The 576,716-nt window shown below is 50.3% G+C and overlaps 2 protein-coding genes and 2 pseudogenes across 3 annotated transcripts; 1 reads left to right on the top strand and 3 right to left on the bottom strand.

Moving 5' to 3' along the window:
• The first annotated feature begins 7,867 nt into the window (after positions 1 to 7,867).
• On the top strand, positions 7,868 to 20,393 carry LOC138287221 (zinc finger protein 850-like; annotated as a pseudogene).
• Positions 20,394 to 96,764: 76,371 nt separating this feature from the next.
• LOC138288394 (zinc finger protein 157-like) lies at positions 96,765 to 134,066 on the bottom strand (annotated as a pseudogene).
• Positions 134,067 to 143,049: 8,983 nt separating this feature from the next.
• LOC138287220 (zinc finger protein 2-like) lies at positions 143,050 to 425,544 on the bottom strand. 2 transcript variants are annotated; one of them, XM_069227577.1, is made up of 8 exons: positions 425,259 to 425,544; positions 379,461 to 379,587; positions 374,610 to 374,720; positions 352,005 to 352,118; positions 329,598 to 329,741; positions 218,420 to 218,509; positions 145,985 to 146,095; positions 143,050 to 144,770 (listed from the first exon to the last, which is right to left on the bottom strand). In XM_069227577.1, the coding sequence occupies exons 1-8, from the start codon at positions 425,274 to 425,276 to the stop codon at positions 144,079 to 144,081; spliced, it is 1,407 nt and encodes a 468-aa protein (XP_069083678.1). In that variant the 5' UTR covers positions 425,277 to 425,544; the 3' UTR covers positions 143,050 to 144,078. The 2 variants fall into 2 exon arrangements, with proteins under 2 accessions (XP_069083678.1, XP_069083677.1); XM_069227576.1 differs by having other exon boundaries at positions 374,610 to 374,744; positions 425,259 to 425,386.
• Positions 425,545 to 512,456: 86,912 nt separating this feature from the next.
• On the bottom strand, positions 512,457 to 527,795 carry LOC138288393 (olfactory receptor 2K2-like). The gene is made up of 2 exons (XM_069229955.1): positions 527,683 to 527,795; positions 512,457 to 513,342 (listed from the first exon to the last, which is right to left on the bottom strand). Exons 1-2 carry the CDS (start codon positions 527,793 to 527,795, stop codon positions 512,457 to 512,459), a joined length of 999 nt encoding a protein of 332 aa, XP_069086056.1.
• Between the last annotated feature and the right edge of the window lie 48,921 nt (positions 527,796 to 576,716).

Genomic DNA, 576,716 nt, shown 5'->3' with positions numbered 1-576,716 from the left:
GAGGAAACTGTGCACTGCATTTTACTGCACTGTGAGGAATCTCTGCCAGGAGCCGAGATGAGCTGGGCTCTTCTATCCGGGGACCTCTGGGGGGCTTTCCTCCCGGCCCTGGGGGTGTTTGTGGTCATCATTTGTGTTAAAGAGGGGATCTGTGCACTGCATCTTACTGCACTGTGAGGAATCTGTGCACTGCACTGCATCTTACTGCACTGAGGAATCTGTGCACTGCATCTTACTGCACTGTGAGGAATCTGTGCACTGCACTGCATCTTACTGCACCGAGGGACCTGTGCACTGCACTGCATCTTACTGCACTGTCAGGAATGTGTGCACTGCATCTTACTGCACTATGAGGAATCTGTGCACTGCATCTTACTGCACTGTGAGGAATCTTTGCCAGGAGCCGGGCTCAGCTGAGCTCTTTTATCCGGGGACCTCTGGGGGCTTTCCTTCCGGCCATGGGGGTGTTTGTGGCCATCATTTGTGTGAAAGAGGGGATCTGTGCACTGCATCTTACGGCACTGTGAGGAATCTGTGCACTGTATCATACTGCACTGTGAGGAATCTGTGCACTACATCTTACTGCACTGTGAGGAATCTGTGCACTACATCTTACTACACTGTGAAAAATCTGTGCACTGCTCTGCATCTTACCACACTGTGTGGAGACTGTGCACAGTGAACTGCATCTTTCTGCACTGCATCCTACAGCAGTATAAGGAATCGGTGTCACTGTACTGCATATTTCTGTGCTGTGAGGAATCTGTGCACTGCACTGCATCTTACTCCACTGCGAGGAGTCTCTTCACTACACTGTGAGGAATCTGTTTACACTGCATTGCATCTTACTGCACTATGAGGAATCTGTGCACTCTGCACTGCATCCTAATGCACTATGAAAAATCTCTGAATGCTCGAGTGCATCTTAGTGCACTATGAGTGTGCGCACTGCACTACCTTTTTATCTGGGACCCTGGAGCTGTAGACATGCTTTTTCTGTCAATCATACTGTGACTACAGGTATCCTGGCACTAGTGGACCAAAGAAAGACACATGCATTTAAATCAGACAGGCAAAGCTCAAGCCAATAGGACAGTGCATCAGTAGAATTGTGACATTTGTGTGGTTATCATAGTTGTGCGTTTCTGATGATCCAACAGACATTACCTATCAGAAGAGTACAGTCTAGGGCGTATGGAAGTATTCTGGCAGCTACAACTTTGACACGCCCTATGAGCCCATACGTGTGATAAATCCCAAAGACTAGACAGAGCTCTGCTAGTACATATGATTCTGTAACAGGAACTGGTTGTGAAGGCATTCACTATGAGTTATAGGACACTGATTAAAGTACCGGGAATATAGGAACAGCACAGTATATACCACAGTGCTGTGTATTCCGGCACTTGGGATCGTCTGTAAGATATAGCCAGGTCCTGGGGAAGTCCAGAAATCTTGCACCTGACATTGGCAGTTGAATATTGATTGCCGTATGTTTGTGTAAACATCTCCCACACTATTGAGATTCATGGCTTAATGAATTACCGCATCAGGGGTTTAATGAAGAGTAAAATGAATCCCTGGTTATTTTTTTTACATATCAGAATCCTCCTCCTTTTTTGTCTACAAGTAAAATACTGCTGAACAAACCATTGGGTTGAAGGGTAGAAGGTCTGATGGCTTATTTGTGAAAAAGAGAACAGACCTGATCTATGAAGATTTGGTTCTGCTCTGTGAAAGAGATCCTTTTCATAATCTGGTCAGGATAGGATGGAATAGAATTCGATATAAAAACCTAAATCCCATGCATCTTTTGTAATTATTTCCCAGTTTGTAAAAATTATTAATCATACCGCCTAAACATAAAGGGGAAGAAGGTTCAGCTGCTGTGGCCAGCGCTTCTTTCAGCTCTTCGTCCTGAGCGTTGTGCTAAGCGTGTTCAGCTGCTGTGGTCAGCGCTTCTTCCACCTCTTCATCCTGAGCGTTATGCTAGGTGTGTTCAGCTGCTGTGGTCAGCGCTTCTTCCAGGTCTTCATCCTGATCGTTGTGCTAGGTGGGTTCAGCTGCTGTGGCCAGCACTTATTCCAGTTCTTTATCCTGATCGTTGTGCTAGGTGTTTGTATCTGCTGTGGTCAGTGCTGCTTCCAGCTCTTCATCCTGAGCATTGTGCGAGGTGTGTTCAGTAGCTGTGGTCAGCGCTTCTTCCAGCTCTTCATCCTGAGCGTTGTGCTTGTAGCTGCTGTGGTCAGCGCTTCTTCCATCTCTTCATCCTGAGCGTTGTGCCAGGTGTGTTCAGTTGCTGTGGCCATGCCTTCTTCCACCTCTTTAGCCTGAGAGTTGTGCTATGCCTGTTCAGCTGCTGTGGTCAGCGCTTCTTCCAGCTCTTCATCCTGAGCGTTGTGCCAGGTGCTTGTAGCTGCTGTGGTCAGCGCTTCTTCCAGCTCTTCATCCTGAGCGTTGTGCCAGGTGTGTTCAGTTGCTGTGGTCATCGCTTCTTCCAGCTCTTCATCCTGATCGTTGTGCTAGGTGTTTTTAGCTGCTGTGGTCAGTGCTTCTTCCAGCTCTTCGTCCTGAGTGTTGTGCTAGGTGTGTACAGCTGCTATGGTCAGCGCTTCTTCCAGCTCTTCATACTGACCGTTGTGCTAGGCGTGTTCAGCTGCTGTGGTCAATGCTTCTTCCATCTCTTCATCCTGAGCTTTGTGCTAGGTGTGTTCAGCTGCTGTGGTCACAGCTTCTTCCAGCTCTTCATCCTGAGCGTTGTGCTAGGTGGGTTCAGCTGCTGTGGCCAGCACTTATTCCAGTTCTTTATCCTGATAGTTGTGCTAGGTGTTTGTATCTGCTGTGGTCAGTGCTGCTTCTAGCTCTTCATCCTGAGCGTTCTGCTAGGCGTGTTCAGCTGCTGTGGTCAGCGCTTCTTCTAGCTCTTCATCCTCAGCGTTGTGCCAGGTGTGTTCAGCTGCTGTGGTCAACGCTTCTTCTAGCTCTTCATCCTGAGCGTTGTGCTAGGTGTTTGTAGCTGCTGTGGTCAATGCGTCTTCCAGCTCTTCATCCTGAGCGTTGTGCCAGGTGTGTTCAGTTGCTTTGGCCATCGCTTCTTCCAGCTCTTCATCCTGAGCGTTGTGCTAGGTGCTTGTAGCTGGTGTGGTCAGCGCTTCTTTCAGCTCTTCATCCTGAGCGTTGTGCTAGGTGTTTGTAGCTGCTGTGGTCAGTGCTTCTTCCAGCTCTTCATCCTGAGCATTGTGCTAGGTGTGTCCAGCTGCTGTGGTCAGCGTTTCTTCTAGCTCTTCATCCTGAGCGTTGTGCTAGGTGTATTCAGCTGCTGTGGTCAGCGCTTCTTCCAGCTCTTCATCCTCAGCGTTGTGCTAGGTGTGTTCAGCTGCTGTGGTCAGCGCTTCTTCTAGCTCTTCATCTTGAGCGTTGTGCTAGGTGTTTGTAGCTGCTGTGGTCAATGCGTCTTCCAGCTCTTCATCCTGAGCGTTGTGCCAGGTGTGTTCAGTTGCTTTGGCCATCGCTTCTTCCAGCTCTTCATCCTGAGCGTTGGGCTAGGTGCTTGTAGCTGGTGTGGTCAGCGCTTCTTCCAGCTCTTCATCCTGAGCGTTGTGCTAGGTGTTTGTAGCTGCTGTGGTCAGTGCTTCTTCCAGCTCTTCATGCTGAGCTTTGTGCTAGGTGTGTTCAGCTGCTGTGGTCAGCGCTTCTTCCAGCTCTTCATCCTGAGCGTTGTGCTAGGTGTGTTCAGCTGCTGTGGTCAGCACTTCTTCAAGCTCTTCATCCTGAGCGTTGTGCTAGGTGTGTTCAGCTGCTGTGGTCAGCGCTTCTTCCAGCTCTTCATCCTGAGCGTTGTGCTAGGTGTGTTCAGCTGCTGTGGTCAGCGCTTCTTCAAGCTCTTCATCCTGAGCGTTGTGCCAGGCGTGTTCAGCTGCTGTGGTCAGCGCTTCTTCCAGCTCTTCATCCTTAGCGTTGTGCTAGGAGTGTTCAACTGCTGTGGTCAGCGCTTCTTCCAGCTCTTCATCCTGAGCGTTGTGCTAGGAGGGTTCAGCTGCTGTGGCCAGCGCTTCTTCCAGCTCTTCATCCTGAGCGTTATGCTAGGCGTGTTCAGCTGCTGTGGCCAGCGCTTCTTCCAGCTCTTCATCCTGAGCGTTGTGCTAAGCGTGTTCAGCTGCTGTGGTCAGCGCTTCTTCCACCTCTTCATCCTGAGCGTTATGCTAGGTGTGTTCAGCTGCTGTGGTCAGCGCTTCTTCCAGCTGTTCATCCTGATCGTTGTGCTAGGTGGGTTTAGCTGCTGTGGCCAGCGCTTCTTCCAGCTCTTCATCCTGATCGTTGTGCTAGGTGTTTGTATCTGCTGTGGTCAGTGCTCCTTCCAGCTCTTCATCCTGAGCGTTGTGCTTGTAGCTGCTGTGGTCAGCGCTTCTTCCAGCTCTTCATCCTTAGCGTTGTGCTAGGCGTGTTCAGCTGCTGTGGCCAGAGCTTCCTCCAGCTCTTCATCCAGAGCATTGTGCTAGGCGTGTACAGCTGCTGTGGTCAGCGCTTCTTCCAGCTCTTCATCCTGACCGTTGTGCTAGGCGTGTTCAGCTGCTGTGGTCAATGCTTCTTCCAGCTCTTCATCCTGAGCGTTGTGCCAGGCGTGTTCAGCTGCTGTGGTCAGCGCTTCTTCCAGCTCTTCATCCTTAGCATTGTGCTAGGAGTGTTCAACTGCTGTGGTCAGCGCTTCTTCCAGCTCTTCATCCTGAGCGTTATGCTAGGCGTGTTCAGCTGCTGTGGCCAGCGCTTCTTCCAGCTCTTCATCCTGAGCGTTGTGCTAAGCGTGTTCAGCTGCTGTGGTCAGCGCTTCTTCCACGTCTTCATCCTGAGCGTTATGCTAGATGTGTTCAGCTGCTGTGGTCAGCGCTTCTTCCAGCTCTTCATCCTGATCGTTGTGCTAGGTGGGTTTAGCTGCTGTGGCCAGCGCTTCTTCCAGCTCTTCATCCTGATCATTGTGCTAGGTGTTTGTATCTGCTGTGGTCAGTGCTGCTTCTAGCTCTTCATCCTGAGCGTTGTGCTTGTAGCTGCTGTGGTCAGCGCTTCTTCCAGCTCTTCATCCTTAGCGTTGTGTTCAGCTGCTGTGGCCAGAGCTTCTTCCAGCTCTTTATCCTGATCGTTGTGCTAGGTGTTTGTATCTGATGTGGTCAGTGCTTCTTACAGCTCTTCATCCTGAGTGTTGTGCTAGGTGTGTTCAGCTGATGTGGTCAGCGCTTCTTCCAGCTCTTCATCCTGAGCGTTGTGCTAGGTGTGTTCAGCTGCTGTGGTCAGCGCTTCTTCGAGCTGTCCATGCTGAGCGTTGTGCTCGGGGTGTTCAGCTGCTGTTGCTAGCCCTTCTTCCAGCTCTTCATCCTGAGCGTTGTGATGGGCGTGTTCAGCTGCTGTGGTCAGCGCTTCTTCCAGCTCTTCATCCTGAGCATTTTGCTAGGTGTGTTCAGCTGCTGTGGTCAGCTCTTCTTCCAGCTCTTTATCCTGAGCGTTGTGCTAGGCGTGTTTAGCTGCTGTGGTCAGCGCTTCTTCCAGCTCTTCATCCTGAGTGTTGTGCTAGGTGTGTTCAGCTTCTGTGGCCAGCGCTTCTTCCAGCTCTTTATCCTGATCGTTGTGCTAGGTGTTGTATCTGATGTGGTCAGTGCTTCTTACAGCTCTTCATCCTGAGTGTTGTGCTAGGTGTGTTCAGCTGATGTGGTCAGCGCTTCTTCCAGCTCTTCATCCTGAGCGTTGTGCTAGGTGTGTTCAGCTGCTGTGGTCAGCGCTTCTTCGAGCTGTCGATGCTGAGCGTTGTGCTCGGGGTGTTCAGCTGCTGTGGCTAGCCCTTCTTCCAGCTCTTCATCCTGAGCGTTGTGATGGGCGTGTTCAGCTGCTGTGGTCAGCGCTTCTTCCAGCTCTTCATCCTGAGCATTTTGCTAGGTGTGTTCAGCTGCTGTGGTCAGCTCTTCTTCCAGCTCTTCATCCTGAGCGTTGTGCTAGGCGTGTTCAGCTGCTGTGGTCAGCGCTTCTTCCAGCTCTTCATCCTGAGTGTTGTGCTAGGTGTGTTCAGCTTCTGTGGTCAGCGCTTCTTCCAGCTCTTTATCCTGATCGTTGTGCTAGGTGTGTTCAGCTTCTGTGGTCAGCTCTTTTTCCAGCTCTTCATCCTGAGCGTTGTGCTAGGCGTGTTCAGCAGCTGTGGCCAGCACTTCTTCCAGCTCTTTATCCTGAGCGTTATGCTAGGTGTGTCCAGCTGCTGTGGTCAGCGCTTCTTCTAGCTCTTCATCCTGAGCGTTGTACTAGGAGTGTTCAGCTGCTGTGGCCACGGCTTCTTCCAGCTCTTGATCCTGAGCGCTGTTCCAGGTGTGTCCAGGTGCTGTGGTCAGCGCTTCTTCCAGCTCTTTATCCTGAGCGTTGTGCTTGGTGTGTTCAGCTGCTGTGGTCAGCGCTTCTTCCACCTCTTTAGCCTGAGAGTTGTGCTAGGCGTGTTCAGCTGCTCTGGCCAGCGCTTCTTCCAGCTCTTCATCCTGAGCATTGTGCGAGGTGTGTTCAGCTGCTGTGGTCAGCGCTTCTTCCAGCTCTTCATCCTGAGCGTTGTGCCAGGTGCTTGTAGCTGCTGTGGTCAGCGATTCTTCCCGCTCTTCATCCTGAGCGTTGTGCCAGGTGTGTTCAGTTGCTGTGGCCATCGCTTCTTCCAGCTCTTCATCCTGATCGTTGTGCTAGGTGTTTTTAGCTGCTGTGGTCAGTGCTTCTTCCAGCTCTTCATCCTGATCGTTGTGCTAGGCGTGTACAGCTGCTGTGGTCAGCGCTTCTTCCAGCTCTTCATCCTGACCGTTGTGCTAGGCGTGTTCAGCTGCTGTGGTCAATGCTTCTTCCAGCTCTTCATCCTGAGCGTTCTGCTAGGCGTGTTCAGCTGCTGTGGTCAGCGCTTCTTCTAGCTCTTCATCCTCAGCGTTGTGCCAGGTGTGTTTTGCTGCTGTGGTCAACACTTCTTCTAGCTCTTCATCCTGAGCGTTGTGCTAGGTGTTTGTAGCTGCTGTGGTCAATGCGTCTTCCAGCTCTTCATCCTGAGCGTTGTGCCAGGTGTGTTCAGTTGCTTTGGCCATCGCTTCTTCCAGCTCTTCATCCTGAGCGTTGTGCTAGGTGCTTGTAGCTGGTGTGGTCAGCGCTTCTTCCAGGTCTTCATCCTGAGCGTTGTGCTAGGTGTTTGTAGCTGCTGTTGTCAGTGCTTCTTCCAGCTCTTCATGCTGAGCTTTGCGCTAGGTGTGTTCAGCTGCTGTGGTCAGCGCTTCTTCCAGCTCTTCATCCTGAGCGTTGTGCTAGGTGTGTTCAGCTGCTGTGGTCAGCGCTTCTTCCAGCTCTTCATCCTGAGCGTTGTGCTAGATGTGTTCAGCTGCTGTGGTCAGCGCTTCTTCCAGCTCTTCATCCTGAGCGTTGTGCTAGGTAGGTTCAGCTGCTGTGGCCAGCGCTTATTCCAGCTCTTCATCCTAAACGTTGTGCTAGGTGTGTTCAGCTGCTGTGGTCAGCGCTTCTTCCAGCTCTTCATCCTGAGCATTGTGCTAGGTGTGTTCATCTACTGCACCCTGCTACACTGTCTATTGCAATGCAATGTCCAAACATCCACGCTTTAGTTTTATAGTGACTACTAAAAGTGGCTGCCACAAAGTCTTGCAAGAGGTTGATCTTCTTAAGAAATATCCAGTTCCTCACAAGATTTCCTCCCTGTTGCTAGTGGTCCACCACACAAGTCCGTACATTACTGCATGGCCCTCTGATAGCAATGCAGCTGTTCCTCTTCTTGTGCTGATTTTAATGACAAAACATGAAGTATGATCCGTTCCTCAACGCATCTGTATATCTATCCCTGAATAAAGTGATTGTTTCTATTTCAGCTGCAGAACACCACAGCCCTTTTACCACACGCCACCTGTGCAGTCAAATGCCGAAGGTACGATCAGTAAATCTTCTGAGCTGCCAAACTCTGCACGTCTTGCATCTGGTAAGTCATATTTGAATATATCACTGGGAATAAGTCTGAATATCAAGGGAACAAGAGGATTAGATTGAGCCACCACTCTTCCTCCTAAGTCACAAGTGTAGACAACAAGTTGTGATGTTCCAGAAAAAAGACATTAATTTGTAGGGCTACAATTCTCCATATAGTGATTTATTTCATTAGGTCCAGGGATTATCCTCTTCACATGCTCAGACCCTCACCCACTGAGGAGGTACGTTTCATCGTCGGGTCACACTCCACATTTATTGTGGTGTACAGTACCTACTGGGCTGCATCCGCAGCATGTTTTTAGAGATCCTTTTTATTTTTTATGTACAGAGGTCGAAAGATTGATGCTTTTAATCCCTTCATAAGTGCCAAGAGTGGAAGTTTTTAGGTCAGGTGATAAATAGCTCTATAATTAAGTAGTCTCTGCATCCTGAAAAGGACAATCCCTGGACCAAATGAAGTAAATCATTACAGTGATAAGTGTAGCGCTACAAATTGCTGTTTTCTCTGGGACGCCACACCTTGTTGTGCGTCCGACCGACCGACTCCTAGGAAGACCGCTCCTCACTGCTCCCTCTTCTAACCCTCTTCCAAGCTTTTTCTGAGTAGATAAATATATGCATATAGAGGTCTGAACCGTGTAGTGGGAAACAAGGTATTATCTTGCCCCATTAAGTTAGTCTTGTGAGACATTTTGTTTACTTACAGGGGGCTTAGAGCCCACCCGTTGTGTACTATTAGTTAGCTTTGCCTCTGAATTCTGAAAACTAGCAATGGAAGGACACACAGTGGACAAGGAAACAGTACTTAGAAGAGAAGAAAGGAAATAAGAATGAAGACAATTTTTTTCTTCCCATCATTGCTTGCCCTATCACTCTTGTGTTGTATTGCTTTCCTCGCCCCCCTCCTGCCTTGTTGCTTGCCCCTTCGCCCCAAAATTGTATTGCTTGTTCTGTCCTCCCACCCCACCTTCCACATTGTTGTTGCTTGCCTGTCTAGTTTCTTGCTCTGTTGCTGTTGCTTGCCTGTCCAGTTGCTTGCTCCATTGTTGTTGCTTGTTTGTTTGTTGTTGCTTGCCCCTTTGTTCCTGTTTGCCCTGGGCCTCCTGCTCCCCTTCTGGGTTGCTCAAGAACACCAAGTTGTTGCATGCATGGAGAGCAAGATCGTGGTTATTCATGTTGATTTTTATTCCTGTAAAGTTAGCGCTGCACCTCACCCTCTCTGCTGTCGGCTCTATATACAGAGTTAAAAGGAGGGGAGGGAGAGGGCCGCCCTACCTTATGTCCCGAGTATGTGTAGTGATGGTGACATAGCTCCATCTATGCTCACTATTGTTTGTGGATTGGTATAGCTGTTAAAGACCCGTCTAACCAAGGTTGGGCCAAATTCAAACAAGTTTCTCTCGTGGGCTAGTATGTTTGTGAATATGTTGGCATCCACATTCAGGAGATTGGCATGTACACAGAGCATTGTGTGCGGTATTTCCCCAGCTTGGGCAGCACTGTAATTAATAGCTTCTGAATGGAGGGAGGTATTGTCTCCGTCTCTGTAAAGAAAATTTAAAGGCAAGTTCGAATTGAGTTTAGTAAAAATCTAGAATGTCAACGAAACTTCCCACCCGGCCCCTGACCAGTCGAGGCGTGGGGGGCCCGGGTTTTAAGGCCTATTATAAGCCACACATCTGAGCTTCCTATTAGTGTGGTCTAGGGCAAGATCAGAGCATCAGTGGTGCTTCATTGGCCGTCAATTGGCAGCTGCCTTCCTCCGGGAAATCCTGTGGCAAAAACCAAAGTGTGGGGCCAGCAGCTTGACACATTCTCTCATAACTAGGACAACACTGCAAACATGGGGCGCAATAGGAGAACAGTTAGGGCTCACGGAACATGCAGTCCTCTTTACACCCCTGTACTGGAATCCGGACTTTAGCCTGGATCTGGACAGAGAGCCTATTAGGCAGGGAAGAGAGGAGAGATGCAATAAAATCGGTGATATTCTCTATCATGCTGAAATTAAATCTTTTGAGCAAGTAAATAGGGACTACCTTTCGAGAGAACAATTGGTATAAATACACTGAGATTAGACACTGGATTGTAGCCAAGAGTAACTGCCAGTGTTTCAGATTAATTCAAGGATTCAGCCCATCATTTTTCTAAGTACATGGGTTATACCCATACGTGGGTACCGAGCTCTCTGTGCCACTGGAATAAGCTGCACCAGACTGAAGAGCCCCAACTATGGCAAACTGGCCTTTGGTTGCTTGTATTCTGATTCAGGGAGGACCTGGTTTGGCAGTTTGGCAGGACTGTCCCTGTGGGAGCAGGAGAAAGACTGATTTGTATGTGTCTGGGTCTAATCTGAGGTGGCATGGTGGACAAAAAACAATGAACTGGGATGTGGCCCAGACTAAATACCAGTGCCTGAGATTAATTCAAGGTTCCACCTGTCACATTTTCAATCTAAAAAAATTCTGGAACAAAAAGATGGTGAAGTCACAGACACTGGCATATTTTGGGCATGGGAGAGGTCTTCTCTCCCAAAAGTTGGATGGACGGGAATAAAACAGAGGTCATAGTGTTTGGAAATAACCCTTCACTATGGAACTGTTTCCTCTGACCACTGTGTTTCGGGAAACGCCCACCCCCAAACCCAGAAGTGAAGAACCTGGGGGTCAAACTGCATAAAGATCTGACTATGGCATCCCAGGCAAAGAAAGTTGCAGGGACATATTTTGTCTTTCGAGAGCCCTTAGACAGACGCTCAAGTGGCTTCCTATGGAAACCAGAAGGACATTTCATCTAGGCAGTCCTTCCTATGTCACCAAAAAGCTGGAAGTTATCCAGAAGGCAGCAGCCCAAGTACTGCTGGATCTTCCCAAAATGCCATCAGCATGCTTGGCTCTTGCCAAACTTCATTGGCTGCCAATAACCAGAAGGTACAATACACGCCTGGCTCAAATATCCTACGGCATCTCATTACCCCTTCCAGGGGTAATGAGATGCCGCCAGAGAGTTGAGATCTAGTGACCTCTCCTTGCCACTCTTAGAATTAGGACCTGTCTGTCAACAGAGGTCACATCTGAGAACAAGATTTCAAAGCTTTATTTTATTGCTCCTTTACTTTTTGACTGAACAGAACATCTGTTCTTTGTCAACTCGCGAAAAGGGTGAGTAAGTCCTAAAAATAGCTCGCCCTGATCAAATATGATTCGCCATAGCGAGTCCTCGAGTAAATTTTTCGAGCCCTGTGCAGTACGCATGAAAAGAGGAAACAATGGGGATAATTAAAAAAAGATAAAAGATATTTTTCCTCGTTGCGCAGATTCTTGTAAATCTGGGAATGCGTCAATACCCATTGGTCATCAATCAATCAATTCCTATTTGTATAGCGCTGCACTGTCATCCCTAGGGGTATCCAGGCACAAAACACCCACAGCAACACCCATGGTGCGCCTCCCTTACACAGTATCTACAAGGCCATGAGAAGCCACGCAAAGTGGCATTGCGTAGCCTTGTAGATATGAGTCTGCACTATGCGCCGCTGGTGCGTCACCACGAGTGATGTACCAGCGTTATACGGGGCTTGAAAATAAGCCCCTTGGCGTCAAAACATTGGAACTCCCATCCTGTTTATCTTAGGACAAATAATAATAATAATTCTCTGCATGACATGGCAATGATCATAGTTTGCGATAACCTGGGGCCCGGTATTGCAATAAAGACTTGAGAGCATTTACATGCCCCAGATCTCGTGGAGACATACAGATAGTCACAGTGTGAATAGAATCTAGAGCTAAAGAATGATACATAATGGCAGAGCATCTGACAGGAGAATGTGAGACTGCGCCTGTCGAGGGGTGAGTGGGGATAACCCTTGGGTAAATAATGCTGTTATTGTTTTGAAATGCAATTTCAGAAAAACTGAACCGTAATGTTGGGGCTGTAGGATGATAAAGTGTTCTGTATAATCGTATGGATGCCCTATGTGGGCCTGGTGCTTTTTTTAAATTTATTTGGAGGTTGGCTATACTTGCTATGACTTCCTCTGTTCATATGGAGCGGTCAGGCTCTCCTGCATGTGATGCCATGAGTGATGTTAAATTGGTTGATGGTCGACAGTTGTGTGTAAGTTCCAGGGGCTTGGTCTCAGCTGTATACAGCGTATGTTAGCTCTTGAATGCATTTGAGATGCCTGAACGATCTGTTATTTTGAGTCCTTGACCATCTTTGATTGCCATGATCCATTTTCTCATCTGCTTCACCCTAGATTTGCAAGCTATAATCTTGCCTGCTTTATTCCCACCCGTTCTTTGGTGCTTCGTAATTCGTATTGTGGTTTGTTTGTGTTTATCATTTCCACGTGGGATCTGAGGACTAGAACTGTGCACCATGCTTGAAGCTGCTGGTTCTCTTATGAATTACCTCTAATTCTTCAATTTTTAGTTCTAGTTTGTCGCTTTCGTTCTTGTATAATCTTATTTTGCCTGGTTGCTATCGCAGCCAAGTTATAGGTTTTCCAGAGAGTGGAGATGTCCTGTGAGTCACCGTCCCTGATATAGAGGCTGTCTGTTCTTGGGTCTCTTCTCTTATAGGTTTGCTTTGTACCCTTTTATCCCGCAGTAGCCACTGTTCATGAATGCAGTTGTGTAGTGAGTTGTTGACGTAATGGGTACCTGCTCTGCCAGAGACATTGGCCCAATCTCTGCCCTTGGTGTCTTTCGGAGAAGGCCTATGGTGCTCATGTAACAGTCTAGTCATGTGTAGGTTGGATGTAACGCAGAGAAGAAAGTATAATCCCTCTTGGCGTGTGTAATGCTTGATGTAAGTCCGCTTCAACGAACCATTGTGCCCCTTCTCGTGTAAATGTATGTAGGAAACTGGACTTCTTTGCAGATGTCTTCCCACTTTTTGCACCCATTTGAACTGCTAGGTGCTAGTTTGTGACTCTGACAGTGGCACTAAAGCCTGCTAAACAAGCTCCAGTGTCAGTGTTCTTTGCCCTAAAACCAACCTGCTCAATTGTGAAACAATTGGCAGGACTTTAGCACCCCTGTAAGTCCCTAGTAAACCGTACCCCTGGGAACCTAGGGCATGGGTAAAGAGGCTCCCTATGGGCTGCAGCATGTATTGTGCCACCCTAAGCGACCTCCATACAAATTTCACCCAGCCTGCTATCGCAGACTGCGTGTCATGGTGCAAGTCATGAGTGAAAACACAACATGGCACGATCATTGTGCGCCATGCCAAACGTCAATGCATTTTTATATGTATGTCACTCATACAACAGGCCTTAGGAGCCCTAAGGCAGGGTGCTTTATAATACATGTGAAGACTTGTCTGTGTAAGCAGATATGCCCCTGTGATGTCTAGTTCAATTGCTGGATATTCCAAGTGAACAAGGAAGCCATCTTAAGGTATGTACTGGGCACAGGTCATTACGAGTTACCCAATTATATAATGACTTTACTGAAACCTATGGTGTTTGGTATCAAACACCTCATCTTAATAAACCCTGACTGACGCCGGAATTGGATTTATTATGACATGCACCCAGAGGGCACTTTAGAGGTTCCCCCTGAAACTTACTAGTCCTTTAGTGCAGTGGTTCACAATCTTTTGACCTATGTGGACACCTACTTTATAAATACTGGAACTTGGGGGCCCCCACTGCATCATTATTGGAGTCCGGGGGTCCCTCACTAAGTCATTACTGAAAGCTTGGGACCTAATCTGTTAATATTGTTTAATTTTCTAAGCAATCGCGGAGCCCCTGAGGAGGCTTCGCGGACCCCCAGGGGTTCCTGGGTTGGGAACCACTGCTCTAGTGTGCTGATTTCAATCAGCCTGCCACCACTGATGACTTTCTGACCTCCTGGAGGTGAGAGCCCACATTCTCAGAGGCCAGAAACAATGCCTGCTCCATATGAAGGTGCTATCACCTCCTCCAGCAGGATGGCTATTAAAGCTGCATACCAAGGCCAGGGACTTCAAAGTACCTGCCGCCATTGCTATGCGATCCCGACTTCCTGCAGACCTGGGAGAGGCAATCCCCTGACCTGAAGCCCGTTTGGCACCAGGACAGGCAGGAAATTAGTTCTGTAGGTAGGCGTGTTGCACTACCAGGCTAGTCACACCCCTAGGTGGGCTGCCTGTTGTGCTCCACGAAGAAAGGGTTCCACCAACTTGTTTGGAACTAGGAATTCTGGGACAGTTCTGTGGTGTAGGGAATACCCACATACAGCTCCATAATATCTAAATCTCTAATTAGAGTGGTTGACATGCATTTAGTTGTTGGTAGGGAACCAGATCATTGTTTTCTGTACTTCCCCCTTTTTTGTTTTTAACCTTGGCAGGGGTGCCAGGTTGTATTAAAGATAGTTTTCTTGGACTCCTTAAGCCAATTTTCGCTGTTTTCCCTGCCCCTCTCACATCCACTCACTACTGCCATTCTTTCTTAAAAAGATTTACGGCAAAGGGCCCTCTAGTAGGGCCCGTCAGGCATTGCAGTGCTAGCCTGACGAAGAGCATGTCCCGATGATGAAGCATGTCACCCAGTGGTGACTGAGGGTTACTGTTCCTGCAAGATTAATGCATGTAGTCCTTGAAAAGACCCCCTACCCTAATTAGCAGAATGGAGTTCAATCTTTTGGAACACTGTACCTCATAAGCCTCTACCTGTTCACCGCCTCAGTTTGTACCTCATAAGCACCACCTGTGCACCGCCTCTGTTTGTACCTCATAAGCACCTACCTTTGCACCTCCTCTGTTTGTACCTAACAGACCAGCTTCTAAAAATGAAGGTTGTGATGCCCGTAATGCCAACCATGGCCGTTTGATTATCAGGATGTTACCTGTTTTCTGCTTTGTACAGGTTTCGAGTTGCGCCCCATGTTTTGACTAACAGTGGTCCCTGTAGAGTGAGTATGCAGGTATAGGGGCGTGGGAGGCAGGTGATGAAAAGGACATGAAGTACACCTGGCAATAAGAAATGCCCAAAGGTAGAAATGCTCCATTGATCTGCGGCCAACAGACACCTCCTCCAGCTCTGCCAAAGCCCTATCTGTCTGCAAAGTAGTCTCCTCAGCACCAAACAGACAACACTGAGTCAGATATCCTTGCCAAAAAGCATCAGTTGTTTAATATGAACACATCTTTTGGCTGCTAGGATATGTCAGGTCAATTATTGAATGTGATGGATTCACTCTATTAAGAGCTAAATGACTGATATTGCTGTTGTTTGTGTGCCTTGTCTGCACATATGATGTCAAGGTAGGTATTCCAATGAACCTCTCATTCTATTTTACAAAAAGCCCTAAAAGAAGCTGCAGCCGAAAGTGCAACAGGATCCAAACTTTATCTGCTTTCGGAAGGACTAATGAATCTCTTGTTAGTGTACAGAGTAAGGGCCAGAGCTGGGCTGTTTGCGCTGCACTAGTTTCAGGGAGATGGAGGGATATTATGGTGCTAGGAAATCCACCCCAACTCAGGATAATGCTTTAATCTTCCAGGTTTGAAGAAACCAGAAACGTTTGACCCACCCCAGGGGGCAAAGATAATTTAGCAAACAACAAGGTAAAGACTGGAGTTGATCCAGTGTGAACAGGAAAGGATTGTGAAGAAGAGTGTGAATCGAGTTACCTTTGTTATATACTTCCTGAAGATTTACCTTTGTTACATACTTCCTCTAACTTAAGTAACAGCATCATGCCCTCATCCAGCTCTGTTTCCACATTTTGTTTGTGTTTAAGTTAAATATTGCTTATGTGCATCTACCTAAAGTTGCATCTCATAAGCACGTTGGTGCTCCGTGAGAGCCCTTTCCTTACTAAGTTACTCTGTGAACACTGGTAAATCTCCACCTTTTACGAAGTAAAGAAGATGTGACGTAATCAATCACATAAAATAACTGTGTATGGTGAAATGTCCCTTGATAAGTTTTAAACGTGGCACAGAACAGAGGACCTTTGCAACCAGATAAACATTGTGTATTCACATTCCATTACCATTCCATTTAGTGATTTTCAATCTTTTTATATCCAACAGGAAACAAGCCTTGAATGCACAAATTCAGTGCAGTCAGAGACAGAGGAACCTGCACATTAACTGGCTGATCCTGGAAGAAGCAGTCAAGGGCAGTTCAGTGAATGTAAGAGTCTGAGCTGTGCACCTCCCCACACCACAAGACAAAGAAACGACCTCTAGAAAATTAAGACAACAACACTGACAAACCACCTCCTGTGTAAACTAGTGTCCAACACAAGCTTTGATCGTGGGATCAGTATGATGTGTTTACATCAGTGCTCTGTCCCAAAATGATAACAGACCATCATTCCACGCTCTAGGTGTATTGTAAACTCTTTCTGGCTAAACCACATGAGCCAGAGCGAGGCACAGGGAGTGGAGCCAGACATGTGATGGGTAAAGGAAAGAGGAGCTCTGCTGTCTGAAATACAGAGTACTTCCCAGTTTGCATCAACTAGGAGAAAGAAGGATCTTCACCCACAAGTGAGCAAAACCATTATCCAATCTAAAGACACAATCACCCAAAAAAGAAGCCTTAAACGTACTATGAGTGTGATAAGTATTTAGTTCCCATTGCACTTTATTGTTAAATTAGAAATCAAGTGTGCAAAATACCACACACATACATGGAGTGTGAGAATAACATTAAGGCTTTATCAGCCATGTTGGCCCTCCAGGTAACACAGTCATCGGATGTAGAAAAATATATACATGACCCAGAGACTCTAACCAAGAGAGAAAAATCATCCACATGCAGTGAGAGCTTCAGCTCGTCCTCAGAACTAAAGCACCATCAGCAAACGCACACAGGAGACAAAAAAATCGAATGCACTGAATGTGTGAAGAGCTTTATTCAGTTATCAACACTTCAAAGGCGTCAGCAGACACACCAAGTGGTAAAACCATACAAGTGCAGTGAATGTGTGAAGAGCTTTAGTCATTTATCAGCCCTTAAAAGACATCAGCGAACACACACAGGGGAAAAACCATTCAAATGTAGTGCATGTGTGAAGAGGTTTAGCCAGTTATCAAACCTAAAACAACATCAGCGAATACACACAGGGGAAAAACCGTACCATTGCAGTGAATGCGCAATTAGCTTTAGCTGTTCCTCAACATTAAGGAAACATCAAAGAACACACACAGGAGAAAAACCATTCAAATGTAGTAAATGTATGAAGAGCTTTAGTTTTTTATCAAAACTAAAACAACATCAGCGCAAACACACAGGGGAAAAACCATTCAAATATTGTGAATGTGTGAAGAGCTTTAATAGTTTATCAAAACTCAAACAACATCAGCGCAAACACACAGGGGAAAAACCATTCAAGGGCAGTGAATGTATGAAGAGCTTTTGTCAATCATCAGAGCTCCAAAAACATCTGCAAACACATACACGGGGAAAACCATTCAAGTGCAGTGAATGTGGGAAGAGCTTTAGTTTTTTATCAAAACTAAAACGACATCACCGCAAACACACAGGCGAAAGACCGTACCATTGCAGTGAATGCACAAGTAGTTTTAGTCTTTCCTCAACATTAAGGAACCATCAAAGAACACACACAGGGGAAAAACCATTCAAATGTAGTGAATGTGTGAAGAGCTTTAGTCAGTTCTCAAACTTACAAACACACCAGCGAACACACACAGGGGAAAAACCATTTAACTGCAGTGACTGTGTGAAGAGCTTTAGTCACTTATCAGCCCTAAAAAGACATCAACGAACACACACAGGGGAAAAAAAATTCAAATGCACTGAATGTGTGAAGAGCTTCCTTCAGTTATCAACACTTCAGAGGCATCAGCAAACACACCAGGGGGTAAAACCACACAAGTGCAGTGAATGTGTGAAGAGCTTTAGTCAATTAGCAAACCTAAAACTACATCAGCGAACACACACAGGGGAAAAACCATACCATTGCAATGAATGTGGAAATGGCTTTAGCTATTCTTCAGCATTAAGGATTCATCAGCGAACACACACCGGGGAAAAGCCATACCATTGCAATGAATGTGGGAGTAGCTTTAGTGCATTATCAATATTAAGGAATCATCATCGAACACACACAGGGGAAAAACCATTCAAATGTAGTGAATGTGAGAGGAGCTTTAGCCACTTATCAAACCTATATACTCATCAGCGAACACACACAGGGGAAAAACCATTCAAATGTAGTGAATGTGTGAAGAGCTTTAGCCAGTTATCAAACCTAAAACGACATCAGCGCAAACACACAGGGAAAAAACTGTACTGTTGCAGTGAATGCACAAGTAGTTTTAGTTCTCCCTCAACATTAAGGAAACATCAGCGAACACACACAGGAGAAAACCCATTCAAATGTAGCGAATGTGTGAAGAGCTTTAGTCAGTTATCAGCCCTTACAACTCATCAGCGAACACACACAGGGGAAAAACCATTTAGCTGCAGTGAATGTGTGAAGAGCTTTAGTCACTTATCAGCCCTTAAAACTCATCAGCGAACACACACAGGGGAAAAACCATTCACATGTAGTGCATGTGTGAAGAGCTTTAGCCAGTTATCAAACCTAAAACAACATCAGCGAATACACGCTGGAAAAACCGTACCATTGCAGTGAACGCGCAATTAGTTTTAGTCTTTCCTCAACATCAAGGAAAAATCAAAGAACACACACAGGGGAAAACCCATTCAAATGTATTGAATGTGTGAAGAGCTTTAGTCAGTTCTCAAACCTGCAAACACATCAGCAACACACACAGGGAAAAACCATTAAAATGTAGTGAATGTGGGAAGAGCTTGAGTCAGTTCTCAAACCTGCAAACACATCAGGAACACACACACCATCAATGAACATACATGCAAACAATTATAGAAATGCAGCACATTTGGCAATAATTTATGTATGTAAACAATAATACTGACCCATCTGTGGACACACACAGGAACACAAATATGCAGTTACTGTGAGATGAAGGAATTACAGAAAATGATAAAATTATAAATATGTGGAACATTCAAATGTCAGATGATAAAAAGCAGAAGATGGAAAACCTGACTTGTCCAAGTGAAGAAAAGAAGAGATATTTGTAGGATTATAAAAGTGTCTGTATGAAACTGGATTATTGGTTGAAGGGAGTGAGAACCCTGTTCTAATAATAATCTCAGTCCTTGACAGGGTGAACCACAAATGTCACTAAGTAAACTTGAGGTTAACCCTCGGGTTAAGCAGTCAGGCTTAACGTATGAGCAACGTGTAAAGTATTCATGTAGCACTGTAAGAGTTTTAAAGTGGAACACAGCACAAAAAGAATAAGAATCACAAACCAATGTAGAAAAATAGAAGATATTTTAATAAATAAACAGGCACCATGAAAACAAAAATCCAATCAGTAGAATCAGTGTAATGTTTTGACCATTTTAGTAAAAATAGCATCAAACGTAGCGAAGCACCAATTATGGGTATCTGATTGCACAGTAACAGGACACCCTCACAAGTTCAGGGTGACCGCAGCGAAGCACCAATTATGGGTATCTGATTGCACAGGAACAGGACACCCTCACCAGTTCAGGGTGACCGCAGCGAAGCACCAATTATGGGTATCTGATTGCACAGGAACAGGACACCCTCACCAGTTCAGGGTGACCGCAGCGAAGCACCAATTATGGGTATCTGATTGCACAGGAACAGGAAACCCTCACCAGTTCAGGGTGACCGCAGCGAAGCACCAATTATGGGTATCTGATTGCACAGTAACAGGACACCCTCACCAGTTCAGGTGACCACAGTGAAGCACGGGCTGGATCATGGACCAGGTTTAATTAGTGCCTTTGGTGCGAAGACGCTGTGTTGGACCTGTTGAAGCAACCGTTAAAGGGTTGTCCGGTGCTGTCATGTGAGATTGCATCACCCCACACCGGGTCTGGTGAAGCGCTGATCGGGAGTGGCGTGGTGCTGCTACATGAAGCTCTGCGTCTGGCCCGGTGGAGCTGAAGATTGGGAGCTGCAGGGTTCTGCGATGCAAGTCTCTGCGTCAGGTCCGATAAATCCGCTGAACAGGAGCTAGGTGGTGCTGTTCTGTGAGGCGCTGTGCCATTGTGCACTGCGTTCAGTGAAACCTTCAGTTGAGCAGTTAGAAGTACTCTCTGGCCCTAGCCAAGGGTCCATGATGTGCAGGACAGCACTTGGGGGAGGTCAGGACTCACAGAGGCCAGCAGAGTTTAAACTCTGGTTAATGGGGGTATTGTTTCTTTTCTACTTTTGATACTTGATACTTCCCTAATGAGTCTGAACCGGCTCATATCCCAAATATGGTAAAAACTTTCTAAAGTTGGCATTTGCATAATAGTAAATTAAAATCTGACTGTGCTATTAAAGAGGATTTAAAATTACAATTCAGATGAGTGAAAGAAGTATTTTTCTAACTGTTCTCAAACTGAATTTATTACTAATTAAATATAATAAGGTCACCCATTGTTAATATAGGGAAGGCTAGCCTTGCCACATTGAAGAACAGCTTTAGGGGTTTTTACTGACAAGACATAGAAAACTTAAGTAACGTGTCCTACTATTAACTACCATTCTTCTTGCCCTATGAAACTTTAGGGTCTACTTTAGGGGTGACTTATAAGTATTGCTAAAGAAGGTTTCAGCCATGCAAAAGGTTTATTTTGCCAAGTTGAAATGTCTGTTTAAAACTGCACTAGAGGCTGCAGTGTTAGGACTGAGACAGGTTTACAGGATACTTTACCGGGTGGCACGAGTGCTGCAGGTCACTAGCAGTATTTAATTTACAGACCCAGCTTATAATTAGTATAATTTACCAGGGACTTGTAAGTAATTTAAATGTGCCAATTAAGTGTATACCAGTTTTACCATGGTGGGAAAGAAGAGCACAAGCACTTTATCCATGGTTTGCAGGAATAAAGTGTGCAGAGAAGGTGTCCAAAGGTGTCTTTTCCCAGCAGTTGTTCATGTCTCTACATGTTGCAGGGAGAAACATGAAAACCAGGAAACACTTTGTGAGTTTAGCACAAAGTGGAATAAAAGAAATGAAGCCTTTGGTGAAATAGATGTATAAAGAAAAACATCCAAGCACGCTTGATCACGCAAACTGTAGAATTGACACTAGAAACAATTATGTGATGAAGAAGAAAGGGTTACCTGCCGGTAGTTCTGGTTTTGCATCGTTAGATCTTCATTGAGAGTGCTAAATGCAAGAATAATTTTCCGCAGCATTTGCAGAACTCCAAACACCTATTTATATGGTTCTTCCATATAAAGAAAAGCATCTGAAGAAAGTATTTTGTCCAGAGGCTTCATGTTTCCTGAATGTTGTCAATCGTTGTCAAAATGAAAGTCTTGCAGCATAGTTTCCTTCAGCTTTGTGACAGCGCGCAGTCACCGCAAATTGAAACGTTTTCAGTCAGTTCTGTACTTCAGGTGTTCTCCTTCAGGGCAGTGCTGGAAGGCATCAGTCGGGGCAGCAGAGAATATCATGCAATGCATAATATCACAGCGTGGGTGCTAGAACACACCCTTGCTTTATGCCGTTGGGGATTGGGAAGGCATCAGTCGGAGTAGCAGAGAATATCATGCAATGCATAATATTGCAGCGTGGGTGCTAGAACACACCCTTGCTTTATGCCGTTGGGGATTAGGAAGGCATCAGTCGGAGTAGCAGAGAATATCATGCAATGCATAATATCACATCGTAGGTGCTAGAACACACCCTTGCTTTATGCCGTTGGGGATTAGGAAGTCATCAGTCGGAGCGGCAGAGAATATCATGCAATGCATAATATCACATTGTGGGTGCTAGAACACACCCTTGCTTTATGCCGTTGGGGATTAGGAAGGCATCAGACATAGCGGCAGAGAATATCATGCAATGCATAATATCGCAGCGTGGGTGCTAGAACACACCCTTGCTTTATGCCGTTGGGGATTAGGAAGTCATCAGTCGGAGCGGCAGAGAATATCATGCAATGCATAATATCACATCGTGGGTGCTAGAACACACCCTTGCTTTATGCCGTTGGGGATTAGGAAGTCATCAGTCGGAGCGGCAGAGAATATCATGCAATGCATAATATCACATTGTGGGTGCTAGAACACACCCTTGCTTTATGCCGTTGGGGATTAGGAAGGCATCAGTCATAGCGGCAGAGAATATCATGCAATGCATAATATCGCAGCGTGGGTGCTAGAACACACCCTTGCCATTGGTGAATGGAAAGGCATTGTCGCGTAGGCTCTCATTATCCTAATGAGACTACTGGATTTTTGAGCGACAAGATCGTTCATAGTGTGGGGGACTAAGTCTGACCCACGGCGAAGGACCCTTGTCACCCCAAATCCGGGTTGAGTTCCGGCTAACTAGCAGTGCCTTATCTCTCCCAAAAGGAAGAGACAATTGGGCAGCCGAGCGCATGACATCTTAGTGCTTCCCAGGGAAGTCGTGGTCACTCGGGTCACAACCAGTTCTCTCATACACAATGCGGTCTCATATATAAATGACAAAGGCAGTTTGAGTTTTAAAGATTGGTTTATTAAAAAGACTGCATTTTAGATACCAAGGTGTGAGCCGCAATAACCAGAACTATACAACACAGTAGGATTGAAATAGTAACTAGGAGAGTGAAACATAAAAATAATGCTATCATAGTGCGACTAGGTTACATTCTCTCTCTAGGTTATATTTTGAGCACAGCATGTGAAGCTCTAAGCCTGCTGTTGTAATTTAATAGCGATTAGATTAAGGATTAGCAGAAGACATCATGTATTTAGCAACTATTCTGAACATTTGGCGGAATCCATTTTGTATTCATGGCAGCCATTTTCTCTGCCATGTGCTCGCCATGTGCTCTGTCCTACCTTTCTGTTAACTACTCTTGAAAATCTGTCTAGTGACAAGTTATATTTAGCATCTCCCACTTTCGCACATGCCCAGTAAGATCTGCAGCGTTAGTAATCTGTAACAGACAGTAATGTGTCGACTAGTCCTTGAAACTGTTAGGCCCTCCTACCTGTCGACTGTGCATTTCCATATGACCTTACATGTATGTAAGTCTTGCTTCTATAATTGTACCACCTTCTTTTAGCCCCTGCATGGGTATAAAAGTACCATGCTCTCTTAGTTCAGTGTGGTACTTCAAACATTACTGAAGGGTGCTGTTTTAACTGTAGTACCACCTCATGAGGTTTAATAAACTTTGGGGGTTATTCTAACTTTGGAGGAGTGTTAATCCGTCCCAAAAGTGACGGTAAAGTGACGGATATACCACCAGCCGTATTACGAGTTCCATAGGATATAATGGGCTCGTAATACGGCTGGTGGTAAATCCGTCACTTTTCCGTCACTTTTGGGACGGATTAACACCTTCTCCAAAGTTAGAATAACCCCCTTTGTCTTTTATTTCAGTTTCTGTGCCAAATTCTTCCTATATGGTCTGAGGACTTTGTGCCGAGAAGGGTGAACCCCTTGCACTAGTAGACCTTGCTGAGGCTTACTTCAACACTGCCTTTCAGGTTCCCCCAGGAGGACATCGACCCTCATACCTGAGCAAAAGCCTGTGATCTGGATCAGCATCTGCAACAGGGCAGTCAGCATCTAGTTGTGGGTTCCTGGTCGGAATCTCCCTCTTATGTGTACCAGGACTAGAAAGTGTTTTTATAACTAACAAGCCAGCGTTCTAAGAAACGCCCCTATGTAAGAATGTGTACTTTCTACGAACCCTAAAAACTAAACTTCTACCACGTCTATCGGCAATGTACCAGACTGTATCCTTGACTGAAGCACAGAGCGAGCAAGAATGTATTGTTTGAGAACTGCAGTGCTGAAGTAAGCTAAACAGTGTGATGGAAGAAAATAAAACAAGACCGTGAAACTGGTTATTGTAAAATAACAGTGCAAGGCTAAATAAAATGCATCTAGGGCAAAGTGCACAGATGCCTAATACTTTAAGCAAACGCGCAGAAATCTACATTAAAAATGGCTACACTACACCCTCCCCTTGTCGGTAGAAAGCGGTTTAAGCCGAAGCTAAAAATGCCCTAAGCTAAAAAATTATTAAAAACCCTACAGAATTTCAACAAGTCAAGAGGACACCAAAGCACACCATCCCTCAATTTAAAAATAAGCATGCAGCTAAATGCCGAATTCATAGAACAGTGTCAATTTAGACTACATTCAAGTCAAACAGTGGCCATGGAAAGCAGGAGGTTCTCCACTTCGGCAGATGACAAAACCGGAAAATCCACGCCAAAGACTATCAAGGAGCAGGTGTGTTCCAAAGCCCCAGTGTCAACCAGGGCGGCATCCCGCACAGAGCCTGTGAACGAGTTAGTATCAACTTCCTCCAGGAAGGGTATCTCATAATCAGCTTCACGAAGCAAACGCAGCCGCAGCGCGCATGTCTGGGAATGAGCCCTCATCGGGAACATCAACAGATCAGCATCAATCACCGGGGGCATTGCTGTGAGAGGCAGACGTCCAGTGCATGTTCAAAAGAGCACCAACGGCACTGAAACACGGGCTGCACACAATCCAAAACTGGTCTGAATGACAGAGACCAGTCACACTCCAAATGTTCCAGCAGTGTTGCTCCAAAGTGCTGCATCATGCGTTCACGACCCAGCTGCGCTGATGGGAACGCCCACATTCGTCCTTGTTGCGGGGGGACAGCCATTGCAGAAAAACAACAGCAAAATGCCGGCTAATAAGGCCACAGTTATCGGAAATCCCCCAAAAATGCATCCAAAAATTGAATGAATAGCCGAAGGTATTAAACCGAATATGGAAGAGAAGGTGTGAACGAAACCAACACCAACGGCTTTGAATAAATTTGCAAATCCAACTGTGCTGGACGCATTAAACATACGTCCCATGAGCTCACCAAAGTGGCAGGGAAAGTTGGTATTTAACAGGGACTGTATTTCCGCTGATGACCTTGCCACCTGAAGTGCGTAGATCTCGCGTGCAGATGTAAGGGCCACATGCTTCTGAAACAATAAAGCCTTCAGTCTACTTAACTTGTTGAAATTCACCTTGGAAGTAGCAATGTGAGGCAAGATATCTGCTACCTCCCTTAATTTAGTGGGGGGAAACAACACACTCCAGCAGCATGTAACGACCTTAGTGATCGAAACAACGTAAACTATTCTGGCCTGCATGCCACAACAGTCTTCACTATTGAGGAGGATGTAGCTGCCGTTTGAAAGCACCTGGAATGTGCGTTTAATCAAGGGGACCGGAACTCCCTTCAGATAGCAAGCCAAGTTCGCAACTGAGGCATTACACGCCCCATGCAAGGACAGCTGCTTGCAAATCATCGAATGGCTGACTGAAGTCTCTCTTTCACTACCGCTAAGAAAGACCTCTTTCATGCCATTGAGGCATTTGTACAAGAAGGGAAGCTCCCACGTCTCATGGATATAACTATTTCCCAACTTCTCAAACCTGCCTACCGGAATATGTTTCAGACTAGAAGTGAACTGTAAAGTAGAAATAGGCAGATTAATAACCCCGTGTATCAACTACTCTGCAGAGGGGATCTTGGCCACGGTAAAAGGCAATCTTTCGAATTTTTCAATGTTGAGCATGACATAAGTCGCCTCCTTCTTAGCCATTAGTTGTTCTTGTCGCGTTAAATTAAAGGAAAATAATATCTCCCTGGCACTGAGGTGCTGCCACAGAACGCGACCCGCCTTCAATGTCTGAAGTGTCCAACTCAACTGCATAATGGACCTGGTCTGACTTTGTCCAAGATATAACGAAGACATATTAGATCATTTAATGTCTATAGCAGAAGAAACAATGTTGTTAATCGTATATATTCGGTCGGACAAGGTGTGAATTCCATTATCCACAACAGCCAATGCCTTTTTCAAATTTTCCTGATCTATCTGCCTTAACCGGGCTGCAGCCTCCTGCTGGGAAAGTTTCCATATTTCATTGTATACTTCGTACAAGAAACGCTTGCTATGTGGTATCTTCGGGCCTGACAAAAAATCTTGTAAGTCAGTGTTATTAGACAGGAGAGCGAGATGTGTCTTAACTGCATCTAGCGAGGATGATTTCAACCATTGTTGGCACAATTATCCCACACTATATGTTGTAATTATTTCAGCATGTTCTGGTGATATATAGCGAGGGTCTGACCAACTCATCCGGAAACCCCCCCGAGGAGGTGACAAAACGTTGATGACACCCGTTGGTGTCTATGGGCCACAATAACCACCTGCCCGGACGTGTCAATGAAGTGTTAAATGTACCATTCTGGACCCAGTCTGTAAGCTCACTAAAAGTGGCATTGATGTATTTCTGCAAAAACAACAAGTGATGGAAGGAATGCTGAACATTGTCAAACACTCACCCCCAGTCACAGATCTGGGGTTAATCCATCGTTCTTTTGCTCACCATGCCACCCCAGTTTGGACCCAGCCATATGCAAATCAGTCTTGACCCTGTTCCTCATGGGAACAGTCCAGCCCGAACTGCCAAGCCAGGTCCTCACTGGACCGGAAACAAGCATCCTGGGACCGGTTTCGGGGTTTCACCCCTCATCAGCCAGGCTAGCTTGAATCCTGTGGCATGGGAAGCACGGGACCCACGTCTGGGCATACCCTTCCCACTTAGGGCGACAAAGCAAAAACAACAAGTGATGGACGGAATGCTGAACATTGTCAAACACTCACCCCCAGTCACAGATCTGGGTTTAATCCATTGTTCTTTTGCTCACCATGCCACCCCAGTTTGGACCCAGCCATATGCAAATCAGTCTTGACCCTGTTCCTCATGGGAACAGCCCAGCCCGAACTGCCAAGCCAGGTCCTCACTGGACCGGAAACAAGCATCCTAGGACCGGTTTCGGGGTTTCACCCCTCATCAGCCAGGATAGCTTGAATCCAGTGGCATGGGAAGCACGGGACCCATCAAAAACAACAAGAAGTGATGGACGGAATGCTGAACATTGTCAAACACTCACCCCCAGTCACAGATCTGGGTTTAATCCATTGTTCTTTTGCTCACCATGCCACCCCAGTTTGGACCCAGCCATATGCAAATCAGTCTTGACCCTGTTCCTCATGGGAACAGTCCAGCCCGAACTGCCAAGCCAGGTCCTCACTGGACCGGAAACAAGCATCCTGGGACCAGTTTCGGGGTTTCACCCCTCATCAGCCAGGCTAGCTTGAATCCAGTGGCATGGGAAGCACGGGACCCACGTCTGGGCATACCCTTCCCACTTAGGGCGACAAAGCAAAAACAACAAGTGATGGACGGAATGCTGAACATTGTCAAACACTCACCCCCAGTCACAGATCTGGGTTTAATCCATCGTTCTTGAGTGCTTGACAATGTTCAGCATTCCGTCCATCACTTGTTGTTTTTGCATTGATGTATTTCTGCCAGTTATTAATTTTTGCAGGGACAGGTATACTAGGCATGTTCAATTCTCTGATTGTTGCTAAGCCCAAACAGCTAGTCTGTTGTACTGTTTCATTTAAAAAAATCATTTGGACGGGAATGAGACATGCTCTAAACAATGTTTCTCTACCCTTTGTCTGCCAATGTTTGGTTCCCCAAACACTTTTAAAATCAACAGTATTTGACCAATATTCATAACCTTCAATTGACAGTCGGGAAACAAAAGAATCTGAGTATATGAATTTCGTATTAGTCAACAACATTTGTTTATCTTTAGACGGAGTTAACCTAAAATAATATGACTTAGCATTCATTTGATGATGCCCAGAAAAATACGTAAATTTGTCAGAATAAGTTTTGGAACTCCCTTGCGGGGGAGTTGGGCAATGCTCCCATTGCGTATAGTCAAATATCGTTTTTGGACTACTCGCTTTGTGTATAAAATGGTGCCCATAATAATTCTAGCAAAACATGTCACCATAATGGTCTTTGAATTGGTATACATCTTCATTTTCATAGACAGTATAATATTGTAATTCAGTCATCATGGAATCAACTGTCTTGACATCGCAATCATCAGATACAATGCCCGGTATTACTATACCATTCATAGATAACTTTAGGACATACAGTATTTGAATTATCTCAATGGGACCGTATGTAGGAGGCTGGCCTGGCTTGTAGTGGGTACCAAGCGGTACTTACACTCTGTACCAGGACCAGTTATCCCTTATTAGTGTAGAAGAGGTGTTTCTAGCAGCTTAGGCTGATAGAAGGTAGCTATGGCAAAGCAGCTTAGGCTGAACTAGGAGACATGTAAAGCTCCTACTATACCACTGGTGTCATATGCACAATATCATAAGAAAACACAATACACAGATATACTAAAAATAAAGGTACTTTATTTTTATGACAATATGCCAAAAGTATCTCAGTGAGTACCCTCTGTATGAGGATGAGAAATATACACAAGATATATGTACACAATACCAAAATTAGGCAGTAATAGCAAAAGGAAGTAATGCAAGCAGTGTAAAGTTACAATAGATTGCAATAGGAGCACATAGATATAGGGGCAATGCAAACCATATACTCCAAAAGTGGAATGCGAACCACGAATGGACCCCAAACCTATGTGAGCTTGTAGAGGGTCGCTGGGACTGTAAGATAACAGTGAGGGTTAGAAAAATAGCCCACCCCAAGACCCTGTAAGGTAGGTGTAAAGTGCACCTACAACCCCCAGAGAGCACAGAAGTCGTGATAGGGGGATTCTGCAAGGAAAACCAACACCAGCAATGCAACAACAGTGGATTTCCAGAACTGTGTACCTGTAAGACAAGGGGACCAAGTCCAAGAGTCGCGACAGTGTCGAGAGTGGGCAGGAGCCCAGAAAATGCCAGCTGGGGGTGCAAGGAAGCTGCCACCGGATGGAAGAAGCTTGGTGTTTTGCAAGAACGAAGAGGACTAGGAACTTCCCCTTTGGAGGATGGATGTCCCACGTCGTGAAGAAGCTTGCAGAGGTGTTCCCACGCAGAAAGACCGCAAACAAGCCTTGCTAGCTGCAAGGGTCGCGGTTAGGGTTTTTGGATGCTGCTGTGGCCCAGGAGGGACTAGGATGTCGCCACTTGGAAGAGGAGACAGAGGGGGCCCTCACAGAAGCAGGCAGCACCCGCAGAAGTACTGGAAAAGGCACTTAGAAGAGGAGTGAACCGGAGTCCACGCGAAGTCGCAAAAGGGAGTCCCACGACGCCGGAGGACAACTCAGAAGGTTGTGCACTGCAGGTTAGGGTGTCGGGGACCCAGGCTTGGCTGTGCATGAAGGAAATCCTGGAAGAGTGCACAGGAGCCGGAGCAACTGCAAATCACGCGGTACCCAGCAATGCAGTCTAGCGTGGGGAGGCAAGGACTTTCCTCCACCAAACTTGGACTGAAGAGTCACTGGACTGTGGGAGTCACTTGGACAGAGTTGCTGAGTTCCAGGGACCACACTCGTCGTGCTGAGAGGGGACCCAGAGGACCGGTGATGCAGTCTTTTGTTGCCTGCGGTTGCAGGGGGAAGATTCCGTCGACCCACGGGAGATTTCTTCAGAGCTCCTGGTGCAAGAAGGAGGCAGGCCATCCCCAGAGCATGCACCACCTGGAAACAGTCGCGAAAGCTGGCAGGATGAAGCAATACAAGGTTGTTAGTAGCCGTCTGGCTACTTTGTTGCGGTTTTGCAGGTGTCCTGAGCAGTCAGCGATCGATCCTTTGGCAGAAGGTGAAGAGGGAGATGCAGAGGAACTCTGGTGAGCTCTTACATTCGGTATCTGAAGAATTCCCCAAAGCAGAGACCCTAAATAGCCAGAAAAGGAGGTTTGGCTACCTAGGAAGGAGGATTGGCTACTAAGAGAGGTGAGAGCCTATCAGAAGGAGTCTCTGACGTCACCTGCTGGCACTGGCCACTCAGAGCAGTCCAGTGTGCCAGCAACACCTCTGAATCCAAGATGGCAGAGGTCTGGGGCACACTTGAGGAGCTCTGGGCACCTCCCCTGGGAGGTGCAGGTCAGGGGAGTGGTCACTCCCCTTTCCTTTGTCCAGTTTCGAGCCAGAGCAGGGCTGGGGATCCCTAAACCGGTGTAGACTGGCTTATGCAGAGATGGGCAGCATCTGTGCCCATCAAAGCATTTCCAGAGGCCGGGGGAGGCTACCCCTCCCCAGCCATCACACCTATTTCCAAAGGGAGAGGGTGTCACACCCTCTTTCAGAGGAAATCCTTTGTTCTGCCTTCCTGGGCCAGGGCTGCCTGGACGCCAGGAGGGCAGCAGCTGCAGTGGAGACCCTGGAAAGGCAGTTTGGCAGTACCCGGGTTCTGTGCTAGAGACCCGGGGGATAATGGAATTGTCTCCCCAATGCCAGAATGGCATTGGGGTGACAATTCCATGATCTTAGACATGTTACATGGCCATGTTCGGAGTTACCATTGTGACGCTATACATAGGTAGTGACCTATGTATAGTGCACGCGTGTAATGGTGTCCCCTGAACAATGTGGGAGCACCTTGGCTAGTGCCAGGGTGCCCACACACTAAGTAACTTTGCGCCCAACCTTCACCAGGTGAAGGTTAGACATATAGGTGACTTATAAGTTACTTAAGTGCAGTGGTAAATGGCTGTGAAATAACGTGGACGTTATTTCACTCAGGCTGCACTGGCAGGCCTGTGTAAGACTTGTCAGATCTCCCTATGGGTGGCAAAAAGAAATGCTGCAGCCCATAGGGATCTCCTGGAACCCCAATACCCTGGGTACCTCAGTACCATATACTAGGGAATTATATGGGTGTTCCAGTATGCCAATGTGAATTGGTGAAATTGGTCACTAGCCTGTTAGTGACAATTTGGAAAGCAGAGAGAGCATAACCACTGAGGTTCTGGTTAGCGAAGCCTCAGTGAGACAGTTAGTCATCACACAGGGAACACATACAGGGCACACTTATGAGCACTGGGGCCCTGGCTGGCAGTGTCCCAGTGACACACAGACTAAAACAACATATATACAGTGAAATATGGGGGTAACATGCCAGGCAAGATGGTACTTTCCTACACCGTTTATATAAAACATTACGTTATCCCACACAATCCCATCCGGAATTGACACTGCAGAAATGTTCACAAAGGACAAGTCTCTTCGAACCCTATGTGATGAAAAATGTGGCTTCAACACCTCCTCCACCTGTTCAACCACCGATCTCTCAGGAAGAAAATGACCATGTATAAACAAAAAAAAGGTAATTACAAAAACTATCCAAAGAAAAAATGCTAGCATAGTCAATAAGAACCACAGATAGTTCCAGGGAAAAACAAAATACGTATCTTTAAGCCAACACATCAGCGTACGTGGACCTGACAGGCCAGTAGTCGAAGAGGCAAACGAGTCCGATAGACCATTGTTGTTGCTGGCAAAGTAACCAGAGGCAGTTCGTGCAAAAGGTGCTGCCGTATTCAAGGGAGGGGTTGGTGTTTCTCGTGGTGGTACATTGTAGATAGCACCATCCGGTATGTCAGTCGTCATAGTGACTTGATCAAATGTTTCCAAGTTATTGATTGTCAGTGGAACTAATGCGAGATCATCATCCACCCTCCCCAAGCTCGGAGAGGCAACAGTGTTGGTATAGATAACTTGAAGTGGAACATCTTCCCCAGTAGTGAGAGGGATCCGGGAACTACTGGACGTTCCTCTTGGTCGGCTGTGTAGAATCGGCGACATGTTGTAACTTGACATTGTCAATAGAAACAAAGCGATTTTCTTTGGCACCTGGCAACAGGGGTAGGATAACAGTTCTCTTTCCGTGAATCCTCAACACAGGGACTGGTGCTCGATAAGAAGGGCCAAATTCTTTCTTCACGGCGACCTTTTCATGCACAAGATCCCCAACTCTGGGAATCCAGCCGGTAGGTGTTACTGGCACATCCTTAATTCCTGTGGAGGCAGCACTTTTAGAAGAGTTATCTTCACGGAACTGCTGTAATTCCTGCAAAACAGTGACATGATCATTTATATCAAAAGGCGTTTCCACCGCCTCCACACCAGGACCATCAAGATCCGGAACAAACATTTGTGTTCCGGACAGGCACTCATATGAAGTACGGCCCCCCAGGGACCTTCTAGGCAAGTTATTTAGTGCTCTCTGAACTCCATATAGGTGGGTTAGCCAACCACGACCCGTGCCTACGACTCTGGCTGTTCAAGATTGCTTTAAATCGCGGTTTAATCGATCCACAACAGAATTTTCCTCGGAATGAAATGGAGACGAGAACTGGAGCTGGACACCTAATGAAGCCATGGTGTCCCTGAATACCCTTGAGGCCAAAGCAGGGCCCTGTTCCGAATGGAATGCCGCAACTGCATATGTACCGACAAAGACTTGCAAATCCTTAATAACAGTCCGAGCATCAGCCGAGCACTGTGGCCACACCCACACAAATTTGGAGCAAGAATCAACAGCGATTAGTATATATTTGTATGCACTATCCAGTGTTAGCGGACCGCAATGATCCAAGTACACACATTGTAATAGTCTGTTGGATATTAAGAGGGGTGTCTGCGGCGGGCGCTTAGCTGTTGAAACTTTAATTTGTTGACAGATGTCGCAACAAAGGACATATTGCTTAGTCTCTTTATAGAGACCAGGCCACCAGTAACAGGCCTGTAATAGCGAAATTGTGGCGGTCACGCCAGCATGTGTAAATGCCACTCCCTCATGCGCTGCTTTAATCAATTGTGGTCTTACAACTTTATTGGGAATGTCGCGTACGCCCATGCTAGGAATTTTAACCTCAGCGTTCAGCATACTTCCCATAAAGTATTGATATTTATTAGGAAATCCTTTAGGATAAGGTGTGCCATCAACCGTAGCTTTTATGGCAGCCAGAATCTCTGTGTCTGGTTTGGTACTCGGACGAGTCACTGCAGCTACAGTGGCAATTGCCACGGCCGACTTTGCGGCTTCATCAGCCAAAGTATATCCAGCAACGTGTATTCCAACGCACTGGTGTCCAAGTGTATGTACAACATGGACTTTGGGAAGCGTCTCCTTCAGGTCTGCTACCTTCCCCCACAGTAGTCTGTGTTTTATGGTGTTGCCTTTCGAATCTCTGAACCCATTCATGCGCCAGTAATGTAGATATTCATTAAAAGACTGGACGCAATAATATGAATCACAAACAATCAGTGTAAACTGTGTCGGATCTGTATGTTCTAATGCCATCAGCAGAGCCTTCAGCTCAGCCAATTGTGCCGTACAATCCCTTAAGGTCTGTGTATAAGTATGTTGGGGGTAGAATTCTCCCCTTCCATATGGCCGCTCACTACTGCACATGCAGCTGAATATTGGTGTCTTGTTCCAACCGCCGGTTGCGCAGAGCCATCGGTGTACATGACTCTTTGATATTGATCAATAGGCAACGTGTCCGCGGGAAGTGGATATTCTACTTCATATTGCAGAAATTCCTGAGTTTGTAACTTTGGGTCAAAAATGTAATCTACATCAGTGGCTGTTAAAGATGTAGCCCATTGTATCCATCGCGGTTGAAGTGCTTTTGCATTCGGAACGCTAGCTTTTGTAACAGCCTCGAGGGCCGGAATAGGGGAAACAACAATAATGCGTTTTCCCTGGGCCAGAGGTCTTTCTTTAATAACAGCCATCTGCGCAGCAGTGAGAATTTTCTCTGTGGGCGCAAATCGTTGTCCAGCAGCAGGACAGTCTCACCTTCATTAAATGTGACATACGTAAACCCAATGGCCCCAGCTATCACCCTGATGACCAAATGGGTCTTATTGTCCCGTGTATGTAAATGTTTTGCGGCTAGTAGATCTGCTTGTAACTCCCATAGAGTATGTGTATGTTCAATTGTCCAGAATTTGTTTGAAAAATCCGGATGGATCAATTCATATAAAGATTTAATGCGTGTAGCATAATCAGGAATGTATGTTCTGCCAAAATTTAGAAATCCCAATAATGATTGGATTTTCTTAATCATATTAGGTGGTTGCAATTATGCAAATTTTTCTAAGAATTGGGGCGCTAGGCTCTTACCTTCATTCGACAGCTCGTATCCCAGGAATATGACGCTGAGGAAAGCAATTTTAGATTTTTTGAAGTTAAATTTGTAGCCAATTTTGGCAAACCCTACAACAATGCAGGCTACTCGTCTTAAATGTTGTAGCAACTCGTCATCTGTGAGATATATATCATCTACATAAGACAAAGCTTCAGGGTCCAACTTGTGTAAAATTGCAGTCACACAAGCCGCAAACAGTCCTGGGCCGTTCTTATACCCCTGAGGCAAACAACAGAATTTTTTCTGGGAGCCTAACGTGCTAAAGCTTGTCAAATCCCTGCTCTCGGGTGCTGTATTCTAGCAGAATACATTTGAGATGTCTAAAGTTGTTTTATATTTTTTCCGCACAATGTTGTTCATCAGTGCGGCACTATGTGAATTTTGTATAGCATATGTACGTATATGTCCGTTCAAATGTCTGTAGTCTAAGACTATTCTATGTAAATGGTCCGGTTTAGCTACAGGGAATAAGAGATTATTCATCGGTGAGACACAGGGTTCAATTACCCCCTGGTATTCTAGTTGTGTAAGTATTTCCCTCACCGGTGCCCTCGCTTCATGTTTTATGGGATACTGCGGTTGTGGCTGAGGTTCACCTTTAATCGGAATTACATGATATGTAGAATCCCTATCCCTCCCTACGTGATTTCTATATAAGGCAGGTGCCTGTGCGAGAGCCCATTTGATGCAATAGGACTCCGCAAGTTCGCCTGGAACAAGGGGCGAGAACAAAGGTTTAATAACCTCCTCCCCAACTGGGCAGGTGCGGACAAAATCAGGTGGCCAATCTTGTTCCGCCAGCAAAATGTCATATATCTTGACCTCACGATCCCAAAAGATTGCGTGTATAGTGCGTTCAATGTCTCCTTCCAATTGTAAAGTCACTGTATACATCCTATCGGGTTCAGAGACACGCATATCTGCTGTTTCAACTTGCATGAAGTCATCAGTTGCTTTCACCTCCAGATGCTCTAGAAGATTCCGGCAAACTATTGTGACCTCTGCCGCGCTGTCTAGCAGTGCTAGTGCCCATGTCTTGTTCTTCAAGAGAACTCTCTTCCTGAGTGGCATGTCTAACTGAGACTGCTGCCACCTTCTTCTTTTTAAACTGTTGTTTGGTTGTATCGGTTTCTCTTCCTTCTTGACAGAAACCTCAGAAGAGCGTTGCGATTCCTGTCTTGGTTTCACGTACTCTGTTCTCCGCTCTGACCGCCCACATCTCTCATTTCTCTTTTCCGATGAGTCCTGAAAGGAACGAGATTGGCTTGTATCAGTATATTGATATCTGTCAGGCGTTTTTAGATTATCCCTATTTCTGAGATTATACCTATTCTGCGGGGGGTCTCCGTACGCGGAGATTTTCTCCCAGCGCTTTTTATTACCCTCAGGTTGCTGCTTAGAATTTTCCTTACAATTTCATGCGTACTGCAAGTGCAACTTCGCCCGACTCCCGGGACATCTTGTTTGGGGTCAAGGGCAACAAGTTTTTATGTTTGTTTTGTCCTTGGGATAAGTAGGCCCAACCCTCTGCAGCACAAACCCTTTGGCTGCCTGTTTACAAAGAGTGGAACTCTCTGCAGTTGAGGTAATGTGTTTCCAAAAGATAATGCTGTTCGAACTTGTATGTTCGATGGCATCTGTCGCTGTAGATACGCATGTTCTGCAATAGCTCGCCATCTGGTGTTGGGCCGGAGTGTTACAAGTTGTTTTTCTTCGAAGAAGTCTTTCGAGTCACGGGACCGAGTGACTCCTCCTTTTGTCTCCATTGCGCATGGGCGTCGACTCCATCTTCGATTGTTTTTTTTCCGCCATCGGGTTCGGACGTGTTCCTGTCGCTCCGAGTTTCGGAACGGAAAATTAGCTAATTTCGGAAGATTTTCGTCGGTATTGTTGCGTTCGGGATCGGCGTACTTAGATTCCACACCGCATCGAAGATCGAAGAGCTCCGGTGCCCTTCGGGGTAGTTTTTCGATCCTCCGTCGGGGCCTGGTCGGCCCGACCGCGTGCTGAAGAACGCCGATGGAACGGACCCCGTTTCGTTTCTGCCCCAAATGCCACAATAAATACCCCTACACAGACCAACACTTGGTCTGCAACCTGTGCCTGTCACCTGAGCACAGCGAAGACACCTGCGAGGCCTGTCGTGCGTTCCGGTCCCGAAAAACACTCCGAGACCGTCGAGCCAGAAGACTTCAAATGGCGTCCGCACCGACAGCCCAACGGGAGTTCGAGGAACAGGAAGAAGAAGGTACCTTCTCGATCCAAGACTCAGACTCCGAAGGATTCGACGACACACAAACCGTGAGTAAGACGTCGAAAACCACACAAAGAAACATTTACAAGGCCCAGGGGACGCCACTGCCACCAGGCCATGGCTCCACCCATAAATTCGGTGACCGACCGTCGGCACCGAAAAAGGCCAAAACAGTGCCGAGATCGTCCGACTCCGGTCGAGACACCGGCACGCAGCCTTCTCGGGACCGAGAAAGTGCTGGAGACAAGCCTCGACACCGAGATGCCGGTGTGGACACGGCTCGACGCCGAGACAGCGGCACCGAAACAGATCGACGCCGAGAGGTTTCGGCCCCGAAAAGGAAAAAAGTCACCTCGGAGCCGAAAAAACACGCAGACAAAGTTTCGACGCCGAAACAAACTGCAAGCGACCCAGCTTCAGGCTCTTATACAGAAGAGCACTCGCTAACCTCCCAAATGCAAAAGCATAGGTTTGAGGAAGAGCTACAAGCAACTGATGTGGACCATACGCAAAAGCGTATCTTCATTCAGCAGGGGACAGGAAAAATAAGCACCCTTCCCCCCATTAGGAGAAAGAGAAGGTTGGAGTTCCACACGGAACAAGCACCACAACCAAAAGTGGTTAAAAGAATTACACCACCACCCTCTCCTCCGCCCGTGATTAACGTTTCACCAGCACAAACTCCATCTCACTCCCCAGCTCACACCACCATGAGCCAGGGTGACCAAGATCAGGACGCATGGGACCTATACGACGCCCCAGTGTCAGATAACAGCCCGGAGGCCTACCCTACAAAGCCATCTCCACCAGAAGACAGCACCGCGTACTCTCAGGTGGTGGCTAGAGCAGCACAATTTCATAACGTAAGCCTCCACTCAGAACAGGTCGAGGATGATTTCTTGTTCAACACACTCTCCTCCACCCACAGCTCCTACCAAAGCCTGCCTATGCTCCCTGGTATGCTCCGGCACGCAAAAGACATATTTAAGGAGCCGGTCAAAAGTAGGGCAATCACACCAAGGGTGGAAAAGAAGTATAAGCCGCCTCCTACGGACCCGGTTTTCATCACTACACAGCTGCCACCAGACTCTGTTGTTGTAGGAGCAGCTAGGAAAAGGGCCAACTCTCACACATCTGGAGATGCACCACCCCCAGATAAAGAAAGCCGCAAGTTCGATGCAGCTGGTAAAAGAGTCGCAGCACAAGCTGCAAACCAGTGGCGCATCGCGAACTCCCAGGCACTACTTGCGCGCTATGACAGAGCCCACTGGGACGAGATGCAACATCTCATTCAACATCTGCCCAAGGACTTCCAAAATAGGGCGAAACAAGTGGTTGAGGAGGGACAGACCATCTCCAACAACCAGATACGTTCCTCCATGGACGCTGCAGATACAGCTGCACGGACAATTAATACATCTGTAACTATCAGACGGCATGCATGGCTCCGAACGTCTGGATTTAAACCAGAGATTCAACAAGCAGTTCTCAATATGCCTTTTAATGAAAAAGAACTGTTCGGTCCAGAAGTGGACACAGCGATTGAGAAACTCAAAAAAGATACGGACACTGCCAAAGCCATGGGCGCACTCTACTCCCCGCAGAGCAGAGGGAATTACAGCACATTCCGTAAAACGCCCTTTCGAGGGGGGTTTCGGGGTCAAAGCACACAAGCCAGCACCTCACAAGCAACACCGTCCACTTACCAGGGACAGTATAGAGGAGGTTTTCGGGGACAATATAGAGGAGGGCAATTCCCTAGAAATAGAGGAAGATTTCAAAGCCCCAAAACCCCTACTACTAAACAATGACTCACATGTCACTCACCCCCTCCACACAACACCAGTGGGGGGAAGAATAGGTCATTATTACAAAGCATGGGAGGAAATCACTACAGACACTTGGGTTCTAGCAATTATCCAACATGGTTATTGCATAGAATTTCTACAATTCCCTCCAAACATACCACCAAAAGCACAAAATTTAACAACACACCATTCCAATCTCCTGGAGATAGAAGTGCAGGCACTATTGCAAAAGAATGCAATCGAATTAGTGCCAAACACACAAATAAACACAGGAGTTTACTCACTGTACTTTCTGATACCAAAGAAGGACGAAACGCTCAGACCAATCCTAGACCTCAGAGTAGTGAACACTTTCATCAAATCAGACCACTTCCACATGGTCACACTACAAGAAGTATTGCCATTGCTAAAACTACACGACTACATGGCAACTTTAGACCTCAAGGATGCTTATTTCCATATACCAATACACCCATCGCACAGGAAATACCTAAGGTTTGTATTCAAAGGAATACATTACCAATTCAAGGTACTGCCTTTCGGATTAACAACCGCACCAAGAGTCTTTACCAAATGTCTAGCGGTAGTCGCTGCACACATAAGAAGGCAGCAAATACATGTGTTCCCATATTTGGACGACTGGCTAATCAAGGCCCATTCGTTCATACAGTGCTCAAATCACACAAATCAGATCATACAAACCCTCTTCAAACTCGGGTTCACCGTCAATTTCACAAAATCCAAAATTCTGCCACGCAAGGTACAACAATACCTGGGAGCCATAATAGACACATCAAAGGGAGTAGCCACTCCAAGTCCACAAAGAATTCAAAATTTCAACACCATCATACAACGCATGTATCCAACACAAAAGATACAGGCAAAGATGGTATTACAACTCCTAGGCATGATGTCATCATGCATAGCCATTGTCCCAAACGCAAGACTGCACATGAGGCCCTTACAACAATGCCTAGCATCACAGTGGTCTCAAGCACAGGGTCACCTTCTAGATCTGGTGTTAATAGACCGCCAAACTTACCTCTCGCTTCTGTGGTGGAACAACATAAATTTAAACAAAGGGCGGCCTTTCCAAGACCCAGTGCCACAATACGTAATAACAACAGATGCTTCCATGACAGGGTGGGGAGCACACCTCGGTCAACACAGCATACAAGGACAATGGAACGTACATCAAACAAAACTGCATATCAATCACCTAGAACTTCTAGCAGTTTTTCAAGCACTAAAAGCTTTCCAACCAATAATAGTTCACAAATACATTCTCGTCAAAACAGACAACATGACAACAATGTATTATCTAAACAAGCAGGGAGGGACGCACTCCACGCAGTTAAGCCTGCTAGCACAAAAAATTTGGCATTGGGCAATTCACAACCAAATTCGCCTAATTGCACAGTTTATACCAGGGATACAAAATCAACTCGCAGACAATCTCTCTCGAGATCACCAACAGGTCCACGAATGGGAAATTCACCCCCAAATTCTGAACACTTATTTCAAACTCTGGGGAACACCTCAGATAGACTTGTTTGCAACAAGGGAGAACGCAAAATGCCAAAACTTCGCATCCAGGTACCCACACAAACAATCCCAAGGCAATGCCCTATGGATGAACTGGTCAGGGATATTTGCTTACGCTTTTCCTCCTCTCCCTCTCCTTCCTTACCTGGTAAACAAACTCAGTCAAAGCAAACTCAAACTCATATTGATAGCACCAACTTGGGCAAGGCAACCCTGGTACACAACGCTGCTAGACCTATCAGTGGTACCCTGCATCAAATTGCCCAACAGGCCAGATCTGTTGACACAGCACAACCAAAAGATCAGACACCCAGATCCAGCATCGCTGAATCTAGCAATCTGGCTCCTGAAATCCTAGAATTCGGGCACTTACAACTTACCCAAGAATGTATGGAAGTCATAAAACAAGCAAGAAGGCCATCCACCAGGCACTGCTATGCAAGTAAATGGAAGAGGTTTGTTTGCTACTGCCATATTAATCAAATACAACCATTACACACAACTCCAGAACATGTAGTGGGTTACTTGCTTCACTTACAAAAATCTAACCTAGCTTTCTCTTCCATTAAGATTCACCTTGCAGCAATATCTGCATACCTGCAGACTACCTATTCAACTTCCCTATATAAAATACCAGTCATTAAAGCATTCATGGAGGGCCTTAGGAGAATTATACCACCAAGAACACCACCTGTTCCTTCATGGAACCTAAATGTTGTCCTAACTAGACTTATGGGTCCACCTTTTGAACCCATGCACTCCTGCGACATACAGTTCCTAACCTGGAAGGTGGCATTTCTCATCGCCATTACTTCCCTGAGAAGAGTAAGCGAGATTCAGGCGTTTACTATACAGGAACCTTTTATACAACTACACAAAAATAAAGTCGTCCTAAGGACCAATCCTAAATTTTTGCCAAAGGTTATTTCACCGTTCCATCTAAATCAAACAGTGGAACTTCCAGTGTTCTTTCCACAGCCAGATACCGTAGCTGAAAGGGCACTACATACATTAGATGTCAAAAGAGCATTGATGTATTACATTGACAGAACAAAAAACATCAGAAAGACTAAACAACTCTTTATTGCATTTCAAAAACCTCACGCAGGAAACCCAATTTCAAAACAAGGTATAGCCAGATGGATAGTTAAATGCATCCAAATCTGCTACCTTAAAGCTAAACGACAGCTGCCCATTACACCAAGGGCACACTCAACCAGAAAGAAAGGTGCTACCATGGCCTTTCTAGGAAACATCCCAATGCAAGAAATATGTAAGGCAGCCACATGGTCTACGCCTCACACATTCACCAAGCACTACTGTGTAGACGTGTTATCCGCACAACAAGCCACAGTAGGTCAAGCCGTATTAAGGACATTATTTCAAACTACTTCCACTCCTACAGGCTGATCCACCGCTTTTGGGGAAATAACTGCTTACTAGTCTATGCAGAACATGCGTATCTACAGCGACAGATGCCATCGAACTGAAAATGTCACTTACCCAGTGTACATCTGTTCGTGGCATCAGTCGCAGTAGATTCGCATGTGCCCACCCGCCTCCCCGGGAGCCTGTAGCAGTTTGGAAGTTACCTTTAATTATTTATATATGTATCATCTCAACCTTAAATAGGTGCATACTTAGTCACTCCATTGCATGGGCACTATTACTACAATTCAACTCCTACCTCACCCTCTGCGGGGAAAAACAATCGAAGATGGAGTCGACGCCCATGCGCAATGGAGACAAAAGGAGGAGTCACTCGGTCCCGTGACTCGAAAGACTTCTTCGAAGAAAAACAACTTGTAACACTCCGGCCCAACACCAGATGGCGAGCTATTGCAGAACATGCGAATCTACTGCGACTGATGCCACGAACAGATGTACACTGGGTAAGTGACATTTTCATTATGGTTCATTATTTGAAAGTCTTCATTATTAGGGTGAGTGCTGTAAATAAATGTTTTAAGGTCACACTTCACTATTGACGTTGGTTCCAGTAAAAAAAAAAAAAAAAAAAGTGTATACACATATTTGAAAAGTTTAGGCTATGGGGCTAAATATAATGCTCCCAGAATGCTCTCTGATTAGATGCAAATGAAGTGTCATTTAGTAAAATGTGTTGATGCATGCTAGTATTTCCCAAAAATATTTCTAATGGAAAATCAGTGTAACACGATTATGGGAAGCATAAAAATAAACAAACACTGACAAAGCCAACTGATCCAACTTATTTTTATAAGTCTTTTAGTTTCATCAATGCGTGTCTTGTTTTGACATGGCTTTTGTAACACTTTATTGTTGTGGGAGCTACCAGGCCCTCAACATTGTAACAAACACTGGCAAAAACCACCCAAAAAGTTTTTGAACTCTAAAAGCACACGTTGCCACCAGTGGCATAACAAAGGCCCCGCAGCCGCCCTCCAGGGGGCCCCTTCAGCACAGCACCTGCCCTGAGTGAGTCTGGAGAGGGGTCTCCTCCATGTTCTTTGCAAAGGGGCACACTCCAGTTTCGTTACGTCACTGATTGCCACTGTAGTTCCTGACACTGAACAAAACTACTTTGTGTGCCAATATGCTCCTTGTGGAAGAGCAGAATGCGATCACTCACAGTAAAGCCAGCCGAAAGAGAGAGAAATAGAAGTTTAATAAAAACAAAATGTCTTTGTTAACACCAGACCTAATTAGGGACCAAGACCCACATGTAGGTAGCTTTTTGCATGTCGCAAACAGCGACTTTCGCTGTTTGCGATGTGCAAAAAGCACATTGAGATGCACAAACCCAGTTTTGCGATTCGGTAACCTGGTTACCGAATCGCAAAACGGGTTTGCGACTCGCAATCGGGTGTTCCCTTCCTAATTGCGACTCGCAGTGCAATGTAGGATTGTTTTGTGACCGCGAACGAGGGCGCAAACCAATCGCAGTTTGCACCCATTTCAAATGGGTGCTAACACTTTCGCAAAAGGGAAGGGGTCCCCATGGGACCCCTTCCCCATTGTGAATGTCACTATAAACATTTTTTCAGAGCAGGCAGTGGGCCTGTGGACCACTGCCTGCTCTGAAAAAATGAAACTAAAACGTTTCATTTTTCGTTTTTGTAATGCATCTTGTTTTCCTTTAAGGAAAACGGGCTGCATTACAAAAAAACAAAAAAAACTGCTTTATTGAAAAGCAGTCACAGACATGTTGGTCTGCTGTCTCCAGCAGGCCACCATCCCTGTGAGGGCCGCCATTCGCAAGGGGGGGGTCGCAAATTGCGACCCACCTCATGATTATTCATGAGGTGGGCATTTGCGAAGCCCTTGCGAATCACAGATGGTGTCAGGGACACCATCCTACATTCGGATTTGCGAAATTGCAAGTCGCTCTGACTCGCAATTTGCGGGTCGCAAATCTGAACCTACCTACATGTGGCCCCAAATTCTTAAAGTCACAAAAGTGCACCCATGGTATATGTCGTACCCCTATAAAATATTTGTGAACTGTATTTTAGCATGGGTAAATACGATGTGTAGATTTGCTCATGTGAAAACCTATTGAGCATTTGCAAGTTCATTTTCCCTCCAGCCACTTTCTTCCCAACCCTGAAAGAAGTTCTAATTCTGCCATTGTCAGGAGTAAATGTCCAACCTTTCTTATTATGGGAAAATATTAGAGAGAAGCTGGTGAAAATCTTTAAAACATGCAGGTTAGTAGGTTTGCAGACTCAAAGGCATTCCAGCCCTGGAACTATTGCTTACTGCGTCCTCCAGCCCCAGTATGCAGATCTGCAGAAAGGTGGCAAAATAAGGAAATTGCTACAGTAGGGATTGAAACTCAAGTATTCAAGTCCTGCTATGGTAGTAGCTCTGGCATAATCAGAGAGGCTATTATCAGAGCTCTTCCATAATGAGATTGCTGCCATAATTTGTCGCCACACTACATGGCACCAAAGGGACAAGTAGATCTTTTTACAGGACAAGTAGATTTGAGAAGCAACTTGTCCCCTGGACAAGTAGATATTTTAATAAATTCCACACCCCTGAGATTGCTTAGGATTATTCAAGAAACCGAGGCAAAGTTGCCCATCAGTTGCATTCCTAAATCTAAGGCTGGGGCAGCCCCGTATTCATCCTGAATTTGTTTAAGCACGTCCGGTAAGTTGGCCAATGTCGGTGTACCGTGTGCTGTCGTATAGAGCACGGCAAACACCGTGCCCCATGTATTACAATGTTCCACTGTGGGAACCATTCCAAATGGTAAACACATAGTTAGTATTCTATGTTTGTCCTGAGGTCTCGTATGGGGAAATACCGCCTCCAGCGTATTTATTTTCTGTGCCAGCCAAAATGGAGCCTCCTCCCGTTCTGCCGGAACCTTACCCATAATAGTGTACAGTCACCGGGTTTATACCTGCTGCTACTGCATGTGGTTGTGCTCGAGCAGCATGCACTGGGTTTGTATTTAGTGTCTGCATCACAAATTGTACTAAGCGTCTATATGTAGCCGTTAAGTCTGTATATAAACGTCGAACTTCAGCTACCGCCATATTTGCAACTGCAGGATGTGGTGTATATGTGGCCAATAAAGGCCAGGTTGGACCATCATTACTTAGTGGACCTAACTGTACTGGTAATATTGTATGGGGTTGTGCGCCATCAAGCCAATTATTATGTTCTTGATAAGATAGAGGTATCTCTAGGTATGCGTATGCCCTGTATTGTCCAGGCGTGTTTGCAACCGTATATGTATGAAATGTATTTGTGTTCCCATCAACTGCTGTAAATGTGACCCAGGAGTAAAAAAGTTCTGTTCTATAGGCTGCGTGGGTGGCCACCACAAACGTGACTGGACCACCCTGGATCGTAAGACCATGTGCAAGCAAATGTGCTGTGAGCGGCTGTCTCATATTAAGAGCTATTTGTATTGCCTGGGGATTCGCCATTAGAAAAACAGCGATAGTTCAGAGAAGGCACACCAAAACGGGGTCTTGCCTTTTAAGGTTCAAGCTTGAACAACCATCCGCTGTAATCAGGGTTACCTATACCGCGGTGGTGGAAGTCCTCAGTGCCACGGACGTCTCCGCTAAAGGAACTGAGGGATCATTATATTATATGAGACCGAGAGAAACTGGTGGACCCGAAAATTAGAGCCAGACCAAACGTTGACGGCACCATGTCGCGTAGGCTCTCATTATCCTAATGGGACTACTGGATTTTTGGGCGGCAAGATCGTTCACAGTGTGGGGGACTAAGTCTGACCCACGGCGAAGGACCTTTGTCACCCCAAATCCGGGTTGAGCTCCGGCTAACTAGCAGTGCCTTATCTCTCCCAAAAGGAAGAGACAATTGGGCAGCCGAGCGCATGACATCTTAGTGCTTCCCAGGGAAGTCGTGGTCACTCAGGTCACAACCAGTTCTCTCTTACACAGTGCGGTCTCATATATAAATGACAAAGGCAGTTTGAGTTTTAAAGATTGGTTTAATAAATCGACTGCATTTTAGATAACAAGGCGTGAGACACAATAACTAGAACCATACAACGCAGTAGAATTGAAATAGTAACTAGGAGAGTGAAACATAAAAATAATGCTATCATAGTGCAACTAGGTTACGTTCTCTCTCTAGGTTATATTTTGAGCACAGCATGTGAAGCTCTAAGCCTGCCTTTCAGGTTCCCCCGGGAGGACATCGACCCTCATACCTGAGCAAAAGCCTGTGATCTGGATCAGCATCTGCAACAGGGTAGTCAGCATCTAGTTGTGGGTTCCTGGTCGGAATCTCCCTCTTACCTGTACCAGGACTAGAAAGTGTTTTTATAACTAACAAGCCAGCGTTCTAAGAAACGCCCCTACGTAAGAATGTGTACTTTCTACGAACCCTAAAGACTAAACTTCTACCACGTCTATCGCCAATGTACCAGACTGTATCTTTGACTGAAGCACAGAGCGAGCAAGAATGTATTGTTTGAGAACTGCAGTGCCGAAGTAAGCTAAACAGAGTGATAGAAGAAAATAAAACAAGACCGTGAAACTGGTTATTGTAAAATAACAGTGCAGGGCTGTAGGAGGCTGGCCTGGCTTGTAGTGGGTACCAAGGGGTACTTACACTCTGTACCAGGTCCAGTTATCCCTTATTAGTGTAGAAGAGGTGTTTCTAGCAGCTTAGGCTGATAGAAGGTAGCTATAGCAGAGCAGCTTAGGCTGAACTAGGAGACATGCAAAGCTCCTACTATACCACTGGTGTCATATGCACAATATCATAAGAAAACACAATACACAGATATACTAAAAATAAAGGTACTTTATTTTTATGACAATATGCCAAAAGTATCTCAGTGAGTACCCTCAGTATGGGGATGCCAAATATACACAAGATATATGTACACAATACCAAAAATATGCAGTAATAGCAAAAGGAAGTAATGCAAGCAATGTAAAGTTACAGTAGATTGCAATAGGAGCACATAGGTATAGAAGGCAACACAAACCATATACTCCAAAAGTGGAATGCGAACCACGAATGGACCCCAAACCTATGTGAGCTTGTAGAGGGTCGCTGGGACTGTAAGAAAACAGTGGGGGTTAGAAAAATAGCCCACCCCAAGACCCTGAAAAGTCGGTGTGAAGTGCACCTATAACCCCCAGAGAGCACAGAAGTCGTGATAGGGGGTTTCTGCAAGGAAGAACAACACCAACAAAGCAACAACAATGGATTTCCGGACCTGAGTACCTGTGAAACAAGGGGACCAAGTCCAAGAGTCGCAACAAAGTCGAGAGTGGGCAGATGCCCAGGAAATGCCAGCTGAGGGTGCAAAGAAGCTGCCACCGGATGGTAGAAGCTGTGGATTCTGCAAGAACAAAGAGGGCTAGAAACTCCCCCTTTGGAGGATGCATGTCCCACGTCGTGAAGAAGCTTGCAGAGGTGTTCCCACACAGAAAGACCACAAACAAGCCTTGCTAGCTGCAAGGGTCGCGGTTAGGGTTTTTGGATGCTGCTGTGGCCCAGGAGGGACTAGGATGTCGCCACTTGGATGAGGAGACAGAGGGGGCGCCCAGCAAGTCAGGGAGCCCTCACAGAAGCAGGCAGCACCCGCAGAAGTACCAGAACAGGCACTTGGAAGAGGAGTGAACCGGAGTCCACCCGAAGACACAAAAGGGAGTCCCACGACGCCGGAGGACAACTCAGAAGGTTGTGCACTGCAGGTTAGAGTGTCGGGGACCGAGGCTTGGCTGGGCACGAAGGAAATCCTGGAAGAGTGCACAGGAGCCGGAGCAGCTACAAATCACGCGGCACCCAGCAATGCAGTCTAGCGTGGGGAGGCAAGGACTTTCCTCCACCAAACTTGGACTGAAGAGTCACTGGACTGTGGGAGTCACTTGGACAGAGTTGCTGAGTTCCAGGGACCACGCTCGTCGTGCTGAGAGGGGACCCAGAGGACCGGTGATGCAGTCTTTTGTTGCCTGCGGTTGCAGGGGGAAGATTCCGTCGTCCCACTGGAGATTTCTTCAGAGCTCCTGGTGCAGAAAGGAGGCAGGCTACCCCCAGAGCATGCACCACCAGGAAACAGTTGAGAAAGTGGCAGGATAAGCGATACAAGGTTGCAGTAGTCATCTTTGCTACTTTGTTGCGGTTTTGCAGGTGTCCTGAGCAGTCAGCGGTCGATCCTTTGGCAGAAGGTGAAGAGAGAGATGCAGAGGAACTCTGATGAGCTCTTGCATTCGGTATCTGAAGAATTCCCCAAAGCAGAGACCCTAAATAGCCAGAAAAGGAGGTTTGGCTACGTAGGAAGGAGGATAGGCTAGCAACACAGGTAAGAGCCTATCAGAAGGAGTCTCTGACGTCACCTGATGGCACTGGCCACTCAGAGCAGTCCAGTGTGCCAGCAACACCTCTGTTTCCAAGATGGCAGAGGTCTGGAGCACACTGGAGGAGCTCTGGGCACCTCCCCTGGGAGGTGCAGGTCAGGGAAGTGGTCACTCCCCTTTCCTTTGTCCAGTTTCACGCCAGAGCAGGGCTGGGGGATCCCTGAACCGGTGTAGACTGGCTTATGCAGAGATGGGCACCATCTCTGCCCATCAAAGTATTTCCAGAGGCTGGGGGAGGCTACTGCTCCCCAGCCCTGACACCTTTTTCCAAAGGGAGAGGGTGTAACACCCTCTCTCTGAGGAAGTCCTTTGTTCTGCCTTCCTGGGCCAGGCCTGGCTGGACCCCAGGAGGGCAGAAACCTGTCTGAGGGGTCGGCAGCAGCAGCAGCGGCAGCTGCAGTGAAACCCCGGGAAAGGCAGTTTGGCAGTACCCGGGTCTGTGCTAGAGACTCAGGGGATCATGGAATTGTCTCCCCAATGCCAGAATGGCATTGGGGTGACAATTCCATGATCTTAGACATGTTACATGGCCATGTTCGGAGTTACCATTGTGAGGCTATACATAGGTAGTGACCTATGTGTAGTGCACGCGTGAAATGGTGTCCCCGCACTCACAAAGTCCGGGGAATTTGCCATGAACGATGTGGGGGCAACTTGGCTAGTGCCAGGGTGCCCACACACTAAGTAACTTTGCACCCAACCTTCACCAGGTGAAGGTTAGACATATAGGTGACTTATAAGTTACTTAAGTGCAGTGGTAAATGGCTGTGAAATAACGTGGACGTTATTTCACTCAGGCTGCAGTGGCAGGCCTGTGTATGAATTGTCAGAGCTCCCTATGGGTGGCAAAAGAAATGCTGCAGCCCATAGGGATCTCCTGGAACCCCAATACCCTGGGTACCTCAGTACCATATACTAGGGAATTATAAGGGTGTTCCAGTAGCCAATGTAAATTGGTAAAATTAGTCACTAGCCTGTTAGTGACAATTTGAAAGAAATGAGAGAGCATAACCACTGAGGTTCTGGATAGCAGAGCCTCAGTGAGACAGTTAGTCATAACACAGGTAACACATTCAGGCACACTTATGAGCACTGGGGCCCTGTTGAACAGGGTCCCAGTGACACATACAACTAAAACAACATATATACAGTGAAAAATGGGGGTAACGTCGCTTAGCCGGGCTTTCTTATCATTGTTTGTTTCTGGCATGTGAAGGTGGTGAATTAGAAGGGTTGAGTCCGGATAGTGTGATCGGCCTCAGCAGAAGCCTAGAACAGGAGGCGTGGAGGGGTCAATTCTCGATAGCTTGAATTCCAGCAATAGACAGTGTGTGATAGGTTACATTATAGGGGTGCAGCTTGAATAGCTTGATTGGTCTCAAAAGGACCCCTCTTTGGATGTTCTAGAAATAACGACAGGATCTTTGCTCCGGATGGTACTCGCTCTTCTTCTAGGATGATGGAGGGAGAAGTGCTACGAAGCAGCACAGCCACTTCAATTGAATGTATAATAATCAAAATGAGTGTTCCAGAGCAACTGACGAAAGTTACCAAACGGTGGTAACTCCAGGCACTGACACCTGTGAGTAGGTACATTTTCAGGCCTGTATCACATCCCCTAGCACTAGAATCTGTTTTTCACTCCTGTTTTGGGATTTCGTTCACTCATTTCTACCCAATCAATACATGATTTATGGTGGAAAGCTGGGAAATGCCTATATGTCTCCTGGCACGCCTCATGTTCTTAATCCTTATAAATACCACCTGCTGCGCACTGTCAGAGAGTGAGTCACAAGTACCAACGAGGGCGACATTCGAGTGCTGATCCTACCCTTTACTACTAACACATGAAATCATTCTGCCACCAGAGGCTTAAATTAAAAAGTAATGTTATGTTTTTTAAGGTTCTTATATGGCGCTACTTTATCGACTGGGACAGAATTCCTGCCCACTGATAGGAGGTGGAGACGCCCAGCATAGTGCCGCCTATGAGCTTACAATCAGCTCAGATAGCCCAGTACGTGCCCGGATGCATGCCCGGGCCCACAGCTGGACAGTCTGAGCCCGTCAGAGGCTGGGCCCGCTATATTCCCTTCTTGCCCCACAAATGTGCAGTTAGGAGTAGGACTGGCCCGTTATGCTCTCCAGGGATGGGGAAAAGAAAACCCACCATCGGCAGTAAAAGCACTGTTTATAGAGGTACATCCATTCACAAAATGTTGGAAAGAGCGGCTGGTGTCATTAGCAATGCAGACTCTCTACAGAACCCATGCAGGGACCTTTTCCTGCTGACCCATTAATTGGGGATAATTGTTCAAGAACTTCTACTACAACTAATTGTAGGAAAGTACCATCTTGCCTGGCATGTTACCCCCATTTTCACTGTATGTATGTGAGTTTTAGCCCTTCTGTCACTGGGATCCTGCTAGGCGGGACCCCAGTGCTCATAGTATGTGCCCTGTATGTGTTCCCTGTGTGGTGCCTAACTGTATCACTGAGGCTCTGCTAACCGGAACCTCAGTGTTTATGCTCTCTATGCTTTCTAGATTTGTCACTGCAGGCTAGTGACTAAATTTAACGATTCTCCGTGGCACACTGGTACACCAATATAATTCCCTTGTATATGGTACTTAGATACCCAGGGTATTGGGGTTCCAGGAGATCCCTAAGGGCTGCGGCATTTCTTTTGCCACCCATAGGGCGATCAGGCAATTCCTACAAGGCCTGCCACTGCAGCCTGAGTGAAATAACGTCCACGTTATTTCACAGCCATTTTTCACTGCACATAAGTAACTTATAAGTCACCTATATGTCTAACCCTCACTTGGTGAAGGTTGGGTGCCAAGTTACTTAGTGTGTGTGCAACCTGGCACTAGCCAAGGTGCCCCCACATCGTTTAGGGCAAATTTCCCCTACTTTGTGAGTGCGGGGACACCATTACACGTGTGCACTGTACATAGGTCACTACCTATGTACAGCGTCACAATGGTAACTCCAAACATGGCCATGTAACATGTCTAAGATCATGGAATTGTCACCCTAATGCCATTCTGGCATTGGGGGGACAATTCCATGATCCCCTGGTCTCTAGCACAGAAGCCGGGTACTGCCAAACTGCCTTTCCGGGGTTTCCAGTGCAACTGCTGCTGCTGCCAACCACTCAGACAGGTTTCTGCCCTCCTGGGGTCCAGCCAGGCCTGGCCCAGGAAGGCAGAACAAAGGATTTCCTCTGAGAGAGGGTGTTACACCCTCTCCCTTTGGAAATAGGTGTGAAGGGCTAGAGAGTAGTAGCCTCCCCCAGCCTCTGGAAATGCTTTGAAGGGCACAGATGGTGTCCATCACTGCATAAGCCAATCTACACCGGTTCAGGGACCCCCCAGCCCTGCTCTGGCGCAAAACTGGACAAAGCAAAGGGGAGTGACTACTCCCCTGACCAGTACCTCCCAGGGGAGGTGTCCAGAGCTTCTCCAGCGCATCCCAGACCTCTGCCATCTTGGATCGAGAGGTGTTGGGGGCACACTGGACTGCTCTGAGTGGCCAGTGCCAGCAGGTGACGTCAGAGGCTCCTTCTGATAGGCTCTTACCTCTCTTGGTAGCCAATCCTCCTTTCTTGGTAGCCAAACCTCCTTTTCTGGCTATTTAGGGTCTCTCCTCTGGGGAATTCTTCAGATAACAAATGCAAGAGGTCACCAGAGTTCCTCTGCACTTCCCTCTTCGACTTCTGCCAAGGATCGATCGCTGACTGATCCAGGACGCCTGCAAAACCACAACAAATTAGCAAGACGACTACCAGCAACATTGTAGTGCCTCATCCTGCCGGCTTTTTTGACTGTTTCCTGGTGGTGCATGCTCTGGGGGCTGTCTGCCTTCACCCTGCACTGGAAGCCAAGAAGAAATCACCCGTGGGTCGACGGAATCTTCCCCCTGCTAACGCAGGCACCAAAAGACTGCATCACCGGTCCTCTGGGTCCCCTCTCATCCTGACGAGTGTGGTCCCTGGAACACAGGATCTAGATCCAAGTGACCCCCACAGTCCAGTGATCCTTCAGTCTCCCCACGCTAGACTGCAAACCTGTGTACTGCTTGATTTGCAGCTACTCCGGCTTCTGTGCACTTCTTCAAGGATTCCTTTGTGGACAGCCTACCCTGGGTCCCCAGCACTCCGTCCTGCAGTGCTCAACCCTCTGAGTTGGACTCCGACATCGTGGGACCCTCCTTTGTGACTCTGAGTCATCTCCGGTTCACAAATCTTCTAAGTGCCTGCTCCGGTACTTCTGCGGGTGCTGCCTGCTTCTGTGGGGGCTCTCTGAGTTGCTGAGCGCCCCCTCTGTCTCCTCCTCCAAGGGGCGACATCCTAGTCCTTCCTGGTCACCAGCAGGACCCAAAAATCTCTACCGCAACCCTTGCAGCTAGCAAGGCTTGTTTGTGGTATTTCTGCGTGGAAACACTTCTGCAACATCCAACACTCTGTGGGACATCTTCCATCCAAAGGAGAAGTTCCTAGCTCTCTTTGTTGTTGCAGAATCCTAAGCTTCTTCCATCCGGAGGCAGCTTCCTTGCACCTTAATCCGGGGTTTCCTGGGCTCCTGCCCCCCCTGGACACTATTGCTACTCTTGGACTTGGTCCCCTTGCCTTGCAGGTCCTCACGTCCAGGAATCCGTCTTCAGTGCTATGCTGGCGTTTGTGGTTCTTGCAGAATCCCCCTATCACGACTATTGTGTCCTATTGGGGTTGTAGGGGAACTTTACTCCTACTTTTCAGGATCTTGGGGTGGGGTATCGTGGACACCCTGACTGTTTTCTTAAAGTCCCAGCAACCCTCTACAAGCTCCCATAGGTCTGGGGTCCATTTGTGATTCGCATTCCACTTTTGGAGTATATGGTTTGTGTTGCCCCTAGACCTATGTTCACCTATTGCATCCTATTGTGATTCTACACTGTTTGCATTACTTTTCTTACTCTTACTTACCTGTTTTGGGTTTGTGTACATATAACTTGTGTATATTACTGTGAGAAGGTAGCCTCTTTCTAGCCTTGTTACCCCCACTTTTGGCCTGTTTGTGAGTGTATGTCAGGGTGTTTGTCACTGTTTTCACTGTCTCACTGGGATCCTGATAGCCAGGCCTCAGTGCTCATAGTGAAAACACTATGGCCCGTATTTATACTTTTTTTGCGCCGCATTTGCGTCGTTTTTTGACGCAAAAACGGCGCAAACTTGCAAAATGCCATTGTATTTTGTAGGTTTGCGCCGTTTTGCGTCAAAAAGCGGCGCAAATGCGGCGCAAAAAAAAGTATAAATACGGGCCTATGTTTTCAGTATGGTTGTTATGTGTCACTGGGGTCCTGCTGGTCAGGACCCCAGTGCTCATAGGTTTGTGGCCTATATGTATGTGTCACTGGGACCCTGTCACACAGCGCCCCAGTGCTCATAGGTGTGCATGTATATGTTCCCTGTGTGGTGCCTAACTGTCTCACTGAGGCTCTGCTAACCAGAACCTCAGTGGTTATGCTCTCTCATTACTTTCAAATTGTCACTAACAGGCTAGTGACCAATTTTACCAATTCACATTGGCTTACTGGAACACCCTTATAATTCCCTAGTATATGGTACTGAGGTACCCAGGGTATTGGGGTTCCAGGAGATCCCTATGGGCTGCAGCATTTCTTTTGCCACCCATAGGGAGCTCTGACAATTCTTACACAGGCCTGCCACTGCAGCCTGAGTGAAATAACGTCCACGTTATTTCACAGCCATTTTTACACTGCACTTAAGTAACTTATAAGTCACCTATAAGTTACTTAGTGTGAGGGCACCCTGGCACTAGCCAAGGTGCCCCCACATTGTTCAGAGCCAATTCCCTGAACTTTGTGAGTGCGGGGACACCATTACACGCGTGCACTACATATAGGTCACTACCTATATGTAGCTTCACAATGGTAACTCCGAATATGGCCATGTAACATGTCTATGATCATGGAATTGCCCCCTCTATGCCATCCTGGCATAGTTGGCACAATCCCATGATCCCAGTGGTCTGTAGCACAGACCCTGGTACTGCCAAACTGCCCTTCCTGGGGTTTCACTGCAGCTGCTGCTGCTGCCAACCCCTCAGACAGGCAGCTGCCCTCCTGGGGTTCAGCCAGGCCTGGCCCAGGATGGCAGAACAAAGAACTTCCTCTGAGAGAGGGTGTGACACCCTCTCCCTTTGGAAAATGGTGTGAAGGCAGGGGAGGAGTAGCCTCCCCCAGCCTCTGGAAATGCTTTGTTGGGCACAGAGGTGCCCAATTCTGCATAAGCCAGTCTACACCGGTTCAGGGACCCCTTAGCCCCTGCTCTGGCGCGAAACTGGACAAAGGAAAGGGGAGTGACCACTCCCCTGACCTGCACCTCCCCTGGGAGGTGTCCAGAGCTCCTCCAGTGTGCTCCAGACCGCTGCCATCTTGGAAACAGAGGTGCTGCTGGCACACTGGACTGCTCTGAGTGGCCAGTGCCACCAGGTGACGTCAGAGACTCCTGCTGATAGGCTCCTTCAGGTGTTAGTAGCCTATCCTCTCTCCTAAGTAGCCAAACCCTCTTTTCTGGCTATTTAGGGTCTCTGTCTCTGGGGAAACTTTAGATAACGAATGCAAGAGCTCATCCGAGTTCCTCTGCATCTCTCTCTTCACCTTCTGATAAGGAAACGACTGCTGACCGCGCTGGAAGCCTGCAAACCTGCAACATAGTAGCAAAGACGACTACTGCAACTCTGTAACGCTGATCCTGCCGCCTTCTCGACTGTTTTCCTGCTTGTGCATGCTGTGGGGGTAGTCTGCCTCCTCTCTGCACCAGAAGCTCCGAAGAAATCTCCCGTGGGTCGACGGAATCTTCCCCCTGCAACCGCAGGCACCAAAAAGCTGCATTACCGGTCCCTTGGGTCTCCTCTCAGCATGACGAGCGAGGTCCCTCGAATCCAGCGACTCTGTCCAAGTGACCCCCACAGTCCAGTGACTCTTCAGCCCAAGTTTGGTGGAGGTAAGTCCTTGCCTCACCTCGCTGGGCTGCATTGCTAGGAACCGCGACTTTGCAGCTACTCCGGCCCCTGTGCACTTCCGGCGGAAATCCTTTGTGCACAGCCAAGCCTGGGTCCACGGCACTCTAACCTGCATTGCACGACTTTCTGAGTTGGTCTCCGGCGACGTGGGACTCCTTTGTGAAACTTCGGCGAGCACCATTTCACGCATCCTCGTAGTGCCTGTTTCTGGCACTTCTCCGGGTGCTACCTGCTTCAGTGAGGGCTCTTTGTCTTGCTCGACGTCCCCTCTCTCTTCAGGTCCAATTTGCGACCTCCTGGTCCCTCCTGGGCCCCGGCAGCGTCCAAAAACGACAAACGCACGATTTGCGGCTAGCAAGGCTTGTTGGCGTCCTTTCAGCGGGAAAACACTTCTGCACGACTCTCCAAGGCGAGAGGGATCCGTCCACCAAAGGGGAAGTCTCTAGCCCTTTTCGTTCCTGCAGAAACCTCAGCTTCTTCTGTCCAGTCGAAGCTTCTTTGCACCCGCAGCTGGCATTTCCTGGGCATCTGCCCATCTCCGACTTGCTTGTGACTTTTGGACTTGGTCCCCTTGTTCCACAGGTACCCTAGATTGGAAATCCACAGTTGTTGCATTGCTGGTTTGTGTCTTTCCTGCATTATTCCTCTAACACGACTTCTTTGTCCTTAGGGGAACTTTAGTGCACTTTGCACTCACTTTTCAGGGTCTTGGGGAGGGTTATTTTTCTAACTCTCACTATTTTCTAATAGTCCCAGCGACCCTCTACAAGGTCACATAGGTTTGGGGTCCATTCGTGGTTCGCATTCCACTTTTGGAGTATATGGTTTGTGTTGCCCCTATCCCTATGTTTCCCCATTGCATCCTATTGTAACTATACATTGTTTGCACTGTTTTCTAAGACTATACTGCATATTTTTGCTATTGTGTATATATATCTTGTGTATATTTCCTATCCTCTCACTGAGGGTACACTCTAAGATACTTTGGCATATTGTCATAAAAATAAAGTACCTTTATTTTTAGTATAACTGTGTATTGTGTTTTCTTATGATATTGTGCATATGACACTAAGTGGTACTGTAGTAGCTTCACACGTCTCCTAGTTCAGCCTAAGCTGCTCTGCTAAGCTACCATTATCTATCAGCCTAAGCTGCTAGACACCCTATACACTAATAAGGGATAACTGGGCCTGGTGCAAGGTGCAAGTACCCCTTGGTACTCACTACAAGCCAGTCCAGCCTCCTACAATTACCTTCTTACTGAGGGTACTCACTGAGATACTTTTGGCATATTGTCACTAAAATAAAGTACCTTTATTTTTAGTATATCTGTGTATTGTTTTTTCTTGTGATATTGTGCATATGACACCAGTGGTATAGTGGGAGCTTTGCATGTCTCCTAGTTCAGCCTAAGCTGCTCTGCTATAGCTACCTTCTATCAGCCTAAGCTGCTAGAACACCTCTATTCTACTAATAAGGGATAACTGGACCTGGCACAGGGTGTAAGTACCACAAGGTACCCACTATAAGCCAGGCCAGCCTCCTACACTAATCAACCAGCTTTACCCATTGGTCAGGTGGGCTATACCTCAAATGAGAGCCTCAGTTCGTCCGTGATTCCTGCTCCTAAAAGTAAGAAAGTCTGTAATCCCACTATCGAGAGGTTAAATGTTAATGAGGTTGTTAATGAGACTGGTGCAGGGCGGGTGTGGAAGGTTCCTGGACGATTGTTGTACAATGCTTAGGTCGCTGCTCCAAGACCAGTTAGGCCCTGTACAGGAGAGATTGGTTATTATTGGATTTAATTTTGCCGCACATATTCAGAACTCTTGTCCTACCTCATCTGTATCAGCCTCAGCCCCAGTGTTAGCCCATCAAAGGGTGTGTGATTCAGTGAGTGCTCATATTCCTTCTTTTCCTACTATTTCTCGGATTCACCCTTCAGATGCAAAACAGGCTGAATCGGATCCGCACATAACCTGGGTTTGCAATATGAATGAAGTTCCACAGAAACCCAACCAACAAACTAGCACCACTGCATCCAGCAGTGACCCGGCAGCCCGGCGTCATCTATCCCAAAGGCCAAAAGCCCCCTTTGTCTCGTTGGGCTCCACCTCTACACTTAGAGCGAGCAGTCCAGGGCAGGAACACAGGGCAGAGCTACTCCCTAGCAATAGTGTTTTAAATCTCCCCCGCCACCTACCCTTATGTTGTGGTCCTAAATGTTGTTCCTACTCTCAGGCAAGGCCAGGGTGAATTTGGGGAACAGTTAACCAACAAGCTTCTCCACTGGTAGTGGAAGATAGGGTCCTTGATATAAGTGATGATGCGCAGATCATTCTATCACGTGGAGTGAGTTGGCTCGGGCCTTTACCTAACGACAGGCTGGCGGTCTGCATTGTGATAAACTTCAGAGATTCGGCTGTTGTGAGGAATCTGTTTCTGTACCGAAAATGATGAGGTATACAGCATGGGGCAATTACCTCGTTCCTTTAGGGTATTTACATAGGCCCCGTCTTTATCAGGTTTGATCAATTGCTTGATATCAAGACTGTGTCAAGGATCTGGAGCTCCCTATGTTTCCTTTTCGACCCCATCTTCCTTCGTCTAACAGATTTCAACTACTCTCCGACTGCTCTGCTATTGACTGACTTCAGGAGTCCCTTCTGCTCAAGAGCAGACTGAGCAGCCCTCCTTAGGTCTGTGCAACCCTGCGGGAATCTGTAAAAAAGTAAATGTCACCAATTCTACCTCAGTTCTTCAAGACATTTTCCTCTTTCCAATTGTGATGCGGAATGCATCATGCATAGAAGGAGGTAGTACCGAGTAGAAATAAACATATTGCGAAGAGCGTAGCATTTTATCACATTTTATCATATTCTCAGGATTGCTAGCTTTAGCAAATCTGGGAATGTGACAAAACCCAACCCAGGGGTGGATGCATGGAAACACCCACCATGCTACCCCCATAGAACGCCTCCCAGCTTGACATGTAAAATACCACAGCACATGCAGCTGCATTGCGTTACATTTCTTTACAAAGCCATGCAAGGCGCAGCAAATCAACCCGTGCATGACTTTGTAGATATTGCGGAAGCGTTTGCGTTGTCCTTCACAATGCAACAAAGGTTTAGTAAATCTGAGCCTAAATTTCGACATTAACGTGTAAACACACAAATGCTATGAACAGTTTATTTTTTCCATTTCGATTGGACATAGCTGTTGAAGACCCGCTTGGGTGCCATCTTGTTCAGCGAGAAGCAGACGAACCAATTCGCCAACGTATCTTTGCTTTCATCTGGTGTGAAAGTTTCCCTTTATGTGCTAAACGTAGAATGTCCTAATTAGTTGCAACAGTACAGACTGCTCCAATGTATCTTGTTTGTTGGAAATAGCTACGTTTGAAGGACGCTTCGAGAAGCTGCATTGTAAAGGATCCTGAGAAGCTAATGAGCTGTAGATTGTATCTTTATGGTTTAACCCGATTGGAGCATTTTGTGGGCTCCACATGTAGTGTGAGAATTGGGTGATTTAAGCTGGAGGAGAGTTCAGAACTCGGCTCCTGGGCTATGGGGGAACTGATTTTACTTAACTCTTTCACTGAGGCAACTTTATGATGATTTGTCCTCTTTCTTATATGACTTTGATTGCTTTGGACTTCAAATTCTCTAATGTATTCTTGTACTGATTATTGACTTTATACTAATTTGATGATTTTGAGCCAGTAAACAATTTTAACCATTAATAAATCTCTATGGTTTAAAACTTAACCATTCTCTGTCTTCCTTGTAGAGCTTAATGTGGGTCACGTTACTTAAATATATTGATTGTATGACTGACCTCAGTTGTAAACGTCGATTCACTTTATGGCCCCAAATTTGGATGAATAAAAGTGCTAATAAAATTTGTACTAGAAGATGGTTCACACTGAGGCCAGGAGTACTTAATATTTGCCGCTGAGAGTCAAAGTTTGGCTCGACTCAGTCTGTCTTCCTTATTTTCCATTGACCTATTCAGATTATTGACGGCGTTCCAGCGTTCCTAAAGCATTTGCAGCGTCCAAGGTTTGGGAGTATAAATAGGGTTATGCAATTTGTGAGTTGGTTAGAGTAGCAGTGTTTGCAGGTTTTAATGATTTTTCATGTTTTGAGTTGAGGTATTAAATGTGTGTCCAGGTGGGCTCTGTGTTGAGGTGCTTTTTCACATATTGTTTCTCATCCTCTTGAATTTTATTACGCATATTGCAAAGAGTTGAAATCTGGTCATCAGATTCACCGTAATCCCAGATTCTGGAATAGATTCAGAAATATATTGAGTAGTTTTTGACTTGTCTTTTAAGGTTGAAGTGTTGGATCATTAGGGGCCATTGGCCACACCAAGATAGGCCCTTATTGAACTTCTGCTGTGAGATTGTGCTAGAGGACATTGGTATCGGGTTGGTCCTTCACACGCAGTAGTAGATCACAATAGTCTGAGTGAGTTCCCACAGATTGAGGACTCGCTTTGTGTGTCTGCTAGTAACAGGAAAGTACTAACCCCTATTCCCTTAGAGTGATTGTCAATTCTATATTTCTTTAGGCAAGCAGACAAGAGTTGTTTTATTTTGATATTTTAGCTTATGCACATATGATTTATTATTTTTTGCAATTTTAAATAGCCCGGGCATGGCCCGAAGGCATCAGAGCACTTTACAACACATAGAATACAGGGTTACAGCAGGGTACATTAATAGTAGTTGAACTCGGATGTTTACATCAGTGTATGTGTACAGGAGTTACCACAAGAGACAGTTACAACAAAAGGGCAGAAGACATGATCAGTTAAAGAAAAGCAGATCAGGGTGCATTGGAGAAAGTAAATAAGTCTGTAGAGGGTGAACTAACGAAGATGTCTGTCAAATAGGAGGAGCTCGAGGTCCTTTTTAAAGGTTGCTAGGCAGGTGGTTAAATGGAGCGAGGGAGGCCGAGAGTTCCAGATTCTAGTGGCTCTGCCAGAGAAGGACTGCTTCATGTTTCGTTCTCGCCTGAAGGTGGGAGGGGGGGTCCAGGAGCAAGGATTGGAGGAAAGAAAGATTTCCTGTGTGGTGCTGCAAGTATTTCATTAGGTGTCATGGAGAGATTGGTTGTTTGGCTTGTGTTAGAAATTGGGTCTCTTGTTGGCAGAGGTGTGCACCCTGCCCAAGTAGGGACCACAGTCCTAGTCAGGGTAAGTCACAACACAATCCAAATTATCCTGTGCCCACCCTCTGGTAGCTTGACACAGATCAGGCAGACCTAACTTAGAAGCAATGTGTAAAGTATTTGTGCAATAACTCATACAGTTACACACTGAAAACACCACAAAAACTACTCCATACCAGTGTAGAAAAATAGATATTATTTATCAAATAAGACTAAAACATCAAGACCCAATGTACACAAGTAAAGTTATAAAAAAAATTTAAAGGTTAAATCCTATTATAGCACTTAGAAACACAATAATTCCAACTTGGACTATTACGGCATCTTGACTAAGTTGTTCCAACAGTCCGATGTCACTCGTGAGAGAGTGCGGTCCGGTCACAGAGCGGCACGGACTCCAGGCACATTACCTTTGGCAAACAAGGGAACAAGAACGGAGATGAGACAAAATCAACCCAGTCTTGTGAAGACTCCTTTTTGGTCTCTCTGAACTTCATCCTGTACTGTTCAGTGGTTAAGCCATAACCATCCAGGAGTGCATTCTTAAGAACTGTAAAATTATTGGCATCATTTTCTTTCACAGTAAGGAGCCTATCCCTACCTTTTCCACTAAATGATAGCCATAGGATAGCAGCCCACTGCCTTTGAGGGACATCCTGTACAACACAGGCCCTCTCAAGTGCAGCAAACCACTTGTTAATGTCATCCCCCTCCTTATAAGGGGTAACTATCTTGTGCAGATTCCTGGAATCATGCTCTTTTGCAGGATTACTATGGGGAATACTGCTGCTGCCACCATGGGTATCTAAACCCATTTTCTGTCTTTCCCTCTCTATTTCTAAAGACTGTCTATCCAAATCCAGCTGTTGCTTCTTGAGCTTCAGTCTGGTTTGCTCCACTCTCAATCTATTGAGCTCCCTTTCCAACAATCTGTCATCAGGGTGGGTGGGAGGGACATTTCTAGATACAGAGGTATGATGGGAATGAACAGAAGGAGACCTGTCCCTTACAGAGGGCACCCTAACAGCTTGGCTACCAGTATAATGTGAGAGCACATCATCAGTATGATGTGATTCAACCTCTGTACCAACTATGCTAGACTGTCTAGTAATGGGCAGGCTGAGAAGTTTCTTTCCTGAACCTTTTCCTGGGGGAGTCCCTGGATCAGATTGAGAACCATTAGCTACTTTTTCTACAGATTGGGCACTTATGGCCTTATCCTGTACTCTAAGCATATTAATTAACAGTTCTAAGGAAGGATTCTTCCCTACACTCAAACCTCTCTCTATGCAGAGACTCCTTGCTCCTTTCCAGCTAAGGTGATCATATGCAAGTTTGGACAGTTCAACTTTTTGGCCTGTGCCAGACATTTTTAGAGAGAGTTAAAGTGATAGACAAAGAGAAAAAAGTTTTCAGAACTTTTTGGAAAGACAGAAAAAAACTTTTTAAACTTTTAAGAACTTTTTGAAAGTTTAGAAGTACTTTTCAGCACTTAGAAAAGAGTGAAAAGAGGAAATGCAAAACTTTTTGGCTATGTGTATATACACTGACCTTGTTTTGTATATTTTTCTCTTATGAAAAGTACAATGACAAGAGTGGTAAGTAGTCTCAAGCACTTATCCCACCACTGCACAACCAATGTAGGAGGCTGGACTGGCTTGTAGTGAGTACCAAGGGGTACTTGCACCTTGCACCAGGCCCAGTTATCCCTTATTAGTGTATAGGGTGTCTAGCAGCTTAGGCTGATAGATAATGGTAGCTTAGCAGAGCAGCTTAGGCTGAACTAGGAGACGTGTGAAGCTACTACAGTACCACTCAGTGTCATATGCACAATATCATAAGAAAACACAATACACAGTTATACTAAAAATAAAGGTACTTTATTTTTATGACAATATGCCAAAGTATCTTAGAGTGTACCCTCAGTGAGAGGATAGGAAATATACACAAGATATATATACCCAATAGCAAAAATATGCAGTATAGTCTTAGAAAACAGTGCAAACAATGTATAGTTACATTAGGATGCAATGGGGAAACATAGGGATAGGGGCAACACAAACCATATACTCCAGAAGTGGAATGCGAACCACGAATGGACCCCAAACCTATGTGACCTTGTAGAGGGTCGCTGGGACTATTAGAAAATAGTGAGAGTTAGCAAAATAACCCACCCCAAGACCCTGAAAAGTGAGTGCAAAGTGCACCAAAGTTCCCCTAAGGACAAAATAGTCGTGTTAGAGGGAGAATGCAAGGAAAACACAAATCAGCAATGCAGCAACGATGGATTCCTGTCTGAAGGTACCTGTGGAACAAGGGGACCAAGTCCAAAAGTCGCAAGCAGCTCGGAGATGGGCAGATGCCCAAGAAATGACAGCGGTTGGTGCAAAGAAGCTCTTACTAGGCTGAAGAACTGTGAATACTGCAGGAACGACAAGGGCTAGAGACTTCCCCTTTGGAGGATGGATCCCCCACGCCTTGGAGAGTCGTGCAGAAGTGTTTTCCTGCCGGATGGACGCCAACAAGCCTTGCTACACGCAAATCGTGCGTTTGGCGTTTTTGGACGCTGCTGGGGCCCAGGAGGGACCAGAAGGTCGCAAATTGGACCTGCAGAGAGAGGGGACGTCGAGCAAGACAAAGAGCCCTCACTGAAGCAGGTAGCACCCGGAGAAGTGCCAGAAACAGGCACTACGAGGATGCGTGAAACGGTGCTCGCCGAAGTTGCACAAAGGAGTCCCACGTCGCCGGAGACCAACTTAGAAAGTCGTGCAATGCAGGTTAGAGTGCCGTGGACCCAGGCTTGGCTGTGCACACAGGATTTCCGCCGGAAGTGCACAGGGGCCGGAGAAGCTTGCAAAGTCGCGGTTCCCAGCAATGCAGCCCAGCGAGGTGAGGCAAGGACTTACCTCCACCAAACTTGGGCTGAAGAGTCACTGGACTGTGGGGGTCACTTGGACGGTGTCGCTGGATTCGAGGGACCTCGCTCGTCGTGCTGAGAGGAGACCCAAGGGACCGGAGATGCAGCTTTTTGGTGCCTGCGGTTGCAGGGGGAAGATTCCGTCGACCCACGGGAGATTTCTTCGGAGCTTCTGGTGCAGAGAGGAGGCAGACTACCCCCACAGCATGCACAAGCAGGAAAACAGTCGAGAAGGCGGCAGGATCAGCGTTACAGAGTTGCAGTAGTCGTCTTTGCTACTATGTTGCAGGTTTGCAGGCTTCCAGCGCGGTCAGCGGTCGATTCCTTATCAGAAGGTGAAGAGGGAGATGCAGAGGAACTCGGCTGAGCTCATGCATTCGTTATCTAAAGTTTCCCCAGAGACAGAGACCCTAAATAGCCAGAAAAGAGGGTTTGGCTACCTAGGAGAGAGGAAAGGCTACTAACACCTGAAGGAGCCTATCACAAGGAGTCTCTGACGTCACCTGGTGGCACTGGCCACTCAGAGCAGTCCAGTGTGCCAGCAGCACCTCTGTTTCCAAGATGGCAGAGGTCTGGAGCACACTGGAGGAGCTCTGGACACCTCCCAGGGGAGGTGCAGGTCAGGGGAGTGGTCACTCCCCTTTCCTTTGTCCAGTTTCGCGCCAGAGCAGGGGCTAAGGGGTCCCTGAACCGGTGTAGACTGGCTTATGCAGAATTGGGCACACCTGTGCCCAACAAAGCATTTCCAGAGGCTGGGGGAGGCTACTCCTCCCCTGCCTTCACACCATTTTCCAAAGGGAGAGGGTGTCACACCCTCTCTCAGAGGAAGTTCTTTGTTCTGCCATCCTGGGCCAGGCCTGGCTGGACCCCAGGAGGGCAGCTGCCTGTCTGAGGGGTTGGCAGCAGCAGCAGCTGCAGAGAAACCCCAGGAAGGGCAGTCTGGCAGTACCAGGGTCTGTGCTACAGACCACTGGGATCATGGAATTGTACCAACAATGCCAGGATGGCATAGAGGGGGCAATTCCATGATCATAGACATGTTACATGGCCATATTCGGAGTTACCATGGTGAAGCTACATATAGGTAGTGACCTATATGTAGTGCACGCGTGTAATGGTGTCCCCGCACTCACAAAGTTCAGTGAATTGGCTCTGAACAATGTGGGGGCACCTTGGCTAGTGCCAGGGTGCCCTCACACTAAGTAACTTTGCACCTAACCTTTACCAGGTAAAGGTTAGACATATAGGTGACTTATAAGTTACTTAAGTGCAGTGTAAAATGGCTGTGAAATAACGTGGACGTTATTTCATTCAGGCTGCAGTGGCAGACCTGTGTAAGAATTGTCAGAGCTCCCTATGGGTGGCAAAAGAAATGCTGCAGCCCATAGGGATCTCCTGGAACCCCAATACCCTGGGTACCTCAGTACCATATACTAGGGAATTATAAGGGTGTTCCAGTAAGCCAATGTAAATTGGTAAAAATGGTCACTAGCCTGTCAGTGACAATTTGGAAAGAAATGAGAGAGCATAACCACTGAGGTTCTGGTTAGCAGAGCCTCAGTGAGACAGTTAGGCACCACACAGGGAACATACACATGCACACCTATGAGCACTGGGGCCCTGTGTGACAGGGTCCCAGTGACACATACATATAGGCCACAAACCTATGAGCACTGGGGTCCTGACCAGCAGGATCCCAGTGACACATAACAACCATACTGAAAACATGGTGTTTTCACTATGAGCACTGAGGCCTGGCTATCAGGATCCCAGTGAGACAGTGAAAACAGTGACAAACACCCTGACATACACTCACAAACAGGCCAAAAGTGGGGGTAACAAGGCTAGAAAGAGGCTACCTTCTCACAACCCCCCCCAAACGAAAGAGGATGAGACTAACCTTTCCCAAGAGAGTCTTAATTTTCTAAGTGGATGAACCTGGAAAGTCCATCAGCCTTGGCATGGGCAGTCCCAGGTCTGTGTTCCACTTCAAAGTCCTTTCCCTGTAGGGATATGGAGCACCTCAACAGTTTAGGGTTTTCTCCTTTCATTTGCATCATCCATCTGAGAGGTCTGTGGTCAGTTTGAACTATGAAGTGAGTACCAAAAAGGTATGGCCTCAACTGCTTCGGGGACCAGACCTCAGCAATGGCCTCTCTCTCAATGGCACTCCAACGCTGCTCCCTGGGGAGTAACCTCCTGCTAATAAAAGCAATAGGCTGGTCAAGGCCATCATCATTTGTTTGGGACAGGACTGCTCCTATCCCATGCCCAGAGACATCTGTCTGCACAATGAACTGCTTAGAGTAATCTGGAGCTTTCAAAACTGGTGATGTACACATTGCTTGCTTCAGGGTGTCAAAGGCCTTTTGACAGTCCACGGTCCAGTTCACTTTCTTGGGCATTTTCTTGGAGGTCGGTTCTGTGATGGGTGTCACTATTGATCCATAATCCTTAACAAACCTCCTATAGTACCCAGTCAAGCCAAGGAATGCACTGACTTGAGTCTGGGTTTTTGGAGCTACCCAGTCCAGAATAGTCTGGATCTTGGATAGTCTGGATCTTGGGTTGGAGTGGCTGAACTTAGCCTCCACCTACAAGGTGACCCAAGTACACCACAGTACCCTGCCCTATCTGGCATTTTGATGCCTTGATAGAGAGGCCTGCTGCTTGCAGGGCCTGCAAAACCTTCTTTAGGTAGACCAGGTGATCCTGCCAGTTGGAGCTAAAGACAGCAATATCATCTAGATAAGCTGCACTAAAGGACTCCAAGCCAGCAAGGACTTGATTCACCAACCTTTGGAAGGTGGCAGGGGCATTCTTTAAGCCAAAGGGCATCACAGTAAACTGGTAGTGCCCATCAGGTGTAGAGAATGCTGTTTTCTCTTTTGCTCCAGGTGCCATTTTTATTTGCCAGTACCCTGCTGTGAAGTCAAAGGTACTTGGAGGCATCAGCAGAAAATCTCTCTGGAGCTGCAAGGGGAATCTGTGTCGGAACATTCACAGAAATGTTAGAAGGGAGAGGAGGCAAACGTGGTGAGGGAGTGCCACCTGTACCATCCACCTTAGCCTGTAGTTGCGTTACCTTCGTGACCAAGTTTGCAGTAGCGTTTTTAGACTCCTGTAATTCCCTCCGAATTTGTGTAACGGCCTGCATTAAAGTCTCCAAGGTGGCCATCTTGACCAGCTCCTGTGCGAACCAAGAGGAATGTAAACACTCGTGGGCTTACTATTCTGTCATAGTCCAATTCCTCGGGATCCGCACGTTGCTAATCAAGAGGCCCACCTCCAGGCAACACCAACTCAGATACCTTTATGGCGCTGAGGTTTGGAGGAGCCAGGCAGGGGAAGGGAAAAAACATGAAGGGAACAGCCAGGGAGGAGATCTGGAAAGGAAAACGGTTAATACAAGCAGCAACTATTATCACATACCAATCACGTTGTGCAAAAGCTCTAATATGATATTCATTAAATGCAGCAGAAGTCTCTAATGCAGTCTGACCTCAAACGAATGCAATCTAAACCAAAGCCGAAGTGCAACTAAGTCTCAAATGCAATTTGCCCTCAAATTAATGCAATCTAAAACAAAACCAATGTGTCTTAACAATATTACAGCCCTACACATGAGCGTATGCCAGGAGCTCAAAGAATGCCAATTCAAAACCTTCTGTGGAATATTTTTGCAGATCGGAAACATATAACGTAATCAACATTAAAGATCGTCTTTAGACAAGTCACGATCTTCACAACTCTTTTGCAAATGAAATGTAACACTCAGAAGTAAGCCACCACACAGAAATCCCTAATAAATAATAAAACATTTACATTGCAGGTTTTGTTTGTCTACTCGCATCGACTTCACTCACAAAGAATGATTCATGAAGGGAATAGGCACTGGGGAAACCCAGGAGCAGATACAATGTTGCAGCTTTAGTGAGAGAATAAAATGCTGGCGGGGAAAAACGCCGCCGGAATGAATTTACTGTAAAATAATCCGTCCACTCGCTCAAACAAAGGAAAGCTTCTGGTGACATAGTCCTGAAATGACGAACAAGGCAAGAGGGGTCTGAACCAGGAGGATTCCAGAATAGTAAGTGCTGGAACCTGGGTGTGGCTGGCATTTATAGACCAGCCACACCTTAAATGGCCACCTCCTGAGGTTGCTGGGAATTGAAGTCCCAGTCACAAGGTGCACCCGAATCAGGCATAATGGGGGCATTTCAACCACCATCGAGGGCTCCCTCCAGGGAGATGAGTCTTGCCACAAGGATGAAGAGCAGAGTGTGGCCTGGTGCAGGAAAGGGCGCAGCAGGTGCGCACAGTAGCAGGAAGACCATCATAGGGGGTATGTTTGAGACCGCACTGTCCCCAACTCCTGACACCCATCCAGTACCACATCTCCCAGCTCCTTCACTCTCCGTCCTGCCAAGACACATAAACAACCACACTCATCCAACCAACAGACACCCAGCACACACAAGCATTCCTCGCACACATCTGCAACCAAAGAACCCAAGACACCTCCTACAATCACTCCCTCTCCCTCCACTCCAAAACCCTTTTACCATGACCATCCCCGTGTGTCTAAGAAGTTTTTCCTCTCTGGGTTGAACCTTTTCCCTACTCCTCTCCCATCCATGTGATCCCCAAAAGATCAGTTTCCCTCCCTAAGTCCAGCTCTACTACCTCCAAGTCCTCCACTGCCCCCCTGCAAGTACCTACGTCCCTTCCCCTGCCAAGAAGTCGACCCATCCAAAGTGTTCCCAGCCCTCCCCATTGCCACGTCCGAAGCGCCCACCTCCCAAGCCCAAAGACCCCCCCCAAACCTAGGGCCAAACCCCCCTCTTAGTCTCTGAGGTGTCTGCCTGCCCACACCCGTGGACGTAATTTAGCAGTCAGGAGTCAAGTTGGGGCAATCTGACATGCCAACTATGCATGTTGCACTTTCGTGTTTGGTCTGGCCTAAGGCCTTTTATTATTGGAAATACTGATATCTAATCTGCTCTTTTAACTATTTGTTGACATACATCTGGACCAACCAGTTGTTGGTTCCAATGTTACATCTTTGTCCTGGCTTTCATTCCTTGTGTGTGTGTGTGTGTGTGGTGGTGGTTGTGCTACCTGTTGTGTCTGAGCTGCTTGTGTGGGTGTGTGCTTTGCATTTCTCCTGCAGTGATTGCCGAGTATTGTGTGTTGAAGACAACAACCTTCTCCACCCCTCTCAGTCCGGATTCCGAGCCAACCACAGCACAGAAACCGCCCTCATCTCAGTCACAGACGACATCAGAACCCTGATGGACAACGGAGAAACAGTCGCCCTCATCCTCCTCGACCTCTCGGCTGCCTTCGACACCGTCTGCCACCGCAACCTAATAACCCGCCTCCGCTCCACCGGGATCCAAGGACAGGCCCTGGACTGGATCACCTCCTTCCTCTCCAACCGCTCCCAAAGAGTCTACCTCCCACCTTTCCGCTCAAACCCCACTGAGATCATCTGCGGCGTCCCACAAGGCTCCTCGCTCAGCCCAACTCTCTTCAATGTCTACATGAGCCCCCTCGCCGACATCGTACGCAAACACAGCATCATCATTACCTCCTACGCCGACGACACCCAGCTGATACTTTCCCTCACCAAGGACCCCACCAGCGCCAAGACCAACCTGCAAGACGGAATGAAAGACGTTGCAGACTGGATGAAACTCAGCCGTCTGAAACTGAACTCAGACAAAACGGAAGTCCTCATCCTCGGAAACACCCGACCTCCTGGAACGACTCCTGGTGGCCCTTGGCACCGCACTGACCCCCTCAGACCACGCACGCAACCTTGGTTTCATCCTGGACCCACTTCTCACCATTACCAAACAAGTCAACGCCGTATCATCCTCCTGCTTCCTCACCCTCCGCATGCTCCGAAAGATCTTCTGTTGGATCCCCGCCGACACCAGAAAGACAGTGACCCACGCCCTCGTCACGAGCCGCCTGGACTACGGCAACACCCTATACACAGGAACCACCGCTAAACTCCAGAAACGTCTGCAACGAATTCAAAACGCCTCCGCCCGCCTCATCCTCAACATACCCCGCAACAGCCATATCTCCGCACACCTGAGACACCTGCACTGGCTTCCCGTCAGCAAAAGGATCACCTTCCGACTCCTCACCCACGCACACAAAGCCCTCCACAACAAGGGACCAGAATACCTCAACCGCCGCCTCAGCTTCTACGCACCCACCCGTCTTCTCCGCTCCACCAGCCTCGCTCTCGCCGCCGTCCCTCGCATCCGCCGCTCCATGGCGGGTGCGAGGTCCTTCTCCTACCTGGCGGCCAAGACTTGGAACTCCCTCCCCACCATCCTCAGGACCACCCAGGACCACTCCGCATTCTGGAGACTACTCAAGACCTGGCTTTTCGAGCAGCAGTAACCCCTTCCCCCTAGCGCCTTGAGACCCACACGGGTGAGTAGCGCGCTTTATAAATGTTTATGATTTGATTTGATTTGATTTGTTGGGCATGTATGTGTGTGGGACATACATTTAGGTTGATATTGTGTAGATTATGTTGTCTTTTGTTATTTGGAGTGTGGTGTGTCCTTGTGTGGTTGTACTGTATGCATGCACCTGTGTCTGGCGATTGGTATGTCCGAACCGCTTTGTGGTGTGTTTCCATGGTGTGATGTATGCCTCGTTGTATGGCTGTGTGATTGTGTGTCTTGGTACAATGGTGTTGTTATGTTGTGTTGCATCTATGTATTGTCAGGTGGGGGTGTGTGTTGTGTAGTGTTGATGGTGCATTTGAGGTGTTGCGGTTGTTGTGTAGTTGTGTACTTTGCTGGTGTCGTGTTTGACAGTGCCGGTGTTGTGTGTCTGTGTCTCAGTATGTTTTTTTTTTTTGTGTGTGTTGGCCGCGGTGTGTATCCTGAGTCTGTGCATGTGTGTAGATGGCTGTATGTGAATGTGCGTGTCAATGTAGTACGTGTATGTGTCACCCTCACCACCCGTTCTGGATGTGTATGTTGTGTGTGCGTCATGACCTTGGCATTATGCCACAGATAAATGTGTGTACTCGCAGTTGCTGTTGTCGTTGCTGGTTCTTGAGTCGTTGGGCGAGCAGGAGCAGCAGGAAGACGTCTAGTTCAGGTGCCATGGTGGCTCCAGACAGGTATGGCTTCCTGAAGGGGAGTGTCTCTTTTATACTGTTGGTTTCCGCAGCGGAAACTTTGGCAGTGTGCAAGTTCGATATCTGTCCAGCAGAAACATGGTCTTCGCCGACCTGAAGGTGCCTCCAGCCGTACGTGGTGGTCTGACCGCACTGGCGGCTCCGGCGGTGCATTGGCTGTATTCTGTTGTGAATACCGCCATGGTCTGTTGGCAGTATGACCGCCACCGCCAACATGGTAGTCACGGTACCACCAAAGTCGTAATGACCCCCAAAGTCTTTGCTCTTGAAACAGCGGTCAAGCTTTTCCAGACAGACAACAAAGCTTACTGTCCCAGGTCAGTGCACCACCTCAGAAATTGGAGAAATAGTATATTATTTATTGAGTAGCCTAGAATCAGCATGGTGACTAGAGACAGTAGAGTGAGGGTATCTGGGCTATAAACTGTGATAACTATCCTTCTGTGATGTTACAATATAATATTGTGAGCTCCAGATTCAGGAATGTTATCTAGTTTAATTTAAAATGGTAAAATTCATATCCCACTTCTCTTGAGCTTTGGGTACTCATCAATAAAAGATTGTCTTAGTAACCCAGAAAGCACAAGTACCACATCTGCAAGAATGCTCAGTGGGTTGTGTGGGGCTACATGTAACCCATCATTTCTTGCTCGGTGATGGCGCACTATACTGAGTCCTTTAAGCTGTGGGTTTCGAATCGAAGCCCTGTAGGCCTGGCTCCTAAACCCCAGGTTACTCCTCTATGGGGTAAGGGTCACATAAGGCACAACTTGTAACCACTCAGTAAGGTGCCAATACCATTGTTTCGGGCTTTTCTCCTGTATGAGGAAGGATCAGACTAGATACAAATGGTGCCTCCACCTTACAGTGGCAGTATATCTGCTGTGCCCCTTACTTCTGTATGGGATGAAGATCACACTACACACAACTTGTGACACCTGCCCCTTAAGGTTGCAATTATCTTGTTGTGCCCTAAATTCCTGTTCAGTGTGAGGGTAAGAGCAGACACATCATTTGTCCCTGTAAGGTGAACGTACTGTTCATTGCTCTCTTTACTCCTGTGAGGGGTGAACCAGTGCTCCCCCTTAAGGTGGCAATATTCTTCTTGTGCTGCTTACAACTGTAGGAGGTGAGGGTGAGACTAGACACGACTTATGTGCTTCTTAAGGTGGCAATACTATTGTGCCATTTACTCCTTACACATCACACCCCCCAAAACTGCATGAGCTTCACACTGGAAATAGCATGCCAGAAGTCCCCCCGGTTTGCAGGCTGCCGGAGCGGTGCAGGGCCCTGCCCTGTTTATCACACCTGGGCAAAGTTGTGATGGAGAACAGCTCAATGCCGGGAGAAGGTCCACTATGCGGTCTATTTTAGGCACTGCTTGTGCTATGTTTTAGCATAGAGCTTGGAAATAGATGATGGGATGATGGGATGGGATGATAGAACTTGCTGACCATATTAGAAATGTTCACATTGTTTCCCTTGAGCATGCCATGCACTACTATATTTATTTTCATACTGTGTGCACGTGGGTTTTAGAGCATAGCTTCTTAGTGCTATATTGATTGTGCTATTCATTTACAAAGTGGGTTCAGAGTTCCGCTGTGTCCCTGAAGTCCCCTCGCGGCACTGGTGAGGACCATAAGTCACTCCCTGCACAGTACTGCTCAGTGGGTGATCCACGGGCCCAGTCCAACTGCTTTCTAATGCACATTGGTGCAATAAACTGAGTCCTAGATGTGCAACTGATGAGGAGCAAAGAGGGATTAAGGTTATATATTACGAAAAAAGTAACCTGGAGAATGTTATGTTTGGAACCTCCAGGAGGTACCAAGTGGGGAGGGGTGTTTGCTGGATCGCGTGTTGTGTAACGCGATGCAGCCAGTGGTTACCCCTGCTCCCAGGGGATTTGTGGTTGAGCCCCGTACGCGGGGCGAGGGTGAATAAAAAGACCGGGTTGGCGTCGCGCCAGGAGACGGGAGCCGATGAAACCAACCAGGTGTGCGTGTATGTAATTTTATAATTCCCCAGGCCTGCACACCGTCCGAGTGCGGGAGTCATTGGCAAGCTGAAGGCGGGTGTGACCCACCCTATACAATATATAACAAAATTGGCGACGAGGGTACCAAAAGGAAAAGAACTCACGTGGAGTGCAGAGCGGCAGGCTAGCCCCTGCACGGCAGCACCTTCGCGCTGTGACGGGCCCAACACGACGACGGGAGTCGGGAGGACCGCAGCAAAAAGGCGGAGGCTCAGCACGGGGATCTCTGTGTCAACGGAGCGACGCGGGTGATACAGGAAGACGCGCGCACGGAAAGCGCACGTTCTCCCGCCCCCGGTTGGCGTCCAGAGACAGGCAGGCAGCGCGGCAGCAACAAAAAAAAGGTGAGGAGAGAGCTGCAAATCGTCAAGGAAAAGCGAGCACCATTACAGAAAGGAGAGGGGGGCCACAAGCATGAAAAAAAAAGTATAAAAGAGGGACATAACGCCAGACAAACATCAGAAAAGAATCTTTCATCATCATCAAAAAAAAAAAAAAAAAAAAAAAACGTTTATCAAGAATAAATAAAATAAAAGAAGAGGGAAACAAGCACAAGCCACAGCATAGGGAGGAACGATATATACAAGGGGCGGACAAAGGAGCAAAGAGAAAGAATGGCCACTTTTCCAGTCATAGAGCCTTTTATTATGGAAGGGCCCCCATCAGCGCAAACCGCCAAATGGAAATCCTGGGTGGAGCGTCTAGAGAACTATTTTGCAGCTGTTGCACTAGACCCAGATAGGCAAAGACCGATGCTTCTTCATATGGGCGGAGCGATGCTACACAAGATTAGCAAGACAGTGACTGAAGAAGGACCACCATTCACGTACCGAACCCTAAAAAGGGCGATAACAGTTTATTTTGAACCAATGGCAAATCCTGACTATGAACGTTTTCTATTACGACAAGCCAGACAGCACGCAGATGAGTCGGTAGACACGTACTATGCAAGGTTAAAGGAACTGGCAAGCACATGCACTTTACCTGACCCGGAGGATGAAATAAGAGCGCAGTTCATACAAGGATGCCACTCAACGAAACTGAGAGAACATATACTTCAGACCCCAGGCATGACAATGGCCAACATGCTAACGATGGGCAGGTCGAAGGAGTTGTCGAGGGTAAGAGCAGCACACATGGAATCGGCGCTCGCACAGACCATAAAAACAGAACCAATAAATGTCATTGCCTCAGGCACCACGACAAAAAGAAAGGACAAGACAAGACCGACAGGCACAAACCGAGCATGCTACATGTGCGGAGGAACATTTCCACACCAAGGTAAATGCCCAGCCTTGGGAAAGCAGTGCGCAAACTGCCAAAAACTGAATCATTTCGCAAAGGTCTGTCGGTCAAACACGAGAGCAAAAGATGACAGACAAAAGACAAGTCAGGGAATAAAGACAGTACAACCACCTGACCTAAGTCCGGACATGGATGATGACGAGCCAGAAGGGACAGTATACATTATTCACACAGCTGAACCAGGTTGCAAAAGTCGAAAAAAAATTCCGAAATGCAAAGTACAAATAGCGGGACACCAAGTGACAGCTCTTATTGACACGGGAGCTTCAATTAACATACTGGCACAGTCAACGTTTGACCAAATGCGGCATCGTCCTGCTCTACGGCACACAACAGTAAAAGTGTTTGCTTTTGGGTCAACCAGACCTCTCCCAATGGCCGGAGTTTTCGTGACAGATATCAATCACGTGGATGTAACCGTACAAGCCAAAGTGTATGTCACCAAGATAGGGACGGGGATGCTACTCAGCTGCCGCACAGCGGAAGCGCTGAAACTGGTGGTTTTTGCGTTCAGCATACACATAGGGGAGTTGGAGAGTTTACAAGAAGAGTATGCTGATTTATTTCAAGGGATTGGATGCCTGAAAGACCGTCAAATAAAACTACACATTGACAAGTCCATAGAACCAGTTGCGCTAAAACACCGACGCATAGCTTTTCATCTCCGCCCTCAGGTTGAGGCAGAATTGAAGAAACTGGAAGAAGCGGATATCATCGAAAAGGTGGAAGGACCAACCCCATGGGTATCCCCTATTGTGGTCACCAGAAAACCAAAGCAACCAGGGGAGGTACGCATATGTGTAGATATGCGCCTCCCAAACGTGGCAATCCGGAGGGAACGTCACCTAACGCCTACGGTGGATGACATCGTGGCAGAGCTCAGTGGTTCCAAATGGTTTTCAAAAATGGACTTAAGGGCTGGATATCATCAGATCATGTTGGCTCCGGAGTCGCGAGCCATCACCACGTTCTCAACCCATGTGGGACTCAGAAGATACAGACGCCTGAGTTTTGGGATTGCCAGTGCGGCAGAAGTATTCCAGGATACCATAAGAGGTGTTTTGGCTGGCCTCGAAGGAGTCATCAATGTGAGTGACGACATCTTGGTACATGCGCCCACGGTGGAAACACACCTGCAGAGGCTGAGATCGGTATTCCAAAGATTGCGATCAAATGGTTTGACACTGCATCGTGAAAAGTGTGAATTTCTGAGAAGGGATATTGCCTTTTTCGGATATCATTTCTCCGAAAAAGGAGTTCGACCTGATCCAGGAAAAGTGGCGGACATAAAATCGGCACCTCCCCCTACATCAGTCACAGGAGTTCGTAGTTTTTTGGGGATGGTAACATACTGCGGGAGATTCATCTCGAACTTGACCTCCCTCGCTGCCCCACTACAGGAGTTAACAAAGGCTCATACCCCGTGGGAGTGGAATGAAACACACGAAATGGCATTTCAAGACACGAAGCAGGCACTATCGGCAGAAACAACGTTGGTTTTTTTCGATCCAGCAAAAGAAACAGAACTGTCAGTGGATGCCAGCCCGATTGGTCTGGGAGCAGTACTGTCCCAGAGAGATAATGAGGGTGCATGGGCACCAGTAGCATATGCCAGCCGAGCACTGACGACCACAGAACAACGGTATTCACACATAGAGAAAGAGGCGCTGGCAGTCAACTGGGCCTGTAGACACTACCATCTGTACATCTATGGTCACCCATTCGTGGTATACACGGATCACAAGCCACTGATACCATTATTCAATCAAACAGTTTCACAGCCTCCACCGAGAATTGAAAAATGGATCCTTCAGCTACAGGGATATCAGTTCTCGGTGGTATATCGGCCAGGAGCCCAGAATCCTGCAGACTATCTGTCCCGACATGCAAGATCGACCACTGTATCGGAAGAAGAGGAAACGGAGAACACAGAGGAGTATGTTAGGATGATAGTGGAGAGATCTCGGCCACTGCCAATGTCTTTGAAGGAGATACAGGACGCGACAAAGGAAGATGAGGTCTTGCAGCTAACAATGTCTTGCGTCAGTAATGGAAAGTGGCATTTGTTGAAGCAAAATTTGGCTTTGAGGACTGAAGAAGCAAATAACACGCTCCAAGCGCTCTTCAGAGTCCGGCAGGAGTTGGCGGTATCGTCGGAAAACTGCCTATTGCGCGGAAGTCGACTTGTCATTCCTGGCAGCCTAAGGCAAAGAACTGTGGATTTGGCCCATGCCGCCCACCAAGCCATGGTGAAAACAAAGGCCAGATTAAGAAGCAAGGTGTGGTTCCCAGATTTGGATGTTTGGGTGGAGAGGACTATACAAAGGTGCCATGTATGTCAGTTAGTAGGGCCGGCGGATCCACCACCACCCATCATTACAGAATCGATTCCATCAACACCCTGGCAGAGAGCCAGTGCAGATCTGGGAAACTTGCCGGATGGAAGACACATGCTAGTAGTCATTGATGATTTTTCAAAATATCCTGAAGTAGAGTTGTTGGAATCTACGGTCACTGACAAGGTAATACCATGTTTGGAGAAAATAATGGCTACGCACGGGATCATACAAGAACTGAGAACCGATAATGGTCCCCCATTCTCCAGCCACGAGTTTGCAGCATATTTGGCATCTCATGCGATTCAGCACAGAAAAATTACACCGCGATGGCCTCAAGCCAATGGAGAGGTGGAAAGATTTATGAGGACTCTAAACAAAGTACTAAGGATTGCGGTAGTGAGAGGAAGGAATATAGACTGTGCTATTTTTGAATTTTTGAGGGAATATCGCCTGACGCCACACAGTACAACAGGGGTATCTCCGAGCCATATGTGCATACAACGAGAAGTGAGGGACACCATTCCCCAAGCGGAAACAATGGCAGAGAAGCCGGGACTGGTCAAAACCAGGCAAGAACGAGTGGAAACAAGGTTGAGACAAAGACAGGTATACAATGAGCGGATGTCAAAGAAAAGGAGAGCTCGTCCAAGAAGTCTGAACATAGGGGATGTGGTGCTAATGAAGAACCGACGTCCAGGGAGCAAGTTCAAAACTCGTTTCGAGTCCGGAATGTGGGCAGTTACCCGAGTGAAGGGAACCCTAGTGACTGTCACGAAAGGTGATGAAGTGGTCACGAGGAACATCTCATGTTTCAAAAGATATCATGGAGCTCCAGCGGATCATCAAGAGAGCGGAAATAACAGTGATCACGAGGAAGGAGAATGCGAGTTTGGGAGAGTCGGTGGCACCGCTGAACACTGGCTGGCGAGTGGCAACTTGCAGATGGGAGAGGGACTGGCAGCACAAAAAACCACAACGCCAGGGTCCCCTGTCCCGAACCAGGACGACGTACCTGCAGAAGCACCGGCGGAGGGCAGTAACTCGGAAGCAACCCGAAGAAGTGGCCTGGGCAGGTACAATCTGCGATCTCGCCTGACACTCCCCGAGAGACTGAGAGACTATGTTTGTGAGTAAGCGGGGTTTTGTTAGAGGTCATACAGCCGCACGTTGGAGAAGTGTATCACCCAAGTTTTGGTCTGGGGTGTTGTTCTTATGGACAGCCATACTGTGTTGGCCTGGCTAACGCTATATCCCTGTGGGCATGTTTAGTTTTTCGTCCATAGTTTGTTTTGTTTATGGTTGAGGAGGAATGTTATGTTTGGAACCTCCAGGAGGTACCAAGTGGGGAGGGGTGTTTGCTGGATCGCGTGTTGTGTAACGCGATGCAGCCAGTGGTTACCCCTGCTCCCAGGGGATTTGTGGTTGAGCCCCGTACGCGGGGCGAGGGTGAATAAAAAGACCGGGTTGGCGTCGCGCCAGGAGTCCGGGAGCCGATGAAACCAACCAGGTGTGCGTGTATGTAATTTTATAATTCCCCAGGCCTGCACACCGTCCGAGTGCGGGAGTCATTGGCAAGCTGAAGGCGGGTGTGACCCACCCTATACAATATATAACAGAGAATTACTGCTAATTAACGTAAAATGAAAAAACTAACAAAGAACTACATAACCACAACTGTGTGACTTGGGCACAAGTTATTTCTCAATAAAGTGCTTATTTGTGATTCTGTTAAGTGCTCACGTCCTCGTTCTCACAGAGGATGGAGGCTGCGGTGACTGGGCGCGGTGGCTCAGTTGTACACACGAGTGCACGTTTGCAGCTAGTTTGCTTCCTGGAATGAGCCTGCTTTGCTCTTCACATCCCATACTTTGGTCAGCAAAGGCAGATGTGTCTTCTAAAGTGTCCACTAAAGTGTTCTCAGCTCCCTTTGGATCACAAGGCTGGAGTAGTAAGGCCACATGCGGAAGTAAAGCAAAACAACGGAAGTCACACATTTCAATAGTGTCGTAGATGAGTCAAGGAACTTCAAGATTAAAACAAAAAGTTTAACAAAGAATTGTTAATAATTATTGAGGAGCAAAATCAAAAGCAGATCTGTAATTTATCAACTAATAATAAGCAAAAACAACTGTTCTGAAGAAAGTAAAGGACGCTGATAGTCATGTATTCAAAACCACAAAAAAAGGTTCACAAATTTAAAAAAAGGCTGATCCACTAAATGAATGTTGAAGTCCAGATACAATAGTGGACATCGCTCGCCACACATGACGGGGCTCTGGGAAGCCTGGTCTTCGGTGATGGGTGACACTGGACTTCGATGCTGGGTTTTGGGTGAGTCAGTCACAGAAGGTAACAAGAGGCACACAACTGGCTTAAAGTGCAGAACAGCCACAAAGAAGAGTTGGGTCATCAAGTCACACCCGACCTGCAGCCATTAAGATATGTAAGACGTCAAGCAGGTAGAATAGCTGCAGTCTGCTGGGTTCTAGGTCATGGAGAAGGTTTGTGGTTGATGGACCAAGCCAATGACAGAACGTGGCGTAGAACATGCAGCGCGCTGGAGCTCACGCTGACGGTCTGAACATGGATCTTGTCACCATCAAGGTGCATCCTAGCAGTTTCAAAGGTCTACCAGCAATTCCATTCAGAATATCAATGAAGGCAGATCGAGGTGCAGGAATCGCGGGTTTACATTGCAGCCATACAGCGGGGGTAAAAATCCAAAAAATGCACAAAACAACAACAGAACCTCCGAACCAGTTAACAGCAAATGACATTTCAGCGCCAATGTGGTGTTAAATACAACAAGGTGAGGTAAAAGGAAGAGGGAAAGGTAAAAAGCAAATCAAATCATGATAACATGGTTAACAATATGGAGAAATGACCTGATGTTACTACTGCAATCTCAGATCGCTGCTGCAAGAGGCTCTCAGGGGCCCAGTGCTGTAGCAAGTCCAGGAAAATCACTGCAATATCAGATCGCTGCTACAAGAGGCTCTCAGGGGCCCAGTGATGTAGCAAGTCCAGGAACATTACTGCAATATCAGATCGCTGCTAGGAGAGGCTCTCGGGAGGCCCAGTGATGTAGCAAGTCCAGGAACATTACTGCAATCTCAGATCGCTGCTGCAAGAGGCTCTCAGGGGCCCAGTGCTGTAGCAAGTCCAGGAAAATCACTGCAATATCAGATCGCTGCTAGGAGAGGCTCTCAGGAGCCCAGTGATGTAGCAAATCTAGAACATTACTGCAATATCAGATCGCTGCTACAAGAGGCTCTCAGGGGGCCCAGTGATGTAGCAAGTCCAGGAACATTACTGCAATATCAGATCGCTGCTACAAGAGGCTCTCAGGGGCCCAGTGATGTAGCAAATCTAGAACATTACTGCAATATCAGATCGCTGCTACAGGAGGCTCTCAGGGGCCCAGTGATGTAGCAAGTCCAGGAACATTACTGCAATATCAGATCGCTGCTACAAGAGGCTCTCAGGGGCCCAGTGATGTAGCAAGTCCAGGAACATTACTGCAATCTCAGATCGCTGCTGCAAGAGGCTCTCAGGGGGCCCAGTGATGTAGCAAGTCCAGGAAAATCACTGCAATATCAGATCGCTGCTGCAAGAGGCTCTCAGGGGGCCCAGTGATGTAGCAAGTCCAGGAGAATTACTTCTATATCAGATCGCTGCTGCAAGAGGCTCTCAGGGGCCCAGTGATGTAGCAAGTCCAGGAACATTACTGCAATATCAGATCGCTGCTAGGAGAGGCTCTCGGAGGCCCAGTGATGTAGCAAGTCCAGGAAAATCACTGCAATATCAGTTCGCTGCTGCAAGAGGCTCTCAGGGGGCCCAGTGATGTAGCAAGTCCAGGAGAATTACTTCTATATCAGATCGCTGCTGCAAGAGGCTCTCAGGGGGCCCAGTGATGTAGCAAGTCCAGGAACATTACTGCAATATAAGATCGCTGCTACAAGAGGCTCTCAGGGGCCCAGTGATGTAGCAAATCTAGAACATTACTGCAATATCAGATCGCTGCTACAGGAGGCTCTCAGGGGCCCAGTGATGTAGCAAGTCCAGGAACATTACTGCAATATCAGATCGCTGCTACAAGAGGCTCTCAGGGGCCCAGTGATGTAGCAAGTCCAGGAACATTACTGCAATCTCAGATCGCTGCTGCAAGAGGCTCTCAGGGGGCCCAGTGATGTAGCAAGTCCAGGAACATCACTGCAATATCAGATTGCTGCTGCAAGAGGCTCTCAGGGGGCCCAGTGATGTAGCAAGTCCAGGAGAATTACTTCTATATCAGATCGCTGCTGCAAGAGGCTCTCAGGGGCCCAGTGATGTAGCAAGTCCAGGAACATTACTGCAATATCAGATCGCTGCTAGGAGAGGCTATCGGAGGCCCAGTGATGTAGCAAGTCCAGGAACATTACTGCAATATCAGATCGCTGCTACAAGAGGCTCTCAGGGGCCCAGTGATGTAGCAAGTCCAGGAACATTACTGCAATATCAGATCGCTGCTAGGAGAGGCTCTCGGGAGGGCCAGTGATGTAGCAAGTCCAGGAACATTACTGCAATATCAGATTGCTGCTGCAAGAGGCTCTCAGGGGCCCAGTGATGTAGCAAGTCCAGGAACATTACTGCAATATCAGATCGCTGCTGCAAGAGGCTCTCAGGAGGCCCAGTGATGTAGCAAGTCCAGGAACATTACTGCAATATCAGATCGCTGCTGCAAGAGGCTCTCAGGGGGCCCAGTGCTGTAGCAAGTCCAGGAACATTACTGCCATATCAGATCGCTGCTACAAGAGGCTCTCAGGGGCCCAGTGATGTAGCAAGTCCAGGAACATTACTGCAATATCAGATCGCTGCTAGGAGAGGCTCTCAGGAGGCCCAGTGATGTAGCAAGTCCAGGAACATTACTGCAATATCAGATCGCTGCTGCAAGAGGCTCTCGGGGGGGCCCAGTGCTGTAGCAAGTGCAGGAACATTACTGCAATATCAGATCGCTGCTGCAAGAGGCTCTCAGGGGGCCCAGTGATGTAGCAAGTCCAGGAACATTACTGCAATATCAGATCGCTGCTGCAAGAGGCTCTCGGGAGGCCCAGTGATGTAGCAAGTCCAAGAACATTACTGCAATATAAGATCGCTGCTGCAAGAGGCTCTCAGGGGACCAGTGATGTAGCAAGTCCAGGAACATTACTGCAATCTCAGATCGCTGCTGCAAGAGGCTCTCAGGGGCCCAGTGATGTAGCAAGTCCAGGAACATTACTGCAATATCTGATCGCTGCTGCAAGAGGCTCTCAGGGGCCCAGTGATGTAGCAAGTCCAGGAACATTACTGCAATATCAGCTCGCTGCTGCAAGAGGCTCTCAGGGGGCCCAGTGAAGTAGCAAGTCCAGGAACATTACTGCAATATCAGCTCGCTGCTGCAAGAGGCTCTCGGGGGGCCCAGTGAAGTAGCAAGTCCAGGAACATTACTGCAATATCAGCTCGCTGCTGCAAGAGGCTCTCGGGAGGCCCAGTGATGTAGCAAGTCCAGGAACATTACTGCAATCTCAGATCGCTGCTGCAAGAGGCTCTCAGGGGCCCAGTGCTGTAGCAAGTCCAGGAAAATCACTGCAATATCAGATCGCTGCTACAAGAGGCTCTCAGGAGCCCAGTGATGTAGCAAATCTAGAACATTACTGCAATATCAGATCGCTGCTACAAGAGGCTCTCAGGGGGCCCAGTGATGTAGCAAGTCCAGGAACATTACTGCAATATCAGATCGCTGCTGCAAGAGGCTCTCAGGGGCCCAGTGATGTAGCAAATCTAGAACATTACTGCAATATCAGATCGCTGCTACAGGAGACTCTCAGGGGCCCAGTGATGTAGCAAGTCCAGGAACATTACTGCAATCTCAGATCGCTGCTGCAAGAGGCTCTCAGGGGGCCCAGTGATGTAGCAAGTCCAGGAAAATCACTGCAATATCAGATCGCTGCTGCAAGAGGCTCTCAGGGGGCCCAGTGATGTAGCAAGTCCAGGAGAATTACTTCTATATCAGATCGCTGCTGCAAGAGGCTCTCAGGGGCCCAGTGATGTAGCAAGTCCAGGAACATTACTGCAATATCAGATCGCTGCTAGGAGAGGCTCTCGGGAGGGCCAGTGATGTAGCAAGTCCAGGAACATTACTGCAATATCAGATCGCTGCTGCAAGAGGCTCTCAGGGGCCCAGTGATGTAGCAAGTCCAGGAACATTACTGCAATATCAGATCGCTGCTGCAAGAGGCTCTCAGGAGGCCCAGTGATGTAGCAAGTCCAGGAACATTACTGCAATATCAGATCGCTGCTGCAAGAGGCTCTCAGGGGGCCCAGTGCTGTAGCAAGTCCAGGAACATTACTGCAATATCAGATCGCTGCTACAAGAGGCTCTCAGGGGCCCAGTGATGTAGCAAGTCCAGGAACATTACTGCAATATCAGATCGCTGCTAGGAGAGGCTCTCAGGAGGCCCAGTGATGTAGCAAGTCCAGGAACATTACTGCAATATCAGATCGCTGCTGCAAGAGGCTCTCGGGGGGGCCCAGTGCTGTAGCAAGTCCAGGAACATTACTGCAATATCAGATCGCTGCTGCAAGAGGCTCTCAGGGGGCCCAGTGATGTAGCAAGTCCAGGAACATTACTGCAATATCAGATCGCTGCTGCAAGAGGCTCTCGGGAGGCCCAGTGATGTAGCAAGTCCAAGAACATTACTGCAATATAAGATCGCTGCTGCAAGAGGCTCTCAGGGGACCAGTGATGTAGCAAGTCCAGGAACATTACTGCAATCTCAGATCGCTGCTGCAAGAGGCTCTCAGGGGCCCAGTGATGTAGCAAGTCCAGGAACATTACTGCAATATCTGATCGCTGCTGCAAGAGGCTCTCAGGGGCCCAGTGATGTAGCAAGTCCAGGAACATTACTGCAATATCAGCTCGCTGCTGCAAGAGGCTCTCAGGGGGCCCAGTGAAGTAGCAAGTCCAGGAACATTACTGCAATATCAGCTCGCTGCTGCAAGAGGCTCTCGGGGGGGCCAGTGAAGTAGCAAGTCCAGGAACATTACTGCAATATCAGATCGCTGCTGCAAGAGGCTCTCGGGAGGCCCAGTGATGTAGCAAGTCCAGGAACATTACTGCAATATCAGATCGCTGCTGCAAGAGGCTCTCAGGGGCCCAGTGATGTAGCAAGTCCAGGAACATTACTGCAATATCAGATCGCTGCTACAAGAGGCTCTCAGGGGCCCAGTGATGTAGCAAGTCCAGGAACATTACTGCAATATTAGATCGCTGCTAGGAGAGGCTCTCGGGGGGGCCAGTGATGTAGCAAGTCCAGGAACATTACTGCAATATCAGATCGCTGCTGCAAGAGGCTCTCAGGAGGCCCAGTGATGTAGCAAGTCCAGGAACATTACTGCAATATCAGATCGCTGCTGCAAGAGGCTCTCAGGGGTCCCAGTGATGTAGCAAGTCCAGGAACATTACTGCAATATCAGATCGCTGCTACAAGAGGCTCTCAGGAGCCCAGTGATGTAGCAAGTCCAGGAACATTACTGCAATATCAGATCGCTGCTACAAGAGGCTCTCGGGGGGCCCAGTGATGTAGCAAGTCCAGGAACATTACTGCAATATCAGATCGCTGCTAGGAGAGGCTCTCGGGAGGCCCAGTGATGTAGCAAGTCCAGGAACATTACTGCAATATCAGATCGCTGCTACAAGAGGCTCTCAGGGGACCAGTGATGTAGCAAGTCCAGGAAAATCACTGCAATATCAGATCGCTGCTGCAAGAGGCTCTCGGGAGGCCCAGTGATGTAGCAAGTCCAGGAACATTACTGCAATATCAGATCGCTGCTACAAGAGGCTCTCAGGGGACCAGTGATGTAGCAAGTCCAGGAAAATCACTGCAATATCAGATCGCTGCTGCAAGAGGCTCTCGGGAAGCCCAGTGATGTAGCAAGTCCAGGAACATTACTGCAATATCAGATCGCTGCTGCAAGAGGCTCTCAGGGGCCCAGTGCTGTAGCAAGTCCAGGAACATTACTGCAATATCAGATCGCTGCTGCAAGAGGCTCTCAGGAGGCCCAGTGATGTAGCAAGTCCAGGAAAATCACTGCAATATCAGATCGCTGCTGCAAGAGGCTCTCAGGGGCCTAGTGATGTAACAAGTCCAGGACAATCACTGCAATATCAGATCGATGCTGCAAGAGGCTCTCGGAGGCCCAGTGATGTAGCAAGTCCAGGAAAATCACTGCAATATCAGATCGCTGCTGCAAGAGGCTCTCAGGGGGCCCAGTGATGTAGCAAGTCCAGGAACATTACTGCAATATCAGATCGCTGCTGCAAGAGGCTCTCAGGGGGCCCAGTGATGTAGCAAGTCCAGGAACATTACTGCAATATCAGATCGCTGCTGCAAGAGGCTCTCAGGGGGCCAGTGATGTAGCAAGTCCAGGAAAATCACTGCAATATCAGATCGATGATGCAAGAGGCTCTCAGGAGGCCCAGTGATGTAGCAAGTCCAGGAACATTACTGCTATATCAGATCACTGCTACAAGAGGCTCTCAGGAGCCCAGTGATGTAGCAAGGCCAGGAACATTACTGCAATATCAGATCGCTGCTGCAAGAGGCTCTCAGGGGGCCAGTGATGTAGCAAGTCCAGGAAAATCACTGCAATATCAGATCACTGCTGCAAGAGGCTCTCGGGAGGCCCAGTGAAGTAGCAAGTCCAGGAACATTACTGCAATATCAGATCGCTGCTGCAAGAGGCTCTTGGAGGCCCAGTGATGTAGCAAGTCCAGGAACATTACTGCAAAATCAGATCGCTGCTACAAGAGGCTCTCAGCAGGCCCAGTGATGTAGCAAGTCCAGGAACATTACTGCAATATCAGATCGCTGCTAGGAGAGGCTCTCAGGGGGCCCAGTGAAGTAGCAAGTCCAGGAGAATTACTGAATATCAGATCGCTGCTGCAAGAGGCTCTCGGGGGGCCAGTGATGTAGCAAGTCCAGGAACATTACTGCAATATCAGATCGCTGCTACAAGAGGCTCTCAGGGGACCAGTGATGTAGCAAGTCCAGGAACATTACTGCAATATCAGATCGCTGCTGCAAGAGGCTTTTGGGAGGCCCAGTGATGTAGCAAGTCCAGGAACATTACTGCAATATCAGATCGCTGCTGCAAGAGGCTCTCGGGGGGGCCAGTGATGTAGCAAGTCCAGGAACATTACTGCAATATCAGATCGCTGCTGCAAAAGGCTCTCATGGGGGCCAGTGATGTAGCAAGTCCAGGAACATTACTGCAATATCAGATCGCTGCTGCAAGAGGCTCTCAGGAGGCCCAGTGATGTAGCAAGTCCAGGAAAATTACTGCAATATCAGATCGCTGCTACAGGAGGCTCTCAGGAGGCCCAGTGATGTAGCAAGTCCAGGAACATTACTGCAATATCAGATCGCTGCTGCAAGAGGCTCTCAGGGGGCCCAGTGATGTAGCAAGTACAGGAACATTACTGCAATATCAGATCGCTGCTACAAGAGGCTCTCAGGGGCCCAGTGATGTAGCAAGTCCAGGAACATTACTGCAATATCAGATCGCTGCTACAAGAGGCTCTCAGGGGCCCAGTGATGTAACAAGTCCAGGAACATTACTGCAATATCAGATCGCTGCTGCAAGAGGCTCTCAGGGGCCCAGTGATGTAGCAAGTACAGGAACATTACTGCAATATCAGATCGCTGCTACAAGAGGCTCTCAGGGGCCCAGTGATGTAGCAAGTCCAGGAACATTACTGCAATATCAGATCGCTGCTACAGGAGGCTCTCAGGAGGCCCAGTGATGTAGCAAGTCCAGGAACATTACTGCAATATCAGATCGCTGCTACAAGAGGCTCTCAGGGGGCCCAGTGATGTAGCAAGTCCAGGAAAATCACTGCAATATCAGATCGCTGCTGCAAGAGACTCTCGGGGGGGCCAGTGATGTAACAAGTCCAGGAACATTACTGCAATATCAGATCGCTGCTGCAAGAGGCTCTCAGGGGCCCAGTGATGTAGCAAGTCCAGGAAAATCACTTCAATATCAGATCGCTGCTGCAAGAGGTCTCAGGGGGCCCAGTGAAGTAGCAAGTCCAGGAACATTACTGCAATATCAGATCGCTGCTACAAGAGGCTCTCAGGGGGCCCAGTGATGTAGCAAGTCCAGGAACATTACTGCAATATCAGATCACTGCTGCAAGAGGCTCTCAGGGGGCCCAGTGAAGTAGCAAGTCCAGGAACATTACTGCAATATCAGATCGCTGCTGCAAGAGGCTCTCAGGAGGCCCAGTGATGTAGCAAGTCCAGGAACATTACTGCAATATCAGATCGCTGCTACAAGAGGCTCTTAGGGGGCCAGTGATGTAGCAAGTCCAGGAACATTACTGCAATATCAGATCGCTGCTAGAAGAGGCTCTCAGGGGGCCCAGTGATGTAGCAAGTCCAGGAACATTACTGCAATATCAGATCGCTGCTGCAAGAGGCTCTCAGGGGGCCCAGTGATGTAGCAAGTCCAGGAAAATCACTGCAATATCAGATCGCTGCTGCAAGAGGCTCTCAGGGGGCCCAGTGATGTAGCAAGTCCAGGAAAATCACTGCAATATCAGATCGCTGCTGCAAGAGGCTCTCAGGGGGCCCAGTGATGTAGCAACTCCAGGAACATTAATTCAGATCGCTGCTGCAAGAGGCTCTCAGGGGCCCAGTGATGTAGCAAGTCCAGGAACATTACTGCAATATCAGATCGCTGCTGCAAGAGGCTCTCAGGGGGGACAGTGATGTAGCAAGTCCAGGAACATTACTGCAATATCTGATCGCTGCTGCAAGAGGCTCTCAGGGGCCCAGTGATGTAGCAAGTCCAGGAAAATCACTGCAATATCAGATCGCTGCTGCAAGAGGCTCTTGGAGGCCCAGTGATGTAGCAAGTCCAGGAACATTACTGCAAAATCAGATCGCTGCTACAAGAGGCTCTCAGCAGGCCCAGTGATGTAGCAAGTCCAGGAACATTACTGCAATATCAGATCGCTGCTAGGAGAGGCTCTCAGGGGGCCCAGTGAAGTAGCAAGTCCAGGAGAATTACTGAATATCAGATCACTGCTGCAAGAGGCTCTCGGGGGGGCCAGTGATGTAGCAAGTCCAGGAACATTACTGCAATATCAGATCGCTGCTACAAGAGGCTCTCAGGGGACCAGTGATGTAGCAAGTCCAGGAACATTACTGCAATATCAGATCGCTGCTGCAAGAGGCTCTTGGGAGGCCCAGTGATGTAGCAAGTCCAGGAACATTACTGCAATATCAGATCGCTGCTGCAAGAGGCTCTCGGGGGGGCCAGTGATGTAGCAAGTCCAGGAACATTACTGCAATATCAGATCGCTGCTGCAAGAGGCTCTCGGGGGGCCAGTGATGTAGCAAGTCCAGGAACATTACTGCAATATCAGATCGCTGCTGCAAGAGGCTCTCAGGAGGCCCAGTGATGTAGCAAGTCCAGGAAAATTACTGCAATATCAGATCGCTGCTACAGGAGGCTCTCAGGAGGCCCAGTGATGTAGCAAGTCCAGGAACATTACTGCAATATCAGATCGCTGCTGCAAGAGGCTCTCAGGGGGCCCAGTGATGTAGCAAGTCCAGGAGAATTACTGAATATCAGATCGCTGCTGCAAGAGGCTCTCAGGGGCCCAGTGATGTAACAAGTCCAGGAACATTACTGCAATATCAGATCGCTGCTGCAAGAGGCTCTCAGGGGCCCAGTGATGTAGCAAGTCCAGGAACATTACTGCAATATCAGATCGCTGCTACAAGAGGCTCTCAGGGGCCCAGTGATGTAGCAAGTCCAGGAACATTACTGCAATATCAGATCGCTGCTACAGGAGGCTCTCAGGAGGCCCAGTGATGTAGCAAGTCCAGGAACATTACTGCAATATCAGATCGCTGCTACAAGAGGCTCTCAGGGGGCCCAGTGATGTAGCAAGTCCAGGAAAATCACTGCAATATCAGATCGCTGCTGCAAGAGACTCTCGGGGGGCCAGTGATGTAACAAGTCCAGGAACATTACTGCAATATCAGATCGCTGCTGCAAGAGGCTCTCAGGGGCCCAGTGATGTAGCAAGTCCAGGAAAATCACTTCAATATCAGATCGCTGCTGCAAGAGGCTCTCAGGGGGCCCAGTGAAGTAGCAAGTCCAGGAACATTACTGCAATATCAGATCGCTGCTACAAGAGGCTCTCAGGGGGCCCAGTGATGTAGCAAGTCCAGGAACATTACTGCAATATCAGATCGCTGCTGCAAGAGGCTCTCAGGGGCCCAGTGAAGTAGCAAGTCCAGGAACATTACTGCAATATCAGATCGCTGCTGCAAGAGGCTCTCGGGGGGGCCAGTGATGTAGCAAGTCCAGGAACATTACTGCAATATCAGATCGCTGCTGCAAGAGGCTCTCAGGAGGCCCAGTGATGTAGCAAGTCCAGGAGAATTACTTCTATATCAGATCGCTGCTACAAGAGGCTCTTGGGAGGCCCAGTAATGTAGCAAGTCCAGGAGAATTACTGCATATCAGATCGCTGCTAGGAGAGGCTATCAGGGGCCCAGTGAAGTAGCAAGTCCAGGAACATTACTGCAATATCAGATCGCTGCTAGGAGAGGCTCTCGGGAGGCCCAGTGATGTAGCAAGTCCAGGAACATTACTGCAATATCAGATCGCTGCTGCAAGAGGCTCTCAGGGGGCCCAGTGATGTAGCAAGTCCAGGAACATTACTGCAATATCAGATCGCTGCTACAAGAGGCTCTCAGGGGCCCAGTGATGTAACAAGTCCAGGAACATTACTGCAATATCAGATCGCTGCTACAGGAGGCTCTCAGGGGGCCCAGTGATGTAGCAAGTCCAGGAAAATCACTGCAATATCAGATCGCTGCTACAAGAGGCTCTCAGGAGGCCCAGTGATGTAGCAAGTCCAGGAACATTACTGCAATATCAGATCGCTGCTGCAAGAGGCTCTCAGGAGGCCCAGTGATGTAGCAAGTCCAGGAACATTACTGCAATATCAGATCGCTGCTACAAGAGGCTCTCAGGAGGCCCAGTGATGTAGCAAGTCCAGGAACATTACTGCAATATCAGATCGCTGCTACAAGAGGCTCTCAGGGGCCCAGTGATGTAGCAAGTCCAGGAACATTACTGCAATATCAGATCGCTGCTACAAGAGGCTCTTAGGGGGCCAGTGATGTAGCAAGTCCAGGAACATTACTGCAATATCAGATCGCTGCTAGAAGAGGCTCTCAGGGGGCCCAGTGATGTAGCAAGTCCAGGAACATTACTGCAATATCAGATCGCTGCTGCAAGAGGCTCTCAGGGGGCCCAGTGATGTAGCAAGTCCAGGAAAATCACTGCAATATCAGATCGCTGCTGCAAGAGGCTCTCAGGGGGCCCAGTGATGTAGCAAGTCCAGGAAAATCACTGCAATATCAGATCGCTGCTGCAAGAGGCTCTCAGGGGGCCCAGTGATGTAGCAAGTCCAGGAACATTACTTCAGATCGCTGCTACAAGAGGCTCTCGGGGGCCCAGTGATGTAGCAAGTCCAGGAACATTACTGCAATATCAGATCGCTGCTACAAGAGGCTCTCGGGGGCCCAGTGATGTAGCAAGTCCAGGAACATTACTGCAATATCAGATCGCTGCTGCAAGAGGCTCTCAGGGGGGACAGTGATGTAGCAAGTCCAGGAACATTACTGCAATATCAGATCGCTGCTGCAAGAGGCTCTCAGGGGCCCAGTGATGTAGCAAGTCCAGGAAAATCACTGCAATATCAGATCGCTGCTACAAGAGGCTCTCGGGAGGCCCAGTGATGTAGCAAGTCCAGGAACATCACTGCAATATCAGATCGCTGCTGCAAGAGGCTCTCAGGAGGCCCAGTGATGTAGCAAGTCCAGGAACATCACTGCAATATCAGATCGCTGCTGCAAGAGGCTCTCAGGAGGCCCAGTGATGTAGCAAGTCCAGGAACATCACTGCAATATCAGATCGCTGCTGCAAGAGGCTCTCAGGAGGCCCAGTGATGTAGCAAGTCCAGGAACATCACTGCAATATCAGATCGCTGCTGCAAGAGGCTCTCAGGGGTCCCAGTGATGTAGCAAGGCCAGGAACATTACTGCAATATCAGATCGCTGCTACAAGAGGCTCTCAGGGGTCCCAGTGATGTAGCAAGGCCAGGAACATTACTGCAATATCAGATCGCTGCTACAAGAGGCTCTCGGGGGCCCAGTGATGTAGCAAGTCCAGGAACATTACTGCAATATCAGATCGCTGCTACAAGAGACTCTCGGGGGCCCAGTGATGTAGCAAGTCCAGGAAAATCACTGCAATATCAGATCGCTGCTACAAGAGGCTCTCGGGGGCCCAGTGATGTAGCAAGTCCAGGAAAATCACTGCAATATCAGATCGCTGCTGCAAGAGGCTCTCGGGGGCCCAGTGATGTAACAAGTCCAGGAACATTACTGCAATATCAGATCGCTGCTGCAAGAGGCTCTCGGGGGCCCAGTGATGTAACAAGTCCAGGAACATTACTGCAATATCAGATCGCTGCTGCAAGAGGCTCTCGGGGGCCCAGTGATGTAACAAGTCCAGGAAAATCACTGCAATATCAGATCGCTGCTGCAAGAGGCTCTCGGGAGGCCCAGTGATGTAGCAAGTCCAGGAACATTACTGCAATATCAGATCGCTGCTGCAAGAGGCTCTCGGGAGGCCCAGTGATGTAGCAAGTCCAGGAAAATCACTGCAATATCAGATCGCTGCTGAAAGAGGCTCTCGGGGAGGCCCAGTGATGTAGCAAGTCCAGGAACATCACTGCAATATCAGATCGCTGCTGCAAGAGGCTCTCGGGAGGCCCAGTGCTGTAGCAAGTCCAGGAAAATCACTGCAATATCAGATCGCTGCTGCAAGAGGCTCTCAGGGGGCCAGTGATGTAGCAAGTCCAGGAAAATCACTGCAATATCAGATCGCTGCTACAAGAGGCTCTCGGGAGGCCCAGTGATGTAGCAAGTCCAGGAACATTACTGCAATATCAGATCGCTGCTACAAGAGGCTCTCAGGGGGCCCAGTGATGTAGCAAGTCCAGGAACATTACTGCAATATCAGATCGCTGCTACAAGAGGCTCTCAGGGGGCCAGTGCTGTAGCAAGTCCAGGAACATTACTGCAATATCAGATCGCTGCTGCAAGAGGCTCTCAGGGGCCCAGTGCTGTAGCAAGTCCAGGAACATTACTGCAATATCAGATCGCTGCTACAAGAGGCTCTCAGGAGGCCCAGTGATGTAGCAAGTCCAGGAACATTACTGCAATATCAGATCGCTGCTACAAGAGGCTCTCAGGGGCCCAGTGCTGTAACAAGTCCAGGAACATTACTGCAATATCAGATCGCTGCTGCAAGAGGCTCTCGGGGGCCCAGTGCTGTAGCAAGTCCAGGACAATCACTGCAATATCAGATCGCTGCTGCAAGAGGCTCTCAGGGGGCCCAGTGATGTAGCAAGTCCAGGAACATTACTGCAATATCAGATCGCTGCTGCAAGAGGCTCTCAGGGGGGCCCAGTGATGTAGCAAGTCCAGGAACATTACTGCAATATCAGATCGCTGCTGCAAGAGGCTCTCAGGGGGCCCAGTGATGTAGCAAGTCCAGGAACATTACTGCAATATCAGATCGCTGCTGCAAGAGGCTCTCAGGAGGCCAGTGATGTAACAAGTCCAGGAAAATCACTGCAATATCAGATCGCTGCTGCAAGAGGCGCTCGGGGGCCAGTGATGTAACAAGTCCAGGAACATTACTGCAATATCAGATCGCTGCTACAAGAGGCTCTCGGGGGGGCCAGTGATGTAGCAAGTCCAGGAACATTACTGCAATATCAGATCGCTGCTGCAAGAGGCTCTCGGGAGGCCCAGTGATGTAGCAAGTCCAGGAACATTACTGCAATATCAGATCGCTGCTAGGAGAGGCTCTCGGGGGACCAGTGATGTAACAAGTCCAGGAACATTACTGAATATCAGATCGCTGCTGCAAGAGGCTCTCGGGGGGGCCAGTGCTTTAGCAAGTCCAGGAACATTACTGCAATATCAGATCGCTGCTGCAAGAGGCTCTCAGGGGGGCCAGTGATGTAGCAAGTCCAGGAACATTACTGCAATATCAGATCGCTGCTACAAGAGGCTCTCAGGGGCCCAGTGATGTAACAAGTCCAGGAACATTACTGCAATATCAGATCGCTGCTGCAAGAGGCTCTCAGGGGCCCAGTGCTGTAGCAAGTCCAGGAACATTACTGCAATATCATATCGCTGCTACAGGAGGCTCTCAGGGGGGCCAGTGATGTAGCAAGTCCAGGAACATTACTGCAATATCAGATCGCTGCTACAAGAGGCTCTCAGGGGGCCAGTGATGTAGCAAGTCCAGGAACATTACTGCAATATCAGATCGCTGCTACAAGAGGCTCTCAGGAGGCCCAGTGATGTAGCAAGTCCAGGAACATTACTGCAATATCAGATCGCTGCTGCAAGAGGCTCTCAGGGGGCCAGTGATGTAGCAAGTCCAGGAACATTACTGCAATATCAGATCGCTGCTGCAAGAGGCTCTCAGGGGGGCCAGTGATGTAGCAAGTCCAGGAACATTACTGCAATATCAGATCGCTGCTGCAAGAGGCTCCCAGGGGTCCCAGTGATGTAGCAAGTCCAGGAACATTACTGCAATATCAGATCGCTGCTGCAAGAGGCTCTCAGGGGCCCAGTGATGTAGCAAGTCCAGGAAAATCACTTCAATATATTTGTTGCCACTTCTCAGTCATACAAACACATTGGACAAGTGGTTAGGTGTTCTTACAGGATCATCCCCCAATTGCCCAAGTGCCCACGTCCACTTTAGCTTTTCCACAAAAAATGAAACATGAGTTAGACACCTTGAGAGCTATTCACAAAGGTATCTTACACCTCCGAGTAATCTACGTGTGCAACTAACTTTGCTACTTTTAGGTATTTACTGCTACAAGTGTAAAGTTATTCAAAAGTGTGGACTTGCATGTCTCTACACCCTTAAACAGAGGTGGAGCAAAATTTATAAACGTAACTTACTACAGCAAAAATGGAGCAATCTAAAGTGCAGCATCACACATGGCCAACCAGTGATAATGCAAAACCCTCCCTTAGAAAATACTGAAGGCTTTAAAATAGAACTCATTACGAAATAAAGCCATAGTAAAATAATGTATATTGCCTTTTAAAGCTAGGCATACATTCAAAAGAATATTACATAGTTACATGTATTTGAAAAATAATTAATTCATGGTAAAATATGTTAACCTTTTAATTGAAAAATATATTGTAACTATTAAAATTTAATTTCAATTAATTATATGCATAGCTTTTTATAAGGCTGTGTCCCCTCTGAACTGAGGTGTCTAAGGCAATTAAGGAATTTTGAGTACATAAAAAGAAAATACAATGATTTTACATTAGGTAGGATTTTTTAAACACATCTTAAAAAATATTCAACACTTTTAAAATCAATTTAATATTTAATTAAAATACAAGTTAATAAACCCCTCCCTAAAGTCCTCCTTACTACTCCTTTAGCCTTTCCCCTTTATTCATAGGTATTTCCCAACGTACAGCCACTCCCCCTGTTCCTCCCACATTTACTACTAAAACGTATACTATGGTGTGTGGAAACTGGACAGTCAGAGCAGATAACTCCACACAGCAAAAGATGGGAGCGGCAGAACTTCCGCACGCAGGTTTGTGAGTAGCATCTTGTAATACTTTAGTAGTACTATAAATGTACAACAGAGATTATTTGTGTGACTCTCTTGGATGTAACTGATGTGATTCTAAAGCTCGTGAAACTTTCATCATCAGTCGGGAAGCAGGCTCCATTTGTAGCAAAAAAGGAAATGGAAAGAGGTCATTAGGACTATTTCTTGTGGCTTGTTCAGCATCTGCTCGCTCCGCTCTGCGCAGCTCCACCTGTTGCTTCTGCTGCGATCGAAGTGAGAGCCTGCCTGACTCTCGTTGAGGCCCACCTCCACCCACAGGTACACGCCTGCGCCTGATCCATGGTGGACCAATGGCCATCTGTGTGTGAGTATCTGTGTTCTATCATCTTTATTTTCTTCACTTTTTGCATTGTTGTTTATCCTTTCTTCCTCCTTGCTATTAGTGCCTTTCCCTCTCCCCGCGCTCCATTTCCCTGCCGCTGCTGTCCCTGTGGCCCCGCCCCCTCCCTGCAAAGATCTTTCTCACCCTCCCGCCTCCCAGGTGACTGGACCCTCCTGCCTCCCTCCCCTTCTTAATGGCGGCCACCAAAGGCAAGCCCGTCTGCGCCCGTCCGAACCTGGACCTCACCTAGCTCCACAAACCCATCCATCGCTACAACACAAAGACCCTCCACACGCTGAACGCACGACGTTCCACCGCCTGCCATCTTGCATCACTCAGAGATACCCATGGACCTTTCTCCTGCTTCTACTGCCACCGCACCCTACACTAAACACTGGACCCTCCCACCACTGGACCATCGAACATCCACCGTGGGCATCTCAACTGCATTCTCCTCAACATACGCTCCCCTCTACAAACATGTCGTAGAACTCTGGGACCTGCTAGATTCAATCCACCCAGACATCGCCTTTCTCACCGAAACATGAGCGAACCCAGAATCACCACCGGACATCGCCATCACCATCCCCAGTAACTACAAATTGCTCTGCAAAGACCAGCACGCTCGGACAGGTGGAGGCCTGGCCATCGCGCACGCACACACACAAATCCACCTTCTGACTGCCAACCAACGCAGAAGAACACTCACCCCTCAGAGAGCACCTCCATTTCCAGATCCATGTCATCCCTTCCGCGGCACCCTCAACTACTGGCCACCCGGCCCCTACCCAACCTTCAGTGACTCCATTGTTGATATCTTCTCTCCCAACGCACTTGCCTCCTCAAACTACTTTCTCCGCAGCAACCTCAACAACAACATCGAAAACTGGAACGACCTCATCACCACCTCCCTGCTTGAGAACCTCACCACTATAGTCATCAAGCACCTGGCCACCTTGTCAACACACATCGCTGGATACACACTCGACCCCATTTTCTCAGTCAGCAACAACATCACTGTCGACACCTCCACGCCACACTGGACCGACCACCACTGCATTAATTTCTCTATCACCACATCGATCGTCCATACCCGCTCACTCCGTTCCCCATGTAGGAAATGGAACCAGATCACCGAGGAGCAGCTCACCAACACCCACAGCAAGTCACCTCCACCCCTCACCACAGATGCAAACATCTCAGCACAGAACATCCAAACATAGATCTTCAAATGCGCCAACACCCTAACACCGCTCCGCATGGCCTCAGCTAAATACAACTTCAAGAAGGCCCCCTGTTCTTCCCCCACTACAGACATACCTGCAGATGGCTAGAAAAAGGATGGAGAAACAGCAAGTTCCTGGAAGACCTCGCAGCCTTCAAATCTGCCATCAAATCCCACTTCAAAAGCCGCCCTGCAGGACCATATCAGCACTACCGCACAGAACACCAAAGAGCTCTTCACCGTGGTCAAAGAGTTCACCAAACCCCATTCGGAAGTGGCAAATATCCCTCCACCGCAGGACCGCTGCAACAGACTAGCCACATTCTTCCACCAAAATCAAAGACATCTACAATAGTTTTGGACCCGAAGACCCTCAGAGTCTACCAACAACACTCCAGCTCGGACCCTCCGAACCTTCACAGATCCTGCACTGCTGGACCTCCCTCACCACAGACAAGACCCGCTCTATCATGAGCAGCATCCACTCCCACCATACCTGTCAGAACCTATGGCAATCAGCTGGGGAGTTCCACAGGGCTCCTCCCTGAGCCCCACATGCTTCAAAATTTACATGGTACCGCTCGCATCTATCGTCAGGAACTACAGACTGAACATCGTTTCCTATGTCAATGACACCCAGCTGATCATCTCAATGACCGAAAGACCTTCAACTGCCAAGTAGAATTTCCACAACGGGGGTGGAAGAAGTCGCTGCCTGGATGAAGCTGCCTCAAGCTCAACTCTGACAAGACCAAGATCCTCAACCTGGGTCCCTCCACATAAGCCTGGGATGACTCCTGGTGGCCTGCTAGCCTCAGCAACCCCCCCACCCCAACAAACCACGCACACAACCCCGGCTTCATCGCTCACCATGACCCGGCAAGTCAAATCAGTCGTATCCTCATGCTTTCACACACTCTAACTTCTCTGTAAGATCTTCAAATGGATGCCTAATGACTGCCGCAAAACCGTAACCCACGCCCTGATCACCAGCAGACTCTTACTATGGCAACGCCCGCTACGCTGAAACCATCCAGAAGAACTTGAAGAAACTACAACACATCCAAAACTTCTCCGCCGGACATCCCTCGCCGCGAACACATCAGCAGACACCTTAGAGACCTCAACTGGCTTCGAGAAAAGGAGCAACTTCAAACGCCTCGTCCATACTTATAAGGCTCTCCATGTTGTAGGACCCACCTACTTCAACCACCGCATCACCTTCCACTCCCCGCCAGACCTCTCCGCTCAACAAGCACTAGCCACCGGACCCCGCATACGGAAGGCTGGAGGAAGATCCTTTGCCTCCCTCGCGGCAAAAAACTAACACCTTGGCTCTTCACCTCAGGCAGTCACCGTCATTACCTCAATTCAGAAAGGACCTCAAGACCTAGCTCTTCGACTGAAGCACAGAGGATCGACCCCCAACAGTGCCTTGAGACCCTTACGGGGGAGTAGCTGCGCTCTATAAATTATGACTGATTGAAGAATGATTTGAAATTGGTTGGCTTTGTCTTTAGTAGTACAAACACTGGAGAATGAGGTCGTGGAACATTACAGAGATTAACTACCAGTCCTTCCAGCACTTTTAGTTGTTCTCAATGATCAGCCCTAAGTGGCAAAGACATCAACAGACGCAGGTCCCATAGAGACTTAAGACAAATGGACTCCTACTGCAGCTTATTAAGGCTGAAAACAGTCTGAGGTTATTTACATTCCAAATCATAGCGGTGTGGCTTCAAAGTTCAGGGTGAACTTTACCTTGTGGGTTGGTGCCATGGCTCAATGGCACGCAGGGAGCAAAACACACTGAATGGAATGAGGCCACAAATAGTGACTGAGGAATGCGTTTAATTCAACCATTTCCATCCTTCAATGCATGCTTTTCTGAGTAGACAGTGTGTAGGAACTGATGGATTTATATCTTTGTGGTTTCTTCATGTGAAGGTTTTGTAATGCTGAAACCTCCTTCCCAGGGTTGACAGTAAGTACCTTTTATTCACCTACATTGTCTAACTCATGTAGATAGGATGCTTTTACAAATGAAGTTTTTGTCAGATTGAGATAAATGATCCTTTATTTCTCGTTGTGCGTTCTCTTCTGTTGAATCAAACTGAATCTCCAGCTGATGCTTGTCTGGCATTTAGAACAACTACAAGGTTTTGTCTAGTGTGAGTTCTCTTGTGGCAAGTAAGACCAGATTTCTGACTGAAGCTTTTCCAGCATTCAGAGCACTGATAAGGTTCTTCCCCTGTGTGGATTCTCATGTGTCGAATGAGACTGGCCTTACAACTGAAGCTTTGTTGGCACTCTGAGCACTGATAAGGTTTGTACCCAGTGTGAATTCTCTTATGTTGAGTGAGATTGAAGCTTTTCTGGCATTTAGTGCATGGATAAGGCTTTTCACCAGTGTGTGCGCTCATGTTGAGAGAGCCGGGTTTTCTGCCTGAATCTTTTGTTGCATTCAGAGCACCGATAAGGCTTTTGCCCGGTGTGGATTCTCTCATGCACTGTTAGAATCCATTTGTGCTTGAAGTTTTTTTGTCATTCAGAGCACTGATATGGTTTTTCTCCTGTGTGAGTTCTCTCATGTTGAGTGAGACCAGATTTCTGACTGAAGCTTTTCCAGCATTCAGAGCACTGATATGGTTTTTTCCCAGTGTGAATTCTATCATGGTAAGTGACAGTTATTTTCCGACTAAAGGTTTTCTGGCATTTAGAACACTGATATGGTTTGTACCCAGTATGGGTTCTCTCATGCTGATATAAACTGGATTTCAGACTGTAGGAGGCTGGACTGGCTTGTAGTGGGTACCAAGGGGTACTTACACTCTGCACCAGGTCCAGGTATCCCTTATTAGTGTAGAAGAGGTGTTTCTAGCAGCTTAGGCTGAACTAGGAGACATGTAAAGCTCCTACTATACCACTGGTGTCATATGCACAATATCATAAGAAAACACAATACACAGATATACTAAAAATAAAGGTACTTTATTTTTATGACAATATGCCAAAAGAATCTCAGTGAGTACCCTCAATATGAGGATAGCAAATATACACAAGATATATATACACAATACCAAAAATATGCAGTAATAGCAAAAGGAAGTAATGCGAGCAATGTATAGTCACAATAGATTGCAATGGGAGCACATAGGTATAGGGGCAACACAAACCATATACTCCAAAAGTGGAATGCGAACCACGAATGGACCCCAAACCTATGTGAGCTTGTAGAGGGTCGCTGGGACTGTAAGAAAACAGTGGGGGTTGGAAAAATACCCCACCCCAAGACCCTAAAAAGTAGGTGTAAAGTGCACCTATATTCCACAGAGAGCACAGAAGTCGTGATAGGGGAATTCTGCAAGGAAGACCAACACCAGCAATGCAACAAAGGTGGATTTCCTGACGAGAGTACCTGTGGAACAAGGGGACCAAGTCCAAGAGTCGCGACAAAGTCGAGATGGGGCAGGTGCCCAGGAAATGCCAGCTGAGGGTGCAAAGAAGCTGCCACCGGATGGTAGAAGCTGTGGATTCTGCAAGAACGAAGAGGACTAGGAACTTCCCCTTTGGAGGATGGATGTCCCACGTCGTGAAGAAGCTTGCAGAGGTGTTTCCACGCAGAAAGACCGCAAACAAGCCTTGCTAGCTGCAAGGGTCGCAGTTAGGGTTTTTGGATGCTGCTGTGGCCCAGGAGGGACCAGGATGTCGCCAATTGCGTGAGGAGACAGAGGGGGCGCCCAGCAAGACAGGGAGCCCTCACAGAAGCAGGCAGCACCCGCAGAAGAGCCGGAACAGGCACTACAAAGAGGAGTGAACTGGAGCTCACCCGAAGTCACAAAAGAAGATCCCACAACGCCGGAGGACAACTCAGAAGGTTGTGCACTGCAGGTTAGAGTGTCGGGGACCCAGGCTTGGCTGTGCACAAAGGAAATCCTGGAAGAGTGCACAGGAGCCGGAGCAGCTGCAAATCACGCGGTACCCAGCAATGCAGTCTAGCGTGGTGAGGCAAGGACTTACCTCTACCAAACTTGGACTGAAGAGTCACTGGACTGTGGGAGTCACTTGGACAGAGTTGCTGAGTTCCAGGGACCACGCTCGTCGTGCTGAGAGGGGACCCAGAGGACCAGTGATGCAGTCTTTTGTTGCCTGCGGTTGCAGGGGGAAGAGTCCGTCGACCCACGGGAGATTTCTTTGGAGCTTCTAGTGCAGAGAGGAGGCAGACTACCCCCACAGCATGCACCACCAGGAAAACAGTCGAGAAGGCGGCCGGATCAGTGTTACAAGGTTGCAGTAGTCGTCTTTGCTACTTTGTTGTGGTTTTGCAGGCGTCCAGAGCAGTCAGCGGTCGATTCCTTGGCAGAAGGTGAAGAGAGAGATGCAGAGGAACTCTGATGAGCTCTTGCATTCGTTATCTAAAGAATTCCCCAAAGCAGAGACCCTAAATAGCCAGAAAAGGAGGTTTGGCTACTTAGGAAGGAGGATATGCTAGCAACACAGGTAAGAGCCTATCAGAAGGAGTCTCTGACGTCACCTGCTGGCAATGGCCACTCAGAGCAGTCCAGTGTGCCAGCAGCACCGCTGTTTCCAAGATGGCAGAGGTCTGGAGCACACTGGAGGAGCTCTGGGCACCTCCCAGGGAAGGTGCAGGTTAGGGGAGTGGTCACTCCCCTTTCCCTTGTCCAGTTTCGCGCCAGAGCAGGGCTGGGGGATCCCTGAACCAGTGTAGACTGGCTTATGCAGAGATGGGCACCATCTGTGCCCATCAAAGCATTTCCAGAGGCTGGGGGAGGCTACTCCTCCCCAGCCCTGACACCTTTTCCCAAAGGGAGAGGGTGTAACACCCTCTCTCTGAGGAAGTCCTTCGTTCTGCCTTCCTGGGCCAAGCCTGGCTGGACCCCAGGAGGACAGAAACCTGTCTGAGGGGTTGGCAGCAGCTGCAGTGAAACCCCGGGAAAGGTAGTTTGGCAGCACCCGGGTCTGTGCTAGAGACTCGGGGGGATCATGGAATTGTCTTCCCAATGCCAGAATGGCATTGGGGTGACAATTCCATGATCTTAGACATGTTACATGGCCATGTTCGGAGTTACCATTGTGACGCTGTACATAGGTAGTGACCTATGTACAGTGCACGCGTGTAATGGTGTCCCCGCACTCACAAAGTCTGGGGAATTTGCCCTGAACAATGTGGGGGCACCTTGGCTAGTGCCAGGGTGCCCACACACTAAGTAACTTAGCACCGAACCTTTACCAGGTAAAGACATATAGGTGACTTATAAGTTACTTAAGTGCAGTGGTAAATGGCTGTGAAATAACGTGGACGTTATTTCACTCAGGCTGCAGTGGCAGGCCTGTGTAAGAATTGTCAGAGCTCCCTATGGGTGGCAAAAGAAATGCTGCAGCCCATAGGGATCTCCTGGAACCCCAATACCCTGGGTACCTCAGTACCATATACTAGGGAATTATAAGGGTGTTCCAGTATGCCAATGTGAATTGGTGAAATTGGTCACTAGCCTGTTAGTGACAATTTGGAAAGAAATGAGAGAGCATAACCACTGAGGTTCTGATTAGCAGAGCCTCAGTGAGACAGTTAGGCACCACACAGGGAACACATACATATAGGTCACAAACCTATGAGCACTGGGGTCCTGGCTAGCAGGGTCCCAGTGACACATAACAAACATACTGAAAACATAGGGTTTTCACTATGAGCACTGGGCCCTGGCTAGCAAGATCCCAGTGAGACAGTGAAAACACCCTGACATACACTCACAAACAGGCCGAAAGTGGGGGTAACAAGGCTAGAAAGAGGCTACTTTCTCACACAACCCCCCCCCCCCCAAAACGAAGGACAATAAGGCTAACCTTGGCCAGTTGAGACTTTATTGTCTAAGTGGTGATAAGTAGAGAGTAGCTCTGCAATAGACTGGTTACTCCCTTTATCATCCACAATATGGTTACTTCCCTGTGGGGATGTAAACCACCCTGTTTGAAGTTTTTTAGCTAAGCAACAATGTGAAGATGTAGTTTCAGAGTTTCTATCAGTAAGTTTTATTTTACAGCAGTGGGAATTGTCCACTGAACCTATTTGTAGTGATGAAAATGCCAGACAGGGAAGCTGTCTCAGTAGAGCCATAGCTGGGCAAAAACTTTGTCCATATGGCTGGAAGAGAGAACAGGGATGCTGTTTCTCTTGAGTTGGAGCAGGGCAGGGATGCTGTCCTATGAGCTCCACACTAGGGCAGGGAGGCTGTCCTAAGTGTTGTGAGGCAGTGCAGGGTTTCTGCACTAAAGTTTCTCTGGGAGGGTTGGAGGGAGGCTCCATGTTAACTAAAATGGTGCCCTTTTTCTCACCAATGTTAGTTATCCCACAGAGAGGTACTTCTACCTCAGGGAGTACAGCTTTGCCAGCTGATGATTTCCCTGGAACAGGTGCCACCCCAAGAGAGGTTTCTCCCACCACAGGAATGATATCCTGATTGGCAGGGTGGTTAGGGGATACTGTGATACCCTTTTTACCTGTTGTTGGGGAGGGAACCTGAGTTTTTAGGCCTTCTCTCCTTTGCTTTTTCATTTCAGTAGAAATGAGAGGGAAAAATTCCTCTGGGATGCCCAGCATGGTTGCATGGGCATAAAACTCTACATCAGCCCAACCTGAGGCCTCTAGGTCATTACCTAAGAGACAATCTACAGGTAAGCTAGGTGATACTACCACCTGCTTAGGGCCAGTAACTCCACCCCAACTAAACTAAATTATAGCTAAGGGAAGAAACTTAGTGGAGTTATGGACATCAATAATCTTATACTGTTGTCCAATGATGTGTTGTTCAGGATGCACTAGGTTTTCAGTCATCAAAGTGATACTGGCACCTGTGTCCCTGTAGGCCAAGGCCTCAACACCATTTATTGAAACTGTCTGCCTGTACTTATCCATTGTAAGGGGACAAGCAGCCAGTGTGGCAAGGCCAATGCCACTAGATGTGACAGAAACTGTCTTGGGACTGACTACCCCAGTTTCTATTATGGACCCATAAGTGAACCCAACTACACCCTTAACTTGACTGTTGCCAGCAGTCCCACCACTAGTACCACTACTGCTAGGGGCACTAGAGCTTGATGTATTAGTGGTGGTAGGCTCAGGGGGTTTACCTGGACAGGACTTATCCCCTGGCCTATGGCCTCTGTTTTTACACACAAAGCACCAAGGCTTTTTAAATTGTGTAGGTTGAGAAGAAGAGAAAGAATTTGTTTTATCCCCACCCACTGAAGAGTGTTTAAGATTTGAAGTGGGATCTTTGGTTTTACCCTTATCCCCATGCTTATCTTGAGATTTCTCACCATCTTTCTTCTTGCCATCCTTGTCACCACCTGTATGAACTTTTCTGTTCACCCTTGTTCTGACCCATTTGTCTGCCTTCTTTCCCAATTCTTGGGGAGAGGTCAGATCAGAGTCTAGAGAGGTACTGGTGTAACAAATCAGATACACAATTATTAAGAATATGCTCTCTCAGGATTAAGTTATACAGGCTTTCATAATCAGTAACTTTACTGCCATGTAACCACCCCTCCAAGGCCTTCACTGAATGGTCAACAAAGTCTACCCAGTCTTGTGAAGACTCCTTTTTGGTTTCTCTGAACTTCATCCTGTACTGTTCAGTGGTTAAGCCATAACCATCCAGGAGTGCATTCTTAAGAACTTTGAAATCATTTGCCTCACTTTCTTTCACAGTAAGGAGCCTATCCCTACCTTTTCCACTAAATGATAGCCATAGGATAGCAGCCCACTGCCTTTGAGGGACATCCTGTACAACACAGGCCCTCTCAAGTGCAGCAAACCACTTGTTAATGTCATCCCCCTCCTTATAAGGGGGAACTATTGTGAGAAGGTAGCCTCTTTCTAGCCTTGTTACCCCCACTTTTGGCCTGTTTGTGAGTGTACGTCAGGGTGTTTGTCACTGTTTTCACTGTCTCACTGGGATCCTGATAGCCAGGCCTCAGTGCTCATAGTGAAAACACTATGGTGGTCATTCTGACCTCGGCGGTAAAAGGCGCCTACCGCCGGTCAGAAATCCTCCATAATCCCGCCGCGGTCGCGGAAACCCGCCACGGTCATTCTGACCCGCAGAAGGCAAACCTCCGAAAATCCGACCGCCACAACAGACCGCCAGACCAGCGGTCGGCGGAAAGGTGGAGGTGACCAAACCTCCACCGCCACGCCAACAGAAATACGCCCATCCCATTACGACCCACGAATCCACGCGGCGGTCATTCAAACGCGGTATTCCATTGGCGGGACACACCGCCGCGGTCAGAATACACACAAACGAACAAAACTCAGCCACATTGGACGATTTGAATCCCACACACCTGATACACATACACACACCACTCCCACACACACAATACAATATAAAACACACACCCACATCACCCACAAACCCCTACGCTAAAAAATTCGTCAAGAAGGCAAGAGCGAGACACCAGCATCCAAAAAATAACAGCCACAGCCACTCAACACCATCACCCACACACTATCCACACACAAAACAACACACACCACCACACTCAACTCACTTAAATACACATACTCCACCCCACACATCATACACACCACCCCATGGCACCCCAAAGACAACCCCGCTTCACAGACGAAGAACTCAGGGTCATGGTGGAGGAAATCGTTCGGGTAGAGCCCCAGCTGTTCGGCACACAGATACAATACACCAGCATTGCCCGGAGGACGGAGCTATGGCAGAGGATTGTCGACAGGGTCAACGCAGTGGGACAGCACCCCAGAAATCGGGAAGACATCAGGAAGCGATGGAACGACCTACGGGGGAAGGTGCGTTCCATGGTATCCAGGCACAACATCGCCGTGCAGAAGACTGGCGGAGGACCCCCACCTCAACCCCCACAATTCACATCATGGGAGGAGGAAGTCTTGAACATCCTGCATCCTGACGGCCTCGCAGGAGTCGGCGGAGGAATGGATACTGGTAAGTTGAAGCTTCAATACTGCTTCCCCCCCACCTGCATGCCAAATCAGACCCCAAACCTCACCCCCATCCTCGAACCCCACCCTCACCCCCACCCCCATCGTCACCCCCACCCTCACCCCCACCACCATCCTCACCCCCACCACCATCCTCACCCCCACCCCCAGCACACCTATTCCCCGCCAATGTCTCACCATCACAACCCACACATCCCAAAACCTAGGCCTGCATGCGTCCACTAAGCATGGACACCCATCACCAAAGCATGCCCAATGCATATACACATCCCCCCCACAAGCCACCCTCACCAAAGCCCCCACACACGAATGCCAGCACTTGGGGACACGAGAACCCACAGATACACCCATATGCCACACATTGAAACTATAACCATACCTCTATACCCCTGCAGGACCCGACCGTCAACACACCGCGGCGGAGGGGCCAGAATTCTCCACACCCCCCACCCAAGAGGCCGTCAGCGATGACAGCAGCTCTGTCGACCTGGACACCGATGACCAGCCCGGACCATCGGGGACCTCTGGACAGTCGGTTCCCCTCACACAGGCCCAGGCCACTACAGACCCAAACCCCTCTGGGAACACCAGCACAGCTCCCACCCAGCGGGCCCATGCCTCTGTCTCCAGGGCACGTCAATCTGCGGTGTGTCTACCACTACAGGGCACCCAGGATAACCCACCACCCCAACAACAACAGGGACCTGGGGGCAGTGGTAGTGGGCACACCGGCCAGGCGGCAGAGGCCCAGGGAAACAGGGGAACTCGGAGGGCAGCTGTGCGACAGGGGGGGGAGGAGAGGCCCAGGGAACCCACTCTCCACGAGGTCCTCACCACCATCATGGGAGCATACAACCGCTCCCAGGAGACGATGGCGACGGTACTGGCCCGGTTCCAGGAGATCCAGGTGCTGCAGGAGGAACACTATCGGGGGTACAGGGAGGACATCAGAGCCATCAACACCACCCTGGTTACCATGGTAGGGCTGCTGCAGGACCTCGTCAACAACAGGGCGGACACTGAACAACACCCAAGGGCCCCTGCCACTAGCCTGGACCAAGAACAGCCAACCACCTCCGCCGGCGCTAGTGGACAGGAGGCCCCCGCACAGCAGCAGCCCACCAGACCCCCACCTCCTGCAGGAGAAGAACCACCCCGCAAGAGGGCCCTGAGATCTCGCAAGAAGACAGAGTAGGATGTCAAGACCCCCGCCAGCAATGGATACCACCTGATGTCATCCCACTGTCCCACATAGTCACCCTGTCCATCCTTGAACTGCCCATGCTCCATCTCTCCACAGGCCTCTGGACAATGCACCTGTGTGACTGTTACTCTGGACTCTGCCATGGACATTCCTTCACCATAGCCCCCACCCACTTGAAACCACCCATCCCATTTTGAGCACTTAAATAAACACCTATTTTGCACCAAAATATCTGGAGTCTGGCTGTGATTTCAATAGATTGTAATTGACATGACAGTGCAAATATGTCCTTGTACATGGTGAAGTCAACAAACAGCTGCCACAAAGCTGTAGTCCATGGGGAAACGAAGCACAGGACTCGTAGTGGGGACCCCAGATCTGAAATAGGGAGGGAAAAGCCAAAACTCAGTCATCATACACTGGGGCAAATAGACAGGCAGCAGAGATGCTGGAGAGTAGTTAACTTTTACTAAATTATCTTTGAAATGTTGTCTGTGTCCTATTGGAAGTACTGTTCAATGATTCTGTCCCTGTTGTCTGTTTCAGCCCCGTCGTCTTCCTCCTCGTCACTCTCCTCAGGTTCCACCGCTGCCACAACACCACCGTCTCGACCATCCTCCTGCAGGAAAGGCACCTGGCGGCGCAAAGCCAGGTTGTGAAGCATGCAGCAGGCCACGATGATGTGACACACCTTCTTAGGTGAGTACATTAGGGATCCACCTGTCATATGCAGGCACCTAAACCTGGCCTTTAGGAGGCCAAAGGTGCGTTCGATCACCCTCCTAGTACGCCCATGGGCCTCATTGTACAGTTCCTCTGCCCTGGTCCGGGGATTCCTTACTGGGGTCAGTAGCCACGACAGGTTGGGGTACCCAGAGTCCCCCACTAGCCATACACGGTGTCTCTGTAGCTGTTCCATCACGTAAGGGATGCTGCTATTCCTGAGGATGTAGGCGTCATGCACTGACCCTGGGAATTTGGCATTTACATGCGAGATGTACTGGTCAGCCAAACACACCACCTGGATGTTCATTGAATGGTAATTTTTTCTGTTCCTGTACACCTGCTCCCTGTCTCTTGGGGGAACCAAAGCCACATGGGTCCCATCAATGGCACCAATTACGTTGGGAATATGTCCAAGGGCGTAGAAATCACCCTTCACTGTAGCCAATTCGCCCACCTCAGGGAAAATGATGTAGTTCCTCACGGATTTCATCAGGGCAGACAACACTCTGGATAACACCTTCGAAAACATGGGCTGAGACATCCCAGAAGCAATTCCCACGGTTGTCTGAAATGACCCACTTGCCAAGAAATGTAGTACTGACATGACCTGCACCAGAGGGGGAATCCCTGTGGGTTGGCGGATGGGGGACATCAGGTCGGGCTCCAGCTGGGCACACAGTTCATGGATAGTGGCACGGTTAAGACGGTAGGTCAGGATAATGTGGCGTTCTTCCATTGTCGACAGGTCCACCAGCGGTCGGTACACGGGAGGATTCATCCGTCTCCTCGCCCAACCCAGCGGACGGTGCCTAGGAAGGACAACATGGAGCACACAGTCAAGCAACCCACAGGTACGTACTCACAGCTAGCACAGTATACGATTCTCTATGCAGTGAATGGCGTGTCTGAGTGGCTATGCAAGGCCTAGGCCTGTGTGACGCAGTTGAAATTGAGCCATGTGGGCCCTGGAAATGGCGGCTGCCTGACCTGTGAAGTGTGACAATGGGATGTGAGGTCAATGCGCTGGCGTGGCACACCGCGGCGGGCGGCGGGCGAAGACCGCGGCGCAAAGCCGCATTGGTTAACATTGAAGCCTATGGGTTTCAGGAGCCAATGGCGAAGGGCGCCGGCGGTGGCGGGACGCACCGCCGCGGTACGCACCGCCGCGGACGTGACCGCCATTTTCTATCTACTTATCCACTTGCGACTTAAACTTTCACAGGAGAGGACCTATACTGCAAGTGTTGCTGTGACCTCGGTCTGGAAGGGACAATGGCTGCTGCGCCTGGGGAAAGGGCCCCTGCCTTCACTGGAGAGGAGTTGGAGAAACTTGTGGATGGGGTCCTCCCCCAGTATGCGCTACTCTACGGTCCTCCAGACCAACAAGTGAGTTTAATTCAATATGGATTTGGGGCCACTGGCTGGCTTGGGGGCCTGGCGGGGGGCCTGGCGGGGATGGGGGGGCATGTTGGGCCTGGCGGGGGGCATGGCGGGGGGCCTGGCGGGGATGGGGGGCATGTTGGGCATGGCGGGGGGCATGGCGGGGGGCCTGGCGGGGATGGGGGGCATGTTGGGCCTGGCGGGGGGCCTGGCGGGGATGGGGGGCATGTTGGGCATGGCGGGGGGCATGGCGGGGGGCCTGGCGGGGATGGGGGGCGTTGGGCCACTGGAAAGGAAAATGCTGAGAAACTTGAACGTGGTATTTCTCCCTCCCTGTACGTGTCACATAGGTCCGCGCCCATGAGAAGATCGGGATTTGGCGTGCCATCGCCAAGGAAGTCCGGGCCCTGGGGGTCCACCATCGACGGGGCACCCACTGCCGCAAGAGGTGGGAGGACATCCGCCGCGGGACCAAGAAGACCGCCGAGTCTCTGCTGGGGATGGCCTCCCAACGTAGGCGGGGTGCCTGCCGTCAACTGAGCCCCCTGATGTTCCGGATCCTGGCGGTGGCCTACCCTGAATTGGATGGGCGCGTGAGGGCAGCACAGCAGACACAAGGGGGTGAGTACAAGCATTATCTACTCTGTTGTCGCGCAGTGGAGGTGTCTGGGTGGGGGAGGAGGGCTGGGGGTCCCCCTAGGCCAGGGCGATATCTGTAGGCTGGGCACCCCCGTAAGCCCCTGTGTCCCCAGCCACCACCCTCAGTAGTTTGTCAGTACAGCCATCCCTGGGCCGTGTCATCCATGGGTGCAGTTGTCAACTCTAGGCGTGTAGGGCATGTTCCACGGAATGCGTAGCGTACCCCAAGTGCGCAACTTAGTGCAGGGGGCATCTGTGTCTGTCATGTCCGCTAACTGTACCGGAGATCCATGTACTCAATATCCCTTTATTTCTCTCCCCCCCCCCCCCTTTTTGTTTGTCTTTCTGTGCTTGTGTGCATCAGCATCATCAGGCGGAGGAGAAGTGGCATCGGGGCAGGAGGGAGCTGCATCTCACATGGCCCAGGAGGGCCATGCCACAGAGTCAGACTGGACCAGTGAGACGGAGGGCGAGGGGAGCTCCACGACGGGGACGACTGGACCCTGCAGCGACACGGACACGTCCTCGGAAGGGGGCTCCCTTGCGGGGGTGGCACCATCCGTGCCCCCCGCCATTACAGGTACAGCCGCCACCCAGCGCACCATCTCCGCCCTCCCAGCAGCCCCTCAGCGTTCGCCCCGTGCCCGCTCTGCCAGGAAGCCGGGCATCTCCTTCGCCCCAGGCACCTCAGGCCCTGCCCCTGTTACCCCCGCTGCCCTCAGTGAGGAGGTCATTGACCTCCTCCGAACGCTCATTGTTGGGCAGACTACCCTTTTGAATGCCATCCAGGGGGTGGAGAGGGAGGTTCATCGCAGCAATGCGTACCTGGAGGGCATTCATTCGGGTCAGGCTGCCCATCAGCGATCGTTCCAGGCTCTGGCCTCAGCACTGACGGCAGCCATTGTCCCTGTCTCCTGCCTGCCTCTACTAACTCCCTCCTCCCAGTCTCCTGTTCCTCTGCCTGTCCCACCCACACCATCAGACCAGCCTGCACACACCTCAACACCCAAGAGAAGCTCATCCAAACATAAGCACCACAGATCACGCAGACATTCACACACGCAACATTCCGATGCAGACATGCCAACAGTCACTACCACCTCTGTGACCCCCACCTCCTCGTCTCCCTCCTCCCTCCCTGTGACGTCTACACTCACACCTCCATTCACCTCACCATCAGCCAGTGTTTCCATCACCAGCACACCCTCCACTCCAGTCCGCACACGTGCAGTCACCACCCCCACTGCCATTTACACGTCCCCTGTGTCCTCTCCCACTGTGTCTGTCACCCCCTCTTCCACACCACACAAACGCAGCCACCCACCCACCCAACAGCCATCCACCTCACGACAGCCTATCCCTCCTGCACCTGCACCCAAAGACAGCAAACGTGACTCACCTACAACCACATCCTCTCCCTCCACTCCCATTCCCACTGTACCTACCACTCTCCATTGTCCCAAGAAGCTCTTCCTCGCCACTACTAACTTCTTTCCTGACCCTGAGCCCCCCCCTCCTTCTCGTCGGGGTAAGAAGAGCACCTCAGCCACCACCAGCCCTGCAGCCCCCTTGACAAGGGTGCAGGGGTATTGGAGCCCGCCAGCCCGCATGTCTGGATCTTCGCCCAGCAGCAAGGGGACAGCCAGCCCACCCCCTGGGAAGAGGAGCATAAGGCGGAAGGGTCGCCGCAGGAGCCCGCCTTCTACATCCCCCCCGGACACCACCCAGAGACAGTCACCAGCCACAGCTCCAAAGGGAGGAAAGGGCCACAGGCCCACGACTAAGGAGGGCAAGGGCAGCAAGTCAGAGAGGTCAGGCAGCAGGCCTGCTGCCCAGGAGGAGCCCACAACCCCCATAGCCGCTGCCCCGGGAGGAACCGGCACAGCTGCCCCGGGAGAGCCCACCACCCCCATAGCCGCTGCCCAGGGAGGACCCAGCCCAGCTGGCCAGGAGGGCCCCACCACCCACAGCCCAGGTGGGCAGTGAAGGAGCACCATCCCCGCTGCCCAGGAGGGCACCACCAGGCAATTAGCAGTTGGCCATAGACCGTCCGCCGTCTCAAGAACCGCTGAACTGGGCCCCGGCGTCTCAAGAACCGCTGAACTGGGCCCTTCAGGGCAAGGAGCGCTGAACTGGGCCCCGCCGTCTCAAGAACCGCTGAACTGGGCCCTTCAGGGCAAGAACCGCTGAACTGGGCCCTTCAGGGCAAGGACCGCTGAACTGGGCCCTACAAGGCAAGGAGCGCTGAACTGGGCCCCGCCGTCTCAAGAACCGCTGAACTGGGCCCTTCAAGGCAAGGAGCGCTGAACTGGGCCCCGCCGTCTCAAGAACCGCTGAACTGGGCCCTTCAGGGCAAGGAGCGCTGAACTGGGCCCCGCCGTCTCAAGAACCGCTGAACTGGGCCCTTCAGGGCAAGAACCGCTGAACTGGGCCCCGCCGTCTCAAGAACCGCTGAACTGGGCCCTTCAGGGCAAGGAGCGCTGAACTGGGCCCTACAAGGCAAGGAGCGCTGAACTGGGCCCTTCAAGGCAAGGAGCGCTGAACTGGGCCCCGCCGTCTCAAGAACCGCTGAACTGGGCCCTTCAGGGCAAGAACCGCTGGCCCTTTGGCAGACGTGGCAGGGCAGGATCTATCTCGGGCAGGGCTGCAGGATGTCCTCTGGCCAACTTGCCTCCTCCAGTGGCAGTGGGGTCTGTTATGGACTGTATGGACTGTGGCTTTGCTCTCCCCAGGATGGCCCAGTGGGCAGGCCACCCACTGTATGGACTGTATGGACTGTGGCTTTGCTCTCCCCAGGATGGCCCAGTGGGCAGGCCACCCACTGTATGGACTGTATGGACTGTGGCTTTGCTCTCCCCAGGATGGCCCAGTGGGCAGGCCACCCACTGTATGGACTGTATGGACTGTGGCTTTGCTCTCCCCAGGATGGCCCAGTGGGCAGGCCACCCACTGTATGGACTGTGGCTTTGCTCTCCCCAGGATGGCCCAGTGGGCAGGCCACCCACTGTATGGACTGTTTGGACTGTGGCTTTGCTCTCCCCAGGATGGGCCAGTGGTCATGGAGTCCCCTCGTGGATCTGGCGTCGTGTACTCAAGTGGCTGAGGTGCCCCCCCTTCCCTTCCCCCTGAGGTGCCTGTCCTATTTTCTTTCTGATGCCCCTGCAGTGTTCTCTCCGTGGAGTTCTTGTCGTGGGACTGGGCCTTGCCCCTTTGCACAGGACCCCTGTGATCCACGGACAGTGGTTGGACTACATTTAGTAGCTGTATATATTTTGTACATAGTTTATTTATTAATTGGGATTACTGGTGTCCATATTTCAATATATCTGCCCGTTTATGATCTCTTCTTTTGGTCTTTGCATTATTTCGGAGGGGGGTGGTTTGTGGGTTGTGACAGTGATCTGTGGGAATGCATTGATGTGTGTGTTGTAGTGGGTGTGGGTGGGTGGGTGTGTGCCGGTAATCTTTTCCCTCCCCTGTGTCGTAGGTGCAGTACTCACCGATGTCTTCCGCGCCGCCGGGCGTGCTCCTGGTATATGAGCAGGAATAGGAGTGCGGGGATGACCTGCAACTCTGGCTCCATACTGCCGGAATCTCGCGTGGAGTGCGTAGAGGTGAGCGTTTTCCCGTTCGTAGTCTGTTTCCGCCGTGTTCTTATCGGCGGTGCTCCCGCCCCGGAAAAGGTGGCAGATTGGTGGGTCGTAATAGGGTGGGCGGTACATTGTCTGCCGCAGGGCTGTTGGCGGGAACCGCCGCGCTGTTTGTTTGTACCGCTGTGGCGGTCGGAGTGTTAAGTTGGCGGGCTGTGTTGGCGGTTCCCGCCAGGGTCAGAATTGCATATTTTAGACCGCCGGCCTGTTGGCGGCTTGGCCGCCGCTTTATCACCGACCGCCAGGGTCAGAATGAGGGCCTATGTTTTCAGTATGGTTGTTATGTGTCACTGGGATCCTGCTGGTCAGGACCCCAGTGCTCATAGGTTTGTGGCCTATATGTATGTGTCACTGGGACCCTGTCACACAGGGCCCCAGTGCTCATAGGTGTGCATGTATATGTTCCCTGTGTGGTGCCTAACTGTCTCACTGAGGCTCTGCTAACCAGAACCTCAGTGGTTATGCTCTCTCATTACTTTCAAATTGTCACTAACAGGCTAGTGACCAATTTTACCAATTTACATTGGCTTACTGTGTAGGAGGCTGGACTGGCTTGTAGTGAGTACCAAGGGGTACTTGCACCTTGCACCAGGCCCAGTTATCCCTTATTAGTGTATAGGGTGTCTAGCAGCTTAGGCTGATAGATAATGGTAGCTTAGCAGAGCAGCTTAGGCTGAACTAGGAGACGTGTGAAGCTACTACAGTACCACTTAGTGTCAAATGCACAATATCATAAGAAAACACAATACACAGTTATACTAAAAATAAAGGTACTTTATTTTTATGACAATATGCCAAAGTATCTTAGAGTGTACCCTCAGTGAGAGGATAGGAAATATACAAAAGATATATATACACAATAGCAAAAATATGCAGTATAGTCTTAGAAAACAGTGCAAACAATGTATAGTTACAATAGGATGCAATGGGGAAACATAGGAAGAGGGGCAACACAAACCATATACTCCAAAAGTGGAATGCGAACCACGAATGGACCCCAAACCTATGTGACCTTGTAGAGGGTCGCTGGGACTATTAGAAAATAGTGAGAGTTAGAAAAATAACCCTCCCAAGACCCTGAAAAGTGAGTGCAAAGTGCACTAAAGTTCCCCTAAGGACAAAGAAGTCGTGTTAGAGGAATAATGCAGGAAAGACACAAACCAGCAATGCAACAACTGTGGATTTCCAATCTAGGGTACCTGTGGAACAAGGGGACCAAGTCCAAAAGTCACAAGCAAGTCGGAGATGGGCGGATGCCCAGGAAATGCCAGCTGCGGGTGCAAAGAAGCTTCGACTGGACAGAAGAAGCTGAGGTTTCTGCAGGAACGAAAAGGGCTAGAGACTTCCCCTTTGGTGGACGGATCCCTCTCGCCTTGGAGAGTCGTGCAGAATTGTTTTCCCGCCGAAAAGACGCCAACAAGCCTTTCTAGACGCAAATCGTGCGTTTGGCATTTTTGGACGCTGCTGGGGCCCAGGAGGGACCAGGAGGTCGCAAATTGGACCTGAAGAGAGAGGGGACGTCGAGCAAGACAAAGAGCCCTCACTAAAGCAGGTAGCACCTGGAGAAGTGCCAGAAACAGGCACTACGAGGATGCGTGAAACGGTGCTCGCCGAAGTTGCACCAAGGAGTCCCACGTCGCCGGAGACCAACTTAGAAAGTCGTGCAATGCAGGTTAGAGTGCCGTGGACCCAGGCTTGGCTGTGCACAAAGGATTTCCGCCGGAAGTGCACAGGGGCCGGAGTAGCTGCAAAGTCGCGGTTCCCAGCAATGCAGCCCAGCGAGGTGAGGCAAGGACTTACCTCCACCAAACTTGGGCTGAAGAGTCACTGGACTGTGGGGGTCACTTGGACAGAGTCGCTGGATTCGAGGGACCTCGCTCGTCGTGCTGAGAGGAGACCCAAGGGACCGGTAATGCAGCTTTTTGGTGCCTGCGGTTGCAGGGGGAAGATTCCGTCGACCCACGGGAGATTTCTTCGGAGCTTCTGGTGCAGAGAAGAGGCAGGCTACCCCCACAGCATGCACAAGCAGGAAAACAGTCGAGAAGGCGGCAGGATCAGCGTTACAGAGTTGCAGTAGTCGTCTTTGCTACTATGTTGCAGGTTTGCAGGCTTCCAGCGCGGTCAGCAGTCGTTTCCTTATCAGAAGGTGAAGGGGGAGATGCAGAGGAACTCGGATGAGCTCTTGCATTCGTTATCTAAAGTTTCCCCAGAGACAGAGACCCTAAATAGCCAGAAAAGAGGGTTTGGCTACCTAGGAGAGAGGAAAGGCTACTAACACCTGAAGAAGCCTATCAGCAGGAGTCTCTGACGTCACCTGGTGGCACTGGCCACTCAGAGCAGTCCAGTGTGCCAGCAGCACCTCTGTTTCCAAGATGGCAGAGGTCTGGAGCACACTGGAGGAGCTCTGGACACCTCCCAGGGGAGGTGCAGGTCAGGGGAGTGGTCACTCCCCTTTCCTTTGTCCAGTTTCGCGCCAGAGCAGGGGCTAAGGGGTCCCTGAACCGGTGTAGACTGGCTTATGCAGAATTGGGCACATCTGTGCCCAACAAAGCATTTCCAGAGGCTGGGGGAGGCTACTCCTCCCCTGCCTTCACACCATTTTCCAAAGGGAGAGGGTGTCACACCCTCTCTCAGAGGAAGTTCTTTGTTCTGCCATCCTGGGCCAGGCCTGGCTGGACCCCAGGAGGGCAGCTGCCTGTCTGAGGGGTTGGCAGCAGCAGCAGCTGCAGTGAAACCCCAGGAAGGGCAGTCTGGCAGTACCAGGGTCTGTGCTACAGACCACTGGGATCATGGAATTGTACCAACAATGCCAGGATGGCATAGAGGGGGCAATTCCATGATCATAGACATGTTACATGGCCATATTCGGAGTTACCATGGTGAAGCTACATATAGGTAGTGACCTATATGTAGTGCACGCGTGTAATGGTGTCCCCGCACTCACAAAGTTCAGTGAATTGGCTCTGAACAATGTGGGGGCACCTTGGCTAGTGCCAGGGTGCCCTCACACTAAGTAACTTTGCACCTAACCTTTACCAGGTAAAGGTTAGACATATAGGTGACTTATAAGTTACTTAAGTGCAGTGTAAAATGGCTGTGAAATAACGTGGACGTTATTTCACTCAGGCTGCAGTGGCAGGCCTGTGTAAGAATTGTCAGAGCTCCCTATGGGTGGCAAAAGAAATGCTGCAGCCCATAGGGATCTCCTGGAACCCCAATACCCTGGGTACCTCAGTACCATATACTAGGGAATTATAAGGGTGTTCCAGTAAGCCAATGTAAATTGGTAAAAATGGTCACTAGCCTGTTAGTGACAATTTGAAATAAATGAGAGAGCATAACCACTGAGGTTCTGGTTAGCAGAGCCTCAGTGAGACAGTTAGGCACCACACAGGGAACATATACATGCACACCTATGAGCACTGGGGCCCTGTGTGACAGGGTCCCAGTGACACATACATATAGGCCACAAACCTATGAGCACTGGGGTCCTGACCAGCAGGATCCCAGTGACACATAACAAACATACTGAAACCATAGTGTTTTCACTATGAGCACTGAGGCCTGGCTATCAGGATCCCAGTGAGACAGTGAAAACAGTGACAAACACCCTGACATACACTCACAAACAGGCCAAAAGTGGGGGTAACAAGGCTAGAAAGAGGCTACCTTCTCACACAACCCCCCCCCAAACGAAGGACAATAAGGCTAACCTTGGCCAGTTGAGACTTTATTGTCTAAGTGGTGATAAGTAGAGAGTAGCTCTGCAATAGACTGGTTACTCCCTTTATCATCCACTATATGGTTACTTCCCTGTGGGGATGTAAACCACCCTGTTTGAAGTTTTTTAGCTAAGCAACAGTGTGAAGATGTATTTTCAGAGTTTCTATCAGTAAGTTTTAGTTTAGAGCAGTGGGAATTGTCCACTGAACCTATTTGTAGTGATGGAAATGCCAGACAGGGATGCTGTCTCAGAAAAGCCATAGCTGGGCAAAAACTTTGTCCATATGGCTGGAAGCGAGAACAGGGATGCTGTTTCTCTTGGGTTGGAGCAGGGCAGGGATGCTGTCCTATCAGCTCCACACTAGGGCAGGGATGCTGTCCTAAGTGTTGTGAGGCAGTGCAGAGTTTCTGCACTAAAGTTTCTCTGGGAGGGTTGGAGGGATGCTCCATGTTAACTAAAATGGTGCTCTTTTTCTCACCAATGTTAGTTATCCCACAGAGAGGTACTTCCACCTCAGGGAGTCCAGCTTTTCCAGCTGATGATTCCCTTGGAACAGGTGCCACCCCAGGAGAGGTTTCTCCCACCACAGGAATAGTATCCTGAATGGTAGGGTGGTTAGGGGATACTGTGATACCCTTTTTACCTGTTGATGGAGAGGGATCCTGAGTTTTCAGGCCTTCTCTCCTTTGCTTTTTCATTTCACTTGAAATGAGAGGGAACAATTCCTCTGGGATGCCCAGCATGGCAGCATGGGCATAAAACTCTACATCAGCCCAACCTGAGGCCTCTAGGTCATTACCTAAGAGACAGTCTACAGGTAAGATAGGTGATACCACCACCTGCTTAGGGCCAGTAACTCCACCCCAACTAAACTGAATTATAGCTAAGGGAAGAAACTTAGTGGAGTTATGGACATCAATAATCTTATACTGTTGTCCAATGATGTGTTGTTCAGGAGGCACTAGGTTTTCAGTCACCAAAGTGAAACTGGCACCTGTGTCCCTGTAGGCCAAGGCCTCAACACCATTTATTGAAACTGTCTGCCTGTACTTATCCATTGTAAGGGGACAAGCAGCCAGTGTGGCAAGGCCAATGCCACTAGGTGTGACAGAAACTGTCTTGGGACTGATGACATCAGTTTCCACTATGGACCCATAAGTGAACCCAACTACACCCTTTGCTTGACTGTTGCCAGCAGTCCCACCACTAGTACCACTACTGCTAGGGGCACTAGAGCTTGATGTATTAGTGGTGGTAGGCTCAGGGGGTTTACCTGGACAGGACTTATCCCCTGGCCTATGGCCTCTATTTTTACACACAAAGCACCAAGGCTTTTTAATGTGTGCAGGTTGGGAAGAAGAGGAAGAATTTGTTTTATCCCCACCCTCTGAAGAGTGTTTAAGATTTGAAGTGGGATCTTTGGTTTTACCCTTATCCCCATGCTTATCTTGAGATTTTTCACCATCTTTCTTCTTATTGCCATCTTTGTCACCCCCTGTATGAACTTTTCTGTTCACCCTTGTTCTGACCCATTTGTCTGCCTTCTTTCCCAATTCTTGGGGAGAGGTCAGATCAGAGTCTACCAGGTACTGGTGCAACAAATCAGACACACAATTATTAAGTATATGCTCTCTCAGGATTGTGTTATACAGGCTTTCATAATCAGTAACTTTACTGCCATGTAACCACCCCTCCAAGGCCTTCACTGAATGGTCAATGAAATCAACCCAGTCTTGTGAAGACTCCTTTTTGGTCTCTCTGAACTTTATCCTGTACTGTTCAGTGGTTAAGCCATAACCATCCAGGAGTGCATTCTTAAGAACTGTAAAATTATTGGCGTCATTTTCTTTCACAGTAAGGAGTCTATCCCTACCCTTTCCACTAAATGATAGCCATAGGATAGCAGCCCACTGCCTTTGAGGGACATCCTGTACAACACAGGCCCTCTCAAGTGCAGCAAACCACTTGTTAATGTCATCCCCCTCCTTATAAGGGGGAACTATCTTGTGCAGATTCCCGGAATCATGCTCTTTTGCAGGATGACTATGGGGAATACTGCTGCTGCCACCATGGGTATCTAAACCCAACTTCTGTCTTTCCTTCTCTAATTCTAAAGACTGTCTATCCAAATCCAGCTGTTGCTTCTTGAGCTTCAGTCTGGTTTGTTCCACTCTCAATCTATTGAGCTCCCTTTCTAACAATCTGTCATCAGGGTGGGTGGGAGGGACATTTCTAGATACAGAGGTATGATGGGAATGAACAGAAGGAGACCTGTCCCTTACAGAGGGCACCCTAACAGCTTGGCTACCAGTATAATGTGAGAGCACACCATCAGTATGGTGTGATTCAACCTCTGTACCAACTATGCTAGACTGTCTAGTAATGGGCAGGCTGAGAAGTTTCTTTCCTGAATCTTTTCCTGGGGGAGTCCCTGGATCAGATTGAGAACCATTAGCTACTTTTTCCCCAGATTGGGCACTTATGGCCTTATCCTGTACTCTAAGCATGTTAATTAACAGTTCTAAGGAAGGATTCTTCCCTACACTCAAACCTCTCTCTATGCAGAGACTCCTTGCTCCTTTCCAGCTAAGGTGATCATATGCAAGTTTGGACAGTTCAACATTTTTACCTGTGCCAGACATTTTTTAGAGAGAGTTAAAGTGATAGAAAAAGAGAAAAAAGTTTCCAGAACTTTTTGGAAAGACAGAAAAAACTTTTTAAACTTTTAAGAACTTTTTGAAAGTTTTAGAAGTACTTTTCAGCACTTAGAAAAGAGTGAAAAGAGGAAATGCAAAACTTTTTGGCTATGTGTATATACACTGACCTTGTTTTGTATATTTTTCTCTTATGAAAAGTACAATGACAAGAGTGGTAAGTAGTCTCAAGCACTTATCCCACCACTGCACAACCAATGTAGGAGGCTGGACTGGCTTGTAGTGAGTACCAAGGGGTACTTGCACCTTGCACCAGGCCCAGTTATCCCTTATTAGTGTATAGGGTGTCTAGCAGCTTAGGCTGATAGATAATGGTAGCTTAGCAGAGCAGCTTAGGCTGAACTAGGAGACGTGTGAAGCTACTACAGTACCACTTAGTGTCAAATGCACAATATCATAAGAAAACACAATACACAGTTATACTAAAAATAAAGGTACTTTATTTTTATGACAATATGCCAAAGTATCTTAGAGTGTACCCTCAGTGAGAGGATAGGAAATATACACAAGATATATATACACAATAGCAAAAATATGCAGTATAGTCTTAGAAAACAGTGCAAACAATGTATAGTTACAATAGGATGCAATGGGGAAACATAGGGAAAGGGGCAACACAAACCATATACTCCAAAAGTGGAATGCGAACCACGAATGGACCCCAAACCTATGTGACCTTTTAGAGGGTCGCTGGCACTATTAGAAAATAGTGAGAGTTAGAAAAATAACCCTCCCCAAGACCCTGAAAAGTGAGTGCAAAGTGCACTAAAGTTCCCCTAAGGACAAAGAAGTCGTGTTAGAGGAATAATGCAGGAAAGACACAAACCAGCAATGCAACAACTGTGGATTTCCAATCTAGGGTACCTGTGGAACAAGGGGACCAAGTCCAAAAGTCACAAGCAAGTCGGAGATGGGCGGATGCCCAGGAAATGCCAGCTGCGGGTGCAAAGAAGCTTCGACTGGACAGAAGAAGCTGAGATTTCTGCAGGAACGAAAAGGGCTAGAGACTTCCCCTTTGGTGGACGGATCCCTCTCGCCTTGGAGAGTCGTGCAGAATTGTTTTCCCGCCGAAAGGACGCCAACAAGCCTTTCTAGACGCAAATCGTGCGTTTGGCGTTTTTGGACGCTGCTGGGGCCCAGGAGGGACCAGGAGGTCGCAAATTGGACCTGAAGAGAGAGGGGACGTCGAGCAAGACAAAGAGCCCTCACTAAAGCAGGTAGCACCTGGAGAAGTGCCAGAAACAGGCACTACGAGGATGCGTGAAACGGTGCTCGCCGAAGTTGCACCAAGGAGTCCCCACGTCGCCGGAGACCAACTTTGAAAGTCGTGCAATGCAGGTTAGAGTGCCGTGGACCCAGGCTTGGCTGTGCACAAAGGATTTCCGCCGGAAGTGCACAGGGGCCGGAGTAGCTGCAAAGTCGCGGTTCCCAGCAATGCAGCCCAGCGAGGTGAGGCAAGGACTTACCTCCACCAAACTTGGGCTGAAGAGTCACTGGACTGTGGGGGTCACTTGGACAGAGTCGCTGGATTCGAGGGACCTCGCTCGTCGTGCTGAGAGGAGACCCAAGGGACCGGTAATGCAGCTTTTTGGTGCCTGCGGTTGCAGGGGGAAGATTCCGTCGACCCACGGGAGATTTCTTCAGAGCTTCTGGTGCAGAGAGGAGGCAGGCTACCCCCACAGCATGCACAAGCAGGAAAACAGTCGAGAAGGTGGCAGGATCAGCGTTACAGAGTTGCAGTAGTCGTCTTTGCTACTATGTTGCAGGTTTGCAGGCTTCCAGCGCGGTCAGCAGTCGTTTCCTTATCAGAAGGTGAAGGGGGAGATGCAGAGGAACTCGGATGAGCTCTTGCATTCGTTATCTAAAGTTTCCCCAGAGACCCTAAATAGCCAGAAAAGAGGGTTTGGCTACCTAGGAGAGAGGAAAGGCTACTAACACCTGAAGGAGCCTATCAGCAGGAGTCTCTGACGTCACCTGGTGGCACTGGCCACTCAGAGCAGTCCAGTGTGCCAGCAGCACCTCTGTTTCCAAGATGGCAGAGGTCTGGAGCACACTGGAGGAGCTCTGGACACCTCCCAGGGGAGGTGCAGGTCAGGGGAGTGGTCACTCCCCTTTCCTTTGTCCAGTTTTGCGCCAGAGCAGGGGCTAAGGGGTCCCTGAACCGGTGTAGACTGGCTTATGCAGAATTGGGCACATCTGTGCCCAACAAAGCATTTCCAGAGGCTGGGGGAGGCTACTCCTCCCCTGCCTTAACACCATTTTCCAAAGGGAGAGGGTGTCACACCCTCTCTCAGAGGAAGTTCTTTGTTCTGCCATCCTGGGCCAGGCCTGGCTGGACCCCAGGAGGGCAGCTGCCTGTCTGAGGGGTTGGCAGCAGCAGCAGCTGCAGTGAAACCCCAGGAAGGGCAGTCTGGCAGTACCAGGGTCTGTGCTACAGACCACTGGGATCATGGAATTGTACCAACAATGCCAGGATGGCATAGAGGGGGCAATTCCATGATCATAGACATGTTACATGGCCATATTCGGAGTTACCATGGTGAAGCTACATATAGGTAGTGACCTATATGTAGTGCACGTGTGTAATGGTGTCCCCGCACTCACAAAGTTCAGTGAATTGGCTCTGAACAATGTGGGGGCACCTTGGCTAGTGCCAGGGTGCCCTCACACTAAGTAACTTTGCACCTAACCTTTACCAGGTAAAGGTTAGACATATAGGTGACTTATAAGTTACTTAAGTGCAGTGTAAAATGGCTGTGAAATAACGTGGACGTTATTTCACTCAGGCTGCAGTGGCAGGCCTGTGTAAGAATTGTCAGAGCTCCCTATGGGTGGCAAAAGAAATGCTGCAGCCCATAGGGATCTCCTGGAACCCCAATACCCTGGGTACCTCAGTACCATATACTAGGGAATTATAAGGGTGTTCCAGTAAGCCAATGTAAATTGGTAAAAATGGTCACTAGCCTGTTAGTGACAATTTGAAATAAATGAGAGAGCATAACCACTGAGGTTCTGGTTAGCAGAGCCTCAGTGAGACAGTTAGGCACCACACAGGGAACATATACATGCACACCTATGAGCACTGGGGCCCTGTGTGACAGGGTCCCAGTGACACATACATATAGGCCACAAACCTATGAGCACTGGGGTCCTGACCAGCAGGATCCCAGTGACACATAACAAACATACTGAAACCATAGTGTTTTCACTATGAGCACTGAGGCCTGGCTATCAGGATCCCAGTGAGACAGTGAAAACAGTGACAAACACCCTGACATACACTCACAAACAGGCCAAAAGTGGGGGTAACAAGGCTAGAAAGAGGCTACCTTCTCACATACTGGAACACCCTTATAATTCCCTAGTATATGGTACTGAGGTACCCAGGGTATTGGGGTTCCAGGAGATCCCTATGGGCTGCAGCATTTCTTTTGCCACCCATAGGGAGCTCTGACAATTCTTACACAGGCCTGCCACTGCAGCCTGAGTGAAATAACGTCCACGTTATTTCACAGCCATTTTACACTGCACTTAAGTAACTTATAAGTCACCTATATGTCTAACCTTTACCTGGTAAAGGTTAGGTGCAAAGTTACTTAGTGTGAGGGCACCCTGGCACTAGCCAAGGTGCCCCCACATTGTTCAGAGCCAATTCCCTGAACTTTGTGAGTGCAGGGACACCATTACACGCGTGCACTACATATAGGTCACTACCTATATGTAGCTTCACAATGGTAACTCCGAATATGGCCATGTAACATGTCTATGATCATGGAATTGCCCCCTCTATGCCATCCTGGCATAGTTGGCACAATCCCATGATCCCAGTGGTCTGTAGCACAGACCCTGGTACTGCCAAACTGCCCTTCCTGGGGTTTCACTGCAGCTGCTGCTGCTGCCAACCCCTCAGACAGGCATCTGCCCTCCTGGGGTCCAGCCAGGCCTGGCCCAGGATGGCAGAACAAAGAACTTCCTCTGAGAGAGGGTGTGACACCCTCTCCCTTTGGAAAATGGTGTGAAGGCAGGGGAGGAGTAGCCTCCCCCAGCCTCTGGAAATGCTTTCTTGGGCACAGATGTGCCCAATTCTGCATAAGCCAGTCTACACCGGTTCAGGGACCCCTTAGCCCCTGCTCTGGCGCGAAACTGGACAAAGGAAAGGGGAGTGACCACTCCCCTGACCTGCACCTCCCCTGGGAGGTGTCCAGAGCTCCTCCAGTGTGCTCCAGACCTCTGTCATCTTGGAAACAGAGGTGCTGCTGGCACACTGGGCTGCTCTGAGTGGCCAGTGCCACCAGGTGACGTCAGAGACTCCTGCTGATAGGCTCCTTCAGGTGTTAGTAGCCTATCCTCTCTCCTAGGTAGCCAAACCCTCTTTTCTGGCTATTTAGGGTCTCTGTCTCTGGGGAAACTTTAGATAACGAATGCATGAGCTCAGCCGAGTTCCTCTGCATCTCTCTCTTCACCTTCTGAAAAGGAAACGACCGCTGACCGCGCTGGAAGCCTGCAAACCTGCAACATAGTAGCAAAGACGACTACTGCAACTCTGTAATGCTGATCCTGCCGCCTTCTCGACTGTTTTCCTGCTTGTGCATGCTGTGGGGGTAGCCTGCCTCCTCTCTGCACCAGAAACTCCGAAGAAATCTCCCGTGGGTCGACTGAATCTTCCCCCTGCAACCGCAGGCACCAAAAAGCTGCATTACCGGTCCCTTGGGTCTCCTCTCAGCACGACGAGCGAGGTCCCTCGAATCCAGCGACTCTGTCCAAGTGACCCCCACAGTCCAGTGACTCTTCAGTCCAAGTTTGGTGGAGGTAAGTCCTTGCCTCACCTCGCTGGGCTGCATTGCTGGGAACCGCGACTTTGCAGCTACTCCGGCCCCTGTGCACTTCCGGCGGAAATCCTTTGTGCACAGCCAAGCCAGGGTCCACGGCACTCTAACCTGCATTGCACGACTTTCTAAGTTGGTCTCCGGCGACGTGGGACTCCTTTGTGCAACTTCGGCGAGCACCGTTTCACGCATCCTCGTAGTGCCTGTTTCTGGCACTTCTCCGGGTGCTACCTGCTTCAGTGAGGGCTCTTTGTCTTGCTCGACGTCCCCTCTCTCTTCAGGTCCAATTTGCGACCTCCTGGTCCCTCCTGGGCCCCAGCAGCGTCCAAAAACGCGAAACGCACGATTTGCGCCTAGCAAGGCTTGTTGGCGTCCTTTCGGCGGGAAAACACTTCTGCGCGACTCTCCACGGCGAGAGGGATCCGTCCACCAAAGGGGAAGTCTCTAGCCCTTTTCGTTCCTGCAGAAACCTCAGCTTCTTCTGTCCAGTCGAAGCTTCTTTGCACCCGCAGCTGGCATTTCCTGGGCATCTGCCCATCTCCGACTTGCTTGTGACTTTTGGACTTGGTCCCCTTGTTCCACAGGTACCCTAGATTGGAAATCCACAGTTGTTGCATTGCTGGTTTGTGTCTTTCCTGCATTATTCCTCTAACACAACTACTTTGTCCTTAGGGGAACTTTAGTGCACTTTGCACTCACTTTTCAGGGTCTTGGGGAGGGTTATTTTTCTAACTCTCACTATTTTCTAATAGTCCCAGCGACCCTCTACAAGGTCACATAGGTTTGGGGTCCATTCGTGGTTCGCATTCCACTTTTGGAGTATATGGGTTGTGTTGCCCCTATCCCTATGTTTCCCCATTGCATCCTATTGTAACTATACATTGTTTGCACTGTTTTCTAAGACTATACTGCATATTTTTGCTATTGTGTATATATATCTTGTGTATATTTCCTATCCTCTCACTGAGGGTACACTCTAAGATACTTTGGCATATTGTCATAAAAATAAAGTACCTTTATTTTTAGTATAACTGTGTGTTGTGTTTTCTTATGATATTGTGCATATGACACTAAGTGGTACTGTAGTAGCTTCACACGTCTCCTAGTTCAGCCTAAGCTGCTCTGCTAAGCTACCATTATCTATCAGCCTAAGCTGCTAGACACCCTATACACTAATAAGGGATAACTGGGCCTGGTGCAAGGTGCAAGTACCCCTTGGTACTCACTACAAGCCAGTCCAGCCTCCTACATTGGTTGTGCAGCGGTGCGATAAGTACTTTGCACTACTTACCACTTTTGTCATATTGTACTTTTCATAAGAGAAAAATATACAAAACAAGTTCAGTGTATGTACACCTAACCAAAAAGTTTTGCTTTTCTCCTTTCACTTCTTTGTTAAGCGCTGAAAAGTACCTCTAAACTTTCTAAAAAGTTCTTTAAAAGTTTTAAAAGTTTTTTTCTGTCTTTCAAAAAGTTCTGAAAAACTTTTTTCTCACTTTTTCTATCACTTTAACTCTCTCTAAAAAATGTCTGGCACAGGCCAAAGTGTTGATCTGTCCAAACTTGCATATGACAACCTTAGCTGGAAAAGAGCAAGGAGTCTCTGTATAGAGAGAGGTTTGAGTGTAGGGAAGAATCCTTCCTTGGAACTGTTACTTAACATGCTTAGAGAACAGGATAAGGCCATAGGTGCCCCATCTGTTGAAAAAGTACCTAATAGTTCCCAATCTGATTCAGGGACTCCCCCAGGAAAAGATTCAGGAAAGAAACTTCCTAGCCTGCCCATTACTAGACAATCTAGCATAGATGGTAATGATGATGAGCCACACCACATAAATAGTGTTGTCTCACATCATAGCAAAAGCATTTATTCTCACCATACTGGTAGTAATGTTTCTGTAAACCAAGCTGTTAGGGTGCCATCTGTTAGGGACAGGTCTCTTTCTGTTCATTCTCACCATACTTCTGTTTCTAGAAATGTCCCTCCCACCAACCCTGATGACAGAATGTTAGAGAGGGAACTCAATAAGTTGAGGGTGGAACAAACCAGACTGAAGCTTAAAAAGCAACAGCTGGATTTGGATAGACAGTCTTTTGAATTAGAGAAGGAAAGACAGAAGTTGGGTTTAGATACCCATGGTGGCAGCAGCAGTATTCCCAATAGTCATCCTGCAAAAGAGCATGATTCTAGGAATCTGCACAAGATAGTTGTAGGAGGCTGGACTGGCTTGTAGTGAGTACCAAGGGGTACTTGCACCTTGCACCAGGCCCAGTTATCCCTTATTAGTGTATAGGGTGTCTAGCAGCTTAGGCTGATAGATAATGGTAGCTTAGCAGAGCAGCTTAGGCTGAACTAGGAGACGTGTGAAGCTACTACAGTACCACTTAGTGTCATATGCACAATATCATAAGAAAACACAATACACAGTTATACTAAAAATAAAGGTACTTTATTTTTATGACAATATGCCAAAGTATCTTAGAGTGTACCCTCAGTGAGAGGATAGGAAATATACACAAGATATATATACACAATAGCAAAAATATGCAGTATAGTCTTAGAAAACAGTGCAAACAATGTATAGTTACAATAGGATGCAATGGGGAAACATAGGGATAGGGGCAACACAAACCATATACTCCAAAAGTAGAATGCGAACCACGAATGGACCCCAAACCTATGTGACCTTGTAGAGGGTCGCTGGGACTATTAGAAAATAGTGAGAGTTAGAAAAATAACCCTCCCCAAGACCCTGAAAAGTGAGTGCAAAGTGCACTAAAGTTCCCCTAAGGACAAAGTAGTTGTGTTAGAGGAATAATGCAGGAAAGACACAAACCAGCAATGCAACAACTGTGGATTTCCAATCTAGGGTACCTGTGGAACAAGGGGACCAAGTCCAAAAGTCACAAGCAAGTCGGAGATGGGCAGATGCCCAGGAAATGCCAGCTGCGGGTGCAAAGAAGCTTCGACTAGACAGAAGAAGCTGAGGTTTCTGCAGGAACGAAAAGGGCTAGAGACTTCCCCTTTGGTGGACGGATCCCTCTCGCCGTGGAGAGTTGTGCAGAAGTGTTTTCCCGCCGAAAGGACGCCAACAAGCCTTGCTAGGCGCAAATCGTGCGTTTGGCGTTTTTGGACGCTGCTGGGGCCCAGGAGGGACCAGGAGGTCGCAAATTGGACCTGAAGAGAGAGGGGACGTCGAGCAAGACAAAGAGCCCTCACTGAAGCAGGTAGCACCCGGAGAAGTGCCAGAAACAGGCACTACGAGGATGCGTGAAACGGTGCTCGCCGAAGTTGCACAAAGGAGTCCCACGTCGCCGGAGACCAACTTAGAAAGTCATGCAATGCAGGTTAGAGTGCCGTGGACCTAGGCTTGGCTGTGCACAAAGGATTTCCGCCGGAAGTGCACAGGGGCCGGAGTAGCTGCAAAGTCGCGGTTCCCAGCAATGCAGCCCAGAGAGGTGAGGCAAGGACTTACCTCCACCAAACTTGGACTGAAGAGTCACTGGACTGTGGGGGTCACTTGGACAGAGTCGCTGGATTCGAGGGACCTCGCTCGTCGTGCTGAGAGGAGACCCAAGGGACCGGTAATGCAGCTTTTTGGTGCCTGCGGTTGCAGGGGGAAGATTCCGTCGACCCACGGGAGATTTCTTCAGAGCTTCTGGTGCAGAGAGGAGGCAGGCTACCCCCACAGCATGCACAAGCAGGAAAACAGTCGAGAAGGCGGCAGGATCAGCGTTACAGAGTTGCAGTAGTCGTCTTTGCTACTATGTTGCAGGTTTGCAGGCTTCCAGCGCGGTCAGCGGTCGTTTCCTTATCAGAAGGTGAAGAGAGAGATGCAGAGGAACTCGGCTGAGCTCATGCATTCGTTATCTAAAGTTTCCCCAGAGACAGAGACCCTAAATAGCCAGAAAAGAGGGTTTGGCTACCTAGGAGAGAGGATAGGCTACTAACACCTGAAGGAGCCTATCAGCAGGAGTCTCTGACGTCACCTGGTGGCACTGGCCACTCAGAGCAGTCCAGTGTGCCAGCAGCACCTCTGTTTCCAAGATGGCAGAGGTCTGGAGCACACTGGAGGAGCTCTGGACACCTCCCAGGGGAGGTGCAGGTCAGGGGAGTGGTCACTCCCCTTTCCTTTGTCCAGTTTCGCGCCAGAGCAGGGGCTAAGGGGTCCCTGAACCGGTGTAGACTGGCTTATGCAGAATTGGGCACATCTGTGCCCAAGAAAGCATTTCCAGAGGCTGGGGGAGGCTACTCCTCCCCTGCCTTCACACCATTTTCCAAAGGGAGAGGGTGTCACACCCTCTCTCAGAGGAAGTTCTTGGTTCTGCCATCCTGGGCCAGGCCTGGCTGGACCCCAGGAGGGCAGATGCCTGTCTGAGGGGTTGGCAGCAGCAGCAGCTGCAGTGAAACCCCAAGAAGGGCAGTTTGGCAGTACCAGGGTCTGTGCTACAGACCACTGGGATCATGGGATTGTGCCAACTATGCCAGGATGGCATAGAGGGGGCAATTCCATGATCATAGACATGTTACATGGCCATATTCGGAGTTACCATTGTGAAGCTACATATATAAGGTATCCCTTATTAGTGTATAGGGGTGTCTAGCAGCTTAGGCTGATAGAAAATGGTAGCTTAGCAGAGCAGCTTAGGCTGAACTAGGAGACGAGTGAAGCTCCTACAGTACCACTAGTGTCATTGCACAATATCATAAGAAAACACAATACACAGGTATACTTTATTTTTATGACAATATGCCAAAGTATCTCAATGAGTACCCTCAGTATGAGGATAGCAAATATACACAAGATATATGTACACAATACCAAAAATATGCAGTATAGCAATAGAAAACAGTGCAAACAATGTATAGTTACAATAGGATGCAATGGGGACACATAGGGATAGGGGCAACACAAACCATATACTCCAAAAGTGGAATGCGAACCACGTATGGACCCCAAACCTATGTGACCTTGTAGAGGGTCGCTGGGACTGTAAGAAAACAGTGAGGGTTAGAAAAATAGCCCACCCCAAGACCCTGAAAAGTGAGTGCAAAGTGCACTAAAGTTCCCCAAAGAGCACAGAAGTCGTGATAGGGGAATTCTGCAGGAAAGACCAACACCAGCAATGCAACAACGATGGGTTTCCAGACTAGAGTACCTGTGGAACAAGGGGACCAAGTCCAAAAGTCACGATCAAGTCGAGAGTGGGCAGATGCCCAAGAAATGCCAGATGTGGGTGCAAAGAAGCTGCTACTGGGAGGTAGAAGCTGAGGATTCTGCAGGAACGACAAGGGCTAGAAACTTCCCCTTTGGACGATCGATGTCCCACGTCGTGAAGAGTTGTGCAGAAGTGTTTTCCCGCCGAAAGACAACAAACAAGTCTTGCTAGATGCAAGCTCGTGGTTTAGGGTTTTTGGATGCTGCTGTGGCCCAGGAGGGACCAGGAGGTCGCCAATTGTGTGAGGGGACAGAGAGGGCGTCCAGCAAGACAAGGAGCCCTCTCAGAAGCAGGCAGCACCCGCAGAAGTGCCAGAACAGGCACTACAAAGTGGAGTGAAACAGTGCTCACCCGAAGTTGCACAAGAGAGTCCCACGCCGCCGGAGTACAACTCAGGAGGTCGTGCAATGCAGGTTAGAGTGCCGTGGACCCAGGCTTGGCCGTGCACAAAGGAAATCCTGGAAAAGTGCACGGAAGCCGGAGTAGCTGCAAAAGACGCGGTTCCCAGCAATGCAGTCTGGCGTGGGGAGGCAAGGACTTACCTCCACCAAACTTGGACTGAAGAGTCATCATTGCAGTTTTAAAAACTCCTGAAATTCCCCTTTTATGGTTAGCTCCCCAAACCATAAATGAACACACCTGCAAAGCAAACCACAGCTCACACCCCAAATGCTATACTTATGACCTTACAATATTAACATTAATAAGATGGCTTCACTCTGCATCTTTAATTTACAACACACACGTAATGAGATGATACTGTAACAATAGTGGTGTTATTCATTATGTCAATGGTAAGATATTAAGTCATGTGTGAGAAAGTAGCCTCTTTCTAGCCTTGTTACCCCCACTTTTGGCCTGTTTGTGAGTGTTTGTCAGGGTGTTTTCACTGTCTCACTGGGATCCTGCTAGCCAGGGCCCAGTGCTCATAGTGAAAACCCTATGTTTTCAGTATGTTTGTTATGTGTCACTGGGACCCTGCTAGCCAGGACCCCAGTGCTCATAAGTTTGTGACCTATATGTATGTGTTCCCTGTGTGGTGCCTAACTGTCTCACTGAGGCTCTGCTAATCAGAACCTCAGTGGTTATGCTCTCTCATTTCTTTCCAAATTGTCACTAACAGGCTAGTGACCAATTTCACCAATTCACATTGGCATACTGGAACACCCTTATAATTCCCTAGTATATAGTACTGAGGTACCCAGGGTATTGGGGTTCCAGGAGATCCCTATGGGCTGCAGCATTTCTTTTGCCACCCATAGGGAGCTCTGACAATTCTTACACAGGCCTGCCACTGCAGCCTGAGTGAAATAATGTCCACATTATTTCACAGCCATTTTTCACTGCACATAAGTAACGTATAAGTCACCTATATGTCTAACCCTCACTTGGTGAAGGTTAGGTGCCAAGTTACTTAGTGTGTGGGCATCCTGGCACTAGCCAAGGTGCCCCCACATCGTTCAGGGCAAATACCCCGAACTTTGTGAGTCCGAGGACACCATTACACGCATGCACTGCACATAGGTCACTACCTATGTATAGCGTCACAATGGTAACTCCGAACATGGCCATGTAACATGTCTAAGATCATGGAATTGTCATCCCAATACCATTCTGGTATTGGGGAGACAATTCCATGATCCCCTGGGTCTCTAGCACAGAACCCGGGTACTGCCTAACTGCCTTTACGGGGTTTCCACTGCAGCTGCTGCCGACCCCTCAGACTGGATTCTGCCCTCCTGGGGTCTGGGCAGTCCTGGCCCAGGAAGGCAGAACAAAGGATTTCCTCTGAGAAAGGGTGTTACACACTCTCCCTTTGGAAATAGGTGTGAAGGGCTGGGGAGGAGTAGCCTCCCCCAGCCTCTGGAAATGCTTTGATGGGCACAGATGGTGCCCATCTCTGCATAAGCAAGTCTAAACCGGTTCAGGGATCCCCCAGTCCTGCTCTGGCGCGAAACTGGACAAAGGGGAGTGACCACTCCCCTGACCTGCACCTCCCAGGGGAGGTGCCCAGAGCTCCTCCAGTGTGTCCCAGACCTCTGCCATCTTGGATTTAGAGGTGTTGGGGGCACACTGGACTGCTCTGAGTGGCCAGTGCCAGCAGGTGACGTCAGAGACCCCTTCTGATAGGTTCTTACCTCACTTGGTAACCAAACCTCCTTTTCTGGCTATTTAAGGTCTCTCCTCTGGGGTATTCTTCAGATAACGAATGCAAGAGCTCACCAGAGTTTCTCTGAACTTCCCTCTTCAACTTCTGCCAAGGATGACCGCTGACTGCTCCAGGACACCTGCAAAACTGCAACAAAGTAGCAAGACGACTACCAGCAAAATTTTAGCGCCTCATCCTGCCGGCTTTCTCGACTGTTTCCTGGTGGTGCATGCTCTGAGGGCTGTCTGCCTTCACCCTGCACTGGAAGTCAAGAAGAAATCTCCTGTGGGTCGACGGAATCTTCCCCCTGCTAACGCAGGCACCAAAAGACTGCATCACCGGTCCTCTGGGTCCCCTCTCATCCTGACGAGCATGGTCCCTGGAACACAGGAGCTGGATCCAAGTGACCCCCACAGTCCAGTGGCCCCTCTGTCCAAAGTTGGTGGAGGTATGTCTTTGCCTCCCCACGCCAGACAGCAAACCTGTGTACTGCATGATTTGCAGCTGCTAGGGCTTCTGGGCACTTCTTCAAGGATTCCTTTGTGCACAGCCTAGCCTGGGTCCCCAGCACTCCGTTCTGCAGTGCTCAACCCTCTGAGTTGGACTCCGACGTCGTGGGACCCTCCCTTTGTGACTCTGAGTTCACAGAACTTCCAAGTGCCTGCTCTAGTACTTCTGCAGGTGCTGCCTGCTTCTGTGGGGGCTCTCTGAGTTGCTGAGAGCCCCCTCTGTCTCCTCCTCCAAGGGCCGACATCCTGGCCCTTCCTGGTCCCCAGCAGCACCCAAAAACCTCTACTGTGACTCTTGCAGCTAGCAAGGCTTGTTTACAGTATTTTTGTGTAGAAACACTTCTGCAACATTCAGCACGCCGTGGGACATCTTCCATCAAAAGGAGAAGTTCCTAGCTCTTTTCGTTGTTGCAGAATCTTGTGTTTCTTCCACCAGGAGGCTGCCCTTTTGCACCTTCATCCGGGGTTTCCTGGGCTCCTGCCCCCCTCCCGCCCCCCGGACACTATTGCGACTCTTGGACTTGGTCCTCTTGCCTTGCAGGTCCTTACGTCCAGGAATCCGGCTTCAGTGTTTTGCTGGTGCTTGTGGTTCTTGCAGAATCCCCCTATCACGACTATTGTGTCCTTTTGGGGTAGTAGGGTAACTTTATTCCTACTTTTCAAGGTCTTGGGGTGGAGTATCTTGGACACCCTGACTGTTTTTGTTACAGTCCCAGCGACCCTCTACAAGCTCCCATAAGTCTGGGGTCCATTTGTGATTCACATTCCACTTTTGGAGTATATGGTTTGTGTTGCCCCTAGACCTATGTTTACCTATTGCATCCTATTGTGATTCTACATTGTTTGCACTACTTTTCTTACTGTTACTTACCTGTTTTGGGTTTGTGTACATATAACTTGTGTATATTACTTACCTCCTAAGTGAGGGTACCATCTGAGATACTTTTGGCATATTGTCATAAAAATAAAGTACCTTTATTTTTAGTAACTCTGTGTTTTATGTTTTCCAATGATATTGCGCATATGATATAAGTTGTATAGTAGGAGCTTTGCATGTCTCTTAGTTCAGCCTAAGCTGCTCTGCTATAGCTACCTTCTATCAGCCTAAGCTGCTCGAAACACCTCTATTCTACACTAATAAGGGATAACTGGACCTGGCACAGGGTGTAAGTACCACAAGGCACCCACTATAAGCCAGGCCAGCCTCCTACAGGTATCACCACTAACCAGGCCATTTGCAAACAAACCTTGCAACTAACAACCACTGCACACAGCCTTCAGCCATGTTACAAATGTGTTTGCTGCAACAAACAACCTCCCATGTGGCCAGCCGCAAGGTTTCAATGCTTTTTTGTCCCCTCTTTTAATTTCAGCACCCCCAGGGCTGCACTGCTGATTTACCTGGTCTACCTACAGAAAACTAATCATGTTAATTCCTGATGAGTTTTGTGCAGGTTTGTCAAAAGTTGCCAAAGGTTGTTTGCAAATAAACACTTCTCTCCACCACGTAACCATGTGCTTGTGTGATGAGATGATGCTCCACATATCAGAAGTTAAGCATGCCAGTGTCAGCTAAATGTTGTGGATCTACGAAAGGCACCAAAGTTATTACAAAGGAAAGATTTTTTGACACCCCCCTTTATCTTTGCCCTCTTACCAGATCTCAGTGAAACCTGATATCCATGTGCGGGGCCTAAAAAAAGTCCTTAAACTGTGCCAGTGATATCAGCAAGTAGACACACTTCACAATAATCTTATCAGCTTACATCTGGATAAGGGATTGTCAAATAAAGTGGGTGTGAGAAGAGGCCTCTTTTGACACGATTAGCCTACGCTTTTTGCCTGATGTAGCCTAGAAATTGTAGTGCCCAGGGCCCCTGCTAACTAGCTACCACTATAAGTCCCTAGTTAAAGGTACTTAGGTGCCCAGGGCATGGGGTACTAAGGGTAGGCCCTAAGGGCAGCAGCACTGATTTTGCCACCCTCTAGGGCCATGCATCCAGATGCACCCAGCACTGCCATTGCAAGCTGGGTGTCCTGGGGCAAACCTAAAACACAAACTCGACCAGGCACACTCCCTGTGTGCCTTGTCCACCATACATGGAATGCACTATGTATAAGTCACCCCTCTGGCAGGCCTTCCAGCCCTAAGGCAGGGTGCACCATATTACATATGAGGGCATAGCTGCGTGAGCAATATGCCCCCACTGTGTCTTTGCCAAACCTGGGACATAGTGAGTGAACAGAGCAGCCATTTTAATGCATGTGCTGGACACTGGTCAACCCGAGTTTCCCAGCTACATGGCGGCCACTTTGAACCCTGGGTTGTTTGGTATCAAACAACTCAGAATGATAAATCCAAACTGCTACAAGTATTGGATTTATCCCTAAAAGTACCCAGGGGTCACCTTAGAGGTACCCCCTGCAAAAGCTAACTACCCTGGTATGGTTGCTGACTGTTCCTATCCAGCCTGCCACTCCAGACACCCAATGAACAAACCTTGGGAGAGAGATCCGTCTCTCTGATTTGTAGAACAATACCCTCAGGAATGTGCACAGCTCTGGTGGTGAGTTTCAAAGGTTCTACCGCCTTTGAAACTCGACCCCCAGGCCTGCTGCTAGCAGCAGATGGTCAACCCCTTTGCAAACCCCCCCCCTTTTGGTGGGAGCAAAGGCAGGAAACTGCACAAAGGGTAGGAGGAGTGGCCCCATCTGGCATGCACCACTCCAAGGTGGGGCCTGAGAGGTGGACACTCTATTTCGTTTTCCTCCATCTTAGAGGGAATGAAAATAGCTAATCAGGTATAGGGAGGAGACCCTTCCCACAGGAAGTGGTCACTGTAGTGGGTGTAGCCACCCAAAGGTAGTTGTCCCATTGGACACTACTAGGGTCCCCCTAAAACACTCACTAAATTCAGTATTTAGTGGGCATCCTTAGACCAAATAATCAGATACGACGGACAAAAGAAGACCAGCATCAAGAAGATCCAAGGCACAAGAACTGTGGACCTGCTGCACAAAGAAAAGGAGCCAAACCCTGCCTGCTGCAGCCAGGACCTGACAATCGCAGCTGAGGAGCTGCTGGACAACTGGAAAAATTCTAAAGAACCCCACAGGCCCTTCAGGCTTCTCAAATCGTCCAAGAACTCCCTCCAGAGTGGAGGTACCACTCTGCAACAAGAAGAAACCCACAAACCAGTGAGGGTCACTTTACTGACCAGCAGCGAACTCGAATCAGAAGAAGCAGCTGGTCCCGATGGCACACCAACGGCCGCAAGGACAAACCCTGCAAGTGTGCCAAGTCTGGTGGCACTGCGCTCTCTAGTGGTCCAACCGTACTAATACCCTGGTTATTGGTCAGCTAACGTTGGACACCAGGAAAACCATATGGGCCAGGAGGAAGCCCCAGCTGTGGGACTTCAGGAACACCCTGAACCTCCCATCAGAGTGCCCCTGTTGTCCTGCAAATGACCCCTGAACTGACTTACCTCCAGCTCCACAGGACATCTTTGTGCGCAGCTTCTGGCTCACTAATTCGCTCCACACCCGGCCGCCCTGTTCCCTGCAACAAAGAACCTGCTGTGCCCTAACGGTCCTTCACTCCTTTCAACCTCACCACTCCAAGACGACCCCAAGGAACCACCTCTAAACTTGCTTTTCCACGTGGTCCCTCGCTCCCGAGACCTTTTACTGCTGCTCCTACCGGAACCAGGAGCCACCCAAACGTCTCCAGCTGGCACAGTGTGCCCACCGATGACCTTGACCAACCTGCAAAAAAAAAAAGAACTTGGAAAAGCAACTGTACAATTTCAGATGTATTTTTAAAGGTGACTTTCCATTGCTTTCTATGGTGCGTAATTTTTTATTAAACTTCAAAAGTTCATATCTCATAAAGTATGTAACCAATTTTGATAATGTTGGCCTTAAAAATTACATAAAAATCTGAAGTATTTTTATAAATTGGTCTCAAGTTATTCCTTTGAGTGTGTGGGTTGTATGATTGATTCTGTGATTTCAAGAAATGCTTTGCATTTCTCCAAGATTGGCCTAACAGCCCGACTAAGCTACCTTAAAAATTAGAGCACTAGGTGATCACATTTTTACCCTTGTAATCCAACGTGTAGTTGCCGGGACCCCCTGCACAGTGTGCCAAGCTTTGCACACTACACAGAGGGGCAGCCTCCTACATTTGGTGGACCAGCGGTGGGATAAACACTTAGCATTTGCTGATAGCACTTGGCCAATTTTGTGAGCACACAGATAACTCTACAAATTGCCTTTAGTTAATTGGTTTTGACTTTTAATTGGCTAAATTTTTTTTGCTAATTTTTAAAATAATTGTTTAGCAAAACTTTTTAAAAGTCATTACTTTAGTTGGCCTATCCAAAAATGGGATTTTTTTTTTTAAAAGGTCCTAACTTTAGTAAAGTAAAAATGACAGATGCTGAGACCCAGGAGATCGACCTGGAACCTTATGAGGCACATCGCTATGACCAATTAAGGAGACTCTGCAGGTTGTACCAAATTCGTACTGGAAAAAGCCCCAGTGCAGAGAAACGTATGTTCCTGGTGGCTCGGTATGAAAAAGATAATCCCCAGATGATGAAGAAGATGATGCAAGTGTGGTGGGTGAAGAAGATCCTGTGGGTAATGGGGATGAGGGTAGCTCCTCTTCCACCAGAAGCTCTAGAGCACCCACAGAAACAGAGCTGCACATTGCCAGGCTGAGCAAGTGACTGGCTTAAAAGAGTCAGCTCTTGTAAATATAAAAACAGAAAAAAGAGTTGGGCCTAGGACCCATCTCCGGTGGCAGCATACAAGCATTGAGGGAGAAATCTTTCAACATCACTCTCCCCAAAGGAGTTGTCCCTCCCTCACTGAAGGGGATGATATAGTGAAATGGTTTTCTGCCTTTGAAAGAGCATTTATTGGGTGGGAAATTGATAAATATTATTGGGGACACTGATGTGGGAGCTCAGGAAAGTCCAGGGACAGGCCCCTGACACTGAATGAGGCAGATTCTAAATCATATGACCTCACAAAGGGTACCCTGATTGAGGGCTTTAGATTTACAACTGAAGAGTACAGAATAAAGTTCCGGGAGGCTCGAAAAACCCAGAGTCAGACCTGGGTAGACTTTGTGGACTATTCAGTAAAAATGTTGGGTGGTTGGTTAGCTGGACACCAGGTACAAGACTATGATGGGCTGTATAACCTGTCCTCTCGGATCGTACAATATCGACCAGGGCAAATAAAAAGTCCTTACAATAAATATATGAACAGTCAGAACCAGATACTCAGACAACGAAAAGAAAGCCGCCCCCAAAACACAGGATGGCAACCTTGTCATGTATCCTACACCCTTCTGAAGTCTCACAGACAGAGAATAAAATGGTTCAGTAATTAAGTACTCAATACTGACATCTGTTATAATCTGAAGGCGATGAGTTTACATGGGAATATCGTTGTGTCAATCTATAATTTTTCCAGGGTAAAAAATGCAAACGCTATTACTTGGGTAAGAATAAACCTATTTATTTGCACCACTTAGTACCACAGTTTTTGCAGTTTCTAGGCGCTGTAAAAGTTATTACAAATATAACAGCACTAACTAATGTTAATTTTGTTAAGAATGAATTCTTTGGAAATTATGATCCTTTTGCTTTTTATAGCTTTAGAACTGTCTTTTTGGAGTCACTCGCCACAATATCTATATATTACTATTTCTATTATTAGTAATAGAATTAAAAACAAGAATACAATTCAGCGGAATTCCCCTCCTGTGTGTCACCTCCCTGCACAGGACTTGTCTCTCTGCCAGCCAGGACACCACTGCTTCACACATGGATAGCACCTTGATAACTCTTATGGAGGAGGAGGAGCACATAGGCTCTCATCACCTCCTGTTTTCCAGCTGTCTCCCGCCTACTCTGCATCCAGGTGCTGCACAGCCACATGAGGTGCAGCACAAAGGACCCACATCCTGTGTACCGGGTCCACCAGTGATTCAAGCATTTACTGCTTTGTGTAGGGTTACAGCAAGAAGCAGGGAACAGGCAGGTGTCCTTCAGTACACAACACCTCTGGGTCCACGGCTTATTGTAAAGAGAGTAAAATGACTCACAAGACAGCCAACGCCCTCTGCCTCCGGTGTGGGGGACCCACAGCGCTGACCGAGGGATGGGTATCACCAGGGCCGCCTTTGGTGCTTGTGGTGCACTGTATGACAGTCTTTTTTGGCACCCCTCCCATGACCACCTCCTCGGATTCACTCACTACCACCTGTCGAATCTTCCCCTCATCTCTCCATAGCCCCACCTTTCACATGCATTCATTTGTTTTAAAGCGCTTGTAAAGGCTGGCTTTACTAATCCACTCAGTTATCCACATAAAATGTAGCTTTGCAGCAGGCACATCAACCCTCTATGCAACATTATGGTGAATCAAAGCTGCCACTAGACAAAACCCCCACCTGGCTCCCTAGCAGGAATATTAATCACAAGAGGTGCTTCCTGAAGGCTGGACACACAAGGAACTTTTCAGCAGGTGATTTTAAATCCCAAGTTTCGTAAGTTATTGCTAAACACACCGCCTACCTGATGTCAGCGCCCCCAAATCCAGGCCAGCACCCGGTGCGGCCGCACCGCTCACACCGCCCTAAAACCAGCCCTGGGTATCACCAGTGCTTTAAATGGGCCGGTACTGTCCGGTAATGAGTACCTGCATTTCTGCATTTCCATTTAAAGCAGTGGATGTCACAGTGATTCACTCGCTGGTACCGGCTGGAGACCCCCACGGTACTGGCATTACCATTGTGCCATGGAACTGTCTTCCCCCCTCCCTGGAGACCCCCCAGCCTGCTGTACACGTGCACCCAGGAGGGGTGGTTACCTGATCCCTGTGCTCCATTTGTAGATAATCGTACATTCCCACCCTTTCCCTACAGCACCCCCTGCTGGCGGCTGACAAACCGCCTCCATCAAATGTCTTCATGTTCTCTATGTGAGCCAAGCCTGCAAGAGCTAGTGGGACGGGGTCTGGGGGCAGCATTACTGTTACCCTGACCCTGGCATGGCCCAAACCCTTCTCAACGCTCAGATCCTCTACCTCTGTACTCTAGAGAGACCGGGCACCAAGTCCTAACTGCTGACCGCTAAAGGTGCCACAGCTAAGCTAGTCATGCAACACTGGGAGTGGCGTTCCCTTCCTGTAGCACTGGCGGTGGTCGCTTGTGGTGGCTGGAGTGGTGGTGGCTGCAGTGGTGGTAGCAGCAGTGTTGGCGGCTGCAGTCCCTAAACAGACTGTGGCTATGGTGGCTGCAGGGGTGGTGGCTGCAGTGGCTACACACACTGTGGCTGCGGTGGCTGCACTGGTGGTGGTTGCAGTGGTGGTGGCTGCACTGGTGGTGGCTGCAGTGGCTACACAGGCTATGGCAGCACTGGCTGCAGTGGTAGTGGCTGCAGTAGTTGCAGTGGCATTGGCTGCAGTGGCAGTGTCTGCAGTGGTAGTGGCTGCAGTGGTGGTAGCTGCAGTGGTAGTGGCTGCAGTGCCTGCCATGGCATTGGCTGCAGTGGGTGGTGGCGGCTGCAGTGGCATTGACTGCAGTGGTAGAGGCTGCAGTGGCATTGACTGCAGTGGTAGTGGCTGAAGTGGCATTGGCTGCAGTGGTGGTGACTGCAGTGGCATTGGCTGCAGTAGTGGTGGCTGCAGTGGTGGTGCCTGGAGTGGTGCTGGCTGCAGTGGTGGTGTCTGTACTGGTGGTGGCTACAGTGTTAGTGGCTGCAGTGGCTACACAGACTGTGGCTGCGGTGGTTGCAGTGGTGGTGGCTGCAGTGGTAGTGGCTGCAGTGGTTGCAGTAGCATTGGCTGCAGTGGTGGTGGCTGCAGTGGTTGCAATGGTAGTGGCTGCAGTGGTGGTGGCTGCAGTGGTAGTGGCTGCAGTGGCTGCAATGGTGGTAGCAGCAGTGGCTGCAGTGGTGGTGGCTGCAGTTGCGACACAGACTGTGGCTGCAGTGGTGGTGGCTGCAGTTGCGACGCAGACTGTGGCTGCAGTGGTGGTGGCTGCAGTTGCGACACAGACTGTGGCTGCAGTGGTGGTGGCTGTAGTGGCTACACAGACTGTGGCTGCAGTGGTGGTGGCTGTAGTGGCTACACAGACTGTGGCTGTGGTGGTTGCAGTAGTGGTGGTTGCACTGGTGGTGGCTGCAGTGTCTACACAGGCTATGCTGCACTGGCTGCAGTGGTAGTTGCTGCAGTGGTTGCAGTAGCATTGGCTGCAGTGGTGGTGGCTGCAGTGGTAGTGGCTGCAGTGGTGGTGGCTGCACTGGTGGTGCCTGGAGTGGTGTTGCTGCAGTGGTTGCAGTAGCATTGGCTGCAGTGGTGGTGCCTGGAGTGGTGGTGTCTGTACTGGTGTTCGCTGCAGTGGTGGCGGCTGCAGTTGCAACACATACTGTGGCTGCAGTGTTGGTGGCTGCAGTGGCTACACAGACTGTGGCTGTGGTGGCTGCACTGGTGGTGGTTGCAGTGGTGGTGGCTGCACTGGTGGTTGCTGCAGTGTCTACACAGGCTATGCTGCACCGGCTGCAGTAGCATTGGCTGCAGTGGTGGTGGCTGCAGTGGTTGCAGTAGCATTGGCTGCAGTGGTGGTGACTGCAGTGGCTGCAATGGTAGTGGCTGCAGTGGTGGTGGCTGCAGTGGTAGTGGCTGCAGTGGTAGTGGCTGCAGTGGCTGCAATGGTGGTGGCTGCAGTGGTGGTGGTTGCAGTGGTGGTAGCAGCAGTGGTGGTGGCTGCACTGGTGGTGCCTGGAGTGGTGTTGCTGCAGTGGTTGCAGTAGCATTGGCTGCAGTGGTGGTGCCTGGAGTGGTAGTGTCTGTACTGGTGTTGGCTGCAGTGGTGGTGGCTGCAGTTGCGACACAGACTGTGGCTGCAGTGGTGGTGGCTGCAGTGGTGGTGGCTGCAGTGTCTACACAGGCTATGCTGCACTGGCTGCAGTGGTTGCAGTAGCATTGGCTGCAGTGGTGGTGGCTGCAGTGGTGGTGGCTGCAGTGGTGGTGGCTGCAGTGGTAGTGGCTGCAGTGGCGGTGGCTGCAGTGGTGGTGGCTGCACTGGTGGTGCCTGGAGTGTTGTTGCTGCAGTGGTTGCAGTAGCATTGGCTGCAGTGGTGGTGTCTGGAGTTTTGGTGTCTGTACTGGTGTTGGCTGCAGTGGTGGTGGCTGCAATGGTAGTGGCTGCAGTGGTGGTGGCTGCAGTGGTAGTGGCTGCAGTGGCTGCAATGGTGGTGGTTGCAGTGGTGGTAGCAGCAGTGGCTGCAGTGGTGGTGGCTGCAGTGGTGGTGGTTGCAGTGGTGGTAGCAGCAGTGGTGGTGGCTGCACTGGTGGTGCCTGGAGTGGTGTTGCTGCAGTGGTTGCAGTAGCATTGGCTGCAGTGGTGGTGCCTGGAGTGGTGTTGCTGCAGTGGTTGCAGTAGCATTGGCTGCAGTGGTGGTGCCTGGAGTGGTGGTGTCTGTACTGGTGTTGGCTGCAGTGGTGGTGGCTGCAGTTGCGACACAGACTGTGGCTGCAGTGTTGGTGGCTGCAGTGTTGGTGGCTGCAGTGGCTACACTGACTGTGGCTGTGGTGGCTGCACTGGTGGTGGTTGCAGTGGTGGTGGCTGCACTGGTGGTGGGTGCAGTGGCTACACAGGCTATGGCAGCACTGGCTGCAGTGGTAGTGGCGTCAGTAGTTGCAGTGGCATTGGCTGCAGTGGCAGTGTCTGCAGTGGTAGTGGCTGCAGTGGTGGTAGCTGCAGTGACAGTGGCTGCAGTGCCTGCCATGGCATTGGCTGCAGTGGCTGGTGGCGGCTGCAGTGGCATTGACTGCAGTGGTAGAGGCTGCAGTGGCATTGACTGCAGTGGTAGTGGCTGAAGTGACATTGGCTGCAGTGGGGGTGGCTGCAGTGGCATTGGCTGCAGTTGTGGTGGCTGCAGTGGTGGTAGCGGCGGTGGCTGCAATGGTGGTGCCTGGAGTGGTGCTGGCTGCAGTGGTGGTGTCTGTACTGGTGGTGGCTACAGTGTTAGTGGCTGCAGTGGCTACACAGACTGTGGCTGCGGAGGTTGCAGTGGTGGTGGCTGCACTTGTGGTGGCTGCAGTGTCTACACAGGCTATGCTGCACTGGCTGCAGTGGTAGTGGCTGCAGTGGTTGCAGTAGCATTGGCTGCAGTGGTGGTGGCTGCAGTGGCTGCAATGGTAGTGGCTGCAATGGTAGTGGCTGCAGTGGTGGTGGCTGCAGTGGTAGTGTCTGCAGTGGTAGTGGCTGCAGTGGCTGCAATGGTGGTGGTTGCAGTGATGGTAGCAGCAGTGGCTGCAGTGGTGGTGGCTGCAGTTGCGACACAGACTGTGGCTGCAGTGGTGGTGGCTGCAGTGTTGGTGGCTGCAGTGGCTACACTGACTGTGGCTGTGGTGGCTGCACTGGTGGTGGTTGCAGTGGTGGTGGCTGCACTGGTGGTTGCTGCAGTGTCTACACAGGCTATGCTGCACTGGCTGCAGTGGTAGTTGCTGCAGTGGTTGCAATAGCATTGGCTGCAGTGGTGGTGGCTGCAGTGGTAGTGGCTGCAGTGGTGGTGGCTGCACTGGTGTGCCTGGAGTGGTGTTGCTGCAGTGGTTGCAGTAGCATTGGCTGCAGTGGTGGTGCCTGGAGTGGTGGTGTCTGTACTGGTGTTGGCTGCAGTGGTGGTGGCTGCAGTTGCGACACATACTGTGGCTGCAGTGTTGGTGGCTGCAGTGTTGGTGGCTGCAGTGGCTGCACAGACTGTGGCTGTGGTGGCTGCACTGGTGGTGGTTGCAGTGGTGGTGGCTGCACTGGTGGTTGCTGCAGTGTCTACACAGGCTATGCTGCACCGGCTGCAGTAGCATTGGCTGCAGTGGTGGTGGCTGCAGTGGTTGCAGTAGCATTGGCTGCAGTGGTGGTGACGGTAGTGGCTGCAGTGGTGGTGGCTGCAGTGGTAGTGGCTGCAGTGGTAGTTGCTGCAGTGGCTGCAATGGTGGTGGTTGCAGTGGTGGTAGCAGCAGTGGCTGCAGTGGTGGTGGCTGCAGTTGCGACACAGACTGTGGCTGCAGTGGTGGTGGCTGCAGTGTTGGTGGCTGCAGTGGCTACACTGACTGTGGCTGTGGTGGCTGCACTGGTGGTGGTTGCAGTGGTGGTGGCTGCACTGGTGGTTGCTGCAGTGTCTACACAGGCTATGCTGCACTGGCTGCAGTGGTTGCAGTAGCATTGGCTGCAGTGGTGGTGGCTGCAGTGGTGGTGTTGTAGGCCTCAACTGCACACATGCTGCGAGGGCTCCATCTAGCTCCTTCTCCGCAGTTACCTTTGCTCCCTTGCTTGGTCTGCAAAGGTCACATCTGTTTAGCTATGTTACAGAACTGTGCAGGACTGGAGTGAAGAGGCGAGAAACAGAAACCAGTGACCGCCGTGACTTGCAGTGCTTTGTCGCCCTCATGTGGCACCGCATGCAACTGCAGGGAGTTGTCAAACCAGTGGATGTCAGTTTTTCCCATTGTGAAGACACAGCTCAGTCAGTGAGATCTGGGGAACCTGGATCTGAAATCTCCCATCTCAGGAAGCGGTGGGTCAAGGTTTGGGGTGGACTGTACCCATGAGGAGCAGGGTCGGTACTGATTCTCATTAATTGGGCTGAGGTTTGCTGCCCCAGGTACCTCATTGCAGCAGTGGCCCAATATCATGTCGCCCACACCCAAGGTCCATCCGCCCGATTTTGAGTTGGGCAGGCGGCAAGGTTTATGTTGATAGAGTACACTTTACTCCGTCCGTGTAAAACTTCATTGTGGCTGTCGGAAGTAAGCCATCTGACCGCCTGCCATGTCAGGTGTTTCCTGGTGTAGGAAAATACTACCCCCCCATTCTGTGACAAAACCCCTCTGGTGTGGCTGTCATTCGTGTTTTATTTTTCAAAAACAAACTCCCACTTTAGGAGCTTCTTGATAAAAAATAAAATAAAACTTTGGACAAATTTGATGGCCAGCCATCATGCCTAATGGAGCCACCTGTCAAACTTTCCCTACGTTGGCATGAACGTCCATGACTGTGGTGCCTGCTAATGTATAGACATGCCCGCAGGGTGACTGGCATAAAGTCCTCCGAAAACCTGTCTGTCTCTGTCCTCTAACTCCTAAATCAGGCCGTCTGTCTCGAGCGGCATGGGGGCAAAGAACAATGGGCTGGCACGCTGCCCCTAATGATTGCCAGTGGTTAGACTATTTGCAAACATTCATCCCAGCCCCTACACCTGGCAACTAGAGACTGGTGCCGCTTTCTAATCCTACTACTGCCAATGCTTGTGACTTCCAAAAAGGTGTACATTTCATCTACTCAAGGATTACTTCTATGGGTGCAGATTTACTACAAGTGTGGTAAACACGGGAATCTATATACTTAAGTTCCTGATCAAACAACTAAACAAGTTACAGCCGCTTAATGAAATCAGGACACCCCAACTACCAAGTCAAGAATGCATTTATTTGGGGATGTCTCGCCCTAAACAACCCCCCTAAAACTACCCCCCTCAACACCAGTGGTGTTTTCCTCTATTTGTTTTTCAGTTAATCAGAAACTGGAAAAAAAATCTATTTTACTACAATTATCTCCAAAACCCGTTTTCAGGGTGAAGCAATCTCTGCCTTCCCATTACTTTCAACCCTCTTTTTTGAATCAGGTGTTAGGCAGCGCATGCCCACAGAATATACACAAGTCAACCTCTCCGAACCCACGTCCGGAGCAGCTGTGAGTAGGGACAGGTGCACTGTCCGGGTTAAAATCTTCTGAACTCTTGCATGTGCCAAGTAACTGCTAGAAGGTGGAGTGAAGTGAACTCATTTACAGTGATCACTGAGTGACACGTTGAAGATGTTTGCCCTTTTACACCTCTTAGTTCTCTCCAAGATGTTTGAACCTCTGGAACTCACTTGTATTGGGCAGTATTTTATGACTTTTCTGTTCATTCTTAAAATCAGCCCATGAGTCCATCTGCTCTCCAACTTGTGGAAGTGTGTTTGTCAAGCATCACACTACAAATTGTTGTCTTGCAGTTACCTTCTGTGTGTAATTTAGCAGAACTGTGCCCCATCTCATAGCAGGTCTTGTGCTTTTTTGCTTTTACAAATCACTTCCAGATCTCCAGCTCCAACCTTGGCTGGCCCAAAATCAGCTTCTTTGTGTGCTCGCCTTGTTTCACTTTTGTGGCCAGTGTGCCAACGTGGGCCGTGAATCGTGGCGTGAAATGACTCTTGTGTCCATGACACTGGGTAGATTTCATTGATCTCTTTAGGTTCATGTTCAATATGTGTCTTCCTGCAGACAGTGTATCACTCATTGGTAACTGATACTTCTAGTGTATTACTCAGTGTTCACCAGTAGGTGTAGTGTTTTAGCCTCACACAGACTGATATTCGAATACCCCACCTGTTCAATACTTTGCTGGTCTCTTGGATCCATTTTCTCTCTGGTACTGTGGCATTTCAGCTTCTACTACCCATCAGTTTCATAGTTTTGTTGCAGTCTTGTGTGTATTTTCTGGTGTCCCACAAGGTTGTGTTTGAGGTTAAAGCTTTTCCCACACAGGTTGCACTGATAGGGTTTCTCGCCAGTGTGAAGTTTTTGGTGCCGGTGAAGAGCTCCATTCTGGTTGAAGGTCTTACCACATATGGCACAGTGGAATGGCCTCTCTCCCGTGTGTATTCGCTCGTGTCTGGTAAGAGCAGTCATTGACGAGAGACTTTTCCCACATTCGGTACATGTATACTTCCCGTTTACTTTAAGTGCTTGTGGACGCCCGTTTCGGCTGTCCTTCGGGTAGACCCGCTCTTCTTCAGGACTAGGATATGGTCGGCAGCTCTGCAGAGGGACTGGTTTGTGTGAAACATGGTTTCTCATAGTGCCTTCACATGCGTCATATGTTTCAGAAGACGGAACATTTTGTGTTGCCTGATGAAAACTGGAATGTGCTAGTTGAATGCAATCACTTTGCAGATGTTCGGGGTTCTCCTCTCTCTGCGCTTCATAACTTCCCGCCCACATCTGGCTCACAGAATGCTTTCTCTCAGTAATGCTCTGCGCTATGTTTGATTTCAGTTTCTGTGCTGTAGATTCGCAAAGTATCAACTTATCTTTACATTTTGAAATATTGCTGACTTTTCGGTTCCTTTTGGTGCTTCCATAACCTGTAGGATAATAAAACAAAGGACGGGTTAGTTGTCTGCTGTGAAACAGTGCACCATAGGAAGTATTCTCTTGAGACTGTGAGTCGTGAATAAGGCAGATCCTGGCTGCAGTGTGGAAGTCATGTGCATGAAGGAGGCATTGGATTCTGTAGGTCACCTGAAGAGGTTACTGAGATGCCTCATAAGTGAGATGCTGATGTCACCTTTGCTCGTCTGTGGAGAAGGTATCTTTTGTCCAAAGACACAGCCATGGGGAGTCTGTGGGCTACATTACTGTCTTGTGGCTCTTATTAAGGTAATAAGACTGCGTGTTTAGGGCAGCAACACCACCAAGTGTGGGAGACTGAGTCAACCCCACATTGTCTGGAAGCTGTTGCTCTAATTCCTGGTTAGCCCCGCAGTACATCACCCACCTCAATCGTGGGTAGTAGTGATTTGTGGCAACCTAAAGACACTCTGACCCCTCAGGGAAGTCGTGGAGAACAGATCATACCCCTTTCACTCAGTTACTCAGTAACACACATACCAAGGCAGGACTCAAGATGCAAACTGGATTTCAAGGCATTTATTGCAGCAACTGAATCCAAGTGTAAAAAGCATGAGCTCGATTATGAGGCAGATAAAAGGCACTTGATTTCAGGGTGAAACCTCAAATGCACCATAAGACGTCCCAAATGTACACCCTACGGGTTATCAAACTCTACTTAAGTCTGAGAGCCACATAAACCTGAGTGAAGCCTGCGCACACGCAGACTGCATTAGAATGTGAACACAGAGATATCACTGTAAGACTGGCCACTAGGTCCCCTAGAAGGCCGGTCCGTCAAGGGGCCTTAAAACAGTGAGAAGAGTCCTGTAAGAGCATGTTCACAAGCATTTAAAACATGTGGCGCATAGGATCAGTACCAGTGGGAATTGGAACCTAAGGGTTTCTCGCAATCATTTCCTCCCCTTTACTCTGGACATTAATGTTGAATGTATTTGTATCTGCAAAACCTATCAGTTGTTCTGTCAAACACTATGCTGAAGGGTCCCTGGCACCCTTAACAAAAATAATACTCTTCACTGCCTTTTCTGGTGACAGGAATCTAAGCTTTGGTATTCAAGGAGACACCTCATCCGATGACAAGATGGGGCAGGAGACGCAGAGACAGCATGTGTAAAACTTGTGCACTTTGAAGATGCTTCGAAGCACTGTAGAGTTCTCTACTCACCAGAAGGGCTGCCATCAGTTACAGCTGACCGGTACTCTTGGATGTCCATGGGGTAGGTCTCTCCCTCCTCGTTGATGCCCAGTGATGCGACTGGTGACATCTCCTCAGGACCTGTTATTGAAAGAAGAGGCACGTTTAAAGGTGAACTACAGCTTACGGTGATGCTGGCAGTGTACCATGTCCAGTCCCACAGAGAAGAGGTATAGTGGCCTTTTACACCCTTAACTCAGTCAAATACTAACAACAGACTCACAGAGACCTCCACCCAAAGCTCTACTCAAAGAACTAGACACACAAGACACTACTGAAGGCTGTACTCAGAGGGCTAGACACACAGAACTCTACCCAAGGCTCTACTCAGAGCGCTAGACACACAGACATGTACCCAAGGCTCTACTGAGAGCCTTAGACACACAGACCTGTACCCAAGGCTCTGCTCAGAGCACTAGACACACATAACTCTACTCAAGGCCCTACTCAGATCACTAGACACACAGAACTGTACCCAAGTCTGTACTCAGAGCGCTAGACACACACAACTTTACCGAAGGCTGTACTCAGACCTCTAGATACACAGAACTCTACCCAAGGCTCTATTTAGAGTGCTAGACACACTGAACGCCACCGAAGGTTCTTCTCAGAGTGCTAGACACACAGAACTCTACTCAAGACTATACTCAAAGCACTAAACAAACAGAACTCTACCCAAGTCTGTATTCAGAGAGCTCTAGACACACAGAATTCTAACCAAGGATGTAGTCAGAGCACAAAACACACAGAACTCTACTCAAGGCTCTACTTAGAGTGGTAGACACATTCAACGCTACCCCAGGTTCTTCTCTGAGTGCTAGACACACAGAACTCTACTCAAGACTATACTTAAAGCACTAAACACACAGAACTCTACCCAAGGCTGTACACAGAGAGCTAGACACACAGAACTCAACTCAAGGCTCTACTCAGAGCAATAGACACACAGAACTCTACCTAAGGCTGTACTTAGAGGGCTAGACACACATAACTATACCCAAGGCTCTACTGAGAGCGTTAAACTCACAGAACTCTACCCAAGGCCCTACTAAGAACACTAGACACAAACTGTACTGAAGGCTCTACTGAGAGCCTTAGACACACAGAACTGTACCCAAGTCCCTACTCAGAGCACTGGACACACAGAACTATACCCAAGGCCCTACTCAAAGGACCAGACACACAGACCTCTACCAAGAGGCTCTACTCAGAGCTCTAGACACAAAGAACTCTACCCGAGGCTGTACTCAGAGCACTAGACACACAGAACTCTACCCACGACACTACTCGTAGGACTAGACACACAGAACTCTACCCAAGGCTCTACTCAGAGGGCTAGACACACAGAACTCTACCTGAGGCTGTACTCAGAGTGCTAGGCACACAGACCTGTACCAAAGTCTCTACTGAGAGCGCTAGACACACAGAACTCTACCCAAGGCTGTACTCAGAGCACTAGACACACAGAACTGTATCGAAGGCTGTACTCAGAGCACTAGACACACAGAACTCTACCCAAGGCTGTACTCAGCACGCTTCACACAAAGAACTCTACCCAAGGCTGTACTCAGAACGCTAGACACACAGAACTTTACCCAAGGCTGTACTCAGAGGGCTAGAAACACAGAACTCTAACTGAGTGTGAGAAAGTAGCCTCTTTCTAGCCTTGTTACCCCCACTTTTGGCCTGTTTGTGAGTGTATGCCAGGGTGTTGTCACTGTCTCACTGGGATCCTGCTAGCCAGGGCCCAGTGCTCATAGTGAAAACCCTATGTTTTCAGTATGTTTGTTATGTGTCACTGGGACCCTGCTAGTCAGGACCCCAGTGCTCATAAGTTTGTGGCCTATATGTGTGTGTTCCCTGTGTAGTGCCTAACTGTCTCACTGAGGCTCTGCTAATCAGAACCTCAGTGGTTATGCTCTCTCATTTCTTTCCAAATTGTCACTAACAGGCTAGTGACCAATTTTACCAATTTACATTGGCTTACTGGAACACCCTTATAATTCCCTAGTATATGGTACTGAGGTACCCAGGGTATTGGGGTTCCAGGAGATCCCTATGGGCTGCAGCATTTATTTTGCCACCCATAGGGAGCTCTGACAATTCTTACACAGGCCTGCCACTGCAGCCTGAGTGAAATAACGTCCACGTTATTTCACAGCCATTTTACACTGCACTTAAGTAACTTATAGGTCACCTATATGTCTAACCTTTACCTGGTAAAGGTTAGGTGCAAAGTTACTTAGTGTGAGGGCACCCTGGCACTAGCCAAGGTGCCCCCACATTGTTCAGAGCCAATTCCCTGAACTTTGTGAGTGCGGGGACACCATTACACGCGTGCACTACATATAGGTCAATACCTATATGTAGCTTCACAATGGTAACTCCGAATATGGCCATGTAACATGTCTAAGATCATGGAATTGCCCCCTCTATGCCATCCTGCCATTGTTGGCACAATTCGATGATCCCAGTGGTCTGTAGCACAGACCCTGGTACTGCCAAACTGCCTTTCCTGGGGTTTCACTGCAGCTGCTGCTGCTGCTGCTGCCAACCCCTCAGACAGGTTTCTACCCTCCTGGGGTCAAGCCAGGCTTGTCCCAGGATGGCAGAACAAAGGACTTCCTCTGAGAGAGGGTGTGACACCCTCTCCCTTTGGAAAATGGTGTGAAGGCAGGGGAGGAGTAGCCTCCCCCAGCCTCTGGAAATGCTTTCTTGGGCACAGATGTGCCCAATTCTGCATAAGCCAGTCTACACCGGTTCAGGGACCCCTTAGCCCCTGCTCTGGCGCGAAACTGGACAAAGGAAAGGGGAGTGACCACTCCCCTGACCTGCACCTCCCCTGGGAGGTGTCCAGAGCTCCTCCAGTGTGCTCCAGACCTCTGCCATCTTGGAAACAGAGGTGCTGCTGGCACACTGGACTGCTCTGAGTGGCCAGTGCCACCAGGTGACGTCAGAGACTCCTTCTGATAGGCTCCTTCAGGTGTTAGTAGCCTATCCTCTCTCCTAAGTAGCCAAACCCTCTTTTCTGGCTATTTAGGGTCTCTGTCTCTGGGGAAACTTTAGATAACGAATGCAAGAGCTCAGCGGAGTTCCTCTGCATCTGTCTCTTCACCTTCTGCCAAGGAATCGACTGCTGACCGCGCTGGAAGCCTGCAAAACTGCAACATAGTAGCAAAGACGACTACTGCAACTCTGTAACGCTGATCCTGCCGCCTTCTCGACTGTTTTCCTGGTGGTGCATGCTGTGGGGGTAGTCTGCCTCCTCTCTGCACTAGAAGCTCTGAAGAAATCTCCCGTGGGTCGACGGAATCTTCCCCCTGCAACCGCAGGCACCAAAAAGCTGCATTACCGGTCCCTTGGGTCTCCTCTCAGCACGACGAGCGAGGTCCCTCGAATCCAGCAACTCTGTCCAGTGACTCTTCAGTCCAAGTTTGGTGGAGGTAAGCCCTTGCCTCACCTCGCTAGACTGCATTGCTGGGAACCGCGACTTTTGCAGCTACTCCGGCCTCCGTGCACTTCCGGCAGAAATCCTTTGTGCACAGTCCAGCCTGGGTCCACGGCACTCTAACCTGCATTGCACGACCTCCTAAGTTGTTCTCCGGCGACGTGGGACTTCTTTGTGCGACTTCGGGTGAGCACCGTTTCACGCATCCTCGTAGTGCCTGTTTCTGGCACTTCTCCGGGTGCTACTTGCTGCTAAGAGGGCTCCTTGTCTTGCTCGACGTCCCCTCTCTCTCCTGGTCCAATTTGCGACCTCCTGGTCCCTCCTGGGCCACAGCAGCATCCAAAAACGCTAACCGCATGATTTGCAGCTAGCAAGGCTTGTTGGCGTTCTTTCGGCGGGAAAACACTTCTGCACGACTCTACAAGGCGAGAGGGATCCGTCCACCAAAGGGGAAGTCTCTAGCCCTTTGCGTTCCTGCAGAAACCGCAGCTTCTTCTGTCCAGTAGAAGCTTATTTGCACCCGCAGCTGGCATTTCCTGGGCATCTGCCCATCTCCGACTTGCTTGTGACTTTTGGACTTGGTCCCCTTGTTCCACACGTACCCTAGATTGGAAATCCACAGTTGTTGCATTGTTGGTTTGTGTCTTTCCTGCATTATTCCTCTAACACGACTTCTTTGTCCTTAGGGGAACTTTGGTGCACTTTGCACTCACTTTTCAGGGTCTTGGGGAGGGTTATTTTTCTAACTCTCACTATTTTCTAATAGTCCCAGCGACCCTCTACAAGGTCACATAGGTTTGGGGTCCATTCGTGGTTCGCATTCCACTTTTGGAGTATATGGTTTGTGTTGCCCCTATCCCTATGTTTCCCCATTGCATCCTATTGTAACTATACATTGTTTGCACTGTTTTCTAAGACTATACTGCATATTTTTGCTATTGTGTATATATATCTTGTGTATATTTCCTATCCTCTCACTGAGGGTACACTCTAAGATACTTTGGCATATTGTCATAAAAATAAAGTACCTTTATTTTTTAGTATAACTTTGTATTGTGTTTTCTTATGATATTGTGCATATGACACTAAGTGGTACTGTAGTAGCTTCACACGTCTCCTAGTTCAGCCTAAGCTGCTCTGCTAAGCTACCATTATCTATCAGCCTAAGCTGCTAGACACCCTATACACTAATAAGGGATAACTGGGCCTGGTGCAAGGTGCAAGTACCCCTTGGTACTCACTACAAGCCAGTCCAGCCTCCTACACTGAGGCTCTACTCAGAGCGCTAGACACACAGAATTCTACTGAGGCTGTACTCCTAGCACTAGACTCACAGAACTCTACCCAAGGCTCTACACAGGCCTGTCCCAAGGCTCTACTCAGAGGGCTAGACACAGACAGCTCTACCCAAGACCCTACTTAGAGGGCTAGACACACAAAACTCTACCCAAATCTCAACCTAGAGCCCTAAACAAACAGAACTCTGCCCAATGCTTTACTGAATGCACTAGACACATAGCCCTGTACCCAAGGCTCTACTCAGAGGGCTGGACACACAGAACTGTACCCAAGTCTCTACTCAGAGGGCTGGACACACAGAACTGTACCCAAGGCTCTACTCAGAGGGCCAGACACACAGAACTCTAACCAAGGGAGTACTCAGAGCACCGGACACACAAACCTTTACCCAAGGCTCTATTTAGAGCGCTAGACACACACACCTGTACCCAAGGGTCAATTCAGAGCACTAGACACACAGAACTCTACCCAATGCTGTACTCAGAGCCCTAGACACAGAGACCTGTAACCAAGGCTCTATTGAGAGCCTTAGACACACAGAACTCTACTCAAGGCTCTACTCAGAGCAATAGACACACAGAACTCTACCTAAGACTGTACTTAGAGGGCTAGAAACACAGAACTATACCCAAGGCTCTACTGAGAGCGTTAAACTCACAGAACTCTACCCAAGGCCCTACTCAGAGCACTGGACACACAGAACTCAACCCAAGGCCCTACTCAGTGCACTTATAACACAGAACTCTACCCGAGTTTCTGCTGAGAGCACTAGACACACAGAACTCTACCCAAGGTTCTACTCAGAGCGCTACACTCACAGAACTGTACCCAAGGCGCTACTCAGAGCATTAGACACACAGAACTGTACCCAAGGCTGTACCTGCAGGGCTAGACACACAGAGCTGTACCCAAGGCTCAACTCAGAGCGATAGACACACAGAAATCTACCCAAGGCTGTATTGAGAGCTCTAGACACACAGAATTCTACTCAAGGCTCCACTCGGGGCTCTAGACACACATAACTCTACCCAAGGCTTTACTCAGAGAGCTAGACACAAATAACTCCACCCGAGTCTGTACTCCGAGGGCTAGATACATGGAACTATACCCAAGGCTGTAATCAGAGCACTACACATGCATAATTCTATCCAAGGCTGTACTCAGAGGGCTAGACACACAGAACTGTACGCAAGGCTCAACTTAGTGCACTATACACACAGAGCTCTGCCCAAGGTTGTACTCAGCGCGCTTCACACACAGAACTCTACCCGAGGCTGTACTCCTAGCACTAGACTCACAGAACTCTACCCAAGGCTCTACTCAGAGGGCCAGACACACAGGCCTGTACCCAAGGCTCTACTCAGAGGGCTAGACACAGACAGCTCTACCCAAGACCCTTCTTAGAGGGCTAGACACACAAAACTCAACCCAAATCTCAACTGAGAGCCTTAAACACACAGAACTTTGCCCAATGCTCTACTGAATGCACTAGACCCACAGCCCTGTACCCAAGGCTCTACTTAGAGGGCTGGACACACAGAACTGTACCCAAGGCTCTACTCAGAGGGCTGGACACACAGAACTGTACGCAAGGCTCTACTCAGAGGGGCAGACACGCAGAACTCTAACCATGGGAGTACTCAGAGCACCAGACACACAGACCTTTACCCAAGGCTCTATTCAGAGCGCTAGACACACACACCTGTACCCAAGCGTCAATTCAGAGCACTAGACACACAGAACTCTACGCAAGGCTGTACTCAGAGCCCTAGACACAGAGACCTGTAGCCAAGGCTCTGCTGAGAGCCTTAGACACACAGAACTGTACCCAAGGTTCAACTCAGACCAATAGACACATTGATCTCTACCCGAGGCTCTACTCAGAGCACCAGACACACAGAACGCTACCCGACGCTCTGCTCAGAGCTCTAGACACACAGAACTCTACCCAAGGTTGCACTCAGAGCGCTAGACACACAGAACTCTACTCAAGGCTCTACTCAGAGCATTAGACTCACAGAACTCTACCCAAGGCCCTACTCAGAGTACTAGACACACAGAACTCTACTCAAGGCTCTACTCAGAGCACTAGACACACATAACTCTACTCAAGGCTCTACTCAGAGCACTAGACAAACACACAACTCCACTGAAGGCTCTACTCAGAGCACCAAACACACAGAACTCTACCCAAGACTCTACTCAGAGTGCTAGACACACAGAACTCTACCCAAGGCTTCACTCAAAGCACTAGACAAACAGAACTCTACCCAAGGCTGTACTCAGAGCGCTAGACACACAGACCTGTAACCAAGGCTCTACTCAGAGCACTAGACACACAGAACCCTATCCAAGGCTGTATTCAGAGCACAAGACACACAGAACTCTACCCAAGGCTCTACTCAGAGCACAAGACACACAGAACTCTACCTAAAGCTGTACTCAGAGGGCTAGACACACAGAACTCTACCTAAAGCTGTACTCAGAGGGCAAGACACACAGAACTCTACTCAAGGTTCTACTGAGAGCACTAGACACACAGAACTGTACCTAAGGTCCTACTCAGTGCACTAGACACAGAGAACTCTACCCAAGGCTCTACTGAGAGCGCTACATTCACAGAACGCTACCCAAGGCTCTACTCAGAGCACCAGACACACAGAACTCTACTCAAGGCTCTACTAAGAGCAATAGAGTCAGAGAACTCTACCCAGGGCTCTACTCAGAGCGCAAGTGTAGGAGGCTGGACTGGCTTGTAGTGAGAACCAAGGGGTACTTGCACCTTGCACCAGGCTCAGTTATCCCTTATTAGTGTATAGGGTGTCTAGCAGCTTAGGCTGATAGATAATGGTAGCTTAGCAGAGCAGCTTAGGCTGAACTAGGAGACGAGTGAAGCTCCTACAGTACCACTAGTGTCATATGCACAATATCATAAGAAAACACAATACACAGATATACTAAAAATAAAGGTACTTTATTTTTATGACAATATGCCAAAAGTATCTCAGTGAGTACCCTCAGTATGAGGATAGCAAATATACACAAGATATATGTACACAATACCAAAAATATGCAGTATAGTATTAGAAAACAGTGCAAACAATGTACAGTTACAATAGGATGCAATGGGGACACATAGGGATAGGGGCAACACAAACCATTTACTCCAAAAGTGGAATGCGAACCACGAATGGACCCCAAACCTATGTGACCTTGTAGAGGGTCGCTGGGACTGTAAGAAAACAGTGAGGGTTAGAAAAATAGCCCACCCCAAGACCCTGAAAAGTGAGTGCAAAGTGCACTAAAGTTCCCCAAAGGACACAGAAGTCGTGATAGGGGAATTCTGCAGGAAAGGCACAAACCAGCAATGCAACAACAATGGATTTCCAGTCGAGGGTACCTGTGGAACAAGGGGACCAAGTCCAAAAGTCACAAGCAAGTCGGAGATGGGCAGATGCCCAGGAAATGCCAGCTGTGGGTGCAAAGAAGCTGCTACTGGACAGTCGAAGCTGAGGATTCTGCAGGAACGACAAGGGCTAGGAACTTCCCCTTTGGAGGACGGATCCCGCACGCCGTGGAAAGTCGTGCAGAAGTGTTTTCCTGAAGAAAGACCACAAACAAGCCTTACTAGCTGCAAGTCGTGCGATTAGGGTTTTTGGATGCTGCTGTGGCCCAGGAGGGACCAGGATATTGCCAATTGCGTCTGGGGACAGAGGAGGCGTCGAGCAAGACAAGGAGCCCTCTCAGAAGCAGGCAGCACCCGCAGAAGTGCCAGAACAGGCACTACAAAGAGGAGTGAAACGGTGCTCACCCGAAGTCGCACAAAGGAGTCCCACGTCGCCGGAGGACAACTTAGAAAGTCGTGCAATGCAGGTTAGAGTGCCGTGGACCCAGGCTTGGCTGTGCACAAAGGATTTCCGCCGGAAGTGCACAGAGGCCGGAGTAGCTGCAAAAGTCGCGGTTCCCAGCAATGCAGTCTGGCGTGGGGAGGCAAGGACTTACCTCCACCAAACTTGGACTGAAGAGTCACTGGACTGTTGGAGTCACTTGGACAGAGTTGCTGGATTCAAGGGACCTCGCTCGTCGTGCTGAGAGGAGACCCAGGGTACCAGTGATGCAGTTCTTTGGTGCCTGCGGTAGCAGGGGGACGATTCCGTCGACCCACTGGAGATTTCTTCGGAGCTTCTAGTGCAGAGAGGAGGCAGACTACCCCCACAGCATGCACCACCAGGAAAGCAGTCGAGAAGGCGGCAGGATCAGCGTTACAGAGTTGCAGTAGTCTTCTTCGCTACTTTGTTGCAGTTTTGCAGGCTTCCAGCGCGGTCAGCAGTCGATTCCTTGGCAGAAGGTGAAGAGAGAGATGCAGAGGAACTCGGATGAGCTCTTGCATTCGTTATCTAAGGAAATCCCCAAAGCAGAGACCCTAAATAGCCAGAAAAGAGGGTTTGGCTACTTAGGAGAGAAGATAGGCTAGTAACACCTGAAGGAGCCTATTAGAAGGAGTCTCTGACGTCACCTGCTGGCCCTGGCCACTCAGAGCAGTCCAGTGTGCCAGCAGCACCTCTGTTTCCAAGATGGCAGAGGTCTGGAGCACATTGGAGGAGCTCTGGGCATCTCCCAGGGGAGGTGCAGGTCAGGGGAGTGGTCACTCCCCTTTCCTTTGTCCAGTTTCGCACCAGAGCAGGGCTGAGGGGTCCCTGAACCGGTGCAGACTGGCTTATGCAGAAATGGGCACCATGTGTGCCCATGAAAGCATTTCCAGAGGCTGGGGGAGGCTACTCCTCCCCAGCCCTGACACCTTTTTCCAAAGGGAGAGGGTGTAACACCCTCTCTCAGAGGAAGTCCTTTGTTCTGCCATCCTGGGCCAGGCCTGGCTGGACCCCAGGAGGGCAGAAACCTGTCTGGGGGGTTGGCAGCAGCAGCAGCTGCAGTGAAACCCCAGGAAAGGCAGTTTGGCAGTACCAGGGTCTGTGCTAGAGACCCGTGGGATCATGGGATTGTGCCAACAATGCCAGGATAGCATAGAGGGGGCAATTCCATGATCTTAGACATGTTACATGGCCATATTCGGAGTTACCATTGTGAAGCTACACATAGGTAGTGACCTATATGTAGTGCACGCGTGTAATGGTGTCCCCGCACTCACAAAGTCCGGGGAATTGGCCCTGAACAATGTGGGGGCACCTTGGCTAGTGCCAGGGTGCCCACACACTAAGTAACTTAGCACCCAACCTTTACCAGGTAAAGGTTAGACATATAGGTGACTTATAAGTTACTTAAGTGCAGTGTAAAATGGCTGTGAAATAACGTGGATGTTATTTCACTCAGGCTGCAGTGGCAGGCCTGTGTAAGAATTGTCAGAGCTCCCTATGGGTGGCAAAAGAAATGCTGCAGCCCATAGGGATCTCCTGGAACCCCAATACCCTGGGTACCTCAGTACCATATACTAGGGAATTATAAGGGTGTTCCAGTATGCCAATATAAATTGGTAAAATTGGTCACTAGCCTGTTAGTGACAATTTGTAAAGAGAGAGCATAACCACTGAGGTTCTGGTTAGCAGAGCCTCAGTGAGACAGTTAGGCATCACACAGGGAACACATACCTATAGGCCACAAACTTATGAGCACTGAGGTCCTAGCTAGCAGGATCCCAGTGACACATAACAAACATACTGAAAACATAGGGTTTTCACTATGAGCACTGGGCCCTGGGTAGCAGGATCCCAGTGAGACAGTGAAAACACCCTGACATACACTCACAAACAGGCCAAAAGTGGGGGTAACAAGGCTAGAAAGAGGCTACTTTCTCACAGCAAGACACAGAGAACTGTACCCAAGGCTGTACTCAGAAGGCTAGACACAGAGAACTGTACCAAAGGCTGAACTCAGAGCGGTAGACAAACAGTACTCTACCCGAGGCTCTACTGAGAGCACCAGTTGCACAGAACTCTACTCAAGTCTCTACTCAGATCGCTAGACACACAGAACTCTACTCAAGGCTCTACGAAGAGCATTAGACACACAGAACTATACCCAAGGCTGTACTCAGAGCGCTAGACACACATAACTCTACCTAAGGCTTTACTCAGAGCACTAGACACACAGTACTCTACCCAAGGCTCTACTGAGAGCACCAGTTGCACAGAACTATACCCAAGTCTCTACTCAGATCGCTAGACACACAGAACTATACCCAAGGCTGTACTCAGAGCGCTAGACACACATAACTCTACTCAAGGCTCTACGAAGAGCATTAGACACACAGAACTCTACCTAAGGCTTTACTCAGAGTGCAAGACACAGAGAACTCTACCCAAGGCTGTACTCAGAAACACTAGACACAGAGAACTGTACCCGAGGCTTTACTCAGAGCACTAGACACACAGTACTCTACCCGAGGCTCTACTGAGAGCACTAGACACACAAACCTCTACCCAATGCTCTATTCAGAGCACCAGACACACAGAACTCTGCTCAAGACTCTACTCAGAGTGCTAGACACAGAGCTCTACTCAATGCTCTACTAAGAGCACTAGAGTCAGAGAACTCTACCCAAGGCTCTACTCAGAGCGCAAGACACAGAGAACTGTACCCAAGGCTGTACTCAGAGCCCTAGACAAACAGAACTCTACCCGAGACTCTACTAAGAGCACTAGACACACAGACCTGTACCCAAGGCTCTACTCAGAGGGCCAGACACACAGAACTGTACCAGAGGCTATACTCAGAGCACTAGAAACACAGTACTCTACCCGAGGCTCAACTGAGAGCACTAGACACACAAACCTCTACCCAATGCTCTATTCAGAGTACCAGACACACAGAACTCTACCCAAGGCTCTACTCAGAGCGCAAGACATAGAGAACTGCACCCAAGGCTGTACTCAGAGCGCTAGACAAACAGAACTCTACCCGAGACTCTACTAAGAGCACTAGACACACAGACCTGTACCCAAGGCTCTACTCAGAGGGCCAGACACACAGAACTGTACCAGAGGCTTTACTCACAGCACTAGACACACAGTACTCTACCCGAGACTCTACTAAGAGCACTAGACACACAGACCTGTACTCAAGGCTCTACTCAGAGCACTAGACATACAGAACTGTACCCGAGGCTCCACTCAGAGGGCCAGACACACAGAACTGTACCTGAGGCTTTACTCAGAGCACTAGACACACAGAACTCTACCCAAGTCTCTACTCAGAGCGCTAGACACACAGAACTCTACTGAAGGCTCGGCTCAGAGCATTAGACACACAGAACTCTACCTAAGGCTGTACTCAGCGGGCTAGACACACAGAACTATACCCACGGTTCTACTGCGAGCGCTAAAGTCACAGATGTGTACCCAAGGCCCTACTCAGAGCACTAGACACACAGAACTGTACTGAAGGCTTTACTCAGAGCACTAGACACACAGAACTCTACTCAAGGCCCTACTCACAGCACTAGACACACAGAACTCTACCCAAGGCCCTACTTAGCGTACTATACACAGAGAACTGTACCCGAGGTTCTACTGAGAGCACTAGACACAGAGAACTGTACCCGAGGTTCTACTGAGAGCACTAGACACAGAGAACTGTACCCGAGGTTCTACTGAGAGCACTAGACACACAGAACTGTACCGGAGGTTCTACTGAGAGCACTAGGCACACAGAACTGTACCCAAGGCTCTACTCAGAGTGCTAGACCCACAGAGCTCTACTCAAGGCTCTACTCAGAGCACTAGAGTCAGAGAACTCTACCCAAGGCTCTACTTAGAGCGCAAGACACAGAGAACTGTACCCAAGGCTGTACTCAGAGCGCTAGACAAACAGAACTCTACTCGAGACTCTACTAAGAGCACTAGACACACAGACCTGTACCCAAGGCTCTACTCAGAGGGCCAGACACACAAAACTGTACCAGAGGCTATACTCAGAGCACTAGAAACACAGTACTCTACCCGAGGCTCCACTGAGAGCACTAGACACACAAACCTCTATCCAATGCTCTATTCAGAGCACCAGACACACAGAACTCTACCCAAGGCTCTACTCAGAGTGCAAGACACAGAGAACTGTACCCAAGGCTGTACTCAGAGCGCTAGACAAACAGAACTCTACCCGAGACTCTACTAAGAGCACTAGACACACAGACCTGTACTCAAGGCTCTACTCAGAGCACTAGACATACAGAACTGTACCTGAGGCTCTACTCAGAGGGCCAGACACACAGAACTGTACCTGAGGCTTTACTCAGAGCACTAGACACACAGAACTCTACCCAAGTCTCTACTCAGAGCGCTAGACACACAGAACTCTACTCAAGGCTCTACTGAGAGCATTAGACACACAGAACTGTAGCCAAGGCTGTACTCAGAGCGCTAGACACACAGAACTCTACCTAAGGCTGTACTCAGCGGGCTAGACACACAGAACTATACCCACGGTTCTACTGCGAGCGCTAAAGTCACAGAAGTGTACTCAAGGCCCTACTCAGAGCACTAGACACACAGAACTGTACTGAAGGCTTTACTCAGAGCACTAGACACACAGAACTCTACTTAAGGCCCTACTCACAGCACTAGACACACAGAACTTTACCCAAGACCCTACTTAGTGTACTATACACAGAGAACTGTACCCGAGGTTCTACTGAGAGCACTAGACACAGAGAACTGTACCCGAGGTTCTACTGAGAGCACTAGACACACAGAACTGTACCGGAGGTTCTACTGAGAGCACTAGGCACACAGAACTGTACCCAAGGCTCTACTCAGAGTGCTAGACCCACAGAGCTCTTCTCAAGGCTCTACTCAGAGCACTAGACACAGAGAACTGTACCCAAGGCTGTACTCAGAGAGCTAGACAAACAGAACTCTACCCGAGACTCTACTAAGAGCACTAGACACACAGACCTGTACCCAAGGCTCTACCCAGAGGGCCAGACACACAGAACTGTACCAGAGGCTTTACTCAGAGCACTAGTGTAGGAGGCTGGACTGGCTTGTAGTGAGTACCTAGGGGTACTTGCACCTTGCACCAGGCCCAGTTATACCTTATTAGTGTATAGGGTGTCTAGCAGCTTAGGCTGAAAGATAATGGTAGCTTAGCAGAGCAGCTTAGGCTGAACTAGGAGACGTGTGAAGCTACTACAGTACCACAAGTGTCACTTGCACAATATCATAAGAAAACACAATACACAGTTATACTAAAAATAAAGGTACTTTATTTTTATGACAATATGCCAAAGTATCTTAGAGTGTACCCTCAGTGAGAGGATAGGAAATATACACAAGATATATATGCACAATAGCAAAAATATGCAGTATAGTCTTAGAAAACAGTGCAAACAATGTATAGTTACAATAGGATGCAATGGGGACACATAGGGATAGGGGCAACACAAACCATATACTCCAAAAGTGGAATGCGAACCACGAATGGACCCCAAACCTATGTGACCTTGTAGAGGGTCGCTGGGACTATTAGAAAATAGTGAGAGTTAGAAAAATAACCCTCCCCAAGACCCTGAAAAGTGAGTGCAAAGTGCACTAAAGTTCCCCTAAGGACAAAGAAGTCGTGTTAGAGGAATAATGCAGGAAAGACACAAACCAACAATGAAACAACGGTGGATTTCCAATCTAGGGTACCTGTGGAACAAGGGGACCAAGTCCAAAAGTCACAAGCAAGTCGGAGATGGGCATATGCCCAGGAAATGCCAGCTGCGGATGCAAAGAAGCTTCTACTGGACAGAAGAAGCTGAGGTTTCTGCAGGAACTAAAAGGGCTAGAGACTTCCCCTTTGGTGGACGGATTCCACTCGCCGTGGAGAGTCGTGCAGAAGTGTTTTCCCCCCGAAAGAACGCCAACAAGCCTTGCTAGCTGCAAATCGTGCGGTTAGCGTTTTTGGACGCTGCTGTGGCCCAGGAGGGACCAGGAGGTCGCAAATTGGACCAGGAAGTAGAGGGGACGTCGAGCAAGACAAGGAACCCTCTCAGCAGCAGGTAGCACCCGGAGAAGTGCCAGAAACAGGCACTACAAGGATGCGTGAAACGGTGCTCACCTGAAGTTACACTAAGGAGTCCCACGTCGCCGGAGACCAACTTAGAAAGTCGTGCAATGCAGGTTAGAGTGCCGTGGACCAAGGCTTGGCTGTGCACAAAGGATTTCCGCCGAAAGTGCACAGGGGCCGGAGTAGCTGCAAAAGTCGCGGTTCCCAGCAATGCAGTCTAGCGAGGTGAGGCAAGGACTTACCTCCACCAAACTTGGACTGAGGAGTCACTGGACTGTGGGAGTCACTTGGACAGAGTTGCTGGATTCGAGGGACCTCGCTCGTCGTGCTGAGAGGAGACCCAAGGGACCGGTAATGCAGCCTTTTGGTGCCTGCGGTTGCAGGGGGAAGATTCCGTCGACCCACGGGAGATTTCTTCGGAGCTTCTAGTGCAGAGAGGAGGCAGACTACCCCCACAGCATGCACCACCAGGAAAACAGTCGAGAAAGCGGCAGGATCAGCGTTACAGAGTTGCAGTAGTCGTCTTTGCTACTATGTTGCAGTTTTGCAGGCTTCCAGCGCGGTCAGCAGTCGATTCCTTGGCAGAAGGTGAAGAGAGAGATGCAGAGGAACTCTGATGAGCTCTTGCATTCGTTATCTAAAGTTTCCCCAGAGACAGAGACCCTAAATAGCCAGAAAAGAGGGTTTGGCTACCTAGGAGAGAGGATAGGCTACTAACACCTGAAGGAGCCTATCAGCAGGAGTCTCTGACGTCACCTGGTGGCACTGGCCACTCAGAGCAGTCAAGGCGGCAGGATCAGCGTTACAGAGTTGCAGTAGTCGTCTTTGCTACTATGTTGCAGTTTTGCAGGCTTCCAGCGCGGTCAGCAGTCGATTCCTTGGCAGAAGGTGAAGAGACAGATGCAGAGGAACTCCGCTGAGCTCTTGCATTCGTTATCTAAAGTTTCCCCAGAGACAGAGACCCTAAATAGCCAGAAAAGAGGGTTTGGCTACTTAGGAGAGAGGATAGGCTAGCAACACCTGAAGGAGCCTATCCGAAGGAGTCTCTGACGTCACCTTGTGGCACTGGCCACTCAGAGCAGTCCAGTGTGCCAGCAGCACCTCTGTTTCCAAGATGGCAGAGGTCTGGAGCACACTGGAGGAGCTCTGGACACCTCCCAGGGGAGGTGCAGGTCAGGGGAGTGGTCACTCCCCTTTCCTTTGTCCAGTTTCGCGCCAGAGCAGGGCTAAGGGGTCCCCTGAACCGGTGTAGACTGGCTTATGCAGAATTGGGCACATCTGTGCCCAAGAAAGCATTTCCAGAGGCTGGGGGAGGCTACTCCTCCCCTGCCTTCACACCATTTTCCAAAGGGAGAGGGTGTAACACCCTCTCTCAGAGGAAGTCCTTTGTTCTGCCATCCTGGGACAAGCCTGGCTTGACCCCAGGAGGGCAGAAACCTGTCTAAGGGGTTGGCAGCAGCAGCAGCTGCAATGAAACCCCAGGATGGCATAGAGGGGGCAATTCCATGATCATAGACATGTTACATGGCCATATTCGGAGTTACCATTGTGAAGCTACATATAGGTAGTGACCTATATGTAGTGCACGCGTGTAATGGTGTCCCCGTACTCACAAAGTCCGGGGAATTGGCCCTGAACAATGTGGGGGCACCTTGGCTAGTGCCAGGGTGCCCTCACACTAAGTAACTTTGCACCTAACCTTTACCAGGTAAAGGTTAGACATATAGGTGACTTATAAGTTACTTAAGTGCAGTGTAAAATGGCTGTGAAATAACGTGGACGTTATTTCACTCAGGCTGCAGTGGCAGGCCTGTGTAAGAATTGTCAGAGCTCCCTATGGGTGGCAAAAGAAATGCTGCAGCCCATATGGATCTCCTGGAACCCCAATACCCTGGGTACCTCAGTACCATATACTAGGGAATTATAAGGGTGTTCCAGTAAGCCAATGTAAATTGGTAAAATTGGTCACTAGTCTGTTAGTGACAATTTAGAAAGAAATGAGAGACCATAACCACTGAGGTTCTGATTAGCAGAGCCTCAGTGAGACAGTTAGTCACTACACAGGTAACACATTCAGGCACACTTATGAGCACTGGGGCCCTGGTGAACAGGGTCCCAGTGACACATAAAACTAAAACAACATATATACAGTGAAAAATGGGGGTAACATGCCAGGCAAAATGGTACTTTCCTACACAACCCCCCCGCCCCCCAAACGAAGGACAATAAGACTAGCCATGACCTGATGAGTCTTCATTGTTTAAGTGGAAATATCTGGAGAGTCCATCTGCATTGGAGTGGCTACTCCCAGGTCTATGTTCCACTGTATAGTCTATTCCCTGTAGGGATATGGACCACCTCAACAATTTTGGATTTTCACCTTTCATTTGTTTTAGCCAAAGTAGAGGTTTGTGGTCTGTCTGAACAATGAAGTGAGTGCCAAACAGGTATGGCCTCAACTTCTTCAGAGCCCAGACCACAGCAAAGGCCTCCCTCTCTATGGCAGACCAACGCTTTTCTCTAGGGGTCACCCTCCTACTAATAAAAGCAACAGGTTGATCCTGGCCCTCAGAATTAAGTTGTGATAGGACTGCCCCTACTCCTAATTCAGATGCATCAGTTTGGACATAGAATTTTTTAGAGTAACAAGGGCTTTTCAGGACAGGTGCAGAGCACATGGCCTGCTTCAGCTCCTCAAAAGGTTTCTGACAGTTTGCTGTCCATAATACCTTTTTAGGCATTTTCTTGGATGTGAGGTCATTAAGAGGGGCAGCAATGGAGCCATAGTTCTTAATGAACCTCCTGTAATACCCAGTGAGGCCTAGGAAGGCTCTCACCTGAGTCTGAGTGGTAGGGGGAACCCAATCAATAATTGTTTGGATTTTCCCCTGAAGTGGTGCAATCTGTTCCCCACCAACAAGGTGTCCCAGATAAACCACCTTACCCTGCCCTATCTGGCACTTTGAAGCCTTGATAGTGAGGCCTGCCTTTTGCAGGGCCTCCAAAACTTTCCATAGGTGGACCAGGTGATCATCCCAGCCGGAGCTAAAGACAGCTATATCGTCCAAATATGCTGCACTGAAAGCCTCCAGCCCTTGCAGGACTGTGTTCACCAACCTCTGAAAAGTGGCAGGTGCATTTTTCAAACCAAAAGGCATTACAGTAAACTGGTAATGGCCTCCAATGGTTGAAAATGCAGTTTTAGGTTTAGCATCTTCTGACAATTTGATCTGCCAATACCCTGCAGTCAAATCAAAAGTGCTAAGATACTTGGCAGATGCCAGTGTATCTATGAGCTCATCTGCCCTGGGTATAGGGTGAGCATCAGTTTTGGTTACCAGGTTGAGACCTCTATAGTCTACACAAAACCGCATTTCCTTCTTTCCATCTTTGGAATGGGGTTTTGGTACAAGTACCACAGGAGAAGCCCATGGACTTTCAGAGTGCTCAACCACTCCTAGTTCTAACATTTTCTGTACCTCTTGCTTTATGCAGTCCCTGACATGGTCAGGCTGCCTATAGATCTTACTTTTGACAGGTAAACTGTCTCCAGTATCTATAGTGTGCTCACACCAAGAAGTGGTACCTGGCACAGTAGAGAAGAGTTCAGAGAATTGATCTAGGAGATTTATGCAACGGTCTTTCTGCTCAGCAGTAAGACAATCAGCCAAAACTACACCTTCCACAAGAGCATCTTGTTCTGTGGAAGAGAAGAGATCAGGTAGAGGATCACTGTCTTCTTCCTGTCCCTCATCAGTTGCCATGAGCAGGGTGAGATCAGCCCTGTCATAGTAGGGTTTCAGGCGGTTTACATGGAGTACCCTAAGGGGACTCCTTGCAGTGCCTAAGTCAACTAAATAGGTGACTTCACCCTTTTTCTCAACAATTGTGTGGGGACCACTCCATTTATCTTGGAGTGCTCTTGGGGCCACAGGCTCCAAGACCCATACTTTCTGCCCTAGTTGGTACTGAACCAAAACAGCCTTCTGATCATGCCATTGCTTCTGGAGCTCTTGGCTGGCCTGAAGGTTTTTACTGGCCTTTTTCATATACTCAGCCATCCTTGATCTGAGGCCAAGTACATAATCCACAATATCTTGCTTAGGAGCTTTTAAAGGTTGTTCCCAACCCTCCTTTACAAGTGTGAGTGGACCCCTAACAGGGTGTCCAAAAAGAAGTTCAAAGGGGCTGAAGCCCACTCCTTTCTGGGGTACCTCCCTGTAGGCAAAAAGGAGGCATGGTAACAGGATATCCCATCTCCTGCGGAGTTTTTCAGGGAGACCCATAATCATACCTTTGAGAGTTTTGTTAAATCTCTCCACCAGTCCATTTGTTTGTGGATGATAGGGTGTAGTGAACTTGTAAGTTACACCACACTCCTTCCACATGGCCTTTAAGTATGCAGACATGAAATTGCTTCCCCTGTCTGATACTACTTCCTTTGGGAAGCCCACCCTGGAAAATATTCCCAGGAGGGCCTTTGCCACTGCAGGAGCTGTAGTGGTCCTTAAAGGAATAGCTTCAGGATATCTTGTGGCATGGTCCACTACCACCAAGATGAACCTATTGCCTGAAGCAGTAGGAGGGTCAAGGGGGCCAACTATGTCAACCCCTACCCTTTCAAAGGGAACCCCAACCACAGGTAGTGGAATAAGGGGTGCCTTTGGGGTGCCACCTGTCTTGCCACTGGCTTGACAGGTTTCACAGGACTTACAAAAATCTTTTGTGTCCTCAGACATCCTAGGCCAATTAAACAAGGGAACAAGTCTGTCCCAAGTTTTCATTTGTCCCAGATGCCCAGCTAGGGGAATGTCGTGGGCAAGAGTTAGGAGGAACTTTCTGTACTCCTGAGGAATCACTAATCTCCTGGCAGCTCCAGGTTTAGGATCCCTTGCCTCAGTGTACAAGAGGTTGTCCTCCCAGTAAACTCTGTGAGAGTCACTGACATCCCCATTAGCCTGTTTGACAGCTTGCTGTCTTAGGCCCTCTAATGTGGGACAGGTTTGCTGTGCCACACTCAGCTCCTCCCTGGCAGGCCCCCCTTCACCCAAAAGCTCAGCAGTGTCTGCTTGAAGCTCCTCTGGTGTAGGTTCTGCACAGGGAGGGAATTCTTCTTCCTCTGAAGTTGAATCCACTGTAGAGGGAGGGATAGTAGGGAGTGGTTTGCTTCTACTAGCCCTAGCTTTAGGGAGCACTTGGTCCATTATTCCAGGATCCAAGCTTCCCTGTCCTTTTTGCTTTTTGGCCTGAGCCCTGGTTAAAGCAAAAATATGCCCTGGGATGCCCAGCATTGCTGCATGGGCCTCCAACTCCACATCTGACCAAGCTGATGTCTCCAAATCATTTCCTAGTAGACAGTCTACAGGTAAATCTGTGGCTACCACAACTTTCTTTGGACCAGTAACCCCCCCCCAGTTGAGATTAACAACAGCCATGGGGTGGCTAAGTGTGTTGTTGTGAGCATCGGTTACTTGGTACTGGTGACCAAGTAGGTGTTGTTCAGGGTGGACCAGTTTCTCTATGACCATAGTCACACTGGGACCAGTGTCCCTGTAGGCCTGAACCTCAACACCATTTATTAGGGGTAGCTGCTTGTACTTATCCATATATAGGGGACAAGCAACTAAGGTGGCTAAATCAATAGCCCCCTCAGAGACTAACACAGCCTCTGTGGCCTCCCTAACAAGGCCAACCCCAACTAAGTTACCAATAGTGAGCCCAGCTACTCCCTTGGATTGGCTATTAGTAGGTTTGCTTCCACAACCACTGCTATTAGTAGGGACACTAGGTGTAGCAGTAGGGGTTGTAGTGGTAGGAGGCTTGGTGCTTTTCTTTGGACAACTGGGATCTGTTGTCCAATGGCCTTTTACTTTACATAAATAGCACCATGGTTTCTTTTCTTTGTTTTGATTAAAGGAGGATTTGGACCCCCCCCCCACACCAGAGTGTTTTTGTGGGCCTGATGAAGACTAATTTTTAGATTTGTCCCCACCCTTGTCAGAAGACTTACCATCCTTCTTTTTGTTGCCATCTTTGTCACCCCCTGTATGAACTTTTCTGTTCACCCTTGTTCTGACCCATTTGTCTGCCTTCTTTCCCAATTCTTGGGGAGAGGTCAGATCAGAGTCCACCAAGTACTGGTGCAACAAATCAGACACACAATTATTAAGAATATGCTCTCTCAGGATCAAGTTATACAGGCTTTCAAAATCAGTAACTTTACTGCCATTTAACCACCCCTCCAAGGCCTTCACTGAATGGTCAATGAAATCAACCCATTCTTGTGAAGACTCCTTTTTGGTCTCTCTGAACTTTATCCTGTACTGTTCAGTGGTTAAGCCATAACCATCCAGGAGTGCATTCTTAAGAACTGTAAAATTATTGGCATCACTTTCTTTCACAGTAAGGAGCCTATCCCTACCTTTTCCACTAAATGATAGCCATAGGATAGCAGCCCACTGCCTTTGAGGGACATCCTGTACAACACAGGCCCTCTCAAGTGCAGCAAACCACTTGTTAATGTCATCCCCCTCCTTATAAGGGGGAACTATCTTATGCAGATTCCTGGAATCATGCTCTTTTGCAGGATGACTATGGGGAATACTGCTGCTGCCACCATGGGTTTCTAAACCCAACTTCTGTCTTTCCTTCTCTAATTCTAAAGACTGTCTATCCAAATCCAGCTGTTGCTTTTTAAGCTTCAGTCTGGTTTGTTCCACTCTCAACTTATTGAGTTCCCTTTCTAACAATCTGTCATCAGGGTTGGTGGGAGGGACATTTCTAGATACAGAGGTATGATGGGAATGAACAGAAGGAGACCTGTCCCTTACAGAGGGCACCCTAACAGCTTGGCTGACAGTGTAATGTGAGAGCACATCATCTGTATGATGTGACTCCACCTCAGTACCAACTATGCTAGACTGTCTTGTAATGGGAAGGCTAAGAAGTTTCTTTCCTGAACCTTTTCCTGGGGGAGTCCCTGGATCAGATTGGGAACCATTAGCTACTTTTTCAACAGATGGGGCACTTTTAGCCTTATCCTGTTCTCTAAGCATGTTAAGTAACAGTTCCAAGGAAGGATTCTTCCCTACACTCAAATCTCTCTCTATGCAGAGACTCCTTGCTCCTTTCCAGCTAAGGTGATCATATGCAATCTTAGACAGGTCAACATTTAGGCCTGTGCCAGACATTTTTAGAGAGAGTTAAAGTGATAGAAAAAGAGAAAAAAGTTTTCAGAACTTTTTGGAAACACAGAAAAAAACTTTTTAAACTTTTAAGAACTTTTTGAAAGTTTAGAAGTACTTTTCAGCACTTTAGAAAAGAGTGAAAAGAGGAAATGCAAAACTTTTTGGCTATGTGTATATACACTGACCTTGTTTTGTATATTTTTCTCTTATGAAAAGTACAATGACAAGAGTGGTAAGTAGTCTCAAAGCACTTATCCCACCGCTGCACAACCAATGTAGGAGGCTGGACTGGCTTGTAGTGAGTACCTAGGGGTACTTGCACCTTGCACCAGGCCCAGTTATCCTTTATTAGTGTATAGGGTGTCTAGCAGCTTAGGCTGATAGATAATGGTAGCTTAGCAGAGCAGCTTAGGCTGAACTAGGAGACGTGTGAAGCTACTACAGTACCACAAGTGTCACTTGCACAATATCATAAGAAAACACAATACACAGTTATACTAAGAATAAAGGTACTTTATTTTTATGACAATATGCCAAAGTATCTTAGAGTGTACCCTCAGTGAGAGGATAGGAAATATACACAAGATATATATACACAATAGCAAAAATATGCAGTATAGTCTTAGAAAACAGTGCAAACAATGTATAGTTACAATAGGATGCAATGGGGACACATAGGGATAGGGGCAACACAAACCATATACTCCAAAAGTGGAATGCGAACCACGAATGGATCCCAAACCTATGTGACCTTGTAGAGGGTCGCTGGGACTATTAGAAAATAGTGAGAGTTAGAAAAATAACCCTCCCCAAGACCCTGAAAAGTGAGTGCAAAGTGCATAAAGTTCCCCTAAGGACAAAGAAGTCGTGTTAGAGGAATAATGCAGGAAAGACACAAACCAACAATGCAACAATGGTGGATTTCCAATCTAGGGTACCTGTGGAACAAGGGGACCAAGTCCAAAAGTCACAAGCAAGTCGGAGATGGGCATATGCCCAGGAAATGCCAGCTGCGGATGCAAAGAAGCTTCTACTGGACAGAAGAAGCTGAGGTTTCTGCAGGAACGAAAAGGACTAGAGACTTCCCCTTTGATGGACGGATCCCTCTCTCCGTGGAGAGTCGTGCAGAAGTGTTTTCCCGCCAAAAGAACGCCAACAAGCCTTGCTAGCTGCAAATCGTGCAGTTAGCGTTTTTGGACACTGCTGTGGCCCAGGAGGGACCAGGAGGTCGGAAATTGGACCAGGAGGTAGAGGGGACGTCGAGCAAGACAAGGAGCCCTCTCAGCAGCAGGTAGCACCCGGAGAAGTGCCAGAAACCGGCACTACGAGGATGCGTGAAATGGTGCTCACCCGAAGTTACACAAAGGAGTCCCACGTCGCTGGAGACCAACTTAGAAAGTCGTGCAATGCAGGTTAGAGTGCCGTGGACCCAGGCTTGGCTGTGCACAAAGGATTTCTGCCAGAAGTGCACAGGGGCCGGAGTAGCTGCAAAAGTCGCGGTTCCCAGCAATGCAGTCTAGCGAGGTGAGGCAAGGACTTACCTCCACCAAACTTGGACTGAAGAGTCACTGGACTGTGGGAGTCACTTGGACAGAGTTGCTGGATTCGAGGGACCTCGCTCGTCGTGCTGAGAGGAGACCCAAGGGACCGGTAATGCAGCTTTTTGGTGCCTGCGGTTGCAGGGGGAAGATTCCGTCGACCCACGGGAGATTTCTTCGGAGCTTCTAGTGCAGAGAGGAGGCAGACTACCCCCACAGCATGCACCACCAGGAAAACAGTCGAGAAGGCGGCAGGATCAGCGTTACAGAGTTGCAGTAGTCGTCTTTGCTACTATGTTGCAGTTTTGCAGGCTTCCAGCGCGGTCAGCAGTCGATTCCTTGGCAGAAGGTGAAGAGAGAGATGCAGAGGAACTCTGATGAGCTCTTGCATTCGTTATCTAAAGTTTCCCCAGAGACAGAGACCCTAAATAGCCAGAAAAGAGGGTTTGGCTACTTAGGAGAGAGGATAGGCTAGCAACACCTGAAGGAGCCTATCAGAAGGAGTCTCTGACGTCACCTGGTGGCACTGGCCACTCAGAGCAGTCCAGTGTGCCAGCAGCACCTCTGTTTCCAAGATGGCAGAGGTCTGGAGCACACTGGAGGAGCTCTGGACACCTCCCAGGGGAGGTGCAGGTCAGGGGAGTGGTCACTCCCCTTTCCTTTGTCCAGTTTCGCGCCAGAGCAGGGCTAAGGGGTCCCCTGAACCGGTGTAGACTGGCTTATGCAGAATTGGGCACATCTGTGCCCAAGAAAGCATTTCCAGAGGCTGGGGGAGGCTACTCCTCCCCTGCCTTCACACCATTTTCCAAAGGGAGAGGGTGTAACACCCTCTCTCAGAGGAAGTCCTTTGTTCTGCCATCCTGGGACAAGCCTGGCTTGACCCCAGGAGGGCAGAAACCTGTCTGAGGGGTTGGCAGCAGCAGCAGCTGCAGTGAAACCCCAGGAAAGGCAGTTTGGCAGTACCAGGGTCTGTGCTACAGACCACTGGGATCATGGGATTGTGCCAACTATGCCAGGATGGCATAGAGGGGGCAATTCCATGATCATAGACATGTTACATGGCCATATTCGGAGTTACCATTGTGAAGCTACATATAGGTAGTGACCTATATGTAGTGCACGCGTGTAATGGTGTCCCCGTACTCACAAAGTCCGGGGAATTGGCCCTGAACAATGTGGGGGCACCTTGGCTAGTGCCAGGGTGCCCTCACACTAAGTAACTTTGCACCTAACCTTTACCAGGTAATGGTTAGACATATAGGTTACTTATAAGTTACTTAAGTGCAGTGTAAAATGGCTGTGAAATAACGTGGACGTTATTTCACTCAGGCTGCAGTGGCAGGCCTGTGTAAGAATTGTCAGAGCTCCCTATGGGTGGCAAAAGAAATGCTGCAGCCCATATAGATCTCCTGGAACCCCAATACCCTGGGTACCTCAGTACCATATACTAGGGAATTATAAGGGTGTTCCAGTAAGCCAATGTAAATTGGTAAAATTGGTCACTAGTCTGTTAGTGACAATTTAGAAAGAAATGAGAGAGCTTAACCACTGAGGTTCTGATTAGCAGAGCCTCAGTGAGACAGTTAGTCACTACACAGGTAACACATTCAGGCACACTTATGAGCACTGGGGCCCTGGTGAACAGGGTCCCAGTGACACATACAACTAAAACAACATATATACAGTGAAAAATGGGGGTAACATGCCAGGCAAAATGGTACTTTCCTACAACTAGACACACGGTACTCTACCCGAGGCTCCACTGAGAGCACTAGACACACAAACCTCTACCCAATGCTCTATTCAGAGCACCAGACACACAGAACTGTACCCAAGGCTCTACTCAGAGCGCAAGACACAGAGAACTGTACCCAAGGCTGTACTCAGAAGGCTAGACACAGAGAACTGTACCCAAGGCTGAACTCAGAGCGCTAGACAAACAGAACTCTACCCAAGACTCTACTAAGAGCACTAGACACACAGACCTGTACTCAAGGCTCTACTCAGAGCACTAGACATACAGAACTGTACCCGAGGCTCTACTCAGAGGGCCAGACACACAGAACTGTACCTGAGGCTTTACTCAGAGCACTAGACACACAGAACTCTACCCAAGTCTCTACTCAGAGCGCTAGACACACAGAACTCTACTGAAGGCTCGACTCAGAGCGGTAGACACACAGAACTATACTCAAGGCTCTACTGAGAGCATTAGACACACAGAACTGTAGCCAAGGCTGTACTCAGAGCGCTAGACACACAGAACTCTACCTAAGGCTGTACTCAGCGGGCTAGACACACGGAACTATACCCATGGTTCTACTGCGAGCGCTAAAGTCACAGAAGTGTACCCAAGGCCCTACTCAGAGCACTAGACACACAGAGCTGTACTGAAGGCTTTACTCAGAGCACTAGACACACAGAACTCTACTCAAGGCCCTACTCACAGCACTAGACACAGAGAACTCTACCCAAGGCCCTACTCAGTGTACTATACACAGAGAACTGTACCTGAGGTTCTACTGAGAGAACTAGACACACAGAACTGTACCGGAGGTTCTACTGAGAGCACTAGGCACACAGAACTGCACCCAAGGCTCAACTCAGAGTGCTAGACCCACAGAGCTCTACTCAAGTCTCTACTCAGAGCACTAGAGTCAGAGAACTCTACCCAGGGCTCTACTCAGAGCGCAAGACACAGAGAACTGTACCCAAGGCTGTACGCAGAAGGCTAGACACAGAGAACTGTACCCAAGGCTGAACTCAGAGCACTAGACAAACAGAACTCTACCCGAGACTCTACTAAGAGCACTAGACACACAGAACTGTACCCAAGGCTCTACTCAGAGCACTAGACATACAGAACTGTACCCAAGGCCCTACTCAGAGCACTAAACACACAGAACTCCACCCGAGGCTCTACTCAGAGCACTAGATGCACAGAACTCTACCCAAGGCTATACTCAGAGCGCTAGACACACAACTCTACTGAAGGCTCTACTAAGAGCCTTAGACACACAGAGCTGTACCCAAGGCCCTACTCAGAGCACTGGACACACAGAACTCTACTCAAGGTCCTACTCAGAGCACTAGACACACAGACCTCTACCCAAGGGCCTACTCAGTGCACTAGACACACAAAACTGTACTGAAGGCTGTACTCAGAGCGCTAAACACACAGAACTCTACCCAAGGCTCTACTCAGAGCACTAGACACACAGAACTGTACCGGAGGTTCTACTGAGAGCACTAGGCACACAGAACTGTACCCAAGGCTCTACTCAGAGTGCTAGACCCACAGAGCTCTACTCAAGGCTCTACTCAGAGCACTAGAGTCAGAGAACTCTACCCAAGGCTCTACTTAGAGCGCAAGACACAGAGAACTGTACCCAAGGCTGTACTCAGAGCGCTAGACAAACAGAACTCTACCCGAGACTCTACTAAGAGCACTAGACACACAGACCTGTACCCAAGGCTCTACTCAGAGGGCCAGACACACAGAACTGTACCAGAGGCTTTACTCAGAGAACTAGACACACAGTACTCTACCCGAGGCTCCACTGAGAGCACTAGACACACAAACCTCTACCCAATGCTCTATTCAGAGCACCAGACACACAGAACTCTACCCAAGGCTCTACTCAGAGCACTAGAGTCAGAGAACTCTACCCAGGGCTCTACTCAGAGCGCAAGACACAGAGAACTGTACCCAAGGCTGTACGCAGAAGGCTAGACACAGAGAACTGTACCCAAGGCTCTACTCAGAGCACTGGACACCCAGAACTCTACCCAAGGCGCTACTCAAAGGACCAGACACATAGAACTCTACTCAAGGCTCTACTCAGAGACTAGACAAACAGAACTCTACTCAAGGCTCTACTCAGAGCACTAAACACAGAGAATTCTTCCTGAGGCTGTACTCAGAACACTAGACACACAGAACTCTACCCAAGGCTGTACTCAGAGCACTAGACACACAGACCTATTCCCAAGGCTCTTTTCAGAGCTGTAGACACACACAGAACTGTACCAACGGCCCTACTCAGAGCACTAGACACACAGAACTCTACTCAAACCCTACTCAGAACACTAGAGACACATAACTCTACCCAAGGCTGCACTCAGAGGGCTAGACACACAGAACTCTACTTGAGACTCTCATCAGAGCACTAGACACACAGAAGTCTACCCAAGGCTGTACTCAGAGCATTAGACACACCGCACTGTCCCCAAGGCTGTACTCAGAGCGCTAGGCAAACAGAACTCTACCCAAGGCTCTACTCAGAGTGCTAGACACACAGAACTGTACTGAAGACTCTACTTAGAGCACTAGACACACAGAACTCTACTCAAGGTTCTTCTCAGAGTACTAGACATACAGATCTCTACCCAAGGCGTACTCAGTGCACTAGACACAGAGAACTCTACCCAAGGCCCTACTCAGAGCACTAAACACACAGAACTCTACCCAAGGCTCTATGCAGCTTGTTAGACTCACAGAACTGTACCCAAGGCTGTACTCAGAGGACTAGACACACAGAACTGTACTCAAGGCTCTACTGAGCACTAGACACAGAGAACTCTAGTCAAGGCTCTACTCAGAGCACTAGACACACAGAACTGTACTGAAGGCCCTACTCAGAGCACTAGACACACAGAACTGTACTGAAGACCCTACTCAGTGCACTAGACACACAAAACTGTACTGAAGGCTGTACTCAGAGCGCTAGACACACAGAACTGTACTGAAGGCTCTAGTCAGAGCGCTAAACACACAGAACTCTACCCAAGGCTCTATTCAGAGCGCTAGACACACAGAACTGTACTGAAGGCTGTACTCAGAGCGCTAGACACACAGAACTCTACCCAAGGCTCTACTAACAGAGTACTACTCACACAGAACTGCACCTAAGGCTCAACTCAGTGCACTAGACACACAAACCTGTACCCAAGGCTCTTCTCAGAGAGCTAGACACACAGAACTGTACCCAAGGCCCTACTCAGAGCACTAGACACACATAACTCTACTCAAGGCCCTACTCAGAGCACTAGACACACAGAGCTCTACTTGAGGCTCTAGTCAGAGCACTAGGCACTGTACCCAAGGCAGAACTCAGAGCGCTAGACAAACAGAACTGTACCCAAGGCTCTACTCAGAGCACTAGACACGCAGAACTGTACTGAAGGCTCTAGTCAGAGCACTAGACACACAGAACTCCACCTGAGGCTCTATGTGGAGTGCTAGACTCACAGAACTATACCCAAGGCTCTACTCAAAGGACCAGACACACAGAACTCTACTCAAGGCTGTACTCAGAGCACTAGACACACAGAGGTATAGGGGCAACACAAACCATATACTCTAGAAGTGGAATGCGAACCACGAATGGACCCCAAACCTATGTGAGCTTGTAGAGGGTCGCTGGGACTGTAAGAAAACAGTGAGGGTTAGAAAAGTAGCCCACCCCAAGACCCTGAAAAGTAGGTGTAAAGTGCACCTAAGTTCCCCTGAGAGCACAGAAGTCGTGATAGGGGAATTCTGCAAGGAAGACCAACACCAGCAATCCAACAACGATGGATTTCCGGATGAGAGTACCTGTGGAACAAGGGGACCAAGTCCAAGAGTCACGATCAAGTCGGGAGTGGGCAGATGCTCAGGAAATGCCAGCTGTGGATGCAAAGAAGCTGCCACCGGATGGTAGAAGCTGAGGATTCTGCAAGAACGATGAGGACTAGGAACTTCCCCTTTGGAGGATGGGTGTCTGTGAGAAAGTAGCCTCTTTCTAGCCTTGTTACCCTCACTTTTGGCCTGTTTGTGAGTATATGTCAGGTGTTTTCACTGTCTCACTGGTATCCTGCTAGCCAGGGCCCAGTGCTCATAGTGAAAACCCTATGTTTTCAGTATGTTTGTTATGTGTCACTGGGACCCTGCTAGTCAGGACCCCAGTGCTCATACGTTTGTGACCTATATGTATGTGTTCCCTGTGTGATGCCTAACTGTCTCACTGAGGCTCTGCTAACCAGAACCTCAGTGGTTATGCTCTCTCTGTACAAATTGTCACTAACAGGCTAGTGACCAATTTCACCAATTTACATTGGCATACTGGAACACCCTTATAATTCCCTAGTATATGGTACTGAGGTACCCAGGGTATTGGGGTTCCAGGAGATCCCTATGGGCTGCAGCATTTCTTTTGCCACCCATAGGGAGCTCTGACAATTCTTACACAGGCCTGCCATTGCAGCCTGAGGGAAATAACGTCCACGGTATTTCACAGACATTTACCACTGCACTTAAGTAACTTATAGGTCACCTATATGTCTAACCTTTACCAGGTAAAGGTTTGGTGCTAAGTTACTTAGTGTGTGGGCACCCTGGCACTAGCCAAAGTGCTCCCACATTGTTCAGGGCAAATTCCCCGGACTTTGTGAGTGCGGGGACACCATTACACGCGTGCACTATACATATGTCAAGACATATGTATAGCATCACAATGGTAACTCCGAACATGGCCATGTAACATGTCTAAGATCATGGAATTGTCACCCCAATGCCATTCTACACAGAACACAGATACACAGAACTCTACCCAAGGCTCTATTTAGAGTGCTAGACACACTGAACGCTACCCAAGTTTCTTCTCAGAGTGCTAGACACACAGAACTCTACTCAAGACTATACTCAAAGCACTAAACACACAGAACTCTACCCAAGGCTGTACACAGAGAGCTAGACACACAGAACTCTACTCAAGGCTCTACTCAGAGCACTAGACACACAGAACTCTACCCAAGGCTGTACTTAGAGGGCTAGATACACATAACTATACCCAAGGCTCTACTGAGAGCGTTAAACTCACAGAACTCTACCCAAGGCCCTACTAAGAACACTAGACACAAAGGGGGTCATTCTGACCCTGGCGGTAATTACCGCCATGGCGGAGGTCGGCGGTAGCACCGCCAACAGGCTGGCGGTGCACCGCTGGGCATTCTGACCGCGGCGGTTCAGCCGCGGCCAGAAACGGAAAGTCGGCGGTGTCCCGCCGACTTTCCGCTGCCCTTGAGAATCCTCCATGGCGGCGGAGCGCGCTCCGCCGCCATGGGGATTCTGACACCCCCTACCGCCATCCAGTTCCTGGCGGTTCTCCCGCCGGGAACAGGATGGCGGTAGGGGGTGCCGCGGGGCCCCTGGGGGCCCCTGCAGTGCCCATGCCAATGGCATGGGAACTGCAGGGGCCCCCGTAAGAGGGCCCAAAAAAGAATTTCAGTGTCTGCCTAGCAGACACTGAAATTCGCGACGGGTGCAACTGCACCCGTCGCACCTTCCCACTCCGCCGGCTCAATTCTGAGCCGGCGTCTTCGTGGGAAGGGTGTTTCCCGCTGGGCTGGCGGGCGGACTTTCGCCGGTCGCCCGCCAGCCCAGTGGGAAAGCCAGAATGACCGCCGCGGTCTTTCGGCGGGAACCGCGTGGCGGGCGGCGACCGCCGTCCGCCGCGGTCAGAATGAGCCCCAAACTGTACTGAAGGCTCTACTGAGAGCTTTAGACACACAAAACTGTACCCAAGTCCCTACTCAGAGCAATGGACACACAGACCTGTACCCAAGGCCCTACTCAGTGCACTAGAAACACAGAACTCTACCCGAGTTTCTGCTGAGAGCACTAGACACACAGAACTCTACAGAGCGCTACACTCACAGGACTGTACCCAAGGCTCTACTCAAAGGACCAGACACACAGAACTCTACTCAAGGCTCTACTCAAATCACTAGACACACAGAACTCTACCAAGAGGCTCTACTCAGAGCACTAGACACTCAGAACTCTACCAAGAGGCTCTACTCAGAGCACTAGACACTCAGAACTCTACCCAAGGCTGTACTCAGAGCTCTAGACACAAAGAACTCTACCCGAGGCTGTACTCAGAGCACTAGACACACAGAACTCTACCCACAACACTACTCGTAGGACTAGACACACAGAACTCTACCCAAGGCTCTACTCAGAGGGCTTGTGTAGGAAAGTACCATCTTGCCTGGCATGTTACCCCCATTTTTAACTGTATATATGTTGTTTTAGTTGTATGTGTCACTGGGACCCTGCCAGCCAGGGCCCCAGTGCTCATAAGTGTGCCCTGTATGTGTTACCTGTGTTATGACTAACTGTCTCACTGAGGCTCTGCTATCCAGAACCTCAGTGGTTATGCTCTCTCATTTCTTTCAAATTGTCACTAACAGGCTAGTGACCAATTTTACCAATTTACATTGGCATACTGGAACACCCTTATAATTCCCTAGTATATGGTACTGAGGTACCCAGGGTATTGGGGTTCCAGGAGATCCCTATGGGCTGCAGCATTTCTTCTGCCACCCATAGGGAGCTCTGACAATTCTTACACAGGCCTGCCACTGCAGCCTGAGTGAAATAACGTCCACGTTATTTCACAGCCATTTTACACTGCACTTAAGTAACTTATAAGTCACCTATATGTCTAACCTTTACCTGGTAAAGGTTGGGTGCTAAGTTACTTAGTGTGTGGGCACCCTGGCACTAGCCAAGGTGCCCCCACATTGTTCAGGGCCAATTCCCCGGACTTTATGAGTGCGGGGACACCATTACACGCGTGCACTACATATAGGTCACTACCTATGTGTAGCTTCACAATGGTAACTCCGAATATGGCCAGGTAACATGTCTATGATCATGGAATTGCCCCCTCTATGCCATCCTGGCATAGTTGGCACAATCCCATGATCCCACGGGTCTCTAGCACAGACCCTGGTACTGCCAAACTGCCTTTCCTGGGGTTTCACTGCAGCTGCTGCTGCTGCCAACCCCTCAGACAGGTTTCTGCCCTCCTGGGGTCCAGCCAGGCTTGGCCCAGGATGGCAGAACAAAGGACTTCCTCAGAGAGAGGGTGTTACACCCTCTCCCTTTGGAAAATGGTGTGAAGGGAGGGGAGGAGTAGCCTCCCCCAGCCTCTGGAACTGCTTTCATGGGCACACATGGTTCCCATTTCTGCATAAGCCAGTCTACACCGGTTCAGGGACCCCTCAGCCCTGCTCTGGCGCGAAACTGGACAAAGGGAAGGGGAGTGACCACTCCCCTGACCTGCACCTCCCCTGGGAGGTGCCCAGAGCTCGTCCAGTGTGCTCCAGACCTCTGCCATCTTGGAAACAGAGGTGCTGCTAGCACACTGGACTGCTCTGAGTGGCCAGGGCCAGCAGGTGACGTCAGAGACTCCTTCTGATAGGCTCCTTCAGGTGTTGCTAGCCTATCCTCTCTCCTAAGTAGCCAAACCCTCTTTTCTGGCTATTTAGGGTCTCTGCTTTGGGGAATTCCTTAGATAACGAATGCAAGAGCTCATCCGAGTTCCTCTGCATCTCTCTCTTCACCTTCTGCCAAGGAATCGACTGCTGACCGCGCTGGAAGCCTGCAAAACTGCAACAAAGTAGCGAAGACGACTACTGCAACTCTGTAACGCTGATCCTGCCGCCTTCTCGACTGTTTTCCTGGTGGTGCATGCTGTGGGGGTAGTCTGCCTCCTCTCTGCACTAGAAGCTCCGAAGAAATCTCCCGTGGGTCGACGGAATCGTCCCCCTGCAACCGCAGGCACTCTAACCTGCATTGCACGACTTTCTAAGTTGTCCTCCGGCGACGTGGGACTCCTTTGTGCGACTTCGGGTGAGCACCGTTTCACTCCTCTTTGTAGTGCCTGTTCCGGCACTTCTGCGGGTGCTGCCTGCTTCTGAGAGGGCTCCTTGTCTTGCTCGACGCCCCCTCTGTCCCCAGACGCAATTGGCGACATCCTGGTCCCTCCTGGGCCACAGCAGCATCCAAAAACCCTAACCGCATGACTTGCCGCTAGCAAGGCTTGTTTGCAGTCTTTCTACAGGAAAACACTTCTGCACGACTCTCCACGGCGTGAGGGGTTCGTCCTCCAAAGGGAAAGTTCCTAGCCCTTGTCGTTCCTGCAGAATCCTCAGCTTCTACTGTCCAGTAGCAGCTTCTTTGCACCCACAGCTGGCATTTCCTGGGCATCTGCCCATCTCCGACTTGCTTGTGACTTTTGGACTTGGTCCCCTTGTTCCACAGGTACCCTTGACTGGAAATCCATCGTTGTTGCATTGCTGGTTTGTGCCTTTCCTGCAGAATTCCCCTATCACGACTTCTATGTCCTTTGGGGAACTTTAGTGCACTTTGCACTCACTTTTCAGGGTCTTGGGGTGGGCTATTTTTCTAACCCTGACTGTTTTCTTACAGTCCCAGCGACCCTCTACAAGGTCACATAGGTTTGGGGTCCATTCGTGGTTCGCATTCCACTTTTGGAGTATATGGTTTGTGTTGCCCCTATCCCTATGTGTCCCCATTGCATCCTATTGTAACTATACATTGTTTGCACTGTTTTCTAATACTATACTGCATATTTTTGGTATTGTGTATATATATCTTGTGTATATTTGCTATCCTCATACTGAGGGTACTCACTGAGATACTTTTGGCATATTGTCATAAAAATAAAGTACCTTTATTTTTTGTATATCTGTGTATTGTGTTTTCTTATGATATTGTGCATATGACACTAGTGGTACTGTAGGAGCTTCACTCGTCTCCTAGTTCAGCCTAAGCTGCTCTGCTAAGCTACCATTATCTATCAGCCTAAGCTGCTAGACACCCTATACACTAATAAGGGATAACTGGGCCTGGTGCAAGGTGTAAGTACCCCTAGGTACTCACTACAAGCCAGTCCAGCCTCCTACATTGGTTGTGCAGTGGTGGGATAAGTGCTTTGTAACTACTTACCACTTTTGTCATTGTACTTTTCATAAGAGAAAAATATACAAAACAAGTTCAGTGTATGTACACCTAACCAAAAAGTTTTGCATTTCTTTTCTCACTTCTTTTCTAAAGTGCTGAAAAGTACTTCTAAACTTTCAAAAAGTTCGTAAAAAGTTTTAAAAGTTTTTTTTCTGTCTTTCTAAAAAGTTCTGAAAACTTTTTCCTCACTTTTTCTATCACTTAAACACTTTCTAAAATGTCTGGCACAGGCCAAACTGTTGATCTGTCCAAACTTGCTTATGATCACCTTAGCTGGAAAGGAGCAAGGAGTCTCTGCATAGAAAGAGGTTTAAGTGTAGGGAAGAATCCCCCCAGAGAACTGTTGGTTAACATGCTTATAGAACAGGATAAGGCCAGAGGTGCCCCTTCTGTTGAAAAAGTAGCTAATGGTTCACAATCTGACCCAGGGACACCCCTAGAGAAAGATTCAGGAAAGAAACTTCCTAGCCTGCCCATTACCAGACAGCCTAGCATGGTTGGTACTGATGTAGAGTCACACCATACTGATAGTGTTGTCTCACATCATAGCAAGAGTATTCTTTCTCATCATAGTAGAAGTGATGTTTCTGTTAACCAAAATGTTAGGATGCCTTCTGTAAGGGACGGGTCTCCTTCTGTTCATTCTCACCATACTTCTGTTTCAAGGAATGTCCCACCCACCCACCCTGATGACAGAGTGTTAGAAAGGGAGCTCAATAGATTGAAAGTGGAACAAACCAGACTGAAGCTCAAGAAGCAACAGCTGGATTTGGATAGACAGTCCTTAGAAGTGGAAAGGGAAAGACAGAAATTGGGTTTAGAAACCCATGGTGGCAGCAGCAGTATTCCCCATAGTCATCCTGCAAAAGAGCATGATTCCAGGAATCTGCACAAGATAGTTCCCCCTTATAAGGAGGGGGATGACATTAACAAGTGGTTTGCTGCACTTGAGAGGGCCTGTGTTGTACAGGATGTCCCTCAAAGGCAGTGGGCTGCTATCCTATGGCTATCATTTAGTGGAAAGTGTAGGGATAGGCTCCTTACTGTGAAAGAAAGTGATGCCAATAATTTTGCAGTTCTTAAGAATGCACTCCTGGATGGTTATGGCTTAACCACTGAACAGTACAGGATGAAGTTCAGAGAGACCAAAAAGGAGTCTTCACAAGACTGGGTTGATTTTGTTGACCATTCAGTGAAGGCCTTGGAGGGGTGGTTACATGGCAGTAAAGTTACTGATTATGAAAGCCTGTATAACTTGATCCTGAGAGAGCATATTCTTAATAAATGTGTGTCTGATTTGTTGCACCAGTACTTGGTGGACTCTGACCTGACCTCTCCCCAAGAATTGGGAAAGAAGGCAGACAAATGGGTCAGAACAAGGGTGAACAGAAAAGTTCATACAAGGGGTGACAAAGATGGCAATAAGAAGAAGGATGGTAAGTCTTCTGACAAGGGTGGGGACAAATCTAAAAATGAGTCTTCATCAGGCCCACAAAAACACTCTGGTGGGGGTGGTGGGCCCAAATCCTCTTCTAATCAAAACAAAGAAAAGAAACCATGGTGCTATTTATGTAAAATAAAAGGCCATTGGACAACAGATCCCAGTTGTCCAAAGAAAAGCACCAAGCCTCCTACCACTACAACCCCTACTGCTACACCTAGTGTCCCTACTAATAGCAGTGGTGGTGGGAGCAAACCTACTAATAGCCAATCTAAGGGAGTAGCTGGGCTCACTTTTGGTAACTTAGTTGGGGTTGGTCTTGTTAGGGAGACCACAGAGGCTGTGTTAGTCTCTGAGGGGGCTATTGATTTAGCCACCTTAGTTGCTTGTCCCCTTAACATGGATAAGTACAAGCAACTACCCCTAATAAATGGTGTTGAGGTTCAGGCCTACAGGGACACAGGTGCCAGTGTTACAATGGTAATAGAGAAACTGGTCCACCCTGAACAACACCTACTTGGTCACCAGTACCAAGTAACCGATGCTCACAACAACACACTTAGCCACCCCATGGCTGTTGTAAATCTCAACTGGGGGGGGTTACTGGTCCAAAGAAAGTTGTGGTTGCCTCAGATTTACCTGTAGACTGTCTACTTGGAAATGATTTAGAGACATCAGCTTGGTCAGATGTGTAGTTGGAGGCCCATGCAGCAATGCTGGGCATCCCAGGGCATATTTTTGCTTTAACCAGGGCTCAGGCCAAAAAGCAAAAAGGACAGGGTGACTTGGATCCTGGAACAATGGACCAAGTGCTCCCTAAAGCTAGGGCTAGTAGAAGTAAAGCACTACCTACTATCCCTCCCTCTACAGTGGATTCTACTTCTGAGGAAGAAGAATTTCCACCTTGTGCAGAACCTACACCAGAGGAGCTGGAAGCAGACACTGCTGAGCTTTTGGGTGAAGGGGGGCCTGCCAGGGAGGAGCTGAGTGTGGCACAGCATACCTGTCCCACACTAGAGGGTCGAAGACAGCAAGCTGTCAAACAAGCAAATGGGGATGTCAGTGACTCACACAGAGTTTACTGGGAGGACAACCTCTTGTACACTGAAGCAAGGGATCCTAAACCTGGAACTGTCAGGAGGTTAGTGATTCCTCAGGAGTACAGAAAGTTCCTCCTAACTGTAGCCCACGACATTCCCTTAGCTGGACATGTGGGGCAAATGAAAACTTGGGACAGGCTTGTTCCCCTGTTTCATTGGCCTAGAATGTCAGAGGACACAAAGGAATTTTGTAAGTCCTGTGAAACCTGTCAAGCCAGTGGCAAGACAGGTGGCACTCCAAAGGCACCCCTTATTCCACTGCCTGTGGTTGGGGTTCCCTTTGAAAGGGTAGGGGTTGACATAGTTGGCCCCCTTGACCCTCCTACTGCTTCAGGCAATAGGTTTATCTTGGTGGTAGTGGACCATGCCACCAGATATCCTGAAGCAATTCCTCTAAGGACCACTACAGCTCCTGCAGTGGCAAAGGCCCTCCTGGGAATATTTTCCAGGGTGGGCTTCCCAAAAGAGGTGGTATCAGACAGGGGAAGCAATTTCATGTCTGCTTACTTAAAGGCCATGTGGAAGGAGTGTGGTGTGACATACAAGTTCTCTACACCCTATGATCCACAAACAAATGGACTGGTGGAGAGATTTAACAAAACTCTCAAAGGCATGATTATGGGACTCCCTGAAAAACTCCGCAGGAGATGGGATATCCTTTTACCATGCCTCCTTTTTGCTTACAGGGAGGTACCCCAAAAAGGAGTGGGCTTCAGCCCCTTTGAACTCCTATTTGGACACCCTGTGAGAGGTCCTCTAACACTTGTTAAGGAGGGTTGGGAACAACCTTTAAAAGCTCCAAAGCAAGACATAGTGGACTATGTACTTGGCCTCAGATCAAGGATGGCTGAGTACATGAAAAAGGCCAGTAAAAACCTTCAGGCCAGCCAAGAGCTCCAAAAGCAATGGCATGACCAGAAGGCTGTTTTGGTTCAGTACCAACCAGGGCAGAAAGTGTGGGTCTTGGAGCCTGTGGCCCCAAGAGCACTCCAAGATAAATGGAGTGGACCCCACATAATTGTTGAAAAGAAGGGTGAAGTCACCTACTTAGTTGAGTTAGGCACTGGCAGGAGTCCCCTTAGGGTGCTCCATGTCAATCGCCTGAAACCCTACTATGACAGGGCTGATCTCACCCTGCTCATGGCAACTGATGAGGGACAGGAAGAAGAAAGTGACCCTCTCCCTGATCTCTTCTCTTCCACAGAACAAGATGCTCTAGTGGAAGGTGTAGTTTTGGCTGATTGTCTTACTGCTGAGCAGAAAGACCATTGCAGAAATCTCCTGGGTCAGTTTTCTGAACTCTTTTCTACTGTGCCAGGTACCACTTCTTGGTGTGAGCACACTATAGATACTGGAGACAGATTGCCTGTCAAAAGTAAGATCTATAGGCAGCCTGACCATGTCAGAGACTGCATAAAGCAAGAGGTGCAGAAAATGTTAGAACTGGGAGTGGTTGAGCACTCTGAAAGTCCATGGGCTTCTCCTGTGGTACTTGTACCAAAACCTAATTCCAAGGATGGAAAGAAGGAAATGCAGTTTTGTGTAGACTACAGAGGTCTCAACCAGGTAACCAAAACTGATGCTCACCCTATACCCAGGGTAGATGAGCTCATAGATACACTGGCATCTGCCAAGTATCTTAGCACTTTTGACTTGACTGCAGGGTATTGGCAGATCAAATTATCAGAAGATACAAAGGCAAAAACTGCATTTTCAACCATTGGAGGCCATTACCAATTCACAGTAATGCCTTTTGGATTGAAAAATGCACCTGCCACTTTTCAGAGGTTGGTGAATACAGTCCTGCAAGGGCTGGAAGCTTTTAGTGCAGCATATTTGGACGATATAGCTGTCTTTAGCTCCAGTTGGGATGATCACCTGGTCCAACTATGGAAAGTTTTGGAGGCCCTGCAAAAGGCAGGCCTCACTATCAAGGCTTCAAAGTGCCAGATAGGGCAGGGGAAGGTGGTTTATCTGGGACACCTGGTTGGTGGGGAACAGATTGCACCACTTCAGGGGAAAATCCAAACTATTGTAGATTGGGTTCCCCCTACTACTCAGACTCAGGTGAGAGCCTTTTTAGGCCTCACTGGGTACTATAGGAGGTTCATAAAGAACTATGGCTCCATTGCAGCCTCTCTTAATGACCTCACTTCAAAGAAAATGCCTAAGAAGGTATTATGGACAGCTAGCTGTCAGAAAGCTTTTGAGGAGCTGAAGCAGGCACCTGTCCTGAAAAGCCCCTGTTACTCCAAGAAATTCATTGTCCAAACTGATGCATCTGAATTAGGGGTAGGGGCAGTCCTTTCACAACTTAATTCTGAGGGCCAGGATCAACCTGTTGCTTTTATCAGCAGGAGGTTGACCGCTAGAGAAAAGCATTGGTCTGCCATAGAAAGGGAGGCCTTTGCTGTGGTCTGGGCACTGAAGAAGTTGAGGCCATACCTGTTTGGCACTAACTTCATTGTTCAGACAGACCACAAACCTCTACTTTGGCTAAAACAAATGAAAGGTGAAAATCCTAAATTGTTGAGGTGGTCCATATCCCTACAGGGAATGGACTATACAGTGGAACATAGACCTGGGAGTACCCACTCCAATGCAGATGGACTCTCCAGATATTTCCACTTAGACAATGAAGACTCATCAGGTCATGGCTAGTCTTATTGTCCTTCGTTTGGGGGGGGGGGGGTTCTGTAGGAAAGTACCATCTTCCCTGGCATGTTACCCCCATTTTTCACTGTATATATGTTGTTTTAGTTGTATGTGTCACTGGGACCCTGCCAGCCAGGGCCCCAGTGCTCATAAGTGTGCCTGAATGTGTTACCTGTGTTATGACTAACTGTCTCACTGAGGCTCTGCTATCCAGAACCTCAGTGGTTATGCTCTCTCATTTCTTTCAAATTGTCACTAACAGGCTAGTGACCAATTTTACTAATTTACATTGGCATACTGGAACACCCTTATAATTCCCTAGTATATGGTACTGAGGTACCCAGGGTATTTGGGTTCCAGGAGATCCCTATGGGCCGCAGCATTTCTTTTGCCACCCATAGGGAGCTCTGACAATTCTTACACAGGCCTGCCACTGCAGCCTGAGTGAAATAACGTCCACGTTATTTCACAGCCTTTTTACACTGCACTTAAGTAACTTATAAGTCACCTATATGTCTAACCTTTACCTGGTAAAGGTTGGGTGCTAAGTTACTTAGGGGGTCATTCTGACCTTGGCGGTAAAAGTCGCTTACCGCCGGCCAGAAGGCCGCCATAACACCGCCGCGGCAAACCTCCACGGTCATTCTGACCCGCAACTGGCAAACCGCCAAAAACCCGACATCCACAAAAATCCGCCACACCAAAGGTCAGCGGGAAACTGGCGATGACCAAACCTCCGTCACGCCAACAGAAATGCGCCCATGCCATTCCGACCCACAAATCCCCGCAGCGGTCTTTCAACCACAGTATTCCATTGGCGGTACACACCGCTGCGGTCAAAATACACACACCTTTACAAAACACATCCACATTGGATAATTCAAAATACACACACCTGAGACACATACACACACCACTTCCACACACCCAATCCAGTATAAAACACACACCCACATCACCCACAAACCCCTACGACCACAATTGCGAGTGAAGGACAGAGAGAGAGAGCACAGCATAGAGTACACCATCACACAGAGGCAAATCACAACATCACCCACACACTTTCCACGCACAAAACACCATACACCACCACACTCACCACACTCTACAACACATACACCACCCCTTACCTCATCCACACCACCCCATGGCACCCCAAAGACACCCCAGGTTCTCTGACGCAGAACTCAGGGTCATGGTGGAGGAAAAAGTTTGTGTAGAGCCCCAGCTCTTCGGGGCACAGGTGCAGCACACCACCATTGCCAGCAAGATGGAGCTATGGAGCAGAATAGTGGACAGGGTCAACGCTGTGGGACAGCATCCACGCAATCGGGACGACATCAGGAAGCGGTGGAACGACCTACGGGGGAAGGTGCGTTCCATGGTATCAAGGCACAACATTGCGGTGCAGAAGACTGGCGGTGGACCCCCACCTACTCCCCCAGAATTCACAGCATGGGAGGAGGAAGTCTTGCACATCCTGCATCCTGAGGGCCTCGCAGGAGTAGGCGGAGGAATGGACTCTGGTAAGTCAAATCTTCACTACTTCATTCCCCCCACCCCACCTGCATGCCAAATCATACCCCCACCCTCACCCCCACCCCCATCACACCAACTCCTTGCTAATGGCTCACCATCACAACCCACCCATCCCAAAACCTAGCCCTGCATGCCTCCCCAAAGCATAGACACCCATCCCCAAAGCATGCCCACTGCACACACCCATCACCCCCACAAGCCACCGTCACAAAAGCCCCCACAAGGGAATGCCAGCACTGGGGGACACGGCCACCCACCCATTACACGAAATGCCACACACAGAAGCAATAACCATACTCTTATACCCCTGCAGGACCCGAACGCCACCACACCGCCACGGAGGGTCCAGAGATGTCCATCCCACCCCCAGAAGAGGCCCCCAGTGATGACAGCAGCTCTGTCTCCCTGGACCCTGATGACCAGCCCGGCCCATCGGGGACCTCGGGACAGTCGGTTCCCCACAGACAGCCACAGGCTACACCAGACCCAACCCCCTCTGGGAACACCAGCACAGCTCCCACCCAGCGGGCCCATGCCTCTGTCTCCAGGACACGTCAATCAGCGGTGTGTCCACCACTACAGGGCACCCAGGTTGACCCACCACCCCAACAACAACAGGGACCTGGGGGCAGTGGTAGTGGGCACACCGTCCAGGGGACAGAGGCCCAGGGAAACAGGGGAACTGGGAGGGCTGCTGTGCGACAGGGGGGGGACAGGCCCAGGGAACCGACTCTCCAAGAGGCCCTCTCCTCCATCATGGGAGCATACCACCACTCCCAGGAGACGATGGCTACGGTACTGGCCAGGTTCCAGGAGATCCAGGTCATGCAGGAGCAAAAGTACATGGGGTTCAGAGAGGAACTGAGAAACATTAGTTCCGCAATGGGGACCATCGTCGTTGCCCTAACCCAGATAGTCACCACATTGCGGGACCATGTGGCACCACAAAGGGCCCCTGTCACTAGCCTGGACCAGGAACAGCCTACCACCTCCGCCGGCGCTAGTGGACAGGAGGCCCCCACACAACGACGGGCCACCAGAACCCCACCTCCTGCAGAAGAAGAACCACCCCGCAAGCGGAACCTGAGATCTCACAAGAAGACAGAGTAGGATTGCAAGACCCCCGCCAGCAAACAATACCCCCTGATGTCATCCCACTGTCCCACATTGTCACCCTATCCAACCTTGAACTGCCCCTGCTCCATCCTTCCACAGGCATATGGACAATGTACCTGTGCGACTGAGAACTGGACTCTGCGATGGACATTACTCCACCATCACCCATCCCCGTTTTACAATCATGTTCCATAAATTTAGCACTTGAATTAAATCACTTTTTGCACTAAAAAAATCTGGAGTCTGCTTGTAATTTGAACAAATGTATTAGACGTAACGGTGCCAAAATGTTCAGTTACATTGTGATGACAACATACCACTGTCACACAGCTGTAGTCCATGGGCAAACAAAGCAGAGGTCACGCAGTGGGGCCCACAGCTCTGAAAACGGAAGGGAAAGTCACAACTCAGTTAACAGGAACTGGGGGGGAACTCAGACAGTAGAGAGGCAGGAGACTTTAAGTAAATGTAAAATGGCGTGGTTGATTCGTACCTGTGTGCTATTGAAAATACTGTTGTATCACTGTGTCCCTGTTGTCTGTGTCGTCCCCGTCGTCCTCCTCTTCACTCTCCACAGGCTCCACAGCTGCTACAACACCACCATCTGGACCATCCTCCTGCAGGAAAGGCACCTGGCGTCGCAAAGCCAGGTTGTGAAGCATACAGCAGGCCACGATGATATGGCACACCTTCTTTGGTGAGTATATTAGGGATCCCCCTGTCATATGCAGGCACCTAAACCTGGCCTTCAGGAGGCCGAATGTTCTTTCTATAATCCTCCTAGTTCACCCATGGGCCTCATTGTAGCGTTCCTCTGCCCTTGTCCTGGGATTCCTCACTGGGGTAAGTAGCCACGACAGGTTGGGGTAACCAGAGTCACCTATTAGCCACACACGGTGTCTCTGTAGCTGTTCCATCACATAAGGGATGCTGCTATTTCGCATGATGTACGCGTCATGCACTGACCCAGGGAACTTGGCATTTACATGGGAGATGTACTGGTCAGCCAAATAGACCACCTGGACATTCATAGAATGATAACTTTTTCTGTTCCTGTACACCTGCTTACTGCCACTGGGGGGAACCAAGGCCACATGTGTCCCATCAATGGCACCAATGATGTTGGGGATATGTCCAAGGGCATAGAAATCACCCTTCACTGTAGCCAAATCGGCCACCTCAGGGAAAACAATGTAGCTCCGCATGTGTTTCAGCAGGGCAGACAACACTCTGGACAAAACCTTAGAAAACATAGGCTGAGACATCCTTGATGATATGGCCACTGTTGTTTGGAATGATCCTCTTGCCAAAAAATGGAGTACTGACAGAACCTGCACCAGAGGGGGAATCCCTGTGGGTTGGCGAATGGGGGACATCAGGTCTGGCTCCAGCTGGGCACACAGTTCCTGTATAGTGGCTCGGTCAAGTCTGTATGTAAGTATGACATGTCTTTCTTCCATTGTCGACAGGTCCACCAGCGATCTGTACACGGGAGAATTCCTCCATCTCCTCGCAAGTCCCAGCGGACGGTGCCTAGGAAGGACAACATGGAGCACAGAGTCAAGCAACCCACAGGTACCTAACCACAGCTTGCACAGTACACGATTCGCTATGCATTGAATGACTTGTATGATTGGCAATGCAAGGCCTAGGCCTGTGTGACGCAGTAGAAATTAAGCCATGTGGGCCCTTGAAATGGCGGCTGCCTGACCTGTGAAGTGTGACAATGGGATGTGAGGTCAATGCGCTGGTGTGGCACACCGTGGCGGTCGAAGACCGCGGCGCAAAGCAGCATTGGTTAACATTGAACCCTATGGGTCTCAGGAGCCAATGACGATGTGCGCCGGCGGTCGCGGTACGCACCGCCGCAGTACGCACCGCCGCGGGCGTGACCGCCATTTTCTAAATGCTTAATCACTCGAGACCTGATCATCCACAGGAGAGGACCTATACTGCAAGTGCTGCTGTGAACTCGGTCTGGAAGAGACAATGGCTGCTGCGACTGGGGAAAGGGCCCCTGCCTTCACATCTGAGGAATTGGATAAACTTGTTGATGGGGTCCTCCCCCAGTATGCGCTACTCTACGGTCCTCCAGACCAACAGGTAAGTACACTGGGAGCACGTAGTATGGGCTATGCCTGTGTTGAGTGGGGTGGATGTAAGATGGTGGGGAGGGGAGCGTATGAGGATAGCAACGCACGACAGATGAGAGCATGTGCCACATGGCAAGGTTGGGGAGGGGGGGCCACTCACATCGACCATGCAGAAAAGTGATGATATTTCTTTTTCCACCCTGTCCATGTCACATAGGTCAGCGCCCATCAGAAGATCGACATTTGGCGTGCCATCGCCAAGGACGTCCGGGCCCTGGGGGTCCACAACAGACGGGGCACCCACTGCCGCAAGAGGTGGGAGGACATCCGCCGCGGGAGCAGAAAGACCGCCGAGGCTCTGCTGGGGATGGCCTCCCAACGTAGGAGGGGTGCCAGTCGTCAATTGACCCCCCTGATGTCCCGGATCCTGGCGGTGGCCTACCCCGATTTGGATGGGCGCGTGAGGACATCACAGCAGACACAAGGGGGTGAGTATCAGCACATTCTGCTATATTAGCGCACAGTGGAGGCGTCTGGGTGGGGGAGGAGGGCTGTGGCTATCTTTAGGCCAGGGCGGTTTCTGTAGGCTAGGCCCCTCCATTAGACATGGCCCTGTGCCCCCGCCCCCCACCTCTGTAGGGTGCTAAGTACAGCCATCCATGGCCCGGGCTCACCTATGTGTGCATTTGTCGTCCATAGACTTGTAGGCCAAGTCACAATAATTGAGTAGTGTACCCCGAGTGCGCGGCGTAGTGCAGGGGGCTTCTGTGTCTGTCCTCTCCGCCAACTGTGCCGCCAATGCATGCACTCAACATGTCTTTCTTTCTTCTCTCCCCCCCTTTTTTTTTGGTTTTCCTGCTCATGTGTGCATTAGCATCATCAGGCGGAGGAGAAGTGGCATCGGCGCACAAGGGAGCTGCATCTCACATGGGCCCGGAGGGCCCTACTTAACCAGTGAGACGGAGGGCGAGGGGGGCTCCACAACGGGGACCCGTGGAGACGTCAGCGACACCGACACGTCCTCGGAAGGGAGCTCCCTTGTGGTGGCGGCACCATCCGTGCCCACCGCAAAAACAGGTACAGCCGCCACCCAGCGCACCAGCTCCGCCCTCCCAGCAGCCCCTCAGCTTTCGCCCCGTGCCCGCTCGGCCAGGAAGCCGGCCATCTCCTTCGCCCCTGGCACCTCAGGTCCTGCCCCAGTTACCCCTGCTGCCCTCAGTGAGGAGGTCATTGACCTCCTCCGGATGCTCATTGTTGGGCAGTCTACCCTTTTGAATGCCATCCAGGGGGTGGAAAGTGAGGTGCATCGGAGCAATGCATACCTGGAGGGCATTCATTCGGGTCAGGCTGCCCATCAGCGATCGTTCAACGCTCTGGCCTCAGCATTGACGGCAGCAATTGTCCCTGTGTCTAGCCTCCCCCCTCCAACTTCCTCAACCCAGTCCCACTCCCCTGTTCCTCTGCCTATCCCAGACACACCTACAGACCAGCCTGCACACACATCAACACCCAAGGGCAGCTCATCCAGACATAAGCACCACAGATCACACAAGCATTCACCCAAGCAACATCCACATGCAGACACAGCAACACCCACTGCCTCCACTGTGTCCCCCTCCTCCTCGTCTCCCTCCTCCCTCCCTGTGACGTCTCCACTCACACCTGCATGCACACCACCATCAGCCAGTACGTCCATCACCACCACACCCACCAGAACAGTCCGCACACGTGCAGTCACCACCCCCACTACCATTTACACGTCCCCTGTGTCCTCTCCCAGTGTGTCTGTCACCCCCTCTTCCAAACCACACAAACGCAGGCAGCCACCCACCCAACAGCCATCCACCTCACGACAGCCTCCGTCACAAGCACCTGCACCCAAAGACAGCACACTTGACTCTCCTACAACCACATCCTCTTCCTCCACTCCCATACCCACAACTACCCGTCCCTGTCTTTCTAAATTGATTTTCCTTTCCAACCTTGACCTCTTTCCAACAACTGACCCACCCCCTCCATCTCGTAAGAGTCCAACCAGCACCTCAGCCACCACAAGCCCTGCACCTACTAGGACCATCGTTCAGGGCTATTGGAGTCCACCAGCTCCTAGGGCAGGAACATCGGCCAGCCGCAAGGGGACAGCCAGCCCACCCCCTGGGAAAAGAAGCAAAAAAGTGAAGGGCCGGCGCCACAGGCCTGAGACGGCTGCCCCCATGGACACCAGCCTTGCACCGTAACCTGGCCCATCCACCAAGGGAGGCAAGGGCCCCAGAGATTCTTCCAAGGAGGGCAAGGGCCCCAGAGATACTTCCAAGGGAGGCAAGGGCCCCAGAGATTCATCCAAGGAGGGCAAGGGCCCCAGAGATACTTCCAAGGGAGGCAAGGGCCCCAGAGATTCGTCCAAGGAGGGCAAGGGCAGCAGGGCGAAGAAGTCCGGCAGCAGGCGAGCTGCCCAGGAGGGCCCCACCAGCCCCATTTGGGGTGTGACGGAGGACACCCACGGGCCCAGGAGTCCAGCACAGGAGGGCCCCGCAAGCGATAGGTCGTATGGCGACTGAGCGGGAATGATTGCCCAGATCTGGTTCCCTAGGAACACAAGACAAGCACCGCTGAACAGGGCCCCGCCGTAAGAAGCACCGCTGAACAGGGCCCGCCGTGAGAAGAACCGCTGAACAGGGCCCCGCCGTGAGAAGAACCGCTGAACAGGGCCCCGCCGTGAGAAGCACCGCTGAACAGGGCCCCGCCGTGAGAAGAACCGTTGAACAGGGCCCCGCCGTGAGAAGCACCGCTCCGCTGGGCCCCGCCGTCTTAAGCACCGCTCCGCTGGGCCCTTCCTCTAAAGCACCGCTCCGCTGGGCCCTGCCATCTCTGCACCGCTCCACTGGGCCCTTCATCTCATGTACCGCTCCGCTGGGCCCCGCCGTCTCTGCACCGCTCCGCTGGGCCCTTCCTCTCAAGCAGCGCTCCGCTGGGCCCTTCCTCTCAAGCACCGCTCCGCTGGGCCCTGCCGTCTCTGCACCGCTCCGCTGGGCCCTTCCTCTCAAGCACCGCTCCGCTGTGCCCTTCATCTCAAGCACCGCTCCGCTGGGCCCCGCCGTCTCTGCACCGCTCCGCTGGGCCCTTCATCTCAAGCACCGCTCCGCTGGGCCCTTCCTCTCAAGCACCGCTCCGCTGGGCCCCGCCGTCTCTGCACTGCTCCGCTGGGCCCTTCATCTCAAGCATCGCTCCGCTGGGCCCTTCCTCTCAAGCACCGCTCCGCTGGGCCCCGCCGGTTCTGCACCGCTCCGCTGGGCCCTTCATCTCAAGCACCGCTCCGCTGGGCCCTTCATCTCAAGCACCGCTCCGCTGGGCCCCGCCGTCTCTGCACCGCTCTGCTGGGCCCTTCATCTCAAGCAGCGCTCCGCTGGGCCCTTCCTCTCAAGCACCGCTCCGCTGGGCTCTGCCGTCTCTGCACCGCTCCGCTGGGCCCTTCATCTCAAGCACCGCTCCGCTGGGCACTTCATCTCAAGCACCGCTCCGCTGGGCCCCGCCGTCTCTGCACCGCTCCGCTGGGCCCTTCCTCTCAAGCAGCGCTCCGCTGGGCCCTTCCTCTCAAGCACCGCTCCGCTGGGCCCTGCCGTCTCTGCACCGCTCCGCTGGGCCCTTCATCTCAAGCACTGCTCCGCTGGGCCCCGCCGTCTCTGCACCGCTCCGCTGGGCCCTTCTTCTCAAGCACCGCTCCGCTGGGCCCTTCCTCTCAAGCACCGCTCCGCTGGGGCCTTCATCTCAAGCACCGCTGGCCCATTGGCAGGGCCGGATCTGTGTCGGGCAGGGCTTCACGAAGCACTCTGGGCACCATGCCTCCTCCATAACCAGTGGAGTCTGTAATACACCAGATGGACTGTGGCTTTGCACTCCCCAGGATGGTACAGTGGGCAATCCACCCACTGAAAAGACTTGTGAGACTGTGGCTTTGCACTCCCCAGGATGGTACAGTGGGCAATCCACTGTAGGAAAGTACCATCTTGCCTGGAATGTTACCCCCATTTTTCACTGTATATATGTTGTTTTGGTTGTATGTGTCACTGGGACCCTGGTAACCCAGGGCCCCAGTGCTCATAAGTGTGCCTGAATGTGTTACCTGTGTAGTGACTAACTGTCTCACTGAGGCTCTGCTAATCAGAACCTCAGTGGTTATGCTCTCTCATTTCTTTCCAAATTGTCACTGACAGGCTAGTGACCATTTTTACCAATTTACATTGGCTTACTGGAACACCCTTATAATTCCCTAGTATATGGTACTGAGGTACCCAGGGTATTGGGGTTCCAGGAGATCCCTATGGGCTGCAGCATTTCTTTTGCCACCCATAGGGAGCTCTGACAATTCTTACACAGGCCTGCCACTGCAGCCTGAGTGAAATAACGTCCACGTTATTTCACAGCCATTTTACACTGCACTTAAGTAACTTATAAGTCACCTATATGTCTAACCTTTACCTGGTAAAGGTTAGGTGCAAAGTTACTTAGTGTGAGGGCACCCTGGCACTAGCCAAGGTGCCCCCACATTGTTCAGAGCCAATTCCCTGAACTTTGTGAGTGCGGGGACACCATTACACGCGTGCACTACATATAGGTCACTACCTATATGTAGCTTCACAATGGTAACTCCGAATATGGCCATGTAACATGTCTATGATCATGGAATTGCCCCCTCTATGCCATCCTGGCATAGTTGGCACAATCCCATGATCCCAGTGGTCTGTAGCACAGACCCTGGTACTGCCAAACTGCCCTTCCTGGGGTTTCACTGCAGCTGCTGCTGCTGCCAACCCCTCAGACAGGCATCTGCCCTCCTGGGGTCCAGCCAGGCCTGGCCCAGGATGGCAGAACAAAGAACTTCCTCTGAGAGAGGGTGTGACACCCTCTCCCTTTGGAAAATGGTGTGAAGGCAGGGGAGGAGTAGCCTCCCCCAGCCTCTGGAAATGCTTTGTTGGGCACAGATGTGCCCAATTCTGCATAAGCCAGTCTACACCGGTTCAGGGACCCCTTAGCCCCTGCTCTGGTGCGAAACTGGACAAAGGAAAGGGGAGTGACCACTCCCCTGACCTGCACCTCCCCTGGGAGGTGTCCAGAGCTCCTCCAGTGTGCTCCAGACCTCTGCCATCTTGGAAACAGAGGTGCTGCTGGCACACTGGACTGCTCTGAGTGGCCAGTGCCACCAGGTGACGTCAGAGACTCCTTGTGATAGGCTCCTTCAGGTGTTGCTAGCCTATCCTCTCTCCTAGGTAGCCAAACCCTCTTTTCTGGCTATTTAGGGTCTCTGTCTCTGGGGAAACTTTAGATAACGAATGCAAGAGCTCATCCGAGTTCCTCTGCATCTCTCTCTTCACCTTCTGCCAAGGAATCGACTGCTGACCGCGCTGGAAGCCTGCAAACCTGCAACATAGTAGCAAAGACGACTACTGCAACTCTGTAACGCTGATCCTGCCGCCTTCTCGACTGTTTTCCTGCTTGTGCATGCTGTGGGGGTAGTCTGCCTCCTCTCTGCACCAGAAGCTCCGAAAAAATCTCCTGTGGGTCGACGGAATCTTCCCCCTGCAACCGCAGGCACCAAAAAGCTGCATTACCGGTCCCTTGGGTCTCCTCTCAGCACGACGAGCGAGGTCCCTTGAATCCAGCGACTCTGTCCAAGTGACCCACACAGTCCAGTGACTCTTCAGTCCAAGTTTGGTGGAGGTAAGTCCTTGCCTCACCTCGCTGGGCTGCATTGCTGGGAACCGCGACTTTTGCAGCTACTCCGGCCCCTGTGCACTTCCGGCGGAAATCCTTTGTGCACAGCCAAGCCTGGGTCCACGGCACTCTAACCTGCATTGCACGACTTTCTAAGTCGGTCTCCGGCGACGTGGGACTCCTTTGTGCAACTTCGGCGAGCACCGTTTCACGCATCCTCGTAGTGCCTGTTTCTGGCACTTCTCCGGGTGCTACCTGCTTCAGTGAGGGCTCTTTGTCTTGTTCGACGTCCCCTCTCTCTTCAGGTCTAATTTGCGACCTCCTGGTCCCTCCTGGGCCCCAGCAGCGTCCAAAAACGCCAAACGCACGATTTGCGACTAGCAAGGCTTGTTGGCGTCCTTTCAGCAGGAAAACACTTCTGCACGACTCTCCAAGGCGAGACGGATCCGTCCACCAAAGGGGAAGTCTCTAGCCCTTTTCGTTCCTGCAGAAACCTCAGCTTCTTCTGTCCAGTCGAAGCTTCTTTGCAACCGCAGCTGGCATTTCCTGGGCATCTGCCCATCTCCGACTTGCTTGTGACTTTTGGACTTGGTCCCCTTGTTCCACAGGTACCCTAGATTGGAAATCCACAGTTGTTGCATTGCTGGTTTGTGTCTTTCCTGCATTATTCCTCTAACACGACTATTTTGTCCTTAGGGGAACTTTAGTGCACTTTGCACTCACTTTTCAGGGTCTTGGGGAGGGTTATTTTTCTAACTCTCACTATTTTCTAATAGTCCCAGCGACCCTCTACAAGGTCACATAGGTTTGGGGTCCATTCGTGGTTCGCATTCCACTTTTGGAGTATATGGTTTGTGTTGCCCCTATCCCTATGTTTCCCCATTGCATCCTATTGTAACTATACATTGTTTGCACTGTTTTCTAAGACTATACTGCATATTTTTGCTATTGTGTATATATATCTTGTGTATATTTCCTATCCTCTCACTGAGGGTACACTCTAAGATACTTTGGCATATTGTCATAAAAATAAAGTACCCTTTATTTTTAGTATAACTGTGTATTGTGTTTTCTTATGATATTGTGCATATGACACTAAGTGGTACTGTAGTAGCTTCACACGTCTCCTAGTTCAGCCTAAGCTGCTCTGCTAAGCTACCATTATCTATCAGCCTAAGCTGCTAGACACCCTATACACTAATAAGGGATAACTGGGCCTGGTGCAAGGTGCAAGTACCCCTTGGTACTCACTACAAGCCAGTCCAGCCTCCTACATTGGTTGTGCAGTGGTGGGATAAGTGCTTGAGACTACTTACCACTCTTGTCATTGTACTTTTCATAAGAGAAAAATATACAAAACAAGGTCAGTGTATATACACATAGCCAAAAAGTTTTGCATTTCCTCTTTTCACTCTTTTCTAAGTGCTGAAAAGTACCTCTAAACTTTCAAAAAGTTCTTAAAAGTTTAAAAAGTTTTTTTTCTGTCTTTCCAAAAAGTTCTGAAAACTTTTTTCTTTTTTTTCTATCACTTTAACTCTCTCTAAAAATGTCTGGCACAGGCCAAAATGGTGATCTGTCCAAACTTGCATATGACAACCTTAGCTGGAAAAGAGCAAGGAGTCTCTGTATAGAGAGAGGTTTGAGTGTAGGGAAGAATCCTTCCTTGGAACTGTTACTTAACATGCTTAGAGAACAGGATAAGGCCATAGGTGCCCCATCTGTTGAAAAAGTACCTAATAGTTCTCAATCTGATTCAGGGACTCCCCCAGGAAAAGATTCAGGAAAGAAACTCCCTAGCCTGCCCATTACTAGACAGTCTAGCATAGTTGGGAATGATGATGAGCCACACCATACAAATAGTGTTGTCTCACATCATAGCAAAAGCATTTATTCTCACCATACTGGTAGTAATGTTTCTGTTAACCAAGCTGTTAGGGTGGCTTCTGTAAGGGACAGGTCTCCTTCTGTTCATTCCCATCATAGCTCTGTTTCTAGAAATGTCCCTCCCACCAACCCTGATGACAGAATGTTAGAGAGGGAACTCAATAAGTTGAAGGTGGAACAAACCAGACTGAAGCTTAAAAAGCAACAGATGGATTTGGATAGACAGTCTTTTGAATTAGAGAAGGAAAGACAGAAGTTGGGTTTAGATACCCATGGTGGCAGCAGCAGTATTCCCCATAGTCATCCTGCAAAAGAGCATGATTCCAGGAATCTGCACAAGATAGTTCCCCCTTATAAGGAGGGGGATGACATTAACAAGTGGTTTGCTGCACTTGAGAGGGCCTGTGTTGTACAGGATGTCCCTCAAAGGCAGTGGGCTGCTATCCTATGGCTATCATTTAGTGGAAAAGGTAGGGATAGGCTCCTTACTGTGAAAGAAAATGATGCTAATAATTTCCAAGTTCTTAAGAATGCACTCCTGGATGGTTATGGCTTAACCACTGAACAGTACAGGATAAAGTTCAGAGAGACCAAAAAGGAGTCTTCACAAGACTGGGTTGATTTTATTGACCATTCAGTGAAGGCCTTGGAGGGGTGGTTACATGGCAGTAAAGTTACTGATTATGACAGCCTGTATAACTTGATCCTGAGAGAGCATATTCTTAATAATTGTGTGTCTGATTTGTTGCACCAGTACTTGGTGGACTCTGATCTGACCTCTCCCCAAGAATTGGGAAAGAAGGCAGACAAATGGGCCAGAACAAGAGTGAACAGAAAAGTTCATACAGGGGGTGACAAAGATGGCAACAAAAAGAAGGATGGTAAGTCTTCTGACAAGGGTGGGGACAAATCTAAAAATGAGTCTTCATCAGGCCCACAAAAACACTCTGGTGGGGGTGGTGGGTCCAAATCCTCCTTTAACCAGAACAAGGAAAAGAAACCATGGTGCTATTTATGTAAAATAAAAGGCCATTGGACAACAGATCCCAGTTGTCCAAAGAAAGGCACCACAGCTCCTACCACTACAACCCCTACTGCTACACCTAGTGTCCCTACTAATAGCAGTAGTGGTGGGAGCAAACCTACTAATAGCCAATCCAAGGGAGTAGCTGGGCTCACTTTTGGTAATTTAGTTGGGGTTGGTCTGATTAGGGAGACCACAGAGGCTACTTTAGTCTCTGAAGGGGCTATTGATTTAGCCACTTTGGTTGCTTGCCCCCATAACTTGGAGAAGTACAAGCAACTAACCCTAATAAATGGTGTTGAGGTCCAGGCCTACAGGGACACAGGTGCCAGTGTCACAATGGTGATTGAGAAACTGGTGCACCCTGAACAACACATACTTGGACACCAGTACCAAGTAACCGATGCTCACAACATAACACAAAGCCACCCCATGGCTGTTGTAAATCTCAACTGGGGGGGGGGTAACTGGTCCAAAGAAAGTTGTGGTAGCTTCAGATTTACCTGTAGACTGTCTATTAGGGAATGATTTGGAGACATCAGCTTGGTCAGATGTGGAGTTGGAGGCCCATGCAGCAATGCTGGGCATCCCAGGGCATATTTTTGCTTTGACAAGGGCTCAGGCCAAAAAGCAAAAAGGACAGGGAAGCTTGGATCCTGGAACAATGGACCAAGTGCTCCCTAAAGCTAGGGCTAGTAGAAGCAAACCACTTCCTACTATCCCTCCCTCTACAGTGGATTCAACTTCTGAGGAAGAAGAATTCCCTCCCTGTGCAGAACCTACACCAGAGGAGCTGGAAGCAGACACTGCTGAGCTTTTGGGTGAAGGGGGGCCTGCCAGAGAGGAGCTGAGTGTGGCACAGCAAACCTGTCCCACATTAGAGGGTCTCAGACAGCAAGCTGTCAAACAGGCTAATGGGGATGTCAGTGACTCTCACAGAGTTTACTGGGAGGACAACCTCTTGTACACTGAGCATAGGGATCCTAAACCTGGAGCTGCCAGGAGATTAGTGATTCCTCAGGAGTACAGAAAGTTCCTCCTAACACTGGCACATGACATTCCCTTAGCTGGGCATCTAGGACAAATGAAAACTTGGGACAGGCTTGTTCCCCTGTTTCATTGGCCTAGGATGTCTGAGGACACAAAATAATTTTGTAAGTCCTGTGAAACCTGTCAAGCCAGTGGCAAGACAGGTGGCACCCCAAAGGCACCCCTTATCCCACTGCCTGTGGTTGGGGTTCCCTTTGAAAGGGTAGGGGTTGACATAGTTGGCCCCCTTGACCCTCCTACTGCTTCAGGCAATAGGTTTATCTTAGTGGTAGTGGACCATGCCACAAGATATCCTGAAGCTATTCCTTTAAGGACCACTACAGCACCTGCAGTGGCAAAGGCCCTCCTGGGAATATTTTCCAGGGTGGGCTGCCCAAAGGAAGTAGTATCAGACAGAGGAAGCAATTTCATGTCTGCATACTTAAAGGCCATGTGGAAGGAGTGTGGTGTAACGTACAAGTTCACAACACCCTATCATCCACAAACAAATGGACTGGTGGAGAGATTTAATAAAACTCTCAAAGGCATGATTATGGGTCTCCCTGAAAAACTCCGCAGGAGATGGGATATCCTTCTACCATGCCTCCTTTTTGCCTACAGGGAGGTACCCCAGAAAGGAGTGGGCTTCAGCCCCTTTGAACTTCTTTTTGGACACCCTGTTAGGGGTCCACTCACACTTGTAAAGGAGGGTTGGGAACAACCTTTAAAAGCTCCTAAGCAGGATATTGTGGATTATGTACTTGGCCTCAGATCAAGGATGACTGAGTACATGAAAAAGGCCAGTAAAAACCTTCAGGCCAGCCAAGAGCTCCAGAAGCAATGGCATGATCAGGAGGCTGTTTTGGTTCAGTACCAACCAGGGCAGAAAGTGTGGGTCTTGGAGCCTGTGGCCCCAAGAGCACTCCAAGATAAATGGAGTGGTCCCCACACAATTGTTGAAAAGAAGGGAGAAGTCACCTATTTAGTTGACTTAGGCACTGCCAGGAGTCCCCTTAGGGTGCTCCATGTCAACCGCCTGAAACCCTACTATGACAGGGCTGATCTCACCCTGCTCATGGCAACTGATGAGGGACAGGAAGAAGACAGTGATCCTCTACCTGATCTCTTCTCTTCCACAGAACAAGATGCTCTTGTGGAAGGTGTAGTTTTGGCTGATTGTCTTACTGCTGAGCAGAAAGATAATTGCATAAATCTCCTAGGACAATTTTCAGAACTCTTCTCTACTGTGCCAGGCACCACTTCTTGGTGTGAGCACACTATAGATACTGGAGACAGTTTACCCGTCAAAAGTAAGATCTATAGGCAGCCTGACCATGTCAAGGACTGCATAAAGCAAGAAGTTCAGAAAATGTTGGAACTAGGAGTGGTTGAGCACTCTGACAGTCCATGGGCTTCTCCTGTGGTACTGGTACCAAAACCCAATTCTAAAGATGGAAAGAAGGAAATGCGGTTTTGTGTAGACTATAGAGGTCTCAACTTGGTAACCAAAACTGATGCTCACCCTATACCCAGGGCAGATGAGCTTATAGATACACTGGCATCTGCCAAGTATCTAAACACTTTTGATTTGACTGCAGGGTATTGGCAGATCAAATTATCAGAAGATGCTAAACCTAAGACTGCATTTTCGACCATTGGAGGACATTACCAGTTTACTGTAATGCCTTTTGGTTTGAAAAATGCACCTGCCACTTTTCAGAGGTTGGTGAACACAGTCCTGCAAGGGCTGGAAGCTTTCAGTGCAGCATATTTGGACGATATAGCTGTCTTTAGCTCCAGCTGGGATGATCACCTGGTCCACCTATGGAAAGTTTTGGAGGCCCTGCAAAAGGCAGGCCTCACTATCAAGGCTTCAATGTGCCAGATAGGGCAGGGTAAGGTGGTTTATCTGGGACACCTTGTTGGTGGGGAACAGATTGCACCACTTCAGGGGAAAATCCAAACTATTATTGATTGGGTTCCCCCTACCACTCAGACTCAGGTGAGAGCCTTCCTAGGCCTCACTGGGTATTACAGGAGGTTCATTAAGAACTATGGCTCCATTGCAGCCCCTCTTAATGACCTCACATCCAAGAAAATGCCTAAAAAGGTATTATGGACAGCAAGCTGTCAGAAAGCTTTTGAGGAGCTGAAGCAGGCCATGTGCTCTGCACCTGTCCTGAAAAGCCCTTGTTACTCTAAAAAATTCTATGTCCAAACTGATGCATCTGAATTAGGAGTAGGGGCAGTCCTATCACAACTTAATTCTGAGGGCCAGGATCAACCTGTTGCTTTTATTAGTAGAAGGTTGACCCCTAGAGAAAAGCGTTGGTCTGCCATTGAGAGGGAGGCCTTTGCTGTGGTCTGGGCTCTGAAGAAGTTGAGGCCATACCTGTTTGGCACTCACTTCATTGTTCAGACAGACCACAAACCTCTACTTTGGCTAAAACAAATGAAAGGTGAAAATCCTAAATTGTTGAGGTGGTCCATATCCCTACAGGGAATGGACTATACAGTGGAACATAGACCTGGGAGTAGCCACTCCAATGCAGATGGACTCTCCAGATATTTCCACTTAGACAATGAAGACTCATCAGGTCATGGCTAGTCTTATTGTCCTTCGTTTGGGCGGGGGGTTGTGTAGGAAAGTACCATCTTGCCTGGCATGTTACCCCCATTTTTCACTGTATACATGTTGTTTTAGTTGTATGTGTCACTGGGACCCTGGTAACCCAGGGCCCCAGTGCTCATAAGTGTGCCTGAATGTGTTACCTGTGTAGTGACTAACTGTCTCACTGAGGCTCTGCTAACCAGAACCTCAGTGGTTATGCTGTCTCATTTCTTTCCAAATTGTCACTGACAGGCTAGTGACCATTTTTACCAATTTACATTGGCTTACTGGAACACCCTTATAATTCCCTAGTATATGGTACTGAGGTACCCAGGGTATTGGGGTTCCAGGAGATCCCTATGGGCTGCAGCATTTCTTTTGCCACCCATAGGGAGCTCTGACAATTCTTACACAGGCCTGCCACTGCAGCCTGAGTGAAATAACGTCCACGTTATTTCACAGCCATTTTACACTGCACTTAAGTAACTTATAAGTCACCTATATGTCTAACCTTTACCTGGTAAAGGTTAGGTGCAAAGTTACTTAGTGTGAGGGCACCCTGGCACTAGCCAAGGTGCCCCCACATTGTTCAGAGCCAATTCCCTGAACTTTGTGAGTGCGGGGACACCATTACACGCGTGCACTACATATAGGTCACTACCTATATGTAGCTTCACAATGGTAACTCCGAATATGGCCATGTAACATGTCTATGATCATGGAATTGCCCCCTCTATGCCATCCTGGCAAAGTTGGCACAATCCCATGATCCCAGTGGTCTGTAGCACAGACCCTGGTACTGCCAAACTGCCCTTCCTGGGGTTTCACTGCAGCTGCTGCTGCTGCCAACCCCTCAGACAGGCATCTGCCCTCCTGGGGTCCAGCCAGGCCTGGCCCAGGATGGCAGAACAAAGAACTTCCTCTGAGAGAGGGTGTGACACACTCTCCCTTTGGAAAATGGTGTGAAGGCAGGGGAGGAGTAGCCTCCCCCAGCCTCTGGAAATGCTTTCTTGGGCACAGATGTGCCCAATTCTGCATAAGCCAGTCTACACCGGTTCAGGGACCCCTTAGCCCCTGCTCTGGCGCGAAACTGGACAAAGGAAAGGGGAGTGACCACTCCCCTGACCTGCACCTCCCCTGGGAGGTGTCCAGAGCTCCTCCAGTGTGCTCCAGACCTCTGCCATCTTGGAAACAGAGGTGCTGCTGGCACACTGGACTGCTCTGAGTGGCCAGTGCCACCAGGTGACGTCAGAGACTCCTGCTGATAGGCTCCTTCAGGTGTTAGTAGCCTATCCTCTCTCCTAGGTAGCCAAACCCTCTTTTCTGGCTATTTAGGGTCTCTGTCTCTGGGGAAACTTTAGATAACGAATGCAAGAGCTCATCCGAGTTCCTCTGCATCTCCCTCTTCACCTTCTGATAAGGAATCGACTGCTGACCGCGCTGGAAGCCTGCAAACCTGCAACATAGTAGCAAAGACAACTACTGCAACTCTGTAACGCTGATCCTGCCGCCTTCTCGACTGTTTTCCTGCTTGTGCATGCTGTGGGGGTAGCCTGCCTCCTCTCTGCACCAGAAGCTCAGAAGAAATCTCCCGTGCGTCGACGGAATCTTCCCCCTGCAACCGCAGGCACCAAAAAGCTGCATCACCGGTCCCTTGGGTCTCCTCTCAGCACGACGAGCGAGGTCCCTCGAATCCAGCGACTCTGTCCAAGTGACCCCCACAGTCCAGTGACTCTTCAGCCCAAGTTTGGTGGAGGTAAGTCCTTGCCTCACCTCGCTGGGCTGCATTGCTGGGAACCGCGACTTTGCAGCTACTCCGGCCCCTGTGCACTTCCGGCGGAAATCCTTTGTGCACAGCCAAGCCTGGGTCCACGGCACTCTAACCTGCATTGCACGACTTTCTAAGTCGGTCTCCGGCGACGTGGGACTCCTTTGTGCAACTTCGGCGAGCACCGTTTCACGCATCCTCGTAGTGCCTGTTTCTGGCACTTCTCCGGGTGCTACCTGCTTCAGTGAGGGCTCTTTGTCTTGCTCGACGTCCCCTCTCTCTTCAGGTCCAATTTGCGACCTCCTGGTCCCTCCTGGGCCCCAGCAGCGTCCAAAAACGCCAAACACACGATTTGCGACTAGCAAGGCTTGTTGGCGTCCATTCAGCGGGAAAACACTTCTGCACGACTCTCCAAGGCGAGAGGGATCCGTCCACCAAAGGGGAAGTCTCTAGGCCTTTTCGTTCCTGCAGAAACCTCAGCTTCTTCTGTCCAGTCGAAGCTTCTTTACAACCGCAGCTGGCATTTCCTGGGCATCTGCCTATCTCCGACTTGCTTGTGACTTTTGGACTTGGTCCCCTTGTTCCACAGGTACCCTAGATTGGAAATCCACAGTTGTTGCATTGCTGGTTTGTGTCTTTCCTGCATTATTCCTCTAACACGACTATTTTGTCCTTAGGGGAACTTTAGTGCACTTTGCACTCACTTTTCAGGGTCTTGGGGAGGGTTATTTTTCTAACTCTCACTATTTTCTAATAGTCCCAGCGACCCTCTACAAGGTCACATAGGTTTGGGGTCCATTCGTGGTTCGCATTCCACTTTTGGAGTATATGGTTTGTGTTGCCCCTATCCCTATGTTTCCCCATTGCATCCTATTGTAACTATACATTGTTTGCACTGTTTTCTAAGACTATACTGCATATTTTTGCTATTGTGTATATGTATCTTGTGTATATTTCCTATCCTCTCACTGAGGGTACACTCTAAGATACTTTGGCATATTGTCATAAAAATAAAGTACCCTTTATTTTTAGTATAACTGTGTATTGTGTTTTCTTATGATATTGTGCATATGACACTAAGTGGTACTGTAGTAGCTTCACACGTCTCCTAGTTCAGCCTAAGCTGCTCTGCTAAGCTACCATTATCTATCAACCTAAGCTGCTAGACACCCTATACACTAATAAGGGATAACTGGGCCTGGTGCAAGGTGCAAGTACCCCTTGGTACTCACTACAAGCCAGTCCAGCCTCCTACAATGGTTTCTTTTCTTTGTTTTGATTAGAAGAGGATTTGGGCCCACCACCCCCACCACAGTGTTTTTGTGGGCCTGATGAAGACTCAGTTTTAGATTTGTCCCCACCCTTGTCAGAAGACTTACCATCCTTCTTCTTATTGCCATCTTTGCAACCCCCTGTATGAACTTTTCTGTTCACCCTTGTTCTGACCCATTTGTCTGCCTTCTTTCCCAATTCTTGGGGAGAGGTCAGATCAGAGGCCACCAGGTACTGGTGCAACAAATCAGACACACAGTTATTAAGTATATGCTCTCTCAGGATTAAGTTATACAGGCTTTCATAATCAGTAACTTTACTGCCATGTAATCACCCCTGCAAGGCCTTCACTGAATGGTCAACACAGTCTACCCAGTCTTGTGAAGACTCCTTTTTGGTCTCTCTGAACTTCATCCTGTACTGTTCAGTGGTTAAGCCATAACCATCCAGGAGTGCATTCTTAAGAACTGCAAAATTATTGGCATCACTTTCTTTTACAGTAAGGAGCCTATCCCTACCCTTTCCACTAAATGATAGCCATAGGATAGCAGCCCACTGCCTTTGAGGGACATCCTGTACAGCACAGGACCTCTCAAGTGCAGCAAACCACTTGTTAATGTCATCCCCCTCCTTATAAGGGGGAACTATCTTGTGCAGATTCCTGGAATCATGCTCTTTTGCAGGATGACTATGGGGAATACTGCTGCTGCCACCATGGGTTTCTAAACCCAATTTCTGTCTTTCTCTCTCCACCTCTAAAGACTGCCTATCCAAATCCAGCTGTTGCTTCTTGAGCTTCAGTCTGGTTTGTTCCACTCTCAATCTATTGAGCTCCCTTTCTAACACTCTGTCATCAGGGTGGGTGGGTGAGGCATGTCTAGAGACAGAAGTATGCTGAGATTGAACAGAAGGAGACCTGTCCCTAACAGAAGGCATCCTAACAGCCTGGCTAACAGAAACAGCACTTCTACTATGATGAGAAGGAATACTCTTACTGTGATGTGAGACAACACTATCAGTATGGTGTGACTCTGCATCAGTACCAGCTATGCTAGGTGGCTTGCTAGGGGGCAGGCTTGGAAGTTTCCCTCCCACATCCTTTCCTAGGGGTGCACCAGAATCAGAGTGGGAACCATCAGCTAACTTTTCAACAGAAGTGCCACCTCTGGCCTTATCCTGTTCAACAAGCATATTCACTAACAGTTCTCTAGGAGGATTCTTCCCTACACTTAAACCTCTTTCTATGCAGAGACTCCTTGCTCCTTTCCAGCTAAGGTGATCATAAGCAAGTTTGGACAGATCAACAGTTTGGCCTGTGCCAGACATTTTAGAAAGTGTTTAAGTGATAGAAAAAGTGAGAAAAAAAAAAGTTTTTCAGAACTTTTGGAAAGACAGAAAAAAACTTTTAAAACTTTTTAAGAACTTTTTGAAAGTTTTAGAAGTACTTTTCAGCACTTTAGAAAAGAAGTGAGAAAAGAAATGCAAATCTTTTTGGTTAGGTGTACATACACTGAACTTGTTTTGTATATTTTTCTCTTATGAAAAGTACAATGACAAAAGTGGTAAGTAGTTACAAAGCACTTATCCCACCACTGCACAACCAATGTAGGAGGCTGGACTGGCTTGTAGTGAGTACCAAGGGGTACTTACACCTTGCACCAGGCCCAGGTATCCCTTATTAGTGTATAGGGTGTCTAGCAGCTTAGGCTGATAGAGAATGGTAGTTTAGCAGAGCAGCTTAGGCTGAACTAGGAGACGAGTGAAGCTCCTACAGTACCACTAGTGTCACTTGCACAATATCATAAGAAAACACAATACACAGATATACTAAAAATAAAGGTACTTTATTTTTATGACAATATGCCAAAGTATCTCAGTGAGTACCCTCAGTATGAGGATAGCAAATATACACAAGATATATGTACACAATACCAAAAATATGCAGTAATAGCAATAGAAAGCAATGCAAGCAATGTACAGTCACAATAGATTGCAATGAAAGCACATAGGTATAGGGGCAACACAAACCATATACTCTAGAAGTGGAATGCGAACCACGAATGGACCCCAAACCTATGTGAGCTTGTAGAGGGTCGCTGGGACTGTAAGAAAACAGTGAGGGTTAGAAAAATAACCCTCCCCAAGACCCTGAAAAGTGAGTGCAAAGTGCACTAAAGTTCCCCAAAGGACATAGAAGTAGTGATAGGGGAATTCTGCAGGAAAGACACAAACCAGCAATGCAACAATCATGGATTTCCAAACGAGGGTACCTGTGGAACAAGGGGACCAAGTCCAAAAGTCACAAGCAAGTCGGAGATGGGCAGATGCCCAGGAAATGCCAGCTGTGGGTGCAAAGAAGCTGCTACTGGACAGTAGAAGCTGAGGATTCTGCAGGAACGACAAGGGCTAGGAACTTCCCCTTTGGAGGACGGATCCCCCACGCCGTGGAGAGTCGTGCAGAAGTGTTTTCCTGAAGAAAGACCACAAACAAGCCTTGCTAGCTGCAAGTCGTGCGGTTAGGGTTTTTGGATGCTGCTGTGGCCCAGGAGGGACCAGGATGTCGCCAATTGCGTCAGGGGACAGAGGGGGCTTCGAGCAAGTCAAGGAGCCCTATCAGAAGCAGGCAGCACCCGCAGAAGTGCCGGAACAGGCACTACGAATAGGAGTGAAATGGTGCTCACCCGAAGTTGCACAAAGGAGTCCCACGCCGCCGGAGGACAACTTAGAAAGTCGTGCAATGCAGGTTAGAGTGCCGTGGACCCAGGCTTGGCTGTGCACAAAGGATTTCCGCCGGAAGTGCACAGAGGCCGGAGTAGCTGCAAAAGTCGCGGTTCCCAGCAATGCAGTCTGGCGTGGGGAGGCAAGGACTTACCTCCACCAAACTTGGACTGAAGAGTCATTGGACTGTGGGAGTCACTTGGACAGAGTTGCTGGATTCAAGGGACCTCGCTCGTCGTGCTGAGAGGAGACCCAGGGTACCGGTGATGCAGTTCTTTGGTGCCTGCGGTTGCAGGGGGACGATTCCGTCGACCCACTGGAGATTTCTTCGGAGCTTCTAGTGCAGAGAGGAGGCAGACTACCCCCACAGCATGCACCACCAGGAAAACAGTCGAGAAGGCGGCAGGATCAGCGTTACAGGGTTGCAGTAGTCGTCTTCGCTACTTTGTTGCAGTTTTGCAGGCTTCCAGCACGGTCAGCAGTCGATTCCTTGGCAGAAGGTGAAGAGAGAGATGCAGAGGAACTCGGATGAGCTCTTGCATTCGTTATCTAAGGAAATCCCCAAAGCAGAGACCCTAAATAGCCAGAAAAGAGGGTTTGGCTACCTAGGAGAGAGGATAGGCTAGCAACACCTGAAGGAGCCTATCAGAAGGAGTCTCTGACGTCACCTGCTGGCCCTGGCCTCACAGAGCAGTCCACTGTGCCAGCAGCACCTCTGTTTCCAAGATGGCAGACGTCTGGAGCACACTGGAGGAGCTCTGGGCACCTCCCAGGGGAGGTTCAGGTCAGGGGAGTGGTCACTCCCCTTTCCTTTGTCCAGTTTCGCGCCAGAGCAGGGCTGAGGGGTCCCTGAACCGGTGTAGACTGGCTTATGCAGAAATGGGCATCATGTGTGCCCATGAAAGCATTTCCAGAGGCTGGGGGAGGCTACTCCTCCCCTGCCTTAACACCATTTTCCAAAGGGAGAGGGTGTAACACCCTCTCTCTGAGGAAGTCCTTTGTTCTGCCTTCCTGGGCCAAGCCTGGCTGTACTCCAGGAGGGCAGAAACCTGTCTGAGGGGTTGGCAGCAGCTGCAGTGAAACCCCGGGAAAGGTAGTTTGGCAGTACCCGGGTCTGTGCTAGAGACTCGGGGCATCATGGAATTGTCTCCCCAGTGCCAGAATGGCATTGGGGTGACAATTCCATGATCTTAGACATGTTACATGGCCATGTTCGGAGTTACCATTGTGACGCTATACATAGGTAGTGACCTATGTATAGTGTACGCGTATAATGGTGTCCCCGCACTCACAAATTCCGGGGAATTTGCCCTGAACGATGTGGGGGCACCTTGGCTAGTGCCAGGGTGCCCACACACTAAGTAACTTAGCACCCAACCTTTACCAGGTAAAGGTTAGACATATAGGTGACCTATAAGTTACATAAGTGCAGTGGTAAATGGCTGTGAAATAACGTGGACGTTATTTCACTCAGGCTGCAGTGGCAGGCCTGTGTAAGAATTGTCAGAGCTCCCTATGGGTGGCAAAAGAAATGCTGCAGCCCATAGGGATCTCCTGGAACCCCAATACCCTGGGTACCCCAGTATCATATACTAGGGAATTATAAGGGTGTTCCAGTATGCCAATGTGAATTGGTGAAATTGGTCACTAGCCTGTTAGTCACAATTTGGAAAGCAAAGAGAGAGCATAACCACTGAGGTTCTGGTTAGCAGAGCCTCAGTGAGACAGTTAGTCATCACACAGGGAACACATACAGGGCACACTTATGAGCACTGGGACCCTGGCTGGCAGGGTCCCAATGACGCATACAACTAAAACAACATATATACAGTGAAATATGGGGGTAACATGCCAGGCAAGATGGTACTTTCCTACACTTCAGTTTTGGATTTCACTTCCAGGCTGCATAATGAGCCAATAGAGTCAATGCTTAGGATCTATCTGGCTAATTGTATAGCCGTTGCCTTTAGGGAGTGATATTTTGGGATATGTAAATATTTTGCCTATGGAAAGGGTATAGAATAATTTCTTGAGCTGTCTGTTGCCCCCCACGCAGGATTGCCTCACTTTTACTTCACAGAGGATTGGGTTTAGGATAGATTTCGGACCTGCTACATTTGTGCTCCCTTTTGCTCTCGTTCTCAATCTAGACAAAATCAGAAACTGAAACGAGTCGAGTAATAATTAGGGAATGTTTAAGTTTAGAACGATACCTAAAATTTCCTGGTTGCGATACATCAAGTTCTCTGAGAACTTGAAGCTCCTGCATCATTTGAGATTGTACTGAAGGCTGATCCGGCTTCGACTATGCACTTTTCTTCCTCCAAGACAAGCCAATAGAAAGTCCAGAGTAGCGATCAAACCTGCTGTAAGAACCCATGTGATGTTGAAATCCTAAGGTTTGTTACAAAAAATAACCATCATTTTTTTGATACTCTCGTTAGGATGGACCTAGTTCACTGTTGACGCGCAGTCCTCGGAGGATTATCTCAGCTTAGCCATACCCTTGTGGGTGTGACTCCGATTCACTGCAAGATTCCATGTATTTCATTTTGTTTTCTACTTTATAGAAACAATTATGTACAGATTTTAAAATTCCCTTGCTTAAAGAAAAAAAAGTTTACCCAAGCTAGACCTGCCCTCCTGTGTTTACAGCTATTACCTGACCAGCGCTCAGTGTCTTTGTTACATGTTTCTAACCACACCTGTTAAAACAGGCTCTCTGCTGATTTTTAAATTATTCTATTGTTAATTTGCATGTATTTGTTGTATTTGTTTTCGTTTATGGTTTTCTTTTGATAGAACCGAATAAGGAGTTGATTATGAACACTACAGGTTGATATTACAGATGTAACATCTCTTTTGACAGCACCTGAAGCATGATTTAAATCCTGTGTCACATCAATCCTGCACACAGCTCCTCAGCAGGCAGCCTCTCAGCAGTAACCCCTCAACACTCTTGATTACTCCTATGATTTTCTTGCTCCAGCACTCAGATCTCTGAAACTCTAAATTACTCCTCTATCTTCCCAGCTTCTCAGCAGTCAGCTCCACAACAGTCTCAATTACTCCACTGCCTTTCCTGCTCCTCAGCAGTCAGCTCCTCAGCACTCTCGATTACTCCTCTGCCTTTCGTTCTCCTCACCAGCCATCTCCTCAGCATTCTTGATTACTCATCTCCCTTCCCTGCCCCTCAGCAGTCAGCTCCACAACATCTTCCTTCCCTGCCCCTCAGCAGTCAGCTCCACAACACTATTGATGATGCCCCTTCCATCCTTGCCCCTCAGCAGTCAGCTCCTCAGCACTCTTGACTAGCCCTCTGCCTTTCCTGCTCCTCAGCAGTCAGCTCCTCAGCACTCTTGATTACTCATCTTCCTTCCCTGCCCCTCAGCAGCCAGCTCCTCATCACTCTTGATTACTCCTCTGCCTTTCCTCCCCCTCAGCAGTCATCTCCTCATCACTCTTGATTACTCCTCTACTTTCCTGCCCCTCAGCAGCCATCTCCTCAGCACTCTTGATTACTCATCTTCCTTTCCTGCCCCTCAGCAGTCAGTTCCTCAGCACTCTTGATTACACTTCTTCCTTTCCTGCTCCTCAGCAGCTAGCTCCTCATCACTCTTGATCACTCATTTTCCTTTCCTGACCTTCAGCAGTCAGCTCCTCAGCATTCTTGAATACTCTTCTGTCTTTCCTGCTCCTCAATAGTCAATTCCTCAGGACTCTTGATTACCCATCTTCCTTTCCTGCCCCTCAGCAGTCAGTTCCTCAGCACTATTGATTACTCTTCTTCCTTTCCTGCTCCTCAGCAGTCAGCTCCTCAGCACTCTTGATTACACCTCTGCCTTTCCTGCCCCTCAGCACACCCAATTACTACTCTGCCTTTCCTGCTCCTCAGCAGCCATCTCCTCAGCACACTTAATTACTCATCTTCCTTTCCTGCTCCTCAGCAGTCAGCTCCTCAGCACTCTCGATTACTCCTCTGCCTTTCCTGCTCCTCAGCAGCCATCTCTTCAGCGCTCTTGATTACTCATCTTTCTTCCCTGCCCCTCAGCAGTCAGCTCTTCAGCAGTCAGCTCCTCAGCACTCTTCATTACTCGTCCTCCTTTCCTGCTCCTCAGCAGCTAGCTCCTCAGCACTCGTTATTACTCATCTTCCTTTCCTGCTCCTCAGCAGCCATCTCCTCATCTCTCTTGATTACTTCTCTACTTTCCTGCCCCTCAGCAGCCATCTCCTCAGCTCTCTTGAATACTCATCTTCCTTGCCTGCTCCTTAATAGTCTGTTCCTCAGCACTCTTGATTATGCCTCTTCCTTTCCTGCTCCTCAGCAGCCATCTCCTCAAGACTCTTGATTACTCATCTTTCTTTCCTGCTCCTCAGCAGTCAGCTCCTCAGCACTCTGCATTACTCATCCTCCTTTCCTGCTCCTCAGCAGCTAGCTTCTCAGCACTCTTGATTACTCATCTTCCTTTCCTGCTCCTCAGCAGTCAGTTCCTCAGCACTCTTGATTACACCTCTGCCTTTCCTGCCCCCCAGCAGTCAGTTCCTCAGCACTCTTGATTACTCATCTTTCTTTCCTGCTCCTCAGCAGTCAGCTCCTCAGCACTCTTCATTACTCCTCCTCCTTTCCTGCTCCTCTGCAGCTAGCTCCTCAGCACTCTTGATTACTCCTCTACTTTCCTGCCCCACAGCAGCCATCTACTCAGCACTCTTGATTACTCATCTTCCTTGCCTGCTCCTCAGCAGTCAGTTTCTCAGCACTCTTGATTACTCATCTTCCTTTCTGCTCCTCAGCAGTCAGTTTCTCAGCACTCTTGATTACACCTCTGCCTTTCCTGCCCCTCAGCATCCAGTTCCTCTGCACTCTTGATTACTCATCTTCCTTTCTGCTCCTCAGCAGTCAGCTCCTTAGCACTCTTGATTATGCCTCTGCCTTTCCTGCCCCTCAGCAGTCAGTTCCTCAGCACCCTTGATTACTCATCTTCCTTTCCTGCTCCTCAGCAGTCAGCTCCACAGCACTCTTGATTACACCTCTGCCTTTCCTGCCCCCCAGCAGTCAGTTCCTCAGCACTCTTGATTACTCATCTTCCTTTCCTGCTCCTCAGCACTCTTGATTACACCTCTGCCATTCCTGCCCCTCAGCAGTCAGCCCCTCAGCACTCTTGATTACTCATCTGCCTTTCCTGCTCCTCAGCAGCCATCTCCTCAGCACTCTTGATTACTAATCATCCTTCCCTGCCCCTCAGCAGTCAGCTCCTCAGCACTACTGATGATGCCCCTTCCTTCCCTGCTCCTCAGCAGTCGGCTCCTCAGCACTCTTCATTACTCCTCTTCCTTTCCTGCACCTCAGCACTCTTGATTACTCATCTTCCTTTCCTGCTCCTCAGCAGTCATCTCATCAGCACTCTTGATTACTCCTCTACTTTCCTGCCCCACAGCAGCCATATACTCAGCACTCTTGATTACTCATCTTCCTTGCCTGCTCCTCAGCAGTCAGTTTCTCAGCACTCTTGATTACACCTCTGCCTTTCCTGCCCCTTAGCCAGTTCCTCGGCACTCTTGATTACTCATCTTCCTTTCTGCTCCTCAGCAGCCAGCTCCTCATCACTCTTGATTACTCCTCTGCCTTTCCTCCCCCTCAGCAGTCATCTCCTCATCACTCTTGATTACTCCTCTACTTTCCTGCCCCTCAGCAGCCATCTCCTCAGCACTCTTGATTACTCATCTTCCTTTCCTGCCCCTCAGCAGTCAGTTCCTCAGCACTCTTGATTACACTTCTTCCTTTCCTGCTCCTCAGCAGCTAGCTCCTCATCACTCTTGATCACTCATTTTCCTTTCCTGACCTTCAGCAGTCAGCTCCTCAGCATTCTTGAATACTCTTCTGTCTTTCCTGCTCCTCAGTAGTCAATTCCTCAGGACTCTTGATTACCCATCTTCCTTTCCTGCCCCTCAGCAGTCAGTTCCTCAGCACTATTGATTACTCTTCTTCCTTTCCTGCTCCTCAGCAGTCAGCTCCTCAGCACTCTTGATTACACCTCTGCCTTTCCTGCCCCTCAGCACACCCAATTACTACTCTGCCTTTCCTGCTCCTCAGCAGCCATCTCCTCAGCACACTTAATTACTCATCTTCCTTTCCTGCTCCTCAGCAGTCAGCTCCTCAGCACTCTCGATTACTCCTCTGCCTTTCCTGCTCCTCAGCAGCCATCTCTTCAGCGCTCTTGATTACTCATCTTTCTTCCCTGCCCCTCAGCAGTCAGCTCTTCAGCAGTCAGCTCCTCAGCACTCTTCATTACTCGTCCTCCTTTCCTGCTCCTCAGCAGCTAGCTCCTCAGCACTCGTTATTACTCATCTTCCTTTCCTGCTCCTCAGCAGCCATCTCCTCATCTCTCTTGATTACTTCTCTACTTTCCTGCCCCTCAGCAGCCATCTCCTCAGCTCTCTTGAATACTCATCTTCCTTGCCTGCTCCTTAATAGTCTGTTCCTCAGCACTCTTGATTATGCCTCTTCCTTTCCTGCTCCTCAGCAGCCATCTCCTCAAGACTCTTGATTACTCATCTTTCTTTCCTGCTCCTCAGCAGTCAGCTCCTCAGCACTCTGCATTACTCATCCTCCTTTCCTGCTCCTCAGCAGCTAGCTTCTCAGCACTCTTGATTACTCATCTTCCTTTCCTGCTCCTCAGCAGTCAGTTCCTCAGCACTCTTGATTACACCTCTGCCTTTCCTGCCCCCCAGCAGTCAGTTCCTCAGCACTCTTGATTACTCATCTTTCTTTCCTGCTCCTCAGCAGTCAGCTCCTCAGCACTCTTCATTACTCCTCCTCCTTTCCTGCTCCTCTGCAGCTAGCTCCTCAGCACTCTTGATTACTCCTCTACTTTCCTGCCCCACAGCAGCCATCTACTCAGCACTCTTGATTACTCATCTTCCTTGCCTGCTCCTCAGCAGTCAGTTTCTCAGCACTCTTGATTACTCATCTTCCTTTCTGCTCCTCAGCAGTCAGTTTCTCAGCACTCTTGATTACACCTCTGCCTTTCCTGCCCCTCAGCATCCAGTTCCTCTGCACTCTTGATTACTCATCTTCCTTTCTGCTCCTCAGCAGTCAGCTCCTTAGCACTCTTGATTATGCCTCTGCCTTTCCTGCCCCTCAGCAGTCAGTTCCTCAGCACCCTTGATTACTCATCTTCCTTTCCTGCTCCTCAGCAGTCAGCTCCACAGCACTCTTGATTACACCTCTGCCTTTCCTGCCCCCCAGCAGTCAGTTCCTCAGCACTCTTGATTACTCATCTTCCTTTCCTGCTCCTCAGCACTCTTGATTACACCTCTGCCATTCCTGCCCCTCAGCAGTCAGCCCCTCAGCACTCTTGATTACTCATCTGCCTTTCCTGCTCCTCAGCAGCCATCTCCTCAGCACTCTTGATTACTAATCATCCTTCCCTGCCCCTCAGCAGTCAGCTCCTCAGCACTACTGATGATGCCCCTTCCTTCCCTGCTCCTCAGCAGTCGGCTCCTCAGCACTCTTCATTACTCCTCTTCCTTTCCTGCACCTCAGCACTCTTGATTACTCATCTTCCTTTCCTGCTCCTCAGCAGTCATCTCATCAGCACTCTTGATTACTCCTCTACTTTCCTGCCCCACAGCAGCCATATACTCAGCACTCTTGATTACTCATCTTCCTTGCCTGCTCCTCAGCAGTCAGTTTCTCAGCACTCTTGATTACACCTCTGCCTTTCCTGCCCCTTAGCCAGTTCCTCGGCACTCTTGATTACTCATCTTCCTTTCTGCTCCTCAGCAGGCAGTTTCTCAGCACTCTTGATTACACCTCTGCCTTTCCTGCCCCTCAGCAGCCAGTTCCTCTGCACTCTTGATTACTCATCTTCCTTTCTGCTCCTCAGCAGTCAGCTCCTTAGCACTCTTCATTACTCCTCCTCCTTTCCTGCTCCTCTGCAGCTAGCTCCTCAGCACTCTTGATTACTCATCTTCCTTTCCTGCTCCTCAGCAGTCATCTCATCAGCTCTCTTGAATACTCATCTTCCTTGCCTTCTCCTTAATAGTCTGTTACTCAGCACTCTTGATTGTGCCTCTTACTTTCCTGCTCCTCAGCAGCCATCTCCTCAAGACTCTTGATTACTCATCTTTCTTTCCTGCTCCTCAGCAGTCAGCTCCTCAGCACTCTTCATTACTCATCCTCCTTTCCTGCTCCTCAGCAGCTAGCTCCTCAGCACTCTTGATTACTCATCTTCCTTTCCTGCTCCTCAGCAGTCAGTTCCTCAGCACTCTTGATTACACCTCTGCCTTTCCTGCCCCCCAGCAGTCAGTTCCTCAGCACTCTTGATTACTCATCTTTCTTTCCTGCTCCTCAGCAGTCAGCTCCTCAGCACTCTTCATTACTACTCCTCCTTTCCTGCTCCTCTGCAGCTAGCTCCTCAGCACTCTTGATTACTCATCTTCCTTTCCTGCTCCTCAGCAGTCATCTCATCAGCACTCTTGATTACTCCTCTACTTTCCTGCCCCACAGCAGCCATCTACTCAGCACTCTTGATTACTCATCTTCCTTTCTGCTCCTCAGCAGTCAGTTTCTCAGCACTCTTGATTACACCTCTGCCTTTCCTGCCCCTCAGCAGCCAGTTCCTCAGCACTCTTGATTACTCATCTTCCTTTCTGCTCCTCAGCAGTCAGTTTCTCAGCACTCTTGATTACACCTCTGCCTTTCCTGCCCCTCAGCAGCCAGTTCCTCTGCACTCTTGATTACTCATCTTCCTTTCTGCTCCTCAGCAGTCAGCTCCTTAGCACTCTTGATTATACCTCTGCCTTTCCTGCCCCTCAGCAGTCAGTTCCTCAGCACCCTTGATTACTCATCTTCCTTTCCTGCTCCTCAGCAGTCAGCTCCTCAGCACTCTTGATTACACCTCTGCCTTTCCTGCCCCCCAGCAGTCAGTTCCTCAGCACTCTTGATTACTCATCTTCCTTTCCTGCTCCTCAGCAGTCAGCTCCTCAGCACTCTTGATTACACCTCTGCCATTCCTGCCCCTCAGCAGTCAGTTCCTCAGCACCCTTGATTACTCATCTTCCTTTCCTGCTCCTCAGCACTCTTGATTACACCTCTGCCTTTCCTGCCCCCCAGCAGTCAGTTCCTCAGCACTCTTGATTACTCATCTTCCTTTCCTGCTCCTCAGCAGTCAGCTCCTCAGCACTCTTGATTACACCTCTGCCATTCCTGCCCCTCAGCACTCTCGATTACTCATCTTCCTTTCCTGCTCCTCAGCAGCAATCTCCTCAGCACTCTTGATTACTAATCGTTCTTCCCTGCCCCTCAGCAGTCAGCTCCTCAGCACTACTGATGATGCCCCTTCCTTCCCTGCTCCTCAGCAGTCAGCTCCTCAGCACTCTTCATTACTCCTCTTCCTTTCCCGCACCTAGCTCCTCAGCACTCTTGATTACTCATCTTCCTTTCCTGCTCCTCAGCAGTGATCTCATCAGCACTCTTGATTACTCCTCTACTTTCCTGCCCCTCAGCAGCCATCTCCTCAGCACTCTTGATTACTCATCTTCCTTGCCTGCTCCTCAGCAGTCAGTTTCTCAGCACTCTTGATTACACCTCTGCCTTTCCTGCCCCTCAGCAGTCTGTTCCTCAGCACTCTTGATTACTCATCTTCCTTTCTGCTCCTCAGCAGTCAGCTCCTTAGCCCTCTTGATTATACCTCTGCTTTTCCTGCCCCTCAGCAGTCAGTTCCTCAGCACCCTTGATTACTCATCTTCCTTTCCTGCTCCTCAGCAGTCAGCTTCTCAGCACTCTTGCTTACACCTCTGCCTTTCCTGCCCCCCAGCAGTCAGTTCCTCAGCACTCTTGATTACTCATCTTCCTTTCCTGCTCCTCAGCAGTCAAAGCTCCTCAGCACTCTTGATTACACCTCTGCCGTTCCTGCCCCTCAGCAGTCAGCCCCTCAGCACTCTCGATTACTCATCTGCCTTTCCTGCTCCTCAGCAGCCATCTCCTCAGCACTCTTGATTACTAATCATCCTTCCCTGCCCCTCAGCAGTCAGCTCCTCAGCACTACTGATGATGCCCCTTCCTTCCCTGCCCCTCAGCAGTCAGCTCCTCAGCAGTCTTGATTATGTTTCTGCTCAATGCCCAGTCGGTGCATCTGAGAGGTTCAGTTCTTACCTGAATGGACACAGGAGCCACTTCCCCCTCTTTCCGAGTTCTGATAGTCCCACAAATGTGCATCTTCCGCGATCGCATGAAACTGAAATCCTGCAGAACACAAAAACAGTTGTTTTTTCATAAAAACATTTCATTTGTGGGCCAGTGAACATCACACGATACCTGACGCACACTTCCGAAATGAATGCCAACAGAAGGACGCTGACAGAGAATTTCCACGGTTTTGTTTTGCAAGTGATGGATCAGTATCCTACTATATGTCAGATAGTGTCATGTAAACGTAAAACAAATGTCTGTCAAAGAGCAACATTTAACTAACAAGAGCTCAATGGGGGCAAATGTGCTGCATGTGTGTGCCCAGTGCCATGTCTCCACCCAGATACATCCGTGGAAGACGTCACACTGCACCTACATGTCTGCCCCTGGACATATGCCTGCGCTTAGATACATCCATGGGAGAAGTAACACTGCACCTACATGTGTGTATCCAGACACATGTCTCCACTCAGATACATCCGTGGAAGACGTGACACTGCACCTACATGTGTGTGCCCAGACACACGTCTGCGCTCAGATACATCTGTGGGAGAAGTGACAACTGCACCTACATGTCTTTCCCTGGATATATGTCTGCACTCAGATACATCTGTGGAAGACGTGATACTGAACTTACATGTGTGTGCCTGGACACATGTCTGCGCTCAGATACATCCATGGGAGAAGGGGCAACTGCACCTACACGTATGTGCCCAGACACATGTCTGTGCTTAGATACATTCAGGGGAGAAGGGGCAACTGCATCTACACGTATGGGCCCAGACACATGTTGGTGCTCAGATTCATTCAGGGGAGAAGGGGCAACTGCACCTACACGTATGTGCCCAGATACATCTTTGGGAGAGAGACACTCACTCACATGCCTGCGGCCAGATACATCTGTGGGAGAGGGACACTCACTCACATGCCTGTGCCTAGATACAACTTTGGGAGAGAGACACTCACTCACATGCCTGTGCCCAGATACATCTGTGGGAGAGGGACACTCACTCACATGCCTGTGCCTAGATACATCTTTGGGAGAGAGACACTCACTCACATGCCTGTGCCCAGATACGTCTGTGGAAGCAGGGACACTCACTCACATGCCTGTGCCTGGATACATCTTTGGGAGAGAGACACTCACTCACATGCCTGTGCCCAGATACATCTTTGGGAGAGAGACACTCACTCACATGCCTGTGCCCAGATACATCTGTGGGAGCAGGGACCCTCACTCACATGCCTGTGCCCAGATACATCTGTGGGAGAGAGACCCTCACTCACATGTCTGTGCCCAGATACATCTGTGGGAGAGAGACACTCACTCACATGCCTGTGCCCAGATACATCTGTGGGAGAAGGGACACTCACTCACATGCCTGTGCCTAGATACATCTGTGGGAGCAGGGACACTCACTCACATGCCTGTGCCCAGATACATCTGTGGGAGAGAGACCCTCACTCAGATGTCTGTGCCCAGATACATCTGTGGTAGAGGGACACTAGCTCACATGCCTGTGCCTAGATACAACTTTGGGAGAGAGACACTCACTCACATGCCTGTGCCCAGATACATCTGTGGGAGAGAGACCCTCACTCACATGTCTGTGCCCAGATACATCTGTGGTAGAGGGACACTAGCTCACATGCCTGTGCCTAGATACAACTTTGGGAGAGAGACACTCACTCACATGCCTGTGCCCAGATACATCTGTGGGAGAGAGACCCTCAATCACATGTCTGTGCCCAGATACATCTGTGGTAGAGGGACACTAGCTCACATGCCTGTGCCTAGATACAACTTTGGGAGAGAGACCATCACTCACATGTCTGTGCCCAGATACATCTGTGGTAGAGGGACACTAGCTCACATGCCTGTGCCTAGATACAACTTTGGGAGAGAGACACTCACTCACATGCCTGTGCCTAGATACATCTTTGGGAGAGAGACACTCACTCACATGCCTGTGCCCAGATACATCTGTGGGAGAAGGGACACTCACTCACATGCCTGTGCCCAGATACATCTTTGGGAGAGAGACACTCACTAACATGCCTGTGCCCAGATACATCTGTGGGAGAAGGGACACTCACTCACATGCCTGTGCCCAGATACATCTGTGGGAGAGAGACACTCACTCACATGCCTGTGCCCAGATACATCTGTGGGAGAAGGGACACTCACTCACATGCCTGTGCCCAGATACATCTGTCGGAGAGAGACACTCACTCACATGCCTGTGCACAGATACATCTGTGGAAGAGATACACTCACTCACATGCCTGTGCCCAGATACATCTGTGGGAGAGAGACACTCACTCACATGTCTGTGCCCAGATACATCTGTGGGAGAGAGACACTCACTCACATGCCTGTGCTTGGACACATGTGTGCACTCAGATACATCTGTGGGACACTTGACACTGCACCAACGTGTGTGCCCAGACACATGTCTGCTCTCAGATACATCTTTGGGAGAGAGACACTCACTCACATGCCTGTGTCCAGATACATCTGTGGGAGTGAGACATTCACTCACATGCCTGTGCCCAGATACATCTGTGGGAGAGAGACACTCACTCACATGCCTGTGCCCAGATAAATCTGTGGGACAGAGACACTCACTCACATGCCTGTGCCCAGATACATCTGTAGGAGAAGTGACCCTCACTCACATGCCTGTGCCCAGATACATCTGTGGGACAGGGACATTCACTCACATGCCTGTGCCCAGATACATCTGTGGGAGAGAGACACTCACTCACATGTCTGTGCCCAGATACATCTGTGGGACAGGGACACTCACTCACATGCCTGTGCCCAGATACATCTGTGGGAGAGAGACACTCACTCACATGCCTGTGCCTAGATACATCTTTGGGAGAGAGACACTCACTCACATGCCTGTGCCCAGATACATCTGTGGGAGAAGGGACACTCACTCACATGCCTGTGCCCAGATACATCTTTGGGAGAGAGACACTCACTCACATGCCTGTGCCCAGATACATCTGTGGGAGAAGGGACACTCACTCACATGCCTGTGCCCAGATACATCTGTGAGAGAAGGGACACTCACTCACATGCCTGTGCACAGATACATCTGTGGGAGAAAGACACTCACTCACATGCCTGTGCCCAGATACATCTGTGGGAGAGAGACACTCACTCACATGTCTGTGCCCAGATACATATGTGGGGCAGGGACACTCACTCACATGCCTGTGCCCAGATACATCTGTGGGAGAGAGACACTCACTCACATGCCTGTGCCTAGATACATCTTTGGGAGAGAGACACTCACTCACATGCCTGTGCCCAGATACATCTCTGGGAGAAGGGACACTCACTCACATGCCTGTGCCCAGATACATCTTTGGGAGAGAGACACTCACTCACATGCCTGTGCCCAGATACATCTGTGGGAGAAGGGACACTCACTCACATGCCTGTGCCCAGATACATCTGTGGGAGAAGGGACACTCACTCACATGCCTGTGCCCAGATACATCTGTGGTAGAGAGACACTCACTCACATGCCTGTGCCCAAATACATCTGTGGGAGAGAGACACTCACTCACATGTCTGTGCCCAGATACATCTGTGGGATAGGGACACTCACTCACATGCCTGTGCCCAGATACATCTGTGGGAGAGAGACACTCACTCACATGCCTGTGCCTAGATACATCTTTGGGAGAGAGACACTCACTCACATGCCTGTGCCCAGATACATCTGTGGGAGAAGGGACACTCACTCACATGCCTGTGCCCAGATACATCTTTGGGAGAGAGACACTCACTCACATGCCTGTGCCCAGATACATCTGTGGGAGAAGGGACACTCACTCACATGCCTGTGCCCAGATACATCTGTGGGAGAGAGACACTCACTCACATGCCTGTGCCCAGATACATCTGTGGGAGAGAGACACTCACTCACATGTCTGTGCCCAGATACATATGTGGGAGTGAGACATTCACTCACATGCCTGTGCCCAGATACATCTGTGGGAGAGAGACACTCACTCACATGCCTGTGCCCAGATAAATCTGTGGGACAGAGACACTCACTCACATGCCTGTGCCCAGATACATCTGTAGGAGAAGTGACCCTCACTCACATGCCTGTGTCCAGATACATCTGTGGGAGTGAGACATTCACTCACATGCCTGTGCCCAGATACATCTGTGGGAGAGAGACACTCACTCACATGCCTGTGCCCAGATAAATCTGTGGGACAGAGACACTCACTCACATGCCTGTGCCCAGATACATCTGTAGGAGAAGTGACCCTCACTCACATGCCTGTGCCCAGATACATCTGTGGGACAGGGACACTCACTCACATGCCTGTGCCCAGATACATCTGTGGGAGAGAGACACTCACTCACATGTCTGTGCCCAGATACATCTGTGGGACAGGGACACTCACTCACATGCCTGTGCCCAGATACATCTGTGGGAGAGAGACACTCACTCACATGCCTGTGCCTAGATACATCTTTGGGAGAGAGACACTCACTCACATGCCTGTGCCCAGATACATCTGTGGGAGAAGGGACACTCACTCACATGCCTGTGCCCAGATACATCTTTGGGAGAGAGACACTCACTCACATGCCTGTGCCCAGATACATCTGTGGGAGAAGGGACACTCACTCACATGCCTGTGCCCAGATACATCTGTGAGAGAAGGGACACTCACTCACATGCCTGTGCACAGATACATCTGTGGGAGAGAGACACTCACTCACATGCCTGTGCCCAGATACATCTGTGGGAGAGAGACACTCACTCACATGTCTGTGCCCAGATACATATGTGGGACAGGGACACTCACTCACATGCCTGTGCCCAGATACATCTGTGGGAGAGAGACACTCACTCACATGCCTGTGCCTAGATACATCTTTGGGAGAGAGACACTCACTCACATGCCTGTGCCCAGATACATCTCTGGGAGAAGGGACACTCACTCACATGCCTGTGCCCAGATACATCTTTGGGAGAGGGACACTCACTCACATGCCTGTGCCCAGATACATCTGTGGGAGAAGGGACACTCACTCACATGCCTGTGCCCAGATACATCTGTGGGAGAAGGGACACTCACTCACATGCCTGTGCCCAGATACATCTGTGGTAGAGAGACACTCACTCACATGCCTGTGCCCAAATACATCTGTGGGAGAGAGACACTCACTCATATGTCTGTGCCCAGATACATCTGTGGGACAGGGACACTCACTCACATGCCTGTGCCCAGATACATCTGTGGGAGAGAGACACTCACTCACATGCCTGTGCCTAGATACATCTTTGGGAGAGAGACACTCACTCACATGCCTGTGCCCAGATACATCTGTGGGAGAAGGGACACTCACTCACAAGCCTGTGCCCAGATACATCTTTGGGAGAGAGACACTCACATGCCTGTGCCCAGATACATCTGTGGGAGAAGGGACACTCACTCACATGCCTGTGCCCAGATACATCTGTGGGAGAGAGACACTCACTCACATGCCTGTGCCCAGATACATCTGTGGGAGAGAGACACTCACTCACATGTTTGTGCCCAGATACATATGTGGGACAGGGATACTCACTCACATGCCTGTGCCCAGATACATCTGTGGGAGAGAGACACTCACTCACATGCCTGTGCCTAGATACATCTTTGGGAGAGAGACACTCACTCACATGCCTGTGCCCAGATACATCTGTGGGAGAAGGGACACTCACTCACATGCCTGTGCCCAGATACATCTTTGGGAGAGAGACACTCACTCACATGCCTGTGCCCAGATACATCTGTGGGAGAAGGGACACTCACTCACATGCCTGTGCCCAGATACATCTGTGGGAGAGAGACACTCACTCACATGTCTGTGCCCAGATACATATGTGGGACAGGGACACTCACTCACATGCCTGTGCCCAGATACATCTGTGGGAGAGAGACACTCACTCACATGCCTGTGCCTAGATACATCTTTGGGAGAGAGACACTCACTCACATGCCTGTGCCCAGATACATCTGTGGGAAAAGGGACACTCACTCACATGCCTGTGCCCAGATACATCTTTGGGAGAGAGACACTCACTCACATGCCTGTGCCCAGATACATCTGTGGGAGAAGGGACACTCACTCACATGCCTGTGCCCAGATACATCTGTGGGAGAAGGGACACTCACTCACATGCCTGTGCCCAGATACATCTGTGGGAGAGAGACACTCACTCACATGCCTGTGCCCAAATACATCTGTGGGAGAGAGACACTCACTCACATGTCTGTGCCCAGATACATCTGTGGGACTGGGACACTCACTCACATGCCTGTGCCCAGATACATCTGTGGGAGAGAGAAACTCACTCACATGCCTGTGCCTAGATACATCTTTGGGAGAGAGACACTCACTCACATGCCTGTGCCCAGATACATCTGTGGGAGAAGGGACACTCACTCACATGCCTGTGCCCAGATACATCTTTGGGAGAGAGACACTCGCTCACATGTCTGTGCCCAGATACATCCGTGGGAGAAGGGACACTCACTCACATGCCTGTGCCCAGATACATCTTTGGGAGAGAGACACTCACTCACATGCCTGTGCCCAGATACATCTGTGGGAGCAGGGACACTCACTCACATGCCTGTGCCCAGATACATCTGTGGGAGATAGACACTCACTCACATGCCTGTGCCCAGATAAATCTGTGGGACAGAGACACTCCCTCACATGCCTGTGCCCAGATACATCTGTAGGAGAAGTGACCCTCACTCACATGCCTGTGCCCAGATACATCTGTGGGACAGGGACACTCACTCACATGCCTGTGCCCAGATACATCTGTGGGAGAAGGGACACTCACTCACATGCCTGTGCCTAGATACATCTGTGGGAGCAGGGACACTCACTCACATGCCTGTGCCCAGATACTTCTGTGGGAGAGAGACACTCACTCACATGCCTGTGCCCAGATACATCTGTGGGAGAAGGGACACTCACTCACATGCCTGTGCCCAGATACATCTTTGGGAGAGAGACACTCACTCACATGCCTGTGCCCAGATACATCTGTGGGAGAAGGGACACTCACTCACATGCCTGTGCCCAGATACATCTGTGGGAGAGAGACACTCACTCACATGCCTGTGCCCAGATACATCTGTGGGAGAAGGGACACTCACTCACATGCCTGTGCCCAGATACATCTGTCGGAGAGAGACACTCACTCCATGCCTGTGCACAGATACATCTGTGGGAGAGATACACTCACTCACATGCCTGTGCCCAGATACATCTGTGGGAGAAGGGACACTCACTCACATGCCTGTGCCCAGATACATCTGTGGGAGAAGGGACACTCACTCACATGCCTGTGCCCAGATACATCTGTGGGAGAGAGACACTCACTCACATGCCTGTGCCCAAATACATCTGTGGGACAGGGACACTCACTCACATGCCTGTGCCCAGATACATCTGTGGGAGAGAGACACTCACTCACATGCCTGTGCCCAGATACATCTGTGGGAGAGAGACACTCACTCACATGTCTGTGCCCAGATACATATGTGGGACAGGGACACTCACTCACATGCCTGTGCCTAGATACATCTGTGGGAGAGAGACACTCACTCACATGCCTGTGCCCAGATACATCTGTAGGAGAAGTGACCCTCACTCACATGCCTGTGCCCAGATACATCTGTGGGACAGGGACACTCACTCACATGCCTGTGCCCAGATACATCTGTGGGAGAGAGACACTCACTCACATGCCTGTGCCCAGATACTTCTGTGGGAGAGAGACCCTCACTCACATGCCTGTGCCCAGATACATCTGTGGGAGAGAGACACTCACTCACATGCCTGTGCCCAGATACATCTGTGGGAGAAGGGACACTCACTCACATGCCTGTGCCTAGATACATCTGTGGGAGCAGGGACACTCACTCACATGCCTGTGCCCAGATACATCTGTGGGAGAGAGACCCTCACTCAGATGTCTGTGCCCAGATACATCTGTGGTAGAGGGACACTAGCTCACATGCCTGTGCCTAGATACAACTTTGGGAGAGAGACACTCACTCACATGCCTGTGCCCAGATACATCTGTGGGAGAGAGACCCTCACTCACATGTGTGTGCCCAGATACATCTGTGGTAGAGGGACACTAGCTCACATGCCTGTGCCTAGATACAACTTTGGGAGAGAGACACTCACTCACATGCCTGTGCCCAGACACATCTGTGGGAGAGAGACCCTCACTCACATGTCTGTGCCCAGATACATCTGTGGTAGAGGGACACTAGCTCACATGCCTGTGCCTAGATACAACTTTGGGAGAGAGACCCTCACTCACATGTCTGTGCCCAGATACATCTGTGGTAGAGGGACACTAGCTCACATGCCTGTGCCTAGATACAACTTTGGGAGAGAGACACTCACTCACATGCCTGTGCCTAGATACATCTTTGGGAGAGAGACACTCACTCACATGCCTGTGCCCAGATACATCTGTGGGAGAAGGGACACTCACTCACATGCCTGTGCCCAGATACATCTTTGGGAGAGAGACACTCACTCACATGCCTGTGCCCAGATACATCTGTAGGAGAAGGGACACTCACTCACATGCCTGTGCCCAGATACATCTGTGGGAGAGAGACACTCACTCACATGCCTGTGCCCAGATACATCTGTGGGAGAAGGGACACTCACTCACATGCCTGTGCCCAGATACATCTGTCGGAGAGAGACACTCACTCCCATGCCTGTGCACAGATACATCTGTGGGAGAGATACACTCACTCACATGCCTGTGCCCAGATACATCTGTGGGAGAGAGACACTCACTCACATGTCTGTGCCCAGATACATCTGTGGGAGAGAGACACTCACTCACATGCCTGTGCCCAGATACATCTGTGGGAGAAGGGACACTCACTCACATGCCTGTGCCTAGATACATCTGTGGGAGCAGGGACACTCACTCACATGCCTGTGCCCAGATACATCTGTGGGAGAGAGACCCTCACTCAGATGTCTGTGCCCAGATACATCTGTGGTAGAGGGACACTAGCTCACATGCCTGTGCCTAGATACAACTTTGGGAGAGAGACACTCACTCACATGCCTGTGCCCAGATACATCTGTGGGAGAGAGACCCTCACTCACATGTGTGTGCCCAGATACATCTGTGGTAGAGGGACACTAGCTCACATGCCTGTGCCTAGATACAACTTTGGGAGAGAGACACTCACTCACATGCCTGTGCCCAGACACATCTGTGGGAGAGAGACCCTCACTCACATGTCTGTGCCCAGATACATCTGTGGTAGAGGGACACTAGCTCACATGCCTGTGCCTAGATACAACTTTGGGAGAGAGACCCTCACTCACATGTCTGTGCCCAGATACATCTGTGGTAGAGGGACACTAGCTCACATGCCTGTGCCTAGATACAACTTTGGGAGAGAGACACTCACTCACATGCCTGTGCCTAGATACATCTTTGGGAGAGAGACACTCACTCACATGCCTGTGCCCAGATACATCTGTGGGAGAAGGGACACTCACTCACATGCCTGTGCCCAGATACATCTTTGGGAGAGAGACACTCACTCACATGCCTGTGCCCAGATACATCTGTAGGAGAAGGGACACTCACTCACATGCCTGTGCCCAGATACATCTGTGGGAGAGAGACACTCACTCACATGCCTGTGCCCAGATACATCTGTGGGAGAAGGGACACTCACTCACATGCCTGTGCCCAGATACATCTGTCGGAGAGAGACACTCACTCCCATGCCTGTGCACAGATACATCTGTGGGAGAGATACACTCACTCACATGCCTGTGCCCAGATACATCTGTGGGAGAGAGACACTCACTCACATGTCTGTGCCCAGATACATCTGTGGGAGAGAGACACTCACTCACATGCCTGTGCTTGGACACATGTGTGCACTCAGATACATCTGTGGGACACTTGACACTGCACCTACGTGTGTGCCCAGACACATGTCTGCTCTCAGATACATCTTTGGGAGAGAGACACTCACTCACATGCCTGTGTCCAGATACATCTGTGGGAGAGAGACATTCACTCACATGCCTGTGCCCAGATACATCTGTGGGAGAGAGACACTCACTCACATGCCTGTGCCCAGATAAATCTGTGGGACAGAGACACTCACTCACATGCCTGTGCCCAGATACATCTGTAGGAGAAGTGACCCTCACTCACATGCCTGTGCCCAGATACATCTGGGGGACAGGGACACTCACTCACATGCCTGTGCCCAGATACATCTGTGGGAGAGACACTCACTCACATGTCTGTGCCCAGATACATCTGTGGGACAGGGACACTCACTCACATGCCTGTGCCCAGATACATCTGTGGGAGAGAGACACTCACTCACATGCCTGTGCCTAGATACATCTTTGGGAGAGAGACACTCACTCACATGCCTGTGCCCAGATACATCTGTGGGAGAAGGGACACTCACTCACATGCCTGTGCCCAGATACATCTTTGGGAGAGAGACACTCACTCACATGCCTGTGCCCAGATACATCTGTGGGAGAAGGGACATTCACTCACATGCCTGTGCCCAGATACATCTGTGAGAGAAGGGACACTCACTCACATGCCTGTGCCCAGATACATCTGTGGGAGAGAGACACTCACTCACATGTCTGTGCCCAGATACATATGTGGGACAGGGATACTCACTCACATGCCTGTGCCCAGATACATATGTGGGAGAGAGACACTCACTCACATGCCTGTGCCTAGATACATCTTTGGGAGAGAGACACTCACTCACATGCCGGTGCCCAGATACATCTGTGGGAGATGGGACACTCACTCACATGCCTGTGCCCAGATACATCTTTGGGAGAGAGACACTCACTCACATGCCTGTGCCCAGATACATCTGTGGGAGAAGGGACACTCACTCACATGCCTGTGCCCAGATACATCTGTGGGAGAGAGACACTCACTCACATGCCTGTGCCCAGATACATCTGTGGGAGAAGGGACACTCACTCACATGCCTGTGCCCAGATACATCTGTCGGAGAGAGACACTCACTCACATGCCTGTGCACAGATACATCTGTGGGAGAGATACACTCACTCACATGCCTGTGCCCAGATACATCTGTGGGAGAGAGACACTCACTCACATGCCTGTGCCTAGATACATCTGTCGGAGAGAGACACTCACTCACATGCCTGTGCACAGATACATCTGTGGGAGAGATACACTCACTCACATGCCTGTGCCCAGATACATCTGTGGGAGAAGGGACACTCACTCACATGCCTGTGCCCAGATACATCTGTGGGAGAAGGGACACTCACTCACATGCCTGTGCCCAGATACATCTGTGGGAGAGAGACACTCACTCACATGCCTGTGCCCAAATACATCTGTGGGACAGGGACACTCACTCACATGCCTGTGCCCAGATACTTCTGTGGGAGAGAGACACTCACTCACATGCCTGTGCCCAGATACATCTGTGGGAGAGAGACACTCACTCACATGTCTGTGCCCAGATACATATGTGGGACAGGGACACTCACTCACATGCCTGTGCCTAGATACATCTGTGGGAGAGAGACACTCACTCACATGCCTGTGCCCAGATACATATGTGGGACAGGGACACTCACTCACATGCCTGTGCCCAGATACATCTGTGGGAGAGAGACACTCACTCACATGCCTGTGCCTAGATACATCTTTGGGAGAGAGACACTCACTCACATGCCTGTGCCCAGATACATCTGTGGGAGAAGGGACACTCACTCACATGCCTGTGCCCAGATACATCTTTGGGAGAGAGACACTCACTCACATGCCTGTGCCCAGATACATCTGTGGGAGAAGGGACACTCACTCACATGCCTGTGCCCAGATACATCTGTGGGAGAGAGACACTCACTCACATGCCTGTGCCCAGATACATCTGTGGGAGAAGGGACACTCACTCACATGCCTGTGCCCAGATACATCTGTCGGAGAGAGACACTCACTCACATGCCTGTGCACAGATACATCTGTGGGAGAGATACACTCACTCACATGCCTGTGCCCAGATACATCTGTGGGAGAGAGACACTCACTCACATGCCTGTGCCTAGATACATCTGTCGAAGAGAGACACTCACTCACATGCCTGTGCACAGATACATCTGTGGGAGAGATACACTCACTCACATGCCTGTGCCCAGATACATCTGTGGGATAAGGGACACTCACTCACATGCCTGAGCCCAGATACATCTGTGGGAGAAGGGACACTCACTCACATGCCTGTGCCCAGATACATCTGTGGGAGAGAGACACTCACTCACATGCCTGTGCCCAAATACATCTGTGGGACAGGGACACTCACTCACATGCCTGTGCCCAGATACTTCTGTGGGAGAGAGACACTCACTCACATGCCTGTGCCCAGATACATCTGTGGGAGAGAGACACTCACTCACATGTCTGTGCCCAGATACATATGTGGGACAGGGACACTCACTCACATGCCTGTGCCTAGATACATCTGTGGGAGAGAAACACTCACTCACATGCCTGTGCCCAGATACTTCTGTGGGAGAGAGACACTCACTCACATGCCTGTGCCCAAATACATCTGTGGGACAGGGACACTCACTCACATGCCTGTGCCCAGATACTTCTGTGGGAGAGAGACACTCACTCACATGTCTGTGCCCAGATACATCTGTGGGAGAGAGACACTCACTCACATGCCTGTGCCCAGATACATCTGTGGGAGAAGGGACACTCACTCACATGCCTGTGCCTAGATACATCTGTGGGAGCAGGGACACTCACTCACATGCCTGTGCCCAGATACATCTGTGGGAGAGAGACCCTCACTCAGATGTCTGTGCCCAGATACATCTGTGGTAGAGGGACACTAGCTCACATGCCTGTGCCTAGATACAACTTTGGGAGAGAGACACTCACTCACATGCCTGTGCCCAGATACATCTGTGGGAGAGAGACCCTCACTCACATGTGTGTGCCCAGATACATCTGTGGTAGAGGGACACTAGCTCACATGCCTGTGCCTAGATACAACTTTGGGAGAGAGACACTCACTCACATGCCTGTGCCCAGACACATCTGTGGGAGAGAGACCCTCACTCACATGTCTGTGCCCAGATACATCTGTGGTAGAGGGACACTAGCTCACATGCCTGTGCCTAGATACAACTTTGGGAGAGAGACCCTCACTCACATGTCTGTGCCCAGATACATCTGTGGTAGAGGGACACTAGCTCACATGCCTGTGCCTAGATACAACTTTGGGAGAGAGACACTCACTCACATGCCTGTGCCTAGATACATCTTTGGGAGAGAGACACTCACTCACATGCCTGTGCCCAGATACATCTGTGGGAGAAGGGACACTCACTCACATGCCTGTGCCCAGATACATCTTTGGGAGAGAGACACTCACTCACATGCCTGTGCCCAGATACATCTATAGGAGAAGGGACACTCACTCACATGCCTGTGCCCAGATACATCTGTGGGAGAGAGACACTCACTCACATGCCTGTGCCCAGATACATCTGTGGGAGAAGGGACACTCACTCACATGCCTGTGCCCAGATACATCTGTCGGAGAGAGACACTCACTCCCATGCCTGTGCACAGATACATCTGTGGGAGAGATACACTCACTCACATGCCTGTGCCCAGATACATCTGTGGGAGAGAGACACTCACTCACATGTCTGTGCCCAGATACATCTGTGGGAGAGAGACACTCACTCACATGCCTGTGCTTGGACACATGTGTGCACTCAGATACATCTGTGGGACACTTGACACTGCACCTACGTGTGTGCCCAGACACATGTCTGCTCTCAGATACATCTTTGGGAGAGAGACACTCACTCACATGCCTGTGTCCAGATACATCTGTGGGAGAGAGACATTCACTCACATGCCTGTGCCCAGATACATCTGTGGGAGAGAGACACTCACTCACATGCCTGTGCCCAGATAAATCTGTGGGACAGAGACACTCACTCACATGCCTGTGCCCAGATACATCTGTAGGAGAAGTGACCCTCACTCACATGCCTGTGCCCAGATACATCTGGGGGACAGGGACACTCACTCACATGCCTGTGCCCAGATACATCTGTGGGAGAGACACTCACTCACATGTCTGTGCCCAGATACATCTGTGGGACAGGGACACTCACTCACATGCCTGTGCCCAGATACATCTGTGGGAGAGAGACACTCACTCACATGCCTGTGCCTAGATACATCTTTGGGAGAGAGACACTCACTCACATGCCTGTGCCCAGATACATCTGTGGGAGAAGGGACACTCACTCACATGCCTGTGCCCAGATACATCTTTGGGAGAGAGACACTCACTCACATGCCTGTGCCCAGATACATCTGTGGGAGAAGGGACATTCACTCACATGCCTGTGCCCAGATACATCTGTGAGAGAAGGGACACTCACTCACATGCCTGTGCCCAGATACATCTGTGGGAGAGAGACACTCACTCACATGTCTGTGCCCAGATACATATGTGGGACAGGGATACTCACTCACATGCCTGTGCCCAGATACATCTGTGGGAGAGAGACACTCACTCACATGCCTGTGCCTAGATACATCTTTGGGAGAGAGACACTCACTCACATGCCGGTGCCCAGATACATCTGTGGGAGATGGGACACTCACTCACATGCCTGTGCCCAGATACATCTTTGGGAGAGAGACACTCACTCACATGCCTGTGCCCAGATACATCTGTGGGAGAAGGGACACTCACTCACATGCCTGTGCCCAGATACATCTGTGGGAGAGAGACACTCACTCACATGCCTGTGCCCAGATACATCTGTGGGAGAAGGGACACTCACTCACATGCCTGTGCCCAGATACATCTGTCGGAGAGAGACACTCACTCACATGCCTGTGCACAGATACATCTGTGGGAGAGATACACTCACTCACATGCCTGTGCCCAGATACATCTGTGGGAGAGAGACACTCACTCACATGCCTGTGCCTAGATACATCTGTCGGAGAGAGACACTCACTCACATGCCTGTGCACAGATACATCTGTGGGAGAGATACACTCACTCACATGCCTGTGCCCAGATACATCTGTGGGAGAAGGGACACTCACTCACATGCCTGTGCCCAGATACATCTGTGGGAGAAGGGACACTCACTCACATGCCTGTGCCCAGATACATCTGTGGGAGAGAGACACTCACTCACATGCCTGTGCCCAAATACATCTGTGGGACAGGGACACTCACTCACATGCCTGTGTCCAGATACTTCTGTGGGAGAGAGACACTCACTCACATGCCTGTGCCCAGATACATCTGTGGGAGAGAGACACTCACTCACATGTCTGTGCCCAGATACATATGTGGGACAGGGACACTCACTCACATGCCTGTGCCTAGATACATCTGTGGGAGAGAGACACTCACTCACATGCCTGTGCCCAGATACATATGTGGGACAGGGACACTCACTCACATGCCTGTGCCCAGATACATCTGTGGGAGAGAGACACTCACTCACATGCCTGTGCCTAGATACATCTTTGGGAGAGAGACACTCACTCACATGCCTGTGCCCAGATACATCTGTGGGAGAAGGGACACTCACTCACATGCCTGTGCCCAGATACATCTTTGGGAGAGAGACACTCACTCACATGCCTGTGCCCAGATACATCTGTGGGAGAAGGGACACTCACTCACATGCCTGTGCCCAGATACATCTGTGGGAGAGAGACACTCACTCACATGCCTGTGCCCAGATACATCTGTGGGAGAAGGGACACTCACTCACATGCCTGTGCCCAGATACATCTGTCGGAGAGAGACACTCACTCACATGCCTGTGCACAGATACATCTGTGGGAGAGATACACTCACTCACATGCCTGTGCCCAGATACATCTGTGGGAGAGAGACACTCACTCACATGCCTGTGCCTAGATACATCTGTCGAAGAGAGACACTCACTCACATGCCTGTGCACAGATACATCTGTGGGAGAGATACACTCACTCACATGCCTGTGCCCAGATACATCTGTGGGATAAGGGACACTCACTCACATGCCTGAGCCCAGATACATCTGTGGGAGAAGGGACACTCACTCACATGCCTGTGCCCAGATACATCTGTGGGAGAGAGACACTCACTCACATGCCTGTGCCCAAATACATCTGTGGGACAGGGACACTCACTCACATGCCTGTGCCCAGATACTTCTGTGGGAGAGAGACACTCACTCACATGCCTGTGCCCAGATACATCTGTGGGAGAGAGACACTCACTCACATGTCTGTGCCCAGATACATACGTGGGACAGGGACACTCACTCACATGCCTGTGCCTAGATACATCTGTGGGAGAGAAACACTCACTCACATGCCTGTGCCCAGATACTTCTGTGGGAGAGAGACACTCACTCACATGCCTGTGCCCAAATACATCTGTGGGACAGGGACACTCACTCACATGCCTGTGCCCAGATACTTCTGTGGGAGAGAGACACTCACTCACATGCCTGTGCCCAGATACATCTGTGGGAGAGAGACACTCACTCACATGCCTGTGCCCAGATACATCTGTGGGAGAAGGGACACTCACTCACATGCCTGTGCCTAGATACATCTGTGGGAGCAGGGACACTCACTCACATGCCTGTGCCCAGATACATCTGTGGGAGAGAGACCCTCACTCAGATGTCTGTGCCCAGATACATCTGTGGTAGAGGGACACTAGCTCACATGCCTGTGCCTAGATACAACTTTGGGAGAGAGACACTCACTCACATGCCTGTGCCCAGATACATCTGTGGGAGAGAGACCCTCACTCACATGTGTGTGCCCAGATACATCTGTGGTAGAGGGACACTAGCTCACATGCCTGTGCCTAGATACAACTTTGGGAGAGAGACACTCACTCACATGCCTGTGCCCAGACACATCTGTGGGAGAGAGACCCTCACTCACATGTCTGTGCCCAGATACATCTGTGGTAGAGGGACACTAGCTCACATGCCTGTGCCTAGATACAACTTTGGGAGAGAGACCCTCACTCACATGTCTGTGCCCAGATACATCTGTGGTAGAGGGACACTAGCTCACATGCCTGTGCCTAGATACAACTTTGGGAGAGAGACACTCACTCACATGCCTGTGCCTAGATACATCTTTGGGAGAGAGACACTCACTCACATGCCTGTGCCCAGATACATCTGTGGGAGAAGGGACACTCACTCACATGCCTGTGCCCAGATACATCTTTGGGAGAGAGACACTCACTCACATGCCTGTGCCCAGATACATCTGTGGGAGAAGGGACACTCACTCACATGCCTGTGCCCAGATACATCTGTGGGAGAGAGACACTCACTCACATGCCTGTGCCCAGATACATCTGTGGGAGAAGGGACACTCACTCACATGCCTGTGCCCAGATACATCTGTCGGAGAGAGACACTCACTCCCATGCCTGTGCACAGATACATCTGTGGGAGAGATACACTCACTCACATGCCTGTGCCCAGATACATCTGTGGGAGAGAGACACTCACTCACATGTCTGTGCCCAGATACATCTGTGGGAGAGAGACACTCACTCACATGCCTGTGCTTGGACACATGTGTGCACTCAGATACATCTGTGGGACACTTGACACTGCACCTACGTGTGTGCCCAGACACATGTCTGCTCTCAGATACATCTTTGGGAGAGAGACACTCACTCACATGCCTGTGTCCAGATACATCTGTGGGAGAGAGACATTCACTCAGATGCCTGTGCCCAGATACTTCTGTGGGAGAGAGACACTCACTCACATGCCTGTGCCCAGATAAATCTGTGGGACAGAGACACTCACTCACATGCCTGTGCCCAGATACATCTGTAGGAGAAGTGACCCTCACTCACATGCCTGTGCCCAGATACATCTGGGGGACAGGGACACTCACTCACATGCCTGTGCCCAGATACATCTGTGGGAGAGACACTCACTCACATGTCTGTGCCCAGATACATCTGTGGGACAGGGACACTCACTCACATGCCTGTGCCCAGATACATCTGTGGGAGAGAGACACTCACTCACATGCCTGTGCCTAGATACATCTTTGGGAGAGAGACACTCACTCACATGCCTGTGCCCAGATACATCTGTGGGAGAAGGGACACTCACTCACATGCCTGTGCCCAGATACATCTTTGGGAGAGAGACACTCACTCACATGCCTGTGCCCAGATACATCTGTGGGAGAAGGGACACTCACTCACATGCCTGTGCCCAGATACATCTGTGAGAGAAGGGACACTCACTCACATGCCTGTGCCCAGATACATCTGTGGGAGAGAGACACTCACTCACATGTCTGTGCCCAGATACATATGTGGGACAGGGACACTCACTCACATGCCTGTGCCCAGATACATCTGTGGGAGAGAGACACTCACTCACATGCCTGTGCCTAGATACATCTTTGGGAGAGAGACACTCACTCACATGCCGGTGCCCAGATACATCTGTGGGAGATGGGACACTCACTCACATGCCTGTGCCCAGATACATCTTTGGGAGAGAGACACTCACTCACATGCCTGTGCCCAGATACATCTGTGGGAGAAGGGACACTCACTCACATGCCTGTGCCCAGATACATCTGTGGGAGAGAGACACTCACTCACATGCCTGTGCCCAGATACATCTGTGGGAGAAGGGACACTCACTCACATGCCTGTGCCCAGATACATCTGTCGGAGAGAGACACTCACTCACATGCCTGTGCACAGATACATCTGTGGGAGAGATACACTCACTCACATGCCTGTGCCCAGATACATCTGTGGGAGAGAGACACTCACTCACATGCCTGTGCCTAGATACATCTGTCGGAGAGAGACACTCACTCACATGCCTGTGCACAGATACATCTGTGGGAGAGATACACTCACTCACATGCCTGTGCCCAGATACATCTGTGGGAGAAGGGACACTCACTCACATGCCTGTGCCCAGATACATCTGTGGGAGAAGGGACACTCACTCACATGCCTGTGCCCAGATACATCTGTGGGAGAGAGACACTCACTCACATGCCTGTGCCCAGATACATCTGTGGGAGAAGGGACACTCACTCACATGCCTGTGCCCAGATACATCTGTGGGAGAGAGACACTCACTCACATGCCTGTGCCCAGATACATCTGTGGGAGAAGGGACACTCACTCACATGCCTGTGCCCAGATACATCTGTCGGAGAGAGACACTCACTCACATGCCTGTGCACAGATACATCTGTGGGAGAGATACACTCACTCACATGCCTGTGCCCAGATACATCTGTGGGAGAGAGACACTCACTCACATGCCTGTGCCTAGATACATCTGTCGGAGAGAGACTCTCACTCACATGCCTGTGCACAGATACATCTGTGGGAGAGATACACTCACTCACATGCCTGTGCCCAGATACATCTGTGGGATAAGGGACACTCACTCACATGCCTGTGCCCAGATACATCTGTGGGAGAAGGGACACTCACTCACATGCCTGTGCCCAGATACATCTGTGGGAGAGAGACACTCACTCACATGCCTGTGCCCAAATACATCTGTGGGACAGGGACACTCACTCACATGCCTGTGCCCAGATACTTCTGTGGGAGAGAGACACTCACTGACATGCCTGTGCCCAGATACATCTGTGGGAGAGAGACACTCACTCACATGTCTGTGCCCAGATACATATGTGGGACAGGGACACTCACTCACATGCCTGTGCCTAGATACATCTGTGGGAGAGAAACACTCACTCACATGCCTGTGCCCAGATACTTCTGTGGGAGAGAGACACTCACTCACATGCCTGTGCCCAAATACATCTGTGGGACAGGGACACTCACTCACATGCCTGTGCCCAGATACTTCTGTGGGAGAGAGACACTCACTCACATGCCTGTGCCCAGATACATCTGTACATGCCTGTGCCTAGATACATCTGTGGGAGCAGGGACACTCACTCACATGCCTGTGCCCAGATACATCTGTGGGAGAGAGACCCTCACTCAGATGTCTGTGCCCAGATACATCTGTGGTAGAGGGACACTAGCTCACATGCCTGTGCCTAGATACAACTTTGGGAGAGAGACACTCACTCACATGCCTGTGCCCAGACACATCTGTGGGAGAGAGACCCTCACTCACATGTCTGTGCCCAGATACATCTGTGGTAGAGGGACACTAGCTCACATGCCTGTGCCTAGATACAACTTTGGGAGAGAGACCCTCACTCACATGTCTGTGCCCAGATACATCTGTGGTAGAGGGACACTAGCTCACATGCCTGTGCCTAGATACAACTTTGGGAGAGAGACACTCACTCACATGCCTGTGCCTAGATACATCTTTGGGAGAGAGACACTCACTCACATGCCTGTGCCCAGATACATCTGTGGGAGAAGGGACACTCACTCACATGCCTGTGCCCAGATACATCTTTGGGAGAGAGACACTCACTCACATGCCTGTGCCCAGATACATCTGTGGGAGAAGGGACACTCACTCACATGCCTGTGCCCAGATACATCTGTGGGAGAGAGACACTCACTCACATGCCTGTGCCCAGATACATCTTTGGGAGAAGGGACACTCACTCACATGCCTGTGCCCAGATACATCTGTCGGAGAGAGACACTCACTCCCATGCCTGTGCACAGATACATCTGTGGGAGAGATACACTCACTCACATGCCTGTGCCCAGATACATCTGTGGGAGAGAGACACTCACTCACATGTCTGTGCCCAGATACATCTGTGGGAGAGAGACACTCACTCACATGCCTGTGCTTGGACACATGTGTGCACTCAGATACATCTGTGGGACACTTGACACTGCACCTACGTGTGTGCCCAGACACATGTCTGCTCTCAGATACATCTTTGGGAGAGAGACACTCACTCACATGCCTGTGTCCAGATACATCTGTGGGAGAGAGACATTCACTCACATGCCTGTGCCCAGATACATCTGTGGGAGAGAGACACTCACTCACATGCCTGTGCCCAGATAAATCTGTGGGACAGAGACACTCACTCACATGCCTGTGCCCAGATACATCTGTAGGAGAAGTGACCCTCACTCACATGCCTGTGCCCAGATACATCTGGGGGACAGGGACACTCACTCACATGCCTGTGCCCAGATACATCTGTGGGAGAGACACTCACTCACATGTCTGTGCCCAGATACATCTGTGGGACAGGGACACTCACTCACATGCCTGTGCCCAGATACATCTGTGGGAGAGAGACACTCACTCACATGCCTGTGCCTAGATACATCTTTGGGAGAGAGACACTCACTCACATGCCTGTGCCCAGATACATCTGTGGGAGAAGGGACACTCACTCACATGCCTGTGCCCAGATACATCTTTGGGAGAGAGACACTCACTCACATGCCTGTGCCCAGATACATCTGTGGGAGAAGGGACACTCACTCACATGCCTGTGCCCAGATACATCTGTGAGAGAAGGGACACTCACTCACATGCCTGTGCCCAGATACATCTGTGGGAGAGAGACACTCACTCACATGTCTGTGCCCAGATACATATGTGGGACAGGGACACTCACTCACATGCCTGTGCCCAGATACATCTGTGGGAGAGAGACACTCACTCACATGCCTGTGCCTAGATACATCTTTGGGAGAGAGACACTCACTCACATGCCGGTGCCCAGATACATCTGTGGGAGATGGGACACTCACTCACATGCCTGTGCCCAGATACATCTTTGGGAGAGAGACACTCACTCACATGCCTGTGCCCAGATACATCTGTGGGAGAAGGGACACTCACTCACATGCCTGTGCCCAGATACATCTGTGGGAGAGAGACACTCACTCACATGCCTGTGCCCAGATACATCTGTGGGAGAAGGGACACTCACTCACATGCCTGTGCCCAGATACATCTGTCGGAGAGAGACACTCACTCACATGCCTGTGCAAAGATACATCTGTGGGAGAGATACACTCACTCACATGCCTGTGCCCAGATACATCTGTGGGAGAGAGACACTCACTCACATGCCTGTGCCTAGATACATCTGTCGGAGAGAGACACTCACTCACATGCCTGTGCACAGATACATCTGTGGGAGAGATACACTCACTCACATGCCTGTGCCCAGATACATCTGTGGGAGAAGGGACACTCACTCACATGCCTGTGCCCAGATACATCTGTGGGAGAAGGGAGACTCACTCACATGCCTGTGCCCAGATACATCTGTGGGAGAGAGACACTCACTCACATGCCTGTGCCCAAATACATCTGTGGGACAGGGACACTCACTCACATGCCTGTGCCCAGATACTTCTGTGGGAGAGAGACACTCACTCACATGCCTGTGCCCAGATACATCTGTGGGAGAGAGACACTCACTCACATGTCTGTGCCCAGATACATATGTGGGACAGGGACACTCACTCACATGCCTGTGCCTAGATACATCTGTGGGAGAGAGACACTCACTCACATGCCTGTGCCCAGATACATATGTGGGACAGGGACACTCACTCACATGCCTGTGCCCAGATACATCTGTGGGAGAGAGACACTCACTCACATGCCTGTGCCTAGATACATCTTTGGGAGAGAGACACTCACTCACATGCCTGTGCCCAGATACATCTGTGGGAGAAGGGACACTCACTCACATGCCTGTGCCCAGATACATCTTTGGGAGAGAGACACTCACTCACATGCCTGTGCCCAGATACATCTGTGGGAGAAGGGACACTCACTCACATGCCTGTGCCCAGATACATCTGTGGGAGAGAGACACTCACTCACATGCCTGTGCCCAGATACATCTGTGGGAGAAGGGACACTCACTCACATGCCTGTGCCCAGATACATCTGTCGGAGAGAGACACTCACTCACATGCCTGTGCACAGATACATCTGTGGGAGAGATACACTCACTCACATGCCTGTGCCCAGATACATCTGTGGGAGAGAGACACTCACTCACATGCCTGTGCCTAGATACATCTGTCGGAGAGAGACACTCACTCACATGCCTGTGCACAGATACATCTGTGGGAGAGATACACTCACTCACATGCCTGTGCCCAGATACATCTGTGGGATAAGGAACACTCACTCACATGCCTGTGCCCAGATACATCTGTGGGAGAAGGGACACTCACTCACATGCCTGTGCCCAGATACATCTGTGGGAGAGAGACACTCACTCACATGCCTGTGCCCAAATACATCTGTGGGACAGGGACACTCACTCACATGCCTGTGCCCAGATACTTCTGTGGGAGAGAGACACTCACTCACATGCCTGTGCCCAGATACATCTGTGGGAGAGAGACACTCACTCACATGTCTGTGCCCAGATACATATGTGGGACAGGGACACTCACTCACATGCCTGTGCCTAGATACATCTGTGGGAGAGAAACACTCACTCACATGCCTGTGCCCAGATACTTCTGTGGGAGAGAGACACTCACTCACATGCCTGTGCCCAGATACATCTGTGGGAGAGAGACACTCACTCACATGTCTGTGCCCAGATACATATGTGGGACAGGGACACTCACTCACGTGCCTGTGCCCAGATACATCTGTGGGAGAGAGACACTCACTCACATGCCTGTGCCTAGATACATCTTTGGGAGAGAGACACTCACTCACATGCCTGTGCCCAGATACATCTGTGGGAGAAGGGACACTCACTCACATGCCTGTGCCCAGATACATCTTTGGGAGAGAGACACTCACTCACATGCCTGTGCCCAGATACATCTGTGGGAGAAGGGACACTCACTCACATGCCTGTGCCCAGATACATCTGTGGGAGAGAGACACTCACTCACATGCCTGTGCCTAGATACATCTGTGGGAAAAGGGACACTCACTCACATGCCTGTGCCCAGATACATCTGTCGGAGAGAGACACTCACTCACATGCCTGTGCACAGATACATCTGTGGGAGAAGGGACACTCACTCACATGCCTGTGCCCAGATACATCTGTGGGAGAGAGAAACTCACTCACATGCCTGTGCCTAGATACATCTTTGGGAGAGAGACACTCACTCACATGCCTGTGCCCAGATACATCTGTGGGAGAAGGGACACTCACTCACATGCCTGTGCCCAGATACATCTTTGGGAGAGAGACACTCGCTCACATGTCTGTGCCCAGATACATCCGTGGGAGAAGGGACACTCACTCACATGCCTGTGCCCAGATACATCTTTGGGAGAGAGACACTCACTCACATGCCTGTGCCCAGATACATCTGTGGGAGCAGGGACACTCACTCACATGCCTGTGCCCAGATACATCTGTGGGAGATAGACACTCACTCACATGCCTGTGCCCAGATAAATCTGTGGGACAGAGACACTCACTCACATGCCTGTGCCCAGATACATCTGTAGGAGAAGTGACCCTCACTCACATGCCTGTGCCCAGATACATCTGGGGGACAGGGACACTCACTCACATGCCTGTGCCCAGATACATCTGTGGGAGAGACACTCACTCACATGTCTGTGCCCAGATACATCTGTGGGACAGGGACACTCACTCACATGCCTGTGCCCAGATACATCTGTGGGAGAGAGACACTCACTCACATGCCTGTGCCTAGATACATCTTTGGGAGAGAGACACTCACTCACATGCCTGTGCCCAGATACATCTGTGGGAGAAGGGACACTCACTCACATGCCTGTGCCCAGATACATCTTTGGGAGAGAGACACTCACTCACATGCCTGTGCCCAGATACATCTGTGGGAGAAGGGACACTCACTCACATGCCTGTGCCCAGATACATCTGTGAGAGAAGGGACACTCACTCACATGCCTGTGCCCAGATACATCTGTGGGAGAGAGACACTCACTCACATGTCTGTGCCCAGATACATATGTGGGACAGGGACACTCACTCACATGCCTGTGCCCAGATACATCTGTGGGAGAGAGACACTCACTCACATGCCTGTGCCTAGATACATCTTTGGGAGAGAGACACTCACTCACATGCCGGTGCCCAGATACATCTGTGGGAGATGGGACACTCACTCACATGCCTGTGCCCAGATACATCTTTGGGAGAGAGACACTCACTCACATGCCTGTGCCCAGATACATCTGTGGGAGAAGGGACACTCACTCACATGCCTGTGCCCAGATACATCTGTGGGAGAGAGACACTCACTCACATGCCTGTGCCCAGATACATCTGTGGGAGAAGGGACACTCACTCACATGCCTGTGCCCAGATACATCTGTCGGAGAGAGACACTCACTCACATGCCTGTGCACAGATACATCTGTGGGAGAGATACACTCACTCACATGCCTGTGCCCAGATACATCTGTGGGAGAGAGACACTCACTCACATGCCTGTGCCTAGATACATCTGTCGGAGAGAGACACTCACTCACATGCCTGTGCACAGATACATCTGTGGGAGAGATACACTCACTCACATGCCTGTGCCCAGATACATCTGTGGGAGAAGGGACACTCACTCACATGCCTGTGCCCAGATACATCTGTGGGAGAAGGGACACTCACTCACATGCCTGTGCCCAGATACATCTGTGGGAGAGAGACACTCACTCACATGCCTGTGCCCAGATACATCTGTGGGAGAAGGGACACTCACTCACATGCCTGTGCCCAGATACATCTGTGGGAGAGAGACACTCACTCACATGCCTGTGCCCAGATACATCTGTGGGAGAAGGGACACTCACTCACATGCCTGTGCCCAGATACATCTGTCGGAGAGAGACACTCACTCACATGCCTGTGCACAGATACATCTGTGGGAGAGATACACTCACTCACATGCCTGTGCCCAGATACATCTGTGGGAGAGAGACACTCACTCACATGCCTGTGCCTAGATACATCTGTCGGAGAGAGACTCTCACTCACATGCCTGTGCACAGATACATCTGTGGGAGAGATACACTCACTCACATGCCTGTGCCCAGATACATCTGTGGGATAAGGGACACTCACTCACATGCCTGTGCCCAGATACATCTGTGGGAGAAGGGACACTCACTCACATGCCTGTGCCCAGATACATCTGTGGGAGAGAGACACTCACTCACATGCCTGTGCCCAAATACATCTGTGGGACAGGGACACTCACTCACATGCCTGTGCCCAGATACTTCTGTGGGAGAGAGACACTCACTGACATGCCTGTGCCCAGATACATCTGTGGGAGAGAGACACTCACTCACATGTCTGTGCCCAGATACATATGTGGGACAGGGACACTCACTCACATGCCTGTGCCTAGATACATCTGTGGGAGAGAAACACTCACTCACATGCCTGTGCCCAGATACTTCTGTGGGAGAGAGACACTCACTCACATGCCTGTGCCCAAATACATCTGTGGGACAGGGACACTCACTCACATGCCTGTGCCCAGATACTTCTGTGGGAGAGAGACACTCACTCACATGCCTGTGCCCAGATACATCTGTACATGCCTGTGCCTAGATACATCTGTGGGAGCAGGGACACTCACTCACATGCCTGTGCCCAGATACATCTGTGGGAGAGAGACCCTCACTCAGATGTCTGTGCCCAGATACATCTGTGGTAGAGGGACACTAGCTCACATGCCTGTGCCTAGATACAACTTTGGGAGAGAGACACTCACTCACATGCCTGTGCCCAGACACATCTGTGGGAGAGAGACCCTCACTCACATGTCTGTGCCCAGATACATCTGTGGTAGAGGGACACTAGCTCACATGCCTGTGCCTAGATACAACTTTGGGAGAGAGACCCTCACTCACATGTCTGTGCCCAGATACATCTGTGGTAGAGGGACACTAGCTCACATGCCTGTGCCTAGATACAACTTTGGGAGAGAGACACTCACTCACATGCCTGTGCCTAGATACATCTTTGGGAGAGAGACACTCACTCACATGCCTGTGCCCAGATACATCTGTGGGAGAAGGGACACTCACTCACATGCCTGTGCCCAGATACATCTTTGGGAGAGAGACACTCACTCACATGCCTGTGCCCAGATACATCTGTGGGAGAAGGGACACTCACTCACATGCCTGTGCCCAGATACATCTGTGGGAGAGAGACACTCACTCACATGCCTGTGCCCAGATACATCTTTGGGAGAAGGGACACTCACTCACATGCCTGTGCCCAGATACATCTGTCGGAGAGAGACACTCACTCCCATGCCTGTGCACAGATACATCTGTGGGAGAGATACACTCACTCACATGCCTGTGCCCAGATACATCTGTGGGAGAGAGACACTCACTCACATGTCTGTGCCCAGATACATCTGTGGGAGAGAGACACTCACTCACATGCCTGTGCTTGGACACATGTGTGCACTCAGATACATCTGTGGGACACTTGACACTGCACCTACGTGTGTGCCCAGACACATGTCTGCTCTCAGATACATCTTTGGGAGAGAGACACTCACTCACATGCCTGTGTCCAGATACATCTGTGGGAGAGAGACATTCACTCACATGCCTGTGCCCAGATACATCTGTGGGAGAGAGACACTCACTCACATGCCTGTGCCCAGATAAATCTGTGGGACAGAGACACTCACTCACATGCCTGTGCCCAGATACATCTGTAGGAGAAGTGACCCTCACTCACATGCCTGTGCCCAGATACATCTGGGGGACAGGGACACTCACTCACATGCCTGTGCCCAGATACATCTGTGGGAGAGACACTCACTCACATGTCTGTGCCCAGATACATCTGTGGGACAGGGACACTCACTCACATGCCTGTGCCCAGATACATCTGTGGGAGAGAGACACTCACTCACATGCCTGTGCCTAGATACATCTTTGGGAGAGAGACACTCACTCACATGCCTGTGCCCAGATACATCTGTGGGAGAAGGGACACTCACTCACATGCCTGTGCCCAGATACATCTTTGGGAGAGAGACACTCACTCACATGCCTGTGCCCAGATACATCTGTGGGAGAAGGGACACTCACTCACATGCCTGTGCCCAGATACATCTGTGAGAGAAGGGACACTCACTCACATGCCTGTGCCCAGATACATCTGTGGGAGAGAGACACTCACTCACATGTCTGTGCCCAGATACATATGTGGGACAGGGACACTCACTCACATGCCTGTGCCCAGATACATCTGTGGGAGAGAGACACTCACTCACATGCCTGTGCCTAGATACATCTTTGGGAGAGAGACACTCACTCACATGCCGGTGCCCAGATACATCTGTGGGAGATGGGACACTCACTCACATGCCTGTGCCCAGATACATCTTTGGGAGAGAGACACTCACTCACATGCCTGTGCCCAGATACATCTGTGGGAGAAGGGACACTCACTCACATGCCTGTGCCCAGATACATCTGTGGGAGAGAGACACTCACTCACATGCCTGTGCCCAGATACATCTGTGGGAGAAGGGACACTCACTCACATGCCTGTGCCCAGATACATCTGTCGGAGAGAGACACTCACTCACATGCCTGTGCAAAGATACATCTGTGGGAGAGATACACTCACTCACATGCCTGTGCCCAGATACATCTGTGGGAGAGAGACACTCACTCACATGCCTGTGCCTAGATACATCTGTCGGAGAGAGACACTCACTCACATGCCTGTGCACAGATACATCTGTGGGAGAGATACACTCACTCACATGCCTGTGCCCAGATACATCTGTGGGAGAAGGGACACTCACTCACATGCCTGTGCCCAGATACATCTGTGGGAGAAGGGAGACTCACTCACATGCCTGTGCCCAGATACATCTGTGGGAGAGAGACACTCACTCACATGCCTGTGCCCAAATACATCTGTGGGACAGGGACACTCACTCACATGCCTGTGCCCAGATACTTCTGTGGGAGAGAGACACTCACTCACATGCCTGTGCCCAGATACATCTGTGGGAGAGAGACACTCACTCACATGTCTGTGCCCAGATACATATGTGGGACAGGGACACTCACTCACATGCCTGTGCCTAGATACATCTGTGGGAGAGAGACACTCACTCACATGCCTGTGCCCAGATACATATGTGGGACAGGGACACTCACTCACATGCCTGTGCCCAGATACATCTGTGGGAGAGAGACACTCACTCACATGCCTGTGCCTAGATACATCTTTGGGAGAGAGACACTCACTCACATGCCTGTGCCCAGATACATCTGTGGGAGAAGGGACACTCACTCACATGCCTGTGCCCAGATACATCTTTGGGAGAGAGACACTCACTCACATGCCTGTGCCCAGATACATCTGTGGGAGAAGGGACACTCACTCACATGCCTGTGCCCAGATACATCTGTGGGAGAGAGACACTCACTCACATGCCTGTGCCCAGATACATCTGTGGGAGAAGGGACACTCACTCACATGCCTGTGCCCAGATACATCTGTCGGAGAGAGACACTCACTCACATGCCTGTGCACAGATACATCTGTGGGAGAGATACACTCACTCACATGCCTGTGCCCAGATACATCTGTGGGAGAGAGACACTCACTCACATGCCTGTGCCTAGATACATCTGTCGGAGAGAGACACTCACTCACATGCCTGTGCACAGATACATCTGTGGGAGAGATACACTCACTCACATGCCTGTGCCCAGATACATCTGTGGGATAAGGAACACTCACTCACATGCCTGTGCCCAGATACATCTGTGGGAGAAGGGACACTCACTCACATGCCTGTGCCCAGATACATCTGTGGGAGAGAGACACTCACTCACATGCCTGTGCCCAAATACATCTGTGGGACAGGGACACTCACTCACATGCCTGTGCCCAGATACTTCTGTGGGAGAGAGACACTCACTCACATGCCTGTGCCCAGATACATCTGTGGGAGAGAGACACTCACTCACATGTCTGTGCCCAGATACATATGTGGGACAGGGACACTCACTCACATGCCTGTGCCTAGATACATCTGTGGGAGAGAAACACTCACTCACATGCCTGTGCCCAGATACTTCTGTGGGAGAGAGACACTCACTCACATGCCTGTGCCCAGATACATCTGTGGGAGAGAGACACTCACTCACATGTCTGTGCCCAGATACATATGTGGGACAGGGACACTCACTCACGTGCCTGTGCCCAGATACATCTGTGGGAGAGAGACACTCACTCACATGCCTGTGCCTAGATACATCTTTGGGAGAGAGACACTCACTCACATGCCTGTGCCCAGATACATCTGTGGGAGAAGGGACACTCACTCACATGCCTGTGCCCAGATACATCTTTGGGAGAGAGACACTCACTCACATGCCTGTGCCCAGATACATCTGTGGGAGAAGGGACACTCACTCACATGCCTGTGCCCAGATACATCTGTGGGAGAGAGACACTCACTCACATGCCTGTGCCTAGATACATCTGTGGGAAAAGGGACACTCACTCACATGCCTGTGCCCAGATACATCTGTCGGAGAGAGACACTCACTCACATGCCTGTGCACAGATACATCTGTGGGAGAAGGGACACTCACTCACATGCCTGTGCCCAGATACATCTGTGGGAGAGAGAAACTCACTCACATGCCTGTGCCTAGATACATCTTTGGGAGAGAGACACTCACTCACATGCCTGTGCCCAGATACATCTGTGGGAGAAGGGACACTCACTCACATGCCTGTGCCCAGATACATCTTTGGGAGAGAGACACTCGCTCACATGTCTGTGCCCAGATACATCCGTGGGAGAAGGGACACTCACTCACATGCCTGTGCCCAGATACATCTTTGGGAGAGAGACACTCACTCACATGCCTGTGCCCAGATACATCTGTGGGAGCAGGGACACTCACTCACATGCCTGTGCCCAGATACATCTGTGGGAGATAGACACTCACTCACATGCCTGTGCCCAGATAAATCTGTGGGACAGAGACACTCCCTCACATGCCTGTGCCCAGATACATCTGTAGGAGAAGTGACCCTCACTCACATGCCTGTGCCCAGATACATCTGTGGGACAGGGACACTCACTCACATGACTGTGCCCAGATACATCTGTGGGAGAAGGGACACTCACTCACATGCCTGTGCCTAGATACATCTGTGGGAGCAGGGACACTCACTCACATGCCTGTGCCCAGATACTTCTGTGGGAGAGAGACACTCACTCACATGCCTGTGCCCAGATACATCTGTGGGAGAAGGGACACTCACTCACATGCCTGTGCCCAGATACATCTTTGGGAGAGAGACACTCACTCACATGCCTGTGCCCAGATACATCTGTGGGAGAAGGGACACTCACTCACATGCCTGTGCCCAGATACATCTGTGGGAGAGAGACACTCACTCACATGCCTGTGCCCAGATACATCTGTGGGAGAAGGGACACTCACTCACATGCCTGTGCCCAGATACATCTGTCGGAGAGAGACACTCACTCCATGCCTGTGCACAGATACATCTGTGGGAGAGATACACTCACTCACATGCCTGTGCCCAGATACATCTGTGGGAGAAGGGACACTCACTCACATGCCTGTGCCCAGATACATCTGTGGGAGAAGGGACACTCACTCACATGCCTGTGCCCAGATACATCTGTGGGAGAGAGACACTCACTCACATGCCTGTGCCCAAATACATCTGTGGGACAGGGACACTCACTCACATGCCTGTGCCCAGATACATCTGTGGGAGAGAGACACTCACTCACATGCCTGTGCCCAGATACATCTGTGGGAGAGAGACACTCACTCACATGTCTGTGCCCAGATACATATGTGGGACAGGGACACTCACTCACATGCCTGTGCCTAGATACATCTCTGGGAGAGAGACACTCACTCACATGCCTGTGCCCAGATACATCTGTAGGAGAAGTGACCCTCACTCACATGCCTGTGCCCAGATACATCTGTGGGACAGGGACACTCACTCACATGCCTGTGCCCAGATACATCTGTGGGAGAGAGACACTCACTCACATGCCTGTGCCCAGATACTTCTGTGGGAGAGAGACCCTCACTCACATGCCTGTTCCCAGATACATCTGTGGGAGAGAGACACTCACTCACATGCCTGTGCCCAGATACATCTGTGGGAGAAGGGACACTCACTCACATGCCTGTGCCTAGATACATCTGTGGGAGCAGGGACACTCACTCACATGCCTGTGCCCAGATACATCTGTGGGAGAGAGACCCTCACTCAGATGTCTGTGCCCAGATACATCTGTGGTAGAGGGACACTAGCTCACATGCCTGTGCCTAGATACAACTTTGGGAGAGAGACACTCACTCACATGCCTGTGCCCAGATACATCTGTGGGAGAGAGACCCTCACTCACATGTGTGTGCCCAGATACATCTGTGGTAGAGGGACACTAGCTCACATGCCTGTGCCTAGATACAACTTTGGGAGAGAGACACTCACTCACATGCCTGTGCCCAGACACATCTGTGGGAGAGAGACCCTCACTCACATGTCTGTGCCCAGATACATCTGTGGTAGAGGGACACTAGCTCACATGCCTGTGCCTAGATACAACTTTGGGAGAGAGACCCTCACTCACATTTCTGTGCCCAGATACATCTGTGGTAGAGGGACACTAGCTCACATGCCTGTGCCCAGATACATCTTTGGGAGAGAGACACTCACTCACATGCCTGTGCCCAGATACATCTGTGGGAGAAGGGACACTCACTCACATGCCTGTGCCCAGATACATCTGTGGGAGAGAGACACTCACTCACATGCCTGTGCCCAGATACATCTGTGGGAGAAGGGACACTCACTCACATGCCTGTGCCCAGATACATCTGTCGGAGAGAGACACTCACTCACATGCCTGTGCACAGATACATCTGTGGGAGAGATACACTCACTCACGTGCCTGTGCCCAGATACATCTGTGGGAGAGAGACACTCACTCACATGCCTGTGCCTAGATACATCTGTCGGAGAGAGACACTCACTCACATGCCTGTGCACAGATACATCTGTGGGAGAGATACACTCACTCACATGCCTGTGCCCAGATACATCTGTGGGATAAGGGACACTCACTCACATGCCTGTGCCCAGATACATCTGTGGGAGAAGGGACACTCACTCACATGCCTGTGCCCAGATACATCTGTGGGAGAGAGACACTCACTCACATGCCTGTGCCCAAATACATCTGTGGGACAGGGACACTCACTCACATGCCTGTGCCCAGATACTTCTGTGGGAGAGAGACACTCACTCACATGCCTGTGCCCAGATACATCTGTGGGAGAGAGACACTCACTCACATGTCTGTGCCCAGATACATATGTGGGACAGGGACACTCACTCACATGCCTGTGCCTAGATACATCTGTGGGAGAGAAACACTCACTCACATGCCTGTGCCAAGATACTTCTGTGGGAGAGAGACACTCACTCACATGCCTGTGCCCAGATACATCTGTGGGAGAGAGACACTCTCTCACATGTCTGTGCCCAGATACATATGTGGGACAGGGACACTCACTCACGTGCCTGTGCCCAGATACATCTGTGGGAGAGAGACACTCACTCACATGCCTGTGCCTAGATACATCTTTGGGAGAGAGACACTCACTCACATGCCTGTGCCCAGATACATCTGTGGGAGAAGGGACACTCACTCACATGCCTGTGCCCAGATACATCTTTGGGAGAGAGACACTCACTCACATGCCTGTGCCCAGATACATCTGTGGGAGAAGGGACACTCACTCACATGCCTGTGCCCAGATACATCTGTGGGAGAGAGACACTCACTCACATGCCTGTGCCTAGATACATCTGTGGGAAAAGCGACACTCACTCACATGCCTGTGCCCAGATACATCTGTCGGAGAGAGACACTCACTCACATGCCTGTGCACAGATACATCTGTGGGAGAGATACACTCACTCACATGCCTGTGCCCAGATACATCTGTGGGAGAAGGGACACTCACTCACATGCCTGTGCCCAGATACATCTGTGGGAGAGAGACACTCACTCACATGCCTGTGCCCAGATACATCTGTGGGAGAAGGGACACTCACTCACATGCCTGTGCCCAGATACATCTGTGGGAGAGAGACATTCACTCACATGCCTGTGCCCAGATACATCTGTGGGAGAGAGACACTCACTCACATGCCTGTGCCCAGATACATCTGTGGGAGAAGGGACACTCACTCACATGCCTGTGCCCAGATACATCTGTGGGAGAGAGACACTCACTCACATGCCTGTGCCCAAATACATCTGTGGGACAGGGACACTCACTCACATGCCTGTGCCCAGATACTTCTGTGGGAGAGAGACACTCACTCACTCACATGCCTGTGCCCAGATACATCTGTGGGAGAGAGACACTCACTCACATGTCTGTGCCCAGATACATATGTGGGACAGGGACACTCACTCACATGCCTGTGCCTAGATACATCTGTGGGAGAGAGACACTCACTCACATGCCTGTGCCCAGATACATCTGTAGGAGAAGAGACACTCACTCACGTGCCTGTGCCCAGATACATCTGTGGGAGAGAGACACTCACTCACATGCCTGTGCCTAGATACATCTTTGGGAGAGAGACACTCACTCACATGCCTGTGCCCAGATACATCTGTGGGAGAAGGGACACTCACTCACATGCCTGTGCCCAGATACATCTTTGGGAGAGAGACACTCACTCACATGCCTGTGCCCAGATACATCTGTGGGAGAAGGGACACTCACTCACATGCCTGTGCCCAGATACATCTGTGGGAGAGAGACACTCACTCACATGCCTGTGCCTAGATACATCTGTGGGAAAAGGGACACTCACTCACATGCCTGTGCCTAGATACATCTGTGGGAAAAGGGACACTCACTCACATGCCTGTGCCCAGATACATCTGTCGGAGAGAGACACTCACTCACATGCCTGTGCACAGATACATCTGTGGGAGAGATACACTCACTCACATGCCTGTGCCCAGATACATCTGTGGGAGAGAGACACTCACTCACATGCCTGTGCCTAGATACATCTGTCGGAGAGAGACACTCACTCACATGCCTGTGCACAGATACATCTGTGGGAGAGATACACTCACTCACATGCCTGTGCCCAGATACATCTGTGGGAGAAGGGACACTCACTCACATGCCTGTGCCCAGATACATCTGTGGGAGAAGGGACACTCACTCACATGCCTGTGCCCAGATACATCTGTGGGAGAGAGACACTCACTCACATGCCTGTGCCCAAATACATCTGTGGGACAGGGACACTCACTCACATGCCTGTGCCCAGATACTTCTGTGGGAGAGAGACACTCACTCACTCACATGCCTGTGCCCAGATACATCTGTGGGAGAGAGACACTCACTCACATGTCTGTGCCCAGATACATATGTGGGACAGGGACACTCACTCACATGCCTGTGCCTAGATACATCTGTGGGAGAGAGACACTCACTCACATGCCTGTGCCCAGATACATCTGTAGGAGAAGAGACCCTCACTCACATGCCTGTGCCCAGATACATCTGTGGGACAGGGACACTCACTCACATGCCTGTGCCCAGATACATCTGTGGGAGAGAGACACTCACTCACATGCTTGTGCCCAGATACATCTTTGGGAGAGAGACACTCACTCACATGCCTGTGCCCAGATACATCTGTGGGAGAAGGGACACTCACTCACATGCCTGTGCCCAGATACATCTTTGGGAGAGAGACACTCACTCACATGCCTGTGCCCAGATACATCTGTGGGAGAAGGGACACTCACTCACATGCCTGTGCCCAGATACATCTGTGGGAGAGAGACACTCACTCACATGCCTGTGCCCAGATACATCTGTGGGAGAAGGGACACTCACTCACATGCCTGTGCCCAGATACATCTGTCGGAGAGAGACACTCACTCCCATGCCTGTGCACAGATACATCTGTGGGAGAGATACACTCACTCACATGCCTGTGCCCAGATACATCTGTGGGAGAGAGACACTCACTCACATGTCTGTGCCCAGATACATCTGTGGGAGAGAGACACTCACTCACATGCCTGTGCTTGGACACATGTGTGCACTCAGATACATCTGTGGGACACTTGACACTGCACCTACGTGTGTGCCCAGACACATGTCTGCTCTCAGATACATCTTTGGGAGAGAGACACTCACTCACATGCCTGTGTCCAGATAAATCTGTGGGAGAGAGACATTCACTCACATGCCTGTGCCCAGATACATCTGTGGGAGAGAGACACTCACTCACATGCCTGTGCCCAGATAAATCTGTGGGACAGAGACACTCACTCACATGCCTGTGCCCAGATACATCTGTAGGAGAAGTGACCCTCACTCACATGCCTGTGCCCAGATACATCAGGGGGACAGGGACACTCACTCACATGCCTGTGCCCAGATACATCTGTGGGAGAGACACTCACTCACATGTCTGTGCCCAGATACATCTGTGGGACAGGGACACTCACTCACATGCCTGTGCCCAGATACATCTGTGGGAGAGAGACACTCACTCACATGCCTGTGCCTAGATACATCTTTGGGAGAGAGACACTCACTCACATGCCTGTGCCCAGATACATCTGTGGGAGAAGGGACACTCACTCACATGCCTGTGCCCAGATACATCTTTGGGAGAGAGACACTCACTCACATGCCTGTGCCCAGATACATCTGTGGGAGAAGGGACACTCACTCACATGCCTGTGCCCAGATACATCTGTGAGAGAAGGGACACTCACTCACATGCCTGTGCCCAGATACATCTGTGGGAGAGAGACACTCACTCACATGTCTGTGCCCAGATACATATGTGGGACAGGGACACTCACTCACATGCCTGTGCCCAGATACATCTGTGGGAGAGAGACACTCACTCACATGCCTGTGCCTAGATACATCTTTGGGAGAGAGACACTCACTCACATGCCGGTGCCCAGATACATCTGTGGGAGAAGGGACACTCACTCACATGCCTGTGCCCAGATACATCTTTGGGAGAGAGACACTCACTCACATGCCTGTGCCCAGATACATCTGTGGGAGAAGGGACACTCACTCACATGCCTGTGCCCAGATACATCTGTGGGAGAGAGACACTCACTCACATGCCTGTGCCCAGATACATCTGTGGGAGAAGGGACACTCACTCACATGCCTGTGCCCAGATACATCTGTCGGAGAGAGACACTCACTCACATGCCTGTGCACAGATACATCTGTGGGAGAGATACACTCACTCACATGCCTGTGCCCAGATACATCTGTGGGAGAGAGACACTCACTCACATGCCTGTGCCTAGATACATCTGTCGGAGAGAGACACTCACTCACATGCCTGTGCACAGATACATCTGTGGGAGAGATACACTCACTCACATGCCTGTGCCCAGATACATCTGTGGGAGAAGGGACACTCACTCACATGCCTGTGCCCAGATACATCTGTGGGAGAAGGGACACTCACTCACATGCCTGTGCCCAGATACATCTGTGGGAGAGAGACACTCACTCACATGCCTGTGCCCAAATACATCTGTGGGACAGGGACACTCACTCACATGCCTGTGCCCAGATACTTCTGTGGGAGAGAGACACTCACTCACATGCCTGTGCCCAGATACATCTGTGGGAGAGAGACACTCACTCACATGTCTGTGCCCAGATACATATGTGGGACAGGGACACTCACTCACATGCCTGTGCCTAGATACATCTGTGGGAGAGAGACACTCACTCACATGCCTGTGCCCAGATACATATGTGGGACAGGGACACTCACTCACATGCCTGTGCCCAGATACATCTGTGGGAGAGAGACACTCACTCACATGCCTGTGCCTAGATACATCTTTGGGAGAGAGACACTCACTCACATGCCTGTGCCCAGATACATCTGTGGGAGAAGGGACACTCACTCACATGCCTGTGCCCAGATACATCTTTGGGAGAGAGACACTCACTCACATGCCTGTGCCCAGATACATCTGTGGGAGAAGGGACACTCACTCACATGCCTGTGCCCAGATACATCTGTGGGAGAGAGACACTCACTCACATGCCTGTGCCCAGATACATCTGTGGGAGAAGGGACACTCACTCACATGCCTGTGCCCAGATACATCTGTCGGAGAGAGACACTCACTCACATGCCTGTGCACAGATACATCTGTGGGAGAGATACACTCACTCACATGCCTGTGCCCAGATACATCTGTGGGAGAGAGACACTCACTCACATGCCTGTGCCTAGATACATCTGTCGGAGAGAGACACTCACTCACATGCCTGTGCACAGATACATCTGTGGGAGAGATACACTCACTCACATGCCTGTGCCCAGATACATCTGTGGGAGAAGGGACACTCACTCACATGCCTGTGCCCAGATACATCTGTGGGAGAAGGGACACTCACTCACATGCCTGTGCCCAGATACATCTGTGGGAGAGAGACACTCACTCACATGCCTGTGCCCAAATACATCTGTGGGACAGGGACACTCACTCACATGCCTGTGCCCAGATACTTCTGTGGGAGAGAGACACTCACTCACATGCCTGTGCCCAGATACATCTGTGGGAGAGAGACACTCACTCACATGTCTGTGCCCAGATACATATGTGGGACAGGGACACTCACTCACATGCCTGTGCCTAGATACATCTGTGGGAGAGAGACACTCACTCACATGCCTGTGCCCAGATACTTCTGTGGGAGAGAGACACTCACTCACATGCCTGTGCCCAGATACATCTGTGGGAGAGAGACACTCACTCACATGTCTGTGCCCAGATACATATGTGGGACAGGGACACTCACTCACATGCCTGTGCCCAGATACATCTGTGGGAGAGAGACACTCACTCACATGCCTGTGCCTAGATACATCTTTGGGAGAGAGACACTCACTCACATGCCTGTGCCCAGATACATCTGTGGGAGAAGGGACACTCACTCACATGCCTGTGCCCAGATACATCTTTGGGAGAGAGACACTCACTCACATGCCTTTGCCCAGATACATCTGTGGGAGAAGGGACACTCACTCACATGCCTGTGCCCAGATACATCTGTGGGAGAGAGACACTCACTCACATGCCTGTGCCTAGATACATCTGTGGGAGAAGGGACACTCACTCACATGCCTGTGCCCAGATACATCTGTCGGAGAGAGACACTCACTCACATGCCTGTGCACAGATACATCTGTGGGAGAGATACACTCACTCACATGCCTGTGCCCAGATACATCTGTGGGAGAGAGACACTCACTCACATGCCTGTGCCTAGATACATCTGTCGGAGAGAGACACTCACTCACATGCCTGTGCACAGATACATCTGTGGGAGAGATACACTCACTCACATGCCTGTGCCCAGATACATCTGTGGGAGAAGGGACACTCACTCACATGCCTGTGCCCAGATACATCTGTGGGAGAAGGGACACTCACTCACATGCCTGTGCCCAGATACATCTGTGGGAGAGAGACACTCACTCACATGCCTGTGCCCAGATACATCTGTGGGACAGGGACACTCACTCACATGCCTGTGCCCAGATACTTCTGTGGGAGAGAGACACTCACTCACTCACATGCCTGTGCCCAGATACATCTGTGGGAGAGAGACACTCACTCACATGTCTGTGCCCAGATACATATGTGGGACAGGGACACTCACTCACATGCCTGTGCCTAGATACATCTGTGGGAGAGAGACACTCACTCACATGCCTGTGCCCAGATACATCTGTAGGAGAAGTGACACTCACTCACATGCCTGTGCCCAGATACATCTGTGGGACAGGGACACTCACTCACATGCCTGTGCCCAGATACATCTGTGGGAGAGAGACACTCACTCACATGCTTGTGCCCAGATACATCTGTGGGAGAGAGACACTCACTCACATGCCTGTGCCTAGATACATCTTTGGGAGAGAGACACTCACTCACATGCCTGTGCCCAGATACATCTGTGGGAGAGAGACATTCACTCACATGCCTGTGCCTAGATACATCTTTGGGAGAGAGACACTCACTCACATGCCTGTGCCCAGATACATCTGTGGGAGAGAGACACTCACTCACATGCCTGTGCCTAGATACATCTTTGGGAGAGAGACACTCACTCACATGCCTGTTCCCAGATACATCTGTGGGACAGAGACACTCACTCACATTCCTGTGCCCAGATACATCTGTAGGAGAAGTGACCCTCACTCACATGCCTGTGCCCAGATACATCTGTGGGACAGGGACACTCACTCACATGCCTGTGCCCAGATACATATGTGGGACAGGGACACTCACTCACATGCCTGTGCCTAGATACATCTGTGGGAGAGAGACACTCACTCACATGCCTGTGCCCAGATACATCTGTAGGAGAAGTGACCCTCACTCACATGCCTGTGCCCAGATACATCTGTGGGAGAGAGACACTCACTCACATGCCTGTGCCCAGATACATCTGTGGGAGAGAGACACTCAGATACATCTGTGGGAGAGAGACACTCACTCACATGCCTGTGACCAGATACATCTGTGGGAGAAGGGACACTCACTCACATGCCTGTGCCTAGATACATCTGTGGGAGAGATACACTCACTCACATGCCTGTGCCCAGATACATCTGTGGGAGAGAGACACTCACTCACATGCCTGTGCCCAGATACATCTGTGGGAGAGATACACTCACTCACATGTCTGTGCCCAGATACATCTGTGGGAGAGAGACACTCACTCACATGCCTGTGCCTAGATACATCTTTGGGAGAGAGACACTCACTCACATGCCTGTGCCCAGATACATCTTTGGGAGAGAGACCCTCACTCACATGTCTGTGCCCAGATACATCTGTGGGAGAAGGGACACTCACTCACATGCCTGTGCCCAGATACATCTGTGGGAGAGAGACACTCACTCACATGCCTGTGCCCAGATACATCTGTGGGAGAGAGACACTCACTCACATGTCTGTGCCCAGATACATATGTGGGACAGGGACACTCACTCACATGCCTGTGCCCAGATACATCTGTGGGAGAGAGACACTCACTCACATGTCTGTGCCCAGATACATCTGTGGGAGAGAGACACTCACTCACATGCCTGTGCCCAGATACATCTGTGGGAGAGAGACACTCACTCACATGCCTGTGCCCAGATACATCTGTGTGAGAGAGACACTCACTCACATGCCTGTGCCCAGATACATCTTTGGGACAGGGACACTCACTCACATGCCTGTGCCCAGATACATCTGTGGGAGAGAGACACTCACTCACATGCCTGTGCCTAGATACATCTGTGGGAGCAGGGACACTCACTCACATGCCTGTGCCCAGATACATATGTGGGACAGGGACACTCACTCACATGCCTGTGCCCAGATACATCTGTGGGAGAGAGACACTCACTCACATGCCTGTGCCCAGATACATCTGTGGGAGAGAGACCCTCACTCACATGCCTGTGCCCAGATACATCTGTGGGACAGGGACACTCACTCACATGCCTGTGCCCAGATACATCTGTGGGAGAGAGACACTCACTCACATGCCTGTGCCTAGATACATCTTTGGGAGAGAGACACTCACTCACATGCCTGTGCCCAGATACATCTGTGGGAGAGAGACACTCACTCACATGCCTGTGCCTAGATACATCTTTGGGAGAGAGACACTCACTCACATGCCTGTGCCCAGATACATCTGTGGGAGAGAGACACTCACTCACATGCCTGTGCCTAGATACATCTTTGGGAGAGAGACACTCACTCACATGCCTGTGCCCAGATACATCTGTGGGACAGATACACTCACTCACATGCCTGTGCCCAGATACATCTGTAGGAGAAGTGACCCTCACTCACATGCCTGTGCCCAGATACATCTGTGGGACAGGGACACTCACTCACATGCCTGTGCCCAGATACATATGTGGGACAGGGACACTCACTCACATGCCTGTGCCTAGATACATCTGTGGGAGAGAGACACTCACTCACATGCCTGTGCCCAGATACATCTGTAGGAGAAGTGACCCTCACTCACATGCCTGTGCCCAGATACATATGTGGGACAGGGACACTCACTCACATGCCTGTGCCTAGATACATCTGTGGGAGAGAGACACTCACTCACATGCCTGTGCCCAGATACATCTGTAGGAGAAGTGACCCTCACTCACATGCCTGTGCCCAGATACATCTGTGGGAGAGAGACCCTCACTCACATGTCTGTGCCTAGATACATCTTTGGGAGAGAGACACTCACTCACATGCCTGTGCCCAGATACATCTGTGGGAGAAGGGACACTCACTCACATGCCTGTGCCCAGATACATCTTTGGGAGAGAGACACTCACTCACATGCCTGTGCCCAGATACATCTTTGGGAGAGAGACACTCACTCACATGCCTGTGCCCAGATACATCTGTGGGAGAAGGGACACTCACTCACATGCCTGTGCCCAGATACATCTGTGGGACAGGGACACTCACTCACATGCCTGTGCCCAGATACATCTGTGGGAGAGAGACACTCACTCACATGCCTGTGCCCAGATACATCTGTAGGAGAAGTGACCCTCACTCACATGCCTGTACCCAGATACATCTGTGGGAGAGAGACCCTCACTCACATGTCTGTGCCTAGATACATCTTTGGGAGAGAGACACTCACTCACATGCCTGTGCCCAGATACATCTGTGGGAGAAGGGACACTCACTCACATGCCTGTGCCCAGATACATCTGTGGGACAGGGACACTCACTCCCATGCCTGTGCCCAGATACATCTGTGGGAGAGAGACACTCACTCACATGCCTGTGCCCAGATACATCTGTGGGACAGGGACACTCACTCACATGCCTGTGCCCAGATACATCTGTAGGAGAGAGACACTCACTCACATGCCTGTGCCCAGATACATCTGTAGGAGAGAGACACTCACTCACATGCCTGTGCCCAGATACATCTGTGGGACAGGGACACTCACTCACATGCCTGTGCCCAGATAAATCTGTGGGACAGAGACACTCACTCACATGCCTGTGCCCAGATACATCTGTAGGAGAAGTGACCCTCACTCACATGCCTGTGCCTAGATACATCTGTGGGAGAGAGACACTCACTCACATGCCTGTGCCCAGATACATCTGTGGGAGAGAGACACTCACTCACATGCCTGTGACCAGATACATCTGTGGGAGAAGGGACACTCACTCACATGCCTGTGCCTAGATACATCTGTGGGAGAGATACACTCACTCACATGCCTGTGCCCAGATACATCTGTGGGAGAGAGACACTCACTCACATGCCTGTGCCCAGATACATCTGTGGGAGAGATACACTCACTCACATGTCTGTGCCCAGATACATCTGTGGGAGAGAGACACTCACTCACATGCCTGTGCCTAGATACATCTTTGGGAGAGAGACACTCACTCACATGCCTGTGCCCAGATACATCTTTGGGAGAGAGACCCTCACTCACATGTCTGTGCCCAGATACATCTGTGGGAGAAGGGACACTCACTCCCATGCCTGTGCCCAGATACATCTGTGGGAGAGAGACACTCACTCACATGCCTGTGCCCAGATACATCTGTGGGAGAGAGACACTCACTCACATGTCTGTGCCCAGATACATATGTGGGACAGGGACACTCACTCACATGCCTGTGCCCAGATACATCTGTGGGAGAGAGACACTCACTCACATGTCTGTGCCCAGATACATCTGTGGGAGAGAGACACTCACTCACATGCCTGTGCCCAGATACATCTGTGGGAGAGAGACACTCACTCACATGCCTGTGCCTAGATACATCTTTGGGAGAGAGACACTCACTCACATGCCTGTGCCCAGATACATCTGTGGGAGAAGGGACACTCACTCACATGCCTGTGCCCAGATACATCTTTGGGAGAGAGACACTCACTCACATGCCTGTGCCCAGATACATCTGTGGGAGAGAGACACTCACTCACATGCCTGTGCCCAGATACATCTGTGGGAGAAGGGACACTCACTCACATGCCTGTGCCCAGATACATCTGTCGGAGAGAGACACTCACTCACATGCCTGTGCACAGATACATCTGTGGGAGAGATACACTCACTCACATGCCTGTGCCCAGATACATCTGTGGGAGAGAGACACTCACTCACATGCCTGTGCCTAGATACATCTGTCGGAGAGAGACACTCACTCACATGCCTGTGCACAGATACATCTGTGGGAGAGATACACTCACTCACATGCCTGTGCCCAGATACATCTGTGGGATAAGGGACACTCACTCACATGCCTGTGCCCAGATACATCTGTGGGAGAAGGGACACTCACTCACATGCCTGTGCCCAGATACATCTGTGGGAGAGAGACACTCACTCACATGCCTGTGCCCAAATACATCTGTGGGACAGGGACACTCACTCACATGCCTGTGCCCAGATACTTCTGTGGGAGAGAGACACTCACTCACATGCCTGTGCCCAGATACATCTGTGGGAGAGAGACACTCACTCACATGTCTGTGCCCAGATACATATGTGGGACAGGGACACTCACTCACATGCCTGTGCCTAGATACATCTGTGGGAGAGAAACACTCACTCACATGCCTGTGCCCAGATACTTCTGTGGGAGAGAGACACTCACTCACATGCCTGTGCCCAGATACATCTGTGGGAGAGAGACACTCACTCACATGTCTGTGCCCAGATACATATGTGGGACAGGGACACTCACTCACGTGCCTGTGCCCAGATACATCTGTGGGAGAGAGACACTCACTCACATGCCTGTGCCTAGATACATCTTTGGGAGAGAGACACTCACTCACATGCCTGTGCCCAGATACATCTGTGGGAGAAGGGACACTCACTCACATGCCTGTGCCCAGATACATCTTTGGGAGAGAGACACTCACTCACATGCCTGTGCCCAGATACATCTGTGGGAGAAGGGACACTCACTCACATGCCTGTGCCCAGATACATCTGTGGGAGAGAGACACTCACTCACATGCCTGTGCCTAGATACATCTGTGGGAAAAGGGACACTCACTCACATGCCTGTGCCCAGATACATCTGTCGGAGAGAGACACTCACTCACATGCCTGTGCACAGATACATCTGTGGGAGAGATACACTCACTCACATGCCTGTGCCCAGATACATCTGTGGGAGAGAGACACTCACTCACATGCCTGTGCCTAGATACATCTGTCGGAGAGAGACACTCACTCACATGCCTGTGCACAGATACATCTGTGGGAGAGATACACTCACTCACATGCCTGTGCCCAGATACATCTGTGGGAGAAGGGACACTCACTCACATGCCTGTGCCCAGATACATCTGTGGGAGAAGGGACACTCACTCACATGCCTGTGCCCAGATACATCTGTGGGAGAGAGACACTCACTCACATGCCTGTGCCCAAATACATCTGTGGGACAGGGACACTCACTCACATGCCTGTGCCTAGATACTTCTGTGGGAGAGAGACACTCACTCACTCACATGCCTGTGCCCAGATACATCTGTGGGAGAGAGACACTCACTCACATGTCTGTGCCCAGATACATATGTGGGACAGGGACACTCACTCACATGCCTGTGCCTAGATACATCTGTGGGAGAGAGACACTCACTCACATGCCTGTGCCCAGATACATCTGTAGGAGAAGTGACCCTCACTCACATGCCTGTGCCCAGATACATCTGTGGGACAGGGACACTCACTCACATGCCTGTGCCCAGATACATCTGTGGGAGAGAGACACTCACTCACATGCTTGTGCCCAGATACATCTTTGGGAGAGAGACACTCACTCACATGCCTGTGCCCAGATACATCTGTGGGAGAAGGGACACTCACTCACATGCCTGTGCCCAGATACATCTTTGGGAGAGAGACACTCACTCACATGCCTGTGCCCAGATACATCTGTGGGAGAAGGGACACTCACTCACATGCCTGTGCCCAGATACATCTGTGGGAGAGAGACACTCACTCACATGCCTGTGCCCAGATACATCTGTGGGAGAAGGGACACTCACTCACATGCCTGTGCCCAGATACATCTGTCGGAGAGAGACACTCACTCCCATGCCTGTGCACAGATACATCTGTGGGAGAGATACACTCACTCACATGCCTGTGCCCAGATACATCTGTGGGAGAGAGACACTCACTCACATGTCTGTGCCCAGATACATCTGTGGGAGAGAGACACTCACTCACATGCCTGTGCTTGGACACATGTGTGCACTCAGATACATCTGTGGGACACTTGACACTGCACCTACGTGTGTGCCCAGACACATGTCTGCTCTCAGATACATCTTTGGGAGAGAGACACTCACTCACATGCCTGTGTCCAGATAAATCTGTGGGAGAGAGACATTCACTCACATGCCTGTGCCCAGATACATCTGTGGGAGAGAGACACTCACTCACATGCCTGTGCCCAGATAAATCTGTGGGACAGAGACACTCACTCACATGCCTGTGCCCAGATACATCTGTAGGAGAAGTGACCCTCACTCACATGCCTGTGCCCAGATACATCTGGGGGACAGGGACACTCACTCACATGCCTGTGCCCAGATACATCTGTGGGAGAGACACTCACTCACATGTCTGTGCCCAGATACATCTGTGGGACAGGGACACTCACTCACATGCCTGTGCCCAGATACATCTGTGGGAGAGAGACACTCACTCACATGCCTGTGCCTAGATACATCTTTGGGAGAGAGACACTCACTCACATGCCTGTGCCCAGATACATCTGTGGGAGAAGGGACACTCACTCACATGCCTGTGCCCAGATACATCTTTGGGAGAGAGACACTCACTCACATGCCTGTGCCCAGATACATCTGTGGGAGAAGGGACACTCACTCACATGCCTGTGCCCAGATACATCTGTGAGAGAAGGGACACTCACTCACATGCCTGTGCCCAGATACATCTGTGGGAGAGAGACACTCACTCACATGTCTGTGCCCAGATACATATGTGGGACAGGGACACTCACTCACATGCCTGTGCCCAGATACATCTGTGGGAGAGAGACACTCACTCACATGCCTGTGCCTAGATACATCTTTGGGAGAGAGACACTCACTCACATGCCGGTGCCCAGATACATCTGTGGGAGAAGGGACACTCACTCACATGCCTGTGCCCAGATACATCTTTGGGAGAGAGACACTCACTCACATGCCTGTGCCCAGATACATCTGTGGGAGAAGGGACACTCACTCACATGCCTGTGCCCAGATACATCTGTGGGAGAGAGACACTCACTCACATGCCTGTGCCCAGATACATCTGTGGGAGAAGGGACACTCACTCACATGCCTGTGCCCAGATACATCTGTCGGAGAGAGACACTCACTCACATGCCTGTGCACAGATACATCTGTGGGAGAGATACACTCACTCACATGCCTGTGCCCAGATACATCTGTGGGAGAGAGACACTCACTCACATGCCTGTGCCTAGATACATCTGTCGGAGAGAGACACTCACTCACATGCCTGTGCACAGATACATCTGTGGGAGAGATACGATACATCTGTGGGAGAAGGGACACTCACTCACATGCCTGTGCCCAGATACATCTGTGGGAGAAGGGACACTCACTCACATGCCTGTGCCCAGATACATCTGTGGGAGAGAGACACTCACTCACATGCCTGTGCCCAAATACATCTGTGGGACAGGGACACTCACTCACATGCCTGTGCCCAGATACTTCTGTGGGAGAGAGACACTCACTCACATGCCTGTGCCCAGATACATCTGTGGGAGAGAGACACTCACTCACATGTCTGTGCCCAGATACATATGTGGGACAGGGACACTCACTCACATGCCTGTGCCTAGATACATCTGTGGGAGAGAGACACTCACTCACATGCCTGTGCCCAGATACATATGTGGGACAGGGACACTCACTCACATGCCTGTGCCCAGATACATCTGTGGGAGAGAGACACTCACTCACATGCCTGTGCCTAGATACATCTTTGGGAGAGAGACACTCACTCACATGCCTGTGCCCAGATACATCTGTGGGAGAAGGGACACTCACTCACATGCCTGTGCCCAGATACATCTTTGGGAGAGAGACACTCACTCACATGCCTGTGCCCAGATACATCTGTGGGAGAAGGGACACTCACTCACATGCCTGTGCCCAGATACATCTGTGGGAGAGAGACACTCACTCACATGCCTGTGCCCAGATACATCTGTGGGAGAAGGGACACTCACTCACATGCCTGTGCCCAGATACATCTGTCGGAGAGAGACACTCACTCACATGCCTGTGCACAGATACATCTGTGGGAGAGATACACTCACTCACATGCCTGTGCCCAGATACATCTGTGGGAGAGAGACACTCACTCACATGCCTGTGCCTAGATACATCTGTCGGAGAGAGACACTCACTCACATGCCTGTGCACAGATACATCTGTGGGAGAGATACACTCACTCACATGCCTGTGCCCAGATACATCTGTGGGAGAAGGGACACTCACTCACATGCCTGTGCCCAGATACATCTGTGGGAGAAGGGACACTCACTCACATGCCTGTGCCCAGATACATCTGTGGGAGAGAGACACTCACTCACATGCCTGTGCCCAAATACATCTGTGGGACAGGGACACTCACTCACATGCCTGTGCCCAGATACTTCTGTGGGAGAGAGACACTCACTCACATGCCTGTGCCCAGATACATCTGTGGGAGAGAGACACTCACTCACATGTCTGTGCCCAGATACATATGTGGGACAGGGACACTCACTCACATGCCTGTGCCTAGATACATCTGTGGGAGAGAGACACTCACTCACATGCCTGTGCCCAGATACTTCTGTGGGAGAGAGACACTCACTCACATGCCTGTGCCCAGATACATCTGTGGGAGAGAGACACTCACTCACATGTCTGTGCCCAGATACATATGTGGGACAGGGACACTCACTCACATGCCTGTGCCCAGATACATCTGTGGGAGAGAGACACTCACTCACATGCCTGTGCCTAGATACATCTTTGGGAGAGAGACACTCACTCACATGCCTGTGCCCAGATACATCTGTGGGAGAAGGGACACTCACTCACATGCCTGTGCCCAGATACATCTTTGGGAGAGAGACACTCACTCACATGCCTTTGCCCAGATACATCTGTGGGAGAAGGGACACTCACTCACATGCCTGTGCCCAGATACATCTGTGGGAGAGAGACACTCACTCACATGCCTGTGCCTAGATATATCTGTGGGAGAAGGGACACTCACTCACATGCCTGTGCCCAGATACATCTGTGGGAGAGAGACACTCACTCACATGCCTGTGCCTAGATACATCTGTCGGAGAGAGACACTCACTCACATGCCTGTGCACAGATACATCTGTGGGAGAGATACACTCACTCACATGCCTGTGCCCAGATACATCTGTGGGAGAAGGGACACTCACTCACATGCCTGTGCCCAGATACATCTGTGGGAGAAGGGACACTCACTCACATGCCTGTGCCCAGATACATCTGTGGGAGAGAGACACTCACTCACATGCCTGTGCCCAGATACATCTGTGGGACAGGGACACTCACTCACATGCCTGTGCCCAGATACTTCTGTGGGAGAGAGACACTCACTCACTCACATGCCTGTGCCCAGATACATCTGTGGGAGAGAGACACTCACTCACATGTCTGTGCCCAGATACATATATGGGACAGGGACACTCACTCACATGCCTGTGCCTAGATACATCTGTGGGAGAGAGACACTCACTCACATGCCTGTGCCCAGATACATCTGTAGGAGAAGTGACCCTCACTCACATGCCTGTGCCCAGATACATCTGTGGGACAGGGACACTCACTCACATGCCTGTGCCCAGATACATCTGTGGGAGAGAGACACTCACTCACATGCTTGTGCCCAGATACATCTGTGGGAGAGAGACACTCACTCACATGCCTGTGTCTAGATACATCTTTGGGAGAGAGACACTCACTCACATGCCTGTGCCCAGATACATCTGTGGGAGAGAGACATTCACTCACATGCCTGTGCCTAGATACATCTTTGGGAGAGAGACACTCACTCACATGCCTGTGCCCAGATACATCTGTGGGAGAGAGACACTCACTCACATGCCTGTGCCTAGATACATCTTTGGGAGAGAGACACTCACTCACATGCCTGTTCCCAGATACATCTGTGGGACAGAGACACTCACTCACATTCCTGTGCCCAGATACATCTGTAGGAGAAGTGACCCTCACTCACATGCCTCGCCCAGATACATCTGTGGGACAGGGACACTCACTCACATGCCTGTGCCCAGATACATATGTGGGACAGGGACACTCACTCACATGCCTGTGCCTAGATACATCTGTGGGAGAGAGACACTCACTCACATGCCTGTGCCCAGATACATCTGTAGGAGAAGTGACCCTCACTCACATGCCTGTGCCCAGATACATCTGTGGGAGAGAGACCCTCACTCACATGTCTGTGCCTAGATACATCTTTGGGAGAGAGACACTCACTCACATGCCTGTGCCCAGATACATCTGTGGGAGAAGGGACACTCACTCACATGCCTGTGCCCAGATACATCTTTGGGAGAGAGACACTCACTCACATGCCTGTGCCCAGATACATCTGTGGGAGAAGGGACACTCACTCACATGCCTGTGCCCAGATACATCTGTGGGAGAGAGACACTCACTCACATGCCTGTGCCCAGATACATCTGTGGGAGAGAGACACTCACTCACATGTCTGTGCCCAGATACATCTGTGGGAGAAGGGACACTCACTCACATGCCTGTGCCCAGATACATCTTTGGGAGAGAGACACTCACTCACATGCCTGTGCCCAGATACATCTGTGGGAGAAGGGACACTCACTCACATGCCTGTGCCCAGATACATCTGTGGGACAGGGACACTCACTCCCATGCCTGTGCCCAGATACATCTGTGGGAGAGAGACACTCACTCACATGCCTGTGCCCAGATACATCTGTGGGAGAGAGACATTCACTCACATGCCTGTGCCTAGATACATCTTTGGGAGAGAGACACTCACTCACATGCCTGTGCCCAGATACATCTGTGGGAGAGAGACACTCACTCACATGCCTGTGCCTAGATACATCTTTGGGAGAGAGACACTCACTCACATGCCTGTGCCTAGATACATCTTTGGGAGAGAGACACTCACTCACATGCCTGTTCCCAGATACATCTGTGGGACAGAGACACTCACTCACATGCCTGTGCCCAGATACATCTGTGGGACAGGGACACTCACTCACATGCCTGTGCCCAGATACATCTGTAGGAGAGAGACACTCACTCACATGCCTGTGCCCAGATACATCTGTAGGAGAGAGACACTCACTCACATGCCTGTGCCCAGATACATCTGTGGGACAGGGACACTCACTCACATGCCTGTGCCCAGATAAATCTGTGGGACAGAGACACTCACTCACATGCCTGTGCCCAGATACATCTGTAGGAGAAGTGACCCTCACTCACATGCCTGTGCCTAGATACATCTGTGGGAGAGAGACACTCACTCACATGCCTGTGCCCAGATACATCTGTGGGAGAGAGACACTCACTCACATGCCTGTGACCAGATACATCTGTGGGAGAAGGGACACTCACTCACATGCCTGTGCCTAGATACATCTGTGGGAGAGATACACTCACTCACATGCCTGTGCCCAGATACATCTGTGGGAGAGAGACACTCACTCACATGCCTGTGCCCAGATACATCTGTGGGAGAGATACACTCACTCACATGTCTGTGCCCAGATACATCTGTGGGAGAGAGACACTCACTCACATGCCTGTGCCTAGATACATCTTTGGGAGAGAGACACTCACTCACATGCCTGTGCCCAGATACATCTTTGGGAGAGAGACCCTCACTCACATGTCTGTGCCCAGATACATCTGTGGGAGAAGGGACACTCACTCACATGCCTGTGCCCAGATACATCTGTGGGAGAGAGACACTCACTCACATGCCTGTGCCCAGATACATCTGTGGGAGAGAGACACTCACTCACATGTCTGTGCCCAGATACATATGTGGGACAGGGACACTCACTCACATGCCTGTGCCCAGATACATCTGTGGGAGAGAGACACTCACTCACATGTCTGTGCCCAGATACATCTGTGGGAGAGAGACACTCACTCACATGCCTGTGCCCAGATACATCTGTGGGAGAGAGACACTCACTCACATGCCTGTGCCCAGATACATCTGTGTGAGAGAGACACTCACTCACATGCCTGTGCCCAGATACATCTTTGGGACAGGGACACTCACTCACATGCCTGTGCCCAGATACATCTGTGGGAGAGAGACACTCACTCACATGCCTGTGCCTAGATACATCTGTGGGAGCAGGGACACTCACTCACATGCCTGTGCCCAGATACATATGTGGGACAGGGACACTCACTCACATGCCTGTGCCCAGATACATCTGTGGGAGAGAGACACTCACTCACATGCCTGTGCCCAGATACATCTGTGGGAGAGAGACCCTCACTCACATGCCTGTGCCCAGATACATCTGTGGGACAGGGACACTCACTCACATGCCTGTGCCCAGATACATCTGTGGGAGAGAGACACTCACTCACATGCCTGTGCCTAGATACATCTTTGGGAGAGAGACACTCACTCACATGCCTGTGCCCAGATACATCTTTGGGAGAGAGACACTCACTCACATGCCTGTGCCTAGATACATCTGTGGGAGAGAGACACTCACTCACATGCCTGTGCCCAGATACATCTGTGGGAGAGAGACACTCACTCACATGCCTGTGCCTAGATACATCTTTGGGAGAGAGACACTCACTCACATGCCTGTGCCCAGATACATCTGTGGGACAGATACACTCACTCACATGCCTGTGCCCAGATACATCTGTAGGAGAAGTGACCCTCACTCACATGCCTGTGCCCAGATACATCTGTGGGACAGGGACACTCACTCACATGCCTGTGCCCAGATACATATGTGGGACAGGGACACTCACTCACATGCCTGTGCCTAAATACATCTGTGGGAGAGAGACACTCACTCACATGCCTGTGCCCAGATACATCTGTAGGAGAAGTGACCCTCACTCACATGCCTGTGCCCAGATACATATGTGGGACAGGGACACTCACTCACATGCCTGTGCCTAGATACATCTGTGGGAGAGAGACACTCACTCACATGCCTGTGCCCAGATACATCTGTAGGAGAAGTGACCCTCACTCACATGCCTGTGCCCAGATACATCTGTGGGAGAGAGACCCTCACTCACATGTCTGTGCCTAGATACATCTTTGGGAGAGAGACACTCACTCACATGCCTGTGCCCAGATACATCTGTGGGAGAAGGGACACTCACTCACATGCCTGTGCCCAGATACATCTTTGGGAGAGAGACACTCACTCACATGCCTGTGCCCAGATACATCTTTGGGAGAGAGACACTCACTCACATGCCTGTGCCCAGATACATCTGTGGGAGAAGGGACACTCACTCACATGCCTGTGCCCAGATACATCTGTGGGACAGGGACACTCACTCACATGCCTGTGCCCAGATACATCTGTGGGAGAGAGACACTCACTCACATGCCTGTGCCCAGATACATCTGTAGGAGAAGTGACCCTCACTCACATGCCTGTGCCCAGATACATCTGTGGGAGAGAGACCCTCACTCACATGTCTGTGCCTAGATACATCTTTGGGAGAGAGACACTCACTCACATGCCTGTGCCCAGATACATCTGTGGGAGAAGGGACACTCACTCACATGCCTGTGCCCAGATACATCTGTGGGACAGGGACACTCACTCCCATGCCTGTGCCCAGATACATCTGTGGGAGAGAGACACTCACTCACATGCCTGTGCCCAGATACATCTGTGGGACAGGGACACTCACTCACATGCCTGTGCCCAGATACATCTGTAGGAGAGAGACACTCACTCACATGCCTGTGCCCAGATACATCTGTAGGAGAGAGACACTCACTCACATGCCTGTGCCCAGATACATCTGTGGGACAGGGACACTCACTCACATGCCTGTGCCCAGATAAATCTGTGGGACAGAGACACTCACTCACATGCCTGTGCCCAGATACATCTGTAGGAGAAGTGACCCTCACTCACATGCCTGTGCCTAGATACATCTGTGGGAGAGAGACACTCACTCACATGCCTGTGCCCAGATACATCTGTGGGAGAGAGACACTCACTCACATGCCTGTGACCAGATACATCTGTGGGAGAAGGGACACTCACTCACATGCCTGTGCCTAGATACATCTGTGGGAGAGATACACTCACTCACATGCCTGTGCCCAGATACATCTGTGGGAGAGAGACACTCACTCACATGCCTGTGCCCAGATACATCTGTGGGAGAGATACACTCACTCACATGTCTGTGCCCAGATACATCTGTGGGAGAGAGACACAAACTCACATGCCTGTGCCTAGATACATCTTTGGGAGAGAGACACTCACTCACATGCCTGTGCCCAGATACATCTTTGGGAGAGAGACCCTCACTCACATGTCTGTGCCCAGATACATCTGTGGGAGAAGGGACACTCACTCACATGCCTGTGCCCAGATACATCTGTGGGAGAGAGACACTCACTCACATGCCTGTGCCCAGATACATCTGTGGGAGAGAGACACTCACTCACATGTCTGTGCCCAGATACATATGTGGGACAGGGACACTCACTCACATGCCTGTGCCCAGATACATCTGTGGGAGAGAGACACTCACTCACATGTCTGTGCCCAGATACATCTGTGGGAGAGAGACACTCACTCACATGCCTGTGCCCAGATACATCTGTGGGAGAGAGACACTCACTCACATGCCTGTGCCCAGATACATCTGTGTGAGAGAGACACTCACTCACATGCCTGTGCCCAGATACATCTTTGGGACAGGGACACTCACTCACATGCCTGTGCCCAGATACATCTGTGGGAGAGAGACACTCACTCACATGCCTGTGCCTAGATACATCTGTGGGAGCAGGGACACTCACTCACATGCCTGTGCCCAGATACATATATGGGAGAGAGACAATCACTCACATGCCTGTGCCCAGATACATCTGTGGGAGAGAGACCCTCACTCACATGCCTGTGCCCAGATACATCTGTGGGACAGGGACACTCACTCACATGCCTGTGCCCAGATACATCTGTGGGAGAGAGACACTCACTCACATGCCTGTGCCTAGATACATCTTTGGGAGAGAGACACTCACTCACATGCCTGTGCCCAGATACATCTGTGGGAGAGAGACACTCACTCACATGCCTGTGCCTAGATACATCTTTGGGAGAGAGACACTCACTCACATGCCTGTGCCCAGATACATCTGTGGGAGAGAGACACTCACTCACATGCCTGTGCCTAGATACATCTTTGGGAGAGAGACACTCACTCACATGCCTGTGCCCAGATACATCTGTGGGAGAGAGACACTCACTCACATGCCTGTGCCTAGATACATCTTTGGGAGAGAGACACTCACTCACATGCCTGTGCCCAGATACATCTGTGGGACAGAGACACTCACTCACATGCCTGTGCCCAGATACATCTGTAGGAGAAGTGACCCTCACTCACATGCCTGTGCCCAGATACATCTGTGGGACAGGGACACTCACTCACATGCCTGTGCCCAGATACATATGTGGGACAGGGACACTCACTCACATGCCTGTGCCTAGATACATCTGTGGGAGAGAGACACTCACTCACATGCCTGTGCCCAGATACATCTGTAGGAGAAGTGACCCTCACTCACATGCCTGTGCCCAGATACATATGTGGGACAGGGACACTCACTCACATGCCTGTGCCTAGATACATCTGTGGGAGAGAGACACTCACTCACATGCCTGTGCCCAGATACATCTGTAGGAGAAGTGACCCTCACTCACATGCCTGTGCCCAGATACATCTGTGGGAGAGAGACCCTCACTCACATGTCTGTGCCTAGATACATCTTTGGGAGAGAGACACTCACTCACATGCCTGTGCCCAGATACATCTGTGGGAGAAGGGACACTCACTCACATGCCTGTGCCCAGATACATCTTTGGGAGAGAGACACTCACTCACATGCCTGTGCCCAGATACATCTTTGGGAGAGAGACACTCACTCACATGCCTGTGCCCAGATACATCTGTGGGAGAAGGGACACTCACTCACATGCCTGTGCCCAGATACATCTGTGGGACAGGGACACTCACTCACATGCCTGTGCCCAGATACATCTGTGGGAGAGAGACACTCACTCACATGCCTGTGCCCAGATACATCTGTAGGAGAAGTGACCCTCACTCACATGCCTGTGCCCAGATACATCTGTGGGAGAGAGACCCTCACTCACATGTCTGTGCCTAGATACATCTTTGGGAGAGAGACACTCACTCACATGCCTGTGCCCAGATACATCTGTGGGAGAAGGGACACTCACTCACATGCCTGTGCCCAGATACATCTGTAGGAGAAGTGACCCTCACTCACATGCCTGTGCCCAGATACATATGTGGGACAGGGACACTCACTCACATGCCTGTGCCCAGATACATATGTGGGAGAAGGGACACTGACTCACATGCCTGTGCCCAGATACATCTGTCGGAGAGAGACACTCACTCACATGCCTGTGCACAGATACATCTGTGGGAGAGATACACTCACTCACATGCCTGTGCCCAGATACATCTGTGGGAGAGAGACACTCACTCACATGCCTGTGCCTAGATACATCTGTCGGAGAGAGACACTCACTCACATGCCTGTGCACAGATACATCTGTGGGAGAGATACACTCACTCACATGCCTGTGCCCAGATACATCTGTGGGAGAAGGGACACTCACTCACATGCCTGTGCCCAGATACATCTGTGGGAGAAGGGACACTCACTCACATGCCTGTGCCCAGATACATCTGTGGGAGAGAGACACTCACTCACATGCCTGTGCCCAAATACATCTGTGGGACAGGGACACTCACTCACATGCCTGTGCCCAGATACTTCTGTGGGAGAGAGACACTCACTCACATGCCTGTGCCCAGATACATCTGTGGGAGAGAGACACTCACTCACATGTCTGTGCCCAGATACATATGTGGGACAGGGACACTCACTCACATGCCTGTGCCTAGATACATCTGTGGGAGAGAGACACTCACTCACATGCCTGTGCCCAGATACTTCTGTGGGAGAGAGACACTCACTCACATGCCTGTGCCCAGATACATCTGTGGGAGAGAGACACTCACTCACATGTCTGTGCCCAGATACATATGTGGGACAGGGACACTCACTCACATGCCTGTGCCCAGATACATCTGTGGGAGAGAGACACTCACTCACATGCCTGTGCCTAGATACATCTTTGGGAGAGAGACACTCACTCACATGCCTGTGCCCAGATACATCTGTGGGAGAAGGGACACTCACTCACATGCCTGTGCCCAGATACATCTTTGGGAGAGAGACACTCACTCACATGCCTTTGCCCAGATACATCTGTGGGAGAAGGGACACTCACTCACATGCCTGTGCCCAGATACATCTGTGGGAGAGAGACACTCACTCACATGCCTGTGCCTAGATACATCTGTGGGAGAAGGGACACTCACTCACATGCCTGTGCCCAGATACATCTGTCGGAGAGAGACACTCACTCACATGCCTGTGCACAGATACATCTGTGGGAGAGATACACTCACTCACATGCCTGTGCCCAGATACATCTGTGGGAGAGAGACACTCACTCACATGCCTGTGCCTAGATACATCTGTCGGAGAGAGACACTCACTCACATGCCTGTGCATAGATACATCTGTGGGAGAGATACACTCACTCACATGCCTGTGCCCAGATACATCTGTGGGAGAAGGGACACTCACTCACATGCCTGTGCCCAGATACATATGTGGGAGAAGGGACACTCACTCACATGCCTGTGCCCAGATACATCTGTGGGAGAGAGACACTCACTCACATGCCTGTGCCCAGATACATCTGTGGGACAGGGACACTCACTCACATGCCTGTGCCCAGATACTTCTGTGGGAGAGAGACACTCACTCACATGCCTGTGCCCAGATACTTCTGTGGGAGAGAGACACTCACTCACATGCCTGTGCCCAGATACATCTGTGGGAGAGAGACACTCACTCACATGTCTGTGCCCAGATACATATGTGGGACAGGGACACTCACTCACATGCCTGTGCCCAGATACATCTGTGGGAGAGAGACACTCACTCACATGCCTGTGCCTAGATACATCTTTGGGAGAGAGACACTCACTCACATGCCTGTGCCCAGATACATCTGTGGGAGAAGGGACACTCACTCACATGCCTGTGCCCAGATACATCTTTGGGAGAGAGACACTCACTCACATGCCTTTGCCCAGATACATCTGTGGGAGAAGGGACACTCACTCACATGCCTGTGCCCAGATACATCTGTGGGAGAGAGACACTCACTCACATGCCTGTGCCTAGATACATCTGTGGGAGAAGGGACACTCACTCACATGCCTGTGCCCAGATACATCTGTCGGAGAGAGACACTCACTCACATGCCTGTGCACAGATACATCTGTGGGAGAGATACACTCACTCACATGCCTGTGCCCAGATACATCTGTGGGAGAGAGACACTCACTCACATGCCTGTGCCTAGATACATCTGTCGGAGAGAGACACTCACTCACATGCCTGTGCACAGATACATCTGTGGGAGAGATAAACTCACTCACATGCCTGTGCCCAGATACATCTGTGGGAGAAGGGACACTCACTCACATGCCTGTGCCCAGATACATATGTGGGAGAAGGGACACTCACTCACATGCCTGTGCCCAGATACATCTGTGGGAGAGAGACACTCACTCACATGCCTGTGCCCAGATACATCTGTGGGACAGGGACACTCACTCACATGCCTGTGCCCAGATACTTCTGTGGGAGAGAGACACTCACTCACTCACATGCCTGTGCCCAGATACATCTGTGGGAGAGAGACACTCACTCACATGTCTGTGCCCAGATACATATGTGGGACAGGGACACTCACTCACATGCCTGTGCCTAGATACATCTGTGGGAGAGAGACACTCACTCACATGCCTGTGCCCAGATACATCTGTAGGAGAAGTGACCCTCACTCACATGCCTGTGCCCAGATACATCTGTGGGACAGGGACACTCACTCACATGCCTGTGCCCAGATACATCTGTGGGAGAGAGACACTCACTCACATGCTTGTGCCCAGATACATCTGTGGGAGAGAGACACTCACATGCCTGTGTCTAGATACATCTTTGGGAGAGAGACACTCACTCACATGCCTGTGCCCAGATACATCTGTGGGAGAGAGACATTCACTCACATGCCTGTGCCTAGATACATCTTTGGGAGAGAGACACTCACTCACATGCCTGTGCCCAGATACATCTGTGGGAGAGAGACACTCACTCACATGCCTGTGCCTAGATACATCTTTGGGAGAGAGACACTCACTCACATGCCTGTTCCCAGATACATCTGTGGGACAGAGACACTCACTCACATTCCTGTGCCCAGATACATCTGTAGGAGAAGTGACCCTCACTCACATGCCTGTGCCCAGATACATCTGTGGGACAGGGACACTCACTCACATGCCTGTGCCCAGATACATATGTGGGACAGGGACACTCACTCACATGCCTGTGCCTAGATACATCTGTGGGAGAGAGACACTCACTCACATGCCTGTGCCCAGATACATCTGTAGGAGAAGTGACCCTCACTCACATGCCTGTGCCCAGATACATCTGTGGGAGAGAGACCCTCACTCACATGTCTGTGCCTAGATACATCTTTGGGAGAGAGACACTCACTCACATGCCTGTGCCCAGATACATCTGTGGGAGAAGGGACACTCACTCACATGCCTGTGCCCAGATACATCTTTGGGAGAGAGACACTCACTCACATGCCTGTGCCCAGATACATCTGTGGGAGAAGGGACACTCACTCACTTGCCTGTGCCCAGATACATCTGTGGGAGAGAGACACTCACTCACATGCCTGTGCCCAGATACATCTGTGGGAGAGAGACACTCACTCACATGTCTGTGCCCAGATACATCTGTGGGAGAAGGGACACTCACTCACATGCCTGTGCCCAGATACATCTTTGGGAGAGAGACACTCACTCACATGCCTGTGCCCAGATACATCTGTGGGAGAAGGGACACTCACTCACATGCCTGTGCCCAGATACATCTGTGGGACAGGGACACTCACTCCCATGCCTGTGCCCAGATACATCTGTGGGAGAGAGACACTCACTCACATGCCTGTGCCCAGATACATCTGTGGGACAGGGACACTCACTCACATGCCTGTGCCCAGATACATCTGTAGGAGAGAGACACTCACTCACATGCCTGTGCCCAGATACATCTGTAGGAGAGAGACACTCACTCACATGCCTGTGCCCAGATACATCTGTGGGACAGGGACACTCACTCACATGCCTGTGCCCAGATAAATCTGTGGGACAGAGACACTCACTCACATGCCTGTGCCCAGATACATCTGTAGGAGAAGTGACCCTCACTCACATGCCTGTGCCTAGATACATCTGTGGGAGAGAGACACTCACTCACATGCCTGTGCCCAGATACATCTGTGGGAGAGAGACACTCACTCACATGCCTGTGACCAGATACATCTGTGGGAGAAGGGACACTCACTCACATGCCTGTGCCTAGATACATCTGTGGGAGAGATACACTCACTCACATGCCTGTGCCCAGATACATCTGTGGGAGAGAGACACTCACTCACATGCCTGTGCCCAGATACATCTGTGGGAGAGATACACTCACTCACATGTCTGTGCCCAGATACATCTGTGGGAGAGAGACACTCACTCACATGCCTGTGCCTAGATACATCTTTGGGAGAGAGACACTCACTCACATGCCTGTGCCCAGATACATCTTTGGGAGAGAGACCCTCACTCACATGTCTGTGCCCAGATACATCTGTGGGAGAAGGGACACTCACTCACATGCCTGTGCCCAGATACATCTGTGGGAGAGAGACACTCACTCACATGCCTGTGCCCAGATACATATGTGGGACAGGGACACTCACTCACATGCCTGTGCCCAGATACATCTGTGGGAGAGAGACACTCACTCACATGTCTGTGCCCAGATACATCTGTGGGAGAGAGACACTCACTCACATGCCTGTGCCCAGATACATCTGTGGGAGAGAGACACTCACTCACATGCCTGTGCCCAGATACATCTGTGTGAGAGAGACACTCACTCACATGCCTGTGCCCAGATACATCTTTGGGACAGGGACACTCACTCACATGCCTGTGCCCAGATACATCTGTGGGAGAGAGACACTCACTCACATGCCTGTGCCTAGATACATCTGTGGGAGCAGGGACACTCACTCACATGCCTGTGCCCAGATACATATGTGGGACAGGGACACTCACTCACATGCCTGTGCCCAGATACATCTGTGGGAGAGAGACACTCACTCACATGCCTGTGCCCAGATACATCTGTGGGAGAGAGACCCTCACTCACATGCCTGTGCCCAGATACATCTGTGGGACAGGGACACTCACTCACATGCCTGTGCCCAGATACATCTGTGGGAGAGAGACACTCACTCACATGCCTGTGCCTAGATACATCTTTGGGAGAGAGACACTCACTCACATGCCTGTGCCCAGATACATCTGTGGGAGAGAGACACTCACTCACATGCCTGTGCCTAGATACATCTTTGGGAGAGAGACTCACTCACATGCCTGTGCCCAGATACATCTGTGGGAGAGAGACACTCACTCACATGCCTGTGCCTAGATACATCTTTGGGAGAGAGACACTCACTCACATGCCTGTGCCCAGATACATCTGTGGGACAGATACACTCACTCACATGCCTGTGCCCAGATACATCTGTAGGAGAAGTGACCCTCACTCACATGCCTGTGCCCAGATACATCTGTGGGACAGGGACACTCACTCACATGCCTGTGCCCAGATACATATGTGGGACAGGGACACTCACTCACATGCCTGTGCCTAGATACATCTGTGGGAGAGAGACACTCACTCACATGCCTGTGCCCAGATACATCTGTAGGAGAAGTGACCCTCACTCACATGCCTGTGCCCAGATACATATGTGGGACAGGGACACTCACTCACATGCCTGTGCCTAGATACATCTGTGGGAGAGAGACACTCACTCACATGCCTGTGCCCAGATACATCTGTAGGAGAAGTGACCCTCACTCACATGCCTGTGCCCAGATACATCTGTGGGAGAGAGACCCTCACTCACATGTCTGTGCCTAGATACATCTTTGGGAGAGAGACACTCACTCACATGCCTGTGCCCAGATACATCTGTGGGAGAAGGGACACTCACTCACATGCCTGTGCCCAGATACATCTTTGGGAGAGAGACACTCACTCACATGCCTGTGCCCAGATACATCTTTGGGAGAGAGACACTCACTCACATGCCTGTGCCCAGATACATCTGTGGGAGAAGGGACACTCACTCACATGCCTGTGCCCAGATACATCTGTGGGACAGGGACACTCACTCACATGCCTGTGCCCAGATACATCTGTGGGAGAGAGACACTCACTCACATGCCTGTGCCCAGATACATCTGTAGGAGAAGTGACCCTCACTCACATGCCTGTGCCCAGATACATCTGTGGGAGAGAGACCCTCACTCACATGTCTGTGCCTAGATACATCTTTGGGAGAGAGACACTCACTCACATGCCTGTGCCCAGATACATCTGTGGGAGAAGGGACACTCACTCACATGCCTGTGCCCAGATACATCTGTGGGACAGGGACACTCACTCCCATGCCTGTGCCCAGATACATCTGTGGGAGAGAGACACTCACTCACATGCCTGTGCCCAGATACATCTGTGGGACAGGGACACTCACTCACATGCCTGTGCCCAGATACATCTGTAGGAGAGAGACACTCACTCACATGCCTGTGCCCAGATACATCTGTAGGAGAGAGACACTCACTCACATGCCTGTGCCCAGATACATCTGTGGGACAGGGACACTCACTCACATGCCTGTGCCCAGATAAATCTGTGGGACAGAGACACTCACTCACATGCCTGTGCCCAGATACATCTGTAGGAGAAGTGACCCTCACTCACATGCCTGTGCCTAGATACATCTGTGGGAGAGAGACACTCACTCACATGCCTGTGCCCAGATACATCTGTGGGAGAGAGACACTCACTCACATGCCTGTGACCAGATACATCTGTGGGAGAAGGGACACTCACTCACATGCCTGTGCCTAGATACATCTGTGGGAGAGATACACTCACTCACATGCCTGTGCCCAGATACATCTGTGGGAGAGAGACACTCACTCACATGCCTGTGCCCAGATACATCTGTGGGAGAGATACACTCACTCACATGTCTGTGCCCAGATACATCTGTGGGAGAGAGACACTCACTCACATGCCTGTGCCTAGATACATCTTTGGGAGAGAGACACTCACTCACATGCCTGTGCCCAGATACATCTTTGGGAGAGAGACCCTCACTCACATGTCTGTGCCCAGATACATCTGTGGGAGAAGGGACACTCACTCACATGCCTGTGCCCAGATACATCTGTGGGAGAGAGACACTCACTCACATGCCTGTGCCCAGATACATCTGTGGGAGAGAGACACTCACTCACATGTCTGTGCCCAGATACATATGTGGGACAGGGACACTCACTCACATGCCTGTGCCCAGATACATCTGTGGGAGAGAGACACTCACTCACATGTCTGTGCCCAGATACATCTGTGGGAGAGAGACACTCACTCACATGCCTGTGCCCAGATACATCTGTGGGAGAGAGACACTCACTCACATGCCTGTGCCCAGATACATCTGTGTGAGAGAGACACTCACTCACATGCCTGTGCCCAGATACATCTTTGGGACAGGTACACTCACTCACATGCCTGTGCCCAGATACATCTGTGGGAGAGAGACACTCACTCACATGCCTGTGCCTAGATACATCTGTGGGAGCAGGGACACTCACTCACATGCCTCTGCCCAGATACATATATGGGAGAGAGACACTCACTCACATGCCTGTGCCCAGATACATCTGTGGGAGAGAGACCCTCACTCACATGCCTGTGCCCAGATACATCTGTGGGACAGGGACACTCACTCACATGCCTGTGCCCAGATACATCTGTGGGAGAGAGACACTCACTCACATGCCTGTGCCTAGATACATCTTTGGGAGAGAGACACTCACTCACATGCCTGTGCCCAGATACATCTGTGGGAGAGAGACACTCACTCACATGCCTGTGCCTAGATACATCTTTGGGAGAGAGACACTCACTCACATGCCTGTGCCCAGATACATCTGTGGGAGAGAGACACTCACTCACATGCCTGTGCCTAGATACATCTTTGGGAGAGAGACACTCACTCACATGCCTGTGCCCAGATACATCTGTGGGAGAGAGACACTCACTCACATGCCTGTGCCTAGATACATCTTTGGGAGAGAGACACTCACTCACATGCCTGTGCCCAGATACATCTGTGGGACAGAGACACTCACTCACATGCCTGTGCCCAGATACATCTGTAGGAGAAGTGACCCTCACTCACATGCCTGTGCCCAGATACATCTGTGGGACAGGGACACTCACTCACATGCCTGTGCCCAGATACATATGTGGGACAGGGACACTCACTCACATGCCTGTGCCTAGATACATCTGTGGGAGAGAGACACTCACTCACATGCCTGTGCCCAGATACATCTGTAGGAGAAGTGACCCTCACTCACATGCCTGTGCCCAGATACATATGTGGGACAGGGACACTCACTCACATGCTTGTGCCTAGATACATCTGTGGGAGAGAGACACTCACTCACATGCCTGTGCCCAGATACATCTGTAGGAGAAGTGACCCTCACTCACATGCCTGTGCCCAGATACATCTGTGGGAGAGAGACCCTCACTCACATGTCTGTGCCTAGATACATCTTTGGGAGAGAGACACTCACTCACATGCCTGTGCCCAGATACATCTGTGGGAGAAGGGACACTCACTCACATGCCTGTGCCCAGATACATCTTTGGGAGAGAGACACTCACTCACATGCCTGTGCCCAGATACATCTTTGGGAGAGAGACACTCACTCACATGCCTGTGCCCAGATACATCTGTGGGAGAAGGGACACTCACTCACATGCCTGTGCCCAGATACATCTGTGGGACAGGGACACTCACTCACATGCCTGTGCCCAGATACATCTGTGGGAGAGAGACACTCACTCACATGCCTGTGCCCAGATACATCTGTAGGAGAAGTGACCCTCACTCACATGCCTGTGCCCAGATACATCTGTGGGAGAGAGACCCTCACTCACATGTCTGTGCCTAGATACATCTTTGGGAGAGAGACACTCACTCACATGCCTGTGCCCAGATACATCTGTGGGAGAAGGGACACTCACTCACATGCCTGTGCCCAGATACATATGTAGGAGAAGTGACCCTCACTCACATGCCTGTGCCCAGATACATATGTGGGACAGGGACACTCACTCACATGCCTGTGCCTAGATACATCTGTGGGAGAAGGGACACTCACTCACATGCCTGTGACCAGATACATCTGTGGGAGAAGGGACACTCACTCACATGCCTGTGCCCAGATACATCTGTGGGAGAGAGACACTCACCCACATGCCTGTGCCCAGATACATCTGTGGGAGAGAGACACTCACTCACATGCCTGTGCCTAGATACATCTGTGGGAGAGAGACACTCACTCACATGCCTGTGCCCAGATACATCTGTAGGAGAAGTGACCCTCACTCACATGCCTGTGCCCAGATACATATGTGGGACAGGGACACTCACTCACATGCCTGTGCCTAGATACATCTGTGGGAGAGAGACACTCACTCACATGCCTGTGCCCAGATACATCTGTAGGAGAAGTGACCCTCACTCACATGCCTGTGCCCAGATACATCTGTGGGACAGGGACACTCACTCACATGCCTGTGCCCAGATACATCTGTGGGAGAGAGACACTCACTCACATGCCTGTGCCCAGATACATCTGTGGGACAGAGACACTCACTCACATGCCTGTGCCCAGATACATCTGTAGGAGAAGTGACCCTCACTCACATGCCTGTGCCCAGATACATCTGTGGGACAGGGACACTCACTCACATGCCTGTGCCCAGATACATCTGTGGGAGAGAGACACTCACTCACATGCCTGTGCCCAGATACATCTGTAGGAGAAGTGACCCTCACTCACATGCCTGTTCCCAGATACATCTGTGGGAGAGAGACCCTCACTCACATGTCTGTGCCTAGATACATCTTTGGGAGAGAGACACTCACTCACATGCCTGTGCCCAGATACATCTGTGGGAGAAGGGACACTCACTCACATGCCTGTGCCCAGATACATCTTTGGGAGAGAGACACTCACTCACATGCCTGTGCCCAGATACATCTGTGGGAGAAGGGACACTCACTCACATGCCTGTGCCCAGATACATCTGTGGGAGAGAGACACTCACTCACATGCCTGTGCCCAGATACATCTGTGGGAGAGAGACAATCACTCACATGTCTGTGCCCAGATACATCTGTGGGAGAAGGGACACTCACTCACATGCCTGTGCCCAGAAACATCTTTGGGAGAGAGACACTCCCTCACATGCCTGTGCCCAGATACATCTGTGGGAGAAGGGACACTCACTCACATGCCTGTGCCCAGATACATCTGTGGGACAGGGACACTCACTCACATGCCTGTGCCCAGATACATCTGTGGGAGAGAGACACTCACTCACATGCCTGTGCCCAGATACATCTGTGGGACAGGGACACTCACTCACATGCCTGTGCCCAGATACATCTGTAGGAGAGAGACACTCACTCACATGCCTGTGCCCAGATACATCTGTAGGAGAGAGACACTCCCTCACATGCCTGTGCCCAGATACATCTGTGGGACAGGGACACTCACTCACATGCCTGTGCCCAGATAAATCTGTCGGACAGAGACACTCACTCACATGCCTGTGCCCAGATACATCTGTAGGAGAAGTGACCCTCACTCACATGCCTGTGCCTAGATACATCTGTGGGAGAGAGACACTCACTCACATGCCTGTGCCCAGATACATCTGTGGGAGAGAGACACTCACTCACATGCCTGTGACCAGATACATCTGTGGGAGAAGGGACACTCACTCACATGCCTGTGCCTAGATACATCTGTGGGAGGGATACACTCACTCACATGCCTGTGCCCAGATACATCTGTGGGAGAGACACACTCACTCACATGCCTGTGCCCAGATACATCTGTGGGAGAGATACACTCACTCACATGTCTGTGCCCAGATACATCTGTGGGAGAGAGACACTCACTCACATGCCTGTGCCCAGATACATCTGTGGGAGAGAGACACTCATTCACATGCCTGTGCCTAGGTACATCTTTGGGAGAGAGACACTCACTCACATGCCTGTGCCCAGATACATCTTTGGGAGAGAGACCCTCACTCACATGTCTGTGCCCAGATACATCTGTGGGAGAAGGGACACTCACTCACATGCCTGTGCCCAGATACATCTGTGGGAGAGAGACACTCACTCACATGCCTGTGCCCAGATACATCTGTGGGAGAGAGACACTCACTCACATGTCTGTGCCCAGATACATATGTGGGACAGGGACACTCACTCACATGCCTGTGCCCAGATACATCTGTGGGAGAGAGACACTCACTCACATGTCTGTGCCCAGATACATCTGTGGGAAAGAGACACTCACTCACATGCCTGTGCCCAGATACATCTGTGGGAGAAAGACACTCACTCACATGCCTGTGCCCAGATACATCTGTGTGAGAGAGACACTCACTCACATGCCTGTGCCCAGATACATCTTTGGGACAGGGACACTCACTCACATGCCTGTGCCCAGATACATCTGTGGGAGAGAGACACTCACTCACATGCCTGTGCCTAGATACATCTGTGGGAGCAGGGACACTCACTCACATGCCTGTGCCCAGATACATATATGGGAGAGAGACACTCACTCACATGCCTGTGCCCAGATACATCTTTGGGAGAGAGACACTCACTCACATGCCTGTGCCCAGATACATCTGTGGGAGAAGGGACACTCACTCACATGCCTGTGCCCAGATACATCTGTGGGACAGGGACACTCACTCACATGCCTGTGCCCAGATACATCTGTGGGAGAGAGACACTCACTCACATGCCTGTGCCCAGATACATCTGTAGGAGAAGTGACCCTCACTCACATGCCTGTGCCCAGATACATCTGTGGGAGAGAGACCCTCACTCACATGTCTGTGCCTAGATACATCTTTGGGAGAGAGACACTCACTCACATGCCTGTGCCCAGATACATCTGTGGGAGAAGGGACACTCACTCACATGCCTGTGCCCAGATACATATGTAGGAGAAGTGACCCTCACTCACATGCCTGTGCCCAGATACATATGTGGGACAGGGACACTCACTCACATGCCTGTGCCTAGATACATCTGTGGGAGAAGGGACACTCACTCACATGCCTGTGACCAGATACATCTGTGGGAGAAGGGACACTCACTCACATGCCTGTGCCCAGATACATCTGTGGGAGAGAGACACTCACCCACATGCCTGTGCCCAGATACATCTGTGGGAGAGAGACACTCACTCACATGCCTGTGCCTAGATACATCTGTGGGAGAGAGACACTCACTCACATGCCTGTGCCCAGATACATCTGTAGGAGAAGTGACCCTCACTCACATTCCTGTGCCCAGATACATATGTGGGACAGGGACACTCACTCACATGCCTGTGCCTAGATACATCTGTGGGAGAGAGACACTCACTCACATGCCTGTGCCCAGATACATCTGTAGGAGAAGTGACCCTCACTCACATGCCTGTGCCCAGATACATCTGTGGGACAGGGACACTCACTCACATGCCTGTGCCCAGATACATCTGTGGGAGAGAGACACTCACTCACATGCCTGTGCCCAGATACATCTGTGGGACAGAGACACTCACTCACATGCCTGTGCCCAGATACATCTGTAGGAGAAGTGACCCTCACTCACATGCCTGTGCCCAGATACATCTGTGGGACAGGGACACTCACTCACATGCCTGTGCCCAGATACATCTGTGGGAGAGAGACACTCACTCACATGCCTGTGCCCAGATACATCTGTAGGAGAAGTGACCCTCACTCACATGCCTGTTCCCAGATACATCTGTGGGAGAGAGACCCTCACTCACATGTCTGTGCCTAGATACATCTTTGGGAGAGAGACACTCACTCACATGCCTGTGCCCAGATACATCTGTGGGAGAAGGGACACTCACTCACATGCCTGTGCCCAGATACATCTTTGGGAGAGAGACACTCACTCACATGCCTGTGCCCAGATACATCTGTGGGAGAAGGGACACTCACTCACATGCCTGTGCCCAGATACATCTGTGGGAGAGAGACACTCACTCACATGCCTGTGCCCAGATACATCTGTGGGAGAGAGACAATCACTCACATGTCTGTGCCCAGATACATCTGTGGGAGAAGGGACACTCACTCACATGCCTGTGCCCAGATACATCTTTGGGAGAGAGACACTCCCTCACATGCCTGTGCCCAGATACATCTGTGGGAGAAGGGACACTCACTCACATGCCTGTGCCCAGATACATCTGTGGGACAGGGACACTCACTCACATGCCTGTGCCCAGATACATCTGTGGGAGAGAGACACTCACTCACATGCCTGTGCCCAGATACATCTGTGGGACAGGGACACTCACTCACATGCCTGTGCCCAGATACATCTGTAGGAGAGAGACACTCACTCACATGCCTGTGCCCAGATACATCTGTAGGAGAGAGACACTCCCTCACATGCCTGTGCCCAGATACATCTGTGGGACAGGGACACTCACTCACATGCCTGTGCCCAGATAAATCTGTCGGACAGAGACACTCACTCACATGCCTGTGCCCAGATACATCTGTAGGAGAAGTGACCCTCACTCACATGCCTGTGCCTAGATACATCTGTGGGAGAGAGACACTCACTCACATGCCTGTGCCCAGATACATCTGTGGGAGAGAGACACTCACTCACATGCCTGTGACCAGATACATCTGTGGGAGAAGGGACACTCACTCACATGCCTGTGCCTAGATACATCTGTGGGAGGGATACACTCACTCACATGCCTGTGCCCAGATACATCTGTGGGAGAGACACACTCACTCACATGCCTGTGCCCAGATACATCTGTGGGAGAGATACACTCACTCACATGTCTGTGCCCAGATACATCTGTGGGAGAGAGACACTCACTCACATGCCTGTGCCCAGATACATCTGTGGGAGAGAGACACTCATTCACATGCCTGTGCCTAGGTACATCTTTGGGAGAGAGACACTCACTCACATGCCTGTGCCCAGATACATCTTTGGGAGAGAGACCCTCACTCACATGTCTGTGCCCAGATACATCTGTGGGAGAAGGGACACTCACTCACATGCCTGTGCCCAGATACATCTGTGGGAGAGAGACACTCACTCACATGCCTGTGCCCAGATACATCTGTGGGAGAGAGACACTCACTCACATGTCTGTGCCCAGATACATATGTGGGACAGGGACACTCACTCACATGCCTGTGCCCAGATACATCTGTGGGAGAGAGACACTCACTCACATGTCTGTGCCCAGATACATCTGTGGGAGAGAGACACTCACTCACATGCCTGTGCCCAGATACATCTGTGGGAGAAAGACACTCACTCACATGCCTGTGCCCAGATACATCTGTGTGAGAGAGACACTCACTCACATGCCTGTGCCCAGATACATCTTTGGGACAGGGACACTCACTCACATGCCTGTGCCCAGATACATCTGTGGGAGAGAGACACTCACTCACATGCCTGTGCCTAGATACATCTGTGGGAGCAGGGACACTCACTCACATGCCTGTGCCCAGATACATATGTGGGACAGGGACACTCACTCACATGCCTGTGCCCAGATACATCTGTGGGAGAGAGACACTCACTCACATGCCTGTGCCCAGATACATCTGTGGGAGAAGGGACACTCACTCACATGCCTGTGCCCAGATACATCTGTGGGACAGGGACACTCACTCACATGCCTGTGCCCAGATACATCTGTGGGAGAGAGACACTCACTCACATGCCTGTGCCCAGATACATCTGTAGGAGAAGTGACCCTCACTCACATGCCTGTGCCCAGATACATCTGTGGGAGAGAGACCCTCACTCACATGTCTGTGCCTAGATACATCTTTGGGAGAGAGACACTCACTCACATGCCTGTGCCCAGATACATCTGTGGGAGAAGGGACACTCACTCACATGCCTGTGCCCAGATACATCTGTAGGAGAAGTGACCCTCACTCACATGCCTGTGCCCAGATACATATGTGGGACAGGGACACTCACTCACATGCCTGTGCCTATATACATCTGTGGGAGAAGGGACACTCACTCACATGCCTGTGACCAGATACATCTGTGGGAGAAGGGACACTCACTCACATGCCTGTGCCCAGATACATCTGTGGGAGAGAGACACTCACCCACATGCCTGTGCCCAGATACATCTGTGGGAGAGAGACACTCACTCACATGCCTGTGCCTAGATACATCTGTGGGAGAGAGACACTCACTCACATGCCTGTGCCCAGATACATCTGTAGGAGAAGTGACCCTCACTCACATGCCTGTGCCCAGATACATATGTGGTACAGGGACACTCACTCACATGCCTGTGCCTAGATACATCTGTGGGAGAGAGACACTCACTCACATGCCTGTGCCCAGATACATCTGTAGGAGAAGTGACCCTCACTCACATGCCTGTGCCCAGATACATCTGTGGGACAGGGACACTCACTCACATGCCTGTGCCCAGATACATCTGTGGGAGAGAGACACTCACTCACATGCCTGTGCCCAGATACATCTGTGGGACAGAGACACTCACTCACATGCCTGTGCCCAGATACATCTGTAGGAGAAGTGACCCTCACTCACATGCCTGTGCCCAGATACATCTGTGGGACAGGGACACTCACTCACATGCCTGTGCCCAGATACATCTGTGGGAGAGAGACACTCACTCACATGCCTGTGCCCAGATACATCTGTAGGAGAAGTGACCCTCACTCACATGCCTGTTCCCAGATACATCTGTGGGAGAGAGACCCTCACTCACATGTCTGTGCCTAGATACATCTTTGGGAGAGAGACACTCACTCACATGCCTGTGCCCAGATACATCTGTGGGAGAAGGGACACTCACTCACATGCCTGTGCCCAGATACATCTTTGGGAGAGAGACACTCACTCACATGCCTGTGCCCAGATACATCTGTGGGAGAAGGGACACTCACTCACATGCCTGTGCCCAGATACATCTGTGGGAGAGAGACACTCACTCACATGCCTGTGCCCAGATACATCTGTGGGAGAGAGACAATCACTCACATGTCTGTGCACAGATACATCTGTGGGAGAAGGGACACTCACTCACATGCCTGTGCCCAGATACATCTTTGGGAGAGAGACACTCACTCACATGCCTGTGCCCAGATACATCTGTGGGAGAAGGGACACTCACTCACATGCCTGTGCCCAGATACATCTGTGGGACAGGGACACTCACTCACATGCCTGTGCCCAGATACATCTGTGGGAGAGAGACACTCACTCACATGCCTGTGCCCAGATACATCTGTGGGACAGGGACACTCACTCACATGCCTGTGCCCAGATACATCTGTAGGAGAGAGACACTCACTCACATGCCTGTGCCCAGATACATCTGTAGGAGAGAGACACTCCCTCACATGCCTGTGCCCAGATACATCTGTGGGACAGGGACACTCACTCACATGCCTGTGCCCAGATAAATCTGTCGGACAGAGACACTCACTCACATGCCTGTGCCCAGATACATCTGTAGGAGAAGTGACCCTCACTCACATGCCTGTGCCTAGATACATCTGTGGGAGAGAGACACTCACTCACATGCCTGTGCCCAGATACATCTGTGGGAGAAGGGACACTCACTCACATGCCTGTGCCTAGATACATCTGTGGGAGGGATACACTCACTCACATGCCTGTGCCCAGATACATCTGTGGGAGAGACACACTCACTCACATGCCTGTGCCCAGATACATCTGTGGGAGAGATACACTCACTCACATGTCTGTGCCCAGATACATCTGTGGGAGAGAGACACTCACTCACATGCCTGTGCCCAGATACATCTGTGGGAGAGAGACACTCACTCACATGCCTGTGCCTAGGTACATCTTTGGGAGAGAGACACTCACTCACATGCCTGTGCCCAGATACATCTTTGGGAGAGAGACCCTCACTCACATGTCTGTGCCCAGATACATCTGTGGGAGAAGGGACACTCACTCACATGCCTGTGCCCAGATACATCTGTGGGAGAGAGACACTCACTCACATGCCTGTGCCCAGATACATCTCTGGGAGAGAGACACTCACTCACATGTCTGTGCCCAGATACATATGTGGGACAGGGACACTCACTCACATGCCTGTGCCCAGATACATCTGTGGGAGAGAGACACTCACTCACATGTCTGTGCCCAGATACATCTGTGGGAGAGAGACACTCACTCACATGCCTGTGCCCAGATACATCTGTGGGAGAAAGACACTCACTCACATGCCTGTGCCCAGATACATCTGTGTGAGAGAGACACTCACTCACATGCCTGTGCCCAGATACATCTTTGGGACAGGGACACTCACTCACATGCCTGTGCCCAGATACATCTGTGGGAGAGAGACACTCACTCACATGCCTGTGCCTAGATACATCTGTGGGAGCAGGGACACTCACTCACATGCCTGTGCCCAGATACATATGTGGGACAGGGACACTCACTCACATGCCTGTGCCCAGATACATCTGTGGGAGAGAGACACTCACTCACATGCCTGTGCCCAGATACATCTGTGGGAGAGAGACCCTCACTCACATGCCTGTGCCCAGATACATCTGTGGGACAGGGACACTCACTCACATGCCTGTGCCCAGATACATCTGTGGGAGAGAGACACTCACTCACATGCCTGTGCCTAGATACATCTTTGGGAGAGAGACACTCACTCACATGCCTGTGCCCAGATACATCTGTGGGAGAGAGACACTCACTCACATGCCTGTGCCTAGATACATCTTTGTGAGAGAGACACTCACTCACATGCCTGTGCCCAGATACATCTGTGGGAGAGAGACACTCACTCACATGCCTGTGCCTAGATACATCTTTGGGAGAGAGACACTCACTCACATGCCTGTGCCCAGATACATCTGTGGGACAGAGACACTCACTCACATGCCTGTGCCCAGATACATCTGTAGGAGAAGTGACCCTCACTCACATGCCTGTGCCCAGATACATCTGTGGGACAGGGACACTCACTCACATGCCTGTGCCCAGATACATATGTGGGACAGGGACACTCACTCACATGCCTGTGCCTAGATACATCTGTGGGAGAGAGACACTCACTCACATGCCTGTGCCCAGATACATCTGTAGGAGAAGTGACCCTCACTCACATGCCTGTGCCCAGATACATATGTGGGACAGGGACACTCACTCACATGCCTGTGCCTAGATACATCTGTGGGAGAGAGACACTCACTCACATGCCTGTGCCCAGATACATCTGTAGGAGAAGTGACCCTCACTCACATGCCTGTGCCCAGATACATCTGTGGGAGAGAGACCCTCACTCACATGTCTGTGCCTAGATACATCTTTGGGAGAGAGACACTCACTCACATGCCTGTGCCCAGATACATCTGTGGGAGAAGGGACACTCACTCACATGCCTGTGCCCAGATACATCTTTGGGAGAGAGGCACTCACTCACATGCCTGTGCCCAGATACATCTTTGGGAGAGAGACACTCACTCACATGCCTGTGCCCAGATACATCTGTGGGAGAAGGGACACTCACTCACATGCCTGTGCCCAGATACATCTGTGGGACAGGGACACTCACTCACATGCCTGTGCCCAGATACATCTGTGGGAAAGAGACACTCACTCACATGCCTGTGCCCAGATACATCTGTAGGAGAAGTGACCCTCACTCACATGCCTGTGCCCAGATACATCTGTGGGAGAGAGACCCTCACTCACATGTCTGTGCCTAGATACATCTTTGGGAGAGAGACACTCACTCACATGCCTGTGCCCAGATACATCTGTGGGAGAAGGGACACTCACTCACATGCCTGTGCCCAGATACATCTGTAGGAGAAGTGACCCTCACTCACATGCCTGTGCCCAGATACATATGTGGGACAGGGACACTCACTCACATGCCTGTGCCTAGATACATCTGTGGGAGAAGGGACACTCACTCACATGCCTGTGCCCAGACACATCTGTGGGAGAAGGGACACTCACTCACATGCCTGTGCCCAGATACATCTGTGGGAGAGAGACACTCACTCACATGCCTGTGCCCAGATACATCTGTGGGAGAGAGACACTCACTCACATGCCTGTGCCTAGATACATCTGTGGGAGAGAGACACTCACTCACATGCCTGTGCCCAGATACATCTGTAGGAGAAGTGACCCTCACTCACATGCCTGTGCCCAGATACATATGTGGGACAGGGACACTCACTCACATGCCTGTGCCTAGATACATCTGTGGGAGAGAGACACTCACTCACATGCCTGTGCCCAGATACATCTGTGGGAGAAGGGACACTCACTCACATGCCTGTGCCCAGATACATCTGTGGGACAGGGACACTCACTCACATGCCTGTGCCCAGATACATCTGTGGGAGAGAGACACTCACTCACATGCCTGTGCCCAGATACATCTGTAGGAGAAGTGACCCTCACTCACATGCCTGTGCCCAGATACATCTGTGGGAGAGAGACCCTCACTCACATGTCTGTGCCTAGATACATCTTTGGGAGAGAGACACTCACTCACATGCCTGTGCCCAGATACATCTGTGGGAGAAGGGACACTCACTCACATGCCTGTGCCCAGATACATATGTAGGAGAAGTGACCCTCACTCACATGCCTGTGCCCAGATACATATGTGGGACAGGGACACTCACTCACATGCCTGTGCCTAGATACATCTGTGGGAGAAGGGACACTCACTCACATGCCTGTGACCAGATACATCTGTGGGAGAAGGGACACTCACTCACATGCCTGTGCCCAGATACATCTGTGGGAGAGACACTCACCCACATGCCTGTGCCCAGATACATCTGTGGGAGAGAGACACTCACTCACATGCCTGTGCCTAGATACATCTGTGGGAGAGAGACACTCACTCACATGCCTGTGCCCAGATACATCTGTAGGAGAAGTGACCCTCACTCACATGCCTGTGCCCAGATACATATGTGGGACAGGGACACTCACTCACATGCCTGTGCCTAGATACATCTGTGGGAGAGAGACACTCACTCACATGCCTGTGCCCAGATACATCTGTAGGAGAAGTGACCCTCACTCACATGCCTGTGCCCAGATACATCTGTGGGACAGGGACACTCACTCACATGCCTGTGCCCAGATACATCTGTGGGAGAGAGACACTCACTCACATGCCTGTGCCCAGATACATCTGTGGGACAGAGACACTCACTCACATGCCTGTGCCCAGATACATCTGTAGGAGAAGTGACCCTCACTCACATGCCTGTGCCCAGATACATCTGTGGGACAGGGACACTCACTCACATGCCTGTGCCCAGATACATCTGTGGGAGAGAGACACTCACTCACATGCCTGTGCCCAGATACATCTGTAGGAGAAGTGACCCTCACTCACATGCCTGTTCCCAGATACATCTGTGGGAGAGAGACCCTCACTCACATGTCTGTGCCTAGATACATCTTTGGGAGAGAGACACTCACTCACATGCCTGTGCCCAGATACATCTGTGGGAGAAGGGACACTCACTCACATGCCTGTGCCCAGATACATCTTTGGGAGAGAGACACTCACTCACATGCCTGTGCCCAGATACATCTGTGGGAGAAGGGACACTCACTCACATGCCTGTGCCCAGATACATCTGTGGGAGAGAGACACTCACTCACATGCCTGTGCCCAGATACATCTGTGGGAGAGAGACAATCACTCACATGTCTGTGCCCAGATACATCTGTGGGAGAAGGGACACTCACTCACATGCCTGTGCCCAGAAACATCTTTGGGAGAGAGACACTCCCTCACATGCCTGTGCCCAGATACATCTGTGGGAGAAGGGACACTCACTCACATGCCTGTGCCCAGATACATCTGTGGGACAGGGACACTCACTCACATGCCTGTGCCCAGATACATCTGTGGGAGAGAGACACTCACTCACATGCCTGTGCCCAGATACATCTGTGGGACAGGGACACTCACTCACATGCCTGTGCCCAGATACATCTGTAGGAGAGAGACACTCACTCACATGCCTGTGCCCAGATACATCTGTAGGAGAGAGACACTCCCTCACATGCCTGTGCCCAGATACATCTGTGGGACAGGGACACTCACTCACATGCCTGTGCCCAGATAAATCTGTCGGACAGAGACACTCACTCACATGCCTGTGCCCAGATACATCTGTAGGAGAAGTGACCCTCACTCACATGCCTGTGCCTAGATACATCTGTGGGAGAGAGACACTCACTCACATGCCTGTGCCCAGATACATCTGTGGGAGAGAGACACTCACTCACATGCCTGTGACCAGATACATCTGTGGGAGAAGGGACACTCACTCACATGCCTGTGCCTAGATACATCTGTGGGAGGGATACACTCACTCACATGCCTGTGCCCAGATACATCTGTGGGAGAGACACACTCACTCACATGCCTGTGCCCAGATACATCTGTGGGAGAGATACACTCACTCACATGTCTGTGCCCAGATACATCTGTGGGAGAGAGACACTCACTCACATGCCTGTGCCCAGATACATCTGTGGGAGAGAGACACTCATTCACATGCCTGTGCCTAGGTACATCTTTGGGAGAGAGACACTCACTCACATGCCTGTGCCCAGATACATCTTTGGGAGAGAGACCCTCACTCACATGTCTGTGCCCAGATACATCTGTGGGAGAAGGGACACTCACTCACATGCCTGTGCCCAGATACATCTGTGGGAGAGAGACACTCACTCACATGCCTGTGCCCAGATACATCTGTGGGAGAGAGACACTCACTCACATGTCTGTGCCCAGATACATATGTGGGACAGGGACACTCACTCACATGCTTGTGCCCAGATACATCTGTGGGAGAGAGACACTCACTCACATGTCTGTGCCCAGATACATCTGTGGGAGAGAGACACTCACTCACATGCCTGTGCCCAGATACATCTGTGGGAGAAAGACACTCACTCACATGCCTGTGCCCAGATACATCTGTGTGAGAGAGACACTCACTCACATGCCTGTGCCCAGATACATCTTTGGGACAGGGACACTCACTCACATGCCTGTGCCCAGATACATCTGTGGGAGAGAGACACTCACTCACATGCCTGTGCCTAGATACATCTGTGGGAGCAGGGACACTCACTCACATGCCTGTGCCCAGATACATATATGGGAGAGAGACACTCACTCACATGCCTGTGCCCAGATACATCTTTGGGAGAGAGACACTCACTCACATGCCTGTGCCCAGATACATCTGTGGGAGAAGGGACACTCACTCACATGCCTGTGCCCAGATACATCTGTGGGACAGGGACACTCACTCACATGCCTGTGCCCAGATACATCTGTGGGAGAGAGACACTCACTCACATGCCTGTGCCCAGATACATCTGTAGGAGAAGTGACCCTCACTCACATGCCTGTGCCCAGATACATCTGTGGGAGAGAGACCCTCACTCACATGTCTGTGCCTAGATACATCTTTGGGAGAGAGACACTCACTCACATGCCTGTGCCCAGATACATCTGTGGGAGAAGGGACACTCACTCACATGCCTGTGCCCAGATACATATGTAGGAGAAGTGACCCTCACTCACATGCCTGTGCCCAGATACATATGTGGGACAGGGACACTCACTCACATGCCTGTGCCTAGATACATCTGTGGGAGAAGGGACACTCACTCACATGCCTGTGACCAGATACATCTGTGGGAGAAGGGACACTCACTCACATGCCTGTGCCCAGATACATCTGTGGGAGAGAGACACTCACCCACATGCCTGTGCCCAGATACATCTGTGGGAGAGAGACACTCACTCACATGCCTGTGCCTAGATACATCTGTGGGAGAGAGACACTCACTCACATGCCTGTGCCCAGATACATCTGTAGGAGAAGTGACCCTCACTCACATGCCTGTGCCCAGATACATATGTGGGACAGGGACACTCACTCACATGCCTGTGCCTAGATACATCTGTGGGAGAGAGACACTCACTCACATGCCTGTGCCCAGATACATCTGTAGGAGAAGTGACCCTCACTCACATGCCTGTGCCCAGATACATCTGTGGGACAGGGACACTCACTCACATGCCTGTGCCCAGATACATCTGTGGGAGAGAGACACTCACTCACATGCCTGTGCCCAGATACATCTGTGGGACAGAGACACTCACTCACATGCCTGTGCCCAGATACATCTGTAGGAGAAGTGACCCTCACTCACATGCCTGTGCCCAGATACATCTGTGGGACAGGGACACTCACTCACATGCCTGTGCCCAGATACATCTGTGGGAGAGAGACACTCACTCACATGCCTGTGCCCAGATACATCTGTAGGAGAAGTGACCCTCACTCACATGCCTGTTCCCAGATACATCTGTGGGAGAGAGACCCTCACTCACATGTCTGTGCCTAGATACATCTTTGGGAGAGAGACACTCACTCACATGCCTGTGCCCAGATACATCTGTGGGAGAAGGGACACTCACTCACATGCCTGTGCCCAGATACATCTTTGGGAGAGAGACACTCACTCACATGCCTGTGCCCAGATACATCTGTGGGAGAAGGGACACTCACTCACATGCCTGTGCCCAGATACATCTGTGGGAGAGAGACCCTCACTCACATGCCTGTGCCCAGATACATCTGTGGGAGAGAGACAATCACTCACATGTCTGTGCCCAGATACATCTGTGGGAGAAGGGACACTCACTCACATGCCTGTGCCCAGATACATCTTTGGGAGAGAGACACTCCCTCACATGCCTGTGCCCAGATACATCTGTGGGAGAAGGGACACTCACTCACATGCCTGTGCCCAGATACATCTGTGGGACAGGGACACTCACTCACATGCCTGTGCCCAGATACATCTGTGGGAGAGAGACACTCACTCACATGCCTGTGCCCAGATACATCTGTGGGACAGGGACACTCACTCACATGCCTGTGCCCAGATACATCTGTAGGAGAGAGACACTCACTCACATGCCTGTGCCCAGATACATCTGTAGGAGAGAGACACTCCCTCACATGCCTGTGCCCAGATACATCTGTGGGACAGGGACACTCACTCACATGCCTGTGCCCAGATAAATCTGTCGGACAGAGACACTCACTCACATGCCTGTGCCCAGATACATCTGTAGGAGAAGTGACCCTCACTCACATGCCTGTGCCTAGATACATCTGTGGGAGAGAGACACTCACTCACATGCCTGTGCCCAGATACATCTGTGGGAGAGAGACACTCACTCACATGCCTGTGACCAGATACATCTGTGGGAGAAGGGACACTCACTCACATGCCTGTGCCTAGATACATCTGTGGGAGGGATACACTCACTCACATGCCTGTGCCCAGATACATCTGTGGGAGAGACACACTCACTCACATGCCTGTGCCCAGATACATCTGTGGGAGAGATACACTCACTCACATGTCTGTGCCCAGATACATCTGTGGGAGAGAGACACTCACTCACATGCCTGTGCCCAGATACATCTGTGGGAGAGAGACACTCATTCACATGCCTGTGCCTAGGTACATCTTTGGGAGAGAGACACTCACTCACATGCCTGTGCCCAGATACATCTTTGGGAGAGAGACCCTCACTCACATGCCTGTGCCCAGATAAATCTGTGGGACAGAGACACTCACTCACATGCCTGTGCCCAGATACATCTGTAGGAGAAGTGACCCTCACTCACATGCCTGTGCCTAGATACATCTGTGGGAGAGAGACACTCACTCACATGCCTGTGCCCAGATACATCTGTGGGAGAGAGACACTCACTCACATGCCTGTGACCAGATACATCTGTGGGAGAAGGGACACTCACTCACATGCCTGTGCCTAGATACATCTGTGGGAGAGATACACTCACTCACATGCCTGTGCCCAGATACATCTGTGGGAGAGAGACACTCACTCACATGCCTGTGCCCAGATACATCTGTGGGAGAGATACACTCACTCACATGTCTGTGCCCAGATACATCTGTGGGAGAGAGACACTCACTCACATGCCTGTGCCTAGATACATCTTTGGGAGAGAGACACTCACTCACATGCCTGTGCCCAGATACATCTTTGGGAGAGAGACCCTCACTCACATGTCTGTGCCCAGATACATCTGTGGGAGAAGGGACACTCACTCACATGCCTGTGCCCAGATACATCTGTGGGAGAGAGACACTCACTCACATGCCTGTGCCCAGATACATATGTGGGACAGGGACACTCACTCACATGCCTGTGCCCAGATACATCTGTGGGAGAGAGACACTCACTCACATGTCTGTGCCCAGATACATCTGTGGGAGAGAGACACTCACTCACATGCCTGTGCCCAGATACATCTGTGGGAGAGAGACACTCACTCACATGCCTGTGCCCAGATACATCTGTGTGAGAGAGACACTCACTCACATGCCTGTGCCCAGATACATCTTTGGGACAGGGACACTCACTCACATGCCTGTGCCCAGATACATCTGTGGGAGAGAGACACTCACTCACATGCCTGTGCCTAGATACATCTGTGGGAGCAGGGACACTCACTCACATGCCTGTGCCCAGATACATATGTGGGACAGGGACACTCACTCACATGCCTGTGCCCAGATACATCTGTGGGAGAGAGACACTCACTCACATGCCTGTGCCCAGATACATCTGTGGGAGAGAGACCCTCACTCACATGCCTGTGCCCAGATACATCTGTGGGACAGGGACACTCACTCACATGCCTGTGCCCAGATACATCTGTGGGAGAGAGACACTCACTCACATGCCTGTGCCTAGATACATCTTTGGGAGAGAGACACTCACTCACATGCCTGTGCCCAGATACATCTGTGGGAGAGAGACACTCACTCACATGCCTGTGCCTAGATACATCTTTGGGAGAGAGACTCACTCACATGCCTGTGCCCAGATACATCTGTGGGAGAGAGACACTCACTCACATGCCTGTGCCTAGATACATCTTTGGGAGAGAGACACTCACTCACATGCCTGTGCCCAGATACATCTGTGGGACAGATACACTCACTCACATGCCTGTGCCCAGATACATCTGTAGGAGAAGTGACCCTCACTCACATGCCTGTGCCCAGATACATCTGTGGGACAGGGACACTCACTCACATGCCTGTGCCCAGATACATATGTGGGACAGGGACACTCACTCACATGCCTGTGCCTAGATACATCTGTGGGAGAGAGACACTCACTCACATGCCTGTGCCCAGATACATCTGTAGGAGAAGTGACCCTCACTCACATGCCTGTGCCCAGATACATATGTGGGACAGGGACACTCACTCACATGCCTGTGCCTAGATACATCTGTGGGAGAGAGACACTCACTCACATGCCTGTGCCCAGATACATCTGTAGGAGAAGTGACCCTCACTCACATGCCTGTGCCCAGATACATCTGTGGGAGAGAGACCCTCACTCACATGTCTGTGCCTAGATACATCTTTGGGAGAGAGACACTCACTCACATGCCTGTGCCCAGATACATCTGTGGGAGAAGGGACACTCACTCACATGCCTGTGCCCAGATACATCTTTGGGAGAGAGACACTCACTCACATGCCTGTGCCCAGATACATCTTTGGGAGAGAGACACTCACTCACATGCCTGTGCCCAGATACATCTGTGGGAGAAGGGACACTCACTCACATGCCTGTGCCCAGATACATCTGTGGGACAGGGACACTCACTCACATGCCTGTGCCCAGATACATCTGTGGGAGAGAGACACTCACTCACATGCCTGTGCCCAGATACATCTGTAGGAGAAGTGACCCTCACTCACATGCCTGTGCCCAGATACATCTGTGGGAGAGAGACCCTCACTCACATGTCTGTGCCTAGATACATCTTTGGGAGAGAGACACTCACTCACATGCCTGTGCCCAGATACATCTGTGGGAGAAGGGACACTCACTCACATGCCTGTGCCCAGATACATCTGTGGGACAGGGACACTCACTCCCATGCCTGTGCCCAGATACATCTGTGGGAGAGAGACACTCACTCACATGCCTGTGCCCAGATACATCTGTGGGACAGGGACACTCACTCACATGCCTGTGCCCAGATACATCTGTAGGAGAGAGACACTCACTCACATGCCTGTGCCCAGATACATCTGTAGGAGAGAGACACTCACTCACATGCCTGTGCCCAGATACATCTGTGGGACAGGGACACTCACTCACATGCCTGTGCCCAGATAAATCTGTGGGACAGAGACACTCACTCACATGCCTGTGCCCAGATACATCTGTAGGAGAAGTGACCCTCACTCACATGCCTGTGCCTAGATACATCTGTGGGAGAGAGACACTCACTCACATGCCTGTGCCCAGATACATCTGTGGGAGAGAGACACTCACTCACATGCCTGTGACCAGATACATCTGTGGGAGAAGGGACACTCACTCACATGCCTGTGCCTAGATACATCTGTGGGAGAGATACACTCACTCACATGCCTGTGCCCAGATACATCTGTGGGAGAGAGACACTCACTCACATGCCTGTGCCCAGATACATCTGTGGGAGAGATACACTCACTCACATGTCTGTGCCCAGATACATCTGTGGGAGAGAGACACTCACTCACATGCCTGTGCCTAGATACATCTTTGGGAGAGAGACACTCACTCACATGCCTGTGCCCAGATACATCTTTGGGAGAGAGACCCTCACTCACATGTCTGTGCCCAGATACATCTGTGGGAGAAGGGACACTCACTCACATGCCTGTGCCCAGATACATCTGTGGGAGAGAGACACTCACTCACATGCCTGTGCCCAGATACATCTGTGGGAGAGAGACACTCACTCACATGTCTGTGCCCAGATACATATGTGGGACAGGGACACTCACTCACATGCCTGTGCCCAGATACATCTGTGGGAGAGAGACACTCACTCACATGTCTGTGCCCAGATACATCTGTGGGAGAGAGACACTCACTCACATGCCTGTGCCCAGATACATCTGTGGGAGAGAGACACTCACTCACATGCCTGTGCCCAGATACATCTGTGTGAGAGAGACACTCACTCACATGCCTGTGCCCAGATACATCTTTGGGACAGGTACACTCACTCACATGCCTGTGCCCAGATACATCTGTGGGAGAGAGACACTCACTCACATGCCTGTGCCTAGATACATCTGTGGGAGCAGGGACACTCACTCACATGCCTCTGCCCAGATACATATATGGGAGAGAGACACTCACTCACATGCCTGTGCCCAGATACATCTGTGGGAGAGAGACCCTCACTCACATGCCTGTGCCCAGATACATCTGTGGGACAGGGACACTCACTCACATGCCTGTGCCCAGATACATCTGTGGGAGAGAGACACTCACTCACATGCCTGTGCCTAGATACATCTTTGGGAGAGAGACACTCACTCACATGCCTGTGCCCAGATACATCTGTGGGAGAGAGACACTCACTCACATGCCTGTGCCTAGATACATCTTTGGGAGAGAGACACTCACTCACATGCCTGTGCCCAGATACATCTGTGGGAGAGAGACACTCACTCACATGCCTGTGCCTAGATACATCTTTGGGAGAGAGACACTCACTCACATGCCTGTGCCCAGATACATCTGTGGGAGAGAGACACTCACTCACATGCCTGTGCCTAGATACATCTTTGGGAGAGAGACACTCACTCACATGCCTGTGCCCAGATACATCTGTGGGACAGAGACACTCACTCACATGCCTGTGCCCAGATACATCTGTAGGAGAAGTGACCCTCACTCACATGCCTGTGCCCAGATACATCTGTGGGACAGGGACACTCACTCACATGCCTGTGCCCAGATACATATGTGGGACAGGGACACTCACTCACATGCCTGTGCCTAGATACATCTGTGGGAGAGAGACACTCACTCACATGCCTGTGCCCAGATACATCTGTAGGAGAAGTGACCCTCACTCACATGCCTGTGCCCAGATACATATGTGGGACAGGGACACTCACTCACATGCTTGTGCCTAGATACATCTGTGGGAGAGAGACACTCACTCACATGCCTGTGCCCAGATACATCTGTAGGAGAAGTGACCCTCACTCACATGCCTGTGCCCAGATACATCTGTGGGAGAGAGACCCTCACTCACATGTCTGTGCCTAGATACATCTTTGGGAGAGAGACACTCACTCACATGCCTGTGCCCAGATACATCTGTGGGAGAAGGGACACTCACTCACATGCCTGTGCCCAGATACATCTTTGGGAGAGAGACACTCACTCACATGCCTGTGCCCAGATACATCTTTGGGAGAGAGACACTCACTCACATGCCTGTGCCCAGATACATCTGTGGGAGAAGGGACACTCACTCACATGCCTGTGCCCAGATACATCTGTGGGACAGGGACACTCACTCACATGCCTGTGCCCAGATACATCTGTGGGAGAGAGACACTCACTCACATGCCTGTGCCCAGATACATCTGTAGGAGAAGTGACCCTCACTCACATGCCTGTGCCCAGATACATCTGTGGGAGAGAGACCCTCACTCACATGTCTGTGCCTAGATACATCTTTGGGAGAGAGACACTCACTCACATGCCTGTGCCCAGATACATCTGTGGGAGAAGGGACACTCACTCACATGCCTGTGCCCAGATACATATGTAGGAGAAGTGACCCTCACTCACATGCCTGTGCCCAGATACATATGTGGGACAGGGACACTCACTCACATGCCTGTGCCTAGATACATCTGTGGGAGAAGGGACACTCACTCACATGCCTGTGACCAGATACATCTGTGGGAGAAGGGACACTCACTCACATGCCTGTGCCCAGATACATCTGTGGGAGAGAGACACTCACCCACATGCCTGTGCCCAGATACATCTGTGGGAGAGAGACACTCACTCACATGCCTGTGCCTAGATACATCTGTGGGAGAGAGACACTCACTCACATGCCTGTGCCCAGATACATCTGTAGGAGAAGTGACCCTCACTCACATGCCTGTGCCCAGATACATATGTGGGACAGGGACACTCACTCACATGCCTGTGCCTAGATACATCTGTGGGAGAGAGACACTCACTCACATGCCTGTGCCCAGATACATCTGTAGGAGAAGTGACCCTCACTCACATGCCTGTGCCCAGATACATCTGTGGGACAGGGACACTCACTCACATGCCTGTGCCCAGATACATCTGTGGGAGAGAGACACTCACTCACATGCCTGTGCCCAGATACATCTGTGGGACAGAGACACTCACTCACATGCCTGTGCCCAGATACATCTGTAGGAGAAGTGACCCTCACTCACATGCCTGTGCCCAGATACATCTGTGGGACAGGGACACTCACTCACATGCCTGTGCCCAGATACATCTGTGGGAGAGAGACACTCACTCACATGCCTGTGCCCAGATACATCTGTAGGAGAAGTGACCCTCACTCACATGCCTGTTCCCAGATACATCTGTGGGAGAGAGACCCTCACTCACATGTCTGTGCCTAGATACATCTTTGGGAGAGAGACACTCACTCACATGCCTGTGCCCAGATACATCTGTGGGAGAAGGGACACTCACTCACATGCCTGTGCCCAGATACATCTTTGGGAGAGAGACACTCACTCACATGCCTGTGCCCAGATACATCTGTGGGAGAAGGGACACTCACTCACATGCCTGTGCCCAGATACATCTGTGGGAGAGAGACACTCACTCACATGCCTGTGCCCAGATACATCTGTGGGAGAGAGACAATCACTCACATGTCTGTGCCCAGATACATCTGTGGGAGAAGGGACACTCACTCACATGCCTGTGCCCAGAAACATCTTTGGGAGAGAGACACTCCCTCACATGCCTGTGCCCAGATACATCTGTGGGAGAAGGGACACTCACTCACATGCCTGTGCCCAGATACATCTGTGGGACAGGGACACTCACTCACATGCCTGTGCCCAGATACATCTGTGGGAGAGAGACACTCACTCACATGCCTGTGCCCAGATACATCTGTGGGACAGGGACACTCACTCACATGCCTGTGCCCAGATACATCTGTAGGAGAGAGACACTCACTCACATGCCTGTGCCCAGATACATCTGTAGGAGAGAGACACTCCCTCACATGCCTGTGCCCAGATACATCTGTGGGACAGGGACACTCACTCACATGCCTGTGCCCAGATAAATCTGTCGGACAGAGACACTCACTCACATGCCTGTGCCCAGATACATCTGTAGGAGAAGTGACCCTCACTCACATGCCTGTGCCTAGATACATCTGTGGGAGAGAGACACTCACTCACATGCCTGTGCCCAGATACATCTGTGGGAGAGAGACACTCACTCACATGCCTGTGACCAGATACATCTGTGGGAGAAGGGACACTCACTCACATGCCTGTGCCTAGATACATCTGTGGGAGGGATACACTCACTCACATGCCTGTGCCCAGATACATCTGTGGGAGAGACACACTCACTCACATGCCTGTGCCCAGATACATCTGTGGGAGAGATACACTCACTCACATGTCTGTGCCCAGATACATCTGTGGGAGAGAGACACTCACTCACATGCCTGTGCCCAGATACATCTGTGGGAGAGAGACACTCATTCACATGCCTGTGCCTAGGTACATCTTTGGGAGAGAGACACTCACTCACATGCCTGTGCCCAGATACATCTTTGGGAGAGAGACCCTCACTCACATGTCTGTGCCCAGATACATCTGTGGGAGAAGGGACACTCACTCACATGCCTGTGCCCAGATACATCTGTGGGAGAGAGACACTCACTCACATGCCTGTGCCCAGATACATCTGTGGGAGAGAGACACTCACTCACATGTCTGTGCCCAGATACATATGTGGGACAGGGACACTCACTCACATGCCTGTGCCCAGATACATCTGTGGGAGAGAGACACTCACTCACATGTCTGTGCCCAGATACATCTGTGGGAAAGAGACACTCACTCACATGCCTGTGCCCAGATACATCTGTGGGAGAAAGACACTCACTCACATGCCTGTGCCCAGATACATCTGTGTGAGAGAGACACTCACTCACATGCCTGTGCCCAGATACATCTTTGGGACAGGGACACTCACTCACATGCCTGTGCCCAGATACATCTGTGGGAGAGAGACACTCACTCACATGCCTGTGCCTAGATACATCTGTGGGAGCAGGGACACTCACTCACATGCCTGTGCCCAGATACATATATGGGAGAGAGACACTCACTCACATGCCTGTGCCCAGATACATCTTTGGGAGAGAGACACTCACTCACATGCCTGTGCCCAGATACATCTGTGGGAGAAGGGACACTCACTCACATGCCTGTGCCCAGATACATCTGTGGGACAGGGACACTCACTCACATGCCTGTGCCCAGATACATCTGTGGGAGAGAGACACTCACTCACATGCCTGTGCCCAGATACATCTGTAGGAGAAGTGACCCTCACTCACATGCCTGTGCCCAGATACATCTGTGGGAGAGAGACCCTCACTCACATGTCTGTGCCTAGATACATCTTTGGGAGAGAGACACTCACTCACATGCCTGTGCCCAGATACATCTGTGGGAGAAGGGACACTCACTCACATGCCTGTGCCCAGATACATATGTAGGAGAAGTGACCCTCACTCACATGCCTGTGCCCAGATACATATGTGGGACAGGGACACTCACTCACATGCCTGTGCCTAGATACATCTGTGGGAGAAGGGACACTCACTCACATGCCTGTGACCAGATACATCTGTGGGAGAAGGGACACTCACTCACATGCCTGTGCCCAGATACATCTGTGGGAGAGAGACACTCACCCACATGCCTGTGCCCAGATACATCTGTGGGAGAGAGACACTCACTCACATGCCTGTGCCTAGATACATCTGTGGGAGAGAGACACTCACTCACATGCCTGTGCCCAGATACATCTGTAGGAGAAGTGACCCTCACTCACATTCCTGTGCCCAGATACATATGTGGGACAGGGACACTCACTCACATGCCTGTGCCTAGATACATCTGTGGGAGAGAGACACTCACTCACATGCCTGTGCCCAGATACATCTGTAGGAGAAGTGACCCTCACTCACATGCCTGTGCCCAGATACATCTGTGGGACAGGGACACTCACTCACATGCCTGTGCCCAGATACATCTGTGGGAGAGAGACACTCACTCACATGCCTGTGCCCAGATACATCTGTGGGACAGAGACACTCACTCACATGCCTGTGCCCAGATACATCTGTAGGAGAAGTGACCCTCACTCACATGCCTGTGCCCAGATACATCTGTGGGACAGGGACACTCACTCACATGCCTGTGCCCAGATACATCTGTGGGAGAGAGACACTCACTCACATGCCTGTGCCCAGATACATCTGTAGGAGAAGTGACCCTCACTCACATGCCTGTTCCCAGATACATCTGTGGGAGAGAGACCCTCACTCACATGTCTGTGCCTAGATACATCTTTGGGAGAGAGACACTCACTCACATGCCTGTGCCCAGATACATCTGTGGGAGAAGGGACACTCACTCACATGCCTGTGCCCAGATACATCTTTGGGAGAGAGACACTCACTCACATGCCTGTGCCCAGATACATCTGTGGGAGAAGGGACACTCACTCACATGCCTGTGCCCAGATACATCTGTGGGAGAGAGACACTCACTCACATGCCTGTGCCCAGATACATCTGTGGGAGAGAGACAATCACTCACATGTCTGTGCCCAGATACATCTGTGGGAGAAGGGACACTCACTCACATGCCTGTGCCCAGATACATCTTTGGGAGAGAGACACTCCCTCACATGCCTGTGCCCAGATACATCTGTGGGAGAAGGGACACTCACTCACATGCCTGTGCCCAGATACATCTGTGGGACAGGGACACTCACTCACATGCCTGTGCCCAGATACATCTGTGGGAGAGAGACACTCACTCACATGCCTGTGCCCAGATACATCTGTGGGACAGGGACACTCACTCACATGCCTGTGCCCAGATACATCTGTAGGAGAGAGACACTCACTCACATGCCTGTGCCCAGATACATCTGTAGGAGAGAGACACTCCCTCACATGCCTGTGCCCAGATACATCTGTGGGACAGGGACACTCACTCACATGCCTGTGCCCAGATAAATCTGTCGGACAGAGACACTCACTCACATGCCTGTGCCCAGATACATCTGTAGGAGAAGTGACCCTCACTCACATGCCTGTGCCTAGATACATCTGTGGGAGAGAGACACTCACTCACATGCCTGTGCCCAGATACATCTGTGGGAGAGAGACACTCACTCACATGCCTGTGACCAGATACATCTGTGGGAGAAGGGACACTCACTCACATGCCTGTGCCTAGATACATCTGTGGGAGGGATACACTCACTCACATGCCTGTGCCCAGATACATCTGTGGGAGAGACACACTCACTCACATGCCTGTGCCCAGATACATCTGTGGGAGAGATACACTCACTCACATGTCTGTGCCCAGATACATCTGTGGGAGAGAGACACTCACTCACATGCCTGTGCCCAGATACATCTGTGGGAGAGAGACACTCATTCACATGCCTGTGCCTAGGTACATCTTTGGGAGAGAGACACTCACTCACATGCCTGTGCCCAGATACATCTTTGGGAGAGAGACCCTCACTCACATGTCTGTGCCCAGATACATCTGTGGGAGAAGGGACACTCACTCACATGCCTGTGCCCAGATACATCTGTGGGAGAGAGACACTCACTCACATGCCTGTGCCCAGATACATCTGTGGGAGAGAGACACTCACTCACATGTCTGTGCCCAGATACATATGTGGGACAGGGACACTCACTCACATGCCTGTGCCCAGATACATCTGTGGGAGAGAGACACTCACTCACATGTCTGTGCCCAGATACATCTGTGGGAGAGAGACACTCACTCACATGCCTGTGCCCAGATACATCTGTGGGAGAAAGACACTCACTCACATGCCTGTGCCCAGATACATCTGTGTGAGAGAGACACTCACTCACATGCCTGTGCCCAGATACATCTTTGGGACAGGGACACTCACTCACATGCCTGTGCCCAGATACATCTGTGGGAGAGAGACACTCACTCACATGCCTGTGCCTAGATACATCTGTGGGAGCAGGGACACTCACTCACATGCCTGTGCCCAGATACATATGTGGGACAGGGACACTCACTCACATGCCTGTGCCCAGATACATCTGTGGGAGAGAGACACTCACTCACATGCCTGTGCCCAGATACATCTGTGGGAGAAGGGACACTCACTCACATGCCTGTGCCCAGATACATCTGTGGGACAGGGACACTCACTCACATGCCTGTGCCCAGATACATCTGTGGGAGAGAGACACTCACTCACATGCCTGTGCCCAGATACATCTGTAGGAGAAGTGACCCTCACTCACATGCCTGTGCCCAGATACATCTGTGGGAGAGAGACCCTCACTCACATGTCTGTGCCTAGATACATCTTTGGGAGAGAGACACTCACTCACATGCCTGTGCCCAGATACATCTGTGGGAGAAGGGACACTCACTCACATGCCTGTGCCCAGATACATCTGTAGGAGAAGTGACCCTCACTCACATGCCTGTGCCCAGATACATATGTGGGACAGGGACACTCACTCACATGCCTGTGCCTATATACATCTGTGGGAGAAGGGACACTCACTCACATGCCTGTGACCAGATACATCTGTGGGAGAAGGGACACTCACTCACATGCCTGTGCCCAGATACATCTGTGGGAGAGAGACACTCACCCACATGCCTGTGCCCAGATACATCTGTGGGAGAGAGACACTCACTCACATGCCTGTGCCTAGATACATCTGTGGGAGAGAGACACTCACTCACATGCCTGTGCCCAGATACATCTGTAGGAGAAGTGACCCTCACTCACATGCCTGTGCCCAGATACATATGTGGGACAGGGACACTCACTCACATGCCTGTGCCTAGATACATCTGTGGGAGAGAGACACTCACTCACATGCCTGTGCCCAGATACATCTGTAGGAGAAGTGACCCTCACTCACATGCCTGTGCCCAGATACATCTGTGGGACAGGGACACTCACTCACATGCCTGTGCCCAGATACATCTGTGGGAGAGAGACACTCACTCACATGCCTGTGCCCAGATACATCTGTGGGACAGAGACACTCACTCACATGCCTGTGCCCAGATACATCTGTAGGAGAAGTGACCCTCACTCACATGCCTGTGCCCAGATACATCTGTGGGACAGGGACACTCACTCACATGCCTGTGCCCAGATACATCTGTGGGAGAGAGACACTCACTCACATGCCTGTGCCCAGATACATCTGTAGGAGAAGTGACCCTCACTCACATGCCTGTTCCCAGATACATCTGTGGGAGAGAGACCCTCACTCACATGTCTGTGCCTAGATACATCTTTGGGAGAGAGACACTCACTCACATGCCTGTGCCCAGATACATCTGTGGGAGAAGGGACACTCACTCACATGCCTGTGCCCAGATACATCTTTGGGAGAGAGACACTCACTCACATGCCTGTGCCCAGATACATCTGTGGGAGAAGGGACACTCACTCACATGCCTGTGCCCAGATACATCTGTGGGAGAGAGACACTCACTCACATGCCTGTGCCCAGATACATCTGTGGGAGAGAGACAATCACTCACATGTCTGTGCACAGATACATCTGTGGGAGAAGGGACACTCACTCACATGCCTGTGCCCAGATACATCTTTGGGAGAGAGACACTCACTCACATGCCTGTGCCCAGATACATCTGTGGGAGAAGGGACACTCACTCACATGCCTGTGCCCAGATACATCTGTGGGACAGGGACACTCACTCACATGCCTGTGCCCAGATACATCTGTGGGAGAGAGACACTCACTCACATGCCTGTGCCCAGATACATCTGTGGGACAGGGACACTCACTCACATGCCTGTGCCCAGATACATCTGTAGGAGAGAGACACTCACTCACATGCCTGTGCCCAGATACATCTGTAGGAGAGAGACACTCCCTCACATGCCTGTGCCCAGATACATCTGTGGGACAGGGACACTCACTCACATGCCTGTGCCCAGATAAATCTGTCGGACAGAGACACTCACTCACATGCCTGTGCCCAGATACATCTGTAGGAGAAGTGACCCTCACTCACATGCCTGTGCCTAGATACATCTGTGGGAGAGAGACACTCACTCACATGCCTGTGCCCAGATACATCTGTGGGAGAAGGGACACTCACTCACATGCCTGTGCCTAGATACATCTGTGGGAGGGATACACTCACTCACATGCCTGTGCCCAGATACATCTGTGGGAGAGACACACTCACTCACATGCCTGTGCCCAGATACATCTGTGGGAGAGATACACTCACTCACATGTCTGTGCCCAGATACATCTGTGGGAGAGAGACACTCACTCACATGCCTGTGCCCAGATACATCTGTGGGAGAGAGACACTCACTCACATGCCTGTGCCTAGGTACATCTTTGGGAGAGAGACACTCACTCACATGCCTGTGCCCAGATACATCTTTGGGAGAGAGACCCTCACTCACATGTCTGTGCCCAGATACATCTGTGGGAGAAGGGACACTCACTCACATGCCTGTGCCCAGATACATCTGTGGGAGAGAGACACTCACTCACATGCCTGTGCCCAGATACATCTCTGGGAGAGAGACACTCACTCACATGTCTGTGCCCAGATACATATGTGGGACAGGGACACTCACTCACATGCCTGTGCCCAGATACATCTGTGGGAGAGAGACACTCACTCACATGTCTGTGCCCAGATACATCTGTGGGAGAGAGACACTCACTCACATGCCTGTGCCCAGATACATCTGTGGGAGAAAGACACTCACTCACATGCCTGTGCCCAGATACATCTGTGTGAGAGAGACACTCACTCACATGCCTGTGCCCAGATACATCTTTGGGACAGGGACACTCACTCACATGCCTGTGCCCAGATACATCTGTGGGAGAGAGACACTCACTCACATGCCTGTGCCTAGATACATCTGTGGGAGCAGGGACACTCACTCACATGCCTGTGCCCAGATACATATGTGGGACAGGGACACTCACTCACATGCCTGTGCCCAGATACATCTGTGGGAGAGAGACACTCACTCACATGCCTGTGCCCAGATACATCTGTGGGAGAGAGACCCTCACTCACATGCCTGTGCCCAGATACATCTGTGGGACAGGGACACTCACTCACATGCCTGTGCCCAGATACATCTGTGGGAGAGAGACACTCACTCACATGCCTGTGCCTAGATACATCTTTGGGAGAGAGACACTCACTCACATGCCTGTGCCCAGATACATCTGTGGGAGAGAGACACTCACTCACATGCCTGTGCCTAGATACATCTTTGTGAGAGAGACACTCACTCACATGCCTGTGCCCAGATACATCTGTGGGAGAGAGACACTCACTCACATGCCTGTGCCTAGATACATCTTTGGGAGAGAGACACTCACTCACATGCCTGTGCCCAGATACATCTGTGGGACAGAGACACTCACTCACATGCCTGTGCCCAGATACATCTGTAGGAGAAGTGACCCTCACTCACATGCCTGTGCCCAGATACATCTGTGGGACAGGGACACTCACTCACATGCCTGTGCCCAGATACATATGTGGGACAGGGACACTCACTCACATGCCTGTGCCTAGATACATCTGTGGGAGAGAGACACTCACTCACATGCCTGTGCCCAGATACATCTGTAGGAGAAGTGACCCTCACTCACATGCCTGTGCCCAGATACATATGTGGGACAGGGACACTCACTCACATGCCTGTGCCTAGATACATCTGTGGGAGAGAGACACTCACTCACATGCCTGTGCCCAGATACATCTGTAGGAGAAGTGACCCTCACTCACATGCCTGTGCCCAGATACATCTGTGGGAGAGAGACCCTCACTCACATGTCTGTGCCTAGATACATCTTTGGGAGAGAGACACTCACTCACATGCCTGTGCCCAGATACATCTGTGGGAGAAGGGACACTCACTCACATGCCTGTGCCCAGATACATCTTTGGGAGAGAGGCACTCACTCACATGCCTGTGCCCAGATACATCTTTGGGAGAGAGACACTCACTCACATGCCTGTGCCCAGATACATCTGTGGGAGAAGGGACACTCACTCACATGCCTGTGCCCAGATACATCTGTGGGACAGGGACACTCACTCACATGCCTGTGCCCAGATACATCTGTGGGAAAGAGACACTCACTCACATGCCTGTGCCCAGATACATCTGTAGGAGAAGTGACCCTCACTCACATGCCTGTGCCCAGATACATCTGTGGGAGAGAGACCCTCACTCACATGTCTGTGCCTAGATACATCTTTGGGAGAGAGACACTCACTCACATGCCTGTGCCCAGATACATCTGTGGGAGAAGGGACACTCACTCACATGCCTGTGCCCAGATACATCTGTAGGAGAAGTGACCCTCACTCACATGCCTGTGCCCAGATACATATGTGGGACAGGGACACTCACTCACATGCCTGTGCCTAGATACATCTGTGGGAGAAGGGACACTCACTCACATGCCTGTGCCCAGACACATCTGTGGGAGAAGGGACACTCACTCACATGCCTGTGCCCAGATACATCTGTGGGAGAGAGACACTCACTCACATGCCTGTGCCCAGATACATCTGTGGGAGAGAGACACTCACTCACATGCCTGTGCCTAGATACATCTGTGGGAGAGAGACACTCACTCACATGCCTGTGCCCAGATACATCTGTAGGAGAAGTGACCCTCACTCACATGCCTGTGCCCAGATACATATGTGGGACAGGGACACTCACTCACATGCCTGTGCCTAGATACATCTGTGGGAGAGAGACACTCACTCACATGCCTGTGCCCAGATACATCTGTGGGAGAAGGGACACTCACTCACATGCCTGTGCCCAGATACATCTGTGGGACAGGGACACTCACTCACATGCCTGTGCCCAGATACATCTGTGGGAGAGAGACACTCACTCACATGCCTGTGCCCAGATACATCTGTAGGAGAAGTGACCCTCACTCACATGCCTGTGCCCAGATACATCTGTGGGAGAGAGACCCTCACTCACATGTCTGTGCCTAGATACATCTTTGGGAGAGAGACACTCACTCACATGCCTGTGCCCAGATACATCTGTGGGAGAAGGGACACTCACTCACATGCCTGTGCCCAGATACATATGTAGGAGAAGTGACCCTCACTCACATGCCTGTGCCCAGATACATATGTGGGACAGGGACACTCACTCACATGCCTGTGCCTAGATACATCTGTGGGAGAAGGGACACTCACTCACATGCCTGTGACCAGATACATCTGTGGGAGAAGGGACACTCACTCACATGCCTGTGCCCAGATACATCTGTGGGAGAGACACTCACCCACATGCCTGTGCCCAGATACATCTGTGGGAGAGAGACACTCACTCACATGCCTGTGCCTAGATACATCTGTGGGAGAGAGACACTCACTCACATGCCTGTGCCCAGATACATCTGTAGGAGAAGTGACCCTCACTCACATGCCTGTGCCCAGATACATATGTGGGACAGGGACACTCACTCACATGCCTGTGCCTAGATACATCTGTGGGAGAGAGACACTCACTCACATGCCTGTGCCCAGATACATCTGTAGGAGAAGTGACCCTCACTCACATGCCTGTGCCCAGATACATCTGTGGGACAGGGACACTCACTCACATGCCTGTGCCCAGATACATCTGTGGGAGAGAGACACTCACTCACATGCCTGTGCCCAGATACATCTGTGGGACAGAGACACTCACTCACATGCCTGTGCCCAGATACATCTGTAGGAGAAGTGACCCTCACTCACATGCCTGTGCCCAGATACATCTGTGGGACAGGGACACTCACTCACATGCCTGTGCCCAGATACATCTGTGGGAGAGAGACACTCACTCACATGCCTGTGCCCAGATACATCTGTAGGAGAAGTGACCCTCACTCACATGCCTGTTCCCAGATACATCTGTGGGAGAGAGACCCTCACTCACATGTCTGTGCCTAGATACATCTTTGGGAGAGAGACACTCACTCACATGCCTGTGCCCAGATACATCTGTGGGAGAAGGGACACTCACTCACATGCCTGTGCCCAGATACATCTTTGGGAGAGAGACACTCACTCACATGCCTGTGCCCAGATACATCTGTGGGAGAAGGGACACTCACTCACATGCCTGTGCCCAGATACATCTGTGGGAGAGAGACACTCACTCACATGCCTGTGCCCAGATACATCTGTGGGAGAGAGACAATCACTCACATGTCTGTGCCCAGATACATCTGTGGGAGAAGGGACACTCACTCACATGCCTGTGCCCAGAAACATCTTTGGGAGAGAGACACTCCCTCACATGCCTGTGCCCAGATACATCTGTGGGAGAAGGGACACTCACTCACATGCCTGTGCCCAGATACATCTGTGGGACAGGGACACTCACTCACATGCCTGTGCCCAGATACATCTGTGGGAGAGAGACACTCACTCACATGCCTGTGCCCAGATACATCTGTGGGACAGGGACACTCACTCACATGCCTGTGCCCAGATACATCTGTAGGAGAGAGACACTCACTCACATGCCTGTGCCCAGATACATCTGTAGGAGAGAGACACTCCCTCACATGCCTGTGCCCAGATACATCTGTGGGACAGGGACACTCACTCACATGCCTGTGCCCAGATAAATCTGTCGGACAGAGACACTCACTCACATGCCTGTGCCCAGATACATCTGTAGGAGAAGTGACCCTCACTCACATGCCTGTGCCTAGATACATCTGTGGGAGAGAGACACTCACTCACATGCCTGTGCCCAGATACATCTGTGGGAGAGAGACACTCACTCACATGCCTGTGACCAGATACATCTGTGGGAGAAGGGACACTCACTCACATGCCTGTGCCTAGATACATCTGTGGGAGGGATACACTCACTCACATGCCTGTGCCCAGATACATCTGTGGGAGAGACACACTCACTCACATGCCTGTGCCCAGATACATCTGTGGGAGAGATACACTCACTCACATGTCTGTGCCCAGATACATCTGTGGGAGAGAGACACTCACTCACATGCCTGTGCCCAGATACATCTGTGGGAGAGAGACACTCATTCACATGCCTGTGCCTAGGTACATCTTTGGGAGAGAGACACTCACTCACATGCCTGTGCCCAGATACATCTTTGGGAGAGAGACCCTCACTCACATGTCTGTGCCCAGATACATCTGTGGGAGAAGGGACACTCACTCACATGCCTGTGCCCAGATACATCTGTGGGAGAGAGACACTCACTCACATGCCTGTGCCCAGATACATCTGTGGGAGAGAGACACTCACTCACATGTCTGTGCCCAGATACATATGTGGGACAGGGACACTCACTCACATGCTTGTGCCCAGATACATCTGTGGGAGAGAGACACTCACTCACATGTCTGTGCCCAGATACATCTGTGGGAGAGAGACACTCACTCACATGCCTGTGCCCAGATACATCTGTGGGAGAAAGACACTCACTCACATGCCTGTGCCCAGATACATCTGTGTGAGAGAGACACTCACTCACATGCCTGTGCCCAGATACATCTTTGGGACAGGGACACTCACTCACATGCCTGTGCCCAGATACATCTGTGGGAGAGAGACACTCACTCACATGCCTGTGCCTAGATACATCTGTGGGAGCAGGGACACTCACTCACATGCCTGTGCCCAGATACATATATGGGAGAGAGACACTCACTCACATGCCTGTGCCCAGATACATCTTTGGGAGAGAGACACTCACTCACATGCCTGTGCCCAGATACATCTGTGGGAGAAGGGACACTCACTCACATGCCTGTGCCCAGATACATCTGTGGGACAGGGACACTCACTCACATGCCTGTGCCCAGATACATCTGTGGGAGAGAGACACTCACTCACATGCCTGTGCCCAGATACATCTGTAGGAGAAGTGACCCTCACTCACATGCCTGTGCCCAGATACATCTGTGGGAGAGAGACCCTCACTCACATGTCTGTGCCTAGATACATCTTTGGGAGAGAGACACTCACTCACATGCCTGTGCCCAGATACATCTGTGGGAGAAGGGACACTCACTCACATGCCTGTGCCCAGATACATATGTAGGAGAAGTGACCCTCACTCACATGCCTGTGCCCAGATACATATGTGGGACAGGGACACTCACTCACATGCCTGTGCCTAGATACATCTGTGGGAGAAGGGACACTCACTCACATGCCTGTGACCAGATACATCTGTGGGAGAAGGGACACTCACTCACATGCCTGTGCCCAGATACATCTGTGGGAGAGAGACACTCACCCACATGCCTGTGCCCAGATACATCTGTGGGAGAGAGACACTCACTCACATGCCTGTGCCTAGATACATCTGTGGGAGAGAGACACTCACTCACATGCCTGTGCCCAGATACATCTGTAGGAGAAGTGACCCTCACTCACATGCCTGTGCCCAGATACATATGTGGGACAGGGACACTCACTCACATGCCTGTGCCTAGATACATCTGTGGGAGAGAGACACTCACTCACATGCCTGTGCCCAGATACATCTGTAGGAGAAGTGACCCTCACTCACATGCCTGTGCCCAGATACATCTGTGGGACAGGGACACTCACTCACATGCCTGTGCCCAGATACATCTGTGGGAGAGAGACACTCACTCACATGCCTGTGCCCAGATACATCTGTGGGACAGAGACACTCACTCACATGCCTGTGCCCAGATACATCTGTAGGAGAAGTGACCCTCACTCACATGCCTGTGCCCAGATACATCTGTGGGACAGGGACACTCACTCACATGCCTGTGCCCAGATACATCTGTGGGAGAGAGACACTCACTCACATGCCTGTGCCCAGATACATCTGTAGGAGAAGTGACCCTCACTCACATGCCTGTTCCCAGATACATCTGTGGGAGAGAGACCCTCACTCACATGTCTGTGCCTAGATACATCTTTGGGAGAGAGACACTCACTCACATGCCTGTGCCCAGATACATCTGTGGGAGAAGGGACACTCACTCACATGCCTGTGCCCAGATACATCTTTGGGAGAGAGACACTCACTCACATGCCTGTGCCCAGATACATCTGTGGGAGAAGGGACACTCACTCACATGCCTGTGCCCAGATACATCTGTGGGAGAGAGACCCTCACTCACATGCCTGTGCCCAGATACATCTGTGGGAGAGAGACAATCACTCACATGTCTGTGCCCAGATACATCTGTGGGAGAAGGGACACTCACTCACATGCCTGTGCCCAGATACATCTTTGGGAGAGAGACACTCCCTCACATGCCTGTGCCCAGATACATCTGTGGGAGAAGGGACACTCACTCACATGCCTGTGCCCAGATACATCTGTGGGACAGGGACACTCACTCACATGCCTGTGCCCAGATACATCTGTGGGAGAGAGACACTCACTCACATGCCTGTGCCCAGATACATCTGTGGGACAGGGACACTCACTCACATGCCTGTGCCCAGATACATCTGTAGGAGAGAGACACTCACTCACATGCCTGTGCCCAGATACATCTGTAGGAGAGAGACACTCCCTCACATGCCTGTGCCCAGATACATCTGTGGGACAGGGACACTCACTCACATGCCTGTGCCCAGATAAATCTGTCGGACAGAGACACTCACTCACATGCCTGTGCCCAGATACATCTGTAGGAGAAGTGACCCTCACTCACATGCCTGTGCCTAGATACATCTGTGGGAGAGAGACACTCACTCACATGCCTGTGCCCAGATACATCTGTGGGAGAGAGACACTCACTCACATGCCTGTGACCAGATACATCTGTGGGAGAAGGGACACTCACTCACATGCCTGTGCCTAGATACATCTGTGGGAGGGATACACTCACTCACATGCCTGTGCCCAGATACATCTGTGGGAGAGACACACTCACTCACATGCCTGTGCCCAGATACATCTGTGGGAGAGATACACTCACTCACATGTCTGTGCCCAGATACATCTGTGGGAGAGAGACACTCACTCACATGCCTGTGCCCAGATACATCTGTGGGAGAGAGACACTCATTCACATGCCTGTGCCTAGGTACATCTTTGGGAGAGAGACACTCACTCACATGCCTGTGCCCAGATACATCTTTGGGAGAGAGACCCTCACTCACATGTCTGTGCCCAGATACATCTGTGGGAGAAGGGACACTCACTCACATGCCTGTGCCCAGATACATCTGTGGGAGAGAGACACTCACTCACATGCCTGTGCCCAGATACATCTGTGGGAGAGAGACACTCACTCACATGTCTGTGCCCAGATACATATGTGGGACAGGGACACTCACTCACATGCCTGTGCCCAGATACATCTGTGGGAGAGAGACACTCACTCACATGTCTGTGCCCAGATACATCTGTGGGAGAGAGACACTCACTCACATGCCTGTGCCCAGATACATCTGTGGGAGAAAGACACTCACTCACATGCCTGTGCCCAGATACATCTGTGTGAGAGAGACACTCACTCACATGCCTGTGCCCAGATACATCTTTGGGACAGGGACACTCACTCACATGCCTGTGCCCAGATACATCTGTGGGAGAGAGACACTCACTCACATGCCTGTGCCTAGATACATCTGTGGGAGCAGGGACACTCACTCACATGCCTGTGCCCAGATACATATGTGGGACAGGGACACTCACTCACATGCCTGTGCCCAGATACATCTGTGGGAGAGAGACACTCACTCACATGCCTGTGCCCAGATACATCTGTGGGAGAAGGGACACTCACTCACATGCCTGTGCCCAGATACATCTGTGGGACAGGGACACTCACTCACATGCCTGTGCCCAGATACATCTGTGGGAGAGAGACACTCACTCACATGCCTGTGCCCAGATACATCTGTAGGAGAAGTGACCCTCACTCACATGCCTGTGCCCAGATACATCTGTGGGAGAGAGACCCTCACTCACATGTCTGTGCCTAGATACATCTTTGGGAGAGAGACACTCACTCACATGCCTGTGCCCAGATACATCTGTGGGAGAAGGGACACTCACTCACATGCCTGTGCCCAGATACATCTGTAGGAGAAGTGACCCTCACTCACATGCCTGTGCCCAGATACATATGTGGGACAGGGACACTCACTCACATGCCTGTGCCTATATACATCTGTGGGAGAAGGGACACTCACTCACATGCCTGTGACCAGATACATCTGTGGGAGAAGGGACACTCACTCACATGCCTGTGCCCAGATACATCTGTGGGAGAGAGACACTCACCCACATGCCTGTGCCCAGATACATCTGTGGGAGAGAGACACTCACTCACATGCCTGTGCCTAGATACATCTGTGGGAGAGAGACACTCACTCACATGCCTGTGCCCAGATACATCTGTAGGAGAAGTGACCCTCACTCACATGCCTGTGCCCAGATACATATGTGGGACAGGGACACTCACTCACATGCCTGTGCCTAGATACATCTGTGGGAGAGAGACACTCACTCACATGCCTGTGCCCAGATACATCTGTAGGAGAAGTGACCCTCACTCACATGCCTGTGCCCAGATACATCTGTGGGACAGGGACACTCACTCACATGCCTGTGCCCAGATACATCTGTGGGAGAGAGACACTCACTCACATGCCTGTGCCCAGATACATCTGTGGGACAGAGACACTCACTCACATGCCTGTGCCCAGATACATCTGTAGGAGAAGTGACCCTCACTCACATGCCTGTGCCCAGATACATCTGTGGGACAGGGACACTCACTCACATGCCTGTGCCCAGATACATCTGTGGGAGAGAGACACTCACTCACATGCCTGTGCCCAGATACATCTGTAGGAGAAGTGACCCTCACTCACATGCCTGTTCCCAGATACATCTGTGGGAGAGAGACCCTCACTCACATGTCTGTGCCTAGATACATCTTTGGGAGAGAGACACTCACTCACATGCCTGTGCCCAGATACATCTGTGGGAGAAGGGACACTCACTCACATGCCTGTGCCCAGATACATCTTTGGGAGAGAGACACTCACTCACATGCCTGTGCCCAGATACATCTGTGGGAGAAGGGACACTCACTCACATGCCTGTGCCCAGATACATCTGTGGGAGAGAGACACTCACTCACATGCCTGTGCCCAGATACATCTGTGGGAGAGAGACAATCACTCACATGTCTGTGCACAGATACATCTGTGGGAGAAGGGACACTCACTCACATGCCTGTGCCCAGATACATCTTTGGGAGAGAGACACTCACTCACATGCCTGTGCCCAGATACATCTGTGGGAGAAGGGACACTCACTCACATGCCTGTGCCCAGATACATCTGTGGGACAGGGACACTCACTCACATGCCTGTGCCCAGATACATCTGTGGGAGAGAGACACTCACTCACATGCCTGTGCCCAGATACATCTGTGGGACAGGGACACTCACTCACATGCCTGTGCCCAGATACATCTGTAGGAGAGAGACACTCACTCACATGCCTGTGCCCAGATACATCTGTAGGAGAGAGACACTCCCTCACATGCCTGTGCCCAGATACATCTGTGGGACAGGGACACTCACTCACATGCCTGTGCCCAGATAAATCTGTCGGACAGAGACACTCACTCACATGCCTGTGCCCAGATACATCTGTAGGAGAAGTGACCCTCACTCACATGCCTGTGCCTAGATACATCTGTGGGAGAGAGACACTCACTCACATGCCTGTGCCCAGATACATCTGTGGGAGAAGGGACACTCACTCACATGCCTGTGCCTAGATACATCTGTGGGAGGGATACACTCACTCACATGCCTGTGCCCAGATACATCTGTGGGAGAGACACACTCACTCACATGCCTGTGCCCAGATACATCTGTGGGAGAGATACACTCACTCACATGTCTGTGCCCAGATACATCTGTGGGAGAGAGACACTCACTCACATGCCTGTGCCCAGATACATCTGTGGGAGAGAGACACTCACTCACATGCCTGTGCCTAGGTACATCTTTGGGAGAGAGACACTCACTCACATGCCTGTGCCCAGATACATCTTTGGGAGAGAGACCCTCACTCACATGTCTGTGCCCAGATACATCTGTGGGAGAAGGGACACTCACTCACATGCCTGTGCCCAGATACATCTGTGGGAGAGAGACACTCACTCACATGCCTGTGCCCAGATACATCTCTGGGAGAGAGACACTCACTCACATGTCTGTGCCCAGATACATATGTGGGACAGGGACACTCACTCACATGCCTGTGCCCAGATACATCTGTGGGAGAGAGACACTCACTCACATGTCTGTGCCCAGATACATCTGTGGGAGAGAGACACTCACTCACATGCCTGTGCCCAGATACATCTGTGGGAGAAAGACACTCACTCACATGCCTGTGCCCAGATACATCTGTGTGAGAGAGACACTCACTCACATGCCTGTGCCCAGATACATCTTTGGGACAGGGACACTCACTCACATGCCTGTGCCCAGATACATCTGTGGGAGAGAGACACTCACTCACATGCCTGTGCCTAGATACATCTGTGGGAGCAGGGACACTCACTCACATGCCTGTGCCCAGATACATATGTGGGACAGGGACACTCACTCACATGCCTGTGCCCAGATACATCTGTGGGAGAGAGACACTCACTCACATGCCTGTGCCCAGATACATCTGTGGGAGAGAGACCCTCACTCACATGCCTGTGCCCAGATACATCTGTGGGACAGGGACACTCACTCACATGCCTGTGCCCAGATACATCTGTGGGAGAGAGACACTCACTCACATGCCTGTGCCTAGATACATCTTTGGGAGAGAGACACTCACTCACATGCCTGTGCCCAGATACATCTGTGGGAGAGAGACACTCACTCACATGCCTGTGCCTAGATACATCTTTGTGAGAGAGACACTCACTCACATGCCTGTGCCCAGATACATCTGTGGGAGAGAGACACTCACTCACATGCCTGTGCCTAGATACATCTTTGGGAGAGAGACACTCACTCACATGCCTGTGCCCAGATACATCTGTGGGACAGAGACACTCACTCACATGCCTGTGCCCAGATACATCTGTAGGAGAAGTGACCCTCACTCACATGCCTGTGCCCAGATACATCTGTGGGACAGGGACACTCACTCACATGCCTGTGCCCAGATACATATGTGGGACAGGGACACTCACTCACATGCCTGTGCCTAGATACATCTGTGGGAGAGAGACACTCACTCACATGCCTGTGCCCAGATACATCTGTAGGAGAAGTGACCCTCACTCACATGCCTGTGCCCAGATACATATGTGGGACAGGGACACTCACTCACATGCCTGTGCCTAGATACATCTGTGGGAGAGAGACACTCACTCACATGCCTGTGCCCAGATACATCTGTAGGAGAAGTGACCCTCACTCACATGCCTGTGCCCAGATACATCTGTGGGAGAGAGACCCTCACTCACATGTCTGTGCCTAGATACATCTTTGGGAGAGAGACACTCACTCACATGCCTGTGCCCAGATACATCTGTGGGAGAAGGGACACTCACTCACATGCCTGTGCCCAGATACATCTTTGGGAGAGAGGCACTCACTCACATGCCTGTGCCCAGATACATCTTTGGGAGAGAGACACTCACTCACATGCCTGTGCCCAGATACATCTGTGGGAGAAGGGACACTCACTCACATGCCTGTGCCCAGATACATCTGTGGGACAGGGACACTCACTCACATGCCTGTGCCCAGATACATCTGTGGGAAAGAGACACTCACTCACATGCCTGTGCCCAGATACATCTGTAGGAGAAGTGACCCTCACTCACATGCCTGTGCCCAGATACATCTGTGGGAGAGAGACCCTCACTCACATGTCTGTGCCTAGATACATCTTTGGGAGAGAGACACTCACTCACATGCCTGTGCCCAGATACATCTGTGGGAGAAGGGACACTCACTCACATGCCTGTGCCCAGATACATCTGTAGGAGAAGTGACCCTCACTCACATGCCTGTGCCCAGATACATATGTGGGACAGGGACACTCACTCACATGCCTGTGCCTAGATACATCTGTGGGAGAAGGGACACTCACTCACATGCCTGTGCCCAGACACATCTGTGGGAGAAGGGACACTCACTCACATGCCTGTGCCCAGATACATCTGTGGGAGAGAGACACTCACTCACATGCCTGTGCCCAGATACATCTGTGGGAGAGAGACACTCACTCACATGCCTGTGCCTAGATACATCTGTGGGAGAGAGACACTCACTCACATGCCTGTGCCCAGATACATCTGTAGGAGAAGTGACCCTCACTCACATGCCTGTGCCCAGATACATATGTGGGACAGGGACACTCACTCACATGCCTGTGCCTAGATACATCTGTGGGAGAGAGACACTCACTCACATGCCTGTGCCCAGATACATCTGTAGGAGAAGTGACCCTCACTCACATGCCTGTGCCCAGATACATCTGTGGGACAGGGACACTCACTCACATGCCTGTGCCCAGATACATCTGTGGGAGAAAGACACTCACTCACATGCCTGTGCCCAGATACATCTGTAGGAGAAGTGACCCTCACTCACATGCCTGTGCCCAGATACATCTGTGGGAGAGAGACCCTCACTCACAGGTCTGTGCCTAGATACATCTTTGGGAGAGAGACACTCACTCACATGCCTGTGCCCAGATACATCTGTGGGAGAAGGGACACTCACTCACATGCCTGTACCCAGATACATCTTTGGGAGAGAGACACTCACTCACATGCCTGTGCCCAGATACATCTGTGGGAGAAGGGACACTCACTCACATGCCTGTGCCCAGATACATCTTTGGGAGAGAGACACTCACTCACATGCCTGTGCCCAGATACATCTGTGGGAGAAGGGACACTCACTCACATGCCTGTGGCCAGATACATCTGTGGGACAGGGACACTCACTCACATGCCTGTGCCCAGATACATCTGTGGGAGAGAGACACTCACTCACATGCCTGTGCCCAGATACATCTGTGGGACAGGGACACTCACTCACATGCCTGTGCCCAGATACATCTGTAGGAGAGAGACACTTACTCACATGCCTGTGCCCAGATACATCTGTAGGAGTGAGACACTTACTCACATGCCTGTGCCCAGATACATCTGTGGGACAGGGACACTCACTCACATGCCTGTGCCCAGATAAAGCTGTGGGACAGAGACACTCACTCACATGCCTGTGCCCAGATACATCTGTAGGAGAAGTGACCCTCACTCACATGCCTGTGCCTAGATACATCTGTGGGAGAGAGACACTCACTCACATGCCTGTGCCCAGATACATCTGTGGGAGAGAGACACTCACTCACATGCCTGTGACCAGATACATCTGTGGGAGAAGGGACACTCACTCACATGCCTGTGCCTAGATACATCTGTGGGAGAGATACACTCACTCACATGCCTGTGCCCAGATACATCTGTGGGAGAGAGACACTCACTCACATGCCTGTGCCCAGATACATCTGTGGGAGAGATACACTCACTCACATGTGTGTGCCCAGATACATCTGTGGGAGAGAGACACTCACTCACATGCCTGTGCCCAGATATATCTGTGGGAGAGAGACACTCACTCACATGCCTGTGCCTAGATACATCTTTGGGAGACACTCACTCACATGCCTGTGCCCAGATACATCTTTGGGAGAGAGACCCTCACTCACATGTCTGTGCCCAGATACATCTGTGGGAGAAGGGACACTCACTCACATGCCTGTGCCCAGATACATCTATGGGAGAGAGACACTCACTCACATGCCTGTGTCCAGATACATCTGTGGGAGAGAGACACTCACTCACATGTCTGTGCCCAGATACATATGTGGGACAGGGACACTCACTCACATGCCTGTGCCCAGATACATCTGTGGGAGAGAGACACTCACTCACATGTCTGTGCCCAGATACATCTGTGGGAGAGAGACACTCACTCACATGCCTGTGCCCAGATATATCTGTGGGAGAGAGACACTCACTCACATGCCTGTGCCCAGATACATCTGTGTGAGAGAGACACTCACTCACATGCCTGTGCCCAGATACATCTTTGGGACAGGGACACTCACTCACATGCCTGTGCCCAGATACATCTGTGGGAGAGAGACACTCACTCACATGCCTGTGCCTAGATACATCTGTGGGAGCAGGGACACTCACTCACATGCCTGTGCCCAGATACATATGTGGGACAGGGACACTCACTCACATGCCTGTGCCCAGATACATCTGTGGGAGAGAGACACTCACTCACATGTCTGTGCCCAGATACATCTGTGGGAGAAGGGACACTCACTCACATGCCTGTGCCTAGATACATCTGTGGGAGCAGGGACACTCACTCACATGCCTGTGCCCAGATACATCTGTAGGAGAAGTGACCCTCACTCACATGCCTGTGCCCAGATACATCTATGGGTGAAGGGACACTCACTCACATGCCTGTGCCCAGATACATCTGTGGGAGAGAGACACTCACTCACATGCCTGTGCCTAGATACATCTGTGGGACAGAGACACTCACTCACATGCCTGTGCCTAGATACATCCGTGGGAGAAGGGACACTCACTCACATACCTGTGCCTAGATACATCTATGGGTGAAGGGACACTCACTCACATGCCTGTGCCCAGATACATCTGTGGGAGAGAGACACTCACTCACATGCCTGTGCCTAGATACATCTTTGGGAGAGAGACACTCACTCACATGCCTGTGCCTAGATACATCCGAGGGAGAAGGGACACTCACTCACATGCCTGTGCCCAGATACATCTGTGGGAGAAGGGACACTCACTCACATGCCTGTGCCCAGATACATCTGTGGGAGAGAGTCACTCACTCACATGCCTGTGCCCAGATACATCTGTGGGAGAGAGACACTCACTCACATGCCTGTGCCCAGATACATCTGTGGGAGAGAGACACTCACTCACATGTCTGTGCCTAGATACATATGTGGGACAGGGACACTCACTCACATGCCTGTGCCTAGATACATCTGTGGGAGAGAGACACTCACTCACATGCCTGTGCCCAGATACATCTGTAGGAGAAGTGACCCTCACTCACATGCCTGTGCCCAGATACATCTGTGGGACAGGGACACTCACTCACATGCCTGTGCCCAGATACATCTGTGGGAGAGAGACACTCACTCACATGCCTGTGCCCAGATACATCTGTGGGAGAGAGACCCTCACTCACATGCCTGTGCCCAGATACATCTGTAGGAGAAGTGACCCTCACTCACATGCCTGTGCCCAGATACATCTATGGGTGAAGGGACACTCACTCACATGCCTGTGCCCAGATACATCTGTGGGAGAGAGACACTCACTCACATGCCTGTGCCTAGATACATCTGTGGGACAGAGACACTCACTCACATGCCTGTGTCTAGATACATCTGTAGGAGAAGTGACCCTCACTCACATGCCTGTGCCCAGATACATCTATGGGTGAAGGGACACTCACTCACATGCCTGTGCCCAGATACATCCGTGGGAGAAGGGACACTCACTCACATGCCTGTGCCTAGATACATCTTTGGGAGAGAGACACTCACTCACATGTCGGTGTGAGGCACCCGCCCAGATCTGTTCCTCACTTCTAAGCGTATCAGCGTAGTGTACTCACCTGTCGGGCCGGACTTGCGGTCTCTTCTCGAGGAGCGAACCAGGCCAGTGGGGTCAGACTCTCCCTCTCGTTTAATCTTCACAGGAGGAGCGGGTGTAACGTCTGCAGGGTCTTGAACAGAAGCCAAAGCAAGAGATAGTAAACCTGGTGAAAACAAGTGAAAAATGCTCAATTCCTTGAAACATCCATCTAGAAATAGCTGAAATAAAGTAATCTTGTTTGCAGAAGCAATTACTGAAACAAACTAATCTTGTGTCCTCGTAGCAAACAGAACAATGTAGGAGTCTGGCCTGGCTTGTAGTGGGTAGCAGAGGTACCTACACCTTGTGCCAGGTCCAGGTATCCCTTATTAGTAGATTAGAGGTGTTTCTAGCAGCTTAGGCTGATAGAGGTAGCTATAGCAGAGCAGCTTAGGCTAGGAGACATGCAAAGCTCATGCAATACCACTATAGTTACACAGTACTTTTACACAATAAAAAAACAATACTCACTGTTACCAAAAATAAAGGTATTTATTTGGGTGACACAGTACCAAAAATATCTTAGAGGCAATAGTCGTTTTGGAGGTAAATATTATACACAATATATACACTAGACACCAAAATTAGAAAAGTAAATAGTCATAGAACAATTAAAATAATGGGAAATGCTATAGAATGCAATGGGAGAAAATAGGTCTAGGGGCAACACAAACCATATACTAAAAAAGTGGAATGTGAATCACAAATTCCCCCCAAACAAGTGTAGTGTGTGCAGAATCGCTGGGAGAGTAAGAATACAGTAACAGTAAGTAAATTACCCCACCGCAGAGACCAGAAAAGCAGGAGTAAAGTACAGCAAGTTTCCTCAGGACACACTACAAGTCGTGATGAAAATTATGCAAGAACCAAGCAAGACTGCAAGCAATTCCCGGACCTGAAGACCTGTGGAGGGAGGAGACCAAGTCCAGAAGTCGAATAAGGGTCCAGGAAGAACAGGAGTCCCTGCCCACCTGGAACAAGGTGCAAAAGTGGATTCTCAGGTTAGAAGAAAAGTACAGAAATGCACCAAAGAAGATATCTGCGGGTTCCCGCTTGATGCAAGAGATGTCCCACGTCGCGATGTTGGATGCAGGCTGTTTGCGTCACTGGATTCCGCCAACAGGCCTTGGTTCAAGCAAGTATGAGGTTTGCTTCAAAGAGGAGCTGCCTGGACCCAGGAGGGGCCTGGGGTCTCACTGGGACTGAGGAGACAGAGGGGGCTCTCAGCACTTCCGAGAGCCCTCAGGAGACCAGACAGCGCCCACGGGAGTCCCAGAACACGGGGACAAAGAAGATGCAAAGTGCGGTTGTCGCAGCACTACACTAGAGGGTCCCACACCGCCGGAGAACAACTCAGGGAGCTGTGCTTTGCAGGATGGAGTGCTGGGGACCTGGGCTACGCTGTGCAAGAAGAACATTTGGAAGAAGTGCACAGGGGCCCAAGGAGCTGCAGAGGACGTCGTGCACAGGGGTACCATCGCAGCACGGGGAGGCAAGCTCTTACAGTCTGGGTCACTCCAGGGAGCCCACTCATCGTCAGGAGAGGAGTCCCCGAGTACGGGTTGTGGTGAAGCAGGGTGTCCTCAGAGCATGCATACCTTGGAAACTGTTGCAAATGCTGGCTGGAGCTGAAGCTGCAGGTCACAGTAGCCTTTCTGGATACTTTGTTGCAGATACAGCGGTTCCTGGAGCAGTCTGAGTTTGATCCGATGGTCAGGAGCTGAAGCAGAGGATGCAGAGGAGTCCTGGTGGAGACTTGCAAACCGAATCTGAGGACACACCCAGAGGAGAGACCCTATATAGCCCTGAGAGGGGGATTTGCTACCTCCCCAGATATGCACCTATCAGGAGGGGTCTCTAATGTCACCTGCTGGCACTGGCCACTCAGAGGTCTCAGTTTCGTGCCAGAGCAGAGACTGGGGGGTCCCTGAACCAGTGTAGACTGGATTATGCAAGGCACCATCTGTACCCTTCAAGACATTTCCAGAGGCTCTGGGAGGCTACCCCTCCTATGCTTGTAACACCTTTTTCCAATGGGAGAGGGTGTAACGCCCCTCTCTTAAAGGAAATGCATATTTTTGCCTTCCTGCGATTGAGCTTCTCAGTCCCCAGGAGGGCAGAAACCTGTCTGTGAGGTGGCAGCAGTTGGGGCTGCAGTGGAAACCGCAGAGGGCTGGGTTGGCAGAACTGGGGGCCCATTGTGGAGCCCCAGGGGCTATGGGATTGCCCCCAATACCAGATTTGGATTGGGGGGGTCAATTCCATGATCCTAGACACCTCACATGGCCATATTCGAAGTTACCATTGTGAAGCTGCATATATGTATTGACCTATATGTAGTGCACGCTTATAATGGTATCCCTGTACTCACGAAGTCCAGGAAATTGGCCCTGAACTATGTGGGGGCACCTTTGCTAGTGCAAGGTTGCCGTCACACACAGTAACTTTGCACCTAGTCTTCAGTAAATGAAGGTTAGACATATAGGTGCCTTATAAGTTACTTAATACAGTGAAAATAGCTGTGAAATAGTGTGTGCATTATTTCACTCAGGCTGCAGTGGCAGGCCTATGAAGGGTTTGTCTGAGCTCCTTATGGGTGGCAAAAGAAATGCTGCAGCCCATAAGGATCTCCTGGAACCCCAATACCCTGGGTACCTCAGTACCATATACTAGGGACTTATAAGGGGGTCCAGTGTGCCAATCAGAATTGGAATATGGAGTCACTAGACTATAGTGCCAAATTTGGTAAGTAGAGAGAGCGTAACCACTGAGGTTCTGGTTAGCAGAGCCTCAGTGAGACAGTTAGGCATCACACAGGGAACACATACATTAGGCCACAAACTTATGAGCACTGGGGTCCTGACTAGCAGGGTCCCAGTGACACATAACAAACATACTGAAAACATAGGGTTTTCACTATGAGCACTGGGCCCTGGCAAGCAGGATCCCAGTGAGACAGTGAAAACACCCTGACATACACTCACAAACAGGCCAAAAGTGGGGGTAACAAGGCTAGAAAGAGGCTACTTTCTCACAAACACTAATGGCAGGAATGAACAGAATAAAAGCTGAATCCAGCATCATAAGGACAGTGTATTGTTTATCATTTTCACTAAACCAAATATTTTACATTACCCTTCTGGAATGAGGTGTCAACTCAAAGGGGCATTTATTGGGTCTTCAGTTCCCGCCTAACGACCTTAGCAGCTCCAAGCAATTTTGATCATAAATCTTTATGACTGAATTTACCGGTGTTACAGCTTTGTGGTGTAATCAATCATGTTGCCTCAAGTATTAACAGTAACGTTACCAGGGTTACAGTGTTAACAAAGGACACTGCAGCAGTCCAAAGACTGAGTGAACTAAGACATAGTCCAGGAGCGCCCTCTACCGCCATCATACAGTGTGACATATGGTCACTGAAAGCCCCACAGACGGCATCCTTCATCCCACAAGAGGTTCATGCAGACATCCTCGCTTCACGCCTAGACCAGAAGAGCCCTCCAGACCCCATCATACAGTAAGAAAGCCCCATAGACTGCATCCTTTATCCCACGGGAGGAATGTACACATCATTGCCTCACTACCTTTACTGTATGGTGTGGCGGAAAATACAGAAGACTAAGGGCAGGTGTAGGAAAGTAGCCTCTCTTTGGCATGGCTACCCGCACTTTTTGCCTGATGTCAGAATGTTTTGACTTTGTTCACTGGGATGCTGCTAACCAGGACCCCAGTGACTGTGCTCCCTCCCCCTAAATTTAGTTGCTTGGGACTACACACACCCCACATTGGGCATACTGGTGCCCCCATATAAGTCCTTAGTATATATGGTTCCCCATGGGCTGCAGCATGTACTATGCCACCCATGGTGAGCCCATGTAAAATGTGTCTGCAGGCCTGCCATTGCAGCCTGCATGAAAAGGTGTATGCACCCTTTCACCACAAGTCACTGCACCAGGTCACTGTAAGTCACCCCTATGGTAGGCCCTTCTAGCCCAGAGGGCAGGGTGCAGGTACCTGTGTATGAGGGCACCCCTGAATGAGCAGAGGTGCCCCTACGAACTAGTGCTCTATTCCATTGGACTTCATTAGTGCTTGGAAGCCATTTCACCTGTGTACTGGACATAGGTCACTACCTCTGTCCAACTACATAATGGTAACTCTGAACCTCGGCATGTTTGGTGTCAAACATGTCAGAATCATACCCCAATACTGTTGCCAGTATTGGAAATATGATTCCATGCACTCTGGGGGCCCCTTATGGGACCCCCAGCATTGCTCCTACCAGTCTTCTGGTATTTTCTTGGCAGCCCAGCTGCTGTCACCCCTCAGAGAGGTGTCTGCCCTCCTGCTGCTTGACCAGCTCAAGCCCAGGAAGACAGAACAAAGGATTTCCTTTGGGAGTGGGAGGCAACACCCTCTCCCTTTGGAAATAGGTGTTAAATGGCTTGGGAGGGGTCGCCTCCCCAAGCCACTGGTATGCTTTGAAGGGCATATTTGGTGCCCTCCGTGCATAAACCAGTTTGCACCAGTCCAGGGACCCCCGGTCCCTGCTCTGGTGTGAAACTTGACAATGGAAAGGGGAGCGACCACTCCCCTGTCCATCACCACCACAGGGGTATCCTGTGGACCACGCCTTTCTCTTAAACAAACATTTTTTCTCATTAACAAAGGGGAAGGGAGTCCAGATTGGACCCCTTCCCATTTGTGAATGTCTTACCACTACATGTTTGTTGTCAGCAAATTATTAGTGTTTTGTAACTGAAATTTCGGTTGGGAAAGTATTAATACATACCATCCCAATTATTTAGAAGGGACCCCTAAACATGCCCCATCAAAATACTGAATAAGATTTGGGGGGCAAACACATAATGCAATTTGGTAACAAGTTACCGAATTGAAATTTGGTGTTTGTACATTTGAATAAGCACATTTTACAGGACATAGCAACAGCAAATACTTATAGGTCGCTTGATCAAATCCATGGCTAGGTTGAGGACTGATTCTACTGTATCTGGAAGCCTCTAGGCTGAGGTGGGGGCAGCTCTTATGTCCGGAGGCCCCCAGGCTGGGGGGGGCAGCTCCTGGGTCCGGAGGCCTCTAGGCTCCTGGGCTGGGGTGGAGGCAGGTCCTGGGTCCGGAGGCCTCCAGGCTCCTGGGCTGGGGTGGAGGCAGGTCCTGGGTCCGGAGGCCTCCAGGCTCCTGGGCTGGGGTAGTGGCAGCTCCTGGGTCCGGAGGCCTCCAGGCTCCTGGGCTGGGGTAGTGGCAGCTCCTGGGTCCGGAGGCCTCCAGGCTCCTGGGCTGGGGTGGAGGCAGGTCCTGGGTCCGGAGGCCTCTAGGCTCCTGGGCTGGGGTGTAGGCAGCTCCTGGGTCTTTATTTTTGTTTGCGTCATTTATTTTTAGCAAAACAATTTTACCATTGCTTGTTTCTTTCTTCCCATTATCTTTCAGATTATTTCTATAAAGGGTAGGTCTGCTTTACTTGGTGAAGTTTGGGCACTTTCAGCCACTGATGTGCGGCGTCTCACTTGGCCTGGTGCTGTCTCCCTCACTCCTTGTAGGAAAGTACCCTCTTTCTTGGCATGATCACCCCCATTTTCTGGCTGTTGTCAGTATGTTTGACCCTGTCCAGCAGTTTTGCTCTCTCATCTAAATTGCACCCACAAACTCCAGATCCATTTTCCTGAACCTTTTGAGTTCAGGGACGCCATTTTACATGTGTACTGGACATAGGTCACTATCTATGTCCAGCTACATAATGTTACTCCGAACCTGGGCATGTTTGGTATCAAAGATGTCGGAATCATACCCCAATACTGCTGCAAATATTGGAAGTATGGTTCCATGCACTCTGGGGACCCCTAGCGTTGCTACCACCAGTCTTACAGGGTTTTCCGGGCAGCCCAGCTGCTGCCACTCCTCAGACAAGTTTCTGCTCTCCTGCTGCTTGATCTGATCAAGCCCAGGAAGGAAGATCAAAGGATTTCCTTTGAGAGAGGGAGGCAACACCCTCTCCCTTTGGAAATAGGTGTGAATGGTTTAGGAGGGGTAGCCTCCCCAAGCCACTGGTTTGCTTTGAAGGGCACATTTGGTGCCCTCCGTGGACAAACCAGTCCACACCAGTTCAGGGACCCCCAGCCCCTGCTCTGGTGCGAAACTGGACAATGGAAAGGGGAGTGACCACTTCCCTGTCCATCACCTCCCCAGGGGTGGTGCTCAGAGCTCCTCCAGAGGGTCATTGGGTTCTGCCATCTTGTTTCCAAGGATGGCAGGGAACTCTGGGAGCACCTAAGTGGCCAGGCAGGTGATGTCAGACCCCCTCCTGATAGGTGCTTACCTGGTTAGGTGACTAATCCCCCTTTCAGGGATATTTAGAGTGTAGGAAAGTGCCACTGTTGGCATGGTTACCCTCCGACTTTTTGCCTAGTGTTGATGCCAACTTTGATTGGAATCTGCTTGGATCCTGCTAACCAGGTCCCAGCATCAGTGTTCTTTCCAGAAATCTGTACCTTTGTTTCCACAGTAGCACACCCTTGGCACACAGTTAAGTCCCTTGTAAAAGGTACCCACAGTACCAAGGGCCTTGTGGCCAGGGAAGGTGCTTGAGGGTTACAGCATGTATTATGCCACCCTAGGAGACCCCTCACCAAGCACATGCACACTGCCTTTGCAGTTTGTGTGTGCTAGTGGGGAGAAAAAGGCAAAGACCACATGGCACCGCTCTCAGGGTGCCATGCCCACAAACCACTGCCTGTGGCATAGGTGAGTCACCCCTCTAGCAGGCCTTACAGCCCTAAGGAAGGGTGCACTATACCACAGGTGAGGGCATATGTGCATGAGCACTATGCCCCTACAGTGTCTAAGTCCATTCTTAGACACTGTAAGTGCAGTATAGCCATTTTGAGTAAATGGTCTGGGAGTTTGTCATTACGAACTCCATAGCTCCATAATGGCTCCCCAGGAACGGTTTCTGAAAATTGCAGTGTTAAAACAGATTATTGCCATTATTTCAAAAACTGTGTAACTTATCGATTTCAAACAAAGTACTATTGATACATGTGTGATATACAAATCTATTGAAGTACTTTCTTGCAACTTGAATCTTGTGGTTCTAAAAATAAATTAAGAAAACTTAATGTTTGCTATATAAAAGCCATTGGTCTGGAGTTAAGTCATTGAGTGTGTGCTTCTTCTATTGTCTGTGTGTGTACAACAAATGCTTAACACTAACCTCTGATAAGTGTAATTGCTCGACCACACTACCACAAAAGAGAGCATTAGTATTATCTATTATTACCTCTGGGGAACCCGTGGACTCTGTGCACACTATATCTCATTTTGATATAGTATATACAGAGCCAGTTTCCTACATAGGGTCTCTCCCTTGGGTGGGTCCTCGGATTCGGCTTGCAAGATTCCAGCAGGACTCCTCTGCAAACTCTGCTTCAACTTCTGGCCACTGGAACCGCGACTGGACCCTCCAGGAACCAAAAAACATTGCTACAATGAAGAAGACTCTTCTGCAACTTTGTTTCCACGTCTCGTGCCAGCTTTGCAAAATTCCCCTGGCCGTGCATCCTCAGAAGACTACAACCCTTCAGCCTGCACAAGAAGAAGAAGGAATCTCCCTTGGAGTGAAGAAGTCACTTACCTGCAACGGCAGGAACCTACAGCAAGCGACAACCGGCTGTGTGAATCTCCTCTCATCTTGAGCTGCCTGGATCTTGCATCACGGGTATTGGTCCGGAGTAGTCCTCTTGGTCCTGTCTGGCAGATGTCCAACTTTGGTGGAGGTAAGCCTTTGCCTTTTCACTCAGAACAGAACCCCCCTGCACCGTGTCTCTTGCAGCTGCCAAGGCTTGTCTGCATATCCTCCAAGGGATCTTCAGGTGATGTGTAGCTTTAGCCCCTAGCACTCTAGCCACCAAGCACAGCCTCCTGCATGGTTCTCCTGCGGTGTGCGCTCCTCTTTTGTAGTGCTGCAGGGGCTTCTTCTGCGACTCCTGTGTCTCCGTCCTGTGGGTGCTGCCTCTGCTCCTGTGGACTCTCTGTGATGCTGAGGGTCCCCTGTGACTCCTGCTCCTGGGTTGAGTCCTCCTGGCCTTGCTGATCCCTGGCAGCACCTCTTTTCCACTAACCACGAGTTTGGCTTGTGCGTGGAATTCCTACACCGACATCTGTCTGAACTCTTCCTTCCAGCGTAGAACATCATCTGCATCCATCAGGGAGTCTTTTCCGGCTCCAGGGCTGCAGTGCTGGCCTGTTCTTCATCACTGACAACCAACTCCTGCATCCACAGCTGGGTGGGTAGTAGCTCCTACTCCTCCTGGACTCCACTGTGACTCTTGGGCTTGGTCCCCTCTCTCCACAGGTCTTCTCACTTCAGGAATCCAATGCTGGTTTTCTTGTAGCCTTGTCTGGGTGTCTTCTTTTTCTTCTTTTCCTCCTTTTGGGTGGTTTGGGGAAAATCAAGTTTTTTTCTCCTGCAGTCCTGGTCGCTGGGGGGTACTGTGTTACTTACCTCTGTGGTTTTCTAGTCCTCCCAGCTCCCCTCTACACATGTTACTTACCTAGGTGGGGGTAGCTTATTCGCATTCAATTTTCTTAGTATATGTTTGTGCTCCCCCTAGGGTCACTATTGGTTATTGCTATTTGCACTGTATTCTAACCTTTTTCTAGGCTTGTTTCTGACTACTAGTGTATATATGTAATGTATTACTTACCTCCTAAGAGTAGGCTATCTTTTCTAGTATTTTGTGGTGATTTGTTCCAAAAATAAAGTACTTTTATTTTTGTACAACTGATTGTTTTCTTTCATGTGTGATAGCGCTGTGTGACTGCAATGGTATTGCAAGATCTTTGCATGTCTCCTAGTTCAGCCTTGGCTACTCAGCTACAGCTACCTCTAGAGAGCCTGGCTTCTAGGCACTGCCTACATTTCACTAATAAGGGATAACTGGACCTGGTTTAAGGTGTACGTACCTTAGGTACCCACCACACACCACGCCAACTTCCTACACTCCTGGATTGGCATTTCACTGCTCACCCATCTGACTTGCTCAAAAGCGCTGGGGAGCCTTCACTGGATGGGTGGGCCGCTTGGACTTGGGCCGTGGCTGTCAGGTGCAGAGGTGGTTCTGCAGTTCCTCAGGCAGACTTCTTTCTTCTTTGGAGATGTTTGGTTTGGACAGGTCCGCTGTTGTAGGAAAGTACCATCTTGCCTGGCATGTTACCCCCATTTTTCACTGTATATATGTTGGTTTAGTTGTATGTGTCACTGGGACCCTGGTAACCCAGGGCCCCAGTGCTCATAAGTGTGCCTGAATGTGTTACCTGTGTAGTGACTAACTGTCTCACTGAGGCTCTGCTAATCAGAACCTCAGTGGTTATGCTCTCTCATTTCTTTCCAAATTGTCACTGACAGGCTAGTGACCATTTTTACCAATTTACATTGGCTTACTGGAACACCCTTATAATTCCCTAGTATATGGTACTGAGGTACCCAGGGTATTGGGGTTCCAGGAGATCCCTATGGGCTGCAGCATTTCTTTTGCCACCCATAGGGAGCTCTGACAATTCTTACACAGGCCTGCCACTGCAGCCTGAGTGAAATAACGTCCACGTTATTTCACAGCCATTTTTCACTGCACTTAAGTAACTTATAAGTCACCTATATGTCTAACCTTTACCTGGTAAAGGTTAGGTGCAAAGTTACTTAGTGTGAGGGCACCCTGGCACTAGCCAAGGTGCCCCCACATTGTTCAGAGCCAATTCCCTGAACTTTGTGAGTGCGGGGACACCATTACACGCGTGCACTACATATAGGTCACTACCTATGTGTAGCTTCACAATGGTAACTCCGAATATGGCCATGTAACATGTCTATGATCATGGAATTGCCCCCTCTATGCCATCCTGGCATAGTTGGCACAATCCCATGATCCCAGTGGTCTGTAGCACAGACCCTGGTACTGCCAAACTGCCCTTCCTGGGGTTTCACTGCAGCTGCTGCTGCTGCCAACCCCTCAGACAGGCAGCTGCCCTCCTGGGGTCCAGCCAGGCCTGGCCCAGGATGGCAGAACAAAGAACTTCCTCTGAGAAAGGGTGTGACACCCTCTCCCTTTGGAAAATGGTGTGAAGGCAGGGGAGGAGTAGCCTCCCCCAGCCTCTGGAAATGCTTTGTTGGGCACAGAGGTGCCCAATTCTGCATAAGCCAGTCTACACCGGTTCAGGGACCCCTTAGCCCCTGCTCTGGCACGAAACTGGACAAAGGAAAGGGGAGTGACCACTCCCCTGACCTGCACCTCCCCTGGGAGGTGTCCAGAGCTCCTCCAGTGTGCTCCAGACCTCTGCCATCTTGGAAACAGAGGTGCTGCTGGCACACTGGACTGCTCTGAGTGGCCAGTGCCACCAGGTGACGTCAGAGACTCCTGCTGATAGGCTCCTTCAGGTGTTAGTAGCCTATCCTCTCTCCTAGGTAGCCAAACCCTCTTTTCTGGCTATTTAGGGTCTCTGTCTCTGGGGAAACTTCAGATAACGAATGCAAGAGCTCATCCGAGTTCCTCTGCATCTCCCTCTTCACCTTCTGATAAGGAATCGACTGCTGACCGCGCTGGAAGCCTGCAAACCTGCAACATAGTAGCAAAGACGACTACTGCAACTCTGTAACGCTGATCCTGCCGCCTTCTCGACTGTTTTCCTGCTTGTGCATGCTGTGGGGGTAGCCTGCCTCCTCTCTGCACCAGAAGCTCCGAAGAAATCTCCCGTGGGTCGACGGAATCTTCCCCCTGCAACCGCAGGCACCAAAAAGCTGCATTACCGGTCCCTTGGGTCTCCTCTCAGCATGACGAGTGAGGTCCCTCGAATCCAGCGACTCTGTCCAAGTGACCCACACAGTCCAGTGACTCTTCAGCCCAAGTTTGGTGGAGGTAAGTCCTTGCCTCACCTCGCTGGGCTGCATTGCTGGGAACCGCGACTTTGCAGCTACTCCGGCCCCTGTGCACTTCCGGCGGAAATCCTTTGTGCACAGCCAAGCCTGGGTCCATGGCACTCTAACCTGCATTGCACGACTTTCTAAGTTGGTCTCCGGCGACATGGGACTCCTTTGTGCAACTTCGGCGAGCACCGTTTCACGCATCCTCGTAGTGCATGTTTCTGGCACTTCTCCGGGTGCTACCTGCTTCAGTGAGGGCTCTTTGTCTTGATCGACGCCCCCTCTCTCTTCAGGTCCAATTTGCGACCTCCTGGTCCCTCCTGGGCCCCAGCAGCGTCCAAAAACGCCAAACGCACGATTTGCGACTAGCAAGGCTTGTTGGCGTCCTTCCGGCGGGAAAACACTTCTGCACGACTCTCCAAGGCGAGAGGGATCCGTCCACCAAAGGGGAAGTCTCTAGCCCTTTTCGTTCCTGCAGAAACCTCAGCTTCTTCTGTCCAGTCGAAGCTTCTTTGCACCCGCAGCTGGCATTTCCTGGGCATCTGCCCATCTCCGACTTGCTTGTGACTTTTGGACTTGGTCCCCTTGTTCCACAGGTACCCTAGATTGGAAATCCACAGTTGTTGCATTGCTGGTTTGTGTCTTTCCTGCATTATTCCTCTAACACGACTACTTTGTCCTTAGGGGAACTTTAGTGCACTTTGCACTCACTTTTCAGGGTCTTGGGGAGGGTTATTTTCCTAACTCTCACTATTTTCTAATAGTCCCAGCGACCCTCTACAAGGTCACATAGGTTTGGGGTCCATTCGTGGTTCGCATTCCACTTTTGGAGTATATGGTTTGTGTTGCCCCTATCCCTATGTTTCCCCATTGCATCCTATTGTAACTATACATTGTTTGCACTGTTTTCTAAGACTATACTGCATATTTTTGCTATTGTGTGTATATATCTTGTGTATATTTCCTATCCTCTCACTGAGGGTACACTCTAAGATACTTTGGCATATTGTCATAAAAATAAAGTACCTTTATTTTTAGTATAACTGTGTATTGTGTTTTCTTATGATATTGTGCATATGACACTAAGTGGTACTGTAGTAGCTTCACACGTCTCCTAGTTCAGCCTAAGCTGCTCTGCTAAGCTACCATTATCTATCAGCCTAAGCTGCTAGACACCCTATACACTAATAAGGGATAACTGGGCCTGGTGCAAGGTGCAAGTACCCCTTGGTTCTCACTACAAGCCAGTCCAGCCTCCTACATTGGTTGTGCAGTGGTGGGATAAGTGCTTGAGACTACTTACCACTCTTGTCAATGTACTTTTCATAAGAGAAAAATATACAAAACAAGGTCAGTGTATATACACATAGCCAAATAGTTTTGCATTTCCTCTTTTCACTCTTTTCTAAAGTGCTGAAAAGTACTTCTAAACTTTCAAAAAGTTCTTAAAAGTTTAAAAAGTTTTTTTCTGTCTTTCCAAAAAGTTCTGAAAACTTTTTTCTCTTTTTCTATCACTTTAATTCTATCTAAAAAATGTCTGGCACAGGCCAAAGTGTTGATCTGTCCAAACTTGCATATGACAACCTTAGCTGGAAAAGAGCAAGGAGTCTCTGTATAGAGAGAGGTTTGAGTGTAGGGAAGAATCCTTCCTTGGAACTGTTACTTAACATGCTTAGAGAACAGGATAAGGCCATAGGTGCCCCATCTGTTGAAAAAGTACCTAATAGTTCCCAATCTGATTCAGGGACTCCCCCAGGAAAAGATTCAGGAAAGAAACTTCCTAGCCTGCCCATTACTAGACAATCTAGCATAGATGGTAATGATGATGAGCCACACCAAATAAATAGTGTTGTCTCACATCATAGCAAAAGCATTTATTCTCACCATACTGGTAGTAATGTTTCTGTAAACCAAGCTGTTAGGGTGCCTTCTGTAAGGGACAGGTCTCCTTCTGTTCATTCCCATCATAGCTCTGTTTCTAGAAATGTCCCTCCCACCAACCCTGATGACAGAATGTTAGAGAGGGAACTCAATAAGTTGAGGGTGGAACAAACCAGACTGAAGCTTAAAAAGCAACAGCTGGATTTGGATAGACAGTCTTTTGAATTAGAGAAGGAAAGACAGAAGTTGGGTTTAGATACCCATGGTGGCAGCAGCAGTATTCCCCATAGTCATCCTGCAAAAGAGCATGATTCCAGGAATCTGCACAAGATAGTTCCCCCTTATAAGGAGGGGGATGACATTAACAAGTGGTTTGCTGCATTTGAGAGGGCCTGTGTTGTACAGGATGTCCCTCAAAGGCAGTGGGCTGCTATCCTATGGCTATCATTTAGTGGAAAAGGTAGGGATAGGCTCCTTACTGTGAAAGAAAATGATGCTAATAATTTCCAAGTTCTAAAGAATGCACTCCTGGATGGTTATGGCTTAACCACTGAACAGTACAGGATAAAGTTCAGAGAGACCAAAAAGGAGTCTTCACAAGACTGGGTTGATTTCATTGACCATTCAGTGAAGGCCTTGGAGGGGTGGTTACATGGCAGTAAAGTTACTGATTATGACAGCCTGTATAACTTGATCCTGAGAGAGCATATTCTTAATAATTGTGTGTCTGATTTGTTGCACCAGTACTTGGTGGACTCTGATCTGACCTCTCCCCAAGAATTGGGAAATAAGGCAGACAAATGGGTCAGAACAAGAGTGAACAGAAAAGTTCATACAGGGGGTGACAAAGATGGCAACAAAAAGAAGGATGGTAAGTCTTCTGACAAGGGTGGGGACAAATCTAAAAATGAGTCTTCATCAGGCCCACAAAAACACTCTGGTGGGGGTGGTGGGTCCAAATCCTCCTTTAATCAGAACAAGGAAAAGAAACCATGGTGCTATTTATGTAAAATAAAAGGCCATTGGACAACAGATCCCAGTTGTCCAAAGAAAGGCACCACAGCTCCTACCACTACAACCCCTACTGCTACACCTAGTGTCCCTACTAATAGCAGTGGTGGTGGGAGCAAACCTACTAATAGCCAATCCAAGGGAGTAGCTGGGCTCACTTTTGGTAATTTAGTTGGGGTTGGTCTGATTAGGGAGACCACAGAGGCTACTTTAGTCTCTGAAGGGGCTATTGATTTAGCCACTTTGGTTGCTTGCCCCCATAACTTGGAGAAGTACAAGCAACTAACCCTAATAAATGGTGTTGAGGTCCAGGCCTACAGGGACACAGGTGCCAGTGTCACAATGGTGATTGAGAAACTGGTGCACCCTGAACAACACATACTTGGACACCAGTACCAAGTAACCGATGCTCACAACATAACACAAAGCCACCCCATGGTTGTTGTAAATCTCAACTGGGGGGGGGGGTAACTGGTCCAAAGAAAGTTGTGGTAGCTTCAGATTTACCTGTAGACTGTCTATTAGGGAATGATTTGGAGACATCAGCTTGGTCAGATGTGGAGTTGGAGGCCCATGCAGCAATGCTGGGCATCCCAGGGCATATTTTTGCTTTGACAAGGGCTCAGGCCAAAAAGCAAAAAGGACAGGGAAGCTTGGATCCTGGAACAATGGACCAAGTGCTCCCTAAAGCTAGGGCTAGTAGAAGCAAACCACTTCCTACTATCCCTCCCTCTACAGTGGATTCTAATTCTGAGGAAGAAGAATTCCCTCCCTGTGCAGAACCTACACCAGAGGAGCTGGAAGCAGACACTGCTGAGCTTTTGGGTGAAGGGGGGCCTGCCAGAGAGGAGCTGAGTGTGGCACAGCAAACCTGTCCCACATTAGAGGGTCTCAGACAGCAAGCTGTCAAACAGGCTAATTGGGATGTCAGTGACTCTCACAGAGTTTACTGGGAGGACAACCTCTTGTACACTGAGCATAGGGATCCTAAACCTGGAGCTGCCAGGAGATTAGTGATTCCTCAGGAGTACAGAAAGTTCCTCCTAACACTGGCACATGACATTCCCTTAGCTGGGCACCTAGGACAAATGAAAACTTGGGACAGGCTTGTTCCCCTGTTTCATTGGCCTAGGATGTCTGAGGACACAAAGGAATTTTGTAAGTCCTGTGAAACCTGTCAAGCCAGTGGCAAGACAGGTGGCACCCCAAAGGCACCCCTTATCCCACTGCCTGTGGTTGGGGTTCCCTTTGAAAGGGTAGGGGTTGACATAGTTGGCCCCCTTGACCCTCCTACTGCTTCAGGCAATAGGTTTATCTTAGTGGTAGTGGACCATGCCACAAGATATCCTGAAGCAATTCCTTTAAGGACCACTACAGCACCTGCAGTGGCAAAGGCCCTCCTGGGAATATTTTCCAGGGTGGGCTTCCCAAAGGAAGTAGTATCAGACAGAGGAAGCAATTTCATGTCTGCATACTTAAAGGCCATGTGGAAGGAGTGTGGTGTAACGTACAAGTTCACAACACCCTATCATCCACAAACAAATGGACTGGTGGAGAGATTTAATAAAACTCTCAAAGGCATGATTATGGGTCTCCCTGAAAAACTCCGCAGGAGATGGGATATCCTTCTACCATGCCTCCTTTTTGCCTACAGGGAGGTACCCAAGAAAGGAGTGGGCTTCAGCCCCTTTGAACTTCTTTTTGGACACCCTGTTAGGGGTCCACTCACACTTGTAAAGGAGGGTTGGGAACAACCTTTAAAAGCTCCTAAGCAGGATATTGTGGATTATGTACTTGGCCTCAGATCAAGGATGGCTGAGTACATGAAAAAGGCCAGTAAAAACCTTCAGGCCAGCCAAGAGCTCCAGAAGCAATGGCATGATCAGAAGGCTGTTTTGGTTCAGTACCAACCAGGGAAGAAAGTGTGGGTCTTGGAGCCTGTGGCCCCAAGAGCACTCCAAGATAAATGGAGTGGACCCCACACAATTGTTGAAAAGAAGGGTGAAGTCACCTACTTGGTTGACTTAGGCACTGCCAGGAGTCCCCTTAGGGTGCTCCATGTCAACCGCCTGAAACCCTACTATGACAGGGCTGATCTCACCCTGCTCATGGCAACTGATGAGGGACAGGAAGAAGACAGTGATCCTCTACCTGATCTCTTCTCTTCCACAGAACAAGATGCTCTTGTGGAAGGTGTAGTTTTGGCAGATTGTCTTACTGCTGAGCAGAAAGACCATTGCATAAATCTCCTAGGACAATTTTCAGAACTCTTCTCTACTGTGCCAGGCACCACTTCTTGGTGTGAGCACACTATAGATACTGGAGACAGTTTACCTGTCAAAAGTAAGATCTATAGGCAGCCTGACCATGTCAGGGACTGCATAAAGCAAGAAGTTCAGAAAATGTTGGAACTAGGAGTGGTTGAGCACTCTGACAGTCCATGGGCTTCTCCTGTGGTACTGGTACCAAAACCCAATTCTAAAGATGGAAAGAAGGAAATGCGGTTTTGTGTAGACTATAGAGGTCTCAACTTGGTAACCAAAACTGATGCTCACCCTATACCCAGGGCAGATGAGCTTATAGATACACTGGCATCTGCCAAGTATCTAAGCACTTTTGATTTGACTGCAGGGTATTGGCAGATCAAATTATCAGAAGATGCTAAATCTAAGACTGCATTTTCTACCATTGGAGGACATTACCAGTTTACTGTAAAGCCTTTTGGTTTGAAAAATGCACCTGCCACTTTTCAGAGGTTGGTGAACACAGTCCTGCAAGGGCTGGAAGCTTTCAGTGCAGCATATTTGGACGATATAGCTGTCTTTAGCTCCAGCTGGGGTGATCAGCTGGTCCACCTATGGAAAGTTTTGGAGGCCCTGCAAAAGGCAGGCCTCACTATCAAGGCTTCAAAGTGCCAGATAGGGCAGGGTAAGGTGGTTTATCTGGGACACCTTGTTGGTGGGGAACAGATTGCACCACTTCAGGGGAAAATCCAAACTATTATTGATTGGGTTCCCCCTACCACACAGACTCAGGAGAGAGCCTTCCTAGGCCTCACTGGGTACTACAGGAGGTTCATTAAGAACTATGGCTCCATTGCAGCCCCTCTTAATGACCTCACATCCAAGAAAATGCCTAAAAAGGTATTATGGACAGCAAACTGTCAGAAAGCTTTTGAGGAGCTGAAGCAGGCCATGTGCTCTGCACCTGTCCTGAAAAGCCCTTGTTACTCTAAAGAATTATATGTCCAAACTGATGCATCTGAATTAGGAGTAGGGGCAGTCCTATCACAACTTAATTCTGAGGGCCAGGATCAACCTGTTGCTTTTATTAGTAGAAGGTTGACCCCTAGAGAAAAGCGTTGGTCTGCCATTGAGAGGGAGGCCTTTGCTGTGGTCTGGGCTCTGAAGAAGTTGAGGCCATACCTGTTTGGCACTCACTTCATTGTTCAGACAGACCACAAACCTCTACTTTGGCTAAAACAAATGAAAGGTGAAAATCCTAAATTGTTGAGGTGGTCCATATCCCTACAGGGAATGGACTATACAGTGGAACATAGACCTGGGAGTAGCCACTCCAATGCAGATGGACTCTCCAGATATTTCCACTTAGACAATGAAGACTCATCAGGTCATGGCTAGTCTTATTGTCCTTCGTTTGGGGGGGGGTTGTGTAGGAAAGTACCATCTTGCCTGGCATGTTACCCCCATTTTTCACTGTATATATGTTGGTTTAGTTGTATGTGTCACTGGGACCCTGGTAACCCAGGGCCCCAGTGCTCATAAGTGTGCCTGAATGTGTTACCTGTGTAGTGACTAACTGTCTCACTGAGGCTCTGCTAATCAGAACCTCAGTGGTTATGCTCTCTCATTTCTTTCCAAATTGTCACTGACAGGCTAGTGACCATTTTTACCAATTTACATTGGCTTACTGGAACACCCTTATAATTCCCTAGTATATGCTACTGAGGTACCCAGGGTATTGGGGTTCCAGGAGATCCCTATGGGCTGCAGCATTTCTTTTGCCACCCATAGGGAGCTCTGACAATTCTTACACAGGCCTGCCACTGCAGCCTGAGTGAAATAACGTTCACGTTATTTCACAGCCATTTTTCACTGCACTTAAGTAACTTATAAGTCACCTATATGTCTAACCTTTACCTGGTAAAGGTTAGGTGCAAAGTTACTTAGTGTGAGGGCACCCTGGCACTAGCCAAGGTGCCCCCACATTGTTCAGAGCCAATTCCCTGAACTTTGTGAGTGCGGGGACACCATTACACGCGTGCACTACATATAGGTCACTACCTATGTGTAGCTTCACAATGGTAACTCCGAATATGGCCATGTAACATGTCTATGATCATGGAATTGCCCCCTCTATGCCATCCTGGCATAGTTGGCACAATCCCATGATCCCAGTGGTCTGTAGCACAGACCCTGGTACTGCCAAACTGCCCTTCCTGGGGTTTCACTGCAGCTGCTGCTGCTGCCAACCCCTCAGACAGGCAGCTGCCCTCCTGGGGTCCAGCCAGGACTGGCCCAGGATGGCAGAACAAAGAACTTCCTCTGAGAGAGGGTGTGACACCCTCTCCCTTTGGAAAATGGTGTGAAGGCAGGGGAGGAGTAGCCTCCCCCAGCCTCTGGAAATGCTTTGTTGGGCACAGAGGTGCCCAATTCTGCATAAGCCAGTCTACACCGGTTCAGGGACCCCTTAGCCCCTGCTCTGGCGCGAAACTGGACAAAGGAAAGGGGAGTGACCACTCCCCTGACCTGCACCTCCCCTGGGAGGTGTCCAGAGCTCCTCCAGTGTGCTCCAGACCTCTGCCATCTTGGAAACAGAGGTGCTGCTGGCACACTGGACTGCTCTGAGTGGCCAGTGCCACCAGGTGACGTCAGAGACTCCTGCTGATAGGCTCCTTCAGGTGTTAGTAGCCTATCCTCTCTCCTAGGTAGCCAAACCCTCTTTTCTGGCTATTTAGGGTCTCTGTCTCTGGGGAAACTTCAGATAACGAATGCAAGAGCTCATCCGAGTTCCTCTGCATCTCCCTCTTCACCTTCTGATAAGGAATCGACTGCTGACCGCGCTGGAAGCCTGCAAACCTGCAACATAGTAGCAAAGACGACTACTGCAACTCTGTAACGCTGATCCTGCCGCCTTCTCGACTGTTTTCCTGCTTGTGCATGCTGTGGGGGTAGTCTGCCTCCTCTCTGCACCAGAAGCTCCGAAGAAATCTCCCGTGGGTCGACGGAATCTTCCCCCTGCAACCGCAGGCACCAAAAAGCTGCATTACCGGTCCCTTGGGTCTCCTCTCAGCACGACGAGCGAGGTCCCTCGAATCCAGCGACTCTGTCCAAGTCACCCCCACAGTCCAGTGACTCTTCAGCCCAAGTTTGGTGGAGGTAAGTCCTTGCCTCACCTCGCTGGGCTGCATTGCTGGGAACCGCGACTTTGCAGCTACTCCGGCCCCTGTGCACTTCCGGCGGAAATCCTTTGTGCACAGCCAAGCCTGGGTCCACGGCACTCTAACCTGCATTGCACGACTTTCTAAGTTGGTCTCCGGCGACGTGGGACTCCTTTGTGCAACTTCGGCGAGCACCGTTTCACGCATCCTCGTAGTGCCTGTTTCTGGCACTTCTCCAGGTGGTACCTGCTTCAGTGAGGGCTCTTTGTCTTGCTCGAATCCCCCTCCCTCTTCAGGTCCAATTTGCGACCTCCTGGTCCCTCCTGGGCCCCAGCAGCGTCCAAAAACGCCAAACGCACGATTTGCGACTAGCAAGGCTTGTTGGCGTCCTTCTGGCGGGAAAATACTTCTGCACGACTCTCCAAGGCGAGAGGGATCCGTCCACCAAAGGGGAAGTCTCTAGCCCTTTTCGTTCCTGCAGAAACCTCAGCTTCTTCTGTCCAGTCGAAGCTTCTTTGCACCCGCAGCTGGCATTTCCTGGGCATCTGCCCATCTCCGACTTGCTTGTGACTTTTGGACTTGGTCCCCTTGTTCCACAGGTACCCTAGATTGGAAATCCACAGTTGTTGCATTGCTGGTTTGTGTCTTTCCTGCATTATTCCTCTAACACGACTACTTTGTCCTTAGGGGAACTTTAGTGCACTTTGCACTCACTTTTCAGGGTCTTGGGGAGGGTTATTTTCCTAACTCTCACTATTTTCTAATAGTCCCAGCGACCCTCTACAAGGTCACATAGGTTTGGGGTCCATTCGTGGTTCGCATTCCACTTTTGGAGTATATGGTTTGTGTTGCCCCTATCCCTATGTTTCCCCATTGCATCCTATTGTAACTATACATTGTTTGCACTGTTTTCTAAGACTATACTGCATATTTTTGCTATTGTGTGTATATATCTTGTGTATATTTCCTATCCTCTCACTGAGGGTACACTCTAAGATACTTTGGCATATTGTCATAAAAATAAAGTACCTTTATTTTTAGTATAACTGTGTATTGTGTTTTCTTATGATATTGTGCATATGACACTAAGTGGTACTGTAGTAGCTTCACACGTCTCCTAGTTCAGCCTAAGCTGCTCTGCTAAGCTACCATTATCTATCAGCCTAAGCTGCTAGACACCCTATACACTAATAAGGGATAACTGGGCCTGGTGCAAGGTGCAAGTACCCCTTGGTACTCACTACAAGCCAGTCCAGCCTCCTACAGCTGTCCACAGGAGTTCTTGGTCTTTATTGAAAGCAGACAGTCCTCCCAAGGCTTTGGAGGTCAGTGGCTGCAGGACAAGTCATCTTTTGGGTGCAGGTTCTTCAAGGGCTGCAGACAGGCCGGTAGGGTTGGGGCCAGTTCAGTAGGTGTCTTCAGTCGTTTCTGCTGGTGCGACTTCTGTCTGGCTCTTCTTAGGTTGACAGGAATCTGCGTTCTAGGGTTCAGGGGTGCCACCTAAATACTGAATTTAGGGGTTTTACAGGGCCTGCCAGGTGGAAGCCATTGGGCTACTCACCTGTACGGTGACTACACTTTTCCTATTACCAATTAATTTGGGAAGTGGCATAGCCCTAACCCTATTGCCCTAATTTGTTCCACACAAGATTGAGGAATTTTAAAAGTAATGTCCACTTCAGCTCATCCACATTAGGGGTGGGACTTGCATGAAGTGGGCACTCCTTCTAATTTAACTAAGTTTCCCACCAAAAGTGGTGTCAGGAACTGGAATGTCCATCTTGCCTGGGAGAGGAGGTCACAACTCTGCCCAGAGAAGGCCATTGTTCCGAGCCCTCGAGAGCATCGACTCTCACCTCAAGGGTCAGAATTCTGTCTCAAGTGTCTGCACTGGTTTTGACAAATCAGTGCCCATGCTAGGAGTTGGTAGGTTATAAGAGGGAAACTCTAAGGTGCCCTCTGAGTGCATGCATTAATAAATCCATCACTGGATTCAGTGAGGGTTTATTATTATGAGATGTTTGATTCCAAACATCCCTACTTTCAGTGAAGCCATCATGTAGGCAGGGAACTCGTATTGACCAGTGTCCAGCACATGTATATGGCTTCCCTGTTCACTTACTAAGTCGGAGAATCGACAAAAACATAACAGGGGCAGATCTGCTTGTGCAGGTCTGCCCTCACATGTAACATAGTGCACCCTGACTTTAGGGATGGAAGGCCTGCCCGAGGAGTGACTTACATATATCACATGCAGTATGCAGGGGACAGGTCACACATGCAGTGTGCAGGGGACAGGTCACACATGCAGTGTGCAGGGGACAGGTCACACATGCAGTGTGCAGGGGACAGGTCACACAGGCCGTGTGTAGGGGACAGGTCACACATGCAGTGTGCAGGGGACAGGTCACGCAGGCTGTGGCCATGTCGTGTTTTCATTTTGGGTCCGCACCAAGACACGCAGCCTGCAAAGGCAGCACTGTGTGCGCTTAGGTGAGAGGGTCCCTGAGGGTGGCACAATTCGTGCTGCAGCCCTCAGGGGCTTTCCTTTAGTATCCCTTGTCCTAGGTACCAGGGGTAACATTTACTAGGGTCTTACAGTGGTAACTAAAGGTTTGCCAATTGGGAAAAATTACTGCAGTTTTAGTAAAATAGATTTGGCACTGGGGACCGGTTCAGCGGGGACCCAGTGCACTTTCAGTTGAAATTACACCAGAAACCAGGAAATAAGTGTGGGGTATCATGTCAGAGGTGGCACTTTCCTACAGAAAAAAACTCTGTTTTATTCCTTTCATCTGAAATTGCCTAGAAAAATGTCCTAATCTGGGAACAAGTAATTTAGCTACTATAACAACTCCAAACTGCTTGGAATATACTCACACAATCAGAGAGCATGCTTGAGGCTGCAGAGTATGTTTGTGTGACATTAATGCACACATACATACACGCATGCATGTGCAAACACACATAAAAACACATCCACATACACACAAATGCCAATGAGCACATTACTGCAAACAAACACACACATGTATCCAATGTGTTCACTCACTCTACTAATTCCCACTTTCGGGTCATCTCTCCTATGAAGTCAGTAATTATTTTTCAATCCAGGGTTAGAGACCACAACAGCCCTCAGTCTGTAAACCTGTAAACCTTACCTGAGTCAGGACTAGTACTGCATTTGCCGCCGTGGATACCAAAATGTCCAAGAAATTCAGGCTCCAACTCTTCTTCCTGCCTAGAAGCATCTTCAGAACTGGGACTCGGATCTCCTGTTAGAAACACAGAAGCAGGACTGTGGAATCAGAAAGAGTATTCAAGAACTTACATCCCTGTGAAATCAGTGCGAGGCAAGGATCTTTGGAAATCTATACATGACCACCAATGTGCTGATCTAGAATAGCCCCACGCTGATGTGTAAAAGACATTCACTCCTCTGTGAAGAACACATTAGGGAGATGTGAATATCTGTGACAAGAAGACATTCATTCCTCCGTGCAGTAGACTCTGGAGTGATGCGAATATCTGCTACAAGAAAACATTCATTCCTCTGTACAGTAGACTCTGGGGAGATGTGAATATTTCCTACAGGACATTCATTCCTCTCTGTGGTAGACTCTGAGGAGATGTGAGTATCTGCTACAAGAAGACATTCATTCCTCTGTGCAGTACACATTATGGTGATGTGAATATCTGCTAGAAGACACTCATTCCTCTCTGCAGTATACTCTGGGAGATGTGAATATATGCTACAAGACATTCATTCCTCTGTGCAGCACACATTGGGGAGATGTGACTATCTGCTAGAAGACACTCATTCTTCTCTGCAGTAGACTCTGGGGAGATGTGAATATCTGTGTAAAGAAGACATTCATTCTTCATCAGTAGACTGAGGAGATGTGAATGTCTGCTACAAGACATTCATTCTCCTCTGCAGTAGACTCTGGGGAGATGTGAATATCTGCTCCAAGACATTTATTCCTCTCTGTCGTAGACTCTGAGGAGATGTGAATATCTACTACAAGAAAACATTCATTCCTCCCTGCAGTAGACTCCGAAGTGATGTGAATATCTGCTACAAGACATTCATTCCTCAAGAGTAGACTCCGGGGAGATGTGAATGTCTGCTACAAGACATTCATTCCTCATCAGTAGACTCCGGGGAGATGTGAATGTCTGCTACAAGACATTCATTCCTCATCAGTAGACTCCAGGGAGATGTGAATGTCTGTGAAAAGAAGACATTCATTCCTCACCAGTAGACTCCAGAGAGATGTGAATGTCTGCTACAAGACATTCATTCCTCAGGTCATTAGATTCTGGAGAGATGGAAATATCTGATACAAGACATTCATTCCTTTGTACAGTAGACTCCGGGGAGATCTGAATATCTGCGACAAGAAGGCATTCATTCCTCTCTGCAGTAGAGTCTGGGGCAGAGGTCTCCAACCTTTTCTGTAGTGAGAGCTCCTTCAGATCAGCGAAAATCACTGTGAGCTACAAACGATACACAACGTGTGCGTTATTACGGACACCCCCACCTTTCTTGACCTCACGCCTAATGGCCAACGAGTCTGAACTATAGTTTGAACAAAGCAGTTTGCCGAGCAGCACTATGTCAGGACAGCCGTGTGTGTCAGAGAGCGCGTGTGATTTGGGGATGTATGAACATATGTGGATATGAATGGGAGATATGTGTATGGGTAACTGAGAGCCTGCGTCGTATGTGCTTGTGGCACAGAATATACCTTCCACCATACATGGCACCGTTTCATGTATAACACAAACATACAACCATTTCTTTAAATGGGAGACATTTAAAGTGCAAAAATGTTCATATGTGGAATATTTTCTGCACTTTAAATTTCTCTAGTTTAAAAAATGATTTTTGAGTCATAAATGTGGCAGAGAGTTCTGCTGGCTACCGGGAGCCAGAGACCGGCAATTTGTAAATGCAACACTTAGAAAGAAATTAAAATGAAAATTTATTTTAATCATAAGGTAACTCTTTGTAGGAGGCTGGACTGGCTTGTAGTGAGTACCAAGGGGTACTTGCACCTTGCACCAGGCCCAGTTATCCCTTATTAGTGTATAGGGTGTCTAGCAGCATAGGCTGATAGATAATGGTAGCTTAGCAGAGCAGCTTAGGCTGAACTAGGAGACGAGTGAAGCTCCTACAGTACCACTAGTGTCACTTGCACAATATCATAAGAAAACACAATACACAGATATACAAAAAATAAAGGTACTTTATTTTTATGACAATATGCCAAAAGTATCTCAGTGAGTACCCTCAGTATGAGGATAGCAAATATACACAAGATATATGTACACAATACCAAAATATGCAGTAATAGTATTAGAAAACAGTGCAAACAATGTATAGTTACAATAGGATGCAATGGAGACACATAGGGATAGGGGCAACACAAACCATATACTCCAAAAGTGGAATGCGAACCACGAATGGACCCCAAACCTATGTGACCTTGTAGAGGGTCGCTGGGACTATTAGAAAATAGTAAGGGTTAGAAAAATAGCCCACCCCAAGACCCTGAAAAGTGAGTGCAAAGTGCACTAAAGTTCCCCCAAGGACATAGAAGTCGTGATAGGGGAATTCTGCAGGAAAGACACAAACCAACAATGCAACAACGATGGATTTCCAGTCGAGGGTACCTGTGGAACAAGGGGACCAAGTCCAAAAGTCACAAGCAAGTCGGAGATGGGCAGATGCCCAGGAAATGCCAGCTGTGGATGCAAAGGAGCTGCTACTGGACAGTAGAAGCGTAGGTTTCTGCAAGAACGACAAGGGCTAGAGACTTCCCCTTTGGAGGACTGATCCCTCACGCCGTGGAGAGTCGTGCAGAAGTGTTTTCCCGCCGAAAGACCGCCAACAAGCCTTGCTAGCTGCAAATCGTGCGGTAAGGGTTTTTGGACACTGCTGTGGCCCAGGAGGGACCAGGATGTCGCAAATTGCGTCAGGGGACAGAGGGGACATCGAGCAAGACAAGGAGCCCTCTCAGCAGCAGGCAGCACCCGGAGAAGTGCCAGAAACAGGCACTACGAGGATGCGTGAAATGGTGCTCACCCGAAGTCGCACAAAGGAGTCCCACGTCGCCGGAGAACAACTTAGGAGGTCGTGCAATGCAGGTTAGAGTGCCGTGGACCCAGGCTGGACTGTGCACAAAGGATTTCCGCCGGAAGTGCACGGAGGCCGGAGTAGCTGCAAAAGTCGCGGTTTCCAACAATGCAGTCTGGCGTGGGGAGGCAAGGACTTACCTCCACCAAACTTGGACTGAAGAGTCACTGGACTGTGGGAGTCACTTGGACAGAGTTGCTGGATTCAAGGGACCTCGCTCGTCGTGCTGAGAGGAGACCCAAGGTACCGGTGATGCAGTTCTTTGGTGCCTGCGGTTGCAGGGGGACGATTCCGTCGACCCACGGGAGATTTCTTCGGAGCTTCTAGTGCAGAGAGGAGGCAGACTACCCCCACAGCATGCACCACCAGGAAAACAGTCGAGAAGGCGGCAGGATCAGCGTTACAGAGTTGCAGTAGTCGTCTTTGCTACTATGTTGCAGTTTTGCAGGCTTCCAGCGCGGTCAGCAGTCGATTCCTTGGCAGAAGGTGAAGAGAGAGATGCAGAGGAACTCGGATGAGCTCTTGCATTCGTTATCTAAGGAATCCCAAGAGACAGAGACCCTAAATAGCCAGAAAAGAGGGTTTGGCTACCTAGGAGAGAGGATAGGCTAGCAACACCTGAAGGAGCCTATCAGGAGGAGTCTCTGACGTCACCTGATGGCACTGGCCACTCAGAGCAGTCCAGTGTGCCAGCAGCACCTCTGTTTCCAAGATGGCAGAGGTCTGGAGCACACTGGAGGAGCTCTGGGCACCTCCCCTGGGACGTGCAGGTCAGGGGAGTGGTCACTCCCCTTTCCTTTGTCCAGTTTCGCGCCAGAGCAGGGCTAAGGGGTCCCCTGAACCGGTGTAGACTGGCTTATGCAGAAATGGGCACCAAATGTGCCCATGAAAGCATTTCCAGAGGCTGGGGGAGGCTACTCCTCCCCTGCCTTCACACCATTTTCCAAAGGGAGAGGGTGTAACACCCTCTCTCAGAGGAAGTCCTTTGTTCTGCCATCCTGGGCCAGGCCTGGCTGGACCCCAGGAGGGCGATGCCTGTCTGAGGAGTTGGCAGCAGCAGCAGCTGCAGAGAAACCCCGGGAAAGGCAGTTTGGCAGTACCAGGGTCTGTGCTACAGACCACTGGGATCATGGGATTGTGCCAACTATGCCAGGATGGTATAGAGGGGGCAATTCCATGATCATAGACATATTACATGGCCATATTCGGAGTTACCATTGTGAAGCTACATATAGGTAGTGACCTATATGTAGTGCACGCGTGTAATGGTGTCCCCGCACTCACAAAGTCCGGGGAATTGGCCCTGAACAATGTGGGGGCACCTTGGCTAGTGCCAGGGTGCCCACACACTAAGGGGCTGATTCTAACCTTGGCGGACGGCGGAGGCCGTCCGCCAAGGTTCCGCCGTCAGAACACTGCACCGCAGTCGAAAGACCGCGGCGGTGATTCTGAGATTTGCCCTGGGCTGGCGGGCGGCCGCCAAAAGGCCGCCCGCCAGCCCAGGGCAAATCAACCTTCCCACTAGGATGCCGGCTCAGAATTGAGCCGGCGGAGTGGGAAGGTGCGACGGGTGCAGTTGCACCCGTCGCGTATTTCAGTGTCTGCTAGGCAGACACTGAAATACTTTGTGGGGCCCTCTTACGGGGGCCCCTGCCGTGCCCATGCCAGTGGCATGGGCACGGCAGGGGCCCCCAGGGGCCCCGCAGCACCCCCTACCGCCATCCTGTTCCTGGCGGGCGAACCGCCAGGAACAGGATGGCGGTAGGGGGTGTCAGAATCCCCCATGGCGGCGCAGCAAGCTGCGCCGCCATGGGGGATTCTAAGGGCAGCGGTAAACCGGCGGGAGACCGCCGGTTTACCCTTTCTGGCCGCGGCTGAACCGCCGCGGTCAGAATGCCCTGCGGGGCACCGCCGGCCTGTCGGCGGTGCTCCCGCCGACCCTGGCCCCGGCGGTCTTAGACAGAATGACCCCCTAAGTAACTTAGCACCCAACCTTTACCAGGTAAAGGTTAGACATATAGGTGACTTATAAGTTACTTAAGTGCAGTGTAAAATGGCTGTGAAATAACGTGGACGTTATTTCACTCAGGCTGCAGTGGCAGGCCTGTGTAAGAATTGTCAGAGCTCCCTATGGGTGGCAAAAGAAATGCTGCAGCCCATAGGGATCTCTTGGAACCCCAATACCCTGGGTACCTCAGTACCATATACTAGGGAATTATAATGGTGTTCCAGTAAGCCAATGTAAATTGGTAAAATTGGTCACTAGCCTGTTAGTGACAATTTGTAAAGAGAGAGCATAACCACTGAGGTTCTGGTTAGCAGAGCCTCAGTGAGACAGTTAGGCATCACACAATGAACACATACCTATAGGTCACAAACTTATGAGCACTGGGGTCCTGACTAGCAGTGTCCCAGTGACACATAACAAACATACTGAAAACATAGGGTTTTCACTATGAGCACTGGGCCCTGGCAAGCAGGATACCAGTGATACAGTGAAAACACCCTGACATACACTCACAAACAGGCCCAAGGTAGCAAGGCTAGAAAGAGGCTACTTTCTCACACTCTTCATTCCAATTTTGTCTGATTTAAAAGCTTTGAGAAACATCCATTTGTTCTCACTTACAATACTGAGTTGACAATGACTTTTATTTAAAAGTTGAATACCCCAATGCTTCAGCTCTTCACCTCTGTGCCCTGGGTCATAAATCTACCTCCAGCACTGATCCTTATCAGGCCCTGCTATCTGCAGCCTGATGATAATATTATAAAATAAACACAGCCTTCCCTTAACTTTAAAATGAATAATGTGACCCTGTAATTATTTAAAAAGGAACTCCAGGCTCTGAGCTACTCTGAAGGGGTCTGGGAGCTACTGGTAGCTGACGATCGACTGCTTGAAGACAGCTGCTCTGGGGAGATGTGAATATCTGCTACAAGAAGACATTCATTCCTCTGTTCAGTAGACTCTTGGGAGATGTGAATATCTGTGAAAAGAAGACATTCATCCCTCTCTCCTATGGACTCTTGGGAGATGTGACTATCTGCTACAAGACATTCATTCCTCTGTGCAGTGGACTCTGGGGAGATGTGACAATCTGCTACAAGACATTCATTCCTCTGTGCAGTGGACTCTGGGGAGATGTGAATATCTGTGAGAAGAAGACATTTATTCCTCTGTTCAGTATGCATTGGGGAGATGTGAACAAGACATTCACTCCTCTCTGCAATGGACTCCGGGGAGAGGTGAATATCCACTACAAGATGGATACAGTGGGTAGGAATGGGTCTGCTGTATCCTCACAGACCCCCACCCTTGCATCTGCAGTGGGTTGGGATGGGTCTGCTGTATCCTCACAGACCCCCACCCTTGCATCTGCAGTGGGTAGGGATGGGTCTGCTGTATCCTCACAGAACCCCACCCGTGCATCTGCAGTGGGTAGGGATGGGTCTGCTGTATCCTCACATACCCCCACCCTTGCATCTGCAGTGGGTAGGGATGGGTCTGCTGTCCCTCACATACCTCCACCCTTGCATCTACAGTGGGTAGGGATGGGTCTGCTGTATCCTCACAGACCTCCACCCTTGCATCTGCAGTGGGTAGGGATGGGTCTGCTGTATCCTCACATACCCCCACCCTTGCATTTGCAGCGGGTAGGGATGGGTCTGCTGTCCCTCACAGACCTCCACCCTTGCATATGCAGCAGGTAGGGATGGGTCTGCTGTATCTTCACGGACCCCCACTGTTGCATCTGCAGCAGGTAGGGAAGGGTCTGCTGTATCCTCACAGACTCCCACCCTTCCATCTGCAGTGGGTAGGGATGGGTCTGCTATATCCTCACAGACCCCCCACCCTTCCATCTGCAATGGGTAGGGATGGGTATGCTGTCCCTCACATACCCCCACCCTTGCATCTGCAGTGGGTAGGGATGGGTCTGCTGTATCCTCACAGACCCCCACCCTTGCATCTGCAGTGGGTAGGGATGGGTCTGTTGTATCCTCACAGACCCCCACCCTTGCATTTGCAGTGGGTAGGTATGGGTCTGCTGTATCCTCACAGAACCCCACCCGTGCATCTGCAGTGGGTAGGGATGGGTCTGCTGTATCCTCACAGACCCCCACCCTTGCATCTGCAGTGGGTAGGGATGAGTCTGTTGTATCCTCACAGACCCCCATCCTTGCATCTGCAGTGGGTAGAGATGGGTCTGCTGTTCCTTAAAGACCTTAATACCTGTGTCTGTTGTCCCTAACACACCCTCACCCTTGGATCTGCTGTCCCTCCAGACCTCCACCCTTGCATATGCAGTGGGGAGGGATGGGTCTGCTGTTCCTCACAGACCTTCACACTTGTGTCTGCTGTCCCTCACAGACCAGACCCTCACCCTTGGGTCTGCTGTCCCTCACAGACCTCCACCCTTGAGTCTGCTGTACCTCACAGACCTCCACCCTTGGGTCTGCTGTCCCTCAGAGACCACCACCCTTGGGTGTGCTGTCCTTCCCAAACCCTAACCCTTGGATCTGCTGTCCCTCGCTGACCTTCACCCTTGCATCTGCAGTGGGTTGGGATGGGTCTGTTGTATCCTCACAGACACCTACCCTTGCATCTGCAGCAGGTATGGATGGGTCTGCTGTCCCTCACAGACCCCCATCCTTGCATCTGCAGTGGGTAGAGATGGGTCTGCTGTTCCTTAAAGACCTTAATACCTGTGTCTGTTGTCCCTAACACACCTTCACCCTTGCATCTGCTGTCCCTCCAGACCCCCACCCTTGAATATGCAGTGGGGAGGGATGGGTCTGCTGTTCCTCACAGACCCTCACCCTTGTGTTTGCTGTCCCTCACAGACCTCTACCCTTGGGTCTGCTGTCTCTCACTGACCCTCAGCCTTGGATCTGCTGTCTCTCACAGACCTCCACTGTTGGGTCTGCTGTCCCTCACAGACCCCCACCCTTGAGTCTGCTGTCCCTCACAGGCCCCCACCCTTGGGTCTGCTGTCCCTCACAGACCCTCACCCTTGTGTCTGCTGTCCCTCACAGACCCTCATCCTTGGGTCTGCTGTCCCTCACAGACCCCCACCCTTGCATCTCCAGTAGGCTCCAGCTTCAGACACATTATTATTGTCAAAGGTTATTGCATCTGCTGCACATGCACACTACCCAGTGCAGATGAGTGCATGTGTGACCTGTGAGTGTGTGCATGTGAGATCTGTGACTGTGTGCATCTCTGACCTGTGAGTGTGTGCATGTGAGTGTGTGCGATCTGTGAGTGTGTGCATGTGTGACCTGTGAGTGTGTGCATGTGAGTGTGTACGATCTGTGAGTGTGTGCCTGTGTGACCTGTGAGTGTGTGCATGTGTGATCTGTGAATGTGTGCCGTGTGATCTGTGACTGTGTGCGTGTGTGACCTGTAAGTGTGTGCTTGTGTGATCTGTGAGTGTGTGCATGTGCGATCTGTGAGTATGTGCATGTGTGATTTGTGAGTGTGTGCATGTGTGATCTGTGAGTGTGTGCATGTATCATCTGTTTGTGTGTGCATGTGTGATCTGTGAATGTGTGTGTGTGATCTGTGTGTGTGTGCATGTGTGATCTGTGAATGTGTGCATGTGTGAACTGAGAATGTGTGATCTGTGAGTGTGTGCATGTGTGATCTGTGAAGGTGTGCGTGTGTGATCTGTGACTGTGTGCATGTGTGATCTGTGTGTGTGTACATGTGTGATCTGTGAATGTGTGCGTCTGTGATCTGTGAGTGTGTGCATGTGTGATCTGTGAAGGTGTGCGTGTGTGATCTGTGACTGTGTGCATGTGTGATCTGTGTGTGTGTACATGTGTGATCTGTGTGTGTGTACATGTGTGATCTGTGAATGTGTGCGTCTGTGATCTGTGACTGGGAGCATGTGTGATCTGTGACTGTGTGCGTGTGTGATCTGTGAGTGTGTGCATGTATCATCTGTGTGTGTGTGCATGTATCATCTGTGTGTGTGTGCATGTGTGATCTGTGAATGTGTGTGTGTGATCTGTGAGTGTGTGCATGTGTGACCTGTGAGTGTGTGCATGTCTGATCTGTGAGTGTGTGCGTGTGTGATCTATGAGTGTGTGCATGTGTGATCTGTGTCTGTGTGCATGTGTGATCTGTGAATGTGTGCATGTGATCTGTGACTGTGTGCATGTGTGATCTGTGAATGGGAGCATGTGTGATCTGTGAGTGTGTGCATGTGCGATCTGTGAGTGTGTGCATGTGTGATTTGTGAGTGTATGCAAGTGTGACCTGTGAGTGTGTGCATGTGTGATCTATGAGTGTGTGCATGTGTGATTGGGAGCATTTGTGATCTGTGAGTGTGTGCATGTGTGATCTGTGACTGGGAGCATGTGTGATCTGTGAGTGTGTGCATGTGTGATCTGTGACTGGGAGCATGTGTGATCTGTGAGTGTGTGCATGTGTGATCTGTGACTGGGAGCATGTGTGATCTGTGAGTGTGTGCATGTGTGATCTGTGACTGGGAGCATGTGTGATCTGTGACTGTGTGCGTGTGTGATCTGTGAATGGGAGCATGTGTGATCTGTGAGTGTGTGCATGTGCGATCTGTGAATGTGTGCATGTGTAATTTGTGAGTGTATGCAAGTGTGACCTGTGAGTGTGTGCATGTGTGATCTATGAGTGTGTGCATGTGTGATTGGGAGCATGTGTGATCTGTGAGTGTGTGCATGTGTGATCTGTGACTGGGAGTATGTGTGATCTATGAGTGTGTGCATGTGTGATCTGTGACTGGGAGCATGTGTGATCTGTGAGTGTGTGCATGTGTGATCTGTGACTGGGAGCATGTGTGATCTGTGAGTGTGTGCATGTGTGATCTGTGACTGTGTGCATGTGTGATCTGTGACAATGCAGAGGGTTTAATCACTCCCACTCTCTAAGAACATTATACAGTTCCTATTTTATCAAAGCAGAAATGCACATTTCCTTCACTCCTTCTAACCTGTGCAGGGCTGGCCTCGGCCTTCATCTTCATCAGGGAGCGGAGCACCCTTGATATTTCGGTTTCCTATCAATGACACCTCAGACTCAGCTGGAGACTCTCCTGTTCAATTAACACAACATTCACTATTAACACATTTACAATTTCTTTTCACATATACTGATTATTTGTGGTGTTTGGAGAGAGTGAACCTCCAGTGTGTTCCTGGATGACTGACACACACGAGTGTGTCCACCAGGACTGAGGTGTGTACAAAGACACACAATCAGAAGGGAAATAATACTCATTCATGGGAGGGTGAATGGGAGAGCAGAAAGACAAGCATCCCTTGCCACCCTTTTCACAGACTACACGAGCAGTGCTACAAAGGCCCCCGCAGTGACTGGGTCCAGGAACCTTGCCGGGCCCCCTCAAGATCTGTTAGGCCACTGGCAGACCACCTCATTTATGTTATGTTATGTAATGTTAACTGTATTTGTATAGCGCGTGGCTACCAAGAGGACTCCCAGCGCTGGACCAGTAACCATAGACTAAGCGGGAAGGCAGCTGATATTAGAACAACCAAATCTTAAGAGCTTTACGAAAATCCAATTCATGGTTGATTAGTCTAATCCTAAGAGGTAGGGAATTCCACAGTTTAGAGCCCAAGTATGTCATCGTAGAGCCACCCCATCTCGTTTTTTTTAATTTAGGAATTGTTGCAAGAGCGGCAGTTGCGGACCTCAGGTCTCTGGTGGGCTTATAAAATGTTGCTAAAGTCTTTAGCAAAGGGGGGCCCCTATTGTGTAATGATCTGAGGATCACGCACAAAGATTTAAATTTAATACGATGTTCCACTGGAAGCCAGTGGAGCCACGCAAGGGCTGGTTTTGCTGTGGCATGCCTTGGAATGACTAATAGAAGGCGTGCTGCAGCATTCTGGACTACCTGCAGTTTTCTTGTTACATATTTGGGTGAACCAAGGAATTGACCGTTGCCGTAATCTAAATGAGAAAAAACAATCGCTTGAACAATTAGCCTTTTAGCAAACGGAGGAAGTAATCCCAATACCTTCTTTAATAAACACAGAAGTCCGTAACAGGTGGCAGAGACTTTCTTTGCGTGATGTTTTAACGTAAGGAGGGGGTCCAACCAGATTCCTAGACTTTTAATGTGTTTCCTGGAGGGAGGCAATTTCTCAATAACACTGGGAGGGAGAAAGTTCGTACTGGGGCCAGGATGTTGGCCCAGGATCATTAGTTCCGTTTTGTCCCCATTAAGCTGGAGCATACTATGCTTCATCCAACCAGAAACTGCCTGTAGGCATGAGGCTAAAGAGTTTCCTTCCGATCCTGTGTTTGTGGAAAATGAAACCACCAACTGTGTATCGTCTGCATATGAGACAAGCGACAGTCCAAAGGATTACACCAACTCTGCCAAGGGGGCCATATATATGTTAAACAATGTTGGGGTAAGTGACGAGCCCTGTGGTACCCCATAACTCCAGTGGAGCTTTTCTGAGAAGTGGGAACGGTCAAGGACCTGGAAAGTTCTATCTTCAAGGAAAGATAAAAGCCAACTAAGTGCTAAGCCCTTGATACCAGAATTATACATCCTAAGGCCCAGAACACGATGGTCTACCGTGTCAAAAGCGGCACTCAAATCAAGGAGTATCACTGCGGTTGTGTGTCCTTGATCCATCCGTTTTCTTGCCTCTTCCATGACCGCTATAAGTGCTGATTCAGTGCTATGGAAGAGCCTGAACCCTGTCTGGGTAGAATGAAGGATGTTATTGTCTTCCAAAAACCTGGACAGCTGTAAATTAACAAATTTATCAAGAATCTTAGATATGGTGGGGAGCAGAGAAATAGGCCTATAGTTTTTAAGCTCAGAGGGGTCCAGATTAGGTTTCTTTTACAAGGACTTAACTATTGCATGTTTCCACGGAGTAGGAACAAGGCCCTTGGACAGCAAGAAATTCAGAAGTTCTGTCAAAACCGGAACAATGACAGAAGACCCAAGGGCGAGCACAGAGGGAGGGGCCGGATCCAATGGGGAGCCTGACTTCAAAGATGCAAGAAGAGAGGCAGCCTGGGCCTGCGAAAGAAAAAGAACAAATTGGATAGGGTGGGCGTATTATTAAAAATATTTTTAACCTGGGCTTCCGTCTTGGCCTCACTCCTGGACAAGTTCAAATAGATGTTGCTAATTTTCTGTTGGAAAAATCTCGCCAATTGGTTACTACGGTTCACAGAGGCTTCAGTTAAGTTGATATTAGTGGGAGAATGTAAAATTTCTTTGAACGCTTGGAAAACCTCTTTCGGGGAGCCAGAAACTTGTTCAATTCTGCTGGAATAGATTATACCTTGTGCTACTTTTATTTCGGCGTGGTAGGACCTAATAGCCCTCCTGTATTCCACCCTTGCTGCAGGGTCATAAGATTTTCTCCATTTTCTTTCTAGGACTCTGCAGTGTCTTGTAAGGTGGAGTAAGTGGGGGGTAAACCATTGGGCGCCTACTCTCCGACGTGCTCCGGGTGAGGTCCTGTGGGGAAGTAAAGAGTCTAAGGAGTCAGTGATCCAGTCGTTTAAATGATTAGTCCCTATATCATTGATGTTAGAAAAGTTAGGTTTGCAACTTTCCAAGGTCCTAACTGTAGGAGGCTGGCCTGGCTTATAATGGGTACCTTGTGGTACTTACACCTTGTGCCAGGTCCAGTTATCCCTTATTAGTAGAATAGAGGTGTTTCTAGCAGCTTAGGCTGATAGAAAGTAGCTATGGCAAAGCTTAGGCTGAACTAGGAGACATGCAAAGCTCCTACTATAACACTTATATCACTTAGCACTGTATCTTAAGAAACACAATACTCAGAGTTACTGTGAGAAAGTAGCCTCTTTCTAGCCTTGTTACCCCCACTTTTGGCCTGTTTGTGAGTGTATGTCAGGGTGTTTTCGCTGTCTCACTGGGATCCTGCTAGCCAGGGCCCAGTGCTCATAGTGAAAACCCTATGTTTTCAGTATGTTTGTTATGTGTCACTGGGACCCTGCTAGTCAGGACCCCAGTGCTCATAAGTTTGTGGCCTATATGTATGTGTTCTCTGTGTGGTGCCTAACTGTCTCACTGAGGCTCTGCTAATCAGAACCTCAGTGGTTATGCTCTCTCATTACTTTCAAATTGTCACTAACAGGCTAGTGACCAATTTTACCAATTTACATTGGCTTACTCGAACACCCTTATAATTCCCTAGTATATGGTACTGAGGTACCCAGGGTATTGGGGTTCCAGGAGATCCCTATGGGCTGCAGCATTTCTTTTGCCACCCATAGGGAGCTCTGACAATTCTTACACAGGCCTGCCATTGCAGCCTGAGTGAAATAACGTCCACGTTATTTCACAGCCATTTTACACTGCACTTAAGTAACTTATAAGTCACCTATATGTCTAACCTTTACCTGGTAAAGGTTGGGTGCTAAGTTACTTAGTGTGTGGGCACCCTGGCACTAGCCAAGGTGCCCCCACATTGTTCAGGGCCAATTCCCCGGACTTTGTGAGTGCGGGGAAACCATTACACGCGTGCACTACATATAGGTCACTACCTATATGTAGCTTCACAATGGTAACTCCGAATATGGCCATGAAACATGTCTATGATCATGGAATTGCCCCCTCTATACCATCCTGGCATAGTTGGCACAATCCCATGATCCCAGTGGTCTGTAGCACAGACCCTGGTACTGCCAAACTGCCTTTCCTGGGGTTTCACTGCAGCTGCTGCTGCTGCCAACCCCTCAGACAGGTTTCTGCCCCCCTGGGGTCAAGCCAGGCTTGTCCCAGGATGGCAGAACAAAGGACTTCCTCTGAGAGAGGGTGTTACACCCTCTCCCTTTGGAAAATGGTGTGAAGGCAGGGGAGGAGTAGCCTCCCCCAGCCTCTGGAAATGCTTTGCATAAGCCAGTCTATACCGGTTCAGGGGACCCCTTAGCCCTGCTCTGGCGCGAAACTGGACAAAGGAAAGGGGAGTGACCACTCCCCTGACCTGCACCTCCCCTGGGAGGTGTCCAGAGCTCCTCCAGTGTGCTCCAGACCTCTGCCATCTTGGAAACAGAGGTGCTGCTGGCACACTGGACTGCTCTGAGTGGCCAGTGCCACCAGGTGACGTCAGAGACTCCTTCTGATAGGCTCCTTCAGGTGTTGCTAGCCTATCCTCTCTCCTAGGTAGCCAAACCCTCTTTTCTGGCTATTTAGGGTCTCTGTCTCTGGGGAAACTTTAGATAACGAGTGCAAGAGCTCATCCGAGTTCCTCTGCATCTCTCTCTTCACCTTCAGCCAAGGAATCGACTGCTGACCGCGCTGGAAGCCTGCAAAACTGCAACATAGTAGCTAAGACGACTACTGCAACTCTGTAACGCTGATCCTGCCGCCTTCTCGACTGTTTTCCTGGTGGTGCATGCTGTGGGGGTAGTCTGCCTCCACTCTGCACTAGAAGCTCCGAAGAAATCTCCTGTGGGTCGACGGAATCTTCCCCCTGCAACCGCAGGCACCAAAAAGCTGCATTACCGGTCCCTTGGGTCTCCTCTCAGAACGACGAGCGAGGTCCCTCGAATCCAGCAACTGTGTCCAAGTGACCCCCACAGTCCAGTGACTCTTCAGTCCAAGTTTGGTGGAGGTAAGTCCTTGCCTCACCTCGCTAGACTGCATTGCTGGGAACCGTGACTTTTGCAGCTACTCCGGCCCCTGTGCACTTCCGGTGGAAATCCTTTGTGCACAGCCAAGCCTGGGTCCACGGCACTCTAACCTGCATTGCACGACTTTCTAAGCTGGTCTCCGGCGACGTGGGACTCCTTTGTGTAACTTCGGGTGAGCACCGTTTCACGCATCCTCATAGTGCCTGTTTCTGGCACTTCTCCGGGTGCTACCTGCTGCTAAGAGGGCTCCTTGTCTTGCTCGATGTCCCCTCTACCTCCTGGTCCAATTTGCGACCTCCTGGTCCCTCCTGGGCTACAGCAGCATCCAAAAACGCTAACCGCACGATTTGCAGCTAGCAAGGCTTGTTGGCGTTCTTTTGGCGGGAAAATACTTCTGCACGACTCTACGAGGCGAGAGGGATCCGTCCTCCAAAGGGGAAGTCTCTAGCCCTTTGCGTTCCTACAGAAACCGCAGCTTCTTCTGTCCAGTAGAAGCTTCTTTGCACCCGCAGCTGGCATTTCCTGGGCATCTGCCGATCTCCGACTTGCTTGTGATTTTTGGACTTGGTCCCCTTGTTCCACAGGTACCCCAGATTGGAAATCCAGCGTTGTTGCATTGTTGGTGTGTGTCTTTCCTGCAGAATTCCCCTATCACGACTTCTTTGTCTTCTGGGGAACTTCAGTGCACTTTGCACTCACTTTTCAGGGTCTTGGGGTGGGCTATTTTTCTAACCCTCACTATTTTCTAATAGTCCCAGCGACCCTCTACAAGGTCACATAGGTTTGGGGTCCATTCGTGGTTCGCATTCCACTTTTGGAGTATATGGTTTGTGTTGCCCCTATCCCTATGTGTCCCCATTGCATCCTATTGTAACTATACATTGTTTGCACTGTTTTCTAAGACTATACTGCATATTTCTGGTATTGTGTATATATATCTTGTGTATTTTTGCTATCCTCATACTGAGGGTACTCACTGAGATACTTTTGGCATATTGTCATAAAAATAAAGTACCTTTATTTTTAGTATAACTGTGTATTGTGTTTTCTTATGATATTGTGCATATGACACTAAGTGGTACTGCAGGAGCTTCACTCGTCTCCTAGTTCAGCCTAAGCTGCTCTGCTAAGCTACCATTATCTATCAGCCTATGCTGCTAGACACCCTATACACTAATAAGGGATAACTGGGCCTGGTGCAAGGTGCAAGTACCCCTTGGTACTCACTACAAGCCAGTCCAGCCTCCTACAGTTACTAAAAATAAAAATACTTTTTTTTAGTGACAATATGCCAAAAGTATCTCAGAGGATATACTCCCTTAGGAGGTAAGTAAAATACACAGAATATACACACACAAACCAAAAATCAGGTAAGTAATAGTTAGAAAAGTAGTGCGAACACTGTAGAACACAATAGAATGCAATAGGAGACAATAGGCCTAGGGGCAACACAAACCATATACTCCAAAAGTGGAATGCGAACCACGAATGGACCCCAGGCCTAGTGTAGTGTCTAGAGGGTCGCTGGGAGTGTCAGAAAACACTAAGGGTGTCCAAGATACCCCACCCCAAGACCCCGAAAAGTAGGAGTAAAGTTACCCTACTACCCCAGACAGACAGTAAAGTCGAGATTCTGCAAAGACAGCAACTGACTGCAAAGCACTGAAAACGGATTCCTGGACCTGAGGACCTGCAAAGGAAGGGGACCAAGTTCAAGAATCACGCAAGTGTCCGGGGGGGCAGGAGCCCACTAAACCCCGGATGAAGGTGCAAAAGGGCTGCCTCCGGGTGGAAGAAGCCAAAGATTCTGCAACAACGGAAGGTGCCAGTCCCACAGCGTGCTGGAGGATGCACAGTTGTTTCCATGCAGAAAGACCGCCAACAAGCCTTGCTAGCTGCAAGAGTCGCAGTTGAAGGTTTTGAGTGCTGCCAGGGCCCAGGAAGGACCAGGAGGTCGCCCCTTGGAGGAGGAGACAAAGGGGGCGCTCAGCAACAGAGAAAGCCCACGCAGAAGCAGGCAGCACCTGCAGGAGCACCTGAACAGGCATTCAGAAGATCTGAGCACGATGGTCGACTCAGCACAACAAAAGGGAGTCCCATGCAGGACTTAGTGCTGGGGACCTTGTCTAGGCTGTGCATGAAGGAAGTCTTGCAAAAGTGAAGAAAAGCCCTAGCAGCTGCAGTTCACGCAGTACACAGGATTACAGTCTGGCATGGGGAGGCAAGGACTTACCTCCACCAAATTTGGACAGAAGGACCACTGGACAGTCAGGGTGACTTGGATCCAGCTCCTGTGTTCCAGGGGCCATGATCGTCAGGATGAGAGGGGACCCAGTGGACTGGTGATGCAGAAGTTTGGTGCCTGCGTTGGCTGGGGGAAGATTCCGTTGACCTACAGGAGATTTCTTCTTGGTTTCCAGTGCAGGGTGAAGGCAGACAGTCCTCAGAGCATGCACCACCAGGAAATAGTCGAGAAAGCTGGCAGGATGAGGCACTAGAATGTTGCTGGTAGTCTTTTTGCTACTTTGTTGCGGTTTTTCAGGTGTCCTGGAGCAGTCAGCGGTCGATCCTTGGCAGAAGTCGAAGAGAGAGATGCAGAGGAACTCTGGTGAGCTCTTGCATCTGACGAGAAACCCACAGAAGAGACCCTAAATAGCCCACAGAGGAGGATTGGCTACAGAGAAAGGTAAGCAGCTATCAGGAGGGGTCTTTGATGTCACCTGCTGGCCCTGGCCACTCAGAGCAGTCCAGTGTGCCAGCAGCACCTCTGAATCCAAGATGGCAGAGGTCTGGGACACACTGGAGGAGCTCTGGGCACCTCCCTTTGGGAGGTGCTGGTCAGGGGAGTGGTCACTCCCCTTTTCTTTGTCCAGTTTCGTGCCAGAGCAGGGCTGGGGGAATCCCTGAACCGGTGTAGACTGGCTTATGCAAGGAGGGCACCATTTGTGCCCTTCAAAGCATTTCCAGAGGCCAGGAGAGGCTACTCCTCTCAGGCCCTTAACACCTATTTCCAAAGGGAGAAGGTGTAACACCCTCTCTCAGAGGAAATCCTTTGTTCTGCCTTCCTGGGACTGGGCTGCCCAGGCCCCAGGGGGGCAGAAACCTGTCTGAGGGTTGGCAGCAGCGGTAGCTGCAGAGAAAACCCCAAAGAGTTAGTTTGGCAGTACCCGGGCTCTATGCTGGAGCCCCGGGGATGCTTGGAATTGCCCCCCACAATACCAGAATGGTATTGGGGTGACAGTTCCATGATCCTAGACATGTTACATGGCCATGTTCGGAGTTACCATGTTGACGCTACATATAGGTATTGACCTATATATGCAGTGCATGCGTGTAATGGCGTACCTGCACTCACAAAGTCCGGGGAAATTGCCCTGAACAATGTGGGGGCACCTTGGCTAGTGCCAGGGTGCCCTCACACTAAGTAACTTTGCACCTAACCTTCACTAAGTGAAGGTTAGACATATAGGTTACTTATAAGTTACTTAAGCGCAGTGTAAAATGGGTGTGAAATAACGTCGACGTTATTTCACTCAGGCTGCAGTGGCAGGCCTGTGTAAGAATTGTCTGAGCTCCCTATGGGTGGCAAAAGAAAAATGCTGCAGCCCATAGGGATCTCCTGGAACCCCAATACCATGGGTACCTAGGTACCATATACTAGGGAATTATAAGGGTGTTCCAGTGTGCCAATGAGAATTGGTCAAATGAGTCACTAGCCTGCAGTGACAATTTTAAAAGCAGAGAGAGCATAACCACTGAGGTTCCGGTTAGCAAAGCCTCAGTGATACAGTTAGGCACCACAATGGGAACACATATAGGCCACAAACTTCTTCTAGCAGGATCCCAGTGACACATTTCAAACACACTGACAACATAGGGTTTTCACTATGAGCACTGGGGTCCTGACTAGCAGGATCCCAGTGAGACAGTAAAAACACCCTGACATACACTCACAAACAGGCCAAAAGTGGGGGTAACAAGGCTAGAAAGAGGCTACCTTCCTGCACTAAACCAGTCATCGGAGCTCAATTTATGCCATTGCCTACCAGACTGCGATAAGGGCTGGGATGGCCTCCTAATAGTTGGTGTGTCTAATTTTAAAGAAATTAAGAAATGGTCTGACCAAGCCAATGGAAGGGGTGACCCTGAGGACAGGGTTCAAGGTTACTAAAGACTAGATCAACTGTGTGTCCCTTGTCATGCGTAGGGCCACCCACCAGTTGCGCTAAGCCAAGGGTTCCATGTCAGCCAACAAACGGCTGGCAGCCGCCAGGTCTTTATTGTCTACATGAATGTTAAAATCACCTAAAATGGTGAGGTTGGGTTTGTTACATATCAAGCCAGCTAATTGATCTGAAAGGGAGTTCAGAAACTTGTCCGGGGTACCTGGGGGCCGGTATAGCAAGAGTCCTGAAAAAGTAAAGTGTGGATTCAGGGTCAGCGAAGAGCGTACTCGCACAATCCATTAGCTGAAGAGGGAGGAATGACAACTTAGTACATATTCTGTGAATGATTCAACGCCTCCTCCTCTTGCGGTAGGTTGATCCAATCTGGCTATTGCATATCCAGGGTGTAGCGCCAGAGCAATATCAGGTCCTGAGGCGTCATGCAGCCATGTGAGAAACAGGGCTGTAGGTGCCACTTCACTGAGCAACAGGTTGATATCTGGTAAAGACCGGCAATTTATCAGCAAAAAGGATGTATGACGATTAATGTTGGGGGGGGACTCAGATTTTTAAGTTGAGGGGCCCACCTGCATGCTGGACAAAACCATGTGCCATTGCTCAAAAATAGGCAAAATTGGCAGGCGTCCGATGTAGTCGGTCTAAGAGAGAACAAGGCTTCGGAGGAGTAGGAATCGCCATTCTTGAGACCGGAACAGGGGGACTAGCCCCTGGCCGAGTTCTGGCGCGGACGGGCACAGACGGGCCTGCCTTTGGTGCACCCGCTGCTCGCCTGCAGCATTATGCTTTATATCAGGTCTGAGATTGTATTCTCAGACAGCTAGAATGCTGACCCTACAAAAATGGCAGACGTCGGATATGCCGACGGTCAAGAGTAAAAACGGTGGCCGTGAGTGGTCCGGCCTCCAGCACAGCAAATACACAATAATTCAAAAGTGAAGGAGGGAGGGAATGAGGAGAAAGGGGGAAGCCCCAAATCCGGGAAGTCTCTAGGCAGCTAAAAAGGCCACTGAACACGGGCCAGGTAAGTTTCTAAGAGCACAGTAACACCACAATAACTAAAACTGTTAAAACGCAGAGCGAATTAAAATGACTAAATATTAAAAATATTCAAATTACCAAGCGTCTCAAGCACTTGAAATGTAAAAAGAAGTCACCGCCAAGACCAACCTAGTCCATTTCCACCCACATAGGCTGAGTGTTTGCAGATAGTCACAGTCCTTCAGTCCCAGACAATACACTGATGCTCTGTCCCTCACATGAACATTAGGGCAGTTTTCTGCCTAAAGTCACCACTTTAAAGGGGTTTTTCCAAGCATCACACATTAAAATCAAGTGGCTTGGAACAGACGAGACAACAGGTGCACACAGGCACATACATCAATGCATAAAGTTATAAACACATGCACTGTGGGAAATCCTCTGCATTTTCTGCATGGTCACCCCAGATCTTTCACCTCCTATGGCCCTACTGCTGTGGAACTCTTCATGCCGAACATGAGTAAAGTGTCTCTGACCCCTTTTTCGCACGGCGAGGTTGGCTTACACCTGGCTGGCGCTATTACGGTTCCTATATGGCCATAGTATATGGTGCAGAAACACAACCCTGGCATGGAAAGTTTAATGTCGCCTGTGGGCTGCTGTCCCACCCCCTACGGAGGCAGGTGAAAACCCTTTGCACCCGACAGCCGCAGCCTGATCTGTGCTGCTCAGACCTGTCGCAATCACCCTCCTGACTGCTGGAAAACCTGATTTTGAATATTAAACAAGTCACCCCTAAGCGCACCCTGCTGCCCACATGGTTAGGTGCATCACATACTCTACCTGACTGATTATCAGGCTTAAGAGGTTTCTTGCTAACACATCAGGTGGTCCACAAAAAAGGCGATTCCCTTGTGAAGGTGTGTACAGATGTTGGGCCTGTTGGATGGAGAGTTCTGGAGGGATGTGAAGACTGTTCTGCACCTGCTTGATGGGGGAAGGACTTTTGAAAAGAGAGAAGGTGAAAGGCAGGTGAGTGAATAGAGGGAACAAATGTGGCTGTCTACTCAGAAAGGATGCTTAGTCATCCAGAGGGTAAGATGGAGTGCTGTTTGGAGACACCTGGTGAGGGAGTCAAGGGGACGGGGCGAACGTAAGGTCTTAATTGGGCTCTAAAAGGTGGGTGTCGCAAAGAACAAAGGGTGTGTTAGGGGGTAGGTGAGAGGTCAGAAGTAGACAGGGGGACTCAGGAACCTAGTGTGCCCATGGGCTCAATGTGAGCAAGACCTCAGCGCCTAGAAGATCACAGGAGTCTGAGCTCAAGGCACTGGGAGACACAAGAGATCTGGGAGGTGCATTCCGTTCCCACTTGGCCCTGAGCTGTCTTTGTGGAACTCACAATAAGGACACAAGAGATGTGGGAGGTGGAATTAGTTCCCACCTGGCTTTGGTTAACTCACAATAAGGACACAAGAGATGTCAGAGGTGGAATCAGTTCCCACCTGGCCCTGAGCTGTCTTTGGTGAACTCACAAAAAGGACACAAGAGATGTGGGAGGTGGAATCAGTTGCCACCTGGCCCTGAGCTGGCTTTGGTGAATTCCCAATAAGGACACAGGAGATGTGGTAGGTGGAATTAGTTGCCACCTGGCCCTGAGCTGTCTTTGGTGAACTCACAATAAGGACACATTGATGTGGGAGGTGGAATTAGTTCCCACTTGGCCACCAGCTGTCTTTGGTGAGCTCACAATAAGGACACAAGAGATCTGGGGAGGTGGAACCAGTTCCCACCTGTCCCTCAGCTGTCTTTGTGGAACTCACAATAAGGACACAAGAGATGTGGGTAGGTGGATTCAGTTCCCACCTGGCCCTGAGCTATCTTTGTGGAACTCACAATAAGGACACAAGAGATGTGGGAGGTAGATGTAGTTCCCACCTGGCCATGAGCTGTCTTTGTTGGACTCACAATAAGGACACAAGAGATGTGGGGTGGTGGGTTTAGTTCCCACCTGGCCCTGAGCTATCATTGTTGAACTCACAATAAGGACACAAGAGATGTGGGAGGTGGAATTACTTGCCACCTGGCCTTAAGCTGTCTTTGGTGAACTTATTTGTCCTTATTTGGTGAACTCACAATAAGGACACAAGAGATGTGGGAGGTAGAACCAGTTCCCACCTGGCCATGAGCTGTCTTTGGTGGACTTACAATGAGGCGGTCGGTGGAGAGCAGGGTCAGGGCTAGGAGGTGTCAGAGCATAAGTTAGAGTCTCGCTGGCAAGGTACACCCGAGGAGCGTGTCTCTCCTTTTTATTATAATATTCTTAATGCACAGCAACTGCTTGGCATCCAGGTTTTACCTGCTGTCCACCATTTTGTAGAAAAAAATAAATCTTAAATTATGAAAATTAAAAATAATTCTTCTAATCTGAAAAACATACAATAGAGGGAGAAGGGGGGATGTCAGCTAAAAGGAAGGAGAACAAACTAGAAAAGAACGCAAGACATGGTAAAATGAAGCAGCTGAAGAGGGGAGAGAAGTGTGCTGAAACATGTCGACAGGGGAGGCAGACACAGAGAGGAGTGTGCGCTGTTCCAGGGAATGTCTCTTCTTCATGAAATCTCAAGAGCTCATAAGTTGTAAGGATGGGAGATAGGCTGGGGAGTCCATGAAGACTTTCTATTGGTTTTTCCATGCAGTTGGGGGGGCTGGTGGCACAGGGCACCCAGGAATGAAGCCCAGGGCTTCCTCAGGTGGGATGCACCATGCAGAGAGTCACCATACCTACTTCTCTTAGATGTCAAGAGATCGCTTTCATACTCACTGGATGGAGGGTCTTTTCTGTTTCTTATCTCAAATTCCAGAAAGTCCGGGGGGCATGGCTCTTTCTTGTCTGTTGGTCGTAATGAAAATACCGTGGCAGCAATCAGAGGACCTGGTATGAAAATAAAAAACATATCTAAACACATCAGTGTAAAATAACATCATGTATTGTATACAAATAACATGAATGTGAACTGTGGAAAACCAATCTGCACTCTCCTGTCATCCCCCACATGCTACAGTTTACACACACCCTACTACAGTTCACACACACCCTACTACAGTTACACACACACACTGCTACAGTTACACATACTCTACTACAGTTTAGAGACACACACACACTGCTACACCTCCACATACCCTACTACAGTTTACACACACCCTACTGCAGATTACACACACAACTACAGTTTATACACCCTACTACAGGCTACATGCACACTACTACAGTTACACACACCCAACTACAGTTACACATACTCTACTACCGTTTACACACGCCCTACTATAGTTACACACACACTATATTACAGTTTACACACACCCTACTGGGAGATACACATACCATACTAAAGTTTACACACAGAGTACTAAAGTGTACACACACCGTACTACAGTTTACACACATCCTACTAGCGTTACACACACCCTCCTAGAGTTATAAACACTCTACTTCAGTTACACACCATACTACAGTTTACACACATGATTAGAGCTTACCTGCAATACTACAGTTTACACACACCCTACTACAGTTTACACACACACTACTACAGTTTACATGCACACTACTACAGTTGCACACACTCTACTACAGTTTACACACACCCTACTACAGTTTGCATACATCCTTCCACAGTTCCACAGTTTACTCACACACACACACTACTACACTTACACACACTCTACCAGTTACACCCTACTACAGTTACACACCCTACTACAATTTACAAACAGTCTAACACAGTTTACACACACCCTACTACGGTTACACATACTCTACTACAGTTTACACAAACCCTACTACAGTTACACAAACCCTGCTACAGTTTACACACACCCTACTAAAGTTTAAACAACCTCTACTACAGTTTACACACACTACTAGAAATTAAACACACCCAAGTACAGTTTACACACACCTTACTACGGTTTACACACACCCTACTACAGTTATACATACTCTACTACAGATTGCACACATCCTACTACAGTTTACACACACCCTACTACTGTTACACACACATATTAATACAGTTTACACACATCCTACTATAGTTTACACACACCATGCTACAGTTACACACATCCTACTACAGTTACATACACACTAATACAGTTTACACACATACTACTACAGTTTACATACACACTACTACAGTTTGCACACACACTACTACAGTTTACACACACCCTACTACAGTTACACACACCCTAATACGGTTTACACACATCCTACTACAGGTTACATACACACTACTAGAGTTTGCACACACACTACTACAGTTTGCACACACACTACTACAGCTTACACACACCCTACTACAGTTACACACACCCTGATAAGGTTTACACACATCCTACTACAGGTTACATACACACTACTAGAGTTTGCACACACACTACTAGACCTTGCACACACCCTACTACAGTTTACACAAACCCTACTAGAGTTACACACACCCTGCTAGAGTTGCACACATGCTACTACAATTACACACACCCTACTTCAGCTACAAGCACCATACTACAATTTTCACACACTGTACCACAGTTTACACACAACATAATACAGTTTACACACACACTACTACAGTTTATACACATCCTACTACAGTTAACATGCACCTTACTATTGTTTACACCCACACTACTAGTGTTTAGACACACCCCACTAGAGTTACATGCGCACCTTACTGCAGTTTACATACACCCTACTACAGTTACACACACTCTACTAGAGTTACACACACTCTACTACAGCTTACCCAAACCCTACTACATTTTACCCACATCCTCCTACAGTCACACACACACACTACTAGAGTTTACACACACCCTACTAGTGTTTACACACCCAACTACAGTTACAGACACAGTACTACTGTTTCCACACACCCTACTAGTGTTCAGGCACACCTCAATAGAGTTACACACACACACCTTACTACAGTTACACACACCCTACTACAGTTACACACACTCCACTACAGTTTGCCCACATCCTACTATATTTTACACACACCCTACTACAGTCACACACACTTTACTACAGTCACACACACTTTACTACAATCTACTCATCCTACAACAGTTGCACACACCACACTACAGTTTAGTGGTGACCACCGACTGTGGTCGGTGCTAGTCTGGTAGGGTTAGGTGCTATACTTGCGCAGCATAGTGGACATCCAAATGTGAGACAGCATATTGCAGCCTATGCTAGTAGAAGTTTGTCTCAAATAGAACATGCTTATTCACTACCTGAAAAGGAAAGTTTGGCTGAGGTATCGGATTATGAATATTTCCATGTGTTCCTGTATGGAAAGTCGTTTACACTGGTGACTGACATCAAGCTTTGCTGACCATCTTCAGCAATCCAAAAGCCAAGATGCCTCCTCTCATTGAACGATGGGGATTGAGATTTCAAAAATATGGTTATACAATTGTGCATCATCCAGGAAAGTATTGGAACCTGCTGACTACTTTTCGAAGGTGCCCATTCAAGGGCACAGTACTCTGTCCAAGACGGAAGAGACCTACATCAATGTTATTGTCAAGTCAAGTACACCAGCTGCGGTCCTTTTAGCCCAGAGTGCCATTGCCACAAGTCTTAAGGGTGACCTGCTGAAGTTAAAACACATCAGTCGTGGAACAAAGACATTCGGCCTCTCAGTAATGATGGTAAATATCAAAAGTACAGGAATCAAAGATGAATTATCCATAACTCAGGAAGGGCTTATGTTACGAGGATCGAGAATCCTGAGTCAAGAAACTCTGCGACAAAAAGTGAATAAAGTGGCTCAAGAAGGACATTGAGGTATTGTTGCCACAAAAAGAGTTCTCTGAGGCCGAGTGTGGTTTCTATACTTAGACAAAAGAGTTGAAAAGGAACTCAAGGCCTGTCACATTTGCAATTGTCTGTCAATTAAAGTTACTCAGCATTCTCTAGACATATCAGAACTCCCTAAACATGCCTGGGAGAGATCAGCCATTGATTTCTTTGGTCTGCTGGATAATGGAAATCATTTACTGTGATTATAGATGAGTATTCAAGTTTTCCTTTGGTTGAAGATCTCTCATCCATGACTTATGAATGCGTAATCGACAAACTTAATGGCATCTTTGCTACATGGGGCATACCAGCAATTGTAAAGTCGGACAAAATTAAAAAGAATTAAAAAACTTCCTGGAGCATCTGAACATAAAGCATCAAAAGATCACCCCTTTACAGCCACGGCCCAATGGCCTTGTTGAGCGTTTTATGAGTATACTAAAGAAAGCAGTGCAGTGGGCATCTCTTGAGAAGCTCAATTTGAAAACAGAATTGAATTCGACTCTACAAGCTTATCGTTCAACATCTCACCCGGCCAAGGTGAAAGTCCTAAGACTTCGATGTCCGCTCAGCTCCCTTGAAAGTCTATTACCAGAGTCTCTTCTCACTTCAGGTCTGTGATTCATCAGTCTTTAGCTCAAGATGGTGAAAGAAAGACTGACTCTGAAGACTCAGTGACTGATGCTGATCCTTTACCATCTTTAGCAATCTCCGCCAATGACAGTTTAAAGCTTCCAGTAGCCAGGTCGCGCTGCATGATCAAAGTACCAAAAAGAGTAACTGAAGAGATATAACTGTATGTATGGGGGGGATGTAGTGCCTTGCATGATTTAGAATGATACCTTTCTAGCTCCCCGAGGTCTCCGTACCAGTGGGACGTAATCACCAGAATGGAATGGAATGAAAGCTTGCTTTGGAATGTGGAAGGTCCATGCACAGGAATAAAGGTGAGTGATTTACAGCTCCATGCGTGGCCTAGTCATTCAGCAGGTACCAGGCTGGGGAAGACGCTACATCTATGAGCGGTGCCTCCCCTCTACTCCACTAGTCTTCTCTTGATGGTACTAATTCTCCTGGTGTGATAATGCTGCTGTTAGCAAGCACAAATGAAATATCTTCTTGGTTGTTCAGGACCCTTCCTCTGCGACTGACACAGATTCTTTCAAATCTCACCGCCGCTCTGACCCAAACAACACACGAGTGGGGTGAAGTGGAATCTGAAGCGTTGACCCATGTTGATGTTTACCACTGGGTTTCTCTGGCCTACCAGAAGCTTACACATTGGAACCCTTTGTCTACTTTTCATCACAAAACTCCTATTAGACCAGACGATTCCCCAGTCTGAAACGACTTAGGACATATTCAGTGAAGAACTGTTCTATAACACGCTGGAAAGGTGGGCCTCCTCCCATGAAGAAGACTCCAGGGGTTATGGATGTCACATCGTTCCTTGCACAGTGCTGCTACTGCATTCTTCTTTCCCCAAACTGAGCCTTGAAAAAGCGCATATAATGAGGACAAAACACGTGCGGGCAGTGTTTGCCCTGAAGAGGCACTTCATTAAGGAAGCAGAATTAGGCTGAAATGTTCTTACCTAACAATAACTTTATTCATTTTTCCACTATTAATGTTGGTTGATGCGTAACTTTTATCTTTTTAGAAGATATATCACCTGATTTAACACATTTTTCCACTCACGTCAAAAGTATACAAAGCCATTCTTTCAGAACTTTAACTAAAGGTTAGGCCAGCTCAAACTCACATTCTGCACTGAAAGATAGAGGGAGTATTTACCCAGAGAGCTGAAGGCCTGGTGAACTTCTGCCATCACGGTCTTGTATAGCTCCTTCTGCCAGCGCTGCAGCAGTGTCCACTCCTCGTCAGAGAAACACGCCGCGACATCGCAGAAGGTAAGCGGGGCCTGAAACAGACGGCACAGAGAGTCTTCAAAGAGATAAAAGAGAAGGCGCAAAGAGTCTTGAGAGAGGTGAAAGAGAAGAGCATCTTCAGAGAGCTGAAAGAAAAGGTGTGGAGCATCTTCAGAGAGGTGAAAGAGAAGGGGCGTCTTCAGAGAGCTGAAAGAAAAGGTGAGGAACATCTTCAGAGAGGTGAAAGAGAAGGGATGTCTTCAGAGAGCTGGATCAAAAAGGTGTGGAACATCTTCAGAGAGGTGAAACAGGACATGTAGAGCATCTTCAGAGAGGTGAAAGAAAAGGTGTGAAGCATCTTCAGAGAGGTGAAAAAGAAAGGGTGTCTTCAGAGAGCTGAAAGAACAGGTTTTGAACATCTTCAGAGAGGTGAAAGAGAAGGGGCATCTTCAGAGAGCTGAAAGAACAGGTGTGGAACATCTTCAGAGAGGTGAAACAGGACATGTAGAGCATCTTCAAAGGAGGTGAAATAAAAGGTGTGGAGCATCTTCAGAGAGGAGAAAGTGAAGAGGATCTTCAGAGAGGTGAAAGAGAAGGTGCAGAGCATCTTCAGAGAGGCGAAAGAGAAGGTGCAGAACATATTCAGAGAAGGTGTGAAGCATCTTCAGAGAGGTGAAAGAGAAAGGGCAGAGCATCTTCAGAGAGGTGAAAGAAAAGGTGTGGAGCATCTTCAGAGAGATGAAAGAGAAGGTGCGGAGCATGTTCAGAGAGGTGAAAGAGAAGGTGCGGAGCATCTTCAGAAAGGTGAAAGAGAAGGTGCGGAGCAGATTCAGAGAGGTGAAAGAGAAGGTGTAGAGCATCTTCAGAGAGGTGAAAAACAAGAGCATCTTCAGAGAAGTAAAAGAGAAGGTGCAGAGCATATTCAGAGAGGTGAAAGAGAAGGTGCAGATCGTCTTCAGAGAGGTGAAAGAGAAGAGCATCTTCAGAGAGGTGATGAAAAGGTGCAGAGTGTCTTCAGAGAGGTGAAAGAGAAGAGGATCTTTAGAGAGGTAAAAGAGAAGGTGCGTAACATCTTCAGAGAGGTGAAAGAGAAGGTGCAGTGCATCTTCAGAGGCGAAAGAGAAGGTGCAGAGCATCTTCAGAAAGGTGAAAGAGAAGGTGCACAGCATCTTCAGAGAGGTGAGAAAGAAGGTGCAGTGCATCTTCAGAGAGGTGAAAGAGAAGGTGCGGAGCATCTTCAGAGGCGCAAGAGAAGGTGCAGAGCATCTTCAGAAAGGTGAAAGAGAAGGTACAGAACGTCTTCAGAGAGGTGAAAGAGAAGGTGCAGAGCATCTTCAGAGGCGAAAGAGAAGGTGCAGAGCATCTTCAGAAAGGTGAAAGAGAAGGTGCACAGCATCTTCAGAGAGGTGAGAAAGAAGGTGCAGTGCATCTTCAGAGAGGTGAAAGAGAAGGTGCGGAGCATCTTCAGAGGCGCAAGAGAAGGTGCAGAGTGTCTTCAGAGAGGTGAAAGAGAAGGTGCAGAACATCTTCAGAGGTGAGAGAGAAGGTGCAGAGCATCTTCAGAGGCGAAAGAGAAGGTGGAGAGCATCTTTAGGAGGGTGAAAGAGAAGGTGCACAGCATCTTCAGAGTTGAAAAAGAAGGTGCAGTGCATCTTCAGAGAGGGGCAAGAGAAGGTGCGGAGCATCTTCAGAGGTGAAAGAGAAGGTGCAGAGCGTCTTCAGAGAGGTGAAAGAGAAAAGCATCCTCAGAGGGGTGAAAGAGAAGGTGCAGAGTGTCTTCAGAGAGGTGAAATAGAAGAGCAACTTCAGAGAGGTAAAAGAGAAGGTGCAGAGCGTCTTCAGAGAGGTGAAAGAGAAGGAGCACCTCCAGAGAGGTAAAAGAGAAGAGCATCTTCAGAGAGGTGATGAGAAGGTGCAGCGTGTCTTCAGAGAGGTGAAAGAGAAGAGGATCTTTAGAGAGGTAAAAGAGAAGGTGCGTAACATCTTCAGAGAGGTGAAAGAGAAGGTGCAGTGCATCTTCAGAGAGGTGAAACAGAAGGTACAGGTCGTCTTCAGAGAGGTGAAAGAGAAGGTGCAGAGCATCTTCAGAGGCGAAAGAGAAGGTGCACAGCATCTTCAGAGAGGTGAAAAAGAAGGTGCACAGCATCTTCAGAGAGGGGAAAGAAAAGGTGCAGAGCATCTTCAGAGGTGAAAGAGAAGGTGCAGAGCGTCTTCAGAGAGTTGAAAGAGAAGAGCATCCTCAGAGAGGTGAAAGAGAAGGTGCAGAGCGTCTTCAGAGAGGTGAAAGAGAAGGAGCACCTCCAGAAAGGTAAAAGAGAAGAGCATCTTCAGAGAGGTGATGAGAAGGTGCAAAGCATCTTCAGAAAGGTGAAAGAGAAGGCAGAGCATCTTAATAGAGTTGAAAAACAGGGTGAGGAGCATCTTCAGAGAGGTAAAAGAGATGGGGCAGACAGACATATGGGGCAGCCAGAACAGACATACAAGGCAGCAGAGACAGTCATACAAGGGCAGCCGAGACAGACATACGGACAGGAGAGACAGACATACAGGGGCAAGAGAGACAGAGACGCAGGGGCAGCAGGGACAGAAACACAGGGGCTGCAGAGAGAGACATACAAGGGCAGCACAGAGAGACATACAGGGGCAGCAGAGACAGACATACAAGGGCAGCACAGACAGACATTCAATGGAAACAGAGACAGACATACAAGGGCAGCAGAGACATACATACATGAGCAGCAGGGACTGACATACAGGGGCAGCAGAGACAGACATACAGGGGCAGGAGAGACAGACATACAAGGGGAGCAGAGACAGACATACAGGGGCAGCAGAGACAGACATACAGGGGCAGCAGAGACAGACATAGAGGGGCAGGAGAGAGACATAGAGGGGCAGGAGAGAGACATACAGGGGCTGAAGAGAGAAACATACAGGGGCAGGAGAGACAGACATACAGGGCCTGCAGAGACAGACATACAGGGGCTGCAGAGAGAGACATACAGGGGCAGCAGAGACAGACATACAAGGGAAACAGAGGCAGACATACAAGGGAAGCAGAGAGAGACATACAGGGGCTTCAGAGACAGACATACAGGGGCAGCAGAGACAGACATACAGGGGCTTCAGAGAGAGACATACAAGGGGAGCAGAGACAGACATACAAGGGCAGCACAGACAGACGTACAAGGGCAGCAGAGACAGACACACAGGGGCAGCAGAGACAGACATACAAGGGCAGCAGAGACAGATGTACAAGAGCAGCAGAGAGAGACATACAGGGGCAGCAGAGACAGACATACAAGGGCAGCAGAGACAGATATACAAGGGAAACAGAGACAGACATACAAGGGCAGCAAAGACATACATAGATGGGCAGCAGAGACAGACATACAGGGGCAGGAGAGACAGACATACAGGGGCTGCAGAGAGAGACATAGAGGGGCAGGAGAGAGACATACAGGGGCTGCAGAGAGAGACATAGAGGGGCAGGAGAGAGACATACAGCGACAGCAGAGACAGACATACGGGGGCAGCAGAGACAGACATACAGGGGCAGTAGAGACAGACGAGAAAACATACAGGGGCAGCAGAGACAGAAATACAGGGGAAGCAGAGACAGACATACAGGGTAGCGGAGACAGACATACAAGGGCTGCAGAGACAGACATACAGCGGCAGGAGAGACAGACATACGGGGGCAGCAGAGGCATACAGGGACAAGAGAGACAGACATACGGGGGCAGGAGAGACAAACATACAAGGGACAGCAGAGACAGACATACAGGGGCTGCAGAGAGAGACATACAAGGGCAGCAGAGACAGACATAGAAGGGCAGCAGAGACAGGCATACGAGGGACAGCAGAGACAGACATACAGGGGCTGCAGAGAGAGACATACAAGGGCAGCAGAGACAGACATACGGGGCAGCAGAGACAGACATACAAGGGCAGCAGAGACAGACATACAGGGGCTGCACAGACAGACATACAAGGGCAGCAGAGACAGACATACAAGGGCAGCAGAGACAGACATACAGGGGCATCAGAGACAGACATACTGGGGCTTCTGGGACAGACATACAGGGGCTTGAGCGACAGACATACAGGGGCAGCAGAGACAGACATACATGGGCAGCAGAGACAGACACACAGGGGCAGCAGAGACAGACATAGAGGGGCAGCAGAGAGAGACATACAGCGGCAGGAGAGACAGACATACGGGGACAGCAGAGACATACAGAGACAAGAGAGAAAGACATACGGGGCAGGAGAGACAAACATACAAGAGGAGCAGAGACAAACATACGGGGCAGGAGAGACAGAGACACAGGGGCAGCAGAGACATACATACAGGGGCTGCAGAGAGAGACATACAAGGACAACAGAGACAGACATACAAGGGGAGCAGAGACAGACATACAGGGGCTTCAGAGACAGACATACAAGGACAGCAGAGACAGACATACAAGGACAAGAGAGACAGACATACAGGGGCAGCAGAGACAGACATACAGGGGCAACAGAAACAGACATACAGGGGCAGCAGAGACAGACATACAGGGGCTTCAGAGACAGACATACAAGGGGCAGCAGAGACAGACGTACAGGGGCAGCAGAGACAGACATACAGGGGCTTCTGAGACAGAAATACAAGGGCAGCAGAGACAGACATACAAGGGCAGCAGAGACAGACATACACGGGCACCCGAAACAGATGTACAAGGGCAGCAGAGACAGACATACAGGGCAGCAGAGACAGACATACAGGAGCAGCAGAAACATACATACAAGGGCAGCAGAGACATACATACAGGGGCAGCAGAGACAGACATACAAGGGCAGCAGAGGCAGACATACAAGGGCAGCAGAGATAGACATACAGGGGCAGCAGAAACAGACATACAGGGGCAGCAGAGACAGACATACAGGGCAGCGGAGAGAGACATACAGGGGCAGCAGAGACAGACATACAGGGGCAGCAGAGACAGACATATAGGGGCTGCAGAGAGAGACATAGAGGGGCAGGAGAGAGACATACAGGGGCTGCAGAGAGAAACATACAGGGGCAGGAGAGACAGACATACAGGGCCTGCAGAGACAGACATACAGGGGCTGCAGAGAGAGACATACAGGGGCAGCAGAGACAGACATACAAGGGAAACAGAGGCAGACATACAAGGACAGCAGAGAGAGACATACAGGGGCTTCAGAGACAGACATACAGGGGCAGCAGAGACAGACATACAGGGGCTTCAGAGAGAGACATACAAGGGGAGCAGAGACAGACATCGCAAGGGCAGCACAGACAGACGTACAAGGGCAGCAGAGACAGACACACAGGGGCAGCAGAGACAGACATACAAGGGCAGCAGAGACAGATGTACAAGAGCAGCAGACAGAGACATACAGGGGCAGCAGAGACAGACATACAAGGGCAGCAGAGACAGATATACAAGGGAAACAGAGACAGACATACAAGGGCAGCAGAGACATACATAGATGGGCAGCAGAGACAGACATACAGGGGCAGGAGAGACAGACATACAGGGGCTGCAGAGAGAGACATAGAGGGGCAGGAGAGAGACATACAGGGGCTGCAGAGAGAGACATAGAGGGGCAGGAGAGAGACATACAGCGACAGCAGAGACAGACATACGGGGGCAGCAGAGACAGACATACAGGGGCAGTAGAGACAGACGAGAAAGACATACAGGGGCAGCAGAGACAGAAATACAGGGGAAGCAGAGACAGACATACAGGGTAGCGGAAACAGACATACAAGGGCTGCAGAGACAGACATACACCGGCAGGAGAGACAGACATACGGGGGCAGCAGAGGCATACAGGGACAAGAGAGACAGACATACGGGGGCAGGAGAGACAAACATACAAGGGACAGCAGAGACAGACATACAGGGGCTGCAGAGAGAGACATACAAGGGCAGCAGAGACAGACATAGAAGGGCAGCAGAGACAGGCATACAAGGGACAGCAGAGACAGACATACAGGGGCTGCAGAGAGAGACATACAAGGGCAGCAGAGACAGACATACGGGGCAGCAGAGACAGACATACAAGGGCAGCAGAGACAGACATACGGGGGCTGCACAGACAGACATACAAGGGCAGCAGAGACAGACATACAGGGGCATCAGAGACAGACATACAGGAACAGCAGAGACAGACATACTGGGGCTTCTGGGACAGACATACAGGGGCTTCAGAGACAGACATACAGGGGCTTCAGAGACAGACATACAGGGGTAGCAGAGACCGACATACATGGGCAGCAGAGACAGACACACAGGGGCAGCAGAGACAGACATACAGGGGCAGCAGAGAGACACATACAGCGGCAGGAGAGACAGACATACGGGGACAGCAGAGACATACAGAGACAAGAGAGACAGACATACGGGGCAGGAGAGACAAACATACAAGGGGAGCAGAGACAGACATACGGGGCAGGAGAGACAGAGACACAGGGGCAGCAGAGACATACATACAGGGGCTGCAGAGAGAGACATACAAGGGCAACAGAGACAGACATACAAGGGGAGCAGAGACAGACATACAGGGGCTTCAGAGACAGACATACAAGGGCAGCAGAGACAGACATACAGGGGCTTCAGAGAGAGACATACAAGGGGAGCAGAGACAGACATACAAGGGCAGCACAGACAGACGTACAAGGGCAGCAGAGACAGACACACAGGGGCAGCAGAGACAGACATACAAGGGCAGCAGAGACAGATGTACAAGAGCAGCAGAGAGAGACATACAGGGGCAGCAGAGACAGATGTACAAGAGCAGCAGAGAGAGACATACAGGGGCAGTAGAGACAGACGAGAAAGACATACAGGGGCAGCAGAGACAGAAATACAGGGGAAGCAGAGACAGACATACAGGGTAGCGGAGACAGACATACAAGGGCTGCAGAGACAGACATACAGCGGCAGGAGAGACAGACATACGGGGGCAGCAGAGGCATACAGGGACAAGAGAGACAGACATACGGGGGCAGGAGAGACAAACATACAAGGGACAGCAGAGACAGACATACAGGGGCTGCAGAGAGAGACATACAAGGGCAGCAGAGACAGACATAGAAGGGCAGCAGAGACAGGCATACGAGGGACAGCAGAGACAGACATACAGGGGCTGCAGAGAGAGACATACAAGGGCAGCAGAGACAGACATAGAAGGGCAGCAGAGACAGGCATACGAGGGACAGCAGAGACAGACATACAGGGGCTGCAGAGAGAGACATACAAGGGCAGCAGAGACAGACATACGGGGCAGCAGAGACAGACATACAAGGGCAGCAGAGACAGACATACAGGGGCTGCACAGACAGACATACAAGGGCAGCAGAGACAGACATACAGGGGCATCAGAGACAGACATACTGGGGCTCCTGGGACAGACATACAGGGTCTTGAGAGACAGACATACAGGGGCAGCAGAGACAGACATACATGGGCAGCAGAGACAGACACACAGGGGCAGCAGAGACAGACATACAGGGGCAGCAGAGAGAGACATACAGCGGCAGGAGAGACAGACATACGGGGACAGCAGAGACATACAGAGACAAGAGAGAAAGACATACGGGGCAGGAGAGACAAACATACAAGAGGAGCAGAGACAAACATACGGGGCAGGAGAGACAGAGACACAGGGGCAGCAGAGACATACATACAGGGGCTGCAGAGAGAGACATACAAGGGCAACAGAGACAGACATACAAGGGGAGCAGAGACAGACATAGAGGGGCTTCAGAGACAGACATACAAGGGCAGCAGAGACAGACATACAAGGACAAGAGAGACAGACATACAGGGGCAGCAGAGACAGACATACAGGGGCAACAGAAACAGACATACAGGGGCAGCAGAGACAGACATACAGGGGCTTCAGAGACAGACATACAAGGGGCAGCAGAGACAGACATACAGGGGCAGCAGAGACAGACATACAGGGGCTTCTGACACAGAAATACAAGGGCAGCAGAGACAGACATACAAGGGCAGCAGAGACAGACATACACGGGCACCCGAAACAGATGTACAAGGGCAGCAGAGACAGACATACAGGGCAGCAGAGACAGACATACAGGAGCAGCAGAAACATACATACAAGGGCAGCAGAGACATACATACAGGGGCAGCAGAGACAGACATACAAGGGCAGCAGAGACAGACATACAAGGGCAGCAGAGATAGACATACAGGGGCAGCAGAAACAGACATACAGGGGCAGCAGAGACAGACATACAGGGCAGCGGAGAGAGACATACAGGGGCAGCAGAGACAGACATACAGGGGCAGCAGAGACAGACATATAGGGGCTGCAGAGAGAGACATAGAGGGGCAGGAGAGAGACATACAGGGGCAGCAGAGATAGACATACAGGGGCAGCAGAAACAGACATACAGGGGCAGCAGAGACAGACATACAGGGCAGCGGAGAGAGACATACAGGGGCAGCAGAAACAGACATACAGGGGCAGCAGAGACAGACATACAGGGCAGCGGAGAGAGACATACAGGGGCAGCAGAGACAGACATACAGGGGCAGCAGAGACAGACATACAGGGGCTGCAGAGAGAAACATACAGGGGCAGGAGAGACAGACATACAGGGCCTGCAGAGACAGACATACAGGGGCTGCAGAGAGAGACATACAGGGGCAGCAGAGACAGACATACAAGGGAAACAGAGGCAGACATACAAGGACAGCAGAGAGAGACATACAGGGGCTTCAGAGACAGACATACAGGGGCAGCAGAGACAGACATACAGGGGCTTCAGAGAGAGACATACAAGGGGAGCAGAGACAGACATACAAGGGCAGCACAGACAGACGTACAAGGGCAGCAGAGACAGACACACAGGGGCAGCAGAGACAGACATACAAGGGCAGCAGAGACAGATGTACAAGAGCAGCAGACAGAGACATACAGGGGCAGCAGAGACAGACATACAAGGGCAGCAGAAACAAATATACAAGGGAAACAGAGACAGACATACAAGGGCAGCAGAGACATACATAGATGGGCAGCAGAGACAGACATACAGGGGCAGGAGAGACAGACATACAGGGGCTGCAGAGAGAGACATAGAGGGGCAGGAGAGAGACATACAGCGACAGCAGAGACAGACATACGGGGGCAGCAGAGACAGACATACAGGGGCAGTAGAGACAGACGAGAAAGACATACAGGGGCAGCAGAGACAGAAATACAGGGGAAGCAGAGACAGACATACAGGGTAGCGGAAACAGACATACAAGGGCTGCAGAGACAGACATACACCGGCAGGAGAGACAGACATACGGGGGCAGCAGAGGCATACAGGGACAAGAGAGACAGACATACGGGGGCAGGAGAGACAAACATACAAGGGACAGCAGAGACAGACATACAGGGGCTGCAGAGAGAGACATACAAGGGCAGCAGAGACAGACATAGAAGGGCAGCAGAGACAGGCATACAAGGGACAGCAGAGACAGACATACAGGGGCTGCAGAGAGAGACATACAAGGGCAGCAGAGACAGACATACGGGGCAGCAGAGACAGACATACAAGGGCAGCAGAGACAGACATACGGGGGCTGCACAGACAGACATACAAGGGCAGCAGAGACAGACATACAGGGGCATCAGAGACAGACATACAGGAACAGCAGAGACAGACATACTGGGGCTTCTGGGACAGACATACAGGGGCTTCAGAGACAGACATACAGGGGCTTCAGAGACAGACATACAGGGGTAGCAGAGACAGACATACATGGGCAGCAGAGACAGACACACAGGGGCAGCAGAGACAGACATACAGGGGCAGCAGAGAGACACATACAGCGGCAGGAGAGACAGACATACGGGGACAGCAGAGACATACAGAGACAAGAGAGACAGACATACGGGGCAGGAGAGACAAACATACAAGGGGAGCAGAGACAGACATACGGGGCAGGAGAGACAGAGACACAGGGGCAGCAGAGACATACATACAGGGGCTGCAGAGAGAGACATACAAGGGCAACAGAGACAGACATACAAGGGGAGCAGAGACAGACATACAGGGGCTTCAGAGACAGACATACAAGGGCAGCAGAGACAGACATACAAGGACAAGAGAGACAGACATACAGGGGCAGCAGAGACAGACATACAGGGGCAACAGAAACAGACATACAGGGGCAGCAGAGACAGACATACAGGGGCTTCAAAGACAGACATACAAGGGGCAGCAGAGACAGACATACAGGGGCCTCAGAGACAGACATACAGGGGCTTCTGAGACAGACATACAAGGGCAGCAGAGACAGACATACACGGGCAGCCGAAACAGATGTACAAGGGCAGCAGAGACAGACATACAGGGCAGCAGAGACAGACATACAGGAGCAGCAGAAACATACATACAAGGGCAGCAGAGACATACATACAGGGGCAGCAGAGACAGACATACAAGGGCAGCAGAGACAGACATACAAGGGCAGCAGAGATAGACATACAGGGGCAGCAGAAACAGACATACAGGGGCAGCAGAGACAGACATACAGGGGCAGCAGAGACAGCCATAGAGGGACAAGAGAGACAGACATACAGGGCAGCGGAGAGAGACATACAGGGACAGCAGAGAGAGACATACAGGGGCTTCAGAGACAGACATACAAGGGCAGCAGAGACAGACATACAGGGGCAGCAGAGACAGACATACAGGGGCAGCAGAGACAGACATACTAGGGCAGCAGAGACAGACATACAAGGGGAGCAGAGACATACATACAGGGGCAGGAGAGACAGAGACACAGGGGCAGCAGAGACAGACATACAGGGGCTGCAGAGAGAGACATACAAGGGCAGCAGAGAGAGACATACAAGGTCAGCGGAGACAGACATACAGGGGCAGGAGAGACAGACATAGAGGGGCAGCAGAGACAGACATACAGGGGCAGCAGAGACAGGCATACAGGGGCATCAGAGACAAACATACAAGGGCAGCAGAGACAGACATACAGGGGCTTCTGAGACAGACATACAGGGGCAGCAGAGACAGACATACAGGGGCAGGAGAGACAGACATACAGGGGCATCAGAGACAGACATACAGGTGCAGCAGAGACAGACATACAGGGGCAGCAGAGACAGACATACAAGGGACAGCAGAGATAGACATACAATGGAAACAGAGGCAGACATACAAGGGACAGCAGAGACAGACATACAGGGGCAGCAGAGACAGACATACAAGGGACAGCAGAGACAGACATACAAGGGACAGCAGAGACAGACATACAGGGGCAGCAGAAACAGACATACAGGGGCAGCAGAAACAGACATACAGGGGCAGCAGAAACAGACATACAAGGGCAGCAGAGACAGACATACAGGGGCAGGAGAGACAGACATACAGGGGCATCAGAGACAGACATACAGGGGCATCAGAGACAGACATACAAGGGCAGCAGAGACAGACATACAGGGGCTTCTGAGACAGACGTACACGGGCAGCAGAAACAGACGTACAAGGGCAGCAGAGACAGACATACAGGGCAGCAGAGACAGACATACAGGGGCAGCAGAAACATACATACAAGGGCAGCAGAGACATACATACAGGGGCAGCAGAGACAGACATACAAGGGCAGCAGAGACAGACATACAGGGCAGCAGAGAGACATACGGGGGCAGCAGAGACAGACATAAAAGGGCAGGAGAGACAGACACACAAGGGACAGCAGAGACAGACACACAAGGGGCAGACACACAAGGGACAACAGAGACAGACATACAGGGGCAGCAGAGACAGACATACAGGGGCTTCAGAGACAGACATACAAGGGACAGCAGAGACAGGCATACAGGGGCAGCAGAGACAGACATACAAGGGGCAGCAAAGACAGACATTCAGGGGCAGCAGAGACAGACATACAGGGGCAGGAGAGACAGACATATAGGGGCATCAGAGACACACATACAGGGGCAGCAGAGACAGACATACAAGGGCAGCAGAGACAGACATACAGGGGTAGCAGAGACAGGCATACAGGGGCATCAGAGACAGACATGCAGGGGCAGCAGAGATAGACATACAGGGGCAGTAGAAACAGACATTCAGGGGCAGCAGAGACAGACATACAGGGGCAGGAGAGACAGACATACAGGGGCATCAGAGACACACATACAGGGGCAGCAGAGACAGACATAGAAGGGCAGCAGAGACAGACATACAGGGGTAGCAGAGACAGGCATACAGGGGCATCAGAGACAGACATACAGGGGCAGCAGAGATAGACATACAGGGGCAGTAGAAACAGTCATACAGGGGCAGCAGAGACAGACATACAGGGGCAGCAGAGGGAGACATACAGGGACAGCAGAGAGAGACATACAGGGGCTTCAGAGACAGACATACAAGGGCAGCAGAGACAGACATACAGGGGCAGCAGAGACAGACATACAAGGGCAGCAGAGACAGACATACAGGGGCAGCAGAGACAGACATACAAGGGGAGCAGAGACATACATACAGGGGCAGGAGAGACAGAAACACAGGGGCATCAGAGACAGATATATAGGGGCTGCAGAGAGAGACATACAAGGGCAACAGAGACAGACATAAAAGGGGAGCAGAGACAGACATACAGGGGCTTCAGAGACAGACATACAAGGGCAGCAGAGACAGACATACAAGGACAAGAGAGACAGACATACAGGGGCAGCAGAGACAGACATACATGGGCAACAGAAACAGACATATAGGGGAAGCAGAGACAGACATACAAGGGAAACAGAGGCAGACATACAAGGGACAGCAGAGACAGACATGCAGGGGCAGCAGAGACAGACATATAGGGGCAGCAGAGACAGACATACAAGGTCAGCGGAGACAGACATACAGGGGCATCAGAGACAGACATACAGGGGCAGCAGAGACAGACATACAGGGGCAGCAGAGACAGGCATACAGGGGCATCAGAGACAGACATACAGGGGCAGCAGAGACAGACATTCAAGGGACAGCAGAGACAGACATACAAGGGACAGCAGAGACAGACATACAGGGGCAGCAGAGACAGACATACAAGGGACAGCAGAGACAGACATAAAAGGGGCAGCAGAGACAGACATACAGGGGTAGCAGAGACAGACATACAAGGGCAGCAGAGACAGACATACAGGGGCAGCAGAGACAGACATACAAGGTCAGCGGAGACAGACATACAGGGGCAGGAGAGACAGACATACAGGGGCATCAGAGACAGACATACATGGGCAGCAGAGAAAGGCATACAGGGGCAGCAGAGACAGGTATACAGGGGCATCAGAGACAAACATAAAGGGGCAGCAGAGACAGACATACAGGGGCAGCAGAGACAGACATACAAGGGCAGCAGAGACAGACGTACAAGGGCAGAAGAAACAGACGTACAAGGGCAGCAGAGACAGACATACAGGGCAGCAGAGACAGACATACAGGGGCAGCAGAAACATACATACAAGGGCAGCAGAGACATACATACAGGGGCAGCAGAGACAGACATACAAGGGCAGCAGAGACAGACATACAGGGCAGCAGAGAGACATACAGGGGCAGCAGAGACAGACATAAAAGGGCAGGAGAGACAGACACACAAGGGACAGCAGAGACAGACACACAAGGGGCAGACACACAAGGGAAAGCAGAGACAGATATACAAGGGGAGCAGAGACAGACATACAAGGGCAGCAGAGACAGACATACAGGGGCAGCAGAGACAGACATACAAGGTCAGCGGAGACAGACATACAGGGGCAGGAGAGACAGACATACAGGGGCAGGAGAGACAGACATACAGGGGCATCAGAGACAGACATACAGGGGCAGCAGAGAAAGGCATACAGGGGCAGCAGAGACAGGTATACAGGGGCATCAGAGACAAACATACAGGGGCAGCAGAGACAGACATACAGGGGCAGCAGAGACAGACATACAAGGGCAGCAGAGACAGACGTACAAGGGCAGCAGAAACAGACGTACAAGGGCAGCAGAGACAGACATACAGGGCAGCAGAGACAGACATACAGGGGCAGCAGAAACATACATACAAGGGCAGCAGAGACATACATACAGGGGCAGCAGAGACAGACATACAAGGGCAGCAGAGAGACATACAGGGGCAGCAGAGACAGACATAAAAGGGCAGGAGAGACAGACACACAAGGGACAGCAGAGACAGACACACAAGGGGCAGACACACAAGGGACAACAGAGACAGACATACAGGGGCAGCAGAGACAGACATACAGGGGCTTCAGAGACAGACATACAAGGGACAGCAGAGACAGGCATACAGGGGCAGCAGAGACAGACATACAAGGGGCAGCAAAGACAGACATTCAGGGGCAGCAGAGACAGACATACAGGGGCAGGAGAGACAGACATATAGGGGCATCAGAGACACACATACAGGGGCAGCAGAGACAGACATACAAGGGCAGCAGAGACAGACATACAGGGGCAGCAGAGACAGACATACAAGGGGCAGCAAAGACAGACATTCAGGGGCAGCAGAGACAGACATACAGGGGCAGGAGAGACAGACATACAGGGCAGCAGAGACAGACATACAGGGGCAGCAGAGACATACATACAGGGGCAGCAGAGACAGACATACAAGGGCAGCAGAGACAGACATACAGGGCAGCAGAGAGACATACAGGGGCAGCAGAGACAGACATAAAAGGGCAGGAGAGACAGACACACAAGGGACAGCAGAGACAGACACACAAGGGGCAGACACACAAGGGAAAGCAGAGACAGACATACAAGGGGCAGCAGAGACAGACATACAGGGGCAGCAGAGACAGACATACAGGGGCTTCAGAGACAGACATACAAGGGGCAGCAGAGACAGACATACAGGGGCAGCAGAGACAGACATACAAGGGGCAGCAGAGACAGACATTGAAGGGCAGCAGAGACAGACATACAAGGGCAGGAGAGACAGACATACAGGGGCATCAGAGACAAACATACAGGGGCAGTAGAGACAGACATACAAGGGCAGCAGAGACAGACATACAGGGGCATCAGAGACAAACATACAGGGGCAGCAGAGACAGACATACAAGGGCAGCAGAGACAGACATACAGGGGCATCAGAGACAGATATACAGGGGTAGCAGAGACAGACGTACAAGGGCAGCAGAGACCGACACACAAGGGCAGCAGAGACAGACATAGAAGGGCAGCAGAGACAGACATACAGGGGCATCAGAGACAGACATACAGGGGCAGCAGAGACAGACATACAGGGACAAGAGAGACAGACATACAGGGGTAGGACAGACAGACATTCAGGGGCAGCAGAGACAGACATACAGGGACAGCAGAGACAGACATACAGGGGTAGGAGAGACAGACATACAGGGGCAGGAGAGAAAGACATACAGGGGCAGCAGAGTGAGACATACAGGGGTTGCAGAGACAGACATTCAGGGACAGCAGAGACAGACATACAGGGGTTGCAGAGAGAGACATTCAGGGACAGCAGAGACAGACACACAGGGGCAGCAGAGACAGACATACAGGGGCAGCAGAGACAGACATACAGGGCAGGAGAGAGAGACATACAGGGGCAGCAGAGACAGACATACAGGGGCAGCAGAGACAGACATACAGGGACTGCACAGACAGACATACAAGGGCAGCAGAGACAGACATACAGGGGTATCAGAGACAGACATACAGGGGCAACAGAGACAGACATACCAGAGCAGCAGAGACAGACATACAGGGGCTTCTGAGAGAGACATACAGGGGCAACAGAGACAGACATACCAGGGCATCAGAGACAGACATACAGGGGCAGCAGAGACAGACGTACAAGTGCAGCAGAGACCGACACACAAGGGCAGCAGAGACAGACATAGAAGGGCAGCAGAGACAGACATACAGGGGCATCAGAGACAGACATACAGGGGCAGCAGAGACAGCCATAGAGGGACAAGAGAGACAGACATACAGGGGTAGGAGAGACAGACATTCAGGGGCAGCAGAGACAGACATTCAGGGACAGCAGAGAGAGACATACAGGGGCAGGAGAGACAGACATACAGGGGCTTCTGAGACAGACATACGGGCAGCAGAGTGAGACATACAGGGGCTGCAGAGACAGACATTCAGGGACAGCAGAGACAGACATACAAGGGCAGCAGAGACAGACATACAGGGCAGCAGAGATAGACATACAGGAGCAGAAGAAACATACATACAAGGGCAGCAGAGACATACATACAGGGGCAGCAGAGACAGACATACAAGGGCAGCAGAGACAGACATACAAGGGCAGCAGAGATAGGCATACAGGGGCAGCAGAGACAGACATACAAGGGCAGCAGAGACAGACATACAAGGGGAGCAGAGACATACATACAGGGGCAGGAGAGACAGAGACACAGGGGCAGCAGAGACAGACATACAGGGACAGCAGAGACAGACATACAGGGGCAGCAGAGACAGACATACAAGGGACAGCCGAGACAGACATACAAGGGAAACAGAGGCAGACATACAAGGGACAGCAGAGACAGACATACAGGGGCAGCAGAGACAGACATACAAGGGCAGCAGAGACAGATATACAAGGTACAGCAGAGACAGACATACAAGGGGCAGCAGAGACAGACATACAGGGGCAGCAGAGAGAGACATACAAGGTCAGCGGAGACAGACATACAGGGGCAGGAGAGACAGACATACAGGGGCATCAGAGACAGACATATAGGGGCAGGAGAGACAGACATACAGGGGCAGCAGAGACAGGCATACAGGGGCATCAGAGACAGACATACAAGGGCAGCAGAGACAGACATACAGGGGAAGCAGAGACAGACATACAAGGTCAGCAGAGACAGACATACAGGGCAGCAGAGAGACATACAGGGGCAGCAGAGACAGACATAAAAGGGCAGGAGAGACAGACACACAAGGGACAGCAGAGACAGACAAACAAGGGGCAGACACACAAGGGACAGCAGAGACAGACATACAGGGGCAGCAGAGACAGACATACAAGGGCAGCAGAGACAGACATACAGCGGCTTCAGAGACAGACATACAAGGGACAGCAGAGATAGACATACAGGGGCAGCAGAGACAGACATACAAGGGACAGCAGAGACAGACATACAGGGGCAGGAGAGACAGACATACAGGGGCATCAGAGAAACACATACAGGGGCAGCAGAGACAGACATACAAGGGCAGCAGAGACAGACATACAGGGGCAGCAGAGACAGGCATACAGGGGCATCAGAGACAGACATACAGGGGCAGCAGAGACAGACATACAGGGGCATCAGAGACAGACATAGAAGGGCAGCAGAGACAGACATACAGGGGCATCAGAGACAGATATACAGGGGCAGCAGAGACAGATGTACAAGGGCAGCAGAGACCGACACACAAGGGCAGCAGAGACAGACATAGAAGGGCAGCAAAGACAGACATACAGGGGCATCAGAGACAGACATACAGGGGCAGCAGAGACAGACATACAGGGACAAGAGAGACAGACATACAGGGGTAGGAAAGACAGACATTCAGGGGCAGCAGAGACAGACATTCAGGGACAGCAGAGACAGACATACAGGGGTTGCAGAGACAGACATTCAGAGACAGCAGAGACAGACACACAGGGGCAGCAGAGACAGACATACAGGGGCAGCAGAGACAGACATACAGGGCAGGAGAGAGAGACATACAGGGGCAGCAGAGACAGACATACAGGGGCAGCAGAGACAGACATACAGGGGCTGCACAGACAGACATACAAGGGCCGCAGAGACAGACATACAGGGGCATCAGAGACAGACATACAGGGGCGACAGAGACAGACATACCAGGGCAGCAGAGACAGACATCCAGGGGCTTCTGAGAGAGACATACAGAGGCAGGAGAGAGAGACATACAGGGGCAGCAGAGACAGACATACAAGGGCAGCAGAGACAGACATACAGGGGCTTCTGAGAGAGACATACAGGGGCAGGAGAGAGAGACATACAGGGGCAGCAGAGACAGAGATACAGGGGCTTCTGAGAGAGACATACAGGGGCGGGAGAGAGAGACGTACAGGTGCAGCAGAGACAGAAATACAAGGGCAGCAGAGACAGACATACAGGGACTTCTGAGAGAGACATACAGGGGCAGGAGAGAGAGACATACTGGGGCAGCAGGGACAGACATACAGGGGCTTCTGAGAGAGACATACAGGGGCAGGAGAGAGAGACATACAGGGGCAACAGAGACAGACATACAAGGGCAGCAGAGACAGACATACAGGGGCTTCTGAGAGAGACATAGAGGGGCAGGAGAGAGAGACATACAGGGACAGCAGAGACAGACATACAGGGGCTTCTGAGAGAGACATAAAGGGGCAGGAGAGAGAGACATAGAAAGGCAGCAGAGACAGACATACAGGGGCATCAGAGACAGACATACAGGGGCAGCAGAGACAGACATACGGGGACAAGAGAGACAGACATACAGGGGTAGGAGAGATAGACATGCAGGGGCAGCAGAGACAGACATACAGGGACAGCAGAGACAGACATACAGGGGCAGGAGAGACAGACATACTGGGGCAGCAGAGTGAGACATACAGGGGCTGCAGAGACAGACATTCAGGGACAGCAGAGACAGACATACAGGGGTTGCAGAGACAGTCATTCATGGACAGCAGAGACAGACACACAGGGGCAGCAGAGACAGACATACAGGGGCAGCAGAGACAGACATACAGGGTAGGAGAGAGAGGCATACAGGGGCAGCAGAGACAGACATACAGGGGCAGCAGAGACAGACATACAGGGGCTGCACAGACAGACATACAAGGGCAGCAGAGACAGACATACAGGGGCATGAGAGACAGACATACAGAGGCAACAGAGACAGACATACAAGGGCAGCAGAGACAGACATACAAGGGCTTCTCAGAGAGAGACATACAGGGGCAGCAGAGACAGACATACAGGGGCTTCTGAGAGAGACATACAGGGACAGGAAAGAGAGACATACAGGGGCAGCAGAGACAGACATACAGGGGCAGCAGAGACAGACATACAGGGGTTTCTGAGAGAGACATACAAGAGCAGGAGAGAGAGAGATGTACAGGGGCAGCAGAGACAGACATACAAGGGTAGCAGAGACAGACATACAGGGGCTTCTGAGAGAGACATGCAGGGGCAGGAGAGAGAGACATACAGGGGCAGCAGAGACAGACATACAGGGGCTTCTGAGAGAGACATACAGGGGCAGGAGAGATAGACATACAGGGGCAACAGAGACAGACATACAGGGGCAGCAGAGAGAGACATACAGGGGCAGGAGAGAGAGACATGCAGGAGAGAGACATACAGGGGCAGCAGAGACAGACATACAGGGGCTTCTGAGAGAGACATACAGGGACAGGAGAGAGAGACATACAGGGGCAGCAGAGACAGACATACAGGAGCTTCTGAGAGAGACATACAGGGGCAGGAGAGAGAGCCATACAAGGGCAGCAGAGACAGACATACAGGGGCAGCAGAGACAGACATAAAGGGGGCAGCAGAGACAGACATACAGGGGCAGCAGAGACAGACATAGAGGGGGCAGCAGAGACAGACATAGAGGGGGCAGTAGAGACAGACATGGAGGGGGCAGCAGAGACAGACATAGAGGGGGCAGTAGAGACAGACATGGAGGGGGCAGCAGAGACAGACATAGAGGGGCAGCAGAGACAGACATAGAGGGGCAGCAGAGACAGACATACAGGGTCTGCACAGACATAGAAGGGCAGCAGAGACAGACATACAGGGGCAGTAGAGACAGACATACAGGGCCCGCAGAGACAGACAAACAGGGGCATCAGAGACAGACATACAAGGGCAGCAGAGACAGACATACAAGGGCAGCAGAGACAGACATACAGGGCCCGCAGAGACAGACAAACAGGGGCATCAGAGACAGACATACAAGGGCAGCAGAGACAGACATACAGGGGCAGCAGAGACAGACATACAGGGGCAGCAGAGACAGACATACAGGGCAGGAGAGAGAGACATACAGGGGCAGCAGAGACAGACATACAGGGGCAGCAGAGACAGACATACAGGGGCAACAGAGACAGACATACCAGGGCAGCAGAGACAGACATACAGGGGCTTCTGAGAGAGACATACAGGGGCTGGAGAGAGAGACATACAGGGGCAGCAGAGACAGACATACAGGAGCTTCTGAGAGAGACATACAGGGGCAGGAGAGAGAGACATACAAGGGCAGCAGAGACAGACATACAGGGGCAGCAGAGACAGACATACAGGGGCAGCAGAGACAGACATAAAGGGGGCAGCAGAGACAGACATACAGGGGCAGCAGAGACAGACATAGAGGGGGCAGTAGAGACAGATATGGAGGGGGCAGCAGAGACAGACATAGAGGGGCAGCAGAGACAGACATACAGGGTCTGCACAGACAGACATAGAAGGGCAGCAGAGACAGACATACAGGGGCAGTAGAGACAGACATACAGGGCCCGCAGAGACAGACAAACATGGGCATCAGAGACAGACATACAAGGGCAGCAGAGACAGACATACAAGGGCAGCAGAGACAGACATACAGGGGCAGTAGAGACAGACATACAGGGTCCGCAGAGACAGACAAACAGGGGCATCAGAGACAGACATACAAGGGCAGCAGAGACAGACATACAGGGGCAGCAGAGACAGACATACAGGGGCAGCAGAGACAGACATACAGGGCAGGAGAGAGAGACATACAGGGGCAGCAGAGACAGACATACAGGGGCAGCAGAGACAGACATACAGGGGCTGCACAGACAGACATACAAGGGCCACAGAGACAGACATACAGGGGCATCATTGACAGACATACAGGGGCAACGGAGACAGACATACCAGGGCAGCAGAGACAGACATACAGGGGCTTCTGAGAGAGACATACAGGAGTTGGAGAGAGAGACATACAGGTGCAGCAGAGACAGAAATACAAGGGCAGCAGAGACAGACATACAGGGACTTCTGAGAGAGACATACAGGGGCAGGAGAGAGAGACATACAGGGGCAGCAGGGACAGACATACAGGGGCTTCTGAGAGAGACATACAGGGGCAGGAGAGAGAGACATACAGGGGCAACAGAGACAGACATACAAGGGCAGCAGAGACAGACATACAGGGGCTTCTGAGAGAGACATACAGTGGCAGGAGAGAGAGACATACAGGGACAGCAGAGACAGACATACAGGGGCTTCTGAGAGAGACATACAGGGGTAGGAGAGAGAGACATAGAAGGGCAGCAGAGACAGACATACAGGGGCATCAGAGACAGACATACAGAGGCAGCAGAGACAGACATACAGGGGTAGGAGAGACAGACATGCAGGGGCAGCAGAGACAGACATACAGGGACAGCAGACACAGACATACAGGGGCAGGAGAGACAGACATACAGGGGCAGCAAAGTGAGACATACAGGGGCTGCAGAGACAGACATTCAGGGACAGCAGAGACAGACATACAGGGGTTGCAGAGACAGACATTCAGGGACAGCAGAGACAGACACACAGGGGCAGCAGAGACAGACATACAGGGGCAGCAGAGACAGACATACAGGGTAGGAGAGAGAGGCATACAGGGGCAGCAGAGACAGACATACAGGGGCAGCAGAGACAGACATACAGGGGCTGCACAGACAGACATACAAGGGCAGCAGAGACAGACATACAGGGGCATGAGAGACAGACATACAGAGGCAACAGAGACAGACATACAAGGGCAGCAGGGACACACATATAGGGGCTTCTGAGAGAGACATACAGGGGCAGGAGAGAGAGACATACAGGGGCAGCAGAGACAGACATACAAGGGCAGCAGAGACAGACATACAGGGGCTTCTGAGAGAGACATACAGGGACAGGAAAGAGAGACATACAGGGGCAGCAGAGACAGACATACAGGGGCTTCTGAGAGAGACATACAGGGACAGCAGAGACAGACATACAGGGGCAGCAGAGACAGACATACAGGGGCTGCACAGACAGACATACAAGGGCAGCAGAGACAGACATACAGGGGCAGGAGAGAGAGACGTACAGGGGCAGCAGAGACAGACATACAAGGGCAGCAGATACAGACATACAGGGGCTTCTGAGAGAGACATGCAGGGGCAGGAGAGAGAGACATACAGGGGCAGCAGAGACAGACATACAGGGGCTTCTGAGAGAGACATACAGGGGCAGGAGAGATAGACATACAGGGGCAACAGAGACAGACATACAGGGGCTTCTGAGAGAGACATAGAGGGGCAGGAGAGAGAGACATACAGCGGTAGGAGAGAGAGACATACAGGGGCAGCAGAGACAGACATACAGGGGCTTCTGAGAGAGACATACAGGGACAGGAGAGAGAGACATACAGGGGCAGGAGAGACAGACATACAGGGGCTTCTGAGAGAGACATACAGGGGCAGGAGAGAGAGACATACAGGGGCAGCAGAGACAGACATACAGGGGCTTCTGGGAGAGACATACAGGGTCAGGAGAGAGAGACATACAAGGGCAGCAGAGACAGACATACAGGGGCAGCAGAGACAGACATACAGGGGGCAGCAGAGACAGACATACAGGGGTAGCAGAGACAGACATAGAGGGGGCAGTAGAGACAGACATGGAGGGGGCAGCAGAGACAGACATAGAGGGGCAGCAGAGACAGACATACAGGGTCTGCACAGACAGACATACAAGGGCAGCAGAGACAGACATACAGGGGCAGTAGAGACAGACATACAGGGCCCGCAGAGACAGACAAACAGGGGCATCAGAGACAGACATACAAGGGCAGTAGAGACAGACATACAGGGGCAGTAGAGACAGACATACAAGGGCAGCAGAGACAGACAAACAGGGGCATCAGAGACAGACATACAAGGGCAGCAGAGACAGACATACAGGGGCAGTAGAGACAGACATACAGGGCCCGCAGAGACAGACAAACAGGGGCATCAGAGACAGACATACAAGGGCAGCAGAGACAGACATACAAGGGCAGCAGAGACAGACATACAGGGGCAGCAGAGACAGACATACAGGGGCAGCAGAGAGAGACATACAGGGGCAGCAGAGAGAGACATACAGGGGCTGCAGAGAGAGACATACAAGGTCAGCGGAGACAGACATACAAGGGCAGCGGAGACAGAAATACAGGGGAGCGGAGACAGACATACAAGGGCAGCAGAGACAGACATACCGGGGCAGCAGAGACAGGCATACAGGGGCTGCAGAAAGAGACATACAGGGGCAGCAGAGACAGACATACAGGGGCATCAGAGACAGACATAGAAGGGTAGCAGAGACAGACATACAAGGGCATCAGAGACAGATATACAGGGGCAGCAGAGACAGACGTACAAGGGCAGCAGAGACCGACACACAAGGGCAGCAGAGACAGACATACAGGGGCTGCAGAGAGAGACATACAAGGGCAGCAGAGACAGACATACAGGGGCAGCAGAGACATACATACAGGGACAAGAGAGACAGACATACAGGGGTAGGAAAGACAGACATTCAGGGGCAGCAGAGACAGACATTCAGGGGCAGCAGAGACAGACATTCAGGGGCAGCAGAGACAGACATACAGGGGTTGCAGAGACAGACATTCAGGGACAGCAGAGACAGACACACAGGGGCAGCAGAGACAGACATACAGGGGCAGCAGAGACAGACATACAGGGCAGGAGAGAGAGACATACAGGGGCAGCAGAGACAGACATACAGGGGCAGCAGAGACAGACATACAGGGGCTGCACAGACAGACATACAAGGGCCGCAGAGACAGACATACAGGGGCATCAGAGACAGACATACAGGGGCAACAGAGACAGACATACCAGGGCAGCAGAGACGGGCGTACAGGGGCTTCTGAGAGAGACATACAGGGGCAGGAGAGAGAGACATACAGGGGCAGCAGAGACAGACATACAAGGGCAGCAGAGACAGACATACAGGGGCTTCTGAGAGAGACATACAGGGGCAGGAGAGAGAGACATACAGGGGCAGCAGAGAAAGAGATACAGGGGCTTCTGAGAGAGACATACAGGGGCAGGAGAGAGAGACGTACAGGTGCAGCAGAGACAGAAATACAAGGGCAGCAGAGACAGACATACAGGGACTTCTGAGAGAGACATACAGGGGCAGGAGAGAGAGACATACAGGGGCAGCAGGGACAGACATACAGGGGCTTCTGAGAGAGACATACAGTGGCAGGAGAGAGAGACATACATGGGCAACAGAGACAGACATACAAGGGCAGCAGAGACAGACATACAGGGGCTTCTGAGAGAGACATACAGGGGCAGGAGAGAGAGACATACAGGGACAGCAGAGACAGACACACAAGGGCAGCAGAGACAGACATACAGGGGCTGCAGAGAGAGACATACAAGGGCAGCAGAGACAGACATACAGGGGCAGCAGAGACATACATACAGGGACAAGAGAGACAGACATACAGGGGTAGGAAAGACAGACATTCAGGGGCAGCAGAGACAGACATTCAGGGGCAGCAGAGACAGACATTCAGGGACAGCAGAGACAGACATACAGGGGTTGCAGAGACAGACATTCAGGGACAGCAGAGACAGACACACAGGGGCAGCAGAGACAGACATACAGGGGCAGCAGAGACAGACATACAGGGCAGGAGAGAGAGACATACAGGGGCAGCAGAGACAGACATACAGGGGCAGCAGAGACAGACATACAGGGGCTGCACAGACAGACATACAAGGGCCGCAAAGACAGACATACAGGGGCATCAGAGACAGACATACAGGGGCAACAGAGACAGACATACCAGGGCAGCAGAGACGGGCGTACAGGGGCTTCTGAGAGAGACATACAGGGGCAGGAGAGAGAGACATACAGGGGCAGCAGAGACAGACATACAGGGGCTTCTGAGAGAGACATACAGGGGCAGGAGAGAGAGACATACAGGGGCAGCAGAGACAGAGATACAGGGGCTTCTGAGAGAGACATACAGGGGCAGGAGAGAGAGACGTACAGGTGCAGCAGAGACAGAAATACAAGGGCAGGAGAGACAGACATACAGGGACTTCTGAGAGAGACATATAGGGGCAGGAGAGAGAGACATACAGGGGCAGCAGGGACAGACATACAGGGGCTTCTGAGAGAGACATACAGGGGCAGGAGAGAGAGACATACAGGGGCAACAGAGACAGACATACAAGGGCAGCAGAGACAGACATACAGGGGCTTCTGAGAGAGACATACAGGGGCAGGAGAGAGAGACATACAGGGACAGCAGAGACAGACATACATGGGCTTCAGAGAGAGACATACAGGGGCAGGAGAGAGAGACATAGAAGGGCAGCAGAGACAGACATACAGGGGCATCAGAGACAGACATACAGGGGCAGCAGAGACAGACATACGGGCACAAGAGAGACAGACATACAGGGGTAGGAGAGACAGACATGCAGGGGCAGCAGAGACAGACATACAGGGAAAGCAGAGATAGACATACAGGGACAGGAGAGACAGACATACAGGGGAAGCAGAGTGAGACATACAGGGGCTGCAGAGACAGACATTCAGGGACAGCAGAGACAGACATACAGGGGTTGCAGAGACAGATATTCAGGGACAGCAGAGACAGACACACAGGGGCAGCAGAGACAGATATACAGGGGCAGCAGAGACAGACATACAGGGTAGGAGAGAGAGGCATACAGGGGCTGCACAGACAGACATAAAGGGGCATGAGAGACAGACATACAGAGGCAACAGAGACAGACATACAAGGGCAGCAGAGACAGACATACAGGGGCTTCTGAGAGAGACATACAGGGGCAGGAGAGAGAGACATACAGGGGCAGCAGAGACAGACATGCAAGGGCAGCAGAGACAGACATACAGGGGCTTCTGAGAGAGACATACAGGGACAGGAAAGAGAGACATACAGGGGCAGCAGAGACAGACATACAGGGGCTTCTGAGAGAGACATACAGGGGCAGGAGAGAGAGACGTACAGGGGCAGCAGAGACAGACATACAAGAGCAGCAGAGACAGACATACAGGGGCTTCTGAGAGAGACATGCAGGGGCAGGAGAGAGAGACATACAGGGGCAGCAGAGACAGACATACAGGGGCTTCTGAGAGAGACATACAGGGGTAGGAGAGATAGACATACAGGGGCAACAGAGACAGACATACAGGGGCTTCTGAGAGAGACATACAGGGGCAGGAGAGAGAGACATACAGGGGCAGCAGAGAGAGACATACAGGGGCAGCAGAGACAGACATACAAGGGCAGCAGAGACAGACATACAGGGGCTTCTGAGAGAGACATACAGGGACAGGAGAGAGAGTATACAGGGGCAGCAGAGACAGACATACAGGGGCTTCTGAGAGAGACATACAGGGGCAGCAGAGACAGACATACAGGCGCTTCTGAGAGAGACATACAGGGTCAGGAGAGAGAGACATACAAGGGCAGCCGAGACAGACATACAGGGGCAGCAGAGACAGACATACAGGGGGCAGCAAAGACAGACATACAATGGAAACAGAGACAGACATACAAGGGCAGCAGAGACATACATACATGAGCAGCAGGGACTGACATACAGGGGCAGCAGAGACAGACATACAGGGGCTGCAGAGACAGGCATACAGGGGCAGCAGAGACAGACACAGAGGGGGCAGCAGAGACAGACATAGAGGGGGCAGTAGAGACAGACATGGAGGGGGCAGCAGAGACAGACATAGAGGGGGCAGTAGAGACAGAAATACAGGGTCAGCACAGACAGACATACAAGGGCAGCAGAGACAGACATACAGGGGCAGTAGAGACAGACATACAGGGGTAGGAGAGACAGAAATGCAGGGGCCGCAGAGACAGACAAACAGGGGCATCAGAGACAGACATACAAGGGCAGCAGAGACAGACATGCAGGGGCAGTAGAGACAGACATACAGGGGCTGCAGAGAGAGACATACAAGGGCAGCAGAGAGAGACATAGAGGAGGCAGCAGAGACAGACATAGAGGGGGCAGTAGAGACAGACATGGAGGGGGCAGCAGAGACAGACATAGAGGGGGCAGTAGAGACAGACATGGAGGGGGCAGTAGAGACAGAAATACAGGGTCTGCACAGACAGACATACAAGGGCAGCAGAGACAGACATACAAGGGAAACAGAGGCAGACATACAGGGGCAGTAGAGACAGACATACAGGGGCTGCAGAGAGAGACATACAAGGGCAGCAGAGACAGACATACAGGGGCAGCAGAGACAGACATACAAGGGACAGCAGAGACAGACATACAGGGGCAGCAGAGAGAGACATACAGGGGCAGCAGAGACAGACATACAGGGGCAGCAGAGACAGACATACAGTGGCAGCAGAGACAGACATACAAGGGCAGCAGAGACAGACATACAAGGGACAGCAGAGACAGACATACAAGGGCAGCAGAGACAGACATACAGGGGCAGGAGAGACAGACATACAGGGGCATCAGAGACACACACACAGGGGAGGCAGAGACAGACATACAAGGGCAGCAGAGACAGACATACAAGGGCAGCAGAGACAGACATACAGGGGCTGCACAGACAGATATACAGTGGCAGCAGAGACAGACACACAGGGGCTGCAGAGACAGACATACAGGGGCAGCAGAGACAGACATACAGGGGCAGGAGAGACAGATATACAAGGGCAGCAGAGACAGACATACAGGGGCAGGAGAGACAGACATACAGGGGCAGGAGAGACAGACATACAAGGGCAGCAGAGACAGACATGCAGGGGCAGTAGAGACAGACATACAGGGGCTGCAGAGAGAGACATACAAGGGCAGCAGAGACAGACATAGAGGAGGCAGCAGAGACAGACATAGAGGGGGCAGTAGAGACAGACATGGAGGGGGCAGCAGAGACGGACATAGAGGGGGCAGTAGAGACAGACATGGAGAGGGCAGTAGAGACAGAAATACAGGGTCTGCACAGACAGACATACAAGGGCAGCAGAGACAGACATACAAGGGAAACAGAGGCAGACATACAGGGGCAGTAGAGACAGACATACAGGGGCTGCAGAGAGAGACATACAAGGGCAGCAGAGACAGACATACAGGGGCAGCAGAAACAGACATACAAGGGACAGCAGAGACAGACATACAGGGGCAGCAGAGAGAGACATACAGGGGCAGCAGAGACAGACATACAGGGGCAGCAGAGACAGACATACAGTGGCAGCAGAGACAGACATACAAGGGCAGCAGAGACAGACATACAAGGGACAGCAGAGACAGACATACAAGGGCAGCAGAGACAGACATACAGGGGCAGGAGAGACAGACATACAGGGGCATCAGAGACACACACACAGGGGAGGCAGAGACAGACATACAAGGGCAGCAGAGACAGACATACAAGGGCAGCAGAGACAGACATACAGGGGCTGCACAGACAGATATACAGTGGCAGCAGAGACAGACACACAGGGGCTGCAGAGACAGACATACAGGGGCAGCAGAGACAGACATACAGGGGCAGGAGAGACAGATATACAAGGGCAGCAGAGACAGACATACAGGGGCAGGAGAGACAGACATACAGGGCAGGAGAGACAGACATACAGGGGCATCAGAGACACACACACAGGGGAGGCAGAGACAGACATACAAGGGCAGCAGAGACAGACATACAGGGGCTGCACAGACAGACATACAGGGGCTGCACAGACAGACATACAGGGGCAGCAGAGACAGACATACAGGGGCAGGAGAGACAGACATACAGGGGCAGCAGAGACAGACATACAGGGGCAGGAGAGACAGACATCAGGGGCAGCAGAGACAGACATACAGGGGCAGGAGAGACAGACATACAGGGGCATCAGAGACACACACACAGGGGAGGCAGAGACAGACATACAAGGGCAGCAGAGACAGACATACATGGGCAGCAGAGACAGACATACAGGGGCTGCAGAGACAGACATACAGGGGCAGCAGATATAGACATACAGGGGATGCACAGACAGATATACAGGGGCAGCAGAGACAGACATACAAGGGACAGCAGAGACAGACATACAGGGGGCAGTAGAGACAGACATGGAGGGGGCAGCAGAGACAGACATAGAGGGGGCAGTAGAGACAGACATGGAGGGGGCAGCAGAGACAGACATAGAGGGGCAGCAGAGACAGACATAGAGGGGCAGCAGAGACAGACATACAGGGTCTGCACAGACATAGAAGGGCAGCAGAGACAGACATACAGGGGCAGTAGAGACAGACATACAGGGCCCGCAGAGACAGACAAACAGGGGCATCAGAGACAGACATACAAGGGCAGCAGAGACAGACATACAAGGGCAGCAGAGACAGACATACAGGGCCCGCAGAGACAGACAAACAGGGGCATCAGAGACAGACATACAAGGGCAGCAGAGACAGACATACAGGGGCAGCAGAGACAGACATACAGGGGCAGCAGAGACAGACATACAGGGCAGGAGAGAGAGACATACAGGGGCAGCAGAGACAGACATACAGGGGCAGCAGAGACAGACATACAGGGGCAACAGAGACAGACATACCAGGGCAGCAGAGACAGACATACAGGGGCTTCTGAGAGAGACATACAGGGGCTGGAGAGAGAGACATACAGGGGCAGCAGAGACAGACATACAGGAGCTTCTGAGAGAGACATACAGGGGCAGGAGAGAGAGACATACAAGGGCAGCAGAGACAGACATACAGGGGCAGCAGAGACAGACATACAGGGGCAGCAGAGACAGACATAAAGGGGGCAGCAGAGACAGACATACAGGGGCAGCAGAGACAGACATAGAGGGGGCAGTAGAGACAGATATGGAGGGGGCAGCAGAGACAGACATAGAGGGGCAGCAGAGACAGACATACAGGGTCTGCACAGACAGACATAGAAGGGCAGCAGAGACAGACATACAGGGGCAGTAGAGACAGACATACAGGGCCCGCAGAGACAGACAAACATGGGCATCAGAGACAGACATACAAGGGCAGCAGAGACAGACATACAAGGGCAGCAGAGACAGACATACAGGGGCAGTAGAGACAGACATACAGGGTCCGCAGAGACAGACAAAGAGGGGCATCAGAGACAGACATACAAGGGCAGCAGAGACAGACATACAGGGGCAGCAGAGACAGACATACAGGGGCAGCAGAGACAGACATACAGGGCAGGAGAGAGAGACATACAGGGGCAGCAGAGACAGACATACAGGGGCAGCAGAGACAGACATACAGGGGCTGCACAGACAGACATACAAGGGCCACAGAGACAGACATACAGGGGCATCATTGACAGACATACAGGGGCAACGGAGACAGACATACCAGGGCAGCAGAGACAGACATACAGGGGCTTCTGAGAGAGACATACAGGGGCTGGAGAGAGAGACATACAGGTGCAGCAGAGACAGAAATACAAGGGCAGCAGAGACAGACATACAGGGACTTCTGAGAGAGACATACAGGGGCAGGAGAGAGAGACATACAGGGGCAGCAGGGACAGACATACAGGGGCTTCTGAGAGAGACATACAGGGGCAGGAGAGAGAGACATACAGGGGCAACAGAGACAGACATACAAGGGCAGCAGAGACAGACATACAGGGGCTTCTGAGAGAGACATACAGTGGCAGGAGAGAGAGACATACAGGGACAGCAGAGACAGACATACAGGGGCTTCTGAGAGAGACATACAGGGGTAGGAGAGAGAGACATAGAAGGGCAGCAGAGACAGACATACAGGGGCATCAGAGACAGACATACAGAGGCAGCAGAGACAGACATACAGGGGTAGGAGAGACAGACATGCAGGGGCAGCAGAGACAGACATACAGGGACAGCAGACACAGACATACAGGGGCAGGAGAGACAGACATACAGGGGCAGCAAAGTGAGACATACAGGGGCTGCAGAGACAGACATTCAGGGACAGCAGAGACAGACATACAGGGGTTGCAGAGACAGACATTCAGGGACAGCAGAGACAGACACACAGGGGCAGCAGAGACAGACATACAGGGGCAGCAGAGACAGACATACAGGGTAGGAGAGAGAGGCATACAGGGGCAGCAGAGACAGACATACAGGGGCAGCAGAGACAGACATACAGGGGCTGCACAGACAGACATACAAGGGCAGCAGAGACAGACATACAGGGGCATGAGAGACAGACATACAGAGGCAACAGAGACAGACATACAAGGGCAGCAGGGACACACATATAGGGGCTTCTGAGAGAGACATACAGGGGCAGGAGAGAGAGACATACAGGGGCAGCAGAGACAGACATACAAGGGCAGCAGAGACAGACATACAGGGGCTTCTGAGAGAGACATACAGGGACAGGAAAGAGAGACATACAGGGGCAGCAGAGACAGACATACAGGGGCTTCTGAGAGAGACATACAGGGACAGCAGAGACAGACATACAGGGGCAGCAGAGACAGACATACAGGGGCTGCACAGACAGACATACAAGGGCAGCAGAGACAGACATACAGGGGCAGGAGAGAGAGACGTACAGGGGCAGCAGAGACAGACATACAAGGGCAGCAGATACAGACATACAGGGGCTTCTGAGAGAGACATGCAGGGGCAGGAGAGAGAGACATACAGGGGCAGCAGAGACAGACATACAGGGGCTTCTGAGAGAGACATACAGGGGCAGGAGAGATAGACATACAGGGGCAACAGAGACAGACATACAGGGGCTTCTGAGAGAGACATAGAGGGGCAGGAGAGAGAGACATACAGCGGTAGGAGAGAGAGACATACAGGGGCAGCAGAGACAGACAAACATGGGCATCAGAGACAGACATACAAGGGCAGCAGAGACAGACATACAAGGGCAGCAGAGACAGACATACAGGGGCAGTAGAGACAGACATACAGGGTCCGCAGAGACAGACAAACAGGGGCATCAGAGACAGACATACAAGGGCAGCAGAGACAGACATACAGGGGCAGCAGAGACAGACATACAGGGGCAGCAGAGACAGACATACAGGGCAGGAGAGAGAGACATACAGGGGCAGCAGAGACAGACATACAGGGGCAGCAGAGACAGACATACAGGGGCTGCACAGACAGACATACAAGGGCCACAGAGACAGACATACAGGGGCATCATTGACAGACATACAGGGGCAACGGAGACAGACATACCAGGGCAGCAGAGACAGACATACAGGGGCTTCTGAGAGAGACATACAGGGGCTGGAGAGAGAGACATACAGGTGCAGCAGAGACAGAAATACAAGGGCAGCAGAGACAGACATACAGGGACTTCTGAGAGAGACATACAGGGGCAGGAGAGAGAGACATACAGGGGCAGCAGGGACAGACATACAGGGGCTTCTGAGAGAGACATACAGGGGCAGGAGAGAGAGACATACAGGGGCAACAGAGACAGACATACAAGGGCAGCAGAGACAGACATACAGGGGCTTCTGAGAGAGACATACAGTGGCAGGAGAGAGAGACATACAGGGACAGCAGAGACAGACATACAGGGGCTTCTGAGAGAGACATACAGGGGTAGGAGAGAGAGACATAGAAGGGCAGCAGAGACAGACATACAGGGGCATCAGAGACAGACATACAGAGGCAGCAGAGACAGACATACAGGGGTAGGAGAGACAGACATGCAGGGGCAGCAGAGACAGACATACAGGGACAGCAGACACAGACATACAGGGGCAGGAGAGACAGACATACAGGGGCAGCAAAGTGAGACATACAGGGGCTGCAGAGACAGACATTCAGGGACAGCAGAGACAGACATACAGGGGTTGCAGAGACAGACATTCAGGGACAGCAGAGACAGACACACAGGGGCAGCAGAGACAGACATACAGGGGCAGCAGAGACAGACATACAGGGTAGGAGAGAGAGGCATACAGGGGCAGCAGAGACAGACATACAGGGGCAGCAGAGACAGACATACAGGGGCTGCACAGACAGACATACAAGGGCAGCAGAGACAGACATACAGGGGCATGAGAGACAGACATACAGAGGCAACAGAGACAGACATACAAGGGCAGCAGGGACACACATATAGGGGCTTCTGAGAGAGACATACAGGGGCAGGAGAGAGAGACATACAGGGGCAGCAGAGACAGACATACAAGGGCAGCAGAGACAGACATACAGGGGCTTCTGAGAGAGACATACAGGGACAGGAAAGAGAGACATACAGGGGCAGCAGAGACAGACATACAGGGGCTTCTGAGAGAGACATACAGGGACAGCAGAGACAGACATACAGGGGCAGCAGAGACAGACATACAGGGGCTGCACAGACAGACATACAAGGGCAGCAGAGACAGACATACAGGGGCAGGAGAGAGAGACGTACAGGGGCAGCAGAGACAGACATACAAGGGCAGCAGATACAGACATACAGGGGCTTCTGAGAGAGACATGCAGGGGCAGGAGAGAGAGACATACAGGGGCAGCAGAGACAGACATACAGGGGCTTCTGAGAGAGACATACAGGGGCAGGAGAGATAGACTTACAGGGGCAACAGAGACAGACATACAGGGGCTTCTGAGAGAGACATAGAGGGGCAGGAGAGAGAGACATACAGCGGTAGGAGAGAGAGACATACAGGGGCAGCAGAGACAGACATACAGGGGCTTCTGAGAGAGACATACAGGGACAGGAGAGAGAGACATACAGGGGCAGGAGAGACAGACATACAGGGGCTTCTGAGAGAGACATACAGGGGCAGGAGAGAGAGACATACAGGGGCAGCAGAGACAGACATACAGGGGCTTCTGGGAGAGACATACAGGGTCAGGAGAGAGAGACATACAAGGGCAGCAGAGACAGACATACAGGGGCAGCAGAGACAGACATACAGGGGGCAGCAGAGACAGACATACAGGGGTAGCAGAGGCAGACATAGAGGGGGCAGCAGAGACAGACATAGAGGGGGCAGTAGAGACAGACATGGAGGGGGCAGCAGAGACAGACATAGAGGGGCAGCAGAGACAGACATACAGGGTCTGCACAGACAGACATACAAGGGCAGCAGAGACAGACATACAGGGGCAGTAGAGACAGACATACAGGGCCCGCAGAGACAGACAAACAGGGGCATCAGAGACAGACATACAAGGGCAGTAGAGACAGACATACAGGGGCAGTAGAGACAGACATACAAGGGCAGCAGAGACAGACAAACAGGGGCATCAGAGACAGACATACAAGGGCAGCAGAGACAGACATACAGGGGCAGTAGAGACAGACATACAGGGCCCGCAGAGACAGACAAACAGGGGCATCAGAGACAGACATACAAGGGCAGCAGAGACAGACATACAAGGGCAGCAGAGACAGACATACAGGGGCAGCAGAGACAGACATACAGGGGCAGCAGAGAGAGACATACAGGGGCAGCAGAGAGAGACATACAGGGGCTGCAGAGAGAGACATACAAGGTCAGCGGAGACAGACATACAAGGGCAGCGGAGACAGACATACAGGGGAGCGGAGACAGACATACAAGGGCAGCAGAGACAGACATACCGGGGCAGCAGAGACAGGCATACAGGGGCTGCAGAAAGAGACATACAGGGGCAGCAGAGACAGACATACAGGGGCATCAGAGACAGACATAGAAGGGTAGCAGAGACAGACATACAAGGGCTTCAGAGACAGATATACAGGGGCAGCAGAGACAGACGTACAAGGGCAGCAGAGACCGACACACAAGGGCAGCAGAGACAGACATACAGGGGCTGCAGAGAGAGACATACAAGGGCAGCAGAGACAGACATACAGGGGCAGCAGAGACATACATACAGGGACAAGAGAGACAGACATACAGGGGTAGGAAAGACAGACATTCAGGGGCAGCAGAGACAGACATTCAGGGGCAGCAGAGACAGACATTCAGGGACAGCAGAGACAGACATACAGGGGTTGCAGAGACAGACATTCAGGGACAGCAGAGACAGACACACAGGGGCAGCAGAGACAGACATACAGGGGCAGCAGAGACAGACATACAGGGCAGGAGAGAGAGACATACAGGGGCAGCAGAGACAGACATACAGGGGCAGCAGAGACAGACATACAGGGGCTGCACAGACAGACATACAAGGGCCGCAGAGACAGACATACAGGGGCATCAGAGACAGACATACAGGGGCAACAGAGACAGACATACCAGGGCAGCAGAGACGGGCGTACAGGGGCTTCTGAGAGAGACATACAGGGGCAGGAGAGAGAGACATACAGGGGCAGCAGAGACAGACATACAAGGGCAGCAGAGACAGACATACAGGGGCTTCTGAGAGAGACATACAGGGGCAGGAGAGAGAGACATACAGGGGCAGCAGAGAAAGAGATACAGGGGCTTCTGAGAGAGACATACAGGGGCAGGAGAGAGAGACGTACAGGTGCAGCAGAGACAGAAATACAAGGGCAGCAGAGACAGACATACAGGGACTTCTGAGAGAGACATACAGGGGCAGGAGAGAGAGACATACAGGGGCAGCAGGGACAGACATACAGGGGCTTCTGAGAGAGACATACAGTGGCAGGAGAGAGAGACATACATGGGCAACAGAGACAGACATACAAGGGCAGCAGAGACAGACATACAGGGGCTTCTGAGAGAGACATACAGGGGCAGGAGAGAGAGACATACAGGGACAGCAGAGACAGACACACAAGGGCAGCAGAGACAGACATACAGGGGCTGCAGAGAGAGACATACAAGGGCAGCAGAGACAGACATACAGGGGCAGCAGAGACATACATACAGGGACAAGAGAGACAGACATACAGGGGTAGGAAAGACAGACATTCAGGGGCAGCAGAGACAGACATTCAGGGGCAGCAGAGACAGACATTCAGGGGCAGCAGAGACAGACATTCAGGGACAGCAGAGACAGACATACAGGGGTTGCAGAGACAGACATTCAGGGACAGCAGAGACAGACACACAGGGGCAGCAGAGACAGACATACAGGGGCAGCAGAGACAGACATACAGGGCAGGAGAGAGAGACATACAGGGGCAGCAGAGACAGACATACAGGGGCAGCAGAGACAGACATACAGGGGCTGCACAGACAGACATACAAGGGCCGCAAAGACAGACATACAGGGGCATCAGAGACAGACATACAGGGGCAACAGAGACAGACATACCAGGGCAGCAGAGACGGGCGTACAGGGGCTTCTGAGAGAGACATACAGGGGCAGGAGAGAGAGACATACAGGGGCAGCAGAGACAGACATACAGGGGCTTCTGAGAGAGACATACAGGGGCAGGAGAGAGAGACATACAGGGGCAGCAGAGACAGAGATACAGGGGCTTCTGAGAGAGACATACAGGGGCAGGAGAGAGAGACGTACAGGTGCAGCAGAGACAGAAATACAAGGGCAGGAGAGACAGACATACAGGGACTTCTGAGAGAGACATATAGGGGCAGGAGAGAGAGACATACAGGGGCAGCAGGGACAGACATACAGGGGCTTCTGAGAGAGACATACAGGGGCAGGAGAGAGAGACATACAGGGGCAACAGAGACAGACATACAAGGGCAGCAGAGACAGACATACAGGGGCTTCTGAGAGAGACATACAGGGGCAGGAGAGAGAGACATACAGGGACAGCAGAGACAGACATACAGGGGCTTCTGAGAGAGACATACAGGGGCAGGAGAGAGAGACATAGAAGGGCAGCAGAGACAGACATACAGGGGCATCAGAGACAGACATACAGGGGCAGCAGAGACAGACATACGGGCACAAGAGAGACAGACATACAGGGGTAGGAGAGACAGACATGCAGGGGCAGCAGAGACAGACATACAGGGAAAGCAGAGATAGACATACAGGGACAGGAGAGACAGACATACAGGGGAAGCAGAGTGAGACATACAGGGGCTGCAGAGACAGACATTCAGGGACAGCAGAGACAGACATACAGGGGTTGCAGAGACAGATATTCAGGGACAGCAGAGACAGACACACAGGGGCAGCAGAGACAGATATACAGGGGCAGCAGAGACAGACATACAGGGTAGGAGAGAGAGGCATACAGGGGCTGCACAGACAGACATAAAGGGGCATGAGAGACAGACATACAGAGGCAACAGAGACAGACATACAAGGGCAGCAGAGACAGACATACAGGGGCTTCTGAGAGAGACATACAGGGGCAGGAGAGAGAGACATACAGGGGCAGCAGAGACAGACATGCAAGGGCAGCAGAGACAGACATACAGGGGCTTCTGAGAGAGACATACAGGGACAGGAAAGAGAGACATACAGGGGCAGCAGAGACAGACATACAGGGGCTTCTGAGAGAGACATACAGGGGCAGGAGAGAGAGACGTACAGGGGCAGCAGAGACAGACATACAAGAGCAGCAGAGACAGACATACAGGGGCTTCTGAGAGAGACATGCAGGGGCAGGAGAGAGAGACATTCAGGGGCAGCAGAGACAGACATACAGGGGCTTCTGAGAGAGACGTACAGGGGTAGGAGAGATGGACATACAGGGGCAACAGAGACAGACATACAGGGGCTTCTGAGAGAGACATACAGGGGCAGGAGAGAGAGACATACAGGGGCAGCAGAGAGAGACATACAGGGGCAGCAGAGACAGACATACAAGGGCAGCAGAGACAGACATACAGGGGCTTCTGAGAGAGACATACAGGGACAGGAGAGAGAGTATACAGGGGCAGCAGAGACAGACATACAGGGGCTTCTGAGAGAGACATACAGGGGCAGCAGAGACAGACATACAGGCGCTTCTGAGAGAGACATACAGGGTCAGGAGAGAGAGACATACAAGGGCAGCCGAGACAGACATACAGGGGCAGCAGAGACAGACATACAGGGGGCAGCAAAGACAGACATACAATGGAAACAGAGACAGACATACAAGGGCAGCAGAGACATACATACATGAGCAGCAGGGACTGACATACAGGGGCAGCAGAGACAGACATACAGGGGCTGCAGAGACAGACATACAGGGGCAGCAGAGACAGACATAGAGGGGGCAGCAGAGACAGACATAGAGGGGGCAGTAGAGACAGACATGGAGGGGGCAGCAGAGACAGACATAGAGGGGGCAGTAGAGACAGAAATACAGCGTCAGCACAGACAGACATACAAGGGCAGCAGAGACAGACATACAGGGGCAGTAGAGACAGACATACAGGGGTAGGAGAGACAGAAATGCAGGGGCCGCAGAGACAGACAAACAGGGGCATCAGAGACAGACATACAAGGGCAGCAGAGACAGACATGCAGGGGCAGTAGAGACAGACATACAGGGGCTGCAGAGAGAGACATACAAGGGCAGCAGAGAGAGACATAGAGGAGGCAGCAGAGACAGACATAGAGGGGGCAGTAGAGACAGACATGGAGGGGGCAGCAGAGACAGACATAGAGGGGGCAGTAGAGACAGACATGGAGGGGGCAGTAGAGACAGAAATACAGGGTCTGCACAGACAGACATACAAGGGCAGCAGAGACAGACATACAAGGGAAACAGAGGCAGACATACAGGGGCAGTAGAGACAGACATACAGGGGCTGCAGAGAGAGACATACAAGGGCAGCAGAGACAGACATACAGGGGCAGCAGAGACAGACATACAAGGGACAGCAGAGACAGACATACAGGGGCAGCAGAGAGAGACATACAGGGGCAGCAGAGACAGACATACAGGGGCAGCAGAGACAGACATACAGTGGCAGCAGAGACAGACATACAAGGGCAGCAGAGACAGACATACAAGGGACAGCAGAGACAGACATACAAGGGCAGCAGAGACAGACATACAGGGGCAGGAGAGACAGACATACAGGGGCATCAGAGACACACACACAGGGGAGGCAGAGACAGACATACAAGGGCAGCAGAGACAGACATACAAGGGCAGCAGAGACAGACATACAGGGGCTGCACAGACAGATATACAGTGGCAGCAGAGACAGACACACAGGGGCTGCAGAGACAGACATACAGGGGCAGCAGAGACAGACATACAGGGGCAGGAGAGACAGATATACAAGGGCAGCAGAGACAGACATACAGGGGCAGGAGAGACAGACATACAGGGGCAGGAGAGACAGACATACAAGGGCAGCAGAGACAGACATGCAGGGGCAGTAGAGACAGACATACAGGGGCTGCAGAGAGAGACATACAAGGGCAGCAGAGACAGACATAGAGGAGGCAGCAGAGACAGACATAGAGGGGCAGTAGAGACAGACATGGAGGGGGCAGCAGAGACGGACATAGAGGGGGCAGTAGAGAAAGACATGGAGGGGGCAGTAGAGACAGAAATACAGGGTCTGCACAGACAGACATACAAGGGCAGCAGAGACAGACATACAAGGGAAACAGAGGCAGACATACAGGGGCAGTAGAGACAGACATACAGGGGCTGCAGAGAGAGACATACAAGGGCAGCAGAGACAGACATACAGGGGCAGCAGAAACAGACATACAAGGGACAGCAGAGACAGACATACAGGGGCAGCAGAGAGAGACATACAGGGGCAGCAGAGACAGACATACAGGGGCAGCAGAGACAGACATACAGTGGCAGCAGAGACAGACATACAAGGGCAGCAGAGACAGACATACAAGGGACAGCAGAGACAGACATACAAGGGCAGCAGAGACAGACATACAGGGGCAGGAGAGACAGACATACAGGGGCATCAGAGACACACACACAGGGGAGGCAGAGACAGACATACAAGGGCAGCAGAGACAGACATACAAGGGCAGCAGAGACAGACATACAGGGGCTGCACAGACAGATATACAGTGGCAGCAGAGACAGACACACAGGGGCTGCAGAGACAGACATACAGGGGCAGCAGAGACAGACATACAGGGGCAGGAGAGACAGATATACAAGGGCAGCAGAGACAGACATACAGGGGCAGGAGAGACAGACATACAGGGGCAGGAGAGACAGACATACAGGGGCATCAGAGACACACACACAGGGGAGGCAGAGACAGACATACAAGGGCAGCAGAGACAGACATACAGGGGCTGCACAGACAGACATACAGGGGCTGCACAGACAGACATACAGGGGCAGCAGAGACAGACATACAGGGGCAGGAGAGACAGACATACAGGGGCAGCAGAGACAGACATACAGGGGCAGGAGAGACAGACATCAGGGGCAGCAGAGACAGACATACAGGGGCAGGAGAGACAGACATACAGGGGCATCAGAGACACACACACAGGGGAGGCAGAGACAGACATACAAGGGCAGCAGAGACAGACATACAAGGGCAGCAGAGACAGACATACAGGGGCTGCAGAGACAGACATACAGGGGCAGCAGAGACAGACATACAGGGGATGCACAGACAGATATACAGGGGCAGCAGAGACAGACATACAAGGGACAGCAGAGACAGACATTCAGGGGCAGCAGAGACAGACAGACAGGGGCAGGAGAGACAGACATACAAGGGACAGCAGAGACAGACATACAGGGGCATCAGAGACACACATACAGGGGCAGCAGAGACAGACATACAAGGGCAGCAGAGACAGACATACAGGGGCTGCAGAGAGAGACATACAGGGCAGGAGAGAGAGACATACAGGGGGCAGCAGAGACAGACATACAGGGGCATCAGACAGAGGAGAGAGAGAGAGAGGGGAGAGAGAGGAGAGAGAGACAGAGGAGAAACAGAGGATAGAGAGAGAGCGAGAGAGACAGAGGGGAGAGAGAGAGAGAGAGAGAGTGAGAGACAGAGGAGAGAGAGAGAGACAGAGGGAAGAGAGAGAGAGAGAGGGGAGAGACAGAGGAGAGAGAGAGAGACAGAGGAGAGAGAGAGAGAGACAGAGGAGAGAGAGAGGAGAGAGAGAGAGGGACAGAGGAGAGAGAGAGAGAGTAGAGAGAGAGGAGATAGAGAGAGAGAGACAGAGGAGAGAGAGAGAGGGGAGAGAGAGAGAGAGAGAGAGAGAGAGAGAAAGAGAGAGCGAGAGAGAGAGAGAGAGAGAGAGAGAGAGAGAGAGAGAAGAGAGAGAGAGAGACAGAGGAGAAACAGAGGAGAGAGAGAGAGAGAGAGGAGAGAGAGCGAGAGAGACAGAAGGGAGAGAGAGAGAGACAGAGGGGAGAGAGAGAGAGAGAGAGAGATGAGAGAGAGAGAGGAGAGAGAGCGAGAGAGACAGAAGGAAGAGAGAGAGAGACAGAGGGAAGAGAGAGAGAGACAGAGGAGAGAGAGAGCGAGAGAGACAGAGGGAGAGAGAGAGAGAGACAGAGGAGAGAGAGAGAGACAGAGGGAAGAGAGATAGAGAAGACAGGAGAAGCACGAGCAAGAAAAGAGATAGAGAAACCGAAAGAAGAAGAGATAGAGGAGGAGAAGAAAGAAGGAAGAGCGAGCACACCGGAAAAAGATAGAGAAAAGGAGACGTGGAGGGAGGACAGATCCTGCCCAGTGCCCACTGGTGATGGTTACAAGGCGAGCACAGAGGGTGCTGAGAGCAGGGCACTGGGCACGGGCACAAGGAGGGAGGACAGACCCTGCCCAGTGCCCACTGGTGATGGTTACAAGGCGAGCACAGAGGGTGCTGAGAGCAGGGCACTGGGCACGGGCACAAGGAGGGAGGACAGACCCTGCCCAGTGCCCACTGATGATGGTTACAAGGCGAGCACAGAGGGTGCTGAGAGCAGGGCACTGGGCACGGGCACAAGGAGGGAGGACAGATCCTGCCCAGTGCCCACTGGTGATGGGTACAAGGCGCGCACAGAGGGTGCTGAGAGCGGGGTACTGGGCACGGGCACAAGGAGGGAGGACAGATCCTGCCCAGTGCCCACTGGTGATGGGTACAAGGCGCGCACAGAGGGTGCTGAGAGCGGGGTACTGGGCACGAGCCATGCCCTGTGCCAGGACACAAGGAGGGAGGACAGACCCTGCCCAGTGCCCACTGATGATGGTTATAAGGCGCGCACAGAGGGTGCTGAGAGCGGGGTACTGGGCACGGGCCATGCCCTGTGCAGGACACAAGGAGGGAGGACAGATCCTGCCCAGTGCCCACTGGTGATGGGTACAAGGCGCGCACAGAGGGTGCTGAGAGCGGGGTACTGGGCACGGGCCATGCCCTGTGCCAGGACACAAGGAGGGAGGACAGACCCTGCCCAGTGCCCACTGGTGATGGGTACAAGGCGCGCACAGAGGGTGCTGAGAGCGGGGTACTGGGCACGAGCCATGCCCTGTGCCAGGACACAAGGAGGGAGGACAGACCCTGCCCAGTGCCCACTGATGATGGTTACAAGGCGCGCACAGAGGGTGCTGAGAGCGGGGTACTGGGCACGAGCCATGCCCTGTATAGGCCAGAGCTGGGTACCGAGCGCCTTGTACCCATCACCAGTGGGCACTGGGCAGGATCTGTCCTCCCTCCTTGTGCCCGTGCCCAGTGCCCTGCTCTCAGCACCCTCTGCGCACGCCTTGTAACCATCATAAGTGGGCACTGGGCAGGATCTGTCCTCCCTCCTTGTGCCCGTGCCCAGTGCCCTGCTCTCAGCACCCTCTGTGCTCGCCTTATAACCATCATCAGTGGGCACTGGGCAGGATCTGTCCTCCCTCCTTGTGTCCTGCACAGGGCATGGCCCGTGCCCAGTACCCCGCTCTCAGCACCCTCTGTGCGCGCCTTGTACCCATCACCAGTGGGCACTGGGCAGGATCTGTCCTCCCTCCTTGTGTCCTGCACAGGGCATGGCCCGTGCCCAGTACACTGCTCTCAGCACCCTCTGTGCTCGCCTTGTAACCATCATCAGTGGGCACTGGGCAGGGTCTGTCCTCCCTCCTTGTGCCCGTGCCCAGTGCCCTGCTCTCAGCACCCTCTGTGCTCGCCTTGTAACCATCACCAGTGGGCACTGGGCAGGATCTGTCCTCCCTCCTTGTGCCCGTGCCCAGTGCCCCGCTCTCAGCACCCTCTGTGCTCGCCTTGTAACCATCACCAGTGGGCACTGGGCAGGGTCTGTCCTCCCTCCTTGTGCCCGTGCCCAGTGCCCTGCTCTCAGCACCCTCTGTGCTCGCCTTGTAACCATCACCAGTGGGCACTGGGCAGGATCTGTCCTCCCTCCTTGTGCCCGTGCCCAGTGCCCTGCTCTCAGCACCCTCTGTGCTTGCCTTGTAACCATCACCAGTGGGCACTGGGCAGGATCTGTCCTCCCTCCTTGTGCCCGTGCCCAGTACCCCCGCTCTCAGCACCCTCTGTGCGCGCCTTGTACCCATCACCAGTGGGCACTGGGCAGGATCTGTCCTCCCTCCTTGTGTCCTGCACAGGGCATGGCCCGTGCCCAGTACCCCGCTCTCAGCACCCTCTGTGCGCGCCTTATAACCATCATCAGTGGGCACTGGGCAGGGTCTGTCCTCCCTCCTTGTGTCCTGGCACAGGGCATGGCTCGTGCCCAGTACCCCGCTCTCAGCACCCTCTGTGCGCGCCTTGTACCCATCACCAGTGGGCACTGGGCAGGATCTGTCCTCCCTCCTTGTGCCCGTGCCCAGTACCCCGCTCTCAGCACCCTCTGTGCGCGCCTTGTACCCATCACCAGTGGGCACTGGGCAGGATCTGTCCTCCCTCCTTGTGCCCGTGCCCAGTGCCCTGCTCTCAGCACCCTCTGTGCTCGCCTTGTAACCATCATCAGTGGGCACTGGGCAGGGTCTGTCCTCCCTCCTTGTGCCCGTGCCCAGTGCCCTGCTCTCAGCACCCTCTGTGCTCGCCTTGTAACCATCACCAGTGGGCACTGGGCAGGGTCTGTCCTCCCTCCTTGTGCCCGTGCCCAGTACCCCGCTCTCAGCACCCTCTGTGCGCGCCTTATAACCATCATCAGTGGGCACTGGGCAGGGTCTGTCCTCCCTCCTTGTGTCCTGGCACAGGGCATGGCTCGTGCCCAGTACCCCGCTCTCAGCACCCTCTGTGCGCGCCTTGTACCCATCACCAGTGGGCACTGGGCAGGATCTGTCCTCCCTCCTTGTGCCCGTGCCCAGTACCCCGCTCTCAGCACCCTCTGTGCGCGCCTTGTACCCATCACCAGTGGGCACTGGGCAGGATCTGTCCTCCCTCCTTGTGCCCGTGCCCAGTGCCCTGCTCTCAGCACCCTCTGTGCTCGCCTTGTAACCATCACCAGTGGGCACTGGGCAGGGTCTGTCCTCCCTCCTTGTGCCCGTGCCCAGTGCCCTGCTCTCAGCACCCTCTGTGCTCGCCTTGTAACCATCATCAGTGGGCACTGGGCAGGGTCTGTCCTCCCTCCTTGTGCCCGTGCCCAGTGCCCTGCTCTCAGCACCCTCTGTGCTCGCCTTGTAACCATCACCAGTGGGCACTGGGCAGGGTCTGTCCTCCCTCCTTGTGCCCGTGCCCAGTACCCCGCTCTCAGCACCCTCTGTGCGCGCCTTATAACCATCATCAGTGGGCACTGGGCAGGGTCTGTCCTCCCTCCTTGTGTCCTGGCACAGGGCATGGCTCGTGCCCAGTACCCCGCTCTCAGCACCCTCTGTGCGCGCCTTGTACCCATCACCAGTGGGCACTGGGCAGGATCTGTCCTCCCTCCTTGTGCCCGTGCCCAGTACCCCGCTCTCAGCACCCTCTGTGCGCGCCTTGTACCCATCACCAGTGGGCACTGGGCAGGATCTGTCCTCCCTCCTTGTGCCCGTGCCCAGTGCCCCGCTCTCAGCACCCTCTGTGCTCGCCTTGTAACCATCACCAGTGGGCACTGGGCAGGGTCTGTCCTCCCTCCTTGTGCCCGTGCCCAGTGCCCTGCTCTCAGCACCCTCTGTGCTCGCCTTGTAACCATCACCAGTGGGCACTGGGCAGGATCTGTCCTCCCTCCTTGTGCCCGTGCCCAGTGCCCTGCTCTCAGCACCCTCTGTGCTCGCCTTGTAACCATCACCAGTGGGCACTGGGCAGGATCTGTCCTCCCTCCACGTCTCCTTTTCTCTATCTTTTTCCGGTGTGCTCGCTCTTCCTTCTTTCTTCTCCTCCTCTATCTCTTCTTCTTTCGGTTTCTCTATCTCTTTTCTTGCTCGTGCTTCTCCTGTCTTCTCTATCTCTCTTCCCTCTGTCTCTCTCTCTCTCCTCTGTCTCTCTCTCTCTCTCCCTCTGTCTCTCTCGCTCTCTCTCTCCTCTGCTCCTCTCTCTCTCTCTTCCCTCTGTCTCTCTCTCTCTCTCTCTCTCTCTCTCTCTCCTCTGTCTCTCTCCTCTCTCTCTCTCTCTCTCTCTCTCTCTCTCTCTCTCCTTCTGTCTCTCTCGCTCTCTCTCTCCTCTGTCTCTCTCGCTCTCTCTCTCCTCTCTCTCTCTCTCTCTCTCTCTCTCTCTCTCTTCCTTCTGTCTCTCTCTCCCTCCCTCCCTCCCTCTCCCTTCTCACCTCCTTACAGCACCTGCTCTTCTCCCTCTCTCTCACGTGCCCTCCTAGGGGTGAACCCCAGTCCCCCCTTGTTACGTCCTCACAAGTCAGGGATCGGGGGTGGGAACCTCCGGGGTCTTGTGAAGGGGGGGGGGGGGGGAGGGGGCGGTGCACGAGAGGTCTCGGGGGTCACCCGCACCCCCACTCACCTCTCCCGGGCCCGGCATCTCCGTCCGCTCCTCTGGTGACCCTCCGACCCCTCCCTGGGGGCCCGGCAGCGATGGAGGGAAGGGCGACAGCGCATGCGCGACGGGGCCGGGGGAGCTCAGACACTACAGACTGAGCTCTAAAGTGAGCAGCACTCCGCTGCTCACTAGAGAGACACTACAGACTGAACCCTCCCCTGCTCACTAGTGAGACACTACAGACTGAACACTACAGACTGAATACTAACTACAGTGACTATCACTCCCCTGCTCACTAGAGAGACACTACAGACTGAATACTAACTACAGTGACTATCACTCCCCTGCTCACTAGAGAGACACTACAGACTGAATACTAACTACAGTGACTTTACCTCCCCTGCTCACTAGAGAGACACTAGAGACTGTGCACTAAGGTGACTATTACTCCCCTGCTCACTAGCGAGACACTACAGACTGAACACTACAGACTGAACCCTCCCCTGCTCACTGGTGAGACACTACAGACTGAACACTACAGTTACTATCACTCCCCTGCTCACTGGTGAGACACTACAGACTGAATACTGACTACAGTGACTATCACTCCCCTGCTCACTAGTGAGACACTACAGACTGAATACTAACTACAGTGACTATCACTCCCCTGCTCACTAGAGAGACACTACAGACTGAACCCTCCCCTGCTCACTGGAGAGACACTAGAGACTGTGCACTACGGTGACTATCACTCCCCTGCTCACTGGTGAGACACTACAGACTGAACACTACAGACTGAACCCTCCCCTGCTCACTAGTGAGACACTACAGACTGAACACTACAGTTACTATCCCTCCCCTGCTCACTGGTGAGACACTACAGACTGAATACTAACTACAGTGACTATCACTCCCCTGCTCACTGGTGAAACACTACAGACTGAACACTACAGACTGAACCCTCCCCTGATCACTGGTGAGACACTACAGACTGAACACGACAGTTACTATCACTCCCCTGCTTACTGGTGAGACACTACAGACTGAATACTAACTACAGTGACTATCACTCCCCTGCTCACTGGTGAGACACTACAGATTGAGCACTAACTACAGTGACTATCACTCCCCTGCTCACTGGTGAGTGTTGGAGGCTGTCCTGGCTTGTGGTGGGTACCAAGGGGTACTTACACTCTGTACCAGGTCCAGTTATCCCTTATTAGTGTAGAAGAGGTGTTACTAGCAGCTTAGGCTGATAGATAATGGTAGCTATAGCAGAGCAGCTTAGGCTGAACTAGGAGACATGTAAAGCTCCCACTATACCACTGGTGTCATATGCACAATATCATAAGAAAACACAATACACAGATATACTAAAAATAAAGGTACTTTATTTTTATGACAATATGCCACAAGTATCTCTGTGAGTACCCTCAGTATGAGGATAAGTTATATACACAAGATATATGTACACAATACCAAAAATATGCAGTAATAGCAAAAGGAAGTAATGCAAGCAATGTATAGTCACAATAGATTGCAATGAGAGCACATAGGGATAGGGGCAACACAAACCATATACTCTAGAAGTGGAATGCGAACCACAAATGGACCCCAGACCTATGTGACCTTGTAGAGGGTCGCTGGGACTGTAAGACAACAGTGAGGGTTAGAAAAATAGCCCACCCCAAGACCCTGAAAAGTGGGTGCCAAGTGCACCTAAGTTCCCCAGAGAGCACAGAAGTCATGATAGGGGAATTCTGCAAGGAAGACCAACACCAGCAATGCAACAACGATGGATTTCCGGACAAGAGTACCTGTGGAACAAGGGGACCAAGTCCAAAAGTCACGATCAAGTCGGGAGTGGGCAGATGCCCAGGAAATGCCAGCTGTGGGTGCAAAGAAGCTTCCACCGGATGGTAGAAGCTGTGGATTCTGCAAGAACGAAGAGGACTAGGAACTTCCCCTTTGGAGGATGAATGTCCCACATCGTGAAGAAGCTTGCAGAGGTGTTTCCGTGCAGAAAGACCGCAAACAAGCCTTGATAGCTGCAAGGGTCGCAGTTAGGGTTTTTGGAAGCTGCTGTGGCCCAGGAGGGACCAGGATGTCACCAATTGCGTGAGGAGACAGAGGGGGCGTCCAGCAAGACAAAGAGCCCACTCAGAAGCAAGTAACACCCGCAGAAGTGCCGGAACAGGCACTACGAAGTGGAGTGAACTGGAGCTCACCCGAAGTCACGAAGGAAGGTCCCACGACGTTGGAGGGCAACTCAGGAGGTCGTGCACATCAGGTTAGAGTGTCAGGGACCCAGGCTTGGCTGTGCACAAAGGAAATCCTGGAAGAGTGCACAGGAGGTGGAACAGCTGCAAATCAAGCGATGCCCAGCAGTGCAGTCTGGCGTGGGGAGGCAAGGAGTTACCTCCACCAAACTTGGACTGAAGAGTCACTGGACTGTGGGAGTCACTTGAACAGAGTTGCTGAGTTCCAGGGACCTCGCTCGTCATGCTGAGAGGAGACCCAGAGGACCGGTGATGCAGTCTTTTGGTGCCTGCGGTTGCAGGGGGAAGATTCCGTTGACCCACGGGAGATTTCTTCGGAGCTTCTAGTCCAGAGAGGAGGCAGACTACCCCCACAGCATGCACCACCACGAAAACAGTCGAGAAGGCGGCCGGATCAGCGTTACAAGGTCGCAGTAGTCGTCTTTGCTACTTTGTTGCAGTTTTGCAGGCTTCCAGAGCAGTCAGCGGACGATTCCTTGGCAGAAGGTGAAGAGAGAGATGCAGAGGAACTCTGATGAGCTCTTGCATTCGTTATCTGAAGAATTCCCAAAAGCAGAGACCCTAAATAGCCAGAAAAGGAGGTTTGGCTACCTAGGAGAGAGGATAGGCTAGCAACACCTGGAGGAGCCTATCAGAAGGAGTCTCTGACGTCACCTGCTGGCACTGGCCACTCAGAGCAGTCCAGTGTGCCAGCAGCACCTCTGTTTCCAAGATGGCAGAGGTCTGGAGCACACTGGGGGAGTTCTGGGCACCTCCCAAGGGAGGTGTAGATCAGGGGAGTGGTCACTCCCCTTTCCTATGTCCAGTTTCGCGCCAGAGCAGGGCTGGGGGATCCCTGAACCGGTGTAGACTGGCTTATGCAGAATTGGGCACCATCTGTGCCCATGAAAGCATTTCCACAGGCTGGGGGAGGCTACTCCTCCCCAGCCCTGACACCTTTTTCCAAAGGGAGAGGGTGTAACACCCTCTCTCTGAGGAAGTCCTTTGTTCTGCCTTCCTGGGCCAAGCCTGGCTGGACCCCAGGAGGGCAGAAACCTGTCTGAGGGGTTGGCAGCAGCAGCAGCTGCAGTGAAACCCCGGGAAAGGTAGTTTGGCAGTACCCGGGTCTGAGCTAGAGACTCAGGGGATCATGGAATTGTCTCCCCAATGCCAGAATGGCATTGGGGTGACAATTCCATGGTCTTAGACATGTTACATGGCCATGTTCAGAGTTACCATTGTGACGCTATACATATGTCATGACATATGTATAGTGCACGCGTGTCATGGTGTCCCCGCACTCACAAAGTCCGGGGAATTTGCCCTGAACAATGTGGGGGCACCTTGGCTAGTGCCAGGGTGCCCACACACTAAGTAACTTAGCACCCAACCTTTACCAGGTAAAGGTTAGACATATAGGTGACTTATAAGTTACTTAAGTGCAGTGGTAAATGGCTGTGAAATAACGTGGACGTTATTTCACTCAGGCTGCAATGGCAGGCCTGTGTAAGAATTGTCAGAGCTCCCTATGGGTGGCAAAAGAAATGCTGCAGCCCATAGGGATCTCCTGGAACCCCAATACCCTGGGTACCTCAGTACCATATACTAGGGAATTATAAGGGTGTTCCAGTATGCCAATGTAAATTGGTGAAATTGGTCAATAGCCTGTTAGTGACAATTTGGAAAGAAATGAGAGAGCATAAACACTGAGGTTCTGGTTAGCACATCCTCAGTGATACAGTTAGGCACCACACAGAGAACACATATAGGCCACAAACTTATGAGCACTTGGGTCCTGGCTAGCAGGATCCCAGTGACACATATCAAACATACTGACAACATAGGATTTTCACTATGAGCACTGGGCCCTGGCTAGCAGGTTCCCAGTGAGACAGTAAAAACACCCTGACATATACTGACAAACAGGGCAAAAGTGGGGGTAACAAGCATAGAAAGAGGCTACCTTCCTACAGTGAGACACTACAGACTGAACACTACCGTAGTAACTATCGTCCCCTGCGGCTCCAACCCCCCAGCTTTCTCCATTCGTCCAGCCCTCCCTCCTCCTCCTCCTAGCTGCCACTCCCTCCCTCCCCTCCATTTATGGCAGCCGTGGCGTGGTAACGAGGAGCAACCCTTGACCCTACTTCAGCAGGCAGGTCGCTCCCCGCTCCGCCGCCCAGTGCCACCTCCTCACCTTCCGTTCCTTTTTGTGATCCCAAGCCGCTGCGTCCCCTGCGTCCCCTGCGGCCCCTGCGGCCCCTCCCGCCTCCCCCCTCCTCCTCCTCTTCACTGTCCGTTCCTTTCTGTGATCCCCAGCCGCTGCGTCCCCTGCGGCCCCTCCCACCTCCCCCCTCCTCCTCCTCTTCATCGTCCGTTCCTTTCTGTGATCCCCAGCCGCTGCGTCCCCACCAACCAGCCCGCAGCACACCACCCCACAACCACAACAATACCCTCATGCACCACACCAACACCACCCACCACAACCACCTCAAATGCCTGCTCCTCAACACCCGCTCCTTTCACAAACATGCCATAGAACTCTGGGACCTAATCACATCACACTCACCTGACATCGCCTTCCTCATGGAAACCTGGACCAACCCCTCCTCGCAACCCGACATAGCCATCGCCACCCCCAAGGGATACAAACTCCAATGCAAAGACCGCCTCAACAGGCCAGGTGGTGGCATCACCATCCTACACAGGGACACCATCAAAGTCACCACCAGCTCCCAAGACACTATCGACAACACAGAACACATGCACTTCCTAATCCACATTAACAACAACTCCACCCTTGGAGGTACACTAATCTACAGACCACCAGGACCACGCCCCGCCTTCTGCGACACCATCGCCGACACCATCAGCTTGCACGCCCTCACCTCCACAGACTACATTCTCCTCGGTGATTTCAACTTTCACCTGGAGAATGTACAAGACCACAACTCTACCTCCCTCATAGACAACCTCACCAACCTCGGGCTCAAACAACTGGTCACCACACCCACCCACTCAGCAGGACACACGCTCAACGCAATTTTCACCTCAAGCCAACACATAGCCTACACCCACACCACTGAACTCTTCTGGACTGACCACCACTGCGTCCACTTCTCCTTTACCAAACCCCCCGCACACCACCATCAACACACCACACCCTACCGCATGTGGGACAAGATCCCCACAGAACACCTGAACTCCCAACTGGCTCACAACCCCCCCCACACCAACGACCCCAACACAGGAGCACACAACCTCTCGAAATGGATCACTACCTGCGCAGACACACTAGCCCCCCTCAGAAAACACATCGCCACCCGCAACATCAAGAACGCCCCCTGGTTCACTCCCGAACTCCAAGACTCCAAGCGCAAATGCCACCAAGCGGAGAAAATATGGCGACAAGAACCCTCTACAACCAACTTCTCCACCCTCAAAGCTACCATTCGCACCCATCACCAACTCATACACACCGCCAAAAGAGATCACTACAAGACACGCCTTGACAACAACTCTCAAAACAGCAAAGAACTCTTCACCATCATTAATGAACTTGCCAAACCCAAAGCCAGCAACATAGACCCCTCACACACACAGCCCCTATGTGACACCCTTTCCAACCACTTCCTCCACAAAATCCTGGACATCCACACAGCTTCATACCACACACACCCACCACACACACCCCTCACTTATCCAACTCAACCCCCACTCATGACCCCCCCACCACACTCCCCACCTGGGCCCCCACCACACACGAAGAAACTGAAAAAAACATGAACTCCATCCACTCCGGATCCCCCTCTGACCTCTGTCCACATCGCATCTACAACAAAGCAAGCCCAACCATCACCCCCATACTCCGCGACATAATCAACTCCTCTTTCGACTCCGCCACCTACCCAGACCCCTGGAAGCACGCGGAAATCACTGCTCTCCTAAAAAAAAACAAAGCTGACCCGGAGACCCTCTCCAACTATCGCCCCATCTCCCTCCTCCCTTCCCCGCCAAGGTTGCCGAGAAACTAGTCAACACCCGCCTATCCCACTTCCTTGAAGAAAGCAACACTCTTGACCCCTCACAATCCGGGTTCCGCAAGAACCACAGCACGGAAACCGCCCTCATCGCATGCACTGACGACATCATGACCAAAGTCGACAAAGGCGAGACCGTCGCACTCATCCTCCTAGACCTCTCCACAGCCTTTGACACTGTCTGCCACCACACACTCCGCACACGCCTCCACAACATAGGAATTCGCCACAAAGCCTTAGACTGGCTCACCTCCTTCCTCACCGACCGGACCCAGAGAGTCCGCCTGTAGGAAAGTACCATCTTGCCTGGCATGTTACCCCCATATTTCACTGTATATATGTTGTTTTAGTTGTATGTGTCACTGGGACCCTGCCAGCCAGGGCCCCAGTGCTCATAAGTGTGCCCTGTATGTGTTACCTGTGTTATGACTAACTGTCTCACTGAGGATCTGCTATCCAGAACCTCAGTGGTTATGCTCTCTCATTTCTTTCAAATTGTCACTAACAGGCTAGTGACCAATTTCACCAATTCACATTGGCATACTGGAACACCCTTATAATTCCCTAGTATATGGTACTGAGGTACCCAGGGTATTGGAGTTCCAGGAGATCTCTATGGGCTGCAGCATTTCTTGTGCCACCCATAGGGAGCTCTGACAATTCTTACACAGGCCTGCTACTGCAGCCTGAGTGAAATAACGTCCACGTTATTTCACAGCCATTTACCACTGCACTTAAGTAACTTATAAGTCACCTATATGTCTAACCTTTACCTGGTAAAGGTTGGGTGCTAAGTTACTTAGTGTGTGGGCACCCTGGCACTAGCCAAGGTGCTCCCACATTGTTCAGGGCAAATTCCCCGGACTTTGTGAGTGCGGGGACACCATTACACGCGTGCACTATACATATGTCACGACATATGTATAGCGTCACAATGGTAACTCCGAACATGGCCATGTAACATGTCTAAGATCATGGAATTGTCACCCCAATCCCATTCTGGCATTGGGGAGACAATTCCATGATCCCCCGAGTCTCTAGCTCAGACCCGGGTACTGCCAAACTACCTTTCCCGGGGTTTCACTGCAGCTGCTGCCACCCCCTCAGACAGGTTTCTGCCCTCCTGGGGTCCAGCCAGGCTTGGCCCAGGAAGGCAGAACAAAGGACTTCCTCAGAGAGAGGGTGTTACACCCTCTCCCTTTGGAAAAAGGTGTCAGGGCTGGGGAGGAGTAGCCTCCCCAGCCTCTGGAAATGCTTTGATGGGCACAGATGGTGTCCATCTCTGCATAAGCCAGTCTACACCGGTTCAGGAATCCCCCAGCCCTGCTCTGGCGCGAAACTGGACAAAGGAAAGGGGAGTGACCACTCCCCTGACCTGCACCTCCTCTGGGAGGTGCCCAGAGCTCCTCCAGTGTGCTCCAGACCTCTGCCATCTTGGAAACAGAGGTGCTGCTGGCACACTGGACTGCTCTGAGTGGCCAGTGCCAGCAGGTGACGTCAAAGACTCCTTCTGATAGGCTCCTCCAGGTGCTGCTAGCTTATCCTCTCTCCTAAGTAGCCAAACCTCCTTTTCTGGCTATTTAGGGTCTTTGCTTTGGGGAATTCTTTAGATAACGAATGCAAGAGCTCATCAGAGTTCCTCTGCATCTCTCTCTTCACCTTCTGCCAAGGAATCGACTGCTGACCGCGCTGGAAGCCTGCAAAACTGCAACAAATTAGCAAAGATGATTACTGCGACCTTGTAACGCTGATCCTGGCTCCTTCTCGACTGTTTTCCTGGTGGTGCATGCTGTGGGGGTAGTCTGCCTCCTCTCTGCACTAGAAGCTCCGAAGAAATCTCCCATGGGTCGACGGAATCTTCCCCCTGCAACCGCAGGCACCAAAGAACTGCATCACCGGTCTTCTGGGTCTCCTCTCAGCACAACGAGCGAGGTCCCTTGAACTCAGCAACTCTGTCGAAGTGACTCCCACAGTCCAGTGACTCTTCAGTCCACGTTTGGTGGAGGTAAGTCCTTGCCTCCCCACGCTAGACTGCATTGCTGGGAACCGCGTGTTTTGCAGCTACTCCGGCTCCTGTGCACTCTTCCAGGATTTCCTTTGTGCACAGCCAAGCCTGGGTCCCCGGCTCTCTAACCTGCAGTGGACGACCTCCTGAGTTGTACTCCGGCGTTGTGGGACCCTCCTTTGTGAGTTCGGTGAGCTCCAGTTCACTCCACTTCATAGTGCCTGTTTCGGCACTTTTGCGGGTGCTGCTTGCTTCTGAGTGGGCTCTTTGTCTTGCTGGACGCCCCCTCTGTCTCCTCACGCAATTGGTGACATTCTGATCCCTCCTGGGCCACAGCAGCATCCAAAAACCCTAACCGCGACCCTTGCAGCTAGCAAGGCTTGTTTGTAGTCTTTCTGCATGGAAACACCTCTGCACGACTCTTCACGAAGTGGGACATCCATCCTCCAAAGGGGAAGTTTCTTGCCCTTGTCGTTCTTGCAGAATCCACAGCTTCTACCATCCGGTGGCAGCTTCTTTGCACCCACAGCTGGCATTTCCTGGGCATCTGCCCACTCCCGACTTGATCGTGACTCTTGGACTTGGTCCCCTTGTTCCAAAGGTACTCTCGTCAGGAAATCCATTGTTGTTGCATTGCTGGTGTTGGTCTTCCTTGCAGAATTCCCCTATCATGACTTCTGTGCTCTTTGGGGAACTTAGGTGCACTTTGCACTCACTTTTCAGGGTCTTGGGGTGGGCTATTTTTCTAACCCTCACTGTTTTCTTACAGTCCCAGCGACCCTCTCAAGGTCACATAGGTTTGGGGTCCATTCGTGGTTCGCATTCCACTTCTAGAGTATATGGTTTGTGTTGCCCCTATCCCTATGTGCCCCCATTGCATTCTATTTTGACTATACATTGTTTGCACTGTTTTCTATTGCAATTACTGCATATTTTGGTATTGTGTACATATATCTTGTGTATATTTGCTATCCTCATACTGAGGGTACTCACTGAGATACTTTGGCATATTGTCATAAAAATAAAGTACCTTTATTTTTAGTATATCTGTGTATTGTGTTTTCTTATGATATTGTGCATATGACACTAGTGGTACTGTACTGTAGGAGCTTCACTCGTCTCCTAGGTCAGCCTAAGCTGCTCTGCTAAGCTACCTTTTCTATCAGCCTAAGCTGCTAGACACCCCTCTACACTAATAAGGGATACCTGGGCCTGGTGCACTCCACCGCTACCAAGATCATCTGCGGAGTCCCCCAAGGATACTCCCTCAGCCCCACACTCTTCAACATTTACATGATCCCCCTAGCCAACATCCTCTGATCATACGGAATCACTATCCTCTCTTACGCAGATGACACCCAACTCATCCTCTCCCTCACCCGCAACCCCACCTCAGCCAAAACCAACCTACACGCTGCTCTCCTCGACACCGCCAACTGGATGACAATTAACCACCTCAAGCTTAACTCCAACAAAACCGAGATCATCATCTTCGGCCCCAACACAACCATGTGGACGACTCCTGGTTTCCCACCGCCCTAGGCCCCGCACCCACCCCCGCAAACCACGCACGCAACCTCGGCATTGTTAGAGGACGGTTCTGACCATCAGGTCTGCCCTGATTTTTTGATTTTTGACCACCTGGTTTTTGACTGTTTACTGTGAGGAAGCCTCCTATAAGGTGACTCCTGCACAATAAACACATGGTAAAATGAACTGCACTTGTTTACCGCTGGTGTCGCCGTGCTAAGGAAAGGCTGCTGTGGCGCAGCAAGGGCAGGAGGCCCCGGGCAGGTTACATGTGATCATGTGTGCGCATGGATGTGCACCCATGTGAGGGCTGTGGGAGGAGGATTCCTAGTGTGCGCAGCCCAAGAACTGCGCTTAGGTAGTGCTAGTGCAGGAGGAACTATGCAGAGTGGGTGGTGACCTGGAGTAGGTCTCATGAGAGGGGTGTATACATGTGAGGGAGAGTCAGTGTGCTTACTGTCTTTTCACTGTAGGGACACCCAGTTCAATGCCAATGTCAGGGTGCTTAAGGTATTTGCATTGGGGGGATACTCCATTGAATGTCAATGGGAAAGGAGGGCCTAGGGTGCAACTCCAATTCTCTGGGGTCCACCAGGACCAGAGTCACACCAAAGTACCCTGTAACCTGTAAGAAAAGAATGATGCAGTAGGTTACAGGAGCATAGTTGTACAACTCATGGGTCATCCAGGGATGTAATCTTTCTCTGCCTCAGCTCAGGATTAGGGCCAATTACTGCTCTGTCCAGTTGCTGGAGCAGGGCCTAGCATCAGTTAGCCAGCTGTCATTCCGTGCCAGGAGCAGGCTGGAGAAGCCCTGCGAGGAATGTCAGGGAGGAGGGGCTGAGACTTTCAGAGCACAATTGGCAACTAACTCCTGGAGGATGCCATCTTGAGCTATCCCAGAAGACTGTGCAAGAAGGAGGGGACGGGGCAAAGAAGTGATGTGGCACATCTGGATTGGCCAGAGGTGCAGACCTGCTGGACACTTCCGTCCCCACTTAAAAGGTCCTGCACAGGGGAGAGCTCTCTCTCTTGGCTGTGCTTCACTGCTGAACACTGGGACTGCAGACGGGCGTCATGGACAACTGGAAGGAAGAACCTCCTGACTGCCCTTGGGGCAGGAACTCTGCCCCTGAAGGATTCCAGGCCAGCGAGGCGAATGCCAGGGCCAGGCAAGCTGGCCCCCTTGCCCCCCCAGAGGACTAGGTGGGGGAAGGACTGGGCTAGCGCAAGGAGAGCGCACTGCCCAGAAGGAAAAGAGGGAACCCAGAGGAAAGATTGGCGCAAGGAGTCAGTGGGACTGGCTCCCTGATCATCTGGGACCCTTCCAGGCCAGGAGGCATAAGGAGAGTGCTCCTGGTGGCAAGGGCTTGGCACCAGGAGCGGAACAACACAAAAATGATGAACATCGGTCCATGGGGCCCGAGATATCACAGGACAAAGGATGGTGACCATTGACCTTTGTGAAAGCAGCTGTGAAGCGCATGGAGCTCCGCAGCTGCTTGAGACTGTGCCCCCAGGGTGGGCCAGGGCCTGGGGGCTGCCCAGGAGGAAGAGGAGCAAGGGGGAGTGTCGTAGCACTCCCCCTCTCTGAAGAGGAAGGGGCCCCGGGCCCCATCCAGGGGCCCCGTGAAGCCTGGTCCAGTGTTGGACATCAAATGGGAGGGCGCCGTCACGCACCACCTGCCGCTGTGGAAAGGGGACCCCGGACCCCATCCCGGGGCCCCGAGCAGAAGATGGCCTGGAGGAGCGCCGCCGCGCTCCCCCCAAGGAGAGGAGGGGCCCTGGACCCCATCCCGGGACCCCGAGAAGAGGACGACCTCGGGGAGCGCCATCGCGCTCCCTGCCAGAAGGAGGAGGGGCCCCGGACCCCATCCCGGGACCCCGAAGATGCGAGGAGGAAGGGGCCCGTCCGGCCGCGAGCATCCCGGAGTCTGCCCACTGGAGCGGGCAGACTCCAATACAGCTGGCCGGCTCCCGCTGTAGCACCCGGAGGTGCTGGCCGTGCGGGGAGCCGGCGGGCGGCCAGGGGTGGGCTCCCTGGGCCGCCCTCCCACGAGGGATCCTTGTTGTGGTGCGGGGGGTGTCCGGGTGGGACCGGCACACCCAAGATGGAAGGCAAGAAAACGGTCACCGCGTCTCTCCCCAGCACAGCGGGAGAGCCGCTCATCAATTATGCAGCTGCCCCAGCATGCTTTGCGGGGCAGGGGGCTGCTGTTTGAGCCCCCAAAACGCCTGTTGTGGTCCCAGGGAGATGGGGCCACCACCAAAGGAGTACCAGGAGACAGGGGGAGCTGCAGGAGCAGCGCAGCCTCCCACCAACATCGGTTGGTGTCCCCACCCTAGGTAGGGTGGGACACATGAGAGATAACCCCTCAAGGGTTGGACGGATATTTGAAGCACAAGTTTCAGTGAACTTTTGTTCCTGGTTGTGTAAGGGTGCCTACCATAGGTTTAAGTTGGTATGGCCCCATGTATTTTACTGTTATTATATAGTTAAGTAGGAGTAATTCAAAAATAATCTAAAAGTAATCTAAAAATAATCCTGATGGTTATAATGCTAGAATTTGGTCTCTTATGTTTCCTGATTATGTTAACTTGAATAATGATTCTGACAGTCACCTCTTGGCAAGATGAAAGCATTTAATCACAAATGTAGGTGTCATCATTGCACTGTACTGTTGAATACTGTCAAAATGTTCAAATGACGCAAGGGGGGCACTGGGATTGTTTTGCCATGTGGATTGTTGGATTATATTCTCCCTTGAGGAGACCTGAGAGAGTACATAATGTTTTACCAGAGTGATTCTATCACTTTGTATATATTTGTAGATTGTTGCATAGTATTGAGTAGTGTGTGAGAATAATAAATGTACTTTAACTTTATCAAAAGAAAAAGTACATACTGGACATTCATTTATTGAGAGTCATGCTTGTGTGCTCGTGAATGGGGATTACTAGCCCACACCATCTCCCTTGAGTAAGCCTTGGACTGCCCGGCAACGCTACCCTATGAGAGTCAAGCGCTACAATGGGGTGCTTGGTTCCCAGTGGCGGTCGTGTGCGGACTCGTTACTTGTGCAGGCCACACAACTAATGACCCACCTTCCAACAGGCATCATCCTGGAACCCTCCCTCTCCATGACACAGCAAATCAATGCTCTAACCTCCTCCTGCTTCCACACACTCCGCCCTCTAAAAAAATCCTTCAAATGGATTCCCCCAGAAACCAGGAAGACAGTCACCAGTGCACTCATCAGCAGCAGACTAGACTACGGTAATGCCCTCTACGCCGGCACCACACTCAAACTCAAAAGCAAACTCCAGAGAATCCAGAACACAGCTGCACGCCTCGTCCTTGGCCTCCCCCTCCACAAACGAATCTCACCACACCTCAAATCCCTTCACTGGCTCCCCATAGACAAGAGAATCACATTCAAGATCCTCATCCACGCACACAAATCCCTCCACAACACCGGCCCAACCTACCTCAACGACAGAGTGAACTTCCACACTCCCACCCGCAACCTCCGATCAGCGGACCTCGCCCTAGCCACAGTCCCCCGCATCCAACGCACCACCACAGGAGGCAGGTCCTTCTCCTACCTCGCACCCAAAACCTGGAACTCCCTCCCCACCAACCTCTGCAAAACCAAAGACCTCCTGCTCTTCAGAAAGAACCTCAAGACATGGTTGTTCGAACAGTGACCCTCCTTGCCCCCCCTTTTACCCCTCCCTCCAAGCGCCTTGAGACCCTCACGGGTGAGTAGCGCGCTCTATAAATTATTTTGATTGATTGATTGATTGATTGACTCCCCTGCTCACTGGTGAGACACTACAGACTGAAAACTACAGTGACTATCACTCCCCTGCTCACTGGAGAGACACTACAGACTGAAGCCTCCTCTGCTCACTGGAGAGACACTACAGACTGAGCACTAACTACAGTGACTATCACTCCCCTGCTCACGCCAAGAGACACTACAGACTGAACCCTCCCCTGCTCACTGGTGAGACACTACAGACTGAACCCTCACCTGCTCACTGGTGAGACACTACAGAATGGGCCCTAACTACAGTGACTATCACTCCCCTGCTCACTGGAGAGACACTACAGACTGAAGCCTCCTCTGCTCACTGGAGAGACACTACAGACTGAGCACTAACTACAGTGACTATCACTCCCCTGCTCACGCCAAGAGACACTACAGACTGAACACTACCCTGCTCACTGGTGAGACACTACAGACTGAACCCTCACCTGCTCACTGGTGAGACACTACAGAATGGGCCCTAACTACAGTGACTATCACTCCCCTGCTCACTGGTGAGACACTACAGACTGAATACTAACTACAGTGACTATCACTCCCCTGCTCACTAGTGAGACACTATAGACTGAATACTAACTACAGTGACTATCGCTCCCCTGCTCACTGGAGAGACACTACAGACTGAACCCTCCCCTGCTCACTGGAGAGACGCTACAGACTGAATACTACAGTGAGTGTCACTCCCCTGCTCACTAGTGAGACACTACAGATTGAGCACTAACTATAGTGACTATCACTCCCCTGCTCACTGGTGAGACACTACAGACTGAATACTACAGTGACTATCACTTGTAGGAAGGTAGCCTCTTTCTAGCCTTGTTACCCCCACTTTTGGCCTGTTTGTGAGTATATGTCAGGGTGTTTTCACTGTCTCACTGGGATCCTGCTAGCCAGGGCCCCAGTGCTCATAGTGAAAACCCTATTTGTCAGTGTTTTTTATATGTCTCACTGGGATCCTGCTAGCCAGGACCCCAGTGCTCATAGTTTGTGGCCTGAATGTGTTCCCTGTGTGGTGCCTAATTGTGTCACAGAGGCTCTGCTAACCAGAACCTCAGTGCTTATGCTCTCTCTGTCTTTCAAACTGTCACTGCAGGCTAGTGACCATTTTTACCAATTCTCATTGGCACACTGGAACACCCTTATAAATCTCATAGTATATGGTACCTAGGAATTGGGGTTACAGGAGATCCTTATGGGCTGCAGCATTTCTTTTGCCACCCATAGGGAGCTCAGACACATCTTACACAGGACTGCCTCTGCAGCCTGAGTGAAATAACATCCACGTTATTTCAAAGCCATTTTACACTGCACATAAGTAACTTATAAGTCACCTATATGTCTAACCTTCACTGGGTGAAGGTTGGATGCAAAGTTACTTAGTGTGTGGGCACCCTGGCACTAGCTAAGGTGCCCCCACATCGTTCAGGGCAAATTCCCCAGACTTTGTGAGTGCGGGGACACCATTACACGCGTGCACTATACATAGGTCACTACCTATCTATAGCGTCACAATGGTAACTCCGAACATGGCCATGTAACATGTCTAAGGTCATGGAATTGTCACCCCAATACCATTCTGGTATTGGGGAGACAATTCCATGATCCCCCTGGTCTCTAGCACAGAACCCGGGTACTACCAAACTGCCTTTCCAGGGTTTCCACTGCAGCGGCTGCCAACCCCTCAGACAGGATTCTGCCCCCGTGGGGTCCAGGCAGCCCTGGCTCAGGAAATAGGTGTGAAGGGCTGGGGAGGAGTAGCCTCCCCAGCCTCTGGAAATGCTTTGATGGGCACAGATGCTGGCCATCTCTGCATAAGCCAGTCTACACCGGTTCACGGATCCTCTAGCCCTGCTCTGGCGCAAAATTGGACAAAGGAAAGGGGAGTGACCATTCCCCTGACCAGTACCTCCCAGGGGAGGTGCCCAGAGCTCCTCCAGTGTGTCCCAGCCCTCTGCCATCTTGGATTCAGAGGTGTTGGGGGCACACTGGACTGCTCTGAGTGGCCAGTGCCAGCAGGTGACGTCAGAGACCCCCTCTGATAGGCTCTTACTTCTCTTGGTAGCCAATCCTCCTTTCTTGGTAGCCAAACCTCCTTTTCTGGCTATTTAGGGTCTCTGCTTTGGGGAATTCTTCAGATAACGAATGCAAGAGCTCATCAGAGTTCCTCTGCATCTCCCTCTTCACCTTCTACCAAAGGATCGACCGCTGACTGCTCCAGGACGCCTGCAAAACCGCAACAAAGTAGCAAGACGACTACCAGCAACATTGTAGTGCCTCATCCTGCTGACTTTCTCGACTGTTTCCAGGTTGTGCATGCTCTGGGGGTAGCCTGCCTTCACCCTGCACCAGAAGCTCCGAAGAAATCTCCCGTGGGTAGACGGAATCTTCCCCCTGCTAACGCAGGCACCAAAAGACTGCATCACTGGTCCTCTGGGTCCCCTCTCATCCTGACAAGCGTGGTCCCTGGCACACAGCAACTCTGTCCAAGTGACTCCCACAGTCCAGTGACTCTTCAGTCCAAGTTTGGTAGAGGTAAGTCCTTGCCTCCCCACGCTAGACTGAAAAGCTGTGTTCCCCGTGATTTGCAGCTGCTCCAGCTCCTGTGCACTCTTCCAGGATTTCCTTCGTGCACAGCCTAGCCTGGGTCCCCAGCACTCTGTCTTGCAATGCCCAGCTTGCTGAGTTGGTATCAGACGTCGTGGGACTCACTTTTGTAACTTTGCATGGACTCTGGTTCACTCTTCTCCCAAGTGTCTGTTGGGGTACTTCTGCAGGTGCTGCCTGCTTCTGTGAGGGTTCTCTGAGTTGCTGAGCGCTCCCTCTGTCTCCTCCTCCAAGTGGTGACATTCTGGTCCCTCCTGGGCCCCTGCAGCACCCAAAAACCTCTAATGTGAGTCTTGCAGCTAGCAAGGCTTGTTGGCAATCATTCTGCACAGAAACACCTCTGCAAGTTTCATCGCGACGTGAGACATCAGTCCTCCAAAGGAAAAGTCCCTAGTCCTCTTCTTTCTTGCAGAACTCTAAGCTTCTTCCAACCAGTGGCAGCTTTCTTGCACCTTTAGCTGGCATTTCCTGGGCTCCTGCCCCCTCTCGACACTGTCGCGACTATTGGACTTGGTCCCCTTGTCTTACAGGTACTCAGGTCTGGAAATCCGTTGTCAGTGCACTGCTGGTGTTTGTCCTTCTTGCAGAATCCCCCTATCACGACTTCTGTGCTCTCTGGGGGTAGTAGGTGTACTTTACTCCTACTTTTCATGGTCTTGGGGTGGGGTATTTTTCTAACCCTCACTGTTTTCTTACAGTCCCAGCGACCCTCTACAAGCTCACATAGGTCTGGGGTCCATTTGTGGTTCGCATTCCACTTTTGGAGTATATGGTTTGTGTTGCCCCAATCCCTATGTGCTCCTATTGCAACCCATTGTAATCCTACACTGTTTGCATTACTTTTCTTGCTATTACTTACCTAATTTTGGTTTGTGTATATATATCTTGTGTATAGTACTTACCTTCTTACTGAGGGTACTCACTGAGATACTTGTGGCATATTGTCATAAAAATAAAGTACCTTTATTTTTAGTAACTCTGTATATTGTGTTTTCTTATAGGATTGTGCATATGATACAAGTGGTATAGTAGGAGCTTTGAATGTCTCCTAGTTCAGCCTAAGCTGCTTTGCCATAGCTACCTTCTATCAGTCTAAGCTGCTAGAAACACCTCTTCTACACTAATGAGGGATAACTGGAACTGGCACAGGGTGTAAGTACCTTTGGTACCCACTACAAGCCAGGCCAGCCTCCTACAGCGGGCACGGGGCAAAGGCTAAGGGGCTGCTGGGAGGGCGGTGCTGTAGGGGGGGGTGGCGGCTGTACCTGTAGGTGCGGGGGGCACAGATGGGCCGCCACCGCAAGGGAGCTCCCATCAGAGGACGAGTCCGTATCACTGGTGTCAGCTCCTGTCCCCGGCGTGGAGCTCCCCTCGCCCTCCGTCCCACTGGTGAAATCAGACTCTGTTGTGTCGCCCTCCAGGGTCATGTGGGATGCAGCTCTCTCCTGCTCCGGTGCCACTGCTCCTCTGCCTGATGATGCTAATGCACACAAGTACAGGGAGACCACAAAAAGGGGGGGGGGGGTGAGACAGAAGAAAGACATGTTGAGTGCATGCAATACCGCTACCGTTGGCGGACACGACAGACACAGAAACCCCCTGCACTACGCCGCGCACTTGGGGTCCACTATTCAATCCCTGGGACATGGCCTACAAGGCTATGGCCGATATCTGCACACATGGATGTCACAGGAGCCTGACTATGTGTAGTTGGCACTTTACCCAGGTGGGGTGGGGTGCCACAGGGTCTGCCTGAAAAAGGGGACTTAACTAGCAAACTCGCCCTGGCCTAAGGAAACCCACAGCCCACCTCCCCCACGCAGACACCTCCACTGCACGCTGAATCAGCAGAATGAGAGTGTACTCACCCCCTAGTTGCTGCTGTGATGCCCTCAAGCGCCCATCCAACTCCGGATACGCCACCGCCAGGATCCTGAACATCAGGGTCATGGTGCGACGGGCACCCCTCCCACGTTGGGAGGCCATCCCCAGCTGGGCCTCCGCCGTCTTCTTGCTCCAGCGGCGAATGTCCTCCCATCTTTTCCGGCAGTGGGTGCTCCGTCTGTGGTAGACCCCCAAGGTCCGGACGTCCATGGCGATGGTACGCCAAATATCCTTCTTCTGGTGGGCGCTGACCTACAGGAATTGTACAGGGGAAAAAGAGAAGTTTTACCAACTGCACCGTCACAGTCATTGGCCCGCATCCCTACCCTTGCCATGTGGCACATGCACTCACCGCCGTTTCATGCACGCCTCATTCTCCCCCCCCCTATCTTTCATCCACACCACTCCACACAGGCATTGCCCATACAGCATGCTCCCAGTGTACATACCTGTTTGTCTGGAGGAACGTAGAGTAGCGTGTACTGGGGGAGGACCCCATCCACGAGTTTCTCCAACTCCTCTGTGGTGAAGGCAGGGGCCCTTTCCCCAGACGCACGAGCCATTGTCTCTTCCAGACTGAGGTCACAGCAGCACTTGCAGTGTAGGTCCTCTCCTGTCGAAGATCAGGTATCGAGTGATTGAACAGATAGAAAATGGCGGTCACGTCCGCGGCAGTGCGTACCGTCATCGCCGGCGTACATCGTCATTGGCTCCTGGGACCCATAGGGTCCAATGTTAACCAATGCAGAATTGCGCTGCGGTCTTCGACCGCCTACCGCGACGGTGTGCAACTCCAGCGCAGTTACATCACATCCCATTGTCCCACTTTACAGGTCAGGCAGCCGCCATTTCAGGGGCCCACATGGCTTTATTTTTAACTGCGTCACACATACCTAGGCCTTTGCTCAACACTCATACAGGCAAATTTCGATTTTGAATAGTTTTCTGAGTAAGCTGTGTTTACGTACCTTGAGCGACACTTGACCCAAGGGTAGGTCGCTCCCCCTGCCGCTCCTCCAGCTCCTCCAGCCCAGGTTCCTGAGACCACCCAGCTACCTCGCAGTAAGTACCCCCCACCTCCCAGCCCCTCGCCCTGCCCCGCGCTACTCACCCTCTCTCCTGCTTCTTTTCTTCTTCTCTGTTCTTCCTCCTCGCTCCTCTTCTGTAATCTTCTTCTGGACTCTTCTTTCGCTCCTGCTCCCCGTCTTCTCTCTTCATCTGTGTGCTTCTCAGCCTCTCCTCTGCACCGCGACCCGCGTGTGCCTCTTCTTCTCTGTCCCTCTTCTTGGCTCCTTCCTCTGCCGCTCGTCGCCCCTCTTCTTCTTCACCTTCATCTGTAGTCTTCTGTCTTCTGCGCTCCTCTTCCTCACCTTCATCTGTATTTCTCTGTCTTCTGCGCTCCTCTTCTTCTTTATCTTCTTCTGTAGTCTTCTGTCTTCTGTGCTCCTCTTCCTCACCTTCATCTGTATTTCTCTGTCTTCTGCGCTCCTCTTCTTCTTTATCTTCTTCTGTAGTCTTCTGTCTTCTGCTCTTCGTCTTCTGTACCTTCTTCTGTGGTCTTCTGTCTTCTGTTCTTCGTCTTCTGTACCTTCTTCTGTGGTCTTCTGTCTTCTGTTCTTTGTCTTCTGTCTTCTGTCTTCTGTTCTTTGTCTTCTGTCTTCTGCTGTTCGTCTTCTGTCTTCTGTTCTTCTGTTTCTTCGTCCTCCGTCTTCTTTTCTTCCTGCGCCTGCCCTCCTGCTCTTGTCTCATCTCTCACCCTCACTCGCCTCCCCCTCTGTATCACCCCTATCTACCCCGTTCGCTATCTGCCTCCCTCACTCCTCCTATCTACCAATCTACCTATCTCTCTTTCTCACTATCTAACTCCCTCACTCACCACCTCCTCCTATCTACCTATTACTCTATCTCCCCCCCACTCGCCACCCACTCTGTTACCACTGTTACCACCCCTATCTTCCTATCCTTTCACTCTACCTCTCACCCTCACCCACCTCTACAACCCCCCCTCCCCTATCTTCCCAACCTTACTCCTATCTCTCTCCCTAATCTCCTAAACTTCCTAAAACTCACCCCCACCACCCTTAAACCCCCCTCCCCAGCTCTTCTCCCTCTACCTGTACCCCCCCTCCCTTCCGCTTTCCCGCCGCCACCTCCTGCACGCCCCCGCCCCCAGCTCCCATTCGCCCCCAGCTGACCCCTCCCCCCCTCCTCCCTCTTATGGCGGCCGCTGCGCGACAGTGGTAGCGACCCTTGAGCCAAGGGTAGGTCGCTCCCCCTGCCGCTGCGGCTCCTCCAGCTCCTCCAGCCCAGATTCCTGAGACCACCCAGCTACCTCGCAGTAAGTACCCCCCACCTCCCAGCCCCTCGCCCTGCCCCACGCTACTCACCCTCTCTCCTGCTTCTTTTCTTCTTCTCTGTTCTTCCTCCTCGCTCCACTTCTGTAATCTTCTTCTGGACTCTTCTTTCGCTCCTGCTCCCCGTCTTCTGTCTTCATCTGTGTGCTTCTCAGCCTCTCCTCTGCACCGCGACCCGCGTGTGCCTCTTCTTCTCTGTCCCTCTTCTTGGCTCCTTCCTCTGCCGCTCGTCGCCCCTCTTCTTCTTCACCTTCATCTGTAGTCTTCTGTCTTCTGCGCTCCTCTTCCTCACCTTCATCTGTATTTCTCTGTCTTCTGCGCTCCTCTTCTTCTTTATCTTCTTCTGTAGTCTTCTGCCTTCTGCTCTTTGTCTTCTGTACCTTCTTCTGTGGTCTTCTGTCTTCTGTTCTTCGTCTTCTGTACCTTCTTCTGTGGTCTTCTGTCTTCTGTTCTTCGTCTTCTGTCTTCTGTTCTTCGTCTTCTGTCTTCTGCTCTTCGTCTTCTGTTCTTCTGTTTCTTCATCCTCCGTCTTCTGTTCTTCCCGCGCCTGCCCTCCTGCTCCTGTCTCATCTCTCTCCCTCACTCGCCTCCCCCTCTGTATCACCCCTATCTACCCCGTTCGCTATCTGCCTCCCTCACTCCTCCTATCTACCAATCTACCTATCTCTCTTTCTCACTATCTATCTCCCTCACTCACCACCTCCTCCTATCTACCTATTTCTCTATCTTTCCCCCCCACTCGCCACCCCCTCTGTTACCACTGTTACCACCCCTATCTTCCTATCCTTTCACTCTACCTCTCACCCTCACCCACCTCTACAACCCCCCTCCCCTATCTTCCCAACCTTACTCCTATCTCTCTCTCTAATCTCCTAAACTTCCTAAAACTCACCCCCCACCACCCTTAAACCCCCCTCCCCCAGCTCTTCTCCCTCTACCTGTACCCCCCTCCCTTCCGCTTTCCCGCCGCCACCTCCTGCACGCCCCCGCCCCCCAGCTCCCATTCGCCCCCAGCTGACCCCTCCCCCCTCCTCCCTCTTATGGCGGCCGCTGCGCGACAGTGGTAGCGACCCTTGACCCAAGGGTAGGTCTCTCCCCCTGCCGCTGCAGCTCCTCCAGCTCCTCCAGCCCAGGTTCCTGAGACCACTCAGCTACCTCGCAGTAAGTAGCCCCCACCTCCCAGCCCCTCGCCCTGCCCCGCGCTACTCACCCTCTCTCCTGCTTCTTTTCTTCTTCTCTGTTCTTCCTCCTCGCTCCTCTTCTGTAATCTTCTTCTGGACTCTTCTTTCGCTCCTGCTCCCCGTCTTCTCTCTTCATCTGTGTGCTTCTCAGCCTCTCCTCTGCACTGCGACCAGCGTGTGCCTCTTCTTCTCTGTCCCTCTTCTTGGCTCCTTCCTCTGCCGCTCGTCGCCCCTCTTCTTCTTCACCTTCATCTGTAGTCTTCTGTCTTCTGCGCTCCTCTTCCTCACCTTCATCTGTATTTCTCTGTCTTCTGCGCTCCTCTTCTTCTTTATCTTCTTCTGTAGTCTTCTGTCTTCTGCTCTTCGTCTTCTGTACCTTCTTCTGTGGTCTTCTGTCTTCTGTTCTTCGTCTTCTGTCTTCTGTCTTCTGTCTTCTGTTCTTCGTCCTCTGTACCTTCTTCTGTGGTCTTCTGTCTTCTGTTCTTCGTCTTCTGTACCTTCTTCTGTGGTCTTCTGTCTTCTGTTCTTCGTCTTCTGTCTTCTGTTCTTCGTCTTCTGTCTTCTGCTCATCGTCTTCTGTCTTCTGTTCTTCTGTTTCTTCGTCCTCCATCTTCTGTTCTTCCCGCGCCTGCCCTCCTGCTCCTGTCTCATCTCTCTCCCTCACTCGCCTCCCCCTCTGTATCACCCCTATCTACCCCGTTCGCTATCTGCCTCCCTGACTCCTCCTATCTACCAATCTACCTATCTCTCTTTCTCACTATCTATCTCCCTCACTCACCACCTCCTCCTATCTACCTATTTCTCTATCTTTCCCCCCCACTCGCCACCCCCTCTGTTACCACTGTTACCACCCCATCTTCCTATCCTTTCACTCTACCTCTCACCCTCACCCACCTCTACAATCCCCCCTCCCCTATCTTCCCAACCTTACTCCTATCTCTCTCCCTAATGTCCTAAACTTCCTAAAACTCACCCCCCACCACCCTTAAACCCCCCTACCCCAGCTCTTCTCCCTCTACCTGTACCCCCCTCCCTTCCGCTTTCCCGCCGCCACCTCCTGCACGCCCCCGCCCCCCAGCTCCCATTCGCCCCCAGCTGACCCCTCCCCCCCCTCCCTCTTATGGCGGCCGCTGCGCGACAGTGGTAGCGACCCTTGACCCAAGGGTAGGTCGCTCCCCCTGCCGCTGCAGCTCCTCCAGCTCCTCCAGCCCAGGTTCCTGAGGCCACTCAGCTACCTCGCAGTAAGTACCCCCCACCTCCCAGCCCCTCGCCCTGCCCCGCGCTACTCACCCTCTCTCCTGCTTCTTTTCTTCTTCTCTGCTCTTCCTCCTCGCTCCTCTTCTGTAATCTTCTTCTGGACTCTTCTTTCGCTCCTGCTCCCTGTCTTCTCTCTTCATCTGTCTGCTTCTCAGCCTCTCCTCTGCACCGCGACCAGCGTGTGCCTCTTCTTCTCTGTCCCTCTTCTTGGCTCCTTCCTCTGCCGCTCGTCGCCCCTCTTCTTCTTCACCTTCATCTGTAGTCTTCTGTCTTCTGCGCTCCTCTTCCTCACCTTCATCTGTATTTCTCTGTCTTCTGCGCTCCTCTTCTTCTTTATCTTCTTCTGTAGTCTTCTGTCTTCTGCTCTTCGTCTTCTGTACCTTCTTCTGTGGTCTTCTGTCTTCTGTTCTTCGTCTTCTGTCTTCTGTTCTTCGTCCTCTGTACCTTCTTCTGTGGTCTTCTGTCTTCTGTTCTTCGTCTTCTGTACCTTCTTCTGTGGTCTTCTGTCTTCTGTTCTTCGTCTTCTGTCTTCTGTTCTTCGTCTTCTGTCTTCTGCTCATCGTCTTCTGTCTTCTGTCTTCTGTTTCTTCGTCCTCCGTCTTCTGTTCTTCCCGCGCCTGCCCTCCTGCTCCTGTCTCATCTCTCTCCCTCACTCGCCTCCCCCTCTGTATCACCCCTATCTACCCCGTTCGCTATCTGCCTCCCTGACTCCTCCTATCTACCAATCTACCTATCTCTCTTTCTCACTATCTATCTCCCTCACTCACCACCTTCTCCCATCTACCTATTTCTCTATCTTTCCCCCCCACTCGCCACCCCCTCTGTTACCACTGTTACCACCCCATCTTCCTATCCTTTCACTCTACCTCTCACCCTCACCCACCTCTACAACCCCCCCTCCCCTATCTTCCCAACCTTACTCCTATCTCTCTCCCTAATCTCCTAAACTTCCTAAAACTCACCCCCCACCCCCACCCACCCCTAAACCCCCCTACCCCAGCTCTTCTCCCTCTACCTGTACCCCCCTCCCTTCCGCTTTCCCGCCGCCACCTCCTGCACGCCCCCCAGCTCCCATTCGCCCCCAGCTGACCCCTCCTCCCTCTTATGGCGGCCGCTGCGCGACAGTGGTAGCAACCCTTGACCCAAGGGTAGGTCGCTCCCCCTGCCGCTGCAGCTCCTCCAGCTCCTCCAGCCCAGGTTCCTGAGACCACCCAGCTACCTCGCAGTAAGTACCCCCCACCTCCCAGCCCCTCACCCTGCCCCGCGCTACTCACCCTCTCTCCTGCTTCTTTTCTTCTTCTCTGTTCTTCCTCCTCGCTCCTCTTCTGTAATCTTCTTCTGGACTCTTCTTTCGCTCCTGCTCCCCATCTTCTCTCTTCATCTGTGTGCTTCTCAGCCTCTCCTCTGCACGGCGACCTGCGTGTGCCTCTTCTTCTCTGTCCCTCTTCTTGGCTCCTTCCTCTGCCGCTCGTCGCCCCTCTTCTTCTTCACCTTCATCTGTAGTCTTCTGTCTTCTGCGCTCCTCTTCCTCACCTTCATCGGTATTTCTCTGTCTTCTGCGCTCCTCTTCTTCTTTATCTTCTTCTGTAGTCTTCTGTCTTCTGCTCTTCGTCTTCTGTACTTTCTTCTGTGGTCTTCTGTCTTCTGTTCTTCGTCTTCTGTACCTTCTTCTGTGGTCTTCTGTCTTCTGTTCTTCGTCTTCTGTCTTCTGTTCTTCGTCTTCTGTCTTCTGCTCTTCGTCTTCTGTCTTCTGTTTCTTCGTCCTCCGTCTTCTGTTCTTCCCGCGCCTGCCCTCCTGCTCCTGTCTCATCTCTCTCCCTCACTCTCCTCCCACTCTGTATCACCCCTATCTACTCCGTTCGCTATCTGCCTCCCTCACTCCTCCTATCTACCAATCTACCTATCTCTCTTTCTCACTATCTATCTCCTTCACTCACCACCTCCTCCTATCTACCTATTTCTCTATCTTTCTCCCCCACTCGCCACCCCCTCTGTTGCCACTGTTACCACCCCTATCTTCCTATCCTTTCACTCTACCTCTCACCCTCACCCACCTCTACAACCCCCCCTCCGCTATCTTCCCAACCATACTCCTATCTCTCTCCCTAATCTCCTAAACTTACTAAAACTCAACCCCCACCACCCTTAAACCCCCCTCCCCCAGCTCTTCTCCCTCTACCTGTACCCCCCTCCCTTCCGCTTTCCCCCCGCCACCTCCTGCACGCCCCGCCCCCCAGCTCCCATTCGCCCCCAGCTGACCTCTCCCCCCCTCCTCCCTCTTATGGCGGCCGCTGGCGCGCCGGAGGCGCGCAAGAGGCAAGCCCGTCCGCGCCCGTCCTCGCCTGGCCAGCGCCCAGCGCCACAACCCCTGGTCCCCAGCTCTCCCAAACCCCGCTGCTCCGCTACGACCCAACCTCCCTCCACGCCCTCAACCCAGGGCGCTCCAACACCTGCTTCCAAGCTCACCCTAAACGCACCCATGGACCTTTCGCCTGCCACTCCTGCAAACGCATCTTCCACCACGCAACTACCACGACCACCAGCCCACGCACCATCAACCACCTCAAGTGCATCCTGGTCAACGCTCGATCCGTCCACAAGCACGGCGTTGAACTCTGGAACCTATTGGACTCCACAGCACCGGACGTCGCCTTCATCACGGAGACCTGGATGAACGCCTCCTCGGCCCCTGACATCGCCACTGCCATCCCCGAAGGCTACAAGATTTCCAGGAAAGACCGCACCAACCAAGTAGGAGGAGGAATCGCCATCATCTTCAAAGACTCCATCAGCGTCACCACCTCCACCAAAGACACCCCCCTCGCCGCTGAACACCTGCATTTCCAGATTCGCACCGAACCCAGGACCACCCTCAGAGGATCCCTCATCTACTGTCCCCCCGGACCGCGCGCCCCTTTCAGCGACTCCATCGCCGACTTCGTCTCCCTGCATGCCCTCGCCTCGCCGGACTACATCCTCCTAGGCGACCTCAACTTCCATCTGGAACAGAACAACGACCCCAACACCACCGCCCTGCTCGACAACCTCGCCAACCTCGGCCTCAAGCAACTGGTGAACACCGCCACCCACATCGCCGGACACACGCCTGACCCCATCTTCTCCGCCAGCAAACACGTCTCCTTCAGCCACGCCTCCGCTCTACACTGGACCGACCACAGCTGTGTCCACTTCACATTCTGATGCGAGACCCGCCACCTCCGCACTCAACCCATCCCTCGTCGACAATGGAACAAAATCCCCGAAGAACAACTCTTCTCTGCACTCACCGTCAACCAACCTACCCTCACCACCGACCCCAACGACGCAGCCCTCAGCCTCTCGAACTGGATCTCCAACTGCGCAGACAACCTTGCTCCCCTCAGACGCACGCATCGACAGGCCATCACCAAAAAACCTCTCTGGTTCTCTGACATCCTTAAGGAATCGAAGAAAACCTGTCGCGCCCTCGAGAAAGCCTGGCGCAAGGACCACACCGCCGACAACATGACCGCCCTCAAAAACGCAACCCGCGAACACCACCACCTGATCCGCGCAGCCAAAAGGAATTTCTTCACCGACAGACTGGACAAAAACAGCCACAACAGCAGAGAACTTTTCAGCATTGTGAAAGAGTTCTCTAACCCCAACGCCAACGCCGTCACACCCTCACAAGACCTGTGCAACTCCCTCGCCACCTTCTTCCATCACAAGATCACCGACCTCCACGACAGCTTCGGACACCAGACCCAACCAAGCATCACCGAACCCACACCCTCGGCCATCACCCTCACACCTGGACCCACATCAACACTGAAAAAACCAAAACCACCATGACCTCTATCCACTCCGGCGCCCCATCGGACCCCTGCCCTCACTTCATCTTCAATAAAGCCGACGACATCATCGCCCCGCACCTCCAGACCATCATCAACTCTTCATTTTCTTCTGCTACCTTCCCCGAAAGCTGGAAACACGCCGAAGTCAACGCCCTGCTAAAGAAACCTACGGCTGAACCATCGACCTGAAAAACGTCCGCCCCATCTCGCTCCTCCCCTTCCCTGCCAAGGTAATAGAGAAGACCGTCAACAAACAGCTCACCAACTTCCTGGAAGACAACAACCTTCTCGACCCTTCACAAACCGGATTCCGAACCAACCACAGCACTGAAACCGCCCTCATCTCAGTCACAGACGACATCAGAACCCTGATGGACAACGGTGAAACAGTCACCCTCATCCTCCTCGACCTCTCGGCTGCCTTCGACACCGTCTGTCACCGCACCCTAATAACCCGCCTCCGCTCCACCGGGATCCAAGGCCAGGCCCTGGACTGGATCGCCTCCTTCCTCTCCAACCGCTCTCAAAGAGTTTACCTCCCACCTTTTCGCTCAGACCCCACCAAGATCATCTGCGGCATACCTCAAGGCTCCTCGCTCAGCCCGACACTCTTCAATGTCTACATGAGCCCCCTCGCCGACATCGTACGCAAGCACAACATCATCATCACCTCCTACGCCGACGACACCCAACTTATACTCTCCCTCACCAAGGACCCCGCCAGCGCTAAGACCAACCTACAAGATGGCATGAAGGACGTCGCAGATTGGATGAGTCTCAGCCGTCTAAAGCTGAACTCTGACAAAACGGAAGTCCTCATCCTCGGCAACACCCCGACCGCATGGGACGACTCCTGGTGGCCCACGGCCCTTGGCACCGCACCGACCCCCTCAGACCATGCCCGCAACCTCGGCTTCATCTTGGACCCTCTTCTCACCATGACCAAACAAGTCAACGCCGTGTCCTCCGCCTGCTTCCTCACCCTCCGCATGCTCCGCAAGATCTTCCGCTGGATCCCCGCCGACACCAGAAAAACCGTGACCCACGCCCTCGTCACAAGCCGCCTGGACTACGGCAACACCCTCTATGCTGGGACCACCGCTAAACTCCCAAAACACCTGCAACGTATTCAAAACGCTTCGGCCCGCCTCATCCTCGACGTACCCCGCAACAGCCACATCTCTGCACACCTGAGACACCTGCATTGGCTCCCAGTCAGCAAAAGAATCACCTTCCAACTTCTCACCCACGCACACAAAGCCCTCCACAACAAGGGACCTGAATACCTCAACCATCGCCTCAGCTTCTACGCCCCCACCCGTCTCCTCCATTCTTCTGGCCTCGCACTCGCTGCCGTCCCTCGCATCCGCCGCTCCACGGCGGGTGGGAGGTCCTTCTCCTACCTGGCAGCCAAGACCTGGAACACCCTCCCCACCAGCCTCAGGACCACCCAGGACCACTCCGCATTCCGGAGACTCCTCAAGACCTGGCTTTTCGAGCAGCAGTAACCCCCCTTCCGCACTCCACGGCGGGTGGGAGGTCTTTCTCCTACCTGGCAGCCAAGACCTGGAACACCCTCCCCACCAGCCTCAGGACCACCCAGGACCACTCCGCATTCCGGAGACTCCTCAAGACCTGGCTTTTCGAGCAGCAGTAACCCCCCCTTCCCCCTAGCGCCTTGAGATCCGCACGGGTGAGTAGCACGCTTTATAAATGTTAATGATTTGATTTGATTTGATTTGAGTTGGTTGTCTCTGTGCTCACTGTTGTCCTCCATAGGCACAGTCAGCTGGGACATGTGAGGAGATGGCGGCATCCTCCGGTGTACAGACCGCTGGTGGACCTGTCGACAACGGAGGAAAGACATGTAATCATCACCTACAGGCTTGATCATGCCACAATCCTGGAACTGTGTGCCCAGTTGGAGCCAGACCTGATGTCAGCTATCCGCCATCCCACAGGAATCCCCCCTCAAGTGCAGGTGCTGTCAGTACTCCATTTCCTTGCAAGTGGGTCTTTTCAAACTACAGTGGCAATAGCATCAGGGATGTCCCAGTCTATGTTTTCCAATGTGTTTTCCAGAGTGTTGTCTGCCCTGCTGAAACACATGCGGAGCTACATCGTTTTCCCTCAGGTGGAGGATTTGCCAACAGTGAAAGGTGACTTCTATGCCCTGGGACATATCCCCAACATCATAGGTCCCATTGATGGGACACATGTGGCCTTGCTCCCCCCCGCAGGAGTGAACAGGTGTACAGAAACCAGATGAGTTACCATTCTATGAATGTGCAGATGGTGTGTTTGGCAGACCAGTACATCTCCCATGTTAATGCCAAATTCCCTGGCTCAGTGCATGACGCTTACATCCTGCGGAATAGCAGCATCCCTTATGTGATGGGGCAACTCCAGAGGCACCGTGTGTGGCTACTAGGTGAGCACCTGGAACCAAATCAGTGGGAATAGTTGTCTGGGTCTGGGGATATCCCTAAGAGTTAGTGTGTGTCTAACAGATATCCCTCGCCATTTGCAGGTGACTCTGGTTACCCCAACCTGTCATGGCTACTGACCCCAGTGAGGAATCCCAGGACAAGGGCAGAGGAACGCTACAATGAGGCCCATGGGCGAACTAGGAGGATCATAGAGCGGACCTTCGGCCTCCTGAAGGCCAGGTTCCGGTGCCTCCATATGACAGGTGGTTCCCTCTTCTACTCACCAAAGAAGGTGTGACAGATCATCGTGGCCTGCTGTACGCTTCACAACGTGGCTTTGCGACAACAGGTGCCTTTTCTGCAGGAGGATGGTCCAGATGGAGGTGTTGTGGCAGCTGTGGAGCCTGTGGACAGTGAAGACGAGGAAGCAGAAGAAGAGGAAATCGACAACAGGAATACGGTGATCCTGCAATACTTCCAGTGAGACACAGGTAAGAAGACAAACCTGCCTACTACATGTACTTTGACACTACTACCTCTCTACTGTCTGTCCTTTTCACCCAGTGTATGGTCACTGAGTTGTCACTTTCCCTTACAGTTTCACAGATGTGGGTCCCACTGTGTGACATCTGCTTTGTTTCCTCGTGGACTAGAGCTGTGTGACATAGGTATGTTGACATTACAATTGAAAGAGCATTTTGTCACTGTAATTGCTAATACACTAATTCGAAATCACAGACAGACTCCAGATTGTTTTGTGCTTTAAGGGTGTTTATTTGAGTGCTCAATATTGGAGGGTGTTGTAAAATGGTGAGGGGTGATGGTGGAGGAATGTCCATGGCAGAGTCCAGTTGTAGGAGGCTGGACTGGCTTGTAGTGAGTACCAAGGGGTACTTGCACCTTGCACCAGGCCCAGTTATCCCTTATTAGTGTATAGGGTGTCTAGCAGCTTAGGCTGATAGATAATGGTAGCTTAGCAGAGCAGCTTAGGCTGAACTAGGAGACGGGTGAAGCTACTACAGTACCACTTAGTGTCATATGCACAATATCAGAAGAAAACACAATACACAGTTATACTAAAAATAAAGGTACTTTATTTTTATGACAATATGCCAAAGTATCTTAGAGTGTACCCTCAGTGAGAGGATAGGAAATATACACAAGATATATATACACAATAGCAAAAATATGCAGTATAGTCTTAGAAAACAGTGCAAACAATGTATAGTTACAATAGGATGCAATGGGGAAACTTAGGGATAGGGGCAACACAAACCATATACTCCAAAAGTGGAATGCGAACCACGAATGGACCCCAAACCTATGTGACCTTGTAGAGGGTCGCTGGGACTATTAGAAAATAGTGAGAGTTAGAAAAATAACCCTTCCCAAGACCCTGAAAAGTGAGTGCAAAGTGCACTAAAGTTCCCCTAAGGACAAAGAAGTCGTGTTAGAGGAATAATGCAGGAAAGACACAAACCAACAATGCAACAACTGTGGATTTCCAATCTAGGGTACCTGTGGAACAAGGGGACCAAGTCCAAAAGTCACAAGCAAGTCGGAGATGGGCATATGCCCAGGAAATGCCAGCTGTGGATGCAAAGAAGCTTCTACTGGACAGAAGAAGCTGAGGTTTCTGCAGGAACGAAAAGGGCTAGAGACTTCCCCTTTGGTGAAAGAATCCCGCTTGCCGTGGAGAGTCGTGCAGAAGTGTTTTCCCGCCAAAAGAACGCCAACAAGCCTTGCTAGCTGCAAATCGTGCAGTTAGCGTTTTTGGATGCTGCTGTGGCCCTGGAGGGACCAGGAGGTCGCAAATTGGACCAGGAGAGAGAGGGGACGTCGAGCAAGACAAGGAGCCCTCTCAGCAGCAGGTAGCACCCGGAGAAGTGCCAGAAACAGGCACTACAAGGATGAGTGAAACGGTGCTCACCCGAGGTCGCACAAAGGAGTCCCACGTCGCCGGAGACCAACTTAGAAAGTCGTGCAATGCAGGTTAGAGTGCCGTGGACCCAGGCTTGGCTGTGCACAAAGGATTTCCGCCGAAAGTGCACAGGGACCGGAGTAGCTGCAAAAGTCACGGTTCCCAGCAATGCAGCCCAGCGAGGTGAGGCAAGGACTTACCTCCACCAAACTTGGACTGAGGAGTCACTGGACTGTGGGGGTCACTTGGACAGAGTCGTTGGATTCGAGGGACCTCGCTCGTCGTGCTGAGAGGAGACCCAAGGGACCGGTAATGCAGCTTTTTGGTGCCTGCGGTTGCAGGGGGAAGATTCCGTCGACCCACGGGAGATTTCTTCGGAGCTTCTGGTGCAGAGAGGAGGCAGACTACCCCCACAGCATGCACAAGCAGGAAAACAGTCGAGAAGGCGGCAGGATCAGCGTTACAGAGTTGCAGTAGTCGTCTTTGCTACTATGTTGCAGGTTTGCAGGCTTCCAGCGCGGTCAGCAGTCGATTCCTTGGCAGAAGGTGAAGAGAGAGATGCAGAGGAACTCTGATGAGCTCTTGCATTCGTTATCTAAAGTTTCCCCAGAGACAGAGACCCTAAATAGCCAGAAAAGAGGGTTTGGCTACCTAGGAGAGAGGATAGGCTAGCAACACCTGAAGGAGCCTATCACAAGGAGTCTCTGACGTCACCTGGTGGCACTGGCCACTCAGAGCAGTCCAGTGTGCCAGCAGCACCTCTGTTTCCAAGATGGCAGAGGTCTGGAGCACACTGGAGGAGCTCTGGACACCTCCCAGGGGAGGTGCAGGTCAGGGGAGTGGTCACTCCCCTTTCCTTTGTCCAGTTTCGCGCCAGAGCAGGGCTAAGGGGTCCCCTGAACCGGTGTAGACTGGCTTATGCAGAATTGGGCACATCTGTGCCCAACAAAGCATTTCCAGAGGCTGGGGGAGGCTACTCCTACCCTGCCTTCACACCATTTTCCAAAGGGAGAGGGTGTAACACCCTCTCTCAGAGGAAGTTCTTTGTTCTGCCATCCTGGGCCAGGCCTGGCTGGACCCCAGGAGGGCAGATGCCTGTCTGAGGGGTTGGCAGCAGCAGCAGCTGCAGTGAAACCCCAGGAAGGGCAGTTTGGCAGTACCAGGGTCTGTGCTACAGACCACTGGGATCATGGGATTGTGCCAACTATGCCAGGATGGCATAGAGGGGGCAATTCCATGATCATAGACATGTTACATGACCATATTCGGAGTTACCATTGTGAAGCTACATATAGGTAGTGACCTATATGTAGTGCACGCGTGTAATGGTGTCCCCGCACTCACAAAGTTCAGGGAATAGGCTCTGAACAATGTGGGGGCACCTTGGCTAGTGCCAGGGTGCCCTCACACTAAGTAACTTTGCACCTAACCTTTACCAGGTAAAGGTTAGACATATAGGTGACTTCTAAGTTACTTAAGTGCAGTGTAAAATGGCTGTGAAATAATGTGGACGTTATTTCACTCAGGCTGCGGTGGCAGGCCTGTGTAAGAATTGTCAGAGCTCCCTATGGGTGGCAAAAGAAATGCTGCAGCCCATAGGGATCTCCTGGAACCCCAATACCCTGGGTACCTCAGTACCATATACTAGGAAATTATAAGGGTGTTCCAGTAAGCCAATGTAAATTGGTAAAATGGTCACTAGCCTGTTAGTGACAATTTGGAAAGAAATGAGAGAGCATAACCACTGAGGTTCTGATTAGCAGAGCCTCAGTGAGACAGTTAGTCACTACACAGGTAACACATTGAGGCACACTTATGAGCACTGGGGTCCTGGGTTACCAGGGTCCCAGTGACACATACAACTAAAACAACATATATACAGTGAAAAATGGGGGTAACATGCCAGGCAAGATGGTACTTTCCTACACCAGTCTATTAGTCTCACAGGTGCATTGTCCAAAGGGGCATAGGAAGTGGAGCTGGGGCAGTTTGAGGATGGACAGGGTGACAAGGTGGGACAAAAGGATGACATTCAGGGTGGTCTCATTTCTTGGCGGGAGTCTTGGCATCGTTCTCTGTCTTTGTCCTGGATCTCAGGGACCGTTTGTGGGGTGGTTCTCCATCTGCAGGGGGTGGGGTGCTGGTGTGGTGGTCCTGTGGCGGTGCCTCCTGTCCACTAGCGCCGGCGGAGGTGGTGGGCAGTTCATCGTCCAGGCTAGTGTCAGGGGCCCCTTGTTGTGCCACAGTGTCCCTCCTGGTGTTGATGACTTCCTTCAGCACCCCTACGATGGTGCCCAGGGTGGAATTAATGGATCTGAGTTCCTCCCTGAAGCCCAAATACTGTTCCTCCTGCAGCCGCTGGGTCTCCTGAGATTTGGCCAGTACCGTTGCCATTGTCTCCTGGGAATGATGGTAGGCTTCAATGATGTTGGAGAGGGCCTCGTGGAGAGTGGTTTCCCTGGGCCTGTCCTCCCCCTGTCGCAGAGCAGCCCTCCCAGTTCCCCTGTTTCCCTGGGCCACTGTCCCCTGAACGGTGTGCCCACTGCCACTTCCCCCAGGTCCCTGTTCTTGTTGGGGTGGTGGGTTAGCCTGGGTTCCCTGTAGTGGTGGACAGACTGATGATTGACGTGTCCTGGGGACAGAGGTATGGGCCCGCTGGGTGGGTGCTGTGCTGGTGTTTCCAGAGGGGGGAAGCTCTGTGGTGGCCTGTGATTGTGTGAGGGGAACCGACTGTCCTGAGGTCCCAGATGGGCCGGGCTGGTCATCTAGATCCAGTTGGACAGAGCTGCTGTCATCACTGTGGGCCTCTCCTGTTGGTGGCTGTCCGGTGACGTTGGGTAGGGGTGCTGCAGGGGTGTAAAAGCATGATTATTGCATCTGTGTGTGCCATGGTGTGCAATGGGTGGGTGACCGTGTACCCCAGTGCTTGCATTCCTGTGTGGGACCTTGTGTGATGATGGTTTAGGGGGGTGTATGGGTGTGTGCAGTGGCCATGCTTTGGTGATGGGTGTCCATGCTTTGTTGTTGCATGCAGGGCTTGGTGTTGGGATGGGTGGTTTGTGACATTGGGACATTTGTGAGGAGTTGGAGTGATGGGGGTTAGGGCAAGGGTGGGGGTATGTGATGGCATGCAGGTAGGGTGGGGGAGATAGTATTAAAGATTTGACTTACCAGAGTCCATTCCTCCATCTACTCCTGCGAGGCCCTCAGGATGCAGAATAGCCAAGATTTGCTCCTCCCATATAGTTAGTTGTGGGGGAGGAGGTGGGGGTCCACCGCCAGTCCTCTGAACCGCAAGGTGGTGTCTTGAGACCACGGAACGCACCTTCCCCCGTAGGCTGTTCCACCTCTTCCTGATGTCATCCCGTGTTCTTGGGTACTGTCCCACTGCTTTGACCCTGTCCACTATTCTTCGCCATAGCTCCATCTTCCTAGCCATGGAGGTGTGCTGCACCTGTGCTCCGAATAGCTGTGGCTCTACCCGGATGATTTCCTCCACCATGACCCTGAGCTCCTCCTCAGAGAACCTGTGGTGTCTTTGCGTGCCATGGGGTGGTGTGGGTGATGTGTGGGGTGGTGTGTGTTGTGATGTGTGGGGTGATATTTAGTGGTGTGTTGTGTGAGGTGTGTGGATGTTATGTGGGTGATGGTGTTGTGTGCCTGTGGATGCTTGTTTGTAGATTGTGGTGTCTCTCTCTGGCCTTCTTTCGGAATTTTTGGTCATAGGGGTTTGTGGGTGATGTGGGTGTGTGTTTTATATTGTATTGGGTTTGTAGAAGTGGTGTGTGTATCAGGTGTGTGTATTTGGAATTGTCCAATGTGGATGTGTTTTGTAAATGTGGGTGTATTTTGAGCGCAGCGGTGTGTACGTAAATGGAATACCGCGGTTGAAAGACCGCCGCGTGGATTTGCGTGTTGTGATAGTGTGGCAGTATTCCTGTTGGCGTGACGGTGGAGGTTTTGTTTTTCGCCAGTTTATCACCGACCTTTGGTGTGGCGGACTTGTGTGGGTATCTACATTTTGGCGGATTCCGAGCTGTGGGTCATAATGACCGTGGTTGAATTCCGCTGCCCTGGCGGTGTATTGGCGGTCTTCTGCACGGCGGTAAGCGGCTTTTACCGCCAATGTTGTAATGACCCCCTTAGTGTGTACTTACCTCCAGCTGGGGGAACTGCCTACAAGTAATCTAATCCTCTACAGCTACCTCTAGAGAACCCTGACTTCCTAGACACTGTCCTCATTCACTAATAGGGGTTGCCTGGACCTGGTATAAGGTGCCTACACCATAGGTGTCCATCACACACCAGGCGAGCTTCCTACATTGGTGTGATAAGACACTTGCAATTGGCTTACTACTCTGTCACTGGTAACTTTCCACAGGGAAGCCCACAGCTAGTCTTTATGGTACACTGCATTTAGTAATTAGGACCACTAGCGTCCTTGTTTGGGTAAGTTGGGGGTCTTACATAGCCCTTTCTCCAAACTCTTAGGTAGTCTAGTTACTTAGAGTAGGTAGGTGCACCCACACTACTCTAGGGTTAATGTTTCAGTGGAAATTTACAACTCAGGTCCCAGACTCTCAGTAAGAGAGCTGCACTTTTCAGGAGTTGAGGGAGATGTGTGCTTCCAGGAAGCTGAAGACAGGGAGAAATCCCAACAATAATTCTGGGATTACTACTCCAGGCTGACCAGGAAAACTCAGGCAGCTAGGGGGAGGAAGAAGTAGAGACTGGCCCTCCAGTATTAGATAGGGTAGACTGAGGAAGGTCAGGAAGAAACTGAGGAACACGACAGTCCTATTAGGAGCACTGTAGGTAGTGAATAGGGGAGTCACTCAAACAGGCCACTTTTACTCCTCGGGGTTTGATATAAAGGGTCTCCAGGAAGAGGGATAGGTCCTCCTCATCTGTCCACATCTATGTCTCAAGGACTTCCTGTGAGAAAGACCGCTCTAATTCGGGGGGGGGGGGTCTCTAGATAGGGAATTCCACAGACTGAAGTTAGACCAGGCCAAACTGTGACTGCAGCAGCAGCAGTTAGTTCTAGAAAGGGAGGCCCTGGCATTAGAGAGGGAATGGCAGAATTTCGAGCTAACTCCCCAGGGTGGCAGCAATAACTTTCGGGACACTAGGGTCAGGGCGGGCTCCTATGACTCTAGGAAGCTGAGTAAAATAGGCCCACCTTACAAGGTGGGAGATGATATCCGAAAGTGGTTCACTGCCTTGGAGAGGGCCTGTAAAGTACAGAGGGCCCCTCAGAGACAGTGGACAGCAATCTTGTGGCTTTCCTTCTCTGACACAGGCAGAGACACACTCCTCACTTTCAGGGAGGAAGATGCAGATGACTATCAGGCCTTAAAGAAAGCACTCCTAGATGGGTTTGGGCTAACCATAGAACAATGCAGAATCAAGTTCAGGGAGACTAAAAAAGGAGTCCTCCCAGGATTGGTTACATTTTGTGGATTGCTCTGTCAAGGTATTGGAGGGGTGGTTGCATGAAAGCAAAGTAAGTGATTTCCAGGGCTTGTACAACCGTATTTTGAGAGAGCACATTCTTAATAATTGCATTTCTTATCAGCTGCATCAGTACCTGGTGGACTCAGATCTGACCTCTCTCCAAGGGCCTTCATCAGGTCCACAAAACTCTTCTGGGGGGTCTAAGTCCTCTTCTTCTTCCCACAAGAAAACTTGGTGCTACATCTGTAGACAGAAGGGCCATGGGGCAGGTGACAGCACCTGTCCTAAAAAGAGCACCAGGCCTCCTACCACTACTACGCCTAGCGCCCCCAGCATTAGCAACAATAGTGTTAGCAATAGCTGGGCTCACCTTGGGGACCTGGGCTAGTCAGGGAGACCACTGAGGCAGTTCCGATTTGTGATGGTGGCATTGACCTTAAGGCCTGTCCCCTTAATATAGATAAGTACAGGAAGCATCCTTTAATCAATGGTGTTGAGGCTGAGGCCTGCAGGGACACAGGTGCCAGTGTCACCAGAGTGACTGAAAAACTGGTGTCACCTGAATAACACCTACTTGGTCAGCAGTACCAAGTGGCTGATCCTTATACCAACACCCATTGCCACCCCATGGTAGTTGTTGACTTTAGCTTGGGGGGGGGGGGGGGCATTACGGTCACAAAGAAAGTTATAGTGCCCACTGATCTACCTGTAGAGTGTCTGCTAGGTAATGACTTGGAGACTTCAGCTTGGGCTGAAGTAGAGCTGGAGGCCCATGCAACAATGCTTTGCATCCCTGGGCAGATCTTTGCTTTAACTAGAGCACAGGCTGAAAAGCAAAGGGAGCAAGGAACACTGGAGCCTGGATCAATGGCCCAAGAAGCTCCTAAAAAGAGAGGCAGGCAGGGTAAGAAGTTACCCCCTGCTTAAACTCCAACAGAGTATTCCACTCCTGAGAGAGAGGAACCTGCTCCTTGGGAGGAACCTACACCAGAGGAGCTTAAGGATGACACAGCTGAGCTCTTAGATGCAGGGGGACTCACCAAGGAAGAGCTTAGTCCAGAGCAGAAGACCTGTCCTACTCTAAAACATCTGAGGCAGCAAGCTGCAGCTCAGGAAGCAGGGGATGTCAGGGGGTCCCACAGGGTTGAATGGTACAACAGTCTCCCTTATTCTGAGGCATGACACCCCAAACCTGGTGCCACCAGGAGGTTGGTCATCCCTCAGACATTTAAGGGGTTCTTGTTAACTTTAGCCCATGACATTCCCCTTGCAGGCCATTTGGGGCAAAGCAAAACTTGGGACAGACTAGTCCCTCACTTTCACTGACCCCACATGTCCGAGACACAAAGGAGGTTTGTCAATCCTTTGTGACCTGTCAAGATAGTGGCAAGGCAGGTGGCACTCTAAAGGCCCCCTTGGGATATTATTGCCCCCCTGGACCCTTCAACTGCATCGGGGAACAGGTTTATACTGGTGGTGGTGGACCATGCCACCAGGTACCCAGCAGCAATTCCTCTTAGGACCACTATAGCCCCTACAGTGGCCAAAGCTCTCCTGGGAATCTTTTCCAGGGTGGGTTTTCCTAAAGAGGTGGTATCAGACAGAGATGCAAACGTCATGTCTGCAAACCTTAAAGCCATGTGGAAGCAGTGTGGTGTAACATGCAAATTCACCACCCCTTATCACACACAAACAAATGGGTTAGTTGAGAGATTCAACAAAACCCTTAAAGGCATGATCATGGGACTCTCAGAAAATCTCAGAAAGAGGTGGGATGTTCTATTGCCATGCCTCCTCTTCATTACAGGGAGGTTCCTCAAAAGGGAGTGGGCTACAGCCCCTTTGAGCTTTTGTTTGGACATTCTGTTAGGTGTCCACCTGCCCATGTAAAGGAAGGCTGGGAACAACCTCCCAAGCCTCCCAAACAGGACATAGTGGATTACGTACTAGGCTTAAGATCCAGAGTGGATGAATACATGAAGAGGGCATCTAAAAATCCTCAGGCCAGCCAAGAACTCCAGAAGCAGTGGCATGACCAGAAAGCTGTGTAGGAAGCTGGCCTGGCGTGTGGTTGTCCCATAAGGACCTGCTTTATTTTTTAAAACATTTGCCCTGGGGTGTGGTAGTCCGCAGGGTGTTGGGGGACCACGGGGCCCCGTACCAAATACAGTCTTGCCCTGGGGGTGGTGGTCCTCGGGCAGTGAGGGGGCCACAGGGCCCCCTGCTTTAGTTGCAAGATCGTCCCGGGTAGGTGGTGGTCCACGGGGCAGCAGGGCGGCCACAGGACCCCCCACACTTTAATTACAAGATCGCCATGGGGAGGTGGTGGTTCACAGGGCAGCAGCAGGGGCCCAGGAGGTCCCTTCTCCATATTACAATTATGCTCTGGGGAGGTGGCGGTCCCCAAAGAGCCCTGGGGAGGTGGTAGTCACTGGGCTAGCCGGAGGGGGCCTGGTGGCCCCCAACTTTTTATTTTTTTAAAAAGACCCTAAGACTTGGCCCACCAGTGGGCATTTGACTAACGAAGTGCCGGAGTCCCCGCTTTGTTTTTTTTGTGATTTTATGAGTGGATTTGCAGATCCACAGTGTCTCTGCTCGTAAAATCAACAAATAAAAATGCTATTTAGCCCTGGGGGGGTTCTTTTGGGACCCCAGCACCAGAGCTAAGGGGTCAGGCTGTTTGTACCCTGGCCCCTTTTACTTTTTTTTAACTTTTTTTTTAGACTCGGCAGAAGCAGAGTCTCAAGATGGCAATAGCTTCTGTTGTTGAAGTGTTATCAGCCAATCAGATCTCAGCACAAGATTGTTAGGGGTTGTGAATCCTTCACATCTCTAGATATACAAATTTGTTCTCCCCTTAATTTCTCAAATTATGGAATTACACCAAAACAAAAAAGCACTCTTTCTGGCCCAGGACCTACTTTCCTGCCAAATTTGGTGTAATTCCATTGTGTGGTTTTGGCGATATCGGTGTTCAAAATCCCTATGGACAAATTAGTGGGGAAAACGTGTTTTGGGACCCCACTTTTTTTCAGCCCCCCCTGGATGGATCACCCTGAAACTTTCCAGACAGCAGCTGATGGAACTGGCACATTTAAAAAAAAGGTTTCGTGAAGATTCGTCAAATTGTGCCAAAGATATAGGCAAGTAAAAGAACATAAAAACATAATCCTGCCTATAACTAAGGATTTTATATATATAATAGCAATCAGAAATTAGCATAGAACCAGCAAGCATTGGCAATACTGAAAATAGTGAGGTCCTAGGGGAGGGCCAAACCATATACTAAGAAAGTGGAATGTGAGATACAGTCCCCCAACCAAGGATGTGGAGTTGTTAGCGCCAAAGTCCATGGAGTTAGCATCATTTTTTAGCGTGGACACCTACTTTGCGTTAATTATATGCAAGGTAGGTGTTCCCGTCTAAAAAAATCGACTCCGAGGCATGTGCGTCGGATTTATACTCCCGGGCAAAAATCACGCCCGTGAGTGGGCAGGTCAAAAAAAATAACGTACGCCCACTTTTGCGCCGTTTTTTAGCGCCTGCAAAAGGCAGGCGTTAAGGGACCTGTGGGCTCTGAAGGAGCCCAGAGGTGCCCTCCCTTGCCCCCAGGGACACCCCCTGTCACCCTTGCCCACCCCAGGAGGACACCCAAGGCTGGAGGGACCCATCCCAGGGACATTAAGGTAAGTTCAGGTAAGTATTTTTATTTTATTTTTTTGTGGCATAGGGGGGCCTGATTTGTGCCCCCCTACATGCCACTATGCCCAATGACCATGCCCAGGGGACATAAGTCCCCTGGGCATGGCCATTGGGCAAGGGGGCATGACTCCTGTCTTTGCTAAGACAGGAGTCATTTCTATGGGGGTTGGGAGTCAAAAAAATGTCGCAAATCGGGTTGAGGCCAAAAAATGGCCTCAACCTGACTTGCCCCATTTCTTGACGCCCAAGCTCCATTTTCCCCTACGCCGGCGCTGCCTGGTGTACGTTGTTTTTTTTAACGCACACCAGACGGCGCCGGCGGCTAACGCCGGCTAACGTCATTCAATAAATACGGCGCCCGCATGGCGCTTCAGAATGGCGTTAGCCGGCGCTAATTTTTTTGACGCAAAACTGCGTCAAAAAGTATAAATATGGGCCCAAGATCGTGGGAGATTTTGGAAAAAAGAATTGGGGGAATGAAGCAGAGACAATTTCCGGTGGGAGACACTGACCTTTCTGGCCACGTCAGAAGCTGTCTCCTGCATGGCCACTGCTGCTGCAGCTGACAGAGCCTACCGGCTCTGTGTTCAAGGCCCACCTCCACCTGCAGGCTACCACCTGCGCCTCATCCCTGGTGGCCTAGTGGCCATCTGTGTCTGTCTGGTTTGTCTGTTTTTTCTCTTTTCCTCAGCACTTTTCCTTGACTCAGTGCTCACCATGACAAGACATGTCAATTCCATCACCTCCACCTGCTTCCACACCCTCAGACTCCTACGGAAGATCTTCGGATGGATCCCTGATGATTGCTACAAAACAGTGACACACACCCTGATCACAAGCAGACTTGACTAAGGCAACGTCCTCTATGCCGGAACCACCAAGAAGAACCTGAGCAAGCTGGAAGAAACCCAGAACGCTGCCGACAGACTCATCCTGAACATCCCCCACCGAGAACACATCACAGAACACCTGAGAGACCTCCACTGGCTCCCCGTTGAGAAGAGGATCAATTTCAAACTCCTCGTACAAGCCTACAAGGCCCTCCACAACCTTGGACCCAGCTACCTCAACCACTGCATCACCTGGTACTCCCCTTCCAGGCCTCTCCTCTCATCCCAGCAGTCGCTCACCACCATACCCCACATAAAGAAGTCCTTAACTGGAGGAAGATCGTTCACTTACCTTGCTGCAAAATGTTGGAACACCTTACCTCTCCACCTCAGACAGTCGCAATTGCTACCTCAATTCAGGAAGGACCTCAAAACCTGGCTCTTTGACTGAACCCTGAGGATATACCCCACAGCACCTTGAGGCCCTATGAGTGAGTAGTGCGCTCAAAAAATGACTGATAAATTGAGTCTCTGCCTGAAGTGAGTCTGTTGGCTGTGAGAAAGTAGCCTCTTTCTTGCATGGTTACCCCCATTTTTGGCCTGTTTGTCAGTGTTTGTCAGTGTGCTTTTACTGTCTCACTGGGATCCTGCTATTTCACAGCCATTTTTCACTGCACAGAGGGCCAGATGTAACAAAAAAGGCATTGCGAATCGGAAATAGCAATTTTTAAGAAATCGCTATTTCTGATTCGCAAAATGCAATGTATCATATTTGCAATTCGGTAATAACGATTTCTTAAAAATCGCAAATGCTATTACCGAATCGCAAATTGCGATACAGACCCTATTCACACCTATGGGCCTGTAGTCCCATATTAGCAAATTTTTTGCATTTCCCAAATTGCGAATTCCTAACTGGAATTCGCAATTTAGGAAATGCAAAACCCCAGGGTGCTGGGGGCCTAAGGCCCCTTCTGCTGCACCACAAAATAATATTTCAGGACATGTAAGGCGCACGTGTGCGTTACATGTCAATTTAAAAAATATATTTGTAATGCATTTTTTAAATTTGCACATGGTTACCACCAGGTTCAACCTGGTGGTAATAGCGATTCCTTAATGCCCAATTCGCATTAAGGAATTGCTTGTCACATGTGGTTTAGAAATCGCAAATAAGGATTCCTTATTTGTGATTTCTTATTTAGAGAATAGCAATTTGCGATTCCTTAAATTTGCGTTGCGAATGCCTTTCATGAATACTGAAAAGCATTTTTGCATTCGCAAACGGGCATTCGCACCATTTGCGAATGCAAAAAGGCTTGATACATCTGGTCCTAAGTGACTTATAAGTCACCTATATGTCTAACCTTCAGTTACTGAAGGCTATGTGCACGTTACTGTGTGTGAGGGCACCCTTGCACTAGCAAAGGTGCCCTCACGTCGTCCAGGGCCAATTCCACAGACTTCGTGAGTGCGGGGATACCATTATAAGTGTGCACTACATATATGTCAATGTAGGAAAGTACAATCTTGCCTGGCATGTTACCCTCAATTTTCACATGTATGTAAGTATGTTTTTGCCTATCTCACTGGGATCCTGCTAGCCAGGACCCCAGTGCTCATAGTTTGTGGCCTGAATTTGTGTATCTGTGTAGTTACTAACTGTGTCACTGAGGCTCCTCTAACCAGAACCTCAGTGCTTATGCTCTCTCTGCCTTTAAAATTGTCACTATAGGCTAGTGACCATATTCACCAATTCTAATTGGCACACTGGAACACCCTTATAATTCCCTAGTATATGGTACCTAGGTACCCAGGGTATTGGGGTTCCAGGAGATCCCTATGGGCTGCAGCATTTCTTTTGCCACCCATAGGGAGCTCAGACAAATCTTACACAGGACTGCCACTGCAGCCTGAGTGAAATAACTCACATGTTATTTCACAGCCATTTTTCACTGCACTTAGTGCAGTAACTTATAAGTCACCTATATGTCTAGCCTTCACTTGCTGAAGGTTAGGTGCAAAGTTAGTAAGTGCGAGGGCACCCTTGAACTAGCCAAGGTTCCCCCACATTGTTCAGGGCCATTTCCCCGGACTTGGTGAGTGCAGAGACGCCATTACACGGGTGCACTAAATATAGGTCAATACCTATATGTAGCTTCACAATGGTAACTCGGAATATGACCATGTAACATGTCTAAGTTCATGGGATTGGCCCCCCATGCCAAATCTGGTATTGGGGTACCAATCCTATGCATTCCCGGGGCTCCAGCATGGACCCCGGGTACTGCCAAACCAGCTCTCTGGGGTTTTCTCTGCAGCTACCGTTGCTGCCACCCCACAGACAGGGTTCCACCCTCTCCCTTTGGAAATAGGTGTCAAGGGATGGGGATGATTTGGAGACATCAGCTTGGGCTGAAGTGGAGTTGGAGGCTCATGCAGCAATGCTGGGCATTCCAGGGCATATATTTGCCCAGAAGCAAAGAGGACATGGAAGCTTGGATCCTGAAATAATGGACCAAGTGCTCCCAAAAGCTGGGGGCAGAAAGGGTAAATCCTTGCCCACTATCCCTCCCTCTCCAGAAGATTCCCCTTTTGAGGAAGAGGAATCCTCTCCCTGTGCAGAACCTACACCAGATGAGCTGGAAGCAGACACTGCTGAGCTTTTGGGTGCAGGGGGGCCTGCTAGGGAAGAGCTGAGTGTGTTACAGCAGACCTGTCCCACACTAGAGGGTTTAAGACAGCAAGCTGTCAAACAGCAGAATGAGGATATCACTGATAGCCATAAGGTCTATTGGGAAGATAACCTCCTGTACACTGAGTCAAGAGACCCTAAACCTGGAGCTGCCAGGAGATTGCTCATCCCTTTACAGTATAGGGTGTTTCTTCTGACCTTGGCACATGATAGTCCTTTGGCTGGGCATTTGGGCCAGAGTAAAATTTGGAACAGGCTTGTTCCATTGTTTCACTGGCCTCACATGTCAGAGGACACTAAGGAGTTTTGTTGCTCCTGTGTGACCTGCCAAGCCAGTGGCAGGACTGGTTGCACACCTAAGGCCCCCTTAATTCCACTTCCTGCGGTTGGGGTGCCCTTTGAAAGGGTGGGGGCTGACATAGTTGGCCCCCTTGACTCTCCAACAGCTTCAGGCAATAGGTTTATCCTTATGGTAGTGGACCATGCCACTAGGTATCCTGAAGCTATTCCCTTAAGGACCACTGCAGCTCCTGCAGTGGCAAAAGCCCTCCTGGGAATCTTTTCCAGAGTGAGTTTCCCTAAGGAAGTGGTATCAGACAGAGGTAGTAACTTCATGTCTGCATACCTCAAGGCTATGTGGAAGGAGTGTGGTGTAACTTACAAGTTCACAACTCCTTATCATCCACAGACAAATGGTCTGGTTGAGAGGTTTAATAAAACTCTCAAAGGTATGATTATGGGGCTCCCTGAAAAACTCAGAAGGAGATGGGATGTCCTGTTACCTTGCCTCCTTTTTGACAACAGGGGGGTACCCCAAAAAGGAGTGGGCTTTAGCCCATTTGAACTCCTCTTTGGACACCCTGTAAGAGGCCCCCTTGCTCTTGTGAAGGAGGGTTGGGAACAACCTTTAAAAGCTCCAAAGCAAGACATTGTGGAGTTGGCCTAAGATCCAGAATGGCTGAGTACATGAAAAAGGCCAGTAAAAACCTTCAGGCCAGCCAAGAGCTCCAACAGCAATGGCATGGCCAGAAGGCTGTCCTGACCCTGTACCATCCAGGACAGAAGGCGTGGGTATTGGAGCCTGTGGCCCCAAGAGCACAACAGGACAAATGGAGTGGACCTCATCTCATTGTTGAAAAGAAAGGTGAGGTCACCTACTTGGTAGACCTGAGCACTGCCAGGAGTCCTCTTAGGGTGCTCCATGCCAATCGCCTGAAACCTTACTATGACCTGGCTGATTTAACCCTGCTCATGGCAACTGATGAGGGGCAGGAGGAAGAGAGTGACCTTCTTCATAACATCTTCTCCACCACTGAAGCTGATGGCTTAGTGGAGGGAGTGGTGCTTGCAGATTGCCTTACTGCTGAGCAGAAGGACAACTGTATAAATCTCCTAGTCCGATTCGATGATACCAGGGACTACTACTTGGTGTGAGCACACAACCAATACTGGAGACAGTTTACCTGTCAAAAGTAAGATTTATAGGCAGCCTGACCATGTCAGAGATTGCATAAAACAAGAGATTCAGAAAATGTTGGATCTAGGAGTGATTGAGCCTTCTGAAAGCCCATGGGTTAGCCCAGCGGTGCTTGTCCCAAAACCTCACAGAAAGGATGGTAAAAAGGAAATGAGGTTTTGTGTTGACTATAGAGGTCTCAATCAAGTAACCAAAACTGATGCTCACCCTATACCCATGGCAGATGAGCTAATAGATACACTGGCTTCTGCCAAGTATCTAAGCACTTTTGACTTAACTGCAGGGTATTGGCAGATTAAGTGGTCAGAAGATGCTAAACCTAAAACAGCATTTTCCACCGTTGGAGGGCACTATCAGTTCACTGTTATACTCATTGGTTTGAAAAATGCACCTGCCACTTTTCAAAGGTTGGTGAATACAGTCCTGCAAGGGCTGGAAGCTTTTAGTGCAGCATATCTAGATGATATAGCTGTCTTTAGCTCCAGCTGGGATGATCACCTGGTCCACCTACGGAAAGTTTTGGAGGCCCTGCAAAAGGCAGGCCTCACTATCAAGGCTTCAAAGTGCCATATAGGGCAGGGGAAAGTAGTTTATCTGGGACACCTGGTAGGTGGGGAACAGATTGCACCACTGCAGGGGAAGATCCAGACCATTATGGAATGGGCTCCCCCTATAACTCAAACCCAGGTGAGAGCCTTCTTATGCCTCACAGGGTACTATAGGAGTTTCATTAAGAACTATGGCTCCATTGCAGGCCCTCTTATGGCCTCACAAGTAGAAGAAGCCTAAAAAGGTATTGTGGACAGCTAGCTGTCAAAAGGCTTTTGATGAGCTAAAACAGGCCATGTGCTCTGCACCTGTCCTAAGAAGCCCTTGTTACTCCAAGAAATTCATAGTCCAGACTGATGCTTCTGAACTACGGGTAGGGGCAGTTCTATCACAGCTTAATACTAAGGGCCAGGATCAACCTGTTGCTTATATCAGCAGAAGATTGACCACTAGAGAAAAGTGTTGGTCTGCCATAGAGAGGGAGGCCTTTGCTGTGGTCTGGGCACGGAAAAAGTCCAGGTCCAGTTGTAGGAGGCTGGACTGGCTTGTAGTGAGTACCAAGGGGTACTTACACCTTGCACCAGGCCCAGTTATCCCTTATTAGTGTATAGGGTGTCTAGCAGCTTAGGCTGATAGATAATGGTAGCTTAGCAGAGCAGCTTAGGCTGAACTAGGAGACGTGTGAAGCTACTACAGTACCACTTAGTGTCATATGCACAATATCATAAGAAAACACAATACACAGTTATACTAAAAATAAAGGTACTTTATTTTTATGACAATATGCCAAAGTATCTTAGAGTGTACCCTCAGTGAGAGGATAGGAAATATACACAAGATATATATACACAATAGCAAAACTATGCAGTATAGTCTTAGAAAACAGTGCAAACAATGTATAGTTACAATAGGATGCAATGGGGAAACATAGGGATAGGGGCAACACAAACCATATACTCCAAAAGTGGAATGCGAACCACGAATGGACCCCAAACCTATGTGACCTTGTAGAGGGTCGCTGGGACTATTAGAAAATAGTGAGAGTTAGCAAAATAACCCTCCCCAAGACCCTGAAAAGTGAGTGCAAAGTGCACTGATGTTCCCCTAAGGACAAAAGAGTCGTGTTAGAGGAATAATGCAGGAAAGACACAAACCAGCAATGCAACAACTGTGGATTTCCAATCTAGGGTACCTGTGGAACAAGGGGACCAAGTCCAAAAGTCACAAGCAAGTCGGAGATGGGCAGATGCCCAGGAAATGCCAGCTGCGGGTGCAAAGAAGCTTCGACTGGACAGAAGAAGCTGAGGTTTCTGCAAGAACGAAAAGGGCTAGAGACTTCCCCTTTGGTGGACGGATCCCTCTCGCCTTGGAGAGTCGTGCAGAAGTATTTTCCCGCCGGAAGGACGCCAACAAGCCTTGCTACACGCAAATCGTGCGTTTGGCGTTTTTGGACGCTGCTGGAGCCCAGGAGGGACCAGGAGGTCGCACATTGGACCTGAAGAGAGAGGGGACGTCGAACAAGACAAAGAGCCCTCACTGAAGCAGGTAGCACCCGGAGAAGTGCCAGAAACAGGCACTACGAGGATGTGTGAAACGGTGCTCGCCGAAGTTGCACAAAGGAGTCCCACGTCGCCGGAGACCAACTTAGAAAGTCGTGCAATGCAGGTTAGAGTGCCGTGGACCCAGGCTTGGCTGTGCACAAAGGATTTCCACCGGAAGTGCACAGGGGCTGGAGTAGCTGCAAAGTCGCGGTTCCCAGGATTGCAGCCCAGCGAGGTGAGGCAAGGACTTACCTCCACCAAACTTGGGCTGAAGAGTCACTGGACTGTGGGGGTCACTTGGACAGCGTCGCTGGATTCGAGGGACCTCGCTCGTCGTGCTGAGAGGAGACCCAAGGGACCGGTAATGCAGCTTTTTGGTGCCTGCGGTTGCAGGGGGAAGATTCCGTCGACCCACGGGAGATTTCTTCGGAGCTTCTGGTGCAGAGAGGAGGCAGGCTACCCCCACAGCATGCACAAGCAGGAAAACAGTCGAGAAGGCGGCAGGATCAGCGTTACAGAGTTGCAGTAGTCGTCTTTGCTACTATGTTGCAGGTTTGCAGGCTTCCAGCGCGGTCAGCGGTCGTTTCCTTATCAGAAGGTGAAGAGAGAGATGCAGAGGAACTCGGCTGAGCTCATGCATTCGTTATCTAAAGTTTCCCCAGAGACAGAGACCCTAAATAGCCAGAAAAGAGGGTTTGGCTACCTAGGAGAGAGGAAAGGCTACTAACACCTGAAGGAGCCTATCAGTAGGAGTCTCTGACGTCACCTGGTGGCACTGGCCACTCAGAGCAGTCCAGTGTGCCAGCAGCACCTCTGTTTCCAAGATGGCAGAGGTCTGGAGCACACTGGAGGAGCTCTGGACACCTCCCAGGGGAGGTACAGGTCAGGGGAGCGGTCACTCCCCTTTCCTTTGTCCAGTTTCGCGCCAGAGCAGGGGCTAAGGGGTCCCTGAACCGGTGTAGACTGGCTTATGCAGAATTGGGCACATCTGTGCCCAACAAAGCATTTCCAGAGGCTGGGGGAGGCTACTCCTCCCCTGCCTTCACACCATTTTCCAAAGGGAGAGGGTGTCACACCCTCTCTCAGAGGAAGTTCTTTGTTCTGCCATCCTGGGCCAGGCCTGGCTGGACCCCAGGAGGGCAGCTGCCTGTCTGAGGGGTTGGCAGCAGCAACAGCTGCAGTGAAACCCCAGGAAGGGCAGTCTGGCAGTACCAGGGTCTGTGCTACAGACCACTGGGATCATGGAATTGTACCAACAATGCCAGGATGGCATAGAGGGGGCAATTCCATGATCATAGACATGTTACATGGCCATATTCGGAGTTACCATGGTGAAGCTACATATAGGTAGTGACCTATATGTAGTGCACGCGTGTAATGGTGTCCCCGCACTCACAAAGTTCAGTGAATTGGCTCTGAACAATGTGGGGGCACCTTGGCTAGTGCCAGGGTGCCCTCACACTAAGTAACTTTGCACCTAACCTTTACCAGGTAAAGGTTAGACATATAGGTGACTTATAAGTTACTTAAGTGCAGTGTAAAATGGCTGTGAAATAACGTGGACGTTATTTCACTCAGGCTGCAGTGGCAGGCCTGTGTAAGAATTGTCAGAGCTCCCTATGGGTGGCAAAAGAAATGCTGCAGCCCATAGGGATCTCCTGGAACCCCAATACCCTGGGTACCTCAGTACCATATACTAGGGAATTATAAGGGTGTTCCAGTAAGCCAATGAAATTGGTAAAAATGGTCACTAGCCTGTCAGTGACAATTTGGAAAGAAATGAGAGAGCATAACCACTGAGGTTCTGATTAGCAGAGCCTCAGTGAGACAGTTAGTCACTACACAGGTAACACATTCAGGCACACTTATGAGCACTGGGGCCCTGGGTTACCAGGGTCCCAGTGACACATACAACTAAAACAACATATATACAGTGAAAAATGGGGGTAACATGCCAGGCAAGATGGTACTTTCCTACACAACCCCCCCCCAAACGAAGGACAATAAGACTAGCCATTACCTGATGAGTCTTCATTGTCTAAGTGGAAATATCTGGAGAGTCCATCTGCATTGGAGTGGCTACTCCCAGGTCTATGTTCCACTGTATAGTCCATTCCCTGTAGGGATATGGACCACCTCAACAATTTAGGATTTTCACCTTTCATTTGTTTTAGCCAAAGTAGAGGTTTGTGGTCTGTCTGAACAATGAAGTGAGTGCCAAACAGGTATGGCCTCAACTTCTTCAGAGCCCAGACCACAGCAAAGGCCTCCCTCTCAATGGCAGACCAACGCTTTTCTCTAGGGGTCAACCTCCTACTAATAAAAGCAACAGGTTGATCCTGGCCCTCAGAATTAAGTTGTGATAGGACTGCCCCTACTCCTAATTCAGATGCATCAGTTTGGACATAGAATTTTTTAGAGTAACAAGGGCTTTTCAGGACAGGTGCAGAGCACATGGCCTGCTTCAGCTCCTCAAAAGCTTTCTGACAGTTTGCTGTCCATAATACCTTTTTAGGCATTTTCTTGGATGTGAGGTCATTAAGAGGGGCTGCAATGGAGCCATAGTTCTTAATGAACCTCCTGTAATACCAGTGAGGCCTAGGAAGGCTCTCACCTGAGTCTGAGTGGTAGGGGGAACCCAATCAATAATAGTTTGGATTTTCCCCTGAAGTGGTGCAATCTGTTCCCCACCAACAAGGTGTCCCAGATAAACCACCTTACCCTGCCCTATCTGGCACTTTGAAGCCTTGATAGTGAGGCCTGCCTTTTGCAGGGCCTCCAAAACTTTCCAAAGGTGGACCAGGTGATCATCCCAGCTGGAGCTAAAGACAGCTATATCATCCAAATATGCTGCACTGAAAGCTTCCAGCCCTTGCAGGACTGTGTTCACCAACCTCTGAAAAGTGGCAGGTGCATTTTTCAGACCAAAAGGCTTTACAGTAAACTGGTAATGTCCTCCAATGGTAGAAAATGCAGTCTTAGATTTAGCATCTTCTGACAATTTGATCTGCCAATACCCTGCAGTCAAATCAAAAGTGCTTAGATACTTGGCAGATGCCAGTGTATCTATGAGCTCATCTGCCCTGGGTATAGGGTGAGCATCAGTTTTGGTTACCAAGTTGAGACCTCTATAGTCGACACAAAACCTCATTTCCTTCTTTCCATCTTTAGAATTGGGTTTTGGTACCAGTACCACAGGAGAAGCCCATGGACTGTCAGAGTGCTCAACCACTCCTAGTTCCAACATCTTCTGAACTTCTTGCTTTATGCAGTCCCTGACATGGTCAGGCTGCCTATAGATCTTACTTTTGACAGGTAAACTGTCTCCAGTATCTATAGTGTGCTCACACCAAGAAGTGGTGCCTGGCACAATGGAGAAGAGTTCTGAAAATTGTCCTAGGAGATTTATGCAATTATCTTTCTGCTCAGCAGTAAGACAATCAGCCAAAACTACACCTTCCACAAGAGCATCTTGTTCTGTGGAAGAGAAGAGATCAGGTAGAGGATCACTGTCTTCTTCCCGTCACTCATCTGTTGCCATGAGCAGGGTGAGATCAGCCCTGTCATAGTAGGGTTTCAGGCGGTTGACATGGAGCACCCTAAGGGGACTCCTGGCAGTGCCTAAGTCAACCAAGTAGGTGACTTCACCCTTCTTTTCAACAATTGTGTGGGGTCCACTCCATTTATCTTGGAGTGCTCTTGGGGCCACAGGCTCCAAGACCCACACTTTCTGCCCTGGTTGGTACTGAACCAAAACAGCCTTCTGATCATGCCATTGCTTCTGGAGCTCTTGGCTGGCCTGAAGGTTTTTACTGGCCTTTTTCATGTACTCAGCCATCCTTGATCTGAGGCCAAGTACATAATCCACAATATCCTGCTTAGGAGCTTTTAAAGGTTGTTCCCAACCCTCCTTTACAAGTGTGAGTGGACCCCTAACAGGGTGTCCAAAAAGAAGTTCAAAGGGGCTGAAGCCCACTCCTTTCTGGGGTACCTCCCTGTAGGCAAAAAGGAGGCATGGTAGAAGGATATCCCATCTCCTGCGGAGTTTTTCAGGGAGTCCCATAATCATGCCTTTGAGAGTTTTATTAAATCTCTCCACCAGTCCATTTGTTTGTGGATGATAGGGTGTTGTGAACTTGTAAGTTACACCACACTCCTTCCACATGGCCTTTAAGTATGCAGACATGAAATTGCTTCCTCTGTCTGATACTACTTCCTTTGGGAAGCACACCCTGGAAAATATTCCCAGGAGGGCCTTTGCCACTGCAGGAGCTGTAGTGGTCCTTAAAGGAATAGCTTCAGGATATCTTGTGGCATGGTCCACTACCACCAAGATAAACCTATTGCCTGAAGCAGTAGGAGGGTCAAGGGGGCCAACTATGTCAACCCCTACCCTTTCAAAGGGAACCCCAACCACAGGCAGTGGGATAAGGGGTGCCTTTGGAGTGCCACCTGTCTTGCCACTGGCTTGACAGGTTTCACAGGACTTACAAAATTCTTTTGTGTCCTCAGACATCCTAGGCCAATGAAACAGTGGTACCAATCTGTCCCAAGTTTTCATTTGACCCAGGTGCCCAGCTAAGGGAATGTCATGTGCCAGTGTTAGGAGGAACTTTCTGTACTCCTGAGGAATCACTAATCTCCTGGCAGCTCCAGGTTTAGGATCCCTATGCTCAGTGTACAAGAGGTTGTCCTCCCAGTAAACTCTGTGTGAGTCACTGACATCCCCATTAGCCTGTTTGACAGCTTGCTGTCTGAGACCCTCTAATGTGGGACAGGTTTGCTGTGCCACACTCAGCTCCTCTCTGGCAGGCCCCCCTTCACCCAAAAGCTCAGCAGTGTCTGCTTCCAGCTCCTCTGGTGTAGGTTCTGCACAGGGAGGGAATTCTTCTTCCTCAGAAGTAGAATCCACTGTAGAGGGAGGGATAGTAGGAAGTGGTTTGCTTCTACTAGCCCTAGCTTTAGGGAGCACTTGGTCCATTGTTCCAGGATCCAAGCTTCCCTGTCCTTTTTGCTTTTTGGCCTGAGCCCTTGTCAAAGCAAAAATATGCCCTGGGATGCCCAGCATTGCTGCATGGGCCTCCAATTCCACATCTGACCAAGCTGATGTCTCCAAATCGTTCCCTAATAGACAGTCTACAGGTAAATCTGAAGCTACCACAACTTTCTTTGGACCAGATACCCCCCCCCAGTTGAGATTTACAACAGCCATGGGGTGGCTTTGTGTTATGTTGTGAGCATCGGTTACTTGGTACTGGTGTCCAAGTATGTGTTGTTCAGGGTGCACCAGTTTCTCAATCACCATTGTGACACTGGCACCTGTGTCCCTGTAGGCCTGGACCTCAACACCATTTATTAGGGTTAGTTGCTTGTACTTCTCCAAGTTATGGGGGCAAGCAACCAAAGTGGCTAAGTCAATAGCCCCTTCAGAGACTAAAGTAGCCTCTGTGGTCTCCCTAATCAGACCAACCCCAACTAAATTACCAAAAGTGAGCCCAGCTACTCCCTTGGATTGGCTATTAGTAGGTTTGCTCCCACCACCACTGCTATTAGTAGGGACACTAGGTGTAGCAGTAGGGGTTGTAGTGGTAGGAGCTGTGGTGCCTTTCTTTGGACAACTGGGATCTGTTGTCCAATGGCCTTTTATCTTACATAAATAGCACCATGGTTTCTTTTCCTTGTTCTGATTAAAGGAGGATTTGGGCCCACCACCCCCACCAGAGTGTTTTTGTGGGCCTGATGAAGACTCATTTTTAGATTTGTCCCCACCCTTGTCAGAAGACTTACCATCCTTCTTTTTGTTGCCATCTTTGTCACCCCCTGTATGAACTTTTCTGTTCACTCTTGTTCTGACCCATTTGTCTGCCTTCTTTCCCAATTCTTGGGGAGAGGTCAGATCAGAGTCTACCAGGTACTGGTGCAACAAATCAGACACACAATTATTAAGTATATGCTCTCTCAGGATTGTGTTATACAGGCTTTCATAATCAGTAACTTTACTGCCATGTAACCACCCCTCCAAGGCCTTCACTGAATGGTCAATGATATCAACCCAGTCTTGTGAAGACTCCTTTTTGGTCTCTCTGAACTTTATCCTGTACTGTTCAGTGGTTAAGCCATAACCATCCAGGAGTGCATTCTTAAGAACTTGGAAATTATTAGCATCATTTTCTTTCACAGTAAGGAGCCTATCCCTACCTTTTCCACTAAATGATAGCCATAGGATAGCAGCCCACTGCTTTTGAGGGACATCCTGTACAGCACAGGCCCTCTCAAGTGCAGCAAACCACTTGTTAATGTCATCCCCCTCCTTATAAGGGGGAACTATCTTGTGCAGATTCCTGGAATCATGCTCTTTTGCAGGATGACTATGGGGAATACTGCTGCTGCCACCATGGGTTTCTAAACCCAACTTCTGTCTTTCCCTCTCTATTTCTAAAGACTGTCTATCCAAATCCAGCTGTTGCTTCTTGAGCTTCAGTCTGGTTTGTTCCACTCTCAATCTATTGAGCTCCCTTTCTAACAATCTGTCATCAGGGTGGGTGGGAGGGACATTTCTAGATACAGAGGTATGATGGGAATGAACAGAAGGAGACCTGTCCCTTACAGAGGGCACCCTAACAGCTTGGCTACCAGTATAATGTGAGAGCACACCATTAGTATGGTGTGATTCAACCTCTGTACCAACTATGCTAGACTGTCTAGTAATGGGCAGGCTGAGAAGTTTCTTTCCTGAACCTTTTCCTGGGGGAGTCCCTGGATCAGATTGAGAACCATTAGCTACTTTTTCTACAGAGTGGGCACTTATGGCCTTATCCTGTACTCTAAGCATATTAATTAACAGTTCTAAGGAAGGATTCTTCCCTACACTCAAACCTCTCTCTATGCAGAGACTCCTTGCTCCTTTCCAGCTAAGGTGATCATATGCAAGTTTGGACAGTTCAACATTTTGGCCTGTGCCAGACATTTTTTTGAGAGAGTTGAAGTGATAGAAAAAGAGAAAAAAAAGTTTTCAGAACTTTTTGGAAAGACAGAAAAAACTTTTTAAACTTTTAAGAACTTTTTGAAAGTTTAGAAGTACTTTTCAGCACTTAGAAAAGAGTGAAAAGAGGAAATGCAAAACTTTTTGGCTATGTGTATATACACTGACCTTGTTTTGTATATTTTTCTCTCATGAAAAGTACAATGACAAGAGTGGTAAGTAGTCTCAAGCACTTATCCCACCACTGCACAACCAATGTAGGAGGCTGGACTGGCTTGTAGTGAGTACCAAGGGGTACTTACACCTTGCACCAGGCCCAGTTATCCCTTATTAGTGTATAGGGTGTCTAGAAGCTTAGGCTGATAGATAATGGTAGCTTAGCAGAGCAGCTTAGGCTGAACTAGGAGACGTGTGAAGCTACTACAGTACCACTTAGTGTCATATGCACAATATCATAAGAAAACACAATACACAGTTATACTAAAAATAAAGGTACTTTATTTTTATGACAATATGCCAAAGTATCTTAGAGTGTACCCTCAGTGAGAGGATAGGAAATATACACAAGATATATATACACAATAGCAAAACTATGCAGTATAGTCTTAGAAAACAGTGCAAACAATGTATAGTTACAATAGGATGCAATGGGGAAACATAGGGATAGGGGCAACACAAACCATATACTCCAAAAGTGGAATGCGAACCACGAATGGACCCCAAACCTATGTGACCTTGTAGAGGGTCGCTGGGACTATTAGAAAATAGTGAGAGTTAGCAAAATAACCCTCCCCAAGACCCTGAAAAGTGAGTGCAAAGTGCACTGATGTTCCCCTAAGGACAAAAGAGTCGTGTTAGAGGAATAATGCAGGAAAGACACAAACCAGCAATGCAACAACTGTGGATTTCCAATCTAGGGTACCTGTGGAACAAGGGGACCAAGTCCAAAAGTCACAAGCAAGTCGGAGATGGGCAGATGCCCAGGAAATGCCAGCTGTGGGTGCAAAGAAGCTTCGACTGGACAGAAGAAGCTGAGGTTTCTGCAAGAACGAAAAGGGCTAGAGACTTCCCCTTTGGTGGACGGATCCCTCTCGCCTTGGAGAGTCGTGCAGAAGTGTTTTCCCGCCGGAAGGACGCCAACAAGCCTTGCTACACGCAAATCGTGCGTTTGGCGTTTTTGGACGCTGCTGGAGCCCAGGAGGGACCAGGAGGTCGCACATTGGACCTGAAGAGAGAGGGGACGTCGAGCAAGACAAAGAGCCCTCACTGAAGCAGGTAGCACCCGGAGAAGTGCCAGAAACAGGCACTACGAGGATGCGTGAAACGGTGCTCGCCGAAGTTGCACAAAGGAGTCCCACGTCGCCGGAGACCAACTTAGAAAGTCGTGCAATGCAGGTTAGAGTGCCGTGGACCCAGGCTTGGCTGTGCACAAAGGATTTCCGCCGGAAGTGCACAGGGGCCGGAGTAGCTGCAAAGTCGCGGTTCCCAGCAATGCAGCCCAGCGAGGTGAGGCAAGGACTTACCTCCACCAAACTTGGGCTGAAGAGTCACTGGACTGTGGGGGTCACTTGGACAGCGTCGCTGGATTCGAGGGACCTCGCTCGTCGTGCTGAGAGGAGACCCAAGGGACCGGTAATGCAGCTTTTTGGTGCCTGCGGTTGCAGGGGGAAGATTCCGTCGACCCACGGGAGATTTCTTCTGAGCTTCTGGTGCAGAGAGGAGGCAGGCTACCCCCACAGCATGCACAAGCAGGAAAACAGTCGAGAAGGCGGCAGGATCAGCGTTACAGAGTTGCAGTAGTCGTCTTTGCTACTATGTTGCAGGTTTGCAGGCTTCCAGCGCGGTCAGCGGTCGTTTCCTTATCAGAAGGTGAAGAGAGAGATGCAGAGGAACTCGGCTGAGCTCATGCATTCGTTATCTAAAGTTTCCCCAGAGACAGAGACCCTAAATAGCCAGAAAAGAGGGTTTGGCTACCTAGGAGAGAGGAAAGGCTACTAACACCTGAAGGAGCCTATCAGCAGGAGTCTCTGACGTCACCTGGTGGCACTGGCCACTCAGAGCAGTCCAGTGTGCCAGCAGCACCTCTGTTTCCAAGATGGCAGAGGTCTGGAGCACACTGGAGGAGCTCTGGACACCTCCCAGGGGAGGTGCAGGTCAGGGGAGCGGTCACTCCCCTTTCCTTTGTCCAGTTTCGCGCCAGAGCAGGGGCTAAGGGGTCCCTGAACCGGTGTAGACTGGCTTATGCAGAATTGGGCACATCTGTGCCCAACAAAGCATTTCCAGAGGCTGGGGGAGGCTACTCCTCCCCTGCCTTCACACCATTTTCCAAAGGGAGAGGGTGTCACACCCTCTCTCAGAGGAAGTTCTTTGTTCTGCCATCCTGGGCCAGGCCTGGCTGGACCCCAGGAGGGCAGCTGCCTGTCTGAGGGGTTGGCAGCAGCAGCAGCTGCAGTGAAACCCCAGGAAGGGCAGTCTGGCAGTACCAGGGTCTGTGCTACAGACCACTGGGATCATGGAATTGTACCAACAATGCCAGGATGGCATAGAGGGGGCAATTCCATGATCATAGACATGTTACATGGCCATATTCGGAGTTACCATGGTGAAGCTACATATAGGTAGTGACCTATATGTAGTGCACGCGTGTAATGGTGTCCCGCACTCACAAAGTTCAGTGAATTGGCTCTGAACAATGTGGGGGCACCTTGGCTAGTGCCAGGGTGCCCTCACACTAAGTAACTTTGCACCTAACCTTTACCAGGTAAAGGTTAGACATATAGGTGACTTATAAGTTACTTAAGTGCAGTGTAAAATGGCTGTGAAATAACGTGGACGTTATTTCACTCAGGCTGCAGTGGCAGGCCTGTGTAAGAATTGTCAGAGCTCCCTATGGGTGGCAAAAGAAATGCTGCAGCCCATAGGGATCTCCTGGAACCCCAATACCCTGGGTACCTCAGTACCATATACTAGGGAATTATAAGGGTGTTCCAGTAAGCCAATCAAATTGGTAAAAATGGTCACTAGCCTGTCAGTGACAATTTGGAAAGAAATGAGAGAGCATAACCACTGAGGTTCTGATTAGCAGAGCCTCAGTGAGACAGTTAGTCACTACACAGGTAACACATTCAGGCACACTTATGAGCACTGGGGCCCTGGGTTACCAGGGTCCCAGTGACACATACAACTAAAACAACATATATACAGTGAAAAATGGGGGTAACATACCAGGCAAGATGGTACTTTCCTACACCAGTTATCCCTTATTAGTAGATTAGAGGTGTTCTAGCAGCTTAGGCTGATAGAGGTAGCTACAGCAGAGCAGCTTAGGCTGAACTAGGAGACATGCAAAGCTCCTACTATACCACTTATATCATATAGCACTATATCATAAGAAACACAATACTCACAGTTACCAAAAATAAAGGTACTTTATTTTAGTAACAATATGCCAAAAGTATCTCAGAGGATATACTCCCTTAGGAGGTAAGTAAAATACACAAAATATACACACAAACCAAAATCAGGTAAGTAAAACACTTAGAAAAGTAGTGCAAACACTGTAGAACACAATAGAATGCAATAGGAGGAAATAGGCCTAGGTGCAACACAAACCATATACTCCAAAAGTGGAATGCGAACCACGAATGGACCCCAGGCCTAGTGTAGTGTGTAGAGGGTCACTGGGAGTGTAAGAAAACACTAAGGGTGTCCAAGATACCCCACCCCAAGACCCTGAAAAGTAGGAGTAAAGTTACCCTACTAACGCAGAAAGTCAGTAAAGTCGGGATAGGGGATTCTGCAAAGACAACAACTGACTGCAAAGCACTGAAGATGGATTCCTGGACCTGAGGACCTGTAAAGGAAGGGGACCAAGTCCAAGAGTCACGAAAGGGTCCAGGGGGTGCAGGAGTCCACTAAACCCCGGATGAAGGTGTAAAATGGCTGCCTTGGGGTGGAAGAAGCTGAAGATTCTGCAACAACGGAAGATGCCAGGAACTTCTCCTTTGTTCAGAAGATGTCCCATGGTGTGCTGGAGGATGCAGAGTTGTTTCCACGCAGAAAGACCACAAACAAGCCTTGCTAGTTGCAAAGGTCGCGGTTGAAGGTTTTGGGTGCTGCCCGGGCTCAGGAAGGACCAGGAGGTCGCCCCTTGGAGGAGGAGACAGAGAGGGCACTCAGCAGTACAGAAAGCCCATGCAGAAGTAGACAGCACCCACAAAAGCACTTGAACAGGCATCCAAGACATCTGAGCACAGTGGTCATCTCAACACTACAAAGGAAGGTCCCACGAAGTCGGTGGTCAACTCAGCGGGTTGAGCAATACAGGACAGAGTGCTGGGGACCTGGGCTATGCTGTGCATAAAGGATTCCTTGCAAAAGTGCATAGAGGCCCTAGCAGCTGCAGTTCACGCATTACACAGGAATAATGTCTGGCGTGGGGAGGCAAGGACTTAACTCCACCAAATTTGGACAGAAAGACCACTGGACTGTCGGGGTCACTTGGATCCAGCTCCTGTGTTCCAGGGACCACGCTCGTCAAGATGAGAGGGGACCCAGAGGACCAGTGAAGTAGAAGTTTGGTGCCTGCGTTAGCAGGGGAAGGATTCCGTCAACCCACTGGAGATTTCTTCTTGGCTTCCAGTGCAGGGTGAAGGTAGACAATTCCCAGAGCATGCACCACCAAGAAACAGTCTAGAAATCCGGCAGGATTAGGCACTACACTGTTGCTGGTAGTTGTCTTGCTACTTTGTTGCGGTTTTGCAGGCGTCCTGGAGCAGTCAGAGGTCGATCCTTGTCAGAAGTCGAAAAGGGAGATGCAGAGGAACTCTGGTGAATTCTTGCATTCGTTATCTGAAGGAAAACCCAGAGGAGAGACCCAAAATATGCCTCAGAGGAGGTTGGCCACCTAACCAGGTAAGCACCTATCAGGAGGGGTCTCTGACGTCACCTGCTTGCACTGGCCACTCAGAGGCCTCCATTGTGCCCTCACACATCTGCATTCAAGATGGCAGCGGTCTGGGACACACTGAAGAAGCTCTCGGCACCACCCCTGGGGTGGTGATGGACAGGGGAGTGGTCACTCCCTTTTCCTTTGTCCAGTTTCGCGCCAGAGCAGGGGCTGGGGGAACCCTGAACCGGTGTAGACTGGTTTATGCAAAGAGGGCACCATCTGTGCCCTTCAAAGCATTCCCAGAGGCCAGGAGAGGCTACTCCTCTCAGGCCCTTAACATCTATTTCCAAAGGGAGAGGGTGTAACACCCTCTCTCAGAGGAAATCCTTTGTTCTGCCTTCCTGGGACTGGGCTGCCCAGACCACAGGAGGGCAGAAGCCTGTCTGTGGGTTGGCAGCAGCGGTAGCTCCAGTGAAAACCCCAGAAAGCTAGTTTGGGAGAACCCGGGGTCCATGCTGGATCCCCGGGGATGCATGGGATTGGCACCCCAATACTAGATTTGGCATGGGGGACAATTCCATGATCTTAGACATGTTACATGGCCATATTCGGAGTTATCATTGTGAAGCTACATATAGGTATTGACCTATATGTAGTGCACACGTGTAATGGTGTCCCCACACTCACAAAGTCTGGGGAAATTGCCCTCAACTATGTGGGGGCACCTTGGCTACTGCCAGGGTGCCCTCACACTTAGTAACTCTGCACCTAACCTTCACTAAGTGAGGGTTAGACATATAGGTGACTTATAAGTTATTTAAGTGCAGTGTAAAATGGTTGTGAGATAATGTGGATCTTATTTCACTCATGCTGCAGTGGCAGTCCTGTGTAAGAATGGCCTGAGCTCCCTATTCCCTAGTATATGGTACTGAGGTACCCAGGGTATTGGGGTTCCAGGAGATCCCTATGGGCTGCAGCATTTCTTGTGCCACCCATATGGAGCTCTGACAATTCTTACACAGGCCTGCTACTGCAGCCTGAGTGAAATAACGTCCACGTTATTTCACAGCCATTTACCACTGCACTTAAGTAACTTATAAGTCACCTATATGTCTAACCTTTACCTGGTAAAGGTTGGGTGCTAAGTTACTTAGTGTGTGGGCACCCTGGCACTAGCCAAGGTGCTCCCACATTGTTCAGGGCAAATTCCCCGGAATTTGTGAGTGCGGGGACACCATTACACGCGTGCACTATACATATGTCACGACATACGTATAGCGTCACAATGGTAACTCCGAACATGGCCATGTAACATGTCTAAGATCATGGAATTGTCACCCCAATGCCATTCTGGCATTGGGGAGACAATTCCATAATCCCCCGAGTCTCTAGCTCAGACCCGGGTACTGTCAAACTACCTTTCCCAGGGTTTCACTGAAGCTGCTGCCAACCCCTCAGACAGGTTTCTGCCCTCCTGGGGTCCAGCCAGGCTTGGCCCAGGAAGGCAGAACAAAGGACTTCCTCAGAGAGAGGGTGTTACACCCTCTCCCTTTTGGAAAAAGGTGTCAGGGCTGGGAGGAGTAGCCTCCACCAGCCTCTGGAAATGCTTTGATGGGCACAGATGGTGCCCATTTCTGCATAAGCCAGTCTACACCGGTTCAGGGATCCCCCAGCCCTGCTCTGGCGCGAAACTGGACAAAGGAAAGGGGAGTGACCACTCCCCTGACCTGCACCTCCCCTGGGAGGTGCCCAGAGCTCCTCCAGTGTGCTCCAGACCTTCTGCCATCTTGGAAACAGAGGTGCTGCTGGCACACTGGACTGCTCTGAGTGGCCAGTGCCAGCAGGTGATGTCAGAGACTCCTTCTGATTGGCTCCTCCAGGTGTTGCTAGCCTATCCTCTCTCCTAATTAGCCAAACCTCCTTTTCTGACTATTTAGGGTCTCTGCTTTGGGGAATTCTTTAGATAACGTATGCCAAGGAATCGACTGCTGACCGCGCTGGAAGCATGCAAAACTGCAACAAAGTAGCAAAGACGACTACTGCGACCTTGTAACGCTGATCCTGCCGCCTTCTCGACTGTTTTCCTGGTGGTGCATGATGTGGGGGTAGTCTGCCTCCTCTCTGCACTAGAAGCTCCAAAGAAATCTCCTGTGGGTCGACGGAATCTTCCCCCTGCAACCGCAGGCACCAAAGAACTGCATCACCGGTCCTCCGGGTCTCCTCTCAGCACGACGAGCGAGGTCCCTTGAACTCAGCAACTCTGGCCAAGTGACTCCCACAGTCCAGTGACTCTTCAGCCCAAGTTTGGTGGAGGTAAGTCCTTGCCTCCCCATGCTAGACTGCACTGCTGGGAACCTCGTGTTTTGCAGCTGCTCCGGCTCCTGTGCACTCTTCCAGGATTTCCTTTGTGCACAGCCAAGCCTGGCTCTAACCTGCAGTGCACGACCTCCTGAGTTGTCCTCCGGCGTCGTGGGACCCTCCTTTGTGAGTTCGGGTGAGCTCCGGTTCACTCCACTTCGTAGTGCCTGTTCCGGCACTTCTGCGGGTGCTGTTTGCTTTTGAGTGGGCTCTTTGTCTTGCTGGATGCCCCCTCTGTCCCCTCACGCAATTGGCAACATCCTGGTCCCTCTTGGGCCACAGCAGCATCCAAAAAACCCTAACGGTGACCCTTGCAGTTAGCAAGGCTTGTTGGCAGTCTTTCTGCACGGAAATACCTCTGCACGACTCTTCACGACATGGGACATCCATCCTCCAAAGGGGAAGTTTCTAGCCCTTGCAGAATCCACAGCTTCTACCATCCGGTGGCAGCATCTTTGCACCCACAGCTGGCATTTCCTGGGCATCTGCCCACTCCCGACTTGATCGTGACTCTTGGACTTGGTCCCCTTGTTCCACAGGTACTCTCCTCATGAAATCCATCGTTGTTGCATTGCTGGTGTTGGTCTTCCTTGCAGAATTCCCTTATCACGACTTCTGTGCTCTCTGGGGAACTTAGGTGCTCTTTGCACCCACTTTTCAGGGTCTTGGGGTGGGCTATTTTTCTAACCCTCACTGTTTTCTTACAGTGACCCTCTACAAGCTCACATAGGTTTGGAGACCATTCGTGGTTCGCATTCCACTTCTAGAGTATATGGTTTGTGTTGCCCCTATCCCTATGTGCCCCCATTGCATTCTATTGTGACTATACATTGTTTGCACTGTTTTCTATTGCTATTACTGCATATTTTGGTATTGTGTACATATATCTTGTGTATATTTGCTATCCTCATACTGAGGGTACTCACTGAGATACTTTGGCATATTGTCATAAAAATAAAGTACCTTTATTTTTAGTATATCTGTGTATTGTGTTTTCTTATTATATTGAGACACTAGTGGTACTGTAGGAGCTTCATTCGTCTCCTAGTTCAGCCTAAGCTGCTCTGCTAAGCTACCTTTTCTATCAGCCTAAGCTGCTAGACACCCCTCTACACTAATAAGGGATACCTGGGCCTGGTGCAAAGTGTAAGTACCCCTTGGTACCCACTACAAGCCAGTCCAGCCTCCTACATTGGTTGTGCAGCGGTGGGATAAGTACTTGAAACTACTTACCACTTTGTCATATTGTACTTTTCATAAGAGAAAAATATACAAAACAAGTTCAGTGTATGTACAACTAACCAAAAAGTTTTGCTTTTCTTATCTTACTCTTTTGCTAAGTGCTGAAAAGTACCTCTAAAACTTTCAAAAAGTTCTTTAAAAGTTTTAAAAGTTTTTTTTTCTGTCCTTTAAAAAAAAGTCCTGAAAACTTTTTCTTTCTTTTTCTGTCCCTTAAACCTTTTCTATTATGTCTGGTACAGGTCAAACTCTGGATCTGTCCAAGACTGCTTATGACCACCTTAGCTGGAAAGCAGCAAGGAGTCTCTGCGTTGAAAGAGGTTTAGGGGTAGGGAAGAATCCCTCTAGAGAACTATTAGTTAACATGCTCGTTGAACAAGATAAGACCTTAGTTGGCACTTCTGGTGAGAAATTAGCTGATGGCTCCCACTCTGATTCTGGGGCACCCCTAGTAAAAGAGTTAGAAGGGAACCTTCCCAACCTGCCCCTTAGCAGGCCACCTAGCATAGCTGGTACTAATGTGACTTCTCATCACAGTAGGAATGTGACTTCTGTAGGCCAGGCTGTTAGAGTGCCATCTGTTAGGGACAGGTCTCCCTCTGTTCATTCACACCATTCTTCTGTGTCAAGGCATGCCAACCCACCCTCCCTGAAGACAGAGGGGGTCATTCCGACCTCAGCGGTCTTTTCAATAGACCGCCGAGGGACCGCCGTACGGAAGACCGCCAGTGCTGGCGGTCTTCCGCACTGGCCATTCTGACTGTTGGCAGCGCTCCGCCTGTTTCCGGACGAAGCGCCGCCAACAGCCATACTGGCGGCAGGAGGGGAAGTGGAGGTAGCTCCACCTCCACCGCCACGCCAACAGAACACCGCCCAGCGAATCCCAATCTGTGATTCGCTGTGGTGGTGTTCTGTTGGCGTGGCGGTGTCGGCGGAGCTGCCCCCATGGGTCCCGTTCCCTCCCGGAGGATCACCAGGAACAGGTAAGGTGATCGTCCGTTAGGGAAGGGGGGTGGGGGGTGTTGTGTGTTGTGTGCGTGCATGGGGGTGTGCGTGTGTGTATGTTGAGGGGGCGTGTGAATGCGTGCATGAATGCGGGGGGTGTGTGTATGTGCATGAATGCGTGCATGAATGCGTGCCTGTATGTGTGTATGTGTATGTTGGGGATCGGGGTGGGGGACGGGGGTCCTGCACCCTTTTGGGGGTGGCAGGGGTGGTGGGGGGGGGGGTAGGGGAGGGAGTCGGGTGGGGGTTGGGGGTGGGGGAGACCCCTATCAGTGCCAGGGAAGAGATTCCCTGGCACTGATAGTGCTTACCGCCATGGATTTCATGGCGGTCCCAAACCGCATGAAATCCATGGCGGTAAGCCGGGGTCAGGCGGGTTGGAATACCGCCGGCGGTATGTGACGACCGCCGGGCTGGAGACCCAGGTCTCCAGCCCGGCGGTTGTTACCGCCGTGGCGGTCGGAACGGTGAAGCAGCGGCTGGCCATGGCGGTAACCGCCATGGTCAGAATACAAGAAAAAAGACCGCCAGCCTGTTGGCAGTCTTACCGCCGCTTCACCGCCGACCGCCACTGTCGGAATGACCCCCAGAATGTTAGAAAGGGAACTCAATAGATTGAGAGTGGAAGACTCCAGGCTGAAGCTTAAAAAGCAACAGCTGGATCTAGACAGGGAAGCATTTGACTTAGAAAAAGAAAGACAGAGGTTGGGGTTTGGACCCCATGGTGGCAGCACCAGTATTCCAAATAGTCATCCTGTAAAAGAGCATGATTCTAGGAATCTGCACAAGATAGTTCCCCCTTACAAGGAGGGGGGTGACATTAAAAAGTGGTTTGCTGCACTTGAGAGGGCCTGTGTTGTACAGGAGGTCCCTCAAAGGCAGTGGGCTGCTATCCTATGGCTATCTTTCAGTGGAAAGGTTAGGGATAGGCTCCTTACTGTTAAAGAAAGTGATGCCAATAATTTTACAGTTCTTAAGAATGCACTCCTTGATGGTTATGGCTTAACCACTGAACAGTACAGGATCAAGTTCAGAGAAACCAAAAAGGAGTCTTCACAAGACTAGGTGGGTAGACTTTGTTGCCCATTCAGTGAAGGCCTTGGAGGGGTGGTTACATGGCAGTAAAGTTTCTGACTATGAAAGCCTGTATAACTTAATCCTGAGAGAGCATATTCTTAATAATTGTGTGTCTGATTTGTTACACCAGTACCTGGTAGACTCTGATCTGACCTCTCCCCAAGAATTGGGAAAGAAGGCAGACAAATGGGTCAGAACAAGGGTGAACAGAAAAGTTCATACAGGGGGTGACAAGGACGGCAAGAAGAAGGATGGTAAGTATTCTGACATTGGGCATAGTGGCATGTAGGGGGGCACAAATCAGGCCCCCCTATGCCACAAAATAAATTTTAAAAAAACACTTACCTGAACTTACCTTAATGTCCCTGGGATGGGTCCCTCCATCCTTGGGTGTCCTCCTGGGGTGGGCAAGGGTGACAGGGGGTGTCCCTGGGGGCATGGGAGGGCACCTCTGGGCTCCTTCAGAGCCCACAAGTCCCTTAACGCCTGCCTTTTGCAGGCGCTAAAAAACGGCGCAAAAGCGGGCGTACGTCATTTTTTTTGACCCGCCCACTCCCAGGCATGAATTTTGCCCGGGAGTATAAATCCGACGCACATGCCTCGGAGTCGATTTTTTAGACGGGAACGCCTACCTTGCATATAATTAACGCAAAGTAGGTGTCCACGCTAAAAAATGACGCTAACTCCATGGACTTTGGCGCTAGACGCGTTTAACGTCAAAGCATAAATATGGAGTTAGTTTTGCGTCTAAATTGCGTCAAAAAAAATGACGCAATTCCGGCGCAAACGGAGAATAAATATGCCCCCAAGCCTCCTACCACTACAACCCCTACTGCTACACCTAGTGCCCCTAGTAATAGCAGCGGTGGTGGGAGCAAACCTACTAATAGCCAATCCAAGGGAGTAGCTGGGCTCACTTTTGGTAATTTAGTTGGGGTTGGTCTTGTTAGGGAGACCACAGAGGCTGTGTTAGTCTCTGAGGGTGCCATTGATTTGGCCACCTTGCTTGCTTGTCCCCTTAACATGGATAAGTACAAGCAACTGCCCCTAATAAATGGTGTTGAGGTTCAGGCCTACAGGGACACAGGTGCCAGTGTTACCATGGTAATAGAGAAACTGGTACACTGTGAACAACACCTACTTGGTCACCAGTACCAAGAGACAGACGCTCATAACAACACTCTGTTGTGAATCTCAACTGGGGGGTGGGGGTTACTGGTCCAAAGAAAGTTGTGGTTGCCTCAGATTTACCTGTAGACTGTCTACTAGGAAATGATTTAGAGAGATCAGCGTGGGCAGAAGTGGAGTTGGAAGCTCATGCAGCAATGCTGGGCATTCCTGGGCATATTTTTGCTTTAACAAGGGCTCAGGCCAAAAAGCAAAAAGGACAGGGTAACTTGGATCCTGGAACAATGGACCAAGTGCTCCCTAAAGCTAAGGGTAGCAAGGGTACATCCCTACCCACTATCCCTCCCTCTACAGATGATTCTCCTTCTGAGGAAGAAGAATTCCCTCCCTGTGCAGAACCTTCACCAGATGAGCTGGCAGTAGACACTGCTGAGCTTTTGGGTGGAGGGGGGCCTGCCAGGGAAGAGCTGAGTGTGGCACAGCAAACCTGTCCCACATTAGAAGGTCTCAGACAACAAGCTGTCAAGCAGCAAAATGGGGATGTCAGTGACTCACATAGAGTTTACTGGGAGGACAACCTCTTGTACACCGAGGCAAGAGACCCAAAACCTGGAGCAGCCAGGAGATTGGTCATTCCCCTGCAGTATAGAGAGTTCCTCCTAACTTTTGCACATGACATTCCTTTGGCTGGGCATTTGGGCCAGATCAAAACATGGGAAAGGCCTGTCCCCCTGTTTCACTGGCCTAGGATGTCAGAGGACACTAAAGATTTTTGCAAGTCTTGTGTGACCTGCCAACCCAGTGGCAAGACTGGTGGCACACCAAAGTCTCCCCTTATTCCACTACCTGTGTTTGGGGTCCCCTTTGAAAGGATAGGGGTTGACATAGTTGGCCCCCTTGAGCCTCCTACTGCTTCAGGCAATAGGTTTATCTTGGTGGTTGTGGACCATGCCACAAGATATCCTGAAGCAATTCCTCTAATGACCACTACAGCACCTGCAGTGGCAAAAGCCCTCCTGGGAATCTTTACACCTACCTTTCAGGGTCTTGGGGTGGGCTATTTTTCTAACCCTCACTGTTTTCTTACAGTCCCTGCGACCCTCTACAAGCTCACATAGGTTTGGGGTCCATTCGTGGTTCGCATTCCACTTTTGGAGTATATGGTTTGTGTTGCCCCTATACCTATGTGCTCCTATTGCAATCTACTGTAACTTTACATTGCTTGCATTACTTCCTTTTGCTATTATCTGCATAATGTTGGTTTGTGTACATATATCTTGTGTGTATAACTTATCCTCATACTGAGGGTACTCACTGAGATACTTTTGGCATATTGTCAGAAAAATAAAGTACCTTTATTTTTAGTACTTCTGTGTATTCTGTTTTCTTATGATATTGTGCATTTTACATCAGTGGTATAGTAGGAGCTTTACATGTCTCCTAGTTCAGCCTTAGCTGCTCTTCCATAGCTACCTTCTATCAGTCTAAGCTGCTAGAAACACCTCTTCTACACTAATAAGGGATAACTGGACCTGGCACAGAGTGTAACTACCCTTTGTACCCACTATAAACCAGGCCAGCCTCCTACAATCTGCCATTACCCTGCAGTCAAATCAAAGGTGCTTAGATACTTGGCAGATGCTTGTGTATCTATTAACTCATCTGCCCTGGGTAGGGTGAGCATCAGTTTTGGTTACAGTATTAAGACCCATATAGTCCACACAAAACCGCATTTCTCTCTTTCCTTCTTTGCTATGCAGTTTGGGGACAAGCACCAATTGGCTGACACAGGGGCTATCAGAAACCTCAACCACTCCTAGATCTAACATTTTCTGGACCTCAGTTTTTATGCAATCTCTGGTGGTCAGGCTGCCTGTAAATTTTACTCTTGACAGGTAAACTGTCCGCAGTATCAATTGTATGTTCACACCAGGTAGTTGTACCAGGTATGAGAGAGAAGAGGTCAGAAAACTGTTCTAGGAGATTTTTGCAGTCCTCCCTCTGCTCAGCAGTGAGGCAGTCTGCAAGGAGCGGTCCTTCCACTAAGCCATCAGCTTCAGTGTTGGAAAAGAGGTCAGGGAGAGGGTCACTCTCTTCCTCCTGCCCCTCATTTGTGGCCATGAGCGGGGTTAAGTCAGCCCTGTCATAGTAAGGTTTTAGGTGATTGACATAAAGCACCCTTAGTGGGCTTCTGGCAGTGCCCAGGTCCACCAGATAGGTGACCTCACCTTTCTTTTCTAAAATGAGATGGGGTATACTCCATTTGTCCTGGAGTGCTCTTGCGGCCACAGGCTAATACCCACATCTTCTGTCCTTGGTGGTACTATGTCTGGACAGCCTTCTGGTCATGCCATCGCTTTTGGAGCTCTTGGCTGGCCTGAAGCTTTTTACTGGCCTTTTTCATGTACTCAACCATTCTGGATCTTAGGCCAAGTACATAGTCCACAATTTCTTGCTTGGGAGCTTTGGGAGGTTACTAAAGTCCAGCCAGTTAGAGACAGGTCTCTCTCTGCCAATTCCCACATTTCCTCTGTGTCTCATAATCCTCCCACTGGCTGGCAGGGTCCCAGTGACACATACAACTAAAACAAAATATATACAGTGAAATATGGGGGTAACATGCCAGGCAAGATGGTACTTTCCTACACAACCCCCCCCCCCCCCAAACGAAGGACAATAAGACTAGCTATGACCTGATGAGTCTTCATTGTCTAAGGGGAAATATCTGGAGAGTCCATCTGCATTGGAGTGGGTACTCCCAGGTCTATGTTCCACTGTATAGTCCATCCCCTGTAGGGATATGGACCACCTCAACAATTTAGGATTTTCACCTTTCATTTGTTTTAGCCAAAGTAGAGGTTTGTGGTGTGTCTGAACAGTTAAGTGAGTGCCAAACAGGTATGGCCTCAACTTCTTCAGTGCCCAGACCACAGCAAAGGCCTCCCTCTCTATGGCAGACCAACGCTTTTCTCTGGGGGTCAACCTTCTGCTGATAAAAGCAACTGGTTGAATTCAGTTGTGATAAGACTGCCCCTACCCCTAATTCAGATGCATCAGGTTGAACAATGAATTTCTTGGAGTAACATGAGCTTTTCAGGACAGGTGCAGAGCACATGGCCTGTTTGAGCTCCTCAAAAGCTTTCTGACAGCTAGCTGTCCACAATAACTGTTTAGGCATCTTCTTACTTGTGAGATCATTAAGAGGGGCTGCTATGGAGCCATTGTTTTTAATGAATCTCCTGTAATACCCAGTGAGGACTAGGAAGGCTCTCACCTGGGTCTGTGTTGTAGGGGGAACCCAACCCATGATTGTCTGGATTTTCCCCTGTAGTGGTGCAATCTGTTCTCCACCTACTAGGTGTCCCAGATAAACCACCTTTCCCTGCCCTATCTGGCACTTTGAGGCCTTGATAGTGAGGCCTGCCTTTTGCAGGGCCTCCAAAACTTTCCAAAGGTGGACCAGGTGCTCATCCCAGGTGGAGCTAAAGACAGCTATATCATCTAGATATGCTGCACTAAAAGCCTCCAACCCTTGCAGGACTGTGTTCACCAACCTCTGAAAAGTGGCAGGTGCATTTTTCAAACCAAAGGGCATCACTGTAAATTGGTAGTGCCCTCCTATAGTTGAAAATGCAGTTTTAGGTTTAGCATCCTCCGCCAATTTGATCTGCGAAAACCCTGCAGTCAAATCAAAGGTGCTTAGATACTTGGCAGATGCCAGTGTATCTATGAGCTCATCTGCCCTGGGTATAGGGCGAGTGTAGGAAAGTACCATCTTGCCTGGCATGTTACCCCCATTTTTCACTGTATATATGTTGTTTTAGTTGTATGTGTCACTGGGACCCTGCCAGCCAGGGCCCCAGTGCTCTTAATTGTGCCCTGAATGTGTTCCCTGTGTTATGACTAACTGTCTCACTGAGGCTCTGCTATCCAGAACCTCAGTGGTTATGCTCTCTCATTTCTTTCCAAATTGTCACTAACAGGCTAGTGACCAATTTCACCAATTCACATTGGCATACTGGAACACCCTTATAATTCCCTAGTATATGGTACAGAGATACCCAGGGTATTGGGGTTCCAGGAGATCCCTTTGGGCTGCAGCATTTCTTTTGCCACCCATAGGGAGCTCTGAAAATTCTTACACAGGCCTGCCACTGCAGCCTGAGTGAAATAACGTCCACGTTATTTCACAGCCATTTACCATTGCACTTAAGTCATTTATAAGTCACCTATATGTCTAACCTTTACCTGGTAAAGGTTAGGTGCAAAGTTACTTAGTGTGTGGGCACCCTGGCACTAGCCAAGGTGCCCCCACATGGTTCAGGGCAAATTCCCCGGACTTTGTGAGTGCGGGGACACCATTATACGCGTGCAATACACATAGGTCACTACCTATATGTAGCTTCACAATGGTAACTCCGAATATGGCCATGTAACATGTCTAAGATCATGGAATTGCCCCCTCTATGCCATCCTGGCATTGTTAGCACAATCCCATGATCCCACGGGTCTCTAGCACAGACCCGGGTACTGCCAAACTGCCTTTTCAGGGGTTTCACTGCAGCTGCTGCCAACCCCTCAGACAGGTTTCTGCCCTCCTGGGGTCCAGCCAGGCTTGGCCCAGGAAGGCAGAACAAAGGACGTCCTCAGAGAGAGGGTGTTACACCCTCTCCCTTTGGAAAAAGGTGTTAAGGCAGGGGAGGAGTAGCCTCCCCCAGCCTCTGGAAATGCTTTCATGGGCACAGATGTGCCCATTTCTGCATAAGCCAGTCTACACCGGTTCAGGGACCCCTCAGCCCTGCTCTGGCGCAAAACTGGACAAAGGAAAGGGGAGTGACCACTCCCCTGACCTGCACCTCCCCTGGGAGGTGCCCAGAGCTCCTCCAGTGTGCTCCAGACCTCTGCCATCTTGGAAACAGAGGTGCTGCTGGCACACTGGACTGCTCTGAGTGGCCAGGGCCAGCAGGTGACGTCAGAGACTCCTTCTGATAGGCTCCTTCAGGTGTTGCTAGCCTATCCTCTCTCCTAAGTAGCCAAACCCTCTTTTCTGACTATTTAGGGTCTCTGCTTTGGGGAATTCCTTAGATAACGAATGCAAGAGCTCATCAGAGTTCCTCTGCATCTCTCTCTTCACCTTCTGCCAAGGAATCGACTGCTGACCGCGCTGGAAGCCTGCAAAACTGCAACAAAGTAGCAAAGACGACTACTGCGACACTGTAACGCTGATCCTGCCGCCTTCTCAACTGTTTTCCTGGTGGTGCATGCTGTGGGAGTAGTCTGCCTCCTCTCTGCACTAGAAGCTCCGAAGAAATCTCCCGTGGGTCGACGGAATCGTCCCCCTGCAACCGCAGGCACCAAAGAACTGCATCACCGGTCCCCTGGGTCTCCTCTCAGCACAACGAGCGAGGTCCCTTGAATCCAGCAACTCTGTCCAAGTGACTCCCACAGTCCAGTGACTCTTCAGTCCAAGTTTGGTGGAGGTAAGTCCTTGCCTCCCCACGCCAGACTGCATTGCTGGGAACCGCGTATTTTGCAGCTACTCCGGCTCCTGTGCACTTTTCCAGGATTTCCTTGGTGCACAGCCAAGGCTGTGTCCACGGCACTCTAACCTACATTGCACGACCTCCTGAGTTGTCCTCCGGTGGCGTGGGACTCTCTTGTGCAACTTCGGGTGAGAACCGTTTCACTCCACTTTGTAGTGCCTGTTCCGGCACTTCTCCGGGTGCTGCTTGATTATGAGAGGGCTCCTTGTCCTGCTGGGCGCCCCTTCTGTCCCCTGACGCAATTGGCGACATCCTGGTCCCTCCTGGGCTACAGCAGCATCCAAAAACCCTAAACCGCGAGCTTGCAGCTAGCAAGGCTTGTTTATGGTCTTTCGGCGGGAAAACACTTTTGCACAACTCCTCTCGACGTGCGACATCCGTTCTCCCAAGGGGAAGTTCCTAGCCCTTGTCGTTCCTGCAGAATCCTCAGCTTCTACTGTCCAGTAGCAGCTTCTTTGCACCCACAGCTGGCATTTCCTGGGCATCTGCCCACTCTCGACTTGATCGTGACTTTTGGACTTGGTTCCCTTGTTCCACAGGTACTCTAGTCTGGAAATCCATCGTTGTTGCATTGCTGGTGTTGGTCTTTCCTGCAGAATTCCCCTATCACGACTTCTGTGCTCTTTGGGGAACTTTAGTGCACTTTGCACTCACTTTTCAGGGTCTTGGGGTTGGCTATTTTTCTAACCCTCACTGTGTTTTTTACAGTCCCAGCGACTCTCTACAAGGTCACATAGGTTTGGGGTCCATTCGTGGTTCGCATTCCACTTTTGGAGTATATGGTTTGTGTTGCCCCTATCCCTAGGTGTCCCCATTGCATCCTATTGTAACTATACATTGTTTGCACTGTTTTCTAATACTATACTGCATATTTTTGGTATTGTGTACATATATCTTGTGTATATTTGTTATCCTCATACTGAGGGTACTCACTGAGATACTTTGGCATATTGTCATAAAAATAAAGTACCTTTATTTTTAGTATATCTGTGTATTGTGTTTTCTTATGATATTGTGCAAGTGACACTAGTGGTACTGTCGGAGCTTCACTCGTCTCCTAGTTCAGCCTAAGCTGCTCTGCTAAGCTACCATTATCTATCAGCCTAAGCTGCTAGACACCCTATACACTAATAAGGGATACCTGGGACTGGTGCAAGGTGTAAGTACCCCTTGGTACTCACTACAAGCCAGTCCAGCCTCCTACAGCGAGCATCAGTTTTTGTTACCTGATTGAGACCTCTGTAGTCTACACAAAACCTCATCTCCCTTTTTCCATCTTTTGAGTGAGGCTTTGGTACAAGCACCACAGGACTCGCCCATGGGCTTTCAGAAGGTTCCACCACTCCCAGATCAAGCATTTTCTGAACGTCTTGTTTTATGCAGTCTCTGACATGGTCAGGCTGCCTATAGATTTTACTTTTGACAGGCATGCTGTCTCCAGTATCAATTGTGTGTTCACACCAAGATGTGGTGCCAGGCACAGTTGAAAAGAGTTCAGAAAACTGTCCAAGGAGATTTATGCAGTTGTCTTTCTTTTCTGCAGTCAGACAATCTGCCAAAACTACTCCCTCCACTAAAGCATCCTCTTCAGTGGAGGAGAAGAGATCAGGGAGAGGGTCACTCTCTTCTTCCTGTCCTTCATCTGTTGCCATGAGCAGGGTGAGATCAGCCCTGTCATAGTAGGGTTTTAGGCGGTTGACATGAATCACCCTAAGGGGACTCCTGGCAGTGCCCAGGTCTACCAAATTGGTAACCTCACCCTTTTTCTCAACAATGAGATGGGCTCCACTCCATTTGTCCTGGAGTGCTCTTGGGGCCACAGGCTCCAATACCCACACCTTCTGTCTTGGTTGGTACTGGATCAGAACAGCCTTCTGGTCATGCCATTGCTTTTGGACCTCTTGGCTGGCCTGAAGGTTTTGTACTGGCCTTTTTCATGTACTCAGCCATTCTGGATCTTAGGCCAAGTACATAGTCCACTATGTCCTGTTTGGGAGCTTTTAAAGGTTGTTCCCAACCCTCCTTCACAAGTGTTAGTGGACCTCTCACAGGGTGTCCAAAGACGAGTTCAAAGGGGTTGAAGCCCACTCCTTTCTGGGGTACCTCCCTGTAAGCAAAAAGGAGGCAAGGTAACAGGACATCCCATCTCCTCCTGAGTTTTTCAGGGAGTCCCATTATCATACCTTTGAGAGTTTTATTAAACCTCTCTACCAGTCCATTAGTTTGTGGATGATAAGGTGTGGTGAATTTGTATGTTGCACCACATTCCTTCCACATAGCTTTCAAGTATGCAGACATAAAGTTGCTACCCCCTGTCTGATACAACCACTTTTGGGAAACCCACCCTGGAAAAGATTCCCAGGAGGGCTTTTGCCACTGCAGGTGCTGTAGTGGTCATTAGAGGAATTGCTTCAGGATATCTTGTGGCATGGTCCACAACCACCAAGATAAACCTATTGCCTGAAGCAGTAGGAGGCTCAAGGGGGCCAACTATGTCAACCCCTATCCTTTCAAAGGGGACCCCAAACACAGGTAGTGGAATAAGGAAAGACTTTGGTGTGCCACCAGTCTTGCCACTGGGTTGGCAGGTCACACAAGACTTGCAAAAATCTTTAGTGTCCTCTGACATCCTAGGCCAGTGAAACAGGGGGACAGGCCTTTCCCATGTTTTGATCTGGCCCAAATGCCCAGCCAAAGGAATGTCATGTGCAAAAGTTAGGAGGAACTCTCTATACTGCAGGGGAATGACCAATCTCCTGGCTGCTCCAGGTTTTGGGTCTCTTGCCTCAGTGTACAAGAGGTTGTCTTCCCAGTAAACTCTATGTGAGTCACTGACATCCCCATTTTGCTGCTTGACAGCTTGTTGTCTGAGACCTTCTAATGTGGGACAGGTTTGCTGTGCCACACTCAGCTCTTCCCTGGCAGGCCCCCCTCCACCCAAAAGCTCAGCAGTGTCTCCTGCCAGCTCATCTGGTGAAGGTTCTGCACAGGGAGGGAATTCTTCTTCCTCAGAAGGAGAATCATCTGTAGAGTGAGGGATAGTGGGTAGGGATGTACCCTTGCTACCCTTAGCTTTAGGGAGCACTTGGTCCATTGTTCCAGGATCCAAGTTACCCTGTCCTTTTTGCTTTTTGGCCTGAGCCCTTGTTAAAGCAAAAATATGCCCAGGAATGCCCAGCATTGCTGCATGAGCTTCCAACTCCACTTCTGCCCACGCTGATCTCTCTAAATCATTTCCTAGTAGACAGTCTACAGGTAAATCTGAGGCAACCACAACTTTCTTTGGACCAGTAACCCCCACCCCCCAGTTGAGATTCACAACAGAGTGTTGTTATGAGCGTCTGTCACTTGGTACTGGTGACCAAGTAGGTCTTGTTCACAGTGTACCAGTTTCTCTATTACCATGGTAACACTGGCACCTGTGTCCCTGTAGGCCTGAACCTCAACACCATGTATTAGGGGAAGTTGCTTGTACTTATCCATATTAAGGGGACAAGCAACCAAGTTAGCCAAATCAATGGCACCTTCAGAGACTAACACAGCCTCTGTGGTCTCCCTAACAAGACCAACCCAACTAAATTACCAAAAAGTGACCCCAGCTACTCCCTTGGATTGGCTATTAGTAGGTTGTTCCCACTACCACTGCTATTACTAGGGGCACTAGGAGTTGCAGTAGGGGTTGTAGTAGTGGGAGGTTTGGTGTTTTTCTTTGGACAACTGGCATCAGTTGTCCAATGGCCTTTGACTTCACACAAACAACACCAAAGGTTTTTTAACTTGATTGGAAGAGGATTTGGACCCACCATCCCCACCAGAGGATTTTTGTGGGCCTGATGAAGACTCAGTATGTTTACTTTTGTCCCCACCCTTGTCAGAAGACTTAGCATCCTTTTTCTTGCCATCCTTGTCACCCCCTGGATGAACTTTTCTGTTCACCCTTGTTCTGACCCATTTGTAAGCCTTCTTTCCCAATTCTTGGGGAGAGGTCAGATCTGAGTCCACTAGATATTGGTGTGACAAGTCAGACACACAGTTATTCAGAATATGCTCTCTCAGAATAAGATTATACAGGCTTTCATAGTCAGAAACTTTACTGCCATGTAACCACCCTTCCAAGGCCTTCACTGAACAGTCTACAAAATCTGTCCAGTCTTGAGAGGACTCTTTTCTGGTGTCTCTGAACTTAATCCTGTATTGTTCAGTGGTTAAGCCAAATCCATCCAAGAGTGCATCCTTCAAAACTTCAAAATTGTTAGCATCACTTTCTCTAACAGTAAGGAGCCTATCCCTACCCTTTCCATTGAAAGATAGCCACAATATAGCAGCCCACTGCCTTTGAGGGACCCCCTGTACCATACAGGCCCTCTCAAGTGCAGCAAACCACTTGTTGATGTCATCCCCCTCCTTGTAAGGGGGGACTATCTTGTGCAGATTCCTGGGATCATGCTCTCTAACAGGATTACTTTCAGGAATACTGCTGCTGCCACCATGGGGTCCAAACCCCAATCTCTTTCTCTCCTTCTCCAGGTCTAGGGATTCCCTGTCTAGAGTCAGCTGTTGCTGTTTAAGCTTCAGTCTGGTCTCTTCCACTCTCAACTTTTTGAGTTCCCTTTCTAACATGTTGTCTTGAGGGTGGGTGGGTTGGGAAAGCTTGGACACTGAGGACAAATTGGAAACAACAGAGGGAGATCTGTGCCTAACAGATTGGACTCTAACAACCTGGCCTCCAGGAATAAAAACATCCCTACTATGATGGGAGCTCCTATTACTACCATCATTGCTAGGTGGTCTGCTAAGGGGCAGTTTAGGAACAGAACCCTCCACACCTCCCTCAAGGAGTTCCCCTGAGTCAGAATGGGAGCTATCTATTAACTTCTCATTTGAAGTGCCTGCTTGGGACTCATCATTCACAATGAGCATGTTATATAGAAACTCTCTTGAAGGGTTCTTTCCTATCACTAAACCTCTATCGAAACAGAGACTCCTTAGGCTCTTGAAATTTAAATTGTCATAGGTAGTATTGACCATTTTAAGAGCAGACTCTACAGCAGACATGATAAAAAGAAGGTTTAGAGACAGTGAGAAGAAAGAAAAAGTTTCAGAACTTTTTAAAGAACAGAGAAAAAAACTTTTTCAAACTTTTAGAAACTTTTTAGACGTTTTAGCATACTTTTCAGCACTTACTAGAAAGTGTAAGAGGAGAAAAGCAAAACTTTTTGGTTAGGCGTACATACACTGAACTTGTTTTGTATATTATTCTCTTATGAAAAGTACACAATGAAAAAGTGGTAAGTAGTTACAAGAACTTATCCCACCACTGCCCAACCAATGTAGGAGGCTGGCCTGGCTTATAGTGGGTACCAAGGGTACTTACACTCTGTGCCAGGTCCAGTTATCCCTTATTAGTGTAGAAGAGGTGTTTCTAGTAGCTTAGACTGATGGAAGGTAGCTATGGAATAGCAGCTAAGGCTGAACTAGGAGACATGTAAAGCTCCTACTATACCACTGATGTCATATGCACAATATCATAAGAAAACACAATACACAGAAGTACTAAAAATAAAGGTACTTTATATTTATGACAATATGCAAAAGTATCTCAGTGAGTTCCCTCAGAATGAGGATAAGTTATATACACAAGATATATGTACACAAACCAAAATTATGCAGATAATAGCAAAAGGAAGTAATGCAAGCAATGTAAAGTTACAGTAGATTGCAATAGGAGCACATAGTTATAGGGCCAACATAGACCATATACACCAAAAGTGGAATGCGAACCACAAATGGACCCCAAACCTATGTGAGCTTGTAGAGGGTCGCTGGGACTGTAAGAAAACAGTGAGGGTTAGAAAAATAGCCCACCCCAAGACCCTGAAAGGTAGGTGTAAAGTGCACCTACTACCCCCAGAGAGCACAGAAGTCGTGATAGGGGGTTTCTGCAAGAGGAACAACACCAGCAATGCAACAACAGTGGATTTCCGGACCTGAGTACCTGTAAGAGAAGGGGACCAAGTCCAATAGTCGCGACAGGGTCGAGAGTGGGCAGGAGCCCAGGAAATGCCAGCTGAGGGTGCAAGGAAGCTGCCACCTGTTCGAAGAAGGTTGGAGTTCTGCAAGAAAAAAGAGGACTAGGAACTTCTCCTTTGGAGGATGGATGTCCCACGTCGTGAAGAAACTTGCAGAGGTATTCCCACGCAGAAAGACCGCAAACAAGCCTTGCTAGCTGCAACGGTTGCAGTTAGGGTTTTTGGGTGCTGCTGTAGCCCAGGAGGGACCAGGATGTTGCCACCTGGAAGAGGAGACAGAGGGGGCACCCAGCAACGTATGGAGCCCTCACAGAAGCAGGCAGCACCCGCAGAAGTACCTGAACAGGTACTTAGAAGAAAAGTGAACCGGAGTCCACCTGAAGTCACAAAAGGGAGTCCCACGACACCGGAGGACAACTCAGAAGGTTGTGCACTGCAGGAAGGAGTGTCGGGGACCCAGGCTTGGCTGTGCACAAAGGAAGTCCTGGAAGAATGCACAGAAGCCGGAGCAGCTGCAAATCACGTGGTACCCAGCAATGCAGTCTAGCGTGGGGAGGCAAGGACTTACCTCCACCAGACTTGGACTGAAGAGTCACTGGACTGTGGGAGCCACTCAGACAGGGTTGCTGCATTCCAGGGACCATGCTCGTCGTGCTGAGAGGGGACCTAGAGGACCGGTGATGCAGTCTTTTGTTGCCTGCGGTTTCAGGGGGAAGATTCCGTCGACCCGCAGGAGATTTCTTCAGAGCTCCTGGTGCAGAGAGGAGGCAGGCTACCCACAGAGCATGCACCACCTGGAAACAGTCGAGAAAGCCGGCAGGATGAAGCGATACAAGGTTGCTAGTAGTCGTCTTGCTACTTTGTTGCGGTTTTGCAGGCGTCCTGAGCAGTCAGCGGTCGATCCTTTGGCAGAAGGTGAAGAGGGAGATGCAGAGGAACTCTGGTGAGCTCTTGCATTCGTTATCTAAAGAATTCCCCAAAGCAGAGACCCTATATAGACAGAAAAGGAGGTTTGGCTACCTAGGAAGGAGGATTGGCTACTAAGAGAGGTAGAGCCTATCAGAAGGAGTCTCTGACGTCACCTGCTGGCACTGGCCACTCAGAGCAGTCCAGTGTGCCAGCAACACCTCTGAATCCAAGATGGCAAAGGTCTGGGGCACACTGGAGGAGCTCTGGGCACCTCCCCTGGGAGGTGCAGGTCAGGGGAGAGGTCACTCCCCTTTCCTTTGTCCAGTTTCGCGCCAGAGCAGGGCTGGGGGATCCCTGAACCAGTGTAGACCGGCTTATGCAAAGATGGGCAGCATCTGTGCCCATAAAAGCATTTCCAGAGGCTTGGGGAGGCTACTCCTCCCCAGCCTTTCTCACCTTTTCCAAAGGGAGAGGGTGTAACACCCTCTCTCTGAGGAAGTCCTTTGTTCTGTCTTCCTGGGCCAGGGCTGCCTGGACCCCAGGGGGGCAGAAACCTGTCTGAGGGGTTGGCAGCAGCAGCAGCTGCAGTGAAACCCCGGAAAGGCAGTTTGGCGGTACCCGGGTTCTGTGCTGGAGACGTGGGGGATCATGGAATTGTCTCCCCAATACCAGAATGGTATTGGGTTGACAATTCCATGATCTTAGACATGTTACATGGCCATGTTCGGAGTTACCATTGTGACGCTACACATAGGTGGTGCCCCTGTGTAGGGCACGCGTGTAATGGTGTTCCCGCACTCACAAAGTCCGGGGAAATTGCCCTGAACAATGTGGGGGCACCTTGGCTAGTGCCAGGGTGGCCACACACTAAGTAACTTGGCACCCAACCTTCACCAGGTGAAGGTTAGACATATAGGTGACTTATGAGTTACTTATGTGCAGTGAAAAATGGATGTGAAATAATGTGGGCATTATTTCACTCAGGCTGCAATGGCAGGCATGTGTAAGGATTGTTAGAGCTCCCTATGTGTGGCAAAAGAAATGCTGCAGCCCATAGGGATCTCCTGGAACCTCAATACCCTGGGTACCTCAGTACCATATACTAAGGAATTATATGGGTGTTCCAGTATGCCAATGTGAATTGGTAAATTTAGTCACTAGCCTGTTAGTGACAAATCTGTAAGTAAAGAGAGAGCATAACCACTGAGGTTCTGGTTAGCAGAGCCTCAGTGAGACAGTTAGGCATCACACAGGGAACACATACAGGGCACATACTGCCTGACAAGGTCACAGTGACACATGGACTAAAACAACATACATACAGTGAAATATGGGGGTAACATGCCAGGCAAGATGGTACTTTCCTACACAGATCAAATTGTCAGAGGATGCAAAAACTGAATTTTCTACCATAGGAGGGCATTATCAATTCACTGTCATGCCCTTTGGTTTGAAAAATGCACCTGCCACTTTTCAGAGGTTGGTGAATACAGTCCTCCAAGGTTTGGAAGCTTTCAGTGCAGCATACTTAGATGATAATTCTGCATTTAGCTTCACCTGGGATGACCACCTGTCCACCTATGGAAAGTTTTGGAGGCCCTGAAAAAGGCAGGCCTCACTATCAAGGCTTCAAAGTGCCAGATAGGGCAGGGGAAAGTGGTTTATCTGGGACACCTTGTAGGTGGAGAACAGATTGCACCACTTCAGGGGAAAATCCAAACTATCATAGATTTGGTTCCCCCTACAACTCAGTCCCAGGTGAGAGCCTTCTTAGGCCTCACTGTGTATTACAGGAGGTTCATCAAGAACTATGGCTCCATTGCAGCCCCTCTTAATGACCTCACTTCAAAGAAAATGCCTAAAAAAGTATTGTGGACAGCTAGCTGTCAGAAGGCTTTGGAGGAGCATAAGCAGGCTATGTGCTCTGCACCTGTCTTGAAGAGCCCAAACTACTCCAAAAAAATGATTGCCCAAACAGATGCTTCTGAATTAGGGGTAGGGGCTGTACTATCAACATAACTCAGAGGGCCAGTATCAGCCTTTTGCTTTTATCAGCAGTAGGTTGACTCTTATAGAAAAACATTGGTCTGCCATAGAGAGGGAGGCCTTTGCTGTGGTCTGGGCACTGAAGAAGGTGAGTCCCTACTTGTTTGGGACTCACTTCATTGCTCAAACAGACCACAAACCTCTACTTTGGCTAAAACAAATGAAAGGTGAAAACCCTAAATTGTTGAGGTGGTTCATCTCCCTACAGGGAAGGGACTATACAGTGGAACATAGACCTGGGAGTACCCACTCCAATGCAGATGGACTCTCCAGATATTTCCCCTTAGACAATGAAGACTCATCAGGTCATGGCTAGTCTTATTGTCCTTCGTTTGGGGGGGGGGGCTGTGTAGGAAAGTACCATCTTTCTTGGCATGCTACCCCCATTGTTACCTGTATGTCAGTATGTTTTTGCCTGTCTCACTAGGATCCAGCTGGTCAGGACCCCAGTGCTCATAATGTATGGCCTAATGTGTGAGTTGTCAGTAGTGCTTGACTGTGTAACTGAGGCTCACAACCAGAACCTCAGTGCTTATGCTCTGTCTGCTTTTAAATGTGTCACTCCAAGAGACCCTCTATACACTACACTTGGCTAGAAGTGCATTCGTGGTTCGCATTCCACTTACTTAGTATATGGTTTGTGCTGCCCCTATACCTATTGTATCCTATTGTGCTTTACAGTGTTTGCACTACATTCTGACTGTTTTACATACCTGATTTAGTTAGTTGTGTATATTTTGTGTATATTACATACCTCCTAAGGGAGTATATCCTCTGAGATATTTTTGGCACATTGTCACTAAAACAAAGTACCTTTATTTTGAGTAACTATGAGTATTGTCTTTCTTATGATATAGTACCTATATGATATAAGTGGTATTGCATGAGCTTTGCATGTCTCCTAGTTCACCCTTGGCTGCTCTGCTATAGCTACCTCTATCAGCCTAAGCTGCTAGAACACTACTACACTCTACTAATAAGGGATAACTGGACCTGGCATAACGTGTAAGTACCATTGGTTCCCATTACAAGCCAGACCAGCCTCCTACAGTGAGCTTCAAAGGGCCACCGCCTTTGAAACTTGAGCCCCCAGGTCTGCTGCTAGCAGCAGATGGCTTCCCCCTTTGCAAACCCCCACTTTTGGCGGGAAACCACACAAAGGGTAGGAGGAGTGGTCTCACTGATCATGCACCACCCTTAGGGGCTTGCAGGAAAAGTGGACCCTCCATTTCATTTTCCTCCATGTTGGATGGCAGGAAAATAAACAATGAGGTTTGGTCAAGTGACCCTTCCCACAGGAAGTGGTCACTGTAGTGGATGTAGCCATCCAAGGGTAAGTGGTTCATTGGACACTACCAGGTTCCCCATAAAACACCCACTGAATTCTGTATTTAGTGGGCTCCCCTGGACCAAGTAATCAGATTCATCAGGATGAAAAAAAGACAGCACCATAGAACACCACAGCACAAGAACAGAGGACCTGCTGCACCAGAAGATGCCCTAAGACCCCTGCTTGCTGCACCAGAGGCCCGAGAATCGCCACTGCAGAGGAACTGACCACTGGACTGGCCTCAAAAGACCTAGAGGACCTTCCCGCTTCGCAAATAGCCTGAGATCTCTCTCCTGAGTAAAGGCACCACTCAAGAAGCAAAAGAAACCAACAAGAACCAGCAAACCGGTGAGGGTCACTCTACCAACTGGCCAATATCTCCGCAACCGGAAGTTGCAGGTGGACCCAACAATATACCAACAACAGCCTACACAAGATGTACAAGCGTGCCAATTTTGGTGGCACTGTGCCCTCCCTTGGCCAAATTGTGCCAATACCCCAAGTACCGGACAGTGCACGTCGGACTACAGCAAAAACAAAGCTACAACTGAGCCAGGAGGAAACCTTAGCCGAGGGACTCTGGACCTCCCATCAGATTACCCTCATTGTCCTGCAAGGCCTCCGGAAGAGACTTACCTCCAGCCCCAAAGGGCTCCAGTGCACATGACTGTGCAGGCTTTGTCTCTGACTCCCGAGAGCACAAAGGCTCTCACCTCATGGGGCCAAAAGCTTGTCTGGTGGCTGGCCGAACTGGGAGGAAACCCTTGATGGAGATTCCGTGCCTGCCCAACTTTCCTGGAAACTACTGCAAATCTTATGAAAGAAGCACCAAGGCGCTGTAGCCTTCACGTAGGAGATGTTACATTTTGATTTCTGCTTTTGACGTTATACAGTCGTTTCTCTCGTTCTATGACCGGATTTTAGCTACATGCCATGCTAAACAGGTTGCAGCATCAGGTATATATCCAGGGCTTATTTGATATTGTGAGAAAAGGCCTCTTATGACATGGTTAGCCTCCCACATTTTGCCTGGTAGATGATGAGGTTTCAAAATAATAGTGCCCAGGGCCCCTACTAAACAGGTTCCCTTGGCCAGATCTCTTTCCTAAAACTGTTGTGATGCATTGGCACAATTGGCAGCATCATTAGCTGCCACTATAAGTCCGTAGTAACTGGTACTTAAGTACCCAGGGTATGGGGTACTAAGTGTTGGCCCCTGAGGGCAGCAGCACAGCTTGTGACACCCTCAGGGACCATGCATCCAAGTGCACCCAGCACTGCCATTGAAGGGTGACTGTCCTGGTGCAATCCTAAAATGCAAACATGACATGGCACACAGCTTGTATGACCTGTCCACTAAACATTGCATGCAATATTGGTAAGCCACCCCTCTGAGAGGCCTTTCAGCCCCAAGGCAGGAAGCACTATAATGCATGTGTGGGCATAGGTGCATGAGCATTATGCCCCTACTGTGTCCTTGCCAAGCTGGGGCATGGTAAATGTACAGAGCAGCCATTTTAAATGCATGTGCTGGACACTGGTCACTACAAGTTTCACAGCTACATGAAGGCTACTCTTGGTATCAAACAACCAAGAACAATAAATTCAAACTGGTTCCAGTATTGGCTTTATTGCAAAATGTACTCAGGGACCACCTTAGAGGTGTCCCCTGCAAAGCTAACTAACCCTGGAATGGTTTCTGGCTGGTCCCAACCAGCCTGCCACCACCAGACAAGATTCTGGATCCCTGGGGCTCCCTGGAACCAGAAAACAAAGCCCTTCCTGTGCAGAGGTGTTACACTTCTTCACCCAGGAATGTGCACTGCCCTGCCTGCTAGCTTCAAAGGGCTTGGCACCCTTGAAACTCGACCCCCAGCCCTGCTGCTAGCAGCAGATGAGTGCTCCCATTTCAAACCCCCACTTTTAGCAGGAAACCACACAAAGGGGTGTGCACTATATAGAGAGCCATCCTTTTACAGGTATACAACAGCTGGAAAATGCACAAAGACTAAAGTGTAGCAGGTGAGGTGACCTCTCAATTTCATTTTCCTCCATCTTGCATGGACCTCTGCACCCCTCTTTTTGGCATGCATGATGATCTTTTATATCACTGATGCAGTAAGGGAAATGTTTCACGCGGTGTGCTTTCATGGTGATGAGAATGACCTGACCTGTTCAGCAGGGTACTACTGATTCCTGTCGTTCGAGGTCTAATGATGGTTTGTGTAATACAGTGTATTTATATATAACATGTTGTGGAGTTTTCTTTGTGGTGTATTTCTTGTGTCACTAGTGTTGTGTGAGTTGTGCAAACACTTTGATTGCTCATGCCAATCTCACCCCTAATCTTTCTGCTCCTGGTTTTCCTGGTCTATCTATAGCTGGTCTTGGTTTAGGTACTCCTTTGCCTGCTCCTCATGTATTGTGTTTTCTGGTGCTGGTCCCACTGGTGTTGGTTTCTCTACCCCTCCCAGTCCCTGGGTCTTCCTAGCCCATCCTACTCCTTCAGGTTCTCCTCGTTTGCTTGTTCCACCTCGTTCCCTGGTCCTCATTATCAGGAGCCTCCTAGTTATAGTCCTTCCGTGTCTGGTCCTCCTAGTGCCCAGCTTGTGGGCCACCTTAGTGCATGTAGACCTTGTCTGTTTTTCTTTTTTCTTCTTGTCATCATCTATCTGTCCTTCATCCTATCTAGCACTGGTAGATCTGTTTCTCATAGATATGGTCTCCCTGGGCCTAGTTCTTCCTGTTGTGGTCCTTGTGGCTCTGGTCATCCCAGCCCTCCTAGTGGTCCACCTCTTATCCGTATTCTCCTACATGTTATCCTCCTCCTGCCCCCCTCCACAATGCTTGAGTCAGGTTTTATTATTTTGACTTCCAGATTTCTTCTGCTGAGGCAGCACTGTCAGGGACATAAATGAAGGTTTATTAGAGACTGGACCTTCCTCAGTTAAAGCACTGCTAAGCATGTTAAAAATAAAAAAAACTACTATTCACAAGGTACGCTGTGCAGGTGACCACAATGTCTGTGCTACTGAAGGGGTCTCTCATGACCTGGGCCTAAAACCCACTCCGCTGGACGAATAGTGTGAAAAAGTGTGTTCATTCACAGGCAGAAGAGCGAATTCCTCCTGTGAATGCTCCAGATGCATTCATTCCCCCGTCTCCTGCTTTTCACTTCTCCATTCCACAGAAGCCCCGTTACTGTGTCGCATTCAATGTTGCAAAGCCATTTGCCCCCAAGCACCAGTTTCCTAATGTACATGCCCCTCCCTTCCATAAGAAGCCCAAAAAGGAGCCCCGCCCTCAAAACGGACCAAGAGGAGGATTGGACACAACATATTCTAAAACATCTGTGTAACATGCTTTAAGATTATACTCAATATTCTTTGCAGACAGATATATGTGTGCTGTACCCTCACACATGCCATCATTTTAGAAGAGGACAGTGGGAGATTTAAAAAATCTAATCAGGAGAATTTCCCCCTTGACTTATATTGAAACAGAGGCAATTTTAGGCTGGAGACAACCAAAGTAAAGGCAATTTTGGCTTCAAAAGTCAGGAGTCACCCACCTAAAATGAGACTGTTGACATGTACATTTCCTGAAACTACTGAAATAGAGGTTTTATTCGTGTATTTCTTATTTGAATGTTAAAATAACATAAATGTTTATTCAAAACTGGTTTTAGAGTTTTTTCATCTGTAAACAGTTTATCATAGTTCATGCAGTTCCCTTTGGATAACTAGTGTACGTTTGCATAAACACTTCGGGGCATATTTATACTCCGTTTGCGCCGAATTTGCATCGTTTTTTTCGACGCAAATTCGACGCAAAACTAACTCCATATTTATACTTTGGCGTTAGACGCGTCTAGGGCCAAAGTTCATGGAGTCAGCGTCATTTTTTTGCGTGAACACCTTCCTTGCGTTAATGATATGCAAGGTAGGCGTTCCCGTCTATAAAAATGACTCCGATGCTATTGCGTCGGATTTATACTCCCGGGCAAAAATGACACCCGGGAGTGGGCGGGACTAAAAAACCTGCATTTGCGCCGGATTTTAGCGCCTGGGTCAGGGCAGGCGTTAAGGGACCTGTGGGCTCAGAATGAGCCCAGAAGTGCCCTCCCAAGCCCCCAGGGACACCCCCTGCCACCCTTGCCCACCCCAGGAGGACACCCAAGGATGGAGGGACCCACCCCAGGGAAGAAAAGGTAAGTTGTGGTAAGTATTTTTTTTTTTTTTGGCATAGGGGGGCCTGATTTGTGCCCCCCTACATGCCACTATGCCCAATGACCATGCCCAGGGGACAGAAGTCCCCTGGACATGGCCATTGGGCAAGGGGGCATGACTCCTGTCTTTGCTAAGACAGGAGTCATGTTAATGGCGTCTGGGCACCAAAAAAAAATGGCGCAAATCGGGTTAAGATGTTTTTTTTGCCTCAGCCTGACTTGCCCCATTTTTGGACGCCCGAACGCCATTTTTCCCTACGCCGGCGCTGCCTGGTGTACGTGGATTTTTTTCACGCACATCAGGCAGTGCCGGTCGGCTAACGCCGGCTAACGCCATTCAATAAATACGCGCCCGCATGGCGCTTCAGAATGGCGTTAGCCGGCGCAAATTTTTTGGGCGCAAAACTGCGTTAGCGCAGTTTTGCGTCAAAAAGTATAAATATGGCCCTTCCTTTCAAACATCTCACACATTTTGCACCCCCTTACAAGATGGCCCCCACCCTACCACAATTTCTTGACCCTTTTGTCTCCGTGGCCGGCTCGAGAAAGGCCTCATTCCCACTAACTATGCAGTCGCTTGTCAGATTGTGCATCCTCTCTCCTATTCAGGATGTCTCTGGCTAAAGAGACGAGACCATGTAATATTCTGATGGGTAAACAACGGAGGTTATGTACAATCTGGTTTGCATTTCTTGTAAATTCATGGCCGTGAACTCATCCTCGCTGTTGGTGACAGAAACGTTTCATGTTTTTACAAATGTTCAGTGATTTGATGCAGAAATATCTAATTGAGAATTAAAGATGGGAATCAGCTGGACAGGGAGCAAGGTGTCTACTAGAGGAAGGGTGTGTTGTGTTGTGCCCCCTCAAGAGGGAACTACGGAGGTGTCTAGGAGACGTGCCCAGGGATGAGGGGAGGAACAGCCACGTCTATCTGTAGTAAGTTCAAGGGTCCTGTGTTAAAGGAAAACGAGATGCAGGACTCTGTGCATCTGGAGATGCTCCCAAGTGTGCAGAAATGCTCCCACTTTGATGACTTTGCACAGAGGACATCCCTCGGTTGTCATCTCATGTTTAAGACTTTGACCCCTGCCAGGTGCCTCGGATGCTGATAAGCTTCTTCATTGCTCCTTTCACCTCCTTGTTTCGCAGAGTGTAGATCAGCGGGTTAAGGACCGGTGTCACCAAACCATAAAGGAGAGTGAAGATCTTTTGGTCTTCCGTTGAGATGATTGACTTGGGAAACATGTTCATCACGATGATGCCCCCGTAGAAGAGGATGACCACCGTCAGGTGAGAGCCATACGTAGAGAATGCCTTGAGCCTGCAGGACGCCTTCGTCCTCATGATGGTGGAGAAGATGGGAAGGTACGAGAAGGTGATCAACAACACAGGACCTATTATAACTCCAACGGAGACTACAAGGATTACCAGCTGCTGCAAGCGGATATCCACACATGCCAGATGGAGGACAGGGGCCAATTCACAGATGAAATGGTCGATCTTGTTGTGCCCCCAGAAGGGCACGGTGTCTGTGGGAAAGACCTGCACCATGGAGAGGAGGAGCCCGATGAGGATGGTAGCGACACTGAGTCTGATGCACACAGCTTTGTTGACTATGCTATGGTAGTTCAGGGGCTTGCAGATGGCGACATAGCGGTCCCAGGCCATAACAGCCAGAAGAATACATTGGGTGATTCCCAGGGTGAGGCCAATGTACATCTGTGCAACGCACGCAGAGTACGGAACAATGTTTGGTCTGTAGAGGAAGCCATTCAAGCAGGTAGTGACGTTTGTCGATAAGAAAGCAATGTCCAGAAAGGACAAGTTACAGAGGAAGTAGTACATAGGGGAGTGGAGACGAGAGTCTGTACGTACCACTGCAATGATGAGCCCGTTGGAAGCAAGAGTGATCAGGTAGATGGTAAGGAAAGTCACAAAGAGCACTATCCCTGCCTGCCTTGTCACAGGAAATCCTTCAATGATGAACTCAGTCACCAAGCTCTGGTTCCCTCAGTCCATGCTAAGCTCTTAAGGAGACCTAAAGGGAACGGAAAGACAGTATAATGGGCTCTCATTCATAAGGATTAGAGGTTTCACTGTACAACCTCTAGCTGAGAAGTTACTTTTAATATTCACTTGCATTAAAACTTAGAACTCTTTCTTTCTTGATACTTATCATGTTGCACCAGAAACAAAAATTCAGGCAATTTTAGTGAGTATGAACTTAGACCACTGCTACTTTACAGCTGAGCACATTCCAAATACTGTGCTTAGGGTTGTCTTAGCTTTAATGAAGACCAAGTACACCTCAGCTTTAGTTAACTTTGAATACATTTATCATCAGGTAGGCATTACATTAATCTGTTGTTTCAAATTCCTGCGTCAACACTACAATATATTATTCAAAACAATAGAAGGGAAAGAACTGCAATGAATGAGCCATTTCTGTTTTCTGAAATACTAGTTTCAGTCTGTGGTCTGTCTGAAAAACATCTTTCCTTAGTACTAAGGAAGGAAACCTCAACTGTGGAGCATGATTTTGATCCTCAAATGGTCTTTGGCCCCATGTAAGGAATAGCAGATCCCTGAATGTTTACATCCACTTGTGGTGTTGTTAAGACATTTCACGCTGGGTTATAAACTTCAGGATCTCACCAGGCCATACACTGATACAATGTGTGTCAACCAGTTACAAGACAAACAGGTGGTTAAGGCCCCTAACAGTGAAATGTGAATGGACCCTGGTAGTTTCAGCACACGCCTCTGGAGCTCTGACTATTTAAGATTGAGATGACTATTTAAGAAAAGGGCAATGTGAGGAGCTGAGCTTTGTTGTGCATACAGGCACATGTTCCTGAAATGTACGGGTGGGCATAATACTCTATTCCGCCCATGGAATTGGCAGAATTTTTCCCACTCTGCGTTACTCTTTAAAGCAGAATTCTGGGCAAAATCTGCTAATTGGCGCATGGCGGCACAAGTGTGACTAAGATTTGGGCCCATATTTATACTTTTTGACGCACAAATGCGCCAACGCAGTTGTGCGTCAAAAATGTTACCACCGGCTAACGCCATTCCAACGCGCCATGCGGGCACCTTATTTATGGAATGACGTTAGTTGGCACTGCGGACTGGTGTGCGTTAAAAAAAATGACTCGCACCAGGCAGCGCCGGCGTATGGGAAAATGGGAGTTGTGCGTCAAAAAATGGTGCAAGTCAAGTCTGGGGCAAAATTCAGGCCTCAAACCGGATTTGCGTCATTTTTTTTTACTCCCAACCTCCATTGACATGACTCCTGTCTTAGCAAAGACAGGAGTCATGCCCCCTTGCCCAATGGCCATGCCCAGGGGACTTATGGTCATTGGGCATAGTGGCATGTAGGGGGGCCCAAATCAGGCCCCCCTATGCCACAAAAAAATCTGAAAAAAATACTTACCCGAACTTTACTTCCCTGGGATGGGTCCCTCCATCCTTGGGTGTCCTCCTGGGGTGGGCAATGGTGGCAGGGGGTGTCCCTTGGGGCAGGGGAGGGCACCTCTGGGCTCCTTTCGAGCCCACAGGTCCCTTAACGCCTGCCCTGACCCAGGCGTTAAAAAACTGCGCCCATCAGGCTGTGCGCCTGTGAAAAAGTAACCTCTTTCTAGCCTTGTTACCCCCACTTTTGGCCTGTTTGTGAGTGTATGTCAGGGTGTTTTCACTGTCTCACTGGGATCCTGCCAGCCAGGGCCCAGTGCTCATAGTGAAAACCCTAGGTTTTCAGTATGTTTGTTATGTGTCACTGGGACCCTGCTAGTCAGGACCCCAGTGCTCATAAGTTTGTGGCCTATATGTATGTGTTCCCTGTGTGGTGCCTAACTGTCTCACTGAGGCTCTGCTAACCAGAACCTCAGTGGTTATGCTCTCTCTGTACAAATTGTCACTAACAGGCTAGTGACCAATTTTACCAATTTACATTGGCTTACTGGAACACCCTTATAATTCCCTAGTATATCGTACTAAGGTACCCAGGGTATTGGGGTTCCAGGAGATCCCTATGGGCTGCAGCAGTTCTTTTGCCACCCATAGGGAGCTCTGACAATTCTTACACAGGCCTGCCACTGCAGCCTGAGTGAAATAACGTCCACGTTATTTCACAGCCATTTTACACTGCACTTAAGTAACTTATAAGTCACCTATATGTCTAACCTTTACCTGGTAAAGGTTAGGTGCAAAGTTACTTAGTGTGAGGGCACCCTGGCACTAGCCAAGGTGCCCCCACATTGTTCAGAGCCAATTCCCTGAACTTTGTGAGTGCGGGGACACCATTACACGCGTGCACTACATATAGGTCACTACCTATATGTAGCTTCACAATGGTAACTCCGAATATGGCCATGTAACATGTCTAAGATCATGGAATTGCCCCCTCTATGCCATCCTGGCATTGTTGGTACAATTCCATGATCCCAGTGGTCTGTAGCACAGACCCTGGTACTGCCAAACTGCCCTTCCTGGGGTTTCGCTGCAGCTGCTGGTGCTGCCAACCCCTCAGACAGGCATCTGCCCTCCTGGGGTCCAGCCAGCCCTGGCCCAGGATGGCAGAACAAAGAACTTCCTCTGAGAGAGGGTGTGACACCCTCTCCCTTTGGAAAATGGTGTGAAGGCAGGGGAGGAGTAGCCTCCCCCAGCCTCTGGAAATGCTTTGTTGGGCACAGATGTGCCCAATTCTGCATAAGCCAGTCTACACCGGTTCAGGGACCCCTTAGCCCCTGCTCTGGCGCGAAACTGGACAAAGGAAAGGGGAGTGACCACTCCCCTGACCTGCACCTCCCCTGGGAGGTGTCCAGAGCTCCTCCAGTGTGCTCCAGACCTCTGCCATCTTGGAAACAGAGGTGCTGCTGGCACACTGGACTGCTCTGAGTGGCCAGTGACACCAGGTGACGTCAGAGACTCCTTGTGATAGGCTCCTTCAGGTGTTGCTAGCCTATCCTCTCTCCTAGGTAGCCAAACCCTCTTTTCTGGCTATTTAGGGTCTCTGTCTCTGGGGAAACTTTAGATAACGAATGCAAGAGCTCATCCGAGTTCCTCTGCATCTCTCTCTTCACCTTCTGATAAGGAATCGACTGCTGACCGCGCTGGAAGCCTGCAAACCTGCAACATAGTAGCAAAGACGACTACTGCAACTCTGTAACGCTGATCCTGACGCCTTCTCGACTGTTTTCCTGCTTGTGCATGCTGTGGGGGTAGTCTGCCTCCTCTCTGCACCAGAAGCCCCGAAGAAATCTCCCGTGGGTCGACGGAATCTTCCCCCTGCAACCGCAGGCACCAAAAAGCTGCATTACCGGTCCCTTAGGTCTCCTCTCAGCACGACGAGCGAGGTCTCTCGAATCCAGCGACTCTGTCCAAGTGACCCCCACAGCCCAGTGACTCTTCAGTCCAAGTTTGGTGGAGGTAAGTCCTTGCCTCACCTCGCTGGGCTGCATTGCTGGGAACCACGACTTTTGCAGCTACTCCGGCCCCTGTGCACTTCCGGCGGAAATCCTTTGTGCACAGCCAAGCCTGGGTCCATGGCACTCTAACCTGCATTGCACGACTTTCTAAGTTGGTCTCCGGCGACGTGGGACTCCTTTGTGCAACTTCGGCGAGCACCGTTTCATGCATCCTCGTAGTGCCTGTTTCTGGCACTTCTCCGGGTGCTACCGGCTTCAGAGAGGGCTTCTTGTCTTGCTCGACGTCCCCTCTCTCTGCTGGTCCAATTTGCGACCTCCTGGTCCCTCCTGGGCCTCAGCAGCGTCCAAAAACGCTAACCGCACGATTTGCAGCTAGCAAGGCTTGTTGGCGTTCTTTCGGCGGGAAAACACTTTTGCACAACTCTCCATGGCGAGAGGTATCTGTCCACCAAAGGGGAAGTCTCTAGCCCTTTTCGTTCCTGCAGAAACCTCAGCTTCTTCTGTCCAGTAGAAGCTTCTTTGCACCCGCAGCTGGCATTTCCTGGGCATCTGCCCATCTCCGACTTGCTTGTGACTTTTGGACTTGGTCCCCTTGTTCCACAGGTACCCTAGATTGGAAATCCACAGTTGTTGCATTGTTGGTTTGTGTCTTTCCTGCATTATTCCTCTAACACGACTTCTTTGTCCTTAGGGGAACTTTAGTGCACTTTGCACTCACTTTTCAGGGTCTTGGGGAGGGTTATTTTGATAACTCTCACTATTTTCTAATAGTCCCAGCGACCCTCTACAAGGTCACATAGGTTAGGGGTCCATTCGTGGTTCGCATTCCACTTTTGGAGTATATGGTTTGTGTTGCCCCTATCCCTATGTTTCCCCATTGCATCCTATTGTAACTATACATTGTTTGCACTGTTTTCTAAGACTATACTGCATATTTTTGCTATTGTGTATATATATATCTTGTGTATATTTCCTATCCTCTCACTGAGGGTACACTCTAAGATACTTTGGCATATTGTCATAAAAATAAAGTACCTTTATTTTTAGTATAACTGTGTATTGTGTTTTCTTATGATATTGTGCATATGACACTAAGTGGTACTGTAGTAGCTTCACACGTCTCCTAGTTCAGCCTAAGCTGCTCTGCTAAGCTACCATTATCTATCAGCCTAAGCTGCTAGACACCCTATACACTAATAAGGGATAACTGGGCCTGGTGCAAGGTGCAAGTACCCCTTGGTACTCACTACAAGCCAGTCCAGCCTCCTACATTGGTTGTGCAGCGGTGGGATAAGTGCTTTGAGACTACTTACCACTCTTGTCATTGTACTTTTCATAAGAGAAAAATATACAAAACAAGGTCAGTGTATATACACATAGCCAAAAAGTTTTGCATTTCCTCTTTTCACTCTTTTCTAAGTGCTGAAATGTACTTCTAACTTTCTAAAAAGTTCTAAAAAGTTTTTAAAGTTTTTTCTCTGTCTTTCTAAAAGCTCTGACAAACTTTTTATCTTTTACTATCACTTTAACTCTCTCTAAAAAGTGTCTGGCACAGGCCAAAATGTTGATCTGTCCAAACTTGCATATGATCACCTTAGCTGGAAAGGAGCAAGGAATCTCTGCATAGAGAGAGGTTTGAGTGTAGGGAAGAATCCTTCCTTAGAACTGTTAATTAACATGCTTAGAGTACAGGATAAGGCCATAAGTGCCCAATCTGTTGAAAAAGTAGCTAATGGTTCTCAATCTGATCCAGGGACTCCCCCAGGAAAAGATTCAGGAAAGAAACTTCCTAGCCTGCCCATTACTAGACAGTCTAGCATAGTTGGTAATGATGATGAGCCACACCATATAAATAGTGTTGTCTCTCATCATAGCAAAAGCATTTATTCTCACCATACTGGTAGTGATGTTTCTGTTAACCAAGCTGTTAGGGTGGCTTCTGTAAGGGACAGGTCTCCTTCTGTCCATTCTCACCATACTTCTGTTTCAAGGCATGTCCCTCCCACCCACCCTGATGACAGATTGTTAGAAAGGGAGATCAATAGATTGAGAGTGGAACAAACCAGACTGAAGCTCAAGAAGCAACAGCTGGATTTGGATAGACAGACTTTAGAAGTAGAGAAGGAGAGACAGAAACTGGGTTTAGAAACCCATGGTGGCAGCAGCAGTATTCCCCATAGTCATCCTGTAAAAGAGCATGATTCCAGGAATCTGCACAAGATAGTTCCTCCTTATAAGGAGGGGGATGACATTAACAAGTGGTTTGCTGCACTTGAGAGGGCCTATGTTGTACAGGATGTCCCTCAAAGGCAGTGGGCTGCTATCCTATGGCTATCATTTAGTGGAAAAGGTAGGGATAGGCTCCTTACTGTGAAAGAAAGTGATGCCAATAATTTTACAGTTCTTAAGAATGCACTCCTGGATGGTTATGGCTTAACCACTGAACAATACAGGATAAAGTTCAGAGAGACCAAAAAGGAGTCTTCACAAGACTGGGTTGATTTCATTGACCATTCAGTGAAGGCCTTGGAGGGGTGGTTACATGGCAGTAAAGTTACTGATTACGAAAGCCTGTATAACACAATCCTGAGAGAGCATATACTTAATAATTGTGTGTCTGATTTGTTGCACCAGTACCTGGTAGACTCTGATCTGACCTCTCCCCAAGAATTGGGAAAGAAGGCAGACAAATGGGTCAGAACAAGGGTGAACAGAAAAGTTCATACAGGGGGTGACAAAGATGGCAATAAGAAGAAAGATGGTGAAAAATCTCAAGATAAGCATGGGGATAAGGGTAAAACCAAAGATCCCACTTCAAATCTTAAACACTCTTCAGAGGGTGGGGATAAAACTAATTCTTCCTCTTCTTCTCAACCTGCACACATTAAAAAGCCTTGGTGCTTTGTGTGTAAAAACAGAGGCCATAGGCCAGGGGATAAGTCCTGTCCAGGTAAACCCCCTGAGCCTACCACCACTAATACATCAATCTCTAGTGCCCCTAGCAGTAGTGGTACTAGTGGTGGGACTGCTGGCAACAGTCAAGTTAAGGGTGTAGTTGGGTTCACTTTTGGGTCCATAGTAGAAACTGGGGTAGTCAGTCCCAAGACAGTTTCTGTCACACCTAGTGGCATTGGCCTTGCCACACTGGCTGCTTGTCCCCTTACAATGGATAAGTACAGGCAGACAGTTTCAATAAATGGTGTTGAGGCCTTGGCCTACAGGGACACAGGTGCCAGTATCACTTTGGTGACTGGAAACCTAGTGCCTCCTGAACAACACATCATTGGACAACAGTATAAGATTATTGATGTCCATAACTCCACTAAGTTTCTTCCCTTAGCTATAATTCAGTTTAGTTGGGGTGGAGTTACTGGCCCTAAGCAGGTGGTGGTATCACCTAGCTTACCTGTAGACTGTCTCTTAGGTAATGACCTAGAGGCCTCAGGTTGGGATGATGTAGAGTTTTATGCCCATGCAGCCATGCTGGGCATCCCTGAGGAATTGTTCCCTCTCATTTCTACAGAAATGAAAAAGCAAAGGAGAGAAGGCCTGAAAACTCAGGATCCCTCTCCATCAACAGGTAAAAAGGGTATCACAGTATCCCCTAACCACCCTACCATTCAGGATACCATTCCTGTGGTGGGAGAAACCTCTCCTGGGGTGGCACCTGTTCCAAGGGAATCATCAGTTGGCAAAACTGTACTCCCTGAGGTGGAAGTACCTCTCTGTGGGATAACTAACATTGGTGAGAAAAAGAGCACCATTTTAGTTAACATGGAGCATCCCTCCAACCCTCCCAGAGAAACTTTAGTGCAGAAACTCTGCACTGCCTCACAACACTTAGGACAGCATCCCTGCCCTAGTGTGGAGCTGATAGGACAGCATCCCTGCCCTGCTCCAACCCAAGAGAAACAGCATCCCTGTTCTCTCTTCCAGCCATATGGACAAAGTTTTTGCCCAGCTATGGCTTTTCTGAGACAGCATCCCTGTCTGGCATTTCCATCACTACAAATAGGTTCAGTGGACAATTCCCACTGCTCTAAACTAAAACTTACTGATAGAAACTCTGAAAATACATCTTCACATTGTTGCTTAGCTAAAAAACTTTAAACAGGGTGGTTTACATCCCCACAGGGAAGTAACCATATAGTGGATGATAAAGGGAGTAACCAGTCTATTGCAGAGCTACTCTCTACTTATCACCACTTAGACAATAAAGTCTCAACTGGCCAAGGTTAGCCTTATTGTCCTTCGTTTGGGGGGGGGGGGGTTGTGTGAGAAAGTAACCTCTTTCTAGCCTTGTTACCCCCACTTTTGGCCTGTTTGTGAGTGTATGTCAGGGTGTTTTCACTGTCTCACTGGGATCCTGCTAGCCAGGGACCAGTGCTCATAGTGAAAACCCTATGTTTTCAGTATGTTCGTTATGTGTCACTGGGACCCTGCTAGTCAGGACCCCAGTGCTCATATGTTTGTGGCCTATATGTATCTGTTCCCTGTGTGGTGCCTAACTGTCTCACTGAGGCTCTGCTAATCAGAACATCAGTGGTTATGCTCTCTCATTTCTTTCTAAATTGTCACTAACAGGCTAGTGACCAATTTTACCAATTTACAATGGCTTACTGGAACACCCTTATAATTCCCTAGTATATGGTACTGAGGTACCCAGGGTATTGGGGTTCCAGGAGATCCCTATGGGCTGCAGCATTTCTTTTGCCACCCGTAGGAAGCTCTGACAATTCTTACACAGGCCTGCCACTGCAGCCTGAGTGAAATAACGTCCACGTTATTTCACAGCCATTTTACACTGCACTTAAGTAACTTATAAGTCACCTATATGTGTAACCTTTACCTGGTAAAGGTTAGGTGCAAAGTTACTTAGTGTGAGGGCACCCTGGCACTAGCCAAGGTGCCCCCACATTGTTCAGGGCCAATTCCCCGGACTTTGTGAGTGCGGGGACACCATTACACGCGTGCACTACATATAGGTCACTACCTATATGTAGCTTCACAATGGTAACTCCGAATATGGCCATGTAACATGTCTATGATCATGGAATTGCCCCCTCTATACCATCCTGGCATAGTTGGCACAATCCCATGATCCCAGTGGTCTGTAGCACAGACCCTGGTACTGCCAAACTGCCCTTCCTGGGGTTTCACTGCAGCTGCTGCTGCTGCCAACCCCTCAGACAGGCATCTGCCCTCCTGGGGTCCAGCCAGGCCTGGCCCAGGATGGCAGAACAAAGAACTTCCTCTGAGAGAGGGTGTGACACCCTCTCCCTTTGGAAAATGGTGTGAAGGCAGGGGAGGAGTAGCCTCCCCCAGCCTCTGGAAATGCTTTGTTGGGCACAGATGTGCCCAATTCTGCATAAGCCAGTCTACACCGGTTCAGGGGACCCCTTAGCCCTGCTCTGGCGCGAAACTGGACAAAGGAAAGGGGAGTGACCACTCCCCTGACCTGCACCTCCCCTGGGAGGTGTCCAGAGCTCCTCCAGTGCGCTCCAGACCTCTGCCATCTTGGAAACAGAGGTGCTGCTGGCACACTGGACTGCTCTGAGTGGCCAGTGCCACCAGGTGACGTCAGAGACTCCTTCTGATAGGCTCCTTCAGGTGTTGCTAGCCTATCCTCTCTCCTAGGTAGCCAAACCCTCTTTTCTGGCTATTTAGGGTCTCTGTCTCTGGGGAAACTTTAGATAACGAATGCAAGAGCTCAGCCGAGTTCCTCTGCATCTCTCTCTTCACCTTCTGCCAAGGAATCGACTGCTGACCGCGCTGGAAGCCTGCAAACCTGCAACATAGTAGCAAAGACGACTACTGCAACTCTGTAACGCTGATCCTGCCGCCTTCTCTACTGTTTTCCTGGTGGTGCATGCTGTGGGGGTAGTCTGCCTCCTCTCTGCACTAGAAGCTCCGAAGAAATCTCCCGTGGGTCGACGGAATCTTCCCCCTGCAACCGCAGGCACCAAAAAGCTGCATTACCGGTCCCTTGGGTCTCCTCTCAGCACTACGAGCGAGGTCCCTCGAATCCAGCAACTCTGTCCAAGTGGCCCCCACAGTCCAGTGACTCTTCAGTCCAAGTTTGGTGGAGGTAAGTCCTTGCCTCACCTCGCTAGACTGCATTGCTGGTAACCGCGACTTTTGCAGCTACTCCGGCCTCCGTGCACTTCCGGCGGAAATCCTTTGTGCACAGTCCAGCCTGGGTCAACAGCACTCTAACCTGCATTGCACGACCTCCTAAGTTGTTCTCCGGCGACGTGGGACTTCTTTATGCGACTTCGGGTGGGCACCGTTTCACGCATCCTCGTAGGGCCTGTTTCTGGCACTTCTCTGGGTGCTATCTGCTGCCGAGAGAGCTCCTTGTCTTGCTCGACGTCCCCTCTCTCTCCTGGTCCAATTTGCGACCTCCTAGGCCACAGCAGCGTCCAAAAACGATAACCGCACGATTTGCAGCTAGCAAGGCTTGTTGGCGTTCTTTCGGCAGGAAAACACTTCTTCACGACTCTCTACGGCAAGAGGGATCCGTCCACCAAAGGGGAAGTCTCTAGCCCTTTTCGTTCCTGCAGAAACCTCAGCTTCTTCTGTCCAGTAGAAGCTTCTTTGCACCCGCAGCTGGCATTTCCTGGGCATCTGCCCATCTCCGGCTTGCTTGTGACTTTTGGACTTGGTCCCCTTGTTCCACAGGTACCCTAGATTGGAAATCCACAGTTGTTGCATTGTTGGTTTGTGTCTTTCCTGCATTATTCCTCTAACACGACTTCTTTGTCCTTAGGGGAACTTTAGTGCACTTTGCATTCACTTTTCAGGGTCTTGGGGAGGGTTATTTTTCTAACTCTCACTATTTTCTAATAGTCCCAGCGACCCTCTACAAGGTCACATAGGTTTGGGGTCCATTCGTGGTTCGCATTCCACTTTTGGAGTATATGGTTTGTGTTGCCCCTATCCCTATGTTTCCCCATTGCATCCTATTGTAACTATACATTGTTTGCACTGTTTTCTAAGACTATACTGCATATTTTTGCTATTGTGTATATATATCTTGTGTATATTTCCTATCCTCTCACTGAGGGTACTCTCTAAGATACTTTGGCATATTGTCATAAAAATAAAGTACCTTTATTTTTAGTATAACTGTGTATTGTGTTTTCTTATGATATTGTGCATATGACACTAAGTGGTACTGTAGTAGCTTCACACGTCTCCTAGTTCAGCCTGAGCTGCTCTGCTAAGCTACCATTATCTATCAGCCTAAGCTGCTAGACACCCTATACACTAATAAGGGATAACTGGGCCTGGTGCAAGGTGCAAGTACCCCTTGGTACTGACTACAAGCCAGTCCAGCCTCCTACACTACACATATATGCGATAAACTACCATGTGAGCACTTCCTGACCAGGCTGGGCGCTAATCTACCTCAATCCGGCGTGTCAGCGGAGGGGTGGAGCCTATCATCAATTCCTGTCAACAACACCCTGCCGAACTCCTGCACCGCATTAGATCCCGCCAATGAACACACACAGCATCCCATCCCAGCACAGCACACACCGAGCGAACACTCATCCATGCTAGACCCAGCTCTCCGCTTCCGGAGTCCCATTCACGCTCCGCAGTGTGAATGGGACTCAGCTTCTCCCAACTAGCCGATAATGGAAACTGACGCTGCCCCAACACCTCTTCCCTCCTCAGCGCCGCTCCTTCGGCCCCGTCCCACACCTCAAAGGAGCATCTCCAAGTCCGACGATTTCCACCTACGGGTCACCAACCTCTTTGCCGTAATTAGCCCCAGATCAGTGAAGGATAAATGATCCAAGCCTCAAAATCAGCGTACTCGCAGCGCGGCGTTCTGAATATGTGAACGCCGTTATCGGCTTGATCAAACTTAATTTGCGTACGGATGGAAGCTGTATTACTTTAAACTATCATTTGCACAGTGGGGCCATGAATTTGAGGCTTGGATAATTTATATTGATATGTTATATTAGTGACAACAGTTACAAACAGACAGGATTTTCCGTTCACATTGGATTTCGTTTAACATAAGCCCTGAAGAAGTCGTTTGGGATGTAAGAATTTCCCATGACGAAACACGTGTTGGCTCGAGTTGTATTTCCATGGATGGGTTGCTGTGGGATTTGAAGATTTGATTCAATAAACTTTTGGACTGGATTGGACATTGCGGAACTGTGTTAAATTTGAATGATGTGTTTTCTTTAACAATACTCACTGGAGTTATAATACATTTGACTGTTGTAATTGTAAATATTGGTGGAGGGGCCTCATATTGTTTCTATAAATTGTTGGGTTTAGTCTAAACCTTTAAGGGATGGGTGTTTTCCCTTGTGTGGGCACCCCATAGTTATTATACTTTGGCCAACTTGTATCCTGAGCACCTTCTATTCCCCTAGTAGTACACCCCATTAGTTTTATTACTTTCTAAAAGTGGCCTTTCTAAACACACAATCTAAAAACCAACTTCACTAAAATATGTACTTTTAAATTGTGAGCTCAGAGACCCTAAACTCCACATTTCTATCTGCTCCCAAGGGGAATCTGTACTTTAATAATATTTAAAGGCAGCCCCCTTGTTAACCTATGAGAGAGATAGGCCTTGTAACAGTGAAAAACTGAATTGACAGTATTTCACTGTCAGGACATGTAAAACACATAAGTGCATGTCCCATCTTTAACATACACTGCACCCTGTCTATGGGGCTACCCAGTGCCTACCTTAGGGGTGCCTTACATTTATAAAAAGGGATCGTTTAGGCCTGGCAAGTGGGTACACTTGCCAAGTTGAATTGACAGTTTAAAACTGCGCACACAGGCATTGCAGTGGCAGGTCTGAGCCATGTTTACAGGGCTACTTATGTGGGTGGCAGAACCAGTGCTGCAGGCCCACTAGTAGAATTTGATCTACAGGCCCTGCACAGCTCTGGTGCACTTTACTACTGTGTACTTTGTTTTTCTGTTTTCATTTAATAAAAGGAGTTCTGTCTTGGTTGGGTTGAGATTCAGGTACGCGCTGGACATCCAGGTCTAGACGATGTGAGGCAGTGCATGAGGCATTGGATGTCTGAGGCAGAGGAGACTTGAAAGTAGAGTTGTGTATCATCGGCATATTGCGGAGTCTTGATGATGTTATTTTTGAGTATCGCACTAAGAGGCTCCATGTAAAGGTTGAAGTTCATAGGAGGCTTAGGAAACCCCGAGGGACAAAGCAGGTGACAGGGATCTTTTGTGACCTGGACGTGCCCATTTGAAGAAACTGGTGTGGGTTGGAACAGTAAGAGGAAATTCAGTGCAGGATATTTCCGATGTGTCTCATTTGAGACTTTTGGGTACGGGTGAGGGTGGGATGGACAACAGTGTCAAAGGAAGCTCTGAGATCTAGCAATATCAAGAGGCATGGGTCATGTTTATCTGTGGACCAGAGGGCATCATCCATGATGTGTTTAGTAGCTGTCTCAATGCTGCATCACAGCCAGATCTGGGAGAGATAGGGCATAGACAGCTGGCCACTGGGGGATTCTACGATAAAGGGTGGATGGTACAGGTGAAGCAGTCTTGGTATAATCAGTGTGCTGTTATATCTTATGTGTTGTTTCACTGAAGAAAAGGCTGATGGCATTGCGCGTTTCTATGGAGTAAAGAATAGCTGGGTCTGGCAGGGGCTGATTCAGTGCCTGGTTGTCATGAACAGAGGTCTGCTTCTGTTTTTAGATTTATTGATGGCTAAGGTGTAGTACTTTGCCTTGGATGATGTAATGAGCATTTTGAATGGATGGCCTTTAGTATAAAGAAGTCATCTGTAGTTCTGTTTTTCATCCATTTTCTTTCTTGCCTTTGAATTAATCAATTATTTTCAACAAGATCTTTAGTATGCCAGGATGCTGAAGGTTGTTGTCTTGCATTTACATGTTATAATTGGGCATGGACACTCACCTACCTTTACAAAATTTGTTGAGATTGTTCGGAAGGTTGTTGCCAGAGAATGTGGAGTTGATGGGGTGAGGGATGAGTTCCAGCATTAGATTGTCTATGGAGATGTCTTTAAAGGATCTGAAGGTTTTGCCCTCTCTTTTGTGTTGACCTTGGGTTGTAGGTCATACGCTGAGCAGGGAAATAGGGATAGCAAAGTGGTCAATCCAGTCCAAAGGTACACAAAGATACTCAACCAACACACACCAAAGTCCTTTGGAGTGTATTTGGAGTGTGTTGATTGTGTGACAAGCTTTACCACAATGATGTTGAAGAGAATGTCTCTTGTGTCTTTTGGAGTTTGCATTGTCAGGAAGGTTGAAGCTACCCAAGAGGTAGGAGTGTCCATGTTGACTGGACAGGGAGGCAAGGATTTATGAGGATTTATGAGAATTCTGAGAATTGAAGTCATTGTTATGCCCAGGAGGCCTGTAGATGAGATGGAATGTGGCAGTCTGAGTTACAAAGAGAGAAAATCGCATGTCAACAGCCCATTGGAGTTGATTCTTACTTTCATGCCTAGTGCATAAGACTAGGAATACTTATGGAAGATAGAGAGGCCTCATTGCTTCTTTTGTACACGGTCCACACAATGGTTGCTGTAGCCTGTGAGAAGAAGGGTGATGTGGGGTTGATTAAGAGGGCATCAACTTGAGATAGCTGATAAGGTCTACGATGTCTGTTGCATGGAATACTCCTGAGTGAACATTAATGAGCATAGGTTGGAATGTGTGTTCTGTAGTTTGAGGGTGTTTGGTAGTTAGTGTTGCATATGAGGTTGGGTCTACGTGTTATGCAAAAACCTCATGAGTGTCTGTGATGTCTGTACATGGGTGTGATCGTCAGGATTGTCAGTATGGGGTGCTGAGTGAGTCACAATATTATAATCTTACCTTGTAGGTGTCAGTGGGATACGGGTTCTGACCCAAAGCCCTTCACCAAGAGGCTCAGACAGGCAACGCTCTCGTCTGTCTCCGCCCTTTGATGGGAAGCCTGGCAATGACATGCTCTGAAGAGCTGGTTGAAGTAGGGGAAAGCAGGAAGTGGTGTAATTACCTATGTAGATGGATGCTGGAAAGTCCCTTAATGACGCTTCCTGAACACGTGCATGAAGGGAAATGCAGTGATGTCACTTACTGTGCACATTTATGATGGGCAATAACCTCCTCTTGCTTTGCTTCTTGTTTTAAAGATGTTTTTTGCTGGAAGCCAGCAAGGTCACATGCTGTGCGGATAGATGTAGGCAATGCAGTGATATAACTTTCTCTGTATATGGATGACGAAAAGTGAAGTCTTCTTGCTTGGCTCTGTAGCGCATGACTTAGCGATGGTGTATCCTTGTGCTGATGGGCCGAGCCAGGGCTGGGACTGGGCAAAGAGTAAGGTCTTCAGTTTCTTGCGGAATTACTGAGGAGCTGGCTCTGATGTGCATGGGCAGGTTGTTCCAGGCTTTAGAAATGAGGTAGGAGAAGGCGCAAGCACCAGATGTGGTTCTTTGTTTGTGGGGTGTGTGAGAGTAGGAGGCTGGATGAGCGGGGGTGACTGGTAGGCCTGTGGATGATTATGCTGTTTTCGAGGTATATGGTGCCACTGCTGTGTAAGGCTTTGTATGTTTGTGTGAGACTCTCTGAGGTACCCTCTTGATCTCCCCCAGATCTAAAATGTCTATTTCCAGCTCTGAGGGGCAAGAATCTACTCCTTCCACTTCCTCCTCCTGGTCACTAGCTTATTCCTGGTCATCCTGAGGAGGAGGCCCAAGAGCAGCTCTTATTAGGATTCCTCCCCATGTCTAACTTCCTCTCTGCAACCATCACTTTTGATTCTTTGAAGGTCAGGTTCTCTTAGGGAGAATCCGTGGCCTAGGAGGTGTGCCCAGTTGTAGACATGATGTGTGTTAGAGTGGTGTAGGGTGTGCCTAAACTCCCTAACTTCTAGTCTCTATCAAGAAGTCTGGAGCAAGGGCTATGCCTAGACCCCTAGCTTACCCAAATCCAGAGACTAGATCCCTGACACTAGGTACTATGTATACCTCTAAGTAAAGAGTGGCCTTTCCTGTGGAATGTACCAGGGGCCAGATGTACAAAGCTTTTTTCTTGTCTCAACCGGCCCAATTCGCATAATCAGGCCATTTGCAACAAGAAAAATGCATTTTGGGAGGTACAAACCCTATTTTGAGATCCGGTAATCTATTTACCGAATTGTAAAATAGGTTTGCAAGTCACAATTAGGAAGGGGTGTCCCCTTCCTAATTGCGAGTCGCAGTGTGATGTATAATTGTTTTGTGATTTTATTTAAAAGCAGTCACAGACATGGTGGTCTGCTGTCCCAGCAGCACCAGCTCCAGCAGACTGCCCTCGTGTCCCCAACCTCGCCCTCGCTGCTGCCGTGAGTTCGAGGCCCTCCACCACCCGCAGGCGCCTCATCCCTGGTGTCCAGTGGTTGCCGTAAGAATTCTTGTGTGTGTCTTGTTATCTGTACTTGTACTTTTTGTGCTGTTTTTCTGTGCCTTTTTGGTTCATTGCCTTTTTCGTTGTTCTGCCTGTTTACTGTTTACTCTTTCTAACTGTCTCTTTTTGCCTGTTCTGTGCCGTTCCTTTCTTCCCGGTCCCACCGCTGCATCCCCTGCGGCCCGCCCCTCTCGCACCACCATTTGCCACTGCCTACCACCTCCCAGCTGCTCCTCCCTCCCACCTCCTCTTTTTAATGGCGGCCGTTGTGTGGCGCAGAGAGTGACCCCTGACCTGCCTTAAGGCCAGGCACCACTCGACAGGCCGAGAAGCTCCACCAGACTGCCCTCGTGTCCCTGACCCAGCCCTCACTGCTGCCACGAGTTCGAGGCCCTCTACCACCGGAAGGCACCCGCCTGCGCCTCATCCTGGTGTCTAGTGGTTGCCGTAAGTATTGTTGTGTGTGTCTTGTTATCTGTACTTGGGCTTTTTGTGGCTTTTTTTCTGTGCCTTTTTGGTTCATTGGCTTTTTCGTTGTTCTGCCTGTTTACTGTCTTTCTTACTGTCTCTTTTTGCCTGTTTTTGCCTGTTCTGTGGCGTTCCATTCTCCCCGGTCCTGTTGCTGCGTACCCTGTGGCCCTGCCCCCTCTCACCTCCATTCACCACCGCCTCCCGCCTCCCAGCTGCTCCTCCCTCCCACCTCCTCTTTTTAATGGCGGCCGTTGTGTGGCGCAGAGAGTGACCCCTGACCTGCCTTAAGGCCAGGAACCACTCGACAGGCCGAGAAGCTCCACCAGACTGCCCTCGTGTCCCTGCCCTCGCTGCTGCCGCGAGTTCGAGGCCCTCCACCATCCGCAGGCACCCGCCTGCGCCTCATCCCTGGTGCCTAGTGGTTTCCGTAAGTATTGTTGTGTGTGTCTTGTTACCTGTACTTGTGCTTTTTGTGCCATTTTTCTGTGCCTTTTTGGTTCATTGCCTTTTTCGTTGTTCTAGCTCTTTACAGTTTACTGTCTTTCTTACTGTCTCTTTTTGCCTGTTTTTGCCTGTTCTGTGCCTTTTCGTTCTTCCTGGTCCCACCGCTGCATCCCCTGCATCCCCGCCCCCTTTGCGCCCCCATTTGCCACCGCCTCCTGCCTCGCAGCTGCTCCTCCCTCCCACCTCCCTTTGTTAATGGCGGCCGCTGTGTGGCCACGCCACTGGTGCACCAGGGGCGCGCCGGAGGCAAGCCCATCTCCGCCTGTCCGCGCTTGGACCGCGCCCAGCGCCAGTCCTCCTGCCCCTCGCACCTCCCACGCCACCAGATGCCACTACACCACTTCAGAACTCCTCATGCTCAATCCCGGGCTGCCCCACCGCCTGCATCCAGGCCTCCCCTAGGCACACCCACGGATCTTTTTCCTGCCGCACATGCCACTTCACCTGCACTCAAGCCACCAAGCACCACAACCTCAACCACCTCAGGTGCATTTTCCTCAACACCCGCTCCGTCCACAAGCATGCAATCGAACTCTGGGCCCTGCTCACATCAACCTCCCCACACATTGCCTTCCTCACCGAAACCTGGATGAACCCCTCATCGGAACCAGACATCGCCATAACCATTCCTGACGGTTACAAGAACACCCGAAGAGATCGTACCAACAAACCAGGAGGAATCGCCATTGTCCACAGAAGCTCCATCAGGATCTCAACTGTCAACCACAACACCCTAGATCCGCAGAACACCTGCACTTCCAGATAGACATCAACACCAATACCACCCTGAGAGGAACCCTCGTCTACAGACCCCCGGGCCCCAGCCCTCAATTCTGTGACGCCATCGCCGACACTATCAGCACTCAAGCCCTCGCCTCCACAGACTACATGCTCCTCGGCGGCCTGAATTTCCACCTGGAGAACACCAGCGACAGCAACTCCTCAGCCTACTGGACAACCTTGCCAACCTCGGCCTCAAGCAACTGGTCACCTCACCCACCCACTCAGCCGGATACACACTCAATGCTATCTTCTCCTCCAGCAGCCACGTCACCTTCACTCACACCACTGAACTCCATTGGACCGACCACCGTTGTGTTAATTTTTCCTTCCAGAAACCCACCACCCACCACCAACAGCATTGGATCCCTCACCGCAAGTAGAACAAGATGTCCAAGGACCAATTGATCTCCAATCTCGCCCACGCCCTATCACCCAAAACCAACAATCCCAACACCGCCACCTCAACCTCAAACAATGGCTCGACGACTGTGCCAACACCCTCTCTCCAATCAAGAAAACCTTCAACACCCGTGCCAGCAAGAAAACTCCATGGTTCACCACAGACCTTCAAGCCTCCAAACGAGAATGCCTGAAAGCCGAGAAGATCTGGCGCCAAGAACAATCAGAAAACAACCACGTCGCCCTCAAATCAGCCACAACAACGCACACAATAACATGGAGCTCTTCAGCATCATCAAGGAACTCACCAACCCCAAGTCCTGCTCTGCCAACCAACCCCACTCGCAAGATCACTGCTACTCCCTCGCCACCTTCTTTCACAGCAAGATTACCGGCATCCATGGAAGCTTTGCACCGGTGTCCTCCACTACCACCACTGCCAAGGTCGACCCCAACGCACCCTGCCACACCAACGTCCTGATCGCCTGGACCCCCACCGACGATGAGGAAACCACCAAGACCATGAGCACCATCCACTCCGGCTCTCCCGCTGACCCCTGCCCTCACCACATCTTCAATAAAGCCAGCCAAATCATCAACAGCTCCTTCGAGACCGCCGTCTTCCTGGAGAGGTGGAAACAACGCCCTACTCAAAAAACCCAAAGCCGACCTGAAGACCTAAAAAACTACCGACCTATCTCCCTACTCCCCTTCCCTGCAAAGGTCATCAAGGAGATAGTCAACAACAAACTATCCTGCTTCTTGGAGGACAACAGCCTACTCGACATCTCCCAGTCGGGATTCCGCAAGAACCATAGCACCGAGACCGCCATTATCGCCTGCACCAATGACATCAGGAGCAGGCTCGACAAAGGGGAAACCGTTGCCCTCATCCTCCTTGACCTTTCCGCAGCCTTCAACACCGTCTGTCACCACACCCTTCGCACACTCCTCTCCAATGCCGGAATTCGCCACAGAGCCCTGGACTGGCTCACTTCCTTCCTCTCTGGAAGAACCCAGAGAGTCCCCCTCCTCCCGTTCCTGTCCAAGGCCACCAAAACCATGTGTGGAGTTCCCCAGGGATCCTCACTCAGCCCCACCCTCTTCAATGTCTACATGGCTCTGCTCACCAACATTGTGCGATCCCATGGCCTCAACAGCGTCTCTTACGCAGGCGACACTGAGCTCATCCTCTCTCTCACGAAGGACCTCGCAACCAATGAGAACAACCTCCACACCGGACTTCACGCCATTGCCAACTGGATGAAAGAAAGCCACCTCAAGCTGAACTCAGAGAAGACCGAGATCATCATCTTCAGCCACAACAGATCAGCATGGGACGACTCCTGGTGGCCTGCCACTCTGGGGTCGGCTCCAAAGCCCACCACCCAAGCACGCAACCTCGGCTTCATACTGGACTCTTCGCTCTCTATGACCCAGCAAGTCAACACCATCTCATCCTCATGCTACAACACCCTTCGCATGCTCCGCAAGACCTTCAGATGGATCCCTGTGGAAAACTGAAGAATGGTCACCCACGCCCTCATCAGCAGCAGACTACGTGGGAACAATGGCCAAGCTCCAGAAGAAACTCCAGCACATCCAGAACGCCTCAGCATGACTCATCCTCAACCTCCCTCACCACGAACACATCTCAGCCCACCTCAGAGACCTCCACTGGCTCCCTGTCAACAAAAGAATCGTCTTCAAGATCCTGATCCACGCTCACAAAGCTCTCCATGACACCGGACCAGCCTACCTCAACGAGCGGCTCAACTTCCACATCCGAACACGCCAGCTCCGCTCCACCAACCTCGCCCTCGCAACTGCCCCCGCATACACAGTACCACAACCAACAGCAGATCCTTCTCCCACCTTGCCGCCAAAACCTGGAACTCCCTCCTAGTCAACCTACGCCTGACCCAGGACCTCTTGACCTTCAGGAAGTGCCTCAAGACCTGGCTCTTCGAGCAGTAGCATCCCCCCTCACAGCGCCTTGAGACCCTTCCGGGTGAGTAGTGCGCTTAACAAATCACTGATTGATTGATTGAATATGGAGGGACAACATTTAGCCACACACTATCCCCTATGGCCCACACCATACCCATACATCAACATCCACTGGGTGGGAACCAGGGCTCACCTGTTAGCCACACCCTGTGCCTCTGTAATTGGCCAATCACATTTGGGATGCTGCTATTTCTCATGATAAAGGCATCATGCACAGACCCAGAGTACTTAGCATTAACGTGGGAGATGTACTGGTCCACCAGGCACACCATCTGCACATTCATTGAGTGAAAACTTTTTCGATTTCTAAAGGCCTGTTAATTTTGCTGGGGGGGTTGACAAATGCAATATGTGTTCCATCAATCGCCCCAATGATGTTGAGGATATGTACATTGCATAGAAGTCAGCCTTCACTGTGGCTAAATCCTCCACCTGGGGGAAAGCAATGTAGCTGCACATGTGTTTAATCAGGGCAGACAACACTCTGGTCAGCACTATTGAGAACTTTTACTGTGACATTCCTGCTGCCAAGCCCACTGTCACTTGGAAAGAACCTGTTGCCAAGAAATGGAGCACAGATAGGACTTGCACAAGAGGGGGGATTACCTTGGGGTGACAGATATCAGATATCAGATATCAGGTCAGACTCCAGTTGGGCACACAGCTCCGTGATTGTGGCCCTATCAAGTCTGTAGGTAAGGATAATGTGCCTGTCCTCCATTGTTGCCAAGTCTATCAGGGGTCTGTACACGGGGGTATGTCTCCATCTCCTATTCATCCACAGTGGTAGCAATCTATGGGGCAAAAGAGTGAGGAGCCGTCATAAACTGTACATTGTAGCCACTACAGTACAATGCATGCTGTTAAATTTAAATGTATTAGTCACATTTGTCCTGTATGTATGTAGGAAAGTACCATCTTGCCTGGCATGTTACCCCCATTTTTCACTGTATATATGTTGTTTTAGTTGTATGTGTCACTGGGACCCTGGTAACCCAGGGCCCCAGTGCTCATAAGTGTGCCTGAATGTGTTACCTGTGTAGTGACTAACTGTCTCACTGAGGCTCTGCTAACCAGAACCTCAGTGGTTATGCTCTCTCATTTCTTTCCAAATTGTCACTGACAGGCTAGTGACCATTTTTACCAATTTACATTGGCTTACTGGAACACCCTTATAATTCCCTAGTATATGGTACTGAGGTACCCAGGGTATTGGGGTTCCAGGAGATCCCTATGGGCTGCAGCATTTCTTTTGCCACCCATAGGGAGCTCTGACAATTCTTACACAGGCCTGCCACTGCAGCCTGCGTGAAATAACGTCCACGTTATTTCACAGCCATTTTACACTGCACTTAAGTAACTTATAAGTCACCTATATGTCTAACCTTTACCTGGTAAAGGTTAGGTGCAAAGTTACTTAGTGTGAGGGCACCCTGGCACTAGCCAAGGTGCCCCCACATTGTTCAGAGCCAATTCCCTGAACTTTGTGAGTGCGGGGACACCATTACACGCGTGCACTACATATAGGTCACTACCTATATGTAGCTTCACAATGGTAACTCCGAATATGGCCATGTAACATGTCTATGATCATGGAATTGCCCCCTCTATGCCATCCTGGCATAGTTGGCACAATCCCATGATCCCAGTGGTCTGTAGCACAGACCCTGGTACTGCCAAACTGCCCTTCCTGGGGTTTCTCTGCAGCTGCTGCTGCTGCCAACCCCTCAGACAGGCATCTGCCCTCCTGGGGTCCAGCCAGGCCTGGCCCAGGATGGCAGAACAAAGAACTTCCTCTGAGAGAGGGTGTGACACCCTCTCCCTTTGGAAAATGTTGTGAAGGCAGGGGAGGAGTAGCCTCCCCCAGCCTCTGGAAATGCTTTCTTGGGCACAGATGTGCCCAATTCTGCATATGCCAGTCTACACCGGTTCAGGGACCCCTTAGCCCCTGCTCTGGCGCGAAACTGGACAAAGGAAAGGGGAGTGACCACTCCCCTGACCTGCACCTCCCCTGGGAGGTGTCCAGAGCTCCTCCAGTGTGCTCCAGACCTCTGCCATCTTGGAAACAGAGGTGCTGCTGGCACACTGGACTGCTCAGAGTGGCCAGTGCCACCAGGTGACGTCAGAGACTCCTGCTGATAGGCTCCTTCAGGTGTTAGTAGCCTATCCTCTCTCCTAGGTAGTCAAACCCTCTTTTCTGGCTATTTAGGGTCTCTGTCTCTGGGGAAACTTTAGATAACGAATGCATGAGCTCAGCCGAGTTCCTCTGCATCTCTCTCTTCACCTTCTGATAAGGAATCGACCGCTGACCGCGCTGGAAGCCTGCAAACCTGCAACATAGTAGCAAAGATGACTACTGCAACTCTGTAACGCTGATCCTGCCGCCTTCTCGACTGTTTTCCTGCTTGTGCATGCTGTGGGGGTAGTCTGCCTCCTCTCTGCACCAGAAGCTCCGAAGAAATCTCCCGTGGGTCGACGGAATCTTCCCCCTGCAACCGCAGGCACCAAAAAGCTGCATTACCGGTCCCTTGGGTCTCCTCTCAGCATGACGAGCGAGGTCCCTCGAATCCAGCGACGCTGTCCAAGTGACCCCCACAGTCCAGTGACTCTTCAGCCCAAGTTTGGTGGAGGTAAGTCCTTGCCTCACCTCGCTGGGCTGCATTGCTGGGAACCGCGACTTTGCAGCTACTCCGGCCCCTGTGCACTTCCGGCAGAAATCCTTCATGCACAGCCAAGCCTGGGTCCACGGCACTCTAACCTGCATTGCACGACTTTCTAAGTTGGTCTCCGGCGATGTGGGACTCCTTTGTGCAACTTCGGTGAGCACCGTTTCACGCATCCTTGTAGTGCCTGTTTCTGGCACTTTTCCGGGTGCTACCTGCTTCAATGAGGGCTCTTTGTCTTGCTCGACGTACCCTCTCTCTTCAGGTCCAATTTGCGACCTCCTGGTCCCTCCTGGGCCCCAGCAGCGTCCAAAAACGCCAAACGCACGATTTGCGTCTAGAAAGGCTTGTTGGCATCCTTTCGGCGGAAAACACTTCTGCACGACTCTCCAAGGCGAGAGAGATCCGTCCACCAAAGGGGTAGTCTCTAGCCCTTTTTGTTCCTGCAGAAACCTCAGCTTCTTCTGTCCAGTCGAAGCTTCTTTGCACCCACAGCTGGCATTTCCTGGGCATCTGCCCATCTCCGACTTGCTTGTGACTTTTGGACTTGGTCCCCTTGTTCCACAGGTACCCTAGATTGGAAATCCACAGTTGTTGCATTGCTGGTTTGTGTCTTTCCTGCTTTATTCCTCTAACACGACTATTTTGTCATATGATATTGTGCATATGACACTAAGTGGTACTGTAGTAGCTTCACACGTCTCCTAGTTCAGCCTAAGCTGCTCTGCTAAGCTACCATTATCTATCAGCCTAAGCTGCTAGACACCCTATACACTAATAAGGGATAACTGGGCCTGGTGCAAGGTGCAAGTACCCCTTGGTACTCACTACAAGCCAGTCCAGCCTCCTACATTGGTTGTGCAGTGGTGGGATAAGTGCTTGAGACTACTTACCACTCTTGTCATTGTACTTTTCATAAGAGAAAAATATACAAAACAAGTTCAGTGTGTGTACACATAGCCAAAAAGTTTAGCATTTTCTCTTTTCACTCTTTTCTAAGTGCTGAAAAGTACTCCTAAACTTTCAAAAAGTTCTTAAAAGTTTAAAAAGTTTTTTTCTGTCTTTCCAAAAAGTTCTGAAAACTTTTTTCTCTTTTTCTATCACTTTAACTCTCTCTAAAAATGTCTGGCACAGGCCAAAGTGTTGATCTGTCCAAACTTGCATATGACAACCTAGCCTCCTACAATGTACAATTGTGATCTTTGACGCAGTTATGATCCATGGCCTGCCCCCACCTGAAATGGTGTCTGCCTGTCATGTATGGAGGGACAGCTGGAAGTGAGGTAATTCCACTGACGTAGTGCGCCATTGCAGGAGGCGGTCGGGAACCGCTGTCCAGCACCTCATTGGATAATGTTGGCCCCTGTGGTGTACAGTGGCCAATGGTGATGTACGCGGGCGGTGACAGTATGCACTGCCGCAGACGTCACCTCCATTTTCTATCTGTTCACTCACTTGCTACCTGACCTTCAACAGGAGAGGACCTACACTGCATGTGATGCTGTGACCTGTGTCTGGAACCTACCATGGCCCGTGTGACTGGGGAAAGGGCCCCTGCCTTCACCTCGGCAGAGTTGGGGAGACTAGTGGATGGGGTCCTACTCCAGTACGGACTGTTGTATGGGCATCCAGACCAACAGGTGAGTACACTGTGGGCACAATGCATGTGGCATGAATGCATGGAGTGGTGTGTGTAAAGGCCTTGTGTAAGGGGGTGGGAAGATGTCCTCTGGGCGGTGTATTGGTTGTGTGCTGGGCCAGGTATGTGTAAATGGTGATGTGAAGGGGTATGGTGGGCCATAAGTGTAACAGGCAGGACTGTTTGACTAATACTATTTTCCTGTGTTTATTTCCTCTGCAGGTCAGTGCCCATCAAAAGAAGGGTATATGGCGTCCCATCGCCAGGGATGTGCGGACCCTGGGCGTCTACGACAGGCGGAGCACCCACTGTAGGAAACGGTGGGAGGACCTAACATGCTGGGCACGGAAGACGGCGGAGGCCCAGCAGGGGATGGCCTCCCAACGAGGAAGGGGTGCCCGTCAAACCCTGACCCCCCTGATGGCCCACATACTGGTGGAGGCCTATCTGGAGCTGGATGGGCGCTTGAGGACATCATAGCAGCCACAAGGGTGTGAGTACAGTGCCCATCATTACTACCTTCACCTGGTGGGGTGCTACACGGGTAGGGGATGTGTGTCTGTGGGTGCCCCTAGGCCAGGCCTGACATTGCAGAGTAGATCCCATGTTGGCCACGGTTCTGATGTGATATTCCTCCAACCTAGCTAGTAGGCATCCACTACTGGGCAGGGCTATGTGGGTCCCAGGTATGCTGCAGTTGGCGGTATGTGTCCCTCCCCATGCCCTGGTGACTAGCATTTTTACTGGTAGTGCTTTGCATAGTGCATAGGGCTGTTCCCTGTGTGTGAGGGTGCTGTGTACACCAACGTTGGTGTAGGTGCAGCCATTGACCAAGTGTATCCTTTGTCTCTCCCCCTTTTTGTTTTGTCATCCTGTCCTTATGTGCATTGGCATCATCTGGCTGAGGAGCAGAGGCACCAGCGATGGAGTGAACTGCATCCTACGGGACCCCGGAGGCAGAGTCCACCGATGCTGAGGGCACCAGTGGGACGAGGGCGAGGGGAGCACCACGGCAGAGACTGGAGGGGACAGTTCTGTCAGCGATACCTTCTCCGATGGAAGCTCCCTGGTGGTGGCAGACACCTCAGTGACCACCCCAGCAACAGGTACAGCCGTCACTTCCCATACCAGCACTGCCCTTCTTGCAGCCCCTCAGCGAGATGCCTGTGCCCGCTCACCCAGGAGGGTGGGCATCTCCTTCACCCCAGGTACCTCAGGCCCTGCCCCAGTTATCCCTGCTGCCCTGAGTGAGGAGGCTATTGACCTCCTGAGATCCATCTCTGTGGGGCAGTTAACCATTGTGAATGCCATCCAGGGGCTGGCAGCCCAAATGCAACAGACCAATGCATTTCTGGATGGCATTCACACTGGCTTGGAGGCCCAACAGAGATCCAAACAGGCTCTGACCTCCTCTCTGATGGCAGCCATTGTCCCTATTTCCATCCCCCCCCCAACTTCCTCTTCCCAATCCTATTCCCCTCAACCCCAACCTATCCCAAGCACACAGGCAGACGAGCATGCACACAGGACATCTCACAAGAGTGGCACAGGCAAACACAAGCACCACATATCATCCCACAGACACTCACACAAACACCATCCAGATGCAGACATACCAACATCCACTGCCTCCACTGTGTCCCCCTCCTGCTTGTCCTCCACCTCCCTCCAGTTGTGTCTACACTCACACCTGCATGAACTACATCCTCATCCACTACCGCCATCACCACCACACCTATCAGAACACACACCTCACTGGCAGACACCACCCCAACAGCCATGCAAACTGTGTCCTCTCCCACTGTGTCTGTCCCCCTCCTCCCAAGGTACACAAACGCAAGCACTCAGACACGCAACAGCCATCCACCGCCCCAATGTCCCTAAGAAGTTTTTCCTCTCCACCATTGACCTCTTCCCTACCCCTCCCCCCGTCCTTCATGTCTGGCCAGGGTGGCTAAAACCCAGGCAAGCACCTCAGCCACCCAGTCCACGGGCCCAGTAGTGCCCACAGCAATTTGTGGTGGTAAAGGATCCCGGGCACTAGACAGCCTCACGGAAATGTGCCTGTTCCAAGTGCTGCCCGGAAGGGCAAGGAGCCATCCCCAGCTACTGCCAGGAAAGGCAAGGAGCCATCCCCAGCTGTTGCCATGAAGGGCAAGGATCCATCCCCAGCTGCTGCCAGGAAGGGCAAAGGGCCTGCACCAGAAAGGAGAAGGGGCCTGATGCTGGGACTCAGTCGGAGCCCCCACCACCAACCATGGTGGTGCAGCCGTCTGAGGCTGCAGGGGATGGGCAGGAGCTTACCCCCCATCACCACCACCAGCAGCATCACAACCACCACCAGCATTGGGCAGCTGTCCAAGGCTGCATGGGATGGGCAGGAGCTTCCCCCACCTCACCCGCAGCAGCACCACCACCACCAGCAGTGGGCAGCCATCCGAGGCTGCAGGGGATGGGCAGGAGCTTCTCCCCACCATCACCAGCAGCACCAGTGGGCAGCCGTCTGAGGCTGCAGGGGATGGGCCGGAGCCTCCCCCCACCACCAGCGGCAGCATCAGCAGCACCACCACTGAGCAGCCATCACCACCGACGGACAGTCTGTAGTCCTGAATCCAAGGGCAGTGTCCCTTGATTTTTACATATTTATATACTTTTAGATTGGATGTACGTATTTCTACTGTATTTATATTATTATACTCACTTTAATATATTCCTGTTGTCCTTGCATTATTCCTGAGGGGTACGGGGTAAATATGTTTTCTTACTGCATCTGATTGTGTGTATGGTGTTGTGGGTGGGGGTGTGTGTGTTGCATGTGTGTATCACTCTCTCCCCCCCCTCCCCTGTGTGCTAGGTGGCAGTACTCACTGCATCGTCTTTGCGGTCATTGGTGTTCGTGGTGGAGCAGGACGTAGAAAATCATTAGGAAGATCTGAAGTTCAGGCTCCATGGTGGCGTGGTTCTTCCCTGAGTCTCCAATGGTGAGTTGTTTCCCTTCTGTGCAGTGTTTCCGCCAGGCATTTGATGTTGTTGGTGCCGCCCCAGAAAAGGTGGTGGATTGGGCTGTCATAATACGGTGGCCAGAACATTGACTTCCGCCTGGCTGTAGGCGGCTACCGCCATGGTGCCTGTTAATTCCACCCTGGCGTTCGGTGTGGTAAAGTGGCTGTCTGTCTGAGCTCTTTCCGCCATGGTCATAATTTGGCGGTATTTACCGCCAGCCTGTTAGCGGTATTAACACCACTTTGTCACTGATCGCCAGGGTTGTAATGAGGGCCTCAGTGTTACAAAAATAAAGGTACTTTATTATGGTAACACAACACCAAAAATACTATGGAGGCAATAACATACAAGATGTATACACTTGTTGTCAGAAATAGTCATTAGAATAGTTAGAAAACAGTGCAGTGTAAAACACAATAGAGAATAGCAGCCCTAGGGGGAGAACAAACCATGTACTAAAAAGATGGAATGGAAGAGTCGGACCCCCACCTAGGTAAGTGGAGTGTGTAGAGGGGAGCTGGGAGTACTAGGAAAGCCCAAAGGTAAGTACCACAACCCACCCCAGCGACCAGAAAAGCAGGAGTAAATTACTAGAATTTCCCCAAAACACCCACTTAGAAAAAAAGAAGAGAATTTCAAAACCCAGAGGGGACTGCAAGAAACCAACGGTGGATTCTTGAAGAGGAAGACATGTGGAAAAAGGGGACCAAGTCCAGAAGTCAGAGCAGAGTCCAGTTGGGGTAGGAGCCCCTACCCACCAAGCTGAGGATGCCGGAGTTGGTCAACGGTGAGGAAGGAAAGTCAGCACGGTAGCCCTGGAGACTGAGTCAAGTTCCTAGAGGATGCAGGTGATGTCCCACGCCGGAAGGAAGATTGCAGTCAGCTTTGTGTGCTCAGATTCCACCAACAAGCCTTGGCACAGGCAAAATTTGCAGTTGAATGAAAGTGGTGCTGCTGGTGACCGGCAAGGCCCAGGAGGACTCAACCCAGAAGGGGAAGTCAGAGGGGGCCCTCAATGTCGTAGAGAGCCCACAGAATCACAGGCACCATGCACAGGAGTCCCACAGGACGGGGACACAGAAGGTGCAAATGGAGCCCATGCAACACTACGAAGAGGAGTCCCACGCTGCAGGAGAGCCACTCAGGGTGCTGTGCGTCACAGGAATGAGTGCTGGGTAATGGAGCTACACGATGCCTTGGAAAAAGTGCCAACAAGCCTTGACAGCTGCAAAAGACGAGGTGCACAGGGAGTACTATTCTGCGTGGGAAGGCAATGGCTTACCTCCACCACTTCTGACCACCACCCGTGTTGCCGGATCCATGCAACTCAGCAGGAGAGGAGATCAACGCAGCCAGTTGTCATTGCTGTTAGTGCCTGCAGATGCAGGGGAGTGACTCCTTCACTCCAAGGGAGATTCCTTTGTCTTTCCTGTGCAGACTGAAGATGGGCTTTCCTCAGAGGATGCACAAAAGGGGAAATGTTGCAGAAGCTGGAAGGTGCCAGAGAAACAATGTTGCAGGCAAAGTCTTCGTCTTTGTTGCAGATAGTCAGGTCTTAGAGAGTCCAGATGCAGTTTCTTTGGTCAGACATTGAAGTAAGGGATGCAGAGGAATCCTGCTGGGATCTTGCAAGCTGAATCTGAGGAACCACCCAAACAAGAGACTCTAAATAACCCTGAAAGGGGGATTGGTCACCTAGCTGGGTAACCACCTATCAGGAGGGGGCTTTGACGTCACCTGCCTGACCTGGCCACTCAGATTCTACCAGAGTTCCCTGCTAACCTTGGACCGAAGATGGCAAAACCCAGGGACCCTCTGGAGGAGCTCTGGGCACGCCCCTGGGGTGGTGATGAACAGGGGAGTGGTCACTCCCCTTTCCATTGTCTAGCTTCATACCAGAGCAGGGACTTGAGGTCCCTGAACTGGTGTAGACTGGTTTATTCACAGAGGGCACCAAATTTCTCCCTCACAGCATACCGGTTGCTTGGGGAGGCTACCCCTTCGAAGTCCAGTAACACCTATTTCCAAAGGGAGAAGGTGTAACACCCCTCTCCCAAATGAAATCCTTTGTTCTGCCTTCCTGGGCTTGAGTTGCTCAAGCAACAGGAGGGCAGAAACCTGTCTGTGAGGTGGCAGCAGCAATGCTGGGGATCCTCTAAGGAGCCCCCAGAGTGCCTGGAATCATACAAAAAATACTTGTAAACGTATTGGGGTATGATTCCAAAATGTTTGATACCAAACATGCCTAGCTTCGGAGTTACTGTTATGTAGCTGGACATAGGTAGTGACCTATGTCCAGTACATGGGTAAAATGGCGTCCTCGCACTCACAATGACCAGGAAAATGGATCCGGAGTTTGTTGGGGCACCTCTGTTAGTGCCGGGGTGGGTGCCCTCACACACAGGTACTTGTATCCTGCCCTCGGGGGCTGAGAGGACCTACCACAGGGATGACTTATAGTGATCTGGTGCAGTGACCTATGGTGAAAACAGGTGCATGCACCCAGTTCACACAGATTGCCATGGCAGGCCTGCAGAACCCTTTGCCTTGGCTCCCTATGAGTGGCAGAATAACTGCTGCAGCCCACAGGGATCTCCTGGAACCCCAACGTCCTGGATTGTTCAGGCAATCGTTATTCAGGCAAAATCGTTGTTTAGACTGTAGTTGTTCAGTACTTTGTTGTACAGTTTTTTTAGTTGTTTAGCAGTAGTGGTTTAGGCAAGTAGTTGTTTAGGACCTAGTTGTTCAGGATGTTTCCCTTCATGGTGTGCGCTGCGCTTACACACTGATGCGATGCACAACACCACAAATTGGTGACGAGGGAGCTGGTTTCGCTTCCCACACCTACAGTACCTGCATTGGCTGGTTCTTCTTTTCTCCCTTGTGCTATTCAGCTGCCCCACGGCACGGTTTGGAGCGTGGTGCTGCCGGCTCACCTGCTGTGTTTTCCCAGCTGGCTCCTTTCTTAATGGCCAAGGCACTGTCAATGGACCGTGGCCCTGCCTTTAAGACCGGCAGGGGACCGACCTTCAAGGAGTGGCCTCACAACGCCTCTTGGTGGTTGGTTTCCGATGCTGAACACAATGTGCTCCGTGAAATGCACATGAAACATTTTGGACCACCAAGTCCCTGGGCCTTTCCTTCTCTGTGCTGTGCCATTGTTGGCCACATGTGACAGATTGCCACCAGACAGGGACACGTTTGCCACAGTTGCCACACCTCCATCCTTTTACGCACAAATCCGGAATGCACAATCGCGTCTATCCCTGCTCTGGAACCTTTTGTCACAGAGGAATGGGTGGCACGACTGGAAACCTACTTTGCAGCAGTTGCATTGGATAACGGCAGATGCCGACCTATGCTGCTATTCATAAACTGAGCAAATCTGTGGTTGAAGACAGCCCGCCTCTCAATTACCAATCACTCAAAAGGGTTCTAACTGTACACCTGGATTATGAACATTTCTTATTGAGGCACCCAGACAGCTGCCCGAGGAATCCACTGATACTTTTTATGCACAGCTTAAAGAACTCGCAAGTACTTGCACACTACCTGATGCGGATGATGAAATCCGGGCAAAGTTAATACAGGGCTGTGAATCTTTTAAACTAAGAGAAAACATACTACAAGTGTCCGGAATGACAATAGTGAACATTCTAACTTTGGGTCGCTCCAAAGAGCTATCAAAGGTGCGGGCTGTGCATATGGACGCTGCACTGCAGAGCCAGATCAAGACAGAACCTGTGAATGCAGTGACATCAGTCAAAAGCCCGTAACAAGAAACTGTACATGTTTTGCACGTGGAGTCCCATACCCCCGTCAAGGGCTGTGTCCCGCCCAAGGCAAGTGCTCCAGTTGCAACAAGATGCATCATTTTGCCAAGGTATGCCGATCGTCTGCCCGTCAGAAACCACAAAAATCCAAACCAGTCAATCTGATGTAACAACCCATAACCACATGGATTCATGATGACATGGATGATGGTGATATGATGAAGAGGAGGGAGAAATCCGCTTTGTGCATGTAGTGCAGTCAGGAGAATGCCCCCAAAGGAGAAACCGAGATGCACTATGTAGGAGGCTGGCCTGGTTTGCAGTGGTACCAAGGGGTACTTACACTCTGCACCAGGTCCAGTTATCCCTTATTAGTGCAGAAGAGGTGTCTAACAGCTTAGGCTGATAGATAATGGTAGCTTAGCAGAGCAGCTTAGGCTGAACTAGGAGACGTGTAAAGCTCCTACTATACCACTGGTGTCATATGCACAATATCATAAGAAAACACAATACACAGATATACTAAAAATAAAGGTACTTTATTTTTATGACAATATGCCAAAAGTATCTTAGTGAGTACCCTCAGTATGAGGATAGCAAATATACACAAGATATATGTACACAATACCAAAAATATGCAGTAATAGCAAAAGGAAGTAATGCAAGCAATGTACAGTCACAATAGATTGCAATGAGAGCACATAGGTATAAGGGCAACACAATCCATATACTCCAAAAGTGGAATGCGAATAACGTATGGACCCCAAACCTATGTGAGCTTGTAGAGGGTCATTGGGACTGTAAGAAAACAGTGAGGGTTAGAAAAATAGCCCACCCCAAGACCCTGAAAAGTAGGTGTAAAGTGCACATAAGTTACCCAGAGAGCACAGAAGTCGTGATAGGGGAATTATGCAAGGAAGACCAACACCAGCAATGCAACAACGATGGATTTCCAGACGAGAGTACCTGTGGAACAAGGGGACCAAGTCCAAGAGTCACACTCAAGTCGGGAGTGGGCAGATGCCCAGGAAATGCCAGCTGTGGGTGCAAAGAAGCTGCCACCGGGTGGTAGAAGCTGTGGATTCTGCAAGAACGAAGAGGACTAGGAACTTCCCCTTTGGAGGATGTCCCACGTCGTGAAGAAGCTTGCAGAGGTGTTCCCACGCAGAAAGACAGCAAACAAGCCTTGCTAGCTGCAAGGGTCGCGGTTAGGGTTTTTGGATGATGCTGTGGCCCAGGAGGGACCAGGATGTCGCCAATTGCGTGAGGAGACAGAGGCGGCGCCCAGCAAGACAAGGAGCACAATCAGAAGCAAGCAGCACCCGCGGAAGTGCCGGAACAGGCACTACGAAGAAGAGTGAAACGGAGCTCACCCGAAGTCACAAAAGAAGGTCCCACGACTAGGTCCCACGACGCCGGAGGACAACTCAGGAGGTCGTGCAATGCAGGTTAGAGTGTCAGGGACCCAGGCTTGGCTGTGCACAAAGGAAATCCTGGAAGAGTGCACAGGAGCCGGAGCAGCTGCAAATCACGCGGTACCCAGCAATGCAGTCTAGCGTGGGGAGGCAAGGACTTACCTCCACCAAACTTGGACTGAAGAGTCACTGGACTGTGGGAGTCACTTGGACAGAGTTGCTGAGTTCCAGGGACCACGCTCGTCGTGCTGAGAGGGGACCCAGAGGACCGGTGATGCAGTCTTTTGGTACCTGCGGTTGCAGGGGGAAGATTCCGTCGACCCACGGGAGATTTCTTCGGAGCTTCTACTGCAGAGAGGAGGCAGACTACGCCCAAAGCATGCACCACCAGAAATAAAAGTCGAGAAGGCCGCAGGATCAGCGATACAAGGTTGCAGTAGTCGTCTTTGCTACTTTGTTGCGGTTTTGCAGGCGTCTAGAGCAGTCAGCGGTCGATTCCTTGGCAGAAGGTGAAGAGAGAGATGCAGAGGAACTCTGATGAGCTCTTGCATTCGTTATCTAAAGAATTCCCCAAAGCAGAGACCCTAAATAGCCAGAAAAGGAGGTTTGGCTACTTAGGAAGGAGGATAGGCTAGCATCACAGGTAAGAGCCTATCAGAAGGAGTCTCTGACGTCACCTGCTGGCCCTGGCCACTTAGAGCAGTCCAGTGTGCCAGCAGCACCTCTGTTTCCAAGATGGCAGAGGACTGGAGCACACTGGAGGAGCTCTGGGCACCTCCCAGGGGAGGTGCAGGTCAGGGGAGTGGTCACTCCCCTTTCCTTTGTCCAGTTTCGTGCCAGAGCAGGGCTGGGGGATCCCTGAACCGGTGTAGACTGGCTTATGCAGAGATGGGCACCATCTGTGCCCATCAAAGCATTTCCAGAGGCAGGGGGAGGCTACTCCTCCCCAGCCCTGACACCTTTTTCCAAAGGAAGAGGGTGTAACACCCTCTCTCAGAGGAAGTCCTCTGTTCTGCCTTCCTGGGCCAAGCCTGGCTGGATCCCAGGAGGGCAGAAACCTGTCTGAGGGGTTGGCAGCAGCTGCAGTGAAACCCCAGGAAAGGTAGTTTGGCAGTACCCGGGTCTGTGCTAGAGACTCAGGGGATCATGGAATTGTCTCCCCAATGCCAGAATGGCATTGGAGTGACAAGTCCATGATCTTAGACATGTTACATGGCCATGTTCGGAGTTACCATTGTGACGCTATACATAGGTAGTGACCCATGTATAGTGCACGCGTGTAATGGTGTCCCCGCACTCACAAAGTCCGGGGAATTTGCCCTGAACAATGTGGGGGCACCTTGGCTAGTGCCAGAGTGCCCACACACTAAGTAACTTAGCACCCAACCTTTACCAGGTAAAGGTCAGACATATAGGTGACATATATTACTTAAGTGCAGTGGTAAATGGCTGTGAAATTACGTGGACTTTATTTCACTCAGGCTGCAATTGCAGGCCTGTGTAAGAATTGTCAGAGCTCCCTATGGGTGGCAAAAGAAATGCTGCAGCCCATAGGGATCTCCTGGAACCCCAATACCCTGGGTACCACAGTACCATATACTAAGGAATTATAAGGGTGTTCCAGTATGCCAATGTAAATTGGTGAAATTGGTCACTAGCCTGTTAGTGACAATTTGGAAAGAAATGAGAGAGCATAACCACTGAGGTTCTGGTTAGCAGAGCCTCAGTGAGACAGTTAGTCATCACACAGGTAACACATAAAGGGCACACTTATGAGCACTGGAGCCCTCGACTGGAAATCCATCGTTGTTGCATTGTTGGTTTGTGTCTTTCCTGCAGAATTCCCCTATCACGACTTCTACAGTATGTCCTTTGGGGAACTTTAGTGCACTTTGCACTCACTTTTCAGGGTCTTGGGGTGGGCTATTTTTCTAACGCTTACTATTTTCTAATAGTCCCAGCGACCCTCTACAAGGTCACATAGGTTTGGGGTCCACTCGTGGTTCGCATTCCACTTTTGGAGTATATGGTTTGTGTTGCCCCTATCCCTATGTGTCTCCATTGCATCCTATTGTAACTATACATTGTTTGCACTGTTTTCTAATACTATTACTGCATATTTTGGTATTGTGTACATATATCTTGTGTATATTTGTTATCCTCATACTGAGGGTACTCACCGAGATACTTTTGGCATATTGTCATAAAAATAAAGTACCTTTATTTTTAGTATATCTGTGTATTGTGTTTTCTTATGATATTGTGCATATGACACTAAGTGGTACTGTAGGAGCTTCACTCGTCTCCTAGTTCAGCCTAAGCTGCTCTGCTAAGCTACCATTATCTATCAGCCTATGCTGCTAGACACCCTATACACTAATAAGGGATAACTGGGCCTGGTGCAAGGTGCAAGTACCCCTAGGTACTCACTACAAGCCAGTCCAGGCTCCTACATTGGTTGTGCAGCGGTGGGATAAGTGCTTTGAGACTACTTACCACTCTTGTCATTGTACTTTTCATAAGAGAAAAATATACAAAACAAGTTCAGTGTGTGTACACATAGCCAAAAAGTTTTGCATTTTCTCTTTTCACTCTTTTCTAAGTGCTGAAAAGTATTCCTAAACTTTCAAAAAGTTCTTAAAAGTTTAAAAAGTTTTTTTCTGTCTTTCCAAAAAGTTCTGAAAACTTTTTTCTCTTTTTCTATCACTTTAACTCTCTCTAAAAATGTCTGGCACAGGCCAAAGTGTTGATCTGTCCACACTTGCATATGACCACCTTAGCTGGAAAGGAGCAAGGAGTCTCTGCATAGAGAGAGGTTTGAGTGTAGGGAAGAATCCTTCCTTGGAATTATTGCTTAACATGCTTAGAGAACAAGATAAGGCCAAAAGGGCCCCATCTGTTGAAAAAGTAGCTAATGGTTCCCAATCTGATCCAGGGACACCCCTAGGAAAAGATTCAGGAAAGAAACTTCAGAGCCTGCCCATTACTAGACAGTCTAGCATAGTTGGTACTGATGTTGAGTCACACCATACAGATAGTGTTGTCTCACATCATAGCAAGAGCATTCATTCTCACCACAGTAGAACTGATGTTTCTGTTAACCAAGCTGTTAGGGTGCCTTCTGTAAGGGACAGGTCTCCTTCTGTCCATTCTCACCACACTTCTGTGTCAAAGAATGTCCCTCCCACCCACCCTGATGACAGATTGTTAGAAAGGGAGCTCAATAGATTGAGAGTGGAACAAACCAAACTGAAGCTCAAGAAGCAACAGCTGGATTTGGATAGACAGTCCTTAGAAGTAGAGGAGGAGAGACTGAAACTGGGTTTAGAAACCCATGGTGGCAGCAGCAGTATTCCCAATAGTCATCCTGCAAAAGAGCATGATTCTAGGAATCTGCACAAGATAGTTCCCCCTTATAAGGAGGGGGATGACATTAACAAGTGGTTTGCTGCACTTGAGAGGGCCTGTGTTGTACAGGATGTCCCTCAAAGGCAGTGGGCTGCTATCCTATGGCTATCATTTAGTGGAAAGGGTAGGGATAGGCTCCTTACTGTGAAAGAAAGTGATGCCAATAATTTTACAGTTCTTAAGAATGCACTCCTGGATGGTTATGGCTTAACCACTGAACAATACAGGATAAAGTTCAGAGAGACCAAAAAGGAGTCTTCACAAGACTGGGTTGATTTCATTGACCATTCAGTGAAGGCCTTGGAGGGGTGGTTACATGGCAGTAAAGTTACTGATTATGACAGCCTGTATAACTTGATCCTGAGAGAGCATATTCTTAATAATTGTGTGTCTGATTTGTTGCACCAGTACTTGGTGGACTCTGATCTGACCTCTCCCCAAGAATTGGGAAAGAAGGCAGACAAATGGGTCAGAACAAGGGTGAACAGAAAAGTTCATACAGGGGGTGACAAAGATGGCAACAAGAAGAAGGATGGTAAGTCTTCTGACAAGGGTGGGGACAAATCTAAAAATGAGTCTTCATCAGGCCCACAAAAACACTCTGGTGGGGGTGGTGGGCCCAAATCCTCTTCAAATCAAAATAAAGAAAAGAAACCATGGTGCTATTTATGTAAAATAAAAGGCCATTGGACAACAGATCCCAGTTGTCCAAAGAAAAGCACCAAGCCTCCTACCACTACAACCCCTACTGCTACACCTAGTGTCCCTACTAATAGCAGTGGTGGTGGAGCAAACCTACTAACAGCCAATCCAAGGGAGTAGCTGGGCTCACTTTTGGTAACTTAGTTGGGGTTGGTCTGATTAGGGAGACCACAGAGGCTGTGTTAGTCTCTGAGGGGGCTATTGATTTAGCCACATTGGTTGCTTGTCCCCTTAACATGGATAAGTACAAGCAACTACCCCTAATAAATGGTGTTGAGGTTCAGGCCTACAGGGACACTGGAGCCAGTGTGACTATGGTCATAGAGAAACTGGTCCACCCTGAACAACACCTACTTGGTCACCAGTACCAAGTAACCGATGCTCACAACAACACACTTAGCCACCCCATGGCTGTTGTAAATCTCAACTGGGGGGGGGTTACTGGTCCAAAGAAAGTTGTGGTAGCTTCAGATTTACCTGTAGACTGTCTATTAGGGAATGATTTGGAGACATCAGCTTGGTCAGATGTGGAGTTGGAGGCCCATGCAGCAATGCTGGGCATCCCAGGGTATATTTTTGCTTTAACAAGGGCTCAGGCCAAAAAGCAAAAAGGACAGGGAAACTTGGATCCTGGAACAATGGACCAAGTGCTCCCTAAAGCTAGGGCTAGCAGAAGTAAAGCACTTCCTACTATCCCTCCCTCTACAGTGGATTCTACTTCTGAGGAAGAAGAATTTCCACCCTGTGCAGAACCTACACCAGAGGAGCTGGAAGCAGACACTGCTGAGCTTTTGGGTGAAGGGGGGCCTGCCAGGGAGGAGCTGAGTGTGGCACAGCAAACCTGTCCCACACTAGAGGGTCTAAGACAGCAAGCTGTCAAACAGGCTAATGGGGATGTCAGTGACTCTCACAGAGTTTACTGGGAGGACAACCTCTTGTATACTGAAGCAAGGGATCCTAAACCTGGAACTGCCAGGAGGTTAGTGATTCCTCAGGAGTACAGAAAGTTCCTCCTAACTCTAGCCCACGACATTCCCCTAGCTGGGCATCTGGGACAAATGAAAACTTGGGACAGGCTTGTTCTCTTGTTTCATTGGCCTAGAATGTCTGAGGACACAAACAAATTTTGCAAGTCCTGTGAAACCTGTCAAGCCAGTAGCAAGACAGGTGGCACCCCAAAGGCACCCCTTATCCCACTGCCTGTGGTTGGGGTTCCCTTTGAAAGGGTAGGGGTTGACATAGTTGGCCCCCTTGACCATCCTACTGCTTCAGGCAATAGGTTTATCTTGGTGGTAGTGGACCATGCAACAAGATATCCTGAAGCAATTCCTTTAAGGACCACTACAGCACCTGCAGTGGCATAGGCCCTCCTGGGAATATTTTCTAGGGTGGGCTTCCCAAAAGAAGTAGTATCAGACAGGGGAAGCAATTTCATGTCTGCTTACTTAAAGGCCATGTGGAAGGAGTGTGGTGTGACTTACTGTAGGAGGCTGGACTGGCTTGTAGTGAGTACCAAGGGGTACTTGCACCTTGCACCAGGCCAAGTTATCCCTTATTAGTGTATAGGGTGTCTAGCAGCTTAGGCTGATAGATAATGGTAGCTTAGCAGAGCAGCTTAGGCTGAACTAGGAGACGGGTGAAGCTACTACAGTACCACTTAGTGTCATATGCACAATATCATAAGAAAACACAATACCCAGTTATACTAAAAATAAAGGTACTTTATTTTTATGACAATATGCCAAAGTATCTTAGAGTGTACCCTCAGTGAGAGGATAGGAAATATACACAAGATATATATACACAATAGCAAAAATATGCAGTATAGTCTTAGAAAACAGTGCAAAAAATGTATAGTTACAATGGGATGCAATGGGGAAACATAGGGATAGGGGCAACACAAACCATATACTCCAAAAGTGGAATGCGAACCACGAATGGACCCCAAACCTATGTGACCTTGTAGAGGGTCGCTGGGACTATTAGAAAATAGTGAGAGTTAGAAAAATAACCCTCCCCAAGACCCTGAAAAGTGAGTGCAAAGTGCACTAAAGTTTCCCTACAGACAAAGAAGTTGTGTTAGAGGAATAATGCAGGAAAGACACAAACCAACAATGCAACAACTGTGGATTTCCAATCTAGGGTACCTGTGGAACAAGGGGACCAAGTCCAAAAGTCACAAGCAAGTCGGAGATGGGCAGATGCCCAGGAAATGCCAGCTGCGGGTGCAAAGAAGCTTCTACTGGACAGAAGAAGCTGCGGTTTCTGCAGGAACGAAAAGGGCTAGAGACTTCCCCTTTGGTGGACAGATCCAGCTCGCCGTGGAGAGTCGTGCAGAAGTGTTTTCCCGCCAAAAGAACGCCAACAAGCCTTGCTAGCTGCAAATCGTGCAGATAGCGTTTTTGGACGCTGCTGTGGTCCTGGAGGGACCAGGAGGTCGCAAATTGGACCAGGAGAGAGAGGGGACATCGAGCAAGACAAGGAGTGCTCTCAGCAGCAGGTAGCACCCGGAGAAGTGCCAGAAACAGGCACTACGAGGATGCATTAAACTGTGCTCACCCAAAGTTACACAAAGGAGTCCCACGTCGCCGGAGACCAACTTAGAAAGTCGTTCAATGCAGGTTAGATTGCCGTGGACCCAGGCTTGGCTGTGCACGAAGGATTTCCTCCGGAAGTGCACAGGGGCCGGAGTAGCTGCAAAAGTCGCGGTTCCCAGCAATGCAGCCCAGCGAGGTGAGGCAAGGACTTACCTCCACCAAACTTGGACTGAAGAGTCACTGGACTGTGGGGGCCACTTGGACAGAGTTGCTGGATTCGAGAGACCTCGCTCGTTGTGCTGAGAGGAGACCCAAGGGACCGGTAATGCAGCTTTTTGGTGCCTGCGGTTGCAGGGGGAAGATTCCGTCGACCCACGGGAGATTTCTTCAGAGCTTCTGGTGCCGAGAGGAGGCAGACTACCCCCACAGCATGCACAAACAGGAAAACAGTCGAGAAGGCGGCAGGATCAGCGTTACAGAGTTGCAGTAGTCGTCTTAGCTACTTTGTTGCAGTTTTGCAGGCTTCCAGCGCGGTCAGCAGTCGATTCCTTATCAGAAGGTGAAGAGAGAGATGCAGAGGAACTCGGCTGAGCTCTTGCATTCGTTATCTAAAGTTTCCCCAGAGACAGAGACCCTAAATAGCTAGAAAAGAGGGTTTAGCTACTTAGGAGAGAGGATAGGCTACTAACACCTGAAGGAGCCTATCAGCAGGAGTCTCTGACGTCACCTGGTGGCACTGCCCACTCAGAGCAGTCCAGTGTGCCAGCAGCACCCCTGTTTCCAAGATGGCAGAGGTCTGGAGCACACTGGAGGAGCTCTGGACACCTCCCAGGGGAGGTGCAGGTCAGGGGAGTGGTCACTCTCCTTTCCTTTGTCCAGTTTCGCGCCAGAGCAGGGGCTAAGGGGTCCCTGAACCGGTGTAGACTGGCTTATGCAGAATTGGGCACATCTGTGCCCAAGAAAGCTTTTCCTCCCCTGCCTTCACACCATTTTCCAAAGGGAGAGGGTGTAACACCCTCTCTCAGAGGAGGTTCTTTGTTCTGCCATCCTGGGCCAGGCCTGGCTGGACCCCAGGAGGGCAGATGTCTGTCTGAGGGGTTGGCAGCAGCAGCAGCTGCAGTGAAACCCCAGGAAGGGCAGTTTGGCAGTACCAGGGTCTGTGCTACAGACCACTGGGATCATGGGATTGTGCCAACTATGCCAGGATGGCATAGAGGGGGCAATTCCATGATCATAGACATGTTACATGGCCATATTCGGAGTTACCATTGTGAAGCTACATATAGGTAGTGACCTATATGTAGTGCACGCGTGTAATGGTATCCCCGCACTCACAAAGTTCAGGGAATTGGCTCTGAACAATGTGGGGGCACCTTGGCTAGTGCCAGGGTGCCCTCACACTAAGTAACTTTGCACCTAACCTTTACCAGGTAAGGGTTAGACATATAGGTGACTTATAAGTTACTTAAGTGCAGTGAAAAATGGCTGTGAAATAACGTGGACGTTATTTCACTCAGGCTGCAGTGGCAGGCCTGTGTAAGAATTGTCAGAGCTCCCTATGGGTGGCAAAAGAAATGCTGCAGCCCATAGGGATCTCCTGGAACCCCAATACCCTGGGTACCTTAGTACCATATACTAGGGAATTATAAGGGTGTTCCAGTAAGCCAATGTAAATTGGTAAAAATTTTCACTAGCCTGTTAGTGACAATTTGGAAAGAAATGAGAGAGCATAACCACTGAGGATCTGATTAGCAGAGCCTCAGTGAGACAGTTAGTCACTACACAGGTAACACATTCAGGCACACTTATGAGCACTGGGGCCCTGGGTTACCACGGTCCCAGTGACACATACAACTAAAACAACATATATACAGTGAAAAATGGGGGTAACATGCCAGGCAAGATGGTACTTTCCTACACAACCCCCCCCCCCCAAACGAAGGACAATAAGACTAGCCATGACCTGATGAGTCTTCATTGTCTAAGTGGAAATATCTGGAGAGTCCATCTGCATTGGAGTGGCTACTCCCAGGTCTATGTTCCACTGTATAGTCCATTCCCTGTAGGGATATGGACCACCTCAACAATTTAGGATTTTCTCCTTTCATTTGTTTTAGCCAAAGTAGAGGTTTGTGGTCTGTCTGAACAATGAAGTGAGTGCCAAACAGGTATGGCCTCAACTTCTTCAGAGCCCAGACCACAGCAAAGGCCTCCCTCTCTATGGCAGACCAACTCTTTTCTCTAGGGGTCAACCTCCTACTAATAAAAGCAACAGGTTGATCCTGGCCCTCAGAATTAAGTTGTGATAGGACTGCCCCTACTCCTAATTCAGATGCATCAGTTTGGACATAGAATTTTTTAGAGTAACAAGGGCTTTTCAGGACAGGTGCAGAGCACATGGCCTGCTTCAGCTCCTCAAAAGCTTTCTGACAGTTTGCTGTCCATAATACCTTTTTAGGCATCTTTTTGGAAGTGAGGTCATTAAGAGGGTCTGCAATGTAGCCATAGTTCTTAATGAACCTCCTGTAATACCCAGTGAGGCCTAGGAAGGCTCTCACCTGAGTCTGTGTAGTAGGGGGAACCCAATCAATAATTGTTTGGATTTTCCCCTGTAGTGGTGCAATCTGTTCCCCACCAACAAGGTGTCCCAGATAAACCACCTTACCCTGCCCTATCTGGCACTTTGAAGCCTTGATAGTGAGGCCTGCCTTTTTTAGGGCCTCCAAAACTTTCCATAGGTGGACCAGGTGATCATCCCAGCTGGAGCTAAAGACAGCTATATCGTCTAAATATGCTGCACTGAAAGCTTCCAGCCCTTGCAGGACTGTGTTCACCAACCTCTGAAAAGTGGCAGGTGCATTTTTCAGACCAAAAGGCATTACAGTAAACTGGTAATGTCCTCCAATGGTTGAAAATGCAGTCTTAGGTTTAGCATCTTCTGACAATTTGATCTGCCAATACCCTGCAGTCAAATCAAAAGTGCTTAGATACTTGGCAGATGCCAGTGTATCTATGAGCTCATCTGCCCTGGGTATAGGGTGAGCATCAGTTTTGGTTACCAAGTTGAGACCTCTATAGTCTACACAAAACTGCATTTCCTTCTTTCCATCTTTGGAATGGGGTTTTGGTACCAGTACCACAGGAGAAGCCCATGGACTGTCAGAGTGCTCAACCACTCCTAGTTCTAACATTTTCTGGACCTCTTGCTTTATGCAGTACCTGACATGGTCAGGCTGCCTATAGATCTTACTTTTGACAGGTAAGCTGTCTCCAGTATCTATAGTGTGCTCACACCAAGAAGTGGTACCTGGCACAGTAGAGAAGAGTTCAGAGAATTGATCTAGGAGGTTTATGCAATTGTCTTTCTGCTCAGCAGTAAGACAATCAGCCAAAACTACACCTTCCACCAGAGCATCTTGTTCTGTGGAAGAGAAGAGATCAGGTAGAGGATCACTGTCTTCTTCCTGTCCCTCATCTGTTGCCACGAGCAGGGTGAGATCAGCCCTGTCATAGTAGGGTTTCAGGCGGTTTACATGGAATACCCTAAGGGGACTCCTTGCAGTGCCTAAGTCAACTAAATAGGTGACTTCTCCCTTTTTCTCAACAATTGTGTGGGGTCCACTCCATTTATCTTGGAGTGCTCTTGGGGCCACAGGCTCCAAGACCCACACTTTCTGCCCTGGTTGGTACTGAACCAAAACAGCCTTCTGATCATGCCATTGCTTCTGGAGCTCTTGGCTGGCCTGAAGGTTTTTACTGGCCTTTTTCATGTACTCAGCCATTCTTGATCTGAGGCCAAGTACATAATCCACAATATCCTGCTTAGGAGCTTTTAAAGGTTGTTCCCAACCCTCCTTTACAAGTGTGAGTGGACCCCTAACAGGGTGTCCAAAAAGAAGTTCAAAGGGGCTGAAGCCCACTCCTTTCTGGGGTACCTCCCTGTAGGCAAAAAGGAGGCATGGTAGAAGGATATCCCATCTCCTGCGGAGTTTTTCAGGGAGACCCATAATCATGCCTTTGAGAGTTTTATTAAATCTCTCCACCAGTCCATTTGTTTGTGGATGATAGGGTGTTGTGAACTTGTAAGTTACACCACACTCCTTCCACATGGCCTTTAAGTATGCAGACATGAAATTGCTTCCCCTGTCTGATACTACTTCCTTTGGGAAGCCCACCCTAGAAAATATTCCCAGGAGGGCCTTTGCCACTGCAGGTGCTGTAGTGGTCCTTAAAGGAATTGCTTCAGGGTATCTTGTGGCATGGTCCACTACCACCAAGATAAACCTATTGCCTGAAGCAGTAGGAGGGTCAAGGGGGCCAACTATGTCAACCCCTACCCTTTCAAAGGGAACCCCAACCACAGGCAGTGGGATAAGGGGTGCCTTTGGGGTGCCACCTGTATTGCCACTGGCTTGACAGGTTTCACAGGACTTACAAAATTCCTTTGTGTCCTCAGACATTCTAGGCCAATGAAACAGGGGAACAAGCCTGTCCCAAGTTTTCATTTGTCCTAGATGCCCAGCTAGGGGAATGTCATGTGCCAGGGTTAGGAGGAACTTTCTGTACTCCTGAGGAATCACTAATCTCCTGGCAGCTCCAAGTTTAGGATCCCTATGCTCAGTGTACAAGAGGTTGTCCTCCCAGTAAACTCTGTGAGAGTCACTGACATCCCCATTAGCCTGTTTGACAGCTTGCTGTCTGAGACCCTCTAATGTGGGACAGGTTTGCTGTGTCACACTCAGCTCCTCTCTGGCAGGCCCCCCTTCACCCAAAAGCTCAGCAGTGTCTGCTTCCAGCTCCTCTGGTGTAGGTTCTGAACAGGGAGGGAATTCTTCTTCCTCAGACGTTGAATCCAATGTAGAGGGAGGGATAGTAGGAAGTGGTTTGCTTCTAGTAGCCCTAGCTTTAGGGAGCACTTGGTCCATTGTTCCAGGATCCAAGCTTCCCTGTCCTTTTTGCTTTTTGGCCTGAGCCCTTGTCAAAGCAAAAATATGCCTTGGGATGCCCAGCATTGCTGCATGGGCCTCCAACTCCACATCTGACCAAGCTGATGTCTCCAAATCATTCCCTAATAGACAGTCTACAGGTAAATCTGAAGCTACCAAAACTTTCTTTGGACCAGTAACCCCCCCCAGTTGAGATTAACAACAGCCATGGGGTGGCTAAGTGTGTTGTTGTGAGCATCGGTTACTTGGTACTGGTGACCAAGTAGGTGTTGTTCAGGGTGGACCAGTTTCTCTATGACCATAGTCACACTGGCACCAGTGTCCCTGTAGGCCTGAACCTCAACACCATTTATTAGGGGTAGCTGCTTGTACTTATCCATATTAAGGGGACAAGCAACTAAGGTGGCTAAATCAATAGCCCCCTCAGAGACTAACACATTCTCTGTGGCCTCCCTAACAAGGCCAACCCCAACCAAGTTACCAATAGTGAGCCCAGCTACTCCCTTGGATTGGCTATTAGTAGGTTTGCTCCCACCACCACTGCTATTAGTAGGGACACTAGGGGTAGCAGTAGGGGTTGTAGTGGTAGGAGCATTGGTGCTTTTCTTTGGACAACTGGGATCTGTTGTCCAATGGCCTTTTATTTTACATAAATAGCACCATGGTTTCTTTTCCTTGTTCTGATTAAAAGAGGATTTGGGCCCACCACCCCACCAGAGTGTTTTTGTGGGCCTGATGAAGACTCATTTTTAGATTTGTCCCCACCCTTGTCAGAAGACTTACCATCCTTCTTTTTGTTGCCATCTTTGTCACCCCCTGTATGAACTTTTCTGTTCACCCTTTGTTCTGACCCATTTGTCTGCCTTCTTTCCCAATTCTTGGGGAGAGGTCAGATCAGAGTCCACCAAGTACTTGTGCAACAAATCAGACACACAATTATTAAGAATATGCTCTCTCAGGATCAAGTTATACAGGCTGTCATGATCAGTAACTTTACTGCCATGTAACCACCCCTCCAAGGCCTTCACTGAATGGTCAATGAAATCAACCCAGTCTTGTGAAGACTCCTTTTTGGTCTCTCTGAACTTTATCCTGTATTGTTCAGTGGTTAAGCCATAACCATCCAGGAGTGCATTCTTAAGAACTTGGAAATTATTAGCATCATTTTCTTTCACAGTAAGGAGCCTATCCCTACCTTTTCCACTAAATGATAGCCATAGGATAGCAGCCCACTGCCTTTGAGGGACATCCTGTACAACACAGGCCCTCTCAAGTGCAGCAAACCACTTGTTAATGTCATCCCCCTCTTTATAAGGGGGAACTATCTTGTGCAGATTCCTGGAATCATGCTCTTTTGCAGGATGACTATGGGGAATACTGCTGCTGCCACCATGGGTATCTAAACCCAACTTCTGTCTTTCCTTCTCTAGTTCAAAAGACTGTCTATCCAAATCCAGCGGTTGCTTTTTAAGCTTCAGTCTGGTTTGTTCCACCCTCAACTTATTGAGTTCCCTCTCTAACATTCTGTCATCAGGGTTGGTGGGAGGGACATTCCTAGATACAGAGGTATGATGGGAATGAACAGAAGGAGACCTGTCCCTTACAGAAGCCACCCTAACAGCTTGGCTAACAGAAACATTACTACCAGTATGGTGAGAATAAATGCTTTTGCTATGATGTAAGACAACACTATTTGTATTGTGTGGCTCATCATCATTACCAACTATGCTAGACTGTCTAGTAATGGGCAGGCTATGAAGTTTCTTTCCTGAATCTTTTCCTGGGGGAGTCCCTGAATCAGATTGGGAACTATTAGGTACTTTTTCAACAGATGGGGCACCTATAGCCTTATCTTGTTCTCTAAGCATGTTAAGTAACAGTTCCAAGGAAGGATTCTTCCCTACACTCAAACCTCTCTCTATGCAGAGACTCCTTGCTCCTTTCCAGCTAAGGTGATCATATGCAAGTTTGGACAGATCAACATTTTGGCCTGTGCCAGACATTTTTAGAGAGAGTTTAAAGTGATAGAAAAAGAGAAAAAAGTTTTCAGAACTTTTTGGAAAGACAGAAAAAAACTTTTTAAACTTTTAAGAACTTTTTGAAAGTTTAGAAGTACTTTTCAGCACTTAGAAAAGAGTGAAAAGAGGAAATGCAAAACTTTTTGGCTATGTGTATATACACTGACCTTGTTTTGTATATTTTTCTCTTATGAAAAGTACAATGACAAGAGTGGTAAGTAGTCTCAAAGCACTTATCCCACCACTGCACAACCAATGTAGGAGGCTGGACTGGCTTGTAGTGAGTACCAAGGGGTACTTGCACCTTGCACCAGGCCCAGTTATCCCTTATTAGTGTATAGGGTGTCTAGCAGCTTAGGCTGATAGATAATGGTAGCTTAGCAGAGAAGCTTAGGCTGAACTAGGAGACGGGTGAAGCTACTACAGTACCACTTAGTGTCATATGCACAATATCATAAGAAAACACAATACACAGTTATACTAAAAATAAAGGTACTTTATTTTTATGACAATATGCCAAAGTATCTTAGAGTGTACCCTCAGTGAGAGGATAGGAAATATACACAAGATATATATACACAATAGCAAAAATATGCAGTATAGTCTTAGAAAACAGTGCAAACAATGTATATTTACAATGGGATGCAATGGGGAAACATAGGGATAGGGGCAACACAAACCATATACTCCAAAAGTGGAATGCGAACCACGAATGGACCCCAAACCTATGTGACCTTGTAGAGGGTCGCTGGGACTATTAGAAAATAGTGAGAGTTAGAAAAATAACCCTCCCCAAGACCCTGAAAAGTGAGTGCAAAGTGCACTAAAGTTTCCCTACAGACAAAGAAGTCGTGTTAGAGGAATAATGCAGGAAAGACACAAACCAACAATGCAACAACTGTGGATTTCCAATCTAGGGTACCTGTGGAACAAGGGGACCAAGTCCAAAAGTCACAAGCAAGTCGGAGATGGGCAGATGCCCAGGAAATGCCAGCTGCGGGTGCAAAGAAGCTTCTACTGGACAGAAGAAGCTGCAGTTTCTGCAGGAACAGAAAGTGCTAGAGACTTCCCCTTTGGAGGACGGATCCCTCTCGCCGTGGAGAGTCGTGCAGAAGTGTTTTCCCGCCGAAAGAATGCCAACAAGCCTTGCTAGCTGCAAATCGTGCGGTTAGCGTTTTTGGACGCTGCTGTGGCCCTGGAGGGACCAGGAGGTCGCAAATTAGACCAGGAGAGAGAGGGGACGTCGAGCAAGACAAGGAGCCCTATCAGCAGCAGGTAGCACCCGGAGAAGTGCCAGAAACAGGCACTACAAAGATGCATGAAACGGTGCTCACCCGAAGTTACACAAAGGAGTCCCACGTCGCCGGAGACCAACTTAGAAAGTCGTGCAATGCAGGTTAGAGTGCCGTGGACCCAGGCTTGGCTGTGCGTGAAGGATTTCCACCGGAAGTGCACAGGGGCCGGAGTAGCTGCAAAAGTCACGGTTCCCAGCAATGCAGCCCAGCGAGGTGAGGCAAGGACTTACCTCCACCAAACTTGGACTGAAGAGTCACTGGACTGTGGGGGCCACTTGGACAGAGTTGCTGGATTCGAGGGACCTCGCTCGTTGTGCTGAGAGGAGACCCAAGGGACCGGTAATGCAGCTTTTTGGTGCCTGCGGTTGCAGGGGGAAGATTCCGTCGACCCACGGGAGATTTCTTCGGAGCTTCTGGTGCAGAGAGGAGGCAGACTACCCCCACAGCATGCACAAACAGGAAAACAGTTGAGAAGGTGGCAGGATCAGCGTTACAGAGTTGCAGTAGTCGTCTTAGCTACTTTGTTGTAGTTTTGCAGGCTTCCCGCGCGGTCAGCAGTCGATTCCTTATCAGAAGGTGAAGAGAGAGATGCAGAGGAACTCGGCTGAGCTCTTGCATTCGTTATCTAAAGTTTCCCCAGAGACAGAGACCCTAAATAGCCAGAAAAGAGGGTTTGGCTACTTAGGAGAGATGATAGGCTACGAACACCTGAAGGAGCCTATCAGCAGGAGTCTCTGACGTCACCTGGTGGTACTGGCCACTCAGAGCAGTTCAGTGTGCCAGCAGCACCTCTATTTCCAAGATGGCAGAGGTCTGGAGCACACTGGAGGAGCTCTGGACACCTCCCAGGGGAGGTGCAGGTCAGGGGAGTGGTCACTCCCCTTTCCTTTGTCCAGTTTCGCGCCAGAGCAGGGGCTAAGGGGTCCCTGAACCGGTGTAGACTGGCTTATGCAGAATTGGGCACATCTGTGCCCAAGAAAGCATTTCCAGAGGCTGGGGGAGGCTACTCCTCCCCTGCCTTCACACCATTTTCCAAAGGGAGAGGGTGTAACACCCTCTCTCAGAGGAAGTTGTTTGTTCTGCCATCCTGGGCCAGGCCTGGCTGGACCCCAGGAGGGCAGATGCCTGTCTGAGGGGTTGGCAGCAGCAGCAGCTGCAGTGAAACCCCAGGAAGGGCAGTTTGGCAGTACCAGGGTCTGTGCTACAGACCACTGGGATCATGGGATTGTGCCACCTATGCCAGGATGGCATAGAGGGGGCAATTCCATGATCATAGACATGTTACATGGCCATATTCGGAGTTACCATTGTGAAGCTACATATAGGTAGTGACCTATATGTAGTGCACGAGTGTAATGGTGTCCCCGCACTCACAAAGTTCAGGGAATTGGCTCTGAACAATGTGGGAGCACCTTGGCTAGTGCCAGGGTGCCCTCACACTAAGTAACTTTGCACCTAACCTTTACCAGGTAAGGGTTAGACATATAGGTGACTTATAAGTTACTTAAGTGCAGTGAAAAATGGCTGTGAAATAACGTGGACGTTATTTCACTCAGGCTGCAGTGGCAGGCCTGTGTAAGAATTGTCAGAGCTCCCTATGGGTGGCAAAAGAAATGCTGCAGCCCATGGGGATCTCCTGGAACCCCAATACCCTGGGTACCTTAGTACCATATACTAAGGAATTATAAGGGTGTTCCAGTAAGCCAATGTAAATTGGTAAAAATGGTCACTAGCCTGTTAGTGACAATTTGGAAAGAAATGAGAGAGCATAACCACTGAGGTTCTGATTAGCAGAGCCTCAGTGAGACAGTTAGTCACTACACAGGTAACACATTCAGGCACACTTATGAGCACTGGGGCCCTGGGTTACCAGGGTCCCAGTGACACATACAACTAAAACAACATATATACAGTGAAAAATGGGGGTAACATGCCAGGCAAGATGGTACTTTCCTACACTTCCAAGTTCACTACACCCTATCACCCACAAACAAATGGACTGGTGGAGAGATTTAACAAAACTCTCAAAGGCATGATTATGGGACTCCCTGAAAAACTCCGCTGGAGATGAGATATCCTTTTACCATGCCTCCTTTTTGCCTACAGGGAGGTACCCCAGAAAGGAGTGGGCTTCAGCCCTTTTGAACTCCTATTTCGACACCCTGTGAGAGGTCCTCTAACACTTGTAAAGGAGGGTTGGGAACAACCTTTAAAAGCTCCTAAGCAAGATATTGTGGATTATGTACTTGGCCTCAGATCAAGAATGGCTGAGTATATGAAAAAGGCCAGTAAAAACCTTCAGGCCAGCCAAGAGCTCCAGAAGCAATGGCATGATCAGAAGGCTGTTTTGGTTCAGTACCAACCAGGGCAGAAAGTGTGGGTCTTGGAGCCTGTGGCCCCAAGAGCACTCCAAGATAAATGGAGTGGACCCCACATAATTGTTGAAAAGAAGGGTGAAGTCACCTACTTAGTTGACTTAGGCACTGCCAGGAGTCCCCTTAGGGTGCTCCATGTCAATCGCCTGAAACCCTACTATGACAGGGCTGATCTCACCCTGCTCATGGCAACTGATGAGGGACAGGAAGAAGACAGTGATCCTCTACCTGATCTCTTCTCTTCTACAGAACAAGATGCTCTAGTGGAAGGTGTAGTTTTGGCTGATTGTCTTACTGCTGAGCAGAAAAACCATTGCATAAATCTCCTGGGTCAGTTTTCTGAACTCTTCTCTACTGTGCCAGGTACCACTTCTTGGTGTGAGCACACTATAGATACTGGAGACAGCTTGCCTGTCAAAAGTAAGATCCATAGGCAGCCTGACCATGTCAGGGACTGCATAAAGCAAGAGGTGCAGAAAATGTTAGAACTGGGAGTGGTTGAGCACTCTGAAAGTCCATGGGCCTCTCCTGTGGTACTTGTACCAAAACCTCATTCCAAGGCTTGAAAGAAGGAAATGCGGTTTTGTGTAGATTATAGAGGTCTCAACCAGGTAACCAAAACTGATGCTCACCCTATACCCAGGGCAGATGAGCTCATAGATACACTGGCATCTGCCAAGTATCTAAGCACTTTTGATTTGACTGCAGGGTATTGGCAGATCAAATTATCAGAAGATGCTAAACCTAAAACTGCATTTTCAACCATTGGAGGCTGTAGGAAAGTACCATCTTGCCTGGCATGTTACCCCCATTTTTCACTGTATATATGTTGTTTTAGTTGTATGTGTCACTGGGACCCTGGTATCCCAGGGCCCCAGTGCTCATAAGTGTGCCTGAATGTGTTACCTGTGTAGTGACTAACTGTCTCACTGAGGCTCTGCTAATCAGAACCTCAGTGGTTATGCTCTCTCAATTCTTTCCAAATTGTCACTAACAGGCTAGTGACCATTTTTACCAATTTACATTGGCTTACTGGAACACCCTTATAATTCCCTAGTATATGGTACTGAGGTACCCAGGGTATTGGGGTTCCAGGAGATCAATATGGGCTGCAGCATTTCTTTTGCCACCCATAGGGAGCTCTGACAATTCTTACACAGGCCTGCCACTGCAGCCTGAGTGAAATAACGTCCACGTTATTTCACAGTCATTTTACACTGCACTTAAGTAACTTATAAGTCACCTATATGTCTAACCTTTACCTGGTAAAGGTTAGGTGCAAAGTTACTTAGTGTGAGGGCACCCTGGCACTAGCCAAGGTGCCCCCACATTGTTCAGAGCCAATTCCCTGAACTTTGTGAGTGCGGGGACACCATTACACACGTGCACTACATATAGGTCACTCCCTATATGTAGCTTCACAATGGTAACTCCGAATATGGCCATGTAACATGTCTATGATCATGGAATTGCCCCCTCTATGCCATCCTGGCATAGTTGGCACAATCCCATGGTCCCAGTGGTCTGTAGCCCAGACCCTGGTACTGCCAAACTGCCCTTCCTGGGGTTTCACTGCAGCTGCTGCTGCTGCCAACCCCTCAGACAGGCATCTGCCCTCCTGGGGTCCAGCCAGGCCTGGCCCAGGATGGCAGAACAAAGAACTTCCTCTGAGAGAGGGTGTGACACCCTCTCCCTTTGGAAAATGGTGTGAAGGCAGGGGAGGAGTAGCCTCCCCCAGCCTCTGGAAATGCTTTCTTGGGCACAGATGTGCCCAATTCTGCATAAGCCAGTCTACACCGGTTCAGGGACCCCTTAGCCCCTGCTCTGGCGCGAAACTGGACAAAGGAAAGGGGAGTGACCACTCCCCTGACCTGCACCTCCCCTGGGAGGTGTCCAGAGCTCCTCCAGTGTGCTCCAGACCTCTGCCATCTTGGAAGCAGAGGTGCTGCTGGCACACTGGACTGCTCTGAGTGGCCAGTGCCACCAGGTGACGTCAGAGACTCCTTGTGATAGGCTCCTTCAGGTGTTGCCAGCCTATCCTCTCTCCTAGGTAGCCAAACCCTCTTTTCTGGCTATTTAGGGTCTCTGTCTCTGGGGAAACTTCAGATAACGAATGCAAGAGCTCATCCGAGTTCCTCTGCATCTCTCTCTTCACCTTCTGATAAGGAAACGACTGCTGACCGCGCTGGAAGCCTGCAAACCTGCAACATAGTAGCAAAGACGACTACTGCAACTCTGTAACGCTGATCCTGCCGCCTTCTCGACTGTTTTCCTGCTTGTGCATGCTGTGGGTGTAGTCTGCCTCCTCTCTGCACCAGAAGCTCCGAAGAAATCTCCCGTGGGTCGACGGAATCTTCCCCCTGCAACCGCAGGCACCAAAAAGCTGCATTACCGGTCCCTTGGGTCTCCTCTCAGCACGACGAGCGAGGTCCCTTGAATCCAACAACTCTGTCCCAGTGACCCCCACAGTCCAGTGACTCTTCAGTCCAAGTTTGGTGGAGGTAAGTCCTTGCCTCACCTCGCTGGGCTGCATTGCTGGGAACCGCGACTTTGCAGCTTCTCCGGCCCCTGTGCACTTGCGGCGGAAATCCTTTGTGCACAGCCAAGCCTGGGTCCACGGCACTCTAACCTGCATTGCATGACTTTCTAAGTTGGTCTCCGGCGACGTGGGACTCCTTTGTGCAACTTCGGCAAGCACTGTTTCACACATGCTCGTAGTGCCTGTTTCTGGCACTTGTCTGGGTGCTACCTGCTTCAGTGAGGTCTCTTTGTCTTGCTAGATGTCACTTCTCTCTGCAGGTCCAATTTGCGACCTCCTGGTCCCTCCTGGGCCCCAGCAGTGTCCAAAAACGCCAAACGCACAATTTGCAGCTAGCAAGGCTTGTTGGCGTTCTTTCGGCGGGAAAACACTTCTGCACGACTCTCCACGGCGAGTGGGATCTGTCCACCAAAGGGGAAGTCTCTAGCCCTTTTTGTTCCTGCAGAAACCTCAGCTTCTTCTGTCCAGTAGAAGCTTCTTTGCACCCGCAGCTGGCATTTCCTGGGCATTTGCCCATCTCCGACTTGCTTGTGACTTTTGGACTTGGTCCCCTTGTTCCACAGGTACCCTAGATTGGAAATCCACAGTTGTTGCATTGCTGGTTTGTGTCTTTCCTGCATTATTCCTCTAACACGACTTCTTTGTCCTTAGGGGAACTTTAGTGCACTTTGCACTCACTTTTCAGGGTCTTGGGGAGGGTTATTTTTCTAACTCTCACTATTTTCTAATAGTCCCAGCGACCCTCTACAAGGTCACATAGGTTTGGGGTCCATTCGTGGTTCGCATTCCACTTTTGGAGTATATGGTTTGTGTTGCCCCTATCCCTATGTTTCCCCATTGCATCCTATTGTAACTATACATTGTTTGCACTGTTTTCTAAGACTATACTGCATATTTTTGCTATTGTGTATATATATCTTGTGTATATTTCCTATCCTCTCACTGAGGGTACACTCTAAGATACTTTGGCATATTGTCATAAAAATAAAGTACCTTTATTTTTAGTATAACTGTGTATTGTGTTTTCTTATGATATTGTGCATATGACACTAAGTGGTACTGTAGTAGCTTCACACGTCTCCTAGTTCAGCCTAAGCTGCTCTGCTAAGCTACCATTATCTATCAGCCTAAACTGCTAGACACCCTATACACTAATAAGTGATAACTGGGCCTGGTGCAAGGTGCAAGTACCCCTTGGTACTCACTACAAGCCAGTCCAGCCTCCTACAGAGGCCATTACCAATTCACAGTAATGCCTTTTGGATTGAAAAATGCACCTGCCACTTTTCAAAGGTTGGTGAACACAGTCTTGCAAGGGCTGGAAGCTTTTAGTGCAGCATATTTGGACGATATAGCTGTCTTTAGCTCCAGTTGGGATGATCACCTGGTCCACCTATGGAAAGTTTTAGAGGCCCTGCAAAAGGCAGGCCTCACTATTAAGGCTTCAAAGTGCCAGATAGGGCAGGGGAAGGTGGTTTATCTGGGACACCTTGTTGGTGGGGAACAGATTGCACCACTTCAGGGTAAAATCCAAACTATTATAGATTGGGTTCCCCCTACTACTCAGACTCAGGTGAGAGCCTTCCTAGGCCTCACTGGGTATTACAGGAGGTTCATTAAGAACTATGGCTCCATTGCAGCCCCTCTTAATGACCTCACATCCAAAAAGATGCCTAAAAAGGTATTGTGGACAGCTAGCTGTCAGAAAGCTTTTGAGGAGCTGAAGCAGGCCATGTGCTCTGCACCTGTCCTGAAAAGCCCTTGTTACTCTAAAAAATTCTATGTCCAAACTGATGCATCTGAATTAGGAGTAGGGGCAGTCCTATCACAACTTAATTCTGAGGGCCAGGATCAACCTGTTGCTTTTATTAGTAGGAGGTTGACCCCTAGAGAAAAGCGTTGGTCTGCCATTGAGAGGGAGGCCTTTGCTGTGGTCTGGGCTCTGAAGAAGTTGAGGCCATACCTGTTTGGCCATCACTCCATTGTTCAGACAGACCACAAACCTCTACTTTGGCTAAAACAAATGAAAGGTGAAAAACCTAAATTGTTGAGGTGGTCCATATCCCTACAGGGAATGGACTATACAGTGGAACATAGACCTGGGAGTAGCCACTCCAATGCAGATGGACTCTCCAGATATTTCCACTTAGACAATGAAGACTCATCAGGTCATGGCTAGTCTTATTGTCCTTCATTTGGGGGGGGGGTTGTGTAGGAAAGTACCATCTTGCCTGGCATGTTACCCCCATTTTTCACTGTATATATGTTGTTTTAGTTGTATGTATCACTGGGACCCTGCTAGTCAGGGCCCCAGTGCTCATAAGTGTGCCTGAATGTGTTACCTGTGCAGTGACTAACTGTCTCACTGAGGCTCTGCTAATCAGAACCTCAGTGGTTATTCTCTCTCATTTCTTTCAAATTGTCACTAACAGGCTAGTGACCAATTTTACCAATTTACATTGGCTTACTGGAACACCCTTATAATTCCCTAGTATATGGTACTGAGGTACCCAGGGTATTGGGGTTCCAGGAGATCCCTATGGGCTGCAGCATTTCTTTTGCCACCCATAGGGAGTTCTGACAATTCTTACACAGGCCTGCCACTGCAGCCTGAGTGAAATAACGTCCACGTTATTTCACAGCCATTTTACACTGCACTTAAGTAACTTATAAGTCACCTATATGTCTAACCTTTACCTGGTAAAGGTTGGGTGCTAAGTTACTTAGTGTGAGGGCACCCTGGCAGTAGCCAAGGTGCCCCCACATTGTTCAGGGCCAATTCCCCGGACTTTGTGAGTGCGGGGACACCATTACATGTGTGCACTACATATAGGTCACTACCTATATGTAGCTTCACAATGGTAACTCCGAATATGGCCATGTAATATGGCTATGATCATGGAATTGCCCCCTCTATGCCATCCTGGCATAGTTGGCACAATCCCATGATCCCAATGGTCTGTAGCACAGACCCTGGTACTGCCAAACTGCCTTTCCCGGGGTTTCACTGCAGCTGCTGCTGCTGCCAACCCCTCAGACAGGCATCTGCCCTCCTGGGGTCCAGCCAGGCCTGGCCCAAGATGGCAGAACAAAGGACTTCCTCTGAGAAAGGGTGTTACACCCTCTCCCTTTGGAAAATGGTGTGAAGGCAGGGGAGGAGTAGCCTCCCCCCGCCTCTGGAAATGCTTTCATGGGCACACATGGTGCCCATTTCTGCATAAGCCAGTCTACACCGGTTCAGGGACCCCTTAGCCCTGCTCTGGCGCGAAACTGGACAAAGGGAAGGGGAGTGACCACTTCCCTGACCTGTACCTCCCCTGGGAGGTGCCAGAGCTCCTCCAGTGTGCTCCAGACCTCTGCCATCTTGGAAACAGAGGTGCTGCTGGCACACTGGACTGCTCTGAGTGGCCAGTGCCATCAGGTGACGTCAGAGACTCCTTCTGATAGGCTCCTTCAGGTGTTGCTAGCCTATCCTCTCTCCTAGGTAGCCAAACCTTCTTTTCTGGCTATTTAGGGTCTCTGTCTCTTGGGATTCCTTAGATAACGAATGCAAGAGCTCATCCGAGTTCCTCTGCATCTCTCTCTTCACCTTCTGCCATGGAATCGACTGCTGACCGCGCTGGAAGCCTGCAAAACTGCAACATAGTAGCAAAGACGACTACTGCAACTCTGTAACGCTGATCCTGCCGCCTTCTCGACTGTTTTCCTGGTGGTGCATGCTGTGGGGGTAGTCTGCCTCCTCTCTGCACTCGAAGCTCCGAAGAAATCTCCCGTGGGTCGACGGAATCGTCCCCCTGCAACCGCAGGCACCAAAGAACTGCATCATCGGTACCCTGGGTCTCCTCTCAGCACGACGAGCGAGGTCCCTTGAATCCAGCAACTCTTCCTCGTAGTGCCTGTTTCTGGCACTTCTGTGGATGCTGCCTGCTGCTGAGAGGGCTCCTTGTCTTGCTCGACGGCCCCTCTGTCCCCTGACGCAATTGGTGACATCCTGGTCCCTCCTGGGCCACAGCAGCATCCAAAAACTCTACCAGCACGATTTGCAGCTAGCAAGGCTTGTTGGCGGTCTTTCGGCGGGAAAACACTTCTGCACGACTCTCCACGGCGTGAGGGATCCGTCTTCCAAAGGGGAAGTCTCTAGCCCTTGTCGTTGTTGCAGAAACCTACGCTTCTACTATCCAGTAGCAGCATCTTTGCACCCACAGCTGGCATTTCCTGGGCATCTGCCCATCTCCGACTTGCTTGTGACTTTTGGACTTGGTCCCCTTGTTCCACAGGTACCCTCGACTGGAAATCCATAGTTGTTGCCTTGTTGGTTTGTGTCTTTCCTGCAGAATTCCCCTATCACGACTTCTATGTCCTTTGGGGAACTTTAGTGCACTTTGCACTCACTTTTCAGGGTCTTGGGGTCGGCTATTTTTCTAACCCTTACTATTTTCTAATAGTCCCAGCGACCCTCTACAAGGTCACATAGGTTTGGGGTCCATTCGTGGTTCGCATTCCACTTTTGGAGTATATGGTTTGTGTTGCCCCTATCCCTATGTGTCTCCTTTGCATCCTATTGTAACTATACATTGTTTGCACTGTTTTCTAATACTATTACTGCATATCTTGGTATTGTGTACATATATCTTGTGTATATTTGTTATCCTCATACTGAGGATACTCACTGAGATACTTTTGGCATATTGTCATAAAAATAAAGTACCTTTATTTTTAGTATATCTGTGTATTGTGTTTTCTTATGATATTGTGCATATGACACTAAGTGGTACTGTAGGAGCTTCACTTGTCTCCTAGTTCAGCCTAAGCTGCTCTGCTAAGCTACCATTATCTATCAGCCTATGCTGCTAGACACCCTATACACTAATAAGAGATAACTGGGCCTGGTGCAAGGTGCAAGTACCCCTAGGTACTCACTACAAGCCAGTCCAGCCTCCTACACAACTCGAGTCAGTTGCACAATGGCCTTTGACTTTACACAAATAACACCAAGGCTTTTTAGGTTGATTATTGGAAGAGGATTTCGAGCCACCCCCCCACCAGAGGATTTTTGTGGGCCTGATGAAGACTCAGTTTTACTTTTGTCCCCACCCTTGTCAGAAGACTTACCATCCTTCTTCTTGCCATCCTTGTCACCCCCTGGATGAACTTTTCTGTTCACCCTTGTTCTGACCCACTTGTCTGCCTTCTTTCCCAATTCTTGGGGAGAGGTCAGATCCGAGTCCACTAGGTATTGGTATAACAAGTCAGACACACAGTTATTCAGAATATGCTCTCTCAGAATAAGATTATACAGGCTTTCATAGTCAGATACCTTAGTGCCATGTAAGCACCCCTCCAAGGCCTTCAGTGAACAGTTCACAAAGTCTGTCCAGTCTTGAGAGGACTCTTTTCTGTTGTCTCTGAACGTAATCCTGTATTGTTCAGTGGTTAAGCCAAAGCCATCCAAGAGTGCATCCTTCAAAACTGTAAAATTGTTAGCTTCACTTTCTCTAACAGTAAGGAGCCTATCCGTACCCTTTCCAGTGAAAGATAGCCACAATATAGCAGCCCACTGCCTTTGAGGGACCCTCTGTACCATACAGGCCCTCTCAAGTGCAGCAAACCACTTGTTGATGTCATCCCGCTCCTTGTAAGATTCCAGGAATCATAGTCTCTAACAGGATTACTATCAGGAATACTACTCCTGCCACAATGGGGTCCTAACCCCAACCTCTGTCTCTCATTCTCAATGTCTAGGGATTCCCTATCTAAGGCCAGCTGTTGCTGTTTAAGCTTCAGTCTGGTCTCTTCAACCCTCAACATTTTGAGTTCCCTTTCTAACAAGTTATCCTCAGGGTGGGTGGGTTGGGAATCCTTTGACACAGAAGACACGTTGGAAACTACAGAGGGGGATCTGTCCTTAACTGTCTGGACCCTTGTAACTTGGCCTCTAGGAATAAAGGATGCCCTACTGTGATGGGAACCTCCATTACTACCAACATTACTGGGTGTCCTGCTAGCGGGCAGATCCTGTTCAGAACCCTCCCCACCTTCCTCAAGGTGTTCCCCTGAGTCAGAATGGGAACCTTCTATTAACCTCTCATCTGATGGGCCTGCTTCGGACTCATCATTTCCAATAAGCATGTTAAACAGAAACTCTTTTGTAGGGTTCTTTCCTATCACTAAACCTCTATAGCAGCAGAGACTCCTTAGGCTCTTGTAATTCAAATTGTCATAAGTTGAATTGACAGTTTTAAGAGCTGAATCTACCACATACATGATAGCAAAAGGTTTAGAGATTGTGAGAAGGAAGAAAAAGTTTCAGAACTTTTTAAAGAACAGAGAAAAAAACTTTTTCTAACTTTTAGAAGTTTTAGGAAACTTTCCAGAACTTTGTAAAATGTTTTAGAGAAGAAAAGCAAAACCTTTTGGTTAAGTGTACATCCACTGAACTGTTTTGTATATGATTCTCTTATGAAAAGTACACAATGACAAAGTGGTAAGTAGACCTATGTGAGCTTGTAGAGGGTCGCTGGGACTATAAGAAAACAGTGAGGGTTAGAAAAATACCCCACCCCAAGACCCTGAAAAGTAGGAGTAAAGTACACCTACTACCCCCAGAGAGCACAGAAGTTGTGATAGGGGGATTCTGCAGAAAGAACAAACACCAGCAATGCAACAACAGTGGATTTCCGGAACTGAGTACCTGTAAGATAAGGGGACCAAATCCAATAGTCACAACAGTGTCGAGAGTGGGCAGAAGCCCAGGAAATGCCAACTGAAGGTACAAGGAAGCTGCCACCAGTTGGAAGAAGCTTGGAGTTCTGCAAGAAAGAAGAGGACTAGAAACTTCTCCTTTGGAAGACGGATGTCCCACATCGCGATGAAGCTTGCAGAGGTGTTCCCACATAGAAAGACCGCCAACAAGCCTTGCTAGCTGCAAGGGTTGTGGTAGAGGTTTTTGGGTAATGCTGTGGCCCAGGAGGGACCAGGATATCGCCTTTTGGAGGAGGCGACAGAGGGGGTGCCCAGCAACTCAGGGAGCTCTCACAGAAGCAGGCAGCACCCACAGAAGTACCATAAAAGGCACTTAGAAGAAAAGTGAACCAGAGTCCACGTGAAGTCACAAAAGGGAGTCCCATGACGCCGGAGGACAACTCAGAAGGTTGTGCACTGCAGGACGGAGTACTGGGGACTCAGGCTTGGCTGTGCATGAAGGAAATCCTGGAAGAGTGCACAGGAGCCGGAGCAGTTGCAAATCACGCTTTGCACAGCTTTGCAGTCTAGCGTAGGGAGGCAAGGACCTCCACCAAACTTGGATTCAAGAGTCACTGGACTGTGCGAGTCACTTTGACAGAGTCGCTGTGTTCAAGGGACCACGCTCGTCAGGATGAAAGGGGACCCAGAGGACCAGTGTTGCAGTCTTTTGGTGCCTGCGTTAGCAGGGGGAAGATTCAGTTGACCCACAGGAGATTTCTTCGGAGCTACTGGTGCAGGGTGAAGGCAGGCTACCCCCAGAGCATGCACCACCAGGAAACAGTTGAGAAAGCCGGCAGGATTAGGCGCAACAATGTTGCTGGTAGTCGTCTTGCTACTTTGTTGCAGTTTTGCAGGCGTCCAGAGCAGTCAGCGGTCGATCCTTGGTAGAAGGTGAAGAGGGAGATGCAGAGGAACTCTGGTGAGCTCTTGCATTCGTTATCTGAAGAATCCCCCAAAGCAGAGACCCTAAATAGCCAGAATAGGAGGTTTGGCTACCAGGTTAGGAGGATTGGCTACCAAGAGAGGTAAGAGCCTATCAGATTGAGCCTCTGACATCACCTGCTGGCACTGGCCACACAGAGCAGTCCAGTGTGCCTCCAACACCTCTGTTTCCAAGATGGCAGAGGTCTGGGACACACTGGAGGAGCTCTGGGCACCTCCCCTGGGAGGTGTAGGTCAGGGGAGTGGTCACTCCCCTTTCCTTTATCCAGTTTCACGCCAGAGCAGGGCTGGGGGATCCCTGAACCGGTGTAGACTGGCTTATGTAGAGATGGGCACCATCTGTGCCCATCAAAGCATTTCCAGAGGCTGGGGGAGGCTACTCCTCCCCAGCCCTTCACACCATTTTCCAGAGGGAGAGGGTGTAACACCCTCTCTCAGAGGAAGTCCTTTGTTCTGCCATCCTGGGCCAGGCCTGGCTGGACCCCTGGAGGGCAGATGCCTGTCTGAGGGGTTGGCAGCAGCAGCAGCTGCAGTGGAAACCCTGGAAAGGCAGTTTGGCAGTACCCGGGTTCTGTGCTAGAGACCCGGGGGATCATTGAATTGTCCTCCCAATACCAGAATGGTATTGGGGGGACAATTCCATGATCTTAGACATGTTACATGGCCATGTTCGGAGTTACCATTGTGACGCTATACATAGGTAGTGACCTATGTATAGTGCACGCGTTTAATGGTGTCCCTGCGCTCACAAAGTCTGGGGAATATGCCCTGAACGATATGGGGGCACCTTGGCTAGTGCCAGGGTGCCCACACACTAAGTAACCTGGCACCCAACCTTCACTAAGTAAAGGTTAGACATATAGGCGACTTATAAGTTACTTAAGTGCAGTGTAAAATGGCTGTGAAATAACGTGGGCATTATTTCACTCAGGCTGCAGTGGCAGGCCTGTGTAAGAATTGTCAGCGCTCCATATGGGTGGCAAAAGAAATGCTGCAGCCCATAGGGATCTCCTGGAACCCCAATACCCTGGGTACCTCAGTACCATATACAAGGAAATTATATGGGTGTACCAGTATGCCAATGTGAATTGGTACATTTAGTCACTAGCCTGTTAGTGACACATTTGGAAAGCAGAGGGAGCATAACCACTGAGGTTCTGGTTAGCAGAGCCTCAGTGAGACAGGCATCACACAGGGAACACATACAGGGCACATACTTATGAGCACTAGGGCCCTGCCTGGCAGGGTCCCAGTGACACATAGACTAAAACAACATATATACAGTGAAATAGGGGGGTAACATGCCAGGCAAGATGGTACTTTCCTACAGTCTGTGAAGCTGGTCTCAGAAATTTTGCTTCAGGTATGGTTGGCGGCACTGGCCATCTTAGGGGTGGCAGTGCAGGGTCTGGAGATGCTGAATGGATGATGGAGTAATCAAACCATGTGAGTTCTGCGAATTGGCTGTATTTGACGTGGTTGCTGGAGGTGAAGATGGGGTCCACCGTGTGTCCTGCAGTGTGTGTGGGGCCACAGGTGATCTGGGTTAGTCAGAGGATGCGTATACTATTGAGGAGGTGGGCAGTTTCGTTGTCACTGGGGTGGTTGACGTGGAAATTGAGGTAGGTGAGGAAGATGTAGTCCTCGGAGTCCAGGGCTAGGGGAACTATGAAATCTGCGATGGTGTTGCAGAATCTGGTGCATGGGCCTTGTGGTCAGCATGCAAGGGTGGTCCCCATAGCCCCTTTCTTCCTGGCAGAGTGCGCTCTTCTTGAGCGTAACACAGTTCAATACTCTGTACAATAAATCTAGAAACAGTTGTCTCCAGAGCTTTAGTTGGATGTCCCACAAAGAACTGTTGTGTTTTCCTGATACTGTGTGTCACTTGCATGTAGTACATGACTGTCCTCCTGACATCCAATGTGTGCACAGCCCTTTCTGCTGTATTTGAAGGTTTTTGGGAGGAAGCTAATATGATAATCATCTGGTTAATGTGAAAGACTGAGATGACTTTGCTAAAAAAATTGGATCTGTCCTCATTGTGAGCTTATCCTTGTGTATGGATATGTAAGGTTACTGTACTGTTAGAGCTTAGATTTCACTCACTCATTACCTTACTCACTCACTCACTCACTTTAGCTATGTAATTGTCACCAACAGACACTGCACTGTTTGTCATGAAGGGTGTCTAAGTGTGGCTTTAAGCACTGGTCCAAGAAGCACCTTCATCTAGCCTAACAGCAGAAAAAAGTATATTTGCCCCTCCCATGAATCCTTTGATTAGTAGAAGTGAAAAATGTTTTATGTGTGTGTTTCCAGACTGGTAGAAGATTTCTCCTAGTTCACTGTGGATCCTATTGTGGGAAATAATGATACCACCTTTTTCATGTCTTCATGGCAAAGTTTCAGGGGGTTTGCTTTAACTAGTCAATCATTCAAGTGAGGTGTACAGATATCACCACCAGTGTCTCTGTGAAGACTCTTGGTGCGGACGTTATTCAAAATGATGGAACCTTGAACTGGTAATGTTCTCTCTCCATCGCAAACCTTAGGTACTCCTTGCATGCTGCGTGAATTGGTTTGTGGCAGTAAGTGTCCTTCAGAGTAACTGCTGCTAGGTAGCCTCCTTTGTCTAGAAAAAGCATAACATCTAGCAGTGCTGTAATTTGATGTGCTAAGTCATTATGTAGCTGTTTACAAAGCGCAGATCCAGAGAAGGCTGCATGGTGAGGACTTGTTTTGGTACAAGAAAGACTGGGATGCGGGCTAAGTAATTACCAGTTGCTGGGATTAATTAGATAGTTTCATCCATCGGTCTTTTTATACTTTGGTCTATAAATGTGCAGAGCTGCGTTCATCGAAGACGTAAAGTCAATTTGCATGTCGGGCTCTGGTGCCTTAAGGCAGAATGTAAGCATATTGGTCTGGCAACCTCATTCTCATTAGAATTCAACAGCATAGATGTGCTCCTCAGTCTTAGAGATGTACAGGGAGACCTATTGGCTTGCAAGTTCAGGGGAGGACATGACCATCAGTGTTCGGGTCTCTGATTGGTAGTCAGTTTGCACTCTGTCCAAGCAGGGACCCTCACCCTAGTCAGGGCAATGGAGATACACACTTTAGATAACACCGGTTCACCCCCTTAGTAGCTTGGCACAAGCAGTCAGGCTTATCTCAAAGGCAATATGTAATGTATTTGTACCAACACACACAGTAACATAGTGAAAACACTACAAAATGGAGTGAGTTTCTCCAGAAATCAACTGAATCCTACTGAAGATACCTTCTTCTTGATTGACTTTTTAAGTATTGCT

The sequence above is a fragment of the Pleurodeles waltl genome, chromosome 4_1 (assembly GCF_031143425.1).
Source record: "Pleurodeles waltl isolate 20211129_DDA chromosome 4_1, aPleWal1.hap1.20221129, whole genome shotgun sequence".
Taxonomy (NCBI): domain Eukaryota; kingdom Metazoa; phylum Chordata; class Amphibia; order Caudata; family Salamandridae; genus Pleurodeles; species Pleurodeles waltl.
The sequence above is the reverse complement of the archived record's forward strand: the minus strand, read 5'-3'. Positions and strand labels throughout refer to the sequence as shown.

Bases quoted from the DNA above. Each gene is read 5' to 3' on its own strand.
- LOC138288393 (XM_069229955.1), bottom strand. From the start codon at position 527,795: ATGTCATTGCCAGGCTTCCCATCAAAGGGCGGAGACAGACGAGAGCGT. The intron at 513,343-527,682 runs GTAAGATTATAA...TCCTGTGACAAG, and splicing joins ATCCCACTGACACCTACAAG to GCAGGCAGGGATAGTGCTCT.
- LOC138287220 (XM_069227576.1), bottom strand. The intron at 218,510-329,597 runs GTGAGTACACTA...TGTGTTCTGCAG, and splicing joins CCGCAAGTCCGGCCCGACAG to GATTTCAGTTTCATGCGATC. The intron at 146,096-218,419 runs GTAAGAACTGAA...TTTCAATAACAG, and splicing joins TGGCTCCTGTGTCCATTCAG to GTCCTGAGGAGATGTCACCA.